This window comes from Cydia pomonella, chromosome 19, assembly GCF_033807575.1.
Source record: "Cydia pomonella isolate Wapato2018A chromosome 19, ilCydPomo1, whole genome shotgun sequence".
Taxonomy (NCBI): Eukaryota; Metazoa; Arthropoda; class Insecta; order Lepidoptera; family Tortricidae; genus Cydia; species Cydia pomonella.
Genome location: NC_084721.1, coordinates 8,227,506 through 8,715,650, shown reverse-complemented (window position 1 = coordinate 8,715,650; position 488,145 = coordinate 8,227,506). Strand labels below are relative to the sequence as shown.

Sequence of the window (488,145 nt, the reverse complement as noted above, 5' to 3'; positions counted from 1 at the left end):
CCCACAGATTTATACCTAAGGCGTGTGGTTACCCTAATTTGTATTTTTTTTTTCTATTCACGAAAATATAAGTTTTTTATTACGCCCTCCTGAAGGCCTACCACGAAAACAGACATCTTTCTCTTTTACTCCAATGAAGGCGTATTAAAGTGACAGAGAAAGATACCCGCAATTTACGAACATCGATTTTCGCGGTTATAGCCCTGATGGTAAGCTATAGCTTACTCTGTATACAGGATATGGTGAAACAAATAATTACAAGTCTAATTTTGGCGCCAACGGACATTCTTAGTGAATATTAATTAGCTATACAAGACCGACTGATCATGAAATTACCCACTAACTTAACTCCAAAAATGGCCATATTATATATAGGTATAATGCTCTATTTATTTATATACTTAAGAACTCATAACAGATATCGTCAAAAGGCTCAATTTCATCACTTCGGGATAAAGAATGATATAAATGAAACATTCACTTAGAACAGCATAGAAAAGGAAGGGTTAACTGAACCGTAACACTCAAGTCTGAAGGTCCTCTGATCAATATAGTGAGTGGTCTGTAATACCCAACTTGAAAATTTATTGCTCTCTATTATGGAATAGTTTTAGATTTAATGGATTGCTGAAACTTCGAAGGTGAAATATTAACTAAACATTATATTGTAGTAAAAGCGTGTACAGATATTTATTAAAGTCAATTGTGTATGTACATACACACATACCCTCACATAAACACTTTCACTTACATACAACTTACTGAGACCTTTTTAACTGTCTTTGTACTTAGTTTGATAGTTAGTCATATAATAAAAAAATCTGACATATAATTTAGCTTTAAAAATAATATATTCTGTTAAAATATGTACGTTACAGGATGAGCCTAGTGTGGAGATCAATGTACTGCTTCTCTTCTAATGCCAAATTCTCGAAATTAATATAATCTATATATATATGTAATTTTATCTACTTTTAAAATTTGTAAAATATTAATTACCTAAGTTACTTTTGGTTATTCGACAAAAATATAGGTCACAACGAACATTTCATCGTACTTTCGCACTCTCGTTATAGTCGTTGCTTAGGCACCGGTAAATAAATAAGAAAACAAACTTATCTCAAGTGCTATGAAAACAGATCACCAGGTATGAAAATATTTCTTTACTTTTCTGTTGAATGTGAGTTATATATACGAATAATATGATAAGAACTACTATAATAAAAGTTAAATTTAGCAACGCTCCTGAGTAACCAGAGCATAACTTTATAATTTAGTACCAAACTTATGAAATTATTTTGCAAAACTGCTTCCCAGACAATGATTTGCACTGGTATTTTTGTTAGATCTGCAATAACATACCTAGGTAGCAGTAAAAGCGTTTACTCGTCTGAATACGGGTGGTTACCTAATTTAAGTTGTGCTACTTAGTAAAGATTTAACTGGCGTTTTACGGTTAGAGTCGTCTCATCTGTCCGTTTAAGCAGTGAAACTATTCGTTACAACTTCTCAGAGTAACTAATTACTTTTGTACTGTCACTAAACTTTCATTAAAATAGTCAACTAGGTGATAATGCGAGAAAGGGGTTAAAGTACTTAGTTTAAATATTTAGCTCTAATAAAAAGATATTACAGTGTTATTACAATATCTTTTTATAAAATACATGTAATATTACATTTTATAAATGAGATATAGAACACGCCACGATGTACCGACATTTTACTGCTAAACGAATATTTTAATTAGAACGTCCTGAAATCCTAAATAGTAAAACTAAATAAATATTAACCAACTAAGTTTTGCCGGCCACTTCGTCGTTCGTCGTCGTTTGCGTGGTATGATGACGATATATAAAAACTATCCTATATCCTCGGGCCTCAAACAATCTCCATACCAAATTGCATCTAAAACGATACATTGGATTAAGACGAGACGCATGCTTCTCCATACAAACCCATTCCCCATTTTCCTCTCTGAATATTAACATCATGGAAAATATTTTTACATAATTTGATGTCGATTAACCATAGCTATGTCCGTACGTTTGACTTTTTTTAAATTTTTTGGTTATTGTAAAAATTAGGAGCGGAAAACAGATTATATTTAAAAAAAATTAAACGTAGGGGCATGGCTGTGGTTGATAGATAATAAATTGTGTCAAAATATTTTCAATAATGTGAAAATCCAGAGAGGAAAATGAGGCCTACGTTGCTTTGTATGAAAAGGCGATTTCGCAACGGGTCCTCGACTTTCATCTTAAGACTGAGTCGACCATCCAGTAGCGCCCTTTTTGGGGATTTATGTTTTCCAATAAACCAAATAATACAGTGGGTAAATTCAATACGAGCGAATATTTAAACCCTGGTTAGTATAGGACCTAAGAAGTATATTGAGATAAATTTTGCTTCGAAATACACTGAAAATATTAACCACACAATAATAATGCGGCCCGTAATATAAAGCGATACAAAATTACGAGATACGAGCTTTTTATAGTAACTGACAATGCTTCTTGGCGGTTACTATTTAAAAGCTCGTATCTCGTAATGTCATGTCATGTTATGTCTCGTAATATTTGCAGTAGATACATTGCTGCTCGATAAATTTTCAAAAAATAATTACGAGGTCATAATTAAGTGTAACTTTTAAAAAACTTCGTATTTCATGATTTATAAATCCTGTATCTCGTTTAATTTATCGCCCATATTGTATTTACACATTGTATAAGTAGTTTTATTTCGCTTATTTTTTCTTTATCGACATAACGGTGACCACATTTTTCCTATTAAGTCCGTAAGTTATATAAAACTATATTACATAGATCAAAAATTGGTGAATAAGTAGGACAACAATATTAGTAATATGAATATTGTTGTATCAGTATATTATACTGATTTATACTTAAATTAATTGATTTATTAGAAAACACGAATCCCTAATGAGGGCGCTACACTGGACTGTCGACTCAGTCGTAAGCGTGAAAAGGTAACAGACAGACAGAGTTACTTTCCCAATTGTAATATTACTAGGGTAGAAAAAATCATAAAATATTAGTAAATATATAACAATAGGCGGTCTTATCACTAAAAGTGGTTATCTTCAGATCAGATTAGTGGTAATTTTATATACCTGGTATTTGTTTTATTTTATTTTTATTGTATCTTTACCTGTCCCTTATGTACAATAAAGTGTTTACATACATACATATATACATACATATATACATACATACATACATACATACATATTACGTTCAATCTTATTAAAACTTTAAAGTGTTTATATATTTCCAAAGTGAATTTGAAATAGAGGTGGATTGTACTAGAAAACTTTGTAGCCACAGTTTTACTGCCAATTTTCGACACATGACTAAAAAGGTTATGGCGCCATCGCTCGAAACGATGCCGAACCTTTGGCCTTTGGGCGCCACTTTTTTATATTTAACAAATCTAACCCATATCTATGGAAGAATAAGCATCAAAGTCAAATGGCGTTCTAAAAGTTTTAATCATGTGTCGAAAGATGGCAGTAAATTTACTGTGGCTACAAAGTTTTCTTTGACAATCCACCTGTATTTCAAATTCCCTTTTATATTACCTATATATTTTCCGTTCAATCTTCTTTTAGAAACGAGCAGAGCAGTTGTGTCTTGAAATTACTTTTCAGTAAAACGAACAGTAGAATAGATCGTCCAAGGGTTAATGATAAATAAAGTAGCATTCGTTAAAGTACGCTAGATTTATAGCCTCGTGACACAAATTGTAATAATCTTGCTAGCTAATCTAAGTAAGTGATCTGTTTGATCTCTGCCATTACTAATTGGTATTAATACGAATCTCTATTTATATATGAATTATATACCTACCAATAAATGGCATAAAGGCTTACGTAGGTATTTAAATAATATTAATTAAGTAACGGTTTGATCAACAAATCATTTTGGTAATCATCAGCACCTGCCTGTACTTTACATTTATTTTGTTTACAGTTGACAGCAATGCAAAAATTATTGACAATTCGACTTCATAATTAAAAATAATAATAAATAAATGTTTGGGGACAATCTTACACAGATCGACCTAGCCACAAACTAAGCAAAGCTTGTACTATGGGTACTAGGCGACGATATACATACGTTACGTATATAGATAAATACATACTTATATACATAGAAAACACCTATGACTCAGAAACCTCTGTTCATCACACAAATAAATGCCTTTACCGGGATTCGAACTCGGGACCATCGGCTTCATAGGCAGAGTCACTACCCACTAGGCCAGCCCGGTCGTCGTCGTCGGTAATAAGGATACCTTGCGTAAAATAATACATGAGTAAATAAAAATCTCGTTTCAATTAACGCATGGACGCGACACAAGTATAATCTGTAATAATATGGCCTTATAACATTATTTAAGTTGGATATGTTGTGCGAGTGTCATACAATTTTCTTGACACAATTTGTCCTTATATATATATATATATATATCTTTTCTGCACTAATTGAATACCTGGTATTTGGGTGTTATGTGTGCTTTTGTCTGTGCCAATAAAAATACTGGTAATTGAAAAATATTATTAAAAAAAACTACTTTTACTCCCACGGAATTACCTATAGCTTTTTTTTAATTATGTCACTAACTCATACGAACCAAGTAGGTTATGATTAAAGTACTTCTTTAAAGTTACGGTATAAATTACTTTTAGGTACTTTTAAAATCTCTTAGTCAACTTGTGTCAATTAATGTCCAACAATAAACAAATAAAATAGAATAAATGATGGCCAAATTTCGGCCACTTTGATTCACTCCGCCTTCATTGGTCTGATCATGACAAAAATGTATAACGAATTAACTAAAGATTTAAAAGGCCGCTTAATATTAATCTGTATTTAAAAATAGACCAAAGACCGTCATCTTTAATTTCTTCATTTTTGCTCTAATTATGATTGATATCTGAGGAATCGAAAGGCTCCTCAATAGGTAGCCGAAGTCAAAATTGTAAAAAACGGCTGCCATCCTGAATTTCTCCATTTTTGCTCTAATTATGATGAAAATTGATATCTGAGAATTCGACAAGATCCTTAATAATAGGAATTTCGTTCTGAAAGCCCCTTTACTTTAACATACATCCGTAGTCGATATTATAAAAAAAAAAGCTATCTTGAACTTCCAAATTTTTTATTAAATCGCATCGAAAATTAAATGTCTTTGTTTCTACTCTATGCAGTTTTTGGCGAACCGAGAGTTCTCAGTTCGGGGCGAACTACAAGTGTATTCAAATTTACTATTAGCAATAAGACTTGCGCTCCTTTCAAACAAGCAGATTACATGAAACACGAGGATAAATAGTTAATTAATGCCGATCGACTTGTGTATTGGCGAGACAACTCATAACAGCTTCGGCACATCACAACAAAGGGAGAAACTATAGCCGAGAATTATTTCTGCGCCCGTCGACCTGTCAGCGGGTTTGACACGCGTCTATATCCCGCGTTTTGGGGGAATTACTTCCACAACTCTATTTCATATGTCAAAGATAAAAGAGTTTCGGATTTTCGATTTATATTTATTATAACTGAATATAGAATTAGACCATGATAAGTCTATAACGATAATCATAGCATACACAGTGCAAGTGTTATTTATATGTCGTAATTTCATGTGCGCTATATAAATCGTTGCCTACTTATTTTTTTTATCATAAAAAATACAAACCTTTAAAACAACTTTCCTTAGACAAGACAAAATTCGGATTTATAATGTTTTGTAAGTTCAGACTTCCTTTATATTGCTTGACATAATTGCGAATACGAATATATAAGTAGGTTATACACCATCAGTTTTATTGTCCTATTTTTATCACAACTTGTTATTAGATATTTTATTTACCGTTTCATTTACTTTAAAATTTCGTGAATTTCGTGGATTAAAATGTCTTAGAACATCCGAATAATTCTTCGTAAGACTTCACTTAAACACTGTACCTTTATCTAATGAATATCATACGTAAATAGATACCTAGTATAAAGTTTAAACTAACACGAATTATAATCCATTAATTTTAACTAAGGTGACTGTGGGCAAGACCGGCATACTTTATTTATTTTTTACATTGGAGTATTCTAGCTCCGTTAATTATTCACTTACGTGACCGCTTGTAATCACATACGATGAAGAATTTCATAAATAATAGTTAAGCTATAGTGACAGATCATTTTAATCATAAATTAAGCAAAAACAATAGTGTTTTTAAAAATTCGGCGAGTAGACGGACTTCCCGTGTAGTTTAAGGTAAGTCCGTCTAGTAACGATATCAGCCATACTATGGGTGCTTATGTGTTCGTATTCGAATCCTTACAAAGAATAAAACAAGACAATGAAAAGTGTACTCTAAACTTGTTAATATAGGGTTTAGATTCGAAATAAACACAATTTTTCTTATTAAAAGGTAAGTCCGGCATATATTACGAAAATGGGGTGGTAAACCTTTTTTGGAAAATAATTATACGTACTTATTTTTTGGACTTCTCAAATAAAATACCAATAGTCATTTTAAATTTACTCGTTTTAAATTTACGGAGATCAAAGAGGGTTACATAAATAAACTCATAGTAGTAGCAATTTTAGTATAGTAATAATTTTTAGTTTTAGTAGTTAGTGTCCACATGCATGGCTTTGTCATGTCATGGGAAAACCATTTTCACATGCCATATGGCAGAACATATTAGGGGTCAACAATGTAAATTTATAACATCTACTGTACTGTACCATATGTTCTTGTAAAAAAAAAATTAAACTACGAACACCGTTTAAGTTTAAATCAAATAGTGATTGGCAAATCAACCTCCATAACACAAGTTGGTACTCTACATACATAAATTTTCAGGATAAGTAAGGCGAAGAACCCACGTCACATAGCGGCGTGGCACGCGCGGTACAGCGTGTCGTGATCACGGTGTAGGCAAAACGCCTAAACCACAATAAGTACAGTAAATGTTCCGAAATAAAAAATACGTATGGACTGATATGGCTGCAATGATTTTAATCTTCAAAACTGTCAAGAAAATATGACTACAACCGTATTATAAAATTCAAGAGGAGTAAAAAGGGTAATAATATGTGTCATAGGTATAATAATATAACATATGAAGGCGATGATCATGGGTTCGAATCCCGGTAGGGGCATTTGCTTGTATAATCTACACAGATATTTGTTCCTCCAGTCATGTTTGTTTTTTATGTATTTATCTATATAAGTTTGTATATGTCGTCGCCTAGCACCAATAGTAAAAGCTAAGCTATGCTTAGTTTGCGGCCAATATTTATTTATTTATTTACTTAATAGGTATTTTCGGTTACATAGTGCTGAGGATGAAGAACATATTTTTTTAGTAGTTTCGAGATTAAAATTGTTAATAAACACAAAACACAAACATCATGCGCAATGTTGTAAAGATGCATATCTGTAGTAACCTTATAAAATCGTAATAAATAATATTGAAGCCATTTAACAGTTGGTAACCTCTGATTCAAGGAAAGTCCGGCATATGACGGACTTGCCTGGTGCATAGTAGACGGACTTTCCAACTTATCAAAATTTTAATGTGATGAATGATGGAACGTATAATTACAAAACTAAGCCAATATCTGATAATTTAAACACATAATAAAGATTGCCGGGTCTTATATTACTTACGTAGTCAATTTCTGGTGCAAAATCTTGGCACAAACTATTTTTAACAATTTTATTTGCAGAGACTGTCGCACTATCACTTCGAGTTCCATACACGTAATGACTTGTTTACGCGGATTGTTCTGAAGTTCGTTGTCACAGCGCCATCTGTTTTAGAGTGAGGGAACTAGCACGAAAAACTGACTTATAAACTCGACGCCAAAGCGGCAAACGCTTTCTAATTCAAAAGTTATAATGTGTTGACGGACTTGCCTTGTAGACGGTCTTGCCCACAGTGACCTTACCTGCTTTGGCGTCATGACATCATCTACCTATTCATTCTCCGAATATTATTAGATTGTTTTTCTAATACCTAAACGTTGTCTATATTGTTTGTTTTTAATGACACAACCGTAATTGTAGTGACTGAAAGCAGATATGTTTTATCCTACATTCTCAATATAAAAGTAAGGGTAAGTACCTGAGCATATAAACTCTAAAGAATTTAACCAACAGGAAATTAAGCAAAATATTCAATGTGTTTCATTAAAGAATTAATTTAATTAAGGAGAAAATAAATGCTATAAATTCGAAATGTGTGTTGCGAGAAGTAGATTAAACTATTTTTTTTTAAATATGAATATTTGAAATGGGAACCACCATTAAATACCAGTGGTTGCTGTAAACCTCGCAAACCCTTATGGGTCCACCATTGACATATATCTAAGGACGGGCCTTACGGGCAATAAGAATGGGACCAGTACAGCGGTGTCACGCACCGCTACAACTTGGTTGGTTGAAGAGTTCGCGTCACGCGCACGATTGGTCGCAACTAGTTGCGTTAGACTGCTCGATTAGCTCGAATTCATGAGTGACACCGCTGAACTAGCACCATTCTTAGTGTCCGTAAGGCCCATCCTCATATATATGTCAATGGGCTCCACCATTTTGAAAAAATCCTAAAAATGAATCGACAAAACAATTATATACAGTGTGTCCCTAGCCATTGGACAAAGCCAAAATATACATATGCATTCGGGTATTTAGAACCAGTGTACATATGATAACAACCGGTGTAGCCGTTTCGAAGAAATTAACAATTTACCATTGTTTACTTTGGAGCAGCCTGTATGTGTTAGTAGCTCCTAAGGTAATATCCTCAAAGAATAGTATGGAACCTTCTTCGACCTTTTTGATTATCTTTTTTATTTATGACACTAATAAGCTTCTGACTTTTGAAAAGTGTCATCATTATCAAATATTTCGAACAAATTGTCAAAAACACTGCCAAAGATTAAAACAGTGCGTTTCTTTTTGTTGTCGATTATTACAAGTAACTTTTGTTCGAGAATTTTATTTTTAGGGTTCCGTAGCCAAATGGCAAAAAACGTACGTCGCAAAATTCGTCATGTCCGTCTGTCTGTCCGTTTATGTCACAGCCACTTTTTTCCGAAACTATAAGAACTATACTGTTCAAACTTGGTAAGTAGATGTATTCTATGAACCGCATTAAGATTTTCTCACAAAAATAGAAAAAAAAAACAATAAATTTTAGGGGTTCCCCATACTTAGAACTGAAACTCAAAATATATATTTTTTTCATCAAAAGGATAGGTCTTCAAAAATGATATTGAGGTTGCTAATATCATTTTTTTCTAAACTGAATAATTTGCGCGAGAGACACTTCCAAAGTGGTAAAATGTGTCTCCCCCTCCCCCGTAACTTCTAAAATAAGAGAATGATAAACCTAAAAAAATATATGATATACAGTCCCATGCAAACTTCCACTGAAAATTGGTTTGAACGAGATCTAGTAAGTAGTTTTTTTTTTAATACGTCATAAAATTTTAAAAAAAAATCTATTTATGGATATCTATGGATAGGTCTTCAAAAATGATATTGAGGTTTCTAATATCATTTTTTTTAAACTGAATAGTATGCGCGAGAGACACTTCCAAAGTGATAAAATGTGTCCGTCCGTCCCCCCCATGTAACTTCTAAAATAACAGAATGATAAAACTAAAAAAAATATATGATATACATTACCATGCAAACTTCCACCGAAAATTGGTTTGAACGAGATCTAGTAAGTAGTTTTTTTTTTTTTAATATGTCATAAATGGTACGCAACTCTTCATGGGCGAGTCCGACTCGCACTTGGCCGCTTTTTTTATCTTTTGTTCTAATTAAAAAATATTTACGTCAGAGCATTCCTGAGAAGTAACCCTACGTGTCATTTCAGGGTTTGTCCAATAGCTAAGGTCACCCTGTATAATTCAAACCTAACAGAATCGAACCTGCTAACATAATTTCACGAGAATGTGATGAGAAATGCGATCTATAGAGTAGAACATTCGGCCAGATATAGCATAATATACATATTCCCATCACAAGAAAAATAAGAAAGAAATAAAGAAACTAAGACCTAATTCATAATTTGGACACAATTTATTTTGAATAATTATTGGTCAACCATTATTGAGTTTTTGGCCTAATATTCCTCATTTAATGAAAGGACGTAAGTGCCACACAATACAATCCGCATGTTGGCTAGAAAGTTGCAATTTGGCATGGATACATAAATCAATCATGGCAACGAAATGGTAAAATATAAATTGTATATGGTAAAATATAAGTTGACGACCTGTCTGGCCTGGGTAGGCCTATGAAGCCGAAAGGCGGAAAAAAAAGTCTTCCCATCTTAGTATAAGTGATGTAATTAATCCCTTTTGCTTGCTATACTCAGGATACCACCTGTATTGTGACGGGCGGGTAAATATGGAACCCTAAACTGAGCATAGCCCAACATACTTTTAACCGTTTTTTTTTATAATAAATATGTATGTCATTAAATAGTGTTTTACTCATGAAAAGATATAAGTAAAATACATTACAAATAAGTAAAAAACCTGTAATGGAATTATTGAGTTACCGGGCGTCGGTAACAATGAGCCTAGGTATTAGAAGGACGTGGCAATTAGAATTTACATTGTACCTAGCTGCTTGGGTTAAGTGGAAAAAACTAATACGCTATCGTAAAGTGTGATTGAGATAAGATAAAGAAATGTAAACAAATTGATATTGAACAGTTATTTTATTGGCGTAACCTTGTGAAACCAGTTATACTTGTACATAGTAAATAGGTATATTATATAAATATGAATGAGACGGGCGCAAACGTTTAGTAACATGTAAATTGTAAAGTTTATAGTAGTTGCGCATAAAGGATGACTCACGTTAGAATGGACCGGGTCCGGGTCGGGGCGTCCGACACATTGTTTTCTATGGAAACATCGCGTGATCACCGATCACCCGTCATAGAACACACCTATAGTAAACACCCCTATAATGGAACAGGCACCAGTAATGGGATTGTATAGACAAATCCTGAAAAACAAGTATTTACCATCAGTTTTAATGGCTGCCAACATTTTACCATAAACAAGAGCCAAAGAGCTGCTTAGGTTTAATTTTTCATTGATATTTGTTAGTTTGAAAGTTAATGGCGCCATACATGGAGCAAAATATCATAATATTAAAACAAATTGCAGGAGCTTTCATTAAATACAGAGAAAACATAAAGGACGAATTGGATATTCAACTTTTAAAGCATAATGCGGTAGAAATTTTACAGATGTTGGTGAAATATCAAAAATACTCCAAATGTTCTCTTAAATGTTCCATAATTGGTGCCGTTAACATATAGAACAATTGAAGTCAATAAATATTGTAAGTACCGTACCTACTTCCTAATGTTTGGCAGCACGACCTGCGTATAGTACGGACATTCACGCTAAAAATAATTACATAAGTACATCACATTTAAATATTCCTAACATTTTTGAAGTGAAAACTTCTTTAGCGACGCTGTGCACTTTTTGTGATGGGGAAAAAATCTTAAACTCGCGTCAGGTGTCACGTGACCGTCAGATTGAAAATTCGTAAGACGGAGACGTGACATCATGGTGACGTGCAAATTGAATGTCATCGAAGCCTGGTTACTTTTGAAAAATCGTATCTCATTCAAGTGAGACATTTTATTTTTCTTCATAATCAAAGTGCTGTCATAATGGTTGAAGAGGTTTAATCTTTTTTAATTATGTTGTATTGTATCTTTGTGTTGTTGGGTGTCCATGATTGTAGATACTCAAATTTTTCCTTACCAAAAAGTTAAAAAACAGAAAAGAAGCATGATTGTTTTACTTAATATGATGGTGAACGATTCATTAACATTTACTGATTGTGTAGGCTGTAGTCCTGCTCACGTCTCATGAATTACTCTGTATATGTTATATATTAACACTAAAATTCGCATTTCAAAATATCTTCCACACTCAAATTTATTTACGTAGGTACAATAAAGAATTATCGCTTCTTATAAAACTGCTACTCAATTTCTCCAAAAATTCAAAAATGCACAACGTTAATAAATATTCAAGTTTTCACTTCTGCCGGCACTCCCGGAGTGCAACCCGATTTTTTTATACACTTATGCCTAAATAAATAAAACATAATAATTTACAACAAAAACACTATTAATCATAATCTTCAGGAAAACACACACTTTCCCGCCTTACGTATCCTTTAGGACACTTTGATCCAGAAAATATGCTTCTGTCTTCGATGCTCGGCACTATCTTAGGATTGTTCTCTATTTCAACCACTTTATCAGGAGGCATTTCGGCCGCGGCGTCAAAGAGAGTCACCTTTTTATCATCTCCGTTTATTTCAATCTTCATAGTTGCAATCGTCTTAGCTGCTGTGCCGTTAGTCTTCTGTTGTATAGCCACGTCCATAATAATAGCTCCTGGTGGTAAACTGATCTGCCTTGACTTCAAGACTCCTGCATCAGCAAGTATCGCTATTATAAGACACAGGGCCAACTTGAAATATAATAGAGCCATTCTTTAATTAAAAAAATTAAGGCTGATGTTGAAATTAACCATAAGCGTTCGAGACGCGTATTTAAATGGTTATGAGTTGCTCAAGCTGGAGACGGATATTTTATAGAGCTACAAATGCGTATACGCTTCATCGCAACCGGGTCGAGTTACGGAATGATTCATGATATGACTAAGGACGGACCTGCGTGTGGTAGGGGCTTACCAAGTTTGCTCTAACAGTTTGCACCGGTTATTCCCATTTCTTCCCACCATAAGGGCTATTGCACTCGACAATTTGCTCATTGATTTTCAACGTCATAATACTTAATGGTGACGTGTATATTTAAAACAACAACTGCTCATGGAAAGTACAAATTGACCTAACATAATCGAATCTAGGCATAAATGCACGGTCTCAGCGACGAGCACCCTCAGTTTGCACTTTGCACCCTGTATTGGTAGGTAGGTAATATCTCCAAAGTTTATTTTGGTATTTTGCATTCAACCTAAAGTCCCTATACTCATAGTGTTGTGATGTGTTTGTTGCATTCAATAAGCTTAAAAAAATGTTAATAAATAAACATTTAATCTTTCAAGTAACAATATGAGTCTCTTAATATTAATTAGTAAAGCCTTTACGGTTTATTATTTTTGCATCACCTTGTAAGGATTTCTCGAATGGTTAATACTTGTGGCATGAAATAAAATAACATATGTTTTGCTTCTTCATTCCTGTAACAATTTTTATTTTAGTTATAAGTGCTCAAAATCAGATTTATTTTTCTTTAACAGGGAAAGTGACCGTTAGAGGGATAAATGAATTAGGTTCCAAAATCTACCCACTTCACTTTACACATATATTGTATTGTGTTTGTATTGTATAGAAATAAGAATCAACACTTGTTTTGTTAAACCGTTATGCCAGCCTTTTACCTATACTTCTTGTATGTTATATCTTGAGAAAGCTGTTTAATTACCACTCCTTCCCGTGTCAATGTTAAGCAATGAATGTGTTTCTCAAGGTTTTAGTAGGTATCTATATATGGGGATGTTCTAGTGGTTCGTGATTGTCAAAGGAAGGCAATTATATTTTGCATTACAGCCCTAACCAATATAACATGTTAGTATATAGTTTTGAACTTAGGATATTGCAATAGAATGTGGTAAGCAAGATTTAAATTTATTGAAAATACATTCGAGACTTATAATATTTTAAGTCCGGGGTCAATATTGCAAAAAGTTGTAGAAAATCGATATTTTTCATGTTGGCATTAAAGTTTCGGAACTCACGAGGGTTTACTAATGTGTTCCAGAAAGCTTTTTAACCTATTTTTGTATTGCATAATACATATAATACGCGCATAGCGTTGTCTCGCTCAAACATTGTAGCGACGTGCGAATCGGATCCAGTGTGCTAAGCGTATGACATATATTTAACGACGGGCCTTACGGGAGCTAAGAATGGCGCTAGTTCAGTGGTGTCACTCACGAATTCAAGCAATGGCTAAGCTCCTTTATGGATTATTATAGTACGTAAAAATATCCTTTAGTCGACGAAAGTAATATTCTGCTAAATAATATGCTGCATAATGTATTCTATGCATAGTAATAGTTATGCAAAGTATACCTTTATGCAAAATTATTATTCAACTAAAAGTATTTCTACGATACAGGTTATGCAAAGTGTATTTCTGACACATATTATGCCAGATGAGGGTAACCCCATATATAGGAATGATAGCACTAATCATAGAGGAACAATTTGACAGAGGCCGCGCAACTGACGACGCTGTGACACTGCAATGGCGGAAGGATTCAATGTGTGCGTGTCACGAATGTATACCTGGGCGGATTGAGTACATTTTCTCTAGTTTGGTACGAACACCTTCTAGCTCAGGGATAAGGTTTAATTTAGTATGGCAAAAAAAGTGAGAGCGCCCTCCACTTTAGGTACCTACAACTTCATGGATTAATATCGTATTTTACGAAAGATAATGTGTTAATTGATTAACGTTTGTATGAAAATTTATACTGCCTTTTTTTTTCTTTCGATCGGTATAATTTTTGCAACATTCGACCACGCATTAACTTACGCGTATTATTTTTTTTTCTTCGAACAATTAATGCACTGACGTTTCAATTCGACTGACGGCAGATTGGTGGATGAGGCCATAGAGATAACTGTCAATGTGAGTGTGTCACGCGTAAATACTAGAAAATTGGTAGATGATGGAACCCTATTTGTGTTTTAGCGAAACTACGTCCTTAGTATTCTAGGGCCATGGCACTAATTGTAAGATTTTTGTACCTTTGTAGGGTGTCATGTTGTTATAAACTATTTAAGACCTCCAACATGAGAGCATGACTTTTATTAGTTTACGTTAAATCGATAACATATAAACTTTAAATATGTACGACAACGGACAAACATCACATAGGTAGTGTGTTATAACGAGTCTTCTTCCAAATATCGATGTTCAATATTTATTTTATGGCCGGGTACAGTTACAGTATTGTGGCTGAGAGGGCGATTTAAACTTTATATAATCTTGTTATGAAACGGTGATAGATAGTATATATAAGCTGACGTGTCAACAGTGACTTTCTGGTTGAAGTAATATGTGACTGTTAACAGCTCACAGAATGCTATAAACGTTTTATAACAAGAAATTACTATCTGAATCAGCCTCTGAGTGTAGACAATATGGAAGGCAATAAAAAGTGCTTTGTATTTACTATATACGTCTTCGTCTTTAGACCAACATTTATATTCTATATATAAGTAGTAGGTACAGTAACAATATTAACCCAAACATAGGCCTTGAGCTTGACGTAGCCCACCTTTATACCCCACGTCATTCCTTTACCTATATTATTTAATCTATCCTAGCATTCATAAAGAAAGAAATACAACAATATCTAATATTGCTTGCCCAATTATTGGTTAGTGGGGGCTGGTCAGTATATTAAAGGCGAATGATAACATTAATAATTGAAGTCTTAGTCGTAGGTACGCATACATAATAGGTATGTACAAGAAAATAGACAAAGGTATGAGAAGATCAATTTTAATAGTGCATCGGCAATAAGTTAACAAACACTTCACGACACTGCACGGTGGCGCGATACTACGTTGTTTATCCCCTTGACATTGCCAATTAGGAGTAATTAAATTAGACACCATCGCAGATTTCATCGTTCTTCCCAAACTGGCCTTATATGTAGATAATCGGCATGCCGCGAGTTGATATTTAACGTCGAGTTTCTAGTGTGTTCAGACATTTTAATCAAGGGAGCCAGGGGGGAAACATTGGCCACTGACTTTAATGTAACCGACAGGACACTTTGTGTGTTTGATAACACACCGGCTCTGGCTAAGTTCGGATCCTGAATTTTCGTAATCTTTAGCAGATGCTTCCACAGAATCATCCAGCGAGTCATCGCCGTTGTCAAAGATTGTCTTCTTATTACCGGCATCCATACCAATTGTCTTTGTTGATTGGATCCATAGATATTTATTGGTTTTATCCATTTCACCCGACTTCTGTGTAGCAGCTAACTCCATTGGAAGGTATTGGTCTTCGAATGTCTTCCGTCTTCGACGTCGAGCTTCTAGTGTGTTCAGACATTTTAATCAAGGGAGCCAGGGGGGAAACATTGGCCACTGACTTTAATGTAACCGACAGGACACTTTGTGTGTATGATAACACACCGGCTCTGGCTAAGTTCGGATCCTGAATTTTCGTAATCTTTAGCAGATGCTTCTACAGAATCATCCAGCGAGTTATCGCCGTTGTCAAAGATTGTCTTCTTATTACCGGCATCCATACCAATTGTCTTTGTTGATTGGATCCATAGATATTTATTGGTTTTATCCATTTCACCCGACTTCTGTGTAGCAGCTAACTCCATTGGAAGGTATTGGTCATCGAATGTCTTCCGTCTTCGACGTCGAGCTTCTAGTGTGTTCAGACATTTTAATCAAGGGAGCCAGGGGGGAAACATTGGCCACTGACTTTAATGTAACCGACAGGACACTTTGTGTGTTTGATAATACCGGCTCTCTGGCTAAGTTCGGATCCTGAATTTTCGTAATCTTTAGCAGATGCTTCTACAGAATCATCCAGCGAGTCATCGCCGTTGTCAAAGATTGTCTTCTTATCACCGGCATCCATATGAATTGTCTTTGTTGATTGGATCCATAGATATTTATTGGTTATATCCATTTCACCCGACTTCTGTGTAGCAGCTAACTCCATTGGAAGGTATTGGTCTTCGAATGTCTTGTGCACCTTTGGTTTGGCTATCACGAAGCTGTCGGCTACAGCGACAAATAACAAGCACACGGCGAGTTTGAAAAAGGCAATTGTAGCAGCCATATTTTCAAATATTTATCACCGATGTTCTTGATTAACCATAAGCGTCCAAGACGCGTATTTGAATGGTTCTGTGCTAAGAACTGTATGCCTCGGCTTTTATATTGCTTAACTGTGAGATGTTATGAGTAATGTTGCATAACGCTTGCGCAGCTTATTAATGCTGTGATTCACTTTCTTGGATTATCCTGTTTATGTTGTTCGCAGTTTTGTTCTTAAAGGGGAATCCAGAAAGCTAAAATTTATTTCATTATGGGTAAGGTGTAGCAAGACAATTCTGACTGCGGGAAATTTCAACTAATCGAAATATCTTCCATATTTTATATTATCAACTACAGTATCACGTACCGAAACTTATTATCAATTGTTGTAATTGCCTCTCGACGGGATAATTACAACAATTTTTGCCTTTTTATATAAAAAGAAACGCATTTTAAAGTTTACAGACATTTTTGGATATGACTGAACAAAATAAAACCTAGATAACTAATCGATGAAGGCAATAAATGGTCAGTAAGAGTTCTGCAGGTAGTTTTCGATATTCAAAGTTATACTTTATACCTTACCGCTCGAAATTGTCCCGCTGCACTTTACTTTCATACTTGATCCTTTTATTAATCCAAATCCAAGCGTAGTCCCAGGGCTCGGAACCGGTTTATTTTTAAATCCCGAAACAGCCCAATATTTTTAATTATATTATACTCTTTACGTAGGACTGGATCATGTATTTAGGTAACAACTTCGCAATATTAGATAGTCCCATTAAAAATGAAATAATAAACCAAAGAACGAAAAAGAACGTAATAATACCGGTATTTTTTGTACGAAGAAAAAACCGGTTCCGAGCCTTGCGTAGTCTTACTTAGCTCCAGTTTTTTTCTTTTTCTCATTATAGCATTCGGCTAGTTACATCTTAAGGGAACCTAAGCCCAAACAATCTACGCCACTACTTTTTGGGATTATTCCGGTTTCTTCTTTCTGTGTTACGTACCTATATATAAATGTACGACTTCGACTCTCATTTTTGGCCTCTGTATTACTGTGATGAATAATGATCGTTTCTAATTTGCATTGTTATATCCCCATAATTGCTTTTTGAAATGTGTCAGAGCTGTGTTCGAGTTTGAAAAATACTATAAATAAAAGCTTAAAAAACCGGTCTAGTGTGAGTCGGACTCGCACAGGAAGGGTTTCGTACCATTACCTATAAAAACGGTCACCCATCCAAATACTGACCCCGCGACTGACTATCACAGTTCATGAGATACAGCCTGGTGACAGACGGACCGACGGACGGACGGACCCTTTGGACAACCCTAAAAATTGAAGTACAAACTAAGTGGGTAGTCATGTAATTATACAGGGTGATTTCAGGGTCGTGATCCAAAACCACTTTTTCTGACTCTGTAAATGCTCCACATTATCATATGATAGTATTTAATGAAAAGGAAATTAGTTTAATTTGCAGTTTAAGTAAAAATAATCTTATACTAAATAAGTAATCAATGGTCACCCTATGACTTTTGACATACGCTGTATGGAAAGCGACAAGACGTCACATTGAGTAGGGTGACCAAATTGTATGCAAAAATGTTTTTTTTCTACTTGTTATTTGAAACATTATCATAATTATTGGTGATAATAAATAATTAGCAACATCAGTAGGCTCATCTTTGAATTCTGTGTGATGTGTTGTTCTCTTGCTCCACCACCCCGAAATCACCCTGTATATGCCCTTTAAAATAAGTACCTAAAAAAATTATATAAGTATATATACTTTTACCTACCGACTAAATTTAATACTTGAGCAGGTACTTCAGTCCCATAATCATTGTTTTAAGGAGACCGAACCTATCTCAACTTTCGCTTTTATAACAGTTTATGAATTTTCGTGATTATTAGTTTAGACTTTGTTTACATTCTCTTCAATAACTCAAGCATGAAACTACCCACCCGCAGAAGATTCTGTATTTCGAGCACTTACTTACTGTGTTAAGCTGTGCTTGCAATACATAACATAACTTATAACAAAGCAAGGATTTCCTTATACATGGGTATACGATCATACTTGGAAAATGTATAGCTTAAAATTTGCATCTCATTACTTTGCCCCACATGTGGATAAAATGCAACTTTCTCATTAGTTTTTGAACAATCAAAAGAGGGCCCTTAATTTGCTCATATTGTTTGGTAAAGTTAATATATTCTCAAAGCGCAGTTCAAGCCAATCCATGGTACCTATTTTTTTAATTATATAGAAGGGAAACGAGCAGACAAATCGCCTAAAATAAAAGTTGCTCGACTGGTCGACACTACATATTTAAGGTTGCGCTTACTTACTACAGATTTGTTATTTAATGGTAAATTAGGTGATACTATTTGGTAAATAAATATGCCAAAAAATATTTTAATTATTCCGAATACTTGTGTGTTTCGCCAGCAGCGCCATCTAGGTTGGTATTTGAACAACAAAATGCAATCGCAGCGCAAGCGAGGGCATACGAAATTCGACCTAGTTGTGTCCATGTAATTATAAACGCGATTGTACCTAATTACTATACCTACTTAGTTGGATACCTACATAAGTTCTGTCAAAAAGGATTTGACTGATAAAAAAGCTATAAGTTAAGATCCCTTATTATTCATATATATAGGTTGAAAGCTTATTTAATGCTGAATTACTTACATTATAATTAAACTTAATTTGCTATCTCTGTTTTGCACAATTCTTTGTAATATTCAGAATTTTTTTATAAAAAAAAAATTATAACAAAAAATACGCGACTTGTTCCAGGTGATTTTGATCCCCAGTTATTTAGTTTTCTTGTTTTCATGGTCGAATCTTATAGTTATTTATGATACAAGTGCGAAAAATAGTAAATTCGTAACGAGTGGCGATAAATTAAAACACGACCGAAGGGAGTGTTTTTAAATCGACACTAGTTGCGAATTATCTATTCACACATGTATCGTACAATGTTTGACAGTACATATGACCCTTTAAATTTTCGACATAGTTACGTAATGTGCTAATCATCGCACTAGTGCGGTAAAGTAGCGCCATATGTGACAGCGGCCGGCAAAACGTCCCACTTGATCGCTTGCCTTAAGGATGCCTTGTCAGGTTATTCGCATAAAGTATGTATGTATGTGCTAATTTACGCACTAGTGCCGAAAAGTAGCACCATATGTACTGTAAAATAAATTAAAGCTGAATCTTTTATCTTTCATAAAATATATAATTTATGTGTATTGGTATTGCCAATCTGCAACTGTACGTGTTTTACCAAACGTACTCGTAGGATGGCACAGTCAATAATTTGCGTATCACTGAAAAATACACTAAGTTTGAAGGGTATTAGCTGAAGTACAGACTTGTCGGAAAACTAATTGCAGGTGATAAAATAACGTTCTAATAAAGTAGGTTCATACAAATAAACGATTTTACCTATTGTATTAATGTGACACTGATTTTTACTCCCTTTGGTAAAGTATAATTTTTCACAATCCAGCCAGCAGAGTATTTGCGTCTAACGTCAATCCCAAAGTAAACAATTAGTATATTAAGACGCGATCTAAATTTTAAACTAATTATATTACGTTTTGATCAGTATAAAACAAGCTTTCAATTCATGAAAAACTTTTTTTTAAAAGCTTTGTATTACATTTTATCAGTCAAAACCTTTGTGACAGAACTAATTTCCCAACTAAGTATGTTAGTGACCGTCACTGACTAAGCCATAAACGTATTTAAGATTATAAATAACACTACTCTCTTCCTCCACGGTCTACTTTGTGCATATGTGAAAATGATGTTAGGTATAACGTTCCTAGCCGCCCACTAATTAAAAAATGTAATTGAAAACAATGTTGATCTGTCAAAATGAAGATATAGGTAAAAAAATTAAGTAAGTCACAAGATTATAAATAACACTACTCTCTTCCTCCACGGTCTACTTTGTGCATATGTGAAAATGATGTTAGGTATAACGTTCCTAGCCGCCCACTAATTAAAAAATGTAATTGAAAACAATGTTGATCTGTCAAAATGAAGATATAGGTAAAAAAATTAAGTAAGTCACCTGTTGTATGTAGTTGTGACGTGTTCCAATAGACAATACATGTTTAAAAGACACACACAAACAAAACAAATGTCTATTCGAACACGTCACAACTACATACAACAGGTGACTTACTTAAGTTTTTTACCTATACAAACCTTTTTATGGGAGGCTAGAGAATCATTAGAGTACCAAAAGCTGTTATGATTGTGCGTTTAGAAAATATTAATATCCAAAGAGGACATTTTGTATGGAGAAGTGGTCCCGCGCGGTCATCCACTTTCCTCTTAACCACCTAAGTCTCACAAAAAACATCAAAGTAAAAACTGAACAATATGGCTACACTATACATGTCGAGTACAGTATCATTTTGTATGGATATAAAAATCATCTTTCATTTCAAAATAGCATTTAGGATTTATAACGATTACATGTCGAGTACAGTATCATTTTGTATGGATATAAAAATCATCTTTCATTTCAAAATAGCATTTAGGATTTATAAGGATTACATGTCGAGTACAGTATCATTTTGTATGGATATAAAAATCATCTTTCATTTCGAAATACCATTTAGGATTTATAACGATTACATGTCGAGTACAGTATCATTTTGTATGGATATAAAAGTCATCTTTCATTTCAAAATAGCATTTAGGATTTATAAGGATTACATGTCGAGTTAAAGTTAGTTAATAACTTTCCCCAATTCAATTATCTTAGATAACTTACTTACAAAGTAACGCCTTTTTCTTCTTCAAGTATCGTTTTTTTTTTACTTCTATCTTACTATGTGTTTAGTGCCGTAAAGATATTGTAATTGTTAAATTTATATTACACGAAACCACTTCATCTACCAGCATGTTAGATACTTTACTACAGTATTAACTCTTCCAGATCGTAGATAAAACGAATATATACGCGGGTCAGAGCCACGTGAGGTCGATCGGCCCGTGGAGTTTTGATAAAGATGAAATACTGCGGGCTACTCAGATTATAGTAATAAATATTGTTGAAAATATGCTGCGTTTCGCAGTCGCGCTAACATGAAAATGGTTCACCGGAGATTGCTTCCACATTACTTACTTGCCATGATGTACACAGAGTAGCCAAGCGTTTCTGTTATCGGTTTAAATTTCGTGTGCAGTGTAGACATGAGAACATCAAAGGCTTACTTTTTGATATCAGTAGATATTAAGCCCCTCAACAATTTAAGGGCAAAAAGTTATACGAAATGCTTTAAAACGTTCACTGCCAGCGACCTGCTAGGCGAGTTCTCTGTACTGTCTGTACGTCGGCGCTTTTTAGGGTTCCGTAGCCAAATGGCAAAAAACGGAACCCTTATAGATTCGTCATGTCCGTCTGTCTGTCCGTTTATTGCTACATACGGGTTCTCCAGTGTTATCCGCTACGATCGTAGCGCGTAGCTTGCATTGGCAGTGAGCGTCAGGCCAATTCGAACCTACACCTCACATCAAACTGATATTCTAATCATATTAGTTAGTTGTCATTCGCGTGTTCATTCCGCTCTGACTTGTCCGTACATGTATTAGTGCGAGCGAGACGGCCGCGCAAAGGAAAGCTAGGTGATATGATTCAAATATCGGTTTGATATCAGGTGCACGTTCAAATTTCAAATTAGCCTGGCGTGTGTAAGAAAGCACTCAATTTCAAACTCTTTGTGAATAACTGACTGGTTGACTGGTAGAGAATGCCTCAAGGCGTTAAGTCCACCATTTATAATCTTTTTTTGTAAATTTGTGCAATAAAGTTTAAAAAAATAAAAAAGTAACTGTGCTACGCCGTAGCTCGCTGTAGCACACCGTAGCACTTTAAATAGTAAATATCATGGCAAGTGTAAAAAGTGTGTCATCATGTACTTCTCCCGAGACACCTTTTATGAGCCGTAGAAGGCGAATAAAAGACACGGGACAAGTACATAATGAGTAATGACAATTTCACACGTACCATGAACGACGTTTTTTAAGACATTTACGATAAAATCACCATAAAACAAATATTGGCTACATGGGTATTATACTTACTTAGTTACGAATTTCCCCATGATTTTCTCTTGAACTTGAATGATATTGTTACTTCAGCACAAACGCATTACATAGAGTTATTTATAAAATTTTGTGTGAAAATAGCGGGCGCTGGTTTTACTTTTTTTTTACGACAGCCAACGTGGCAATGATATTTCCATTCAGCGAAATAAAAACAAAACTTTCTTAGTGAAATATCGTATTATATAGAATTTTATTAATATAGTAACAAATAAATATTTATTTATATCGTGTAATAATATTTTTTGTACGTAACAAATGTCTAATGGCGAAAATAAATATAAATAAAGTTGTAGAATATCCAAACTCCTAAAGAGTTTGTGGACTTATGGATTACGGTCAGAAATAAATTTAAAAATTTGAAAAAGTAAAAAGCACTAAGGTACTTCGCTAAAACCAACTTTACAAACGCTAAACAGTTACGTAAAGTAACACTTTTTGTAAAAAGGTTCTGCAGCACATATACGTGACCGCGGCCGGCAAAACGTCTCACTTTGTCGCTTGCCATAAGGACAAAATTCTCTTGTATCTTTATGCGAATAAATAATATATATAATAATAATAATAATAAATAAAATCTTTATTTACTTGAAACCTAATACAAAATGTGAGGCTTACATTAAATTACAAAATAAACTTATTTTAGGTTTGTAACAGTTCCATTTGGATTGAGCCTCTGTTTCCTGAACTAGGACAAAGCCTGTGACTCAGGATTCAGCGATTCCTCCGGAGAAATTGGTACAGGTTGTTTAGTGAACAGGTACTTTAAGAAGAAGTGAAAACACAATAATAATACTAAGATAGAAAATGACAATGTAAAAAATCTAAATATTATATAAAGAAAAGAAAAACGGCTGACGTGTGTGTGTGTGTGTGTGTGTGTGTCTGTGTGTGTGTGTGTGTGTGTGTGTGTGCGTGTGCGCGTATGCGCGTGTGTGTGGGTGTGTGTCTGTACAGTTCTATGTTTTAAAAAAGGGAAAAAATTATACATATAGGGCTAAGGTTAGTAAAATGACTCATTTGATAGTGTTTAATAGTGATTCCGTTTCTTGATAGGTCTGTGATTTAAGCCATGTTTGTAATTTAGACTTACAGTCATAGCTATTTAGTGCAATAACCTGACAAGGCATCCTTAAGGCAAGCGATCAAGTGGGACGTTTTGCCGGCCGCGGTCACATATGGTACTTTACCGCACTAGTGCGATGATTAGCACATTACGCAACTATGTCGAAAAATTTTAAGGGCCATAATATGTACTGTAAAACGTTGTACGATACATGTGCGAATAGGTAATTCGCAACTCGTGTCTATTTAAAACACTTCCTTCGGTCATATTTTATTTTATCGCCACTCGTTTCGAATTTCCTATTTTCACACTTGTATCATAATGTACTATTTTAGTACAGCTACCCAAAAACTGTTAGTTTTTATACGTATCGAAGTAATAAGAAGCTAGACAACAAAAACAGAAAACGGCCAAGCAAAGCAGATGCCGTGATTCGCGAAGTCATTCCCTTGATGAAAAAATATTTCGTGCCGTCCAAGGGGAATTCTGCGAGTTGCAAGTCACCAATAGCGGCGAGCAGATTATACGGGTTCTTTCTTATTAATCAACACACGTAAGTGAGCGTGTCTGATTTGTTATATGGTATATAATATAACTCAAACAAATAAACAGTATTAAATTAAATCTTATTAGTATCGGTGTAAAGTTTTAAAACAAGAAAATTAAATATTAACATTTTACCTACAGATTATTAAATAATGATTATTTTAATGGTAAATTCGTTATTAATTGTATTTAATTGGAGTTTAAGACAACGCGTGAAACACATTTATTGAAATTTTCATGGCATTTATTATTCGAAAAAGATATAGAGTCCCATCAAGATAACTCTGCAGTGATCAAAAGATACCTAGTTTATTTTTCAAGTAGGCATATTACAGTGCGCTTATGAACGTCAAATAAAGCAACGCCGGCTCTATTTTTATACCATAGACGTGCAAGTGTTATTTTAACTTGGCGTTAATAAAACTTGTACGTCTGTGCGATAAAAACCATTACAGAGTTATCTTTGTATGACTCTAAAAATAGCACATGTCAAAATAACACCCTAAATCTCGGCTTCATAACCTAAAGATGAAAATCGGGACAAATCTACCGGACAAATCCTGGGGTAGATAAACATATTACAAGTAAAAAGCCATATTGGGAAATCTATATTGTAAGTATTCAAGTATGAATGAAATAAAGGCTATACTGTATCCACAAATCAAAACTATGAACACTACGCGAAGTTCCTTCAGCGTTTGAGGCCTCTTTTTCTTGCGGTAAAATTTATATTTTAACCTCGCACTAAAATGGAGTAAGTCGACGAATTTATCTATTAAGCCTCCAGACATTACCCTTAGCAGTAGCCGGTTAAACGGTTCTGCTAGAGAAGACCCCCGGCGAATATACATCGTCTGTAGCACTGTCACAAGCGATTCCTTTATTTTGTGTATTTTGAGCTCACCATTTTCATCAGCAAATCTCCAAATATAGCTTCGATGATAAATATCGGATGCAACAGTAAATAATCGTTTATCGGGATTGTTCATTACTTTCATCATACACTCTAAAGTCAATTTGCACGTCATTAATGCGTTCGTTACATTCACCGCGGTGCTGGACTTTAAATAACCATATTGGCTGGGACTCACTATTAACTGATAATTAGAGAACACTTCTTCCACCAGATTTGGCTGATTATCTCGAATTGGTTGCGTGGTAACGCTTAGTAAAGAAGCCTGAATTGCACACGTCAAAATAAATACGTATATAAGTATGGACAGTAATACCAACCTATAAGGTATTCCAGATTTAGATTTGTGCTTTTGACTAATGTTACCTAAAAAATAACCCCAGACGATAAGAAAGTCTCGGCTCGTATCCCTCACGCGATTTTGAAATATTTTCATTAATATGACTGTAGCACAAGCAAAACCAAATGTTGCGGAAATTGCCCATACAGTTAATACACCAAGCTGTTTTAGAACACTGTACCACTTACATAACAAACTTGCTCTAGCTATTACAATTTTTTGTTGATCAACCATAAAAGGATTTACGAAATCCAAGTTGAACATTCGATTTAATGTCAGTACATAACCTCCCACAGCTCCTTCCACTTTATATGTTTCTATCTCATGCAGCATGCCTGTATAGGTAAAGTTGTCTAAGCGTGACCCAAAATTTTCAACATTTCCATAGTTTATCAGTTCCACTGAGATATTTTCATACTGATAAATCAATTCTAGTAAATATTTCTCAATCGTCTTCTCCTCACTAAACGATATAAAAGGCCAATAATTATGAGATACAAATTTTACATGGCAGCCTCGAAGGCTAGTTTTTCTTGTCCCTACATATATTTTCTCTACATTGTGAATTTCTGAACAACGGGACAACACTTGCAGAATCTTGAACACAGGTCGGTCGCATTCATCATGCTCCAAGCCAAAAGTGTACACCACAACACTTTGATTTTCGTCGTACGCAACAACAGCCACGTCGTAAATGTGATTATGCATAAGAAAATCCGATACCTCTTGAAGAAAATCTTCAATATATTCGACTACAATTACGAACTTCGCTCGAGGATTCCAAAATGGATCTCGTTTCACTAAGTCCAGTCCTTGCGCAAACATAAAATAATTCTTGCACTGAATGACGTAGATATCATTGAACAGCGTATCGTTGGGCCAGTAAAATGATCTTGAAATAAATCTCACAGGATGCTCCAAAAGAGAATGGAGCTCCTTGGTCAGCGACTGGTTAACATTTATTAAAGTAATGTCTGTGGTATTCAAGAATTCAATTTGTTGTATTATCGTCGTTACGCACTTATGAATTTCTGTACCTTCATTGGCTTCATAAATTTGCACTACGCTGAAGCAAAATTGGACCAGGCAAAGAAAAACACAACCGAGGCGATACTTTCCCATTTTTACACAATTGGCTCGATGTTGAATGCAAGACTAACTAAAATGCTTGTCGCTTCCCTGCCTTGCCATTAACTTTAATTCAACAGAGTGAAACATTAATCACTAGACGCCTTTTAGTCCTAGTGTGATTAGATTGAAATTTATTGTAATACACAAATGATTGCTTACGTAATAAGTAGTTACGCCTATTCATATATTTCCCAATAAATGGTTCTAACCTTTTAACTTACAAGCTAGTTTTCTCGAAATAAGTAACTACGTCAAATAACGTGAGAAATAAATAATTAATCAACGAATAACCTACCAACCAGAAGGTAAGATAGGTATAAAGAAACCTGCTAAATATTAGGGCACCACATGAATAACGGTAAGTACCTGTAAGTTTAAGGAACAGTTATATTAGTTATATTGATACCGAGTTAACGAAAGATCTCAAAACTGAACCACGAACGCAGCGAGTGGAATCTTGAGCATTGCGATTGCGAGGGTTTCAAGGCACGAGGGTTAAACAAACTTTGCCTCAGAGTCAAACACAAAATTGTTCACCACACCAACGCGAGGAAAATACTAACTATGAAATACCAAAAAACAACAAACCAAATCAAATCCAAATGAACGTAATAAAAAAAATATCATTTATTATCAGTAAAGAAGCAGCGTATGTACTGTAATGTACAATTATCGAACTAACGTACTTACATACAAATACGATAAATCGACGACAAATTTGTATGTATCACTTAAGTGTCTTCCTAATAATGTGAAGTAAAATTGTAATTGCTTGTGGTGGAACTTATAAATAGAATACAATAAAATTTATTAGATTGTCATATGTAGGTATATTTAATATACCTACATATGACAATCTACTTAAAATTAAACCCACAGCAAAGAGCATATAATCACTGCACCCACAGTTTCGGAGTCCCTTGGCGTATGTAACACCTACCCCAACCAGGTGGTCAGTTAGTACATTTTTCCCAGCAGTCCAACCAGGCATGCCGATCAGGTGGTCAGTTAGAACATTTTTCGCAGCAGACCAACCAGGCATGCCGATCAGGTGGTCAGTTAGAACATTTTTCGCAGCAGACCAACCAGGCATACCGATCAGGTGGTCAGTTAGAACATTTTTCACAGCAGACCAACCTAGTTCACACCTGAACTTTTTCGCCGCCATTGGCATGATATCAAGTCAGTGGTACGAGTACCCCACACGCCAACGACTTTATATCAATTCGACGTAAACAATGTAAAAGCAACCTACGTGCTATCAATTAAAATTCATTTTCAGTCTTTTGCTACGAAGACTTTGGCGTGTGAAACACGACTTACGGAGTCTGACGTGGCGGTGAATAGGTTAATAATAAATAAATAACCAATTATCACTTTTCAGCATTTATAGATCGCATGGGTAAGGAAAAACATAACTTTACATTCTTATTCAAATAAAATATAGTCAAAAGTTCTTCACTCGTTTCTCTTCACTTCCAAATTTGGTCATTCTTCAGTCATCCATATGTATGTTGTATGGCAAATACTGCTTAAATTTAAATTAAATTTATTTCATTTTATGCAAATAATGCCCGACGGAAATTTCACTATGCAAAAGCTGCTTCTGACACTTGAGTATATACATATCGTTTTTAATTTGTGATACATACCGTATAGTAGGCGGTTTCTTGTTTAAGATCTGTTTACTACAAACAGCATAGTATGCAGAGTCTTTCAGCAAGAAATTCAGTAATTGTATAATGTCTACTCTCTTTCTTGATATATTACTATTCAATTTGAAGTTCCATCCTTCCAAAAAGTTTGTGGTTCGGTGACGTTCACCAAAGACCGACCAAAGATTTATAAAATCTGCACTCCGAAGCCAAAAATCTTCAAAATATTTTAAGAATTTTGGCACTCTCACTAAGTCTTGAAGTTCGAGAGTATCTTCTTTTATGAAGTTCCAGCCCTCATGGATTTTATTAAAGGGTACATTCCCATACTGACCTATCTAAATGGGCCACCCGGTATAAGAAAATTTGTTATAAGTACTAGATATGGTAAATGCGTAGGAAATTATTTGAGAATTCAGACCCTAGTTTAGCTCTAAATTGTGAAGTGGGTACTAAAGTAGTGTCAATGGATATTCTTACACTCTATGCGTTCTACAACACCTCAAAACGATCGCGGTCGCGAAACGGCCTTAGAATCATTATTTTAAACATTTTAACAGAGTATTTTTTATATCATTCAAAGGCTGCATTTTATATATACAGGGTGGAAAGATCGAATGCCACATGGATGGCAACTACCTTAAATATTGTATTTATTTAGAGAAAAATTAACCTTATCAGTAACTCTTGCAATCAGCATCATAAAATACGGCACGTTATTTTTTGCCACATTTGAATGGTTCCATTTGAGTCCCGACTGAGGCAAGCGATTTTTCATAAATCCATAAATACTGATTTTTTTAAAAACAAAGAAAAGTCTCCTTTACACAGTATGTGCTATTTACAATATTTAAGGTAGTTGCCATCTATGTGGCATTCGATCTTTCCACCCTGTATATTTTTTATTTAGTTTACGTAAAGAAAAACAGATGGCGTTGGGTCGCATCACCAACCAACTAAGCCAAACTTTTGCTTCATAATATGTACCAGATGACATTGAGTGAGACACAAAGTGATGAAAACACAACTTTCACAGATTGTCAATTCATCATTAATTAAAATGTTCTAACTGGTCGGCATGCGTGGTTGGTCTGCTGCGAAAACTGTTCTAACTGACCACCTGATCGGCATGCCCGGTTGGTCTGCTGCGAAAAATGTTCTAACTGACCACCTGATCGGCATGCCTGGATGGTCTGCTGGGAAAGATGTACTAACTGACCACCTGATCGGCATGCCTGGTTGGTCTGCTGGGAAAGATGTACTAACTGACCACCTGGTTGGCAAATAAATTGGCTAATTAGGAAAAAAATACTAACTGACCACCTGGTTGGCAAATAAATTGGCTAATTAGGAAAAAAATACTAACTGACCACCTAGTTGTCAGCTTGGTGGTTAGTTAAGAAAAAAAAAGTACCAACCTTACAACCAAGGTGTGGGTCAGGAAAGCCTACTACTAACCGACAAACCAGATTAACGCTTGGGAAAAAAAAAAAACTTACCGTCCAACTGGGTGAAATGTCTGGTTGACACGTTGGTAATAGAGGATTTTGCGACAGTCGGCTTGAAACTTGCGGAGGTCATATTACTGAAACTAAACACTAGTCAAGAAAATTTGGCCTCGAAAGTAGTCACTGCAAAAAGTAATAAGTCCTCATGATCCTTTTGTATCGAGCCTACAGATACGAAATCCGAACGAAGTTCAGTCTTATACTTATAGACCTTAATAGTGCCTCTGGTCAAGATGGATAATAGAACTAGACTTTTAAGATCTATTAGTGATGTTATATCTCTCCCACTTTCGGCTATTTTTAATCTTAGTTTCACGTCGGGTTCATTTCCTCAAGATTGGAAGACCGCTGCCGTTCCAATACACAAAAGTAATTAATTAATAGTACATTACGATACAAGTGCGAAAAATAGGAAATTCGAAACGAGTGGCGATAAATTAAAACACGACCGAAGGGAATGTTTTAAATCGACACGAGTTATGAATTACCTATTTGCACATGTATCGTACAACGTTTTACAGTACATATGGCCCTTTAAATGTTTGCCACAGTAACGTAATACGCTAATTTTCGCACTAGTGCGGTAAAGTAGCACCATATGTACTGTAAAGTAATTAATTAATCGGCATTATAATCGATCAAAATTTCAAGTTTATCAACCACTGCGAATATATCTTCGGAAAAGCCCTGAACATGAGTGCAAAACTCTGCCAAAATTATCCTCCCAACGTAGCCAACGTAGGGAGTCTCCTTTATCTATAATTACGCAATCGAACCCATTATAACTTACTTATTAACTGTTATTGCTATTATTAACTGTCTTTGTACTTAATAAAAAAATGTTATATATAATTTAGCTTTAACAATAATATATTCTGTTAAAAGAAGTACCGCACCATTTCGATACTTCTCTGAGATTCCCACGTTACAGGCTCAGCTTAGCGTGGATATCAATGTACTGCTTCTCTTGTAATGCCAAATTCTTAAAATAAATATATTCTTAATTCTTTATATAGAGCATTATATTCCTATAGTGAGTATTATATTCTTTGCTCTTACTACTATCGATCAACTATCGATGGAATCATATTGGAACGCACTTGAACATGCTTAACATAAAAAAAAACTCATCTGACATTGACAGCTTAAAACGTCAAACAAAAGTGTTCATGAATATTTTTCTACGTTGAAGAATATCTCAAATAACTATGATCTCACTCTTTTATCTGGTGTTAATATAAGTTTAAAAAGTGCATTAGTATATCAAAATGCAACAATCCCCGTTTGAGAATATTTTTAACATAATTGGCGGATTATCCGAAGGAAATGAAAAGCCCATGAAACATGGGTTCTATAACGCATTTGCCTTGTTCATTCTAACTATATGCTGTGCTGCAGTTTATGTGCTGTTTCTTATACTGGAACCCTTCTTTAAACCTTTGTTTTGGGCACTTTTAGTGGGTTCGTTGCTGCACCCGTTCAAATATAAACTGTCTAAGAAGCTGAAGTCATGGTTTGAAGATTTAGAGAAACGTAACACATCTGTGATATTTGGATTAATGTTCTTACCTGTAAATGTTGTTAATTTTGCTTCGGACACTGTGGGACATCAGTTCATAGAACATTACAAGGTAAAATAATTTATATACATGTAGTTGAAAGTTAAGTCTAGTTTACATTTCTAGTTTTCAAATAAGAACTTCACCAAAGATGTATGTATTTTATAGCAAAATAAAACTTAGATACAACCTTTAAATAGAATACTGTAATGCTATACTTAAATTAAAAATATCATATTTAAATATTAGATATTAAATACTTATTATAGAACTTTCTTCATCTCATCATCTAAATAGCTCAAATTGGGGTGATGTTGTGATTTAGAATATCAATAACCAGCAAAAACTTGTCATTCGAATAAATAATGTGGGCCACTTAAACTAACATTATTTATTTTATAATATTTTTCTGGTTTCAGACTGTAATTGGATTACTCTCTGCAATATTTGTGTTACCTTGGCTGTACAATGCCATTCCCCGAAGTTTGGTCTGCATATTCTGGCAGCTCAGCAGCTTCATTGGCTTCTCAACTACAAAGCTAATTGGCTTTTGCAGCTCATACATTGTAAGTTATTTTAAATTAACTTTTCTATTGTATTATGGACAAGGATAGCAAAGGCAGACTATTGAATGTGCTGATGCAGACGCAAACTGATAAATGCAGTATAAAAATAAATCAAAAACAATCAGCAAGACTTTAGAGGGTAAAAATAATTATTTATGACCCTGATGGTAAAGAAGAGACGCTTTCCAGATAGATTTTCGTACATTGACCCTCCTGTTGCTATCTTTAATGTATGCCCATAATTATATTGCTGTCAAACTCGCACAGTGTCATTGATAACCGGCATTATGGGCGGGACAACAATACAATTATGTGCATGCAATAGAGATGGCAACAGGCAGGTCAAGTCATATCATGCAAAGTGAGCTAAGCATATAGTTTATTGCCTATATGTATAGTAAATTTCTTCTTTTTCCTTGTTTCCTCATGACTGAGGGTCGTGTCCACATAAAATCGTTAGTTTGTGCACCAAGGCTCTCTATTTTGCATGATTTGCGCCTTCCTAATTATAGGTGCCTGTGTACATCCCTGGCAGGCCTTTACAATGTACACCCAACGGGTTGGTGGATGTACACTACCCCATCCTCCATCCACCATGCCAAACATATTGCACTTTTCGAAACTGTCCATATAGTAAATTTATGGAAGTAGAAATAAAGGATTTTTATATGTATAATATAACAACATATAAAGTCTTAAAACCTATCTTCATTCATACCCAACCATAACTGCCTTACACCTTGATCTTCATTACTTTTATCAAGCATATCACTATTTATTGCAGACTCTGACCATAGCTCTGGCTTATTTAATAAGCATATGCACATTATGGAGGCCAGAGCGATCGGGCATGTTTAAAGCATCATCGCAATTCCTCTGGCTTGTTATAACAAGTTTCTTAGCCAGTCTGACTGGGTCTCTGCAAGTCTATACATTTGTACTGCTGCAAGGCCTATGTGTAGCAGGATTTGCGCTTGAAGTAATTGATGTTCATAAGGAGTTATTAGCGAGAGGTAAGTTTCAATTGTTTGTACAAACCTCCCTATTTATTACTAGCGACTCGCCTTGGCTTTGCACGGGTAGAACCTTAACAAGTTACACATCTAAACCTTCCTCAAGAACCACTCTATTGGTAGGTGATAACCAATGTAATGATAAGCAGTGTGATAGCTCAGTTCAGATAGAACCTCTGAGGACCTCATACAGACTGTAGCAGAAGTATTAATGTAAGTAATGTCCATTATGTATGATTATACCTGACTTTAACATAATCTCTAATAATATTAATATTTTGAGAGTAAGAGTGTGTTCAGATTATATTGAACACTTTGTTTATTTGGATATCCTTATCTCTTATGGATTGTGTAAGCAGTTAGTGAATCGAATTTATTAAAATTACTGCTTTTTCATATGACTTGGCCATGCATTTTATCTGAGGTCAAATTCAATGATTATTACACTATCTTAATTTTACCATTACATTCATGGATGATTCATCTCTGTGCATTAAGTCTCAGATGTACGGAAAAACGTCTTTAATATTTCATTACCCACAATGTGAATCATCATGATTATATTGGACCTTTATAGCCTGATCCCATATGAAACACTATTCAGTGATTATTACACTATCTTAATTTTACCGTTACATTCATGGATGATTCATCTCTGTGCATTCAGTCTCAGATGTACGGAAAAACGTCTTTAATATTCCATTACCCACAATGTGAGTCATCATGATTATATTAGACCTTTATAGTCTGATCCCAATAAAACAATAAAAATCCGTCTCATAATTCAAATAAAGTTAATTAAATTGTCTGGACGGTGATTCTAAATGGGTATATCGGTATTGTTAAATCCCTTTTTTGTCTCTTAGATCCTGAGATATCAGCTATTGTCGCAATCCAAAAAGTTCTTACCAACGAACATTGCAAGGATGCAATCAAGCAAGATGAAAAGCCAGAACAGAGTGCTAGTGAACAGGAATCCACGCCCGAGAAAGAATCCCCTTCTCCCGTCACCCCTGATGCCGCTATGAAAAGGGGAAGCTGGGCAGAAAGCGATCAAATACACAGCTCGCCTCGTCATGCAAAAATGCTGTACAAAACTCGAACATTATCCGCCTTACCACTATCGAATACGAAAACGAAATCCGCCTTCGAAAATCGACTCATCGCCTCCTTCAAACAAAGATCGATGGACGAAAACTACATGAAAAGCAACTTCAACAGTGACGACGAAACCGCCTTATATTTTAAACTACTCTTCTTTGGATGCCTATGCATGCTCGTGTGGAAACATATATGGCTGCTGCCAGTAATGCTATTTTTCTTAGCAATTCATGTATTGAAGAGAGTTTTAGACTTCTTTGGAGTTTGGCTGTTCTGTGAGAATCACTATAATAATTTCATGGGCAAAGTCAAAAATTGGTGGTCTGACAGGTAAAAATATAATATCATATTTATTTAGAATTACAAAGATCATCATGATTATTTGGTTGTATAGGTACTAATACGATTATCATATAGTGTTCATATTTCAATGAATATTATACTAGTACCTTCTGCACAATTTACTATTAGGTACAGTCAAGGTATTAAATATCGACACGAACGGAATGCCAAAAATATGTACCCACAACCTTAACATACTGGCAATAAGGTCGTGTAGGTACACATATTTGCAGTACATATGGTGCTACTTTTCCGCACTAATGCGTAAATAAGCACATTATGTAACTGTCGAAAATTATATCGTAATGTACTATTACGATACAAGCGCGAAAAATAGGAAATTCGTAACGAGTGGCGATAAATTAAAACACGACCGAAGGGAGTGCTTTAAATCGACACGAATTACGAATTACCTATTTGCACATGTATCGTACGTTTTACAGTACATATGACCCTTTAAATTTTCGACACAGTAACGTAATATGCTAATTTTCGCACTAGTGCGGAATATGTACTGTAAATAACTATTTTGGCCCTTTCTTCATATCTAATATTTTGAGTGCTATAGTCTGTATCTTTAGGTATTTAAAAAAAGGTAAACAAACAATTTGTACATTTTCGAGTAGTTTTAATATTTATTGGTTAACCAACCAAATACAAAACCGCCTGGATCTGTCACTAAACGACCTGACTTTAAACCTACATTATTTCATCATGTAATGTTTTCATCTACCCTCAACTGCCTTAAGGAGCCATTTGAGGGTAGATTTTGTTTACCTTTTTTTAAATACCTAAAGATACAGACTATAGTATTGATGACTTTATATCCTTATTGGCGCATGCATTAATAAACTAGCTTCTGTCCGCGACTTCGACTGCGTGGAATGATGATGATGATGATGATTTATAAAAAATATTCTATGTCCTTCTCTGGGCCGCAAACTGTATCCATACCAAATTTCATCCAATTCGGTTTAGCGGTTTAAGCGTGAAGAGTATAATACTGCATTTATAATATTAGTAGGGATGCAGTCATCCCATGGACAAAACTAAGGCTTTAACAGACTTGTTACGTACGTATTACCTCGTTAGTTCTCCGAAAAGTAAAACGGTAAATTAAATTACCTACTCTTGACAACATTAAATCGAAATTCACAGTTTGTTTAAATTTGATCATTATCTTATTGTATTTAAGTTTGAAATGCCATGGCTTGATCCTCATTTAATTTCTTTTCTTTTGTGGATTCACACCACAATTTTTGTATTCACGTTTAACATTTTATGTTTTAGACAATCTGCGGCGGTGCCAGCGCACATTCGTGGAATCCGCAAAATCCTCTCTAGTTTGAATAAAAGCATAAGAGACGTGGCCTACGGCTCTGTAGATACTGTCTCTACTTGCATCGTCATCACGGGTCTTATTACATTTCTTATCGTCGCTACTATATTCATTTGTATACAGGTAAGTTTAATTGTAAACCTGCATCGTCAAAGTACTTAAAATGCCTAGAGACTCACACTGAATCTTATTCGTACGTCTTTTTATTTTTCCGTAGAAATTCTTGTTATTCAAAGATAAAAAAGGTCAAAGTAAATTATTCTCTGATAATATTTTATCAAGTTGAAACATTTATCTTATTATAAATACATTTTTTTTATGTATAATCTAGAAACCTTGAACCTGTCTTCTTGTAATTTACACGTCTTAAAAATAGTACAAACAGATCAGGGGGCCTAGCCAAGATGACAATCGTACATTGACAAAAAAAAAAATATAATGGCGGGGCAAGACCAAAATTTGATGTGGGCAAGGTACATTTAGCGAGTGCCTCTGGTGGCGCAAGTAATAAACTAATAACAAACATTTTTACGTTGTGATCGAGATATAGGTACTTATTCGAGGTGCGAGGCCCGTCGGACCGCGAGTCCGTAGGCGTGGCCCACGTCGCCCACGCCTAACGTCGCCTCAAAAATGTACAGTCGCCATCAGATATACCGGAGCGGCCAAGGTGCTCATAAATATCTGAACACGCCTCTATTGTCATGGTGTTAGAGTGCCTGTTGAGTTATTTTTGAGCACCTTAGCCGCTCCGATATATCTGATTGCGACTGTACATATATTGGTGACAGATGCTACGAAGTCACATGATCATTTCGATACATTATTTAACTTTCGATTTTCGTTTTCTATCAACGTTTATCACCTGGCTACGACCTCAAGATACGACTAGGTACAGTCAGCGTCAAAAGGAGCGGATCAAACAAGGTTTCAAAAGTATCTAATTCTGTAACAGTTTAACAAAAAATGATGGTTCTACATGTAGAACAATTAAGACCGTAACAGATAGGTATACTAAGGAACGTAAATTTTAGGCATTTATCTATATTTGGAAAAATTATCCGGGATATCAGATGCTTTTGGTGCGTTGTTACATCTGCTACTATTGATGCTGACTGTACCTATTATAATCTAATAATCTAATAAACACAGGCAAAGTTTGCGTTTCTCCGGAGAAAGGTTTTTTCTAGATGGCGTTATGTATGTTTAACAAGCGAGTACTAACAGCCACACTTTGAACATTGGAGGACCTTATGTCCTTGATATAAGGTTTACGCACTTACTAATTTGGATGTAAGTATAGAGGAGTTCAAAAGACGGAAAATTCGTATCGTATCGTAAACAAATATGACCGATTTTATATATTAATAATAACGTATATTTTAACTAGTTATTGATAGGTTTAGTGCGAGATGACGAAACAAACTCCACTTTAGTTGTGTTCAATTATGGAGGCCAAATTAAGAAAAACATTAAATTCTTAATTTAATCCAAAGAGGTTCCGTAATTTCAATTATATAACCCTTTGGTACCAAGGGACCGGGACTAAACCTTTGGTTGCAATTAATGAGGTTTCCCATATATCCAGGTACCAATTAACCACTATAGTTGCTTTAACGTTTTGAACGTAATTAACGTCCAAGTCTTTGTATTACATATATGTTAAGCTCTACTCAATACGTAAGGTTAACCTTCCTTGGATTAAAATTACTACTTAATTGTACAAAAAAATCTGCTTCTTTAACACAATCCTTTGTTCCAGATATACTCAGAGGCAATAGTGGTGGTCCAACTGAGCGGCAGCCTCCTGAACAGTACGTTCGTACAAAACAGTGAGCTGCACGCTTACCTCCCCGAGGGTTGGGAGGAGAAACTAGATTCCTTAATCGACAACGCCTATACTTATGGAAAGGAGGGCATATCTACTGGTGTAAGTACGAGTTCTCTAATTGTAATTTATTTATTTATTTGATTACGACATAACAAAACTTATAGTGGGAATATTTGAAAACTTTTTAAACATTTTCATGCTCGCGGTTGGATAAACAGCTAGAAAGATATGTAAGTAACGTTAGCTTGTTTAGGCTCAAATGTAGGTTTTTGTATAAATTAATAGAACTATTAATTCGAATAAATTGACAATAATACATAAATAAAAAACCGGACAAGTGAGAGTCGAACTCGCCCATCGAGGGTTCCGTACAAAATTTACTTTATTTTATTTTTATTTTCTTACAAATTAACAGATTTCCGATTTTTCCTTGTATTTGCAGTGTAAGACGATATTACTTGCAAAATTTCGTAGTTCTAGGCCAACGGGAAGTACCCTATAAATTTTGATTCCCATGAGTGTCGAAATATACGTTTTTGCGGCATAAACGGACGTATCTTTTTCGTATGTTAACTTAGAAGGTTGATTTTCTTACAGCTGCAAGGGGCTGACTTGAGTATATTAATTTAAACTCGTTACCTCAACGCGTTCCTGAGATACAGGGTCTTGATAGACAGACAGATGGACGGACGAACGGACGGACAACAAAGTGATGCTATAAGGGTTCCGCTTTTTTCTTTTTGAGGTACGGAACCCTAAAAATAAATATGGAATTTTGGCACTAAAACTATTTTTTATCTAGGTAGAACGTAAAAACAGTAGGAGGTTTGACTATAAAAACTTCATGCTGACGAATCTTTTCAACACACAATTCGTTTGATTGCTTACTAAAAATTTTTTTATAAGGTGGAAGTTATAACCTACATTGCACACACAAAACATTATAACCCTTAAATATTATTTTTTGTATTAAATAGGTAAAGAGCATACTCAAAGAAGGTGACCCTGAGAAGATAGCTCGTGTAGAGGAGCAAATCCTACAACTATGGGATCGCGTGTACCAAAGCTGGGTGTCGGGACAGTTCGCGCCGCAGATCGGGCCTACGGTCGACGGCAACGCTGTCCAGGACTCGTGGGACAGCTTCGTCAACGATATTTCGAACACGCCTGGTAGGTGAAATAAACCTTAAACTGATGTATTACGAGACATTATTGTAAATGTGTGATGCTATGCTTGAATCCGTTCGTCCACAAAATTGGTGGACAATTGGACGGAAATATTATAACGGACTTGTGATACAACTTAGAAACTAGTGGCTCTCTGAGCTGTAGACCTCGCGTTAAGCTTGTACTTACTTCATCGGGTGGTTATCAGAGTGAATTGACTATTATGTCATTTATAACAATTTCCGTATTAAAAAAAAAAACGAAAAACCGGATCGCCAAGACCTAAACTAATACCGCCTGGTGGCTGGTGCGTGGTACGAGACAGTAACCAGTTGTTTTCGGTTGTCATACTTTAAGATTTGTTTTCGCCTTCCCGAACATTAGCTATATTAATGTGGCACACACAAGAGAAATAGAATAAACCGTGTTCATATTAAAAACCTTAGTTTGCGTACTTACTAAAACTATTGGTCAAGTCTCGTTTGAAGAAAATAAAGTGTATAAAATATGTAGTTAAGTAAGTAGGATATGATTAAGAGGAGAGTAACCACGTGATCGTCAATACAAAAGAGAAAACGTTTTTCCACTTCTTGATATTTTCCATTCTCCATGATTTATTAGTATGACACAGTGAACAGACAACTACGTTTATAGGATTCACTTTTTTAAATTTGCAAAACTTTTTTTTTAACCTATAAACCTAGAATATGTTATGCTGAAGCGGTCGACAGTAGTGGAACCCGTTTTCTCCCTAAATGGATATTCATGGTAAAATTACTGTTACTTCGTTAGATTAAAAAAGGTATTCTTCCCTCTTAAATGCATGCGTCGTATTCAGGAAAGAACCTATGAAAATGAGCATATACATATTTGCCTTATTTAGCATTATGAATACTTATGACCTATTTTCCTGTATACAGTGGAATATTTGAGACCGAATGACGTCTACGTCTTGTGAGCAATATAACCGTCATTAATAACGTTACTAGGAACTGTGATGACTAATTTATTTATTACTACATAATAAAAGAAACGTAAAACTAACGTCACCCAATCATGGATAAAGGTTTTTATGAACATTAATTGGTAACATTAATTGATTCTCTTTATTTATTTTTGTTCTTAAGTTAGGTTGTTTATAAATAACATGAATATAAAAGTAAAATACAAAAACACGTACAAACACAATACAAAAATATATAAACATATTATAACAAAAGTAATCTAGGGTGCCGCCGGCAGCGGGGCAGGGTTCAAGCCCAATCCAATCACCTAACGCGAATCTCTCAAGGTATTGCTCGATACTCTCCGCTATGAGATAATTTATTTATTGTTAAAGTTTATAGAATAATCAGGTCTAGTTTCACCTTCGTTTGGCCTAAAAATCATCAGACTCCAAAACACTTATGCTTGTTGCAATTCTTGTGATGAGTCAGAGGTGTGACGTTCGTTGGTTTACCGGAAAAGTACATGAATTTTAAGAACATTCAAAGGACCTAATTTTATATCCTATACCTATAGGTCACTATAGTGACGTTCTAGATTGGGGAGCGAATGCGTCATAATCAACATGTAACTTATAACGTTCTAGATTAGGGAGCGAATGCTTCATATTCAGTACGGACCTAATAATGTTATAGATTAGGGAGGGAATGCGTCCTATTCAGTATGTACCTTTTTTTTTTATACTACGTCGGTGGCAAACAAGCATACGGCCCGCCTGATGGTAAGCAGTCTCCGTAGCCTATGTACGCCTGCAACTCCAGAGGAGTTACATGCGCGTTGCCGACCCTAAAACGTTCTAGATTAGGAAGCAAAGGTTTCTTTAAGCTGACAAATTGCCATTGACATATCTCTGTACGACCCGTGACCTGGCACACAACAACGTATGAGTTGTCCTATAAATTGTTGTACTTGTTTGTGTAAGTGAATTACAGTATTTACGTAATACGTTGGATGCTTTGCATATCGGAAATGAACTAATGACAAACAACAATAACAAGTAATCACAAACTAAACAGTACATTCCTTACTAAACAACACACACTTACTAATAGTAGGTACCTAATTAGTAGGATATCCTTGCAGGCATGTTCGATTACTCCGGCATCGTAGCCTGGGTGCAAGCTAACGTGGGTACCCTGAGCGCCATAGCCACTAGCATTTGGGCACCGCTGGCAAGCAATGTGTCTTTGCTGGCCGGGTCCATCGGCGCGTTCACGTCGCTTCTACTCTCAGGTGGAGGCGCTGTCATCAACATGTTCATTAACTTGGTATGTTTAGCAGAAAATTGATAGAGATATAATTCATATAGGAGAGGTGTAATTATTTTATAGTAGATAATCTCCAACCTCTTAAACAAATAAGTCGTCTTTTACTTTTTGGCTTTAGTCGCCTAAGTTGTCAGTAGTCAGTTTGTTTAAGAGATAAAAGACAAAGAGTAAAAAAAGAAACACCTCTGTTTTATACATGCTGATATATTAAAAGAGTCCGAACTATACGCATCCTTCCTAATCCGTATACAATTCTACCCAAACTAAGTTTACATTGAAGTAATCTGGCATCACTACCACAAAATTCATACTCTCAATATTCTCACCAGGTTTTCCCGTGTAGACAATTTACACGCTAGATAACTCGTTTGCATAACTGTTTTATGTTAATGTACCTGAAATTTTGACTTATTAAATCTTCCAGTGGCAACCAAAACGTACTAATTACTACCACAAGTTCAGAGCTATATTAAACCGCACGGTAGTACCTAAAAAAGGAGTGGTGCTACTATTTTCCGGAATTCGGAGATATTTACATGCATGACATTAAAATAAGAAAGGTTATTCAAATTACGCGAATGGTTAAAAAGTACTATCAGGAAAATAAGTTATTGGAAAATAAATGTAATGGGAAAATATACAAATGTTGTTAGAAGTATTAGAACAATTAATTATTTTCTTAAAATAATTTTAAGCTGATCTAATACTTCCAATAGTATTTATTTATTTAAACTTTATTGCACAAATTTACAAAAAAGAGTACAAATGTCGGCCTTAACGCCTTGAGGCTTAATCTATCAGTCAACCATTGGGCTAAACAGAAACAGTTTGGTGCGGGATTGTAAAGTGTAAAGTGTAGTATTGATTGGCAGCGCCATCTCTCTCGCTAGCTCGGAATCACCCGAGTTGATTTAGTTAGAAGGTCAAACCATAGTGTTCTACCTTAGGGATGGCCACTTGGCCAGGGGGCGCCGTATGCATTCAGTAAGAAATGCATAATCCTTGGAAATATTCGACCTATGCCGCCGTGACCCCGGTAGCCAAATGGCTCAGGCACCTGCCGCGATAGCAGAGGACGCTGGTTCGATTCCAGCCTAGGGCACTGGAAGCCTTGGTCACTTTTTCTTAGTATATGATATTAATTTTACTTTATAAATATACAAATGGTTAGAAATGCTTTGGGGAAAGGAAGCGATTGAGAAAATATAGTGGTAATTTTTTTTAATGGAAAAATTCTTAACAGTAAAAAATATTTTGACAAAAATATCGCCACTCTCAAAAAAAATTTTTTATTTGCGTTTAGTGAGTTTTGACTGTTCCCTGATATATATTTTTTTTACCAATTAATTAATTGCTCACAGACATCTGTTAGCTTGTTTTAAACTATATCGGTCTTCCCCAGGTGGTGTTCTTTACAACGCTTTTCTACTTGCTGGCGTGCAGCAACGCTCTCTACAAGCCAGTCGAGGTCATCACTCAAGTGCAGCCCAACTTTGGACCGCGGTTGGGCATCGCCTTGTCTGTCGCTATAAATCAGGTATGTTGATTGATGACGTTGACCTGTCTATCTTCCAAGACGACCAATCATGATGACAGAAAGGCCCACGCCAAATCCGACGGCATAAAATCTCATTTGTTACTTTTTAATTGTTCTACTCTTCATCTATTTCTGAGTTCATTTGAATCGATTTTAATATTTATCAGCCATAGAAAAAACAAACAACTTAATATCAGTTATTGTTGAGGCATCAGGAGCTCACTATTTTATGTTCGACTCTTGAATGGTCGTCGAATCGGTCTCGGTATGAACGGTCGTAAAAAGAACCGAGTTACAGTTTACAAAGCTTTCACATTAAGGTTTGTTTTTCATGGATCAGTATGATTTCGTGCTACGGTGAAACCGTGTGTATAATGGACATACAATTAATGAAACTGACGTTACAAAATTTTTAGGATTAAGCTTAGATAATAAATTAACATGGAAATATCAAATTGACCATATATGCAAGAAACTTAGTACATTTTCATATGCCCTCCATCATCTTAGGAAAGTAGTTAACAAATCTGCTGTCATAACTTCCTATCACGCTTACGTCACCTCAACTTTAAGATACGGGCTAATTTTCTGGGGAAACTCAACAGACAGAGATTTAGTATTTAAAAGCCAAAAAAAATGTATACGATCCGTATGTGGTTTAAACATAACAGACTCATGTAAAGCTTTATTTACTGAATTCAGAATATTAACTCTTCCATCGCTTTATATATATGAAACAGCATTGTATGTGAAAAGCAATATAAGTCAATATACAAAATTTAACAGTGCACGTAAAATTGACAACATAAAAAATTAACTATATAAAACAGCTCTTCTCTCTAAAAGTATATTTGGAATGGAACCCCGAATTTATAATAATTTACCCGAAAGCATACGGAAACTACAGGACATCCATATATTCAAAAAAGAAGTTTTCAAATTCCTAGTAAATAAAGCATATTACTCCATAAAAGAATATCTAGATGATTATGACATAAATAGTAATTATAACCATGACTAATGATATATTTTAATTTTATTGAATTTTGAACTGTATTTTAATTGTATTTGAATTTTGAACTGTATTTTAATTGTATTTTAATTTTATTGTAATGTAATACTCATTTTAAATGTTTTATTTTATAAGCTACAGCATTGTGCAATTTTTAATTAGATTTTCGTTTCTTCTGACATTTGTATGCCGACCGGCGAAACATAGTGTTCAAAATGTATACCTAAGACCTATTTATACCTATGTTTTACAAATAAAGCATTCTGATTCTGATTCTGATTCTGTTACCTGCTGCTAAAATCATTAGTAATCTGTTTGCATTCGAAACTGCTTATTTCTGCATACAAATTCTTTGGTAGCTGTAATCGGAATAAAAAAAGTGCTGAACATTTTAAACTTTCGCGTTTTGAACACATATTAAAACATTTAAAACTGGGTCTATCGCGAATTTATAAAAATAAATAAATAATAAATAAATATTATAGGACATTATTACACAAATTGACTAAGTCCCACAGTAAGCTCAATAAGGCTTGTATTGAGGTTACTTTAGACAACGATATATATAATATATAAATATTTGTAAATACTTAAATACATAAAAAACACCCATGACTCAGGTACAAATATCCATGCTCATCACACGAATAAATGCCCTTACCAGGATTTGAACCCGGGACCACCAGCTTCGTAGGCAGGGTCACTACCGGTCGTCAAAATGTCTATATAGTTACCTATTAAAGTTAGAAATATTGTAGTAGGAAGTCATTACAACGCATGTCCCGGGACATATCCGTATTAACATAATGATTGAGGTCATTGACCCTGCGTGGCATTTCATTTTGGCTTTACTCAAACATCATCCCAAAATTTCTAAATATCTTGATCATTAGGTGCACCAGGCAGCAGGACAAGTTCTATCAGTACTGTAGGGCTAAGATGGTCGGCTCTTTATCATTTGTTACCATGCCTGTCACGTTCTAACAAGTATGTAAGCGCGAAAGTGATGGGGATAGTGACAAGTGATAAAAATGGAACCATGATGCCACTGCTGTTGAATCCTAAATTCTCATATCTTATTTATTTTTCCAGGTGTTCAGAGCGTCATTCAAAATGGCGCTCTTTTACGGGTTATGGACGTGGCTGGTGCATAATCTGTTTGGAGCTAAAGTTGTCTACTTACCTTCAGGTAAGTTGATAACTTTTTCTTGTATAATTTATAGTATTCTATTGATGGTAAATTCCAGCAGCTACATAAATAGGCTAGGTGACATTTTTTTATTAATGGTTCATATATATCAAACGTTCACGTTCGTTTTTAGAATCAAATGTCTATATGGGACCCATTGCATTAAAGCAAAAAAAAGTCAGAAATGATAGTCCGATAGTCGTACTTCACTCGCGATACTTAACTCATTCGTAATTTTATATAATGTGTATTTATTTATCATATGTATCACAACAATTTGTAATGTTAAAAGTATCCACGAATGGAGTGTCGATACAAACCCGACAGGGTTTCACGGCACTTTTCTCTTTAGTTCAATTCACTCCCAACAAAACGATAAGCAAACGTGACGTCACGGTCACCAAGAGCCCACCTTGAAGTATGAAAAACATTAAAATTGCGATTTTAATTGCGAATGCGATGCGAAACATGAAAATGAAATATTGAGTTTATGTATATATTTGCTGTATAATATTTTTTGGATAAAATATAAGGAATCGAATGGTACCCTTACTTTATTCCTTTTTGGAAAAAAAGACCTTTAATTTTGAAACTTTCAGGCCCTATCTTTTTTTATCATTTCCATATATTATTTTAATAACCATATTGCGATAAATTGCTCATTTGCTATCTATTTTACTAGATTTTGTTATAAAATGCAACATGTGTCATTATCCCTATTATAAAAACCCCAATTACGTCTTCTTTATCGTATTGTGTCGGCGACCCAACCAAAAACAAGCTCTAAATGTTGGTCACTTCTACGCACATATGCTCATTTTGCATTGGCGGCATGACAGATAATTCCGAAACGCTCGGTATCTGTAAAATTCGTCCCGAATGTCATTGACCTCTAAATTATTCATTACGGTCAGATAAATAAGTCGTAATTGTTTTGTACCGTCCCGAGCTTCGCAAAGACTTATCTCTGGATGATGTTCAGTCGTAGCCGCTGTGCCATTTTTATTTGTTGTGTTTCATTCAGTGCTTCGATTAGTTTCAAACAAATGTTAAAAGAGAATGTCGTTAAGAATTAAATTCGTTGTGTTGTATGTTTTCGTACCGTTTACCATTGGCGTCAAGATTGGCTTCACTAGTTGCCATGACCGTGGTTGGCAATGCAATAACAACATAGCTAACGATGTTGTTTACACTTGCCCATCAGACAATAACGTGAGTACCTTTTAGGTTTATCTGTTTATTCGAATCAAGCTATTAGTATGAAGTTAGTTGCAATGCTAGGCCTATTTGTTTTGATTGAAGTATTGGCCGTACTGCTTAGGCACCAGCCGCGATAGCCCAAATCCAATGTTTAAATGTTTTCTCGTATCTTGTATTTTGTTATTATTTGTTTATATTTTTATAAATGTTTTGTAGTTCGCAGTGGCTTGGTAGTAATACTGTAATGCTGTGTAACTAATTTGAATAATTAAATAAATAAATGACAGAGGAGGTTGGTTCGATTCCAGCCCTGGGTACTGGAGACCTTGATCGCTTTTTCTTCGTATATGACATTTATTTTGGTTTGTAATTTATATAGTAGTGTTTCTACTTGAAATAACACAAAACATATTTCAATTCGTTTCTAATATCTTATCAAAAGAAGTTTAAAGTGATAGTTACAATGTCATTACACTTTGAACGTTTAACCCTACACTGAGTAAAAACAATTATTGTTTTAGGAAAATGTGATACATCTCAAAGATCACTACACGCAGTACATAACAAGTCTAACAGTGCAGCGTTGTAAACGCTTGAAAGTAATTCTGGATTGTTCTGGGCTACAAAGACCATCTCGCTTGCAAGCGTTCAAAGTAAAGGATTGCGAGAGACTCGAATTCGCTTCAACAACCACTAACACACTGATACAAACACCTTCAGAAGTAACCATCGAGAATGTCCGGGAAATAGTCTCCTTGCCTAGAGGCATGTTTAAATTCCCGGCAACAGATACTGAACTTAAATGCTTAGGAACAACGACCTTAAAGAAAATTCGTATAACAGATAGTAAGATAAATATTATCAACACAAGAGCAATTTATAATGTTAGCGGGATAATGAATGTCGAGTTCGGAAATATCACAATAGTAGACATGGAAAGTCAGGCGATAGAAGCTACTATGAACAGAGATTCGGGTGCGTTTAAAGTCACGAGCAGCAGAATTGGCAATTTGCGTTCCAAAGCAATCACAGTGCATAGCAATAGAGCTGCTATAACAGACAACGTTTTTGATGATATACCTACAAAGAGTATAAACATAACTGCCGATTATATACATTTTACACGGAACGCAATAAAGGATATCTCTAACGACGGTCTAATTCTAAAATCTGGTTATACCGATATATCAAACAATCATATTCATACACTTAAGAGCAATGCATTAGCGAGCATTAAATGCTCAAAGAAAATAACTGGCAGAAAACAATTTACCTTTTCTAAAAATTCAATAGAAAATGTTGAAACTGACTCGTTATTTTTCGATTACCAAAGTTGCAAATCAGCTGGCACACCTGTTTCTTACAGAGAGAACAAATTGAACTGTAACTGTCGCAACATCGCTTTCCTTGGAAGCGCAGCAGGAAACACTGAGCTAAGCTATTCAATTTTAGATTTAGCATCTAATAACACATGCTTGTCGGCTCCTTGCTTCCTTCCCGTAGATGTGGTGAAGATGCTACTTGAAAGCAACATGTGCCAAATAAATCTGGACCCAGAAGTCATGTGCTTACTTTATAATGACAAAAAATCCAAGAACAACGAGGTGACAGACGAGGACGTCACGGAGGCGGCTTCGACGTTCTATTTGATACGGCAAGCCAACGGGCGCAACGGTGACGCAAGCGCCGCCATTACAGCTATAAACAAGGACGATCTTTTAAACGACAGCCATATGAACATGACTAATAGAACTACCATAAAAGTCGTGTTCGATTCCTCTAAAGACTTCGTGGAGACGTTACGTAGTACCAACTCATCTCGCAGGAAGCAAATCGAGGAGCCCAAAACCCCTCCGAGAACAGAGTACACGAATCGGTGCGTAGGAGCGCAGTGCAGGACCAACGCCTACGATAAACAAAAGGCGTTGGATTTCTACAAGTATGTGTACGCGCAATTACGACCTCCAAAAACAAGCATGAATACGAAAACTTAACTAATTAAATAAAATGATTAATTAATTCGTTTATTATTTCTTTTTTCTTCCATATTGGTGGGGTATCCTGATATGATAACGTATTTTTGTGTGTTTCCCTTTAAATGATCCATCGATTTTATTCTTATATTAGTGCTGTTCATAATTATTTGGATTTTTAACTTAGTTACTGTTATCCAAGACCCAATACATAGATTCGGATTCTCATATTTGGGCATTTATGTAATTTGTAACTAGTTGTAAATAATAAATCTAAATTATAACCGTTTGTAATCTTCTATACTTTTTTATTCACCTTAATGTAAGTTGCACAAGCAAAAAAGTAATGGAAATGATGTTGTATGGTCTACTCTATCCTGTACGAGGCCAATATGGATTCCAGTGTTAGCTGCAGTGCTGGGCGCTGCTCCATTCCTCGGGCCGTACTTGGCGGGGATCCCCGCGGCGCTGGACGTGTGGCTGCAGGGCAGGCCTATGGCCGCGCTGATGCTGCCTATAGCTCAAGCTGCGCCCATCGCATTCCTTGATGCCGCCGTCTACGCTGAAATCAAAGAGTAAGTATGCCTGACCTTGCACTGCGTGGGAATGATGAAATTGATCTGATTGATCTGACAGTTCCTCGTCCCTTAAAGCTTACACCGATAAAAAGCTGTAAATTTCAAACGGCTGTAATTTTGTTACTAAGCAAGATGACTACGGCGCTCTTACCGCGGTAAAAAGTCTTATTTTTTTATTATCTATTTTAAAATAGATAATTCTGTTTTACGCTATGCGACTACAGTTGTGAATAAAAAAGAACAATGAGAATTGGTATTATCCAAATGACGTAAAAATTTGCAACATCCTAATCCTACATGCTTCATTGCGAAAGACTTAGAATTACCTAGACGTTTCGTGCATTTCATATATAATTAATTTAGTATGTTGTCTCTTGAATATAAGCCTCGAAGCTGTACACCTCTAGGAAAAAGTGACCCTAGGCTCATCAGTAAGATTGCTAAAAGAATTTGCGAAATCGGTTATTGATACTTTAATGTAAACATTAAGATGCCACCACAGATGCAGGTTTCGTAATATAAGCCATTAGCTCGTCGTTTCTGAACATATTATAGGGAAATTATAGTTATAATGTTGACGTGAATAAAAATATAAACAAACCTGCCTCGCCAGTGATTATGATTTTTCCTGCTAACCTTTGTTGTGATCACTGTCTCGATCGCAGTATATTTCACACAGCTGTCACCCTACCCAAAAGCCTACCCTAGCTATGTAAAAAATACTACAAACTACTCTTTCCAGATTATTACGAGTATTCGTCTTCCAAATATAACTTAGGAATATTTCAGTTTTTGTTTATTCTTTCAGCGGCGGGCATCCTTACGTGACCGGTCTAGCAATAGCGGGTGGCATATTCTACCTCGGCCCCGAGGGCGCGATCCTGGGGCCGCTGCTGCTGTGCTGCCTCATGGTGGTGCTGAACCTCTCCTCCGCCTTCCTGCGCGACACGCCGTCGGAGGAGCGCGCCGCCCTGCACTCGCGTGTCAGGTAAATGTACACATACATACTTTGCTGTATACGTACATTTTGTTTCATTTGAGACAGTGTTGGAAAATGAACGATGGATTTTGAAGATATGCTTTTAGGACAATAAAAATGCATTGGGCCTGTATTTATCGATCACTTTACAAATCAAGTTTAATTGATCCTGATTATTGTTACTCGTACATTACCAAGCTATCAATACATTTATGATGAAAAAATATCTTGATAAAAATTAAATCTACTTTTTTTGGTAATACGTTTAATACAGTATGTAACAGAACGAAAGGCTAACAAAAAAACTCATTAATGTTTAGGTCATACTGAGCAACTTTTAGTATATCATATTCAGAATGAAATCAGCGTATTTTTTGTTTAATACAGATGGTATGATCATTAGTAAAGTTAAAATATTTTCTCGTATAGTGTACCAAAGTGGTTGGCGAATGAGAAATTGCCTCAGCTTGTTTTTTCTATGATGCTCAAAAGGTTAACCAAGGTAATTTTGATAAGTAGTTCTTCATTCGACACATTTCGAAATATACAAAAGTACTTCAAAGTCCATTATGTTCAAAACAAAACGTAATTACCCATTCTTGTAAATAACTGTTTTACTTTCTTGTTTATTGGTGAATTACATTATTTTTGGCATATTTAATTGATAAGTAATAATGCGTGGGTGTTCCTGTTGATTTAGGTCATTATTGGGATTGTTTTATAATTGAGGTGTGTATTTTTCTTGATGCTTTTTTACGTAATGCACCATTTGTAGTTAGATTTGAGCACCACGTTTAGAATATACGTTTCATTTTATCACATGTAATTCTGTAAAAATATGTTTGATACTTGTAAACATGGTCAAAAAGAAAAAAAAAACATTAATGTGCTATACGTACATAACTTCAACTACAATAACTTCAGTACAGCCGACTTTAGGCTTAACGCACTGCGATTCATTTCTTGCTGTTTTAGTTAAATTTCTTGCGGTTTCAGTCTTTCAAGTGCGTGCGTTTATGAGGCATGCCGTACGTTACACTTTTTGCGGTTCTGAAACCGCAAGAAATTAATCGCAGAGCGTTCTTAGCCTTAAACGGATACATCACGTTTTATGTCATATTACTTTATGATAAAAGAATCACAGAAATGTAGTGAGCCAAGCACCACTGAGGCAAGCTCTGGTGTTCTCTAAAAATGTTAATAATATTGACAATGTCTACATTTGAAACTAAGATATAAGGTAGAGGTCCGAGTGTTCATCACTGTGCCATTACATGTCGTCTTTAAAGTCCTTGTCAATAGAGGTGACAGAGTAACAGCAGGCTGTCATTCATTGGGCATTAGCATGCGAGCACTAGGACGCTTAAGTACGAGTACAAGTATGTGTGACGGTTTTTCCGGGCTACAAGTTAGTTATCCTTGCACGCTTCACAATTCACTTCATCAATAGAACATTATCCAAGTTAATGTTGTAATCATACGTATGTTAGGTAAGTAAGCTTTAATGTTAGCATGATAATAACAAAATAATGCATGCTGTTTATGTTTGTGGAAAGGTTTTAGGTGGTTTGGTCTGCATTTACTCATATTATATGTGTATTTTATGGTTTATAATTGAGTCATCTGTAATCTTTTAAATTTTCACAAAGTTATAACACTTTTTAAATTTCTATAGATATATATTTTTATATTAATACTCATAATTAAAAATAATAATCATACGAACAATGAAATGATTCTAATTTATTTGCAGGCTCGGTGCTTTTCTCTGACGGGCATGCATGGACTACTAACACTCAGTCAGTCCCCAACTGATTTGTCAATTAATAAGCCAAGCAATGTATGGTATGATAAGAAATAACAATCCATTCGTAACAAGGGAATGTTCTAAAAAATCGGCTAAGACCATGTCAGGCTATGCTCAGTGTAGGGTTCCGTAGGTACGATTCTGTCAGAATAAGCTAAACGGGGGCTATTAGTATCATGTACATTATAAGTTATAAGCATAAGGGAATACCTTCGCAGCGCTTTATATATCTTTTTTTACTAAGAAGAAAATACTTTTTGCAATAATTCAAAAACGGCTGGACCGATCATGATCGCTATAGTGTTCATTGAAAGTACTTATGTTTTTATTTTAACCCTTGGTAGTGTGGTAGGCCATCGACTCCCGACCGATTATGTCATTTAAATTTCAAATTTGATTAATTGAAATAACTCAAAAACGATGTATGCCACTTGAAGGATATTTTTTGGACCCATTGTTTAAAAGTTAGAGGGGTGGGTAATGCATTCGTTTTAAAATACCTATCCAACGATACCCCAAACCATTGGCTTAAAGAGAAAAGATTAAAAAAACATATTGTATGGAAGGTACGCTAAAAACAATATTCTAGTTTTTATGTTACCGTTCTGTCGCCATGCATGATTTATGTATCCATGCCAAAATGCAGTTTTTTAGCACTAACGATCACGGTGCAAAGCCACGGACGGACATGGTGAAACTATACCTAAGGGTTCCAACTTGACTACGGAACCCTGAACAACGGTTTAATAGGAAAGCTTAGGTTCCTACATGTTTACAGTGCCATGACACTTATACTTTAACCCATAAGCATTCGAGGCGCTGAAATTCAGAAACATATTATTGAAAACTTTGAAATTTATAGTAAAGGGCCGTTTAACCCGCTTTTCGAAATTAGTATTGTTGGAGATAATGTTTATAATAGTAAGATGTTTCTGGTGTAGGATCTGGCGTTGTTTTGATCCATACCTAATACATATTTATCATTAATACACTTGGTTTATTTATAGTATTCATTCCATATGATACGAACAGATTCTATTTACTTACATGATGGGTACTCTGATTCTAGTATAGTAATAGATTAGTACTTTGATACTACTATTATATGAAATATGTTTGTGGAAATGGAATGTAGAGATAACAGTTGAAATATACCAACTTACCTATTGTTATTTTAACTGCCATCGTGCCGCCCAATGTATACTGTTTCAAATTTTCAATGAAATTTGGACCTTTCATAAAGCATACAAAGTACCTACTAGTCAAGGCTCGGAACCGGTTTTTAAAATACCGATTAATACCGGTTGATTTCGGTTTTACTCCGAACTTTCATAAGAACGCGAATGGTTTAAGAACTCCATTGTAAGCCGGTCTGGTGGTGTGCCGCGTACACAAAGATACCGACATAGGAAGAAACCGGTTTTTACTGTTCTACACCGGTAATTCTGACAAGAAATTTATGGAAATGTTCTCCTAAAAACCGGTTTAAAAATAACGGTTTTACGAACAAAACCGGCTTATAAAGGTCAAGCCAAGTACATGATAACGGTTTAGAAATTTAACCGGTTTCCGAGCCTTGCTACTAGTAATTTTTTTATCGTCTCATTTTTTCATACTTCCTTAACAAAAGCTATTTGTTAATGTCTATATAAATATAATAAATGTTATAAATTATCCTATGTATGTCTAAAATATATTGCATAACTATTACATGGATATTTTACTGATGTTTTGGTATTTTGTTCATATGTTAGAAAAAGGTATTTATTATGAATCTCATTCATCAGTAACATTACTATAATTATGTGTCGTTTTAATGCAAAAGCACATTGTCGCTTGCTTAATTCGTATAAAGATACAAGAAAATTTCGTCCTTATCGTAAGTGACATTGTACCTTTGCTTGTTTTCAACGTTACATATATCGGAGATTATTTTCATTATATGTATTTGAAATTATTATGTTTGACTGTCAAATGGTTCATTACATGTAGAGCTTTAGAATGTTATTGTACACCCAGCTGCAAATTTGCATTGCCACTGTATGAATGATTTCATTATATTATGTCTCCGGTGCAGGGACCCGTCCAGCCCTTCCCAGAAATAAACCTTTAAATTGTTTAGTCGTTTATCGAATAGCCCCAACGATTGGCTTTCCCTTTGAATTGCTTACCCGAAGGGGTTTCCCTTTCAGATATCGCTAAAATGAAAGGGTCCCCTTCCTAATTCAAAAAATTATGACATCTATGCTGTCAACGCGCTAGACACCCAGTCCTTCACTTTAAACATAAATAAGCAATATTTGATTCTATTTTTACGGAGAGTAAGTTGAAAATGGAATAATCGTTATAATTTATAATCGATTCCCCTTCAAGAGGTTAGGGCTTAAGGAACGGGTATCGAACAGGTATCAGCTTACCCGTATTATGAAGCGCTTAAAAAGCCGAATGAAAGAGTTTTAGATAGCAACGGCTTTGGTAAGCAAAGCCTTACGAAATACCCCTTCCAAAACGCTCGAAGGGGATACCGGGCCGGGAAGGGACCCTGCTCCGGTGGCAATTTTTCAGCTCACTGTACTTTGCTTCAGTGGATGCACAATGTTGTATGTTATGCCTTGTTAATAAACTAAAGATAAGTTTATTTGTTGTGTTGTCCTGATGTTGTGGAGAGATATTTACATATATTTAATTGTAAACTTAGTCTGGCACACACAATAATAGTCGTTGCATGTATTAGGAATTTTGAATAACATTATTTACTAGTCACAGCATTTAACTTCATAAGTTGACACTTTCACTGTCAGCGACCTGCAAAGCGGGTTCTTTGTTCGTAGCCGCTTTTCGCTACAGAGTGTAAAATACGTGTTATCGATAGTGAATGTGGTAATGGCCTAGGAAAAGTAATTTTAGTTCCTCGTACCTAAACATTTCGAAGAGATTGAATTTATTTTAGATACGTGTTTAATTTTTTATATCAAAAAAACATCCCTTAACCCGATCGACAACAAACGTGTCAATATAATTTCATAAATTTTCAGATTTAACTTTAAAATTAGATTGCATTTTCGTATAAAATGACTTGTATTGAAATGAATCGCCGTATCAATTTTGGGCTTGTGTTTTGTTTTTTTTATAAAACCTAAGTTAATAATTATTTTACTTTATCTGTCTGTGACATTTCTTTTTGATTAAAATCAGAGCGCGGCCTACGTATAACGCATGTCATTTATAGGTACTTTATACAACGTACTTGTAAGTTGTTATGACTGACTTAAAATCCTTGTTGCTTCTAGTCTCTCTATTACTTATTTTGTTTATTAGCATTTATCCCGAAACGAGATTTATCACGAAGTATTCAGTGGTCGTCGTTTGGTGTTGTTAAAATAAAATGGCAAACGGAACGTCATTCCGTATTTGATATACCAAATCCTGTGCATTATTCACTAGGCAATAAAGTAATTATGTACACTATTTTAAGTCTAGCCAGCTGCCAAATAAAGGTTTCCAGTATGTCATTGTATGCGCAAATATTATAAAACGCCTAATGTACAATAATATATATACAACTACGTGTAAGAAAACAGGCCAGCATAAATTAGAAAAATGATGAGCAAAAAAACCGCATGCACCTTCAATAATTATTTACCAATCGTACCTAGGTATACTGTACGTAAAGTATCTAGGTGCGTATGGTAGGTATGTTCTATTTACGTCGGTCTGTATTCCATTATTGATAATATACTCGTATTCAGAATAAGAAAGAATGAACTGATATTTCAGGGCAGGGCGTATATTTCAAGAGATTACTACATTATTTTTTTAATACATCAGTCTTATATTTTAATGACTTAAAGTTTCTTTTATTTACGTGGCTTCAGGCCGTCTCAATAATATTTGAAGTAAATATGCTTATAATAAAATATACCTAATAACATTCAAACTGCCGTCAGCTTTGCTCTTCCTAATTCTAGATAAGAGTATAGTATCAAGATTAGTTAATAAGTAAGTTACATTGGTTAAGGAGAAAGCGGTGTCCAGGCGATCGTTCGCACAAAGTGCAGTGATATCCGCTAACTTCCAAAGGTTTCGTAAAATGTGCTCCCAACTATCTGATTTCTAGTATTAAGAATTTAAATATGTATTGTATGCTATTATTATTATTTACATGCAGTTTTCTAATTTTTATACGTGGTTAAATCTATTTTCGAAGCCATATGGGTACTTAGAGAAATTAATGAGCTTTGCATTGCGCTTGTTGGAATCTACTTATTTACTTTTGTAAAGCTGCAAAAACTATATAACATTAATATTGATGCTGTAGATTCTTTGAAATATGTGACGTGCCTAGTATAAAACAATTCAAAATTGTAACTCTATTCAATGGAAACTAATTTGCGTTGCCATGTGTAATATTCGTAAGATCACAAGAGATTTAAAAAGATAAATGGATAAAGAAATGACACAGATTTAACGCCGCTTGTAACACAACAAAAAACGATCCTTTCGCTATATCTATTTTTTAAACGTCTATAGGCTGCCTTTGTTATCACTGACTGACTGAGGGGTGAATATGTGTCATACTGAACAACGTTTACTATGGGGCCAACCCCGAATTCGTAAAAAAAATTAGCTACTCAATAGAAAACATTGTCTATGATTCACCGAAATGTGAAACGAAGACTGCGGATTTTTTTTTGCTATTTCGGGGTTGGCCCCATAGTAAACCTACATCTTCACCCCTTAGAGTTTGGCCAGTGATAACAAAAGCACCATGTATAGTCACGTTCATTCAGTAATAAATAATAATATATACATATACTCAAACACACCCAAATTGTCGGTAGAAAAGGCGCAAAATTTTCTATGCGAGGTCAACCCTTCACGCCTACATTTTTTAAATTTGCCGCCTTTTTCTACTGAAAAAGTGGCTGTGCGAGAGTATAGTTCAGATTATCAAAGCAATATTTAAAATAACATATATAAGTATATTGAAACCAGCAAAGCCCTTACCAGTTCAGAAAGTATCGTCCAAAAATGAGTTAAGCTTTATCATAAACTAATATTATGGTATTGCATTGCCATTAAATGCACTAAAAATAGTTTATTATACGCGCATATTCGCATTGAGCCAAATAAAAGTAATATATTGATTTGCTTATAAATTGTTTTTTATTGATTTTATATCCCGAACCACGCCTAGTAGTATAATCAGCTAGTAAAATATCTACAGTTATTCTTGTTCTTTATAAGTATCTTGAGTTCGTGACATCATTCCGCATTGGGCTAGCATGGGGACTATAGCCCGAACCCTCTCGCACATGAGAGGAGGCCTGTGCCCAGCAGTGGGGCGTATAGAGGCTGAATTATTTTTTTTTTTTATCGTGACATCAATAATGATTCTGCGGGAAGATTTTTAAAGTGTGTTAAGCTGATTAAGCCTATTGAGTGCTTTAAACGTAAGTTTTAACGATCAATAATAAATAGATACTCGTATTGGCAATTTCATAAAACTGCACATATAGTTAAAACTATATCATTCCTGCATATAATAATCATAGTGTATGGATTTCTCCAAGTCTTTTGGGGACATTTGCTTATTGCTGACATAGTTGACCGTGATACGCGGGTCTGTTACTACGAGTCCATTATCTTCGAACCGGCCAGGCTCTTGCGTCTCCAACCACAGGAACAAAACTACCGTATCTGTGGTTATTTCCACCGTGTACCGAAAGCCGTCTGTAGTAGCTTTGATGTTGCTTAAAACATTAATCTGTAACAATTTTAAAATTCACTCAACTAAAATTACACAGGAATTGTAGGCACTTGAATATATTCGTGAACTCACAGTCAACTCATAGAAGTACAAATGAAAGCCTAATTATTTTCCTAGAGCGGGCAGGTGTTTAAAACGACTTTAAAGCGCTGTTATTATCTTAACAATAAAGTTATGCTTGAGTAGTTTATTTTGAACATCCGAACCGCTCAGCAACTTCTACTGTTGACTGTAATAGTAATAGGTATTGATTACGTAGGTACCTGAATATTTGGTTGCCTCAATCCTTTGACGGACTTGAATGGAGTTGGGAAAACATAGTTGTATGGCGAAGAACTAACTCCATCCGCAACTAAAGAGAATCTTAAAAACACTTTATTAATTTCCTCTTTCCATAACGCTATACTCAAAGGGACCTTTATTGATGACAACGGGTCTGCATTGGCGGCGATTAGTATTGATCGCATTGGTGTTGTGCTGGTCCAGTTGAAAAACTCTACGGTTATGATTCCACCGGTTATGGGCACAAATCGGTCATTCAACAGGTAAATATCTACGTCGTGGGTTAGCAGCAGTCTAGGAGACACTAAAACTGGCGCGAAGAAGGATTTTGCAAAGTAATGGAGCATCTTCCATTTGCCACCGTACTCTGAAAGTAAAAAGACGCGTTAATAAAAGCACGTGTAAAATATGGTGAGTACCTAATATAAATACGAGTGGACACTAAGGTAGATAAAGGATTTAGAAATATCTACTAGCGCTCTTGCAATACTCCCGTGTAGGAGTAACATTTCGAATTATACTTGCTTGTTTACTTCGTCTGCGACCGCGTGGTACAGTCAGCGTCAAATACTTTGTAGTAACCAAAGTAGCCACATAGTTCAGTACACCATATATTCAGTATGGTGTACCGAACTATTTGCCCACTTTGACTGCTACAAAGTATTTGATGCTGACTGTACGTACGTAAGTGCGTACTTAGCACCAACTTTGCACTGTTGGCAGTGACAATGTACGGATGTACGCGTATCTACTTCTCGTTCAACTAAAACTTTGATAGGTGACTTGGCCTGGTCGGAGTCAGTTACTTTTTTTTTCTGGTTTACGGAAAATATGAAAATATTCGTCGTGGCCTGGTAAAGGGTTAACAAACGTTAAAGTGAAATTTAATGACATATTAAGGCAATATCTTTTACAGACCTTAACTATGTTTACAGTATATATTTATATCACAAATGTTTTTAAATCAGCCACAAACCAATGCCAGACCAAGACGGCGCCTGCCAGACATCGTTCAGTTGCCAGTACAACGCGCCCATGGTGTACCAATCGGCTTGGCTCTGCCGATAGAATTCCGTTTCCGCTTTCATCGCCATTGCTTGTGATATCTAAAAATATATAAGTAGGGGTTAACACACCTGAAGTGAAAATTTCTAGATGACACTATAAGTGGGGTAAACTTAAAGTCTGCTCTTCCGATAAGATTGGCCCTCTCATCGTTAATATTTAGATAAATAAAGGATGATAAAAGCAACATTTAAGGGACCAATAATTGGGCAGTGTGCCCGATCTTGTGAATCTAAACTGTAAACTTACTTGACTATAGTAAACAAATTTCTCAAAATATTTCGTATCACTTTTATCCAGTCGAAAATAACGATTCATTTGGTCTTGAATAAAACCGTATCCACCCGGACTATGCTGCCTGTGGACAGAATATGGGCTATCCACTTGAAAGTCAGACTCATTATTCGTCGCAGTTCTCATCGTTACGAGAGAAGGCAGAGACTGAAATCCATACTCAGACGCAAACCTCGTCTTGGGATAAATATTTTGATTCCAATTGTCTAAAAGATAATTGTAATAATGTGTGTCTCCATAATGCGGGTCATAAGGATGCTCTGATATATAACCTTCTTCCTCCGATTCCTTTCCATTGGACGGACTGGAGGCTACGTAGCGACGACCAGGATCCAAACCTTCGACGATGGGTTTAATCGTGTCTACATAAAGTTTTACATATTCTTTCTTGTATTTCATGAATTGAGGGTTAGTGAAATACCAATTGCCGCGCAAAGCAGCTTCGTTTTCATTATTGCCAGCCCAGATTGCGATTGACGGGTGATGCTGAAGATTGATCACATTTTGTTCAATTTCCACCTTGACGGTTCTGAAATTAAAACCAATATAAAACCAAAGCCAAGACCAGGCTGCGCCAGTGTTTTTCTCCATTCTTCGTGTTAGTATCCACGTAAGAGCAATAGTTGTGATAACTAAAAACACACGACATTTCAAGAAACATCTAGTAGGTACTTTGGTACTTTTCTGTCACACATCGGGTTTGTTAAATACCTATTAACTTGGAACTTACTCAAGGAATTCCTCATCGGCTGGATACATCGAGCAAGCAAATAGGAAGTCTTGCCAGATGAGAATGCCGAGCTGGTCGCAACGCTGATAGAAGTAATCTGACTCGTACACCCCGCCGCCCCAAACTCGTAGCATGGCCATGTGCGCCTCGCGGGCAGATAGCAGGAGCTCATCCACTGTAGGTATAATGTTAAAATTTATATACACTATCCCCCTTACTCTTAACGTGTACTAAAGTTACGATAACGCTAATAATCGTTTGTCCCTTTCCATCATACTAATACGTCGGAAAGGGACAAACGATTATTAGCGGCATCGTAACTTTAGTAGACGTTTATGAATAAGGGGGTTTGTGACTAAGCCGTATGTCGCGTATGTACCTACCTAATATTATATTTAAATAAATTCTTGTTTCACTTGTTTGGTGTCTCTCGTGACCATAAGTGTCGCTCTACCGGCAATCTATCTTTCTATACCTCTTCATCGAACGGCTTTTTTGTCCAATTTATTCGCCATTCAGGTGGCCCGCCTCTGGAATGGTCTGCTCCCTAACATTAATAAAGCATCCAACAAGTATGCTTTTAAAAAATCTGCGTGAGATTTCTTTGCATAATAAGTTGAATAATTGACCGAAGCGTTAGAGAAGGTCTCCATTTTGACTATAGCATTTTGCTTTCGTATGCCCGGATTAGAACTTCCAATCCCCGGTACCTGCGGGACTGCATATTTTTAATCCCGTGGGATCCCCGTATTTCCGGGAACCCGCATGAAAATTAAAACTATTAATAGAGGGTTGAAAACACATTGAAATAATCAACATACTTCCACATTTCAAATCAATCTTAGGATCAAAGATAAAGAAAAATAAAAACATGCCTTCATTAATGACAACGGAAGTCAGAAAACTAAATATTATTTTTCATTTTTTAAATATAATCAGTTTGGTCAGCTTTCTGTTGAGAATATTAGCCTGTCTGGCCTAGTGGGTAGTGGTGACCCTGCCTATGAAACCGATGGTCCCGGGTTCAAATCCTGGTAACGGCATTTATTTGTGTGATGAGCACGGATATTTGTTCCCGAGTTATGGGTGTTTTCTATATATTTAAGTGTTTATAAATATTTATATATTATATATCGTTGTCTAAGTACCCCCAACACAAGCTTTATTGAGCTTACCTTGGGAGTTAGTCAATTTGTGTAATAATGTCCTATAATATTTATTTATATTTATTTATTTATTCTCGTGAAGTTTTGGGACCAGATACTATGATTACATGGATATTATTTGTCGATTCACTTTTTGTTTTTTTTTTTCAAAATGCGATACAATAAAGTCTATGGCGCTTACGACTATTGTGAGTTCACTGTGATAACGACTCGACGAACTAAGTATTTTTCACTTTTACATTTTCTAAGCTTAACACGAGGTCTACAGCTCACAGAGCCACTAGTCACATCTATATATTATATGTGCATATATGAGTATATATATTATTAATTTATTTTTGTGTACTAATGCAATATTTTTTTTAAAGGATATATGCATGTACATTTTATGTGTTGTTATAACGTGTTTTTATTTTGGTTTTCAAATGCACCGCATACAATCTTTTCTGCTTTGCCTTAAGGTTGACTGGTAGAGAATGCCTCATGGCATTTAATTCGCTTTTTATACACATTAAGTTGTTCTTTTAAAGTTTAAATAAATAAAAGAAATATTTGAGGATATAGCTGCCAAAGTAGCGGCTATTATATGTATTATGCAGTATATCACACATACATAACTCCTTCGTTTATACCCGAATATAGTACTTATATACTTACTTATAGCCTATCCCAGTGTCTCGAGTTAACTGAGATTAATTCAAAGTGATTTGTTGAATGCTGAACCTTATTTTGATTATTTCGGGTTTTACTTAAGCGAAGGACGGGCGGAAAAGCTAAAATTACCTGTGTTTTTATCACTACTAAGTTCAGGTAGGATATTTGCAGGTATCCAGTTTGAGCCTTTCATGAAGATAGGATAACCATTAACTTTGAAATAAAAGGAAAGGCCTGGTCCCGCTGTATCATTGCCTGGAAATCAGAATCAATGCTTGAACATACAGTTGACAGAAAATAATTGGTCGAATTACCATATAAGTACTGAACTCACAAGGTAATAGAGAAATGTCTTCCTCTACAACTTCCAAAGTCCGAAAGCCGATTTGTTTGTGTATTGCATAAGTTTCTTTAGAATCACCTGAAGTAAACCTCAAATGCAAATCATATAACGCCTGATCTCCGAACCCATTAGGCCACCAAAGACTTATAACGTTCTAAAATAAAAAGAGAAGATTATGTCATTATTTCATCACAACCTTATCTTAGTCACCCGAAGTTTATAGAAAAAGATAGGTATATTGCTGCAATGTTATTTCGTAAACAGCACAATCAATGGTTCTTGTATGTGCCAAGATTATTTCGTTTGGTTGATGGCTTTGATAAAATCGCTGAAAATATTCTTCAATTCTCTTCTCTTAACGCTCTCTTATCATCCACAGGTTTAGGCAGGTACTAAAAAAATGTTAACCTCACTAATAGTCATATTAAGTTCAGCTTCACTGGTCCCATCGTCTCTTGTCGTAGATTCAAAAGCTCTATCCACTGTGAGCGTTTGTCCTCCATTCACTTTTATCGAAGCCCCGATTCGTCCGCCAATCTGTTTCCTCTTACGACTGGACTCCAAATGGGCGATTATCTTTAGGTCCCAATGCGCGCCCACTTTGTCCGCATGTGATGTCATTGATCGAATAATTGCGGAGTTGTAAAATTCAATATATGCTGGTTTCCTAGAAAGCATAAAATCAATCTTAAGTTTTGGCCAGTTTTGACTAAACTTTTTAATTTGATTATAAAAGATGAGTACCACAATCCCACTGATGGAAAGGCTGGTCCCCAATCCCACGCGAAAGACGCCTGCATCTTCCGCAGTTGGTTGGCGTGGCATTCGCCATTGTAAACAACGGGGAGACACTCAGGTGCTGCGAAGTGCTTCTCGGAGCGTAATTGCGCTGCTTCTACTGGCGATACGAAAGTTATTTTGATCTCATTGGCACCTGTCTGCAATTAAGTAAAAGTGTATTGAACATTATGAGAGAGTAGAACGCCCTAATTGACAATATATAATAATTTAGACCGCAAGTCCAAGCAGCAACATACTTGCCGTCATACTTAAAACAAAAATGCATTTCTACAATAAAAATTACGGTACGATATATAATAACTAGAAAGGAATGTCAAATGGTTTAAGGGTTAATACAGTTAGTGCATTTTAGAAATACTTAGTTATTTTATTTTTAACCTATTTTAAGTCGGAGAATATTGGCCGAATTATAGAGCAAGTTATTGATCGACACTAGTACTGTCACGACTCTCGAAAAAAAGACTAAGGAGAATGAATTATTTTTAAGTCTGCCTTTAAAATTCGGAAATTGGCATAATGGACTGAAGCGTCTATAGCGTCTATGATGCTTAAGGCTATTATGATAACGGCTCAACGAACTTAGTATTTTTCACTTTTACATTTTCGAAGCTTATATAAGAGTCCGCAAGCAAGTTCGGCCGAATTTTACGTTATGGCCCACGGCCGATTATAATGAAACTATGCACAAACAATGACATAAATTATATGTAGACCTGTAATTAGTTTATACATATACTTAGCTCCAGCTTATAAAACAAACGTAATAGAGCAAAAACAAGTTCCGTATGAACAAACATAATCGTTTTAAAATGAGAGTGTAACTACGTTTGTATGGAGAACCGAGCCTGTTGCAGACTCTTTAACGCGACGTCTACAGCACATCTGTGTGCTGCCGGTGCCACTAGTATTGTTAAAACGGCGTACTTGCCTTCAACTGCGACTTAATGTCAAAGACGTACCGCACGAACATATTGTTCGTGCTACCGACAGGACTCCCATTCACTTCGACGAAAGCTACCGTATCGACGCCTTCAAGAACCAAGTGAGCAACATCCGTGTCCGGAATCTGGTTTACTAAAATATAAAACAGACAAACGTTACTGGCCTGTGATACTCGCCCGACCACATAAACGTGTATCCTTATCACGCCTCGCAAAATTATTTTACTTTTCTTCTTTTGTTCTCTTATTAAGCATTGAAAGATCTTGGAGCAGCTAAGACCTAAAGTAGCTAAAACCTCTTCAAGTGGCATATGTCATTTTTGAGTTATTAGAATTTTGATTTTATTTCAATTAATCAAATTTGAAATTTAAATGACATAATTTACTTTTTAAAGGTGGAGTATTTCTTAAATGGTACATGTAATAAAAAATGTAGACTTAGATTACCATCGATGCAAAGGCCAACTGTAAGACTGAAACGATAGGTACATTCATACATTGTACATTTATCCAAATGAAAACGATTAGTTACTTGTCACTCGTCCGGTATAAGTCCAGGAGTCGTAAGCAACCCATCTCGAGGCCACGTCGTTGAAGCCCGAGAGGATGTTGCCAATTACTCCCGCCTTCTGCAGGTCCGAGTAGATGCCGCCGGGCACTGAACCCTGGCCTGTTATGGCTGTAAAATACAACGGTCAAAATTATTTCTAGGCAATATATAAGTGTGTAATATCCGATTGTGTATATCCGTAAATATTATGTTAAATGCAAGAACGTCAGAATAGCGTATGTTTCTATTAATTCAACAGAATAGATAGGATTCTAATAACATAACGATATTTTAATATTAACAATATAGAAACGAGTCGGACTGGTTAAGTAATCGAATCGGATATTTTTATTTGAGATTCCACTAATATAAAAGTATCCGCTGTAACATACTTAAAGTGTTTGTTTGTTAGTTAAATCCATCGCAATGAATATACTTCCTGCTATACCATTATTTTTAAGATATTCTTTCCTGTATTAAAACATACCTATAAACTGGCAAAATAAGCCAAAGTTTCAATGTGAAATATACTCACATCCATTTTTACTTTCAAATGTCCATGTTACATCCGAATTGGAGGAAGACAAATCGATCACATTAATACAGACCACACTGCCTAAACAAAATACAATCAGAGCAAGGAACGTCTGCATGGCTCCAGTGCCCGGCGTAAACAAAGTAAACAAGAATACTAATTATTTGCCCGGGACACAGATAACGATAACAGCTACAGCACAGTGGAGCACTAATGGCGATATTAGCTTGTTCTCTCCTGCTGATTCACATGAAATTGTCGATAATATCGATAGCTATTATCACTGTCGTGCAGTTGGCATAACTGCTGCTCATATTATGGTCGTTAAATGAACGAGCTCAAATAATTAGTAACACATGCGAATTTAACTATTCGTAATAGGTGGGTATTTTGTGTGATCTAATGTGATTGTTGCTTTCAAGACGACCGGAAAAGAATTAGCACTAGGTATTAATTGAATGTTGTATATAATGCAAGAAACTTATCGATAGTTCGTTGTTACAACACAGCACTACCTAGTGTCCAATGGGTGATAATTATCGTTACTTTACTAACCATCTGCATTGAGTATTGGATTCTATTGCCATCTCTAGTTTCATGTATGCTGTTAATGTGTTACATAAAGATTATCATTATCAATTTAAAGGAATACTTACCAAATATGTATTATGATTTTATGAAACAGAGTTAGCTTACTCATTATTATGCATGCATGATTACGCGTATGACAAATTAAAGGAAAGAAACTATTATAAAGAAAAATTGTATTTAATTTTGCCTCTATTTTTCAACGTTTCCCTAGAACCTTAGTTCGCCTATCAATCCTATTATATGTAGATCATGTCATTCACGACGACGCGTGCCAATGACCTTGGTATATAATAATAATATACTTACTTTACTCTTTGGCCTTGACTCGGAATGTCAAGTTATTTAAGGTTAGATTTGACAAATGTCGTGGATGACACGAACTATATACAGTAAATAACAGTTTTACAGTTAAGTATAGAAAAAAATCTAACGAACGAATGGCCTAAGTGTGTACCATCACGCTTCGCGATTGTTGAGCCATTTAGGGTCCTAGCTAAACTGATTGTTCAATGCTTACACTATGGAATGTCCAATGTAGCTAAGCCCTAAATGGCATAACCATCACTGTACGTAAAGTCCGTCTATGCTAATAACTTTGCACTGAATTTAATACAACAAAGTTAGGAAATTATTATAACAGTCGTATATTATTTTTTTAAATTTGACATTTGTCATTGCAACTGCCATGCAGTTTACTGGACCCGACTAAAGCCACGTTTTCACTTAAGACGCTAGGTAGACCCAATCAAAGAGCATATAATCACTAGACCCAATTTTGGTTCTGAGCGAGCAATCGTTCGTTCGGTCGGTTACAAGAAACACTTGCTCCAATAATAAATGGAAAGAGAAGAGCAAACACTTGCTCAAAACAAAATGCTTGCCTAAAACAAACACTAAACACTAAAACACTAAATGAAACCACGGCTTTATGATTCTGAGCCTGGCAAGCGTATCTAAACTTCTCGTGCGCTGCACTAAATAATTAAGAAGATTTTAAAATCATAGACTGACGTTACCATGCAGATATCAACAACAATTTTGAGCATGACATTAGCAATTCCTTGATCGTGCATTGATTTATTTACTATTTAATTCGTCTACAGGTACATTGATCTAAACCGCAATGCCTAAATCCTACAGATCTAGAACATCGAGCTATGACGAGTCAGTTGTTAACAGTTACATTTTTTCGGACGATAACAAATCCTCGCAAAAGACTGTCTTGTATCAAGAGCTCAGACTAATTGAACGAAATGAGAGCGAAATCAATGTGTGCTGGAAAGGTATGCTGTCTCAACACACCAGTAGCAACAAAACATTTCCATATGCCTGTGCCAAGTTTACTAAAACTGTGCTATTGCGCAAGTTACTTTGTTGCTTTTATACTGTCAATGACATTCTGTATTGTGTAGAATAGGCACTAAATTATGTACCTACCTATAGGTTCCTAGAAGCAGAAAGCAACGCATTTGCACAATTCAAGTTTTGGTATGTCAAACTGCCTGTTAGCCAACACCCATATCCATGACGAAGGAAACAACAATAATGTTGTTACCATTTACTGTATTTTCCTTAAAGGAACCAAAACTCATGGTCGAAATAGTGTTGAAAAAAATGCATTTATTATACCAAAACTATTGTCATGATTTCATCTTTCTTGCATCGTAAGTAAGGTCTCTTTTCGAACGATGACGACGAGAGACTTATTTCGGAGAACTTCCACGTCGCGGATATCATCGCAATTCGCAACTGTGAATGGGAGTAAAGGAAAATCCGGAGTTTTATTGAAATGAGTGAAACTAGTCCGTCAACTTCTCGGCATTATCTCGTGCGTAATGTTATTGTTGCACAATAAATCGTGTGACATAATAAGCAAGGCCGCGTGTCGTAAAATCATCGCGGTTTACATTTTACCGTTAAATTACTTTATTTATCCTTCGAAAATCGCTTATTATGCTGTATCGTTTCGTAATTTGGATTAAGTTGCTAATTTTATTGATTCAATGATAACGTTACTTTGATATCACAGTGTGTCAAAAACAATGCCTACGTATCTGCATCTGCCGAAGTACATACATCGACTACCTTAAGGTGGTTCGACTAGGTTACCCAAAGCTTAAACCTCACTAGATGGTGCCACAATTGCAAATTTTGAGTTTTAATTTTTGTGTGGAGTAGTCTTGGTATTTCTATACTGTAAATTATGTTTAGCGCACTCTTTAAATAAATATTGAACTATTACAACAAACATTGAACACTTCATTGTACAAAAACTACCCCTTAATGCAGTGGCGGATTAACCGAACAGCAGAAAAAGCATATGCTAAGGGCCCCGCGCCTAAGGGGGGCCCCGCGCTCCGACCCTGACCATGCGATTTCGGCACGCGGAACCGGCCAAGTAGAACTCGCACTCCGCGGATCCTGTACCACCACATTTTATTTACAATGTATTTTTTTTCGTAACTCAGTAACAATATTGATCAATTATTATTATTTGTTATTATCCTGTCTATTTTTCTTTACAACGATACCAAATTTAAAGATTTTTTTAGGCTTACGCAAAGACCTAGAGCAGAGTTTAGCATAATACCGAAGGTGCAGAGTGTTAGGGAAGGTGCAAACTTTTGTGCATGGCTAAGCTGCAGGAAACAGCAGAGCTCGGAAACGAACAAAAGAAGATACTGTGTTTAAAAACATATTAGTGAAAAGCAAGGAAGGATGATTTATTTACTAATTATTATTTCAAATAACAAATTGCACCTTACAGCTAATGCCTAATGGTGATCAGCTTTGAGCCCGTAGTAGGCCAAAGGACGCGCTCCTCTACGGCTGGCCGGGCCCAAAATATGCCGAGTTGCTGCAAAGCCGTGATACATATGATCTAATTCTCAAAATGTTATAAAAAGAAAACAGCGGGCCCCCTATGCAGGGCTCTGCATTCGCATAAGCCGGATGTAAAGCCCTACATAGGGCCCGATACCCAAAGCATCCCAGCAAGTCGCACTTTCGAGCAAGAACTAAGGCCGAGCAGCAGGCGAGCCGAGATCAATTCCAAACTCTGTTCTCCTACAATTCAGTCTTTGCATGGTGGCGCGCCGTGATTGAACGCTCCGGGCCTCCACCCTTATACGGAGCTCGGCCTACGGCCTCGTTCACACTCTGGCATTGATTTCATTCTAGACTCTGCTTTCCTGCAGCTTGGCCTTCGGTTTCGCACGGGAACGCTACGAAATCGGGTGGTCCGATCGGTCCGGATATTCAGCTCGTGGGGCTCAGCCTTCGGGCTTGTTTTTTGGCTCACTTAGCCATTAGTTCCCACTTCTTAGATCTGACTCACTTTTCACCTATTTTTACAAGCTTTTATTAAACTTAATAATCTTGATATTGTTAAACAGTATCCCTACATGCTTTAACTTGTAATACTCGTAAGTTGTTTTCAAAACCTGCAAACCATCTGCAAACTATTTTTTTGACCGTTTGTCAAAATTTGGCAAAATCGACCTAATCTGATGATGAAAACCGAAGGTAAGGAGGAAACCTATATAAAAGAAAGGAACTGTGATAAAATAACACAACTTCATTAAGATTAGGCTCTTTTAAAATGTATTAGTAAAAAAATAAAAAGATCGAAATTCCTCCCTACATTTTTTTTCTTTCGGAGCGATTATTTCCGAAAATAATAACTTTATTTAAAAAAAGGTTTTTGGAGACCATTATTCGTTTCGAAAGAGTTTATCCAACCATACGCCACACTACAGGGTCAAAGCAAAAAAATATCAAAGTATAAACATTTTGTACGAGAGGTATCCTAATTTTTTTTATAGTTTTTATTTTACCCGTTCTGTCGCAATGCATGATTTATGTATCCATGCCAAATTACAGCTATCTAGCACTAAAGATCACGGAGCAAACCCTCGGACAGACGGACATGGTGAAACTGCTTATATAAGAGTTTCTAGGTGACTACGAAACCCTAAAAAATACACTGCATAACATGTTAAAAACTAATAGAGAACGAGTGGACAAAAATTAAGACATCGTAAAAATGTTGTGATGGTACTGAATCCTCGGGGTGCGAATCCGACTCGCACTTAATCATTTTTTTTTTTCAAACCAGGGGGGCCCCGCAAGCTATTGTGCTAAGGGCCCCGCGCCTTCTTAATCCGCCCCTGCCTTAATGTCGACAGAATGTTTCTTGACTCTATTTCTAAGTATCACTCACACATTCAAACAGTCTTACTGGGATCCTTGTAGTAGACAATTTGGCACAGCGTGAGTAGGCTTCAATAGCGTTGCGGTATGTACGTGGAAATACATGCAAGAGGATGTGGGTTCGAGACTCATTAATTTTTTTTTGTTATCAGTATTATCAAGTACCTATTATTAATAAATTATTTTATGAGAAATATGAGCGTTTTCCATTAAAATATTAAAAATCTGATTCTCACACATCATGATATTTTTGGGTTCTTCCAACTCAGAATCACTAGCATAATCAATCCTCGTGCTAAAAAAACCCGAAAATTTGTATTGAAATTTTAGTTTTACATTGAAATTTCTTTCACACTAAAATGTGACGTAATGGTATGGATATTTTAGGATATCTTTTTTTAATACTAGGGTGGAGAAGATTCTAAGTAGAATGAACCTAAGAAAGTCCAAATTTGTAAGTCAGATTTTCCGGTATTTTTTTCAAAAAAAAACGCTGTTTTGTTCTAAAATTAAAGCAATCCCTTACTGCCCAGCCTTTAAAAAAGTAGGTACTATTTTACAGTAGAATTAAAAAAAATTTTTACGATACATTAAATTAAATTACAGTGAGTTACAAAATTGCATGGCCTTCTATTTATAACCATTATAAAAAGAAATGAGATATTTACCATGTTTGTTTATATTATTGATTTCCCGATATTTAGACACAACTAGAAGTTTCACACAATGCCTAGAGATAGAAAATTATTTATTCATTTTATTTATTGCCAATTTCATTCAACGGATCACATCATATCCAATTTATGTGTTTATGTATTTCATTGTTTTCTACCTAGTTGGTTATTAAATTCTGTTACTGCAATAATCTTTATCTACATAAAATATACCAACGAAAGTTTAATAAAGTATACATATATTAAAATGAAGTACACAAAATCAGGAATTACATATGACAATATCATTCAAAATCGCCTCCTCTGGCTTTGACACAGGCCCTCAAACGACGAGGCCAGTCATCAATAGCGGCACGCACGATTGTCATGTCTAATTCCGTCACTGTCTTAACTATGGCCCGCTTGAGGGAGTTAAGATTTGTGTGGGGCTTAGCACAGGCTTTCTCCTCAATAACCTGCTATATGGCATAATCCAGGGGGTTTAGCGTTTAGGTCCGGGTTGGAGGACGGCCAGTCTTCGTGGGCAATAAAAACAATTTTGTTCCTTCGAAACCAGGCTTGAGTTGTTTTTGCCTTATGTGCAGGAGCTGAGTCCTGTTCAAAGATCCATGGCTGGTTTTGAAATAGGGTGTGGCTTAAGGGCTTCACTATTGGTTCGAGAACGGTTTCCAGTTTTCGGTTTTCACACCTTTTTCACAGAAATGAATCTGTGTTAGCCCTGAGTATGACACACCCAAAATCATGTTTGGCGGGTGCCCACATTTGTGCAACGCAATAGGGTTGTTTCCATCTACAAATCTTAGGGCATAATTGTATCCCAAAAAATTCTTTTGGATTATAAGAACATGTTAAACTACTTTTAGGGGACCTGTAATGACCATATTTTTGTAAATATTGAATTTAAAATATCTTTTGGCACACGTCACGTGACCAAACTCGAAACGTCATTGAAGATTCTGATGACGTCACAACTCTCGGAGTGACACTGTCGACAGTTAGGCGATTAACAACAAATGACAAATATCAGTTGACAGTTCGTATCTTCTACGTGTGTATGTAGTTATGTGTCAAACCATAAACTGTGACGTCACACAATTTTCAAAGAGCGTTTTGGGCGCGAAAGCATCTGTCAAAATATATTTTGTTAATTTAACATATTTAAAGCCGTTTTTAGTACATATAAAAGCTGAATTTTAAGACAACTTTTAGTTAATATAGAAAGTAATACAAGCGTTTCAAAAAATTGGAATACGATTCTCTTTTAGGCCCCAATTCATTATAGATACGACGAGATAAGCGTTATGTGTGGTATATAATTATAGCTCACAAATCCACCACATTACTTCATTTTTTATTTTTTCGGTAGCATTTGTTTTAACGGAAATAAAGAGGTTGCAAATCGAGTAACAGAACTTCAGAACAGATATCATTTGATATTTACCAGTCGCTTTTCGGTGAAGGAAAACATCGTGAGGAAACTGGACTAATCCCAACAAGGCTTAGTTTTACCCTCTGGGTTGGAAGGTCAGATGGCAGTGGCTTTCGTAAAAACTAGTGCCTACGCCAAATCTTGGGATTAGTTGTCAAAGCGGACCACAAGCTCCACTGAGCCGTGGCAATATGCTGGGACAACGCTAGGAAGAAAGAAAGAAATCGAGTAACAGAACTTAGTAACCAACTAGGTATAATAGTTATGATGTAAATGTCCATATCATGTTGGAGTCATATATGTATTAGCCAACTAATTATTCAAGATCAATACACTTCGCTCCCTTAGGTATTCGCCTAAGTACAATCTCGGGCAAAATTGAGTTTTATAAAAGTGAACTAGTTTCTAGGTCATATTTTCTATGAATTGGTCATTTTTGTAGACTCCAATTACAGTTATACTTTTCCTGGTTTTTCGCGGACCAGAATATCGATGATTTTTGTAACTTGATTTAAACGTTTTTTTGTTTTTTCATTTTCAATCCAAAAACACATAAAATCACAATTCAGAACATGCGGCAGCGTTGTTTTCTATCAAGCACCAGGGCGGCTACCGGGAAAATCGAAATTCGTCAATTTCGGGCATTTTTCTCTGTCACTCTAATTACGTCTTAGTGAGAGTAAAAGAGAAAGATCCCCGCAATTTGCGAATTTAGGTTTTCGCGGTAGGCCCCCAGGTCGTGTCAAGTTTCAGCAGTGTTGCCAGGTGAGCGGAAGAGAATTATCGTACTTGAGTGTCAATATTATTGTACCGTTGAAAAAAATATCGTACGCCAATCAAAAAGGCAGCCCCTAAAAATGTCTAGCAAAATAAGCTTAAATTTCCAATTAATAATAAAAAAAGACAATTTTCGTCTAAATTGCGTAAAAAATCTGTTTATGTTTGTGTATTTTTGGGATAGACTCAAACGGTATACACAGGAAATTGTGACATTTTAAACTTTAAACTTTATTACACCAAGGAGCCGAACACCCAAAAGATACTAATTTTAGCCTATTTCTGAGAGAAAGTGTCATATTTTGCTTCAAATTACTAATCTTTTAAGGTGGCATCATCCAAGGGCTGAAATTATAGTACTTTAGTGTACGATAATGCTCTTTGGAACATTACGTCATACCGGGGCCCAAATTATCGTACATGTACGACAATTATCGTACGCCTGGTCACACTGAGTGTCAGTGTCGACAGAGTCAGCTATAAACGCGTCAAACATCGCAACGTCGCGCCGATGGCCGGCCGAGGCATGGAGTGGCAACGCCGCAATGTATTTGTACACGACATTTGTCACACACACATGAGTAAAATTTATAAAAATATAACGTTGATTATTGCATGATTTCTGTATGAAACAAAGTTTTTCTATTAATTTAGCGCAAATGAATATTCGAAAGTAGATAGATGCGCAACTATTTATGTAATAATATTGTGTAATTAATTAATAAATAGCGATTGTTTTTTGTATGAAAATCGAACCACCTTAAATACCTACATGAGCCTATTGAGCCTCCTTGAACGAATTTAGAGGTAAACGTAAAGTTGCATCGTATTTCAACACGTCTGTTAGTGGGTCACCATTTGCAAACATTAGACGAAACCCTGATTAGCACTGCAATTGCCTTTATTTTATATAAATAGCTTCGTAAGTACTTAAGTTAATTCATATGACCAAAGTAAGCAAAAACTGCTGTTCGATATATCCTTCCTTTATAAAATTGTCAATAACGAAGTTGATTGCCCTTTATTACTCTCAAAATTTAGTTTAGTTTTTTAAAATTACTTTTATAGTTGTCATTTCTTTTGAATTATTTTTCTCACTGCACCCACATTCGAGAATTTCTGTTTTTCCCTATGGTTGACTGGTAGAGAATGCCTTAAGGCATTAAGTCCGCCATTTGTACTTATTTTTATTGTGCAATAAAGTTTAAAATAAATAAATAAAATTAAACTTCATCACTAAAGCCAGACTTCCCGCTCGCCCCAACCGTAACCTTCATTTGTTCGTACCACCCATCCGTCTAAAGAACTACACTAGAAACAGTTTTATTCCCCGTACTATGTATCTTTACAACAGAGAATTCAACGAAATAGACCTTTTTAATACCACTCTTACAGGGTTGAAAAATAAAATTAATAATAAATTCACAAGTTACGAATGATAAAATAATAAGTGAGTAATAATAATGTATAATGTACCAATAACACGCTTAGATATTAAGTAGGTAGTAAACAATCACGAGGGTGAACGTTCTAGTGCTGGGCATGTCACTGTCTGGGACCGTGCGAAGTACATGGTGGGGGTAAGTAAAGCGATCCCAGCGCATAAGGTGGTAAAAATTTGAACTAACTGCGGATAGTGTCTTTAACATTTCCTATAATTATAGGCTTGAAATGAAACTTTGATTTACGATTACTCCTGAAATATTCATTTAAATTGTATGGTGTAAGGGACCATTGTAAGCTGTATGAAATGCTTAATATAACTAACGTATTTATTTTGATAATTGTTAATAATGTATCCATGTAAATAGCTTTGCAAATGCCACGTATTACGTGATCTTTTTCTAGAAGTTACGAATATGTATAGTAAGTTATCCTTAAAAGATAGACATTTACCATCGCGGACTTTTTTGTAGACCTATGAATGAGAAACAACTCCACCATACGTGTTGTTATAGCTCAAACGGATTAGGCAGCGTTTTCGATGAAAGCTCCTAGCCAGCGTGATTTTTTCCGACAACATCGTTATATTTCAAACAATTTACACAAAAACTTAACAAGTTATATACTTAATCCTTCCTCAAGAATCACTCTATTGATAGATGAAAGTCGTATGAAAATCCGTTCAGTATTTTTTAGTTTTGGAGTAGTTTTATAAGATGTAGTGAATTGACGTTTTCTCCTAGACTTGCGGACACTAGGTTGCGTGACAGTCGTGCACGCTCCCAATACTGTTAATGACTTATGTTTAATGGTGCCATTTACTGGGATAGTGGTCAGCGCTTGAACGTTTTCCTTCTTTCAATTTCATCTTCTTCTTATAGTTAAGTTAATTCAGGTCCATTGCAACAAAATTAATAACTATAATCTATAACGTTTTCGGCACTGTATTGTCAATATTATATGTAATATTTTCTAATGTAACTCTTTTATAATGACTGTTTGTGCCAAAATAAAGAGAAAAAAATATAACTAAAATATGCAAAAAAAAAACAATCTGGGTCATAGTCAGTAGACAACACAATATTTTATATGATTCGGTTACATCGCTTGTTTCGTTGTAATGTAAGATGGTCTCCTCCATCTCATCAGTGGACGCACAAACAGGATGAAGAGCGCAGGGAGACACTCAACACGAAACGTCATCTGATATGGCGAACCAGTGGCGAACCTACTCATCGATTCATATAAACGCAACACGTACAGCGCCTTATTTGGCATAGTGACCCGAAAATCAGACTAGAATTTATTCCGTTTCGCGGAGCTAGAAGCTCTTGCGGGGTGCATTGTATCTAGGGTTTGCAATATCCGTCAATTTCTCGGATTCGGATATTAAAATTTGACGGATCTAGATATCCGGATAATTCGGATAATACGGATCTATATAAATAAAGGTTACGTTCTAGAAGGATTCGGCCAAAAACGGACTGTTATTAGTCAAAAATTAAGTTATAGTGATATTTAAATGGAGTAAATTAACATTTACTCCTTAAACGACAATTTTTTCGAACATGTATTAAACTTTTATACACCGGTGTGATAAAATTACATGAGAAAAGCTTGCTTTCTGTATCTTTGAAAAACAGTGGTTAAATAGAGGTAAATTGCTTAGAATATCTAGCTCATTCTTTCAGTATGCATTACGGTGTTATTCCATTATATACGAGTAGTAAAAAGATAATAGTAATCCTGTTAGTTACTGCAAATAATTACCAAAGTTGAGCGAAATCATATCAATATTACTTACTTAGTTAGTAGCGCTTGTTATTTTTCTTTTAACAGGAGAAGGGGAACCGACACGATAATACACAAACAAAATCAGTGATAACAACACTCACAACCACTGTAATGACATTACACACAAGTAGACGACCCAAAGACGACTGAACGAATCCCGGGTAATAATTACTGTAAACAATAATAATTCTCGCCTCGAGTTCCATATGGTCCCGAGTTTGAATAAAATTAACTTCTCAGGAGAGCCAAAACAAAATTGCCCCTTCTGTTTGTCATTATTTCACGTACTATGGACGCTGGACATACCATTAATTTTTTATTGAGATAAGCCTTTTTACCTTCTATTTTGGATAAGTAAAAACGTTATAATACGTTTAATTATATTTTAAAAGTCGGTATTTATGCTAAATTTATTAGACCCGATTTTTTTTTCTTCCCATTGTAAAAGAGAGGCATAAAGCATTGACTGACTTACACACTACACTTTGATTATTTCAGACATTATTAAGGTCTTAAGTTCAGACCCGAAACGTAGTATCGTTACTAAAACTGTAGGCAAAACGTCGTATGTAATAAACACCTCACAATGTGTCAACATTTTAAATTCATAGTCTCAAAGTAACGCCAACCACAAAATCGAAACAATTGAGAGGCAAACATATGGATCAAGACGGGTGTGAAAAAATATATATTTCAGTGTTGTTGTTAAGGTACAGTCTGAACTCAGTTAAAATCTCTATATTTGGAGATTATCTTAACTAAGTTAAGCCTTAACTAAGTATATAATTAGTTTTGTTGGCAGTTAGTGCTTACATGTTATTTTAATACTAGCATTTTAATACAGCTATTTTAGCAATGCTTTTTTTTTTCACGAAAATAAGGAAAATCATGAAATCCGACCTTATGCACTTTCTGTATCTCGGAAACTAAAATCGAAAGAAATACCAGAGTAAGAAAGATAATTCACTATTTATTATCTTACGTTATGGAATTTGTGTCGAGAATTACCATTATTTCAGTCAGGAGGTATCCACCATAGCTAGATTTTAAAAACTGTTCCTGTTACTACTGTTTAGATTAAGCAACATTCGCATGCATTTTGTAAAGTTATTGCGTGACGTGATGTACCTATCATAATTGATGTGCTGTTAGTATTTTAATTGATTAAATATATGAAAATGCGATATTTAACCCTTTTCCAGGCATAGTACGATTTATCGACCACATACGCGCCAATAGATTTTAAACATTAGCCATCCGATTTAAGGTTCAAATTAGATTGCACTTTTGGAAAATGTGACTTTTCTTTAAATTAATCACCAAAGCTGGATTTATTGGAATATATTTGAATTTTTTGGGAAAACCTTGTAGATTGGTGCGGCCAGGAAAAGGGTTAAATGACAAAATGGTATGAAATCATTCGATCGATAACCATATTTAACGGATCCGTAATATCCGAAATATCTGGATCCTATGACCCGTTGGATCCGGATCGGATATCCGGATCTCAAACCCAAATTGTATCCCTTACTTTTCTTCGACGTTTATGTTAACCACTTCTCCAACTTCGGAGCATAGAGGACAGAACTTTCATTGGGCCTGTAAAGGCCCAATGAAAATTAAATAAAATAATTATTTATTATTATTTAATGTAAATTAGCATCCTTCTTCTTACATCGATCTCTTCCTGTCAAGTTCCTGCACCCAAGGCAGGGGACGAGAACCGTAGCTTAGGAAGCTTAAACAAGATTTTGACGTTTTAATATTGCGTTATTAACTTATTTTTGTTACCAGGGGCTCACATGATGCTATTTTTCATGTCATTCGTCTTCGGGTCCGTCTGCACATGCTGCATTCACAGACTAAGGTTTATGTTTGGTGAAAAATGCGTGCTCTACCCTAAGATAGTAACCCATTCCACTATACACCGAATGGTACATGAGTTCTTCTCTTTCAAGACCGAAATACAAGATTTTGGTAATTATAAATTACAATGTATATTCTTCAATACAGTAAGTATACTTATGGCAAAAAAAATGAAACGACCTACTTCTTTAAAATAGAGAAACTAGTCGAATGTAGTGACGGCGATTTCGTTCTAACAATTTAACATGGTTTTCATCTTATTTGATTGGTGGTAACGAAATCCGATCAGGAGTCGTCTTTTTAAGCAATTTGCTCGCACTTATAGGTACGCGTGAGATACGTGATGGATGACACGACTGAATGTCGCATCCAAATAAAATCAAAACCACATAAATTTTTTAAAGTAAAATCAGCTTCTGTATCTTGATTTAAAAACTAGTTACAAACCCACTGCCCTGACCATCACTTGCTATGGCAGCATGCTTCCATTTTTATCATTTGTCACTACTTTCGCGCTTACATACATACTTGTTAGAACGTGACAGGTATGGTGACAAATGATAAATAGCCGACCATATTAGCCCTATTGTTATCCATCATTATTAAAAAAAAAACGTATCCAGAGTCTGAAGCACCAGTGGAATTTGTGACCACCCAGTGGGCCGAAAACAGTGTATGCTACCTGCCGACATACGTGCCCCTGGTGTCCGGGTTGGCCGGCTTGGTGTGGACCACCATGTTTCTCATGTGCTCTTCGGGCACATCACATAACGTCACTGGGTGAGTATACACATTCTGTACTTCTACTACAAAGGTAGGTAACAGCACCAAGTCATGAAATATTCGATACTAAATTTGAATTATTTTTGATAAGTCACTGATATCTAAAAAATCCTACAGTTTTGCGCGTTAAAAGTTGAATGCCCTATTCGTCTCTAATATTTTCCACATGTTTAATGAAATATACTGCAATTCGTTTCCACATAATTAACAAATTAAAACAACGTTTGTTTTTTGCCTTTCATGGACAGTATGACGCCATTTTTCTTAAAACACAGAAATTAATGAAACGTCAAACTTTAGAGTCCACAGTAAACTCGATTCTCCATACAAACGTAGTTACGCTCTCATTTTACAACGACTAGCTATATTGCTATGAAACTTTGTACTTACAATAGGATAAAGTATATCTATGCCTGTACTTAGTCTATGTAGTTTCAGATACCATTGTTAAAAAAATACAGTGTATTTACGTTTTTAATACAAAACGTGGTTTTGTTTTATTTTGTTTGTTTTCTTAGCTGGAGCTATATGGTCATTGTATGTGTAAAGTGTCATTACGATCCAACACGTAGTTTTATAATGAGAACGAAACTCCGTTTCTATGGGAAGGTGAAATTCGGGCGAACTCGCTGCAGACTTTTAAGCAGCTCTTATGCCTCTTGTGTATGGTAAAATGTTGCTAGTGTTTAAAAAATGATGTTATACTCGTACATACTTATTTTACAAATTTTATAGTTTACGTTTCGCTAGTTTATAACACCTACAGAAACTTTAAAACCATCAGTGGATGAAAAATAAGCAGATTAAAAAAAATACCATATATTACCTACATTTTATACACTAAATTTGACAATTTTATTATATTATTACTTCTTGGCTACCTACATACTTTCGATCATTACATTTACCGTTAACTTTATTCCAACAGCGCGCAAAGACATTGGCGTGCGCTACCCATCATGTTCCTATTCTGCGCCACCATGTCGGGGCTGTGCCTTTATGCGTCGACGATTACCCACAGGGGTCTACGGGATCTATGCTCGAAATTGGCCGATGCCACTGGTTCCCCAAAGTAAGTTTTTTTCATGTACTTATTTATTAATTTCATATTTATAATTGACACAGAAATTTAGCCAGCCTATATCTACACACCACATCGTCACCGATGTTAAATACAATCTACGTCAAAAATAATATATGTTTACACTTTTGCACCTTACTCCTTTGTAACAAGGCGAGAAATTTAAACATATCTTTGATGTAGACTGTACCATTAAACGTTATCGATGCAGCGTTATGGTTAAAATCACCATGAGAAGAAGATGCTATCTAATGAGAAGTAGATAATATCTAAAGACCTTATAAGGCTTGTAAGGGTATTTCTTAGGTACAAACTAGTTATTTTAAAAGTCGTTTTCTATTTTTATCATATTCTTATTATATAATATTTACTCACCATCACTGTTCTATTAATCGTGGACCAAAAGATGATACACGTTTATGTTTACATTTTTTTACTATTCCTACGTATGTATGTATAGCGTTGACTTGGTATTTATGCTACATTTAGGTACCTAGCTAGACAAGTAATCGTAGCACAAGCTTTGCTTAAATTGACTAAATACGTTGATCTCTATAGGTTTGTCCCCAAAATTAAAAATAATAAATGAATAAATATGTACAAGGGTGTCCCTTATTATTTTGCGATTTTAAAATTTTAACACTTTAAATTTTAACAACGCATACCCTCTAAATACGTATAATGATACTACCCCAAAACACTCTGTTTTTCTTTCTGTACATTCCTGTAACAGGAACCCGTGTACAAAATATGGGTGTATTTTGTGATGCTACCCAATTATTTTTCTATTAGATTATAGTCATGACGACAGGACGGTAAGTAAAGAAAATACTCCCAATCCGTCTGCAGGAAATTCCGTATACAGCCGGAAAGCTATACCTACGTTCTACATACTTAGCACCTGATGGTTTAGACTGCTGGAACTAAAAGCAATCGCTATTTATCGATGATGTTAGCAATACTGTGCTTTTGTATAAAATGTGCGCTCGTGTACGAAATTTCCCATTTCCCATGGATTTGGCCACAATGATATTTAGTCTATATTACGCAGCTAGATTTTTAAATCCATGACGGAATATACTCAAAGGATTATTCTTCTAAACATAAACATACTGGCATTGAATGTGCATCGGCCTTTACATATTTATTGGTATATGATCATCAAATCCAAGTAACTTTGTTAAATCACTCTGACACAAACACCTGTAGAGGTCAAAATATTCCTAACCTTACGGTCAAGGCGCTCTAATGCATTATACAATAACTTTATTATGCCACAACAAGATTTACCGGCGAGTACACGTGACTTAAAAGATAGTTAAGTGAGGAAGTTAGTATGTTGCTCTTTTCGTTTAATATAATCTTTTGATGTACAGTCAGCTGAGGATAGCTTTCTTCCTTTTGAAAATCTACCCATTGTATCATATTAAGCATAAAAGTTCTGAGGATCTGAAAAAAAACAGAAAAATACAAGCCCCTTCAAAGTAACAATCAAACAACTTTATTGTGAGTCGTTCTAAAAAACTGAAAGACAAAGTTCTTACTGTAAAAACTGAAAGACAATGTTACGTCCGCAAATTCCAGGTGGCTTTCTTGTATTCTACCCCAGCTAAACGAACAACGCAGGTGCGGTTTCACTATAAACGTGGCCACGCTAGCGTACAGCCGACGCATCCGCGGCGTGTACCAAGCAACGGTACTGAGTATCGTTTCGGCGTGGCTGCACACCGTCTGCTGGGTGCTGTCGACGCTGCTCATCGTGGCGCGTGTGCTACTCGCCGTCGACTTCACTCTGGTGCACGTCCGGGCGCAGCTCGTCGGCAACTTGGACGATATATTGGTAACTTTTCTAGCAAGTCGTGTGAACAATAAGTCAATAAGACTAACCTGAGAGAGGTAAATCGGAAACAAACTTTACATTCACACTTCACGCTAAAGTAAATGCTGCCCTCTACAGGTCACGTACGTTTTCTTGTACTTACATTTCGTCCAGTAAAAGGGTGGTCCTGTGCTGCCCCTACAGTTCATGCACGCTCCCTATTGTAATTGGGCATTTCTATTTATAGTTGTATCGTATCCCCAACTTTTGTCTTAGAATTAAGAATTATCATATCTGGGGACACGGTAATGCCCCCGCCAAGACGAGCCAGGCGAAGCCCAAGGGCACTACCTACCTTTTCACGAAGCGCTTCGTAATTTTTTGAACCCTCATACCTTGGCTTTGGATTATCGCAAATAAACAAAATTCTTGGGATATTATGTCAATAGTGGACCTATTAAACAAATATTTTAACTGCGCAGCTCTTATACTTCAGATTTGTATTGATATCTAAAAACTTTCGTCACTGACTCACTCACTCATTCACTGATGATCATCAAAACTCTTAGGGTGGTTCTGAACTATTAGTACACAAACAAGAAAAAAATCTAAAACTCGGAACTTTTACCCCCCCCCCCCCCCCCCCAACTCCTTAAACTAGGCCAACTAGGTGATGAAAATTTGTATGAGAGTTCCTCAAATGTTGATGCTAGAAGTCTGAAAATTGATATATAATAATAATAAAATACCCATTTTAGGATTTTTAGTAAATCCCTTAACATTAAGGGATGGAAGATTGTGATAAGCAACTTACAAGAAGAAGTAAAATGCCACCAAAAACATTTTCATGTAAAATGTTGCCAAGACGAAACCATAAGGCTCGCACTGTCAAAAAGTTATCAGACCTCATATAGAGCCAAGCTTCTAACTCTACAAGCCAATATTTTGACTAAGGTCTTCACAAACTCTACACCTTAGTCAAAATATGTGGCTTGGCCATTTCGCTACCATCAGATGGGCGTAACGTGAAAAATATATTCAAATACATATAATACAAAATAAAAATTATCATAAGGGTTGTATACATGTGAGAGATATATATATCCATCCTCCAAACTAGGCTGAGCCTGTATCTTGGCAGTCTGCGAGAGCGATTGACAACTATCTTCACATTAGTAGATGATACAGTGCTTAATACTAAAGGTAATTACTTCAATACAAGCTACAAAATACACAATAACTAAACTAAAAGAACTAACCAAACATATTATTCAAGATTCAACATATTATGTGAGCGTGTGTTTGTGTGGGTAGTGTATGTGTGTGTGCCAGAAGGAGTGTGTGTGTGTGTGTGTTTGCAAGTTTGTGTTATGTGGCTAGGTTAATTCACTGTTTATTACTTTTCCGTTATACAATAGTTCTTGTAGTAACGAAACGGCCAAGCCACATATTTTGACTAAGATGTAGAGTTTTGGGCTTGTAGAGTTAGAAGCTTGGCTCTACATGCGATTTGATAACTTTTAACAGTTTTGAATGATTCACGGTTAGTTTCATTAGACTTAAATCGACCGGGCAGCCAACACGCATGAATGAGGGCAGATAGAGCTCGTTCTACATAAATTTGACACCAACCCGCTATCTTCATGCAGTTACCTGTGAACAAGATGCATGTAGCTGCGTCGAAATATTGGGAGCTCGAAAACAATACAAAAGGTAATCATGGTCAATATCCAGGTCGATTTAAGTCTAGTGATAATTTTTAACAGTGCGAGCCTTATGGTTTCGTCTTGGCAACATTGTAATGAAAATGTTTTTGGTGGGATTTATTTTTACTCAAAATGAAGTCCATCCTTACAGAGGAAAAATTCTTTCCAACTTTTTGAGCTTCTGGTTAATTATGTCTTCCACCATGGGGTTCTAAATGCAGGGCTCGATTCTACTCGCTTATTAGAGCTTCTTTTACTATGGGACCAACCTCGAAATCGCTAAAAATCTTTTTGCTTTTCCATGGAAAACATCGACACCTGATCAGCAAAATGTATGAAAGGACACAAAAAATTGCGTGATTTCGGGTTTGGTCCCAAAATAAAAGTAGGTCCAGTGTAGTGAGTCAGAATCAAGCCCTTCATTTAAAGCCCCATGATGGTAGACACCTTGTATTTTCAATATTGTTACAATACAACCTTCTATGACCTTAACAAAACGTACAAATAAAATATGTTTAAAATTGTGGGGATTTTTTTTCTCGTATCGTATTTGGATTAAAAAACTCGACTTACTGAAACTATCAAACATTTGTATTTGCTGACAAAATTATAGATTTCGACCGCATCTGTATGGCATCTAGGTGAGTTCGGGTTTGTCAAACACGCATCAGTACTTGCTAAGTCTGTATTATTCTTTATTCATTATTGTATTGCAGTCATGTTCATAATACATTATACTACGGTAAGTTTAGTAAGTGCCGTAAACTCCTAATTAGTTAAGTTTTTTTTTCTACCTTACAGCAAAAGCATGAAAAGCAGATTAATTCTTTTAATGCAGAGACTGTTAAGCCATACAAAACTGACATTGACGAAGAAGATTCAGAAGAGGAATTATACGCTACAACAAATGTGAAAGGAAACGAACAAACCCTACCACAACTTTTGGTACTACCGAGTGACAGCAAAGTAGGTGAATTTGATGAAGAAATGCCGCAGATATTCTCCTCTGCATTATCATTAGTCCCTGAAGAAAGACAAAGATTACTTGAAATGTATATTCATGAACTCTTACACGATCTATTGAAGAATATAGGCACACCAGTACTAAGAAGTAATGCAATAACTCCTCCTAATAGTAGTACCGTAAATACTAAAAAAAAAATGCACATGGACACAGATGATGAAAATGCTAAAATGTTTGCAAAAGAATTCACCCAAAAACTTCATGAGAAACTGACCCAGGAATTCAATGAATTCGATCGTCAAATTAAGTTTCATTTAGAAAACATAAGTAGTAAAGATGACATTATTTCTGAAGTGTCAGATGACATAAAAAATCATAACGACATTACAGATAAGCATGAGGATAAAATAATAGAAAACGAAAAAAGTGAAAATGAAACTAAAGAAAACAGTAAAGATGATAAAGAGTTATCTATCAAACGTTCCTATGTTAGATTTAACGTTGAACCAGAGAGCAACAGGTTAACTGCTGAAACTATTGCAAAACTCGAGAAGGAAGAAGAGAAGAAAAATGAAGAAGATGAACAAAATAAATCTGTGAACCGTCGACTTGGCGAACAACTTCTTAACTTCAATGATTCAAATGATGACAATAGGGCAGACCAAAAAAATGAAATACCAAACAAAGATCAAAAGAAAGATGAACAAAACGAATTTAAGGATAAAGATGAACCTCGCCGGAGTAGTGATGATGATGATGATGACGATAGGTCAGCCTCGACAAATAAATCAACAAGCAAAGATCCAAAGCAAGGCGAAAGGAAATAAGTTGTAAAACATAATTATGAAAAAAGCCACGGAAACAGCTAAAGAGGTACTTTTTTTTTTAATTTATTTAGGTACTGAAGTACTTAAAGAAAAAAATACTTTAAGTTTAAGCAATATAAGCAGAGTTTATTGTTTTTATTTGTGTCTAGGACGTACAGTAAATACATGTTTATTTTTGTTATCTTAAGGCGGGATTCCACAAGTGTGCGGCACAAACACTTTTGTACTGAATTATGCTTGAGCGTACTGAATCCCGCCTTCAAGTGTACTTACGCAGTAGCATTAAAAGATTTGAATTTACCTTTTTGTAATGTTTTCCTTACTGTATTTTTCGTGATTTATACAGTCAAGTCTAACAATATGGATGCATAGTATACTACTTACTCAAAAATATGGACCTCTTGACTATAAATACCGAAATTAAAATGACCATTTGACCTTGAGCGAACAGTGTCATACAGTATCGAAAGGTTTCCAGGCAAATTCGCAGAAAGTAAGAAACCATGTTGGTCGATTAATTCCCCGCATACTAATACGATAATTATAATTAGGTACCTATAGGTTATCCCATGTCTCAATTGTTACATATTATAATTAACGAATTCCAAATTTCAAGATACAGATTCAGCCAAGTTAGGAGCTCACTGGTCACCACTTGTGTATTTTGCTCCTGTAAGTATTACTTATGTAAAACTTGTAAAGGAAGGTGTCAAAGTCGCCTCATCATCTCCTCCTGGGCCTACCCCGCCCACGCTTTTCTGCTGGCATCCACTCGGTGGCTATGTTAGTTAGCCCACCTATCCGGAATATCCGGATGCAAGCGATAGATGTGACTGTTTTTTTGCCAATGACAGCAATGCGGGTTTTGGAGAGCAGTGTAGTGTTCCGGACGCGGTCGGTCCTTTTAACACCTAAAATGCTGCACTGCATATTATTATAATATATGTATCGATCAATTTATAAAGCCCATTTGAAAATTAATTCACCATAAATATTATTTATAATAAGAGATTACAACATTTGACATTTTTACTATAGATATTGATTTATGTATAGGAGTCTGACAGAGGCCTCACGTGTGCGTGAAATTTGTTAATTGCATGGAAATGTGTATTTGCTTTCATCACGGTATTAATTGCGTCAGTGTCTCAGTTAACAGCGGTGTCACGGTCGCCTTGTCTGTGCCCGAACGCCCGCGCCCAGCGCCGAAACGGCAATTTCGCAAACGTATGCTCACAGACTTTACATTACATACTTGTATTTATTGTGTTCTTTTAGCCTCTTCTACTTACCTTTTGCTTTATCTATCACCTCGTAGTATCAAGCACCTCCACTTCCAGTATTTTCCATTTTACTATATCCTTTGTTACCATACATAACACTAGATTTTTTCCATCGAAATCCGTATGTGGATTATTATTTATTACCGAGGATGAAAAGTTGTATTTAGTACTGTCGCCACCAAATATACCGCAATGGGCAAGATGTTCGCAATATCTGTCAGGCATCTATTATCAACATAATGTTAAAATGCATGTTTAGACATTTTTGAGCACCTTGGTAGTCTCTTTACTATATCATAAAGACTGTAATCGTTCAGTGTTTACATACGATTATTCCGTATATACAGGTTGTTTATTTAGTCACCTGCAATAATTTACGGGTAAATATATAGGTCATACTGAGCAACTTTTACTATGGGATCGCGATCCCGAAATCGCGAAAAATAAATTTTACTCTCGCATAGAAAGCCAAAATGTACGAAACAGCCTAACTTTTTCGCGATTTTGGAGTTGATCCCATAGTAAAAGTTGCTCAGTATGACATAGATAGTCACCCCGTAAATTATTGCACGTGACTAAATAAACATCCTCTGTATAACAGATATAAAAAAAAGACATCGAAAGTACGTTATCCAATGACTAAAATTACATCAACAACTTTTTAAATAAGTACATAAAACTTGATTTAGTATAGTACCCAGTTACAGTATGCAAAATATTTAGCTTGAACAGCCCCATACATTTAGTACGACGTTCTATAAGTGGTTAATTGTCTACAGTAAGAGGTTTTTGGTCTTCACATGATTCGTATGTAATAACGTAAAAAAACCTTTTTTTTTTAATAAATAAATATAATCATTTTTTTATAATTTTCATTTTTAGGGTTCCGTAGCCAAATGGCATAAAACGGAACCCTTATAGCTTCGCCATGTCCGTCTGTCTGTCTGTCTGTCTGTCTGTCCGAGGCTTTGCTCCGTGGTCGTTAGTGCTAGAAAGCTGAAATTTGGCATGGATATATAAATCAATAAAGCCGACAAAGTCGTACAATAAAATCTAAAAACTCTAACTTTTGAACCATTAGTCCAAAAAATATGAAAAAAATCGTGGAAGTAGAGCTTAAGAAAGACATTAAATGAAAACTATAGCGGACATGATCAGTTTAGCTGTTTTTGAGTTATCGCAAAAAGTTTTCCCTTCATAGTAAAAAGACTTACTTTAATTAGGTACTGATTATGCAAATTTGCCTATTTGTTTAACTCGGGTGAAAGGTACCGTTTCATCCCTTGGTTAACAATTTACTATACTTTAAGCTCCAGTTTAGCTTATTGTGACGGAAGAGTAACTACGGAACCCTACACTGAGCGTGGCCCGACATGCTCTTGGCCGGTTATTTTTTTGTTTACAATCGTTCTTCGTCTGGAACTTGTTCTAGGAGATGCTGTAAATCGTTTTTTACATGACTCATTCGAAAAATGGATTTCTCTTCCCTGCTAGGAGGGGTCAAAGTGGCACTTTTCTTCCCTAGCAGATCCCTCTGGTACTGCTCCGACAGTGACAATTTTCTGTTCTAATAGGACACGATTTTATTTCTTTATTGCATACAACTTTTTTTTGCTTAAATAACATTTTGGAACATCATAGTTTCCTCATAGGTGATGTGAAAAGTAGTATGTGTCACATGGTAGCAAAATTATTTCCAAATTAAATAATTTTAAACATAAACAATTTGATTAATTAATCAATTTAAATATTTTTAAACATAAACAACAATATAAAATTATAAACGTCAGTATTTTAAATGTAAAACTCATTTACGCTACTTGATTTGTATGTATCAAATTTGATATCCGTTTAAAATATTTTTAGAAAATGCTCAATCGTGGCTGAAACCTGTTAACTAATAACAATATGGCAGACGAATTTTTGATATCTATGTTACCGTATTTAAGAATAAGTATTATTCCGCTTAAAATTTAGTTTTTTATTCGCAATTGTGATGAAAACATTGTGTGTAACGCCGGGGGTAAGAATATTTCAAACTCAGTTCTTTAATTCCCTCCTGCCTGCAGCTGTCGGGAATTTACCCTCGTTTCCAAAATTTCATTTACCCCACTCGTTGTACAATGTACTAATTTATAGCTGTTCTTTTTAACGGAATACTCGCATGTAAATTCACTGTAAACATAACGATTACATCCCGTAGAGCAGAGATACGTTACTGAAGTAAGGTGAGGTGGGCCCAGCTGCTCTTACCTATTATAAAGAAACTCGCATACATACATAGGGTACGTACAAATATAAAAGCTGAAAACTATACACTTCTTCTTTGGGGTATTCGTGTAAAAAGTAAAGTCCCGAGTTCACTTTCAAGTATTCGGGAAAAATTACCGCACTTTTCCTTACCAAACTTAACATCGTTATTTTTACTGATTAAACATAAACAACATGCACATTGACGTACCTCGAAAAAAGCCCCAAAGCGCTAACTGCGTAACCGGCGAAATGGCCTATTCGGCGACCGTGCGGGTCAACGCCTCAACCTTACGAAAGTGACGGCACTCACATGCGTAAACTTGAGACGAAATGTGAACTTGACTCGCTTGCGGGAAATATTTTGGCTTTCAAGGTGACATTACGCAAGCAAAACCGGCACACTTTTATTGCGCAAGTACTTATCTAGTTACTTTTGTGCAAATATGGTTAATAGATGTGGTCATGCGCTTCTGCTGGCCTTGTCCCGACTCCCGATCGATCGCGAATGTAATCTCAGTTTTGAAATGACATCGAGATATATAGCCGCTGATAGATAATCGCCCTTCAACTGCTTCATTGGTTTGGTTTCATATTATAGGAACATTTTTTTACATATAATTATGTACACAAAAATCTTATGAATATTTATTTGAACATAAATAAAATATCCTTTATTTTCATTCAAAGACAGAAATAAAAATATATATTTATTATAACGAATCGGACTCTCTATTTATACCTACTACGTCAATAGGTTGCAATAAAATGTAATCAATTAGGTAACAATCGTTAAATGTTACGTTATGGTTACATTAAACACATTTAATAATCTTTGGCATGAGCGTTAAAAATTCAAATCTTACAAAACACTTATAATTACGGATTAGTTAAGATTCCAAACAGGTTGTACTATCGCGAAGTGTAGTAATCCAGGCATATAGTGACTTATTTGGAGTTGAGTAAAACTCCTACTCGTTCCTTTGATTATGCATGCAGCACGTGTTTAGAGCGACGCGACGGTCACACACGAGTTTTTGAAGTGTCAACACCGCGGGACATCACTAAAACGACTAATTATTTTATCTCGCGGATTTCGTTGGATAAACTATGGTTAGAGCAAGAATAAACTATAAATAATGAAATGCCCAGACATCCAGAATTATTACCTGACGAGGTTAGACTTATTCATTTTTAATAAATGTGTTTTTAACTCCCAACGCAAGAAGAGGGGTATTATACGTTTCACCAAGATTCGGTCTGGACCCGGTCTAGTTTTTTTTTGTGGAAGTTAATCAAGAGTGTTCTTAGCTATGTTTGATAAATGATGATACCGAACTACTGAATTTTCATAATTGTATTTTCTAATTGAAAAATGGAATTGGGAAAATGGTCCTTATTTGGTTTTCATGTGTTATGTAAGTTATGTGCTTCCCTTTACGTACACAATATGGTCAGTCGTCAGCCTAATCTACAAGACATGATACTAAAAAGAGTGTACAAAATTCCCAAGCCCCCTGTTAAAACTGCTTTTGCTATGAGATTCTCGGCTTATCTCTTTCCGCATTTATACAATAAATTAGTAAAAATCTGCGACATAAGGCACTGTAACTTAACTGAAGCAAAAAGGCATATCCAACCCCTACTACTTTCTTGGAACTATGATGAGTCAGAGGATATTTTGAAATGACTGTAGTAGACGACAATATTCAATTGCGTCTGCTCCCGATAGATGAATAACTTCTACAGCTACTTTTCTTTTATTTTGTTTTCTCTCACATTTCGTAGTTATACACACGCACATATTCATACATACATACTGACATATATACACACATACCCTCACATAAACACTTTCACTTACATACAACTTACTGAGACCTTTTTAACTGTTTTTGTGCTTAGTTTGATAGTTAGTCATATAATTAAAAAAATCTTATTTAATTTAGCTTTAACAATAATGTATTCTGTTATAATGAGAACCGCACCATTTCGATACTTCTCTGAGATTCCCACGTGACAGGCTGTGCCTAGTGTGGGGATCAATGTACTGCTGGTCTTGTAATGCCAAATTCTTGAAATAAATATTATTCTTATTCTTATTCTTATTCTTATGTTAAATATTTTGGTTTTAATGAGTAATTTAGTTGCCATAAAAAAAAGAAGAAAAAAAAGCGAAATATCTACTGCTAATTCCGGACGTGGGTTATTTTAGTTTATTATTGCTCTACTTATTTTGTCAGTCCTGCGAGATCTGCCTGAGTTTGAGCCAAACGCCTCCGTTCGCCGCGTAAGCTAGCGAAGAGGCTTTTAGCTTCATAGGCACTGGGGTCCTCTTGTCCAGTATTAGCTCGTACTTGTTTAGTATTTTAACAAGCGCCATCTTGGATTGAATGTAGCCTTGGCGGAGACCTAAAATCAAACAAGTTATTTTATTAGTACGTACATTGGTTATGTACGGTCAGCCGCAAAAGGCCCAATAGATTCATGTAATTTTTTGAATTGACATATTTATTCAACTAAATACACACAACAACTTTACGGGGACATAAGTCTGTAGTACATTTCTGAAGCTAACTATACTAATATTACTGATAATATCGTAAGTAGGTACTGTAGTAGAATCTCGACATTTTTAAGGGGTTGGATTATTTAATAAAAATATACATCTAAGGGTATGAAATATCAATACGCGTAATTCCACGAGACTGTAACGTCAGTAAGCAATTCTTTCGTGCGTTCTTACATTAATTAAGCAAATTTAAGTATCTCTATGTCTGGCGTAGCCCTACAGGTAGCCCTTTTAATTAAGAATTTATATCGCCATAACAAAATCTTAATTTCAAGAGAACCTGGCTGGCCCTTGTCATGTTTCAGTATCAATATTGTTACTTTATGAAGGGTTAAAATTTAACCTGGAACAGTAGCCTTACCACGACTGCTTTACTGCTTTAGCAGTGTTAAACTTGTGGTAGCCCTATAGGTAACCTTCCAAATTATAACTAACGTGCCAGTCATAAAGAAGTTACTGTAAAGGTTGTCAATCTTTACAGTATATTTAGTGTATTCTAAATTCTCGTAGGCACCTAGGTTAATTTTAATGACTAATCTTTTTTGATACACAGATATATTAAAAACGTCACTTACGTTTAAGTCCAAAAACACTCGACATGTACGCCGGTCCGCCAACGCGAGCTCCTGGCGACACTCCTTAGTACGGAGTGAAACATGTCGAGCGTTTTTACGTGAACTACGTGAGTGACCCGTTTTAATACACCTAGGTTAAGCCTACTTGGACGCCTCCAACATTTGTGTTCCCATCTACTTTGTTAAATTAATACCTACTACTATTAAAATAATTCAAGCTGTTTAATAATGTAAAATAATTCAGTATGTTTGAATAGCTTTTAGACTCGGGTCGTTAAGGCTGACCTAAGTTTATTCGCAGGCGAAGGCTAAATATGAGTATGAACATGATACACTGATTAAATAATAGGCTATTAATAGTACAAGGTTAAATTTTTAACATAATATGTGAAGTGGAATAATTATTTGCCTTGAGCAGGTGTTGCATCTGCCATCTTCCGCCTCACCGTCAGTCTTACTCCGTTACTTAACTAAGCTATCGAACAAAGACATGAGAAGGTCACCTAAGTCTTTGCGATGGCAGCCCATCACTTAATCGACATACACCGGGCCTAAGAGAAGCCCGAAGGATTTTAATATACTTAAGTAAAGTTGGTCACATTTAGAAACCAAAATGTTGTATAGTGTTTTCTGGATTCGGCATATTTTAAGATGTTTTTTCTTAGTTGCTCAGTGTGAAACGACTAATTGGATGCGATATGGATGTACAAGATATAGTCTTGAAATTCTTATTGAATGTATTACAGGGACAAAGGGACAAAATACATTTCGCAATAAATCATAGTTTTTACAAGCAATTAAATTTTCATGGGCGTTACGTTACGTATAAAGTACCTATATATTTTTTTCTTTTATGACTTACTTAAATGTCCCAGCCTAATCGTGTCTTTCATCGTCATCCCAACCTAATCGTGTGTTTAACAATAGCTAAGGAGCTTATCACAGAGTACTAATTAGCTATTGGAGCTACATACTTAGGTATAGGTACTATTACTATTAGAACCAAGGTCGGCGACTGGATTCGGTATTAAATAATATTGCTTAGGTACTTATTGTACGAAATTTGCACTGAAAGTTAATATGAACAATGAACAAATCGTGTTTACATTAAGCAACCGGTCACTTACCTAAACATTTGCGCGGGCCCTCTCCGAACGGCATCCAATGGCACGGGTGCATTTTAGATTTATTTTCCGGCGCAAACCTATCCGGATCGAATTTGTGGGGCTCGGGAAATATTTCCGGATTTAGTTGTATCGCTTGATTAGGAACAAATAAAAGTGTCCCTTTGTCTATAACCAAATCGCTATTGGGCATTTTGTAGGATTTTGTGCATCTTCGGAATAAAGCACGCATTGGTGGATGCAACCGCATTGTTTCTGAAAGTAGTTGTCTAATTAGCATTCATATTAAGAGCATAGTGAATGACCACTTTTCCATAGACAAGTTGTCCCCATTTTCCTCCCTAGATATTGACACTATGGAAAATATTTTTTACACAATTTAATATAGGTATTTAATAAGTGTATTAACCTTAACTATGGCTTTTCTTTGACTTTTTACGAATTATTGTCTAAAACATTTAGTAGAATTGCAAATTTCATGCATTTTTTTAAAAGCATCTATGTCTTGATAAAATAGGTAAGTACATCAAATTGTGTAAAAATATTTTCTGTAATCCAGAGAAATCCAGAAAAAAAAGAGGACTACGTTTGTACGGAGAAGCGGTCAGCCCCTTTCATCTTAGGGCCACTTGTGCGTTCCAGGCGTCTCCAACCAAGTCGGAGTTAACTGTTTCAAATACAGTACAATTTAAGCATGTAGGAACGGTTAAGTCGAGTTATTTGGCTAACCCTGAAACGCGCAAGTGGCCCTTAAGTGATTAGTTAAAATTTATGTTGGTAACTCTGCTCGAGACACAAACATATCGAGAATTTAAGTACTAATTATTCGCACTTCCTTAACAATATATATCAATCAACGCTGGAATCGCGAACAAACGTTAATATTGGAGTTTCTTACTTATTAATTATAAGTTATATGCATTTTATTTTAGTTCTTAGGAATCACGAGGCTAACCAGACAAACATACTCTATAATTTTAATGCAAATCAAATCACGAGAGATAGCTTAAACAAAATCCAGAGAATTCTCATAGGGTTTTTAACTTGAAAACCGGCCGCGGACACAATTTTATTATTCAATGACTCACCATCAATCACCATGTTCAAATAAACCATTTCATTCTGCGCCTCATAAGTGCATTTCCCGTCATATTTGGCTAGCACTCGATGCACTTCCTCCCTCGCCTTGGCCTGTATATGGCGGTTACATGCCAGCTCGTAGGCCGCGAACTGTCCCGCCGTAGCCGAGGTCTCGTAGCCCGCAAACATGTATAGCATGGTGTTGGCCACTACATCGTCAATAGAGAAGGAAAATTTTGCGCCTCCTGAAATTCGTTTGTACATTTTCATCCGATACCGATTTCGATATTTGGGTCATACAGAAATTTAGTAACAAATTTTTCTTTCTATTTATTAGTATACTTATACTATCCTATTACTTGAGAATATTAATATACATTATTCTGCAAATAAAATCATTTTCGTGCGTGTAAACAAATAGATCAATGATAACAAAGCGGGGATTAGCGGGTATCTTATGGGAGCGGTACCTATATCCAGATATACTTCAATTAAAGGAGATACACTTTCCAGATAGATTTTCGTAAATTGATCCGTCTGTTGCTATCGCTATTGCAAGCGCAATATCTTTTGGAATTAAACAGATTGTAATAGACACAAAAGATAAATTGCTATTTTTTAGTTTTCCGTGTTTGTATGACCCATTAATTGATGGTTTAATTATAGCAATTCATCATATTTAGTTTTACAAGTTACCTTTGTCATTCATCTTTTGCTCGTTCTTTAACTCTACTAAAGTTTGTAAAAAGTCGTTTCGTATGTAGGAATGTTTTTGCCTGTACTCCACACTTTCCTTTACTAAGCTGAAGAAGAAGTTTATTATCCTCGGGCTTATTCGTCTGATTTTCAAAATCTTGAAAAAATCGGGCATAAAAAATGCCAGAGCACGAACGAAAGTCCTGAAATGTTTATTATGTTAATTGTGCTTAAATGATAATGATTATTAAGAAACATTTTATTCCGTCATTCTGGAAGTGCACGCAACTGTAAGTGAGCTACTTACCTCGTTACCTTACAAATTATTGCATCAAGATATTGTTACTTACCAGTAGCCGGATTGTGGTTCAAAATACTCATGTCCTCGAAGATAGAATTCTGAATTAGGATTTTTGAACCCGTTACACTCCACACCGAATCCAACACTACCAATGATCTCCATAGAGTACTTCGCGTAGAGGTCGGTGAAGTTGACCGTTTCCCCATTTGAATATAGCAAGTCGACGTAATTCAGAGCTTCATTAGCAATGTGTTCCACCAATGGATACATCATCTTCACCTTCCCTGACGTGAAGGTTGGGGACATTTTCGATCGCAACATTTTCCATTGTTCGCCGTGCATATTGAAGAGGTGGCCGGCCAGCGGGTCGCCCTCTCCACCAGAAAATATTCCATGGGCTTGAAAGTGATCAAAATCTTTGATCAAAATAAGCTTCGCTATATCCGGGTCGTTGACGGAGAGCACTGGCCGGTGAAATGAGTACATGCCCACGTACGGCAAATGTTTATATTTATCGTAATTGTCAATGTAGGGCTGAAAAAACTGTGACTTTCTTTGTATAACATCCTTAATGTTGCCGAATGGAAACGTTGGTTTGGGCCCGCTAACTCCTCTTCTCGACCAATAAGTATACTTATACTGGAACCACAAGTACAGACTCAAAAATCCAAAAAGTAGGCCTCCAATCACCTCAGTGGTAAAAATTTGTGACAATAAAGTCATTTTTGTAACTGCAAACTATATCGCACTCATAATAACGTCGTTCAAACAAAACTCAAAAACTTAAAAATTCAAGAAATATTTTAATTTAATTCACACGTAATGTAAAAATACTAGTAGTTGCACTGTATTTTTTTTATTCGTGAGATGCCCGGCGCCGGTCGTGGCGGATAGCGGCTACTGACCAAAGGCTTTGCCGGCGATCACCCTTCCATAAGCCAAGCGCCCGCCCAAGCAACCTTTTAAAGGTCGCACATCGCATTTGCACTTTATAAACTGAAGTAACTTTTGCCCGCGACTTTCCGTACCTATATTATAGTTTGGTACATAGGTGTCTAGTTGCCTACCTATGTTCAAAAAGAGGTTATTTTATGCCGTCCCAAAAAGTGTATGGCTTACCCTCTAAAATAACGTGCCACCGTTCTAATACTAAGTACACTTGCAACCAAATTCAATCGGTACCTACAGCATTTGTTTTTATGTACCATTACATTACCTAGTACATTGGAATAAGGAGGTACCTATGGGTAAAATTGTTAATTAGAGTCAATAGAAACACGATACGCGGAGAGAATTCTAATACCATCCGTGTTACACACTTCGTCACACTTGCGAAAAAAATGTTATTTGTTTTACAAGGTGGCAAAGTCGACGTTTTACTCCTCGTGCTAAAATTGAACCACGAGCGTAGTGAGTGGTTTGAAAAGTCGAATCTTGAGCGTTGCAAGAATTTCAAGGCACAAGAATTAAGCAAACTTTGGTATCGAGTGAAAAACAAACGTTTTCACCATACCAACGCGAGGAAAACACTAACTGAAGAACATTAAAATCAACTCCAAATGGACGGCATTAAATAATAGGATTTAAAAACGTCACTTAAAAACAATTCCACCAGCCAACATAAGACAACTAAGCAAGATTTGAATGAAATTATTTTGCCCCTCCCCTTGTGGATAAAATGCAATTTTCTCATTACTTAAAAACAAACGGCAAAGTGCGAGTCGGACTCGCCCATAAAGGGTTCCGTACCATTTATGACGTATTAAAAAAAAACTACTTACTAGATCACGTTCAAACCAATTTTCGGTGGAAATTTGCATTAGTATATCATGTATTTTTTTGTTTTATCATTTTGTTATTTTAGAAGTTACAGGGGGGGGGGGGGGGGCACATTTTACCACTTTGAAAGTGTATCTCGTGCAAACTATTCAGTTTAGAAAAAAATGATATTAGAAACCTCAATATTATTTTTTGAATACCTATCCACAGATACCCCACACGTATGGGTTTGATGAAAAAAAAAATATTTTTATTTTATGACGTATTAAAAAAAACTACTTACTAGATCTCGTTCAAACCAATTTTCGGTGGAAGTTTGCATGGTAATGTACATCATATTTTTTTCTAGTTTTATCATTCTGTTATTTTAGAAGTTACAGGGGGGGGGCACATTTTACCACTATTCAGTTTAGAAAAAAGCGGCCAAGTGCGAGTGGGACTCGCCCATGAAGGGTTCCGTACCATTTATGACGTATTAAAAAAACTACTTACTAGATCTCGTTCAAACCAATTTTCGGTGGAAGTTTGCATGGTACAATACAATACAATACAAATACACTTTATTGCACACCTCAATACAGAAACAGTACAAATAATACAACACATAAAGAAGAGGTAAACAACAGGCGGTCTTATCGCTAAAAAGCGATCTCTTCCAGACAACCTTTAGGTAGCGGAATTTAAAAAAAATAAAAAAAATATTTTATGTCAGTAGGTGTTCCAGATGCAATAAAAGAAGTCTAGCACAAAATAAACACAAAACTAAACAATATATCCACTAAATATATATACAAATATAAATAAAAAAGATATATAAATACATATACTTACATATATTAAAATACATATTATATATATATATATATAATAAATGCCAGCTATAAGTATGGAAAAGGAAGCAGATAAAAGTATTACGGAGCAGGTAAAAAGTGAAGTTTAATAATGAGTCTCTTGAAAGAATTAGGACATTGAGCGCGCCTTAAGTCTATAGGCACAGAATTCCATAGTCGGATAGCTTGAAACGTGAAAGAATTATTATAAAATTTAGAAGAGGATGATGGTACAGAAAGAAGCAAGTTCTGGGAGCACCTAACAGAACGGAGGTAGCTGAAACGGTTCTTGAGATAGCGGGGAGTCGCGGGGTTAAAAAGAATGGAATACAGAAGGGACAAAACGTGAGAGTTACGACGTAAGCGAATAGGTAATTAATGGTAATGTATATCATATATTTTTTGTAGATTTTTCATTCTGTTATTTTAGAAGTTAGAGGGGGGGGGGGACACATTTTTTCACTTTGGAAGTGTCTCTCGCGCAAACTATTCAGTTTTTGATTCTGTTATTTTAGAAGTTACGAGGGGGGGGCACACATTTTACCACTTTGGAAGTGTCTCTCGCACAAACTATTCAGTTTAGAAAAAAATTATATTAGAAACCTCAATATCATTATTAAAGACCTATCCATAGATACCCCACACGTATGGTTTTGATAAAAAAAGATTTTGAGTTTCAGTTCTAAGTATGGGGAACCCCCAAAATTTATTGTTTTTTTTTCTATTTTTGTGTAATAATCTTAATGCGGTTCATAGAATACATCTACTTACCAAGTTTGAACAGTATAGCTCTTATAGTTTCGGAAAAAAGTGGCTGAGACATAATCGGACAGACAGACGGACATGACGAATCTATAAGGGTTCCGTTTTTGGCCATTTGGCTACGGAACCCTAAAAATGATATTAGAAACCTCAATATTATTTAGTGTTTATCTGGCGAACTGCTTGGCTACTCATAACTTGTTAAATGTGATTACTACCTAGTTACATTAATGTGTGTAACTTTTATTCAAGGTTTTATTTAAACAAATATGTATTCTTATCTAACATAAAATAAACCTTCCAAGGATAACAACGTTAACAATAAACATCGTTAAGAATAATAAAATATTTTTCACCGCACCAACTGGTAAAGGCCCTCTTGATTGATCAAAAACTAATAAGAAAGTTGCATTTTAATGACATGTGGGGCTAAGTAATCATAGTTGCAAATTTTGAGTTGTTTCCTTATGTTAGCTGGTAGAATTTTCTTTTAAATGATGATTTTGAACGATACATTTTTATTACGTTTATTTGGATTTGATTTGCTTTGATTTTTTGGTATTTCATATATAGTATTTTCCTTGCGTTGCTGTGATGAAAAATGTTTTGTTTCACTCGGAGGCAAAGTTTGTTTAACCCGAGCCTTGAAACCCTCACAACCCTCAAGATTCCACTTCTCGAACCACTCGTTACGCTTGTCTCGTCGTTCAATTTTCGAATCTTTCGCTTGCTCGGGTATCCACATTAGCACGAGTGGTTAGCAACTTTCCTCCTTGTAAAACAAATAACTATCATAAAGGCGCGATATTTACGCCCAGAAAAAAATATTATTAAAAATTGTGTACCTACTCGTTCGAGTCGCCGTTTACGTCTGCCGAGTGGACTAGTACGGTCACGTCTGAAAATATCGATACGGACAAAGTGCCAAAAATATGTATACACTACCCTAATAAATGGGCCATAAGGTCGTGTATATGTTATGGACCAAGTGATTAATATGGGCATTATTTATAATGCCCGGGCATTATGAATAATGCACGGGCATTATGAATAATGACAAACTATACCGGGCCAAGTGATTAATTCTTGATTTGACTTCATTATTTATCACATTGTCTGGTCATTATGAATATTGATACATACGTGATCGTTGGGCAATTTGCTAAAACAGGTACATTGGATGACGTGCGGGAAGGAAAACAAACGCGTGACACGCGTTGACCAACCAGACTCCGCGATGGCAATGTGTGGACGTCAAATGTTTCACTGTTTACTGTAAAACAATAATTGTAATTCAGTTTCGAATTATAGTAAAAACCAACTATACTGCCCTTTCCGGGGGGCTAGAGGCGGCCATTTTAGGGCTGGGCCCTTTTTGGCGGCGCTCTAACAATCGTTCGGAGACTAAGCGTCTCCGACGCTCGTGAGTCTCCATCATACCAGGCAGGTGAGGGCAGCCTGGATTTGACGTAATTCTTATAGATACCCAGTTTTGTGCGAATGTGGAGACTGCTATGGAGCAGTTGACAAAGCAGGGTACGTAGCTAATTTAGCCCGTCTCACTACCTCCTCCGTGTGTTGCTCCATTGTGATGCGCTTGTCTATGGTGACCCCTAGGTATTTTGCCATGTGCTGCCACTGTATCTATCTCCTCGCCTAGGAGTTCTAGTGGTGGCGGGTGATGGGCTGCTTTTGTGAGGAGCAGCTGCGTCTTGGTGATGTTCACCAAGAGCCTCCATTTAGTCAGCCTCTTAGGTAGGACATCAATCTGGCGCTAGATCATCAGCGTGCCATGGGTTGTGTGATAGACGACGCGTAGTATGCTGCGTCGTCCGCGAACAGACCCGGCTTGACGCCGTCAATCACCGAGATGTCATCGGTGTACCATGCATTACAAGATGGCGATAGACAGCTTCCTTGTGAGACTCCCGCGAGGTTCGGGCGTGCTGAATACACGGCATCGTCAACTGTCACTTAAAAGCGTCGGTTATTGAGGAAGAAGCTGACGACGTGTACGACTCCACGGGGGTCCGATGACGTTGACAGCTTGGCTTGCAGGCCCTCATGCCAGACCTTGTCGAACGCCTTCTCTATATCGAGGGACACTGCGACGACATGCTTCTTCATGTTCATCCTCTCAACCATGTAGGAGGAAAGGACTCTGGTCAGCTGCCAGGTGGTCGAGTGCTCCGACTGGAACTCGAAGTGTTCCAGCCTCGGCACTATGTGCGGCTTGTCTTCCGACCAGAAGCCTCTTGAACTTTAGACAGGGTTCTGAGCAGGGTTATAGGCTCTCCGGTATTTTTCTATTTTTTCCGGTTTCGGCAGCATAATGACTCGGCCAAGTTACTAGTTCTCCGGAAAGTGGCCCGAGCGCATAATCATATTGAACAAGCGGGTTATCACCACTATGATGTGCTGCGACAGGTAACGAAGCACCATGTTCGGGATCGCATCGCCGCCCGGGGCCTTCTTCAGGTTATTCCTTCTGGTTGCGTGTCTAACTCGGCCGGGTGAGAAGAAGACCGGGTCCTCGGCCGTTTGTATTCGGCGGTTGCACTGCCAGTTGTTCCTTCACCTCCCTTACGTAGGTCGCGCCCTTAGTTGGGTATGGTTGGAACGTTCGCACAAGAGAATCCGCGAACAGTTCTGCCCTTTCTTCGCCCTTGTAGCGTAGCGTCCCCTCTTCGTCCGCTAATGGCCTCACTGTTTCTTTGGTTTCTCCCAATCGCCTGCACAGACAGTGTATGGAAGGCATGTCGTCGTCTATGCTGACAATGTGGGTCTCCGATTCGGCTGATGCGTGTTGTCTGAGCTCCACTTTCATCTGCACCACATTATTGAGCTCTGATTTAAGTATCGGGTAACGAGTTTGCTATCATCTCCGGCTCAGCTGGCACTTCCGCAGTATCAATACATCCTTGGTCACCGCCGGTGCGAGGTGCGAACCACTCACCTCTCGCCGGCGGGGATGGTGCGCAACGAGGATTCAAGCGATGGATGTGCTGGTGATGGCAATTGCTGCGGCTTCTACCTCCTCAACGGTGGGTCCTGAACAGATCTGAGGGTTTATAATTACAGTAAGTAGATGAAAGCTGTTATCATTACAGCCAGATCCTGGCCGCTGGAGTTGGAACTGCGGCTTCAGGAGCTGTGGACTTCATCTTCTTTTTATTTTTCTTTGTGGCCTATTTGGGTGTTTGGTGGTCGCTGGCTGGTCTCTTCTGCCCCTTGAGTTGGAGCGTTCGCCAGCGCCATCAGGGAGACGGGCGCCTACTACTCCTTCGTAGGTTTTGCAACGCTAGCCTTCATCACCGGGCCTGCCTTCATGCGGACCGTTTGTGCGTTTGTGCCCGCCTTCCAATTGCGGGCCTCTCTCAGATACACGGGGCATCTCCTGCAACTAGCTGGATTAGAGCCGTACAGTCGGCGCATGTGCAGTGCTCTTTTTTTGGCCTGCGGTATTTTATTGCTGGATGAGGTCTGCTCAACGGACGTATTCCAGGAACATAGTAAAAATAACCGGTTTACAAATATACTGGGTGCAGACGAAAAAAATGCAAAGGGTTACAATACTTTTGCACTCGGTCGTATAATCATAGGTCAGAGCATCTATAAAAAAATGTACTTATACTATTTTTCTCTTAAATTTTATATTTTTAATTTGACTTCTATTTAGTTCTAACTACTCAGAACTGGTGGATTCTAAATGTACAACTCCTTGCTTATTTAGAGCCTATAACCTTGCTCAGTACCCTGTCTAAAGTTCAAGAGGCTTCTGCTCGGAAGTCCAAATCCTATGACTGAATATCCAAATTGTTTAAATGATTGAAAATGAAATAAGGTGACTGTGGGCAAGACCGGCATACTTTATTTATTCTTCACATTGGAGTATTCTAGCTCCATTAATTATTCACTTACGTGACCGCTTGTAATCACATACGATGAAGAATTTCATAAATAATAGTTAAGCTATAGTGACAGATCATTTTAATAATAAATTAAGCAAAAACAATAGTATTTTTAAAAATTCGGCGAGTAGACGGACTTCCCATGTAGTTTAAGGTAAGTCCGTCTAGTAACGATATTAGCCATACTATGGGTGCTTATGTGTTCGTATTCGAATCCTTACAAAGAATGAAACAAGACAATGAAAAGTGTACTCTAAAATTGTTAATATAGGGTTTAGATTCGAAATAAACACAATTTTTCTTATTAAAAGGTAAGTCCGGCATATGTTACGTAAATGGGGTGGTAAACCTTTTTTGGAAAATAATTATACGTACTTATTTTTTGGACTTCTCAAATAAAATACCAATAGTCATTTTAAATTTACGGAGATCAAAGAGGGTTACATAAATAAACTCATAGTAGTAGCAATTTTAAACTACGAACACCGTTTAAGTTTAAATCAAATAGTGATTGGCAAATCAAACTCCATAACACAAGTCGGTACCCTACATACGTAAATTTTCAGGATAAGTAAGGTGAAGAACCCACGTCACATAGCGGCGTGGCACGCGCGGTACAGCGTTGGCGTGGCGCGTAACCTTGTATCACAGTGTAGGCAAAACGCCTAAACCACGATAAGTACAATAAATGTTCCGAAATAAAAAATACGTACGGACTGATATGGCTGCAATGATTTTAATCTTCAAAACTGTCAAGAAAATATGACTGTATAACCGTATTCTAAAATTCAAGAGGAGTAAAAAGGGTAATAGTATGTGTCATAGGTATAATAATATAACATATGAAGGCGATGCTCATGGGTTCGAATCCCGGTAGGGGCATTTGCTTGTATAATCTACACAGACATTCCTCGAGTCATGTTTGTTTTTTATGTATTTATCTATATAAGTTTGTATATGTCGTCGCCAATAGTAAAAGCTACGCTATGCTTAGTTTGCGGCCAATATTTATTTATTTATTTACTTAATAGGTATTTTCTTATTTGTATTTTCGGTTACATAGTGCTGAGGATGAAGAACACATTTCTTTAGTAGTTTCGAGATTAAAATTGTTAACAAACACAAACATCATGCGCAATGTCGTAAAGATGCGTATCTGTAGCAACCTTATAAAATCGTAATAAATAATATTGAAGTCATTTAACAGTTGGCAACCTCTGATTCAAGGAAAGTCCGGCATATGACGGACTTGCCTGGTGCATAGTAGACGGACTTTCCAACTTAGCAAAATTTTAATGTGATGAATGATGGAACGTATAATTACAAAACTAAGCCAATATCTGATAATTTAAACACATAATAAAGATTGTTGGGTCTTATATTACTTACGTAGTCAATTTCTGGTGCAAAATCTTGTCACAAACTATTTTTAACAATTTTATTTGCAGAGACTGTCGCATTATCACTTCGAGTTCCATACACGTAATGACTTGTTTACGCGGATTGCTCTGAAGTTCGTTGTCACAACGCCATCTGTTTTAGAGTGAAGGAACTAGCGCGAAAAACAGACTTATAAACTCGACGCCAAAACGGCAAACGCTTTCTAATTCAAAAGTTATAATGTGTTGACGGACTTGCCTTGTAGACGGTCTTGCCCACAGTGACCTTATACTACTATTTTAAGTTTTATAATCATAGGTAAATGCATCCTAGGAAACGAAGGAATTTTATGTTATTTGCGTTTATGTTAATATCAAAAATAAAAAGAATAGTACTGAAAGATGTTTTTTTTTTTATTACTCTGCCCAATAGGTGAAAGGTAGTATGTATAATGCCCGGGCAATTTAATTATTTGAATAGTTATTATCAAATTGCCATCTCATATTGGGCATTTTTCACAATGCCCGAGCATTTTGTAAAAAGACCCATTTATCACTTGGTCCATAACAAATACATATTTTTGGCACTTCGATCGTGTCGATGTTTTCAGACGTGACTGTACCCAATAAAATAAGAATAAAAATTCGTGTTATTACATTTAATATCTTCATTTCCAAGGACTACTTATACATTGCATCGATTACATAACCTTGTCTAAGAAATCATTTTATAAAGGACATCAAATGCAATTTAATTAACATTCGTAAGTATACAAGTAACATTATAAACGTGTCTTGATCACTATAGATTTATCTATCTCACTTTTAGAATAGAATCATAACAAAAAATAGTATTGCTATCATTTTCACATTAAGTAACATACATTTAAGACATGGTAAACAATGCTATTATTTATAAGTAAAGCAATAGAGTCAGACCAAGCTAAGTTGGCAACGATTTTGATATCCCAGCCTGTGCACGTGTTAAGTAAACGTTATATAGATGTTTGACGTTTAAAATAACACTTTCGCTGTCTGAGCTATCTAAATCGCTGCCAACTTATCTTGGTCTGGCTCTACACTGTACCTACGGTTTTAATCAGAAAATAAATACTGTACTGATACTATTCTAGGTATTGTAAGGACCTAATAATATTACATCAATTTACAATGTGACACCGTATATGCGTAACTGTACTTATATAATAATGTAGCCTAAGCTGACTGAAATTCTACACGTAGCTTATAATTTAAATGAACAGTACCGACATATATATCGTCAGGTGACAAGCAAAACTCACTAATTACTAAAAAATAATTAAATCAATCTTATTTTTGTAGTAATATGGTTCATTATGGCTATTAACTTGTGGTGGTAATAAGTAAGTTTTGCTTGTCATTTGACGATATACATATATATATATGTACATAATTATATACTTAATTTATGAACTCGCAATTACTTACCTACTTCATAACTATTGCCCATAATAGGGGAAAAGTTTACACGCTTAATCATTTGTGCATGTAATATAATAATTCCTAAGACTAATATTTCCAATTTGAAGTTACTTAATCAAATTATTTTTAACTGTCAGTAGGAGTAGTGTCGCTGTCAGCTTTGACTACTTCTCTCCTTAATTGCACTAAATGTTGCAAATATTTCTTTGGAGTCCTTTCGTTCGAGTATCCTGTAGAATTTCTGCGATATTGCACCAAATACCTATTGTACTTATCGGCAGAAATTTCTAAACTGTCACACGAATCAAGTATTTGTTTTTCGAGCTGGTCATAAACATCGTTTTGTTTGTTATATGTTTTGTTCTGGTCTTCAAAGAATTTTTTGCTTTGTAAGAATTTATATCGCGAGCTATAAGTATGATTGCTTTCACTAGAGCTGTAATCTCTAGTGTTATCCCCGGTCAATGATTCGTAATAACGTTTATCTTTATCAGATTGTTCTTTGTCTAATCCTAAAAATTCTCTATAAATGCGGGATTTAGCAGTTTTATATTTTAATTTGTTGTTGTATACGGGTGTGTAATGATGATTTGGTAAATTATATGGTTTATAGTCCATATGATCAACGCCACCTTGCTCCCAAATAAACGAATCTGAATCTACTTTACCAGAATCTACGGAGTCAGAAGAAGTGCATGCCTGAGAAGCACCATCGGTATCTACATCTGTATGCTTAATATCAGAATTATAATTTAATGTATTGTCGTGTTCTTCATGGTCATTTGTTTTAGTTGAGTCTATCTGATAATTAGTACGGCCATTGCAGCATTGATCTTCGTTATCTTTTAACATTTTACTCGATGTATTAGCTTGATCTGGAGGACTTAATATTTTTTCTTTAAACTTCACGATCCTTTTTGTATTGTTTTCTCGAGGTGGTGAAAGTATGATATTGAATGGATATTTGTCATCATTACGGCCTAATATTATATCTTTCATTTCATTTTGACTTGCTTTGCTCGAGCAGTTTACGGATACACGGGGCAATTCACAGTTTTCCGTATCTGGAAAATCTTCAGTACTGTAATTTGTTGAATTTAAAGTATCGTCTCCTTTGGTTACGTTCATGTGGCTAACTGTACAGGGAACTTGATTACTACCAACTTGATATGTAATTGGTTCCTTATGTGTTTTAGTTACTGATTCTACATTGCTATGATTAGTAAGTAAATCGGGAGTGATTCCAACACTGCTGGCTCTATCAACAGTACCTTTATTAGATAAATCTAAGTTTTCATCCGAACTTTGAGATTCTGACTCTGCGTATCTCTGAGATATATTTATACTGATAATGGGCATAGATATACATTCGTCTACTTTATTCGATTGACTGACTTCACTAATATTGGCTTTGCTTGTGCGTTTGCGCCTTGGAGGCGGTAGGACTCTAGTTTGTGTGTATCTATCAAATTTCACCGCCTCGTCAGTCATAACAAAAGTACTTTTTAGAATAACTTGCCTGGCTTCAGTAGCTGTTGATTTATCATATAAGCGCAAGGAACCACATTTTGGACCAATAGCAATTTCTTTGCATCGTGGTGTTATAGGTTTAGTTTCAGTGCTAGCATCCCGACAAGCAACTAAGGAATGTTCATTTTTATCAAAATATGATTCCAAGTCAGTCTGCACATCAATACCTTGGTCTTTTACTCGGATAACAGTCCGTCGTGTTTGTGTATGGGCTGGTATGCCGATCCTTCTTTTATTTCTTAACGCTTTCTGACTTATTTCCATTAAACGCTGCCTGGCGTTGGTGCAAATTTTTAGTTCACTTAGTGGCTCTACAATCTTTTTATCTACCATCGATTCCACTTTGGACACAGCCGCTTCTTCTTTCTTTTTCAGCTTCGAGTACAATCGTTCAGTAACCGACGCAACAATTTCTGCTCTTTGATTATCGTATAAAATAGGAACATGAGTTTTACCAGAATTTTCACGAATTCGCTCATGAGTTTGAAGAGCCATTGGTTCGTGATTATTGGTTTTATCGATAGACAGCACTTCTTGAGACCTATAATGTCGTCTTTTATGTCGAAGTGGAGCCAAAATTTCTAGTTCACTTCTTGTCCTTTCTAGCGCAGGCACAAGTAACTTATCTACCTCCTTGTTGATTTCGTTAGCTATGTTAACATTATCATCTGCGGCGTTCAGCACATCTGAACTAGTGTGTGCTGAAGCCACAGATTCTGGTTTGGTGTCAGTCTTCTGTTGTAACATATCCATAAAGTTCCCTATTTTAGCTGGGTTATCATCTACAATTTCCACATTTTTTGGATTTAAATCCCAATGGGAGTCTTCATAAACTAGTCTTCCAGTTTCTGGGACCTGTGGAAGTGAAATTATTTTGATTGTAGATACCAAGATAAGAAAACGTACTTAGAGTTATCATAATTTATACTTACGTATCTTATATGATGCCGGCAGAGCTCAGCAAGCAAGATATTGTAGTGAGCCTGTATGGAGGCCCTTGCAGACGGGGCGATGCGCGGGGGAGGCAGTAGGCGCGCGCGAGACGTCCAGCGGAGGGTGGAAGCCGACTCGCCGTAGCAGGCTACACTCGGAGAAACCGCTGCGGGAACATATTTTATTTAGGGACTAAGAATGGAAATTAGGGAATAAGATGGGTCAACGTCAACAGTGAAACACAAAATTTCTCACGTAATAATATTTTGCCGAAAAGTTTAATTGGTGAAAGATGGTTTGGTACAACAGGTGCAACCGACCTTCAGTCTAACAGAAAGTTCAAGAAGGCATGTATGTCTTTTATTAACATTTTGTTATCTTGCCGCCCGACAATCAAGTCCGAAAATCGTTTTAAAAAACTTAAAATTCAACGAAAAGGTTTGTGATGATTTTAAGCTTTCTTTATTGATAAACTTACTTGCTATTATAAAAGTGCAGGCGCCTCCCGTAAAGCAATCTTTTAGAAGCCAAGTAAGAGCTGAATCCCGGTAAGGAACAAACCGTCCACGGCCGCTGCTGCCGCTCACTAAACGACACAAATAAATAGAATGATTGATTATGATTTATGATTACACAAAATTTTAATATTAGTAGGTTGGTAAATCAGGTTTTAGGTTACTTTCTGTTCAAGTCATCTCGGATATGAGTATCAATGCATTCAGTATGATATCCTGAACACAAATATATTATATATATGACAAGCGCGAAAATGGTGGGGGTAGTTACTGTGACGTCATAAAGTCAGCGGTACAAACAAAACCGGCCAAGTGCGAGACGGACTCGCGCTCGAAGGGTTCCGTACCATTATCTACAAAAGCGCCAAAAGTCACGTTTGTTGTATGGGAGTTCCCTTAAATATTTACTTTATTCTGTTTTTTAGAATTTGTTGTTATAACGGCAACAGAAATACGTACATCATCTGTGAAAATTTCAACTGTCTAACTATCACGGTTCATGAGATACAGCCTGGTAACAGACGGACAGACGGACGGACAGCGGAGTTTTAGTAATAGGGTCCCATTTAAGCCTTTGGGTACGGAACCCTATAAACAAAACAAGGAGGGATAAAAACCCATTTAAAGTCGTATAAACATTAACGTACGTCGTGTGTCGTGTGGCTGTTTAAGATGCTTTGCTTATTTATGCAAGTTTAAGGTTTAAAAAAATCAGATCTATATCGAAATGCCTAAAGTTTTTTGGCCTAAATTATCATTGCCTAACATTATTTGGCATAACCATCACTTGCCCTAACACTCGTATGGCCGAATTGTGGTTGCCCTATTCCACAATGGCCGATTTCGTTTTGGCCTAATTTGTTTTTCCCTAATGACACTTACCACAATCGTAACATACCCTAATGTTACATAGAATAACAATCATTGCGTCTAATCATTAAAAATCCTAAAAATCATATGTCCTAACCATTAGACAAAAATGCTTAGAAAACATAACATTTAGGTAAATAAATAAATAAATACTATAGGACATTATTACACAAATTGACTAAGGCCCACAGTAAGCTCAATAAGGCTTGTGTTGAGGGTACTTAGACAACGATATATATAATATATAAATGTTTATAAATACTTAAATACATAGAAAACACCCATGACTCAGGAACAAATATCCATGCTCATCACACGAATAAATGCCCTTACCAGGATTTGAACCCGGGACCATCAGCTTCGTAGGCAGGGTCACTACCCACTAGGCCAACCGGTCATCAAAAAATACATACAGGTAAAACAATACATTATGCAAAATTATCATTGCGCCAAGTGACTGTTATGCCAAGTGATCATTAGTCCATAGCAGTTAGGCCAAGTGATTTTAGGCCAAACGTTGTTAGGCATTCAGAAGTACACCCAAAAAAATCTTTTTGATGAATTCATTTTGGTACCCGCCTTATGAAATCAATGTAAATACAATTCATCAAAAGAAATCAAAATTAATTTATTTGAACACTTAGGTACGTCTGTGTTGATAAAAAAAGATCCGCCGCGGGATCAGTAAAATTAGAACAGTTACCAATTGTTCCAGGCGGGGAAATAGAGAATATTTTTCAATTTGCTCCTAGTTGCTCATGGGACGGGGACACAGAAGGAGTACACCACTTTTATGCACTAGAGCAGAAATGTACCTATCACGTTTTGCGCACTTTAAAGATCAATTATGACCTACTTTCAGAGCATGAGATATGAAAAATAACAAATTAACTAACTGCTATCTTTTGCTGCACACTTTATTAGTTTAATTACCCAACTGCTAGCTTTTTTTACAATTATCAATGTTCATGCAGATTAGCCAGATTATACAACTAAACAACCAACATAAAACTCCACACGTACGAAAAATTGCGGGCAACAGCTAAGTAGTACCTATATTATAAATGACTGTAGACTGTAGGGTTTTCTCTATTTTCTAAACTTCCTTTTATGTTTCTTGTAGTCTAAGAGACGATTTTTCAGTCTCCAGTTACATTAGACGGATAGGATGTTTTCCATTCTTAACACGATTCTCATATGATAGATAGATAGATAAAACGTTTATTTGAATGCTGAGACACACAATTCACAAATAAATTACACACAGTATAAAACTAAAGTACACAATTTAATTCGCAGAAAAAATTATGTCATTAAACACTCTCTCTCTGTCATTCTCATAACTTAATTCGTTGGAATAGTTATCGCACGAAATAAATAGGAACTGAAAAATCAGCCCTAAATTTAATTTAATTTCATTCACCTGATACAATCTAAATTCTGAATGTTAAGTTTCTACATTGTAAATATACCGGAATTAACTTTAGTTACAGAACTATAGAGAGGTAAGGAATACAAACGCCATAGGCAGATCTGCTGCAAAAGTGTCCAGCTGTCAGCTATAAATAATAGTTCCAAATCTCTCCAGAGTAGCGCTAGAGTAGCTAAGAACCTAGGCGTTATTGACGGAGTGAAGTGCGCTATCTGTGATTTGATTTTTTTTTCAAGTTCTAGGCATTTGTAACGCCACCTATTTAAGGTGTTTTGACGGACACTTTTTGGTACATGGAGATTCTATTCCTTATTATTTATCTACCTTCCATATACAGAACGTTTGTTTTTAACAGCTATGAAGAAATACTGCTCACAAATAAAATGCATAGGCCAAGTAAAACATTCGATGAAACTTTGCATTCGAACACAAGTTTTATAGGTCAAACAAGAAAACATTTTTACGACGACTATTAAACTCACCTAATGCGGATATGACATTGCTAAGAGCCACGAGGGACTTGTTAATATTGGCACCTTCTTTTTGGCGTCCTCCTCCAACACCCTCCCAGCTGGCTTTTTCACTGGGAAAATGAAATTATTTTTGTATTTTGTCCTGAAGCGAAACGGGACTGTTTGTGTCCCGTTTCGCTTCCACATCACAGAATGTTGCTGTTAGTAGAATAAGCGTGGTCGCCTGGCAATAAGGGAGGGCGACTTGCAAACCAGAAATCGCGGGCTCAAACCCCGGCTTTTACCAATAAGTTTTTAGGAATATTATGTACATATTACTTCATATTAACCAGTCAGGAATTTCATATTTACCAGTCGCTTTTCGGTGAAGGATAGCATCGTGAGGAAACCGGACTAATTCCAATAAGGCCTAGTTTCCCCGCTGGGTTGGAAGTTCAGAAGGCAGTCGCTTTCGTAAAAACTAGTGTCCACTCATATTCTTGATTAGTTGTTAAGCAAAACGCAGGCCCCAAGCCGTGACGAAGATGTGAAGTCTACCTAGACTTATCATCATCTACCTAGATAATGATAAGTTTGTTGCAGAGATTTTTTGTACATTTAACCTGCATATTTATCTATTTGAACGATGTTAGTCTAGCCAAATGTAAACATTATACCTTCCAGCAAGGTCAGCTAGATGCAAGGTCGCCTTGGGCGTGCTCAGCTCCAGCAGAGCATGCGACCGGGACGAGGAGGAGTTCCGGCGTGTAGCAGCCGTGCGCCGCCGCCGGCAGCCTTCGGCCACTAGCGCTAGCAGCGCCTCAACGTTGGTTACGGCTACACGCCGTAGGTCTGGACAACATTTTAAAAAAATTCAGAAGCCATCTTTCACTTTCTGTCATTTTTTATTTATAATGTGAGACTAAGCCAGGAAACATGTTCAGGCCCTTCACATACCTACTAAAAAAGTAACACTTTTAAGTTTTTTCTTTTCTTTAGTCTCTAATGAAATCTTTGCTCTGTAAGTGCTGTTTACGCACGTTTACGTACGTTACGTGCACGTTTTCTAGCCCATGGTGTATGTAAAAGTTGGTCCAGTCCATGGTTGCCATTTTTTTTAAATCTAAAATTCAGGCAGGCATGAACTACACCAACTTTTTAATAATGCAACTTATTACAGTTAGATTATACTCCGCGTTTTTATTGAATTCCGTGAACTCCAGGATATGGGTAACTATATTTAAGGAAACTAAATGGCATACATACTTAATTAAAAAAAAATTTTTTTTAATAAAAAGTAATTAAATATTGCATATATTGTTATTGTAACAAGGACATTACATTTAATTCAACCAAACAATTGAAAACTGTGACATATCTATGTCATTTCGAACATCGATCGTCCGAGATAGTACTTACTATATATATACATTTACGTTTAGTAGCAAATATATACACTCGTACTGAACACTAATCAATATGTAAACAGGCCCTAAGGCAAGGGAATACACTCGGAAGAGCCTTATGAGACAAAAACAAATTATTGATTATCTCCGAAATGGAGTTAATTAGAATAACGGTTTGGTATAAGCTCAGGAATGCACCTTCGGAAATATAAAAAAAACACGTTGTATATATAAAAGAAGCCTTCATTTCATATAAATATACAATTAAATAACAAAAAAAAAGTATAAACATTTTTTTTACTGGCCGTACGCAATTGAACTAGGCAACCTATTTGCAATGTGTCAATGTGAACATTATCTATCATTTATTTCTTATCACAAATAAATAACAGATGAGGGTATATATTTCTTATAACGTATCTACTACTATATACCATGGTACATCGAGCGCTGGTGGGTAGTACTCGAAGTAGCGCAGAACATTGTGCAATTGTGCATGATAGGATAGCGCATGGCCATAGTAGCAAGTTTGTTAGTAAGTAATGGATCTCCTCATACCAGCAGGGTGTTATATGAAACTGTATAAACCTCTCACTCTGTACGTAAGGTCCTCTTGTGGGGTGCTCGCGGACGCGCAGGTCTTTACGCGCGTTGCCACGCCGCCGCGGCAACGAGTTGAAGGTCAGTGGTGGATCCTCGCCAACCAGCAAATCATGGACGCGCTCATTGTAGATCTCCAGGAAACTGTTAAGAAATATCACAAATTTGCGACATGTTGGCAGTGTTGAGTTTGAGGCGTAACATACAAAAACTCGAGTCGCGACTGTTGAGTCTAGAAGCACAAAACAGATAGGTACAGAAGTCAATCACATGTATTTACTTCACTTTTCATACCTCCTCTCGGCGGTAGCTCTAGGGTTGTCAACTATGGCTTAAGCACAAAAAACTATCTTGGTAGTGGCACTCGTTTCATTTATTTTTGAAAATGAAACGGGAAGAATGGAAATATAAATTAATAATAACTAAAATATTTTAATTTTAATGTCATTGTTATATTACAAATTTGTCACAGAAAATATCTTGTGACGATTTCGACATTTGCGAAATGCACGTTTATTATATTTTAAAGTGTAATAAATTCGCATTCTCATGTACAATTATGCTACAAAACAAAATAATAAACCTGACTACTATTACAATACAAAAAGCTTACAGAGCAGAAACATAAAAAAAATTGCGTTTGTCAATTTTCACTATCGAAAATCCCTAATAACTTCTAAACGGATTACCCTAGTTACACAATTTCCATTGCCCTATTGCCATTTTAGAGGCTAAATTTAGACCCAGACCTATCAAATGGCACTAAAAACCACACAATATCTACATAAACAAAAAAACATGTTTTCAAACTTACATAAGGTGGCATGAATTTACCTTACAAAAATGTTGTTACTTCGTTTATACTGATTAAAAATAGGAAATATAATCTTTTCCGAAAACGATCTTAGATATATTCTTCGGGGGCGTATCGGGGCGCTTACCTACCTACCTAACTGTTTTGTGTAACGTTAAAACGAACCATCGAAATACAAGCAGTTACCTACTTACCTCTCTGAAATCACTGGTAGCTTACAAAACGACAATTCACCAAATTTAAACAACCGTCCACTGAACAGTTATAATAACTTTTTTTTGTTGCTCCACTATTGCATAAAAAAAGTTCACAGACGCGTGTTTCAAGCGGATGTCACTCGCGCTCACACTAGTCTCAACCAGTCCGAGATATCGTGTCCATGAGCATTGTCTATGTGTGCGTTGCTCGAGCGCACTTTGTATGTAGATTGATTTCTGTACCTATGTTTTGTGCTAGAAGCCTCAACCGTATAAAGCTTAAATAAAAAAAGTTCGTGCGCGACGTGTACAACCTACCGACAATACCAGCATCTCTGATGCAAACCTTATGAGCTGATGTTTGTTTTGTTATAAATAGGTAGTTAAAAAAAACTCAGCTCTTTGTTATATCTCTTACTTTTTACTATAAGCCAATGCAATTTAAGTGTGAGGTGAAATCACATATACCTTCTCCACAACTCATACGAAGCTAACAAATCCGTCTGGCAAGCCGGAGCTAATTTGCCTATTTTTATTTGCTAGGTGTTACGTACCGCCACAGTTATAGAACGAAAGTAAGAACCAAAAGACTAGTGGTAGTGCTAGCGGTGCGCCCAAAAACGCTGCAAATTGTGTTAAAAGCATGAAAATCGGCAAGATTAATCTTTACACGATAGGTTTCTGAACCATTTATTTTTCTCTTTCTCTCCTTTTTTTCTTTCTTTTAGTTCTACGAATCAAATTGATTCAAATGGTCTAAAGATCAATCGTACCGATTTTCATGCTTTTAACACCATTTGCAGCATTTTACTGAATTTCGGGGTGTACCGCTAGAACATTCAACCTTAAAAAACGAATACTTACAAAGTAATAATTTTATCCAAATCATTAATTAAACTGAAAATCAGCTTTAAAAGTCGGAAACCTGCCTTACGTACGTCACCTCATCTTAGACAATATCGTCTAATCCGACACTGACCCTGATGTTGAAAGACTGGCTCTTGTAAAATAAATCTAGCTTCTACACGTTACCGATAATCACGAATAGGCACAAATGTATAGGTGTGTATCAAACTTTATAATGTTTATATGCATGATTTGCTTTAACTAACTAATGATTGATTAAAGTTCTAAACATCAAAACTTACTTTAAGATTAATGATATATGTATTAAGTAGCACCAACTCACGCACCCCGCCCAATTATAAATAAACTATTCAATGTTCTACTTGTCTAACAAATTTTGATTTAATGCATACGTCTCCACAACAATTTATATGTAGACGAATGAACGTTAGCAATAGCAACTATACTTCATCATCATCATCATGCGTCACATTATGAGATAATATAATTATGTAATAAGTATATTTTCAACACACTTGCTCAAAACGGCGTTTTTATTCCACCGATTTTTGGCTCATAATCCTAGATATTAAAACACACGTGCCTTTTTAGTATATTATAACACTCGTGCTTTTTCATTATATTATCCGACTGAGTTAAGAAGGTAACTGCTTGCCAATAAAATGTATGGAAAAGGAGCCTTCTTAAATTGGTCGAGTAGATTTTACAACGTGGACTGGCGGGAGCCGGCGCCCCGCCCGCCGCCGGGGCCTGCGGCGAGCCGGCGAGCCAGCAGGGAGAAGCGGGGTGTCGGCCGGCCGCCAGCGGCGGGGCGAGGGGCGACAGGCAGTATGACAGATGCAAAATGCAACACTGCATACTAACCGATTTAACAATTAAAATTTGATTAGTATAAAAGTTTCTTTTTCCCCGCAATTGTGTTGAAAAACGTCGTATGAAACGCGTGTGTCATGGTCATTACACAAATCGGCTTTCTTATTGCGCGCTCGCTTGCAGCTCGCGCGCACAATGGCGCCTCGTGTGTAATGACCAAATTAGCACACTTGTATCACAATGTACTATTATGTATTGTATGTACATGAAGCGTGATTATATGCTCTTTGCATGAAGCCATCATAAATAAACCATTTAACAAGTATGGGCCGGTATTGCTGGCAGGTATGAATTTTACTTTTTACCCAAAACATTCGTAATAGACACAAGTTGATATACCAAAGTAGATAAGTACATTTACATAATATATTAATGTGGAAAAAATAGTTTGTGACGACGGTGATCTTATATACACGGTGCCCGTGAGCATTGCGAGAGATTTTAACAGTATATTCCTGATCATATTTAAAGAAAATGTCATTAAAACTTTTTTTAAATTTCGCCTAATTTCAAAGTAAAAGCCAAGGAAACAAAAACATATTTTTATTATTACCTAGTGCAAAACGCCTTTTTGAAGGCGATGTTGCCACTATGGGACCTCACAAATATCCTCATTGTTAGATGTCAAAAAGTGACAAGTAACACTGCAGAAATGTACAAAAAAAGTTCATTTTTAGGGTTCCGTAGCCAAATGGCATAAAACGGAACCCTTATAGTTTCGCCATGTCCGTCTGTCTCTCTGTCTGTCTGTCTGTCTGTCTGTCCGAGGCTTTGCTCCGTGGTCGTTAGTGCAAGAAAGCTGAAATTTGGCATGGATATATAAATCAATAAAGCCGACAAAGTCGTACAATAAAATCTAAAAATTTAATTTTTTTTAGGGTACCTCCCCTACACGTAAAGTGGGGGTGAAATTTTTTTTTCGCTTCAACCCTAGAGTGTGGGGTATCGTTGGAAAGGTCTTTCAAAACTAATAGGGGTTTTCAATAAACATTTTTTGATAAAGTGAATATGTTCGGAGATAATCGCTCCGAAAGAAAAAAAAATGTGTCCCCCCCCCCCCCTCTAACTTTTGAACCATAGGTCCAAAAAATATGAAAAAAATAGTGGAACTTAAGAAAGACATTAAATGAAAACTATAGCGGACATGATCAGTTTAGCTGTTTTTGAGTTATCGCAAAAAGTTTTCCCTTCATAGTAAAAAGCCTTATTTTAATTAGGTACTGATTATGCAAATTTGCCTATTTGTTTAACTCAGGTGAAAGGTAGCGTTTCATCCCTTGGTTAACAATTTACTATACTTTAAGCTCCAGTTTAGCTTATTGTGACGGAAGAGTAACTACGGAACCCTACACTGAGCGTGGCCCGACATGCTCTTGGCCGGTTTTTTAACTAATTACAGTTTTACAAATAGCGTTCACATTTTACGAGTATGTAGGTACAGTCAAGGTATTAAATATCGATACGTACAAAGTGCCAAAAATATGTACACACGACCTTATTGCCTTTACATTAAAGTAGTGTATACATATATTTGGCACTTTGTCCGTGTCGATATTTAATACCTTGACTGTACAAATACATACAAGAAAATGAAGAAAAAAACAACAATCAAAAATATTTTTTTTACCTAAACTCTAACATTTTTTACTTCATTAGGCCTCAGAAATAAAATCTCTCGGGTTCCTCGTGTGGGCAACTTGTATATATGTGTATACCTATACATGATAGGTAATATTCTCAAACCTATTCAACATATGCATTTCATCGTATTATGCTCTTACTAATTTATCTTTTTGAAGTACGAATTACCTACTAAAGCAAAAATGTACCTATATAGGTACTAGTACTAAAATATACAACCACTTTGAAATTCTGGCTACTTCTATTATGAATTACAAAACTACTTACTTAAGTATAGATAGATATCCAAACACATTTTAGACTTAGTAAACAACAATTTATGCTTATTCAACTCACGGTCACGTTTCAGTTCCTGTAAAACACGAACGCGGAAAACTGTAAAGACAGGACGGTGTCGCACCTGGCACCTTGGACGTGGCGAATTAAACTGTTTGCGCCGCAAGGGTGGGAAGCCCTACGAGTGTAATGCTAGCTAGACACTTATAGAACCTATAATACCCGGCTATACTTGTATAACATATATAACGACTGGAAGGAGCAACTTCCTCGCAATATTTCAGAATGGGCTCACACCGTTAGTAAGGAAATAAAAAATTGACAAAACTAGTCTACAAACTAGTTGTATTAATGTGTGTATTAATCACACAATTAGGCATCTTCTTTAAATGTTTGACATGGACTTGCAATTTATTGTGTATCACTTTTAAATAATTAGTAATTCCAATATCACTGAACTATCTATTAACTACAGCATTTTATTTGGCTACCTACCTAGAGGTTCATCTTTGCTTGAAATATCTTCATTAATGTCGGATGATCGTCTTCACACACTTAAATAAAGTTATACCTTCCTGTTATTTATTCGTTTTCAAATAAACAATTGAACGGATGTTTACTACAACAATAATTATTATTGACAAACTTATTTTTTTGGGAATGTGGGCAATATTTATACAATCAGAAGAGATTGAACACTGTCATTCAGTCCACCGAGCCACTTTTCTAATATTAATATTAGTAGTATAGATTAGTTCTGATATTAAACGACATGACAAGGCTTCTGACACTACTGCTATATGTATACTTCACTTTTAGTCTCGATTTTTATGATGTAGGTAAATATATTCAGGGTGAATTCGAATAGCTCAAATCTACCACAATTAGGACTGTATGACAGTCACATAATTATCTTATGTATAAATTATACTACTTTCACGATAAAATACACATTAAATTAAAATATTTATCTACATTACTACTAAACCTCAAGTACTATTTAATAATAATAAATTGTAGCTCCTTACTGTCTAACTTCTTCTTAGGTATCATATGCGCGAGTCTACTACAAAATACATACGAATCCGAAGGGGGGGGGGGGGTTTAGGAACTACTGGAAAAATTAAATGTTTTGGTCTAGAGTACCTGTGTACCAAAAATCGTCGATGTAGATATGTATACGGTGTTTTCCATTGTAGCACATCTACTATAAAGGGCGAGCAATACTTACGGGATTTTTATTTTGGCATTTATGGCCTTGTTACGAGGATTACGGTGTAGGTGACAAATCAAATGCCATCAAAAACATAAATGTGAAATGAGAGCCAAGTTCAATATTAAATTAAGATAATGCGTCTTTGTTGTCTTTGCCTACAAAATAATTGAGATCTAAATGTGTCTGTGTTGAAAATACTGAATTTTTTCTTACAAGAATATGCAACGTTCAAAAATGAATTTATATAACTATTTCTTGTTTCTTGATACTACCACAATGTTTGCTGCTTAATAGGAAATATATATTTAATCTTAAATTTATTTACACAATGCATTTGTTTCAACTTGGGACGTTATTTTTTTTGTAACATTACTCTATTTTCTACGTTTACGCAGTTTTCTTTTTTGTGTTATTTTCTATATTTTCTTGTACCTTCGAAATAATAGGATGAATTGCCCATTCATTATTTGTCTTTATATTATATTAATTTTTCTTACACGTTTTCGGTTTATATTTAATTTGACCAATTCTGTGCGGTATAATGTGCGTAGGTGGTTCTATTATATTATATTATAGATCTTTTTTGTGCCTTGATTTGACATGGATCTAGATTAATGAGATGTACTCCTTCTAAGGTTTTACATCTAGAGAGTGCAACGTAAGCCTGCCCCTTGCTAAATATTGAGGAGCCCATGTCAAGAAGAGCGCTGTCAAGACTAAGGCCTTTGGCTAAGACTAAGGATTTGTGGATAGTAACAGCATACGCTAAGCAAATAGGGAATTGTTCCCGATGAACATATATATGCATTACTTAATATCTGAAACTTAGTCTTGATACGTTCTAATTCGTACATTAAATTATGATTAAATTTGATTGTAATTTTACGTGCGTTATTGTTGCTGTTGACGTCCCAATGTACCTTTTCTATTTTTCCAATGGATCTGTTTACCAGCCCCTTACTGACATCTATGTTTCTTCGCAACATTACACGAGCACCTATTTTTATTGTGATAACATTTTCTAAGCCAGCGGTTAATGATGAATCATCCTCGTTCTTTTTCAGTGTTTTCAGTACATCCTTTGCTCGTGTTTTTAAATACCGTGGACAGTCTATTTGCCAACACTGCATTATTAAACTGATTACACATATTTTTAGTGGGGAATAGGTCGGAAAGTAGAAAAGTGGTCGTTGTAGTTTTTAGCGGTCAATTTAAGGAGTCAAAGCACACCTGCCTTGACTTGTTATTACACCCATTCTTACTCGATTCAACATTTCGACGAAAAGTTGGTCGTTTTTTGCCTCATGTTTATTGTGAATTTGTCATAAGAAAATAGTTCTTTCCATAAATTTGGAACGCTAAAGGGACCTAAACATTTAAGTACATCAGTCGACTTCATGTTTTCGAATGGCGATAGTTGGCTCACTGGAGGCAGTTGAAGTAGATCGCCAAAAGACAATATATTAATAAAAAAAAAAAAAACTGTTTTTCAGTTTTTTCTCCCTATGTACACCTAATAGCCTACATTGTTGCCAAATATCAAGTTACTAGGTCATCTGGAAGTGGGTTAGGTTTTGGATCTGTATCAAAACATGATATTTTTTCCATCAAATTTTCATTAATTTTCTTCTTTCCGATTTTTCTCCTATTTACACGTTTTGCCTAAACTAAACTAAAAAAAAATTGCCTATCTTGTAGCCAAATATCAAGTTTCTATGTCATCTGGAAGTGGGTTAGATTTTTGATCTATATCAATATATGATATTTTTTCAATCGAATTCTCAATAATTATCTGAATTCAGATTTTTTCCCCCTATATACACCAATTAGTCTACCTTGGTGCCAAATTTCATGTTTCTAGGTCATCTGGAACTGGGTTAGGTTTTTGATCTAAGAATACCAAAGTATGTTTTATTTCAATCGAATTTTCAATAATTTTCTGTGTTCAGATTTTTCCCTTATGTACACCTAATAGCCTACCTTGTTGCCAAATATCAAGTTTCTAGGTCATCTGGAAGTGGGTTAGGTTTTTATTCTATATTAATATATGTTTTTTTTTTCAATCTAATTTTCAATAATTTTCCATTTTCATATTTTTTCCCCTATGTACACCTAATAACCTACCTTGGTGCCAAATTTCAAGTTTCTAGGTCACCTGGAAGTGGGTTAGGTTTTTGATCCATAAGTCAGTCAGTCACAAAAATGCCAGTTTTTAAACATTAATTTATCAATAACTGTTTGAGCTACGTTTACGAAATTTTGTATTTTAGACCAGCTAAGGGCCTTAAATAACTGTGCTAAATTTCATGTGTATAGGTTAAATAGGTTTCAAGTTGTGAAGGGGTCAAAAGTAGCTCGAAATGGTTCTTGTAAACTTGGCTGGATACGCTACCGCGTGTCTACATTTTTTTTTTTAAGTAGTCAAACTAATATAAATTATGCCACTGCCATTGGAGGGCTTGGTCACTTTTTCTTTAGTATATGACATTTTTATCAGTTTATTAGGTAATTCAATGCAATCAATTTTGATGTTGCCTGATTAACAATATTTTTATAAGTAAAAATACTGCTAATTCGTATATGGGCACATCTCTTGTAGTAAAAAACAGTTGAATTTAATTTTAATTTATTAACCTTTTCGCCGCCACGTCAATGAAGTAATAAATTGTCATCAACTCCACGTCAAAAATTGCACGAAAACAAAACTGACCAAAACCACGACTTGAAGTCGTGGCGTGTGGGGCACGAAATGTACTGACTTTATATCAAGTCAATGGCGCCGAAAAGGTTAAACTTTCTAATCGAAGGTTGCGCGTTCAAACCTCGGCTTTTACCAATTAGTTTATCCAAACTTACGGAACATTATTTATTTTTTACCAGTCGCTTTTTAGTGACAGAAAACATCGCGAGGAGGTCATCGAAACCAACCTAATCCCAATTAGCCCTAGTTTCCTCTCGGGGTTGAATGGTCACAAGGAAGTGGCTTTCGCAAAAACGAATGGCAAAATACATCCACAACGCTAGAAAAAAGATAATGAATTTAAGAAACCTATCTAGTTAAGTAGATCTTCGACGATGTATTGAACACGTAACTCCTACACGTGGTTAAGTACTAATACATGTAGCAAGATATTAGTACAGATAAAGCCATAATCGTAACCGAAGGGTGTTAAAGTCTCGCGTGTCGACGCGGCCTTGGGTAGTTCTCATTTTATTACGGCATTCAAACTTAATCGAACTACCGACAGTAAAACAATAACGATTAAGATTGATGCAGATATAACTTAACAACTTTTTAAATAAATAATTTACTACTATTGTTTCTTTATTTTCTTTGCTAATTTGCAGGGGCGTATTTACCCTAGGGTTAAGGGGGCCATGACCTGGGGCGGCAGGCTGTGGAGGGCGGCGCAGCCCGCACCTTGCTTTCAGTTCTGGGTACTTGGCCAATTTCTCAAGTCAGCCCCTGACGCCAAATATTATAGTATTTTATGCAACAGTTGTATAAGAAGGGTCAAAAAAGGCGAGTGGCGTGAGTTACAATGTGAGCCGGAGCCGAAGGCGTAGGCGAACATTGTAAAGGAATACGCCACGAGAATTTTTTGACCTACTTATACAACGTTGCATACAATATTTTTCCTACGAGTCAACAAAAATAAATCTTAATTTAGGTAAACAAATTACAGCAAAAGTATATAGCCAAGACGCGCGAGCATACCTTGTTACGCGCCCGCGGCCGGCCGGTCGGCGACACCTCCTCGTAACTCATGAGGCCCTGGTACTTGCTACTTGCTAAATTAATTTTTTGGACAGTTTTTTCTCAATTTTGGCCACCGTAGCCTACGGAGACTAACAAGCAACGCTAAGCGGTCTTCGTAGTCTATGGGTGTTGCTATATTACGGGTGTCACATGCGTGTTTCTGACTTATGAAGTAATTATTTTTACTATGCAACCAAATGAATATTTTATAAGTTGGCAGCAATGCACTTAGTTTAAAACTGTATTCGTTTTGGTTTTGTTAGGTTGGTAGCCATTAATCGCAGTAACGTTATAGCTTATAAAAGCACAAGAGCTTTTATGAGGAATAGACAATATAGACTTTTCTTGAAATCTTTTATGTATGTTCTTATATTCGTGTTAATGAATGCATAAATGACAGATAACAGTAGAGGAGTAGGAAAAAATTAAAATACGCCTCTTCTAATTTGTAAGTAGAGCAGAGATGCTTTCCATATAAATTTTCGTAAATTGACCTGCCTGTTAATGTCTCTATTGGTCCCACTGTTGTTAGAAAATACGCCGTAAACTATAGCTAAGTATTTATAAAATGGGCTTTATAGCAGGTGCCACGTAGAAAGGTCCGTAATTTGTTAGTTTAGGGGCATAAATAAGTTTTGATCGTATTTCAAATGCAAATGAAAGGTGGCGAAACTCATTTCGTTTTGGACGGTGAAGCTTCGCGTGCCATCGCGACTATTGCCCCTTCACACGAACTGCATAAGCAAATGACATCGAAACAATTTCGGCCACTTTTTCACTGTCTCGACCATAATGGATATGTCGGTTATTGAAAAACGACTCTTTATAAGGTCTTGCCAAAGCGATTCGTTTACCTGCGTCATGTGAACAAAGTAAAAATCTGCCTTTTTTAACGTACTTAATCCATAAATTGATAGATTTTTAAGCAAGGGGTGAAAGGTGCCCATTTTCGACGAGACATTATGTCGCTCGAACGGATTGAGAACGTCAATAATTTAAGTCATAAATGGATAGTTTCACACGAGTTAAATACTCTACTTTTCTTATCGAATATGAGGAAAGTAAAACACATGATTGTGTATTTTTACAAAACATGCCTAAGTATAAACGTAGGTAGTATTTCTTGAGGTAAGTAACTTCAATAAACACTTTTACTTATGGAATAGGACTTTAAATTACAGAATGGAATGGAAGTAGTTAATGGAAGTCAAGTGTGAACCGAATTTTCGTTGCTAATAATCATAAAAATAAAAATAAAGGTATTTTCTTAATTGGAAAATAAAACTCCCTACGGTCCAAACGAAGATCCTGCTTAATATGTAAGTTGATAAAGTTTACATTACTTTCAGAGTATGAGATATGAAAAATATATACTTACTTAGCACAATTTATTTCTTAGGATACCATATTAATAGGTAACAATTCTGGACAGAATACATGCTTCACGATCTACAGTTGTAGTTTGCACGTGGTTTGCACTGACCTGATGGTGACGTCACACTCCACAGACGCCAGCTCCCTACAGAGCCGCGGCACTAGCCCTGGCTGCGAGTCCGTGCCCATCATTGTGTGTGTCTTCCCTGTGGCGCTCTGTCCATATGCTAGCACGCAGACCGAGGAGAGTCGTGAGATACATGACATTACGTCACGGCCGATGCTCTCGAAAACCTGAAATACACACAACCAAATACACAATATTTTTGAAGGAAAATGAGAAAAAAATACCCCCCCCCCCCCACCCCATCTTACCTCCGAAGTTTACCAACGAAACATTATAATTTTTTTACATAACATATCATAAATATTACAGGAAAAATATAATCACACCTCTATCTTGATGACTTTCTTTTATTAAGTATAAAAAAATATTTACCAATTTTATTTGAATTTAACATCCTTTGGATGTTGATTTTACTTGAAATTTCTACCAGATTACATAAAAACAGCTTAGTCAAATAAAATATAGGTAGCCAATTTATTGATAGATGACGCTGTTCACAATTATGCTTAGTATACTCAAAGACAATTTGAAATAGAGGTGTATTTTCAAAGAAAACATTGTAGCAACGTAAATTGACTGCCATCTTTCGACACATAATTAAAACTTTTAGAACGACATTTGACTTTGATCCTTATTATTTCACGGATACGTGTTCAATTTGTTAAATATAAAAAATTGGCGCCATTTTACCGGGCACTACCTAAAGGTTATTTTATGGCGCCATCGGTCGAAACCATGACCTTTGGCCTTTGATCTATTAGATGGCGCCACTTTTTGATATTAAACCAATTTAACACATATCAGTAAAATAATAAGGATCAAAGTCAAACGGCGTTCTAAAAGTTTTAATTATGGTTCGAAAGATGGCATTAAATATACGTCGCTACAAAGTTTTCATGGACAATACACCTCTATTTCAAATTCTCTTTGGTACACTTCTGGTCAAAAGCCTTTCGTGTTTATTTTTACATAAGATAATTGAAAGTTTGCGCGAGTTAAACGGACTCGCACTTGACCGGTTTTAAAATATCGCCTGTCAAATTGGTATCATAATTTGACTTTCTGTACCCCTAGTGTAAATTTGATCGACATCATAACGTGACGAACGCGTTTGCGTTAAGTCTCATTTTGTATAGGATTTTGAGTTTCCAAAACGTCCCGCTTGGCGCGCTCTTTCTAAATCCAATACAAAATGAGACTAAACGCAAACTAGGGGTACAGATTACCTATAGATACATAAGTACGAATATATACTCCTTGCGACGATGTTTGTTTCAGCCACAATTTGTCTTGCCAAGCTAAGGCTTCATTATCGTTAAATAATTAGGTATATGCTAATCAAAGGCGTCTGTCTGCTATTCTTGCTCCGCCCAAGGATGTCGAAAGGAATTTTATTAAAATAAGTCTGTCTTTATTAGCCTCTACAGGAACTTAGCAAGGTCGTATTAGATTAATTTATAAGCTTTACTTTTAATCTATACATACATAAGCATCAGAAGTAGCTAAGCGGCTGAGGTGTTCAAAATGACCTTTACAAAGTACACACTCTATTCTCTTAACAGTAAAGTTGTGTTCGCTTAAATTGACTACCTTTTCCTGAGTGGCATATTCTGGATTGGTGGGCGCGCAAGCGCTGTCGAAAGTATAGTCGGCGTGGTACCGGCGCACGCGCTCCCTGCTGTCACCCGCGCCTGAGGCACTCACCTGAGCAATTTACACGCATATTAATAACTTACGTTTCCCTGTCTCTCTTAGCAGAAAGTGTCGGGCAAACGGATAGGTTTAATTTAATAACCCAATGCTACCTATACTTTTCTCAAAATATTTACATTTTCGCGCGACCAGTTTTAACTACTGTAGGTATAGTTTCTATTTTTCTCCGTGAGCTTCTACGGATTATCGTCTTATCTATTGTTTAAAAACAGCAAAGGCGCGTGCCAGTATGAAAAAATGGTCAAGCCGCATAGGTAGCGTTTATTGAATTACTACTCTATTGAGCACGGAATAAGATTCATTATGAACTAATACAGAATTCTAACAGAATAGCTGTCTGATCTCTATTGGTGCGTCTAAGGTAGGCGACTAAACGCTCTCAAACCAGCTTAACTTGTGACATTGCGATCTGAAACAAAGATACGTATTCGAAGACCTCGCTTGCACTGGTAATGCGAGCGCACGGCTAGCTAGCGCCAAGGAAGCAATGTTATGTTTCTCGAAGAGCAGGTAAAAAACAGGGCCGGATTTTCACACAAATATATTTGGGTGGTTTTACGAAATAACGCTAACTCTTCAGACTTCTAACAAACTGACACTGTTTGTATGGTTTTCTTGAAAGAGTTAGCGTGATTTGACTCTAAACGATATGCATATTTTGTTTTATATTTATTTATTTTATGCATACACTATTATGTATATGTTACTTATTTTTTTGTTGACTCATAATATAAATTTGTATAAATGTTTTACTAAATGTGTACTCTATTGTAAATAATATCTTTATTTTAGTGTACATAATTATAACATATAGGTCTATTTTAACATTAGTAGTACGGGATTGTTAAATGGATATACGTATTTATTACTATTTTACCATTGTTTTATTGTTTATTTAAAATTAGCCTGTTTAAAGTTTAAAATTAGCAAACAACTGTTTAAACAGTTGATTATAAAAATGAGTATATCTCGTTATTATTGTAATTACACAAACCCATTCTGTTAGATGTGTACCTACTATTTAAATAGTGTTATGTTTTATCTCTTTAAATTAAAGAACGTAAAACCACCCAAATATATTTGTGTGAAAATCCGGCCCTGTTTTTTACCTGCTCCTCGAGAAACATAACATTGCTTCCTTGGCGCTAGCTAGCCGTGCGCTCGCATTACCAGTGCAAGCGAGGTCTTCGAATACGTATCTTTGTTTCGGATCGCAGTGTCACAAGTTAAGCTGGTTTGAGAGCGTTTAGTCGCCTACCTTAGACGCACCAATAGAGATCACACAGCTATTCTGTTAGAATTCTGTATTAGTTCATAATGAATCTTATTCCGTGCTCAATAGAGTAGTAATTCAATAAACGCTACCTATGCGGCTTGACCATTTTTTCATAGTGGCACGCGCCTTTGCGGTTTTTAAACAATAGATAAGACGATAATCCGTAGAAGCTCACGGAGAAAAATAGAAACTATACACACTGTTCACAGATCGTAAGAAATAAGTACTGGGACCGTGCGAAGTGCGTGGTGGGGGTAAGTAAAGCGATCCCAGCGCATAAGGTGGTAAAAATTTGAACTAACTGCGGACAGCGTCTTTAACATTTCGTACAATTATATGGCTCGAAATGAAACTTTCATTTACGATTACTCCTGAAATATTCATTTAAATTGTATGGTGTAAGGGACCATTGTAATCTGTATGAAATGCTTAATATTACTAACGTATTTATTTTGATAATTGTTAATAATGTATCCATGTAAATAGCTTTGCAAATGCCACATATTACGTGATCTTTTTCTAGAAGTTAAGAATGGATATAGTAAGTTATCCTTAAAAGATAGACATTTCACATCGCGGACTTTTTTGTAGACCTATGAATGAGAAACAACCCCACCATACATTGTGTTGTTATAGCTCAAACAGATTAGGCAGCGTTTTCGAATAAAGCTCCTAGCCAGCGTGATTTTTTCCGACAACATCGTTATATTTCAAACAATTTACACAAAACCTTAACAAGTTATATACTTAAGCCTTCCTCAAAAATCACTCTATTGATAGATGAAAGTCGTATGAAAATCCGTTCAGTAGTTTTTAGTTTTGGAGTAGTTTTATAAGATGTAGTGAATTGACGTTTTCCCCTAGAATTGCGGACACTAGGTTGCGTGACAGTCGTGCACGCTCCCAATAGTTTTGACAGATATTTCGTGACAATTAACTGTAACTATTAGGAAGTGTAAATCAACCATACAATACATAACATTGTATTTATAACAAATAGGTAGATTATATTATTTTTTTTATTATTGAGATTTGTTTATAGATTTATAACAATAACAATATATGAAAAAATACTTACTTTTAAATTGGTAATTGTTACTATCTTGTCGTCAAGCACGTTCACTACCGGGACTCTGTCTTTCTCAGACCTCAACTCTCTGTAAATACATTAAGAGAAAACTGAAATTGTCCGACTTACCTACATAGTAGGTACCTAGAACTATAAGTATGAGCTCAACGAGGGGGGGGCGGGTTTAGGGTCGGCAACGCGCATTTAACTCCTCTGGAGTTGCAGGCGTACATAGGCTACGGAGACTGCTTACCATCAGACGGGCCGTATGCTTGTTTGCCACCGACATAGTATTAAAAAAAAAATATACTTACATATAGTGCCTAATAAACTTACGAGTAATACTATATTCATGACCACCTGAACCTATTCATAACTATATATTTTCAGTTTAACATTAACATTTTCAGAATAGTAATTGGACTTTATTCATAATATCTTTTAAATGAATTGAATTTCTAAATAAATTAAAAAGAAAAAAAATGATATGACATAATTATGCAAGTTTTTATACAAACCTTTCCGTGAACGGACGAACACGAATAGCCAATTTGACGTTCGACATTCTAAATCCAAGTTATTATGAACTTACGAATTTTTAATTACTAACAAATAATATGCAATTTACATACACTATTTGTCTCAACTAACAATCACAGATATAGATAAGAAGAGTAACCAGTAACACTACGTATAAGTAAACAAAATAAACCATCCGCATCACACACACTGCACTGCGGTGGGTTCCTGAAATGCACGCCGCACGCATTTTCGTTAGACGAAGTTATTTTGGGCTTCTCGAGCTTCCTGCTAAAGGAGTTAATTATGTATATGAATAGGCCGACTCAGTGGGATCTCCCCTCCTCATCACTTACCCATCACCCCCGATGAGCAAACAACATTGCCTAAAGAAATTGAAGATCACAATTAAATCATTTCATCCACGACTTGTGACCAGTAAAGTTATAAGCTAGGTATAGTACAGTCGAGTTATTTACCAGCCAACGTTCCATAAATATATATGTAAACACGCCTCTAAGACACTAACAATAAGGTCGTGTAAATATAAAGTTGGTTTTGAACTCGACCCTATACCTAATAGATACCAGTTTTATCGATCATCATTATATTTCCACGCAGTCGAAGTCGCGGACAGAAACTAGGAGTAAAATAAAAACAGTGCTTGTCATAAGTATAAAATGCAAATATTATATGGTCTCCACCCACAACCCCACCCATATGTAATAAAATAAATAGTAGGTAGCTGGTAAATAGCTTAATAGTTAGTATAGGGACCGTGCGCGTTAGAGGATCTGCACATCTTGTGGCCTGAATCGGAACAATAAACATGTACATTCACACGTCACGTGTTTTCTTGTGCATAGTAGGTTCTGTCATCTTGTGGGCTACATCGAAACAGTAAACATCACATTTACGCCTCACGCCAAAAATCTGACGGCTTCTGTGCTGCCTCCTACAGTTCATGCACGCTCCCTATGATAATGTAAAGTCTTCATGCCGTATCTTTCAAATTGTGTCTTGTGACCAGAATGATACGTTTTAAGAACGTCGAATCAGAACATAAAATTCGTCTTCGCGTGCCTGTTACGTGCACTTCTGCTTAATTTTTGATATGAAGTACTAACAACGGTACGGTACACATTCTGCTTTGATGTCATTGTTTTGATCTGTATGTGATCTGTATCATGCGTTAGATTTACTACGCATTCCCAGTCCAGACCGGTGCTCATGAGATATTTTAGAACACACAAACTCAAAATTTATCTTTATTGGAAGCCTGAATGAAAAAAAATAGAAAAATGTGCCCTTGCTCACATTGTCAAGGGTGAAGCCAGACGAGTGTATTACGTGAGTTGTGAGCTGCGTTATTTCAGCTGCAGAAATTCTAATATATGTTGGCAGAGAACCCATTTTGCGTTGCCGTGTAACGTGTGAACCAAACAGGAGTGAGATGAAACAAACAGAATGCAAAAGTGGAAAAACGTGTTTTCTCTTTTTGTATGGTCGATCGCGTGGTATACTACCCTCTTCATGGGTTAAGACAAAGAATTTGACGACAAATGAAACATTAAGGGCCGATAAAGACGAACTGCCACACGACTGCAACTTGTATGGGAATTGCTCGCCGATGTTGCAGTAGACGAGCAGTTGGCGTGCAGAAGCCTACCGCGAAACCTCGCAAATTCGCAAATTACGGGGATCTTTCTCTATTACTCTCACTAAGACGTAATTAGAGTGACAGAGAAAATGCCCGCAATTGACGAACTTCGATTTTCACGGTTATAGCCCAGTTCCCATTACAAATGTCAATAGGGTTGCTAGTTCAATACAATAAGCTGAAAATTTGGCATAATTAATGGAGAACTTTTATCTATCCGGATATGTAGGTTACAGCGTAAAGTTTAATTTTATCTACTCTCCCCCCCCCTTCCGCAGCGAGCGTCACCCCCCCGCGCCCTCGAATATGTCCCGGAGCGTGATATTTTGCACTTAAAAAATAAACCGGGGGTTCCGGCCGAGCGTCAATCGCGGTCTGACGTGTTGAAAGTAGTTAAAATTTAATCTTGGATTTTCTCCTATTTTTGCGCTCAGATCAGGGTTTGTGAGTGTGTGTGGTGTTGGGTGTAGGTGGTAAGTGGTGTTTTGTGTTTGTCCTGTCTGTAGTTAGCCGTGATAGTATAGATATTTTTTTCAAACTTTGTGCGGGTAGAACCCGCTATGGGCGATAATACCCCCGGTGATCCGGGGGGGTCGAACGAGAATTTTCTTTCGACGCCCCCGTCTCCGGCAGCTTTTATTACAGTAAACCAGGCTAATGAAATAGAAGACACGGAAATGAAGGATGACAAGGTTGAACGTAGAAGGGAAAGACGTAAAGCTCGAAAAGCGAAAAAATCTCAAACTGGTCCGTACTCACGATCTAGGTCCGGGTCGACTGCGTCTCAGTCGGAACGAGAAGTAAATAATCAAGTAGTCGTTAAAAATTCCTTTTCGGGTTTACCAATGCCTGAGTCTCAAGAATCTGTGCTCCAACTTGGACAAAAATCATTTAAATCGCAGACTACTACTCCCCCCACCCCTTTTCAGGCGTCCCCTCCGGTATCACAAATTGAGAGCTTACCCGCGACTCCATCGCTAGCTGTCACAGATAGGAAACAGTACAAACTTAACGATCCTGGGCCATTTACCATTCACGTACAATATGACAGTGAATCTTCAGGGGCCACGCTGCATCCTGTGACTTTTGGACAATTTCTTCACAGCCATCACAGGGAATTCCCGAATGTCATTGACGGATCCGTTAAGAGTATAGGGCGGAATAGGGTTTCTGTCAGTTTTCACTCTGCTGAGGATGCAAATAACTTTCTCCTTTCGAACACAATTGTGAATAAAAAGTACAAAACGTTCATCCCTTCGTTTAATGTGACAAGAGTAGGGCTTGTTAGGGGGATCCCAACTGAATGGACACCGGAAGACATACAAAGTTTCGTCAAGGTCCCTATGGGGTGTGGTCCAATAATTAGATCTAGACGCCTAAATTTCAAAAAAAATAATTATCAGGATGGTACGTATAAATGGGTCCCATCGGAAACAGTGGTGCTCACCTTTGACGGTCAGGTCTTGCCTACCAGGATTTTTGCCTGTTTTAACTCCTTTCAGGTAGAGGTGTACACGTTTCCCACGACTCAATGTCACCACTGCTGTAGGTTTGGACACACAAAAAATACGTGCCGGTCAGCCCCTCGCTGCTTCCGTTGCGGCGGCAGCCATACGGGTGACAAATGCGAAGATGATAGCGATATTGCCAAATGCGTGAACTGTAGGGGTGAAACGGGACACTGTGCCACTAGCAAGGCTTGTCCCGAATACACCCGTCAATGTAACGTCAAAAAAACTATGGCAGAAAGTAATATTTCCTACGCAGAGGCTAATAAAATGCATCCGGCATTAGGAAAATCCTATGCCAACGCGGTCACGTCTTCGGATTCTAGCAAGACCTCTTATAAAAAAACTGTGTTTTCAAAACCCCGTACACCTCCTCCTCCTCGCAAAGGATATGACCGAGCTGCCCATATGGCGCTAGCTAATGAAGAGGTAGAATCATCACCTAATGGAACGGCATTAAATAACCCATATGCTTCTTCCCCGTCGGAAACTATTATTGCCCTACTCACCCAACTAATCTCTATCATTTCCAAGTCGAAATGGTCCCCATCAAACAATCTGATGTCCCACGTTGCCTCTTTCCTTCCTTTACTTTCCTCTATCATTTCAACTTTTAATAATGGATCAGTTGGTCCTTCAATGGAACATTCGTAGCATCCTCAGTAAAAAACACGACTTAATATATTTATTAAACAAACATAAACCCAGGATCGTTGCACTTTCAGAAATTTGGCTTAAGCCGGATACTAACTTCCGTATCCCTGGTTTCGTCAACATTCGTGACGACAGACAAGATGGTTATGCCGGCTGTGCTTTACTTATTAAAGACAATATTACCTTTAACGTCATTTCAATCCCTCCCGTGGAAGGTTTACATATTGTTGCTATACAAATCAAACAATTTACTCTTGTATCTCTGTATATTCCACACCCTTCGAAATTTGTATTGGATAAATTATTGTTGATTTTACAATCCCTATCTTCCCCCCTACTAGTGTTAGGAGATTTTAATTGTCATAATCAGGTATGGGGCAGCGGCAAGACCGAACCTGAGGGTAGTCTATTACTTAAAATAGTGGATGAATGTAACTTATGTATCCTTAACTCCGGTTCTGCCACCAGACGGACACGCCCCAACGAAGCTACTAGTGCGGTGGATTTGTCATTGTGTTCCACTTATTTAGCCTCTCAATTGACATGGGAAGTACTAGACTCATCGTTTGGTAGTGACCATTTCCCAATCATAATCGATTTCCCACCTTTAGCACTTAAAAATAAAGCTCCCAATGTTCCTCTTCTCAGATTTAATATTCTCAGTGCCAGATGGAAAGAGTTTAAAGACAAACAAGCTGATTTCTGTTCTTTATTAATCCCTATTTCTCCTGAACAAATTGAGGACTGTGCTATGGCTTTTACAAACACTCTGGTAAAATGTGCTGAGGCAGTTTTTCCGCTTAAAAATGCAGCATCGGGTAAAATCCCGTCCCCACCTTGGTGGGATTATCAATGCACCGATAAGGTTAAAGAAAGGAAAAAAGCTGAAAAACAATATCGATGTAATCTGACCCAGGATAATTATATTTTTCTTAACAAGATATCGGCTGAGACCAAGTTATTACTCCGTTCTAAAAAGAAAGAAGGGTGGAAATCGTTTTGTTCATCGATCTCCCCTACCACCCCGCCGGGTTTAGTATGGAAGAATATTCGGAAATACAGAGGCTCCCAAAAAACGACAACCTTTACTCATCCATCCTCTCCCGAATGGGCTGACGATTTCATGGATACGCTCGCACCTCAGTATGCTCCGAGTGAGCTAGAAGCAAATTTGGAGTATTGTTTGGTTTCCTCAGATCCACTAGATTCCCCATTTTCCGTTATAGAATTAAAAAACGTTTTAAGCTCTGTCACAGATTCCACGCCTGGGTTGGATGGTGTTCCCTATTCCTTTATATGCAATTCCAATGATCAATTTCTGCATTATTACTTAGATCTTGTAAATGTTATTTTTGTTTCCGGTTACTTACCCCAATCGTGGAGGTCTCAATTAGTAATGCCTATCCTTAAGACCAATAAAGACCCAGCGGACCCAAGGTCATATCGGCCTATAGCTCTATCATCGGTCATGCTGAAGATTATGGAGCACCTCGTAAAGAACCGAGTAGAGTGGTTTGTGGAGAGGAATGATTTTCTAGCCAAGTCACAGTTCGGTTTCAGGAAAGGTAAAAGTACCGCCGACAGCCTCGGTATATTTACTACTGATATTCGACTGGCCTTTTCTCGTAACGAATCAGTGGTTGCGGCATTCCTCGATATAACAGCTGCATATGATAACGTTCGGCTTCCCTCTCTCAGGAAAAAGCTTCATGAACTGAGAGTCCCGGCGAGGCTGAGCAGTTTGATTATGTTAATGCTATCTGAACGACACATTACATTTCGAGGCAACTGTAAAACAACTACGCCATCTAGGCGCGTCTGGAATGGCCTTCCTCAAGGGTCAGTGCTTAGCCCTCTATTATTTAATATTTATACCTATGATTTGGAACGGAATATTGGACAATCGAACGTCTTACAATATGCCGATGATGTTCTTCTTTTCTACAATGACTCGAAAATTGAAAGAGCAGCTGAAGCGGTTTCAGCATCATTGGAGACTCTTAATGTGTGGTTAGAGGAACATGACTTAGACTTGTCCCCAGAGAAAAGTAATGCTGTAATTTTTACTAGAAAACGTAAGATCCCCAATGTCTCGGTAACAATAAAGGGTAACCCCATACCAATAAAATCCAAAATTAAGTTTCTGGGACTGATTCTAGACTCAAAACTTACGGGACTACCTCATTGTGAGTATGTGGCAACTAAATGTGAACGCAATATAAACATTCTTAGATGCTTATCTGGAGTGTGGTGGGGAGCACACCCAATTTCTCTAAAACTCCTGTATAACGCTATTATTAGAAGTGTGTTAGACTATGGAACATACTTATTGGAACCGGCTAGTAGTGTGGGTATGGGTTATCTAGATCGTGTACAAGCTAAAGCTCTTCGAGTAATATTGGGTGCTATGGGGTCGAGCCCCATTAATGCCATGCAGGTGGAGTGTTTAGAACCTCCTCTTGATCTTCGCCGACAATACCTATCTGATCGATATTTATTCCGAGTTTTGCAATTTACTGCCCATCCTATGTACTACAAAATTAAGCTATTAGAGGAATATGCTCGTAGATCGAAATATTGGGAAAACAAACTATGCCCATGTCTCGTCAATAGATTCCGTAAATTCAATAATATTCGTGATCCGGCGCATCACTCTCTGAAACTTCCAATATTTGAACACCCGTATGAAACGATTACATTTCGTCCTCAAGTGATACTAGATTTTAAGATAGTGAAAGATGATCCGTTGGCGAATCTTCGCATCTATTCCATTTTGGGGGAAGAGTGGTCGGATTGGCACACAATATACTCAGATGCCTCTAAACTATCACCACAGGGTTGCGTTGGGGTTGGAACCTATCACACTCAATATGGTATCGTCCAGAAGATAAAATGCCCACCGGAGACTTCGGTCTTTACTGGGGAATGCCTAGGTATTCTTAAGTGTCTGGAATATGTCTTGCTAGGGAGACTAAATCGCTCTATTATCCTTTCCGACTCCCGTAGTGCCTTGGAGGCACTATTAACTAACCCTTTTTCCTCTAAGTTGCACAGCCCCCTGATTTTCCTGATTAAAGAAGCTATAGTACAATGTAACAAAAGAGGGCAGGAGGTGGTATTGGCTTGGGTCCCAGGCCACTCCGGCATTGCGGGTAATGAGAGGGTGGATGAAATAGCTAAAGAGGCAGTAGTATGTGGCGATAAGTTTCCGTTTAAAAATTACTGTTACGATCTTTTATCTCTCCCAAAATTGTATCTATACAACTCCTGGAAGTCGCGGTGGAGGTCGAGTAATAGAACAAAGACACTCCATTATTATAAAATACAATCAGATATCCCCCACAAGACATGGTTTTCCAAATTAACCTTAAATAAATTAGCGACATCTTCAATAATTCGCATGAGACTTGGACACTGCAACTCCCCAGTATTTTTAAAAAAGCTGAGAATACGTGACAACTCGATCTGTGAGTGCGGGCTAGAAGAGGGAACATTAAACCACATTCTTTTATCTTGTCCTCGACTGAATCATACACAATTATATCGTGGATTAATTAAACAAAAAATTCCGCTGCCTACAAATGTTTACTCCCTTCTCTCGTTCAACCTAACAGTGTTTAGATTTTTAGCAATTTTCCTAGAGGTCAATAAACTTAAAATCTAATAAAAAACATATACTTTAACTTATGTGTCTTAACTAGTACCTACTCACAGACTAATATCTGTAGTTGTATGTCTAATTATTAATAATACTAATTATGTAATCAATGTCATTAACCTTTGTTTTTTCAGCCCAGATCTGAGTTAACCAACGGTTATTAAATCGTTACTCCTTCGTTGTTTTTCCTCTTGATATTGACGTGAAGCTGGCAGAAATGTCTAAAGACAATTGCCATAATTAAAAAAAAAAAAAAATAAATAAATAAATAAATAAACCGTAAACAATACGTAACAAGTCTTTGACAACGAAATAATTCTCGATAAATTTACTATAAACCTCTCATACAAACAAAAGCGATATCACTTACAGTTTCAGCGCAATCTGCCATCAAATACGAACGTTTTTAATAATTGTTCCATTTTTATTTACTAATCGTTTAGTTTTTTCAATAATTTCACACTTTACCGCCAAGATATGTATGACAAAAGTAAAGAACAGAATATTCTTTTTATAAAAAGGTATAAATTATTTCTAAAACCTTTCATTTACTGTTGCTATGCTATTTTAAAAATTTAATTCATTCGGCCATTCAGCGAAATATAAGCATTCGTACTCGTTAAACGGTGTTACTTTAAATATCATATACTTTTTATATGTTTTCCTGTAATCTATAGATATAGAACTATTTTCTGTATTTTTTTCAAATTTTTAGGCCCAGTATTTTAGGAGATGGGGGCTGAGAACATGGTTTATTTTCGCCTATTTTCTTAAATAACTTCAAAACTGATTAATTTAAAATTATGAAAAAAATATATTAGAGATTTTTATAAACTACCCTTTCATTTGATATGTCACACGATATAGCTTGAATTTTTTTTCTTTTTTTTTCGAATTTACCCCCCAAAACTGGCCCCCATATTTAAAATTGATTCATTTACGTTACACGTCCGTGTTTGGGTCATCAATTTACATATGTGTACTAAATCTCAACTCAATCGGTCCAGTAGTTTTGGAGGAAATTGGCTATGACAGACTGTCGGACAGACAGAGACACACGAGTGATCCTATAATGGTTCCGTTTTTCCTTTTTAGGTATGGAACCTTAAAAAAAGTTCTAAAAATGTACCCCAAAACGGAACTAAGTATGATACATGGTGAATGGTGTGTTTAGTGTGGCCTCGAGAGTTCCTTTGATGTATTTTTTGTTCAGGTTTTTTCTTATCTATTGAAAATTGCTCAGGCCCTATTTTCTGCCGGAGAGAGATTGCAAATTGCAAATAAAACCAACTAACTTATCTTTCTTAATCTTAAGTTTATTTTTTCTTAGGTTTACTAATACTATTATTACTTATGTATAACTATTATGACATCTAAGTACTTCAAAAATCAGCATTATTCTTCTTCAACATCTAATTCGACTACGTTCACACAACTCTGGCCTCTACAATTTTTGCACATAGTGGTACATCTTAAATCGGCTTTCACGCATCCACATCGTTTACCATAGCCTTGTTTGCAAGCACACGTTATTAGTTTTAATATAGAGGCTGGTGCTGGCGGCTCCGTATTTAAAATGGGAAGTAGGCAATTGACGGTTTTTTTCCAGCCCCATTCTTCCGTCGGTAATACGTTACTCCTCCAACTTTGCACTTGGTGAAAGACTCGCTGAAAATGATGTCGAGCAGCAGACGATGTAGGCAGCAATTTTGCCAAAATAACAGCATTCTTCGCCTGTCCCACTAATTTGTTAAAGCAAACAAATCTGTGCTGGTTCTGATTATAGTGAATTTTTAAAATAGCATAGAAACAGGAAATGAAAGATTTTAGAAATGAATTATACCTTTTTATAAAAAGAATATTCTATTCTTTACTTTTGTCATACATATCTTGGCGGTAAAGTGTGAAATTATTGAAAAAACTAAACGATTAGTAAATAAAAATGGACAAATTATTAAAAACGTTCGTATTTGGTGGCAGATTGCGCTGAAACTGTAAGTGATATCGCTTTTGTTTGTATGAGAGGTTTATAGTAAATTTATCGAGGATTATTTTGTTCTTAAAGACTTGTTACGTATCGTTTACGGTTTATTTTTTAAGTGCAAAATATCACGCTCCGGGACATATTCGAGAGCGCGGGGGGGTGACGCTCGCTGCGGAAGGGGGGGGAGAGTAGATAAAATTTAACTTTACGCTGTAACCTACATATCCGGATAGATACAAGTTCTCCATTAATTATGCCAAATTTTCCATACATTTGAATTTAATTTTCTTCAACTATGCAGCCCGTCTTCAATATCGGGCCTTAAACATGAACCAGCGTTGTTAAGATGTTCTTTCATTCCAACAGGTTATTGGCCCAGGAGCGTTGAGTGTTGCGTTGTGTTTATTTTATAATAGCGCATATATATTAGATACTCTTTGTCAGTAAGTTTGTCACAACATAGATCCCATATGACATGCCTATATGATAAATAAACTAGTAGTTCGCCCCGAACAGAGAACTCGCGCGATTCGCTACCGCTAAAATAGGAAAGAAATATAAAAAGGCAGATAACGAAAAAACGATTTTAGTTTGTAACGGTAGGCTAGAGCCTGAAAGAGGATTCATAAACAATATATGTATAGACATCAATTTATACTCTGTCAAGCCATATTCGTCAGTAGAAATAAAAAACCTGTCAAGTACGAGTACGTTTTACTCGCGCACCGAGGGTTCCGTACAAACTTTGAATTATCTCGTGTACAAAAGTACCTATACTAAGTATAATTGTGTACAGTGCCATCTATCGGCAAATTGTCTAATTTGCGCGATGTAATGCACGTATGTTAGTTTTTCCAGGATAATTCTCTATCGTGTGAACCAAATTCAAAAATTGATCTTTTATTTGAAAAAACGTGTATTTATGTAATCTCATAGAAATTTCAGCTCTAATAAACACTCGTAAAGTTGGTTAAATTGCAAACTGAAATCGGAAAGGTTTTCTGTTTAAAAAAAAATATTACCAAGTATAGAGGTCTGATTATATTTTTCCTATAAAATTTATAGTAATGTTAATATTATGTAAAAATTTCATAATTTTTCGTCGGTAAACTTCAGCGGGGGGGGGAGGGGGGGGACGGTATCTGTGTCTAACTATTTTGATTTTTGCGCTTATTGTTACCGTTTTTGTATGCTAGGCGACTGTATGCGGCGCATTAATTTGGCCGTTTTTAGCACTTTTTAAAATAACCTTTAAACAGTTCTTATGACGACTGGTCTTGCCTAGTGGGTTCGAAACCCGGTATGTGCATTTATTTTTGTGATGAACACAGATATTTGTTCCTGAGTCATGGGTGTTTTCTATATATATAAAGTATGTATTTATCTATATATGTATGTATATCGTTTAGGACTAGGCGATTTGTGTAAGATTGTCCCCAAATATTTATTACTATTTTTTTAAACAAGAATATCAAAAAAGCAAAACGTACTGAATATATAACTCATATAAAAATATATTCATCTAAGGCCAAAATCCAGAGAGGAAAATGTCGAGAACGTTCGTATGGAAAAATTACCACTAATGTTTCCTCTTAAGTCATCATCATAATTAGTGAAAATAAAGAAACACAATATGGCGAACGGTTTTTGAAATTTTGACTACTACCTATAATGTTTGATTTACCCCCACAAAATACCCGCGACAAAGTTTCTCGCGTATATAACAGTCCACCTACCCTATCCTACATGGACCTAATGGCCGCATATTTTCTTGCTAACGAGTTGACCAATAGCAAGAACCCTCATCAAATAGCTTTGGGGCCTCGAGTTAGGCCGAGCTAAGTTGGCAGAGATTTTGATAGCAAAGACTGTGAAAGTGTTATTTTGAACAACAAACTTCTATGAAATTATAAGGTTAATAATAACACTTGCACAGTCTGTGCTCTCAATATCGCTGCCAACTTAGCTTGGTTACTTGGCTTGATCGATCCTGCTCATGTTAGAACTTAAAAATTGCGATGCCCTCAACTACGGTTTTACCTGATTTCATTTAAATTAGAGCAAAATTTACTCAAGTTATCGCGGAACAAACTATCAAATATCAAAAAAAAAACTTCGGAATGCCGGGACAAGGGATAGGGGTATCCAGCCATGTATTCGAAGTTCAATATAAGAACTTCACTTATATTTGTTCGCTTTTTCGAAAATTCATGCATGTAAAAAAAATTATGGATATTACCGACTAAACGGAATAACAAACACTTTTATGTCAATCAATGATCGCGAGTCGTGGCATGGCGCCACGCCCCTACTTAATAAATAAGTTTTATTTTTTTTGCAAGTTTCAAAATTATTATAGAAAAGTACCTACGTATTTAGAGACCGTTGAAAAAAATTGTGGTCATAAAGTACTTGCTCATAAAGCCTACTCAGGCAATCTTGATGGTACCCTACTCAGGCGTAGAGCTTAGAGAGTTATAGCTCATATTATTCCCTATAGTGTTATAGTTTATAATTATCACTAAATCATGCTAACAAATAAGTAAATACGTTGAAAACTTGAAATGAAAGTGTTATTCAACAAAAATTAATGGCGAGGATATACGAATACTTATGTATTTATTTATGGGGTTATATGTAGATGTGACAATCTGTGTTCGATCATGATTTTGATAAATTTGCTTCGATTTCGATTTATTTGCGGCAATTTATATGACAACTTTTGTCTCACTCTAACTGTGCTCTAACTTCTGCTTCTTTATTATCAAGCGTTTTAAAAGGTCTGTGGTCCGTCAGTATCACATTCTATTGTGTTGATACGTTGCAACATACATAGTTGCAACGGTACACCGTGGGCATACATATATATGCTCTTATTATTTTACTCTTTGCTGTGAGCTGAAATTCGGCTCTCATTGACATAGAAACCAAACTTGTTATTTCAATTTTTTTTATTGAAATAAGTTTTGTTAAGTACATGATGTTCTGGATTATTTCAGAATTCAGTAAATAGTAAAACGTAGTGATTATATGATTATATGCTCTTTAGTTATGTTATAGCCCTGGGCTCGGCTGCGATAAGTTGTCTCGTCTTAACTTAGAATAGAATAGAATAGAATAACTTTATTTGCATAGAATAAGTACATATTTTGGTGTCCACAGATGTAATTTTGACAATTTGTTGCTTATTCTGCTATATGTATATAATAATACTAGCATGCAAAAACTTATATCGCTCCTTCTCTCTGTGTTGAACCGATAAATCGCAAACGTTTGTAGAGGCCTTAAATTGACAGTGACAGATGACATGACATGTCATCGTCAAATAAAAAAACTCAAATAATACCAATATTTCCTGCGGTTATCAAATTAAAATAGTGATTATACGCTCTTTGATCGCGACTTTAATCGGTCTGATTTGAGTAATGTAATTTAATAATCTTAATAAGTAAATAATTAACCGGCGTATCCTAAGCGTATCAGTAGTAAATAGCAAAGCAGGTAGGTACGCATTCCGCAGTTGTTACGTTAATATTTTACGGATTTCGAAGTGCATTTAAAGTGAACATTAAATAATGTACAAGACTCGTTTAGGTTTACAGGTTTTTGTCGTAATCATTTTTTATTATAGGAATTATGAATTTGTACCCTTGCGGCTCTTGCGTCGAATTATGTTCCCTATGACAATTGGCTCAAGTCTCTTTTGATTGGGCTTTATTTATGGAATAATTGACTTACCGTATTTTATTACTTAAATGATACATTTCTAAACTGCTAAACATCCAAAAATTGTCTACTAAGTGACCGCTACTCCATATAAAAATGAACTAATAGGGACCATTATTCAACACGAGAGTTTGTTCAACAACGTTAAATGGTTGAACCTATATACTGTCGATTTTCGTTTTACCAACAAATATTATGTGTACATTTTGTCCTAAGTGACATTGTGCACATGAATATTATATACAAGGACATTTTAAATAACCAGAAATCATATACTATAGATACATGTCTGAATTGAACTTGACTGCTGGCATAATGAGCTATTGTGTAATTGATGTTATCAGACATACCTTACAACAGCTATGCCACAAGTAGATTATTATCTGTAATGTCAACCTATATTAACATATCTTTTGTTAGGATGGGGATAAAGTTACTGATAGTACTTTGAAGCTGTAGTGTAATTTTTGGTTTTAGACAAAATGTTGGTTCGGAACATATCTCGGAGTTTTTGGAATGCTTTGCGTCTGGAGACACGGCTCTTGTCTTCAGATACGGCAAAGCCACTGCCTGAAACCAAAGAAGGTGTAGAACCAATTCAGGTAACCTCATTGTAATATATTTACTTTAGTATCATATATTTATTACCCCGACGACCGGTTTGGCCTAGTGGGTAGTGACCCTGCCTACGAAGCTGATGGTCCCGGGTTCAAATCCTGGTAAGGGCATTTATTCTCGTGATAAGCATGGATATTTATTCCTGAGTCATAGGTGTTTTCTATGTATTTAAGTATTTATAAATATTTATATATTATATATATATCGTTGTCTAGGTACCCTCAACACAAGCCTTATTGAGCTTACTGTGGGACTTAGTCAATTTGTGTAATAATTTCGTATAATATTTATTATTATTTTTGGCCTATATTTTTTTTTGCTTGTATGCCCATTGGCTTACATATATTATATGTTCATGTCAAAACTTGTCTGGCTGACAAGTTTTGACATGAACATCTAGTGCAGGGGTCACCAAACGGTGAACTGCCATTCAGAAAACTCAAGTAGAGTGGTCTGTGATGGTCATTTTGTTTTATAATCGAACCTCTGAAGAAACTAATTGGTAAACCCCAGATCTAGTGTAAAGTGTCTGACCTACAATTACAATGTGTTATTATATTGACATTACTAACAATTTACTTATTGAGTATACATATATATTTTTCAAAGCATACATATTTTTGATAATGACCTTTAATTTTTCGTTCTAAATTATTTTGCTTGAACACTCAGTTGCTTACTTATATTACAAGCCAGGTAGGTTTTGACCGTGACCATCAAGTGCCTATCTATCAAGTGTGTATCTGGCCTACAATTAAAATATGTTACTGTATTGACAAAATTAACAATTTACTATAATGGGTTGAGTTACCCACGCTCCAGTTTTAAAGCGGCACTCATACTGCTCACCTGCCATAATATTATTGTTTCTCAATTTAATCTGACATACTGCAGGCTGAAGCACTGGATAAAGACATTTGCCTATTAGTGGATGAGAAGGACAATATCATTGGTACCGCAACTAAGAGAGAATGCCACAAAGTGGGCCCTGAGGGCGATATCTTGCTGCACCGAGCCTTTAGTGTCTTCCTGTTTAACAAGAGAGGTGACATGTTGTTACAAAGGAGGTCAAGCCAAAAGGTAAATTATCTTTTTACAAAATTGACAAGACTATATTGCAAGTATTGCAACTACAGTGTGTAATTGTTTTTCTTAATTATGCGGGTCCACACAGAGCGAGCGAGCGAGCACATACGTGCGAGGCAATTTCCTCATGCACAGTCAAGTGCAAAAATATGTATCGAATAATCATCTCATAAATGTGGTACTACGCTCTTATTACACTGGAATAAGATGCTATGGGACATATTTTTGAGTAAGATGTGTACACCAATATTTTTACACTGGCCGGTTTGTGCGTGAGGAAATTGCCTCGCCCATATGCTCGCTTTGTGTGGACCCGGCTAATTAACATTATTAAATATTTATCATACAAAATCATCATTTAAAAGTAAATTTTACCAACCAACCTAAAGAAATAATTAAACATTTAAAAAAAATGTCTACCTACACACATCAATATTTTTTCTTTCTATAGTTTTGCAAGAATATAATAAAATTTGCACCTTAATGTTATAAATAGATAAAAATGTACTCGTATAATTAATTATTAATATAAGTATGTTTTACATGAGTAAAACACACTTATACATGAGTAAGTGAATTGTAATATTCTTATGAGTAATAAAGATTCTTTAAACCTAAACATTTGCATCAAATTACTTGTTCACACTTGTGAATTAAATGCAACTCATGCATCAGTTTTTGAACAATTCAGAGAGCCTATATGAACAGTTCATAAATGGAACGCTAGTGTGGTGAAAAAAAAAAAACAAAATTATGAGAATAAGCTGATTTTTGAGTCCTGGATATCAGAGGCCATTGTTTAATAACATAATTATAGCACAATATGTTCTATGTTCAGGTTACATACCCAGATTACTACTCCAACGCCTGCTGCAGTCATCCATTGTACATAGACAACAAGCCAGAGAACATCATAGATGCTGCCAGGCGGAGAATGAACCATGAACTAGGCATACCAATGGACCAGGTAATTATTTGCTATCTTTTTTAAATTAAAAATTATCTATCAGTTGTAGCAAAATATGTTTTTTTTTTTTGGTACAAGCTTTTATTGCTGACTGTATTGACTGTACTTTTCTTACCACAGGCAACTAATACTCATAGAGACAATTCTAAAATCCCCAAACATAATTAGGTTATGTTGTAATTAATAGAATCAGGCGTTACTTTGCGGAAATCCATGCTAATTAAAACAAGAATATTATTAGATTATGTTATTGGATTAGGTTATGTTGTTTCGTCACAGAGTTCCTATGGCCACCTTCTGTCTCTATCATCAGATCAGCTTGATGGTACTAGGGTACTGCATACTGCTTTGTGACCCGAATTACATATGTGTGCAAAATTTCAGCTCAATAGCCGGGTCCACACAGAGCGAGCATAGGCGCGAGGCACGTCTACACTGGCCGGTTTGTGCGTGAGGAAATTGCCTCGCGCGTATGCTCGCTCTGTGTGGACTCGGCTAATCGGAAATCGGGAAGTGGGTCAAATTAAGCTTCCAAAATTTGACCTTCACACACATACATGCATACATACTAACAGGGCAAGTTAAATAAAAGCTAGTAAACAATTAGGTAGGTATTTTGTTAGAAATAGAAACTTCAAAAAAGGCAAATATAGTATAGGAACTTCAAAAGGGACTACAGGAACTTCAAAAAGTACTACAGTATGAGGTACAGACACGGTAAATGTACGAAAAATGTACCAAAAATATGTATACACTACCTTAATATATGGGCAATAAAGTCGTGTATACATATTTTTGGCACTATTTTTGTATCGATATTTTCAGAAGTGACCGTAATAAAGCGAGTGTACAGGTTTTTAAAGGTTAGGCGCCTGTCATGTGACACCCCTGCTGTTGCACGTTTCCACAGAGTATGATAATCTATCCGTGTCTGTTTCAAACATTTTGGATGTCTGACCTTGACAAGTCTGATCAAAAAAAAATTCTCAGTATGACCTATATATTCACCCCGTAAATTATTGCAGGCGACTAAATAAACACCCTGTATAGAACGTACATTTTACATCTTAGATGAAATTTGGTATAATTATATATCGGTGTTGGTCCCATTGTCAAAGTTGTTCAGTATGACCTATATATGCAGCCTATTAATTAATGCAGATGCCTGATCTCGGCTCGATTTTTGGCCGAGAATGCCGAGACCGAGATCTCGGTCGGACCTTAACAAAAATACATCATCTGTGAACATTTCAATTGTCTAGCTATCACGGTTCATGTGATACAGCCTGGTGACAGACGGACAGCGGAGTCTCAGTAATAGGGTCCCGTTTTACCCTTTGGGTACGGAACCCTAAAGAAACAGACTTATAACCGCCGCTTTTTTGAAAGTCGGTAAAGGCTTGACCGCCTCAACAACCTTCAACTTTCCTGCATTCCGACAAGGTTCACGATGCGGCGCACACGATTCAAAGGGTACCCAGTGTAAAAGTCAGAATCTGTGAACAGATGGAGCCGGAACTGTTCACGTTCCTGACGCGCGTGCACTACCACGACCCCGGCGACGGCGTGTTCGGCGAGCACGAGATCGACCACGTGCTCTTCCTGCAGAGCGACTTCAAGATCAAGCCCAACTCGAACGAGATATCCGAGTACTGCTTCGTGCCCAAGAACGAGTTCAATGCGTAAGTAGAACTGTCAGGCTTTGCTAAAATGTAAACGTAACCGCTGTAGGATACCCCGGCCCGGATCAGGACTACTTCGTCCACAATCCTACTACGTCACCTTATTATTATTATTATTTTTTTTTAATTATTAATTAAATCCTTTATTTCAGGCAAAACCCATAAAAGTGTTAGTATTACACAACATAACTTACAAGACTATTGTTAGTACATACAGAGATCACAAACACAGACATAACCAGATGAGCATAAAATAATAAAATGCATAAAATAACTTATCTCTACAGTAATTTAAATTGTCCATTAAACAATATAACATAACAATTACAATTAAGATATTACAATTAAACGCATTAAATTAAATTTTGAAAATTATAAAATGTATAGAATTAAAATTAAATTTCGTCAAATAATAATAATAGCAATTATTAAATCGTCCACAATGCCATGTCGTCAGCATACAATTCCTAAATCGTCACCTTCCTAACACGTCCACATTTTTATATCGTCAATTTCTTATCTTGTCCATATATTCCTATATGGCCCACGGTGCTAACTCGTCACCATTCGTATCGTATGTCTTCTGTAGGAGAGTGCTAAGGTGATATAGGAATGGTGACAAGTTAGCGCGTGGTCGATTTAGGAATAGTGAAGAGTTAGCACCGCGGACAATATAGGAATGTACGAGTTACGAAGGTGACCACGTAGGCATGTCGACGAATCAGGACAGTGGACCATATGGCAATGTTGACAACTTAAAAAGTGACGAAATAGAATTGTGGACGAATTCATCCTGAGCCGCCGGCCCGCCGGTATGGGACACTAACGAGTCTAATAAAAGATCATCAAAGAAAGAGAAGAAGATAAGAATGACCGTCTATCCAGCATAAAGCTTAGGTTAAGCCACTCATATTTTAAAAGCTTAGGTTAAGCCACTCATATTTTAAATGTAACGCAAATTTTAAATTTAAAAGTAAGATTAGTAACTGGTCTAGTCTAGGCTTGAAATCCATAAAACACTAAATTGTTTAACTACTTTCTCTAACGTAGATATGGTTAACATAATGTATTTAGGTTGAATGACAATTAAGCACTAGATTTAACGGTTCAGTGGTATGTTTGGACTCTGACCGAATAGATTTAGTCCAGCGGGTCTACATTTTAACCCCTAACGGAAAAAGGGGTGTTATAAGTTTAACGTTTATCTGTGTGTCTGTCTGGGGCATTGTAGCTCCTTAACGGATGAACCGATTTGATTTGAGTGCGGATTTTATTAATCAAAAGTGTTGTCTGTCGAGTTGGAGCTTAGATAGTTTTCAACTAGATGGTGCTGTTTTAATTTGTTGGGTGTTTATTTTGTTTTTTCTATAGTATATTCCGTCACCTTTCTAGAACAGGTAGGAAACAGTTTTATTTAACCTAACCAGTTGTCTTGATTTTACTTTTAAACTGCAATGTTCCTATAATTAATTATTTCGGTGCTTTTTTAAATTTCAGATTTATCCCGACGTTGGAAGGGCCGATAACACCCTGGTTCAACATGATCAGGCGCCATAGACTGAAGCTATGGTGGGACAACCTGCACCGTCTCAAGGAACTCGCCGAGCCAGAGAAAATACACAAGTTCATAGAAAAATAATCATATTTCCATTTATATTATATTGCTATTAATAATATTATGTGTATATAATTAATTACGAACAAGGAAGCAGTGGCAATTCTAACAATATCGCATTTTATTTAGTTTATTTCAATTAATCAAATGTGTTAATTTTCTTTAATATGTATAGCTATGACCCCGTGCCACTTTAAATATCGGAATAGTTGTGCTATTGACAGTTGTTAAGACACTTATGTTAACAATGTTGTTTGCGCATTTGTCTGTTTCATGCGTCAGCACCTTTATTTTATCACCAGTGTTATTATTTCATAGCTTATTATTTTATTTACATTGGTAGGTTTTAGGTAGAATGGAAATAGGGCGCGATAAAGCAAAAATAGTCATTATAAACACAAGCCACAAGTTCTGTCGCGCACAGATGTTTCTGTTTTTGTTCTATAAGCAGGCAGCTGATAAACATTAGTAGGTTTAGGTATTTAAATGGGAGCTCCAAATACAAATTATATTCAAATTAATTATTTTATTAAACGCTATTCTCCATCAATTTGTTTCAATAATTCGTCCGAACTATTCATATCGGGGGATAAAGAAGCTTTACAATTTATTTTCCTGGGGGTGTAAGTGGCTTTCACCCACTGTAACGTTCTCGAATGGTGGAAGTTTTTCTTGCGAAAGAATTTCCTGGGACAGTCGATTCGTTTAGAGGTGGTGGCGCCCACGGAACGAAGCAAGTAGGCTTCGCACGCGACCTGGTTTCCGATGTGCAGGCCGCTTCTGTACGCCGTGTGGAGGTATCTCACCGCAACGCCTTGGAGAATCTAGTTCATTTACAAGATAAAGTCAGCGTGACACTTTCGATTTATGTAAATCGGCGCCGACCTAAACTTACGCTAAATTTGTCTCATCGGTATCAGACCTTAACTGTTGTTTATTAAATTTGGTACCTGCCAAGAATGCCTTCAATGGCAATTATCACGCAATCATAATCACATGTACCAAATAATTCTAATTGACTAGGGCATCACCCATAGGACGGGGGGTCAGAGAAGAAATATGTAACTAAATGTGTGCCTCTCCCCCTCCCCTTGGCCAGGTATCATAGTACATTACACATACATACATACATACATACATACAAATTACATGTACATTGAATTGAAGTACAGTCTACCTGTACGTACAGCCAGCAACAATCGAACTAACCATCGCTTAAGTATAAGGTCTTAAGAATGGTCAGTTAACTTTTAACGACGCACGGTGTCTGAAGTTCTGCAACAACATATGGGCATATTCGATGCTTTACACAAAAGGCTATATTTTCAAGGGCCCATAAAAAATACGTCCAAGTACTTTATTGGTATTCACCATGGCTATTGTAATAAGCGCCATCACTGCGTTAAGCCGCCATGAAATCGTCATCATTTCATTTATCAGTTTCTCTTCGCAACCAGCTTCCCATATCGTCAGTTTTTGCTGAAAAATGCAAATAATACTTTTGCTTTTGTAATTTTCAATTGAAAACAACATGTTTTGTTTTTTTTACCTTGTAACTATTACGCTCATTTTCATAATTAGGTAATAAAAGTAAATTACTTGCGGGCGGTGAGTAAATATTTAGGTGAAAAAACATTACGGATGGGGTAATATCAAACGATAGGCGACAAAACAGCAGGTATGAAGGTCACTTACACGTGGGTTATACTTATACACTGTATCCTCGTGGGCAACTCTGTGGTGCACGCAGGGCTGCATGACGTCCATAGAGCAACAACTGTATGGTACATTATCGCTGACGAACTTGTGGGTAGATTGCAGTGAACTGTTCAATACAAACAAATAGAATAGGTTGATCTAATTGATCTTAACAATCACTGATTGCAATTCCCTTTGGGATCACAAGAGTAGAATTACAACTTTATTGTTGTAAGAATAATGCAGCGCACTATTCCACCATGATAGAAGCTGAAATCCACGACTTTTACTCTTAGACCTCTCAAGTACGTCGACGTCATGTAGAACCTCAGATAGGGAGCGTGCATGAACTGTAGGAGGCAGCAAAGGAGCCGTCAGATTTTTGGCGCGAGGCGTAGGTAAATGTGATGCTTATTGTTCCGATGTAGCCCAAAAGATGGCAGAACCTACTATGCACAGGACGTGACGTGTAAATTTACATGTTTATGGTTCCGATTCAGGCCACAAGATGGCTGACCCTCCAACGCGCACGGTCCCTATACTGCACTCGCCCGCGTGGAAACGAACTTGCAGGGGGTCTAACCTTCAAGAGTGCGTTCCCGCTATCCCCGGAGGTGTACCAGGGTATGTAGAACCACTCCTGGTACTACACTCGCCCGCAGCTATGGAACGGAACTTGCGATGGTTTTTCAATCGTACCGACCTCTTTAAGACGACGTTGCCGCTAGCCCCGGAGGTGTACCAGGGTATGTAGAACCACTCCTGGTACTGCACTCGTCCGCAGCAGTGGAAGCGAGTTTGTAGCTGGTCGATCGCCACTTTGGATGGCAGGTGGCTCGAGTAAAGAAGCATTGCTTTAGTTATACCGCCTTTTATTTTAGCTGCGAAAAATATTTCTAATAGGCAATAATGTTTAAAATTTAAACTTGAAATGTCATATAACATACATATAAGAAAGAAAAAGTGACTAAGGCCTCCAGTGCCCAAGGCTGGAAACCAACCAGGATGCGGGAGATGCATAAAACCGTTTGGCTACCTGGGTCACAATGGCATTAGTTGATTTTCTGCACGTTTTTACGTAATGAAAATAAAATCAAAGTATAAAAACGTATAGGTACCTCATCTTGAAAGCCTACCTCTTATAATAGTCGTTTGCAGACCGGAATAAAACATGACCGCCAGAAATAAAATAATAATTATAATGAGCGCCCATATGTAATAGAAGAGGCCATTGGTGACGTTGTACTCGACTCTAGGTAAACCAGCCTTGAACAGTTGGTACAATCCATAAATCTACAAGAAAAACAAATATACTTTTCACGTCACCTATTCGGAAAAGGGCTTTTTCTTCCCTACTAAGAGGAATCAAAGTGGCACTTTTCCCTGCTAGGAGGGATCAAAGTAACACTTTTCTGTTTTATGACACTATTTTTATATTTTTTTAGCTTAAATAATATTTTGAAATAGAACGATTTTCTCATCGGTGATGTGAAAATCAGTAGGTATGTGTCACGTGGTAGCCAAATTATTTCCCATCTTGGACGTAACACAGTTAAAGCAGATATTACACTACACGGTATTCAGGGCCCGGTAGTTAGGAGGGCGTGGCCCCTTGCAAGGGCGTCGATTTATTACACTGCACTGAATATCGGCTCCCTCACTCTCTGTGTTTAGTCTGCATTCGAACGGGCGCGGATAGAGACGTATTATGGCGCCTGTTTTATCTAAATCATTAAAAAAAAACAATGATTGCCGTGGCTTTGGTAGTTGCATCCATGAATATTATAGAAGAAAAAAAGAAGAGGAGAAGGATCTGGGTCAAGCAATACTTGAAATTAAGAGAACAGCACTCCAATATGAGGATACTCAGTGCTCTGGAACCATGGCGTCTAATCAAAATGGCGGCCGGGGTCGCACGAATCACTCACTATCACTACCTACCTGCACATACGCACTCCACGCTAGCCGCGCGACGACTGAGTTCCCTAACTGCCCTAAGTATTATTACACTACTCGATCGTAAGGGCGGTCAGGGAGCAAGGCTGCCGGGCCCGTCCTGTCGCCCTAGTTAGGGACCCTTACTTTCTAACTCTTATTACACCACCCTTAGTTAGGGTTAGCCACCAAACCACAGGCGTGTCTTTTCACCGCAAAACGGAGCCAGTTCACCTTGGCTCCCACTTTCCGAAATGTGTCCCTTCCCGTGACTAACACTTTAGAGCTTCTTGGTCTAAGTTTAAAATCGAACTTAAACTTCGGGTTGACTATTGAGTCCAGGGCTAAAACTGCTGCCAAAAAACTTGGTGTCCTATTTAAGGTGAGGCGGTATTTCACGCCGAAACAGCTTCTCTCCCTATACCAAGCACAGGTCCGCTCGAGCATGGAATACTGCTGCCACCTATGGGACGGTTCCGCCAAATATCAGCTGGCGGCCCTGGACTCGATAGAGCGCCGGGCTCATAGACTTTTTGGCGATGACCCATCTATCAAGTCAAAATTACAGAGCCTTGAGCATCGCCGTCGAGTCGCTAGCCTATCGGTGTTCTATCGGATACATTTCGGGGAGTGTGCACAGGAACTGTACGATCTGATCCCACCTTCCCCTTTCCATCATCGGACGTCCAGGCGTGGGGAGCGAATGCACCCGTTCGTGGTACACATTCCATTTGTTCGCACTAAACGGTTTGCCTCCTCTTTTTTGTTACGGACGGCTAAAGAATGGAATGCGCTCCCACCCTCTGTATTCCCTGATAAATATGACCTCGGTCTCTTTAAAGTAAGAGTGAATAGGCTACTACTGAATCGGTGAGCTCCATCTTAGGCCCTGTCTTCACTTTCCATCAGGTGTGACTAGAGCCAATCGCCGATCAGTTTTTAATAAAAAAAAAAAAAAAAAAAAGGGTCCCTGAATACCGAGTAGTGTAATATCTGCTTGAATCCTACGCTCAGGCTTCAATATACGCCCTCGCCGTAAATATTTTATTTGGCTTGGCTTCCTTGTGACACAATCTACTATTCGTACTCTAATAATAATACGAAGAGTCTCGACCAACACAGAGAGACTCTCGCTGGGTGGCTGGATCAAGGGTCAGATGCAGAAGGCGGTAATCTAACGGCGCGTATAGTACGTCGGTTCCTCGCTCTCCGGCCCTGACCACCGGCAGCTTGGGCCCTGCCCCGCTGCTGGCGGCACCCTAGGTTAGGTTTTTTATTTTTATAATTTATAATGTGTTTATATGTAGGTACCTATTTTGTATTGTTTTGTGTTTTTATATTTTACTTTTATATTCATATTATAAATAACCTAAGATTTTAAACGAATAAAGGAAATAATAATAATACTTACTCAATAAATGGTTTGCAACGCACATACGATGTGACACTGAGTGCAACCACCCCAATGTATCACGTGACGCCACATTTGCGTTGCCAACCATTTGGGAGAATTCGCTGTTTGACGACAGCTTGAAGGATAGTTTATCGATCCTCGCACCTGAACGTACTGATCTTTGCCAATTGTAAAAGTCTAGTACACAACATATTTCAATCGCTATGATCAAGGATAATTATGATAAGGGCCCTCCACACTCGTGCGCGAATCGAGGCGCGAAGCTGCGAATGCAAGTGTGGAGGCCCCTCGCGTCGATTTTGCAGATTGTTCACGCCTTCGCGCCTTATTCCCCGTTTTTTGTCGGTATTTGGCCCGCGTCAACGGAGACGCGAAGCGCGAACTTGCAAGACTCCACACTCGCGATCGCTTCGCGCCGCGATTCGCTCACGAGTCGGTTAATATGTAAACTGTCATAACCTTCTTTGGCGGCTACTTGGTTATTGGGTGCGAACTTGATCAACCAAAAATCAATTTGACAGTTCCCAGTTTGAATCAGTGCCTTGCCGCAAACGAAATCCGATCAGCTGACACTTTGGCGCCATCTTGCCGCGAACCAAACTGCGAAATCGCCGTGAAGTTGTGCGAGTGTGGAGTCTACGTCAACGTTGCGGTATGTTCGCTCCGCGAAGTCGCGCCGCGATTCACGCGCATAGTCTGGAGGGGGCTATAGATTTCATTTACCTGAATAATAACGGCAATAATGCCTACACATGCAACGATAACCGGTATAGCATTGCCATCCGGCCAACACACGAGATCCAACAACGCGCCCTCCTCGCTACGAATGCTCTCCGACGTATTCACCAGCCAGATCAAGTAGAAAATAACTATGGGCTTGCTCGCCATCAGCAGTAGGCGGATATTGTTGAATGACGACCATGTTAAATAGATCGCTGAAACCATTTCAGCCTATTTGTTTAAGAGAATTACGATTCCAAAATAAATCTGTTGTAGCTGACAATTATTGTCATTATTAGAACGTAGTGATTATATGCTCTTTGGTCATTATAACTTATTTATAGGGCTGCTCTACACCCTCCTCAACATACCTATATATTTAACTCTTGCACATAGCGCTATAAATGCGCTGCGTGCAAGAGTGTATAGTCGACAATATTGATCAAATAATTATTGATGAGCCTTACAAAGCCGGTTTAGAATTTGATGCAATAAAACAACTAGAATACCCAAGCGATTATATTTATTTACAAAATCCTTTTAATGTATCCTATTATCACATCTCATTAACACACAATTTTAACATTATTGTATTGATATAAATTTTCCTAACAACACACTCTTATATAATTAATAAAATGATAACGACAAGCAAAATCTAGGTTCCTTCAGTATCCAGAGTGTAAATCTAAATTAGTAATGAACCTTACTATGATTACCTTATCAACCGACAGTTGAAGTGAGAAGTTTTAAATGGCAGTCTTTATGACATTGACATTAAGATCTTAGCAACAGCCAGTCAAACTATTAGCGAATATTACGCGAAACTCTGCGTACGGGGCACCACTACCACAAACCATCACAATCTGAGGGTCTATAGGCGGGTCCACACAGAGCAAGCGAGCGAGCACGTATGTGCGAGGCAACTTCCTCGCGCACAAAACGGCCAATATAGACGTGCCTCGGCCGAGGCAGCCCGCGCGTTTTCCTCGCCTGAGCGCGCTGCCTCGGCCGAGGCACGTCTACACTGACTGAAATCGCGAAACAAGAAAATCGAAGTTTCATTATGTAACCTCTCTATCACTTGCATATTCGAGCGATAATGAGGCAGATAACTAAATTTCGTTTTTCGCATTTCCCGGTAGGCCCTTTGCAAACAAACCGCCTTGATTCATCGATGTCATATTTCATTATCTGTGAAAACTTGTCAAAAAGCAGTTTTAGGCACAGTATGTATAAGTTACTCTGTCTTACAATAGGTGCTAGCGCTGCACTCTGGCGGCAGAATATTGCAGTAATACTTCCTATTCTCAGCTGCATCTGATCCACAAGATTGATTTCTGTTTATCCACATAATTGTTGCAGCAGCATGATATAAACCTTTATACATGTAACCCTCGACCCAATATTAACATAAATATAGGAACGTTTAAAGTCTATAATCACATTTGGGATTGTAAGGACTCATAGTATTCTAGTTCTTCATCGGTGACCGAGGGCCGAAACGCCTCAACGCCTTGCCACAACTCCGACACTCCCAGGACCACTGAGTCGGGGTTCAGTTCGCTTTCCTTCACTAAACCTGTGAACATGAGAAATGCATTTTTAGAAGGGATGTATCAACGAAAGTTAGTCGTAATCAGTCATAGTTTGGTAATTTATAAAATAAACCAGTACATACGTTCTAATAATTTATTTCCGCGTTTATCATTCATTCTCAAAAGCAGGGATCTCCGAATTAGGGCCCGCGGGCCGGATCTGACCCGTGAGCCCTGACTTTTGGCCCGCAGAAAAGGAAACGCGAGAGTCGGAAGCCTTGTCAGCCTTGACCGTGGCTCTCGGGTGAATAAAAATGGAAACCTAGATCTAAAGTGGAAATATGGGAATTGGGAGTAGTAAAGGGCAGCAGGGAACGGGCAGTTCGACTTGTACCCGGCAGCTGCTGCTGGGACATTGGCCTAGCTTCTAGCGTGTACAGTGACCTGCGTGCAGCTGGCGCACCAAGCCGCGCACGGCGGCGGCGCGCGCGGCGCCGACCACGCTGAGCAGGTCGGCGCCCGTGCAGCCCGCGGGCAGCGCCGCCGCCACGTCCGCCAGGCGCACCTCCGGCCGCAGCTTGTAACTGGGAACAGACCACAGATTACAGGAACAAAACTTCTTAATAAAAAAATCGATCAAGACATAGAGAAATAAGAAGTAATAGAGTACTCACTCCATACATCAGTTTTGGTACCAAAATTATTATTATATTCGCAGTCGACATCTAGCATCGAGTAGCAGAACTCTCAGTAGCTTCTCGACAATAGATATCGCGGCAAACAAAAAGTCTAATGCTCAACGATTTTCCGCTAATATTATAACCAGAGTAACCGGAACTCTATTTTCAATTCCTACATTTACACCTGTCGGGCATGCTCAGTGTAGGGTTTCGAAGTTACCATTCTGTCAGAACAGGCCAAACGAGGACTATTAATTAGTAAGTATCATACATTACAAGCATAAGGGAGTACCTTCGCAGCGCTTTGTGCGTCTTTTTACCAAGAGAAGATTTTTACAATAACTTAAAAACGGCTAGACCGATCATGTTCGCTATAATTTTTACTAAGCTTTTATTTCACGATTTTATTTCATATTTTTTGGACCCATAGTTCAAAAGTTAGAAGGGGATGGTCACATATTTTTTTCTTTCGGAGGAATTATTTCATAAAATATTAACTTTATCAAAAAAAAATGTTTGATACCCGTATTCGTTTTAAAATACTTATCCAATGATATCCCATACTATTGGGTCAAAGCAAAAAATATATCAAAAAATATAATTTTGTATGGGATTTTTTCATAAGTTTTTATTTCACAGTTCTGTCGCCTCCGTATCCATGCCAAATTGCAGTTTTCTAGCACTAACGATCACGGAGCAAACCCGAGGACGGACGGACATGGCGAAACTATGATGGTTTCTAGGTCACTACGAAACCCTAAAAAGTTCTGATGAAACACGCTGTAGACTAAAATAGGCACAGAAAGTGTAACTTTTCCGCAAGGTTTGTGATGACTATTATGAGAGCTACGTTGGTTACAATATATACAGTTCACTATCGTGTATGTAACTACTTCTAGTGACTATACATAAAGTTGATACGTCGATCACCAACCTTCGACACAGAGCCTTGAACGTTCTGGTCCTCTTATACGGTGGGCTCGTTTGTCAATTAATCCGGATCTCACAATCAGTAGCAACTGCTCCAGGTATAATGGTTAACTCGTAGCACGCATTATGAACATTAAGTTCTTAACAATTTGCACAGTAAAGATATACAGTTACAAAAGGCGGACTTGATGCCCCAAGGCATTTTCTACCAGTCAACCTTTGGGCCAAACAGAGAAGCAAAGTTGGTGCAGGGTATGTAAATAATACTTTAAACTTAATTTACAGTACATATGGTGCTACTTTACCGCACTAGTGCGAAAATTAGCATATTACGTTACTGTATCAAACATTTAAAGGGCCATATGTACTGTAAAACGTTGTACGATACATGTGCGAATAGGTAATTCGCAACTCGTGTCGATTTAAAACACTCCCTTCGGTCGTGTTTTAATTTATCGCCACTCGTTTCGAATTTCCTATTTTTCGCACTTGTATCGTAATGTACTATTAGAGTTCACTTCCGCGTGGCTATTTCTACTGACAATGTGGGACATTAATCACCAACCTTCGGCACAGCGCCTTGAGCACTCTTGTCTTTTCCTCAACGCCGCGGTACGGGCCTACGTATACTAGCTTGTCAAGTCGTCCGGGTCTCAACAGCGACTGCTCTAGGAGGTCTGGCCGGTTCGTAGCGCCCATTATGAACACAAAGCTCGTCGCGTCGGCGTCTGTTTGGATAAAAATAAATTAGAGGTAAAACATCATCCATCGACATTACTACTAAGCAAGGGGAAGTGCTACTAATGTGTTTCGAGATGAGCCTCATCAGTGTAGGTTGTAGGCTGGTTCGAGTACTGAACATTACCGTCAGCCTGCGTGACGCCGTCCAGCTCGGCGAGCAGCTGGCTGACGACGCGGTCGCTGGCGCCGCCCGAGTCGCCGGCCGCGCCGCGCCGCGGGGCCAGCGCGTCCAGCTCGTCCAGGAACACTATGCAGGGAGACGAAGCACGTGCCGATTCGAATACTGAAATAAAACGGTACATTGATGACAATTGTGTTAAAAAAAAGAGCGCGCTTGGTACTAGTAGCAAAGTGTTATATAATCAGAGATCGGCGGGGGTGAGCTGTTTTCAGTTTTGACATAACATGGACATACCTTGTCATTTAATGGCAATTGCCCAATGTGTAATTAATGCTTATAAACTAATTAAATTATTTTATTTCGGCTGCCTTTCTGCCTTTAATTATAACTTATAATTCAATTGCAGCACGAATTTGTTTAATACTCTACACGATTCAATCAATGAATCTTTGCTATTAAGCAGTTAAGTACTAATACTAAGTATAATTTAATTACCTTTTCTAACATTCTCTTCAGACTGGCCAATATACATGTTTAGTAGCTCTGGCCCTTTCACGCTGAGAAAACTAACATTGAGTTCCGTGCTCACCGCCTTGGCGACCAGCGTTTTGCCGCAACCCGGGGGCCCATATAGTAAAATACCTGAAAGTATTCATAAAATAAATAAATAAAACATTGGTGGTAAGAATCAGTCTGCATTAAGACAAGGAATAGGAAGATTCACAAAGTATAGTACATTGTAATAGAGGCCGGAAAACCGCTCAAAGATGGACGAGTGTTTGAAGGCCGACACGTTAGTGGAGGCCCTCGAATAATACGAGTCCATCTTTAGAGTTTCCGGCCGAGGCATTACATAGTGGTTTTCACGACTACTGCGAGGAAATAATAAAATATTTGCATAACTATAAGTACTTTAATAGCAATTAATATTTATATTGGCGTGAGGACAGGTTGTTGAAAGAAAGCGAGTATTATTGCCAGGAACATTTATATTTCACTAGAAGAACCCATTTTTATAGCGTAGATACGTGTTTCTTGTATTTTATTGTCAAAAAAAAATTTCCACTATCCAATAGGGTTGTTTCCATCTACAAATCTTAGGGCAGAATTGTATCCCAATAAATTCTTATGGATAATAAGAACATGTTAAACTACCTTTAGTGGACCTCTAATGAGCATATTTTTGTAAATATTGAATTTATAATAACTTTTAATACACGTCACGTGATCCAAGTCGAAACGATATTGAAGATTTTGATGACGTCACAACTCGGTTTGACAGTTCGATCAACCAAGGCCCCGATGTCTGGGGGCCTACCGCGAAAACTGAAATTCGCAAATTGCGGGGATCTTTCTATTTTACTGTCACTAAGACGTAATTAGAGTGACAGAAAAATGTCCGCAATTGACGAATTTCGATTTTCCCGGTAGCCGCCCTGTTCTCAGTACAACATTTGAAGGGCCCTCCACACTCGTGCGCGATGGCCCTCGCGTCAATTTCGCAGATTGTTCACGCCTTCGCGCCTTATTCCCCGTTTTTTGTCGGTATTTGGCCCGCGTAAAAGGAGACGCGAAGCGCGAACTTGCAAGACTCCACACTCGCAATCGCTTCGCGCCGCGATTCGCTCACGAGTCGGTTAATCCGTTAAACTGTCATAACCTTCTATGGCGGCTACTTGGTTATATTGGGTGCGAACTTGATCAACCAAAAATCAATTTGACAGTTCCCAGTTTGAATCAGTGCCTTGCCGCAAACTAAATCCGATCAGCTGACGCTTCGGCGCCATCTTGCCGCGAACCAAACTGCGAAATCGCCGTGAAGTGGTGCGAGTGTGGAGTCTACGTCAACGTCGCGGTATGTTCGCTCCGCGAAGTCGCGCCGCGATTCACGCGCATCGTCTGGAGGGGGCTTAATACTCAAGACATTTTGGTGGTGGACAAGCTGTAGTATGTGTGCGTATAGGTAAATGTGTGTGAACAACCTTGGTGTTACGTGTGCATGTACATAGTTATATGTGAAACCGTGTAAACTGTGACGTCACACAATATTCAATGAGCGTTTTGGGCGCGAAAGCATCTATCAAAAGATATTTCGTTAATTTAACATATTTAAAGCCGTTATTAGGGTTAAAGTTGAATTTTAGGACAACGTTTGGTTAATATATAACGTATTACAAGCGATTCAAAAAATTGGAAACAACCCTTTTCAGTAAGTATTTTCCGATCCCGCCTTTTTTTACTTTTTTTTTAATAATTATTGCCTGGATGCGAGTCCTTAAGCCAATTTTTATGTATTACTTTTTTGTATATGGAGACCTCACGTGTATTTTTTCATAGTGAACGAAACTAAGAAAAAATATCTAAGATAATAGAGTTGTTTCCATCTACAAATCTTAGGGCAGAATTGTATCCCAATAAATTCTTTTGGATTATAAAAACATGTTAAACTAATTTTAGGGGACCTGTAATGACCATATTTTTGTAAATATTGAATTTAAAATATTTTTTGGCACACGTCACGTGACCAAACTCGAAACGTCTTTGAAGATTCTGATGACGTCACAACTCTCGGATTGACACTGTTGACAGTTAGGCGATAAACAACAAATGACAAATGTCAGTTGACAGTTCGTATCTTCTACGTGTGTATGTAGTTATGTGTCAAACCGTAAACTGTGACGTCACACAATTTTCAAAGAGCGTTTTGGGCGCGAAAGCATCTGTCAAAATATATTTTGTTAATTAAACATATTTAAAGCCATTTTTCGTATAAAAGTTGAATTTTAGGGCAACTCTTAGTTAATATAGAACGTAATACAAGCGTTTAAAAAATTGGAAACAACCCTATTAATGTTAGATTTAAGATAATTGCCGTGCCCTACCAGGGCCCATGTGAAACAGACTGTTATGTAACACCTGTGTACCGACCATGGATGCAATAAATATATGAATATCTACCACATACTTTTTCTCCGTTTCGTTAAACATAAATCTTCATTTGGCACTTGAAAATAGCGAGTATAAACCAGATTTACTCTATAAAATACTATTTAACTTAAAATTAGGTCAAATGAAAAATTAAGATACACGTGAGGTTATGTGGGGGAGGGGGGGGGGGGTTGGCCAAGAACCTCACAAAATATCACCAAGGGGGAGGGGGCGTCAAAAAAGTAGCCGAAAAAACCTCGCGTGATTTGTGCACAAGCCCTAACTTGATTGATAAATAAATGTAAAATAATATGTATGTAGGCATGACTAACAAACAAAATACAAATAGCCTTTATTCACTGTGTCAATAAATAATCTTACATATAATACTGTCATTTTATTTCTCGCTAGTCAGGCTGTCGGGGTTTCCGACAAAAGCGTCCTCTAATGCTTTCTAATATCTCTGTGGCGTAGTGTATAATTAGTACGTAAGCATTGCATATAAGAACGTGTATCTAACCTATTGGGGGCATAATAAATCACAATCTTCGACGAAGCTGTTTTTTTAATTAGCGCCGTCCGTACATGGCGACCCTCCCAGGATACAAGAACACATATACATTTTTTTATTTTTTATTTAAAACTTTATTTTTCCTTAAATATAGTTTATGACAAGTTCTAACAGTATCATTTTTCATTTTTCTATTTTAAGACCCCTGTCGGGTATAGGCCTCCTCCATATCTTTTCACCTTTCTCGGTCTTTAGCCTTGATTAGCCAGTTTTCTCTAGCTGTGGCTATAATATCTTTGGACCATCTTGCTGTGGGTTTTCCCCACTTCCTTTTGCCATGGGGTCCTGGCCACTTTGTGACTTTGTTGGTCCATCTGTCATCTGTCAATCTTCCTATGTGGCCGGCCCATCTCCATTTTTGTTTCAGCACAAACTCTAGTGCATCTATGATGTTTGTTTTGGATCGGATGTACTTGCTGTTAACCTTGTCCTTTAGTTTTATACTGAGAATGCTCCTCTCCATTGCTCTTTGGCATGTTCTTATCTTTAATTTGTTCTTGTTTGTGTGCACCCTAGTTTGTAAACCGTATATAAGGCATGGTAAGATGCATGTGTCCATTACTGTTTTCTTATGTTTGAGACTGTAGTTTCCTTTTAGAAGCTCTTTAAAACTCCAATACTTCCTCCAGCTGATATTGATTCTGCGGTCTATCTCCTGGCTGTTGCTGTCAGTGTCAAAGGATATCCTCTTGCCTAAGTATATGTAATGGTCTGCAAATTCGAGTTCTTTGCCTTGTATGTGTATTTTTGTAGGGGCTTCGTTAGACACATATATACGTCGGTGTTTATGTATTTCGGGCGGTATAACCTACAGCGCCATCTAAATTAGTGTTCTCCAAACCTAAACCACGCTAATAACCACAATACAATACAAATCCTCTTTATTGCACAACCTCAAAATAAATTTATACCAAATAAGAATTATGTAGTTTAGTAGCACATTGTGCGTGCCACAGGCGGAACCGAAATTACGAACTTGTGTTAATTAAGCCCTCGCCTTCGCGCTTAAAATTAACACTTGTTCGTAAATTCTTGTTTACCGTTTACACACAATGTACTATTTATTGCACAACCTCCAAATAAATTTACATGGAAACACACATAACCACTTAGCTAGTGTAAGGCCTGAGTGAACGCTCGAAGCGGAGCGTTCGGCGGGGCGTGCAGCGTGGCGTTGGGCTCACAAGTGATGTGAGCAGCGTGCAGTAAGGCCGCTCCTATATGTTTGCATTTGTTGAAACATGCGCGTCCCGCCCCGCTGCACGCCCAACTCGAGTGGCCGCTCAGAGCTCAGGCCTTACACTAAGTGGTTATATGTATTTCCTTATAAATTTATGTTGATATTGTGCAATAAATACTACATTGTTTGTTAAGTACTGTACACAAGAATTTACGAACAAGTCCAGGCCGTACACAGTCTTTTCTTCTTAGTTTATGATAATACTAACCTGAACGTTTGAGACTAGAGTTCTTAAATAAATGTGGATATTTGATTGGAAACTCAATGGTTTTCAAAAGTTCCTTTTTCAATTTATCGAGTCCACCAATATCTTCCCAGTGGACTTTTGGTATTTTAGGAGCATCTAGATGTTGACTCTGGAGCCCTTTTATTGATTCTGAAAGACACAATGCTTCAAATAATTTACAAATTTTAAAGAAATATGTAATAAGTTGTACCTCCAACTTTTGTGTTGGAATTGGGAATTTTTATATTGTTTCTACTCAGAAGTCAGAAAAACTAGCAGTTTCGATTTTTACTGAGAAAAAAATATTCGCCATTTTTTTGGTACATTACATTAGGTTCAATACAACCGTAACAAAACGGACAACTAAAAATTTATGAAATTTTGGGGATACTTTTTTTCTCGTAGGATCGAAAGAGCACGTGATTCTGAGTGGAGAGTGGAAATAATATACCTAAGTACAACTTTAAATACCTAGTTGGTTACTAAGTTCTGTTACTCGATTTGCAACCTCTTTATTTACGTTAAAACAAATGCTACCGAAAAAATAAAAAATGACATAATGTGGTAGATTTGTGAGCTATAATTATATACCACACATAACGCTTATCTCGTCGTATCTATAATGAATTGGGGCCTAAGTTCATTCAACTTTCGTTCGTATATTTTATGTAGATAAAGATTATTGCAGTAACAGAATTTATTAGTAACCAACTAGGTAGAGCGACCCTATTGACTTATTGCGTTAATGCTAACAATAGCATTAGTTAGTCATAAATGGTAGTCAGTAATGTTTAGATAGGTAGTTATTTTATTTGTTGATATGGTGTTAAATTAATTTGCGCTTACTTGTAAAGCATGCTGTGTACACTTGTTTTGGATCTTATGCTAGATTCCAAGCCATGATATGCAATTGTATGTTTCATGATATTGTACGATTTCTGTTAAGTGTACCCAATAAAGTAAAATAAAATAAAAAGTGCTAGTCAATATTGAAATAAAATAAACACTTTTACATTACAGTAAAAGCATCCAGAAACAACTAATACTCGTAGTTACATACCTAAAGCACAATTAAAATCATCTTCCTGAAGTAGATGTAAATTTGGGTCCTCACAAGGCAAATGTATGTAGCTATTATGTTGCTTCAAATAAGATTCTCGCATTGCAAAATGTACAAGTGTATCTATATCACCACATAAAAATGTTTCAGTCTTTGCTGCAACTCTTTGTAAAATATCTTTAGTATGGTTGCTGAGTGCACCTTCATCATCAATAATTATACCATCTATTGTATTTTGGTGTCCATCAATATTCAATTGCATTGCAGAAGTATACCATACAAGCATCTCATATCTTTGCTGGACAGTTAATCTAGAAAGCTGGAACTTTTCTAAGAATATTCTAAGTATGTTTGGTTTTAGTTCCACTTTGTCTGTGACGGCTATAAAAATGATGGGGTGCTTAGTATAGTTTTGGTATAAGTCTATTATTGTGTTCATAAAATATTCCATCACTCTGCAGTCTTCATTGTTTTCCGGGTCTACTGCAAACACCTGTAGAATAAACATTTAAATTAAGGTACATACATCTATATTGTATCTGCATATCTCTATCTCTATACCTGCATGTTAAGTACAGCTAAAAATTACTGTAATTATATGTAATTATATTAGGTAATGAAGGAAGGTTAGTTACTACTTGTTACTACATTTTACCTCAAAATTATCTAAGAGCACTATGCACGGAGCAGCTGCCTTTGCTTTCTGTACAGTGGAGTTGATCTTGCTCTCCGTCTGCTTGGCTGTGGAGCTCTGCAAGCCGTTGCAGTCAATTGATAAGCAGTTCAAACCTAAAATGTGGGTTATTTTTAGTGTACCAATTTATTAATTTTCATAAGGTAATGTAAAGCATTATGAAAAATTAATTAAATTCAGAATAATATTTTTGAATACATGTCGAAGAGATATTGTAATTAATGAATATCCTACCATTATATTGGGCTAATGCTTTAACAAGTTGATGTCTGCCTGACCCAGCAGGCCCTGACAATAGCAGCATTGGCAAAATAGGACTAGGCAAAGAAGCAGACAGGTCACCTGCAAAATTAAAACTTAATCTTTAAACTCTGGTTATTGTAAAAACAAATATTGAAATGAAAATAATCTTAATATGTCTTACTTATCTCCCCTGTTACAAATGGACTAATGGCATCTTGAATTTGTTCAAACTTTTGCCTTAATCCAGTAGGGCATAACTGCAACATTTGCAGGTTAATGTTATCAGTTGCCTGGGATTTGAAGAACTCATCTTTTGATTTTATAGCATGAATGTTTTCACCCAAAATTAGATGTGTAACTCCCTTAACAATGAAAAATGACTGAATCACTTTTGAATTATATTTAACTTCTATATTCTTCCTGCTATCAATTTTATTACATTTGAAGTAAAGTTTCCCCACAGCTTGTACCAGGTCAAGGTACTTGTAGTGATATTTTGATGTGACGTCCGGTGTAAGCTCAATGCTGAATATGTCATTTAAACTCACTAATTTAGGTAGTTCAAAATGATTACTCAAAACTTCTTTGACAAAGTCGTTGGACAGATCATATTCATTTACAACAAGACTGACTTCAGCAGTCTCTGCAATACTAGGTGCAAGCTCCAATGAAGGTATAGTATGAAATGAAATGCTAATGTCCCTACAGTGTAGTAGTTCAAATGAAGATAGAATATTATACATTTCATTTTCTGAAGTCAAGGCAATATCTTTTTGTACTAATGTTGAACCCACAACAGGAACTATTCTTATATAGTCAAGGCTGCCTGATCTATTATCCATCCATAACTTCTTGTGCAATTCAGAAGTTAAGAAGTTCAAATTGTATTTAATCAATACATTGTCTCTGTCAATATTGTTTTGCGTAGTTTTGTATTTCGATTTTATATCGGGAGTTAACTTCAGTGCAAGCCATAGGACACCATTGTCAATATAGAACAGATTATCAGCACTTAATTGTAAAAAAACTTCCTTTGATATAAACACACATTTATGTTGCAACACGGGTAAATTCTCTACTGCATATTCCTTACAAAGGTGCCACCGAACGTGTGTAGGAATGGTCTTCAACTTAAACATATCTATGTCTTTTTTAGCTAAGACTTTTCTTTGATAAGAGAGCCTAAACTTAACTGCCAAAAACACGAGGAATGTGTAATAATTGTACTTTGGGTAGATTACTTTTAGGCAAAATTTGATTACCCATAGCTGAACAGTAATGCGATCATTCATAATTAACAAAAAGAACTAATAAATAACAATAATCGTATGATTTTTAAGACATCAAATACTTTTTCTTATTGATATCATAATTCTGATAACAATATACAGTGCTACAAATGTTAAAGTCACTGTCAGAAAGAAGCTCAAAGGATTTGTAGCTAAGCTATTCCACGCATTACTAAAACCGCCTGAAAACCGAAATTCGCAAATTGCGGGGATCTTTCTCTTTTACTCTGACTAAAACGTAATTAGAGTGACAGAGAAAAATGCCTGCAATGGACGAACTTCGATTTTCCCGGTAGGAGCCCTGTTTTTTGACAAGTTTTCACAGATATTAAAATAAGACATTGATGGTTTGTTTACAAAGACCTACCAGGAAACGCTAAAATCGAAATTTATGAAATTTAGTTATCTGCGTCTTTATCGCTCGAATATGCAAGAGTGATTTTGTGAGAGGTTAGATAACGAAATTTCGATTTTTCTTGTTTCGCGGTAGATCCTCTGATTTTGATGGATTGTGGTAGTGGCGCCCTCTAAGCAGAGTTTCGCGTAATATTCCCTATATATTATACTACTCTTTGTATTCCCTATTGATTATTTAAAGAAATAAATATTCTTCAAATTTTCATAACATTATTACCGGTTTTTTCAAGCCCTCACGGAACCCAATATTGTGGCAACACTAAACTTCGTCCATCTTTCTTTCCGGTTTTCAAGATGGTGAGTATTTCGTGAGAGCGTTAAAAAATTGGGAATAAAAATATTTATTACTTAAATTAATTCAAAATTCAGTAATCAAACATGAAAGTTAAAGTACTGATTCTGTAAATAGTTTCAGTTGTATATTTACAACGTAAGGTTTTGCAAGTGAACCTCGTGGCGATGTCGCTTGTCAACAACATTTTTGTGATTTTAGCCGCCCAAGAAGGACGCGAAATCCTCGGCCAAGCAGCCGCAAAAGACACAAAAGAAGAAGGAGGGGTCTGGTGGCGGCAAAGCCAAGAAGAAGGTAAGGAAGTTGTTGGTGTTGTAAAGTGAGGTTATGTCCATGTCACTTTGATGATCGGTTTTTGACAAACTTTTAGATAACTTGAATAGTTATAAAGGCTCTTTTAATATAAGTACCAAATGATTAACAATTTACGCTTGAATTTTAGTGAGAGTAAAATCTGATATATTGAGGCTGATGGTACTTGAGGTATAATATGGCCAAAGCCCAACCTTGTCATGCACACTTTACTCATACCGTTTTTCTTATTTGCAGAAGTGGTCCAAAGGAAAAGTCCGTGATAAGTTGAACAACCAGGTTCTATTTGACAAGGCCACGTACGACAAACTGTACAAGGAAGTGCCCCAATACAAGCTTATCACACCTGCCGTGGTCTCCGAAAGGCTAAAGGTCCGCGGCTCCCTCGCCAGGCGCGCGCTCGTTGAGCTTAGGGAAAAAGGTAAAAATATATTAGACAATTTGATCACGGTTGATTAAAATAATTTGTCATTTTTAAAAGAACACCATACCAATCATAAACTTACAATGTTTGGATTGATATACTAATGTTGCTTGCCACCTAGAAGTAAATGAGTACTGTTCAATACATTTTGTGTTAGAAAGTGAAGCTTTGGAATGATCAATAATGTGTGTTGTTTCCAAGCAGAAGGTCCTGCTTTTGCTTGCCATGAGGATGCTTTGATAGGCTATACATATAAAGATACAAGCATATCTTGTCCTTTTATGGTATGTGACAAAGTGGGACCTTTGACTAGACTTTCACATAATTATTTTACAAGCAGTGGTAAATAATAAGCAAGCTATTATTTAAAAATACAAACTGGAAAACAGAAATCATCTATGTGCCTATGAAAACTTGCATATTAAACAATAATAGATGTCATTTTAACCCTTATCCCTTGGAGTGGTAGGCCACCGATTGTCATTAAAATTTCAAACTTGATTATTTGAAATTCACTACAGATTATTTTGCTAACAAAATGAGTCATTATCTGTCATAGAGAAAGGAAATCCTATTCATGGTAGACAATCTCAATTAATGCTTCACATGGAGTTACAGCAGAACTACAAACATGACATTTAATGCATTATGCATAATTATTAAATCAAATTAATATTTCTTGCACCTGAAACTTATTCTCCTTTTTACCATACTTTAAAGTGGTTGTGGTCTAAATTTTATTGGTGACTGATATGTGGTAATAAATAACACAATTGAGCAACTCTATTGCCATAAAGCCTAGCAATAATGGATGTCAATATCAAATGTTTTCTTCTTCAAAATATAAACAAAATTGTGTTACATTATCATAAAACAAATGAAATATTTTGTGATGATAATTTCTAATGGAAAATCCATGACAGTCAAAAACTGATATATTGAGTCTGATTTTTTTTCAGCACACAAACCTCATCATTAGTGCTTGTTACATATGTTTCACCAACCGTTTTTGTTGTTCTAGGTTTAATCAAGCAGGTAGTCCAACACCACGGGCAGGTGATCTACACTCGCGCGACAAAGGGTGATGATCCAGTCGCGTAAAATTATGGATAAGGTTACAAAATAAAAATAAAAACCAAATGCGGTTGTTTTCATTTTTATTCCTTCTCAGTTTCAAGACAGTCTGCAGTAAATATAAGAGTCAAGAATGAATAATGACAAAGAAAATAATGTTAGGCCTTTACACTTGCAGTAAGTGCTTGCCAATCAGGCACGCCTGTAAGTCTGGAGACCCACTCTACTATGGTAGTTTACACAGTGTATCAAAGAGCATATAATCACTACATTTGTGTATGTATCAAACTGAGACACTTACAGATTCATACAAATAGATTTCATCTTTCATATGAAAGATTCTAAAAAAAAAAATGTTTTGCTGATAACTACTAATTAAAAACGGGGTTCTCCTGTACTATTTATATTACTACTAACTTTCTGAAACCGTATATACATGGTGAATACCCGTTTTAATACAAATGACTATGCTAGTTTCAAATATTGAATATTTTGCTGTCTTAAGACGACAACCTATGATCGGCACGAATGTTTGTGTTTGTCGTCTAGGTCGCTAATCGTAAATCTCGCACGAGGGTACACATCCCTTAGGTGGTCCTTGAAGCTTGCCGCTTGCTCATCACTTCCCGTCTCAACCACGACATTGGCCTGTAAAAAAAAAAATTTTTGCTGACTCATCTAATGCCATGAACTGTTACGTTTACATAATGCTTCTATGTTTCATGAACGGTAGGTATACTTATTTATTATAGGAGACAAATTAGGGAAATCCGGCACCTGACAAGGAGTGACATCTTAGGTAACAATAGGTAATGCCCGTGCTTTCCTTTGTGTAAGGTAAATGTTTCTGTTTTCGACTTAGTCACATTTATAGAATTTTGTTTTGTGGTACGTTAGCTAGAACCTTTGTTTATATTCATAACAATAGAAGACGTGAAGATACTGGAAATTAACGTATAACATACCCAAGTAGATCCGACATCACAATGCACGGGCATCTGATCAGTTACCATGCTTTTCAGCACTACGTTCTGTTCCGACACAACTTTAGCGAGGTTCGCCAGACCGTTCCGATGATCAGCCACAGGGATGGAGAAGCGAAGTAGTCGTCCACTGGCGCCCAGACCCCGCTGGATGCTGCGCGACAGACGGCCGCAGTCTATGTTACCGCCGCTTATGACGCACACAGCACTAGAACATTTGTTTAAGACAAATGCGGAAAGTAATAAGCTAATAAGTGTCAAAATTGTAAAACAAGCGAACGCGAGTGTTATTTTGGGATAGGCTTTTCACTGTTTCTCGTGCTTCCTTGTGCGAAGAAATAAAAAATATATACTTAATAAACAACTTTATATAAACATATAGGTAACCCATTTTTCAGTGGCACCACATGCTCCAATCCTAACGTAAGATCAAGGAATATGATGTCAGCGCGTTTGTATGCAAAGGTGCTAAGCGAATAGTGTTACCTACTGACTGATATTTCTTACCTTGTCACTTCACAGAAAGCGCCTTTATGCATATACTTGTGAAGCGAGCACTTGAAATTATTATTACCTAACCTTTTTAGACTAGGTGAAAATATTATACCGTTTCCCTCTCAGCTCGGGCACGAGCCCCTGCATGACGGCGGCCACGGCACAGACTCCCGCGCCGTCTACCACGAGCCGCTCGCGCTCCAGCACGCTCACCATGGCTTGTGCGATCGACGACTCTTCTACTACCAGCTAAAACGTGTTAAATATTATATAATCAGACTTATTTCATAACAATCATAACTTTCTAATAAAGCAGAAGGTCTCTTTGCTATCAACACCAGTCGAAAGTAAATCGTCACGTATAGACCGCGGGCCAGGAGCATATTTTGTCAGTCATCGCCTCCCGGCTGATACTTTGTCAGATGATAGTTCAGATGCTGGTTTAAACTAAAAGTCAGCTGTAAAATGAACATATAAAAATATGCGCCTTACCTCTTTATGTGCGGCAAAGTATGCGTAATGTGTAAATTGCGTAATCCGTTGATGGCTTTTCAGGCGTTTATGCGTGATGATTATGAAATGCTACATGCAAAGTTTCATGATTTGTTATTGCTATCATAAAAGGTATAGCGCTTATTTTTTACATGTTCATGCGACCAGCTGATGTTCTTAACACCGCGATATAACCGGCTGACGATTTTTTAATTTCAACTATCATTTGACAAAGTATCAAACGGGAGGCGATGACAATTTTTTTTTTGCTTTTCAGACGAACTGTGTACGATGGGCCGATCAACTATCGGAGCCGTTTAAACTGGAGTGTGGGGTACGACAACATCTCCCTTGCTATTTAATGTATATGTTAACGCTCTGATTGGAGAGCTAAGCGGTGCCCATGTCGGTTGCTCTATTGATGGCGTGTTCATAAACAATATAAGCTACGCAGACGATATGGTGCTGCTTGCGCCTTCGATCAGTGCGTTAAGGAAATTAATTGGCATATGTGAGAGTTATGCTAAAGCTCATGGGCTGAAGTATAACCCCTCCAAGAGCGAGCTAATGATTTTTAAAGCGGGTAGAAAAATTCCTGAGGATGTTCCTTCTGTCAAGCTAGATGATAAAGAAATCAAAAGAGTGTACCATTTTAAGTATCTCGGTCATATTGTCACCGATGACCTAAGAGATGACATGGACATGGAGAGAGAACGGAGAGCGTTGGTGGTTCGTGGGAATATGCTTGCACGCAGGTTCGCTCGCTGTACAGACAAGGTTAAAATAACGCTTTTTAAAGCTTACAGTCAGACATTCTACACGAGCAGCCTGTGGATTAGGTACACCCAGCGTTCCGCAAACGCTCTCAGAGTTCAGTATAATAATGCTTTCAGAATGCTGATGGGGCTGTCACGGTTCTGTAGCGCCTCGACGATGTTTGCAGAGGCGCGCACAGACGGGTACCATGCCATCTTGCGTAAGCGCTCAGCATCTTTAATGCAACGAGCGAGAAGCAGTCCCAACAGCTTTCTGAAAGTATTAGCCGATAGATGCGACTGTCGAATATGGAGGCACCTGGTAGTTGTGACTGGGCGACCTGTACGTTGTTTTGTTACTTTTTAGTTTAGTTTAGTTGTAATTAGTAAATACTAACACTAGTTATTAGGTACGTAGCTTAGATAAACTAACAAAATCTATGGATTGTAAAGATCTGAAATAAATGATAATTTAATTTAATTTAATTTACGTGTTTCGGTGGCTGCCATTCCTCAACCCACCTACGGAGCGGCAGCTGACGTCTACGAGGGTTCATCATACCTAGCCGTTAACAACACGAGTTTTCAGCCGGGGAGGCGATTGGTCATGGAAATTGTTCCTGGCTCGCGGTCTAGTAGATATATGCTTATGCGAAAACTTGAATAATTCGCAGAACAGAGGAATTTTGGCGACAGTTCAGCTGCTTCAAATAAGTATACATGAGCAAACAGTATCTGTTGTGCCACACCTAGTCTTACTTCGCATATTTGAGTTGTTTGCAAACAGTTTGGTCCTTCGAGCCGGATAGGAAAATGTTTTCGTATTAGGTCTAATAAAAATAAATTCAATATGTCCTAACCATTCTATCAAGTTTTCCCCTAATTGTGGCAAAAGCGTTGGGTCCCACAGAGGATGCGTTAAGTCCCTCGGCCAGATTGGGTGCGACCGGCACATTCATGGGCTTCCCAGCTTGCAGCGCCTTCATCATCTTCGGAACTTTTGCGCATTCCGCTCCCTATAATGCAAACTCAGACTAAACGAATGTTAAATCATCCACGTAAAACAATATGTCACGTGTCTCTTTGAAAGTGGTGTACCTACCTATAGAACAGTCGCCCGCGGTATTTCCGAACCGATAGGTACGACATTCAAACCTTCAAGAAAAGAGCGTACTCCCATCTTAAAAGCCGGAAACGCACTTTCAACCCTTCTCGTGTTGCAGGTATCCATGGGGGACTGTAATTGCTTACCATAGGGCGATTAGTCTGCTCGTTAGCCTCCTATATAAGGTACCTATCAAACAAAAAGTTACCTAATGTGCAAATACCCTAGGTATACCTTACCTACAAGTGCGCGATAAATGAGCATTCGCAATAAGTTAATTAAGGCATCTCATGCCGTTACGCTGCAGTGATTTAAAGGGTTCCTCGCCCGTTCCTTCCATTGGCATTTGCCGACATGAAGAAACATAACTTCGTGATAATAGAAACTCGATAACTCGTAATATATGTCGCGTATCTCACGTAAACAAGGCAGGAACACTTGAGCTTCTTGCAAGCAACGAGAACTGCGGCGAGAAGTCCACCGCTCGCCACGGGCACGATCACCGCGTCCAGTTCCGGAAGCTGCGTAACTATCTCCACACCAACTGTGCCCAGTCCTGCCATTACTGCGGGATCGTCTGATCTGCAATGCCGTAGGCGTAGGTAGAAGGTAGGTTCTTTGAAGATTTAGTACTCAAAGCGCAAAATTGCTTAGATGTGCTACACAGGCGTTGTGCCTATAGATACCTCTAATTAAATAAGTATATATAGTTAATAAACGCACCTAGAACTAACAATAGGTATACCTATAAATAAGACCTGAACTAGTTTTAGAACCTACTCATTTTATAAGGTTCAATCAATCAATTGCAAATGAGCGGGTAATACTGCAATGAGATATGTACTAAGGTAGCTATAACGCTGCCAGAAGATACGAAAATGATTAAACCTCATTATTATCCGGTGGCTCTCATCAGCCACTTTCTGTGCGTAGTTGGTAGCGTCTTGGACATTTTCTCCATACAAGACCACGTCCGCGCCGAGCTCCGAACAGCGGTGCACGAGCGCCGGCGGCGTGCGCTCTGGGAGCACCACCATCACCTATTTGATTGTACTTATAAGGGTCATTCTCTCATTTCGTGCAAATCGGTGATATTCTCTCGATTTGTAATTTTTCTTTTAATTGATAAAATTTTGGATTTCGTCCATGTGTGGATTCGTTTATTAACACTTTTATGCTAAAGGCACCTTAGTAACCTTATTACTTTTCATTTAATAGGGCTACTGGTAATGAACTACGCGCTGGTAATGAAATGGCCTGAGATGGTAATGAATGATAAAGGAAAGGAATGAAATTGTCATCGGACGGTAATTTTTTCACTGGACTGTAATGAAACAAACTTATGAAATCTGACATAAAAATCTTTATTTAAAGAAAATTAACAACATTAATAAAATCAACAATATTAAAAACGTGTCGATTAATGTCTGGCATTTAGCAAATACACAATATAACTGCATAAAACTATGAAATAGTGAAAAGGTGGCATAAAAAGTCCCCCAAAGAAATATATATGTATGCTTCTGAATAAGAAGAATTTTGTTACAGCCGATCCTTATTTGTTATTTAATAGTTTAAGTAACCAACATAATTATTGTTTTATTCAAAAAACTAAACTAAGTTTCAATCGGTCTTTGATTAGTCTATTATTTTAAATTGTTACATTGTCATTAATTGACTCACTACCTACGCAATTTCGATTAAATCTCTTGCATAGCAATTATTTTAATGGCGTGTTTTGCAAATTTCTACAAAAAATTTTTTTTTTCTATTTGACCGATTTGACCGCCATTTCTTTCTGTTTTCTTTGAGCACGAGGTGTCATTTCCTTTATGCTACAAATCTTTTTTGTTCCTTTCTTAACAAGTATCTATTTCTTTCTTTTTCTCTTTGTATCGCATATAATTCGGGATTATTTTTTATAATCTAATATTTTTCTTTTTTACGCTGCCTATCTTTTGCTAGTTAGTCTTCTTTGGTCATTTTTTTCTCTGGCCTGGTCATTTTAATGCTAAAACAAAGTGATAACAAAGCAGTCATTAAAGAACATTTGACTAAGGGAAGCCCTATAAAAATGGGAAACGTGCACACGAAGACGATACTGGGAATCTGTAGCCGGATGTTGCCCCAAAAATAAACACTGCGCGTAGAGGAAAACCTGGAGGTAAATATTCAGGCATGGCAAGAGCTAAAGCACAACAGCGGAATATAGATTCGGATGAGTATGAAATGATCTCTGACGTTGATGAGGATGCCGAGCGACGTATCATACGTGCACGAGGGAAGGACATCTATGAGTATACCAGGGCAACTCCTGCCATCAGCTCAGAAGTTGTAAAGAGCTCCTCCCCGGTCTCGAAAATCTATGAGGGGGACATAATTGACGAAGTCTGCACGGAAGCCAACAATGTGCTAGAGGAGGCTCGCAAATCCGGGAACTTGAATGCCTCAGCCCTGTGCCGACTGCTCCCAAATGTAGGCGGTCCGAATGCTCCGTGTCAGTGACTGTATGCGCGAGTACTAAGGAGCATGGCGCTGTATGGGGCGCCAATATGGGCGGACAGGCTCTCGGAGCGCAACAGCGCCCTACTCAGGCGGCCTCAGCGAGTAGCAGCACAACGCACCATCAGGGCATATTCAACGGTGTCCCATGCCGCAGCGTGCCTCCTAGCTAATACCCCTCCGTGGGAGCTTGATGCTCAGGTACTGGCGGAGAGGTACCGAATGAGGGCGCTGTCGAGGGCGCGGAGAGAACGCGTAGACCCCGAAGAGTCGGAGCGAGTGCTACGTCAGGCAGAAGAGAGGCTCCTGGAACGATGGAAGGAAAACCTGGAGGACTCGCCCTATGGCACCCGCACCATTGGGCACTCTTTTCATCGTTCCGGGAATGGATAAAGCGGAAAAGAGGTGTGCTATCATACCGGCTGACCCAGGTGGTGCTTCGGTCACTACCTGCACAAAATTCAACGGGAGCCGAGTCCGGTCTGTCATGAATGTGGTGACTCGGACGACACAGCCCAACACACCTTGCAGGTGTGTAACCGGTGGGATACCGAGAGAGGTGCCCTAACGGGCGTTATTGGGCGTAATCTCTCGCTGCATAGTGTTGTCTCGGCCATGTTATGCAGCGAGAGATCATGGAATGCGGTTGCCACCTTCTGTGAAACCGTTATGACACAAAAGGAGGCCGCTGAGAGAATACGCGAGGAAAATGTGGACGCGCATCCTCTCAGGCGCAGACGGCAGAGGAGAAGGCGAAGGCGCTATGCAGCAGCCTTAGTCTGATCTTCCAATAGGGCTGGTGGGCTGGGTACCCACCATACGGCCCCACACGTCTAGGGGGAGGGCCATAGCGTCCCTGGTCCTCTCCTTCCTTAGCGCGGGTGCTCCCAGCGTCTATGCTGGGGAGCGTCGTGGTAGAATGGCTGCAATCCCTCGGCGCTCCCAGTAACGGCAGAGCGGGTGACGCCGCAGGGGATGTTAGTGGGTATTCTCCTCCCCTCCCTCTGTGTAGCAGAGAGAGCTGTGGGAGGAGCGAGTCCCACATACTACCCCCACATGGGCTGACCTGGCCCGGGGGTGAGATGCGTAAATGCATTTACCCCTGCTTCACCAAAAAAAGGCGATTATCTCACACTGTCACCGCATTTCGTTACGAAGTGCGGTGCAACGAATTCGCGAGCGGCGACGATGCTAAGGTGGTGCAGTTGGCTCCGTATCTTCGTCCGGAGCTGCTATGCACGACGAACCAGGTTTATGAACTAAAACCAGAAGTAGAATAAACATATTTTTATGATATACTATTTCTTAAGATTAATATTTATCAGACGCACCCCTACATTCAAAACGTATGTATCACAGAAGTACTGAACACTCATGTTTTGAGTGTCATCACAAGTAAAGGTAACAGAGCGGCAGGTTTATGTTAATCTACTGCGCTCGAGTAAACCCGAAAAATCCCCGGTTGGGCTCCCTTATTATTACATATCTACAGTTTTAAATGCTTATAACAACGTAATCTTTATAATAACTGAGCCTCTTTCCATTAAATGTACTGCCTCGAATATATTATCATTACCTTCTTAATGCATTCATTACCTTCCCCAGTAAAACTGGAAGGAAAAGAAGTGAATGAAACAGATATGAATGACGTTTTGGAAGTTTTTGTCGCCTACGTCGGTTGGCATCAGACCTTAATTTTGCAGAATAAACCATCTGGAAGGCAACACTAAAACACTTCATTACGTATAATTATAATAATGTACACTTGGAACTTACTGTGTAAATCACTGGATGGCGATGAAGATTGTTTTGAACCACACTCCTTTTCGACACGCGAGAACGTAGGTATGTTCGCTAACAGCGGCATACGCGCGTCCGCTACGAGATCACGCGGCCAACTGACTGACGAACAATGCGTAGCATCGGCGGTAGACGCTATATACCCTTGCTATGTAGCAAAATATAGCTAATCCATTTCTCGCGTCGGTAATGAACAAATTACTTGAACCATACACTTATAAGGCTGTATAATTTTAACTGTTAATATCTAGCTTCTAATATTAAACGATTTAAAACATAACTAAATTAGTCATTAAGTGAGCAAACAACGAGTTTTCTATTTTTAGTATCTTAAGGTTCAAATGTAGGTCAAAGTTATACCTTCATGCGTTACATGTAGAGAGGAATGAAAAAATTGGGTGTTAATTGTAAATATAAAGAAAACTATTACCTTTTTAGAATTGTTCGTTGAAGAGACATATACTTTAGGCCGTATGTTACAACCTTGCTTTTACAGATATTCGAAAACTACAACAAATTTTTGGTAAATTACCTAAAACATCGATTTGCACGAAATGCGAGAATGACCCATAAGTGTTAAATCGACGATCCCAAACTCAGGTGATATTTAACTTTAAGTCTAAGGAAGGAGAGACTAATTTTATTCACCTCCTTTGGTGATTTTGACTATTTTTTTTTTTAAGTTTACCGGAACACCGAGCGCCCTGCCGTGGTAGGCGGCTGCCAGAGCCATGCTGCCGTTCGAAGGCACGATAACTCCTCGTTTAGCAGCGTACTCCGAACAGGACAAGGCGTTGCGGACACCGCGCTCTGCGACACTGTTGCCAATACTTTAGTAAGTAAAACAGATAAAAAAGTTAAATCTTTGTTTCTCAAAATACTATTTCATAAATTCCAGGGGTCACCACACGGGCTCCCAACAGGATGCACCAATGATCTGGTCAAGACCTCATGTAACTGTTGGATGAAAGCAGTGCGTAACATAGTCGTTGTGGAGATCAGGATGTCTATAATGTCCAGCAGTCAACTGACAAAAGTTAATGCCATAACTCACCTTCCAGTATATTGCAGATTTTCACATTTTAAGTAAATATTGTAATCCATGTATTTACTTATTTTTGCTTCCTGTAAAATTATATAAAAATATACATGTTTACATGTATTATTACAGTACACATTTTTACTAGAGCTTACAGTTTTTTTTTTACAGTACTTACACAAAGTGGGGTGTGTATTACACTCCCTTCTATGTTTTCTATTGCCTGTTTTATATCATTAAAATTTAAAACATGTGGCTGTTCCATTTTTTCATAGTCCTCCTAAAATGTTTATTATATTAATTAGTAATTCAAGCATGACTATATGGTAAACACTTGTACATAGGTGTTAAACCAGTGGCTCTAAGCTTTTGAAAATAATCTAAATACTGAGTCAGCAAAATTTTTTTTAAATAGGTGTTATAGGACCCACTTACAAAATTTTAAGAGAATCAGTTGAGAAATGCGACCTGTAGAATTGAACATCTTTTAAAGCCCAAGCTTTTAGCCCAAGCTGAGACCTTTGCTTTTCTTTGGTCACATAGTAAGTAGACACTTTAATTGTACACCAGTGATGGCATACCTGTTGTGAATGAGGTATGGTGGGCATCCTGCTGGTCAACGGAAGAGACCCCAAGACTTTTATATATGTTCCTATGCCCTCACATTACCATTTGCAAAGTAAATTATCAATGGCCTGCTACTCATACTACTATAATACTATTTACATTACTATACCATTGTTTTTGTTCTGCTGTTTCGATTTAACATGAACACTGTAAATTTAGATTATGATTATTTTGCTTAGAAAGTGATAACTGTTGGATAACTGATAGAATGAAAATTATGTCAGTGTGACATATTACATCATAAATAATAATAGACTAAAGGTAAAGTAGAAAATAGTTTGCTTATGTCCCATCTTTGTGAATAATTTCTCAAATGCAATTTGCATTGTATCAACTCAAGTGGAGCAAAACAACAAATGGAAATACAAATTGGTTTTATTTAATTGTTCTACTTTAATAAAAAACAAGGCAACACATTCACAAGTGATCATCATAAAACAAGTTTCTGATGTTATACTGCACAGCCGTGGTAATTAAATGTTTCGGTTGCATAAAAGAACATGCAACACTCAAGTTAGACATTCACCCATAAAATACTGAAGTGGAAGTGTCGGATCAGTGAGCAAAATGAAGAAATATTTAAGGAGTAACACACCACCTAAAGAAGATGTATGTATTAAAGAAACATGAAAGTGTATACACATCATAGTTGGTATTAGTGAAATGAAACTATAAAATTTACTTGATTTAATACTAAAAATTCATAATTTAATTAATTAATTAATAGCTAAAGCATCATTTTGGGCTTCTTGTGCCAACTGCATTTGAAGATTTAAAAGTTTGTTCTTTAACACCACTATACCCATTAGGACAATATTTTCCGGCTTCAGTGCTCCCGATGATTCAACATTGTAGAAAAATTTGTTAGGTTTAGCTTCCCAGTTGAACTCTGCTTCATACTGGTCTTCGTCTAACTCAGTGTGCTCACTCTTTGGCCACTCGTCTGGCTTGGGGTACAGGGTGTGTCTCATGATATTGTCAGGGTCATATTCAAAACATACACCTGCTGTCGGGTTCCACTTTGCATGCTCCTTCCCGAATCCTTTCTTGGCGTATGCTCGTAACTTTAGTTCTTGTCCTTTTCGTAACTTTATAATCAAAATTTCATCAGCCTCACCATAGTCTGCCTGGTCTTCGTCACGGTGACGTGAAGTCACGGGCACCACGCGCGGGTCGCTGGACTTCAAGTCAGCTGTCGTCACATGTCGCGTTTGGTCATCCGTGCATTTTACGTCTAACGTAAATTCAACACTACACTCTGAGCAGAAATCAGCACACATACAATCTCTGGAGTACCGAATTTTGTCGACAACGTCATCAGATATTAGCGGTATGAGACCCACGCGATGTGCGAGAAACTCATCACTAAGTACAGTGGAATTAGCTTCTAATTGAACCCAATCGATGGCCATCGTCGGCGTCTCTGCAATAAATACACGACGCATACTATTGGCGACACTTAGCTCGGTATCCTCGACAACGAATTTCACATTATCGTCTGTTAGTTCAGTGATATGCACCGATGGCTGGTTGGCGTACGGCATTGTAGTTTATAATTTATTCTTCTAAAAAGTAAACGTGGTAGTTTCTGACTTAAAAATAATACTAATGTTTCAAATACGACAAATACACAACACAACACGTTAATCACCGCAGCTCATTGAATGAATGAAAGGAATGAATAAAGCTTCTGTCAATGTCAAGCAACAATAAAGCACGCTAGCTCTATTAGCTCCACGGACGTAGATAATAAGGTGGATAGAGTACACTGCCCAAAAAGTGTGTCCACGTGAGAAGTCAAACCAGAGCCCTGCATCTCGTTCTAATTAGGGTGACCATAGTCATATTTATGTGGAATATTAGGATAAGTTGGAAATTTGGAATCTATAGTTAGGACAGGATCTTTTCTCATTCGTGCATAGTAAGAAAGAATCATACTCCACACGCACGCAGCTGGTCAACTTTATTGTCACGCGTGCAATAGAGTATTTAAGAGGAAGTTCGGCCTGGCCAGTCACATTAGGCCTCACGCTAGACAACATCCATAATGTTTATTTAGGGTCGCTGTTATCGAAAACGATGAGGACTATAATTATATATATATATATATATAATTGCCCAAGAAAACTATAAGTTTTTTTTCTCGTGTAAAACGCTTACAACAACGTCACTTAATTTAGTTCTAAAAGCTGTTAGAGATCACTGATCTCAGATCAGTGTATTGGATCGCGATCCTGGTCGATTGTGAGGAAGATGGTCCGCCGGACGTCCGTCAAAATCCCAGCTATAAGTAAGAGCGAGACAGATATCCAGGGTCGTGGACCGGTACACCTATCATTACAGTTTTTAACTAGGGCGCTTGTCCCTCTGGAGCACAGACATATTATCTTATATTCACACTTAGGAATGTCACATAATGAAAGACAAGAATAAATAATAAATAAATAATAAGAAAGGAGCTATACGGATGCAGTGCGATAGAAAGAGACTTTCTTATAAGACGTCAACGAGTTTCGAGCGCTGCTTAATTTAATTTAACTCTTAATTTTGTTCAAAATCTTAAAAACATTGGCATACCTGTGAAATGAAATGCCATTTTTTTGTACACCAGAGACACAACAATAATGCATATTTTTTATAGCAAAAACTTTTACGAGCTAGCGATGTTTATAGACCGAGCCCGGTCCGTAGACTGAAAAGTTTCAGCTCAATTGGAAATCGGAAAGTGGGTCCATCCATGGGCGTAGCGTAACCATTAAGATTTTTACACAAAATAATCTTGATTATTGAATAAAATGATAAAATATTACCACAAAACGAAATAATTTTTTTTTAACTATGTTAACCGGCTTCTTAGACTATTCTGATTATATTAATGCTTCTTATGCTCTTAATTTAACAAAATAGGTACCTATTGATTCGAATATTTCGCCTGGAATATCATAATTACCTATTAAACAACACGACACTAGTTTGACTGCAATACGCTTTTAATAGTTTCCTCTCCGATTGATTTATATTTTTTACTTAATTTAAAAATATAGGTGTTACGATTCCATGTCTTTGTAAATGAATAAATCACAAATGTCGGCCGTTGGCGACTACTGTCGACCTCAAAAATGGTCATTGGTCAGGTTTTTTCATTTGTAGTTTGCCTCTTTTGCACTCATGGGATGTTCATATACATGATGGCTTCCCTTTTGCATACTTCAGCTAACTTTAAGAGGCTGTCAATACCTAAAGCGCGCACACTGTCTATTTCTATCGGAGTAAATGAGATAGCACTGTCGCATGTTACTGGGCCTGGGCAAGGGAATAATAAGAGAAATATTTAAATAAAAAAAAGTGGATTATTAGTGTAATATTTTACTCAATCACGGTTTAGATATAAATGTTTTGAAATTGTGATTTTAATTGTAGACCCATAAGTCAAAACAATAAAGACATAGAACCGTTTAATTGTGATTTTAAGACCAATCTTTGCAATTATTTTCTATCGAGCCGATTTCGTTCAATCATGTATCGAGTACAACCACGGTCTTTGAAATATAATTAATATGAACATATATTTTTCTTACTTGACTAAAACAAATAATCTTTCTTAAAAAACTGTTTAAGTAACATGAATTTCAAGGACATTGGGTGTTGACAGCCTCTTAAGCGTCAGCATCATCGTAGATCTGTGATTGCAGCTAAATTTTTCAAATTTGCCGCCTTGTCCTACGGACGAATATGTGTGTCCAACCTATGTAGAATCGATTACATATATATAAATATTTTGAAGCCACGTTTCAGTAATAAAATATTATGTATAAATATGGGTCTCTAATGTTTTAAGGACTTTGGATTTACATTTTGTCAATTATTTATTATATAATAGCTCTCATTACGTCGACCACATTAAACATGCCGAAATAAAGACATACCTATTTAGATTAAGTTACTTTTACATTAAGCACGTAATAAGAAGTAAGATCGATTAATATCGTGCCGACATGACATCAGTCACCCTAATAAGTTTGACAATATAGTCTTGTATTTTTATCGCTTATATTATATTAAATCGAATATTAGAGTTCTATTACATGACACTCCATTGCATCCAGAATAGGTCAGGGAATTCTATTTTCAGGCGACAAATTATTTTATCTATTCTGTAAACTAATTAAACTCTGTTATATTTTTAATGGAAGGAGTAGAAAATGTGAGTTCGAAGCGTGGAACCTAAACTGGCTGAACAGCCATGCAAGTATCACTACAAATATCGAAGCTCACACAATATGGAGTAAAAATTTAATAATAATATATAGTAATATGGAGTGTGGCCAAAACCATTCCCCAAAAGTTTGTTAGAAGCCGTGCTCAGTATTTAATAAATGCCAGAATGTATACTTACCCTATATGAGCATATTGCGCGCAGTGTACAGTCAGCGTCAAATACTTTGTAGCAACCAAAGTAGCCAAATAGTTCGGTACACCATATATTTAGTATAGTGTACCGAACTATTTGGCCACTTTGACTGCCACAAAGTTTTGTACTGAAGAATTCGTGTTTGGGGTCAGTTAGTTCCTCGTGAAATTTAGCCCTTCTTGGAAATGGAAATAAGAAGCAGATGACTGGACTTCATACCACACTAGTCTGCCAATCCTACTGTGGCCAGAATATGGTCGAAGCGGACCAGATTCAAAAGCAAACCGGAAGAAAAACGCGAGGGAACTGCATGAATAAGGACTTTTGAACTGTACCCATTCATGTGTCTGTGAAAGGCTGAAAGGACATGCCTTGACACATAAAACTTAAAATTAAACTGTAGTATCATGTAATAGATTGAATAATACTTAAAGTTTGCTTCGTATTCTTTGTGAAAATGGACCATAGAGTGGCATTTACTAACTATTAAAACGTAGTGATTATATGCTCTTTGCTAACTATATGCATCTATGCAAATGCGGGGCTCCAAGAAGTTAGCAGCAATCTTTCCAAGGATCCTTTTTTCTCTAAACGAGACCTTTTTTTTCTTATTACATATTATTTACCTACGTTTTTTTAATTCTTTATTTTAGAATCCACATAAACAACACATTTAATCGGTCTCCGGTGTATGTACTTCGTATATTGTTGAAATAGAGGCCGATGTCGGTAAAGAGGTATTCACCGGCGCGAGACGTATTTTTTTAGGCGACTTACTTTCAGTAGACATAAGATATATTATGTTTTTTTCAATCTGCATTACATAGTCTTTATAATCATTTTGTATGTAAAAAAACTAAGCAGTTTAATTTTTACAATGAAAAAAAAACAGTCGAAAAAATTTTTTTTTTTTTTACAAAATGCCGTTTTTTATACCGGAAATAAATTCTCCCGATGTCTCCCGATCTAAATCGGCTTACTTTGCTATAAGGAACCACTGTGCCAAGTTTCATGCTTTATTCAAGAAAAGTAAGGTTCGACCTCTTTTTGTCACTAAGAACCCATACTAAGAGAGACAGAGTTAGACCAAGACAAATCTTCAACGATTTTGATAGCATAAGCAGTGCAACTGTTATTTATACGTCACAATTTCATAAAAAATCGATTTCGCCATATCCATAACTTTAACTAGTTTACGAATACGAACTATCATCCAAAATAATATAAAACCTTGGGATAATGATTTCTGTGGGAAAATTACAGGTTAAAGGTTCCTTTTTTAGTTTTTTTTAGTAAATAACTCTTAAACGGTGGCGCATAGAAAAAAATTTTCTTCTACATAAGTAATCTGCATAAGTTGCCTACAAGAAAGATTTTTCGCTAGCATCAATATTCAGATATATTAACGCGGGAAGTTAATTATAATCAATTCTAAGGTCCTTTATTTAGTTTTTCGGAAATAACTCGTAAACAGTGGCCAATAGCAAAAAAAGATTAAATTATATAACGTAAATAATATACACAAGAATTTCTATAAAAAATATTACGTACACTTTTCGCAAGAACAAAAAGATATTAAAGAGGGAAAATTTATTATAATCAATTCTAAATTTCCTTTTTTTTTTTTTGTTTTTCGTAAATAATTTGTAAAGTATGACGCAGCAATGTTTATATGAGCCAAAAATATATTAACACTTCGCTAGGATCATGCAATGGTCCACCGTTTACGAGTTATTTAAGAAACCAACGAAATAAAGAACCCTTGAATTGATCGTGCCTTGTCGAGCTGGCTCCGTCGCCGCCGAGCCTTGTCAAGCTGGCTTTGTCGCTGCTGACCTATGTCGAGCCAGCTCCGACGCCGCTGCCCTTCGTGGAGCCGGCGGCCTCGCTGCCGAGCCTCGTGGTGCCGGCGGCCCCGCCGCCGAGCCTCGTGGTGCCGGCGGCCCCGCCGCCGAGCCTCGTGGTGCCGGCGGCCCCGCCGCCGAGCCTCGTGGTGCCGGCGGCCCCGCCGCCGAGCCTCGTGGAGCCGGCGGCCCCGCCGCCGTGCTCCCCGGCAGGCCGCGCGCCCGCGCCGCCCGCCCCGGCTCGGGCGCCGCCCTCGCGCCGCGCCCCGAGCCCGCGCGGCGGCCCCCGCCGCACCATCCTATACTCTGACGAGGTGGGCTCCGGCCTTGGCGCGCTGCTGGCGGAGCGCTTGTCGCAGGGCGTCCTCAACAACTGTCACCCGGGGACCTCCGCCGATCGACTGATAGAATGTATTTCTACAGGCGAGTTTGACCGCGCCTCCACGCTTATTGTTTTCTTAGGGAATAGTATAGACTGTACTAAGCGAGATATTTTAAAATTATCCGCTACGCTGTCGGCGATTGACCAGAGAGAGGTTGCAAAAATAATTATCTGTGCGCTCCCATATAGAATGTCGAGCAAGGTCAATAAAAGGGTATTTCACTACAATTCTTTATTGTATAACCTTTCCTTGTACAGTAGTACGATTTCGTATTTTGATACGAATAAATTTATACAAGATTTTGTTATGTCCCATAAAAGAACCTACCTACCCAGAAGATGTCTAGTAGAGTGTGCTAACCTGTTAGCATATAATATTGAAGACCCCGTCGTGGCTAGCGCGGCGTCTAATAGCCTTAAGTAGTATTTTACGCCTTGGTAGCGTAGGTTTTGAGATGGAGCCGTCTGGAGATTTGAATTTAAACTAACCGCTACGACAACGTGTGCACCAGCCGGCTCCGTTCCTATTGATCACTGCGATGCTAGTATGTTTAGTAAAACCGATTTATTGAACTTAGTTCACCAAAATATCCAAGGATTTGCCTGTAAGGAACTTGAAATTGATTTGTTTTTACAGTCAGATAATATTGACGTTCTCTGTATTACTGAACACTGGCTTAAAGGTCATGAGTTTATGTTTAATTTCAATAATCATAATATAGTAAGTTCTTTTTTTAGGAAATCCTGCAATCGCGGCGGGTCATTGATAATGGTGAAACATAATTTAAAAGTAAGGAACGTAGAGACATTGTTGACATGTCTGTGGAACGGCATATAGAACTTTCCTGTGTTGAGTTGGAACAATTTATAATTGTATGCGTGTACAGGCCCCCATCGGCGGACTATAACTTATTTGAATCGGTCATAGATGAAGTACTTAGTAGTATTTTTAGAACTCCGAAAAATATAATTGTGTGTGGCGATTTTAATATTAATTTACTTGAAAATTCGCCATTTTGTGGAAGGTTATTAAATACTTTTAAATCCTTCAATTTAGTCAATGTATTTTGTGAGCCTACTCGAATCACAGCAACCAGTGCTACATGTATAGATAACATCTTTAGTAACAAGGATGCGATTAGTAAATCTGTTATTAACAACCTAAGTTCTGATCACTGTGGATTAAAAGCGTCTTTCAGCGGGAAAACTGAAGAAATTCCTCAAGATACCATGTGCAGGCCGATTTCCGAAAAGCGCCTAGATTTATTCAATCGTAAAATCACTAAACAATTATGTTGTCTTTCATGTAATCAGGATAACCCTGACTGTTTGAGTTCCGAGTTGTTTAACTGTATTAAAACGGAATTTGATGCCTGTTTCATTCAGAAGAAGGTGCAAGGCAAGGCCAAGACTAAATTTTGCGACTGGGCTACGCCGGATATTCACGAGAAAAGACGCCGACTATACGACTTGTATGATTTAAAAGCAACTGATAAAAGGCCGGAATTTCTGGAGTACGTTAAGAATTTTTCTAAATCTTTTAAGATGATGTGTGTCGCCGCTAAAGCTGATTATTTGTCCAAAAAGATCCTAAGTTCTAGTGATAAAGTTAAAACTGTATGGCAAGTAATCGGCAATGAAACTGGAAAACGTAAGATGAAGGATCCGCACTACACCGTACGAATTGCTGACACTTTAGTAAGTTCTGACCGTGAAGTGGCAGATCATTTTGAGCGGTTTTTCTCGAATATACTGGTAGAAACAACAAAGTCTCTTAATTCATCGCCAGACGTCGCTGAAGAAATTTTGAAGACAAATGTGGCGGAATGTACAGAAATTTTCAAATTTTCGTATGTCACTCCGAACATAGTTCTTAAGACTTTTAGGTCAATAAATATAAAGAAAACAGAAGACCTATGGGGTCTGTCAGTCAAAGTATTACATTCCATTATTGAATCGATTGCACCATACTTAGCTGAGATTTTCAACAGATGCATTGATGCTGGAATTTTTCCAGATATTATGAAACATAGCAAAATTATCCCGTTGTTTAAATCAGGAACAAGAACCGACTCCACAAACTTTAGACCTATTTCAATACTACCGGCATTAAGCAAAGTGTTCGAGAAACTTATTCTAAATCAACTATCGTCACATTTCAACAGAAATAAACTGCTTGATAGCAATCAATTTGGTTTTACCAGAGGTCGATCAACTACTGACGCCGGTGTGGTACTTCTAAAACACATCTTTGACGCTTGGGAAAAAGCTCAAGATGCTATTGGAATTTTCTGTGATCTGTCGAAGGCATTTGATTGCGTTGATCACGAAAATTTAAAGAGAAAATTAAGCCACTATGGGATAAAAGCTAGTGCCCTTGACCTTGTCTCATCGTACCTTTCGAATAGAACTCAGCGAGTAGTTATTAATGGAACTCAATCGGCTGGGTCCCCGGTAGCCCTCGGAGTGCCGCAAGGTTCAATTCTTGGTCCCTTCCTGTTTTTGGTATACATCAATGACCTACCAAAAGTTGTGCAAGAAAGACATGATATAGTGTTGTTTGCAGATGACACTTCCCTTATATTTAAAGTGAACAGAAAGGAAAATAGATTCGAGAGCATTAATGACGCGCTATCTACCGTATTAAACTGGTTTACGGCAAACAATTTGCTTTTGAACGCAAAGAAAACCAAATGCATCAAATTTACGCTACCTAACGTCAAGCAGGTAAATAACAGCAAGATTAAAATAAAAGGTGATACGCTGGAATTTGAAGATCGAACTGTTTTCCTGGGAGTCACTTTAGACTCAAAACTGCAATGGCATGCACATATAGCCACTTTAGCCGGCAAACTTAGTTCAGCAGCCTATGCAGTGAGGAGAATCGGACAGCTAACAAATGTAGAGACGGCCAGGCTGGTATACTTTAGTTACTTCCATAGTGTTATGTCGTATGGAATTCTGTTGTGGGGAAAAGCGGCAGACATTCAGACAATATTTGTACTGCAAAAGCGAGCTGTACGTTCCATCTATGGACTGGGCGCTCGAGTATCCCTAAGAGAGAAATTTAAAGATGCAAGCATTCTTACCGTTGCATCTCAATACATACTTGAGAATATTATGTATGTTCGGAAAAACATTAACGAATTCAAGCTTAACAGTGATATCCATAACTATAACACTAGAAACAAGCATAAACTTGCTGTGCCCGCCCACCGCCTCCGTAAGGTTAGTACGTCTTTCGTCGGGAACTGTACACGTTTTTATAACAAAGTTCCCACTGATATAGTGAATTTGCCTCTTAACAAATTTAAGTCACACGTTAAGAGCTCTTTGTTAAGTAAGGCGTATTATGCTGTGAATGATTTCATAGATGATAAGGATGCCTTTAAGCCAGTAGCTTGATCTTGATAGTATGATAAAAATGTCAGTAATAGTGTTTTTGTTTTCTTCCTGTGAAATAACCATACTAGCGTCCAGTAGAACTGACACAAGAGAACATCATATTCTCGTTTGATTGTATTATTTTAGTTTTGGACACTTAGAGACCTTATACACCTCTAAGATTTTATTTTATTTTAAATTTAATTTTATTTTAAATTTCATTTTATTTTAATACCTATTTTAATGATTTGGACACTTAGAGACCTGTACATCTCTAAGTCAATTTAAATTTATAATTTAGTTTTATAGGTAGGCACTCCTTATGAATAATATGTAGTCGCGTTTATGTGGCGCTATGCCGTCTTTAATGTAACTTACAAGCACAAATGTTGTATCTCACATTTTTTTTTATTATATTTATATTAATACAACCCGGCAGCTTGAACATGTCATGCTCGCTTAAAAGTCTTTACTTACGGTGGCGTCGTTGATCGGGTCGCCACTTTCCCGAATGAAGGTTGAGGGAGGCGATGGCTGAGATACACGTCATACTCGTGAACGGGTGCTGTTTTTGGAGACCGGTCTGTTTAAGCTTACACGGGGTACAGGTTATGTTAAAGTATGTAACTTTACTTTTGAGTGACATTAACGTGAGACACTTCATTCGGTTCTTGTCTGTTTTAATTTGTTTGTCTTTTAATTATTTATATAAGAATTCAAGCCTTGGCGACCCTCTACATCTCTAAGGATAATTTAATATATATTTTTATATTTTATCTCTGACACGTAGAGACTTATACATCTCTAAAGAATTTTAGTATTTTATGGTTTTATTTTTTTATCATAGTTTTTTTTTGTGTAATTTGACATTTAGAGACAGTATACATCTCTAATAAAGTATTTATTATTTCATAGATTCGATATTTATAATTGTTTTTTTTTAATTTATTGTTTGTAAAAATGGACATGTAAAAGTGCCCCTGTGGCCTATTTGCTGAATAAATGTTTGATATTTGATATTTGATATTAACTTTCCCGTTTTAATATCTTTTTAAATATTGATCCCATCGAAAAGTTTTCTCTGCTCAGATTTCGTAATTTTAAAGTATTTATTATTCTTTGACTGGACGGTATTGTGTTGGTTCTCATTATGGATTGTGGAGACCCAGGTATGTACTTTATTGAGAACTTAATTATAACAAGTTAATCTATTCTTTTTCTTGATTTTATACCCTTGAAATGTAAGCATCAGGAAACCTGCTATAAAAACATATTTTGCAAGTTCAAAGAAAGTTTTGATATGTTTCTCACCATATCTAAGTCAAAATTGCAAATGGTCATATAGAAGAGACCTTATAGTTTGTACTTCAGTAAAGAACTGCCACCTCCATCATCAATGCACCCTATTTTTGGTGATTATTTTTCTTTGTAGGCACATTCGATACTTCCCCTCCTCTAACTTTTGAACCATGGGTCCAAAAAAACTTAAAAAAGTAGTGAAACTAAAGCTTAGTAAAGACTTTCAAGATAAACTATAGCAAATATGGTCCGTTGAGTCGTTTTGGTTTTTTGCAAAAAAAGTCTTTTTTGACGGACGGTAACTACGGAACCCTACACTGAGCATGGCGCGACATGCTCTTGGCCGGTTTTTTTACCTTTTCCAAGTTAAAAGTAAAATAAAATATTGTTAGGAAGCCAAAATATTTTTGACCAACTCAACTTTTAGGACCAAATACCAGTCTGTACGACGAGTAACATTGGCTGTACAAAAACATAATTTTTATTAGGATTCCGTACCTACCAAAAAGGTACAAAAAGAACGCTTATGCTGCGCCTCTGTTCGCCCGTCCGTCCGTCTGTCCGTAAATTCACATTGTCAAATATTTCGAGAACTACTTGAGCATCCGATTTGAAAATTGAAATAGTTTTTGAACAACGCCAACCCAGACATATTTAAAGTTTTATTTTTATTAAGTATAGAATAGTTATCTATTTTTTCCATCTCTTTATATTGGGCAAGGGTAGTCCCTTGCCCAGTATAATAGAGATGGAAAAATTTGAAATTCTAGTTACTAGGTGTGGTGGGGTATCATTTTAAAGAGCTCAAATTGAACATTCCAATACATTTTTTTTCATAGTGGAAAAAGAAGAAAACGTGAAAAAATACCTATTATCTCTGAAATTTATTATTATTATTATATAATTATAGGCGAGCAGCTATTTAGCTGATGAGCCTATGTCACACAGTGTCCTGTATTATACAGTTCAAAGTTTGTAAAGTCGTATCACATCACTAAGTAACATCAGTCTAACTTATTGTTATACCAACGAAAAAGTATCAAATTTTATATAACACTTTCATATGTATTACAGGAAAAATATAATATTTATTTAATTATGCCAAAAAAATCAACATACACACAGGTCGCCCAAATTAGTTAGGCAATTTATCGACAGATGGTGCTGTTCATTTATTTATGTTGATTCCATTCAATCATTCATTTTAATCATATTTTAATACAGGATGCTTTTAAACCGCCTTAAAAAAAAGAAGGTTCTCAATTATCACTTAAGAGTCTAAAATGGAGGTGGAAGTTTATAAACGGAATCAATAATTTCTTACGAATTTTATCATTTAACTTTTTGTAAGAAATAAAAAATGTTTAAGCATTTTTGACCAATTAGGTAGTCATCGCTTTAGGGGGTGAAATTCACAAAGTCCACGCAGCCGAAGTCGCGGACTAACGCCTGAGGGCCAACCACGAACCACGTTCGACGTGTTGCCTCCCTGTTACACTTACGTGCGAATTTACAAGTGCGACAGAGAGGCAACACGTCGAACGTGGTTCGCGTAGGCCCTCTATATCTTAGTTACAATAATACGACGAAACATAATATCTAAACCTTATAACTATTTACAAATCATTTAGCAGCGAAACGTCATCATCGCGCTTATTGTCGAGGTTGGCCACTACTAACACTAGTAATAGCCCAAAACTAAATGTAGAACCTAACTATAAACAAACTTAAACATCAAATAAATGAAGTACCTATCACAAAAAAGTAAAAAAAAAAATTAACTAGATAAAAAACGGAAATTAAATGAAGTACTTATTATCATCATTATCATCGATATAATTATCACTAAAAAGTAAAAAAATATATATATTATAAAAAATTTAAAAAAAGCAAAACTAATATAACTAAATTCTATTTTTTAAAGGGAACCGCCTTCAAAAGACTAACCCACTAAGTCGGTGCCAAACCAACATTTTAGACAATGAAGAACTCTGCACTTACTTGCATAAAAAGATAGTTTACTCATTAATTTAGTTATATATATTTATAACTACCTCGTATATATTTTTTCTGTTAGGCAGCAAAGATTTTTTTTGTTGGTTTGGCACCGCCTTCAAAAACTAAATAATTACCAGGATGGTTATTAATTTTTTTATTATTAAGTATTAATTACTTTTTGGCAGAAAATTGCTTTACGACGGGATATGGACTGCACACGTGGAAAAGGATAGGGGTGGGGCATATACAAATTATTTTGTGCTTTTCAGTGGGTTAGTTTTTTGAAGGCGGTTCCCTTTTTATAAAAAATATATGAAGTTAAGTTATTTTAGATTTGCTTTTTTTTTAATTATTATATTTTTTGTTATCACTTATCAAAGTCTTCATTATGATTTCATTTTTATTCACTTAAATACAATGTAAGTTTACAGTATGTCATTACACCAAAGCACTTACACGCTAAATTATTAATTATACATAAACAGAAAATATGTCAGAAAGAGAAATAGTCAAATAAGAAATTACAATTATTAATCGATCACAAAAAATAATAATAATACTAAATAAAGATAAATAAAGCAATACTAATAAAACAAATCATGATTCATTCAAATTATTAAGGAACTGTTTGGTAATACGACATAATTGAACTCTTATTAAACTCTATTGAGGGATGAATGTAAGGGCTCCTCTACACGATGGCCCAGCGTAGGCGTATGCGGTGGAATGAGATAGCAATATTACTTGCTCCCTCTAATCTAACGCATAAATGCGTCCCTTAGACTGGCCTACGCTGGGCCATCGTGTAGAGGAGCCATAATATGTAGGTCACACTGAACAACTTTTACTATGGGACCAACCCCGAAATCGCGAAAAAACAATCTACTGTTCATATTAACACACTCTGATTAACCAAAATGTATGAGACGGCAGATTTTTTTTCGTGATTTCGGGGTTAGCCCCATCCCATAGTAGAAGTTGAAGTTGCAGTATGACCGACATATTCACCGTTTGGTCAGTGATAACAAAAAATAAACCTGTATAACCTTCATGAGCATAATGGGCTAGTAAGTACTGAGGGCCTACCGCGAAAACCGAAATTCGCAAATTGCGGCGATCTTTTCTCTTTTACTCCAATGAAGGCGTAATTAGAGTGATAGAGAAAGCCGCCCGCATTTAAAGATGCCCGCAATTTGCGAACTTCTGTGTTCGCGGCAGAGGGCCGTACCTTACCTTACATTACGGTTGGGTTGTGCCACTTGTGCCGTACTATAGAAACTTAAAATTGGATACTGAAATTAACTATTCGAGTAATGTTTAAAATGATTTACTTTTACAAATAGTTTATTTCCAAAAAATATTAAAGCAGTTACATTTTATTCTGACACCCACACACAGCAAATTGTCAACTGAATTTTGATATTTTTTTTAGAAAGCGGTGGTGGTCGAGTGGATATGACGTCGGACTTTAAATCGGGGGGTCGCGGGTTCAAATCTTGGCTTGTACCAATGAGTTTTTCGGAACTTTATGTACGAAATATCATTTCATATTTACCACTAGCTTTTCGGTGAAGGAAAACATCATATGGAAACCTGCATATGGCTGCGAAGAAATTCAAAGGTGTATGTGAAGTCCCCAATCCGCATTGGCCTAGCGTGGAGACTACAGCCCGAGCCCTCTCGCGCATGAGAGGAGGCCTGTGCCCAGCAGTGGGACGTATACAGGCTGAATTATTATATTATTTTTATAGAAGCCGTCAGTTCCTAAAAATATGTACACTCATGAAAATGGAACCCATTGCCGTCATGCAACCATGTCAAATTGACACAGTAAAATTCCTTAACAGTGACAAAGTTCTACTTAGATAACTCTCGGATTTAATTTATGTGTCTATCAAAGCCTACTTCATGAATAAAATTACGAAGTATTTTTTTATCAAATTGCGTGTTATTTTTTTGCGGCGCAGCACAACACTGAACCAAAACATATATATCAGTTTCATCTGTAAACTATGTTGTTACAATGATTTTTATCGATGACTTACACAACAATATGAATTTAAACGATATCTGTCACTTGTGTAAAAACTTTATAAGCAAGCAGTCTATTTTACTGACGTTAAGGAAAAATAATATAAATGGAACGATACATGTACAGTGATGTTGAACACCTAGGAGAAGAACTTGAATGTTTACTCCAAATTAACAAGGAGGTAGACATAATAATTATATATTATTAATTTATGAGTGTCTTGGTGTTTCTTCCAGTCACCTTTAACCCTCTAATTACGATGTCTCGTGATAAGAACGTATGTTTGCGTTCATTACTTTACTTTAAGCCGCCGGATGAGGGCTGACTCTACCCTAGAATTGTTTTTATCGTAGTTAAGTTTCATACTAAGTGATCATGGTGTTACAGCCGGTTGAATTCGACCCGATGTGCGACAAGGAGAACCCTCAAAAGATTTCCTTTGAAGATGTCTCAGCGGCTGCCTTTAGGATACAAAGTGGGATTATAAAAACGCCATGTGTGGTAAGTTATAGTTTAAACTTTTGCAATTAATTTAAATGTCCAAGTTATTTCATTTAAGATTTTATAATGGTACTATTGTGTACCGCCGCGATAGTTATAAATGTTATGTAATGTTTTTGTTTATTTTGTTTAATTAATTGTAATACTAACTCTAGATATATAAAGTTATTGTATTACCTAACCATATGGACGTCAAGTTTGAAATAAATATATTTCAATTTCAATGTTAGAATATTTAAAAAAAATTGTATCCTTGGGCGAGACTCGTCTGGCAACTTCGGGATACCAGTCCGCCTGACTATAGTGACTATACAGGAGGTTTATTTAGTCACCTTCAATAATTTACGAGGTGAATATACAGGTTATACTGAGCAACTTTTACTATGGGACCAACACCGAAATCACGAAAAAAAATTTACTCTCTCATAGAAAATGTCTAGGACAGACAGCCAAAATGTATGAAACAGCCAATTTTTTTTCGCGATTTCTGGGTTAGTTTCATTGTAAAAGTTGCTAAGTATGACCTATATATTCATCCCGTAAATTATTGCAGGTGACTAAATAAACACCCTGTAGTGACGAATTCGTGTCTGTTTCGAGGCACTTAATTTTATTTTTTAAGCGCCAATTACATCCACACTTCCAGATATCAGGCCCGAATCAGTCATAATTTCGGACCTGATATTCGTTTTCCGTTTCACGTATGTAAAAAATACTTTGTCTCTAATTGCCAAGAATGTTCAATGTTTGGTATTTTTGCATATGAACCATTTTTTTACATTTCAAGTATTGTAAACGATGTGCTAATATTTGGAGAAATGGAAAAAATATTCTTGCTCGGCCCCGAAATCGGGTCTGATATCAGGCCTGATATAGTGTGAATGTAATTGGCACTTTAAGACGAAAGTGGACGACCACCCTGAAACCACCTTTCCATACAAAACGTAGTCCCTATTTTCCTCTTTGGATATTAACGGTTCTCACTGCACCCATCTTGACATTTCTGTTTGGCCCTATGGTTGACTGGTTGAGAATGCCATGAGGCATTAAGTCCGCCATTTGTACCTTTACGTGCAATAAAGTTGAAAATAAATAAGTAATATTATTAAAATATTTTGACACAATTCGATGTATACAATATATATCAACCCCTTCGTTTGATTTTTTTTCAAGTTTTTAAGTATTATAATAGTTAGGTTAGGAGCAGGGGTCGGACAAAAAGTGCGCATGACGTCAAACCACTTATAGGATGATTTCAAATACATAGTATTTTTGATTTTCATAAACAATTATCATTTATCAACCTCTTTATTAAACGATATCGCCACTTGAAATTAGTAAGTACGTTTTTGACTGACACATTGTCAATCAGATGAACAATAAATTGACTTCGTTACTGTTTAGCTATTGTATCTTCACGATTATATTTAGCTAAAATTTATATTTACTAATGTATAAGAAAACGCTCTAAAATGTCATGTCATCTTTACTCGAATATTGTGGCAATTTTCCGTTTTTGGAGGTACGTGACAAACACGTATACTGATAATCTTACCTACTGTTCCCACTTTTGACTATTAAACCTATTTATCTGAGGATCCCACAGACTTGTTCTAACTAATTTCAAATAATTATACCTTATGGTAACAAGTTTCGTGAAATTTATTTTATTCACTACATCACCCTACCACCTGTATTATTAATTCCATGGATTTATTTACGTTTATTTTGTTACTTCATTAATACTACTTTGTTACTACATGTCACACGGAAGTTTAAATACAAACTCAAACATCATCCTGTGTGCAAGATTACGTCATTTTTACGTCATCCGCACTTTTTGTCCGACCCCTGGTTAGGAGCATTTAATAAGTAATTTGCATGGAATTTGTTTTAAGTGCCTAACTTTTATTATAGTTGAAAAATCTAACGAAGAGGCACTGCTACGGTTAATACAAGGTGTAATCATGATAGTGGGGATCCATTTAAGGCCATATTCGGTATAGTGTTAATTAGGAAAAAGGAGAAGATTTTTTTTTGACGCAAAAATTTTTTGGCCTTAGTATGTACAGTTGGCCGACTTGAACGAGAGGGAACTTCTATGGGGTACTATAGAAAAAAATATTTTTTGCGTAAAAAAAAAATTGTTCTCTTACTTTTTACTAATCAGAACACGATACCGAATATGCCCTTAAACGGATCCCCGCTATTTTTGTTACACATTGTCAAATTGCATAAAAATATTGTGCGTCGAGTCCCTCCGCGCGGAAGAAGTCTTCGTAATGTGGAGATGAAAATAATGCTCTAAAATATATCTAAAATACATATGGTTTATATTAAGACGTATGGTTTATATTAACCTTGTTGGAAGTCGCATAAGAAGTTTTACTTCAAAAAATATTTTAAATTAAGATTTATAAAATAGATTTAATAACAGGCATCGGAACCGGTTTTTTGGAAAAACTTTGAAATTAACATATATTTCGGTTTATTTTATATTTCAAATATAGGACACGGTTGTGTTTTTAGATAACGACTTCGTATTATTAGATTGCCCAATTAGAAATGAAATAGTTAACAAAGAACGAAAAAATACCGTTTTCGTTCCCATACAAAAAATACCGGTTTCCGATCTCTGTTTAATAATACATATATTTAAATATATATATTCTAAAATTCCTAAATAATAGAAAATACAAAAAGAAAAAATACAAAAAGTCAGGTTCGAACGAGATTTGAACTCGGATCGCTGGATTCAGAGTCCAGAGTGCTAACCATTACACCATGGAACCGGCTGAACTAATCAACGAGTTTACTCATCACAAACTCTTACTACTTTATGTTACCGATTACAGCGTTAAACGTTTAACGCAACCTTGTTGGAAGTCGCATAAGAAGTTTCACTTCAAAAATATTTTCTATAGACAATCTTAATCCACGGAGGAAAATGGAGACTACGTTTGTACACACTACAAAATTTAGAGTTTTTTTAAGTTTCAATCGTGTTTCAGAAATCTCACATGTCCTTAGAATATGGAATGGAAATTTACCTAAAAAATGACTTTCTTCAGCATACAGGAAGGTATGTTTAAAAATACCTACATTCATTGTAACCTCTTAGTTTTTATTTAAAAAGATCTTTCAAAAGTAGCACTTTGTACCAAAATTTCAATTACATTATACGTTTAAATAAATCATAAAAAGCCGATACCTTTATTGTTATTTCGTTTCGTATCAGCTTTAAAGAGCGGGGCGCTCGCAACGCGTTGGTCCTCCTTCCCTCCGAAGCGAGGCAGCGCGGAGTCATATCCGCATCACTCGGCAACCACTCGCAAGCCCTCAGCTATCACGCGAACCTCCTCAACATCCCCGCTACAGTCGTCATGCCCAACGTTGCGCCCATTATGAAGATCCAGAAATGTCGCTCGTTCGGAGCTAACGTAGTCATACATGGACATGATATGAGAGAAGCGAAGCATCAAGCTATGGTGTTGGCTAAGGAGAGGAATCTCACTTACATCAATGGGTAAGTAGCTGTATTTTGGTCAAGCAAAACTTAAGGATTTGCCGTTCATAATGACAGCCAACATTTTATTTAGAAGGAGTATGATAGATTTCACTGGCTTCTGGCATCTGGCTCGAACTGAAAAATGAAAAACAAAAAAAAAAATGAAAAAATTATTTATTCTCTAACAAGCATATTTAACAAAATACAGGTTGGTGTCCCTTTTTAAGTATAGAAATACCTATGTTAAGGAACACCGCTCTGGCATATTAGCTGCATAGAAAGTAAGTTACGGACGCGCTAGCGAATTTATCAGTGTCATGTCAGTAACATTGACGATCACGCGATTTTTGCTATTACGACGTTAGATACAGAAATTGTAATAGTGTTCCTTCAGTCTCCATCGCTTGATTGGCTTCGATGCGGATTTAATTATAACTATCTATCACAATAACAATGATCCGATCTCATTGGCATATCAGATATCTCAAAGCCAACGTTGTCTGTTAGTACAAAACCCCCACTTGACCATCGGTGGTCCTTTTATCTTAGCAATAAGGCTTGTTAGAACTACTGTAACAATAACCTCTCTGGTCTAATGAATACTAGGAAATTGATACCAGAAGGCCTACCGCGAACAGCGAATTGCGCAAATTGCGAGCATTTTTGTCCTTCATTCTAATTACGCCTTAATTCGAGTAAAAGAGATAGATGCCCACAATTTGCGAACATCGGTATTCGAGGTAGGCCCTCAGTTTACGGGTGGGGTTTCGCTTCAGATCGAAGAATGAATGAATTAATAGTACATTATGATACAAGTGTGCTAAGTTGGTCATTACACACGAGGCGATATTGTGCGCGCGAGCTGTAAGCGAGCGCGCAATAAGAAAGCCGATGTGGGTAATGACCAATGCACACGCGTTTCATACGACGTTTTTCTGATATACCGACTGATATACCGTCATTCATTTCCTGTTGTTACTCGTGAGCTTTTGGATAAAACTATAAAGTCAATGTTAAAGACCAGTACGACTGTAGATGTATATGACATATCTTTAAATATCATAATAAGTATATGGCCTATTCTATCTGACATATTAATAGTTTTAGTTAATGACATGTTTAAAATTGGAATATATCCGAATGTCCTTAAAAATACACGTGTATGTCCAGTGTATAAAGGAAAGGGTGATAAGAGTAATTTAAACAATTACAGGCCCATAACTATCGTACCTACCGTCTCAAAACTTGTGGACTCCATTTTATCATCTTCCCTGATGACCTACTTAGAACAGAACGCATTACTCACCGACAACCAGTACGCCTACAGACAAAAACGCTCCACTACTACGGCAGCACACAGAATCGTTGACTGCATTTTGACTGGTCTAGATGACAGGTACAAGATGGCCGCCATACTATGCGATTTGTCTAAGGCTTTTGACATCATTAGCCATAATTTGCTCTTAAATAAATTAAGCCTCTATGGCATAAATGGTTCAGCACACAAATTGTTTGCATCATTCTTGACTGACCGTCAACAAGTAGTGAAAATGTTACTTAGTGGAAAAAAATACGTTCAGACACTGGTTATGTTAATTTGGGCATTCCTCAGGGGTCAGCAGCCGGTAATACACTGTTTTTATTATTTGTGAATGACCTACCCTCTGCCATCACAAATGGGCTATCTGTGTTATTTGCAGACGACACAACCGTTGTCCTGAGGGCAAAAACACATGCGCAGTTGGCCGAGGGAATACATGAGGCTTGTGACCAATTACAAACATGGTTTTCATCGAATGGCCTACTGTTAAATATAACGAAATCCAATGTGATGATATTCTCGGGTCGCAGCACCACAGTGCCTCCATGTATTAGTAACGGTCCAATGCCACTATGTAATGAAACAAAATTTCTGGGTTTCATACTTGACTCGAATCTTAACTGGAAGTGCCATGTCGATCTGCTTTGTAACAGGTTGAGTAGTTCTATCTTTGCATTAAAAAAACTAGAACCTCTGATATCAAGGAAGTCACTTAAAGCCGTATATTACTCGCACTTTCACTCCTTGATGTCATACGGTACACTGCTTTGGGGAAATTCCACAGATGCAAAGAGAGTATTAATTCTCCAAAAACGTGCGATCCGTTTGCTAGCTGGAGTTAAACCAATGCACCATTGTAAGGAACTTTTTAAAAATAATGGTATAATGACGCATTATTCGTTATACATGTTTCAAGTTCTGATGTTCGTGAGAAAAAACTTATCTATGTTCAAACGTGTCGAAGTCATGGGCAAACAAATCAGATCGACGGGAAGACTGCGAACAGTGCCGCGTCGCATGGCACTTTCATGTAAGAATCCGCGAGTAATAGGCCCAACTTATTACGAACGTCTACCCGCCGAATTAAGAACTGAAATATCTGACGAAGCATTTGAACGTCAATTGAGGATTTTTTTATTGGAAAACCCATTATATTCAGTGGATGAATACATGGATTTAAAATTATAATAACTGTTTAAGATTATAGTTTACGTAAAATTGATTTAAGATGACATTTGTTCTAGAATATTATTATTACTGCTCTTAGTTTTAATGACGATCATTATGTGATATCTACTAAATATTTAGTTTGACATGTATTCCATTTTTTTTTTTTTAGTTTCCTGTTTCCTTTGTGTCGTAGTTTTTAATTTGACGGTAATTTCGTTTTTTTTTTTATATAATTATAATTGACGTTTTATAATTATATGTTTGCATGCCAAATCATTGACGATCATAATGTAAATTCATATAGATTAACATAAGAATAATTTATACTGTAATTTATCGTTATGAAAATAAATAAATCTAAATCTAAATCTCTCAACACACTTGCGAGGAAAAAACAAAACTTTTTTTGTCAAAACATTAAAAGTACAATTTTCAAAATGGTGGCTTACAGTTTTAACATCGAAAAATTTCACCAAAGCGTGCTGGGCTTGTAGGCACTTATTCGCCAGTTCATTGAAGTAAGCTACCAACACGTTTTCCAAGAAAGACTGGGCGATTTTTCGGGGACTGGGCGATTTTGATGGAAAAAGGCTATCTTTCTCGACTCTTGCCTCTATTAGTATAACTCGCAGCGTCAACTTTATGTGTTCTTCATTTTCAATGCTTGAAAATGACATTTTCGTCTAACTATTCAAATATTATGACAATTGCGGAAAATGGCTGGCGCGTTATTTTTTTTACGTACACTTCTAATGCGCGCGCAAGGCAAAGGCGCGAACGAAATCGACAAACAGCCAATTAAAAAAATGTAAACAAGCAAATATATTCTTATTTCTATATGACAGATGGATATCAAATTGATAAAATGTCTTGTTTTGTTATTAATATAATTTACAAGATAATTTAATCTATAAATTATGTTTGGTGTGATAAAACCTCTTTGAACTAACATTTGAAACCCTCGCGATGGCAGTTTTCTCGCGCAAAGGCTTGCCGTCGCGATACAGCGCGGGAATGCTGCCTGCGTGATGGGCACCCTGCCAAGAGGCCAGGGTCTGTTTTAGGTATCTTTTTTTTCTAGGTAGGTTTAGTTTTAGTAGTTTTATTTTGTAAGTAGTCATAATTTAATTTTATTCATAATGTAATCTTTCTTTATATCAATAAGATAAACCTTGTATGACAATAAAATACAAATTATTTATTATTTGAAACCTAATAGTTGGTTAAAAAAATGTATTACTCGACCAAATTAAGAAGTCTCCGTTTCCATGCATATTATTAGCAATCAGTTACCTTCTTAACTCAGTCGGATGAAAAAGCACGAGTGTTATAATATACTGAAAAAGCACGCGTGTTTAATAACTTGGATTATGAGCCAAAAATCGGTGAAATAAAAACGTCGTTTTGAGCAAGTGTGTTGAAAAAATATTACTCCTATATCCAGATACGATCATCCCCATATCATGGCTGGACAAGGAACTGTGGGTCTGGAGATAGTAGAGCAGGTGCCTGACGTCGACGCTGTGTTGGTGCCCGTGGGAGGCGGCGGGCTGCTGGCAGGCACGGCCACCGCCATCAAACATCTGAAGCCGCACGTTCTTATTTACGTGAGTATGACACCACGGCCACATAAACCAAGACTTTCAGCGGTGCAAGCATGATTTCATTTTTATCTCTTGTCACTACGCCCGTCACTTTCTTGCTTACATACTTGTTAGAACGTGACAGGCTAGGTGACAAATGATAAAGAGCCGACCATCTTAGCCCTGCAGGTCTGCAGCTAGTTATATGCTAGCTGAGGCCTATTGCGATACAAGCTAATAGTAGAGTCTGTTCGGAAAGAGAAGAGTCGTGGAATGTATTGGGCCCCATACATTTCACGACTCTTCTCTTTCCGCACAGACTCCATTAGCTTGTATTTTATTATGCAATCCGGTCCTGGTTATAGGGTCCTCCTATTGGCGAACATTTACCTATCACAGATTGACAACGACTTTAAGCGAGTTAAGCATTTTTTTAAATAAGTATTTCGTTTAATCCAACGATAACTTCTAATCTGCTAATCATGTCACGCTGCACGTTTCATCGTTCGTTGTCACGGTTTTCGAGATAAAGGTTAGCAGGCCAGACATATAAAAAATATCCGGAATCGGTTAGTATTGATAAAGCTAGAAACACAAACATTCAATTAAGTAAATATGTAATTCGTTGCTGTGATATATTATTATGTCGCAATAATTGTAACATTAATAGGCTTACAGACGGTACAGTCAAGTGTAAAAAATATGAGTCCACGCAAGTTACTCTAAAATATGTCCCATAGCTCATAATTCGCCGATATAAGAGCTATGGGATATATTTTTGAACAACTTGACTGTACTAATCATATTGTAATTTTTGGTTGGGTTCATAATTTATTAACGGTTATTTTTCACAGGGCGTGGAATCTGAAAAGTGCGCGAGTATGACCGAGGCGATAAACCACGGACAACCGGAGAGTGTACATATCCGCTCAACACTAGCCGACGGTCTCGCCGTGCCCACGGTCGGCTACAACGCTTACCACACTTCCAAGTCGCTGGTCGACAGAGTGGTAAGTAGAGATCACTTCTTTCAAGCACGTACAACCTGACCAGATTTCGCTCCTATCCCAGTAAATACATGGCGTCAGTACGCAGCGAAATCGTTGCGCGACGGATGGCAGCCTTAATATATATAAACATCGTACACAAACTGAATAAGAAAAATGTTGATTTGTCATTGCCAGATATCCCTGCCTGAGGACTGGATCGCGCGCGCTATCTTGCTCTTAGTGGAGCAGGAGAAGTTCGTGGTGGAAGGCGGCGGCGCGGTCGGGATCGCGGCCATCATGGCCGGCCTGGTGCCCGAGCTCGCCGGGAAAAAGTACAGTACCTATACTATTGGTATTATTCATAAAAATCATAAACGTGCTACAATCCTCAATTAGCCGTATCTGTCATTTTGACTTATGTCGCAAGAAAGGGATAAAACATAGTAAACTAATTAAGGCTGGTAAAGTTTTATGAATAAGGGGGTAAATCTGCAATGATGTTAACGGAACTTACACTAGGAAGATAATATTTTCATTGCAACCTACACTACTACCTCTATCTATATATATCTAATGGGGTTGGCAACTGACCAACTGTGACCAATAGTTATAGTTCGTGTCATCCACGATGACGCGCAGATTTGTCAAATCCAGAGACATGTCAGTCGCTTCGCTTGACAGACAGATGAAGTGTGCGAAAGGGAAGCCATGACGTATATGAACAAGCCATAAGTGCAAAAGAGGCAGACTACATATGAGAAAACGTAACCAATTTTGAGTTCGAAGGCGGCCGAGGCGGCCAAAATCATATTGCCGTATTTTTTAACGTGAAAAATATAAGCGAATCAAAAAGAAAATTATACATTAAGTAATTTAGTGACGATGGTGTCATGGTGTGTCCCGGGTTGTAGTGTTTCAGGGCCAAAAAACCCAGGAAAATACTCATTTCACAGGTAATTATGATATTCCTAGCGAAATTTTCGTAACGATATTTTATCAAATTAACAGCATAAAAAGTGTAAAAAACCAATTATAACAGTTCATTATAAGTTTTTCTTCAATTGTGTGTTAATATTTCATCATATTAGTCAATAATTTAGAATATTTTGTGTAAAAACCTAAACTGTTACTTTACGCTAGGGCTTGAAAAAATGTTCATATGACTGTATCGATAACTTGTCGGTATATTAGTAGGTATGGAATTAGTTGTTCACAAGACATCATTAAGATATACTTTTATAACCGACTTAAAATAATAGCGATTGTTATAATACCTTTTTTGAACGTGTACATGTTTAGTGATAAATTTAAACTTCACTTTCCAACACAGTACTTACATTTTAACCACTTTTCCACGGCTTTGCCGCCAACACAAGGAAACACAAGACAGCGTATAGGTACTTGTACACAGCGTATACACATCCAACCCAAGTTGTCAGCAGGAAAAGGCGCGAAATTCGAATTTTCTTTAGTAAGTCAACTCTTTGCGAACACATTTTCAAACAACTTCAACTTTATCATTTTCAACTTTTTCAAACACATTTGAAAAAGTAGTCGATAAAGCAGTTAAACATCGATAGATTATTAATATGTTGTAACATGACATCACTATTTTTGTTCGCACATAGACAATTTACGCACACACTTGCATTTCATTTTTGGTCACACTTTCCAAGTTTGACAGTCGTTCTATACTATCCTATTTCTATGGTCAAATCTAACCTTTAATAACATAACAATGCGAGTCAAGGCACGCGTCGTCGTGAATGACACGATCTATATTTGTACAACAAGAGAGCAAAGTTTGATATTTCTTTCTTTATTTGCTTATTTTGAGTTCCATATGAGCGATACATTCTATAATAGATTACGTAGCGGTTTGTGGATTGTGGATCATTTAATCTTTCGATTCCAATAGGTCTCTACGACGGTCAAGTAACTAACACATTTAGCATAGCCGGCTCCTCAGCTATCACGGAGCGCGGACATGGCGAAACTATAAGGGGTTCTAATAGTTGACTACGACTACGGACCTCTAAAAATTAGCATTCTTATTTGAATCAATAGTATCGGGGGGCACGATATTGCCCCTGCCAAGACGAGCAAAGCGAAGCGCAAGGCACTACCTACCTTTTCTCGAAGCGCTTCGTCGTTTTTTTTAATCCTCATAACTTAGGTTTGGATTATACCAGATAAACATTATTCTCGGGATATACGGTCAATAGTGGACTTATTCAGCATAAAAAAATTCAATTGCATAGCTCTCATACTTTAGATTTTATTCATATCTAACCCCGTCATATATTTTGACTAAGGTGTAGAGTTTGTGAAGTTAGGGCTTGTTAGAAGCTTGGTTCTACAAGAGATCTGATAACTTTTTGACAGTGTGAGCCTTATGGTTTCGTCTTGGCAACATTTTACAGGAAAATATTTTTGATGGGATTACTGTTAGACAAAAGAATTGATGAGTAAGCAGCTAGACAAATTTAACATTCATAGAGTAATACTGTGTACCTACCATCGGCAGTAGTAATTATTAATTAATAATAATATATAATAATTCAGCCTATAGACGTCCCACTGCTGGGCACGTACGTAGTAATTACCAACTGAAAATGAAGCTATTGAGATATCGCCAGGTCAATCGGTAGGACAACACGAACTGGGGGGTGACAGCTTGATAAGGTTTATATAACCTTTGAAATGAACTTCTAAAAGAAAACATGTGTAATCTAAATCACCTTCAGTCAGAGTCTGTAATAGCTAGTTCCAAAGGGCAATGTATATAGATAGATAGTTCCAAAGGGCAATTTATATAGACAGATGTTACTTTACTTTATATATTTACACTAAGTGGATAATGTGTAGGGACCTACCTATTTACACATTTGAAGATATATCAAATCTCCGTGTTCGTATAATATGGGTACGTATACTCAATGTGCAACTGCCCCCTTTGATAAAATGTGTAACTATATGTATGATTAAAAATGTCTCTCCCTCTAGGTAAATTGTATTGATAACTGCATGATCTTAAAAGTCGCCCATTGCTATCGAACGAGCACAACAGTTTAATGACACGCCATACTCATTAACCCTACGACTATCATGATCTCAATAAAAGCGGTACAAGCCGGAACAGACTTACTTAAATTCTGATAATAAATTGGATATTTGTGATTATGAACACATTTATATATTTGAAGAACGAATTGTTCTAAAGAAATAATGGATAATTGCAAAAAGCTCAAAGTTCTTATTGTATTGCGATAATTTTTTGTCATTCTTTGATTCTAGTCATTCTTTTCTTGGGAGATAATCTTGTTTGGAATAAATACCAACGGTCAAAATGTTCTGTATGTAAGATATCGCTGGCCCAATATTACAGGGTTCTATGGTTCAATTTTATCGAACTAAAATTTGAACATTGTCATAGTGACATTGAGTCGAATTTCAACATCAAATACATTACCAGGGATCGGAAACCGGTATTTTTTGTATGGGAACGAAAACGGTATTTTTTCGTTCTTTGTTAATTACTTCATTTCTAATTAGGCAATCTAAAAATACGAAGTCGTTATCTGAAAACACAACTAAGTCCTACATTTAGAGTATAAAATAAACCGAAATATATGGTTATTTCGATGTTTTTGCAAAAAACCGGTTCCGATCCCTGTACATTACATCTTGAAAATGTAACATAGAACCCTGTAATATTGGGCCACCGATATGTATATCATTTCGACTTCGACGTTGTTTATCAATAAATTCAGTTGGAGCAAGGTGCAACTCATCTATATTTGTACAAATAATGGAAATAATAAGAGTTAGACTTTAAACAATTTTCACTTTAGATATTTCCTTACAATCCTTACATAGCTGAGAATAATGTACCCCGATTACTTTATGCAAAGTCTTTAACTTCCAGGGATTATATACCTGAAACCCACCACCTAAGCATGATATATGCAAAAGAATACGAAAACACAGTCCACGCAACGTGCGCGGGTCGGCAACGCGCGTGTAACTCTACAGTCCACTTGAGTTGCAAGTGTCCATAGGTTACGGTGGCGGCTGAACATCAGATGGGGTGGTATTTAAAAAAAAACTTAATAAGCTATTATTATTTTCTGGACAGAGTGGTCTGCATCTTATCCGGAGGCAACATCGACACCACAATCCTAGGCCGGTGCCTGGAGCGAGGCCTGGCAGCGGAGTCCCGCCTGGTTAAGTTTAAGGTCACGGTCAGCGACCGGCCTGGGGGGATCGCCGAGCTGTGCAAGGTCATATCGTCGACTGGTGTCTCTATTAAGGACATCATGCAGGAGAGGGCGTGGGTGTGCGGGGACATCTTTAGTGTGAGGGTGAGTACCTGCCTACTTGGTTAGGCATTTTTAGGGTTCCGTAGCCAAATGGCAAAAAACGGAACCCTTATAGATTCGTCATGTCCGTCTGTCTGTCCGATTCTGTCACAGCCACTTTTTTCCGAAACTATAAGAGCTGTACTGTTCAAACTTAGTAAGTGGATGTATTCTATGAACCGCATTAAGATTTTCACACAAAAATAGAAAAAAAACAATAAATTTTGGGGGTTTCCCATACTTAGAACTGAAACTCAAAAAATCTTTTTTCATCAAACCCATACGTGTGGGGTATCTATAGATAGGTCTTCAAAAATGATATTGAGGTTTCTAATATCATTTTTTTCTAAAATGAATAGTTTGCGCGAGAGACACTTCTAAAGTGGTAAAATGTGTGTCCCCCCCCCCCCCCGTAACTTCTAAAATAACAGAATGAAAAATCTAAAAAAAATATATGATATACATTGCCATGTAAACTTCCACCGAAAATTGGTTTGAACGAGATCTAGTAAGTAGTTTTTTTTTAATACGTCATGAAATTAAAAAAAAAAAAATTTTTTTTCAACATACCCATACATGTGGGGTATCTATGGATAGGTCTTCAAAAATGATATTAAGGTTTCTAATATCATTTTTTTCTAAACTGAATAGTTTGCGCGAGAGAACCTCCCAAAGTGAAAAAAAGTGTGTCCCCCCCCCTGTAACTTCTAAAATAACAGAATGAAAAATCAAAAAAAAATATATGATATACATTACGATGCAAACTTCTAACGAAAATTGGTTTGAACGAGATCTAGTGAGTAGTTTTTTTTAATACGTCATAAAATTAAAAAAAAAAATTTTTTCGTCAAACCCATACGTGTGGGGTATCTATGGATAGGTCTTCAAAAATGATATTTAGGTTCCTAATATAATTTTTTTCTAAAGTGAATAGTTTGCGCGAGAGACACTACCAAAGTGGTAAAATGTGTGTCCAAAGTGGTAAAATGTTGAACGAGATCTAGTAGTTTAAGTAGTTTTTTTTTAATACGTCATAAAGGAACCCTTCATGAGCGAGTCCGACTCGCACTTGGCCGCTTTTTTTTGTAAATTGTGTAAATAGCTAATGCCGATTCATAAATGCTTGTCAAGTCTAACAAGCCCTTGATGATCGTTTGTCCTTACCCGTCATTTTATCATTTCTGTGTGTTACAAATTTTAAGGTAGGTTTGTTAAGTTTTATGAATAAGGGGGTAAATGTTTATAGTTTGTTTTTTTAGCATTAGAAAGAAGGTAAGTGATCTTGACGTGTTTTTTTTATTATAAAACATTTATGAAAAATAAGTCACAGCAACTATGTAACAATTATAAATCATATACGACTATTTACACTCTTTTGCTTTCATAAGCAATATAAACTCATTTTCAAAGTGTTTTTCTGTAATTTTCAATACAAAAGACACATCAAGATTATAGTTTACCTTTTTTCTAAAGTAAAGTAAAGTAGTAGTGTGTTAAAAAAAAAGTAAAGTAACTAACCTCCGTTAACTGTTGTAAGACGTAACGTAGCTCTTTTAGAGTTACTAACTAAATATATTAGGCATTAAGTCCGCAATTAATGAATATATTGACCATTTTGTGCATGACTAAACGAGTGTAATTATGCGAATAACAGAACAATATGCTATACTCCTAATCACAAGCATTAAAATTACTAATAGATTATTTATTTTAGACATATTTAAGATCTTATCATTCTAATACTCGTTCTCGACTTATTAATCTTAATGAACCATAGGTTGCATAAATATTATCAAAGAACTCCGAACTTGTGTTAATGATTTTATTAATAGTTATTTGTTTTACAAGGGGGCAAAGTTCTCGTTTAACTCCTCGTGCACGCAACACACAGATAACACAGATAGATGTCGTTGATAACAGAGAAAGCAAAGCAATAGATTCTAAAATTCAACCACGTGCGGAGTGAGTGTTTTGAAACGAGGAATCCTGCGCGTGGCCAGGGTTTCAAGGGTTAAACAAATTTTAATAGGTACTTCGTGAAACACAAAGTTTTCACAACACTAATGCGAGGAAAATACTAACTGTAAATTACAAATCACATCCAAATGAACGTCATCAAATAATTGCCTATCCCTTAAAAGTCAATTCTACAAGCTAACGCCAAAAAAACCAGGCCGGCGGTACAGGCGTTCCTTACTTGGACTAATGCGGATGCCCATAAACTGAGAACGAAATAAAGCACGCGGTTGTTTTATGCGATCCACGCAGCGTTGAACGCATGCAATCAACGGAATGTAGAAAAAATTACATTTTAAATCAGTACCCGCACCATGAGTCACTGACAGTGTCAAAACTGACATATACGCTATCGGGAACGTAATTTACTTTCTATACATCTCGCTCGCACTTATATGCGAATACGAGCGAGATGCATAGAAAGTAAGTTACGTTCTCGATAGCTTTTATGTAAGTGTCGAACTGCTGGCAGCCACATAAGTACGAGTAGATGATCTAATGACCGTATATTGTTTTACGCGGCCACGCGGGGAACGCAGCGGAGTCCATGTACATTCTATGAGAGCATAGTACCGCGCGCTTCAAGCTTCAAAATGTTAATAATGATGTTTTTTGCAGGTGAAAGTAGTTTGCGAGACTCGAGGCCCCGAGCACACGGATGAGCTGCGCAGTCTCATCGCGCGCACCTACCGCGAGTGGGTGTTCACGCGCGAGACTGAAGACCATTACCATATGCCGCTTAAAAACTACGACTCCCTAGACAACGTCTCGCACTAATTACGAACCTATAATAATAATAATAATAAACCCGCGGGGGCAGCTTGTGGCGAGCTGACGGTGAGTGGCGACACCGCGGACCCCTATTCCAGAGGGCCCTTTTATTTGGCCCTCGCCTCTGCGCTTGCCTTCACCGGCCGGCCAGAGTGGAGTCGCAAGAGCGGGACCTATGCTCCAGGTTGGAAGTGTAAAATGTCATAACGCCGGCGGCCTGCTGAACGGATTACCGGGATCTGGCTTCCGCAGTCTCACCTCTCGACAACCTCACAGCCGCTCCAAAGTGTTGCCCTATTGTCGCACTGTGCGTGCGGCCGTTGTGGGGCCCACTCAATGAGTTGGCGAGTCACCACCTGTCTTACACAATTCCGAGACTGATTGTCACGGCAGGTGTCCGCTAGTCTCCTCCCATAGCCTATTATCCAGTCCATCCAACTTTCAAATCAATAGCCTTATGACCTTAGATCCCATCGCAGCACAAAAGTGCTGCACTGCAATAGTCTTTGCACCTGGCGGGGACCATCTCCGGATGTATCATATTGTGCGCTCGGAGATGGTATCCGCCACGTGTATCCCTTGCTTGTAGATTAATTTGTCTTAAAGGGCCTCTGCGCTGTTGGCTTCGGCCCCACGCATGCCTCCCAAAGGTCCGGGACCCCATGGTCCCGAGATATGGTAAGACAGACAAATAATAATAATAATAATAAATAACCAAGAGAAGAAGAGAAGAAGAGAAGAACCAAGAGAGAAGGGAATACTTGTGACTTCTTTTTTATAGTTTAGGGAATAAAAAGAGACACCATTATATTCAACGCAGTCGACACGCTGCGCGGTATCATCGCGCGCACATACCGCTAATGGATTTTCACGCGCGAGACCTAAATAACTACTTTTGTCCCTTTCACTGTTTAACGAACAGTTTTTCTCGTGTTATCGTCTACGCGCTACGAGCGTATCAAATACTTAACACGGTTTTTCCCATTTGTATGTGTTAACAAATCAGGAGAGCACATGCATGCTTCACTATTATACTTCTGTCTCCTACTGCATACAATAGAAAAAGACGCACAAAAAAGTTGGTCGCTAGGCAGGGTCTGCTAATGATACGTGGCTTCCTTTCTCTCCCATTTCAAAATCCACCCTGTGTTTTATGGGTTTCCTTGTATTTATATATACCCCCGATACCTAATCGTATCTGTAAAAAACATCATTAAAGTCCCATTTGCACGGTTCAAGAGCTTGCAAGCGATTTTTGTTACATTGCGGTATTTGGTCGATGTATTGAATATTACATGCAAGTTTATAAAACGTTATGGGGCTTAAGAGGAAAGGGGACGGCCGCTTCTCCATACAAATGTAGTCCCCATTTTCCTCTCTGGATATTGACATTATGCAAAATATTTTCACATAATTCAATGTATATTATAACCTCTACGTTTGACTTTTTTTCGATTTTTTGATTATTGTAAAAAATAGGAACAAGAAACCGATTTCATACTTTAAAATGCTCCTAACTTTTATAATAATAAATATTCTTAAAAAATCAAACGTAGTAGCTGTGGTTGTATATAGGAGAAATTGTGTTAAAATATTTTCAATACTGTTAATATCCAGAGAGGAAAATGAGGACTACATTTGTATGAAAAGGTGATTTTGCGCGGGTCCTCCACTTTCGTCTTAATGCTTTCGGTGCGCAGGGGTGCTACGATGGCTACGAGTGCTACGCCGTAACCCGTAGCGTTGTGTTTCTCCTGCGTAGTTAGTCACAAATAAATGTTCTTTCAACACGGCATATGTGTTATGCGACTTATGCGCGGTGAAAGTTTTAAACTTTATTGTACTCATTATTTGTATAATTAATCTATTGTTAAGTTTAGTCAAGTTTAGTATAAGTGTCAGCTATCAATCATGATGATGTCTGTGATATGATTCATATGATCAAATAAAGTCTGTATTGAAATGTTTGAAATTCGTATTTTTAAATGAAATCATATAGAGTCGGACCACGCTAAGTTTTCATGTCAAGTGTTACGACAAGTACGGAGCTTATAGGGACAGTATGCCTTCTTACTCCCAAGTGTGTGCAAAGTTAGCGCGGTCAGAGTCTAGAGTCCGTTTGGAGACGTCACCATAAACGTCTTTGTACGTAAATAATAGTGCATTAATTCTGGAAAAATATGAGATTTTTTATTAATTGGGATATGTGCATTATGAGCTGAAGTTATTTTTCATCAACCTTCCCTACACGTTCCTCCTCTGAGCCATCCCTCCGCACCTCCGTGAAGGGTCCAAATGTGGTTTTTCTTAGTTTTGATGAAACAAAGATACAGAAAAAGTGTGTGACGAAGTGATGCTTATTTACTATATTTTTTATACCAAACTGTATTATGTACAGTGAGGATGCAACACGTTGAGGATGTTGAAACTATTTGGCAAGCTTTTCAAGACTAGAGTCAACCACAGCTACAACTGATAATTTAATATACTGTGCACAGTATTAAATCATCAGTTGTAGGGATGTACAGTCACGTCTGAAAATATCGATACGAAATATGTGCCAAAAATATGTATACACTAAATAAAAAAATATTATAGGACATTATTACACAAATTGACTAAGTCCCACAGTAAGCTCAATAAGACTTGTGTTGAGGGTACTTAGACAACGATATATACAATATATAAATATTTATAAATACTTAAATACATAGAAAACACCCATGACTCAGGAACAAATATCCATGCTCATCACACAAATACATGCCCTTACCAGGATTTGAACCCGGGACCATCAGCTTCGTAGGCAGGGTCACTACCCACTAGGCCAAACCGGTCGTCAAATACACTACCTACTTTAATATATGGGCAATAAAGTCGTACAAGAGCCACAAATGTTGATTTGACTGGTCTAAGTCTTAAAATTTGTAAAGTGGGCTAAATTGAAAACCATTTCGGTAAATATGCTTCCTGTATGCAATAAGTAAGTTTTTTTCGATTAATTTCTTTGAAAATCGCGAACAAGTTAAACTGAAAGAGTGACGTCATTACTATGGCTGGGTAATTTTGATGAGCCGGAATTGTAGGTCTTTAAAGTCGCAAGGGTTTGCTGACACACGAGCGAGATAGCTTAGCTCTACGTCATGCCTATCACGGCAGTCGCGCGCAACTTGTGCTATTCCTGCCTACTAATTAAGAAAAATAAGGTTATTCTATGTAAGTATATTCTTCACGTCTAGAAGCCTTATTATTTGTCAAAGAGTTACAGAAAAAAAATCTGTCAAATATGAAGTGTGTCATATGAGTAAAGTTGATGAAAATCTACAAAATTCTTTGTTTTGTATAAGTATTCTTTAACATGTTTTCATAAAATAAATTGTAAAAAAATCCCAAAATGGCAGACGTAAGTATTTGTGGAGCACTTCTCAGTCCTTAGTATTCTTAAATGTTGAGATGAGATGGTGGTTCATACGGCACATGAGTACGTACAATGCATCAGACTTAAAGAGGATTTTGCAAGCAACAGTATGGACTTGTGCATCTAAGCATTCTAAGCAGTGTAGAGAGCGTTAGAGTCAAACATAAAGTGCGTTATGTCACGATTAAACTACTTAGAGTCTACAGCAACATCTTTATTTAAGCAGGGTTTATCTCCTGCCACTATTACTTAAGGAGGATTTGCCAATTATCCATTCTTTACAGTAGCCAAGACAACACAAATGCTGAGGTATGAAATGCTGACGTGCTTTTTATTTATTTATTTCTTAGAACGTAGAATTCGATGAGTGGTGTGACCCGGCGAATCCTCGCAAAATTAAAGCTGAAGACATCATAGCAGCCGCAAGACGCATCGTTGGATCCGTTTTGAAAACTCCTTGTTCGGTAATTGCCCAAAGGCCCATTCTCTAATAGCAAATAAAATAAAAGGTAAGGTGGGGAGGGCGTAATATGTGTGCCGGTAGAAAGGTTAATTTTTTATTGCTATTACAGAATCGTTCGCTTACTCGAGACTTACAACAACTTTGCTCTCTTATTGCATGAATAATTTCGGTAAAGCCTTCTTAGTAGTAGAGTTAAAAAATATCTTAATTTAATTATCACATCACATTTTTTCTCCTTGCAGAGGGCAAACATGGGCGAGAGACTAGGCTTAGAAATGTATTTGAAACAAGAATTTCTACAATATACTGGAAGGTATTTCGCTAGATTTAACTCCGACTTTTACAGGATGGTGTAGAATGCCTATTTTATATTATACTTACTTTAAGAGTAAAAAAAGAACCGTCCACCTCTTTTATTTTTCCCGCAGCTTTCCGAAACCCGTAGTATTCAAAATATAACAATATTCTGTTACTAGTATTTTTTGTTTGGAATAGATTTTGTGTTTATGGAGAAGATTAAGTAGGAAAGCGGACCCTGGCGCTAGGCCGGGAAAACGCTAGATTGAAGAATAGATTTTGTGTTTTGTTATCTTGGTTTCTGGTTATTATTTTAGTTTCAAGGAGCGTGGTGCACGCAACGCTCTTATGAATCTGACAGATGACCAGAAGAAAAACGGCGTGATCGCAGCAAGTACCGGAAACCACGGGCTGGCATTGAGCTGGCATTCTACCAACCTCGGTATCCCCTGCATCATTGTAATGCCAAAAAATGCCGCCATTGTCAAACGGGCTAAATGCGAGACGTACGGTGCCAAGGTCCTCCTTCACGGCGTCAACATTGGAGAGGCTAAACGTTTTGCTATGGGAATTTCTAAGGAGAAGCATATGATGTATATTAACGGGTAAGAACAAAGTGCGATCTTTACTAACGAGTATGTCCAATTCTCAGGACTGGAAGAGCCCCTTTATTACGATCCGCTATTCTTTCTTACATCTGTAATTCAGGTAATTTCGTGCCAGACTGCGACTGGAATACCGAATGTAGGTACATGTAAAAATTTAGTTGAATACTTAATGCTCGTTTAAGATAGTTATATAATCAAATCAAAGTATGATACGCCTTCAAGATTTTTTTAACCATAGAGGATAGAAGAATTCGTACCTCCGTTGAACGCCAAAGTGCGATCTAGCATTTTAAATATTGGTGCTCGCTCACAGTGATCTGTTGAAATGGATGAAATTTTATTTACAGTACATATGGTGCTACTTTACCGCCCTAGTGCGGTAACTCCCATTATAGGTGCGTATGTCGAAAATTTAAAGGGCCATATGTACTATAAAAAGGTAATTCGCAACTCATGTCGTTTTACACAGTGCCCTTCGGTCGTGTTTCAATTTATCGCCACTCGTTGCGAATTAACTACTTTTCGCACTTGTATCGTAATGTACTATTATATCGCAGAGACAGTCCAAGTAATAAAATTACATATTGACTTTCAGTTACGATCACCCGAACATAGTAGAAGGACAGGGTACTATCGGGCTGGAGATTATAGAGCAAATTCCCGAGATAGAAGCGATCCTTGTGCCCGTGGGCGGTGGGAGCCTGTGCGCCGGCATCGCCACCGCTGCCAAACACCTCAAGCCTGACGTCGAGATATATGTAAGCCCTTTCGTCGACATAAGTAACCATTATTCATACCCGAATTCGGATGGATCGTCGAATGCCGGATACGGGAACTTATTGATGCGTAATGCAATTGAGCCACATCTTGGTGTAGAAAACCAACGAACTACACACTTTCGCATTAGAAAGGTTTTGTATCGCATTCACCATTTTGGGCCGATTTTGATGTACTTTAATTTTACAGGGTGTTTGCACTGACAAATGTACCACAATGGTGGAGTCGTTAAAAAATAACGAAAGAACTGCCGTACCCATTGATTCAACTATCGCCGACGGGCTCGGTGTGCCTCTCATCGGAGTCAATACTTTCCACAGTTTAAAAGGTCTACTCGATAAAATGGTAATTAATATTGTAGCAGAATAAAAACTTTTTACACTTTATAAAATATACTCTCGACTCAGGTGCAAAACCTCCAACCCAAAGTCGCAATCAGATCGCAATTTATTCTTAAAATCGAAGTTAATAGCATACATATAGATAGAATACTCTTTATTGGCACACCTCAGTAAAAACACAGCTTAAAGAAAAACAATTGATATATCATGATCAAGCACATTAAATTTGTTTTTTTTTAACGCAATTTTTTTTTATAAATAGGTCGTAGTAAAAGAGGATTGGGTAGCTCGAGCCATCATGCACATCGTAGAGGAAGAGAGGTAAGTAATGCACTCGTTTTGTTCAGTTTACTAGTTAGCCATGGAAAGTGCAAAAATGGCGAAATACCTAATCCTATACAGGCAAAGTTCGTCTACTGCTGAACAAAGGCCTCCTTAAATTACACTATAATTCTAGGCTTTTCGCATCCATTTACTGGTAGCACTTAAGTCCAGTTCCGGTACAACAGTATAGGTCGCATATCTCGGTACCCAAGTTACCCAACTATATATCGAGGATGTCAAATATCAAGGTTTAAGTATTTTCTTACAGAGCACGTTGTAGTATTTTGAGGTTTGATCATTTGTTTTCCAGGTTCGTAGTGGAAGGAGCGGGTGCCGTGGCCATTGCCGCTATCATGGCGGGCCTCTTTCCCAATCTCAAAGGAAAAAAGTTAGTACTAACATTAACAAAATAAATAGTGGATATATGAGACACTTTTTAAACAGGAGATCGATTGTAGTTTAAAAAATATTATGGTTTTGATACGTAATCGGCAATCATCTTGGTGATTGACGCGCATCTCACGTACGACTTTCACTTCACTACGCATGAACCAAGGTCGCATCAAAATAAGATCAAAACCGTAACAAGTTGTTAAATCTGAAACGTTAAGCCCCCTCCAGACTATGCGCGTGAATCGCGGCGCGACTTCGCGGAGCGAACATTGACGTAGACTCCACACTCGCACATCTTCACGGCGATTTCGCAGTTTGGTTCGCGGTAAGATGGCGCCGAAGCGTCAGCTGATTCATCAAGTTCGCACCTATTCGCACCGAATATAACCAAGTAGCCGCCATAGAAGGTTATGACAGTTTAACAGATTAACCGACTCGTGAGCTAATCGCGGCGCGAAGCGATTGCGAGTGTGGAGTCTTGCAAGTTCGCGCTTCGCGTCTCCTTTGACGCGGGCCAAATACCGACAAAAAACATATTAAACATAAGGCGCGAAGGCGTGAACAATCTGCGAAATCCAATCTGAGAAATCGATAGGTACTTAAATGTTTACAGGGTATGCTGCATCTTATCGGGAGGCAACATCGACACGTCGATCCTGGCGCGCGCGCTGGAGCGGGGTATGGCTGCCGAAGGTCGGCTGGTCAAGATGAAGGTTTCTACACTTTCTACATATATAAATTAATATACCTACTCAACAATAAAGTCGGTCGAGTTTGAATGGGTTCCCTTTAATTTGGCTTTGTCATAATCAGTAGTAGCAAAAGAGCAGTTGTAATCAGCTCTGTTCATTGCCCTCAGGTGACGGTGAGCGATCGACCGGGCGGCTTAGCGGAGCTGTGCCAGATGATGACAGCGATAGGAGTCACTGTGCGAGACTGTGTGCCTGAGCGCGCTTGGGTCAAGGGAGATGTATTCAGCGTTGCGGTATAATTTTATTTTGCCTATTCGATAACCAATAGTTGAGAAGCATAGCGTAGCTGTGCAGATAATGTGAAAAGTTACAGATCCAACGCTGAAGTGACTAAGCCTTGTAGAGCGCCACTCATTATCAGAGATCTTCGGGGGTGAGCTGTTTTCAGTTTTTGCATAACATGGACATACCTTGTCATTAAATGGTAATTGCCCCATGTGTAATTAATCAAATTATTTTATTTCGGCTGCCTTTCTGTTACGAACTTTACGTCGCGTTACAATCAAAGCCACAAATTGTATCAGAGGCAAATCAGTTCTTTGCACGATAATGTTTGAAGTGAAAAAATATGGATTTCTCGGAACGAAACTACTGACTCGATTGGGCGTTTGGGCGATATATAGTGCCTTTTTAGTGAAGCCAATGAATCCGTTTAAAAGGCCATATTTAATAGCATGCAAGCAGTTAGAAAAAGTGAATGGTCAAACAATATCAGCATTCGTCATAGACATTCTAAAAAATATGTGGGGCGAATCTTTTGACAACAAAATTCAAAATGTCCTGGTGCTGAGTGCTGATGGCGTCGCAATCATGTTGCTGGCTGGCCGAATTTTGAAAACTTATCTTCCGAACATGAAGCACATAACATGCTTGGCATATGGTCTAAACTGAGTAGCCGAAAAAATACGTTCCCTTTATCCAGATGTGGATTACTTATTTAGAACGTAAAGAAAGTTTTTTTGAAGGCTCCAAATATAATTCAAATATTGAATGACAAATATCCTAATATGCCCCTGTCTCCAAAGCCAGTGATTACCAGATGGGGAACTTAGCTGGATGCAGCAGCATATTATGAAAAATATTTTGTGGAAATAAAAGTAGTCCTATGGGCATTAAGAGAGTCAGAAGCAAAGTCTATAAGAGTGGCAAAAAGTATTATAACGACCGAAAATTTACGAAATAACCTCAAATATATTGTTGAAAATTTTCATATAATTGAATATGCCTTAAATAAATTCCAAGAATCTGAACTGTCCATTGTCGATGCATTTTTAACCTGGTCTTCATCTGCTTCCGTCAGTCAGAAATTAGAAGACGTCATCTCTAAAAACTCAGACTTAGATTTTTTTAGGGAATATGCCGAAAACTTTCGGAAGCAACAGACGTGGACAGCATTTTAAATGTACAATTTCATTCCACTCACATAGAAAGATGTTTTTCTATATACAAATGGATATTAAACTCAAGGCGAAACAAATAAAACATTGAAAATATAGAAAAACTTATAAGTGGTTATTTATTACAATAGCATAGAAAATTTAATTTACAATAAATAAAAAAGCATAGCATTCGTTTTGTCATTAATTTTAATTTTAGTTTAATCATTTTAGTCTTGTCTTCTTTTAATATTTATATAGGGATACTCCATATCCATATTAACATCTACAAGACAGCTACATCACATTAATGACGTAAAAACAGCTCACCCCCGCCGATTTCTGCTCATTATTCTTACCTAACTTACATTTTATAGTCACCACAAAATTTTGAATGCTTTTAATTTCTAGTAACTTTGTAGTTGTGATAAGATTTAGTTTCTCAGGGTCGAAGGCAGAACTGCTACGAATTTTCTATTAGAATTGAGTTTTCAACCGCGTCTGCATTTGTACCACATAGGTCATAAAGGCCTGTGCACACTGAATGCGTGTGCGTAGACTTGCACGTGTACGTGCGCGTTGTATTGTAAAGATCTTTATGAGAGACGGCACACCGCTTGCGTGACGTGTGCTTGCACGTCTACGTGTGTGTGTGTCTGGCCTTAACAATCGTCACCCTATTTGCCTTACAAACGCAAGAGTGTTAACCGACACCCTCAGGTAAATTATAAACCCTTTTTAAACTTCAGATGAAACTTATAGTAGAAACAAGAGGATGGGACCACACAAAAGAGCTTATTGAAGCTACCAAAAAGAACTATAAGGAATACTACTTCCATGAAATGAATGAGACGGACAAGCCAGCCGGCTCGCGCCGCGGGCCCTGCCTCGCGCCGCACCCTGTTTGTATGCAGAAGTAACCTAATGAAATTAAAAAAAAAAAAGTTGATATATCTGAAATTAAACTTCCGACTCAATGGCATATACTGCCTACTACTTTTACTATACTACGACGACGTTATAGTATCTATTTCTGAAGAATAACATCTGCGTTGAGTTCGTCTTTGTAACACGTAAAATAACTGCATATTCAGCAAAGCGGAAACACAGGAGCCAATTAATTGGAGTTCTGAAGTAAGCTTAAAATGCAATGGTTACGAAAATATTTCGTGAAATTAAGTAAATCTACATTTTTGTGTGTCCTCTTTCAAAATCACGTCCCTAACTAAAACAGACTCCATATTGACGTGTGTAAATAAGCAAATATCAATAAATAAGTTTATTTATACCAAACTGTATTTTATTTTTAAAATTTCATAAGAGCATGTTTGTACTTCAAACTTGCATATCAGGTAAATGGCGTTGTTTATACTTTTTTCAATATCTATTGACCATTTTACATAGGTGTTTTTTGGCATTATAACTTTGAAAATTTTCCTTATACTATAGGTTGCCTCGCAGGAAGCTGAGCATCCCTAAAGCCAAAACCTAATTCGCCACCACATATATAGCAGATGATTGTTGCAGCGTCGGGTACTCATACTCATACTCATTTATTTATAATATTTTTACATATTACACGTCACGTCACTTTGGTCGGTACTGTCGGTGTATGGATTGAGCGGTCGTCTCATTCAGGCACTGAAATCGCTCTATGAGGATTCCACTGCTTGTGTGAGAGTAAACAGATCGTACACTGAGTGGTTTAGCATCGAAAAGGGTGTTAGGCAAGGATGTGTAGCGTCACCGTGGCTGTTTAATCTATTCATGGACAGTAGTATGCATGATTTGAGAAATGATGAATGTGGGCTGAGAATGAAAGGTTTACTCGTCAAATGTCTTCTTTACGCTGATGACCTGGTATTGCTGGCGTCATCGGGTGAAGAATTGCAGGAGATGGTAACTAGAATGCATAGATCTTTTGAAAGGAAAGGAATGAAAATAAATGTGAGCAAGACGAAAGTAATGGTATTTGAAAAGGGAGAAAGTATGACAAACTGTGAAGTTTTGATTGGTCAAGAAAGAGTTGAACAAGTGAAAGAGTTTGTGTATCTGGGAACCTTGTTCACTAGGGACGGTAAACATGATGAAGACATTGAAAGGAGAGTGAATGCTGGAAATCGTGTGAATGGGGCACTCAACGCTTTTATGAGCAGCCAGAAGGTGTCGCAAAAAGCACGGTTGGCTGTGCATAGAGGGGTGTTGGTGCCTACACTTATGTATGGTAGCGAAAGTTGGGTATGGCAGAAGAAACATCAGTGTCAAGTGAATGCAGTGGAAATGAGAGCGTTGAGAAGTGTGTGTGGTGTAAAATTACAAGATAGAATTAGGAACAGTGTGATAAGGGAAAAGTGTGGACTGAACGAAGATATAGTGACAAAAATTGAGAAAGGTATGTTGAGATGGTTTGGACACGTGGAAAGAATGAGTGAAAGAAGGTTAACAAAGAGAGTGTATAAGGGAGAAGTAGAAGAGGGAGTTGGAAGGGGTAGACCTCGGCGGACTTTCTCTGATCAAATCGGGGAAATCCTGAAGAAAGGCCAGGTCAAGAGCACCCTAAACCGACGAGCGTGTATGAGGAATGACATGAAAGTGAAGGAAGCGAAAGAGGTATGTCAGGATCGTAGCAAGTGGAAATCCGTGGTCTCTGCCTACCCCTCCGGGAAATAGGCGTGATTATATGTATGTATGTATGTATTACACGTCACAATTTGATTAACATAAGATATGCAATAATCTGCAGTTATATTACACTTTATAGTTACAGATTAGATTACTTAATTATTACAGTTTCGGGTAGTAGGTATCATAGTGAGCATTATATAATATAAATTAAATGTGATACATTAAATAATTTGTTTTGTTGAATGTCAATTAAATCATAATAATATATTGTAGAATTCATGTAGGCTATAAAAGGCGTTGGAGAGGAGCCATATTTTTAGTTCCCGGGTAAATGAGTTGGACGATTCTATGGTGGTAATATATTTGGGCAATTTGTTAAAAACTTTGGGGCCCAGTACCTGCATAGTCTTGGAGGACTTAGTCAGTCGATAACTGGCGGGGAGTAGGCGTTCTTTGCTTCCTAAACGGGTACGGGTGACCTTGCTTGTATTAAATGTGTGTGAACCTAAAATTACCTAAAATGGGAAAATGTGGCAGATGTGTGAAATTGTGACGCCATAAGCCACCCCAAATTGAGTTTTGGCATTTTTTGATTACTTACTAACTTAAAAAAATTTGAACCTCTATAGTTGGGGAGTACAAGCCAAATTCAGTTATGGTTGCTGTAGTTGTAAAATATGTAAATTTTTTTGAGATCTGAAACTTCGTTTGTAGGTTTTAAAAAAGACAATAAAAAAATTTCAGTGTTTGTTTAAAATTCATCTCCAAGAGAGAGGGAAAGTTTATTAACACAGGAAGTTCTACTCCTGATTAGTTGATTAAATGAATCTGAAAATGATCTGAAATGGTTAAAAATTGTATATTATAAATTATAAGTATAGGTCATTTAAGTAGGTACTTAATGTAACCAAATATTATTTTATTTAAAAGGGGATTGAATGCAGAGATTAATCCTCCAAGGCCTTTACATACACATATCTACAATGTACAGGATTGTCTGTCAAATATCAGAAGTGCGACCAAAGAGCAAAGTAAGTCTATAAGGTAAGTGCGACGATTACGTGTCATTGGAAGTACTGAATTCAGAAATATGTGATTGAGTAAATTTTGCTTTTGTAACAGAATATTCCAGCTTTTCGTAATTTCCAGTCCGCTTACCTTACGTTTTGTATTTACTGAAGTAAATTCAAGCGGCCGTTAGCAGCCGTTATTAAACTCGAAAACGGTCGCCGTTATTTTATTTATAATCTGCCTCTTTCGCACTAATGAAATCAAATAGGTGGTATTACAATAAATATGGTATTACTATGTTACAAATAACTAATATATTTGTCATTTAAGCATCAAGGCGGTTATAAGGCGGTTTGTTTACTGAGGGCCTACCGCGAAACGCGAAAATCGATATTTCGTTATCTGCCTCTCGCAAGAGTGATAGAGAGTCAGATAACGAAATTTGTATTTTCGTTTTTCGCGGTAGGCCCTCTGTTTGTGCTGTTCGTCCCCTACCAAGTCCCCTACGCAGAGTTTTGCGTAATATTTCCTATTGTAGATCTGTGGTAATTACTATAGGTATTTTGCCTTGACCGTTTTAAATGCTGGTAGGTAAGAAGCCCGTACCTAGCTAACATTCTTTCAAACCATAAAACTGTGGACGTCTTTCTGACACACAGCCATCAACCGTAAACAGAAAATATAGACTCCGATACAAACATTTCGAAAATAATAAAAATTCTAGTGCTTTTGACCCTCAACTCTTTATTTCTACACAAGGAGTAATTATGTCTAAAAGAATTGTAAGTATTATTTATAAAAATGTTAAATATGTTAATTCGAGAATTCATAAAAAAAAAGCTAAGCAAAAGAATGGTTTGTTTTGACTAGATAGGCATAGTAACTGTGAAGTAATCTATTGAAGCGCATTGCATAATTAAATATCTCCTAAACGACAGATTAGCAATTTTTCCTATTTGCTTATTTCTGCTGATTATAAGTAATAATATAAATAATAATCTCCGTTTCAGGATAATTATGATCAATTGAGCGACCCTGACAACCCCCAAACGGTAAAGTTTGAAGACATCCAAGCCGCCCTGTCACGAATACGACCCTACGTACCTGTGACACCTGTTATAGTAAGGACGAACTCATTAAAATAATAGGATTGGTTTGGTTTTAACATTTCAAACTATACTAAATATTTGTAAACCTTTTTAGCCGTCGCATCAAAGCAAGACGTTTACAATGAATATTATTTACAAGATGGAAAGTGTCCTCCCATCCGGATGGTAACATAATTATGTGTCCGTCTAAATCTAAACTAAGTCTGCATCTAGCTGTATCGACTTAGAACAACATGTGCAAGTGTCATTATAACGTTGTATTTTCATATAAAAATAATATATATATATTTATAACGAATTGATGACATTTTCACACTTTGTCTTCGCAAAATCTCTAATTTTGAAAAAAAAATTACAGTCAGCGACAAAATTGTCAATTATGTATCTTTTTTATGTCATTAAATTCCATTAGGTTAGGGCACTAGTAAAGTCACAAACGGAAAACAACCTTTTCCATACCATACGACTTGGTCGCTAAGTGTATTTTTTCCAAAATCTGTAAATGTAACTATATTAAAAAGCGATGGTCTTCTAAGAACATTTTGGTGGGATTTGGTTGCTGCCCTCAGTGTCTCATAAAAAATCCCACCTGTATACAAAGTGGCCAACAAACATGTACACTCCCGTTGCCAGGGAGGTTTTGAGCTTATAAACTTGTACTATGGGAGCAACCCCGAAATCGCGAAAAAAATGTATTGGTTGTTTCATACATTTTACCGGGTCCATTGTCTATGGCAAGGTATTTTTTATTTCCGCGATGTCGGGGTTGTTCCCATAGTAAAAGTTGCTCAGTATAAAAACCAAAACCTCCCTGGCAACGGGAATACACATATTTTTTGGCCACCTTATATAGTAGATAGGAACAAACTTTGCTCCCGAGTGAAATACATTTTTTTTTTCACCGCAATCCCTAGTAATGGCTATGTTAATTCATTCTTCTCGCTCTATATTAAAAAGAGTGGCAAATTAATTTTATGAAATAGAATTTTAAGCTGTTTCCTTAGGCTGGTAGAACTGACTTTTAAATTATATTTTTTAATAATAAATATTTAATATTAAATAATCAGTGGAGAGATTGGGGGGAGGCCTTTGCCCAGCAGTGGGACACAACAGGCTCCAAATAAAAATAATAAATATTTAATAACGTTCATGTGGAATGAATTTGGTATTATATGCTTTACATGCGTTATTGTGGTGAAAAATTTTGATTTTCACTCGGTGGCAAAACTTGTTTAACCTTCGGCTTTGAAATTCTCGCAACGCTCAAGATTTCACTTTTCATACTGTTACGTCTGCTACGCTCGTGGTTCAATTTTGGAATTTTTCGTTCGATCAGGTATGTATCAATATTTTCACGTGCGGATAAACAACAACTTTGCCCCCTTATAAAACATAACTATTAGTAATTTTGGTACAGTTTAGTAAGTAGTTTTAAGATTGTGCGTATGCTAACTTAGAAAAAGAAAATGTGATGCAAATATGTTTGTGACTTTGTGTTGACAGCTATAAAGAGCGCGGGGCTGCAAACGCTCTTCTCAAAATACCGAGGGACAAAAAGAAGACCGGCTTAGTGATTGCGTCTCTAGGGAACCACGCCTATTCGATGTCCTACCACGCCGCACGCATGAATATTCCAATCACCGCGTTGTTTCCCGACTTTGTCCCCATACAGAAGTTGCAGAAGATCCACGCACTTGGCACTAAGGTGCTTCATATAGGATGGTTGACCCAGTCCCAAACCAGTTAAGGACAAATTTTGACTTTAAATCGTTGTTATTTAAAACTATTTGGACGTTTACTTTTAGTTTATTTTTTATATTGTATATTGTCTAATTAAAAGTCGAGATAAGAAAAAAAAACACAGAATTACGTTCAGGTTTTTTTTATAATATTTTTAAAATTCCAAAAACGGGAATGTACCTAAGTTTGACCAGCAGGCCCCAGTAGTTGTTAAGTTTTGTACCCAAAGTTGACCAATTTCAAAACAAGGCAAAAATAGCAAAAAATAATAAAAAGTAGCTTGTTTTTAATGATCAACTTTATTTAAATTAGGAGCAATATCTTTTTTTTAATTTAGATCAACAAGTTTTCATATTCAGTCTTAGCAATCACATTGAAAATAAAACTGAAATGGCACATTTTTTTCTTATCACTAAAACAATTAGGTAAGTACAATTAGGGTTTTTAACACCTACAACAACTGAGTTTCTTAATTATACAATCACCTAGGTACTCATCTAAAAGCCAAGGCACTTATTCATCATACTCATTAGAAAATTTATTAATCATTGTTGAATGGGGGATTTTATATTTGCGGCATGTTTCTCTAATTTTTTTCCCAGAATGTATTTCTTTTACTGCTTCGTAAACGTCGTCCTCACTATATTGAAAAATTTCTTTTTTGGTGGCATTTTTTAATCTAAAACAAGCAAAGCAAAGAATAATGTTTTATAAGGCTTGGTCAACCATAGGAGCTTTTTTTTGTACGTGGTACCAAAGTCAAACCACTGGTCAACTTAAGGAACCACCACGATTTGGACCTTAAAATCGTGAGAGGTGGTATTGAATATGCCAAAGCTATGAAAATCCAGTTAAAAAAAGAAAATAAAAAATAAAAACCATATAGCCAGTCGTTGACCATCTGGTCAACTATAGAAAAACCAAGAAAAACATGCACCAGAAGTTAACCAGTTTAAAAAAGTCATGAAATAGGGTAGTTATATTTAAAACTACGTTGAAGGCGAGAAGATAAACATTTAAACTTTACAAAAAATAATCATTACAATAAGGTTCATTCAAAAACAATGCCAATTAACAATAAAATAGGCTTACCTGTCAGAACACGTGCCTAACTGTAATGGCGGCAGATCGGCAACTAACGGCGACGAGCGGAAGTAAAATGATAGTGTAGGCTAAATTTTTTGTCTCATGTCATCGGGAATGTGATTGGTTTGTCAGTTAAAGTTGAAATAACATGTAGGCAACTTAAAAAATACCAGATAGTGGCGGGAATTCTTAATATTGACATTTGAAGTCGCAAATGGTCAACTACCGGTGCGTGGTCAACTACTGGGTCAACCATCCTATTTCTATTTTGACGAAAGATTTCCATATTGAATAAGCACAATCACGTCATGCTAGATATATGGGGTTCTTCAAAAAAGGAGTATACAGGTTTTTAAAGGGTCGGCAACGCGCATGTAACACCTCTGGAGTTGCAGGCGTCCATAGGCTGCGGTGACTTCTTACCATCAGGCGGGCCGTATGCTTGTTTGCCACCGTCGTGGTATTAAAAAAAAAATTCTACTGAGCCCACGATTTAGTATCATTCTTCGATTTCCTATCTTTCAGGAGCATTCTATCATATAATTGGTTATTTCGCGTGTTGGTAACCTATACATATTTATGAACTCGACTGTGTGGTACAGTCGAGTTCATAAATATGTATAATAGGGCCAATTTAATTCAGTGCCGTGAGTTGGTGTAATTTGCAAGGTTTCTGGGAACTACCAGGTATTAAACTAGGCAAAGTTTATGTATTTGAGAATAATGTCATGAGCATTAACTAAATATCAGCCTCTCGTCTGCTGAAGAAAATAAGTAATTAATTGTATTGGAACTCAGTAAGAGTTGCTGGTGTGTACTACCAAACTATAGAGGTATATTTTTTTCAAGTACAAAAGTACCGATTGTGAACTAAATACTCAAGAAATAAAAACAGTCAAAACACCATGTAGAGTTTCTAGAGGGTCTGACGTGCAATCGTGTTCATGGTTGACGTAAATGGTTCATACATCTTACAACTTGTTTTGTTGCTAGTAAAATGCTGTCCAAGTCAATTCTAACCATGGTTGCTATTTGGTAGGTTAATTGTGTCACAAATGCAAAACAATCGTCTCAGGGCTAGTAACTGCAAACTGTAAATTATATCCCACCAAAAACATTCTGTAAAACTGACTGGTTATTGAATCAACGTTTCCCAAGTGGCAATTTTCCATCGTCAATGGGTAGCGGTTCTGGCGACAGATTGGTGCAATGGTGTCATGGAGCACCTGGTTTTGTACCCTTGTGTACCATTCAATGGCCAAGTCACACAACATTAACTATAATAATAAAGAAATCGCAGTAAGGAACCTTAGACTTGGCACGACTTTGTCTAGATTTAATTACTTTTTAGAGATAAACAAGCAGCTCCATCGAGATTTGGTTAGTTTTTTACAGAATGTTTTTGGTGGGATTTCACTTCTTTTTGTAGAAACGTAGGCTTATTGATTTAATTTATTAGATTTTCTTATTTGACACAGTTTTTTTCATTTTAGGAGTGGTTTTTTACTATTACAAATCTTTCTTTTCTTTTTTTTTCCGGTTCTGATTCTACTGTGCTTGCTACTGTACAACAGTTTTTCGTATTGCCCATTCACGTTCATTATTTATTCTTTTAGATGGTTTAGACGGTTTAATTTCTGAAAGATCGGCGCGGTATTTACGCCCAAGCCGGTTGTATTCGGTGATCGCTGAAGCTTGAGCTTTTGTACTCTTGAAGGCAACATTTATGAGGTGCACCCCATGAAAAACGTGTGCGGGTATCACCGCCCACTCTTAGTCCAATGCATTATATTTTGACCAAATTTTGTTTTCTAATCAGGGTCACCAAGTACTCCAGATCTTCGATTATCCTAGTTTTTATAGTTTTCCCTTTATGTGGCCATTAAACCCTAACTGTGTACCAAATTTCAGCTCTCTGCGTTTATGGGAAGTACTAGTTCTATTATGATGATCATGAGTGAGTGAGTGTCATAAATGCGAAACTTTGCTTTCGCTTAACTTCGGAACTAAATGACCTACAGACTTGAAATTTTGGATTTTAAGTATGTGATTATAGCTTACTGGATGACGAAAATTTCTGCGTTCTGGTCTTATCCAGAGGTTCTCAAATAGGGGCTTGAAAATGCGGCGAAATGGTTCCAGTAAAGGATGGTACGGCAGTGTTGGCTTCGCGATCGACTTGGCGGGGGCACTGCCGTGCCCCCAGACCATAACTAGTAACACGTCACATATCTCAATGTGTAAGTATACACATATAAGGAACACCTGTATATTTTACGAAAATAATTTAAAATTAATAATTTAATTTGCCAACCCAACTCTACCAAGAAGCCTAGCAGACCCTTGATGTTGCGGACGACTTCTGGGAGAGACCCCAGTGAACCGAGGTATTGTGCCCGGTACTCTACCACCCCTGGGCATTCAAGAATGACGCGGGCGGCTGTCTCCTCTGCCATGGAGGCAGACACGCCCTACAACGGGGGCTATCTGTAACACGTAGGGTTAATAGGTGTTTGTTAAGTAGGGCGTGGCCGGTTACGGCCCCAATCAAAAGCCGGAGCTGTGGCCTCTTCAGCAGTCTCAGCCTCCTTGACAAACCGGGGCCGATTGTCGGGAGGGCTTCCTTCGCCAAAAGAACCTGTTATTTATAGTCTTAAGACGAAAGTAGAGGACCCGCGCGAAATCGTATTTTCATACAAACGTATTCCACATCTGCCTCTCTGGATATTTAAAATATTATTATTATTATTGGATTATTGAAAATATTTTGACACAATTCGAATTATTACAGCCTAGTTTACCCTCTGGGTTGGAAGGTAAGATGGTAGTCGCTTTCGTAAAAACTAGTGCCTATGCCAAATCTTGGGATTAGTTGTCAAGCGGACCCCAGGCTCCCGCGAGCCGCGGTAAAATGCCGGGACAACGCGAGGAAGAAGGGAATTCGAATTATCAATTATTATAAGAGTTAGGAAGCATTTAAAAATTGGTATGATTTACAATACCTAAACAAAAAATCTAAAAAAGTCAAACGTAGAGGCATAGAATAACTGTAGTTCTTAAATACATCAACATTAACAAGTGATGTACATCAAATTACGCAAAAATATTAAGTGGGTTTAATGTTGTTTCTTCAATGTGTTTCTTATGTTTCCCTAAGGTGTTGGTGCGAGGGAGCCACATCGTGGACACACACAAATTAGCCCGGGCCATGGCGAAGGAAAAAGGACTCGTATTTATCAACGGGTTAGAATTCTTAGATTGTTTCTGGCTTTTCTAAATCGCTTAGTTATATAGGTACTACAATGTCACCAGTCACCATTGACTAAAAAATATTTATATTCCGAATACCGTACAATGAGGTGACCTTGATTTGTGTGGCAATATCTTTCAACAATTATTAAGCTGTAGCTGTAAGAAATTGGTTTTTAAACATGAGCTCGTTAAATGATGTGATTGGCAACCTTAGTAGCACTAATACCAGACTGCGACCTTTATCTCTTTCTCCTTTTTTTCTCATTACTGCATCCTATGGTCAATGTGAAATGTCATCTGACCTGAAGATAGTAACCCAGACAAAGGTAATTTTCCAGTCGCGACCACCCGGATATCCTAGCCGGACTCGGAACAATTGCGCTGGAGATCCTGGAGCAAGTGCCAAACGTGGACGCGGTGCTGGTGCCCGTCGGCACGGGCGGGCTCGTCGGCAGCGTGGGCACCGTCATCAAGAGGCTCAAGCCCAACTGCCTTGTTTATGTAAATTGTTTACTTTAAAATGCGCGGTTGTTTTATGCGATAAACGCAGCGTTGAACGCATGCGTCAACGGAATGTTGGAAAAAAGACAATGCGCTTACCGCTGCGTTTACCCCGTAAAACAGTAAGTATAGTGTCATTAGATTGTCTGATGTAAAATGGGGGTGCGGCAAATGCATAGCATTTAACGCTGCGTTTATCACATAAAACAACCGCGCGCTTTAATATTCATCGCCAGATGGGCAATGACAACAACCCCCTTCAAATCCCCTTCCCCTTGAAATCAAATCCTTTGACGCGGTCTGGGAGGAGACAGGTAAATACCGGGACATGTATAAGAAAAAAACCTGTAACTTTGGATGGCAGTTGGACACGGCTGTGATCAGCAGATCAGCACATCCCTCCTAAAGGGCCCTCCACACTCGTGTGCGAATCGATGTGCGAAGCCGCGAACGCGAGTGTGGATGGCCGTCGCGTCGATTTCGCAGATTGTTTACGCCTTCGCGCCTTACTCCTCGTTTTTTGTCGGTATTTGGCCCGCGTCAAAGGAGACGCGAAGCGCGAACTTGCAAGACTCCACACTCGCAATCGCTTCGCGCCGCGATTCGCTCACGAGTCGGTTAATCTGTTAAACTGTCATAACCTTTCATGGCAGCTACTTGGTTATTGGGTGCGAACTTGATCAACCAAAAATCAATTTGACAGTTCCCAGTTTGAATCAGTGCCTTGCCGCAAACTAAATCCGATCAGCTGACGCTTCCGCCATCTTGCCGCGAACCAAACTGCGAAATCGCCGTGAAGTTGTGCGAGTGTGGAGTCTACGTCAACGTCGCGGTATGTTCGCTCCGCGAAGTCGTGCCGCGATTCACGCGCATAGTCTGGAGGGAGCTTAACCAAGTGGACGGTGGCCCTGTGGCCGCCTCTCCCCTAGCCGCCTACGGTATATAAATGAGACCGTAAAGAGGGGAAAGGCGGCAACTTATATATATTATATATTAGGGGGATCTATTGGGGTATAGAATGCATCGCATACATACCTTCATATCCCATAAGGGACTCTTCATCTTCACTCTCTCTGCACCTCAACTCCTGGGCCAGAGGAGCCTTAATCTGCTTCGCTTATCTTAAGGCGGCTGAATGTATGACACCCGAGATCTGTGGGTAAAATTGCTCTATGAACATGGTATTCTCCAAACCATTAACCTCCACACATAAATCTATATATCTTACTAGTGAGCCCCATCTTACCCGGCCGGATGTAGGTTACACAAAGCCAACTACCTAAGTAGCTGTATAGTCAAGGGGGCGTACCGCAGCCGAAGCTGCCCCTTGCGTGCTGATAAAGGAGTAACTAGCGGCCGAAGCCACCTTACTCCTACACGGGGATAAAGGAGAACCTAGCAGCCGAAGCCACAGAACTCCTAACGCCTTTCTCTGGTTTCAAGGGGGCGTACCACAGCCGAAGCTGCCCCTTGCGTGCTGATAAAGGAGTAACTAGCGGCCGGAGCCACCTTACTCCTACACGGGGATAAAGGAGAACCTAGCAGCCGAAGCCACAGAACTCCTAACGCCTTTCTCTATAGTAGCCGCCCCCCTTACGGGGAGCATCTAGCAGCTAAACCTGCCATTCTCTTACACATTGATATAGGAGGATCTGCGGCCGAAGCCGCAGACTCCTACACAATCATAAGTCCCTAGTCCGCCTTACCTAAGTTGGGCTCCCAATAGCTTCCACGTCAAGGTCACGTGGCAAGCTCGAACCAGAAAGGAATAAAGGAGATAATCGCACAGAGAAACCATACCACTACTGCGAGCTTTCACCAAGTAAATAAAATACTTAGCTTTAGATGATTCCGGACAGCTGTAGGCTTCCTCACTTTATATCACATTTTATAGAACTAGCGCGTTTCGCGCCATACTGAATCTAGCTTCACCAACTTACTACGTTGGTTAACTTACCACAGTTCCACATAGAGGGCGCTGTTCGGTGTTGCCGCAGGTGAATTAGTATTGTGGCATCGGATTTTCGCGTCCGTCGCGACACTCCCCAACACAGGCAGGAATAGGGCGACTAGATTGCTGGTCCATTCTTTGATCTTCTCAAGGGCTCGAAGAGCTGCGGCTCTCTTAGGTCTTGACTCGTTGCCTAGCGTAACCTCCTCCAGGTTGTGTGATTCTGGCTTAGTGTGCTCGTAAGATTCGAGGTCGACGACCGCGAACGGTTCTGGTTCGGACATAGACTTAGGCTTAGGCTCGTTTGACTCACTATACATAGGCTCTAGGATTCGTTGAGAGGAAACTCCTTCCCTCTACTGGCGAGGCATAAGGTTGTACTTCTTCTTCTGGCTTATCTCTGACTGCTTGCGTGCATCTTTGCTCAGAAAGAGACTCGGATTCGGCAACATCGTTGACGGAATCCACCGTCATGTCATCTCTGCGTGACGAACGGGGTAGATTAGGAAGTTGCAGAGGTTCTTCTGCGCTTTCGTCGTAAGATGATGTTTGTTTACACTGTTCTTCTCCATCTTCGATCTCTAACGGGTAGAGATGCGCGATAGATCTTGTATACTCTGTATCTCCTACTCGTACCGTGGCAACCCTACATAAACCGTCGGCGCCTTTTCTTAAAGATACTATTTTCCCAACTTTCCAATTGACTCTGTTCTTCGTGTCACCTTTGATCTGCACGATTTGACCTATCTTTGGAGCCAACTTGGATATTACCCTAGGTTCTTTAGGATGGTGGGAATATCTTTCTCTCAAATTTAGGAGATACCGGTTCTCGAACATCTCTTTAAATTCTCTTAGAATTATCTGTGCTTTCTTCCAACCTTTAATTAAATTGTCTTTAGTCACCGTTCCTTGTGACGTAGTAGGATCCTTTCCTGACGTTTCCATAATGATACATTTTCCCATGGTAAGAAAGTCTGAAGGTTTTAATACATGATCAGGCTCCGAGTCCACGTAAGTTAAAGGTCTTGTGTTAAGAACCGCTTCTATTTCTTTAACCACTGTAACCAGCTTAGGGAATGCTAACCGGTTAACCGGTTAACCGGTTACCCGGTAATTTGACCAATATTACAGTCGGTAAAATACCGGTAATTTCCAGCCGTAACCGGGAATTTACCGAACGTTGTATAGGCAAATAAAAATGTAACAACCTGTTGAATTAGCCCATCTATGTCTTCGTACTTACAAAAAAAAACAATTACTACGGTTTACGATTACGAAGAGACACTTAAAATACTTACTTTTCTACATCTTATGACCTCGTCGGAGTAGGAACTAGGAAGCATTGTTTTGTGACAAATGAGTGGACGCTAATCCCTCGCCCTTTCCCTTCTCGCCAACCCTACCCGATCCGCCTTACTATGTTCAGTGTCCTTTGTTTTAGTCTGTAGTGTCAGACAAGTGTGGAATGCGAAAGAACATTTTCTACCGCTGGTTACTTGTGTTCAAGATATCGTTCACGAATGTCTAAGAAACGTTATATATTTTATATATAATTAACAGAATGATCTGATGATGACATGTTCCTGATTCCAACTCCTATTTTAAGAGCCCGGTAACGATTTTAGAGCAAAAATTTTAAATTGAAAGATTTAGTCGTTGGAATTGTACACCTTTTGTTACGTAATATCTAAATAACAAGTATTGGTTTCTATTAGCACGTTTTTTTCATCTTGTCTTTTAATAATAAGGTCGCAAGCGTGCGTCCCCGGTGACGAGAAGGGATAGTTTTTAAAAATTCATATAAATTATGGTAGTAAATTATACAAAATGATGTATAAGAACAGTTTCAGCAAATGTTGTAGATTGTTTAAGTATCAAAATTACGTTGAAATTAAGTCAATTTTCAGAGAAATTGTCACTTGTTTTGAAGTAATTTCTGGAGAAAATTGATTTCGTCTAACTTTCATTTACACTACTTCAAATTTATAGTAACAAAAAGTTTATTAAAGTTGAAGTACAGGATATGTGTAATACAAAATTACCATTTTTAGCAGTCCAAACTTAACGAAATTTACAAATAAGATCGACAAAATCACTGCTTTTCGCGCGTTTACCTAAACGTCCATTAAAAAAAATCATTACTAATTAAGTGAGCCTGTTTTAAAAAAAAAAATATTATAATGAAAGATAACAAGATCTATCAATTTGACATTTTTGCGACTAAAATCGATAACGGCCTTTTAAAGTGCAATTTTAAAGTAACTAGTGTTAAAATGATATGAAACTAATCTTGCTGTAAAATATTTTTTTTCTTATATTTACTAGATTTTAATGAATGTTGATTACGGTTTTAGTTACTTTAATAACAATATTATATTGATAGATGTGTAAATGCAAACGTGTATCACATTTAAATGACGACTGTCACTTTTTTGTTACCCTTTGATTACTGCGATTTTTAAAGAATTAAAAAAGTTTAATATTGCTTATTTAATGTACAAGTTCATTTCGCTTTGAAATGATACATGTTTGATTTTTTATTTAATATGATTAGTAAATATATCTTGTTTAATGTTTATAGTTTATTTTCATTATTTTGTTTTGTCGATGATTCTATAACGTGCTGTTGATTACTTTTAAAGGTTACTGACGAAAATAATGCAAAATCAATGTTTTTTATTTCATAAACGTATAACCGGTAATTTACCGGTTAACCGGTTAGTGGGATCTCGCGTCGGTAAATTACCGGTAATGAACAACGCCCGGTTATTGCATTCCCTAAACCAGCTGGCTGTCATTCAATAAATGTTTCTGTAAAGTTTTCTTCATACAGTTCTTAACCAATCCGACTAATCTCTCGTAGAATCCTCCATGCCATGGTGCTAACTGTGGTATAAATTTCCATTTTATTTCTTTATCTACGCAGTATGGATTCTGAAGAATCTCCGAGAGTAACTTAAAGTGAGCTGCGTTGTCAGACGTTATCAAGATAGGCACTCCTCTTGCTGAAATCATCCTGCGTAAGGCCAATAAACCTTCTTCCGCTGTTAGGTCCTTTACAACTTCTAGGTGAATGGCTCTTACAGCCAAACATGTATAAAGGCTAATCCACCTTTTGCAATTGCCATTCCCATTGTTAACTAGAAGTGGTCCCAGGTAGTCGGTACCAACGTATGTAAATGGAGAACTATAGTTGACTCTCTCTTTCGGTAAAGCAGGAGTTTCCGGTAGTCTATATGGCCCTCCGTCATGTCTCATACATTCAGGGCATTTCTTCAGAATCCTTTGAACTTGGCTTCTTCCTTGTGGAATCCAGTATGTTTCCCTTATCTTGTCTAACGTGTGACTCACTCCAACATGTTTATTTTCTTGATGAGTCTTTATTATAATTTCGTTGGTGAAATCTGAATTTTTTGGAATAAGTATAGGATAGCGTTTGTCAAATGACCAGTTTGTGTGTTTCATACGACCTTTGCACCTCAGTAACTCATCTATATCTTTAAATATGCCTAAATTCAAACTTAAACTAGTTACTTTTCCCTCTACTTCTAGAGGAAAATACTCTGCTTGAATTTCTTTCAATTTTTGAAACTTATTGTCTGGCATCTGACCATTCTCTTGATTTATTATCTCTTTTGCAGTTGTGCCATCTTCCGTTTCCGCCGGGTTAACATTAGGTATATCTGGATCATCTATTTCCATCAGTTCTTCATCTTCTTGGATCCCAAGACCCTCCCCAGTCAAGAGAGAACTGGTGGGTCCACTGCCGGATGTAGTTGGCCACGTCTTCGGATCTTCTACTATAAATTGTGGACCACTCAGCCATTTCTCCCCGTCCTCTCTCGAACAGGTGGGTCTGGTGCCTACGTCTGCTGGATTTAGGTCTGTTGGAAGGTATCTGATTTCCAGATCTTTATTTGTTCTGATCTCTTCTATCCTCCTGGCAACGAAAGGTGGTAATAGTTTGTCAGATTTACACCATTCTATGACTATCTGGCTGTCGGTCCATAAGACTTGCCTTGCTATCTTCTGCTGGAAGAATTTAAGAACGAACTTTATCAATCTACTGCCAATCAGTACTCCTAATAGTTCAAGACGGGGTATCTTGAGACTCTCCTGATCTTTACTTGGTATTAAACGGGATTTACCAATGATGAAGCTTTTCCCCGAGCCGTAAACTAAAAAGACTGATGCTGCATAAGCCTGTAGGGAGGCGTCAGTGAAACAGTGTAGTTGGTAGCCTTTTCCCACTGGTGTCTTCATGTAGCATCTGTTCACTGACACTTCCCTAATGGCTTCTAAGTTCTGTCTGATGACGTTCCACTCTTCTGTTAGTTCGCTTGACAATGGCGAGTCCCACGACACTCCAGCCTTCCAGAGTCCTTGTAGAAAGAGTTTAGATGATAGAGTATAGGGCACGGCATAACCACATGGATCATAGATTGATGCAATAGTCTTCAGTATTCCTCTTTTTGTGACTGCTTCCTCTTGCAAGTTAGGTTTCAACTGAAGAGTATCTTTCTTAATGTCCCATTCTAAACCAAGTACCTTTACTTTATCTTCTTTACATGTATCAGAAACTTTCTTCATAAATTCTCGAGAATTTGAGCTCCAATCCCTGAGTGACATTGAAATATCTTGAAAAGATCCTTTTAGATTTCTGTAGAGCTCCATCGCTTCATCTGTAGTGCTGGAACCCGAAACAAAGTTGTCCACATATATGTCATTTGCTTTTAGTCTGACTTGTTGATGTTCCGCACTAGACAGGTGGTGTTTGATTGTTGCATTAAGCAAAAACGGTGACGAAATGACGCCAAATGGAACTCTACAAAACCTAAGGTGTAATAGGTTGTCTTGAGATATCGGTTTAGAGGTATCTTTGAGCCACAGGAATCTGGTTACGTCACGATCCTTTTCGTGTAACGCCATCTGTAAGAACGCCTTTTCAATATCCGAGGTTAGTCCTATCTGATGAGTTCTAAATTTAATGAGTAAACCTGTGAGGTCTTCTAACATGAGTGGTCCTCTGTATAAACATTCGTTCAGACTCTTGGTGTCTTTGCTGCTCTTGGAGCTAGCATCATAAACTATTCTCATAGGTTTCCCTCGATGGCATACTCCATGGAAGGGTAGGTAGTGAACTACGTTATCCGTTGACGTTCTTGAAGCAAGTACAACTTCTATTATACCCTTATCTAATTGTTGTTTAAACGTATCATCGTATGATAACAACGTGCCTTGATCCATACGCTTCAATAAGCTTGATAAGCGACCAAAAGCCATTCCATAATTATTGGGTAAGTCCGGTGGGTAAGTTATCCACGGCCAGCTTACCGTGTAACGATTATTTAATTTTAGAGTGGTATTATTAAAATACTTGATTGCTTCTTCTTCTCTAGTTGCTTTCGGTGAATCACTTAATACCTATACATTCTAGTTCCCAGAGGCTCTTTATGTCTCCATCACAAAGGGGTGGGTCAGGTTGATGAAGCTTCGTTTCTATACAAGTCTGAGCGTAAGTCACTACATAGGGCTCGTCACTAAGCTGTGGTTCTGTTCTACCACTTATTATCCAACCAAGGGCAGAATCGACCAGGAACAGGTTACTACCCAATTGTATTTTCTTCTCGTAAATTAGGTTGAAGTAGTACTCGTTTCCAACCAGAATCTGCACCTGTCCGCTTAGCGAGCCGTCATCCGCTAGTATATATGACTCCGGTAAGTCCTTCAACTTGACAGTGGGTATGTATCCTCTTGAAATACGTTCAACGCAGTTGGCTTGTATAACTATCTTCTTATTTGTCCTTGACAGCAATTGTAAAGTAACTATTGGACTATGTATTTCTTTAGGAGGATCTTCACCGAAGGTAAATATAGTTAAATGACTTTCCTCTTCAATGGGAAGCTTCAATTCCTTGGCAGTTTGAAATGTGACATAGGAGCGCTGAGAGCCTGGATCTAAAAGAAGTCTATATTTATATTGTTTATTTTTATCATCTAGGGGGTTAGCCCTAACAACAGAAGTTTGAAGAGTAGTGAATCCCTTTCCTAGAACCGTCAGGACTGTTTCTTCATTGCAGTATTCTTCTGAAAATTTAAATGGCATAAAGCTCTGTTATGCGGTGTCTCACTACAGCAAATGCTACACTTACGTTTGTTCTTGCAGTCTTTTATAAAGTGGCCTAACTTCAAACACATGAAGCATTTCTTTCCAAGTCGTTTCTTTCTTTCTGCTAAGGTATTAGCTTCAGAGCACTTATCATTGTAATGATCACCTTTGCAAAAGATGCATGTCCACGCTGTTCTCCCCTTCGGAGAGCCCTGCTGAGGTTCTGGTTGATCCTTGTTAGAAGTCGGAGTTTGTTTTGGTCTGTTCCATTTATTGGGTTTATTAATACTATCAAACTTATTCTTCCTTTCCGGTCTTCTATCAAAACCTCCTTGAGGATTTTGTTTCTTAGGGGGACCTTGCTGCTGTTTGGGTTGATATGCGCTTCTTGCACGTTTCACATTTATATGTAGAGTTCCGACTGTACTATCTTCTGCTTCATGCGTGCGTTTTCTTCCTGAAATCCTTTCAGCATCCTCTTTTGCGGTAATAATTCTATCTAATTGGTTCCTGATTTCTTGTATAGAATCATCATTAACCTTCAGCTTAATTTCGTAAACTAGATCGGGTGGAAATTTCTCCAGCAACATAAAACGAAGATGATTGTGATTGATGTTTTCACCTAATGATTCCAAAATTTTGAGATTTCGTTCAACTTCGTTGAATGTCTTTCTACAGTCTTCAGCGGTGCTTTTGGCCATCTTAACCTTATATAGTGTTGCATAATGCGCGTCAATGAGATGAGAGGTCTTGCCGAAACGCTCCTTTAGGATCGATATGGCTATTCTATAATTAGCATTAGTAGTTGACAGACCATCTATGGCTTTCTTGGCATCTCCCGTCACCGAGGCTTTAAGATAGGAGAGCTTGTCAACATCAGGCAGATTTCTTGAATCAATGTTGCTCTTGAAGGAGTCCCAGAACTCACACCAAAAGAGCACGTCTCCACTATACACCGGCAGCTGAAGTTTAGGGAGTCGGCACGAGGCATTCGCTTCCGGAGGTTTCTCTGTAGCGTTGCTTTTCAAAGTTATTTGATCGATCTTCACTTTAAGTTCAGCCAAAGTCTCCTCTGCTTGAAGTTGCAATCCACTCAGTAAACATATTTCATCAGAAGCAGGTGTCGAAGCCAAGCGAAAGTACTCCATCAAGTCGTTGTCAAGTCTTTTCAGAGATGCATCTAATTTACTGTAAGTAATTTGAGCCTGCCCTAAGTTCTCTGAATTAATGGTAACAGGAATAACTTCTATGTCTGTGGTGAGTTTGTCGTTAATGAGCCTAAGCCTTCTTAAAAGCAAATCGTCCATTATGTTGTTTGTGTAAGCTCTTTTCTTGTTTAATCCTGTAACGTATAGAAATAAACCCATTTAACCTAAAGTCCTATTTATTTGCTTATGTTTGAAATGATTACGCTTGTAGATTTAATTAATACTGCCTTGCAGTAACTATGTTTCATACTACTTTAGGTTGTTTAATTTTAAATTATTTTATTTATTCTTTATTTTAATGATCTCAAAATATTGAAATCTAAATTTAACTAATGATCTCTAAAATCCTTTCAAATTTGAAACCAAAAAAGAATAAAAATCAAAGTCAATTAAATTACATGAATGAAACCATTGACCCAATTATAATCCGATGTTTCATTTAAATATCATGAGAGGGAGTAAAACAAGGATGGAAGGCAACATAACATACACACCTACATATAAATGTGTCTAGTTTTATCTTTATAATTTATAGGTTACACCAATACAAGCGTCATCGACGTCAGTAAGTGATGTTGACGTTTATACACTGTTGCCACAACACAACCTCTAATGTTGGTGTCTCTGATTCAAGCTCACTCGTAGCACAACGAAAATTAATAGTTTATTTCCATTTCACTTGTTTTATTGATCTATTTAATGATTATTTTATTTTTATTTCACTTGTTTGGTTTATTTATTTAGTAATAATTTTAATTTTATTTCACTTGCTTGGTTTATTTATTTAGTAATCATTTTAATTTTATTTATTTGAACACTTCAAAGAATCACTTATCTAATGAGTCTAATTGCACATAAAAGTCACCACAATAAATCTGGAAAGAAGATGTTAACTTATATATACACATACACACCACAATTGCTTTCGTATAATATAATCATGGACTTCAATATGGAATGCATGTAAAATAAATCAGGTATAAGTTCCCTTTAGGCCTATATACATAATATTGTATATAATTATACTTCTTACTTAACGTTTACTTACTCAACTAAATCCTTTGTACATACGCCGTAAATCAATTCACAAAGAAATAAATTGTCTTTCTTAGTTTAAATAAGGTAGCGTAATAATACCAAACTATCTAACTAGGGAACCCGAGATAACATTCCAGAAGGCCTATAGTAAGCTTGGAAAATTACTAAGGTTCGCCTCTTGTTTGGAAAATTCTAGATATTTCTAGAACTGAGTCGTACTAATATGAGCCGTGTTACCTAAACAATAGGGTTGACTCTTGTCTACGGTCGTCCCCAACTATCAACTTCTAGAAAGTGAAATTATTTCAATAAAGTAGGAGACGAAATCGACTCATAATTCATACATACGGAAGGATACTTAGTTAAAAACGGATTCCTTTTCTTGTTAGAAACCCAAATGATCATGGCCGCCATGCTGTCGGATCGCTTGCTATGAAATAATTTTCGTCGCGCGCATTTGTTTTACAGAATAGAGCTCTGTCACTGTGAAGTAAATGTTTAAAAACTTACCGAGAAATAGTCTAGTCCGATAGCAGGTCTAATCAGGGGGGTTTTCGTCAAATCCGAGTTGTCTTGTCCGGTGTGGTTGGCGGCGGCGAGTTCACTGTACCTATGAAGTAAATACGTAGTTTTTCACAATCTTGCCTATCTACACGCTTATCCCTTTGTTGGTGCCCTTTAAATTATAATATTCTCAATATTTACCAGCATAATTTGAGGAACCTTCCCGGGGAACTCGCGTCTGCTTGGAGATCTTCCGCCAACGATTCAAAATGGTGGAACGTTCACTTTGCAACAGTCAGTGTTGCCAAAGTCAACTCAAACCCCATAAATTTCGATAAATATGAAATGAATTTAGGGCCTTTAACAAATTTCTTTCTTCTTTATGTTGATTCCGTATAAATGATTGCATCCTTGTGTTCTTAAAACTACTTAAGTTCTAAAGTATAACGTAAATATAAAAGGTAAAATGTAGAGTGCTTACTCATACAAACTCTTATCTACTACACGTACGTTTCTTATAAGATGCTTATTAGTTATTCTGACTCGCATACGTTTACTTATTATAATCATATTAAATCCACAACTCTAACAACTAATGTATAATAAAATAAAGTAAATCTTCTACTTATATCTAAGTACGCTTTGCTATGACGTACCTACTGAAGCGTCTTATTGGAAATTGGTTATCGTATAACTTTTCTATGTTGAATCAGCTTAGCGACATAATTTTTCTTTCTTCTTTAATTTTCTTGAGAATCCCGATAATCCGCACATTTTCCGCGATTTGGTGGATAATCTTCCTAGTGTGGCAACACCTGCCATCTTGTTCTAGGCGGTTCGCGCCGCCTATTTTTCCGGTTACGTTGGTAACTCGAAGGCATTATTACACAATAGTGTATCACTTAATTTAAAGTAATAAATATCATAATTGATAAATATAGACAAATGCACCAATCCCTTTTTTATTCATCTTTATTTATTCTTTTACTAATTTGCGACTCCATTCTAATTGGAAAATAAAATACATCCATTATGAAAATGTCGTGTGACTGCTTCCGGTCACCGCGATGTAATTTCTTCATGTTGGCTCCGTACAATGTTGATGTTCTGCCGTTCACGTATATAAAAACATGACTTATTAACTCAAAATATCTTCAATTGATGAATATTAATGCCAGCCTCTTTATTTAAACAAGCCTAAATTAATATCGAACCAGATGTAATAAGAAAACACCTTAAAATGTACACATAAAATATAAAACCTCGCAGTTTTTCGCTACTGTTAGCGCCATCTATGATTTCCGATAGTAAACATATATGCCTATAGTGAAGATGTATGCTTTGCATTCTTTATATTATTTATTCTCAACAAAGCCTTGGTTCTTTAACTGCTGAATCCCAGCATTAACCACCATTGTGGCCGCCTCTCCCCTAGCCGCCTACGGTATATAAATGAGACCGTAAAGAGGGGAAAGGCGGCAACTTATATATATTATATATTAGGGGGATCTATTGGGGTATAGAATGCATCGCATACATACCTTCATATCCCATAAGGGACTCTTCATCTTCACTCTCTCTGCACCTCAACTCCTGGGCCAGAGGAGCCTTAATCTGCTTCGCTTATCTTAAGGCTCCTCTGGCCCAGGAGTTGAGGTGCAGAGAGTGAAGATGAAGAGTCCCTTATGGGATATGAAGGTATGTATGCGATGCATTCTATACCCCAATAGATCCCCCTAATATATAATATATATAAGTTGCCGCCTTTCCCCTCTTTACGGTCTCATTTATATACCGTAGGCGGCTAGGGGAGAGGCGGCCACAATGGTGGTTAATGCTGGGATTCAGCAGTTAAAGAACCAAGGCTTTGTTGAGAGTAAATAATATACTTAGCTTTAGATGATTCCGGACAGCTGTAGGCTTCCTCACTTTATATCACATTTTATAGAACTAGCGCGTTTCGCGCCATACTGAATCTAGCTTCACCAACTTACTACGTTGGTTAACTTACCACAGTTCCACATAGAGGGCGCTGTTCGGTGTTGCCGCAGGTGAATTAGTATTGTGGCATCGGATTTTCGCGTCCGTCGCGACAGGCCCAATTCGCCATAACACGGCGAAAAATTTATGTCTCAACCGATGCTATTACCAAATTCTGGCTCTTTTCAAGTTTTCAAAGCCCTACTTACGGGCTACTAATAGCGCCATTTTAATTTACTTAGTTAGGCAGACTTATTTTTTAAATCTCAGTATAATAACTTAACTTTGTTTAACTTAAGTAAAAACGCAAATTAAGATTCCGCAGCAGCTCCAGCTTATAAGACAAACAAAATAGAGCAAAAACAATTTTTGTATGAAAAATTTAAATTTGCTGTAATTTTTTAACTTTGGTATCTGAAGCTACATAAACTAATTACAGGCATAGCTGCATAGATATACCTTAATTACCTTATCTTATTATTTCAGAGCAATGTAGCTAGTCGTTTTAAAATAAGAGCGTAACTAATTTATTATGAAGAACCGAGATTTTGAGAAAATCATAACAATCCGGGAGACCGGTTCTGGTTTAACAATATGTTAAAGTTGTGATCTTGATTTGATACGACCTTGATCGCTCATGTGTGTGCGCGAAATGTACCTATTAACAGCCGAATCATTAACCCTTTTCCAGGCATAGTACGAAATTAATCCAAGTTTTCTTTATTTCCATAGTTTTCTTGGTCATAGTTATCTCATTTATTTCGATACAAATAGACAGTGTACGCTTTCGGTACTGACAGCCTCTAAAACATCTCGCTCGCACTTATAACCCGTACGAATCAACTGTGCACTCCGCTGGAATGCGATCCAACGGTACTGTCCAAATGACGTCACAGCGCGAGGTGCACAGTTAATTCGTACGGGTTGTAAGGTAGGGTGGCCTAAGAGCGGATGTGCCACAAGACCGGATACATACAATTTTGCACGAAAGAAGCGACATTTTTCGCGGCTGGCAACATAGTTTTGTCCACCATTTTGTTCTGCCCCTCCCTTCATACCGCGAACGGCGTTGCTAAAGACAGGTCGCGTGTAGCGGAGCTGACAAAAAAAATTGCCATTTTTAGTAAATTTTTGGCGATCCGGTCTTCAATCCAAAAGTTCGTTGCAAAATTATGGTGAGTATTTATCATTTTATTGCTTTTTAAGTAGAATTCTGTGTAGAATTAGCAAGTGCTCTCCAGGATTGTATACTTGGTTTACGCCTAGGATGTCTGTAAACAAAGATCCGGACTTTTCTCCCATTGCCAAAGTACGGACTAAAATAGTCCGATCTTAAAGCACTAAAAAAAATGCAGTGGTTCTCAAAATTTTCAAATAGCGCTGGAACACTAAACCTGTCAGGCAGCCATTTTTACTTCCATCATTTACCTGCATGGGTTCTGAATTAGGTATATAGTGTAATTATATTTATCTATGAGTTTAGTTCAGTTCAGCCCTATTTTAGCACATACCAACTATTACGTCCGGTCTTAAATCTCTATCTTCCGAATGCTACATTGCTACCCGACGCTGACTGAGTAAAGTTTGAGAAACTCAATTTTGCTCATATTATGCTTGGGAGGGAAGATCGGACTAAAAATGCCAAAAAAATAATAATTACCTGTGTTTGCCACACCAAGCAAAATTACAGGACGATTTTGTGGTATGTTGTTTTCGATTTAAGACCGGATATTTTCCTTTTGTGCACTCTAATGCCACAGCTTCAAGGGTGAAATTAAGCAGTAGTCCGAACTTTGGCTTCGCCAGGTTTTTTTGAAAAGTAGTCAAGAAAACTATTCTGTCACTTTGAAGGCGTGTCTCGTATAATCTACAGCGTGTATCGAATTAAACGAAAAGTGACCAGATTATTTGTTTTATTGCTAATAATTTCCTCTAGCAGTCCATTTGTAAAATAGTTATAGGAAATGATAAAAGCAATGTTTTTTATCATGGTCCGAACTCGACGAAAAAGCGTCCGATCTTAGGCGACCCTACCTTATTGGTGCGATTGAGATGCATAATGACATCAATAAAAAAATAGTTAAATCAGAATAGACCTCCGGCAGTTATTTTCAACTTAATTCTCACTGACCATAAGCATGAAACGAACGAAAAAAGTAGTACGGAATCGCGGATATCATGTCCGTTTTTAGTAAGTTAAAGAAAGCCCTACGATTATTCAAAAACTCTGTTGGCTGAACCTAACACACCTTAACTTAAAACTATGTCTGTTTTCAGGGTGTGCAATCAGAACTAATGCCCGTGTTCGCCAAGGCCCTGGAAGCCGGAGAGCCGGTGACCATTCCGGACGTGAACACTATTGCAGACTGTCTGCAGGTGACCAGAGCTGGAGTCAATGCCTTCCACAACGCTAAATCTGTCATAGACAAAATGGTAAGTAAAGTTATTATAGGTGCATTGTTATATTCGTTATTACGGAAGCAAACACAAGCATGTCAAAGGATACTTGTAACAGAATGTCTGTTTTGTATAAACGGAATATTCTGCGTACACATTCTAAACCTCTAAGATGTGCTTTATATCTGGGTTATGCTCATACTCATACCTTCATGAGGTTTCGTTGGGAAAGGTAGAAAACTTGTATTACACTATGTAAACACTTGAGATTATAGTCTGCGGCTGCGCATGAAAAGCGTTAGGTACAGATATGCTCTCCCTCAGGGTTAGTTAATTCGGGATTCGAAACTAGCATTACGTTACGCTCATCACTTCATTAACTTTATACTTAATAGTCCTACTAATTTTCAGTTGCTTGTAAAAGAGGACTGGCTAGCACGTGCCATACTAGCGCTGGTAGAGCAGGAACGCTTCGTGGTGGAGGGCGCTGGTGCATGTCCGCTCGCTGCAATCATAGGACACATGGTTCCTGAACTCAAGACGAAGACGTAAGTTAATGTTTCATCTGATAGTGAATGATTAGATTAGATAGTTCTCTGCATGCTAGCGCTGATAGAGCAGGGTCTTCGTAGTGGCTAAGAGAATTTGAAATAGAGGGGTCTATACCTTTGTCCTTTGATCTATTAGATGGCACCACTTTTTTATGATAGAGGAGGCAAACGAGCAGACGGATCACCTGATGGTAAGCGATTACCGCCGCCCATGGATACCTGCAACACCAGAGGGGTTGTAAATGCGTTGCCGGCCTTTAAGATGGGAGTACGCTCTTTTCTTGAAGGTTTGAAGGTCGTATCGGTCCGGAAATACCGTAGGCGACAGTTCATTCCACAGTTTAGCTGTGCGAGGCAGAAAGATCCTGGAGAAACGCACAGTTGAGGACTGCCAACCATCTAAGTGGTGAGGATGGAAATGTTGTCGCGTAGCTCAAGACGAGAAGTTAATATTTCATTTGTTTGAGAATGTGAATGTTTGTATAATAAATAACTGATACCTAAAGCAGGAGCGCTTTGCGGTGGAGGGCGCTGGTGTATGCCATCTCGCTACTATCATTGCAAACTTGGTTCCTGGGTTCAAGACTTAGTTGCTGTAGTTGGTTCCGCTACTTCCGTTTGCTGATGAAAGACTAGATTTCTTGCTACTTCCACTCAATATGTAATACGACCAAACCCGAGAGTTATTATCATTATAACTGGGATCAGAATAAGCAGAGAGAGTAACTTTGGTGCCGATGACAGACGTAGTACGTCAAGGAAAATCCATGTTAAAAATTTAAAAAAACTTGTTCCTGCTCTCAGCAAATTTCAAATCAAAAATAAAAAATAGGAAAAAATGGAAAATGGAAATGGATAGGAGGAAATGTTTAAATATTTTCCTTATAATTATATGACCCATTTGTATTGTATGATACCAGTGATTTATTTCCTTTCACTGTATGGTACTCATAAAAATATTTCATTCGTATCCCTCTGTTTGCTTGTGTTAGGAATATTTTATTACTCACTTTTGTTTATTATAGATAAGTACCAAACATTTTTATCAATAAACAATAATATTGTCATTATCATTAACACATGACGAATGACGTTGTCACTACGGTATCGCAATGTTATTTATAATTTTATATAAGAGCAACCTGTTTGTGCATTTCAAAGACGTCAACAGCAAAGTTACAGTCCTTGAGAATAAGCTAACTCCCAGAGGGAATTAATTAAGTTAATATTCCTTAAGTAGATAAAAGCAAGTCAACCGTGGACTGAGACCATAGCTGTTAGTGCCGTAGGCACGTTTATAATCAATTGTGACTTATTGTCGCCAATTTTCCCACGTTGTTTTCCAGTGTCGTATGCCTTGTCACCGGTGGAAATATAGACTGTAGTTTCCTAGCCCGATGCATGGATAGGGGTCTAGCAGCAGAAGGCCGCCTCATAAAATTCAGAGTATGTAAAATAATATTTTACTTTCTACATACAAAAAATCATGAAATCCTCCTAACCAGATTTGTTCATTATGATGCTATTCGATTTGTAAATAAGATATAATAATGACACGAAATTGTTCGTCCGTTCGTCGTTGTGACTTCAAGTAGGCACCACTTATTCTCCGCACTTTTTCCAAAAGACTATAAATAGTCAAACACAGAAAAATACTCATACATACAAGTCAGCAAAACTAGTACCTTAGCACCCCTGAATTCACATTTGTATTCACTAATAATTTCGCTGACTCATTACGAGTACGAGTTACAGTACCTACACTTAGGAGCAAAACTGTCCCAATAGTAGCATATTAGTAGAATGTGGCGAAGTTGATGTCGATCCAGGGGAGGGGCACATGTTTAATACATAACAGTACTCCTTGAAATTTTCTACAAATCTGCCTAATATATGATGTACTTGCATTTACGGTTATTTTCTAATTTCCAATCGAAAAGTAGAAAAAAACACATTTTTATTTTTTCCAATATTTTTATTTCCTCCTATGGAAACTCCAAATTATTGGAATAAACTAGAAATATTGGAAAAAATAAAAATGTGTTTTTCTCTACTTTTCGATTCGAAATTACAAAATAACCGTAAAAGCCAAGTACATCATACATTAGGCCGATTTTTAGAAAATTTCAAGGATTACTGTTATATTTTAACCATGTGCCCATCCCCTTGATCGACATCAACTTCTCCTCATTCTACTAATATGCTACTATTGGCACGGTTTTGCTCCTAAGTGTATATTATATTCAAGCAATATATGACCATAAACTATAACTAGTACTAAAAGTTATTTTGTAATGGCAGGTGAGGATCAAAGACAGTTCGCCTGAATTAGGCAAATTGATGAGGTTGATTGCCGATTTGGGATTTAACGTCGTACGCCATTTCCGCGATGCTGTGTGGGTCGAGAATGACGTGTATCACGTAGAGGTTGGATCTACTAAGTTATATGATATTTTGATATTGTTTCTGAACATAGATGTCTCAATATGTGCAAAATTTATTTGTGCAACAGGAGAGCAAAGTTAATTTTTGCCGCGAGTGTTAATTTTAAAACCCGAGCAAGAGAAAATTTCTAAGTAGTGTAGAATCTTTAGCGTGATGAGTTATTTGTATTTAGAACTTTGCACATAGTGTGTTGTTTTGCACAGGGCACAAAACAACTTTAGCCTCGTGTAGCACATTACCTACAACTTTTCACTTCAACAGTAGTAAGAAGGGAAAAACGGCACAGGACCCACTACACTACAGATCCATTCCTGAGATATGAATTACTTTCTGTTTGTGATTTTGAGAACAATTACAATTTATTACATTTTAGGTACAATAATACTGAAAGAAATTTCATTTACACAGATGCGAATAGTGTGTGAGGGAAGGAATTTGGAACATTCTCTGGAACTCAAGCGAGCGTTGGACAGATCATATGCCGGATTAACTACGTTCGACACTGAACCGTTTAACGATAAAAGTATGTGCCCGTGTTATGTTGCCAAGATCTGATCAAGGTAAGCCATCAAATAATAAGATAGTTGTAATAGGCCTTCATATAATTTTATTACGGTACGACGTAAATGACGTAATGTGCGAGTTTGTAAAAGTACAAGATGTACATGAGCCTTTATTTACGCGACTTGTGAGTTTTATCGGATTTTTATATTTATTTATCCTGTGCGAGGGGATTATGCAATGTACCCTAAAATTATGTACCTGTATGTAGTTGGAGTAACATGGCGGGTGTACTGTTCTTTGGTAATAACTTTAAGTACAGGGAGGTAATTTTTTTTAAAGGAGGTACCAAATATAGTCTGTCAAACAACTTTTCTACTGACAGAAAAAAGAACAAAATATATATTTTCTATGGGAGGTTAACCCTTCGCACCGACATTTTTTAACCCCTCGGATGCTGCCTGACAAATTTGATCATTGAAAATAGAGCATGATCCCAGAGCCGCCAGACCTTACTTATTTTCTCGTGAATAAAATGTATGGGATAATGTAGTCGCCCGGGGATTCTGAACCAAAAAGTGATCTTGATAAAAAAATAGATTTAAATTCCCACGCACGGATCCATGTCTATGAATACAACGGGTTATATTTGCCACTCTTTTTCTTATTATATGCGTTTTGTTTATATTTATTTAGGTAGCCCGCCATCCTGACTCTCACAATTAACTGACAACCAGTCTGGCCTAGTGGGTAGTGACCCTGCCTATGAAGCAGATGGTCCTGAGTTCGAATCCCTCCATCAGATATTTTTCCCTGAGTCATGGGTGTTTTCTATGTATATAAGTATGTATTTATCTATATACGTAAGTATATCATCGCCTAGTACCCATAGTACAAGCTTTGCTTAGTTTGGGGCTAGGTATCTGTCGAAGATTGTCCTCAAATATTTATTTATTATATTTATAAAGTTCAACTTTCAAAGAGACACCAAAATGGACACGTACTTCCACAAATGAACTCTATATTAAAGATCAAATATATTTTATTGTTTTAAAAATAACATCACATTTATTGCCTTATCACATTGGAAGAAAAAGTTCACATCTTATTGTAAACAAGTGATAAAGTTAAATAATCAAAATCATTCACAACATGAGAACAATATATGTCTGTAAGGGGTCGTCTGGTGTCTATTGATGCAAGGTGTTCATAAATGTAGCCATTTTAATGTCTCGCTTGCTCAATCCATTTACATCATGAGATGATAATGTTACCTGGAATTAATAAGACAGGACATTTAATTAATGGCTCTTATTCATTAATACAAAATGCTGGTAATATATTATGAAATTTGTTGTATTGTAATAAGTCATATTGAGAACAGTAGTAGCCTTAACCTTAATGAGGCTCCGGGTGGGCCTTGTAAAAATCTACTTTACAAGGCCCTTATAAACATTTGATTGGGTTGATAAGAGGCCCCAGGCGTCTGCAATGCTTGTCACCCCCTTAGGCTGCCACTGATGGTTCTCATAAGAGTAACTTCTTGATTTTTAGAAAACATAACAATTTTTACGATGAATAATACCTTTCCCCTCAAAGGGATTAGATGCTATAATTTTTTTATCTTTTTTTTGTTCAATACTTCTTAAGTCTCAGTACCTCAAAATTGAATTTGAAATAACTTCAAAGTTGAGTTTTGGGTTAAGTCCATTAGGAAAATGTTGAGAGTACATATAATTGTTTGAAATTTGTAGCAAACATCCATGTTATTTACTAGGGTAGAAAGCGTGAATTTATAAATAAAGTACCTATTATTTAGATCTTACCTGTACTTTGTTGTAAACATTGAACCATTCTGGATGGTGATCCATTTTCTCTGCTAATAATGCTACTCTGCTCATGAAGCCAAATGCTTCATTAAAATTTTTGAACATGAATTCTTTTTCGATGGCATCTCTGTTGCTTTGAACTTTCCAGCCAGCATTCAGTAGTGGTTGAAGCAAGCTGTTGCGTTCATCTTGGTTCAGTTTGTCTGCCTGTAAATTTCATAAGATAATAGCTACTAAACCAATCATGGTCATGGTAAATATATAAATCTGTTAAGTTATGCATACCATTTTCCTTTTACTTGATGCGGGCGGAGCAACAGCAGCGTAACCGGCAGCGACAACTCGACTGGCATTGATTGCGACTCGCGCGCGGTAATCGGGCCTTGCGGGGTGAAAGTGTATCGCAGACAAACAGGCTGCTTTAAGCCAGGCCCTGTTCAATGTCATTTTAGAATTAGGTATTATATGAAAAAAATAACAATCACCAGATAATTAGTGTGTATTTGACAGGTGTAGTTACGATTAACACATGCATGTAAACAAACTCATATCGATATCCGTTTTGAAAAGTTTGGAAAGTATTTTTCTTTTAAAAATTACGTGCACCGTACAATGGCCAAATGAACCAGAATTTGAACAGTACACAAATATTTAAAAAGTACAAATTTGACGTTTTGTACGTCATACGGCACGTCACATCGCACGGCGCGAAACGAAACGAAAGTTAGGGAACCTAAAAAAAATAATTATTTATATCTATTTCTATGATTTCCTACAGTTTATTATTTCAAAAACTTGAATAATACAGTATTCATTACATGTAAAAATATCAATCGATGGACGCGCTTAGAAGATTACTGCCACCGAAAATATTCGAAGTAATTGACAGAGCCGGAATTTGCACTGCAAAAGAAATTCTAATTCTTTCGAAATGGGATATAAAGAAGCTAACAAATCTCAGTATCGGTGATATTTTATTTCTTAAATCTATTGTTGCTGATTGTGTTGCGCCAAAAAGTGTAACCGGTGATATATTGTTGTTGAAACAAAATCCAAGAGTATCAAGTGGTTGTGAAGCAATAGATTCGATCACAAACGGTGGGCTTCGGACAGGCACCATTACTGAAATTTTCGGAGAAAGTGGTTCTGGTAAAACTCAAATAGGGCTTCAAGCTGCAGCAAATACTTTCAACTCTGGTTCTGTTTTTATATGCACTGAAGATGTGTTTCCTGTCAAAAGGTTGAAACAAATACAGCAATCACTTCCTAACTATGTTCTTAATGATAACATTGGCACGAACATTTTTATAGAACATGTTACAGAGCCAACTGAACTACTATCCTGTGTGAAGGTGCGGTTGCCAAGACTTTTAAATGAACAGAAAGTTTCACTAATTGTTGTGGACTCAATTGCTGCACCATACAGGGCTGAAACAACTAATTATGTTCAGAGAGCTGAAGACCTTAGAGAATTGGCAGTAGCTTTGATAGAAATAGCTAAAGGATATAATATTGCTATAGTTTGCATAAATCAGGTTACAACAGCCTTCGATGGGACAGATAGTATATTGCCATGTTTGGGTCTTGCTTGGTCCAATATGGTCTCAACCCGAATCATTTTAAAGAAAACCTCTAGAACAGTTGTTCTTCAATCAAATGAATCACCTTCTGCTCCAGAATATTCACATGTAAGAGAACTCTCTGTGGTGTTTGCTCCTGATTTGCCTAACAAAACAACTGAGTTCATTATCACTTCACGTGGTATTATAGGTGTTAAAAATATGAGATTGTAATTTACTGTTATTTAATAAAAATATCAAAAATTGAACTGTGGTCATTTAACTTTGTACATTTACCTAATGAGCAATTTTTAATTGTATTGTATGTAGAGTTAAGTTGGCAGAGATTTTGATAGTCCAGCCTGTGCAAGTGTTAATTCCCTCTCGTGCGTATCATACCTTTTAGCAGTTAGCTACTATCATGAATTAACAAACCGGATGTTTTTAACAAAGGCTCAAACAAACTGTCAATGTCACTTGGCAAGTTGACACTATGTTTACAGTAGAATAGATCCCTAAAAAATGATTCATTATATCTCTTACTGATTTTTTATTTCTAATAAATATGTCTTGTAATACGTGTGCAAAGCCCTTCACTTTATTACGTAAAGAAGTTAGTATTAGTATCTATAAAAGAAAAATACTTTTACAGTACATATGGGGCTACTTTTTAGCACTAGTGCGAGAAGTAGCATATTACGTTACTGTGTCGAACATTTAAAGGGCCATATGTACTGTAAAACGTTGTACGATACATGTGCGAATAGGTAATTCGCAACTCGTGTCGATTTAAAACACTCCCTTCGGTCGTGTTTTAATTTATCGCCACTCGTTTCGAATTTCCTATTTTTCGCACTTGTATCGTAATGTACCTACTATTTAACTACATTGTGAAGTGTATGTACCCACTTGCACTAATTTGTTGCTTTGAATTTCAGAAAGGTTGCCCATGTTGTGGATTCAGTTACTGCTCCAAATGTTTAGAACACAAGATATTTTTACAGAAAATTAATTCTGAAGCCAAGGTAAGGTCTCAATGTCATTCTATGAAGATATTGAGTGAGAGAATCATAAAAATGTTAAATTCCCTGTTTTAAAGGTCTGTGTAAAATGCAAGCAAGCAGCCCAACAATCAAAAGAGGCTAAGCCGATTGAACCACCAGATGCATATTACAAGTAAGATTTTAAAAGCAATCATTGTCTTTTTTAATTTAAATTTTAATTACTACTATTTAATATAACTTCTTTGCTACTTAGGCGAATTGGAGCTGGTAAAGATAATTCCAGCACTGGCAGTAGCTGTAACCGAAGGATACAAAATGATAAAGATCAAGAAATACAAGCCAGATTACAAAAGTTAAAAGAAAATGAGAAAGTCAAAGCTTCTGAGGAGGAAATATCAAGGCGTCTCCAAAACATCAAAGGAGAAGTGCCAACAACTTCTGATGCTGAACTGCTGGAGCGATTGGCGAAATTAAGAGGTGTACCAGTAGCTACATTACAAACTAAAGTAAATGTATTCATTAATTATTCATTTCAAACTATTACCTTCTAAGTAAAAAATACCCTTGCAAGTTCTATTAAGATTTGAGGATTATTATTATTTTGCTTTTTTACAGGCTGTGCTGGTAGCACCTGACACAAGGTCAGAACAGGAGCAAGCAGATGATTTACTTAAGCAATATCAAGCTAAGACAGCCATTGATACCAAATATACTGATGAATTTAATGGTTTGGTTACTGATATGGAGTCCCGACTGCAGAGTTTAAAAGGAAATGGGGGTCCTTCTCAAACACATAATGTTAATCCTGAAGACACACCCTCAGAGGATGAAGAAGATACCATTAAGAAGATTATAGAAAGGGTAAATATATTTTTACAGAAGCTTGATATATTTTAGCTAAAAAATTATCTAAAAAAATCCTTTGGTCAGAAATGCACAATGTTTTGGTTAGTATGTTTATCCAAGTACTTCTCAGAAAATAAAAATGGTATTACACATCTTTAAACTTTCTATTCAAAGTCACTCTCAACTTCTCAACAACTCACTTTCTAGTTAAACTCAAATTTTAGATGTTTATTATAGCAACATTGAATATTTTTTAGTTGAAAACTGAAGCCCTTCTTGATGAACAACTTAGCCCCACAAGCAATGATGAGCTACCTTTTTGTGAAATATGCAATGAAGATGCTACTATGCGCTGTGTTGGTTGCCAGTACCTGTTCTGCAAACGCTGCTTCTTGGACCACAAGGATGATGATGATGGCTGTGATAGATATGAACCCTACACTCCACCCAATCGCACCTCTGTTTAATGTTATTTGTGTCAATCTCAGGTGAAGACAGCATTGTTATTGATTGTCAATAAGGGATATAAAAATGTTATTGGCAGTCAACAAATAAATTTTGCTTGAGAATCACATTTATTTTCAGTATTTTTGAGATTCAGATAAAATTATTGTTGTTAATGTTAAATTAATATTTTATTTTATGGCTAAATCAGATGAATAAAAAAGAAACATGCTTGCTATGAAATTTTTATTTTCTCATGTCAATTTTTTCTATAATACCAGGTATAAGTTTTGCCAAGTCATCTGCTGTTTGCATGTAGTTGTTGTCTATCCAGATATCTTTCAGTTTAGAGATTATTGCACCATACATCTTTCCTGGTGGCACACCATTATCTTTGAGGATTTTGCCACTCATTGGGAATCGGGGTATCTCCCATCCGTTAAACTCTTCTAGCAGTTTTTCGTCACCTCTGTATTTCAGTACTTCACGAACATAATCCACAGCATCTTTTTGTTTTATTTTTGTGTTTAGAACTAATTTTTCATATGGCCTGAAAAACAGTTAACATTAAAATGGATTCATAGATTATTTGATTTATTACACTTTAAATAATTATTATGATGTCATTATCTACTTACAATAAAGGCCTGGCACCCTCTTTATTCTCTCTGTGCTCTACAATGTAATACAACATCTCTCGGTCATATCCTGAGAACTTGAGCCTTCTTTGTAAAACTGTGACTTCATCCATATCCCGCAGCAATGCAGCTAGGTAACTCATTGGATGCAGGCCCAGGTGCCTCCCTCTTATCAGTACTCTGTCTAGCTCCTCAATGTTAGGATCAATGGGCAATCCTAAAAAAATATAATTAATATATAACAGAACTTAAATACAAGAGACAATATTATGCCTAATTGATGCTTTTAGTTTGTTCTTAAACTCTCATATATGAAAATTATATTTACCAATATGTTTTCCTAATCCTACATCCAATATTGTCTTTAAAAGAGCTCCTGAAAATGAGCCCTGCAGGATCTTCTTTAGCTCCATCCAGATTCTTTCTCCTGATATATTTTGCAATCCCTCAGCATTATTTCTAATAACTTCAAGAGTTTCTCTGTCATGATTGTCTGGCCTCTCAGCTATTCTGCCATAGAAGCGGAAATACCTCATGATTCTGAGATAGTCTTCCTTTATCCTAATATCAGCATCTCCCACAAAAACTACTCTTCTCTGTTTCAAATCATCATACCCATAAAAGTAATCATAAACATTGCCTTCGAAACCTGCAAGTAAAAATATGATTATTGTACAAATTTGTTAGGGAATGAAACAACACATTTCAATGAGCGATACATACCCAAAAACATGGAATTGATTGTCAAATCTCTTCGATTTGCATCAAGCCTCCAATCTGTTGTAAACTCTACCTCTGCATGTCGCCCATCAGTCACAAGATCTACTCTTAGTGTGGTTACTTCAAAGTTCTCTTTGTCATTGATTCTTGGAGTGATGGTGCCGTGCTTTTCTCCACTGATGTTTATCATCCTTATGTTTTCAGCTGTGAACATGTCTTTCATTTGCTGTGGTGTAGCTGGTGTAGCAAAATCAAGATCCTTTGGTTGCAAACCCATTAGCAGATCTCTAAAACAATCAATATTATGCAGTTTAGCCTATATGTATAGTATATTGTATGCTGGCATACTGTTTGTCTATTATCGCTTTACGATTATACTGTTGAACCAATTAGGATGAAATTTTATATGGAGATGGTAAGTCCCAGGCAAGGACAAAGGACTGTTTTAAGGCAAAAATTGTCATTCTATGCTGATGAAATCGCGGCCAGTAGTTAGTACTAAAGAAATAGCAAAGTTACCTTACTGCGCCACCAGCAATCCTTATTTCATACTGATATTTATCAAATAATTTCTTCAAATCTATAACCTCCTGTGTGAAAATATTATGAAATTCAGGCGTATCCAACTTCACCACGACTGGGTTATCTCTGCATTTCAACTCCATATCTACTTTCGAACGAACTCTTCGCCGTTCCGGAATAGTATTACTACTGAAAACCTTAAAGTATGGAAAACTTTAGTAATAAGGGAATACTCAATTCAATAAATCAATATAAAATTATTAAATAAATGTTTAATACCCTGACTTTCAGAAAACGACACAATTTGAGTTTACTCAAAAAAGATTTTGTAATCATTACTAGCTTTTTAGTTACAAAACATGATTAATTTAAACGAGAAACTATATTCAACAAATTATTTTTTTGACATTGGTGATGTCATTTTGACGTACAGAAAGAATAAATCCATTTAAGCCCCTAAAAAAAACGCCTGCACGAGTGACTTGAACGTTTATGGTAGTAGTTGCCATAATAGGAGTATTTATCTCTTACTAGCAAGCACAAAAGTGCGAGAAGGACGAAAGATCGACAAATTTTTGCCATTATCACATAATAAATAATTTAAAAAAAAATCCGACTTCAATGAGATGATTTTGGGTTTCACCAGAGACATGTCAGTCGCTTCGCTTGATATTGATATCCTATTTCTATGGGTTTCACACAATGAAATTAAAAAGATATCTACCTACCCCTAATAGGGTTGTTTCCAATTTTTTGAAACGCTTGTATTACGTTCTATAGTAACTAAAAGTTGCCCTAAAATTCAACTTTTATACTAAAAACGGCTTTAAACATGTTAAATTAACAAAATATATTTTGACAGTGGCTTTCGCGCCCAAAACGCTCTTTGAAAATTGTGTGACGTCACAGCTTACGGTTTGACACATAAGTACATACACACGTAGAAGATACGAACTGTCAACTGACATTTGTCATTTGTTGTTTATCGCCTAACTGTCAACAGTGTCAATCCGAGAGTTGTGACGTCATCAGATTCTTCAATAACGTTTCGAATTTGGTCACGTGACGTGTGCCAAAAGATATTTTAAATTCAATATTTACAAAAAAATGGTCATCACAGGTCCCCTAAAAGTAGTTTAACATGTTCTTATAATCCAAAAGAATTTATTGGGATACAATTCTGCCCTAAAATTTGTAGATGGAAACAACCCTATTATGTAGAAAAGGAGGTAAAATGTTTATTATTGTCACTGCATCCACCTTGACACATTTCAGATTTGCCCTATGGTAGGGAGCGTGCATGAACTGTAGGAGGCAGCACAGGAGCCGTCAGCACAAGATGGCAGAACCTACTATGCACAACACACGTGACGTGTAAATGTACATGTTTATGGTTCCGAATCAAGCCACAAGATGGCAGACCCTCCAACGTGCACGGTCCTCATTCGACTGTTTTTTTTAATACGACGTCGGTGGTAAACAAGCATACGGCCCGCCTGATGGTAAGCAGTTTCCGTAGCCTATGTACGCCTGCAACTGTAGAGGAGTTACATGCGCGTCCAAGTATAAGATTTGTAACCGAATGAAAAGCCGAACGCGAATATAAACAGCAAGCGCCCAAAAAACCACGAGTCCACCGTTTACACACAAGTCTCGTGGCTCGCCTCGCCACACGAATCTAAATCGTCATTATAGTTTTTGCCCGCAATTTCAACTGCGTGCACATTCAGTTAAAATTTGTATGACTAAAGATATCCTCGATATTTGGCTTTTCTACTAGTAGAAAGTTACGGAGGCCATTCTCTGTAACTAGTTGAACGTATCCAACTCATTGACACAATAAAGGAATGTAATGGGCAGAATATAGAAAAGGGCAGGGACGGAAGGGATAGATTCGAATCGGAAAGTCACCGGACACTTTCTCATGAGAGGGACAGAAAAGGCATGTCACTCTTAGCAGCAAGATAGCAGTGTCCGGCCACTGGATAGATCTAATTACCCCATGAGACGGCTGTATGCAGCTAACCCGTTTTGACCTTACAATAGAATCTACATCGAGATCGAGATGTAGCCAAGAGGATTTTGGTCCCTAATCACTTTAAGGTACTTTTTCGCCGACTGTACATTTTTCTAAAAATCCATAAACGTGAATTGATGTAAGTTAAGAAATGAATAAAAATCTCAGGAAATTCTAGCGTAACAGCAATACCCAATAGCAATAATGACTAAAAAATAATCTTAGCTAGATGTACACATACGGCGGTGGCAGAATAACAGCGTCCGTTGCTGGAAGTCTTTAGGGCCGCTGTGCTCCGAGGCCTTTTGGCGCAGACATTAGCTGAGCCACTTTCCCTTTCAATTAGTTTGTAAGCATTATTGTGTACTTTTATTATGTACCTATGTTTAAACTTTTTGAATAAACGTCTTTATTATTATTATTTCCTTTATTTATTCATCTTCATATGTTAGACTTTTTAAAATATGAATATAAAAGTAAAATACAAAAACACGTACAAAAACAATACAAAAAATATAAACATATTATAAAAAACCTAACCTAGGGTGCCGCCAGCAGCGGGGCAAGGCCCAAGCTGCCGGTGGTCAGGGCCGCAGAGAGAGGAACCGGCGGATTATCCGCGCCGTGTCCAAGATCACCGCCTTCTGCATCTGACCCTTGATCCAACCGCCTAGCGAGAGTTTCTCTAGGTGTTGGTCGAGACTCTTCGCTATGAGACCGTTCGCTGAAACGACTATTGGGACAATGATCGTCGAATCGACATCCCACATGGCGGTTATCTCGTGAGCCAAGTCTAGGTACTTACTGGACTTGTCCTTCTCGGCTTTCACAAGATTCTCATCGTGGGGGATGGTGATGTCGACGAGCACGGCCCGGCGTTGCGATCGATCTATTATCACAATGTATGTGTGTATGTGTTTGGTTATAATGTATGCTTATTGGCTACAATAGTCCTGTCAGTGATAATAGATCGATCCTAATAGAGCGTGGCACGACCATTTTCGAGAACTGGCGTAGGTGAGTACTTGTAGTACAGTACTTCGCGGTCCACAAGGCCGTATAGAAGAGCAAGTTGCTGGTGAATAACCCTGGCTACGAGATTATGTCTGTGCAAATACTCGCCGTTAGCAAGATGAGAACAACCGGAAATGATATGCCTGAGTGACTCTCGAGACGGCGGCATGCCCGACAAATGTCGACCGTACCGTCCTTCAGGATATATTTCCGATAGTTGTTCGTCATCATAACTTCGTCCGCAATTGCACAGACAAAACCCTCGGTTTCTCCGAAGAGGTCCCCGAATCGTAACCAGTTCACCGACGCGAGCAGGTCCACGTCGGGTCCCGTGAGGGCCTTGTAGAACCGCCCGTGTAGCACCTTACTCTCCCACGCCGCCTTGCGATCCGCAGTACTTAGTACCACAGGTTTGCGCCAGTTCTCGTTTGCTAAGGAGAGCGGCGTGAGGTTCCTGTTCACTGATACCACATCACGATGTATCCCACACTCGTTGTTAAGGAAATAATTCCTGAGATTGCACACCTCGCGACTGTGGAGATCTTTGGCGTTTAGGAAGCCTCGTCCTCCACACTTCCGTGGGATGTACAATCTCATAACAGACGAGCGTGGGTGTAGCATACGGTCAACGGTGTGTGGTGAGCAGTAGTCGAACCCTCCGATTCAGGGCGTCCAGATCAGTCTGAGTCCACCTTAGTATGCTAAAGGAGTATGTGAGAAGGGGCAATACCCAGGAGTTGAAGGCGCGCACTTTGTTGCCTCCTGACAAAAGACTGTTAAGGACTTTTGTGAGCCGACTAAAAAAGCGCTCCTTCACCGACCGTCTAATACCCTCTTCCTCAATACTCAACGACTGTGACATACCAAGGTATTTGTAGGTTTCTGATTCAGAGATAGATCTGAAAGACATTGTCTCAGAAAGTTGTAAATTTGTTGAATTTACAATAGAACTACTGAAGACTTCGGTGGTTTTCAGTAGCTCCAACAAGTCTTGTCTATTTGGTGCAAATAATTTGAGGTCATCCATGTACAGAAGGTGAGAAATGACTTCACTCTGTCTCCGAAGCCTTATTATTATTATTATCCTTGCTACCCCGTTAAAAAAACACCCACTAAAGAAATGCTACGCTCCGTATCCAGTTTTTATTGGTTATTATATTGTTTAATTACAGTTCGGTGGCTTAACATAACAAAAATCTACTGTCATTTGCCGCCCATCAGACTATTCATCCCGCTTGAGCCCTGTTGCAGCTGCCTCATCATGTTGTGTAGTCCCGACATCCCGCCCATCTGCTGTAGGATCCTTGGGTCCATCATCTTAGCCATTTGTTGGTTGAGTTTAGCCATCTGTGTTTGGTTAACGTTCTTAGCCATATCACCGCCTTTGAATAAGCCCTTTATGCCTCCCATTTTCTTGACAACAGCGGCGAATTTGGTGTATTGAGCAATCAGGTCTTTCACGTCTCTCTCTGTGACACCCGCGCCTTGAGCTACCCGGGTGATGCGGGTGGGCTGCTTCGAGAAGAGTTTGGCACCGTCGCGATGGTCGAGCTCGCCCTCGTTCATTGAGTCCATGATGGTCATGAGTCGTTTCAGTTTAGCCATTGACTCCTGTTCACTGCCTTTAGACATAAGGTCTTGTGAGAAGCCTGGGATCATGCCCTGTACAAAAGAAAACAATAGTAAAGCAAACCATATAATTCCTAATGTGACAGTAGAAATTCCTTCCATATTAAAGAAAAGAGAATTTGATATATTTCAATTGATTATAGATTTCTTTGACAATTGTCAAAGAAAATTTTGTAGCCACAGTAAATTTACTGCCATCTTTCGACACATGATTAAAACTTTTAGAACGTCATTTGACTTTGATCCTTATTCTTTCACCAATATGTGTTAAATTTGTTAAATATCAAAAAGTGGCGCTCGCGCCATCTAACCGGGAATCGTTGTTGTTTGTTGTATGTTGTTTTGTTTATTGGTATGTTATCAGGAATGTTAAAATATGTTATAGCGTAGTTAATTTGTGAAATAATCAAAGACTTAAACGGATCGTAGGACACTGAGTGGTTTAGCATCGAAAAGGGTGTTAGGCAAGGATGTATAGCGTCACCGTGGCTGTTTAATCTATTCATGGACAGTAGTATGCATGATTTGAGAAATGATGAATGTGGGCTGAGAATGAAAGGTTTACTCGTCAAATGTCTTCTTTACGCTGATGACCTGGTATTGCTGGCGTCATCGGGTGAAGAATTGCAGGAGATGGTAACTAGAATGCATAGATCTTTTGAAAGGAAAGGAATGAAAATAAATGTGAGCAAGACGAAAGTAATGGTATTTAAGTATGACAAACTGTGAAGTTTTGATTGGTCAAGAAAGAGTTGAACAAGTGAAAGAGTTTGTGTATTTGGGAACCTTGTTCACTAGGGACGGTAAACATGATGAAGACATTGAAAGGAGAGTGAATGCTGGAAATCGTGTGAATGGGGCACTCAATGCTTTTATGAGCAGCCAGAAGGTGTCGCAAAAAGCACGGTTGGCTGTGCATAGAGGGGTGTTGGTGCCTACACTTATGTATGGTAGCGAAAGTTGGGTATGGCAGAAGAAACATCAGAGTCAAGTGAATGCAGTGGAAATGAGAGCGTTGAGAAGGGTGTATTGTGTAAAATTACAAGATAGAATTAGGAACAGTGTGATAAGGGAAAAGTGTGGACTGAACGAAGATGTAGTGACAAAAATTGAGAAAGGTATGTTGAGATGGTTTGGACACGTGGAAAGAATGAGTGAAAGAAGGTTAACAAAGAGAGTGTATAAGGGAGAAGTAGAAGAGGGAGCTGGAAGGGGTAGACCTCGGCGGACTTTCTCTGATCAAATCGGGGAAATCCTGAAGAAAGGCCAGGTCAAGAGCACCCTAAACCGACGAGCGTGTATGAGGAATGTCATGAAAGCAGGGATCGGAACCGGTTTTTTGGAAAAACTATGAAATAAACATATATTTCGGTTTATTTTATACTCCAAATATAGGACTCTGTTGTGTTTTTAGATAACGACTTCGTATTATTAGATTGCCCAATTAGAAATGAAATAATTAACAAAGAACGAAAAAATACCGTTTTCGTTCCCATACAAAAAATACCGGTTTCCGATCCCTGCATGAAAGTGAAGGAAGCGAAAGAGGTATGTCAGGATCGTAGCAAGTGGAAATCCGTGGTCTCTGCCTACCCCTTCGGGAAATAGGCGTAATTATATGTATGTATGTAATCAAAGACTACAGGAAAAAAAGATACCATTTCCACTGCATAAATAAATATCAACTAACAGTAAAATTATTACGGAGACTTTTACCCAAACGGGGTCCATATAAATCTATCATTCATGTCAAATCTTAATATATATATAAAATGCTAATGTGCGTACGTAAAGACAGGGTTTTCTCTACCACCACCAATTCCAATCAACTTCCTTTTGGGGTGGTAAATACCCCTCGATCTCCCGGTGGGAATAAGAGAGTTTGGTCGCGGTGGGTGGAAGTGGGTGGTTGTGGGTGGCAAAAATATGAAAAAATATACATCTGTCCTTTTCTAACTCATGAGAACTTCTGGAAAGTTCTAAAAATTTCTGGACTAATCTACAAAACTAGAATGTGTACAACTGTAACAATCGATCTAGAATGTTCGAGAAGGTTCTAAAAATTTCTAGAATGATCTAGAAAGATTCAAAATTGTGTGCAACTGCTAAAATCGATATAGAATGTTCCAGAAAATTCTAGAAATGTCTGAAATGATCTAGAAAGATTCAAAATTGTCTGCAACTGCTAAAATCGATGTGGAATGTTCCAGAAAATTCTAGAAATGTCTGAAATGATCTAGAAAGATTCAAAATTGTGTGCAACTGCTAAAATCGGTATGGAATGTTCCAGAAATATCTAAAAATTTCTGGACTAATCTAGAAAACTCTAAAATGTGTACAACTGTAACAATCGATCTAGAATGTTCGAGAAGGTTCTAAAAAATCCATATGGAATGCTCTAGATAGTTCTAGAAATGACTATAATAATCTAGAAGCTTCTAGAAAGTTACGAAATGTGTGCAACTATTGAAATTAATCCGGACGATCCAGATCGAAATTAAGTACATCGGAATGTTCTAGAGTGTTCTGATACTAGAAATTTCGATTTCCAACGGTATATAAACCGAAAATAAGTGACTTTTTGTCAATTGAACCGTGTTTACAGTCGCGAAAAGATCAATTGAAGTCAAGAGTAAACAGTGATTACATAAATTCAAGTGATTTGAACAAATGAGAAAGTAAAAACTATTTGACTATTCTAGAGTGTTCTGATACTAGAAATTTCGATTTCCAACGGTATATAAACCGAAAATCAGTGACTTTTTGTCAGTTGAACCGTGTTTACAGTCGCGAAAAGATCAATTGAAGTCAAGAGTAAACAGTGATTACATAAATTCAAGTGATTTGAACAAATGAGAAAGTAAAAACTATTTGACTATTCTAGAGTGTTCTGATACTAGAAATTTCGATTTCTAACGGTATATAAACCGAAAGTGAGTGAGTTTTTGTTAGTTTTATCATTGTAACAACCAAGATATGCGTTTTGGTTAATTTTATTACACTTTTTATATTTACAAAGCCAAGACGAAAAAAAGTATTTGCAAAACCCAAAGTGGTTTCAAAAAGAAGGAAAATAGCACGTCACAATGAAACAGAAGAACAAAGAGAAAAACGTCTTTTGAACATTCGTAAAGGAGTAAAAAGAATTAGAGAAAATTTAACCGAAGAGGAAAGAGCACGTATTAATGAAGAAACACGATGTCGAGTAAGATCACTCCGAAATCGTCAATCGGCTGATCAACATGAACTGGAAAATACCAGAAAACAAGAAAGAATGACTACTTTACGCCAACGACGAGCTGCTTCATGTAAAATTGGAAGTTTAGAACTTCAGGCTTTCCATTATGATTGCAAAAAACAATACAATGAACATCCAAGTATTGTCATCGGAAAAATGGATACGATATGCGAGTATTGTCATGCACGGAAATTTAAAGGCGAATACTGCAGTTCTGTTAAATCGATAAAATATGTATGCAAATATATTAATAAAGGCAGTGATATGGCTGTTTTTACGTTAACCAATGAAAACCAGCATGATGAAATAGTACAGTATCAAATGGGTCGTTACATTAATACCAACGAAGCAATTTGGCGAATTTTAAGTTTTCCAATACACGATTGAGATCCACCGGTTCAACATTTATCCGTCCACCTATAAAATGGACAACGTGTGTTTTTCACAACAGAAACGGCATAAAAAGTTGCGACGGAACCACCGACTCGAACAACTTTAACAGCGTTTTTTGAATTATGCCAGAAAGACCAATTTGCTAAGACTTTACTCAGAAGTACCCAGCTATTATACATGGGATACAACAAGTAAACAATTTAATCCTCGAAAACGTGGAATGCAAGTAGAAGGACATGATGTGTTCAAGAGTGTAACACAATAGGACGAGTCTACACAGTGCATCCAAAAAACGCTGAATGTTTCTATCTACGCTTATTACTTCACACTATTCGTGGTCCAACGAGTTTTGAAGACCTAAAAACTGTCAATGGTTACATTTTTGAGACATCGTGAAGCATGTCAAAGATTAGGTCTACTTGAAAACGATAATCATTGGGATACACATATAATGTGTAATATGTAAATGTATTTATCATATATGTAATACGTATAATATCATATGTAAATAATTGTGTGAATAAAACATAAATTTTCCATTTACTAAGGTGTTTTTTATTTTAACTTATAATTATTTCAATTAGTTAATTAATTAAATATACTTTCTATACACCGCATATTTAATGGTCGACTACTTACTTACTTACTTTCAATATCTAAGATAGAAATCTATATTATCTACGTTAAAAAATGCATCCTCAAATATTTTTTATACCATTAAACATGCGATGTATTTTAACCCGAGCAACGCCGGGTTTCGCAGCTAGTAATATATATAAAACTGTTCAAAATATGGAATAAATAAAGCTTTAATAAATAAATAAACAGTAAAATAAAACACATACCATAATCTGTGAAAAGGGTCCCATCTTCATGATATTCTGGAACTGTTCGTACATAGCGCGCAGCGTGAACTGGCCATGTTTCAGCTTCTCCAGCAGCTCGTCATTGTCGTCCAGCTTGAGTTCGTTGACCTTGTCGAGCAGGCCCTCAATGTCGCCCATGCCGAGCAGTTTGTTTATGAACGGTTTCGTTTTGAATGGCTCCAGGTCGTCAATGTGTTCTCCTGTGCCTATGAAGATGATGGGACTCTGTGTTGCCGCTACACTGTAAAGTTAAAAAAAAATTGTCTTGTTTAAATATCTAAAGATAGTGAATATTAAATCAATTATATAATGAGGCAAGTCAAAATAAATGCAGCTTTGTTTGTAATTTTTTGCAATTATTTAGTTTTAATTAAATATGAAAATTTAAACTGTAACGTGCGTGTCCTGTCTGTGCCGTATTTGGCGATCAAATGGTTATTTATTATTATTATTTGTAAAGCAGGCAGGCAGTTTACATAACTGATAACGCCTGTATCCAGAGTCATCAAGGAAGTTTTCAGTGTTGAATAGAATTTTCATTAAGTATGTTTGTGGTTACAGAAATAAAATAGCGTTTTATTTCAGAGTTTTTATGTCTCCCTGAGGTCTTCAGACCAGCCTAATGGACATGCTTCTTGGTACTCTGAGATGAATAAGTTATTTTGGTAAAAAAAATTGTAGCCAATAAAAATTAATTTGAACTTACGCTGAAAGTGCACCTCCTCCCTTAGCGTGACCGTCCAATTTGGTGATGATGACTGAACCAATGTCTACCTTCTCCTTGAAGGCTCTGGCTTGCGCTTCACAAGCTTGACCTATTGTGGCGTCCATCACGAAGATAATGTTGTCGGGTTTCTGTTGATAGATAGAAAATGTTTAAAATTATACATGCTTTTTGTTGCTGCCGATCATGCTATGTAACAATTGCTACAGCTTGATTATTTATCCTTGGGGATTAACCTGAAGGCGTAGGTAGTGTTAGGTTTTTGGTCAAAGCTTGTTGCGGATTTTATCTTGTAAATTTTTTACGAAGCCTGTGACGGCTTGTCACTGATGTAGATTGGATGAAGTTTGTTTTGGATTTTGTTTAGCACCTACGCTTTTGACGAAGCCTGCGCTGTGGATTTAGATGATGGTTTTTGTTTTAATACTTATGTTTTCATTTAATAAATGATTTGTATTTAATCTAATAAAAAGATTGTTAAAAATAACAACAGAAGTGTTCCCAGCTCTGCTGGCCCAAGTCAATACTCTGTTTTTTTACATCATCAATAGGCTCAGTACGAGTGTGCAGCAACTGTATCTTACCCACAAGATAGACTACCCATCTTTTTCTAATTGTATTAAGTTAGGAAGCCTTTGGCAGTGCATGAGCACAAGGTACTGTTGCTTAACTAAGCTTACTAGGATATGAACACAGAGCTTAGTGCCTTGTGCCATCCTGTAGACATATTGTATGGACACTTTTAAGATTACAATAAAATAAAATACATACAATGGCATTGGCAACTGCCAACATCTCTTCAAATAGTGATTCCTCTTGCTTATGCCGTCCACTGGTATCCACAATGATCATCTCAAAGCCCTCCTTCTTAAACATCTCCACGCCAGTTGTGGCTATCACCACAGGATCCACTTCAGTGTAACTGTAAAGAGAATGGAAGGAACTCTTAGGGCTGGGTTCACATTGGAATGGCAGCGGGCTCTCGTTGCCGCCGGCGGCCGCACGCCGCCCCCCCGACCCTTCTAGTCTATTCTCGTATTGATCAGTTTCCCGTCGCTAGAATACAAAAAACTGTTGGGCTGTTGCGGCAGCGAGCAGCCGCGCGGCACCGCTAGTTTCGCCGCCGCGATGAAATGCGGCGTCGCGCGGCCGCTCGCGTCGCTTACCAGTATCACTTGAATACCTGTTTGAGGTGTTCAAGTGATACTGGTCTTTTTAAATATATAGATAAGGTTTTAAATTATTTCACACTAAAAGTGCTTGCCGTGTCCCTGCCGGCTGCTGCCATTCCGGTGTAAACCGGCCCTTAGAACACCATTAAAGGCAGTGTTTTCCAATTTTTTCCTTAGTACTACTCTCTGGCATAAAAAAAATCATAACCGCTTATGCACTTAAGGTGTTGTGAGTTTTAATAGATTTTTCATCTAATAACTTTATTTTTGTACAAATGGGACAATCTCAGACAATGCTCTGACTAGACAAGAACATATTATGCATGACGGCTATTATTTGTACAATGATGTTGGCATAACATTTTTGAACAAGAAGTAGACATCCGACACACAAGATTAAATAGACATCCTGGCTAGACTACTAATTAAAATGGCATCCTAATTCTAAAAACCAACAGTATGTAAAAAAGCAAATACTTGCATAACACAAACTATAAAGAGGCTGTTTATTATTTCTTTGTGAATGAGTACTGTTTAACAGAGAACCCATACATCCTCTAAACAATTGATGTATTTTATAAACATTTTAACTTCAGCAGTAACACTAGCACTTTCGTGTTGTACACCAAAATGCAATATTGCATGGATATATTATGAGTGGAATTAATTTATAAAGTGACCATTTGCAGTTGCAGCTGGGTGTTCTTTAATTACACCATTGTCATATTATGAAAAGTTTATCTTTGAAGCCTGTTCTCTTCATAATTTGAACTAACCAGTTAGGTTAGCAGTTCCCTCCGGTGACAACACCCATCATTCAAAAATCATCCTCCTATCACAAATAATTTCTAAAACCCACAACAAAATTGGTTAATTCAGTGAGTATATTTGATTGTATGTGCATATATACAAACAGCCTCACCCTAAATGCATAAAACCATTTCCAACTAGCTCAAACACCTCACCTCATAAAAGACATAACAATGGAAAACATACCTTCCATAAAAGGGTATTCTGGCCTTAGTACAATTCTGTTTGACTTGATCATAAGCGCCAGCTCTGAATGTGTCAGCACACACTAAACTTGACTTCCAGTTCTTTCTTAAGTAGTGGTAAGCCAGCTTTGTGCAAGTTGTGGTCTTTCCAGACCCCTGGAGACCTACAAACATGATGATGTTTGGTTTTCCTTTCACTGGCTGATATGGCTTTACTCCTGGGTCTACAAGCTGTGAAAGAAAAACAACCATTATATGATATATGTGAATCTAAACATTTATAGATTCAACTTCAGGTTTGTCGTTTTTTTAGTATCTCAAGTAAGTCTCATAAACTTTGTAAACATTGCATATATCTGCAATGCTTCCTAGAAAGATACAGTTTATTATTTAAATTACATGTAAACACTTTTCTATTTACAAATATCAATAGGCAAGTATGGGCAAAGTACTAACCTTGACAAGTTCTTTGAACACAGCTGACTGGATCATCCGCCGCTTGTTGAGGCCTCCAGCCATCTCGTCGAAGTCGATAACAGCGCGCACATTCTCGCGGAGGTTCTTCACTAGACGGATATTAACATCTGCTTCCAACAAGGCAGCACAAATTTCTTTTAGCATAGAATTCAGAACCTGTGTGATAAATGAAAATTTAGAAGCTTTTCATGATATTAGATACCATCGTAATATTTATATCGAAATTACCTCTTCATTGATAATGGTAGCCCGACTAAGGGACTGTAAAGCTGTCGTGATTTTCCGACCTAAATCTGCTAAAACCATCTTGTATATTTATTGCTTCCTCACTGTGTAAAGATTCCTTATAAACAACAAGCGCTGTTAATTATGATTAATTAAGAAATTTGTGACATCTTATTCTAATTTATTTATCAAAACTCTAATATGAACACTTTACACTTTCTCTTTCAATAATTTTCCACAACATCAATGAAATGAAATTGAAGTGACAAGAGTAGAACACGACGAGACGACACGTCAAAAACCCCAACTGCGTTTAGTTCTTACATTGCTTGATTCATAATGTTGAGAAACTTATTTAGAAAGAAAACAATTTATTAGAAACCATAAACTACATTGCAATAACTAAACGGAATTAGGTGTTTTTTCAGGCGAATACTAGTCTCCATATAGAATAGAAAACCGATAAATTGTTACCGATTGGGTGTTACACTAGGCAACACAAATATTAAAAGTAAAAATTTCGCTTTGTAATCGCTGTCATTGTGGTTATTATTTTGTGAATTTCTAGTATTAAAGTTAATTCAATAAGTTAATAATTTAAATAATGGTAAGTTACAAAATTATTCCGCACCCGTCTATGCATATATTCAAATTGGGATAAAAATTGCAATATCATCATTTGGTTTATATTAGGGTCAGAATCAGTCTGGCGGAGGAAGCGGTGGAGACAAAAAAGATGACAAGGATAAGAAGAAGAAGTACGAACCCCCGATCCCTACGAGGGTTGGCAAGAAGAAGCGCAAGGCTAAGGGGCCTGATGCAGCCCTGAAGCTGCCTCAAGTCACCCCACACACCAGATGTAGACTGAAGTTGTTGAAATTGGAGAGAATAAAGGACTACTTGTTGATGGAGGAGGAATTTATCCGCAACCAGGAGAGACTGAAGCCCCAAGAGGAGAAGATTGAGGAGGAAAGGTCTAAGGTAAGAGTTAATGTTTTTATTATATACCTGTTCCACATTTGAGAAGGTTATTTATATAACTGGATAATGCCCTATAAAGTATACCAGAAGTATAAAGAAAAGTAAAACACCTAATTAAAAACGAAATTTAAGTTGCAATTTGCTTTGTTGGCATTTTTGGTTCTCCACTGTTTTGTGTAGTTATGAATGATATAATTTCTGTATTAAGTTTAAAACAATTTTAATAAATCTGACTAGCCTATAACCTATCTAAAAAAACATGCATTTTCCTGTTATGTATTATTATTATATAAAAAAAAATCCATTTGTTTTTGTAGGTTGATGACCTGAGAGGCACACCTATGTCTGTAGGCAACCTGGAGGAGATTATAGATGACAACCATGCCATAGTGTCCACGTCTGTGGGCAGCGAGCATTATGTCAGCATCCTGTCCTTTGTGGACAAGGATCAGCTGGAGCCTGGCTGCTCTGTATTGTTAAACCATAAGGTAAGCTATGATTTCTAAACACATAAAACATAAATTAAAGATTTCTACACACTACTTTACAAAATTGTGTCATAATCTAAAATATGCATTGCTGTGTATAGTAAAAAATCAAGTGAAGTTTTATACTTCGGCTAGTAGAGTGAAAATAGTTTACCTGATATGAGCTCAACTATAAATTAATTAATATATTTGTGTAGATTAAGCTTGACTGCATTAAAAGTAACAGCAACAAAATTTTGAGACTTACTCGTAACATATAAAAATTATATTCATTTGTCAACTGATTGACACAGTTTTTGACATTGTATGACAGCATAAAAGCCGATGATGATAATGATAATGTACAGGTACATGCAGTAGTAGGAGTGCTAGGGGATGACACCGACCCTATGGTGTCAGTCATGAAGCTGGAAAAGGCTCCTCAGGAGACTTATGCTGACATTGGTGGCCTGGACACGCAAATTCAGGAAATTAAGGTTGGTTTTGTAGACTTGAAAGCACTTAGTGTTTGTAAATGCTCTATGCACAAGGCTGTATAAGTACGTAAGTATTTAGTTAAGAAACATAATGTCACTACTAAAGAAAAAATTTTTTACAGGAATCAGTAGAGCTACCTCTAACTCACCCAGAGTACTATGAGGAAATGGGCATCAAGCCTCCTAAGGGTGTTATCCTGTACGGGCCACCCGGCACTGGCAAGACTTTGCTGGCCAAAGCTGTTGCCAACCAGACCTCTGCCACATTCCTGCGTGTTGTTGGTTCTGAACTAATCCAGAAGTACTTGGTGAGTTGCTAATAAAAGACATAATTATCAAATACACAAAAGTTGTTTTCCTACTTCTAGTGTACAATAAATAAAATTTAATTGTAGTATTTGCTAAAATGTAAACAGCCAACTAATGGAGGTGGTTTCCATAGGGTGATGGGCCGAAGCTGGTGCGAGAGCTGTTCAGAGTGGCTGAAGAGCATGCACCATCAATTGTCTTCATCGATGAAATTGATGCTGTGGGCACAAAACGGTAATAAACATGATATCAGAAAAATATTGTTAAGTGATTAAATTAAAACATCATTTCACTTTACACCTATGCATAACAACTTATTCAATGTTGTAACTAAAAAAAAATCAACTTGTCATAAATATACCTTATTCCTTTCATAATTTTTTTCTTGTCTTTTGCAGGTATGACTCGAATTCTGGTGGTGAAAGAGAAATTCAAAGAACTATGTTGGAGCTGCTAAATCAATTAGATGGATTTGATTCTCGAGGTGATGTTAAAGTAAGTTTAATCATTGTGAGACAAATTAATTTATCTTTTTTAATGGTTTGTTTTTAGAATTTGCCCAAACTTTAGTGTTGTAACTATTTCCTTTATACGGAAAATTAAAGGGAAGCAACTGTACCAGTGCAGTATTCAATTAAACCAAAACGTATTTTTTTCCAATGCCATGTCCCATACCAACGCAAATATTCTAAAAATTGTAGGTATATAAGTTTATTTTCTGTGACAAACAAGTCAAAAAATTATCAATGATATCATGAACTTAAAACTTTCTATTCTAAAAAAAGGTTTAGTAATAAAATATTTTTTCACTGACAGGTGATCATGGCTACAAACCGCATAGAAACCCTAGATCCTGCCCTCATTCGCCCCGGCCGTATTGACAGAAAGATCGAGTTCCCGCTCCCTGATGAGAAGACCAAGAGAAGGATCTTCACCATCCACACCTCGAGGATGACTTTGGCTGACGACGTGAATTTGTCAGAACTCATTATGTCTAAGGATGATCTCTCTGGTGCTGACATTAAGGTATTTATTATCATAATTTAATTTTTAGTATATATTGATCTGGTTGAAAATTTGAAATATTCCCGATTAATCATCATTCAATCTTGAGTCATTTCACAACCTAGAACTATATTACCGTGATGGACACAAGACTTCATACTCCGAAAGCACTTTTTTTGTCTATTTGATAAAGGCCAACTACTACTATATTGTTTTGTTTCCCAGGCTATATGTACAGAGGCTGGTTTGATGGCGCTAAGAGAACGGCGCATGAAGGTCACTAATGAAGACTTCAAGAAGTCCAAAGAGAGTGTGTTGTACCGCAAGAAAGAAGGCACACCCGAGGGACTTTATCTATAGGATGCATTTCAGTTTCAATTGTATTAACATTGAATATGTATCTACTTTAATAATTATTATATATCAATTAAAACAGTCTTTATGATTTATTAAAATGCAGCGCATGCTACACTTACTAGTTTCATTTACAGCCTTCCTTCCACCCTCATGCATGTGAAAGTTCTATGCGGCCCATCGATTTAAAATAAGTCTGTGCGGAAAGAAAAAAGTGGAATGTAAGGGAACCCATACATTCGACTCTTCTTTTTCTGCCCAGACCATAGAAATAAGCGAAGCGACTGACATGTCTCTGGCCCAGACTCGTAAGAATTTTATAATTTTGGGCAGGCCTCAAAATCGTACGTAGTCTTCGACAGCCTAGTATCAAAGAGAATTTCAAATTTGCTAATCGCGAGAATTCTTATAGCCGTAACAGACTACCGCACCGGAGGGACCTTGGTGCGGTCAAAATATGTCTTCCTCCATACGGGCGCCGCACTTTTAAAGAGCTCCATAGACCTTAAAACAAATCGCATGTGATTTTCAATACATTGCTGCATTTGATTGTTCAATGAAATTTATGGTTCCCACTTATTCGGCATGCGATTTCCTTTGACGTATTTTTCTCTCACAATAAGTTTCACACACAATTTCTGAACCAACAAACAAACTCACATCGAATTTTTTTGAACGAAATGTGAAATGTCACAGCGATTTATTTAATATTACCCTACCAAATTTTAAAGGTATCATAATACTAACCACTCAAGGGAAAACGCCCAACGGCTCATGAGAGAAATCATCCGTTACGTACGAGTTGATTTGGTTGTATTATCCCAATTGTCAATAATTTCCTGTACTAGTTTTTAGTTTTGTATGAAGAAAGTCGACTAATTATTGATATTTCTGTTATAAACAAACTCATGTTCTGTTCATTTGTTTACAAAATGCGTGTTAGCTATATAGTTAATGAATGAGTGACACAGGTAGTGACTCAGACGAGGCGACCGAGCGTACGGCACTCATGGACGGCCACATCGCAGAAGCTCGTCCCGACAGGGAGATCGCCGAAAGGATCGCCAGGAAAAAGAAAACAAAATCCGAAAGCCAGCGCACTTATGGCGTGAGTAACACAAATGTATGTTCCGTAGTTCTACCTTACTTCCTTTGCTGGGTCATGGTGACAGGCAATACACCTACATAATCTAACCAATCATAATGCATATGTTTTGTGTTGTTTATCACAACAGCTATGTTATTAGGACAAATTATTGTAATCTTGAGTGTATGTTATCATAAATTTATGTAATCATTTTGTTTATGATGACTCAGAGTGTGGAACAAAGTGATGGTGGAGGCTCCAGTGGGCCCAGCAGGCCTGGGCCTAGCGAACCTAACCCACCTCAGCCTACGGAGCCACAGATTGAGGAGTTGGAGCTGAAGTATGGTGCTCGCCATGTGATCAAGCTATTTGTACCTGTTACGCTGTGTATGCTGGTGGTTGTAGCTACTATATCAACTGTCAGCTTTTACTCTGTTAAAGATGTATATTTGTAAGTATATCATGGTCTTTTAATGAAACAATTTATTCAATTTATTTTACATATAAACATAATAAGTACTTGATAAGTTGTTATTAAGGGAACTTTACCCAACAACTTATGAAAAAAAAAATCATAGCATATTTATGCCACTACTACAACCATTATATTTTTTCTCAAAGTTTGATTATTAATCTGCCTGAATGCAATACTTGCATGAAAAAAATTGTTTAAATAGAGACCTTAAGGAGAACAAGATAAACAAGTGCATGAGTTTTCCAATGTGATTACTGCATTTGCAATAAGCTGAGCAGTAATATAAAAAATAAAATTAGCATTGATTTTATTAATTTTATTACAAGTGTTATAATCATAAAGGCTTCAGGATCCTGTCCTCTATATTTATAAAGATAAGCAGTCCAAGAATAACATATGTGGTAATTATTTACAGAGCATACACACCATTCCATGAAGAAAGCCCTCATGCAGTGACCAAAGTATGGAATGCATTGGCCAACTCCATGATCCTGCTGTGTGTGATCGCACTGATGACTGTGCTGCTCATAGTGCTGTACAAGAAGAGGTGCTACAAGATCATACATGGCTGGCTCATTCTCTCCTCCTTGATGCTGCTGTTTCTGTTCTCATATTTGTATATAGAGTAAGTACTAAATGTGTTGTTGTAGTAATCAATCATGCAATGGCAGCTAAACAGATTTAGATCAAAAACGGCATACAGAATGCATATAACCTGGGTATACACTAAATCTCTAGAGCAGGGGTGGCCAACAGGTCGATCTGTTAGTCCAGTCGATCGTGGCAAGGCAAAAAATATAAATACGTAGACCAGTTTCATTTAAGGTTTCAAGAAGTATGTAATTTGCCAACCGGTTTGGCCTAGTGGGTAGTGACCCTGCCTACGAAGCTGATGGTCCCGGGTTCAAATCCTGGTAAGGGCATGTATTCGTGTGATGAGCATGGATATTTGTTCCTGAGTCATGGGGTATATTATATATATCGTGGTCTAAGTACCCTCAACACAAGCCTAATTGAGCTTACTGTGGGACTTGGTCAATTTGTGTAATAATGTCCTATAATATTTATTTATATTTATTTATTTATGTAATTTGTAGATCGCAGGGTTTCGTTAGTAAACAGGAGATTTTAGGTCTAATCAAGTTGGCCACCCCTGCTCTAGAGATTAGTGTGGCAATGCATCAGTCTTCAACACATGCATGACCAATGATTATTCATTTATTATATGCAAAAAATATAATACTTACATTCTTTTTACTTTAGGAATAAAGTAAATAATAAATAAGTAAAGGAATATTCTTTTATTAATAGCAGCAGTAATTGTTCTGAGAAATAGGTTAAGTGTAAAGGTACAAATCATGGATACCAATGGTTTTATTTATACTCGTGCAAGACTCAACAAAAACAATTCTTGTTTCTTTATATCTGATAATTTGCATACATAAATGTAGCTGAAGAAAGTGTGAGCAATGCAACTTATCATTTATGCAGTGAAAGTTACAGAGTTGCTTATCATATCTTAACTATTTACACCTGCTATTATATAGCTATAAATTGGATTTGTAGTGAAATTTGTCTTTGCCTATAAGAAGTCATATTGCCCTCTCTTCGCTCTGCCTTAGTACTTCCATACTTTGTTTCATTCGCCATTTTTTTCGATTTTTATTTATGAGCTTGCTTTGCCATTTATAATTTTATTTATTATATGAATAATACTTTTGTCTTTCAGAGAAGCGCTAAGAGCCTACAACATCCCAATGGATTACATAACACTAGGTTTTGTCATGTGGAACTTTGGTGTCATGGGCATGATTGTCATCCACTGGAAAGGCCCCCTGCGGTTACAGCAGGCCTACCTGATCTTCATTGCTGCTCTAATGGCACTTGTGTTCATCAAGTATCTGCCGGAGTGGACGACATGGGCAGTGCTGGCTGTTATCTCTATTTGGGGTGAGAAGAATTATCAAAACTATTATTAAAGTCATAGAAATTTATATCACCTCCATGTTTTCAGGGTTTAAGTTTTCTTATATTTGTGAGTGGCTTTCACCTAACTACCTTAGGTAGTCTAGTAGTGTAAAAATGGTCTCATGTAATGGTTTTTCCATAGACGATTTTTGTTTTAATGTATGTCAACTTAATTTTTTTATTAGAGCTTTTTTTGTAATATGTTGAGTCTCCTATTATAATTCACAATATTTCATTGCAATATTCATGCACAACATATATTTGTATAAAATGACTAGTAAAATATGCAATCTACAAACTAACCCATATTGTTTACCCTATACACATTCATACAAAAACACACAAAGGTGATATATGATTAGGCGGGTCCACACAAAACGAGCATACGCGTTTTCGTCGCACGTCTACACTGGCCGTTATGTGCGCGCGGAAATTGCCTCGCGTGTATGCTCGCTCAGTGCGGACCCGCCTATTGCCCGGTACTGTATGTGTAGGAACAATAAGAAAACAAAGTCCTTACAATTATACTATAAAATTGTAGACAACAAACTTTTTGATGACAAATTAAGTTTTCTAAACACAAGCAACACACGTTTTTGTTCCTTCTGAATAGCAATAGTTCACCATTCCTGTTATGCCATACTTGTTTGAGTATTATTATGTTACTATTAGTCTTCCTCTGATGCTGTTTTCATAATATAAGAATCTTGTAAATTGATCTAATGTATGCCTCTACCTTCCATAATCTAATGGACGCTCGATATTGGTCTGGTCTGTCATTGCCTTTTAGTTTGTGTGTCTTTTTCCTTCTTGTCTGTTACCTTTCGTGATTTTTCTCACTTGATGGTCTCATCGGAAGATCAGCACTGGAAGCCACCAGCAACATGCTGAGATGAAGCCATTTCGTGGCACTTTATACTTTCTTTGTTTTTGTTATATCATGTAATTTAATGTGTCTTGTTGTGTTTACGAATAAAAATTATTCTATTCTATTCTAAGTGTGAGTGTAATGAACGAAAAGAATAAAAAAATTTTCAGTGTTGACATTTGCATGTTGTGAATGAATCTAAATATTCTGTTCATAATTTCAGATCTAGTAGCAGTATTGACTCCAAAGGGCCCACTGAGGATATTAGTGGAAACAGCTCAAGAAAGAAATGAACCCATATTCCCAGCTCTTATTTACTCATGTATGTATACATAGCATGTAACTACTGACTACCGTATCTTTATTTTATCAGTGTGTAGTAGCTGATATCTAAAAAAGATAACAATAACACTTCATCTTGAAGTACATACATAATTTTTACCAGATTAAATTCAAATCTAAGTTATCTGCTATGAATATTGCTTAATTCATGTTTAAAGGTGAATGGACACTGGCCCATGGACCAATAAGAATAAGCAACATACCATTGGAAAGGTCTTATTATACTCCATTTTTTTTGTAAGGCAAGAGTCAAATCTCTATTTAAAAAAAAATATGACACAAAAAAAACAAGAACCGAAAAGAAAGATCTTTACCAAAACTATTTTGGCAATATAAAATAATATAATGACTAATGAGTGGCTCACGGATGCAAAATACGTCAAAAATAGTGGCGAACGATATACGGAATATGGATATGACTACAATTGGTTTAAAAAGAGAGAACATACTCTAAATTGCAGAAAAGTTAAAAGTATCGATTTTTTTTTAAATTGTGTTACCTAAATTGTTTGAAATGACATCCGCATACATTTATTATCTTAAGAGGCATGATATCAGGTGTGATGTGTGATATCAAACCTTTTTATAGTAATCGAGAATTTTTAATAAGCACATGTATCATTATATATCGTCATTTTTTTATCGATATCAAATCCCTAGAATGTGCCCGTACTTATCACAGGTTTGCCCATAACATCACAAAAAAATCGACTAAAAAATTTATTAAAAAACGCAATGTATTCTTGCAGCGACGGTGATGTACTGCCTCGTGGGAACGACGACGACGGGCGAAGGTGAGCCCCGGGAGCTACGGCCTCTCAACCACGGTCCGTGACACTAACACAACTAATGTCTGTCCGTGTTGTCCCGCTTTTGACCACTTGTCGAACATTTGTCAAACATTCCCATAACCTCGGGTGGAGGTGAGACTGGGAGTTGCGGCCTGTCAATCACGGTCCGTGACACTAACATATCTAATGTGTCCGTGTTGTTCCGCTTGTGACTACTTGTCGTACATTTGTCAAACATTCCCATAATCTCGGGTGGAGGTGAGCCTTGGAGCCGCGACCGGCCTCTCAGCCACGGTCCGTGACACTAACACACCTAATAGTATAGCAATCTGTCAAATTTATATAATGTATATATATATATATATATATATATATATATATATATATATATATATAGAATCTTTATTTCGAACCATGTAAGTCCATAGATTGTAAGTAATATTCTTAACTAGACATAAAAATAGGTTAGTAAATTATACAACTACTTATCTGTACTTTTCTATAATGTATATTCTCATTTCCTTAATAATTTTATTTTTCTTTTCCCTTTGTAAGAATTCGATATGTTTTCTGAAAGAGCTACGTATTTGTATGATTTGATATGACATTTTTTTTTATCAAATTCTATAATGAAAAGTAGCTACTGTATGTAATTGCATGATTTCTATAGTAATCTAAATTGTATTTTTTCTTATTTAATGCATGTTAATTATAAGATGTAATGTTTTGAAAAGATGTGTCCCGCCGCGTTTCTTGCCAGTCCATATTGGGATACCCTCCTCCAATTGAGGGGGGATTTAAATCTTCTTGGGTCAGAGGTGTAGGGTTAGAGCCGGTGTAGCTTTATTTGACGTTCATAAGCGCATTGTAATATGCCTACTTGAATAATAAACTATCTTTATCTTTAATGTCTGTCCGTGTTGTCCCGCTTGTGACCACTTGTCGAACATTTGTCAAACATTCTCATAATCACGGGTGGAGGTGAGCCTGGGAGCCGCGGCCTCTCAGCCACGGTCCGTGACACTAACACAACTAATGTCTGTCTGTGTTGTCCCGCTTGTGACTACTTGTCGAAAATAGGTCATACATTCCCATATAGCCACGGGCGGAGAGGTGAGCCTGGGAGTTGCGACATCTCAACCACAGTCCGCGACACTAACACAACTAATGTATGTGTAGTCCACTTGTCTAGCATTTGTCAAACATTTACATATCAACGAGGGGGGTGGGGTTAGGGTCGGCAACGCGCATGTAACTCCTCTGGAGTTGCAGGTGTACATAGGCTACGGAGACTGCTTACCATCAGGCAGGCCGTATGCTTGTTTGCCACCGACGTAGTATAAAAATAAAATAAAAATATAACCACGGAAGGAGGTGACCCCCGGGAGCTGCGGCCTCTTAACCATGGTCCGTGATACTAACACAACTATTATCTGTAAAGATTGAAGTCATATTAGTCGGATTTATTCAAATGGAGGATTCATTTGTCGTAATCATAATGGTTGGGGAGCTCAAGAGGGGATTTTTAGAGTCACTCGAGCGCGTCAGAGTAAGATATGGTGGATTAATTACTTGTTAAATTTAGATAGTGCGCATTTCAATAATCCGACGATTCTAGGGATCCATGAGTGGCAAGGTCACAAAGTTATAAAAAAAAACGTCACCTTGACTTACTCGAATGTGTAAAAAAAAAATGTTATATATCCTTTTTTTTCTTCCTATCATCTAATCTTTCGAATCCAATAAGCCTCTACGACGCTCTGGTAAATACACATTTCGCATCGTCGGCTTCCCAGCTATATATTAAATTTGAACAGTTTTAATTCGATTCGACATTCATATTAAATTATAATTTATGAAATATTATACATACGAAGCCGCGTCACTCGGCCATCCTGACCGGTATGAACTTCAAATTCACGCCTCAAAATGTGTCGTCGGAGTTGAAGAAATTCGCTTCGCTTATTCCGATTTGCTTCTGTACAGGCACCGTGCCCGACGGCAGAGCGGGTGCGGGCGCGGGCGCGGGCGCGGGTGCGGACGGGGACGGCGGGTTCGACGCGGCGTGGGCGGCGCGGCGCGAGGCGGGCCGCGAGGCGCGGCGCCTGCGCGTGGACGGCACGCAGCCCGCGCACTACACCACGCGCATCGAGCGCCCCGCGCCGCCGCCGCCAGATATGGAGGAGGAGAGTTAGTAACCTTTGGCCTATAAAATCACATTTAACGACCGATCTTTATATACAATGTGTTTGTCCACGTATAATGGAGTCGTTAACAACGTATAGTATAGTGCGATGAATTTTATCGACAAATCACCCCCCATACCTATGTTTTTTCTCAACCATTTTAAAACTAAACGCGGTTTTTTATGCGGTGGTGGCCGAGTGGATATGACGTCCGACTTTCAATCTGGAGGTCGCGGGTTCAAATCCTTAGTCGTACCAATGAGTTTTTCGGAACTTATGTACGAAATGTCATTTGATATTTACCACTAGCTTTTCGGTGAAGGAAAACATCGTGAGGAAACCTGCATACATCTGCGAAGAAATTCAAAGGTGTATGTGAAGTCCCCAATCCGCATTGGGCTAGCGTGGGGACTATAGCCCGAGCCCTCTCGCACATGAGAGGAGGCCTGTGCCCAGCAGTGGGACGTATATAGGCTGAATTATTATTATTATTATTATATTTTAAAACTGCACCCTTTCAAAGTTTTATGGTACCATACGCTACTGCACTTGGTTAATGTACCATTATCTGCCCATTTACCTATCGCACATCTAAAAAATAATAATCATTCGATTAGAGTAGAGAGTATTATAGAATCTTTCGCTTGCATGGGACTCAAAACAAGGACTCGAAGAAATATCAAACTTTGCTCTCTTGTTGTACAAATAACTATTTCATCACTTTTTCACTGATGTTTTCTTAAGGTAGTTTAGAAATTGTTTGGAAGTTAATATAATTACCACAATAAAACACAAAAACGAAACGAAAGAAATTTCAGTGAAATAATGAACATCAATTTCGACCCTGCATGGCTCAGAACGGATTTTAGCTTTTTAAGGTATTTTTTTTGTGAAATATTAACAATATATTATCTATTGACTGTTAAATCGACAACATTTATGTAATAAAAAAAAACTTTGTAAAATATACTACTATTTGTATTTGTCAACTATAGTAGAGATCGTCAAAAGTAGAATTATTTATTTTGTGTGATGCCTAATTTTTGCATTTTTTAAGTTGATTATTTAATACAATACAATACGTAATATACAGTGTTTTCATCAAATAAATAAAAAATACGAAATCATACTCATAGGTGTTTTGGAACGAGGAGTTAATTCTGACTTATTTCGGGTGTGTATTTTCAAAGAAAATTATAAATAGAGATGAATTGTCAAAGATCATGTTGTATTGTCAATTTGTTAAATATCAAAAAGTGTCTCGAAACGATGCTGCTATACCTTTGATCTATTAGACGCCACTTTTTAGGGTTCCGTAGCCAAATGGCAAAAAACGGAACCCTTATAGATTCGTCATGTCCGTCTGTCTGTCCGATTATGTCACCGCCACTTTTTTCCGAAACTATAAGAGCTATACTGTTCAAACTTGGTAAGTAGATATATTCTATGAACCGCATTAGGATTTTTACACAAAAATAGAAAAAAAAACATCCCTTACTTAGAAGGGTTCCCCATACTTAGAACTGAAACTCAAAAAATCTTTTTTCATCAAACCCATATGTGTGGGGTATCTATGGATAGGTCTTTAAAAATCATATTGAGGTTTCTAATATCATTTTTTTCTAAACTGAATAGTTTGCGCGAGAGACACTTCCAAAGTGGTAAAATTTGTGTCCCCCCCCCCTGTAACTTCTAAAATAACAGAATGAAAAATCTAAAAAAAATATATGATATACATTACCATGCAAACTTCCACCGAAAATTGGTTTGAACGAGATCTAGTTAGTAGTTTTTTTTAATACGTCATAAAATAAAATAAAATAAAAAAATTCATCAAACCCATACGTGTGGGGTATCTATGGATAGGTCTTCAAAAATGATATTTAGGTTCCTAATATCATTTTTTTCTAAACTGAATAGTTTGCGCGAGAGACACTTCCAAAGTGGTAAAATTTGTGTCCCCCCCCCCCCTGTAACTTCTAAAATAACAGAATGAAAAATCTAAAAAAAATATATGATATACATTACCATGCAAACTTCCACCGAAAATTGGTTTGAACGAGATCTAGTAAGTAGTTTTTTTTAATACGTCATAAATGGTACGGAACGAGTCCGACTCGCACTTGGCCGCTTTTTTGTTATTTAACAAATTGAAAACATATCAGTGAAAGAATATTCAATTAATCAAAGTCAAATGACGTTCTAAAAGTTTTAATTATGTGTCGAAAGATGGCAGAAAATTTACGTCGCTACAAAGTTTTCTTTAACAATACACCTCTATTTCAAATTCTTTTTGCTATTATTTAAAGCGTCAATATATCATCGTTGATTTACATTTGCAGTTTTTTTGTCACTTTTTGCTAATGACGTGAAAGGGACAGAGGAAATAGAATTGAAGTATTCGAACTTTTAGTACGCCCCGCACGTTGAAATGAGATTCGAAATCGTTGACATAGCTCATCTTATCAAACCCTTTAAATAGTTGGTCTTATTTAGATCTTTAATTGAAGAAGATTGGTTACCTAAACTACCTTCAATATTTTCTAAGAACAATAATTGCATTCGTTTTTTGGCTAACGATTTTTGATGTTAATTAATTAGTTTGAATTCCAGAGGGCGTGAAGCTAGGCCTAGGCGACTTCATATTCTACAGCGTGCTCGTCGGCAAGGCCAGCTCCTACGGCGACTGGAACACTACACTCGCGTGTTTTGTTGCTATACTTATTGTGAGTGCATTTCTATATATTGAAAATGACAACTTCGGGACATTTAACGTGAATATGATGGCAAAACAAGTAAAACGAAATTTTAAAGGCCACTCCTCAGTTAGTATCTAATAATATTGATATGACAGTCGCTTTTCGGTGAAGGAAAACTTCGTGAGGAAACCGGAGTAATCCCATCAATAAGGCCTAATTTACCCTCTGGGTTGGAAGGTCAGATGGCAGTCACTTTAAACTAGTGCCTACGCCAAATCTTGGGATTAGTGGCCAAGCGGACCCCAGGCTCCCATGAGCCGTGGCAGAATGCCGGGACAACGCGAGGAAGAAGAAGAATATTAATATGACAACCTAAATGATGATATAAACCACATGTCTCTCCAACAGTTTGTTTCTGCGATAAAAAAAAAAGAATCATAATAATAAAGTTAAAAATAAATAAATGTAAGTAAAATTGTTTAAAAATGTTAATGGTAAATATACGTGTCTTCTAATATAATTATCTCTGTAATGTATATCTCAAAATATATTGCTGTTGTAGTAACCTTAATAAATGAAGTCTTGTCTGAGCAATCATAAATAATATTAGTCATAAGTGGAAAGTGTGGCTGTGAATTGTCTAAATTAATTATTTTATTGTACTATTTTGCCTAAGTATTTTTAAAATAAATGGGCAATTGCATCGTAACCAAGGTTCGGAACCGGTTCTAAAAATAGCGGTTTATTTCGAACTTTAACTATAAGAACAACGTTTTAAGAACTTTATTGTAACATAAATAAACCGGTTTATTCGACGAGCGACGAGACGGCCGCCAGGCCTGGTGGTGTGCCGCGTAAACAAATACACCCACATAGGAAGAAAGCGGTTTTTAGTGTTCTAAACCGGGTTAATATGACAAGAACTTTATGGAAATGTTCTTCTAAAAACCGAGCTAAAATTGACGGTATTACGAACGAAACCGAAATTAAATGATTATTCCTACCGTTAAATAGATGTCGGTCTATTGAAAGATGCTCTAGGTACCGCAGATTGCTTTTACCTATTTCCAAAGGATACCCGTTTCTTCTGAGTAAGCTTAACCAAACGTTTACTTTTTAAGTTTATTCAGAAACAAAACAGTCGTATAAACACATTAAAAAGGCAATACAAAAGATGTACTGCAACAAAAGAACAAGGCAACAAAAAGACCTGGAGGTTCATACTTATAAATAATGTTAACTGAACTAGTACTACTTTTTACAGGGTTTATGCCTAACCCTGCTGCTGCTGGCGATCCTGAAGAAGGCGCTGCCGGCGCTGCCCATCTCCATCACGTTCGGTCTCATCTTCTACTTCGCCACGCGCGGCGTCGTCAAGCCCTTCGCGGACGCGCTCGCAGCCGAGCAGCTCTTCATATAGCTACCGCCCCACACACTAGATACCAATTAATGAAGGCGATTCCTTCCAATGTTTATCGTTGATCGTTTGTAAACCTTGATGGCATAAGGTCTACTTAAGGTTAGTTGTGTTGCGAGTGTGTTAGAACGAAGAAATGTTCACTTATCTGTGCACGCTTATGCTACCTGTAACCTTTTCTGATTGTATAAATAATCTTGGAACCCGATTACCTAAGTGGGGTTGTTGATATTTGAATACTATTCTAATATCAACAACCCAACTTTGCTAATCGGGCAAATATTATTTTCATCACACTTGCTCGAAAAAGTTCTTATTTCATGCAGGTGTACTGAAGGACAAAGGCCTATTTTGTTCCCGTGGGAGTTATGGATCGTGAAAAAAAAGCTATAACTACCTAGGGAGTTGTAGCTTTATTTTTTTTATTATGTCACTTATACAAACCAAGTAGCATAAATGACTTTTACTTTTAAAATACTGACATTTATAATTTAATATTTTTGTTTGTTTAAATTTAAATGATTTGATTGATTTAACAGCCGTTTAAAATATTTTTACATAATTTTCAATTGTGGCTGAATTCCGAATAGGTCTTTGCCCTCGATGCTAAACTGACAAGAAATTAGTTTTTTCTTCGCAAGTGTGATGAAAAACATTGTGTGTAACTCCGGGGGTAAGAATATTGCAAGTTCGGATCTTTAATTCCCTCCAGCCTGCGGCTGTCGGGAATAATCACCCTCGTATCCAAAATTTCACTTGCCCCTCGTTGCACAATGTAGTATTGATTGGAAAGCTCTCAGTATTGGGTTTTTAGGTTCGAACTAATCTTACTTTTTTGGCTATTTCTAAATTCTTTGACCTTAACTAAGAGGGTAATAATATGGTATTTTTGCTTGATGGTAACAGTAGCTATCAATCTTGTGTCTTAACACTTCATATTCTATCCCACGACAAGCAGCTAAACTAGAAACCCTAACAATTTAACTGGGCGAAGGTCTAGGTGTACACCTACCCCGTTATTCATAAAACCAAAGATACATTGATTGAGTAAGATGTGTAAAATATAAGACAATTTTGTTCTTCGAATTTGACAGGTAAACGAATTGGCGCTGTACAGCTCCATACATTTTGCGGTAACTCTGACTGTCAAAAATTGACTGCCAATTCAGTGACCACAAAATATATGACGCAGTACAGCGCCATCTCTTTTAGATGTCAAACTAAGGAGCACGTTTTTTTCTTAGACTTTACCTCTCTATTACAATCAATTCTGTTTGATAAAACATAGCAACCAATTTCAAACCTCAGTTACTTTTGTCTCTTTTTAACAACAGAAATGTAAAAATGACAGATAGGGAGAAACGATTATAAAAGGGTTATATTTGACAGACGTTTTTGAATAAGAATAACGCCACTAGTGTTTAGGGCCAACGTCCCTGACAGTGAGGATGTCAATCCTGACACGATTTATTTCTGTACAATTTTTAGCCTATAATAATGTTTACGTTACAAGTTTTTTAATAGGTTACAACACTTTCAGCTAACCACAGATGGACCTTATGTCCTCGCAACAAGGTTTAAGAATTGTCAGTTAACAGTTTGAATGATGGTACGGTCACGTCTGAAAACATCGATACGAAAAAGTGCCAAAAAATATTTATACACGACTTTATTGCCCATATATTAAGGTAGTGTATACATACTTTTGGCACTTTTTCCTATCGATATTTTTAGGCGTGGCTGTACCAGAATTACTCTGCGTGGAGTGTCAAATCACTAAAAAGTATAGCGCACATGAGTGAATATGTCGTTAAAACAAATTAATATTAATAATAAATTTTGTAAGCACTGTCGATTATGACACGGTAGTCAGTCTTGTCCAACGATTTATGTATTTTATTGGAGAATAAGTAAATTTTCATTTTAGAATTTACTGATGCGATCTACTCTACTAATTAGTTGATTTATTTGGTAAGCTAATCACAGATTTATACTTTTATCGAGGGCAATAGGTTTTTTTTGTATATTAGTGAAGTTATCCTAGACAAAAGTTACATTAATATTAGTTGTTCACAACCAAGAAAATATTTCTATACACCGTGTTTTTTTTTCTGTTAATTTCAAGGGTGCATTCCTGATGAGCTTAAATTAAGTGACTTTCTCAAAGACACCGGTATTCTAATTAACTCCATTTCGGAGATAATCAATAATTTATTTTTATCTTATAAGGCCCTTACGAGCGCATACACTTGCCTTAGGGCCTGTTCACATATTGATTAGTGTTTAGTACGAGTGTGTATATTTGCTACTAAACGTAACTACTATCTCGGACGATCGATGTTCAAAATGACATTGATATGTCACAGTTTTCAATTGTTTGGTTGAAAAAAATGCCCTTGTTACAACAACGCTATATGCAACATTTAATTATTTTATATAAAAATAAAAATTTTTTTTGGAGTTTAACTATGCCATTTAGTTTCCTTAAACGTACTTACCCATATCCCGGAGTTAACGGAATTCAATAAAAACACGGTATATAACGCAAAAGCGCGGTTATTTTATGCGATGAACGCAGCGTTGAACGCATGCGATCAACGGAATGTTAGATGACAATGCGCTTACCGCTGCGATTACCGCGTAAAACAATGTATGGACACTAGATTATCTGATGTAAAATGGGTGAGCGGAAAACGCATCGCGTTTATAGCATAAAATAACCGCGCGCTAAAAAGTGCTATTTGGAGATTTTAATTTGTGTACCAAATAATTCAAGTGACAATTGACTCTTAAAGACTGACATTATCCAGATAAAATCGCAGTGTCTAACTAAATGAATGTAGATATACTCGTTAAGGCATACGTAGTGGTTAGAAACAAAACAGAAATATAATGCAAACAACCGACACACCAATACCAACTAGTATATAAACGCCGAATCCCGGTCTGATGTTTAAGTAGACTGTTCAAAACCTAAATTAAGCATACTTGCGTTTCGTAACATTTTTACTCAACATTCAAAATAATTGTTAACATTCCATTAGTTTTATACCTTTATTCTTAAATGGACTGTTCCTTTCTGTCGTATTCTACATATCAGGAGGCCTACCGCGAAAACCGAAATTCGCAAATTGCGGGGATATTTCTCTTTTACTCCAATGAAGGCGTAATTGGAGTGAGAAGATGCCCACAATTCGCGAACTTCGATTTTCGCGGTTATAGCCCAGGTTTTTTGTTACTTATGTAATGTACCTGTATATAACGGATAACGACATTCATAAACACTGAAAATCTATCCTTGATTCTTATCGGTGTTTGTAGGCGTGACCGAATTATCAGTATCGTAAATACTCTATTTACGCGCAGTTTTGTTTAATATTTTTCTTGCTGGAATGTCATTTAAAAATCGTTTCATTAAGTGAAATGTTAGCAGCAGACATGACACACTGCTGAAGCCATTTATGGCAATGCATAGGACAATTAGAAATATGGGCTTGCCTATCATAGAACCTGTCGAGTTCTAGAAAGAAAAGCTCATTTTTAAATTATGTGGTTTAAATTATTAGCTAGGAACTTTGTAAAGCAAATTAGGTAATATAACTTTTGATATAACAACAATTATGTTTTATTTCTCCCTCTAAAATTAAACAAGAGTTTTAATAAAAACATATTTATTAGGTACTTAAGTATACATATAAATATTGCTTCATTACAAAATCTTTGAGATACAAATGTCAGATATTCTGAACTGAACAATTCAGTCTCTTTTATACGCAAAAGGTATAACGGTAATTTAGACATTTAAAATTTTGTACCCTTTCTAAAAATTACGATTTCCGAGGAATAAATATAAAAATGTTAACTGCTCAACAAAAATTAATAATAGTAATCATTGCGTTTGCAACTAATAAATGACTTTCTGGTTGTCACGCAGTCTTGACGAAAACATACTTACCCACTATAGGTACTTATTGCACTGTTGGTTATTGGTAACTGACTGATATATTGTAACGTTTGAAATTATAATTGAAAATCTATGGCATTAAGTTTAAGAGGAAGATTTAGTTTGGAGGAGGAAATAAAAAAGGTAGCCGGAAAGTTGGTTAAAATTAAATTAAACGCTATTAAGATATAGGAAAAACCCTTAGAAAATAATTAAAATACTCATTACTCCATAATAAATTCCAAAGCAATAAAGTGTGAAGTGATAACAGTGTACAAAAACTGGTGCTAAATGCTAATACAATTATTATTACCATACCATACGTATACCAACTCTAACAAATAACACTTCTAGGAAGATCACATTTAAATAAATTTATATCGTTTTTTTTCTATAATACACTTGTTCCACCAAAAACCACAATAATAATTTGTATCTATGCCAATAATGGAAATAAAATAAAAATACTATACTAAATATCGTTAATATAAAGGAATGGACAAGATAAAACTTCAGTCTACAAAGAATACACTTATGTTAAAAGATCGTTTGGAATGATATTTTGTAACCAAATAATTACTGAATAGAGTCCCCTTAATTTTGATTAAGATAAATAATTTTTGATCGAATTTGTTCACGAGGACTCGTGAGAGCGTAATTTCAACTTTCTCGGACCACAACCACTTTCACACGTTTTACTTACAGTAAGTGGGTGAACATTTTAAGTTAAACTACTAACCTCCTTTTTAAAACTACTTACAAATGAGGATTAGGAATCTCTGTCGGACCACCCTTTTTTATCACCTTTAACGTTTCCTTATTGGGCTTGGCCGTGTCTGAAGGAATCTCCTCTTCGATAGGGATCTGTTCAGGCGTGGATTTGTCATGAGGAACTTTAGGAGATCCACTCTTCTCCTTTTTAGCTTTGTTCTCAGCTGGTTTTGGAGTAGGTTTGTCTACTTTAGGTTTCGTTTCAACAGGCTTCTGAGTTGCCGGTTTGGGTGTAGTCGTTTTTACTTCAGGTTGCTTGGGTTTAGCTTCTTGTTTAGGCGGCGCGGGCTTGGCCGGTGCGGGCGTCGGTTTAGGAGTAGTCGTAGTAGGTTTTGGGGTAGTAGTGGTAGTAGGTTTAGGCGTAGTAGTAGTAGGTTTTGGTGTAGTTGTTGTAGGTTTAGGTGTGGTAGTGGTGGTCGGTTTGGGAGCCTCTACCGGTTTAACCACTTTCGGAGCTTCTTTTTTCTCTTCTACTTTGGGTTTGGCCGTGGAAGCGAAGGCTTTCTGCAGCAGCGGCGGGGTTGGTACGACACCAATGTAATTCGCATGAGGACTGCCTATATACAGTTTGTTGTTGTAGACAATGGCGTCACTGATTGTGCTCAAGCTCTTGTCGGTGTTGAGGTAGGATGCGACGATTTTTCCGTTCCAGTCTATTTGTACTAAACCAGCCATTGGAGGCACAATGCCAGACACGCTCTTGAAGTGCCCGATCTAAAACGAGAAAAATAGTAAATATTATAAACAATGCAAATTATATGAAACTTCCTCGGCATATATTATTTTTAAAACAGTTCATTCGTCACAGTTAAATATCACTTTCACGCCAAAATAACACACAAATATCTATTTTTACTACAGCACATAAAGGCTCTCTTTGTTCTTCAAAAACCGATGAGTAATTCGTATTTTATCCACAAGAGTGGCAAAGTAATTTGATGCAAATATTGAGTTGTTTCCTTATGTTGCCTGGTAGTTTCTTTTTAGTGATGATTTTCAATGATCAAATACTTATTAAAATAAAAATTATTTGGACTTGATGGACGTTCGTATAGGTAGTAATTTTTTTGCATGTCACTCAGTAACAAAGTTTGTTTAAACCTCGTGTCTTGAAACCCACGCAACGCTCAAGTTTCTAATTTTCTAACCACTTGCTATGGGTACACTCGTAGCTCATATTTGGAATCTTTCGCTTACTCGGGTATCAAAATTAGCATGACTGGTTAAACAACAACTTTGACCACTTTTAAAACAAATAACTATTGATGTATGCTGTGCTCCTGATTATCGTCAGCGGGAGTATGACTTCATCGAATTTTCTTGTCGCGTTTGGCATTGATCATGTCTGAGTGGATGCATCGTCGAATACTTACGTAATATTCAACATCCTCGAACAAGAAGTGCGGATACACAGTGTTGAGATATGCGAACGGCAGTTCGATCAGAGTCTGCAGGCGCGCCAAGAACTTCCTAGCGACGGGGGCCTCCGACATGGAACGCGTAAGGAGAGGGTGCTCGTCATCGAAGACCGTGTACAGGCCCACCAGGATACCGGAGCCATCAGGGAGCGCGCGTACGTTGTCCGGAACACCTGGAAGGCAGTTTGATATGTACGATTCATATAAAATGGCTGGAATCTTTACTACTTGAATAAAGAAATTTAAACCTTGTATACAGTACCAAAGAGAATTTGAAATAGAGGTGTATTGCCATAGAAAACTTTGTAGCGACGTAAATCTACTGCCATCTCTCATCATCATCCATGATAAGTATGTGTTCAAACTCATATCAGTGAAAAAATAAAGATCAAAGTCAAATGGCGTTTTAAATGTTGTAATTATGTGTCGAAAGATGGCAGTAAATTTACGTCGCTACAAAGTTTTCTTTGACAATACACCTCTATTTCAAATTATCTTTGACAGTAGTTACATTACAAATCAGAGGGCTTACCGCGAACCACGTTCGACGTGTTGCCTCCCTGTCATGCTTACATACAAATTTACAAGTGCGACAGAGAGGCAACACGTCGAACGTGGTTCGCGGTAGGCCCTCAGGGATGAACCGAAAGCGGAACCAGAAGTTAGAAATTTAGTTTATCGGAACCAGAAACAGAATCGGCACCGAAAACGGAACCCAGAATCGGAGCCTGAGTGAGAGGTGGACGAGTTGTTAAGGGTAGGTCTATTAAAAATATAAATTCCAAATATTAATCAGCCTTGCAGCCCTTGATTGCCGTGCAGCACGTGGCAAGCGGGGAGATGAGCGAGTGACAGGTATAAACCTGTTTGTTTTTGGAGTACGCCGCTCATGTCCCGCCGCCGCTAAGCTTTAACGGAACCAGAAGTTACGAAAAAAGAACCGAAGCGGATGTGTAATTCCAATCGGAAGTTCCGACATAACATAACGGAACCGGAGCTCCGTAACATCCTTGTTACAATACAAATATTCATATTTTGATGGCAGCGACGCGGGGCCACTTAGGGGCCCAATATTTACGCAAGGCTTTTAGGATTGGAGGGTCTCGAGCAAAATATCACCAGAGGGCGACGGGATTGAAAAATCGCCAATATTTTAGACGTAAATAATGGACGCACCCTTATATTGATTATTGTATAGGGGTTCAAATACTTTCGACTGTGTAGAAAGACGCGTCCCGCTTCCGACCATTATCAATAAAACATAAATTGCTCTTATCGACAACTTATTTATGAGTAACTGTATACATATTAATCATATTATCGTATTCCATTTAATTATTTTTAGTTGAAAATTTCCGAGTCCTGTGTCCGACTGCCTAATTGACCTTCAATGTTACAAAATCGTCACTAAAATTCCGCTCTATCCAATTTGAGACTTAGATTTTGCGTGCATTTATCGTCTGTAACAAACAAGGAATTATGCTAATCTCTAAAATGTTTACACGCATCTATTAGTCAAATTAGATCGCGTGGCGACATGATTGCGATTTGTAAAATTAAAGATCATATGGATATTTCGGTGTTCTTGATTGATCCAAACAGTACCTACATATAAAGGCCACTGGCACCAAACCGTCTATAATTTGTAGGGACTTAAAGAATCCAGTAATCATAATAAAGGGTCTAGCAGGCTAGGCGAACTAGAGGTGCCCCCAACGACGGATTTGGTCATTCTTTCAGGTGGTGTACTGGCAAGTCCTGAGAACACTCTATGCTTAATATCAGTCCTCGATCTTCTTTTGTTTTCGATTTATTCATGATAATGTAAAATAATCAGCGTATCGTTGAAAGTGGCATATTTTGTAAACTGTTCAAGTTAGATTAATTATACAAAATTATATTTGACAATAATAAAATATGCTACAAAATACACATTTTTTACCCACGTCATGTACTTATACTTCATTGTGTAAAAAAACATTTTATTTTTCTTCAGATTATTTTTTTTTACTTTTCGCGGAGGTACACCTTTTGCTTTAATTTTATAGAATGGGAAATTTTAGAATTGACCAATCACTTCGTGGACATCGTGGTCGATGCATCCGGTCTTCGGTCACGCTCTCCGACTACTCGTAGTACTTGTAGTACTTGATCCTAATCTCGAAGTCCGCCGGGAAACGCCGTAAAAAAACTCGTATTAGGTATACCTACTTATACGTCGAATACTACAGGCCTTTTATGTAACAGTGACAAACAGATATTTATACGTTTCTTCTTTTGGGTAACACCAATAAGCATTGACAATAGGTGCGCAACCATCACAACTGTTTAAACAAACCGCTACAAAAGTAACGCGCTCCTGCAGCAGTGTGACGTGGATACAGCTAACAAAATGTACATCTTAATTTCCTTGCTTTTAATTCTACGAGCATGTGCCGCTCAAGTGACGACCTACGAAACCGACATGAATTTCCGAGTAGAGGCAGGCGATAGAACGTGTTTCTTCGAGAAAGGGAAAGCCGGGCAGATTCTCGAAGCTTCGTACCAAGTGATCGACGGGCAACATGGAGATCTGGACATATCATTCGATATCGTGGCGCCCGATGGGCAAGTACTAGCTTCAGACTACAAGCAGCCCTACAACTCGCTTATAATGGAGCTGGAGCAGGACGGGGACTATGTGTTCTGCCTGGACAATACATTCAGCAGGATGAACTCCAAGTTAGTGTTTGTATACGTGATGATAGAGGATAAAGTTGCTGAGATAATTGACAAAGCGACCGAGCAAGGAGTTAATGTGGACGTCGAACAAGAAGAAGTCCTAGAGTGGACGGGGACGTTGCCGAACGGAGAGGTTTACTACATGGAGGTGGCACATATTGCTGACTCGCTCACGCGCACCCTGAAGCACGTAGTGCGCGCACGCCATCTGTTGGACATGTACGGAGCGAGCAGGTCGCGCGACATCTACGCAGCGTTCGAGGACACCTTCATCGTCGACCTGTGGTCCGCTTTCCAGATTACCTTCATGTGTGCCGTCGGAATGCTCCAAGTTTACATGATAAAGAAACTATTCAATAAGTCTACTAAAAATGTACATAGTTTTTATTAGGTATGCGTGTAAAGTACAGCCTAGAAAAACTTTAATAAAAAAAATAACCTTTCGAAAGTCGTTTGTCACGCCCCGAGTTATTTTAAACGACATTTAGCATGTCTAAATTGTCTAGCAAACAAAGCATTCATTTTTGCATTTCTGCATGAATTACATTAGTAAATGTCTATAATAAACTATTTACATCCAACTGAGTCGTGACCGTGGGTAATAAACGGTGGGTACATTCATTAGACATTTTTTTTACACTTAAGTTTTATTCTTACACAGAATTGTTTTTATGTATGTTTAAAAAAATGTTGGTTCATTAAATAAATTACGTAAATGTTTCGGAGAAATCTATGACATTAGATCAGTTGAAACATTTCCCCGTCGATTCAGGGCTCAAGCAATTTTGACGATTTTGTACGTTGTTCCATGAATTCTAGCCTAGAGTTATAGTTGTGCCGTTCTCGAGAATGTTCTCCATTTACTAAAGAGAATGTACTCGCGCGAGAACGTTCCTCATACAAAACGGAGAACATTCTCGAGAACGGCACAACTATAACTCTAGGGATTGCCCTAGGAAGGGAAAGTGCTAAAATTATCAAATTTTAATTACCTGGTAAGCCTTCGACGAACACTTCACTCTTTCCTTTCTTGGGGCCGTCAATGTAGTACTTCATAAGCCTGTATCTGTTGGTCTCTGCTACAACCACGAACTGGTTGTCGGGGATATAGCCACGCCGTTGGCAAACCAAAGGTCGTCGAGGAGCACTTTACTTTCATTCTTGGCCGCGTTGTAGTAGAAAAGTCTGAAATGTAATACTTTTTATAATTGCCCCACGCACGAGCGACGCTATCGACTACTTACGGAATGCTAAATTTAAGCTTTCATTTGCATGTAAATACTTAAAACAGTGTAAAGGAGCGCTGGTGGCCTAGCGGTAAGAGCGTGCGACTTGCAATCCGGAGGTCGCGGGTTCAAACCCCGGCTCGTACCAATGAGTTTTTCGGAACTTATGTACGAAATATCATTTGATATTTACCAGCCGCTTTTCGGTGAAGGAAACATCGTGAGGAAACCGGACTAATCCCAACAAGGCCTAGTTTACCCTCTGGGTTGGAAGGGCAGATGGCAGTCGCTTTCGTAAAAATTAGTGCCTACGCCAAATCTTGGGATTAGTTGTCAAGCGGACCCCAGGCTCCCATGAGCCGTGGCAAAATGCCGGGACAACGCGAGGAAGAAGAAGACTTAAAACAGTGTAAACTTGCCATACGATAAATAAATAAATAATTGAGGGGTTCTCAACCAATCCGGTTTTTCCGGTTTTTTTTTTAAACCCCGAAATGGCCCAATATTTTAAATTATTTTATGCTCTTTTCGTAGGACTGAATCATGTATTTAGGTGACAACTACGAATTATTAGATTGTCCCATTAAAAATGATACCGGTATTTTTTGTATGAAGAAAAGCCGATTCCGAACCTTGCCAATGGTGAGTGTTTCACAAGAAGCCACATTTCTATAATATGCTATATCATTTACACACTTAACTGATCCTTTGTAAGCCTTATTATAAGATAAGATTTGTTAAAACGCTACCTTACCTTTCGGGCTTTAAAAAATTCCTACATTATCATTATGTATTCAAAATATTTCAATATTGACTATCACATTCACAAAATTATAATGAAATTCATGTAAATATGAGAACAGGACTTGACATTCTGACATTAACAATCCAACAAAGGAAAGTGAAATAAGTTAAGCATTAAAAAAAACTGTTAGAGTCAGACCAAGATAAGTTGGCAGTGATTTTGATAGTCCAAACGGTGCAAGTATCAAGTTATTATTATTATTAAAGCCCTTTGTTTTTCCAATCAGCTTCTTTTCTATTAGCCTGCATTTATTTAACACATTCACTGCCAGACAAAAAACGGCGCACTACCCCAGAAACCGGTGGTCTATAGCTTCGTACAAAACAACCCACCCAGCGGGTTGTCCAGCATCTGAACAAAGTTCACGAGTGCCCACCAGGTGGGTTCCCGGCAGTGAATGTGTTAAGTTACTGGCAGCTTGCATTAAACAAGTGTCATCATCATTTCATAGAAGTTTGACGTTTAAAATAACCCGTTCACTGTCAGGGCTATTAAAAAAGCTGCCAACTTATCTTGATTTGACTATAGAGTCAAGACAACATGTATAGCATGTTTTTGAAGGGTGTAATAAAAGAAGTATAAACATATCAGATGGAAAAGGCAGAAACATAATCATGATAAGGGTCAGGTGGAACCAATTAGAGTAACATCACTTACCTCCCAGAGGGATCAGTAAGCAAAGATATGGCACCATCTTTTATGCTGAAGTCACTGCTAGAGTCAGTCCAGTAGAAGTCTCCATTTTTGGCCAATGCAATGTGGTTAAAGAATCTGGGCACACGGCCATTAATTGCAACTCGAGGGGACACCAAAAGTTGCTTCTTGTCAGTCTTAAGATCGGTCTTCCAAATACCATGATATGCGTCAGCAAGATATAGTGTATTTTTGTTAGCATCAATTTGAAATCCAAGTGGTCTTCCGCATATGTGCTCTTGTGACAATCCAGCTATACAAATGAGGAAATATTATAATAACTAACATTATTTTATGTGTTTAAAAGGAGGGAACCAGAGAGATACATAATACTACAGCCCATAGTTTGCAACTTTGCACACTAATACTAATAAACATCTAAAGCAATTAAGGGTTTACTAATAATAAGATTTCATGAGAGAAAAGAAAACTGAAAACAAATTAACAATTAAGAGTGATCCTTTTTGTACTTCTATATTATTGCATCAAACTGCTTGATGTACCAAAAACATTGTTGGGCTGGAAAATGTCAATAGCTGCATTCAACAGTTCTCTTTGATATATTAGTTAGCAATTCTAATTAGTCTTATTAGTATACTCACTGCATGGTTGTCCTACTTTGGTCACAAATGTGACATGACCACCAGGAGACAGTTTGACAATCTCTCCACTTGCCAGACTAGTGAATAATTCCCCATTTGCTACTTGGAAGGCCTCTGGCCCTAGAACTTTGCCCACATGTATTCTTTGAGCGTTATTTAAAGCCCCATTGGGTGCTAAAGGACCAATTCTGGGCTGAGTGGGTGCAAGCCTGTAAACAGAAAAACATTTTAGTACTTATACAGCTTCTAGAGAGGACATCTTAAATTTTGAATCATTTACAATTACAACTTACTCAATACTTGTAAACTTGGTGTATGGTGGTAAATTGGGTATCAAAACAATGATACCAACAAATATGGCTAAAAACAAAACAAGTTTTATAATTTTTTTTATAAAACTGAATATGAAGCCCATTTTCGTCTGTGTTTACCTGGAACAAACAATATAAGATAAACATTAAATGCTCATTAACCACTTATGGGTTCCAATGCAAAACAGATGTGTCATTGTCTTATTTATCTTTGTTTCAGTTGTCTACATAGTTCTCAGATAGCGCATGGACAAAGTCATATTTAAAGTCTTCTAGGACCTCAAGCAAATAAATGGGTGTATAAATGTTTGTCTTAGATATGACTTAGAATGTTCACTGATGTTTATAGGTACATCACACAGATTATCATGGAATCAGAAGAATAAACACATGGCTCTCATGCAGGGCAACAACAATGTCATTTTGTAAAAAAACCCGGTCCAATTTTGATTAATCCTGCATTACCTCCTGCACTTATTTTTACCTGCAGGTAAAGGCCAGTTTTATATACTTGAATTGTTTATTATGTGAATTTATACTTTATTTATAAGTAATATGTAAAGTTATATACATTTTCTTTCACAATTGAACTGAGTAGACGAGACTGCTCGTAGTGAATGTTACGAAAGTTGTGCAGTTAATTTAGAAATCTTAAATGTAAGTACATTACGAATACAATATATATATAAATAATTTTTTGATCTTTGATCCTCTTTCGATCTTTGAACAGCGCTACATTAAAATATTATGCATAAGTACGTATTAAACAAAATGCAAATGTATAAGACTACTGAAACAAAATTGAAATGGAATAATAGCAGGCGGTAGGGAATCTAAGATAAAATTAAATAATACCTCAGATCCGGTGAAATGAGTAGAAGAAATTTCATACACCGCAAAACCGTGGCGCGGTCAGTCGTCGGACGTTCACCTTCACCTTGCTTGACAGCTTGATATCACGTCACCCTGGCAGAGACGTTTTCTTAACAGATTTTGTAATATTTGCATATGGCAATTCTGTTCGTCGATTACATTCTCACATCACTAGTTCCCACAGATAATTCATAAATGCTATACAATCAATTAATTTATATCGTTCATTATATAATCTGTATTATCCAATCATTCATGATTTCATGATTCATTCGTTCATTTCGTTCTTTCAGGTTACGGCGTACGCCATTTTAGACGTTTCTCGGCGCTTTTGAGCCATAAATATTGAAGTAATTTACCATGGGTCACGCTAACATCTGGTATTCTCACCCCCGCAAATACGGACAGGGATCCCGCTCATGGTACGTCTCTAAAATGAGCCAAATACAACTTGACTTGGTTAGGTCTCCTTCGACCATGTAGTCGTGCACACGTGTTGAACAATAAGTGCTAATGAGATTTATTTTATTTTAGCCGGGCCTGCTCCAACCGTCATGGACTTATCCGTAAATACGGCTTGAACATCTGCAGACAGTGCTTCAGGGAGTACGCTCACGATATCGGCTTCAAGAAGGTATGTGTAAAATCTAATATCACATTAGTCACACCGAGCTAAGTTGGCAGCGATTTCTATACCTCCAGTGGTATAAGTGTTGTTTTAAAAATCAAAATCCTATGAAATGCACTATGAAGGCTATCAAAATCGCTGCCAACTTAGCTGGCCTGACTAATTATTTATTACTTCTTTTAACGTGCCTTCTTTGCCTAAGTCTCATTTTTCGAGCCAGTACCTACCTCTTACGTACTCTTGGTTTGTTGGTATCTTAGTCAGTGAGTGGGGATGCTATCTCAGTCAACAGTTCAGTTACCCGTTTAGGATGCCTGTAGTCAAACATCCTAGTTCCCACATCTTTGTATGTAGCGGTTACCTGTTCACCAATACCGCATGTTTGAGGATTTATCAAATTGACTAGATTTACTATAACTTAGTGTATTTTTCATTCCTGTCCTCATGATGTTGAACCACATCTTTATCCATCTAATAAAATGTTTTTGTTGTTTCAGCTGGACTAAATGGAGCTATTCAATAATGTTAAGGTATAATACATTATAAAATCCATATCTTACAGTTTTATTTAAATGCAAACCCTAAAACTGACACTAGAAAAACAGTCTTTCTGCGTTTTCTAAGAATTAGAAAATAACTAAAGTAATAATAATTCTGCATATATATGTCCCACTGCTGGGCACAGGCTTCATCTCATACCCGAGGGAGCTTGGGCTGTAGTCCCCACATTGGGGACTTCGAGTCAGAACCACGGGAACATAGCGTAATAAAGTACACCCGCCATTCTGACTGTCAGGATGGCGGGTGTACCTTTTTCGATGATAACTTTATGTACCGTAAGGTACAATTTTTTTTAACAGAGGTACTAAATAGTACAAAAATATGGTATGCTTTTCATTTATTTCTATTTAGGTACACCCGCCATTCCGACTCACCACCTATGAATTTCTTTACAGGGGCCCATTTCTCAAACGGTATTAGTCTGTCCACAAATTGTCAAATCATGGGTTTCCATGACAACAACACACTAATAATATTAGCCTAATATTGTTCGAGAAATGGGCCCATGATGTATGCAGGTTTCCTCATGATGTTTTCCCTCACTGAAAAGCTAGTGGTAAATATCTCATTTCCGAAAAACTCATTGATATGAACTATGAACCTGCAACCTCCAGATTAAAGTCAGGTGTCATATCTACTCGACCTGGCCACCACCGCAAATTAATAAGCGTTGAAATGATACAAACTTTAGAACAACAATTTTATTTTAAATATAAAAGTACAAAACATTAACTTATAATAAGTCACTTAATGCCTATTTTTTATATTTTATTATTATCTCTATTTGCTTGTGCTTGCCGCAGGTTCACTAGGGTGGTTCCAAATCTCTGTAAATAAGAAAGTAGTATAGTATCTTTACTCTTAAGCTTACTTGGCCTGATGCATTAGACCGCTTAGCATGCATGACTTATATTGTAGCAATTTCATCTTTTAAGTCTATGTAAATACACTGACTCCAATCAAATGAAAATTCATTTGATGAGAATAGGTGCATTCAAAGAAATTATTTCCATTTGTGCCTGCCTCATATATGATTGCGCGCCATATTGCGGAATTTCTTTGGAACTAAATTTACCATACTAAACTAAAATGTCACCCTATACAATGAGAATAACAGCGCCCTCTTGACAATGATCATATCACCTAAAAGTGGGGCGCGGACAGATGGGAATACACCTTAGTCTCGCGCTACAACGCAAGTCATGCCAAGCGGTGAGGTCTATTGACCTGACTACATTATCATGAGCGGGGTCCCACACTGATTTTTTATGGCGAAAACCAGGGATTCATAGTTCGGGTAGGTACTGTTTTTAGGGTTCCGTAGTCAACTAGGAACCCTTATAGTTTCGCCATGTCCGTCTGTCTGTCTGTCCGAGGATTTGCTCCGTGGTCGTTAGTGCTAGAAAGCTGAAATTTGGCATGAATATATAAATAAATAAAGCCGACAAAGTCGTACAATAAAATAAAATAAAAAATATTTTTTTTAGGGTACTTAACCCTACAGTGTGGGATATCGTTGGAAAGGTCTTTCAAAACTAATAGGGGTCTTCAACAAACATTTTTTGATAAAGTGAATATATTTGGAGAAAATCGCTCCGAAAGAAAAAAAAATGTTTCCCCCCCCCTCTAACTTTTGAACCTTAAGTCAAAAAAATGGTGGAAGTAGAGCTTAAGAAAGACATTAAATGAAAACTATAGCGGATATGATCAGTTTAGCTGTTTTTGAGTTATCGCAAAAAGTTTCCCCTTCATAGTAAAAAGACGTACATCCACAGTTCATCCCTTGGTTAACAATCTACTATACTTTAAGCTCCAGTTTAGCTTATTGTGACGGAAGAATAACTACGGAACCCTACTCTGAGCATGGCCCGACACGCTCTTGGCCGGATTTATTGTATATGAAACGGGTGCATTATATACCTACGACCACAGATGTTTAAATATTTGCAGCCTTGCCAATACATGCTATTATTATGGCATCAAAATATTGTCTTGTATTGCGGAAGGTTCCAAATCAAAATCAGGCACATTATGCGATAAAATAATGTGTAACAATTTTTAATAATACCTGTCCCATGCCTGCTAACAAAGCTAGCAAACTCCTCTGTGGCGGGCGACAGTGTTTCTTGCCGCCCTCCGCACAGCACAGGTTAGGGAAGCAGTCCACGCTGGATTGACACTGCTTCGGGAACAGGTCGGGCTTGGGCGGCGCCGTGCACTGCAGGTACTGCTCCAGCGCACGCACGGCTGTAATAAAGTAGATAATTATATGAAAATATACATTTTGGAACTCGCACTAATATGCCAGTACGAGCGAGATGCATAGAAAGAACAGATGCACGCCACGGACTTATAAGATTAACCGGATAGGGTACATTGGCCAAAAAGTGTGTCCACATGAGAAGTCAAGGTGGGCCGTTGCATCTCTTTCTAATTAGGGTGACCATGAGTTATATGTATCTGGGATATTAGGATAACGTGGAATATATAGTTTGGCCAAGATCTTTTCTCATTTGTGCATAGTCGGAGAGAATCTTACTGTCTTTTTGCTGTGCTAGTATTATGGCCCCTGAAAAGGGATGGATATAGTTTATTCTCTTCTGTAAAACGCTTCACAAAATCTTACTTAATTTAGTCGTCCTAAAAGCTGTTACTGATAGCATGATATGTTCATATGCGTGATCGCTTACGTTTTGCGCACTTTAAACTATCTTGAATTTCTTTAAGCGTTTTCTACTCATCGTAGATCTGTGATTGCAACTAGTTTTCAAATTCCGCGATTTCAATTTTGGCAATTAATTATTCTATAATAGCTATCATTCCACCAATTTAATCATGTCGAACTTTACTTAATAAGAATTGTGTAAAACTGATTCACATCGTGCCGACATCATGGTCACCCCAATGAGTTTGACAATTATCGTCTTCTATTTTTATCATAAAATTGAATGATTGTGGTTCACCTGTAAAAATATATACCATAATCAGCAAAACATTCACTTCTACAACCTGTCACACAAATTTTTTTACCCATTTTTTAAATATTTCGCAATTAAATGCTGAGCTCCGCCATTCACGTGTTTTGGAAATATCTCGAAAATATGTCATCAAGTTGGGGATACCAATTAATATTCAAAGTTTCTACAATGTCTACCATATTAAAATTATGTTTTTTTTTTTGTTGTGCACATGCTTGGTTTAATCAGTTATTAATATTTTCATCATAATTATTTACAAATTACTTAAAAGATTTGAGAACGGCACTCTGTATATAGTACTAAAATAGTATAAGAAACTATTTAATTTCAGTAGTATATTGATATAAATACTACCACAATGGTATGTTTTTAACATTGGCAACATGTGCAAGTGAGACACCGCGCCCCACTTTTGCTATCTCAGTGATAAGGTTCAATCTACTATAACAAAAAAAGTTAAGAGTGTGCTCCATTTTAGATCTCCATGGACTCCATGATGCATGCTCACTCTAGCTAATATGTGAATATACCTACCTATTATGTACTGTTACATCTTTACTGTAGCCATGGTTATCGACATTATTTTCATGTATTAGTGGAGTTACATGGGTAGAATACCCTGTAAAGGGCGTGATCTGGACTGAGATTGGCTGATTTGCGCGGTGAACTAAGATTTAAAAATTTGTTAAATCCTGCAGTAAACGTTAAGGCAAAGCTGCAAGGCAACACATTTCATTAAAACAATCACTAGGCGCAGTATAAGTTCATTCACACCGTCAGAGGAAATGAGGTAAATGAAACTCATTACTGAGAGTGCAGTCGAACTGCACTCGTTCCTCGAACGATTGCATAACATAAATGACGATACTATGTAATACTACACACGGACTCAGGATTTTATATTGACCCACAGCCAAAATCCAAAATTAAGTAAACAGGATTTTCGTAACAAAAGTTCTTAGTACAGTTGACACGGAACAAACGTTCAATCCGACATCCGCGTGTGCAAGTAAACGCAGGCAGCCTTCACTCACGACACGACCCCAATTTAACTCCTTTAGTAATTTAGTATGCTTACCTTTTACTTTTGGCCCTTGACTTAACATTTTTATAGATTTTATCTCGAACTAATAGTATTTTATTCAATCTTGATATAATAGAGAGCTTTTCAGTTGAGTACCGTACTTATTTTGGCAACGAAGCTTGCTGAGTTGCCAAAGTGAGGTATGAGATTGAAAAGCTTGATTACCTATATCACTATTGTATACAATACTTTTTCTACGAGTCAATAAAAATAATACTTTTCTCAAACTTGTAATGAAGGTTGACATGACTTCAAATTAGTTCCGGAAATACTACATGTCAGGTGCGATGAGTGAAGATGATATGTAAAGGAATTTCATACAGCCTTAGACACCTAGGCCAGTAAGGCAACCTTTTGTTTTTAAACGTCAAATTATGGCACGACTTGGCATTCAACCATAAAAAACCAATAAGCAAAATACTGCCATTATGCTTTTTTTCTCTTTTTGTGTTTGTTTAATATTATGTCAGGGTTTCAAAGGGGAACACAGAAATCTTTATCGGGCTGTATCTAGGAGAACCGTGCGTCGTAGCGCAAAAATAATGAAATTTTCGTTCCCTCCTAGTAACCCAAGGTAATCTTCAAAAATACAAATAAGAAAAGAAAAAAGCGTAATGGCATGCGTGGTAGCGCCAAAATAATTACATTTTTGTTCCCCTTCAATACCCCACGCACTGAATAACCTATCAAATTAGGACATGAAACAATCATCATCATCATCATCTTATTTTTTTAAATTATTTCATTGTAAGTTTGAGAAAAACACTATACAAATCTCGGCGAGAAACGGGGTAGCCGGCCGCGTATCCCTAATATATATCTACTTGGCCTGCAACCCTTCGTTTCCCGTCCTCCATAGTAATTTACTATTAATGGACACTTGCCTTGTTTAGTAAAGTTGTATCTACACTGAGTCATGCCAAAAGTAGATATTTAAGGCGGTTTAATATCACACTTGATACTGCATTCGCGTGTACAGTCACGTCTGAAAATATCGGTACGAAAAATGTGTCAAAAATATGCATACACTACCTTAATATATAGGCAATAAAGTCGTGTATACATATTTTTGTCACTTTTTTCGTATCGATATTTTCAGACGTGACGTGACCGTACCTACCTAGTTGAAACCGCATCTATATGCGATAATCGCATTAATAGGTACTAAGTACTATTTTTAGGGTTCCGTACCTCGAAAGGAAAAAACGGAACCCCAATAGGGTCACTTTGTTGTCCGTCCGTCTGTTTGTCTGCCAAGACCCTTTTTATCAGGAACGCGTGGAGGTATCAAGCTGGAATTTATATCAAATACTCAGGTCTACTGTCCCTTGGAGCTGTGAAAAAATCAAACTTCTAAGCCAACGCAATCAAAAGATACAGCCATTTATGCCGCAAATTTTCGACACTCGCAAGGGAATCAAAACCTACAGAGTACTTCCCGTGAACTCAGAATCTTGAAATTTGGTACTACAGCAACGTCTTATAGCACAGATACAGGAAAAATTGCGAAAACCGTAAATTTTTAGTTACATCATATAATAATATATACCTACAGGTTTGTACGGAACCCTCGGTGCGCGAGTCCGACTCCCACTTGGCCGGTTTTTTTGAAGTAGGTACCTACGTTAATTTTAACTTTAAACATAGTAGCGGCTGGCAAGATACATCTATGTTCCAAGTTTCTGAGATAAATAGTTGTGTGTGACATACGCACAGATTGACGGACATGACGAAACTGTAAGGATTCCGTTTTTGCCGTTTTGGCTACGGAACGCTAAAAATATAGATTTTTGGCTGCTTGTTAACTTTAAAATCTGAATTTTATGTAGGTACAAACTACATACCTTGACCTTAGGTCTCAGATTTAAGGTTTAATCTTTAATATTAATTACTGACCGACCACGTCCTTGACTTAGGATAACAATAGTTTGTTACACCAGACACCGGCGGCCTTGTTAAAAGAGGTTACGAATTTCTACTTCTTCACTTTTTGTCATTGTTTAGAGGCTAACGACCGTGAGTCTTCAAACTGCATAAATTGTATAATTTAGGTCGGTAAACTAATATTACATCTTATTTTACCTACTTTTCCGATGAAAAATACATAGGAAAATACCCCGTTCGACCGGTAGCTCCCGATATATATCTTAACTAATGTCTGTGTACACTCAGCATTACAGGTTCGAAGGGTATGAAGCGTTGACAAGTACCTACCCTAATACTGGTGCCGAACCTAAACCTAGCACTTCTTCAAAAAATTGGGGTATATAGTGAGGGAATTAGAGAGTACCTATGGGAGTACATCGTAAAAACATTAGATAAGAGACCTTAGGGCTTGAAGTACTCACGTTGATTGATTTGATTGCCGACTACCGGCACTAAATCTAGTCTGGCCTTCGCCGTCCGACAGTAGGATCTCTTGCCATCAGGGCAGCACACCCTCGGCCAGCAGTCTGCATCAGTCTTACAAGACTGCACCTCGAACAGGAGCTCTCCCAGCGGCTGTGACGGGCACTCTCGCGGTATCACGCCGAGAAGTGCTGTAATCAGTAATGAGGATCATTGGCAAGCATACGCGTAACGGTTACGTGTCTGAGATAATACGTTTTGCATAAGATTAAACTAACTGGCTGTGCGTGCCATCATTTTAAGTGTGTTTTAACTACCTACTTGTGCAGGTTGCATTTAAAATTCGTTTCACATGTAGCTGATTAAGATGATAGATGATTAGGTAGTAGCAGTTAAACTTACTAAGTTAAGTATAAGTATAAGAGAAAGTTTGGACTCCAATTCCCAGGAACTTAGCAGGCAAGGTACTTAATTTAGTGACCATCACAATCCGGAACTGCTTTGTAATACCTTATTGTTTATAAACTAGTTTTCAGTTTGAACCTAAGTTATTCAATCAGGCTCTGGTGAAATATTTCCGGTTGGGAAGTTTGACGACACAGAAGAAACCCGGATTCGGGATGAGATAACGCTAATATATGAGATAGAACAATATGTTGCTTTAAATGCGGCAGATATACACTAAAATGAGGTCATACGTTGATGTGAAGCTTGCTGAATAGGCTCGGAGCGCGGCGCCGGGACTCCCTTGACGCAGCGCGACTCGCAGCACACGTGGTCGGCTCCGCTGCTCTTGCGGCACTGCGCGCTGTTCTCGCACGGCACCGGGAATAACACGAACGCCGACTGTCCTGACTTTGGACACACTAGCTTCTGTTGTTGTTTGCCTGCCCAAGAAAAATGATTTTGTAGATGATGATGCGAGGAAACTACAAAAAGTGTTTTACACAACATCAGCAACTATTGGTAAAGAACAGATCCTAACCCGAACAATTTTTTTTTTTTTTATACTACGTCGGTGGCAAACAAGCATACGGCCTGCCTGATGGTAAGCAGTCTCCGTAGCCTATGTACACCTGCAACTCCAGAGGAGTTACATGCGCGTTGCCGACCCTAACCCCACCCCCCTCGTTGAGCTCTGGCAACCTTACTCACCGGCAGGAACACAACACTATGAGTAGGGTCAAGTGTTATTTGGCTGCGGTTTTCTGTAAGGTGGAGGTACTTCCCCAGTTGGGCTCTGCTCTAGATCTGGAATGACATCTGCTGTGCTGTGCCCTACCACACAAGGCGAGATGATATTCACATTGCCCATACCTCTCTTAAAAAATATGGGCAGCTGATGATTCCTTCTCGAGAACGAGCACGTATGTCAGTATGTGATACTGTTAATCGGCTCATGGTCTATTTGTTATTGGCGTTTTGAAACGCTGAGTTCGTCGGTAATAGTAATAGGTATAGGCACTTATTTAAATAAACTTGTAGAAAGTTCGTGATGGTTCGACTCATGTACATTAGGTATTCGTTAAATATTATTGTAGATCTTAGGTAACCATTCTAAATTGTAATGCGTTTATTGTTTAGGAAGCCAATTAAAATGAACGCATTTGGCATCTCTAGGTATCTGGTTGCAGAGTTTAAAACACTGCACTGTTACTTCAGTTTACGTTTTATTGCACTCTTGCGCAAGCACACCGTGCGACATATACAATATATATGTATTAAGAAATTGCATGTTTATTAATACATTATACTTACACATAATAGTTGTAGATACGAGTAAATAAGTTTTTCGTATAACACTTTTAAGTAGCGTATACTTAACTCGAAAACTTAAATTCATTAAAGCACGCCGTTTTTGGAACACTAACACTACTAACAGTATAGTTACCTACTACAATATAATTATAGGTAGGTCTGTTTTTGAAACGGATTGGGCGAGCAGATTGACCGTGAAGTAGGACCGAAGCGCTCCGTGTCATAGAGCTGGGAGCTGGTACATGTCGTGGTGATTAGGCTTACCTTTCTTTACAGCCCCTGTGTTGGGCTTAGCAGTGTTAGTCGATATAGGGATGACGGGTGTAGCGTGAGCTACCGCCGCAGCGCCTCCGTCGTGGTCACCAGCGTGACGTAGTCGTTGTCATCGTCGTGGAGCTGGTGGTACTAGGAGATATAGTGGTTAACGAACCTATAGTGTTCATTAGGCTTTTATCAGTAGCTTTGGTAGACTTGGCTGGAGAAGGCGTGAGGATGATCGGCAGCAGCGTGAAATAGAGCCGCAACGCTTGTGTCGTGGTCACCAGCGTGACGTAGTCGTTGTCGGCGTCATGGAGCTGATGGTACACTTACGTCTGAAAATATCGATATGGACAAAGTGCCAAAAAATTTATACACTACCTTAATATATGGACAATAAAGTCGCTCGTGTATACATAATTTTGACACTTTGTCCGAATTGATATTTTCAGACATGACTGTACTTGGAGATGAAGTCGTTATCGTGTTCATTAGGCTCATATTTCTTCACAGCAGCTTTGGAAGACATGGCTGCAGACGGCGCGAGTATGATCGGCAGCAGCGTGAAATATGGCCGCAGCGTTTTCGCACGTGACGTAGTCCTTGTCGCAGTCGTGGAGCTGGTTATACGTGAAATTGTGGTGATTACCGTACTTATCGTGGTAGTTAGGCTCTTACCTTTCTCCACAGCAGCTTTAGTGGGCTTGGCTGTAGATGGTGCGGGGATAATAGGCAGCAGCGTGAAATATGGCTGCAAGAGTTTTCGCGCGTGATGTAATCCTTGTCGCAGTCGTGGAACTGGTTATACCTGAAATTGTAGTGGTTACACCGTACTTATCGTGGTGGATAGGCTCTTACCTTTCTTCACTGCAGCTTTAGTGGGCTTGGCTGTAGACGGTGCGGGGATGATAGGCAGCAGCGTGAAGTAGGGCCGCAGCGCTTCCGTCGTCGTCGGCTTGGGCGTCGTCGTCGTTGTCGTCGTAGTAGTAGTCGTGGAGCTGGTGGTACTTGGAGTTGTAGTGGTTGTCGTTGTCGTGGTGGTTGTGCTGGTGGTTGTTGTGCTAGTGCTTGTACTGGATGTGCTTGTGCTGGACTGGTTAGTCACGTTTCTATAAATGGAAATCACCCATGGTAATGATTGGTGATTTAATATAATACACGATACTCAAACGTTAGTGATTAAATATGTACGTAATGATGAAAGGCATATGAACATAAAAATAATGTAAGTACTTTATAATAATAAAATAATAAAGTTTATATTATTTTAATGATTGAAATATGTAATATGTTATAGGTAGGTATTTAATACTACACACTTAGATAAATTCCTTTTGATGGGTTTATATTTAATAATGTTTTTAGATGCAAAAATATACACATAAAGTGAAACATTTATTACAATACCTTGTACCAATATCTAACAAGTATTACTATATAACTAATATTTTTCTCTAACTACGACATAATTAAAACAATTGAGTAGGTATAGGGTGAAAGCGTTAAGTGCGTCTAGTTAATTGCTAAGTATTTACAACGTAGGTTATTACTGACTAAAAATATGTCAGTAGGTGAAGCTCAATAGTCAATCCTAAAGAGCAAGGTGCAGTAAGCAGTAAGATGGTGTAAAGTAAATATTTAATTGTATTGTGATATCTGGTATGTTGTGAGTATTAAGTATATCGTTCCATTTTGACCGCAACATATTTAAGACAGTGAACAATTTCAAATAATGCCAATTCAGCTGTAATTCCTTTTTTTAACTAAGCTGGCACACGTCAAAATGCAGCGAGATTAATAATTCATTTTATATATTTATTAATGCTAATTACTAGCAATACATTATTTTCAGCTACATTTATGTGATTCCATAAGGTAAACATAAGAACATCTCATACAAATAATAGTGTCCTTCTGTTTGTACGCATTTGGATTTGTTTGTAACAGTCACATATTTTGGTATTGGTTATCTTATACCTATATATATTGTTTAAGACATTTATTATCTCATAAAGAATTTACAAAAATCACTTGCATGAGATACACTTATATAACAACACTTAAGGCTAGCGAGCACTATTTAATTTAGATAGTGTTATAAACTCACACAAGAAGATAAGTAATGTAAGTATATACAAAAGTAGGTAAGGTAAGCTCTTTAACAAATAATGAATTAAATGTTACTATACTATAAAATTACAAATGTCAAAAATACAAGTTAACAAATAGGTAACTTTAGAGTTACTGCGTGCCTATTAAGAGCCAAGTCCATTTATATCTAAAATGTGTTTATTAACATATTTTACCCACTTAATATATGCAAGCTCGCAATATTGCCATATTGCATTGAGGCGATGCAAGCTTTAATTGCGACCCGCGTCAACCCTCGCTCTTATATTATGTAATAAACGTGTTTTACACGCTTGACAAGTGCCCGCCGGCTCAGGGGGCAACGAAAGCTTTCGCAATCAGAGCAAGCATGTGCGTTGTCAGTGTACGATTTTATTATGACTTAATTGACAAATAATGATCATTCATGATGTTGCCGCGATTTCGTTCGGATTTGTATTTTTAGGGTTCCGTAGCCAAGGGTATTTCATGAACCGTGATAGTTAGACAGTTTAAGTTTTCACAGATAATGTATTAGTAAAATAAAATCTTATCACAAAAAAGCAGGTAGGTAGTTTTGAGCTGTCGGCCTACCTCCCGATTTTATAGTTGCAACAGGTCTGTGCTTAATGCACCTGTTTATAATATGGAAATGTTCGTAGAACCAGAAACTGACCCAGATCTAAGGGCCACCCGACACTAGCGTCTTCCGAGCGTCGGCTTCTAGTCAACTCCATGGCTGCTGCTTGAAGCGACGTTGGCGCAACTGCTCAGCGACGCCGTTTTCTATAGCGCTGACTAGACGCTCAAGAGACGCTAGTGTGGGGTGGCCCTCAATAATTGGAAATACGCTATGGGAACAAAGTTTATCTACCCTTATCCAACACCATCCCAAGGGGGCATGGATCCCGATACTGCCACTGAACTTTACGTAATAACATTACGTACCGTGACGTACATATAATTACCAATGGCATTATTCATGAACATGCTCAAGCCACGATAGCTGTTTATCGTTTGTCTTATCTGTCATTTCGACTTATATATTTGTTAGAAAGGGATAAAACATAAATTAACTAAAGGTTTTATGAATAAAGGACAAGTGTTCGTTAGTTACCCATTCATTTTTATTTTATTTCAGTATACCTAATAGGTACTATCACTAATGACGACATTTGATCAGTCAAGCGGTGGAAGTGGTGGAACTGACAGCCTGGCAGTTCATATCATATCAGGTAAATAGTTATTTTATAATTATAACATTTATAACTGGTTATCTGGTTAAGCTAGTATCGTAAGATGTAAGAGTTGAGTTGATTACACTTTGAAAGTATCTTGTCTCTTGGTCCTAATGTGTCGCTGAACAAATTGCTCATTGTCACAAATGAAATTTTGCAACCAACGCTGCAAATGGGTAACATTTCAATTGTAATGGATTTTGGATAATGATTTACGTTTTGTAACTTTTCATTGTGATAAAAACGATAACACTATTGTTCAAATATATTGTAAAATCGGGGTAAAGTAATCTAATTGAAATAAAATAGGACAGGTAGGTATGTATGTACTGTTAGGTAGGTACGTAATTCAGTAGCGAAGCGTCAAAATAAATACATCAGTCAGCTGGGCGACCGGGTACTTTTTCTTCAAGACTTGTAGGATGTGATGTCAAACTCAATTTAATTTAGTTATACGCAATTCAGAGACACTACAATTAATCGGATTAATTTTAGTACCATTGTGCTTAACCGAATAATAAACAGCAGCCAACTATTTGAAAAGCGTTTAATATCTTAATTAATACAAGCATATTTACATGCACATCATGCTGGGAACCAGTCAATAAAACTTAAGGAGATAAATTCATGCCTCACTGATCGTGCATTGAATTATGAACTAACATATAATAATATTGTTATATAACAGCGTTCGTAATAATGAATGTTACTAGTTGATCAAAATCAATATAGAGCAATCGTAATGATTTCGTTTTGGCCAAACAAGTCATATATATGTTCCTAACAATATACGAAGTGATCTTACAGTCTACTGCAAAAATACTTATGTGGTATGGGTAAATATATGCAGTTAAATGCATTGATATGAATTGCTCACGACTCTACAAAAGAAGTAATTTATGTAGGTATGTAATCTATTTACATTTCGAAGTTGCGAAAAACGTAATGCAATTTGATAATTTTGCACAAGTTTTGCAGTGATTTGTAATAAATGTCACGGCCAATGTAAATCTCGGCCCGGCCATAACATTAACAATACAGGTCGTTTGATTCAATTAACACAATGCCCCGCCCCGTGCTATTATAATATCACGACACCGTTATAAATAATAGAAAATTATTCAAAATATCTAACAATGAGTAAAGACAGATGTAATTCCCATGTAAAAAAATGTTAGATGGTAGATTGCGTTGCAGTGCGCCGCCGCGGTGGGTTACATATATACCGCCGGCTAAAGTCGCAAACCTCGTAACTCCTCCGTCTACTCCGCAACTTTAGGTATTATTGACCAAAGTAGCAAATCCCTAATGTCCTGTAATGGAGTTACGAGGTTTGCAACTTTAGGTATTATTGAACGAAGTAGCAAATCCCTAATGTCCTGTAATGGAGTTACGAGGTTTGCAACTTTAGGTATTATTGACCGAAGTAGCAAATCCCTAATGTCCTGTAATGGAGTTACGAGGTTTGCAACTTTAGGTATTATTGACCGAAGTAGCAAATCCCTAATGTCCTGTAATGGAGTTACGAGGTTTGCAACTTTAGGCATTATTGACCCAAGTAGCAATTCCTTAATGTCCTGTAATGGAGTTACGAGGTATGCGACTTTAGTCGACGATACTTTACTCTTTGAGTGGGCTCAACAACTTGACGCAACGCTCTTGAAGCTCCTTCGACCACAAAATGCATTCTAGTTTTCCTAGATAACTAAGGAGTCATCAAAGGGGCGCTATAATTTGATATCTAAAGCTTGTCATTATTTAAAGGGACTCTACCGTGACAATGCACTGCGGGCAAGCAAAACGTTTAAATTATGGTAAAAAATGTACAAATAGAAAATAATCAAAATTAATTACAATAAGTCATGTCGAAGTATCGTATATTCATTGGGGTACATACATTTAAGTCGGCGCTTGAAAACAAAGTACCAGAAAAAATATACATAAGTAGATAGACATTGCGCTCACCACCTGCTCACCACGCATTACATTGGCGCTCCGATTAAGCCTGCGTCGACCGTCCAGTGGCGCCCTCATTTGGGGAATTGTGTTTTCTAATAAACATTTTTAAAAAGAGCGCCTATATGTGGTGACCCTGGTCTTCATAGTGTGTGGTGTCTGGTGTCTATGCCGGCTGCCACTTACCGGATCTGCGCTGCGACGCCCTTAGTGCAGTAGCCCTTACAACAGACGTGCGAGGGCCCCATGACGGTCCGGCATTCAGAGGACTTACGACATGGCAGCGGGAACAGGTCCAGCCAACCGCTGGTTGTGCGTACGGCGGGGCATACTACTGACTGGGCTTCAGCGACTGCAAGCGTAAAAATATTAGTGTCAAAAAAATTACATGGTAAATATCTACATAATTAATAAACATCATAAGTCGGACTATCGGACGAATATAACATTAACAAACAAACAACAACAAACTGAGGATTAGGCTAGAGGCTAGAAAATCAAAATATCGCGATGGGAAAATTTTGTAGTAACGGTTTTATAGGTTTCACATATGCAACCTATTCAGTCGAGTGATTAAAACTATAAACAAAATATTCACCATGACATGATTGTCAATCAAAACTGACTGATTATTGTTGTTGGTGCAAATAGTTTTATTTTTGAATACCTAATAGTAGTACATAATAAATCAATATGGTGATAACTAAAGATGTTACACTACCAGATTGTGAATCATTAACCGTGCAAGAAATCAACCTGTCCACTCCCACGTTGATGTCCGCTGCCCCTTACCTCGGGAAACTATGCGAAAATGTCAACAACGAATTCATGCTTTGTCGGCAAGAAACCCAGGACCCTCGCGCTTGTGTGGATCTCGGAAAACGTGTAACATTTTGCGCTCTAAAAGTATTCCGTTCTATTAAAGCTGAATGCCGCAATGAATTCAACCAATACGCTGAATGCATCAATAAGAGCTCGGGAGATAACAGTTTTGAGTACTGTCGAAAGACGCAAGCTGTGTTCGATAAGTGCATGAAAGATAAACTGTGTGCTGAGCGGCCGGACTTCGGGTACTTTTGTCGAGGGCGTGTGCACAAGAGTCGCAGTGAACCACAGCCCGGGCCTCCTTGCCCGTGCGTACCCAAGGTTAAAGATCCAACTCCTTCTTTGCCAGACTGCCACCAGCGTAAACCAGCCCGATTTGGTAGTCGGTTTTGGTGGATGACGGAATAGTTCAAACCTACCACAACGTAGTTCAGTACGCCGGATGTACGACTAATTTTGTCACGCATGGAGCTTTGTAATTACATATATAATTAGTGGAATTCTAAATATGTTGTGAAGATAAACACGAATAATAATTGTTTGCTTAGTGTCACTATTAGTACTATACTGTATAAGTACTCACTCGGTATCGTAATGACTAATTACAGTTGTAACCGGCAAGTGTATAATTTGACCCGACACCTTTACGATGTGCCTAAGTAAGTGTGCCACGCGGCCGCGGCGGGACATATAGCCTATCGCGCGGCATGACATTCATGAACATAGTTCGTGCTTTGACAAATACCTATTGTTATAAATTGCATATCTTTGCCTAACACGTACCTCTTGATACAGTTGCAACAATCATCCGTCAGGGATGACACCACCACCTGACACCAGTGACTATATTTAATGCTAATCAGTTTATCAGAAAGTGATCTACGAAAAAAAAAACCGGCCAAGTGCGAGTCGGACTCTCGCGCCGAGGGTTCCGTACAAACCTGTCATATCAATTACCTATTAAAAATATTTTTATTATATGATGTAACTAAAAATTTTCAGTTTTCGCAATTTTTCCTTTATCTGTGCTATAAGACGTTGCTTCGTGCCAAATTTCAAGATTCTGAGTTCACGGGAAGTACCCTGTAGGTTTTGATTCCCTTGCGAGTGTCGAAAATTTGCGGTATAAACCTGTATCTTTTGATTGCGTTGGCTTAGAAGTTTGATTTTTTCACAGCCCCAAGGGACAGTAGACCTGAGTATTTGATATAAATTCCAGCTTGATACCTCCACGCGTTCCTGAGAAAAAGGGTCTTGACAGACAGACAGACAGACGGACGGACGGACAACAAACTGATCCTATACGGGTTCCTTTTTTTCATTATGTGCGTGTGTATGTATGTGTGTTTATATATGGTATATGTTTGTATTTATTATAATATTATGTATTTATGCATGTTTATTTATAATAGTAGTGTTTAGATAGTGACTTTTATCTCTCTGTACTGATTTTCTTTTCCGCACCAATTGTTAGTTTGGCCCAATGGTTGGCTGGTAGAGAATGCCTTAAGGCATTAAGTCCGCCATTTGTACTTTTTTTGTATTGTGGAATAAAGGTTAAATAAATAAATATAAACTAAAAACCGGCCAAGTGCGCGTCGGACTCGCGCACGATGGGTTCCGTACCATTATCTATAAAAACTGCAAATTGTTGGATTGGTTGGATGGGAGCCCCCTTCAATATTTATTTTATTCTGTTTTTTAGTATTGGTTGTTATAGCGGCAACAGAAATAAGTACATCCTGTGTGAAAATTTCAACTGTCTAACTATCACGGTTCATGAGATACTGCCTGGTGACAGACAGACGGACAGCGGAGTCTTAGTAATAAGGGTCCCGTTTTTTTAGGGTTTCGTAGTTACCATTCTGTCAGAATAGGCCTAACGGGAGCTAAGGATCAGTAAGTATCATGTACAGTCAGCTGCTGAGAGAGAGGTGAAGGTGACCCCCCCCCCCTGCATACAATCAGTCTATGCAGGATGGGTCACCTCTCTCTGCATCTGACTGTACAAGTGTACATTACAAGGGAGTCCTTTGCAGCGCTTTGTACCTACGTCTTTATACTAATAAGAAGATTTTTTGCAATAACTCAAAAACGACTGGACCAATCATGTTCGGAAAGTACTTATTAAGCTTTTGTTTCTCAATTTTTTTCATATTTTTTGGACCCACGGTTCAAAAGTTAGAGGGGGACATATTTTTTTTCTTTATGAGCGATTATTTTCGAAAATATTAACATTATCAAAAATGGTTTTAGGAGACACTTATTCGTTTTGAAAGACCTATCCAAAGATACCCTACACTATTGCGTCAAAGCAAAAAAAAAAACATTTTCTATGGAAGGTATACTAAAAAAAAGTTTTTATACTTTTTATTTTACCGTTCTGTGATGTTATGTTATGCATGATTTATGTATCCATGTCAAATTGCAGCTTTCTAGCACTAACGATCAAGGAACAAAGCCTCAGACGGAGACGGACATGGCGAAACTATAAGGGTTTCTAGGTGACTACGAAACCCTAAAAAGCCGTAAGTACCTACAAGCAAAATTGCGTACCTTCGCGGCACTTACGTCCTTTTAATAACAAGAAAAGTTTTTTGAAAGAAAACTCATTCATCAGGTAAGAGAAACATACCTGACCTACTTTATTTTTCCCGGGACAAGAGAAACCGTATGGAAAAGTCCTTCTACGTACGTATTTTTAAGATAATTTGATTTATGCATTCTTTTTATTTTTAGTATTATCATTTAATTTAGTTTTTAATATCCGTAAGTATCTTTAACTGCTTATTTTCCCTACAATAGTTTCTCTTGCCCCATAGTTTATCTTAGCCACCTAACCTTAATGTTTTTTCAAGTATATATCAAAAAGCACATAATCAAAAAAATCAAGTAACGTTTATCTTGAACTTAATTTTTATTGTTACAAACGTATATGGGGTGCTCCCCTAAAATATTTTTTTTTAGTTTAACTTCTGAACTGAGTAGCGGCTTCCAAATTTCATTAACAAACAGTTCCGTTTTTGTCGTTTTGGCTGCGGAACTCTAAAAAATCGAGACCGTGACTTTTTTACCAGAGTGTCGCCAGTAGATAAGGTATATACGTACTCATTAAGTCATGTCACTCATGTCACGTGTATGTACCTAACCTAATAATATTCTCAATGACGAGGCAGCAGTTCTGTTCATAACATATTTATATTATACTCGTATTACTGGCCCAGGGATGATTTTAGTACTCAGCCCACTATAAGCTAGGTGTCTATTACCACAATAAAAAAACGGCTGGGTAAGTATAATTCAATTTATGAATTCTCTTTCTCTTCTAAAGAACACCAACCCATGTTAGGAACTTCGGATGTGGTCAGGATAGCACGAGCCTATAGCTTAACGCGGGATTCGTGGGAAGCGTGGTTAAAACCAATTCCATTAGTCAAGCTTTAAAACTTAATTGGGCCCAATTTCGCTAACTTTGGGCGTGGCGGTGTTGCGTGTAGGTACTCCAAGGCTAACCAGATGCAAAATTAGAGCTATGTTAGTCAAGCCAAATTTGAATAAGCAGCATTAACTAAATAAACTTGGTTCAAGTTTATTTTTTAACCTTATTGTTTCTGGCCTTAATTGATTACTATTTGGGTTAGCTACTTTTACAAATTTTGAGGTCTGTCCAAGTCAAGGTTAATAACATTAACTTATCAAGTATGCCCAACTTTAATGCGCATAATACAATAGGGCCTCGATAATTCGTACACAGGCTAATCCGAACGTCGTTGTAACCCGAACTGCCGAGTTACCCCTTTTCTTTGAAGGACAAAGTCTTTGCTTGGTCCATAAATATAAAACACAGCAGACTAAATTAGATGAGTTCTTAAAATGATTTATTTCGAAAGACCTATGGGCTTGTGTACAAATCACGCGAGGTTTTTTTGGCTACTTTTTGACCAATTGGTGATATTTGGTTAGGTTCTTGGTGAACCCCCCCCTCCCCCACATATAACCTCACGTGTATTTTTTAAAAACTATTTCGTTCGACCTAATTTTAAGATAAATAGTATTGTATAGAGTAAATTTTGTTTAGACTCGCTATTTAGAACTGCCAAGTGAAGATTTATGTTTACCAAAACCGAGAAAAAGTATGTGGTACATATTTTTTCTTAGTTTCGTTCACCATAGAAAAATACACGTGAGGTTTTCTTATACCCCCCCTCCCCCAACTTGATCTCTCGTGATTTTTGTGACCCCCTGAACCTCGCGTGATTTGTGCACAAGCCCTATCCAACGACACCCTCCCCCTCCCCCCACATCACCGTGGGGTTGGAACAAAATAATCATCCCCATTTTACGTGTAGGACCTAAAAAAATATTTCACGTTTTTATTCTACCACTTTGTCGCATAATGTATATTGATTTTTATTCCATGCTCGGACGGACAGACATACACGCAGATTGACATGGCGAAACTATAAGGGTTCCTAATAGTTCACTACGGAACCTTAAAAATTACATTTGCACCACACTGTGATTTCAGTGCTCCGGGCGTTTTTTTTTTTTAATTACAGCAGCGATCGGTGGATTAAATATGTTGCCGACCCATACATCGCTCTTACAACTCGTAGCTCTTGGCAGGTTAAGTGACAAAGCCACATTGCACTCTGTCAACTGCATTTTTAGGACCTCTCGGTACTCTCTTCATCACCAGGAACTCAACCCTATACAGTAATAGGTCTATTTATTTATGGTTGTGGTCTGCTGTAAAGCCTGAAATACACTTGCAAGTTTTACTTTAAGTAGGGACACAGCCACAGAATGAGAAATTAATTTGTGACATATATTCCATGACGAAAGGTACCTTATAGCGGTCGGCAGGCTGACGCAACTAGGAACAAAATAAGTTTTGTATGGAACTTGTTTCGCAAATCTTTGCCAACGAAGAAAAATAAAACGTCAGTGCTATTTATTCTGTCAAGTTTACATCAAGTCAACTGTCAGCCTAATTATTTTGTTTGTTATGAAGACTTCAATGTTTTGTTCGGGTATTTCGTGCAATTTCTTTATTATTTAGTGAAAATATCGAAAATAGTGAACCGTGATCAGAGTAAAGAGCGACTTTGTTATAATGCCACCGAGAAAATGGTTTACTAAGTGTGAAATATGTGGCAAGCGAGCCGCTCGAGAAAATCACGAAAAAAGGGATTTAATGGCGAAATTTCCCTTGGATAAAGACCGGTACGTATTGCTTTAGATACTTTTGACCTTATTTTGGTGCAGCAGGCTTTAAACACATCGAAAATTTGATATTTTATATTATTTTTAGTTGTGAACTAGGGATGTACTAAAACTATCGATAATTGTATGTTTATACACAAATAAATGCCCGTACCAGGATTTGAACCTGTGACCATCGGCTTCATAGGCAGGGTTACTGCCCAGTAGGCCAGACCGGTTCTCATGATTAACAGACATATAAATACATAAAAAGTTAGAGCATTGATAAAGGGTTGTTGATAACTGGATGCTGAAAAACATGATTTATAGATGCATATTAGCGCTAAATAATCAGTTGATCATCTCATTAGCAAATACTTGGAATATAAACTGTAGATAAAGTCATGTTTGTCCAAGGCTGTATGTTTTCAGATGCAGGCAGTGGGTCAAATTTGTTGGGAACGAAGACCTGACGATACATCTTCCCATAGAAAAGTAACATTTATGGAAACATGTATGTGCAGAACATTTTGAAAATAAAGCTTTAAAAAAAAAACACGACTTAAAAACTGTATTAAAATAATTCGGGTCCACATTAAGCCCGACCAGATATTAGTCCACTCAAAGAACTATCCACTATATAACATACAACTTAAATGTGGACTCGATGCTAACCTGATTTCGAGTACAAAATTTATAGACAGGAGCCTATGTTTCAACCCTCCCCATTTTATCGATATCGATAAGAATCGCAAGCGTGTAGCGTACTACACTATTTAAATCGGTTATGTTGGTATTATAGTTCCTTGACGGTTCTTTGTCGTAGATTTTGGTAATGATTTGCGAAACAAACTGAGTCCACTCGCTAGTATGGAAGTCCCGTCTCTTAAAACGTAGTGATTATATGCTCTTTGGCGGTCGGCTCTTACGCCATTATTAGGTAGCGTTAGCGGCGACTCAATACTAATGCGGTACTATGCGACGTAAGCGTTGAACACCATAAGGTGCACCTTACGTCGTGGAACGACACCTATCATTAACTCATTCTAACAAATAACTCTGTCCCTGCTTATGTAAGTAACATTTACAAGTGTATCTCATCTCAGGCCTAAGATGCAGGTACGTCTCGATTTGAGCTGATCCGAATTTGAGTCGTGTGATGCTGATGACATTTCGTTGTGTCCTGTCTCTCTACCGGGCCTGGATCGGAAAATGAAATTTTTGCCTTTAACTAAATATGGTTTTGAAAGAGGTAGCGTTCATGTGACACCCTGGACTTACAGATGTCCACAGGTTATGGCTAACTAAACCCAAAACATTACCGGAAACAATCGATGTCCAAGTGTGAGGAGATTTCGTGATAGTGACCAATAATAGCTACCTATGTAACCTGTCTTAGCCAAATAAAATAGCTTTCTATCTAAGTGCCACTTGCACCAATAACTTACCCTGGGTTAACCGGCTAAACCTGGAGTTACCCATGTTTACCAGTACAATTTGACACTGGGATAACGGTTTAACCGGTTAACCCCCGGTTAGTGGTATGGTGTAAATGGCCCTAAAATAATTACCCGCACCTGAGTTACCAGATTTTGTTAGCCTATCAAGAATCAAGAGCAATTCCAAAATGCAGTCTGAGAGCGGGAGCTGCATCTGCAAGGCCGTCGAAAACGCATCACCAAGTAGGCCAGCCCTAATCGACGTTTCACAACGCCAGCAGACTGAGCAGACGACACACAGATTACCATTATTGATAGTATAGGATAGGTCGCAGTGTTATTTGCGGCGAACAACGACAAATTTTATCGACCTTTCATTGCAACTTGCGTGCATCATAGGGTCTCATTTACTTTTGCGTTTTAGAACTATATGTAAAAGATTATAATACAAATACCTACAGAATGCTTTCCATCAGGGTTCTTAATCTAGATCTTATAGTTTTATTTGTTTTTATTAGTGCTAAGTATGGCCAGTCAGACTATAAATAGCCTTAAATTGTGCTACCTGTCTCTTACGTTGTTACGTACTTAGTTGGAATAATCATTTAATTTCCCCAATATAGAGCATATACTTAAAAGACGCAACCAATTTCTAAACTTGCACATTCTCATCAACCTTCGTGAATAGAACCCAACGATTAGCAATCAAAAACTTACATTGTTTGGCAATTAAAGTAGTTTCGCCAGGCCATTGAACTTACTGAACGAAACAATTGCATTGGGACTTTGAATGTCCCTGAGCAGGGGCCTGTTTCTCGAACTGTATATCCCCTGACTGAGAAGAAAGAGGCGGTTTGATTTGAACGCAACCATTTTTTTTTTATGTGGACGAAATAAGAGTAGAGTTATGAAACAAAAGGCGTTACGTTTACTAAAGCGAGAGGTCTCGTTATTGACCCACAAATTACATGTACAGATAAAATTGTAGGTCCCTTCAATACCGGTACCCGCGATCTGTGTAAGTCACTACATTGGTATATCTGGTACAGTCAAAGACAGAGTTTAATTGCTGATCCATCTAAGGTTCAAGCTAATTTGGTTATCAATATGAACGGCATAAAATGTCTAATGTAAACCCTGAATGGCTCGACAGTTAAGTCCGTGACCGTACCAAGATTATTTTGACTTTTAGGGTTCTTTAGCCATTACGGCACAAATTGAATTATTATAAGTTCGTTAAGTCCGCATGTCTGTCCGTCTGTCTGTATGTTAAAGCCATTTAATTAGTAACTATTATAGGTGGCTATATATTTTGTTACTTTATTATATTACTAAGTACACTACTCTTTCGAACATATGTGTATTTTTTATTTATTTAATTCTATTTAGAATCACGAGCTCTTGAAAAGCATTCTCCGTTGCTTCAATTAAAACATAATTAAAAAATAAAGTAAACCCGACAGCGTAATAAAATATTTAAGTGAAGTAAACCAACTTTAAATCATCATAGATTCAATTGTCACTCAAAATTAATAAAACCTAAATATGATTTTTAAATCCTACAAAAGACAATATAATAGTACGTCGATTTCTTTTTCTTATTTAAAACATAGTGTCTAACTGTCGCCACATTTATATGCAACAATCTCCATAGGCAGAACTGTTGCAAAAGTGTCCAGCTGTCAGCTATTAATAATAGTTAATAGTAGCTAAGTACCTAGGCGTTATTGATAGAGTGAAGTGCGCTGTCTATGATTTGAATTTTATTTTCAAACATTCTAGGAATTGTAGCGCCACCTATTTAAGGTTTTTTGACGGACACTTTTTGGTGCATGGAGACCTCTATCTTCCGTAGCCACATTGTTTAATTTTTGTTGTTTTTTGTGACACTCGGACAATTGAGACAAATCGATTTTAGTAAGTCATTAAAATCGGCTTACGCGTATGGTCTCTTCTTTATATTGCCACAAAGGGACATACATTATATGTATGTACAAATATTGATAAACACATTAAGTTCCCTTCTTTGCATCACGCTTTCTGGTAAATATTATCCCTAGATTTTAATACCATCAAAGAGAATTTAAAGTAGAAGTAGATTGTCAAAGTAAATTTTGTAGCCACAGTAAGTTTACTGCCATCTTTCGACACATGAAAACAGATCGCCATTTGACTTTGATCCTTATTCTTTCACTGATATGTGTTAAATTGGTTAGATATCAAAAAGTGGCGCCATCTACTAGTGCATAGGCCAAAGGTATGGCGCCATCGCTCGAAAACATGCCGTCACCTTTGGCCTATGATTTAGATTAGAAATTATCTTTGATACCATATTAGGAAACAATTGACATCTGATTCGCCGAAATGTATAAAACAGCAGATTTTTAATGCTTGTTCGGGATTGGCTCCATAATAAAAGTTGTTCGGTATGACCTATATATTCAACTCCTCAGACCTCAGAGTATGGCCAGACGTAACAATCTGTATTTATTACACCAATATATATACTTAACCCGCTGCAGAACAAAAGACATCAACGCGCTTCAGGTTGCGGAACTTTCAATAGATTGTTCGTTTTAATATTTCGGTCAACTCGTCGAAAAACTATTGACATAATTAGCTTTTTGGATCTAAATGCCTTACTTAGCCCTTTGAACGCTTTAGGTCATAAACACAATCACTCAAACGCCAAGCTCCAAGGCGCAAGGGAGCTAATGTAAACTTTACTCGAAGGGTATGAAGGTTACTTTGACAGTGTCCGCCATAACACCTTTAGTTGTTCTTGGCGCTGTGGGCACGACTAGTAACGACGCCTTTAAGTATTCTTGGGGTTCAATAGGTTAGACGTAGGCAAATGTTATACTTACGAAACAGGAGCAAAGTATTTGGTCATGCCACGCTTCTCCTTTTTAACAAAGCAGGTATTTAAGTACCTATTTAAATTAAAAATGTTAACATACAACATTGTTATTATCACAATGGCCTCAAATACTCAAATGAAAACAGAGCGCGACAAGTCGATGCATTTAGAATCGCAGTGATAAGTAGGTACCTCGTAGGTATAATCACGTTGCATAATATTTAACCGGTCTGTTATGTATTTCAATCTTTAGGTTTAACTGACTAAGTTTAGGTTCAATCCCGTCCCATCCCGGGGCAAGGTGTCGGAGGACCCACGCCAAATGGCTTTTTCATACAAACGTAGTCCTCATTTTCCTACCTGGATATTAACATTATTGAAAATATTATGACATAATTTGTTGTATGTCAATATGTTTTTTTTTTAATTATTATAAGTGTTAGGAGCATTTAAAAATTTGTGTGAAATCTGTTTTTCGCTCCTAATTGTTTACAATAATCAAAAATTTTTTTGATTATTGTAGCTATAGTTAATATACATCAATATCTGTAAAAAAAAATCCATAATGTCAATATCCAGAGAGGAAAATGGGGGTACGTTTGTATGAAGAAACGGCCGTCCCCTTTCCTCTTAAGTGACTAGAAAGCATTCCACGGGCGGTCATTAAATGACAAATTTTGTCACAGAAATAGTAACTCCTATACCTGTACAGCTTCAGAAAACTCGCGATCGGGACAACGGTAAACAATTTCATGGAATGCTCCAGATACTCGTTATGTTTAGTGCATAAGTAAATTAGTATGTTAGCGTAGGTACCTTTTCAAATTTTAATTATAAAAAAGTAAAGATCAATGAAAATAACAATATTTAGAAAAAAAAATCTCGCGTGTTAAAAGTTAAATGTCCGATTCGTTTTTTTATGTTTTCGACATATTTCATGAAAGATAATTGAATGTTACAGCCTTACACCGTAATAATAATCAAAACAAATAAGCCGAATTGATGAACGAAGCAATCGATTCTGGAACGGGGTGACATGTACGTATAAGTAATAAGTATATTCGTAGACTACAAATATTTATTCGCCTTCCAAAAACGCAAGGTTCTAATCTAAACGAGAGAAAACGTATAAAAGTTTTATAGCTAGTTATTTGCAAGATATCGAGGCTTTTTTTTAATACTACGTCGGTGGCAAACAAGTATACGGCCCGCCTGATGGTAATCAGTCACCGTAGCCTATGTACGCCTGCAACTCCAGAGGAGTATGTAAATCATAAATCCTGCTTGCATATGTGTTAAATTTCTAATATTTGTTCAGGAAAGAAAATGGACAATTGGATCATATCCAATTTGGATGAACTTGTTCTTAAGAAATATACTTACTCCTTCCTTCTAGGGATTATACTAAGGTAGAAGTAGTACTGATTTAAATAACTACGAGCAACCGCAAGTTATATCATGTTGCCAGGCGATATATAGCGCGAGTAATGCGTGTTGACGGGATATTTCACACAATCAATAACTATCAATTAAGTACTTACCAAACCTACCTTATACTTATATTAAACCTACGTATTTATTCAAAAGTGTCTGTGTGTGTTTCCACTATAACATATTGCAATATTTTATAAGTCAGTTTATTCATTGTTATGAATACACATCGGTAATCATAATATTTTGTAAGTAGCATTATACTCGGATACATTAGTTATGTCGGTAAAAAAAATCGGATCAGGCAATTTCAAGGAAGCTGGTCAATTAAGTTTTATATAAAGTTATAAAGTCTTATCGTTTCAACTGAATTTGACAATACCGATTTCTTTAACTCGACTACGCTAATACCAAAAATTTATGACGTATTAAAAAAAAAACTACTTACTAGATCTCGTTCAAACCAATTTTCGGTGGAAGTTTGCTTAGTAATGATATACATATATTTTTTTTAGTTTTTTCATTCTGTTATTTTAGAAGTTACAGGGGGGGGGGGCACATTTTACCACTTTGGAAGTGTCTCTCGCGCAAACTATTCAGTTTAGAAAAAAATGATATTAGAAACCTCAATATCATTTTTGAAGAACTATCCATAGATACCCCACACGTATGGGTTTGATGAAAAAAATTTTTTTTTAAATTTTGATGACGTATTAAAAAAACTACTTACTAGATCTCGTTCAAACCAATTTTCGGTGGAAGTTTGCATGGTAATGTACATCATACATTTTTTTAGGTTTTTCATTCTCTTATTTTAGAAGTTACAGGTGGGGGGGAGGGGACACACATATTACCACTTTGGAAGTGTCTCTCACGCAAACTATTCAGGTTAGAAAAAAATGATATTAGAAACCTCAATATCATTTTTGAAGACCTATCCATAGATACCCCACACGTATTGATGAAAAATTTGATGAAAAAAAGATTTTTGAGCTTCAGTTCTAAGTATGGGGAACCCCCAAAATTTATTGTTTTTTTTCTATTTTTGTGTGAAAATCTAATTGCGGTTCATAGAATACCTACATCTACTTACCAAGTTTCTTATAGTTTCGGAAAAAAGTGGCTGTGACATAAACGGACAGACAGACGGACATGACGAATCTATAAGGGTTTTTGCCATTTGGCTACGGAACCTTAAAAAGGCTTCGAGATTACCGCAATACGTACTCCGGTAGTAATAAATTATAATTATTAAACAAGTGTTACCTAGATGCCTTTAATACTAATATTTTATTAGTAACAGTTATACCTACCTGGATACAAAATCCCAGCAGAAAACACTAAAACCAAAATTTCTCCAAAGTACATTGTTCCACTTTTAAATCCAACCGCCAAAAAATTCAAAATCTACACATCTAGACACTGGCCATTTATTAAAAAAATTAATTCCTGTCGTTAAATTGGCCTAAAGTTGTGATAAGACCGGATGCAGTTGAGCGGAGAGTTGGTCGGTTACCGAAACACTGATGCTGGCTTGCCGGCGCGAGCGCACTGGCAGTTGCATAAGTTCAGCTGCCGTTAATACAGATATCATTTGGGGGACACCGATACTTTCGCCACATTTTTCCTCGATGGTTACAGACCACTTTTAAGGCTTTTGCTTTAACTGGAAGCCTTTGCGGATATATTATAAATTACGTAGGTGTTAGATAACTTATATTAGTAAATATCAATCTAGGGCTCCTTTTAACTTCAATGTAATGATTTAATTAGTACCTAGACAAGTATTATTACACAATACGCAACCATATCATATAATATGCAAATAATTCCCTCTGGGTTGGAAGGTCAGACGACAGTCGCTTTCGTAAAAGCTAGTACCTACGCCAATTCTTGGGATTTGGTGCCAAGCAGACCCCAGGCTCCCATGAGACTGTATAAATTTTGTTGGAATAAATATAAATGAGCCGTGGCAAAAAGAGGGACAGCTCTAGGAAGATGATGATCATAATATGCAATAAAGTAGATCATATACCAACCATCAAGGTCTTTTGAAGAAGCAAAATAAATGTCTTCACAAGGACAATTATGAGAGGCAGGTTTTTAGGGTTCCGTAGTCAACTAGGAAACCTTATAGTTTCGCCATGTCCGTCTATCTGTCTGTCTGTCCGAGGATTTGCTCCGTGGTCGTTAGTGCGAGAAAGCTGAAATTTGGCATGAATATATAAATCAATAAAGCCGACAAAGTCGTACAATAAAATAAAATAAAATATTTTTTTCATTTAAACCTTACAGTGTGGGATATCGTTGGAAAGGTCTTTCAAAACTAATAGGGGTCTTCAACAAACATTTTTTGATAAAGTGAATATATTTGGAGATAATCGCTCCGAAAGAAAAAAAATGTGTGTCCCCCCCCCCTCTAACTTTTGACCCATAGCTCCAAAAAATATGAAAAAAATCGTGAAAGTAGAGCTTAAGATAGACATTAAATGAAAACTATAGCGGACATGATCAGTTCAGCTGTTTTTGAGTAATCGCACAAAGTTTCCCCTTCATAGTAAAAAGACGTCCAATCAACGTACAACAATCGGTTGTTAAAATTATTTGGCATTATTCATGTAAGAAGCTAAAATTTCAGATTTTTTTGTTCTTATTTTACTCATTCTATTTTTATTTAATATTTAATTTGTCTAAAACAATTTCATTGGCTGTATGAGTAAAGCCGTTGACTATTGGCAGTTTTAGAACGAAAGAGTCAAAATTAAAAAGTAAGAGGCAATCCCGCTTATTTTATATTCATATTCGTTTATTGCACTCATGTACGATGCATTATGTCTAGGACTTATTGTTATACTCTACTATATAGCAATCTAAATGTTTTTCGCTATGGGATACTTATCTTTAGACATGCAAAGTCTCCGATTGCAAGTAAGTCTGTTACTTTAATAAGGTACTGATTATGCAAATTTGCCTATTTGTTTAACTCGGGTGAAAAGTACCGTTTCATCCCTTGGTTAACAATCTACTATACTTTAAGCTTCAGTTTAGCTTATTGTGACAGAAGAGTAACTACGGAACCCTACACTGAGCATGGCCCGACATGCTTTTGGCCGTTTTATTTAATCAAAAAATCGGTCAAGTGCGAGTTCGTTTTACTCGCGCAACCGAGGGTTCCGTACGAACTTTGAACTATCTCATGTATCTATAAAGGCGAAAGACTTTTCATCATGTTGGAAAGTCAATGGCACACTTTATTAATTGACATGCTCGTATAGAGATGTCTTTAGAATATTTTGGCTCTGGCAACTTGTGCGCTGTCATTCAATCGCTTTTGCTATCACGGATCGACCGGTAAACATCTCATTAGATTTTACTCTCGATATTATAAGTTATTTTACTTAATGTTAATGTCCTTATTGACGACTTTACATTTGTGCATTTTGGAAATACACGGAGTGTTAAAGGACGACGTTGTTTTAGTTCACTATCGCACCACTTCCTCCTGCTGCGTATGCACCCAGTGACGGGCTCTGCTTAACAGGTTATGGGCCCAGCATACCACGAGAAAAGGAGAAATCGTGATCCATCTAGTAAGTGGCTGTCGATCGAGTGGCAAAACCTTCAAAATATAATCTCTTACGTCGTCCTACAACGTTAATTCTACACATTTTTGACATAAATTGCCACGATGGCTGTAAATGCCACTAATGTCGTCATGGGCACTCCCGTCATCGAGAAGCTGGACGGGAACAACTATCTAACGTGGAAGTTCGCATTGAAGATGATTTTGATCACGGAAGGATTGTGGGACACAATATACAGGGAGTCGGACGAGGCTTTGACGGGCACAGATGCCGCGCGCGACCAGCGCGCTTTGGCACGTGTCTGTCTCAACATAAAACCGGCTTTATTTCAATACGTTCGGACTGCGACAACAGCTAAAGAAGCGTGGAAAAACTTGTCGGACATATTTGAGGACAAAGGGCTGTATCGGCGAGTGTTACTTTTAAGACAACTACACAGGGTAGATTTCACTGAGCATGCAGACATGGCTACATATATTGAACATGTAATGTCCCTAGTTCACCAACTCGCTGACATCGGCAGGGTGGTCGAAGATAAAGAAGTGGCCGAAATCTTATTGAGTGGCCTTCCGGCAGACTATGACACATTGGTGAGCAACCTAGAAACGTATTGTATATCTTCTGAAGAGCTGAAAAGCGACCTGGTGCGTACTCGTCTTCTTCAAGAGGCGCAAAGGAAGTCTGCGAATAACGGGAGCTCGACAACAGCATACATTACAAGCAAGATTAAGTGTACATACTGTCACCGAGTCGGTCACATCAAGCCCAAGTGTTTTAAATATAAGAAAGATAGGAAACAAAGGGATTCTTCCAAGTCTGCCACCGCCACTGCAGCTTTCTTCGCCCAGGACCGGACAGATGTCTTCTTGGACTCAGGAGCGTCTTCTCACCTTTCTAATGATCCAAACTTGCTCAGCAATATAAGGGATACAAAGAAGCAATCCATAAGTTTGGCTAACAGCGAGACAATGTCAAGTTCCAAAACTGGAGATCTTAGTGTTGCTTTAAATGGACAGGTGAGAACCTTTAAAAATGTCATGTTAGTTCCCAACTTATCCGCAAATTTACTTTCTGTGTCTAAATTATGTAAAGATGGTCATTCTGTTTTATTTAATAATGATGGGTGTTTTGTTTATGATAGGGGTCATAGTCTCAATAAAGCACCTAGCGACTATATGGCTATAGCTAACTGTGTTAATGGAATCTATAAACTCTCTGGGGATGTGTCTAGGGCTGAGGGATATAATCCTAACAGGAAGCACTCTTTGGACCTGCAACCCAGGCAGGTCGCACCGAGCGCTGCAGTTGCCGTCTCTACCCCGTCTGTGATGGACATGTGGCATTTTAGACTTGGTCACCTGCACTCAGCTGGGATGTGTAAGTTGAGGGATGCATGTGGTGTGTTGTTTCAGGATAAAAACCTCAAGAACTGTGAAGCATGCATTAAGGGGAAGCTTTCGGCCGAGCCTTTCCCTAATGCTAGTAACAGTACAACAACGCAACCACTACAGCTGGTGCACACTGATGTCTGCGGACCAATGCCTGAGACGAGCCATGGAGGAGGAAAATATCTGCTCACCTTCACGGATGACTACAGCCGGAAGAGTTTTGCCTACATAATGAAGAACAAATCACAGGTATTTGATTGTTTTAAACATTTTAAAGCTATGGTAGAAAAAGAAAAGAGTTTGCCTATCCTTTGCCTTCGTAGTGATAATGGTGGAGAGTTTACTAGTTCTAAATTTACACAATATTTAAAAGAACATGGTATTATCCACCAGACCACTATTCCCTACTGTTCTGCTCAAAATGGAGTAGCAGAGAGGACTTTTCGCATTATATTTGATAAGGTACGCTGCATGTTACAGCATTCAGGTCTCAGCAAACGATTTTGGGGAGAAGCAGCAATGACTGCTGTATATTTAAAGAATAGATCTCCCACGTCGGCTTTAGCTGGACGTATACCTGAGGAGGTCTGGTCTGGCAAAAAGGTCAACCTTGGACACCTCAGGGTTTTTGGCTGTACTGCTTTTTCATTGTTACCTGAACATAAGCGAGATAAATTGGATGCTAAGGCAAAGGAATACATTTTTGTGGGATATTGTGATACATCTAAAGGCTATCGCTTAGCTGATCTTTTGGATCCCACAAAGGTTATTAAATCTCGAAATGTTGCTTTTATTGAGAATAGATTTTACAACCCGTGTACAAACCCTTTTCAAGAACTTTCCACGAGTGATAGCATTTTAACTTATAATGATATTTCTAATGAGATCTGTGATATTGGTAATGTTTCTAGTCAGAATAGTCAAGTAAATTCAAATAATGATAATGAAATCGAAAATAATGAAATTATTAATAATGAAATTTTAAATGATAATATTTTAATCAATGATAATAATAATGAGAATAATTTGAATTTATCTGACAGAGATTCATCATCATTTTCAGGTGGAGAAACCGATGAGTACTGCACTGGGAGCAGCGACTCCAGCACAGCTGATTCACCAGGTGCCGGCGGCCCACAACCAGTGAGCCTTCCCCCTGTGGCAGCTGAAAGTGATGGAGCGTCTCGTCCTGTGGCCGACGCTACACCACAACGATCGTCTCGCTCCACGCGTAATGTACTCCCTGCGAGGTATTTAGACTATGATTTATCCTTACTCGCTCATGGTCCCTCTCCATCGACTGATGAACCCATTACCTATGAAGAAGCTGTAAGTGGCTCTAATAGCCAGCAATGGCTAGATGCCATGAAAAGTGAGTATGATGCTCTAGTTAAAAACAATGTCTGGGAATTGGTAGATAGGCCCGTTGGTAAAAATGTAATAAAATGTAAATGGGTTTATAAAACTAAATATGATGCTTCTGGTAATTTTGATCGTTTTAAAGCAAGATTAGTCGCCAGGGGCTTTACCCAACGGGAAGGCATTGATTATAACGAAACGTTCGCTCCTGTTGTCCGTCACTCGACAATGCGAATTTTATTTTGTATAGCTAATCAGTTAGACTTAAACATTGACCATCTAGATGTGGCAACAGCTTTTCTCAATGCTGACCTTAATGAGACTGTATATATGGAACAGCCTATTGGTTTCAGTGATAATAATAAAAATAAAGTATGTTTGTTAAAGAAAAGCATTTATGGCCTCAAACAGGCAAGTAGAATGTGGAACTGTAAAATACATAGTTTACTTAGTGAGCATAATTTCACTCAATCCAAGTGTGAACCCTGTGTATATGTAAAAAGTAACAAGGATGATTTAGTGATTTTGGCTTTATATGTTGATGACTTTTATGTGTTTTACAGCCAAAACAGTTCGATTAAGCGAAATTTGTTAAACATTTTAGAAAGTAAATTTAATGTTAAAAATTTAGGTCCGCTTAAGAGCTGTTTAGGTATAAATGTGTCTAGGGATAAAGTTAAGGGAACTTTGACTCTAGATCAGAGTGAATATATCAGAAAACTACTTGTACGTTTTGGCATGGAAAATTGTAAGGCCGCAGCCACACCTATGGAAATTAACTGTAAACTTGTAAAATCTGAAAATAATGACTGTTTGCAGGATGATGTTTTTAACTATCGACAACTTTTGGGTTGCTTGATGTATCTGTCTGTATGTACACGGCCAGATATATCATATGCATGTAGCCAACTTAGCCAATTTAACAATTGTTTCGATAGGTCACATTGGTTAGCAGCTAAGCGTATATTGCGTTATTTGGCAGGTACAATTCATTATTCTCTATGTTTTCATAAGAATGAGAATTGGTCTATGTATGCTTATACTGACGCAGACTGGGCCAATGATATTACTGACAGAGAATCCTATACTGGCTATGTCATTAAATTGGGAAATTGTACAGTTAATTGGGAGTCTCGCAAACAAAGGTGTGTCTCTTTGTCATCGTGTGAATCAGAATACCTAGCAATATCTGATGTATGTAAAGATGTATCATTTATTAAGAGTCTTTTGTCTGAGATTTTGCCTAAACAAATTAATTGTATTGTATATAATGACAACCAAAGTGCTCAAAAGCTTTTACAAGCTAAGGAATACTGTCATAAGCGAACGAAACACATCGACATAAGGTACCATTATGTTAAAGATTTAATATCTAAAAATGTAATTAAAGTAGAGTATTTGCCTACAAACAAAATGATTGCCGATGTGTTGACAAAACCTTTAGGTAGAGTTAAGCATAATGAGTTTATCAAAGCTATGAACGTTTGTTAATACTTTCAATAACTAGAGCATATAAAGTAAGTTGTGATTGTACTCTAAATTTATATTAAGTATTTTTATCTGTTGTTTTTTTTGTATAAAAAGCTAACAGGTTTATTATTATTACTAGTATATGGTAGAGTCAATATGAATTTGTTTTAAATGTACATTCAATGTTTATTTGTGACATTTAATATGGTAGAGCCAAATTTAGTTGTTTCATGTTAGTTTTCTCTTTGAAATATTTGACTCTACTATGGTTATTATTTAGATAACAGTGTGCCCTTGAGGGGAAGTGTTGGAAAGTCAATGGCACACTTTATTAATTGACATGCTCGTATAGAGATGTCTTTAGAATATTTTGGCTCTGGCAACTTGTGCGCTGTCATTCAATCGCTTTTGCTATCACGGATCGACCGGTAAACATCTCATTAGATTTTACTCTCGATATTATAAGTTATTTTACTTAATGTTAATGTCCTTATTGACGACTTTACATTTGTGCATTTTGGAAATACACGGAGTGTTAAAGGACGACGTTGTTTTAGTTCACTATCGCACCACTTCCTCCTGCTGCGTATGCACCCAGTGACGGGCTCTGCTTAAAAGTGCCTATACTAAGTATAATTGGACGTAGTTAAAGGAAAAGGATCCAATCCACAAAAATACCAAAACATGAGTTAAGTATACCAGGCAGGCCTTTAATGTGTATATTTTCATTCAGCAAAAAAGCACTGAGCTCACATAGCGTTTTCATATTTTAATCGACATCGGCTACCATCCCCCATGTATGAAAGATTAAAAATGATATTCGCCAATAAGTATTCAATACTCTTGGTACCTTGTTGTAAAATTATGTTAGTGACAGGACTGGTTTATATAAATTTCAACAAGAAAAATCCAAACTGCTTGGAATCTTTTTGAGAAAATGCAATGAATACTTTTCGTCCTAAATATATATCAACAAAACTGATCCAACCCATTTGGATCGTTTTTGAGAAACTAATTTGACGATGTGTAAATGCTTTAGCTAAACAACAAAAACGATTCAGCAAACTTGGATCACATTTGTGGAATTCTTGTTATTCCAGCATTGGTGTGTCAGTAAACAACAAAAACGATTCATGTTAAATATATTAACTTTACTTTAGGCTGACTTTATAAATTTAAACAGCTTTATACTTAACCTAAAAGGCAGTTTTACTGCTATGATAGGCTAATTTTGAATTTTTTGCTTTATATGTCGACTTGGATCGTAATTCATAGACAAATTAAATAGATGAGGAAAAATAACAGAAATAATTCAAACTGAATCATTTTTGCAGGTTTAAATTAACTTGTACTTATATTCAGCGTCAAACATCAAAGTCGGTTTAAGTTACTTGGATCTTTTTTGATAATTTACTCCAGGTATAGTTTCATAGTGGCAAATTAATCAACGGAAAAGATCCAGTTTACATGAATACGTTATAGGGATTTTTTTTTATTTAAAATGGCAATACAATGCTAAATTTTAATAACGATCCATGTTAATAATATTGTTCATAAAAAAAGTTACTTTTACTATTAATTTTGTTTATACGTTGCTGGTAAGTATTAATAATGTTATAGTAATTATAATTTTGAAACTTTAGAACTACATTGAGAAAAAGGTAAAAGGTAGGCCTCTAGCCATCTCTGAAACTGATTTTTCACTATTGTGGCATCATCATCACAGGCCTTTGCGTCTATTGCAGACGATTTAAGCATTGCTGTTTAGACAACGGGTTTGGTGACTGTGGAGGCCGATGCGTGAGCGGCACGACCTCCCACATTTTTGGCAGAGAAAGCTCATGCCACCTGAGGTTCCAGTCCCGTTTTGCTTTCTGCGACACCTTCTGCTATCTAACGTAGTAAACCAGGCTTGGTCGCATAGCTTTCTCCCCTCCACAACACGCTTGCGCCATCCATCACGGTCTTCAGCTAAAGTTTCCCAAGCATGGTGGTCGATTTCAAATGCTGACATGTCTCGCTTTACACAGTCTTTAAAGCGCAGCATCGGTCTTCCAACGTTCCTTTTAGCATACGCAACTGCACCAAGCAAGACACGTCGAGGTATTCTAGAGGATTCCATCCGGTGCACATGCCCCAGCCACCGCAAGCGTCTCTGTTTGAGAAGAGCGGCAAGACTGGGCAGCTGCGCTTTTTCAAGAACCCTCTGATTTGTCACTTTGTCCTGCCAAGTTATGCCTAAAATATTGCGTAGACAGCGCATGTGAAAAGTGTTGAGCCGTCGCTCCTGTTTTGCATACGTCGTCCAGGTTTCTGCTCCGTACAAGAGTATACTTAGAACGCAAGTCTGGTATACTATCATCTTGGTTCTAGTGGTGGTGTTGTGGCCTAATGGAAAGGAAATACCTCAAGCAAAGTTGGATGATTTAAGATCGATGTTCGATCTTATCCCAAGGGACTGCCTACCGTTTTACTATTCCCTTCGAGGAAATTCCATGTTTGAAGAAGACATAGAAGGCTATGCAGGGCCTGTTGACTTTGAAATTGAAGATCCTGAAGTAGAATGCATAGTACCTAATATAGATACAGATTAAAATACATATCTCGTGTATAACATTCAGACTGATTTTTTAAGTAAACGATTAGTGATTATAAGAGGCTTTTATTATCGCTAAAAAGAAGTGATCTCAATTTTGTTAATACTCAATACTTTGATAAGCGATTACATTGTTTTTTTAATAAAGTTTTTTTATCTTTTCTTGGTGATTTTCTCGTTTTTTTTCCAATTTATTACGATGAATCCTTATTGCCTATTTAAAATGAAAAAGGTTACATGGAAAAAGTATTTTCTCAAAATGGATCCAACCCCACATTTAGTTAAATATCTCAAGAAATACGACATTCAACTAAATCGTTTATTTACAGAATCTTAAAACACGTCAAAACTCATGTTTCATCCAAATAAGTATTATGGGAAAAGTGAATCAGTATTGAGGAATACCATTTCTAACTTTAAACCTCCATAACTTTTGCTCATCTCGCTGTGGATTGAATCCTTTTCCTTTAACTACGTCCAATTGTGTACAGCTATTGTCTAACTAAAATTATCTAATTTGTGCGATATAATGGGTTTTTTTTTCACATTTTCCTTCATCAAAACAAAATGTTTTGGAATGCACATTTCGAGCTCTTTTAAATGATACCCCACCTAGTCACTAGACTTTGAAATTTTTCCCCCTCTTCCTTTCCATAGTTAATAAAAAAATACTTTCAATGCGTCTGGGTTAACTTTGTTAATAAATTCCAAATTTCAAATCGATAGCTTAAGTTGTTCTCGAGATATTTAGCGATGTGACAGACAGACAGACTAACTACTAAAAACTAAGAAGTCAAATAACTTGAAAACCAATGAGTTTTGACCCCTGGTTGGCTGGACTTAAATTATTGCAAATGCATGACCCATAAAATGACCCCTTTCAATATTCTTTCAAAGGAATACGTCGAATATCTAATCACCTCTATAAAGAATTAAGTACGTATTCTACGTACGCATGTTATCCTGATAACTATGAATAATTTTAAATTAAATTATTAAAGGTTAACTGAGAACCAACTTGCTCATCATTGTTAGTGAAGGAAAAGAGTATAATTATGACTTATAATTATAATTTATAATGTTGAGATTAGAATTATTTCAAGAACATTATTAAACAAATTGACTATGTCCCACAGTAACACAGTAAAGCTCAATGAGGCTTGTGTTGTTGGTTTAGACAAGTTATCAAATTATTTCGATTTAGACAATGATATACAATATATCCAGAGTTATAAAATAAAATATAAAATAGCCTTTTATTTCTTGCGAAATTTTAACATTGTTGTTTAGAATTAAGTCTTAAGTTCACTTATAGTTTTTTAATGTTAGTTCTAAAATTATTTTATAATGAATTTGAATATGTAGCAAGAACCCCGTTTTCGCAGGTGAAGGCCTCCTCCAGAGTTTTCCGCTCATCTCTATCTTGAGCTATTCGCATCCAGTTTTGACCAGCGATATTGTTTATTTCGTCTTCCCATCTAGTAAACAGGTTTTCCTATACCCCGTTTTCCTAGTGGCCCTTTCCATGACGTAACATTTTTGGTCTAACGCTGGTCCGTTATTCGTGATACATGTCCCGCCCACTTCCAGTTGAGTTGTTTGGCGTGTCTAAGCGCGTCTTTTGCCTTTGTTAAGTTTCTTATCTTAGTATGCCTTATTTTTTGGATTTTTTTGATTACGACCATACTACGCTCCATTCCCCTTTGACAAGTTCTTATTTTGTCTTTGGCTTTTTTTGTGAACTTCCATGTTTGGCATCCGTATGTTAGTAGACACGAGTTCATAATTCTTAGTTTTTAAGGTTATGGGCATGTTACTCTTGAAGATTTCTTTCAATTTCCAATACTTGTTTCACGTGCTTTGTATTCTCCTTTCAATTTCCAGTTCATTATTTTCCTTGTTGAAACTAATTTGCTTGCCGAGGTATAGGTAATATAGTTTAAGGGCTTGTTGCCTAGGTACTGTTATTGTTTTCTCTGTACTGTTTGTCATTATCATAGTTTAAGCCAAGTTCATTTCAAGTCCTACTTTTATACTTGCTCTATGTAGAGATTCCATCATTATTTGAAGTTGCGAGTCCGTTTCAGCCAGTACGACGAGGTCGTCTGCAAAACGGAGATGGCTTAAATATTTGCCTTTTATATTTATACCATAGTGCTTCCAGTCTAGCTGACCCATAACTAACTCTAGGATGGATATAAATATTTTAGGGAATAGAGGATCTCCCTGTCTTACACTTCTTTTTATGGGGAAACTCGGACCCGTCGTTTCTAATCTTACTCTACCTGTGGTGTTTTTGGAGATCCATAGTTATAAATACTTAAATTAAATAGAAAACACCCATGACTTAGAAACAAATATCAATATCCTCACCAGGATTTGTACCTGGGACCATCGGCTTCATAGGCAGGGCATATGGCCATATTTTTGAATTGGGATTTAGAATTAATTTGGTGGTGAACAATTTCGTTTTTCACTCGGCAACATTTTTTCATGTCTCGTGCCTTGAAACCCTCGCAACGCTCAAAGTCACTTTAAGAATATTTCGCTTCTCAAACTTAAAGCGAGGAATAAACAATAGTTCAATTTCAAAGTCCTTACAGAGTTTCAAATATGTCGATGACTGCACTTCTAGTGGCCTACAGACCGCGAACTACTTCGTTCGTTCTATAGTTCGTTCGCTTATTTGCCGCTCCAAAGAGCATGTAATCACTACGTTTTACTGTTTTTTACTATGCCGCTCTATGGCCAGAAAGTTAATATGAGTAATGTTTAGACACTTTAGACAAGTAATAGATAACGAGTTTTGGAATTTCGCGGTTGGCTCTTTTAATAAATTCAAAGGCGTTTGAAAACCACCGTAAAGCGCGTTACCAGCGCTTTTCTCGTATTGTTAATTTAATATCAGAAAGCAAAGGTACAATTTCGATCTACAAAATAAGATTACTATTTCTACTTTCATTCGAATTAATGAATTATAATAGCAAAGATCTGATCAATCGTACTATTTTAAAATTAGTGACGTAATAAAATTTGTTGTTTTTGAACGCTTCTTCAGATTGTGCATGACATGACATGACACCATGACACTCACGCTTGCACCAACAAACGTCAAAACTGAAAACAACTTAGTTCAAGCTAAACCGAATAAAATATAAAATAAGCTAAAAATGCCACAGTTGCAAGATAAACCTCGGGCATTGTTAGAAGAATTCCGTATTAAGGTATGTACTTATGTTGACCATCGTCTACTAAAAGTGAAATAACCACATGACTATCATTCTAACCTCTCCGGTTATTGTACTTGTGTTATCAATAAACTTTATTTCCAGAATGCTGCTAATGATTATGGCATGGCAGATGAGAAGTGGAACTTTAAAAAGTTCGTTAAAAACTTCCGTATTGTGGTAGTTAAAATGGATAATTCAGAAATGGAATTCGATCTTATCGGCATTCAACCTGCATTTGCGAATGCGTTTCGAAGACTCATGCTGAGCGAGGTTCCTAGTATGGCTATTGAAAAAGTGATGATAAAAAACAACACTTCAATAATTCAGGATGAAGTCCTTGCCCACAGGTTGGGTCTGATACCCTTGAAAGCTGATCCAAGATTGTTTGAATACCGTCCTGAAGGTAAGTTTGACATTTCTTTCATGTCATTAATTGGAAAAAATTTCTTTATTGACCGAAAAAAAAGCAAAACTTGTATGCTTTTCTTTACAGATGCGACTGAAGGCACAGAGTTTGATACACTGGAATTCACATTAAAAGTGAAGTGCACTGCTAATACATCACAGTCTAAAGACTCATTCAGAACAGAGGACCTCTATATCAATCACAGTGGTAAGCATCCTGTTTTCTGATAATACCAGTGGCTGTAACGTAGTACGATCACATTTTTATCACTTGTCACTATGCCTGTCACATTCTCAACAAGTATGTAAGTGCAAAAGTGACAGGCATAGTGACAATTGATAACAAGTAACCGTCAAAAATATTTTTGACACACATGTTTATTCCCGACTGCACTTTCTCTTATTTGTATGTCTATAAAGTACTTCTGGAGACCTTTCAAATGAGCCTAAACTCAATGTGTTTACGTTTTCCCATCGAAGAGTTCCTTTGCATACTATTGCATTGTCATCGGAAATACGGAATTATACCAAATTTCAGTTCAAACAGACACCAGGAAGTGGTTCAAATTTAACTTACAAGATTTGAAGCACATATATATATGTAGATTTATACAAAGAAGATACGCGGTGAAGCTAAATAAGTGTGTAAAGATGTGACCATGCTACAGTCACACAGGTGACACAAAGAATGTAATCCTTTGGCAAAATCTAAGATGTTCAGCATAAATAAAAATGATCTCGTGTTGTTTGTTAATCAGCTGAATTAAACTCCTTTCTCATACGCTGTACTTCTTTTCAGTTTACTCATCTCAGATCAAATGGCATCCCATTGGCAACCAGGCATCTGTGCATAAGGAGGCTGATGTTGGCTCAGTGCATGACAAGATATTGATATCCAAAATGAGGCCTGGACACGAGCTAGATCTCCATTTGATTGCTGTAAAGGGAATAGGAAAGGACCATGCCAAATTTTCACCAGTAGGTAAGTAAGTGGACTACAGTGCTGCTGTGGCAAAGCAAGTAATTGTAACCAACGTACATCCATACCTGTAGAGTAGCATTATGTGAAATTTGTCCATGGGTATAATACACCTACCAGTGTGTTTATCTTGAGTAGTGTTCATCTTTTATCTTGAGGAGTGTGTTGGTTGGGTATGTGACACAATTCTATTAATACTTAACTAAATCTTAATTCAATAAATTAATTAAATTTTAAGCATTAAATTATAGACTATATGTAACATGCAATCAACATAAGTTAACATCCTAGTGGAATGCTACTTGAGCATCTTACCACATTAGTAATTTTTTTTATTGTTTTCAGCAACTGCATCATACCGTCTACTGCCAGAAATCACATTAACCCGTGAAGTGACTGGAAGTGAGGCCATACTCCTGCAGAACTGCTTTTCACCAGGAGTCATAGGCATTGACTCAGAAGACAGAGCATTTGTCCGAGACGCACGCTATGATACCTGCAGCAGGAATGTTTACAAATATGAAGAAATCAAAGATGCTGTCATTCTAAGCCGGGTTCGGGATCATTTTATATGTAAGTTCCAAGTTATATTGGCCCAATAAATAATAGTATTAAGATTAAAAGTAAAGGACAACAGCATTGACAGTCAGATCAAGAAGTAAAAAGAGATCACATACTTATTATTCACAACCAATAGTGCATTTAATGTTGTATTTAATATTGTATTTCTATTATGATACATTAAATTATAAATATATAATATTTAATATCTTAGATTACAAACGGATTATTTTGAATGTATTGCTATTAAATAACTTTTTTTTTTCAGTTAATGTGGAGTCGGTGGGGGCCATGGCACCTAATGTTATATTTGTTGAAGCTGTTAAAATACTGAAAGAAAAATGTAAATCATTGTTAGATGAATTAAATAAGCTTAATTAATATATTTTTTGTCTTATTTGTTACCTTTTATAAATGTCCTAAGACAACAACCAACTTCCAGATGCTAAATTATATTTATTTTAACTAAGGTCATGGTCAATGTGGTTATACAAGACTGGTAGAAGTCGGACCATGATTAGTTGGCAGCGATTTTGATAGCCCAGATGGTGCAAGTGTCAATTAAACATCCTAATCCTAATTTCATAGAAGTTTGACGTTTTAAATAACCTGTGCACTGCTGTGCACCGTTTGGGCTATCAAAATCGCTGCCAAGTTATCTTGGTTTGACTCTATTTTTTTTTTAGCTGGTAACTCTCGTAATTGTATACGTACAGTCATGTGCAGAGATAGTTGACCCCCCTGCAACAAGATTTCTTTTCTATGCATAGGGGGTCACTTATTTCACGTCGCTCAGACATAGTCTGAAAGGAAGAGCTTCACTCTTTACCAATCTTCTTTAAGTTGGGTATTAGGTTGGGTCGAAAAATAAAAAAATTTATTTACGATTTCTAATAGTGCGGGATTGGTGATCCTGACAAAAAGAAACACCAGAATATTTTTTTTACTACTTACTACCCGCGCATTGCGTTTAAATTTTTCGAAAAACGCAATTTACAATTTTTTTTTTACATCTAAAATAATAATTTATAAATATATATCTAACATAATAAAATAATACTGTGAGCCATGGTAACACCTGCAGGAGGATAAGGGGGCACGGGGGAGGGTCGCAAATTATACGATGCGCGTGTGAGAATACCAAGTTAAAATAGATGTCCGAGTAGATGACAGCAAACCCCACTGTTATGTAAACAAGTAATTAAAACAGAATTAATAGTCAGTATCACGTTCAATTCTCAATACTGCTTGATAATACTAAGTTAACTGTATAAATTAGGCATAATTTGTCATCAAGTAATTTATTTACCTTGATTCAGAATTATTTGAAACTGCTAAAACAATCACTAGATGCTATTTGGGTTACTAGTTTGATCAATTAAATAATGAACAAATATAATTGAAAATAAAACGTTTTTATTAAAGTTAATAATCCTATTTATTCACCTTATCATCAACAACTAATAAATACAATAACTAATACTTTATAATTGACCAAGATATGATTGAACTAATTATTGACTAATTAATCCATCAAATGAATTATCAGGTAAGTACATAAACATTTAAAATAATTATCAACATAGTATTACTAACTTTCAATATTCCTGTGGCGACGATTAACTCAGTGCTGCAGCGCAAAGCAGAATGACAATGAGAATTATCCAAATGAATCGGGTCGGGCCCTTTTATATCCACTGCTAACCAGCCACTCGCAACTGGTTGATCATGCCATTTGTCGTTCGAGAAGTGACGTCACAAACGTATCTTCTCATGTACCATATCTATTTATCGAATAATGCAGACTAAAATGATCACAACATCTTTTCAATAAACTCCGTTATACATAATTTCTAATAAGTAATATTAATACTTAATATAATCACTTTTAAATAGTTTACAAATCTTATTAGTAGGTTAACTACTGTCTCAAAGTTACCACTACCCACTACCCATGTTTCTCTAATCAACCGTGATTTCGTATCGTACCTCACAAATGGTGTAAACTTCACGTGATATTGAGTTAAGTGTTTAAATAGTGAATATTTATCAACATTGGACGTCAAAGAGAAACAGGTCAGTTCTATACATAATCTTATACCTTTAACTTTAAACGAGCAATTCTTGTATATATATATATATATTTCAGGGATCTCGGAAACGGCTCTAACGATTTCGCTGAAATTTGGTATAAGTATGGGGGTTTTTGGGGGTAAACAATCGATCTAGATTAGTCTTATGTTTGGGAAAACGCGTGTTTTCGAGTTTTCATGCGTTTTTCTTTCGTCGCCGAATATGGTCGCTAATTTCGTGCCGCAGGCCACTGTCCGTCCGTCTGGTCCAGCGGGTTAAGACGCGGACGGCTAGAAACGAGTGTTACGGGTTCGAATCTCGCCCGGTGATTTACTTTTTTTTTATATGTTCAAGTTTATATATAATTTTTTAATTTTTATTGTTTTAGACAAGTTTAATTTAGTAAAAAAATTTAGTTAAGATTATTACCTATACACCACCATATTACAATAAATAGTTATAACCGAGCAAAGCTCGGTCGCCCAGGTACTTTATAAATAATAATCTAACACGCGCGTATATCACGACGCATTGTTTTAGTGATAGCAACTTCTTGTTATTATTTTAATCGTTATTTTCACTGTTATTATTGGAAGTGTGCTTTATAATGGAGATAAGCAGTAGAAGAACAACAAATTGTCGTATTTTTGTTCTGATTCTGACCGACGTTACCTGTACGACATAGTATCAGCTGTTATAAATGGCGAATGTCTTCCTGTTTTGTCTCATCGTTCTCCAGGAAAAATGTCTTACGCCCGATAGCTTACAAATAAGGTCCGACCGAGATCTCGGTTTCGGTCTCGGCATTCTCGGCCAAAAATCGAGCCGATATCTCGGTCTCGGCTCTCGGCCAAAATGGGCCGAGATTCTTGCCGAGACCGAGAATAGGCAATGAGTTATCATTGGTGAATTTGAATTTTCCCCGCACGAGCGCCTGTTTCTTAGCTACCCGTTGGTTGCATCGCCCAGTTGGTGTGACGTTTTTTGTGATTTTGATTGGTTTCGTACTCACATTTTAAGCCAATTACTTATCAAATACTAAGTGTTGGGATCGGATAGTTGCGGTTGCAAGAAATGACTAGTTCATTTGGGTCTTTTCGTTTTGTGGTTATTATTATTGATGAATAAATAAGTGTATATTGTTATCGGGATGTAACTTAGATTAACTTGTTGTGAGTAGAAGATGACACTGGATATTTTGATACTAAATATATTTGTGTTAACGGGAAAACGCAAAGCAGTAGGTATGTACTAAAACGACACCTGTGGCGGATATTTTGGTTTACAGTATAGAACTCTTTATTTTGATTATTGTTATTGTACCTCTCTTTGTCCACATCCGTACTGAAAAAACCGGCCAAGTGTGTGTCGGACCACGCATAATGGAAGGTTTCGTACCTTCATACAATACAAAAAGCCGTTAGTGGCACTTTCGTCGTTTTAATAAGATCAGTTTTTTTTATAACTCTTAAATGTCTTAACTTAACCGACCATATTCAAAATAATTTGCCTGAAAAATTATTTGCTTATTAAGCTTTATTATTTAGATATTTTTAAATGGATTTGCTCTCCCAGTTCAAAAGTTAGAGGGGATCACACAATTTTTTTGGAGCGATTATTTCCAAAAGTATTTACTTAATCAAGAAAACGTTTTTAGCAACCTTTATGTATTTTTAAATACCTATCTAATGATGAGCCACATGATTTTTTTAAACTTTTAGTTACATTTATATGTAGTATATATTTGAAAATATATTTTACAATTGTTTTTCGAAACTAAGAAGCGACTTACATAATACATACTGTACACCTACGTTCCAAAGGTTATAAAATATATCGTATAGTTTTTGAGTAAAATGGCTGTGACGTACGCACAGACCGACAGACATAAGGACATGAGGAAACTATAAGGGTTACATTTTTGCCATTTTACTATTACTATTTAATAGCACTACCAATTGATTATGATAACTTTTTTCTGATAAATCGTTGAATTTCAATTATAAAACATTTTTAGTACAAAATTCGTCTTTTTTCTATTTTATAAATTCTCGGTCTCGGTCTCGGCCGAGAATCCAATTGTATCTCGGTCTCGGTCTCGGTCGAGACAAAAAAAAGCATTCTTGGTCGGACCTTATACATAATACATGTACACCTACACCTACGTTCCAAAGGTTATAAAATATATCGTATAGTTTTTGAGTAAAATGGCTGTGACGTACGCACAGACCGACAGACATAAGGACATGACGAAACTATAAGGGTTACATTTTTGCCATTTTGGCTACGGAACCCTAAAAATACTATTTAATAGCGCTACGAATTGATTATGATAACTTTTTTCTGATAAATCGTTGAATTTCAATTATAAAACATTTTTAGTACAAAATTCGTCTTTTTTTTTTCTATTTTATAAGTTCTCGGTCTCGGCCGAGAATCCAATTGAATCTCGGTCTCGGTCTTGGTCGAGACAAAAAAAGCATTCTCGGTCGGAGCTTACTTACAAAGGCCAACCCACCGCATAATTTAAATTAACTAGTTAGCTATGTTTGTAGTCAAAGTTTACGCTCACATCAGTCCCATCTGGTTTGATATCAAAAGACACCCTCTGTGTAAAGACGGGGCAAGACACTTATGGAAACTGATCTCAGATTCTAGATACCTTTCTGCAAATCTTTAAAGGTGGTTGATCCCGTGATAAAACAAAAAGCATATTTCGCTTACCCGGAAAACCTAATCCTGGCTTTGTTAACCGAGCCTCAGAAGCACGTACGAGAGCTTGCTGCCAGGTGTATTTTGAAAGCTAGAAATGGTCCTACTTCTGGTCCTAATCTTCGTGTGTTCCAAGTATCTAAGATTAATCGGCTGCGTGTTATACTAATCTGATTGAATGGCAGGAAAAATACACCCAATCTCCGATACTACGCAATGTTACAGATCAAGCCCTACTTTCTCTGGTGGAGTCAAGAGGCAATGATGAAATAACTTTTCCTGCGGCTGCCATGTCATACACAAGCTGTGGAGAGGGTGGTAAAGACGGTTACTGAAGTCTGAAGTATGCAATAAAACCGCTAGGGAAGGTATGTTATAGACAAAAAAAACAGAGCCGAAAAATCATGCCAAGATTCGAAAGCAGAAAGGATTTTAACGCTTTTTTACCGTTTTGGATACTAATTTCACAATCGTGTATACTATATGCTTTTGAATAAATATCCTTTTTTTTTAATGTATGTTGCATTTTATATAATAATACACCTTATTTTTGGAAGAATTCTTATAAAAATGCTATCTCAGATATTAGTGAAATTTTGAAATTTTCAAAGTCGTTGCGCGGCCGCGCGGGTAGACACAAAAGACTTAAATACAAAACTTTTTTTCCCGAATTTTGAACCTTTCAGCGTGGGTCAACTTTTTATCACTATTAGAAAAAAAATACAAAAAAAATTGCTCCGTACATAAACGACCCACCCTATTGGGTATGTACACAAACGCAAGAGTTTAAAGCCACGAAAGATCTTGTAGACGGTCTTCTCCACAATGACCTTAGTTATAAAAATTCTTAATATTCACCTTGTTATAAAAATTAACCCCTTCATGTAAAAAAAATATATTCTGTGTAAATTTTAACTTTAGGAGCTATCAATAGAGTTGAATATTATAACTGCCATATATGGCTGCATATGCGGTAAAGGAGTTAACATTGACACCTTAGCCATAGAAAGACTATCTGTTCTGTAGAAATTATAATTAAAGAGGCAAATGACGAGTTTTGTATTTTCGCAGTACATAGTTATCTGCCTCTCTATCACTCTTGACAGAAATAGAGAGGCAAATAAACAAACTAAAGAAATAAATGGTTCGCGGTAGGCCTTCTGAATTCTGAATACACACCAATTATTTGTACAGCAGGTCCTATGGCTATTACCTTTATCTTTACCCCTCCCGTTTTGTCTCAGGGATGTTAGGTCTTCACTTTCTATAACTGAGACGAAAACTGCTTTTGTTGATACATTACCATGGAGTTGTACACAACAGATTAAATAATTCAGCCGTACTAGAACGAATGGGCCTGCATGTGCCAGTGCAGCGGACGGTGTCGGACGCCGTGAATGCCCTGCCGCCACGTAGGGTCCGACCGAGAACGCTTTTTTTGTCTCGGCTGAGACCGAGACCGAGATTCAATGGGATTCTCGGCCAAGACCGAGACCGAGAATTTATAAAATAGAAAAAAAAATACGAATTTTGTACTAAAATGTTTTGAATATCGAAATTCGACAATTTATCAGCAAAAAGTTATCATAGGTAATCAATTCGTAGCGCTATTAAATAGTATTTTCAGGGTTCCGTAGCCAAAATGGCAAAAATGGAACCCTTATAGTTTTGTCACGTCCTTATGTCTGTCGGTCTGTGCGTATGTCACAGCCATTTTACTCATAAACTATACAATATATTTTATAAACAAATTTAGAACGTAGGTGTAAATGTATTATGTAAGTTGCTTCTTAGTTTAGAATAAAAATTGTAAAATATATTTTCAAATATATACTCCATACAAATGTAACTAAAAGTTAAAAATAATTCATGTGGTTCATCATTAGATAGGTCTTTAAAAATACATAAAGATTGTTAAATTTTTTTTATTTTTATTTAGTCAATATTTTTGGAAATAATTGCTCCAAAAAAAATTGTGTGATCTCCTCTAACTTTTGAACCGGGAGAGCAAAACCACTTCCAAAATATCTAAATAATAAAGCTTCATAAGCAAATAATTTTTCAGGAAAATCATTTAGAATATGGTCGGTTAAGTCATTTAAGAGTCATAAAAAAACTTATCTTATTAAAACGACGAATGACCCAAATGAAATGAACAAGTCATTACTTGCAACCGCGCCTATCCGATCCCAACACTTAGTATTTGATAAGGAATTGGCTTAAAATGTGGGTACTAAACCAATCAAAATCACAAAAAAACGTCACACAAATCGGGCGATGCAACCAACGGGTGGCTTAGATCCCGGTGCTCGTGCGCGGAAAATTCAAATTCACCAATGATAACTCATTGCCTAGTCTCGGTCTCGGCAGGAATCTCGGCCGATTTTGGCCGAGAGCCGAGACCGAGATCTCGGCTCGATTTTTGGCCGAGAATGCCGAGACCGAGACCGAGACCGAGACCGAGATCTCGGTCGGACCTTACCGCCACGGCGCCGCCGCCGCCTGTTCGCGTGGCTGCGTGCGCGCACCCGCCAGGCCGACAACACGCCTACGCCCCGGCCACTTGCCCTTTTTAATGTGATGGCTATTGAGGGTCATGACGTTGATGTTTTCGCAGATAATGTTGGTGAATTTTGCAGAAAATGTCTCCAAAGTTTAAATATTATTTTATATGATTAATTTATTTTATTGTTATTATTTCATTGTTTTATTGTAATTTGATAGCTCTCATTTAATTTAATTGTGTCAATTTTGATTATTTAATTGAAATGAACTAACATTTTTTTATTGTGATTTAATTATTTTATTTTACTGTATAGTGTGTATGTGTATTCATTTATTTATCCATAGCTGACATTGTTTATTTCTTTATTTTTGTTTCTTAATATTTTAATGTCTTAGATATAAATAACGTACCTATATGTAAAACTCTCATGTAAACGTTTTGGTGATGCACTGTAAGTTTATGTTGAAATAAATAAATTCATGAATTACACACGGCCAATCTATTATATATGGGTAAATTAGTATGTCAACTCTGGCACTTTCTTTTGCGATATAGGGTATGGAAAGAAATGCAATAAATAAAGCCAAGTGTAAGCTAAAGACAAAATATTCCAAAATTGTTATTTAAATGTTAAATATTTTTTATTTAAAGTTAATCAAAAGAAATTAAAATACCTAGTGTAATTTTATCACGGCAGTTAGCGAAATTATTGATTTCAAGCGCTTGCAGTTCTCTTGTTAAACGTTGCGTCGTGCTGTCGTTGGCTGTATGTATTGTGACCTTGGCCTACAAATACATCTAGACTAGAAGAAAAAAAAAAAATATAACAAAACAAGACTAGAAAAAATACGTCGAAGACAAGTGTTGTAGATGAGCCCTCCTTGCTTAATCAAAAGTTTTCAAAAACTTAAATCTATTTCAGCTCCCACTGTTAGCTCTTCATCACTTCCCATTTTTCAGCATGAATATGAGTCTCTTATACTAGTTCCACCAGTTCTCCTGGATATAGGTATATCAAAGAATGATATAGATCAAAATCAACAATTTCTGAGTTTTATTGATACTGATTGTCAGGGTGCTAACCATATGTATACAGATGCTTCTAAGATGTCCACCAATGGTTGTGTCGGTATTGGTGTGCTTCACATTCAATCTAATATTTACCAAAAGATAAAATTGCCTCCAGAATCCTCTGTGTATAGTGGTGAGTGCTTTGGAATCCTTAAAGCATTAGAGTTTATCATCATAATGCATCTTAAAAAAACAGTCATTTTTTCAGACTCTTTAAGTTCTCTTCAATCAATATCTAAATTTCCTTTCAAATCTAAATCTAATAACCCAATTATTTATCAAATCCGTAGTCTACTTCAAAAATGTCATCTTAAAGGTTACTCGGTTTCCATTGCCTGGATCCCTGGACACAGAGGGATTAAAGGTAATGAAAGGGTGGATGACTTAGCTCGAGATGCCATTAGTTCTGGAGACATGTTTCCATTTAAGAATGTTGTTGAAGACCTGTTGGCACTGCCTAAAATATACCTAAGAAAGGAATGGACAAAATTATGGGCATCTGGTGCGGGTGCCACTGCGTTACATTATCGGAGCATACAAAGATCAATTCCTGCCAAACCTTGGTTTGCAAAAATCTCTTTGCCAAAGCCTGCAACCAGTATGTTAATTCGAATGAGATTGGGTCACGTATGTACACCGGAACACCTGAAACTACAAAATCGCGTGGCCAGTTCCGCATGTATTTGTGGAGCTGATCCCGCTGATCTTAATCATATATTCTTTTCAGGTAATTGTAACCTGTATGACCGTTCTATATTATTAAGACAGCTGTCAGATTTAAAAGTTCCGTTTCCCACATCTATTAGAACACTCCTGTATATTAATAATTCTTCTCCATATATATTTAAATCATTGTATTCATTCCTTTCACGTCATAATATAAAATTATAATTTATTATAATATATTACCATTCCCTGATCCTTGTCCAAATTCCGACATATCCGTTATAATGTAATCCTTTAATTCCGTTTCCCCGTTTTACTCGTTTGGCTGAATGCGCCAGGAGCGCGATGCCATAAAAAAAAAAAAAAAAAAAAAAAGTGTTGTAGATTAATTCCATCATAAAAGTAATATTAGTTATATTGCTTAATAAGTTTGTTAGTGTTTTTTAACCGAGTATTTCCCTTCCACTATGGGTAGTCTAGATAAAGCAGTACTAACAGGATTTATTTGCCGTTTATGTTCTGAAATGCATCGCGTAGTTCTTCATATTTATGGCGAAGAAGGTATACGTTTGTGCATATCGGAGAAAATCAATAGGCATCTATCAATAAACGTAAGTTATTTGTTTATTTTATATCCTTGTCGTCAATTCTATATGTTAGTTTGTAATTTAATGATTCTAGAATTATTATTTGTCTATGCAGACTTTATTTCTCTCATTTTAAAGTACCTATACGTGTCCTAAGTCACTAACTAAAAATAACACATTTAACTGATTTAACTTTCAAGGAGACTTGTTTTGAATGGTATTACTATACTAGACTGTATATGTTGAGTTTGCTTTTAACTACGTAATCATTCAAGCAACACCCGTAATCTTCGTTCAATATACAGTTAGCAGCCAAAGTTGAATTTTACATTTCATGCTCATGAACTACTTGAGAACTTACTTCGTGTAACCACTATCAATTGTAATTAATATTGACTGCTCAGATTATTTCTTCATGTTCTCAGATTTACCGGTGGCAGGTCTATAGGCAATTAGAATAAAGTGTGAATATCTCCAAACTCCAAATATCAAAATATCAAGTCCTTTCAATGCCCTTCCACTGCTAGCTGCTATTATTCTTAATATTTATATGGACCTGGTTATTATTTGTGTTTTGTTTTCTATTTCAGGTATCTCAATCAGATCCTCTGCCTAAAACTATTTGCAAAAGTTGTTTAGAGAAACTGGAAAGCCAACATAGGCTTGTGATGCGTATTGAACAAGCAGCAAAAATGGTACGCCAATATCCGGCCAGACTTGGCCAACGGCGTGGGTGTCTACTGAGCCATTGTGACAATAGCTCAAATGGCCCTCCACATCCTCCTGTACCAAAATAATGTCACAACAATCTCAATTTTTAGTATTCCTACAACATAGACCATTATCCTGTATTATCTAAAGCTTGCATTAGTTATTGTCAATAATATATATTGATCATATATCTGTGGCTATGTGTTTTACAGCCCATAAAATATTTTTTGTTGTAATTCAAGATAATTTATTTTATGTATTATTACTTATTAGTATTTAAATTAAAGTTTTGTACACTTGCTGAAGGAAGGTAGAGTTAGACCATGATAACTCTGCAGTGATTTTTTTAGCAGAGATGCAAGTGTTATTTTAAACATCAAACTTCCATGAAATTATGAAGTTTAAATAACAATAACAATCGCTGCATAGTTATTTTGGTCTGACTCTACCTATACAGTACAGTTATAGTATAGTACATCATAATTCATTAAATTAATATAATAAAATTTTATCTGCAAATTTGATGAATTGAAATGATCAATTTGATGTAAATACACAGCATAAAAACATATTAGATATATTAAGTAATGTGTCATGAGATAGGATGAGTATGAATATTTAAATGTTAGACCATTTGCAAAATGATGAAACCTATGAAATATATGATACAGATGTATACAGATTAAGATTTGTTTATTTCATTATAACAAATAAATAATTCATCTGTATGAATTTATAAGATTTAAGTTTTATGAGTTAACAATAAAAAAAATCAACCATAATTTAGCCTCATACAAAAACGGATGAACTAATTGCGACAAAAACACTTAAATAAAAAAAATGGACCATGGAAAAACACTCCAGTTTTAAAAATCTTTTAACTAAATATTTAAATATTACAGGTTTTAAACATCTGATAAATGTGTAATCTGCTTTGATTTGATACCCGACACATGCGTATGTATATGTCCAATATACAATATATAGTTTGAGTGCAATACGCAGTATTCCCAACGAGGCAAGAGATGGCCTGTGCCGCTGTCTCTCAGTAGTTTTGGGTTTCCAACATCGCTCAACAGCATGACTAAAAAGTGGAAGCGGTTACTGGCTCAGATTAGTCTCTTTCACCGTTTCCCAAAAGGTTATGCCTTACTATATTGTACAGTGTATTAGAATGACTTTGATTAGATTATTTAAATATAACATTGAGGCTAATTTTAAGCATTAGGTCTGTATGATATTATGTTTGCCTCTATTTAGATTATATTAATATGATTAATTAATCAAACATCATTTCATTTTAACCTTTTAATTTTAGACATATATATTCACTTTAGTAATTTAAGGTGGGAAAAAATCCCAGTAAGTAGTAATTTGGGACAAAATTATGTATACTATATTGATATATGGTTTGTCAGTGTTTTTGGGACAACATTTGATGTGTATCATAATACCTATAGGGTAGGTAGACAGGGTACGGTAGTAAAAGTTTATTGTTCGTGTCTTTGCTATCACAGCTCTATTTGGGGAATTACGTAGATGGTTAATTTTACATTCTATTTGCGTGCTATTGTTACAAGTCGAGATCGGTTATGTTATAATTAAGTATAACAGTAAACGGGGACGGTTGTAACAAATCCCAGTAAAACCAACAATAAATAACTTCGTTAAATTTCATGGTCAAACGCAATACAATGATTGTAATAAGTACCGTACATAAAATTAATAATTATTTCGAGCAGTCAATACAGTAGCCTCGTAAGTCCTTGCGTCCTTGTAGACCGCGTCCAGGCGCATATTTCGTCAGTCATCGCCTCCCAGCTGATACTTTGTCAGATGATAGTTTAGAATGTTTAGATGCTGTTTTAAACTAAAAAACTGTCAGCCGGTTCTATCGCGGTGGAATGACTTTCAGCTGTAAAATGAACAAGTAAAAAATATGCGCCTTACCACTTTATGTGCTGCAAAGTATGCGTAATGTGTGATTTGCGTAATCCGTTGATGGCTTTTCAGGCGTTTACGCCTGATGAAATGCTACATGCAAAGTTTCATGATTTGTTATTGCTGTCATAAAAGGTATAGCGGATATATTTTACATGTTCATGCGACCAGCTGATGTTCTTACCACCGCGATATAACCGGCTGACGATTTTTTAATTAACAACAGCATCTGAACTATCATTTGACAAAGTATCAAACGGGAGGCGATGACATTTTTTTTTGTTTTACGTTTTTCGGTGGCTGCCATTTCTCAACCCACCAATGGAGCGGCAGCTGACGCCCACGAGGGTTCATCATACCTAGCCATTAACCACTACACGAGTTTTCAGCCGGGAGGCGACTGGTCATGAAAATTGTTCCTGGCTCGCGGTCTATTGGTTCTTGTAGTCTCGTGTAGTTGGTTTGGTAAATATTTGAGCTGTATTAACCCTTCCCTGTTACAACGTACCCAGTCTACTCTATGCGAGTAAAATATGGACAATTAAGTTAAGTTAATAACGAAAACTACGGTTTCTACACTTTCTACCTCTATATTTTTATTATTATTATAAAGAGGAATATAAACTAATATACAAAATATTTAACATTATTGCACACTCCCACTTGCTAGTAGTTTTTCAATTCTAGATGAATTTTTGTGTATAACGATCTTTAGATCATCTATTTTGTCTAGTTTTTCTTTTATGTCTGCATCTAGGTTTTTAATCTTTGTATGTAGGGGTAGCAGAGAATCATCGTTAGCTCTGAAAAAAAAAGAAGACATTTTATATAATGGGGCTCACACAGCAGCTATATTTAATTTTTGTTACACTTAAATACACCAAGTTATATAATTGCATTAATGTTTTAAGATGGTACAGTATAGTCAGCACCATACATGTTAAGTTGGCTAAATATTCGAATGTTCGAAATTAATTACACGAAATAGTTATAAAAATTTGAGTGTTCGTCGCTTATTTAGCATCTTTGTCACTCCATTGTATCAGTAATAGGATATGCCATCAGCTAGGCTAACTTTACTTACGCCTTCTGCTTGGATAGTTCTTTAGACGTTTCATCATAAGTTCTTGTCCATTGCTGCAGTTCTTGGCGCATCACCTCTACGTCCTCCTGGATGTGGTCAAGAAGCTTTCCTAGTGGATTCGCAGCTCGCGAAACAGCTTGAATATTAAATTTGACTTGCTCTATCTCCTGATTTGATGCTTCTCGCGCCTTTTGGGCTCCAAATTGCCACTCCTAGTGTTAAAATAAAAAAAGTCGATATCTTACTAAGGCTCGACTCTGTCAGACCCCAAAGGTTAGTAGGCGTTGGAATCAAATGCCGTCTTTGCGTACACTTTCTCCAATCTATCTTGATTTAATGCATATGCACCGAATGTCCCTCTTTAGACACATGCATCCATATGATCCATATAATAAGCCCAAAATCGGTTTATTCCCACTAGTTACCACCAAGTTGTTATCAGTGGTAACTACTGGGATTTTTTTCCCACCTTTTACCACTGGTAACTACTGGAAAAAAAAATCCCAGTAGTTACCACCAAACCAAGTTGGTGGTAACTAGTAGAGGTGGAGGAGGAGGAGTAGTAGTGGTGGCCCAGCAGGTACTGGTAAAAGGTTGGAATTTTTTTCCCAGTAGTTACCACCAAAATTTGGTTAGCGTTAAATACTAATAAAAACAGTATACATATAGAGTGCTTTAATGAATAATTCATTAAAAGTATAATTAATTATAAGATAATTAGTTATTCGTTTAATTATAAGTCGATTACTGTTTCAGTAAACTGCCTTAAAGGTAATAAAAAAATCGGTCTTTGACTGATTTCTTTGTCCGTTCGTATAATTTTGATGTTATTTATTGAAAGGGACTTTATTGTCGATGGCGCTTACGCCATTATCAACGAGTTTCCTATATAAATACAACGCTGCGCTACGCAGTATGGCGTAAGCGCCCTTGTCAAAAGATCCCGGTTTCATAGGTAACTTCACAATTAATAACATAAATTCTCTCATGCTCTCGAGGTTGATGGCAAAAAGGAAAAAAAATGTAATAATTAATATAAGGTAATAATTCCAAATAAAACAAAATTAAAATATTACTTTACTTAAAAATAAATAAATAAATAAGACTTTAACAACATTGATTGAATCTCTATTGGCGCGTAGGATTAGGATAGGCCGCCGTAGCGACTAAAAGTTAACACGTATTATAATCCCATGCATGGATGCATGCATCATAGGAGCATCGTTGATAATGGCATAAGTGCCATCGACAATAAAGCCAAGGATACACTAGGGGACAAATGTCCCACGACACGTGTCGCGAGCGACGTCGGGTGAAGTGGCACGACGTTGCCAGACTTCGCTCGACTTGTCTGGCAACATCGCGCGACACGTGTCGCCAGTGACGTCGGGTGAAGTGGCGCGACGTTGCCGGACTTCGCTCGATATGTCTGGCAACATCGCGCGACACGTCGCCAGTGATGTCGGGTGAAGTGGCGCGACGTTGCCGGACTTCGCTCGACATGTCTGGCACCACCGCGCGACATGTGAAACAAAACTTCGTGATGTCCCCAGATATGTCTGTCTGTCTGTCTGTTTTTATTAGTATTGAACGCTAACCAAATTTTGGTGGTAACTACTGGGAAAAAAATCCCAGTAGTTACCACTGGTAACAACTTGGTAGTAACTAGTGGGAATAATCCCAAAATCGAGGTAACTTTGGACAAAAAAGCAAATGCCCAGCGTGTTGATGTGGTGCACCACGCTGGGAATGCTGCGGGAGGGACACGTTGGTTGGGAACACGAGTGGTGTCACTGAAGCATAGCTGTACCTGGTAAAGAGTTTCAGGGCATATGCATTCTAAGTAGTTATTAGGTATGTCCCTCTTTTATTCTTTTCATGACAGAATACGAAAAAATTACACGTATGATTTATTTTCTATAGAGTTACGAGTATAAACCCTGCCTTAACATTTCTGAAACCGGCCTGATGTGCAAAGCAAGTTTTTGAAACTTACAATCTCGGTTTTGCCAGAGACTTGAGAAAACTCTTTTTGTGAATCCAAAATCTGTTGAACTAAGTGACCATGTTGATTTATTGCAAGCTGGTCTGGTTGCTCTGCAGATGTATTATGAGATTGTGGTTGATCCACAATAATGATGCTTGCGTCTTCCTCCTAAAACGAATTCTAATATAAGAATGTGTAGGATGCATTTACCTATATATATATATGTCAATGATAGGATGTAATACATAATATAAGAAGAATCTCTTTAGGTAGGTACGAGTACCATATCTACTTGCCTCTTCATTGGGCGCGTTTTCGGTAATGATGTTTACTTTACCCACAAGTAAATTATCAGAAGCTTGCGCTGTCCCACTATGTTTGTCCCTCAACCGCGGCGCACCAGGCCTTGATGATGAAGGCCTCACGCTTGTTGGCCTGACTGGCTGACTAGGCACTATTGAATTCTTATTTGCTGAAATAACTCTATTTTCGTTATTTTTTTCTGTGGTGTCCACACTGTTCTGACGAAAATTATTTATGTTATTCTGTATTTTGTTCACGTTTAATTCTTGTTTATCATGCAAATTTTCATTTACTTTTTCTTCGTTTTTTACTTGTGTGTCCCTATGGTCTTCTTCAGTAGTTACTGGGTCAGGGAAATGAGGAGTTTTAAGATTAATTTCCTGGTTTTCTTCCAATTTATTTTGTGTTTCCAATAAATCATGAGATGATGAAGAATTTAAGTCTGTGTCTGCAATTGTGTAAGAAGTATCAAGCTTCTCTTTTACTAGTTCTTCTGTCTCAGATTCTTGTGGTGCTTCGGACTCTGGGTTTAATTTAACAGTTTCTGACTCCTTTCCATTTTTTTCCTGGTCTTCATCTTTATTAACTAATGATTTAGTTAAATCTTTACTAGACGTTTTTGACAATTTCTTATTAGGCTGGGTATTATTAATGTCAGGCTGCTGATTTGTATTTTCAACTGAGGGCTTTTTGCTAATTACTTTTGGTTTTTGTGTTGATATTTTTGGAGGTGGTTCTTGCTTGAGTGTACTTTCTCTGTCTTTTAATTTGCTAACTTTTTCTTTCGTCCCGGTTTTGACCAAAGACCCATCCCTTTTCTCTTTCTTCTGATTAGTCAATTTCTCATTACTTCTTGACGTAAGTTTATTTGAATCTGTACTTTTCTTAACAGCTTTTGAAGGTTCCTTAGTTTTGGTATCTACTGTTTGTACTGGTTTTGCCCCCTCCTTATATTTTCTTACAGCTTCATCAGAGGATATTTTTTTCTCAAGAACTTGAGCCAAACATTGAAGCAGCTCATTTGTTTTATCAGGTTCCTGCCCTGCAACTACTTTGGATGGCTTCACCGATAATGGTTTGCCATTGGCTAAACCTGTAGGGAAATCAATTGATTAATAGATAATAGAATAATAAAAAGGAAATACCTACAATGGGTTTTTTTCATTGGACAGATGAAATGGGAAGAGAAAGCGACTTACCAACCACGGATATAACTTTATTAAGAAATAATATTTTACTCTCTCTATCTTTAACATTATCGGAAACAAGTTCATCTTCTTCAAATAGTCCTTCGAAAAATCCAGTAGTCTTTAAAACCTGCAAAATTATATTTACATAGCTATGTCATTAAATATGAGTATTAATAAAATTGTCTTCATCGTCCTATTAGTATAATCAATACATACCGTCGTTATAATATCATGTAAGAATCTAAACGGAGGTTTCTTTAATAACTTATCACTCAACGGTGGGCGTTTCACGTACTTTCCAAGACTTGTTTGAGTGGCTTTGATTATACTTGGATCCAATTCTTTTTCCATTTCTCATAATTGAGAATATAGAGGCAATGTATAACTTCTTTACTTACTTTCCTAACTACCTGGCCAAAACAGTATGAGTATTATAAATGACTTTGGCATGTCTTTGTTTACTTCTCGTTGCTATAGTAATATTTGTGTTCGCGACGTGTATTTACGTGGAACATGCGTGCCAAACAGCCCAACCAAACAAATAACTATAATCAAGCCCTCAAGACCATACAAAGAAAAAAAAAAAAAAAAAAAAACTATAATCAATACTCATAATTATGTTAATCTATTTCACTGTTTTTATATTTGGCGCGCCGTTAAACTCATTTATCATTTTTCATTGTTTTAAAATTTTAATATTGGTGTCCATACTTCCGCTCGCATACGTTGCGTGCCTAACGTATGCGAGCGAAACACGAAATTTCGTTATCTGCCTCTCTATCGCTCTTGTGCATTATTGATATTCGCGGTTGAGTGCCAATTATATCCACACTTTATCAGATCCGATTTCGGGCCCGAGAAAGAGTTTTCCGAATCACCAAATATCAGCACATCGTTTACCACCGAACGAGATGCTCTTACGGAACTTTCAGTAGGAGTAGCAAAGAATGCGCTATAATTGTTTGTTCTTGTCACAGTTTCATTTTTATGGCAAGGTCACCCCGTTGTCTGTTCTCAGTTGGTTCTCAGTACAAAATTTGATACTCAGGCCGTAGCCATTTAGGTGGTAGGCAAGCTGCGTATGTTGATTTTTAGCATGTTTTTAGGGATGTGGACTTGTTGTCGATTTTAGTCATGTATATATCGATAATTCTACACTGCGGAACGCAATAGCGATTAATTGAAACTTCGATACTTCACTAAAAATTAACATCATAGAAATATAGAAATGCTAATGGATAATGAATATTTTATGATATAATAAAATAACTCAATCATTGCGGAAAACATATTTTAGTTGATTTTAGCCGGTTTACCATGGATTTCCTCCGTTGATTACGCCGCTCATCCTAGAATGCACGATGGTCGCGGTGCGGTGCGGTAGTCTGTTAGGGCTTTTAATTTGACATATGTCATTATATTGACGTGACGTGGCGAACTCGACAGCCCGAATCCCTATACCAAGCCAACGCCAAGCCCAGCGCCTGAGCGAAAGTAATATCAAAATTAGCTAAGGAGAGAAACTGGATGTGTTATTGTAAATATCCATCTATCAAGGAGCAGATGATATACTAAGTAACCATGCCACCAGGTAAAAGATTGGGAAGACCTCCGGGCTCTAAGAATTGTAAAATAAAATGCAGTTTCTGTTCCGCACAACTGAAAAGCAGGAGTGATTTGTTGAAACATTTGCGTATATGCAGTCAAAAGAAGCAAGCTAAACTAAAGGATCTTGATCCCAAAAAGGTAAACATTGTGATAACAAAGTTAAGTTTTATATATGCAGCTATTTTATTTTGGAATATCTATCATTTCATCGCGTTCATTTATAACAGGCCGTGTACAGCTGCACACAATGCACCAAGAAGTTCAGGTTTGAGAACAGTTATATCAAACATCTAATGATGGAGCACTCCAAGCTCCGAACTGCAGTGGGCTGCAAGCAGTGTAATGTCCGCTGCCCGAACCACCGAGTCCTTAAAGAGCATATTGCAAATGTGCATGAACGGGAGATATTTGAGTGTGAGCATTGCAAGAAGCAGTTTGTCAGGCGGGCCCATGTGTTACGCCACATTGCTCAAAAAGGCTGTGATGGATCAGGAGTTAAAATGTTCCCTTGTGAAGTAAGTTATCAATTTATTTTGATCAATTGTTTGATATATGATTTTTACAAGCTTTTATTTAACCTGTCCTGTAGGGCTAATATGGTCAGTGTTTTATCATTTGTCATCATGCCTGTCAAATGTTGGAAGCTAAGATGCATAGGTATGCATATATGAAAATCTAATGACAATGCAATATTTATTCTGACAAACATTTATTTCAGATTTGCAACGCCACATTCTCACGCAAAGACAACTTGATAGTTCATCTCCGACTGCAGCACATCAACAAGAACAATTTCCATTGCAAGCACTGCACCTACCACACTAAGAACTTTTCCAAACTGATCATTCACACCCAGAAGACTCACTTAGGTGATTATTAAAATAACTTATTAAGTTATAATTTGCTGTGTTAAAACCAAAGAGAATTGATTGCAAAATTAATAAAGTATAGGAAAAAAACATGCCCCTCAGTTTGAGATACAAAACAGATGGCGCTGTACTGTGCCATATGTTTTGTGGTCACTGAATTGTTAAACATCAACTTTTGACAATCAGAGTTACCACAAAATGTATGGAGCTGTACAGTGCCACAAAGCACGAAATTGTCTTAGATTATACACATCAATCATACATTACTTAATCAATGCATCTTTGGTTAAAACTTAAATAATGATCTAAATAATTCAGAAAAAAATTATAGTCTCATACTTTTTAGATAGAGCTCATTTTTATTCATTATTATTTGTTCTTAAAAAAAGAAATGTACAGAGTATTCTAAAATATAAGCTCAATATACAATGTGTTTGTGCACATATAGTGGAGCCGTTAACCACGTATAATATGATGAATTTTATCGCCAAATCACCCCCCATACCTATGTTTTTTCTTAACCATTTTAAAAATGCACCCATTCAAACACGACTGCACTTGGTTAATGTACCATTATCTGTCAATTTACCTATCGCACATTTAAAAAATAATAATCAATCGATAGATTATGAATTAGGCTATCAATTTCGAGCATAAATGTCACAGAGAATTTTCCACAATTACTCGAGAATTAATAACAAAGATGTCAATTGTCTTCAAATTTTTTTTTTTTACATCTTATCTTTTTTTTCAAAAACGAGGTCGTTGACCTGTACTTGTTTATTGTTAAATGATAGTACAGGATGTTAGCTAAAACTTGACATCAAAATGATAGCCCTAGTTAAAACATTCCACAAGTTACATGAGTCCAAACAAGACCTTCTTTAATAAACGTTAACTTAGTTCTAAAAATAATAATTGCCCACCACCCGAATTAGTTCGACGCACATTACAGAAGGTCTTGTTTGGACTCGTGTAACGACTTTTAGCTGATATCCTGAACTATAATCTAACAATAAAAAAGTACAGGTCAACGACCTTGTTTCCGATAAAAAAGATAAAATGTAAAAAGAAAGTAAATTTTTGAAGTCTATTTTTAAGTTTATTATTAATTCTTGAGTAATTGTAGAAAAATCTCTTTGACATTTATGCTTAAAATTGATGCCCAATTCATAAGCTATCGAATGATTATTATTTCTTAAATGTGCGATAGGTAAATGGATATATAATGGTACATTAATCAAGTGCAGTCGTGTTTGGCGCCTTAAAACTTTTAAGGGGTGCATTTTTAAAATGGTTGCGAAAAAACATAAGTATGGGGGGTGAATTCATCGTACTATACGTGGTCAACTGCTCCACTATACGTGCACAAACACATTGTATTATATCATTATGTGGACGAATTGTCTTAGCTTTCTACAAGATTGTAACTGTTTTTTTTTTATTAGGCATTTTATGACTTACAAAATATAAGTGTTATAGTTGTAACATGTTCGGTCCAGCCATGTCTATAGACATAAAAAGTTATTACGATACAAGTGCGAAAAGTACGCAAGAAATTTGCATGTATATTGTACAATGCTTTACAGTACATATATGGCCCTTTAAATTTTCGACATACAACCGTATAGTGCTAGTTACTGCACTCGGGTGGTAAAGTAGCACCATATGTACTGTAAATATATATTCTTAACAACCTAATTAGTAATTGAAGTTGCTGGTCCGAAAGAAAAATTCAAGAAAACTTTATTTTTTCTTACAGAACCAAAAAACTATTTTGAGTGTGATCACTGTAGCAAAGTGACAAGCTCTAGGGCTGCTATGGCCAAGCATTTAGAAATCCATGGAGAAAAGAAATATGAATGTGATGTGGTAAGTTATCTTATTAGTTGCAATGTCTGATTACTGAGTTGATAATTCAATATGTTTTGTACGCTTGAATGATCCATTGAGTATTTTTTCTTCTGCTGCTATTGATTGTAAAGGGTAAGTAAAACAATTATCTTGCTAATAATATATAATAGTGTACTTTTGTCAACAATTTAAGTATGCAGTTTTTGTACCCAATAGGGAATATTACGCGAAACTCTGCGTAGGGGGCGTCACTACCACAATCCATCACAATCTGACGGTCTACCGCGAAACAGGAAAATCTAATTTTCGTTATCTATCCTCTCTATCACTCTTGCATATTCAAGCGATGAAGAGCCAGATAACTAAATTTCGATTTTCGTGTTTCCCGGTAGGCCCTATTTAAACAAACCGACTTGATGCATCAATGTCATATTTGATTATCTGCAAAAACTTGTCAAAAAACAGTTTAAGGTACTCTATGGTTTACGAAAGGTGCTAGTGCTGCACTCTGGTGGCAGAACATTGCAGTAATACTGCCTATTGTAATTATTAATAACCTGAGTGATAGTATTCATTATGGTGCTCGATCCATATTGCTATTATCGTGTATATGACTAGATCCAGTGTATGTAGTTTGTTCCATGATTAGTTTGGTTTCCGGAAGATCTGTTATTTTTACAAGCTTTTATTTAGTTTCACCTGTCCCATTGTCTGTAATCAAATCATGCAAGCAAAATTACACCCACTTACCATTATTCAATTGAGCTGAAACTTCGCAAACATATGGAAGTTAAGTAACAATGCAATATTATGGTACCAACGAGCTGATCTGATGATGGAGACAGGAAGTGGCCTCAGGAACTCTGTGATAAAACAATGTAGCCTACTTGTGTTTGGGTTTATTAGAATTGTCTCCATGAGTATTAGTTGCATATTTAAAGAAGAATACAGTCAGTCTTAAAAGCTTGTCTAGGAAATTTTTGACAAAATAATAAAATTATTGTTGTTTTGTTGTCTTTCATCTATTTTTAATATCATGTTCTGAATACAGTGTGGCTACGCAACTTACACGATAGAGGTAATCCGTCGTCACGTGCTCGTCCACGTGGAGGACAAGCCGTACAAGTGCGCGATCTGCGGCCAGTCGTACATCCAGCGCGCGCAGCTGCAGCGCCACCTGGTGAAGCACACCGGCAACATGTGCGGCAAGTGCGGGGGCACCTTCGACTCCAAAGCCAGGTCTGTGGATACTGTGTTCACTTTTAGTACACGTAATGCCCGCGATTGACGAATTTCGATTTTCGCAGTTATAGCCCTGGACATAAGCGCGATCTTCGGGCGTAACAGACGTACAGAATAGTACAGATTGATTATACAAATCTGGAGCTGGTTTCTGGAGCCCTAGAGTATGCGTCCCGCAATGGGACGTATACTCTACGGCAATTGTCCCGTTTTCAGGCTAGACTATATTATAATCACTAATCACTGAAACGAACTTTCAGTTGTAAATTGAGAGTGCGGGGCGCGATTAACGCGCTAGGACACCATGCGCCCGCGCGCTCGGCACTACCTTGCCTCCTGTTTAGAAAGTTAACCTGATTTAATTTTTGATGCCTTTCATGTTGACAGCCAATATACCCTACACTGGCTTAGGCCGGGTAAAGGAGTCCCTCATTTTATATCCCAAGTCCCGCAATTATCACAAATATACCGCAAATCCGTGCACTACGGTTGGCAACCCTCTTACCTGTGAACCCTTCCGTTCCAATCCGACCCGCGTAGCTAGAGAGTGTTATCTAACAGCTTTTATAGTTTCACCTGTCTCATTGTGTGTAATCAAATCTTGCAATTTAAATTTGTCCCACTTCCCGGTTTCCAATTGAGCTGAAATTATGCAACCATATAGAAATTGGATGACAATGCAGTATTATGGTACCATCGAGCTGATCTGATGATGGAGACAGGAGGTGGCCATACAAACTATGTGATAAAACAATGCAACCTAATTGTGTTTAGGTTTGTTAGAATTGTCTCAATGACTATAGTTGCCAGTTGAAAAAAAAATACAGTCAGTGATAAACGCTTGTATCAAAAATGAAATTTATGCTACCATAATTATTACAATTTCCCCTATTCTAGCTTGATAATCCACCAGCGTGAGCACCTGGGACTGGATAAGCTGTTGTGCCCATACGAAGAGTGTTCATACTCCAAGAAGGAATTTAGCAGCGAAGTGAGCCTCACCAATCATGTGAAGAATCATTTAGATGACAAACGTGAGTATAAAGGGAGAGAGCGTGAGTCAGTCAATAGAAAAACGTGTCGTTTAAAGTACCTAGTTAAATTGGACGCAAATTCCATTATTATACTGTACGACTTTTTTGCTATAGCCTCGTAAGGCCCCAAGGTCTTACCTATAGGATTTATTCAGTTCGATGAAATGTATTGGAAAGAGTAACATTTGTTTTGTTTCGTTAAATTTTCAAAAAAAATAAAATCAAGCCTTCACCATAGGTTCAAATTTCAGTGGCAAAATTTTCATTTGTATGGCTGGGCCTTCGGAGGACAGGGAGTGTGTAAGGGGGGAAGGCTCAATGTCAAGTTAAAGTTTTTGGTTTAGGCCACATGGTGGCAGATCCAATACGCAAGGTTCCTAATAAAATTAAAATATATCTTGAAAATTGAAGGGCCATGCACGTCCGTAGACATCCTCTTTGTTATTTTTAGGAGGGCTTCAAATTGAAAGGGAAAGGGATAACACTACATACGTGCCAAACGTTGTTTCGCTCACGCATCCGATCCGCACGACTGTGCGTTAATTATAAACACGATCGGTATTTTAAACATTCGTTCCATCCGTCGCAGCGTTCCAATGCGCCGTGTGCAAGAAGCGCTTCCACAACGAGATCAACCAGCGGCGGCACGTGCTGACGCACCAGCTGGACCGGCCGCGGCGCTGCATGTACTGCGTGAACGCGCGCGCCTACGTGCGCGGCGAGCAGCTCGTCAAGCACGTGCGCAAGTGCCACCCCGACCTGTTCCGCGCGCACCTGCAGCACGTGCGCCGCGTGCTGGTGAGTGCTGCGACGGCGCGGCGAGTGCACCTGCACTCTAGCGGAACGCACCACTACGGGACCTACTTGGCGTCGTGCGCGTCGCTTGGGCTAACTTAAAGCCGGTTAAACCATCTTAAAATTCGCAAAGAAATATTCTTAGGTAACTTTTATAGTTCTGTATAGACTTACGTTAGTCCGGCTGTCAATTGTGTGAAGCGCAAACCACACTTGTATACACATATTGACTTAGCGTGACGTCCAGGTTTTATAATATTCAGACTGATCTGAAACACAAATTTAGGCGTTTTACAATTGAGGTTGAGTACTTTTGTTACGTTGTATTGGAATGATTTGCAATAAGGTGCACGTCAAGACATCTCAGTACCTAGTGCCTGCAGATAGCCTGCAAGAGGTGTTTTCTTATACAGGTTCTTATTATATTTATATTATCTAACTCAACCAAACAAAAACGTGCCATATCCTCAGGGCACCAGCAACAAGATCGATCGCGTGAAGAAATCAGAGTTGGACTCGATCCTGAACGTGCTGGATGCGGAGTCGGATCGCATCCTGCAGGGCTACGGCGAGGGCGTGCTGTACGGCGGCGTGCAGGACGTGGAGCCCGACGAGATCGAGGTGCCGCTCAAGGTACTGTGCCACCTCGTAATAAATCCTTTAATTCATAAAATCTTATTGTATTTTCGTGACGTGACGGCGACAAAATAAAATCTGTTTTAGATAAAATCTATGATTAGAAAAGCCAATGCATTGGCTTTTCTAATCAATTTATTTCATTCTGTCATTAAAAATGTAGCCTCAAATGGAAGTAAACATTGTCACAAATCATCTAAAACTTAAAATTCTGTCGCTTTATGGGTTTTCCAAAAATCTGTATAGATCGAATTCGTACCTATTTATTTCGGCGCAGAAAGAAAAAGTTTTTTTTACAATAATAATTAAATTACAGATTGAAAAGACTGAGAATCCATTAATGTCGGAGGAGGAGCTAGCAGAGAGCCTGAAGAAATTGCTGACGCAGCTCATCGACATGGAGAAACTTGAGTGCTTCGGCTGGCCCGACGAGAGCGTGGACGTGGTGAGTACTTTTTTTTCTTCTGGATTTATTGCTTATTATAAGCAAGGTAGATTTGACAATGCCAAAGTGTTGACTTTCACGTTTGAAGAAAACGTTTCCTTAAAACGCATAGTGGATATAAATATTGACGCATATTTTTGTCCTTAGGTCCTAGAAAAAGTGATAGAGCAATGTGGCGCGCGCGCCGCCGACCGCTCGCGCTGGTCGCGCGTGCAGCGCCTGCGCGAGAACACCAAGCAGCTGTTCCTGTACGTCATCGAGGACGCCAACATCGCGCGCATGCTGGACACGCACACCATCGACCAGATCGTCAAGCACATCCTCACGCAGGTCGCCGACACCGACGCCGCGGAGATATAGACTATAGCGATGGGGTTTATAACTCGGCACCCGCTACTGTCGATCTCTAAATTAACTATTTTGAGATCTTTGTCAGAAAGTTGTTCTGTACTAGTACCACTACGCGAACGTCAAACTATTCTGCGTCTGGTTTATCGGGGATGATAATATCGCACGTATGGTGGACACGCACTCGATCAGAATAATCAGCACGTCAAACACATGCTGATGTAGGCCGGGCTTTAGACTTTATAGCAATAAGAAAACAGTTGAAAATAAAAGTCGCAGCGTCATAGCAGAGTTGACATTTATTTTAATTATTATTTTAGAGCTAAATGTGTATACAGTCACATTACAATAGACTAGATATTGTATGAAATATTGAGAAGGGTGAATGTTCAGAAAAGTACGAGCATTTTGTTTTGTACACCTTCATTAATCGTGGTTAGCGGTGCTATGAGTAGTGCATAGAATCGGTTTTTTCTAATAATGTAAAAGTTATGTTCAATTTCTTTTTGTTAGAAACACTTGTGCCTTGAAACTTTGTGATTTTATTTTGTACATATGGCTATTATGCACTCTCCTGTGTTATTGATACATATAATGATGAATTGATGACATAGATAGTTAATTATGTTAAGTTTTACAGTAAGTAAAGACTGTGTATCCCAACAAGTTGTGAACGTATATTTTCCCAATATGTTTGTTGTTTGTAATTAAAACACACTCTAGACTGTAATCGAAGTGTTAAGTTTTGTTTATAAGGGTTTTGAATAATAATTGAATTACTGTTTAAGCATACATGCCAGACATGACCCGAATAAATTTTGAATTTGAACTTTATAAGCAATAATACAAGCAGTAATGCATGTTTATACATTTTAAATATGTCCCAACATAAGGAAACATGTTTGGTGATAAAAGAACAAATCAAATTTATAAGAAGCTACAAATGACTATTACCATGTTGTATAAGTTATGTTTAAGATGAGTTAGTTAATTTTATAATTTTAACTAGAATCAATATATTTTAAATAAGAATAATCATTGTTATAATAGAATATAAAAGATTACATTTTATTAAGATTAAAATATTTTATAAACCTCTTAGAGCTATTCCTCCACTCAATCCTCTAGTAAGATGTGGATCTTACATATGTGTTTATTATGAGCTATATTATCAATTTAAAAAATCTCGTCTACATTTATTTTTAATAAATCTGTATAAATCACCTATACTGGGCCTTTTATCACTATTCTTAATAAACTTTTACATATAATAAGGATGCGTCTTATTACATAAATCTTTAATGAAATAAAATCATTACCCCCCTTTCGACTTATTCCACTTCCGTCAGCTTCCACTTAGCACAGAAAAATTCCAATGACCTACTATACCTATATCACCAAATTTCGCGTGGAAGTGGAATACGTGTATAATGTATGTGGCCTGCCTTATCATTAGGTATCACTGCGAGGCAGCAAATAATAAATTTTACTTATAAACTGACGACTTTATGTACAGTCAGCCACAAAATGTGGTCGACTACTTAAGACTCTATATGTCAAGATTGTCAAGTAATAGTCACCCGAAAGTGGTAGACCACTTTCATGGCTGACTTGCTAATTGGGGGATACGCAAATGTGATCAGATGTAACTGGAATAAAAAACTTCTGTCCTAACTGGACCTGACGAAATTGGGATTAAAACATTCCACTTACGTCAGCAGTTTTGATTTTCTGACCTATACGGAATTACTCAAATTTTGTTATATGAAAAAATAAAATCTGACCTAAGTGGAATAAACGCCCCTTTCAACCCCACATTCTCAAGTGGAAAATGCTAAATTATGCAAGGCATTCTCTATTTATTTAACCAAAAGGCTTTAGCATAATATGTATAATTTTTTTAACGAGCCTATAGTGTCCCACTGCTGGGCAAAGGCGCCCGCTCCCCTAGAATTCCATACTTCCGGATTAACTTCAGCATATTATTATTTAGGTATATCGTCCGTAGTGAAAAAAAAACACCTTAAATTATTATTAAAACACTCAAATTCTTTTAATCAATTAAATAAGTAAAGATAAAGTAAATACAAATAGGGTTTCATACTTGGGTGTTGTTTCCCGGTGAAAGTATATAGAATTCGACTACCTTGATCACGAGGACACTAAAGCGTTTTTAAAAGGGACCGGAACTTACCTTGGCTTTCTAGTGTTGCCCGCGTCCGCGACGACTGACGTTTATTATCAGCTGTAACGTGACGTTTGTTTGTAATTGGCGAAGTACCGTTCGCTCACCCACTTGTGTCGTGGATGAGAAAAGTTTACTGCATGAAATTAGTTCTGCCTGAATAAAACGTAACTCAGTAATATAAAAAACTAAAATGTCCGTCAGCGCTCCTCTTATTGTAAGGTTATTAGCTTCTTCGGTGTCAGTTGCTGGACGAGCTGGAAAAATAGTGAGAGATGTGATGAGCAAAGGAGAGTTGGGGATTGTTGAGAAGGTTTGTTTTTATCAGCCATGCCTTGCTTATTTTGCATTTGCCCATCGGGTCCAATCATTTTTTACATTAACACATTCAGTGCCAGCGCGTGTTCGAGAGCAGCCGACAACATGCAAAATCCCGTATATAAAAACAGCGACTACCTACGAACAGAGAAACCGACTATCGGGTCACTGCCACTGAATGTGTTAAAAAAATATCACTTATATCGACTTAGCCTTGATGTGTTCATGGCATTACATCATACAATTAATTAAAAATAATCTTATCTTTATAATCATGATAACGTTATAATAACTCTTCAAGTGGCCATACATCGTTTTTAAATTATTGAAATTTTGATTTTATTTCAATTAATCAAAATTTAAATTTAAATGTTGTAATCGTTTCAGAGGCTATGGCCTACTACTCCAAGGGTTAACATAATATTGTAAATATAGGTATTAAATCAATAGTACATGTTTCAATAACTGTAATGTGTTATTTGTAGCAAAAGTTAGAACAATGTGTATTTTACATCGGACTTTACAATATATATTTTTTTATACTTAGGGAAAGGATGACTATCAGACAGAAGCAGATAGGTCTGCAGAGAAATGTATTGTTGCATCTCTTTCGAAACAGTATCCAAAAGCCAGCATTATTGGAGAGGAAGATAGCTCAGTGGAAGAGGTGAGCTGTTCATCTTCTGAAAATATTGTATGCCAGCTAATGTACAAAAGCCCTTCCTTACTTGTGTTTCCATTTTCAGGGTGAGGTGTCACCAGACTGGATAGTGGTTGATGCAGACAAAGAGGTATTGGGTCTGGAATGCCCTGCTAGCCTCAAAGGGGTGAAGGAGGAGGACATAGTTGTGTGGGTTGATCCTCTTGATGGAACTTCTGAGTATACTCAAGGTGGGTTGATGTTACATATGTTGGATTAACAAGCGGTCCCTACTTAATTTACAGCAATCTCTGCATGAAGGATGATGGTGCCTGAACTACAACACTAAAGTTATCATAAATAAGTATCTACAATTCTACCAGTCTAAGCATTTGTTTAGTTACTACATTTGGAAACTGATTCAATTATTTGTTTTTCCATAAAATCTAATAAGTCTCCTAGCCTAGTCGGTAGTGACCCTGCTTACGAAGCAATCCAAGCACCAAAGCAATTCTGGTAAGGGCATTTATTTGTGTGTTTAACACAAATATTTGTTCTTGAGTTATGGATGTTTACTATGTATATAAGTATTTATATTATATATATAACATTGTCTGAGTACCCACAACACAAGCCTTCTTGAGCTCATCATGGGACTTAGTCAATTTGTGTAAGAATGTCTTATAATATTTATTTATTTTATATTAACTATCTTTATTTATTTATTATTTTCATTTATTTGACATTAAAAGTCACATGCTATACAGAAGGTATTAGTTGAATGTAGTCAGCACATGACACCTGGGTAGGGTGCATATTGTTAGTACTTATGAGGTACCTAATTACCTACTTATATACAACTATAAGTCATGCATATCTTATTTAACATATATTGTAGATACTAGATACTGTCATATATTATATATAATGTCATATAGTATGCACAACACAAGCCTTATTGAGCTTACACTGTAGGACTAGGCCATCTGTGTAAAATTGTGCTATAATATTTGTTTAATAAAGACTAATTTGAATACAATACAAGTGTCTTAACAACCATTTATTTATTTGGTATTCTCTCACAGTCAGTTTTTAATGTAGTTACTAATGGTACTGCAGTATTGTGTACATGTTATACAATAAATAATTTATAAATTCTAGGTGCCCTAATGTTGAAGAGAGATCCTTGGGAAAGATGGAAAATGTATTTGAGCCACCCTTTTATCAGTATGAAGTGGTACTTAAGTCTACTTCATTCAAATTTTGGTAATTTAAAAAATTATGATTTCATGGGTTTTGTTCTTTGTATATCTCGGAATACTAACTTCATTGTTCATGTTATATAGTTTAGTGATTTTGGCTTTCTTTTTTTTATATGTAACCACCCTTCTCAAGGATGTAGATTTATAGGCAAGCAGAGGCATAAGTTAATGTTCTATTTGCAAACTTTCTGTTTCCTTTATACATCTAACCATTTTAAATTTCATCCCTTAACTGCATGATTTATGCCATATACATAATATTGCATGAGCCAAACTTGCTTTTATACTTTATTATAGGAAAATGAAATGTGTGCAAACATACCTCATACAATATTAAATGACTACAAATGTTAAATAACTAAAGAAAAACTGTTGCAGGATTCTTGGAACATGTGACAGTTCTTATTGGAATCTCTGTCAATGAGAAACCAGTAGCTGGAGTGATTCACCAGCCATTTTTCAAAAATCAAACTGGAGGGGAGGTTAAAATGGGCAGAACTATCTGGGGGCTGTCGGAGATAGGTGTCGGAGGGTTCACGCCTGCCCCGCCGCCGGGGTCCTTGATCATCACCACAACTAGAAGCCATTCTAATCCTGTGGTTGAAAAGGCATTACAGGTCATGAATGCTGCTCAGATTCTAAGGGTTGGAGGCGCAGGATACAAGGTGGGTTTTAATTTGATAAAAGGAACAAGGAAAGGTACCTAACTGTCCGGCTCCAATTTGATTTATTTTGATATATGTATGTACCTTTCCTTGTAAGTAGCAACTACTGGTATTCTATTGGTAAATCTAACTGCTCTGCTATTTAATTGGTATTAAAAATCTGTAGTGTAAGTTTTTCTATTAAAAATATCCACTGGGCCACCTTTTATATCGTTTACCACTTAAGCGTCACACGAACCCGCTACCAAAGAGCCGTTCCCATACTCATAGAAGTTTAGTACACCTTATATTCGGGTAATTTCTAAAATCATTTAAAAATCACTCGTATTCCGTTGTAATAAGAGTCAAGACTCCCTTTTCGGTTTTACTCCGAAAAGGCGGACTTTTACTTTCTTAGTTAACACTAAGAAAGGGCGGACTTTCTTAGTGTTTACTCCTTTCGAAATTACCCGAATATAGCTTATGCATTGACATATATCTAAGGAGGGTCTAACGGGCACTAACATTGGTGCTAGTTCAGTGGTGTCACGGATTCGAGCCATTCGTGCAGTCTAACGCAACTAGTTGCGACCAATCGCGCGCGTGATGCGAACTCATCAACCAATCGCGTTGTGGCGTTAGACTGTACGATTAGCTCGAATTCGTGTGCGTAACCCCGCTGTACTGGCCCCATTCTTTTTGCCCGTAAGGTCGGTATAGGTAGATATATGTCAATGATCTTATGTAAAACTTGTATTCGATCTTTATATTGTGACCGTGGCCGGCAAAACGTCCCACTTTGTCGCTTGCCATAAGAAGGAGACTTGTATTTTTATACGAATAACCTGTCAAGTGTCAAGGCGTCCTTATGGCAAGCGACAAAGTAGGACGTTTTGCCGGCCGCGGGTACATATTACAATGTGTAGCAACGATAGATATAAATTTGTTACTCATTTGCACATGTCCAATTACATAATGTCGAGTTAAAATTAGGGTGTAACTTAAACAAAACATTGTCATCCCTTCCTTACATGCTTTTCACAATATAGCCAATGTTGTATCTACTTAGATAATATAAAAAGCATTGACGCGGTCATTATTGTGCAACTTTTTTTTTTACTTATAGGTGTTACAATTGTTGGAAGGCAAAGCATCGGTATACGTATTCGCCAGCCCAGGATGCAAGAAGTGGGACACATGCGCCCCTGAAGCAGTATTGTCAGCGGCCGGGGGCAAGCTCACGGATATCCTTGGGAACTTCTACAAATACGGGGCCTCGGCCCCCAAGCCGAACAAGACCGGGGTCTTAGCTGCCGTCAACGATGAACTGCACAGCTACGCCCTGAACAGGATACCGCAGGAACTAAAAGATACTCTAGCCAACAAATAGCTACGATTTGTCACAAGTTAAAACTCGTTAGGCCCAACCTCTTGACACGATACTCTGATTGCCCTTATATTCAATTATTACTTCATGTTGATAATTAGCCCCCCTCCTTTCGCAAAACTCATTGACTAAACAAGGTGATGGTTCTTATCGGTTAAAACTGAAGTACTTAATATTTTTGATAATTACTAAGAACAGTGGATTAAGTAAAAAATTATTCGTTTGGGAGCCATAAACTTCTCACAAGTAGACGCACGGACATCCCAATTGCCAAATTTATAATATCCTCCTTGGCTTGCTTGGGATTGGGGATATTAAGGCTTTACCTTACGAGGTTAAAAAACGGAGTGAGGGGTAAGAAATATTCGTAAGACGTACTTTATGGTTTCCCCAAGATAATTAGGTACGTAATATATTATGATAATGTGATAATAAAAAAAACCTAATAAATGTCTGGTAACAGTATATTTCGCAGTTTTAATTACTAAAATAAATTATAATCACGTCACAACAAATTACAATGTCAAAGCTCTTAAAACAAAATAACTACATATGTAGATAATTTCTTTGGTTTATTTGTACTTTAAAGCTTGCTCTTTTTATGCGTTTTTAATAAAACTTTCAATTCTCGCCTCAAGATTTTACCGGAAGCGTTCTTGGGAATGTCGTCGAGGAATATAACACCTCCCCTCAAATGCTTGGCCGGTGACACCTGAAAAGAAATAGAAGAGGTATTATTAAGTAGTTTGGCAATCTATTACCGTCAGTAGAAAAAGGTGGTAAATTTTAAAAATATACGCGCGAAGGGATGAGTTCCAATGTAGAATTTGAATTTCGCGTCTTTTTCTACTGACAATGTGGGTTTGCCAGAGTATAAGAACCATTGCACACCGCGTTTTTCAATCCACGAAGCAGTTTCCGTTTGTCACGATACAAACGCGCGTTTGCATCGCGTCTGTGTCGATACAAACGCGCGTTGCAAGCGAGTTAGCGCCGCGTCTGTATCGCTACAAACGCGCGTTGCAAGCGCGTTAGCGCCGCGTCTGTATCGCTACAAACGCGCGTTACAAGCGCGTCAGCGCCGCATCTGTATCGCTACAAACGCGCGTTACAAGCGCGTCAGCGCCGCGTCTGTATCCCTACAAACGCGCGTTACAAGCGCGTCAGCGCCGCGTCTGGCGTTACAAGCGCGTCTGTATCGCTACAAACGCGCATTGCAAGCGCGTCTGTGTCGCTAAAAAAGCGAATTAGCATCGCGTCTGTATCGCTACAAACGCAAGTAAAGATAAAATATTAGCGGTAATTTTTCCATGCAATCGTTCTCGACATTTTCGCATCTGCATTTTAGCCCTAGATGTTTTTTTTTTATATTAGTTCAATATTGCAAGTATATGTTAACCTTTTTTGATAATCTTGTTTTTATAAGAACTATAAATCGTGTCATTCACGATGACGCGCACCTTGACTTGAGCCATGTTATTAGAGGTTAGATTTGACAAATCTCCGCGTCATCGTGGATGACAAACTATAGGTTAAGCAGTTAAGTACCTACTTCAGGCAGCGCTAAAATTACATCCAAATAAATGCGCCGTAAACAGACGCCTAGCACACAAAGTCGGCAACAATAAACACAGAAATCAAAACGGTCAGACAGATAATTTCGTTCCGTTCCCAAAATTTCGTTACGATTGATGAAGTTTTGGAGGAGGAAAATGTGGAGAACGAAACCTTAATAACTGAGATTATTGCGCAGGATTTTTCGCCTAATTTGTAGCTGTTCTTATCACATTATAATTTTAGGAGTCGCCCCCGTTAGCGCAACGGAGATATTTACCTAAAATTCTCAAATCTCAGGCTCAGTTGGTATTTCCTCTTAACAACGCGTCTGCATCGATGTAGGTGTGCAAAGGTCTACAAGCTGCATCAGACTTGCGTGCGAATTGCGTGTAAGGCTAGGTTCAGATGACAAGCGCTCAACGCGCGTTTTGATAACGCGCGTTATCAAAACGCGCGTTGAGCGCTTGTCATCTGAACCTAGCCTAAAACACGCGTTGACGGCGCGTGTTGTCTTCGCTGCCGGGGTTTTAGTCTCTGCTAAAAAAGCATTTGGCCAGCCCGTCTGTACCGATACACACGCGCGTTGGCGGCGCGTGAGCATCGCTATAAACGCGCGTAGACGGCACGTCTGCTCTGCATCGCTGTAAGTGTACAAAAGTCTACAAGCTGTACTACTTTATATTAACTTTATAGAGTGATATGTTGTATGAAAAACGGTCGTCAACCATCCTCTTATAGAAAATATAATTATTTTTAATCTTTCAGCGCTTTGAAATGTATTATATTCAAAGTAGAAAATCACGCATGGCTAATTTGAAACTCTAATAAGGTTATGGTTAGGTTAGGGTGGTTATTATGGTTAGGTTAGTTTATTATAATTAGGGCATAGGGTACTGTAATAGGGTGTCTTGCCTGCGTTCAGCTGCGTAGCCTATAGTATTTTGTGCAACAGGTACATCATAATAAGGGTTCTTTTCTTAAAATTCAAGGACCGAAGTTGTAAAGATAGACCCGAGAATTTTAAGACCTAATTAGGTATAAATAAATAAATAAATAAATATAAATATTATTGGACATTATTACACAAATTGAATAAGTCCCACAGTAAGCTCAATAAGGCTTGTGTTGAGGGTACTTAGACAACGATATATATAATATATAAATATTTATAAATACTTAAATACATAGAAAACACCCATGACCCAGGAACAAATATCCATGCTCATCACACGAATAAATGCCCTTACCAGGATTTGAACCCGGGACCATCAGCTTCGTAGGCAGGGTCACTACCCACTAGGCTAAACCGGTCGTCAAAAGGTATGTACCGTTGCACACAATATTTTTTTAAGACAACAGCGAACACCTAAAATTGTAAATAAAATCAAAGTATAGTACCTATATAAGAGTTCATCAATTTGGTTTGTAGATCTTTGCCTAGAACTCCTAGAAGTTAGCACTAAAAATAAATACAGTAGTAAACAGTTGTACTACACTGTATGAATATTCATAATAACACTGCTATTATGATCGACCCACGCGCCGCGCTTCTAATGAAGCTGATTTAGATATCACTGGCAGTCATTTAATTAATAAATAGAAATGCATGAGTAGAAAAAATATTTTACTGTAAGTAAGTAATTTAAAGACAAATAATTTCCTATCAATATCACAATTTCAAATTGTCTATTTCATGTATATTGTCTAAGAGAATTTGAAACTCTCTGATATATGTTACATTTGTTAAATACCAAAAGTGGCGCCACTTCAATAAACCACATCTCACACAAACAACAAATTTTCGACAATCAGTAAAAGTATAAGGCAGTGTTTTACCTGAGCGAATAACTCGCGAACGCGAAGCGGCGCGGCGCGGGTGAATTTAATCCTTTGATACCTATGGAAGTGTCCTACGTGGGCGATCTCTGAATGCCGTTGGGCCGCCGCGCCGCGTCGCATTCGCGAGTCATCGCCCACGTAAGCCGCTGCGTTAGGTCAGTCTAAAAGATTTAATCATGTGTCGAAAGATGGCAGTAAATTTACTGTGGCTACACGGTTTTCGTTGGAAATCTACCTCTAATTCAAATTCTCCTGGATATTGTCTAAGTTCATGTTTGATGGCATTGAGGTATATTTTACAACAGAAGAATCAGTGCTCGCACAAATAAACATACCTAGGTAGATACATACACGTATGCAAGGCAAAGGTTATCCTTTAGGATCTGCTAGTTCATTCAGAACGTTTTACAGTTTCTAGAAGATTCGCCATGAATAGTCAAGATTTATCTGTTTGAAAGGATTCATGTGAAGTGCCATTGTCAAGACTACTATTCTTTGTAATTGTTATACAAATTTATTTTCAAACAATAGGCACATAGGTATTAAGTATTAAATATACAGAAAGTGCAACTTAATACGAACATTACGAACAAACCTGTTAATAATAATAAAAAAGGTAATAATGGAATTCCTGCTTCTTCAAAAAGGTCGGTTAGAGTCATACCAAGTTAACTGGGCAGCGATTTTAATAGCACAGACTGCAAGTGTTATTTTGGACTTCCGGTTCGAGCGCCATATTGATAGTCTCGCCTCGTGATTAATTGCTTTGTTTTTTGCTCATTAATATTGTTTAAAGTGTAATATAGATAGCTTATTATACAGTAAACTAATGTGGTAATGGAGAATTAATCTTGAAAAGCGTTTAACCACCATTTTGGAGTTAACGGCCTCCTAGTAAAGCCCAGCTGTCGCTATACAAGAGCTGATAAAACCGTACACTGTCTTGTACTAACCGTAAAATTTTAGTCTTATTTAAAGCTCCTAAGACCTTGATACTGGCGAAATAGTCCCACTGGACTAGGGTGACCAGATCTGATTTCTGGTTTTACGGGAAAACTGCATTGAAAATACGGGATTCGATGTTAGTATACGGGATAGGCCGTTTTTTTAAATCAGCATTCATTTTTTTATTCCTAAAATTTAGCGTATAATCAATTAAATAAGCTATACAATTGCTAAATTTCTTAATGAAAGCCTTTAAAAAACAATATTCAATGTGTATAAGAGAAAATAAATATTGTTAGAATAGGTATTTTTATCAATAAATGCAATTTAATCATAAAATTACGGGACAGTACCCGTATTGGTTTCGCCGGGACAGTGAAAGATTCATGCCTGAATTAAAGGACAAATTTGTCGAATATGTATTAATATTTCATATACCGGTTTGATAAAATCACATAAGGCATATCACACTAAGCGAAGTCCTTGACTCCCACCTCAACTTTCATGACCATATGATATCATTGACGCGTGACTGCTATATGAGTAGTAAATAATAAAAACCGGCCAAGAGCATGTCGGGCCACGCTCAGTGTAGGGTTCCGTAGTTACTCTTCCGTCACAATGAGCTAAACTGGAGCTTAAAGTATAGTACATTGTTAACCAAGGGATGAAACGGTACCTTTCAACAAATAGGCAAATTTGCATAATCAGTACCTAATTAAAGTAAGTCTTTTTACTATCAAGGGGAAACTTTTTCGCGATTATGCAAAAACAGCTAAACTGATGATGTCCGCTATAGTTTTCATTTAATCTATTTCTTAAGCTCTACTTCCACGATTTTTTTCATATTTTTTGGACCTATGGTTCAAAAGTTAGGGGACACATTTTTTTTTTCTTTCGGAGCGATTATCTCCGAATATTTTCACTTTATCAAAAAAAGTTTGTTGAAGACCCCTATTAGTTTTGAAAGACCTTTCCAACGATACCCCACACTGTAGGGTTGAAGCAAAAAAAAAAAAAATTCACCCCCAATTTACGTGTAGGGGAGGTACCCTAAAAAAAAAAAAAATTTTAGATTTTATTGTACGACTTTGTCGGCTTTATTGATTTATATATCCATGCCGAATTTCAGCTTTCTAGCACTAACGACCACGGAGTGGCACGGAGCAAAGCCTCGGACAGACAGACAGACAGACAGACAGACAGACAGACGGACATGGCGAAACTATAAGGGTTCCTAGTTGACTACGGAACCCTAAAAAGTAATAGAAATCCTGTTAATTACAGAAAATAATGACCAAAGTTGATATTATAATATAACCACTGTAATGGCATTCTAAGTAGACGGCCCAAAGGCGACTGAGTGAAACCCTGATAATAATTACTGGAAACAACAATAATAATATTATTGTACCTGTTTATGTGCAATAAAGTGACATACATAATATTCGCCTCAATTTCATATGGTCGGATGTGGAAAAAGTGATTTTTCAGGAAAGCCAAAACAAAATTGGCACTTTTGTTTGCCATTATTTCAAGAACTATGTGGGCTAGACATATCAGACCTTTTATATTGGGTATGGCTTTTTACTTTCTATTTTGTATAGTTAAAAACGTTGTAGTACCGTTGATACTATTGAAAAGGCGCTATTTATGCAAGACATTTTTTTATTTCTGATGAGATTTTTTAATGAGTCCAAAGTACAAAAGGAGATGAACCAGGACAGCCTAACTAAGCAAACAACCCAGAACAGAGCTCTCTGGCGCAAACCTACAAGGAGACCCGACCCCAGATGAGCTGGGAAGAGGGTTGGCCAAAGAAGATTTTTTATTTCTCTCAAATAAACAGTAAAAGAGAGGCATAAAGTCGTATTTTGACTTAATTACACTCAACTTGTTGATTATTTTAGGCATAAAGTCTTAAGTTCAGATCCGAAACGAAGTATTGTTACTAAAATTATAGGCAAAACGTCATATCTAATGAACATCTCACAGTGTGTCAACATTTTAGATGCTAGAGTCTCAAGTCACTTAACGCCAACCACAAAATTCGAACAATTGAGAGGCAAAACGATGGAAAAAGACGGATGGGAAACAATACTTTAAGATTCACGAAAATAAAGAAAATCATGAAATATTTATTACCGTTATGTTAAATTATCATTTTTGTTGGATGCTCATATTCGACGTTAAGGAATTTGTGTTGAGAATTACCGTTATTTCAGTCAGGAGGTATCCAGATAGCTAGTTTCAAAAACTTTTACTGTTACTACTGTTTAGATTAAGCAACATTCGCATTTATTTTACGAGTTATTGCGTGACGTGATGTGCCATCATAATTGATTTGCTGTATTATTTAAATTGAATAAATAAATGTAAATACTAATTTTAAATGACATAATGGTATGAAATCATTCATAAATTTTATTCGAAAATTGTTTCTGCTTATAGGTCCATGACCATATTTAACGGATCCGTAGTATCCGTATCCTATGTGTCGTCGGATCCGGATCTGAAACCCTAGTCGCAGGCCATGTGAGTTGCCAGTCAGTAAAAAATTGGAGTCCAGCAGGCCGCTATTGGATATTTAGTAACTTTAGGTATAGGCCGCCATCCCCCACATAGATTCTAGCAGGCCACCAGGCCAGTAAATTTTTTAAATAAATTAATGGTTCAATTAAGACTTCGTACCTTTACCAAACTATAATCGCATATGCATTTATGGGCTCTCGACTCACCATACGAAATGCTTTCGTGAATTTGACCATTCACGTTACGTGTCACCGGTCAAGAGGACAAGACCAAAAGATAAAACAAAGACGTCAATGAACCTCTTTATATTATTTCATTTAATTATTTAGGTTGTGTAGTAGGAAAAATTACTTTACAATTCTTAAACGAGTTTTGGCCGTATTGTATACTGGCCGTAGACCTTATTGCGATATTATCATATCAGCGTATCTTGGCGCCGGCGTACGTGCAGTCGTGCACGCGGTGCACGCCGAGCGCTGCCCGGTGGTGCCTGCCGAGGATTTCTTTCACTGTGGCGCCGACCTCACCCCACGGATTTACTTTTCAGTCCGAGGTGGCAGTTGTCACGTCTCACTCAAAATGCATTATAGTGAAACGCAGCTAAGAAGTCAATCCGGACAGTTATGAATTTACCCTTATACAGGGCGTCCCACTACTATGCCACATGGAGGGAAAGTACCTTGAATATCGTAGATAGAACATTTTACTGAAAGAAGACATTATTTTAGTTTAAAAATAATTTAAAATGCATTCATAGATTTTTTTAAAATTACACGGTTGAACCGGGAATCAAACCCGTTACACGAGAAAAAAAATACCCTGTAGCTTTATCATACCGATCGAAAGGCTTCATCATAAAGATTATTGTTTGCTAAATAACACAGTGTCAGAAATAAAAAGAAGTCCATGAATTTTAACATTTGATGTGAAATTTTGTTCAGAAAAATGAAAAGCTGACATTATCATAAGTACCTATTACTAATAAATGTACTCACTTGAGAAGTACGATAAATAATCTTCCGGTTGCTTTTCAGCAAGATAGGGCTCCGGCTCATCAGTCACAGAACAAGGGACTATCTCAATGAACACTTTCGTCCCTGGATCGGGACAAATGGATAAATAAGATGGGGTTATGTAAAAAAATTAGTTTACAAGTACCAGTATGAAAGTGTCCACGAGCTACAAACAGAACTTAGACGTATTATTATAAATATCCACCACAACAACATCAAAAATTCGACAGGGAGTGAAAAAATCAAAAGAGTGCGACTTTGTATTCAACAGTATGGGACTCATTTTGAACATTTGATAAATTGATTAATTTTGTATTAAAAATGTTAGAATTCATAGTCTTCCTTTTATTTCTGACACTACGTTATTTGGCAAAAAATTATCCTTATGATAGTTATGATGAAGCCTTTCGATCGGTATGATAAAACTACAGATTTTTTTTTCTCGTGTAGCGGGTTCGATTCCCGGTTCAACCGACTATTATTAAAAAAAATATGAATCCAGTTTAAATTGTTTTTTAAACGAAAATAATGTCTTCTTTCAGTAAAATGTTCCATCTACGGTCAAGTGCAAAAATATGTATCGAAAGAATCGTCTCATAAATATGGTACTACGCTCTTATTACACTGGAATAAGATGCTATGGGACATATTTTTGAGTAAGATGTGTACCTGTACACCCATATTTTAACACTTGACTGTACAATATTCAAGGTACTTTCCCTCCATGTGGCATAGTCGTGGGACGCCCTGTATAATATACAAATACTTAAATATATAGAAAACATCCATGACTCAAATATCTGTGTTCATCACACAAATAAATGCCCTTACCGGGATTCGAACCCGGGACCATCAGCTTCATAGGCAGGGTCACTAGGTCACTACCCACTAGGCCAGACGGTCGTCGTACTTATTTGTATTGTGCAATAAAGTTTAAATACTTAAGTAAATAATCAGTATGAAAAACACATCACATGTTTAAAAACATATTTTATTTCTCTAATTAGTCTCCTAGTAAGTTTACTGACATAGATCATCATTTCCTGTACCATCATGTCTAGACATGTTCATAAAAAAAAAGTTTAATTCAGACAGAATCCATACAGTATAATAATAATTACATAGCTTAATTGTTATGTATTTATTATTAATACTGTATGGATTCTGTCTGTAATAAACCGTTTTTAAGTTTTTCTAGACCCTTCTCCTTGTACCGAGCCACCGAGTAGCAGTCTCCCAATGTTCCCGCCAATTCGATGTGTATATCTTTAGTAAGTAAATATTATTTCAAACAGAGGTACTTTGGTAAAGGCTCTCATTTATCTATTTCCACGTATCTTTTCGGACAGCTAACAAATAAACGGATTCAATTTTATGACAGACATACTTTTTAAATTTATTAGCCAAGAACCGCTTTCAAAAATAATATCTCCTTTTGCTGTTGTCAACCACTAAAAGTATTTGATTATCATTAGGTACTTTTGGATCTTCCCTCGTAAGACGTATACAGGGAACGATGTCAGACCAAGGTAAGGTGGCAGCAATTTTGACAGCCCAGACAGTGCAACTGTTATTTTAAACGTCAAACTTCAATGAAATTATGTTATTTTTCTTAACACTTTCACAGGCTGGGCTATCAAAACCGTTGCTAACTTAGCTTGGTCTGACTAACCATTTAGCATGTGGCTTAGATACTAGTGTTGGCCGAACGTTAATGCAATTAACCATTAAAAATTACCCATTAAAAAGGTTAATTAGAATTAACAATTAAAGGAAATTAATTGCAATTAACATTAACATCAATTTGTTTGGAAACAATTAAAAATAATTTAATGGTTAATGCTTTACAAACCATTATAGTATTTTATGCAACAGTTGTATAAGAAGGGTCAAAAAAGGCGAGTGGCGTGAGTTACTGTGAGTGGCGTTAATGTGAGCCGGAGCCGAAGGCGTAGGCGAACATTGTAAAGGAATACGCCACGAGCATTTTTTGACCTACTTATACAACGTTGCATACAATATTTTTCCTACGAGTCAACAAAAATAAATCTTAATTTAGGTAAACAAAGCAAAAGTATATAGCCAAAACGCGCGAGCATACCTTGTTACGCGCCCGGCCCGCCCCGGGCCGCGGCCCGCGGCCGGCCGGTCAGCGACACCTCATAATTCATGAGGCCCTGGTACTTGCTACTTGCTAAATTAAATTTTTGAACAGTTTTTTCTCAATTTTGGCCACCGTAGCCTACGGAGACTAACAAGCAACGCTAAGCGGTCTTCGTAGTCTATGGGTGTTGCTATATTACGGGTGTCACATGCGTGTTTCTGACTTATGAAGTAATTATTTTTACTATGCAACCAAATGAATATTTAATAAGTTGGCAGCAATGTTTAAAACTGTATTCGTTTTGGTTTTGTTAGGTTGGTAGCTATTAATCGCAGTAACGTTATAGCGATTAAAAGCACAAGAGCTTTTATGAGGAATAGACAATATAGACTTTTCTTGAAACCTTTTATGTATGTTCTTATATTCGTGTTAATGAATGCATAAATGACAGATAACAGTAGAGGAGTAAGAAAAAATTAAATAAATTGTTAATGAAAATTAAAAATGTGATTGATAATTAACAATTAACAAGAAAGTCCAAGGGATTAAAGGTCTGATATATTACTCATCGTCCTCATGAACCGTCTTTCAAATCACGGAACAGTGGTGTTCCGGACCTTTGGGAGGCGTGCGCGGAGCCGAAGCCAACACGTAAATGCCCTTTTGACACTTTAATTAAATGTAAGGGGTACATAGAGCGGATGCTGCCCTTGCCCGTGTCATGGGACGCACGCAGAGGCAGCACCCGCCAGGGTGTAAGAACTATTTAAGAGTAGATGGAATCTAAAATGAACTGGGCTATGGGTTAAAAAACCGGACACCTGCCTAATATGTGTATTATTATCTTTCTCAGACCGTGGGGACCTTATACATCTCCAAACTTAATGTATTAACCGTGGAGACTATACGTCTCTGTAATATTGTATAATATTCTTGACGTGGTACATACTAGTTATGTATTCTGTAGCATTAGTTATGAGACTGCTTGCATAACAGGCGAGACGCGATTTATTTATTTAGTATAATTTTTATTTTGACACTTGGAGAGACTTTACACCTCCAAATCTTATTAGTATTATTACTCTGACATTGGGTACCTTTTACATCTCCATATTTAATGTATTTTTAACCATAGGGACTATACATCTTTATTGTATTGTAGTAATTATTTATTTTAAGATTATTATAATGTAATGTTTGCCCAGGTGTTGGCTGTTGTATTTATAAATGTTGTTATGTATTTTTCATGTCACTATATGATGTTACTATAAATGTTGTATTGACTTGTAAAAGAGCCCTTGCGGCCTACTTGCAGAATATTTTTTTGAATTTTAAATTTGAATTTTTGAAAATAAAATGGTATTTATTCAATTTTATTTCCGGCAGACGGTGACTCGCCCCCACAAGATGGGCCCCCACAAAAAGCGACATCTAGGATGGCTCAAGGGCAACACCGGTGTGAGCGGCTCAAGGGTGTTGAGTTGAGAGGTGTACGGCGCTTTCTACCCTAGCAGCCACTGTGTCAACTCGCGACTTGTTTCACTTCCAGCTCTGGAGCTTATAGCTTTATACCTGACGCGGCCAATAATGATCCCTATGACAGTTCATTTTTGTATGGAGTAACTCTCAATGTCAAATGTTTTTGGACTTTTTTTGGTACCTACTTATTTTATTTATATTCAGAAATATAACAATTAGGTAATAAAAATACGGTAAAAACCTATTTCTACAATTATTCTTTAAATTATGTCTATCCAGAAGCGAATTCGAGGAACTGTCATAGGGATCATCATTCGCCGCGACAAGTATAACAACTCCTCTCTGGCCGGCCGGCTAAGGCAAGCCAGAGGCAGAGAATCCTGTCCCACCCGACCTCCTTGCGGGTAACAGAACTCCCCAGGAGCACTCGGGTACATGGGGTCGCTACTCCCCAACAGCTCGCCATAAGCCTTATCATTTATAATTATTATTAGAATTAGCATTTAAAAATTTGTATGAAATCTGCTTTTTTGCTCCTAATTTTTCCAATAATCAAAAAATCGAAAAAAGCAAAGTTAAATTATGTAATAATAATTTCCATAATGTCAATATCCAGAGAGGAAAACGGGGACTACGTTTGTAAGGAGAAACGGCCGTCCCCTTTCCTCTTAAATAACTCTGAAATATAATTTTCTAGTTAGTATACTAAATTGGGTGAGGACTTGGTGAGGACCTATATACGAACGCCGAAGTATTTGTATGTGCGAAATAAAGAAAAAGTACAATAAATCATATTAAGTGTAATATTTTATTAATGTAGTTATTAATACTAATTATAAACTCGAATTAAATTGTAAGTGTAACTTGGCAAGCCATTTCCGTCAGAATCAGTAGCTATTTAAGAAACTCTTAATATGGCAACAAATTTGCCTATTAAATTGGCTGTCAGTTCCATGCTGTCATTTCATTTTAATTTGTTACTTAGTAATTTTATTACTATGCCTATTACGGCGAAAATCGAAGTTCGTTAATTGCGAGCATTTTTCTCTGTCACTCTAATTACGTCTTAGTGAGAGTAAAAGAGAAAGATCCCCGCAATTTGCGAATTGTGGTTTTCGCAGTACCCCCGTGCCCCAGCAGTGGGCCCCAGGTGCCGCTTTTTTTGATATTCGTGCCTTTTTTAATAACAGAAATGCACAAACAAGAACCTATACTTATAAATATTTAGTTCTATTTAGCGAAATTATAAGGGTTCCTAATGGCCTTTTTCAAACGTGAAGGGTAGGGCGACATTTGATTTTTTCATTCCATGCCATTGACGTTTCAGAACAATCATTTTTCAACAAAAATAACTTGAATCCCAATAGGACAAAAATACATAACTTCGTAGTTTAGAATATCTTATTATAATAGACACAATTCTCCAATAACTAAGTAATAAAAAAAAGATACATTTTGATATTGTTGAGTTTCATTATGTAAAACGGAACTCAATTGCAATAGAGTTTGTCTATACATATTGACTGAATCGTGTCCGCTCGTATCAAATCCTTTCAGTTGCGTCCAATTGTGAAGGTATGGTTACTTAAAAATCATCAATTCATCACCAATAGAATCGATTTAATCAGGCCCTTTGCAAATTTAATCGACAATCGTAAAAAATCGTTTCTAATTTACATTGTCACAACCCTATAAGTTTGAAAAAGACTATAGTTGACTACGGATACGAAACCCTAAAAGGCTATAACTCCCTAGGGTGTTATCGCCTTTTTTTCACAATTCATAACTCCCGCGGCGGGAACAATATAGGCCTTTGTCCTTTAGTACACCTGCATGAAATAAGATCTTTTTCGAGCAAGTGTGACGAAAAATAAAAAAAAATGTATAGGGTTCGGCGGCTTCTTTAAAGCGAACGCAGTAGCTCAGAAAACTATCTTGTTTTTCATGGTTTTACTGTCTAGGATTATAATTTATAATGTACACTATATAAGTTAATATTACTGTATATTATAGGTATATCAAATAAAGAAGTTAAGAAACAAAAAAAACATTGTAATTGTTCAGGAGGATATACACATAAGGTACCTACTATAGTTATATCTAAAGCAGTGGTAACACAATATCACGAATTAATGAACTTAAAGTCGCGACAGACTCCAAGTAACGGCTGCTAATCGAATGAAATTGCGATTCAGTATATCATTGAGTAGAATTAAGGCCAGTGTTGGCCGAAACGTTAGTGCAATTTACCATTAACCATTACAAATTGAACCGTAAACTGTAACCGTCCGTTACGGTTCAATTGGTAATGGTCAATTGCAGTTAACGTTCGGCCAACGTTGGTTAAGGCATGGTGCAATCGAGAGAGAGAGATAGAGCATGAGTTCGTGCCGCCGTGACAGCAAATAGTGTTTGTCGACGGGGGCGGAGTTCTATGCCGGAGATAGGGCGCACTTTGAGTGAAATGTTTTGAATGAAAAGCTTGTGATGGGCGCTGGCGGGTAAATTAAATACCCAAAACTAGTGGTGTGGCGGCGAGAACATTCTCGTTCTCGAGAACGTTCTTTTGGATGAGATCGACCGAGAAAGTTATAAACTCAATAAACATTATTATTATTATTATTTATTTATTAATCCGTTTTCAGTTTTATTACAAGAAAATAAAATAAACATTATTCTAATAAATTAGTATGTTTCCTTCCAATAAACGGACAAGGAAGGTGCCGAGAATATTTTTCTCACTGTTTTATGGTCTACGAATATTAAATTACGCTCTTTTCTAAGATATTGTTTTTTTATTTGTTAACTTTTATTAATTTTTAGAAACTTTGAATATATTTATTATACAAAATTATTTTACATTTTTAGTTTTGTTTTCTTTTTTTTTTGTTAAAAATATTTTACTTAGATAATATATTTTTTTTATTTACACTATTTTTTATTGTATAATTGTTATTTAAGGAATTAGCCAAAAAAATAGAAGACGCTACCGGTGATCGTAGAGCTGGCAGCTTCCTCGCACAGAGAATAAGTAATGCGATACAACGAGGAAATGCTGCCAGCATCTACGGCACCATGCCGCAGGGGGATAATTTTTAATTATTTATTTTAAGATTAGTTTTATTTATTTTTAGATTTAGATTTTAAGTTTTATATGTATTAAGTTCTTTATTCAATGTTATTTTATTAAAATTAGTTTTATCTCGTTGATTGTTATTGTAATTGCTAAATTTAATTCTATATATTATGTGTTTTTTTTTATTATTATTTTTTCTTAATTTTATTTTCATTATGGTATTTTGTTTTATGTTCTACGAATGTTAATTTAAGCTATTTTATATAATATTGTTTTATGTCTGTTAATTTGTTGGAAAGTTTGTGTATAATTTATTTTATATAGGCATTTTTTATTCATTATTGCTTTAATATTTATTTTCGTAAGAAATAGTAGTTTTATTAGTACTTATTTAATTATTATTATCATAATTTTACTTATTAATTTAATTTTTTTTCTTTTTTTTATTATTGTAAATATTATTTATTTCGAACAATTAACAATTAAAAATAATTAGAGTAAAACTCAAACTAATTAAAAACTAAAAATCTATATCTAAAGAGGGCCCCTGGGGCATAGTGCCAAAGATACTGGCAGCATTTCCTCGCTGAATCGCAACGCTTATGCAAGCTGCCAGCTCTTTTGTCCCCTGTTATGTCAACCAGCCGTTTGGCCAAATCATTAAAGAAGCTCTGAGCTCCCGGGCCCCACCGACCGAGGGTCTCGACACCGAAAGGAGCAAAGTTATAATTGGCGTCGAGACCCCCGTATTTCCGCCTTTTGTTGACCTCGGCAGCCGCACCCGCTTTCTTTGTAGTGCCGTGAAGGTGAGACGGTGCCAGTGTGTTCAAACAGGTCGCGTCCCACACCAACACTCGCCCCATCCTCCACGGTATCAGTGACATACCATCAGGTCTCTTGCCATCGTCCCGGGCTATACCGGCCGGCTCAAGTATCGCAGGCACGTTGACGGTGACATGAGACCTGCGGATAATGTCATTGAGCGCGGCGTGACGTGACAATCGACCCGCGCTTCGCTGGCAAGATAGACCATGACGCCCCCGCTCGTCCACGTGACTCCCACAATGGCATTTATGCGGTGCACAGATTGATACCCCCAGGCGCAGCCCAACTGTGACCCGGAGGGTGTTTCCATCTAGATGAATGCCAGTATTGGGAGAGGGATATGCGTTGATTTATTATTTAATATAGGTATAAATAAATAAATATTATAGGACATTATTAGTATTATTACACAAATTGACTAAGTCCCACAGTAAGCTCAATAAGGCTTGTGTTGAGGGTACTTAGACAACGATATATATAATATATAAATATTTATAAATACTTAAATACATAGAAAACACCCATGACTCAGGAACAGATATCCATGCTCATCACACGAATAAATGCCCTTACCAGGATTTGAACCCGGGACCATCGGCTTCGTAGGCAGGGTCACTACCCACTAGGCCAAACTGGTCGTCAAGGTATTTTTAATTATTTTAAATTTAATTTTATATTATTATTTTTATTATTCGTTTTATAATTGTAATTATTTAAGTTTATTTTTATTATCGTACTTTATTGAATTTGTTTTAATAGTGTAACTTTGTACGTCTGAGAATTTTCATGAGCTATGAAATGATAATATATTAAACATTTGACGAATTCCTTAGTCAATTATACTTGTATAAAATTATATACCCTAATCTGTTATTTATTAGTGATAAGAAAGATATGAGAGATAGTACTCTAAGAACAAATTAAATTACTTTCTATAAAAATATTTTGTGTTTTTTACAAATAGGCATACTACTTACTATTTAAACTATAAACGAAATAAATGTCATATACAAAGAATCACCTGAGTTGATTCGGTTAGGAGGTCGAACTATACTTTTCTACCTTAGGGATGGCCAGGGGCCGCCACAAGCCTAGTTGGAAATAGCGACCAATTCCACCGAGCCCAAGTGGCCGAGCGGTTCAGGCATCTGTCATGTAAATAGAGGACGCTGGTTCGATTCCAGCCCTGACCACTGGAGGCTTTAGTAATTGTTTCCTTTAAATATGACTTTTAATTTATTTATGATAGATAAGACATGGACATGGACTCTTAGGAAAGCTGACCGTAACCGAATTGATGCCTTTGAGATGTGGTGTTGGAGGAGGATGCTGATATAGACTGGACAGCACGCCGCACTAATCCATCTAGCCTAGATGAACTGAACATCACAACCAGGCTGTCTACCATCTGCTTACGCAAAGTGCTTGTGTATTTTGGCCAGATTGCCAGGAAAGACAGTGATAACCTGGAAAAGCTGGTGATCACTGGTAAAATCGAAGGCGATAAGCCGAGACGCAGGATCCCAATGAGGTGGACAGACCAAATTCGCTCAGCCCTTGATGTGACGCTCCACGGTGCCCTGCATTCAGCGACAGACAGAAAGAGGTGGCGGCAAATTGTCAAAGAGAAGCTGTTCCATAGAAGTGGCCACGACCCTCAGTGATGAGGAAACCGATGCAAGGACGGAGATGATAGATAATATTCACATTCACACATTGCAATTAGGTATGCCTACTTAAATTGCGTACGGATAATATTTATAAATGTTTTTTGTTATTTAAGTAATCGTAAATTATATCAAATGATAGCTTATTTTAATCTTAATCTGACTGTAATAGGTTGCCTTATTAAAAAGTTGGCCTAGTCCATGGTTGCCTAGATTAACCGATTTATTAAATTTATTACCATTTACAATCTAGGCAACCATGGACTGGACCATGTTTTTAATAAGGCAACCTATTACAGTTAAAGTAGGAATAAAATAAGCTTTAATTTGATATAATATACGATTAAATTACAAAAATTAAAATTAAACATAATTATTGTTTTTATACTACCCGTACGCAATTAAACTAGGTAACTTATTTGCAATGAGTCAATGTGAATATTATCTATTTTATTTCTTATCACTAATAAATATCACTAAAAACAGTACGCATATGATGGTCGTTCTTGTCTACGTGACAGCGTGATAAAACAGTAACCGTCACTTTCAATCCCGCGGTGTTAAAAAGTGACAGTTATTACGCCTGCAGATGAGGGTATACGTTTCTTATACCGTATCTCCTACTATGAAGTCTATGCTATCAAGAAAATTATTTTTACATTATCTCAATCTAGTCTATTACTAGAATAAGAGAAAGATAATGTATAGTACCCATAGAGTTTACGGAAAAGAAAGCGTTTCAAATGTTTTTTGCACAATCTCTAACATAAGGCTAAAGTGATTTCAATGGGGGCTCCATATTGTCGCGATAGATTCTAAGGGCATTTTGCGTGTCAAGATATTTACGTTTGTGACAAATTTAGTTGTAAATATATGTGCCGTTTGTCATATTAGGACGATTGGTTAATGTAACAGATATTATTCTACCAGGGCTACCATTGAAAATAAATTTTACATTTGACATATCAGGGCAGTTGGTTAGTGTAGCTGTTGTTATTCCACGAGGTGTATTGAAAATAAATGCAACGTTTGACATACGGCAATTGGTTATCGTCACTGTTATTATTGCACCGGATCCACCATTGTAAGTAAATGTAACATTTCTCATATTAGGGCTATTGGTTATTGTAACTGTATGTAAACGAATATAGTTGGCTGTGAGGATGCAGAGTTATTGATTGACAGTTCGCATGCCCTTCCTTCCTGCTGAGAAGGCAATAGATGCCGAGAGTTTGATACACCAAGTGCTGACTGTGGCCAATCTTCAATCTGGCTGCAGTGTACTGTTGGTTGATAATGAGCAGATGGCAGTATGCTAGAAGATTTTGGGTGGGTGTCAATTTTGATTTTCTCAGGACTACAATGCTCAATGTTAACTGGAGGGTCACGGGCGTCTACTGGCTGTAGATTTGTGTGAAGTGACTGATGTTGCCTGTGTGATGTTGATAAGGCGTGGTGTACATCTTCATGAGACTTGGCTGTTATGATAGTGTTAGCTGCCCAAACAATATTAAATTTTCACTTGTAATAAAAAAAATCTTTATTTTTTTCGTACTATAATTGTATACACTAGCTATCTCTGGTAATAAAACAAAAAATCCATTAACCCGCATGTCATATCAATGTGGTTCAGTGAAGGGGACGGACTGAAAATCAGCGCTGCGCAATCAATTTGTAATAAAATGGCTGACGCAGCGTACGCTGAGTCCGTTCCTTTTGCCGCGCATGCCTATTATTATTATTTTTAAGTGAAACATTGTATTTTGTGTGGCAATAAATGGTTTCTTATTCTTATTCTTCAATATTTTTTGGGTTGTTTTTAAAAATATTTATGATTTCATCCCGAATCACAAATGATTTGGCAGTCTTAGTACTGGTGTCTCGCATTTTGAATGTCACTATGTGTCTGTTAATAGTGATATTAGTCAACTCGATTCCTCTACATTCACCATTGACGCCCAAGATCAACGCATCCTGCAAAAAGGTTGAAAAGTGATCACACTAGTATGTATAATATGTAATAAAGATTTTGTAAAAACGCCAATGAATAGTTATTTAAGTGCAGTGGAGACTGAGATACAGCAATTAAGTTCGTGCCGCCGGGACAGCAAATAGAGTTTGTCGACGGGGACGGAGTTCTATGCCGGAGATAGAAAAACTTTTATATGACATTTTTGTCTCTAAATGTGATCAGGATCACTGTTCAAATCTTTCGGTTTCCTCATGTTACACCGTTTATAAAGATTAAGATAACGATATGAATAGTACCCATAGATAGAGGTAGGCGCCAGCGGGTAATTACCGGGAAAATACCCGAAACTATCCAATCGGCAACGCACTAACAACCCCTCTGGTGTTGCAGGTGTCCATGGGCGGCGGTAATCGCTTACCATCAGGTGATCCGTCTGCTCGTTTGCCTCCTCTATCTTAAAAAAAAATCTACCCGATATTTACCCTTATCTACCCAAATTGATGTGTATAAAAATTAGTTCGAAGAATCGAAGATACACATATATAAATTAGATAAATAAATAAATATGATAGGTAGGACATTCTTACAACGTATAAATACGAAATAAGTTTAAATAATAGTAGGAATGCCAATTAATTACACGACAGTTTTAGACACAATATATGTATGTACTTAAAACGGGTGAATTTTGTTCACTGTTTTATGGCTCATGAATGTTAATTTAAGCTATATTACCAATTTTTTTTTGTCAATTTGTAAAAAAGTAAAGTAATTATTTTATATAGAGAAGCGCTGGTGGCCTAGCGGTAAGAGCGTGCAACTTGCAATCCGGAGGTCGCGGGTTCAAACCCCGGCTCGTACCAATGAGTTTTTCGGAACTTATGTACGAAATATCATTTGATATTACCACTCGCTTTTCGGTGAAGGAAAACATCGTGAGGAAACCGGACTAATCCCAACAAGGCCTAGTTTACCCTCTGGGTTGGAAGGTCAGATGGCAGTCGCTTTCGTAAAAACTAGTGCCTTCGCCAAATCTTGGGATTAGTTGTCAAGCGGACCCTATTAGGCTCCCATGAGCCGTGGCAAAATGCCGGGACAACGTGAGGAAGAGGAAGAAGAAGACTAATTACCCCTTTATTGTCGTGTTTGTTATTGTAATTGCAAAATTTTAATTAATTTATTATTTAATATAGGTAGGTTGCAAAGGTTGTCTGGAAGAGATCGCTCTTAAGCGATAAGACCGCTGTCTTTGTTTATGTTTCCGTACATTTATTGTAAACTATATGAGGTGTGCAATAAAGAGCATTGTATTGTATTTTTTTAATATTATTGGTTGGGTTTTAATTATTTTTATTTTATACTATTTATTTTATAATTATAATTATATGACTCTACTTTTATTTACATTAACGTATTTTGTTTTATGGGATAATATGAATGTTAATTCCATTTTTATATTATTATTTTTTGTTTTTATATATGAATTATACAGAATGTAACTGAACGTAAAACAATTACTAAAACCCGTCAATGTTCAGGTCATTTTCGTATTTTGTTTTAAGGGCTATGAATGTTAATTTAAGCTATTTTAATTTAAAATAAATCTCTTTCTTAATTTGTATATTATTTACCTAATATTAGGCATTCAATTTTTTTTGTTATTATTTGTTCTCTTTTTTATATTTTTTATTGTTTAATTTTTATTTCATTTTTATTATTACTTTTTTTGTTTTATGATAATTATTTTTTAATATCCTATATTGTTATTAACACAAATATTACTTTATTTATGATGAAAAAAGGATACATTTTGAATAAAATTAAATTATGACTACTTATAAAATAAAACTACTAAAACTAAACCTACCTAGAAAAAATAAAGATACCTAAAACAGACCCTGGCCTCTTGGCAGGGTGCCCATCACGCAGGCAGCATTCCCGCGCTGTATCGCGACGGCAAGCCTTTGCGCGAGAAAACTGCCTGCGCGAGGGTCTCCCGTTGCCTCCCTCAATCGCTTTCCAATATATTGTTATTGTAATTACAAAATTACTCAAACCCACTTGTTTAGGTCTTTATCGTATATTGTTTTATGGGCTATGAATGTTAATTTAAGCTATATTCATTTATACTGTTTTTCTCTTTGTTATTAACCTTATATAGGCATTTTTTATATTATTATTTTTTGTTGTTATATTTTTTATTCGTTAATTTTAATAATTTTATACTTATTAACTACTAACTAACACTGCTTCTACTACTTATTAGCAACTTTTAGTGTAGGACCATCCCCGAAATCGCGAAAAGCAGTACCAGCATGGTTCCATTTTTATCACTATGGTCGTCACTTTCACGCTTACAAACTAGTTAGAACGTACCAGGCACGATGACAATTGATAAAGAGCCGACCATCTTTGACCTACAGAAAAATTTATGAAATAGCCATATTTATTTTCGGGATTTCGTGATTGGTTATAGTAAAAGTTGCTCGGTATGACCTAAACGTTAATGGGTTTGAGTAATTGCTTTGCGTTATGTTACATATTGTATATATTTTTATTAATTGTACTATTGTAATTTTTTTACTTTATATTATTATTATCGTATTTTGTTAATGTAATTCCTTTAATATTGTAACTTTTACGCCTGAGAATTTTCATGTGCCATGAAATGCTATTCGACAGTACCTAATATGTATATTAAACATTTGACGAATTCCTTAGTCAATTTTACTTGTGTACAAATATTATTACATCTATTTATATCTACATCTATTATTACATTTAATAATATTTTTTACATTATCTTAATTTAATTTGTTACATTTTTTTCAATTTTTATTTAAGCCCACTCATTCGGGTAGAAATGGTAAATCCCGGGTAAATTCCCGAAATAGACTCGATATCAACCCCAGATATTTACCCATAGAGTTTACGGAAAAGGAAGCGTACGAATGATTTTTGCACCCTCTCTAATATAACTGTACTGGTGTTCATGGGGGCTCTATATAGTCGCGTTAGATTCAAGTCGGCATCGAACATATGCGTTGTATAATATACTAAGGGCGAGCCAGGAAAGTTACATGTTTGTGATAAATTTAGTTATAAATATATGTAGCGTTTGACATATTAGGGCGATCGGTTAATGTAACTGTTATTGTTCCACCAGGTGAAGCATTGAAAATAAATGTTACATTTGACATATTAGGGCAATTGGTAAGTGTAGCTGTTATTGTTGAACCAGTTCCAGCATTGAAAATAAATGCAACGTTTGACATATCAGCGCAATTGGTTAGTGTAACTGTTATTGTTCCACCAGGTTGATCATTGTATTGAAAATTAACATTTGACATATTAGGACAATCGCTTATTGTTAGTGTTCTTGTTCCACTAGATCCATCATTGTCAGTAAATGTAACATTTGACATATTAGGGCTATTGGTTATCGTAACAGTTTTTAATTGCTGTATGGGCTGAGATTTTGATGCACCAAGTGCGGACTGTGGCCAATCTCCGATCTGGCTGCAGTGTACAATGGTGGTTGATAATGATAATATAATGAAAATATAAGAAAGATAATGCGCACATGACAGTATGCTAGGAGATTTTGGATGGGTATCAATTTTGATTTTCTCAGAACTACAATGCTCAATGTTAACTGGAGGGTCACGGGAGCCTGGCTGTAGATCTGTGTGAAGTGATTGATGTTGTTGGTGAAAAACAATATTTTTTAGGTTGTTTTTATTAATATTCATAACTTCATCCCGAATCACAAATGATTTGGCAGTCTTAGTTTTGGTGTCAGGCATTTTGAATGTCACTACGTCGTTATTGACAGTGATATTAGTCAACTCGATTCCTCGACATTCACCATTGATGCCCAAGATCAGCGCATCCTGCAAAAAGGTTGAAAAGTGAAAGCACTAGTATGTATAATATGTAAAAAAGATTTTGTAGAAACACCAAATAATAGTTATTTAAGCGTTATGTTGTGAATCATAAATTTAATAGTAGGTACATTATTGCATAGGCCGGGAAACGGGAATTTGTGGATGAGTTTCGATTCGATTCCGACAAAGAAGACGAATCCACGAATTGATTTTCTCCAAAAATGCGAGGAAATAAGGTAAGATAGTCATTATTAAAACATCAAGTATCACTCAAATCGAACCTTCACATCAAAAATGTCAAGAACATTTTCCCTCTTTAACAGTTATATTTTTTTAAAGTTAAAAGTACAACTCATACTACCATTCAATATTAGTTCATTCAATTTAATTGTGGAATATAAGTTGTATGTGCACGCGTGAGATCCTTAATTTTTTTAAATGTAGTATATGATTTTATAAGCAGTATTCGCACGATCATACGCGACGGTCTTGTAAGAACGAGACATGTAAGTTGGTCTATCTTCCTACTCACTCTATTCTATATATATTTTTTATACCACGACGGTGGCAAACAAGCATACGGCCCGCCTGATGGTAATTAGTCACCGTAGCCTATGGACACCTGCAACACCAGAGGTATTACATGCGCGTTGCCGACCCTTTAAAAACCTGTACACTCCTTTTTTGAAGAACCCCACACTGTAGCCCCTCGGGAAAACCTCGGCAGGAAGCTCATTCCACAGCCGAAGCGTTCGCGGGAGGTTCGCACAGTACCAATTAGGTTCTAGGGTGTGAGGATGAACACCTTGCCGACGGCGAGCGGTGCGGTGAAGCGGCCGTTGGCATCATGTCAAACAATTCTTCAGAGCACAGCCCATTGTACAAGCGGTAGAACACACACAAGGAGGCAAAGTCTCTCCTTAGACTTAAAGGTTCAATACCGCTTGTGAGTTTGGGATCGTCGACGATTCGTACAGCGCGCCTTTGGACCGAGTCGAATGGTCCAAGCTGGCATGCAGGTGCTCCTGCCCAAAGGTGACAGCAATACTCCATATTAGGTCTGACTTGCGATTTATATAGCAGCAGTCTTTGCCCCGGAGTAAACTATCGCCTCGCTTTATTGAGCACACCGAGTTTTTTGGATGCCAGCGCAGCCTTTCCTTCCAAGTGGCTATGGAATTGGACGTCACTGGAAATGTCGACACCGAGGATCCCAATACTCCCTGACATGGTAAGGACTGAGCCTTGGAACTCTGAGAACACAGTAAATGGAGTTTTCTTAGCGGTAAACGCGCAAACTTGTGTCTTGGTGGGGTTGAATCGGACTAGATTGAACGGACAATTTGAAATGACTGCAGACCCGTGTATAATAATAATTGGCGGTTTGCATTGGTTTTTCTTAGTGGGTACCCACATATTTTAAAAAGGTAAAAATAATACAGTAATAACTTCCACTTGATGGAGTTGCTACAAAGAATTACAATATTAATTAAAAACAAACCTTACCGTACAAAAAAACAAAAAATTCAATGAGGGAGACCGGTTAAAGAAAGATTATTGTTGATTTTGAATTTCATACAACACCTACACCTTGACACATTTCAGATTTGCTGGTTGACTGGTAAAATACCCGCAATAGGGTATTCGACTGTATTTAAAATAAATTATTTCACTCCATGCATGAAATAATAATAAAAATGGCTATAAGTTTGCTTAAAAGAGTTGAGAAGTACCCTCAATTCCTCATGGAATCCATCATCAGAATTCAAGCTTGACAAAAATATGCCTTGTAAACCTAACTGCTTCACAAACATGCGAAGAGAACAAATTGCCAAACGTGAACTATGCGGCGTTGAAGAATTCCATTCTGTTCATCATCAGCAGTTCCGCTTCATCAAATGTCATTTCAACAAATGTAAATGCTTGATTTGATGATGAAAATATTAAGATCACTATATATATATATATATATGCCTTTAACATTTGAGGAGTTCCCCCGATTCCTCATGGACCCCATCGTTAGAACTCGAACTTGACAAAAATTTGTCTTAAAAATCTTATTTGCTTCACAAACACAGCGAAGAGGATAAATCGCCAAACGTGAACTATGCGTCGTTGAGGAGTTCCATTCTGATCATCATCAGCAATTCCACTTTATCAAATGTCACTTTTTAAATGTAGGTAAATGCTTGATTTGTTGATGAAAATACAAAAATCACTATATGTATGCTCTTCACATTTGAAGAGTTCCCTTCGATTCGAAGAGAGATATATATATATATATATATATATATATATATATAGATTCAATAAAAATAAAAAAATTCAAAAACCAAGCTAAAAACGAATTTTAACTATGTTCTCGTTGGAAATTAATAGGTACATAACTGATGAATGATGATTGACTATGTAGCTTAAGGTAATTTTGCACTTAATCATAAGGATTAAGAACCCTTTTTCATTCAAATTTGACAATAATTTTAACATAGAAATACTTAACGTATACGAATAAAAATAAGCTAGAATGACATGTCTATTCCTACATTCTATTATTACGCAGAAAAGAAAAAAATATAATTTTCAAGTATTTACAATAACGTTAATATCTCCGTAACTAGAAATGAGCATAAGGACCCTTTTCTCATGGAATGGAAGGCACAATTGGGTGCTTCTTTGTACCAAGACGATAGAAAAACACGTAATAGTTAAACTTAAATATTGCTTTGTAAAACTTATGTAAGTACATATTTTAATTGACCGAAGCGTTAGCGAAGGTCTATATTTTGACTTGGGCAATTTGCTTTTGTATGTCTGAATGTTTTCCTGTACAGGTTGAAAACTGTACAGGTAGCAGAGCTGCAACTAGTGAAATTTTGTAAGCAGGTTCAGTAGCTACATAGAAATTTTCTGTCATCTCATTTTTTGGAAAATGTTCAAATTGGTGGAAATTGGCATAAAGGACTTAAGTGCCAATACGGTCTATGGCACTTAAAACCTTGTGAGTACGCTGTGAAAATGGCTCAATGAATTTATTTTTTGTTGTTTTTTTATGTTTTAAGCTTATCGATCTTATCGCGAGGTGTACAGCTCACGGAGCCACTAGTCGTAGTCATAGTAGAAATATATATAATAAATATATATATATATATATATATATATATATTTACAAAATTTGCGGGTTTTATTTGATTAATCATCAACAATCAATGAAAAACGAACATGGTACATGGTTTTTCTTAGGAATTTTAAAACATAATTTTCTGAAATCGACCAAGATTCCGGCCGGTCGATTTAAGTGTAGTGAAACTAACCGTGAATCATTCAATACTGTTATAATTTTCTGATTTATTTGATCTGATCAGATTAAACGTGAAAGGTACAAATTCCTGGCGTAATAAAAATAATTATACCGTAGCGTTATTTCTTAAAAATGAAATCGATAAGGTGAAAAATTATAGCGCCTGCAAAAGTGTAATAGCAAGCAAAAAATGAATGTAATGATTAAAACTTGGAAACCACAAATAAATTGGCTCATATTATAAAAATAGTACAAATTAGGTACAAAAATATGGTAAGGTTTTTTTATTTATTTAGGTACACCCGCCATTCTGGCTTTCACTCGGGGGCTTACTTTTTTATTATTGTTATCGTATTTTGTTAAAGTTATTGTCATTCCTTTAAAAGTGTAACTTTTACGCCTGAGAATTTTCATGTGCTATGTAAACGATATTTAATAGTACCTAATATATGAAACATTTGACGAATTCCTTAGTCAATTTTACTTATATACAAATATTATATTATTTATATAACAATTTTTAAATTTATTAATATTTTTTACTTTACCTCAATTTAATTTATTACTTCGTTTCCAACTTTTATTTAAGCCCACTTATTCGGGTAGAAAAGGTAAATACCAGGTAAATTGGGTGAATTCCCGAAATATACCCCAGATATTTACCCATATAGTTTACGGAAAAGGAAGAGTACGAATGATTTTTGCACCCTCCCTAACATACGGGTGTATTGATGTTCATAGGGGCTCCAAAATGCCGCGTTAGATTCAAGTCGGCTTCGAGTATATGCGTTGTAAAATATACTACGGGCATTTTGCGAGCCAGGAAAGTTACATGTTTATGACAAATTTAGCTGTAAATACCGTTGACGTAATTGTAAACACCGTTTGACATATTAGGGCGATTGGATATTGTAACTGTTATTGTTCCACCAGGTTCACCGTTGAAATTAAATTTTACATTTGACATGTCAGGGCAATTGCTTATTGTAGCTGTTGTAATTCCACCAGGTGTATTGAAAAAAAATGCAACGTTTCTCATATCAGGACAATTGGTTAGTGTAGCTGTTATTTCTGAACCAGCTCCAGCATTGACAATAAATCTAACGTTTGACATATTCGGGCAATTGGTTATTGTAATTGTTATTGATCCACCAGGTTGATCATTGTATTGAAGATTAACATTTGACATATTAGGGCTATTGGATATTGTAACTGTTCTACCAGGTCCATCAGGAAAATGAACATTTGACATATTAGGGCTATTGGATATTGAAACTGTTCTTAATCCACGAGGTGCACGAATATTAGTTTCCTTTATATTTGAAATTGACCCTGGCTGTGAGGATGCAGTGTCACTGGTTGACTGTGACCAATCTTCAATCTGGCTGCAGTTTATAACGGTGGTTGATAATAATAATGTAATAATAATATAATAATGATAAAGAGCAGATGGCAGTGAACGTTTGCTAAAAGATTTTGGATGAGCATCAATTTTGATTGTCTCAGGACTACAATCCTCAATGTAAACTGGAGGGCCACGGGAGCCTGGTTGTGCATCTGTGTAAAGTGATTTATGTTGCTGGTGTGATGCTGACGAGCCGTCGTGTAGATCTTCATGAGACTTGGCTGTTATCATAGTGTTAGCTGCCAAAACAATATTTATTGGGTTGTTTTTAAAAATATTCATAATTCCATCCCAATTCACAAATGATTTGTCAGTCTTAGTTTTGGTGCCTCGCATTGTGAATGTCACTATGTCTCTGTTGATAGTGATATTATTCAACTCAATTCCTCTACGTGCATCATTGATGCCCAAGATCAGCGCATCCTGCAAAAAGGTTGAAAAGTGAAAACACTAGTATGTATAATATGATTAATATGTAATAAAGATGATGTAGAAACACCAATGAATAGTTACCTATTTAAGCTGTTGGGTTAGTATAATTATGTAGTGAATCGTAAATTTTAATGAGATTTAATTTTTAGTTTAGGCAAGTAGTGTAATGAAAAATCCTATAAATAAGATAGTGTATAGTCAATATAGTCATACAAATAAAATATCTAGTGTAACTCTTTTGTGCAACGAGAAGTCATTGACTTTGAAGTGGGCCAGTAAATTGGTGCGCAAATTGCGTTGTGTGGATCAATGCCAGCCAGTCGTTAAGTCTAACACCAACAGGAACAAAAAAACTTTTATAAGGAGTTTACATAGGTATAAAAGTTTTTTGTTTCTTGTTTCGCTGCACACGATGCACGGCGATAGCGAAAGGAACGTGTATGTAACGTATGCGTGCGACATTTGTTAAATATATTATATGTTTGATTATAATATTATATTTCCTCGCATGTTTGAGAAAAGTACTACCTAAGTATAGTATATCTAGGCATTTTCCGACTAGGTCCTTTTGCCAGGCATCGCCAAACCTCGGCCTAGCATCTAGGTGCCTTGAAAGAAAGTGCCTTTTTCTATCCCTCGGCAACAATGTACTATCATATCATTTTTACTAGGTATTGAGAATTATCAGTAGTTAAATTCATGTTGAATGGAGGAAAATTTTACTTCAAAAGAACCACAGTGCTCGTACAACAAAACAGGGCGTATATAGTTAAGTTAACAAAAACGGCGTAGTGTAGTAAAAAATAAAACTGGCAAAGAGCATGTCGGGCCATGCTCAGTGTAGAGTTCCGTAGTTACCCGTCCGTCAAAATAGACTTTTTGCAAAAACTCAAAAACGGCTAGACCGACCAGGTTCGCTATAGTTTACGAAAAAACGACGTTTTCAAAAAAAGTGTACCCTGTACTTTTTTTTAAAACCTAACAAATTTTGAGTTATTTCTACTTAGAATCATTAGGACTATCGATTTAAGCAATAAAAAAAGTGTCCCACTTTTAATTATCAGTTTTGTAACGCAGTTAACCATACATATTGTATGGACCGTTACAAAACCGTTACCAATTTACAAAACTACACGAATTATTTCCCCTGATTTCCCATGTTCGGGTTAATTTCCTTGAGCTAAATAATTTAATCAAAAAGAATAGGTTGCAAATACATTATGAAACCTACTTTCATACACTAAATAAAAATACACATTTATTCGCATAATTTCATTTGGCAGAATTCCTAGTTGCGTTTTTTCCATACAAACATGGGTACAGGCAATGCCGGATTTAGAGGTCTGGAGGCCTCGGGCAATAAAGGAGTGGAGGCCCCCTGGCCCCAATTTTTTCCAAAATTTAAAATGGTAAATTTTCCAAATTCTCTTTTGTGGAGGCCCGGGGCAGTAGCCCCGGTTGCCCTCCCCTAAATCCGGCCCTGGGTACAGGTGCAGGACAGGCAGAGGGGAGCAGCATCAATATTTGTGCCGCTATGTTTTGCTTTTTTTGGATTATTTTATTTTGAAGAAACTTACAGCGCCTCGAAAATCGCAAAAACGGCTCAATTGATTTGGCTGCAAAAAAGAGGCGCAGTATATAAATATGACAACAAATATCCAAAAAATCAAAACATAGCGGCATACATTATTTCTACCTATTGCAGTTTCCAAAATTTCATAATGATTGGTTGCGTTTTGGAGGAGGAAACAGTCGAGAGCGAAACCTCGATTTTTGAGTTTTTTGCCTGGGAATTTTAGTCCAGCCTGCAGTTGTCCTTATCGCACGCACGCACTACCGGCCACCGCAGCGCGACAGAAACATAACTTCAAAAATTCGAGATTTGAAAAGTTGCTCCAGCTAGGAATTGCTCTTAAGATCGTACAATGAAAAAAGTCGGTTCTAGCGCTCGCTGTCCGCTGCCGCGGCACTCTCGCTTTATATGAATAAATAGTTAGCCAATTAAATGTTTGGTGAATGAAATGTATTCCAAATGTTGTATATCATAATAATAATCTACTTAAAAATAATTCTGCCAAGTAGTTACAAGTAGTTATCATAATGAAAATTTGCCAAAGTAAAAAAAGTTGGTTGGCAAGTGAAATTCTGACAGTAAAACTTCGGCAAAAAGGCGGAACAATAAAATTTACTTATAGGTCTAGTAAAAGTTTTGTGGTTTTCGAGATAATTGAATTTTTTTAGGGTTCCGTACCAATAAGGTACAAAATGAACCCTAATGGTGCGACTCTGTCCGTTCGTCGGCCCGTCTGTCATATTACCAAATATCTCGAGACCTACTTGAACTATCGATTTGAAATTTGAAATAGTTATGAACCACGCTAGCCTTGTCTGGGTTGAAAGTATATTTTATTTTATTTTATGAAGTATAGAATATTTGCCCAAGAGGAGGCAAATGTTCAAAGTCTAGTTACTATATGTCAAGTGAAGTATCATTTGGAAGAGCTCAAATTGAACATTCCAAAACTTTTTTTTTTCATAGTGGAAAAAAATATGTTTGTAGGAAAAAGTGAAAAAAAAAAACATTTACAATTATGATTAGTACACTTATGGTAAAAAGCCTTTCGTGTTTATTGTTAGATGAGATAATTTAAAGTTTGTACCCAACCTTCGATGCGCGAGTTCGGACTCGCACTTGACCAGTTTTTTTTAATAGCTAAATTAAAGAGGCAAGAAAAGTTTGATTATCTCGAAAACCAGGAAACTTTTACTAGACTTATAAGTTTGTGTTGTAGTAACAAAGTGTACATACACTAAGGGAGAGAAGATATAAAGATAATGATCTTTAAGTAGTTTTTTTTTACTACAGCATGAGTTTGACCGCGTCTAATGTCCACAGGTAGAGTTCCAGAGTCGAACAGCTTGAAAGGTAAAAGAAGTGTTGTCAAATTTTGAAGAAGAGGATTGGACAAAAAGAAACTTACTGCGTGACAAACTCACAAAAATTAGATAATTGAAACGCGAAAAAAATATAAGAGGGCTAAATATGAAAGTTATGACGATAGCGAACTTGAGCTGCGAACGAAAAAGAGAATTAGTATCTTAGTAATTGTTATATTAAGCAAGTTTATGCGCAATCTACTATGAAGAAAGTGACGAAAAACGGTTTTTGCCATGTCTTCATCTTACGTATAACGTCGTATGTAGGGGATATGCCTAAAAGGGTTAAAGTAACGTGTGACTGACCTTAGCGAACGATGAGACAGGTGGACAGTTTCGGCACGGCGAAATATTCGACGCTTCCAAGTATAAATTGCACTATGTTATGTAGGAGGACTCGGAGATTAACTTTTTGGACACATTGGGATTTATGTTCTTCCTGTAGCTCCTGATTAGTAACGGTTGCGTTCACTACGGCCGCTTCAGCTACCCCTGACCGGTAGTTCTGGTATTCTTTACATAGGTAGTTACTAGGTACATTACCTTGCTGGCCACGTGATCCTGCAACTCCCGCTCGGTGACGGCGGCGCCGGCCTGGCGCACCACGAAAGCGGTGGGTAGTTCGCCCGCGCTCTCATGAGGTGCGCCCACCACGCCGGCTTCAGCTACTCCCGGGTGCTGCAGCAGCAGGGCTTCTAGCTCGGCTGGGGCCACCTGCAGAACGCCAACTTATTATAAATTGTTTCTTCCTTCGCTTAGAATATTTTGAATACTAATTCACTTTAACTAAAGTAGCGTAGTAGTATCGTCAGTTATTCATTCCTGAGTTTTGAACATCCACTAATCTTAATTAAAGGATGTCTGTCTTTGAAGGAGAGCTAATCCCGGAAAAAGGTAACCATACAATTTTGAGAGCATGAAACAGGGCATTTGGCCGCTGTACCTTGGTGGAACTCAGAGCAGCAGTCCACCAAAGGAATTCCCCACGCGAGGCACGATTTGCCGACTCGAAATAAAATAAAAAGAACTCGAGTATTTCGGCTTCTTTTTTAAATTTATTTAGAAACCAAACAGTCATATAAACATATCAAAAATGCAATATAAAAAAGGTGTACCGCAACAATAAGACCTGGAGGTTCATATTTATAAATTATATTAACTGAAATAAATAAAATTATAGCTAATGAATATTTATATCAGATAGAAAAATAACTGATATCTGTACTTACTGCAGAGCCCGTACATTTCATGCCGTTGACAGAAAAATTACGTCACGCTACATAGAGTATGATTTCAATTGGTATTTTCGTAATACTTAATCATTTGTCAATCTCTTTAGCTAACTGATACATATACTTTACAATCAGTACAGAAACGTCTAACTGACTTTCATCTTATTGTCACTCAAATAAATAATAGATAATTATTTTGTTAAATAATACATAATTTTGATTTTTAACAACGTAACAAGCTTTAATTGACGTGACAAGTATTTATTTTTCTACCCGTCAATAAGTAAGTTATTTAAATTTGTAGTGTTGTAAAAAAAACTCTCTGTATGTTAAATTAAGTCATTTTTGCGTCAATGGCATGAAAAGTACGGGCCCTGGTACTTAGAAATTAAAATAACTTACGTTTAACTATATTTTACAGTACATATGGGGCTACTTTATAGCACTAGTGCGAGAAGTAGCATATTATGTTACTGTGTCGAACATTTAAAGGGCCATATGTACTGTAAAACGTTGTACGATACATGTGCGAATAGGTAATTCGCAACTCGTGTCGATTTAAAACACTCCCTTCGGTCGTGTTTTAATTTATCGCCACTCGTTTCGAATTTCCTGTTTTTCGCACTTGTATCGTAATGTACTATTTTAGACAAGCCAACGAATTTTGAAAGCAATCTACTTCGAATAGATGTTTATTATAGTAACCAGGAACTCGCCTGAAAAGGTGTGCCTGGAATAGTTTTTGACAAAAAGAAACTAATATGAAACAGCGATCGAGGGCATAAGGGGTGATGCGGACAGCTGTAACAAATCTTAGGGTTTTTAACAAATGCAACAGCCTTCTGACATTCCTATAACCCACAGGGGAAATTGAGCCTTAAATAGGCGAGCTGAGCGTTAGATGTTCTGTAGCTAGCAGGCATGTGTACCTCTCGCGTCGAATGACGGCCCCTATGACAGTTCTTTTAAGTATGGTATGTTTTGGTTGGGCTTAATTTGAAAAATAAATGGAGAAATATGTTTTTAGCGTATTTATATTAATTAAATCCTACATTTATAAATTAATTAATGTGTTAAGCTTCCAAAAATGTCTACACAAGTTTTTAAGTGACAGTTACTCCATATAAAAAATTAACCCTCATAGGGAATTAGGGGACATCATTAATAAATAAAATAAATATTATAGGACATTATACACAAATTGACTAAGTCCCACAGTAAGCTCTACCTACTTAATCTTTCTGGTTTGACCCATTGGTTGACTGGTAGAGAATGCCTTAAGGCGTTAAGTCCGCCATTTGTACCTTCATGTATTGTGCAATAAAGATTAAATAAATAAATAAGCTCAATATGGCTTGTGTTGAGGGTACTTAGACAACGATATATATAATATATAAATATTTTTAAATACTGAATTACATAGAAAACACCCATGACTCAGGAAACAAATATCCATGCTCATCACACGAATAAATGCCCTTACCAGGATTTGAACCCGGGACCATCGGCTTCATAAGCAGGTCACTACCCACGAGGCCAGACCGGTTGTCATTCGACTCGAGAAGTGGAAAATAATTGTGATTTTCAGATAAAACATTCATGACTGTAAAGAAGCATCATTCCATCAGCTTGTAAATCTCAGAGAAGTATCATCCATACAGTCACCAAAGCTATTAGCTTAGCACTCTTGCAGACTACATGAAAGTAAATAGTAGTGTATTCAAAACATTCAAACTGCGTTTTCGTCATCTTGACATATAATGCGATGCCCCATCAAGATATGTATAACATTCAAGGCTAACAAGTCTATTGTTATATTATGGTAATACACATTCACAATTCTTTAAACCAATAAAGGCGAAAAGTTTATCCTTCAAAGTGATATAAGAATGAGTAATGCACTGTGGTTTACGCCATACCTCAAAGGGAAAAATTCCATATTATTATCATAAATAGTAATCGTTAAGGTATTTACTAGGTATGTCTAGACTGCAATCCGGCATAAACAAAGTGAATCATTGTTATTCAGTTGTCTGTGTCTGTAACCTTCAATCTCCTTGCGCAATTTTCCGCGAGTTGTTTTTGTGTTATTCTGGTACAAGTGCATTATTGTTACCTAAAAATGCAATGGGTAACATTCAAGATAAAGGTAATAAATAGTATTTTATATTGTTACAGGTACAAATGAACAGCTAAGCTGGTTTAGCCGAAATCTTATACCTTTAAACGAGCAATTCTTGTATATATATATATTTCCGGGATCTCGGAAACGGCTCTAACGATTTTGCTGAAATTTGGTATATTGGGGTTTTTGGGGGTAAACAATCGATCTAGATTAGTCTTATGTTTGGGAAAACGCGTGTTTTCGAGTTTTCATGCGTTTTTCTTTCGACGCAGAATATGGTCGCTAATTTCGTGATGCCAGCCACTGTCCGTTTGGTCCAGTGGGTTAAGACGCGGACTGCTAAACGAGTGTTACGGGTTCGAATCTCGCCCGGTGAACTGACTTGTTTTTTTTTTTTATATGTTCAAGTTTATTTATAATTTTTTAATTTTTATTGTTTTAGACAAGTTTAATTTAGTAAAAAAATGACCTATGTAATAAGAGAAATTGACAATAGATGGCGTTACTCTGTGACAAGTGCTGTAAGGTTAAAACCGATTGTAAATAATAATAATTGTCAGTTCACATTTTACTTTTTTATTACAATAAATAGTTATAACCGAGCAGGTACTATTTTACTTAAGTGAAGTTCACTTTGACTTTTAGATTATTGCGCCTTGCTGTACCAAGGATATTTATTGTTTTTTTTTTTTTTTTATACTACGTCAGTGGCAAACAAGCATACGGCCCGCCTGATGGTAAGCAGTATCCGTAGCCTATTTACGCCTGCAACTCCAGAGGAGTTACATGCGCGTTGCCGACCCTAACCCCCTCTCGCCTCTCGTTGAGCTCTGGCAACCTTACTCACAATGATTAATTAGAGACGCATTTAAATTAAGTGCCCTGATTATAAAATCTTAATATATATATAAAATGCTAATGTGCGTACGTAAAGACAGGGTTTTCTCTACCACCACCAATTCCAATCAACTTCCTTTTGGGGTGGTAAATACCCCTCGATCTCCCGGTGGGAATAAGAGAGTTTGGTCGCGGTGGGTGGAAGTGGGTGGTTGTGGGTGGCAAAAATATGAAAAAATATACATCTGTCCTTTTCTAACTCATGAGAACTTCTGGAAAGTTCTAAAAATTTCTGGACTAATCTACAAAACTAGAATGTGTACAACTGTAACAATCGATCTAGAATGTTCGAGAAGGTTCTAAAAATTTCTAGAATGATCTAGAAAGATTCAAAATTGTGTGCAACTGCTAAAATCGATATAGAATGTTCCAGAAAATTCTAGAAATGTCTGAAATGATCTAGAAAGATTCAAAATTGTCTGCAACTGCTAAAATCGATGTGGAATGTTCCAGAAAATTCTAGAAATGTCTGGAATGATCTAGAAAGATTCAAAATTGTGTGCAACTGCTAAAATCGGTATGGAATGTTCCAGAAATATCTAAAAATTTCTGGACTAATCTAGAAAACTCTAAAATGTGTACAACTGTAACAATCGATCTAGAATGTTCGAGAAGGTTCTAAAAAATCCATATGGAATGCTCTAGATAGTTCTAGAAATGACTATAATAATCTAGAAGCTTCTAGAAAGTTACGAAATGTGTGCAACTATTGAAATTAATCCGGACGATCCAGATCGAAATTAAGTACATCGGAATGTTCTAGAGTGTTCTGATACTAGAAATTTCGATTTCTAACGGTATATAAACCGAAAGTGAGTGAGTTTTTGTTAGTTTTATCATTGTAACAACCAAGATATGCGTTTTGGTTAATTTTATTACACTTTTTATATTTACAAAGCCAAGACGAAAAAAAGTATTTGCAAAACCCAAAGTGGTTTCAAAAAGAAGGAAAATAGCACGTCACAATGAAACAGAAGAACAAAGAGAAAAACGTCTTTTGAACATTCGTAAAGGAGTAAAAAGAATTAGAGAAAATTTAACCGAAGAGGAAAGAGCACGTATTAATGAAGAAACACGATGTCGAGTAAGATCACTCCGAAATCGTCAATCGGCTGATCAACATGAACTGGAAAATACCAGAAAACAAGAAAGAATGACTACTTTACGCCAACGACGAGCTGCTTCATGTAAAATTGGAAGTTTAGAACTTCAGGCTTTCCATTATGATTGCAAAAAACAATACAATGAACATCCAAGTATTGTCATCGGAAAAATGGATACGATATGCGAGTATTGTCATGCACGGAAATTTAAAGGCGAATACTGCAGTTCTGTTAAATCGATAAAATATGTATGCAAATATATTAATAAAGGCAGTGATATGGCTGTTTTTACGTTAACCAATGAAAACCAGCATGATGAAATAGTACAGTATCAAATGGGTCGTTACATTAATACCAACGAAGCAATTTGGCGAATTTTAAGTTTTCCAATACACGATCGAGATCCACCGGTTCAACATTTATCCGTCCACCTATAAAATGGACAACGTGTGTTTTTCACAACAGAAACGGCATAAAAAGTTGCGACGGAACCACCGACTCGAACAACTTTAACAGCGTTTTTTGAATTATGCCAGAAATACCAATTTGCTAAGACTTTACTCAGAAGTACCCAGCTATTATACATGGGATACAACAAGTAAACAATTTAATCCTCGAAAACGTGGAATGCAAGTAGAAGGACATGATGTGTTCAAGAGTGTAACACAATAGGACGAGTCTACACAGTGCATCCAAAAAACGCTGAATGTTTCTATCTACGCTTATTACTTCACACTATTCGTGGTCCAACGAGTTTTGAAGACCTAAAAACTGTCAATGGTTACATTTTTGAGACATCGTGAAGCATGTCAAAGATTAGGTCTACTTGAAAACGATAATCATTGGGATACACATATAATGTGTAATATGTAAATGTATTTATCATATATGTAATACGTATAATATCATATGTAAATAATTGTGTGAATAAAACATAAATTTTCCATTTACTAAGGTGTTTTTTATTTTAACTTATAATTATTTCAATTAGTTAATTAATTAAATATACTTTCTATACACCGCATATTTAATGGTCGACTACTTACTTACTTACTTACTTTCAATATCTAAGATAGAAATCTATATTATCTACGTTAAAAAATGCATCCTCAAATATTTTTTATACCATTAAACATGCGATGTATTTTAACCCGAGCAACGCCGGGTTTCGCAGCTAGTAAATAAATAAATATTATAGGACAGGGGTTCCCAATCTTTTTCAATATGCGGCGCAGTTACAAGTTTAGTATTTTGCAACGGCGCCCTTGTAAATTTAAAATCACGGTCGAAAAAGAGTGACACGACGCTATATTATTTACTGATGCGAGCGCTCAAATAGGTACCCGCGAATATTTGTGGTTTCGGATAATGATAGAACTCACGGCGCCCCTCTTTACTTTCTACGGCGCACCAGGGCGCCGCGGCGCACACTTTGGGAACCCCTGTTATAGGACATTATTACACAAATTGACTAAGTCCCACAGTAAGCTCAATAAGGCTTGTGTTGAGGGTACTTAGACAACGATATATATAATATATAAATATTTATAAATACTTAAATACATAGAAAACACCCATGACTCAGGAACAAATATCCATGCTCATCACACGAATAAATGCCCTTATCAGGATTTGAACCCGGGACCATCGGCTTCGTAGGCAGGGTCACTACCCACTAGGCCAGACCGGTCGTCAAAACATTGATTATGAACATATACCCTATACCCTTTTGGAAGTAATTTAATAGGTGCTACGCCAATGGGTTTTTTCGCAGCACGGTGCTAAGAATGACATAGTTAAGATGGATAGTTATTGTTTTCATACTATTATAATAGTTAAGAAGTTTATTTTATTATATGAGTTTACACGTATGATTTTTAAGATTTGGTCAAATTCCATGGCAGGAATGTTACCAGAGTTGAACAGGATAAATATGTTGATGTTTGCTAATATTTAAGACTAGCAGTTGAAAATAGGGAAAATATTGTTTAGGATCATTTACTCCAACAATTAAATAATCTAGTAACTTTATACATTAGCGTTTGCGACAATTCCGGTAGTTCTGATTTTACACTACCTATGCCTTTGAATCGGATCACCGTGGCGATAGCGTTGCACATCACTAAATCGCTTGCGTGACGTCATAGTAGGCATCAAAAAATTTACACGCTCGGTCCCCATACTATTGAGCATGGTTGCGGCGTCTAGGTGGTCTATGCTCGTGTATTTTAATGCCTTTTATTATGTAGCAGTCACATAAACTACTATTAACTGATCATTTGTCGACCTTATGCCTGTAGAAAAAAGGACCACCAAAGTATGTTGAAATGTGTTGTCATTTGTATTATATTGTACCTACCTGAAAGCCGTTGTACTTGATTAGTTCCTTAAGCCTATCGACGATATAGAAGGCACCCTCCTGGTCGTAGTAGCCGATGTCGCCCGTGCGCACGTAGCCCTCCTGGTCGAACAGCGCCTCGCTGGCCGCTGGGTCGCCCATGTAGCCCTTCATGCGGAGGGGCGACTTGATCCATAGCTCGCCTTCCTCGCCCACACCCTTCTTTTTGCCGGTTTCGATGTCTATGACCTAAGAAATATTGTAGAAAATAGGCTCAGGTCAGTTCTTACATTAAGTTTCTGGTATTTTTTGATGAAGCCAAACTCTGAAAGCGTGTCATACGCCTCGTTCATAAGAACATACAGCCCGCCCAGCGGCCCGTAGACTATGCAACACTGCTCTCTGTTTTTTTTATTTATTAAGATTGACTATATAATTTTACTCTTTTCCAGACCATAGGGAACAAGGTTTTTCTAAAAAAAAAACAAATATAATCAAAACACTTAAGTTTAGAAGAGAGAAGACTCACATTCGAGGAAACTCTAATCTAACCTTAAATCTGAGTGCTAAGGTTGAAATTCTATTAACATGTATGTGGCCGATAAATCGTACTATGCCTGTAGGCCTAGAACATGATTAACGCGACAGTATCTCGCCCGCGATATAGACTACCCGTATTTTTAACCAACTTCAAGATTTCAAGAGGAGGAGGTTATCAATTCGGGTGTATGTTTTTTTTTGTTTTTTAATGTTTGTTACTTTAGAACTCCGTCATTTCTGGGCCTATTTCGAAAATTATTCTTCAACGACGCACAGTTCCCGCTTGGCGATTTATTGTCTTCCTCATGTTTGTTAGGCAAATTAGGTTTTCGAGACAATTTTTTGTCAAGCGCCGCGAGATCTGATGGTAGAATCCATGAGGAATCGAGGGAACTCTTCAAATGTTAAAGGCATACATAAAGTGATTTTTGTATTTTCTTTTACAAATCAAGCATTTACATTTAAAAAAGTGACATTTGATGAAGTGGGACTGCTGATGATGATCAGAATAGAACTCTTCAACGACGCATAGTTCCCGCTTGGCGATTTATTGTCTTCCTCATGTTTGTTAGGCAAATTAGGTTTTCGAGACAATTTTTTGTCAAGCGCCGCGAGATCTGATGGTAGAATCCATGAGGAATCGAGGGAACTCTTCAAATGTTAAAGGCATACATAAAGTGATTTTTGTATTTTCTTTTACAAATCAAGCATTTACATTTAAAAAAGTGACATTTGATGAAGTGGGACTGCTGATGATGATCAGAATAGAACTCTTCAACGACGCATAGTTCCCGCTTGGCGATTTATTGTCTTCCTCATGTTTGTTAGGCAAATTAGGTTTTCGAGACAATTTTTTGTCAAGCGCCGCGAGATCTGATGGTAGAATCCATGAGGAATCGAGGGAACTCTTCAAATGTTAAAGGCATACATAAAGTGATTTTTGTATTTTCTTTTACAAATCAAGCATTTACATTTAAAAAAGTGACATTTGATGAAGTGGGACTGCTGATGATGATCAGAATAGAACTCTTCAACGACGCATAGTTCACGATTGGCGATTTGTCCTCTTCGCTGTGTTTGTTAAGTAAATTAGATTTTCAAGACATGTTTTAATATAATATAATATTTTTTCTTTCACCGGTCTCCCTCATTGAAGTCGGTTTTTTTTCTTAAAAATTATTCTAACTGTATTCTAAAGAGGGGCGGGTAGTCTATCTTGCGGGCAAGATATTGTCGCGCCAATCATGTGCTAGCCCGGTTGGAAAAAGGAAATGTCTTCACTCACACTCACCTGTTTGCAAAAGGCTCGCCAACTGCTAGCGTGCAGTTGGCAGTTATTAATGTGGCGCCAGAGATGGAGGCAACTTTGGAAGTGACCGAAATGACAGCTTTGAATTGTTCCGTAGACACATTTTAATTTAGGTCATTGAGATTAATGTCACACACAGGTGTGTGGGAATAGTCCCACACACCTGTTTTACTTATTAGATAATTAGTATATTGCGCCATGAGTTGTTATCGGCCGACAACAAACTATAGAAACGGAGCGTGAATTTCGTGACCTAAACGCGTAAGCGCCATGAACTTCAGGTTTTAGTCGTGTGGTACAGGTTACGATTGCGACAATTTCATTGTTTGGTACGGCTTCTCTATATTAATAATAACTCAATGTATTTTACCTTAATCTTCATGCCCGGGGCCGGAGTCCCGCAGGAGCCAAGCCGGCGTTTGGTGGAGAGGTCGACGCAGCACGCCATCGTCACCTCCGTCAGACCGTAGCCCTGCCGGATGAAGTTTATGCCTAACCTGCAACGGCAGTATTAGTTGTAGCTCTTGTTTATTAGAAATCAGAAACTATTAAGTTCTCGAAATGTACCTATAAATCAGTGGTTTTTAATCTTTCAGTGATAAGAGACCACCTAGGATATGTTTTTATGCCAACAACCACTAATTGTTTGAATGTAAAATGACGAATAAAGTCAACAAAGGGTTGTGCTGTTTAGTGTTTCCACCACTTCAGGCACTTCCCGATTTCCACAGTTCTCGGACAACGTTAAGAACCACTGATATAAATATTAGAAGGAGAATGATATATCTTTGGTGATATTCTGTAGGTAAGTCTTGTAGGTATTTTTGAATCCAATAGTAGTGTTCGGGTTATAAAAGAAATTACAACTTTTATGAACCCAAGAAGATTTTTATCATGGAAATTCAATTTTTAGTAAATACTATACCTCTGTGACACAGCATTTTGTATTTCTGCTGAGAGCGGCGCCGCGCCGCACCAGACTTCGTTGACAGACTTCAAGTTGTACTTGAGGACCAGCGGGTGCTTCGCCAGGAACACTGCCAGTGGCGGCACTAGCGTCATCAGTGCCGGATTAAGAAATTTTGATGCCCTAAGCATTTCTAGATCTTGGTGCCCCCTCTGCCTAGGCTCATCCAGATTACATTGACAACATTGATTTTTTTTGGTAAACTAAGTGACGTTCATGGTCGCATTACTGATGCAATTTATATATTCAATCCATTACTTATTTTATCAAGGAAATTGACAGTGCTGCAGCAGTAACGTTGCAACTGTAATGCTGGTGCAGTCGCCATCCTAATGTCATCTTTATCAAAGCATGTGTAAACTAAATGACTGAAATTACCTATATATATGATTGTGTACTTGCCTTTCCGGCTAACTATGTAATTAAAACCTGATTTGGTTCACTTCACAAATAAACCCTAGAAGTAACATGACCAAAAGTAACCCGAAAGTTACATAAGGACTGAGGCCCAGAGGCAATTGTAAATTCGTACGTGCGACAGGGAGACAACACGTCGAACGTGGTTCGCGGTGGACCCTCAGTTGTTTCTACTGTGGCGGACTGTCGTGCGAGGCCGAAGGCCGAACTGCAGGATAGCAGTGCTTGGAATTGAAGCAATGGTGGCAATAGTCAAAAAACGAATCCAACGGCCATGCTCTTCATAAGGTTGAAGATCCGGAGTGCCCACTTGGCGCTATCGAGCAAGACCTAAAGGCGGAGTTGAGAGAGAGCTGGGTTTTGTAACTGACTGAAAAAAATACCCAGTGTAAGCGAGGACTAAGGCCGAGCTCCACACAAGGTTGAAAAGAGAGCTTTTCTGATTCGCATTCAAAGCTGAAGCGCATTCATGTGAGGCCAAAGGTCGAGCTTCAGCAGGGTCAAGCTCTGGCAAGAATCTATGGCCAAGTGTTTTAAAAAGTAAGTCGAAAGCTGAGCTCTTCATAAGGCTGAAATCGCGGTCCGATCGGCGCTTTTACGTATGAGGCCAAAGGCCACGCTGCAAGAAAGCAGAACTTGGAATTGACAAATTGTGTGAAAGAGGCCGAAGGCTGAGGTCCTCATAAGGTTAGACGCCCGGAGAGTCTGATGGCGGCGCGCTATAAAAAAAACCAATGGCGAATTGTAAACAAGGCATAATGCCCAGCCGCGAGAGATGACAGCCTGGATTTGGACAGATGGCCAAGTTTATGTGAGGCTTAAGGCCAACTTTTGCATAAAGTAAAAAGCCGAGTATGAATAAGACCTAACGAAATCGAACCAATGTGATCATGGCTCTCCTGCTGCTCGGCATTTGGCCTCGCTCAAAAGGGCACTTGATTAGAGTTAGTTGCAGCCGATGAAATAGGCGTTTCGAACCGAAGAGTTCCTTTGGCAGGATTGGCCCCTAGGAGTTAGGACCCAAGGATTGATTTATATAGTTAAGAAGTGGAGCCACCAAGTTTTGTAGTGTACATTTTTAGAGGAGGGGGGTGGGCTCTCAACTTTATCTTGATATCTACATCAGTTGGTATGTTTGGTATCGTTTTCGTATAAATCGGGAATGCCGAACTCATTTACGAGTATGGTATCACATTGACACCATTCCGAAGTGGAAACATGTAAAATATTCTTTTTTTTTTAATACTCCTTCACGCTTCAACCGCTGAACCAATTTAGTTGAAATTTGGTAAAGAGATAATTAGTTTAGTCCCCAGAAAGGACACAGGATAGTTTTCATCTAAAAAATCATCGCTAAGGATGTGTAAAGGAGGGTGGAAGTTTATGTGGGGAATCAATAACCGCTGCACCTTTGAATGAAATTTGGTATGATCTACATTTTAGATTTTGTCGAAAATGATACCAAACGTAACTTAGAACCTAAACTTAAACAGTTATTGACCTCCGACTGACCGACTTCGCCGAAGCTGAAATAAACCTGAATCAAAAATCTGGGTGGCATCACTTCTTAATTACATCTTAAGAAAACAAAGATTAATTTTGCTAAAGGAAACCTTTGGTTAAAAAAAAAACCCTATGCTTTTGGTTTTCGACCTTCGTGGGGCCCCGAACCTGCACTTTAGCCTTTGATTCCGTCATCAGTTTTTTTATCATAATACTTTGACAATAAGTTGGCACGATCGCGGCTCTGCAGCTTGGCCGTGTGCAATACGTCGCAAACCAATCTGGTGTGCAAGAGCTCGGGCAGCATGAGTGACAAATTCCGATCCTTGAAAACCTGTTAAGACTTCGGTGCGAAACCTCTCATGTAAGTGAATTGTAAAAAATTCTTATGAGAAATAAAATTCTTTAAACCGAAACCGAAGGCCGAGGTGTAAGAGAGCGAAATTAGGACACGACATAATTATAAAATAAGGCAAAAGTGCAGATCTACTTTTAAATTCGACACCCCGAGAAGGCCGAAGAACAAGTTCCACGTAGGGTTGAAGACAAATAGCTTTCTAAAACTGAGCTCTACGTTGGGTGTAAGGCCCTTTGGCCCAAAGGCTGACAGACTTGCAGAATGCTGGAGATCTAAAATCAGCCACTAACCAATGGGTAAAGTATAAGGAAAAAATCAGCATATATTGCAAACCTGATGGAATGGGCCTCCTCGTAGGGGCAAAGGCCTGCGTTGGAGACGCGCTTACGTGCCCTGTCCACGACGCACAAAAGTTCATGTATAAACCACGCGTTTTTTTATGCCAACGATTTTGGTGCCCCCCTAGACGTGGTGCCCTAAGCAAGTGCTTATTTTGCTTAATGGTTAATCCGGCACTGAGCGTCATCATGTTTACCTGGTTACATAGAATTCATTATGAGAATTTGAGGTCACAATCATTTTGAACTCTATTATAAAGAGATAGGGATTTAATCAGAAAAAAATATGGGATTGATCAATCATAGCATATTGAAAGTTTAGGAGGTAGGTAGTAAAATTGATAAATATTAATGATATAATATAAATAATTATTTATTTAAAAAAAACATCAAGTTTATAAAGACATAAAGGGTATTTTTATTTTTTTATTTTATTTATATATAAATAATTAGGTACACTATTAGTGTTAATGCTGTACTAGTACTTAATTATTTATATATAGTGCAGTCACCACCAGATAGAGAATATTTGATATTGGAGTGGCCAAAGTGCTTGCAAATATCTGAACACGCCTCTATTGCGAAGGCGTTAGAGTGCGTGTTCAGTTATTTTTTGAACACCTTTGATTTGATTTATGTGATGTGACACTTGCATAAGCAATGATAGCCAAGTCTCAACAACCAAAGAAACAACATTATCATGAATGTTGTGTTAAATCTTACATATTTGAAATTAGATTTAAAGATTCATATTTACCTTATAATTTTGTATGGTTTCCAAAAACAACTTATCTTCAAAGCGGGTCAGGAACACTATTTCAAGATGGAATGACAACACACTGAAAGTTGTAATGAAGCCATAGGCGTGGAACCAAGGTATTAAAGCTAAGAAATTCTTTATTTCAATATTGTTTGACTCTGTTGATGTATCCACATAATATCTGAAAATAAATATATTGTTTCAAACCTAGTACCTTGTAAATGTGACAGTATAGAATAGGTAAGATTGAATTCCTTATATAAGACTTTCTGTTATAGTAAAAATAATAAATAAAATTTTTCAGCTATTCAGAAGTTTTAATCTAATTTTAGGGCAGAAAGAAACTTTTTATATGGTTCCTCAAACAATAATTGTTTCACATTAAAGTATGTGAATCATTTTAATTAACTTACTTCATATGCTGTGACAAGGTCAGGAAATTTATATGTGTAAGCATGACTCCTTTGGGCAATCCCGTGGTTCCAGATGAACACATAACAGCCAGTGTGTCATTACCACTGACATCCGCCAACTCAAAGTTCTCCACACTAGCTTGCTCTTTGACAAGGTCTTTGAACATAAGGCCCGGGATAACATCATAATCTCCAAAGAGCACTATTTTCTCCACGGAGGATCCTTCACTGCAGTCTTGCATGTTCTGAGCCGTGATTGGTGAAGTAAATATTATCTTCGGTTTCGTAATTTTTAGAATGTGAGTTATTTCACCTATAATAAATAATATTTTTTCAATTTGCAATTGTTAAATCATTTATTTAAAATCATTGTAAGTATGCAATTAAAGCATGTTTACAGAACATTTTAAATTTTTATGTCACAGTGCTCATTGGGCTGTGTAACATTTGTTTTGTTTTTATACAGTTGGTATATACCTGGAGAATAAGTGACATTAAGTGTGCACAGCACAGCACCACAGTACATAGTAGCGAGGGCAGCCACTGGAAATTCAAACCGGTTCTCACTGCACAGGGCAACCACCTCCCCCTTCTTCAGGCCAAGTTTCTGCAGTGAAACCGCTAGGTTCACACTTTGTTGTAAGATATCCTTGTATGTCACAGAGTTCCCAGTCTCTCCGCATAACTGAAAATGAACAGCAATGGACAATCTGACGCATAGCAACTGAATGCCACAGAAAGAACAGGAATCTTAGTGTTAATGTTAAGGGTATTTAAGATCATGTTGTTGTAAAGTTAAACATTGTACATACTTTTACAAACAAATTGATAAATATTATCTGAAATGTTACCAAAATATGAACTCATATAATATAATAAAATCAAAACACTAAATGACTCAACTTCCTCTATATAGTTTAGTAAGTACCTATAAAGGAAATGAAATCACCTGATAATAATGTCTGCATTGCGGTACTTACTATTGCTACTTTATCTTCACCCTTCTTTAGCTGGTCAAATAAAAACTGTGGGTACGACAAGTGGGCTGGAATTTGACGTTCCTCCGGCCCGTAAACTATATTATTGTGTATAGACACAGCCATTTTCCTTTATTTAATATACTTCGGCCAGTGGACAGACGTGAACTAACCTAACCGAGTAAATTAACTAACACTAATAAACTTACTTTTATAGACAGATTCCGATAAAAATATCGATACAGCGGATTAACGCTGGATAAGTAAGATAGCAACTGATAACAAATATCATATCTGATATTTTTTTTATGTAAATAATAGCCTATACTATACCACCATTAAATTAAAATACCGCAAATAAAATACAGACAGGGCAGGGCCGCACGACGCTTTTAAACATGATTTAAACTAAACTTGACATTGACATTTATTTATTCATGTGCTGCCATTGTAAAAAAAACCGGTCAAGTGCGAATTTGTTTTACTCGCGTACCGAGGGTTCCGTACAAACTTTGAATTATCTCGTGTAGAGTTTGTTCGGAAAGAGAAGAGTCGTGGAATATATTGGGCCCCATACATTCCACGACTCTCCTCTTTCCGCACAGACTCTAACTATAAACGCTAAAGACTTTTGATCAGAAGTATCTATACTATATCTATACAGCCATCTATCGGCAAATTGTTTAACTAATTTGAATGCATATACTTAATATTCCTAAAGATGGAGTCTAAGCCAGTCACAAGCCAGCTGTCACCGTAGCCTCACACAGCCACATCTTTATGCACGATTAACGATGAGTAACCACAAGTTGTGGTCATGTCGATAAAGTTATTATTTTTTTTACAATTTTAATTTCACTTGAAAGGATTTAAACTACCTAAAATTAACAGATAACCATTATAACACAACTTTATATATTCTTCCCAAAGTTTTTTTGAGTTCAATCTAAGAGTTTGAGATTTGTTTTGATTTCAGAAGATCTAGATTTTAGCCACAACTTGGATGCCAAATAGATGCAACGAATGTACAACGGTTGTAGTCCGCGACAGCCGCCGCAGCCGAAAGGCGGAAGCGGCCCCTCATACCCCCCTAACGGGGGGTATCGAACGACGTCCAGTCCATTATTAAAAGTGCAACGGCTGTACAGTCACGTGTGAAAATATCGTTCCAAAAAAAATGCCAAAAATATGTATACACTACCTTAATATATGGGCAATAAAGTCGTGAATACATATTTTTTGGCACTTTTTTCGTAACGATATTTTCATTTTAGACGTGACCGTACACATAGTTCACATTCCATTGCGTGTATTGGAGTAGACTTAATAAAACCGCCGATAGTCCTTAATGACTGATTTTTAATTTGATACAGATGAGAATTGCAACTATCATGGTAAAGAAAAGACGAATAATCTATTCGACTACGACTTATAGCAAAGTATAATCTCCTGAGATGTTTTGGGTGGAGACTTCATTCCCGTCCAATTAGAACTTTTAAAACATTGGAATATTTTTGAATCTTTGAGCCAATTCGTTAATATGTTTTCTCACCTAAGAGATCGATCCAGCCACATTCCTAGATAAGTATTTATCACACTCGACTAACTCTATTTTTTTTTATCATTCATTTTGATACTTACAGGTTTTCTAATTACCTTTTATAAACACACATAACTTATTATTAGTTTTAGATGTAGATCATGTAGGTATTTCAAGGCCGAGATTGTTCAAACATTTGTTGAATACATTAAGGGGACTTAAACGGTAGTACTATTAGTTATTCTGTGCTTAAACAGACATCCGAGTGCTTGTGACCTCGCTGTAGTGGTGGCGAGCGCCGCCGATGACTCATCTACCCACAGACAGCCTGCAGACATTACGTACATCAATGCTGCAGACGCGAAGTGTAGGTGCTCTTTGAATATGTTTGCGATTTGTTGAATGTTGGGGTGATTCTACAACTAAATCACCTATTTTATGTAAAATTTAGAAACGTTTTTAACTGACGTTTATTCTTGCATGACATTCGTAAGCCTATTGTTAACCATTGTCTGTTTTGTGTCGATGCCAATAATTTAATTCTTCGCTTCGGTGTACCTTTGTTTAAATCTTGTTTTGTGTGAACCATGGTTTTGGTTTTCAGTGTTGTTTGTGTCTTTTATTGTTAACAGAATAATACCCTTGTGATCTGATATACTTACCATAATCTTAAACTTCTACGCTATACCATATCGTTAGTGTTAACGAAAACGAAATCTATACAATTAGAAGATGAGCTATTCAAGTCTCTTGTAGGTGCTTTAATAATTTGTCTCAGATAGTAACATAACATGGTGTCTAAAAGTCTTCTGCTAATAGTATTACTTTTGCTTAGTAAGTGTACCCCATTTCATTTACCATGGCGGGATTCCACTTGAAACTGCACAAAGAGTACCTAAATGTTGATCTATTGTTAAACAATTGCTTTACGAGTTCTGCTATTCAAAGTCAGCGTGTGGTGGTCAGTACCCCTAGTGTAAGTTTTATCGACATCATAACGTGACGAACGCGTTTGCGTTAAGTGTCATTTTGTATAGGATTTTGAGTTTCCAAAACGTCCCGCTTGGCGCGCTCTTTCTAAATCACATACAAAATGAGACTAAACGCAAACGCGTACGTCACGTTTCGAAATCGAATTTATTTACACTAGGGGTACTGGTGGTATTACACAGTGAAGTGAAGTGAAGTTATGTCGGGTTAAGCGTTATTGATACGCGATACTACTTGGGTAGATAAATATTTATATTACAGGTTAAAAACTTCCAATAAAATAAAAAAGTCGTATAGACAGTTTAATTTAAACAATTACTTAAACTGTTTTTTTTTTTGCGTATAACGGTAAAAGCTTAAAAACTTGATTATTTATTTAATAACATCTAGCCTTGATCGAATGTAGGATTAAAATGCAGTCCTTACAGGTCCAACAACAACTAGTATTAAAATATTTTTTCATCACACCAGCTGGTAAAGGCTTCCTTGATCGTTCAAAAACAGATGGGAAAGTTGCATTTTATCCACATGTGTGGCAAAGTAATCTGATGCAATTTTGAGTTTTTTCCTTGTTACCTGGTAAAATTGACTTATAAATGATGATTTTGAATGATAAATATTTAACACGTTCACTGCGGCTCAAAATATTGCTAACTTTCAACTAGTGCTGTAAGAGGTCTTTACGGCTTAACTGTACCATTTTACCGGTGCGGTTAGGGGCATTAAGACCACTTAAGGTACAAGAATATTGAAATGCTTTTTTTCTCATGAAATTCACAAATTTGTTAATGATACTTATATAATGTTGTTGCTAAAGGACTGTTTTGTCTTGTTTTGGCTTCGCCCGATGTCAGAATATGGAATAATGACAAAAAAAAATTAGGAGGCTTTTAGACCTCTTACAGCACTGAATTTAAGGTACATTTGCATTTACTTCTAGTGATGTTCCTAATATAAATGCATTTTATCGATAAATCAAAAACTTTATTATATACTGTAAGTGAATCACATATGACTGTTATAGAAACATTTAAGACACAGTGGCTGGTGACAATCATGACCGTAAGATTTAATTTTCTTAACTTTTTTACTGCCTTCCCGACTGGACAGCGTAATTAGTGCGCAAATTATTGTAACAGCCTGCATATTCAATACTTATTGTTAATATCACTCACTGACCAACAGCACTTCTTGGGTATTTAACTTAAATACTGAACATAATTGACGCTTACTACTTAGAATTAACGTATTTTGACTCACGAGCAAATGCAATAAATACATTACGTACATTGCTCATAGACGCGTGCACATCACTGGGTCATAGTTCGGGTATCATAGACACAGACAGGTGCGGGAGGGGGCAGATAGACCCTTTCTTTAGACCCCCTATCCGCACTGGACGCACACTTTTCACTCTCAGTGCGATGAGAGGCCTTATGGCCTTAAGACCTACTGCGTGTTTTAAAGTGTCAAAAGATTCTACGTTATAATAGAAATCGAACTATAAGCTACGAGGTCCGCACCAGAGCGAAACCACAATATTTTTACCCGCATAGCCCGGGAGTACTAGCACCAGTCTTTAGACCTCCTATCGCAGTGAACGTGTTAATAACGTTCATTTCGATTTGATTTTGTTTCATATTTTACAGTTAAATTTTCCTTGCATTGGTGAGCTAAATTTTTTTGTGTTTTTCATTTTTCAAAATATCTTATCGGGAAAACAACAACTTTGCCCCCTTGTAAAACAAATAACTATTATCAGACCTTTCAGACTGATATGACTGTGAAATAATAACACAAAAGCATCAAGACTGGACAGACATTGTAAGACACGATGCCGCAAAAAAAGTTTTCCGGGTATCTTTTGTTGTCACTACTGGTACCTATTATTTACGACTAATGACCGTCTCAAGTAGAATCCCGCCATGGTATATGAAATTGGGTATAGGTAGAAATGATTCTATAATATGGCTTTTGTTTTTAGGATTCCGTATCAAAATGGTACAAAAGGAACCCTTACGGTGCGACTCTGTTCAAGCTTTGTACAATTTGCACCAGAACTGCGATTTTATTCACGAAAGGAGTTGGTGTTGTTATGGTTGTCATTATTTTCCTCATTGCAACTAGGTAGTTTTGTTAATCACTCAGTCAGCGGTGTTTGTTTTGGTAGGGTGTGCGACGGTGAAGTAAGTAGTTGTGCTTGGTATTGTTTGTTTGGATGTTTTTAATTCTTGTGATTTTTCTTCGCGGATGATGAGTTCCTTTCCTGCAATAAATAGTTTGTTTTTTCTTACAGTTGCGTATTAGCCTTCTTAACGTGCTTGTATCATAATTTCTCGTAGTAATTTTCGTTATTCAAGAGATGTTGTGTATGACCATGCAGATACAGAGTAACCTGTAAATTAAAGCAGTAGGTAGGCGTTTTGTAGTAGGTATATAATTTGTCATTCGTTTATGTCTCTGTCTATTGGTTTAAATCTATTTTTAGCGGGTGACGCTAAACTTTTTTACCTAGTCGGCTGGCTCCTTCCATAAATCCGTTCATGTCGTAAACATGTTGTCCACTAGGTGGCATCATTCTGGTTCCATTTCTGAGTCAAGTTCGTCCAGTCTGTAAAGAATTATTGTTTTTGTTGGTTCATTGTGGTGGGTGCAGGTGAGTGCGAGAAGTTTCGTTTGTAGCTGCAGTAGGTTTTCCTTTTTCTTTTTTTATTTAATAATTGTAAATTATAAAAGAGATTATTTATTTCAGGTGAAATTACTCACATTCTATAAGAATTAAGAAACCAAAGTTAATATTTACTTCACCAATCACTGTACAGAACATGCAAGACTGCAGTGCAGGATCCTCTGAGGAGAAAATATTGCCATTTGGAGATTATGATGTTATCCCGGGCACTACGGGATTACCTAAAGGAGTCACTCTTACACATATATCTTTCCTGAACTTGTCACAGAATATGAAGTAAGTTGATTACTTAACATATTTTTTCATCATACTTGGTCGAGAAAGATCTTGTGTGTGTTGTGTACTAAAGGACAAATCCCTATATTGTTCCCGCGGGGGTTATGGATTGTGTTTTTATAAATTACTTATATCACTAATTTGTACGAAATTACGAACCAACTAGGTGTAAATGAGTTTTACTTTTAAAATACTGGCGTTTTTTATAATTTAATATTTTTGTTTATGTTTAAAAATATTCCTTTAATAACTGTTTAAAATATTCTTACGCAATTTTCAATTCACAAGCTCACCAAGAGCGTTTACGTTTTGTTTTAAGTATTGTATTTTTTAAATTGAACCTAACTGTCTTAGTGCAATACTTAAAGAACTTGTGCCAAGAAACTTTGTTTCTTGGGGTTAGATACTCATAATTGAATTGAGAATTATATTTCTCCATAAAAAACAAGAAAAAGTATTGGTTCAAGAGTGCGTTACTCAATGTGAAATATGATATTATTTATATCTAGAGCTGAAATCTCTTAGCGCCAAGTTTAGTATGTCTTGAATAAAGAATGAATTTTCTTAAACCATCATGGTTTCCGTCATTCGTTGAAATCTTTGTAGTTATATAATCCTTTTTATCTTCTTCTTCTTCCTCGCGTTGTCCCGGCATTTTGCCACGGCTCATGGGAGCCTGGGGTCCGCTTGGAAACTAATCCCGAGAATTGGCGTAGGCACTAGTTAAACTAGAGGCCTTATTGGGATTAGCCCGGTTACCTCACGATGTTTTTCTTCTTCACCGAAAAGCGACTGGTGAATATCAAATGTTCGTACAGAAGTTCCGAAAAACTCATAATGTACGAGTCGGGGTTTGAACCCGCAACCTCCGGATTGCAAGTCATACGCTCTTACCGCTAGGCCACCAGCGCTCTTGACCCCTTCATCAAATTTATTGATACTATTTTATGTAAAAGTTTCAAACCAAAGTTATGGTGCTTTTTCTTTTAAATAGCTTTGGCTCTTGACTGTATATTGACAACATCAAACCAAGAATTAATCGCTCTTGCGTAAAAACTTAAGTCTCAAAGCAACATTTTGGTGCTTCTTCTTTGAAATAGCTTTGGCTCTTGACTGTAGGTTGAAAACATCAAACCAAGAATTAATGGCTCTTGTATAAAAACTTAAAAGGCTCAAACCAAAGTTTTGGTGCTTCTTTTTTTTAAAAGCTTTAGCTCTTGACTGTAAATTGAAAACATCAACAACAATCGTGGCTGAATGCCGGATGGGTCTGTCTGTGCCTTATCAAAAAATTACAATATGCCGGATGAATGTTAAAATGTCACCGTAATTAAGAATAATCAAATAACAAGAGTGCTTGTTAATATTGTTTCGAGCGGGTCCAGAGTATAAGAACGTATATTCTGTAAAAGCCTGCCTAATATACACGTTAGGTTGCGCTGACACAAGCAATATGCGTTTATGTCGCAGTAAACCAGTGTGTCACTGCTAAGTACTAAAAGTGGCTAATTGCCATATTACAATAATTTCTAATAAATAATTATGTAGTTTTTTCTTCGCAAGCCTACGGCTACGATGAATTACGACCCTCGTATCCAATACTTCACCCACCCCCCTCGTTGCACAATGTACTATTACTTGAAGGATACACAATTATCATTATTTGAGGGATAAAAAAAGTTTTTTCTGCCCTAAAATTACATTGAAATTTCTGAACAGCTGAAAAGATTTAGATATTTATTATTTTTACAATAACGAAAGTCAGTCTTATCTATACTGTTAAATTTACAAGATGTACAAGGTTTGAAACAACAAATTTATTTTCAGACATTATGTGGATGCATCAACAGAATCAAACGATATTGAAGTAAAGAATTTCTTAGCTTTAATACCTTGGTTCCACGCCTATGGCTTCATTACAACTTCGGGTGTGTTGTCATTCCGTCTTGGTAAAGTGTTCCTGACCCGCTTTGAAGATAAGTTGTTTTTGGAAACCGTACAAAATTATAAGGTAAATGAATCATTCATTCTACTTTCTAATTAAGATTTGCACAACATTCATGATATGTGACCGAAACCAGCAAAACGTCCCACTTTATAAAGATACAAGTAAATCTCGTCCTTATGGCAAGCAACAAAAACGTTTTGCCGGTTTCGGTCACATATGTTGTTACTCCATTAAAGCAAAATATCTCTTTCGTTATAGAGCGGGTCCCTTCTTTTCGCATAATTATTGAAAGTCATAATGTAATGATAGTCATATTATCATTAGTCATAACTCTGAAACCGTTATCTTTTCAGGAATTTCCTTCATCTTCTTATATTTGTACTTTTAATTATATTTAAATAATAACAAACTTAGAAAAAAATGTAACCTAAAATTAAAACTACCTACAAAACTAAAATTAATACCTAAAAAAAAACAAAAATGGGGCCTAAATTATATGTACAAATATCTCCTAATATGCCGCTGCCATTTGGTAGTGTGCCCACAAGACTGGCCGCGTTTCCTCGCTGGATTGCAATTCTAAAGCGCTGAGCGAGGAATTTCCTTAGGTTATCCTATATATAGGTTAGGCTTGTTTTATGGCAATCCTAAAAGTTACGCGTTTCTGAGAAAAAACAAATTATGGCTAACGAAAATGCGGACAAACAATACATTATGACTTAAAACTTTATGGGAAACAATAGAGACCCTTATAGAGACTTGGCTACCATTGCATCACATATCACATCACAGACTTACCTATATCAAATTTCAGTGGCCGTTGCAACCGATGAAGTAGGTTCTTCACTTTCATTAAGCTACATTAATTAAGCAACTAAGTAGGCCAAGTTTGTTCTCACATTGACACCATTCTGGAGTAAAATATTTTAATGTCTAATATTTTTATGTAATATAACTACCTTTTTTAGGGTTCCGTACCAAAAAGGTACAAAAGGAACCCTTATGGTGCGACTCTGTCCGTCCGTCTGTCTGTCACATTGCTAAATAACTCGAGAAGTACTTAAGCTATCGATTCGAAATAGTATCGTTTGGAATAGTAATGAACAACGCTAACCCAGACATATTGAAAGTGTATTTTTTTTATTAATTATCGATAATGTACAATATAAATAGGGGGTACAATTTCAAAGTCTAGTTACTAGGTCAAGTGGGGTGTCATTTGAAAGAGCTCTAATTGAACATTACAAAACAATTTTTTTTTCATAGTGAAAAATAAATGACTTATGAAGGAAAGTGTGAAAAAACCTTTTCTCCGTAGGTTACCAGTGAAAAATTATGATTTTTTTTACATAATAATAACATTATCATAAAGATTACAGGAAAAATAAAATCAGAGCTTTATCTTGATCACTTTTTTTAGTTAACAAAAAACATTGTATAATTTAGTTTGCAATTGAATCCCGTTTGCGGGTGTTTACTTATTATACTTTAGTTGAAATCGGTTCACATGATAAACAATTATCCCTGAAAAACCAACATACATATGGATCACGCAAATTAGTTAGCCAATTTGCCCATAGATAGCGCTGTACACAATTATGCTAATACATACATCCCGAATTCGAACCCGTTATAGCGTTCGTGGTCAACGGGTGACCCGTTTCACCCGTATATGCCTGAGTATATGCTCCTGAGAGCATCAACACCTCACAGCTGTGCCATTCTCATAATACCGCGAGAGGCCCAGCGCCATTATTCGCCCAGTCGCATCGAAGTAATAAGTGTGAACGTTTACGATTTAATTTTACTAGAACGTGAAGTTATTTTAATTAAAAACCGCGGTCAAGTGCGAGTTCGTTTTATTCGCACGCCGAGGGTTCCGTGCAAACTTTGAATTATCTCGTGTAACTATAAAGGAAGACTTTTGATCGGAAGTACCTTTACTATGTAATTATAATTGTGTATAGCGCCATCTATCGGCAAATTGTCTAACTAATTTGCGCAATGTATTGCACGTATGTTGGTTTTTCGAGGATAATTATCTTTCAGGTGAACCGATTTCAAAAATTGTTATTTTATTTAAAAAAAAGGTGTCTTTAATGGAATCTCAGAAATTTCAAGTCAACACAAGTAAAGTTGGTTAAATTGCAAACTGAATTCGGAAATGTTTCCTGTTATATGTATGTATGTTTCTTTAATGTTAATATTATGTAAAAATTTCATGATTTTTCTTCCTTAAAATTCATTATTATTTTTCACATTTTCCCTCAAGAATCATTTTTTTCGCACTATGAAAAAAAAGATTTTTTTGTTGAAATGTATAAATTGAGCTCTTTCAAATGGTATCCCACTTGATCTAATCACTAAACTTTGAAATTTTGCCCCTCTTCATATTGGCATTTTCCATAATTAATAAAAGTATGGTAAATTAATAAATCTTTCAATTTGTCTGGGTTAGCTGTTTTCATAACTATTCCAAATTTCAAATCGATAGCTTAACTGGTTCTCGAGATATTTTTCGCTGTGACAGACAGACAGACGGACGGACGGACGGACAGAATCGCACCGTAAGGGTTCCTTTTGTACTTTTTTGGTACGAAACTCTAAAAATGATTTTTAATGTGTGTCGTTTAAATTTGGGCAAAATGACATACATATATACTGGACAAAACGACATAGTCTATGTCAGAGCATAGAGAAATATGAAATAAATAGAGTGCTCACTCCATACATCAGTTTTGGTACCAAAACGCTTATTATTTTCGTAGTCGACATCTAGCATCGAGCAACGGAACCCTCAGTACTGCTACTCGACAATAGATATCGCGGCAAACAAATAATATTATAACCAGAGTAGGTAACCGGAACTCTATTTTCAACTCCTACGCTTACTCTGGTTATAATATTAGCTGAAAATCGGTGAGCAACTTTTTGTTTGCCGCGATATCTATTGTCGAGTAGCAATACTGAGAGTTCCGATCTTCCGATACTTGACGCTAGATGTAGACTACGAAAATAATAGCATTTCTGTTAACAAAACCGTTGTATGGAGTATGGAGTGAGCACTCTTGGTCTTCTTAATTCTCTTTGGTCAGAGAGAGGATGACAACAACTATCCCTATAGTTTTTATAATTACCTTTAATCCTGTTCTAATCTCATAAAATTTCATAAGCTTAAAGAAAAACAATTGTTCAATGATAGAGTCAAACACGAGGCGGTCTTATCGCTAAAGAGCGATCTCTTCCAGACAACCGTTAGGTAGGTAGCGGAAACAAAACAATTAATCAAAAAGAGTACACACTAAGGTAAATAAACATACACATATAAGAAAATACAAATAGACATAGATAAACATACATATAAGACATAAACCAAAATATACCAACATATAACAGCAACATATCAACCACAGAGTAAAAAATAACTATGTATTTCAAACACTAAGGGAGAGATAGGTAAAGAAAATGTATTTATAGCATATTTTACAGAATAGGCACAAACAAAAAAATGTTTGACATTGTGCCATTGTGGGCATTGTACTTGATAGCTCAATGCTTAAAGCGACTATGCAGCGCATAATATTATTGTGTTAACATACTCGTAGTTTCATGATTGATACGCCAGTCTGGCAGATATGAGGCGAAAAAATAAAAAATATTTATCCTCCTGTACAAAACGACCAAACATTTCTAAATCAGGCACCTGATACATAATCCGACCACAAAGGTAATTAGGGAAGGTGCCTTAGCTTTCGTCTAATTATAGGAGTTGCCAAATTCAAAAAAAAAACGACGATTTCCTATTTTTCGCACGATACAAGTGCGAAAAATAGGAAATTCGAAACGAGTGGTGATAAATTAAAACACGACCGAAGTGAGACCAAGTGAGGATAGTTCGAAAAACTCGCGCGGTACCGACCGAGCTTGCTGCGGAGTCTTAAATAACTATTCATTCTTGTTTCTACAAAATCTTTATTTCATATTGATCATATTATACATACTAATATGTTCACCCTTTTGCAGGATGCGCTGATCTTGAGCATCAATGGTGCATTAGGAGGAATCGAGTTGACTTATATCACTGTCAACAACGACATAGTGACATTCACAATGCGAGACAGCAAAACTAAGACTGCCAGATCATTGGTGATTCGAGATGAAATACCTAATGAATATTTCTAAAAACAACCCAAAAAATATTGTTTCGGCAGCTAACACAACAGCCAAGTCTCATAATGATGTACACCACGCCTCGTCAGCATCACACCAGCAACATCAATCACTTTACACAGATCCACAACCAAGCTCCCGTCACCCTCCAGTTTACATTGAGCATTGTAGTCCTGAGAAAATCAAAATTGATACCCACCCAAAATCTTCTAGCACACGTTCACTGCCATCTACTGCTCTTTATCATTATTATATTATCATAATATTATTATTATCAACCACCATTATACACTGCAGCCAGATTGGAGATTGGTCACAGTCTGCACTTGGTGAATCAAATTCTCAGCCTCTATTTCCTTCTCAGTGGGAAGGAAGGGCAAGTGAACTGTCAACCAGTGTCACTGCATCCTCACAGCCAGGGTCAATTTCAAATGGACAGCAAACTAATATTCGTGCACCTCGTGGAAAGAGAGCAGTTACGATAACCGGTAGCCCTAATATGTCGAATGTTAATCTTCCATCCAATGATGGACGAGGTGGAACAATAACAGTTACAATAACTGGTAGCCCTAACATGTCAAATGTTCATTTTCCAACCGATGATGGACCTGGTGGACCAAGAACAGTTACAATAACCGGTAGCCCTAATATGTCAAACGTTGATTTTCAATATAATGGTGGACCTGGTGGATCAAGAACAGTTACAATAACCGATTGCCCTAATATGTCACATGTTACTTTTCAATACAATGATCAACCTGGTGTATCAATAACAGTTACAATGACCACTTGCCATAGTATGTCAAACGTTAAATTTATTTTCAATGCTGGGCCTGGTTCAACAATAACAGCTACGTTGTTCAATTGCCCTAATATGTCAAGAGTAACATTTATTTTCGATGCTGCACCTGGTAAAACAGTAACAGCTACATTAACCGATCGCCCTAATATTTCAGACGAAACATATGTTTACAACTAAATTTGTTACAAACATGTCATTTTTTTGACTAGCAGAATGCCCTCAGTATATACAAAACAAATGTATATATTCGAAGCCGACTAATCTAACGCGACCAGAGATGGACGGCGGGTAAATACCTGCGGTGGCATCATGGTTCCATTTTTATCACTTGTCACTATGCCCGTCACTTTCGCGCTTACATACTTGTTAGAACGTGACAGGCCTGGTGACAAATGATAAAGAGCCGACCATCTTAGCCCTACTGGGGTAGATATCGGGTATATTTCGGTAATTTACCCGTTATTTATCTATTCTACCCGAATGAGTGGGTCTAAATAAAATGACGTAAAAATAGTTTTCTTGGTAGTCATGTAGTTCTTACAAATGTAATATTTGTATACTTACAAGTAAAATTGGCTAAAGAATTCGTCAAATGTTTAATAGATGTCTATAAAATATCGATTCATAGCACATGGAAATTGACAGGCGTAAAAAGTTACACAATGAAAGCAATTACAATAACAAAATACGATAATGAAAAAAAAAACATATACAGAGTGGGACATTTCTAGAGGTTGAGCTGAAAGGATAGTGTTATATAAGTGAGTGACAATCGAGTAATTAAAATCATAAAGCTGGTTATAAAGTAGAAGAAAATCATTAAAATAACATATTTTTATATAAGTGACAACCTGAAAAATGATTTACATTTTAAATTGATCCATGTCATATCATTCATCGGATGTACTTGCTAGGGTTGAAAAATACAGATTTTTGCTAGTGCAAAAATTTAACAGTTTAACAAACAACTTTAGCATTAACAATAACCAACTAAAGCAATTACAATAACAAAATACGATAATGAAAAGGAATATGATAAATACCTGTATTAAATAATAAATAAAATAAAATGTAGTATTAACAGTAACAAACTACGATAATAAAAAAAATATTAGTATAAACACTATAAACTAAAATAGGGAATATAAACTAAATAAATAAGTATCAAAAAATATATTATTAAAACCAAAAAAAATATTAAAAAATAAACATCTATATAAAATAATTAAAAAAAAATTAATTATATGAAAACACTTGTTACAGACATAAAAAAAATGTATGCAAACTTTCCTACAAATTAATAAAGTGAAAAAAAAAACAATATCTTATAAAATAGCTTAAATTAACATTTATAGACCATATAACAAAATGTAATAATAAAAAAAAGTAAAGTAACTATAATTATAAAATAAATGATAATAAAATAAATATGTAAAAAATTGGTGTATTAAATAATAAATAAAATTAAATTTTGAAATCACAATAACAAAATACGATAGTACAATAATAATAAGTATATTGACGATCATTGTCCCGATAGTCGTTTCAGCGAACGGTCTGATAGCGAAGAGTCTCGACCAACACCTTGAGAGACTCTCGCTAGGTGGTTGGATCAAGGGTCAGATGCAGAAGGCGCGGTGATCTTGGACACGGCGCGGATAGTCCAGCGGTTCAGCGGGGCAGGGCCCAAGCTGCCGGTGGTCAGGGCTGCAGAGAGAGGTCTCTGCGGCCCTGACCACCGGCAGCTTGGGCCCTGCCCCGCTGCTAGCGGCACCCTAGGTTAGGTGTATCATAATGTGTTTATATGTATTTTGTATTGTTTTGTTAGTGTTTTCGTATTTTACTTTTATATGAATATTATAAATATGAAGCGTAACCCAAGATTTTAAATGAATAAAGGGAATAAATATATTATAAAAAATATTTTAACAAAAGTGAAATTGAAAGAATACGTAAAGTTGCAAAAAATTAAGATCCATATAAAATACTGAAAATCCTTGTCTCTCAATTCACTTAAAGTGCGTCCTATCTGTCCGGCACACTGTGGGCTGGATCGGCCGAAAAAAGGACATTCGTACTTTTGTTGAGGAAATCATTTTAATACTATTTGTTGGAGAATTGTGTAACGAACGAATAAATGTGGTATATATTTTTTTTTTTAAATACGACATTCAAATCAGAAAAAAATAGTCTATTTTTCTTTGTATGGGCCTCAAAAATAGGATTCTTGTTTCTCGGAAACTATTAGTGAGCCCGTATAGCTAACTAGCAATTTTTTTCGTTCATGTGTTTTTTTTTTGTAATTTCTCATTATGTGTAGATAGTTAAATGCTATAATAATAATAACAAATTAAAAATATGACGTTTATTAGGTTACATTAGAAAGAAAAAGTAGCAAATATATATTTTATTAAATTTTTCGCCTTTTTTTCTTTCTAATGTAACCCAATAAACGTCATATTTATAATTTGTAATTATTATAGTATTTAACTATCGAAGAATAATGTAAAATTACAAAAAATCTAAGTTATGTGGACTTGAGACTGGACTAAAAAAACGGGTACCTACAAAGCAAACCTGCTTACTATTTTGTATTCTATAAAAGTAGGAAAATAAAATCATGAAAGGTAAAATACGGTTTCGCTAAGATTTTCCGAAAAACAAAATACCTATTTTTGGGTCCCATGAAAAATATGCTTTATTCTCTAAAAATGTATACCACATTTATTGTTCCTTACACAATTCTCCATCGAATAGCATTAAAAATATATTTTCTCAAAGAAGTACAAATGTCCTCTCTTCCCAGTCAGTAAAATTGTCTAAGGAATTCGTCAAATGTTTAATTTACATATAAGTATGAAATATCGTTACATATATAGCACACGAAAACTCTCAGGCTTACGCCCGCCAAAATTACACTTTTAAAGAAATTAAAAAATACGATGATGAAACTAAAATAAATAATATAAAATAAAATAATAATAACACCGCCTGTTGTTTATCTCTTCTTAATGTGCTGTATTCTTTGTATTGTTTTCGTACTGAAGTATGCAATAAAGAGTATTTGTATTGTATAATTATAAGCATCAGTGCGCTAGCACGGCAATGCCGCCAGCCTTTCAATTCAATTCAAAAAAAATATTTCAGACTAATGCCCATAAATAATCACAAAAAATAATAAAAAATTCAAAAAAAAAAAAAAACATGTCAATAAAGAAAAAATACAATACAATACAATGCCTTTGCCACAGGGCAGCGAGTTGGACCCAGGTTTTTATTTATAAGTTTAGTTGTAGTTTTAGTTTTAATCTTTCCCCTTTTTAATTTTATGTAGTTTTGTTAATGTTATATGTAATAAAGTAAGTATAATTTGTACTAAAATATAAATAAAATAAAATTTACCATCAAGAATGATTAAATACGACAGTAAAAAAATATTACTTTATAATAAAATAGGTAAAATAAAAAAATAAAAAAAATAAAACCTAAAAAATAATATTAACAAAGAATTATCTATAAGAATGTCAATAATATGCAATAATGTATTACCGATATAAAATAAATATATACTTACAAAATTTCCTACAAATTAACTGAGAAAAATAACTTATAAAATAGTTACATTCATAGACCATAAAACAAATAAGGATAACGAAAAAAATATTTTATAAAATAAATTAAAATAAAACATATATATTTTAAATTAACTAAAAAAAATATTAAATTAAAAAATACCCAAATTTAATAATAAATGCAATAAATCCGCAGGGCAGAATGTGGCGAGCTGTTGGGGAGTAACGACCCCACGGACCCGAGTACTCTCGAGAGTCGGTCAGGGTCTCCGTCTTCGTCGGTCGTAGTGGACCCCAAGGGGGGTCCCCTTGATGCATGAGACTTTTTTTTATTTGGTTACAAAAAGCCTTAAACTACTAATCTGACTGCAGTACAGTTTGTTGGCGGAAAAAACTAAATCTACCCTCCATGAACTAGTAGGTAAAACAACGTACGTATATTGAAACCTTAGTATATTAAGCAAGCGCTGCGCCGCGACGCTCCGCAGGGTGCGCGGCAGCCGCCACAGTCTCCTGAACGTCGTGGCTGACAGATGGGACAGTGGCCTGATAAGGCACTGGTCCTCTCTGTATTTATCTCTAGTATCTAAGATAGTTATTTAAGTTTATTTTTTAAGTTAACCTTATAGTCATAGCTTTTAATTCTTAAGATGTACTAACACAATATGGACCATGTTTGTCTGAAATAAATGCATTTTATTTTATTATATTTTATTTTTATTAAAACTTAAACTTCAGAGTGGTTATTACATATACTCGGTCATTGTAAATTAATATAAAACCGGCCAAGAGCATGTCGGGCCACGCTCAGTGTAGGGTTCCGTAGTTACTCTTCCGTCACAATAAGCTAAACTGGAGCTTAAAGTATAGTAAATTGTTAACCAAGGGATGAAACGGTACCTTTCACGCGAGTTAAACAAATAGGCAAATTTGCATAATCAGTACCTAAATAAAGTAAGTCTTTTTACTATGAAGGGGAAACTTTTTGCGATAACTCAAAAACAGCTAAACTGATCATGTCTGCTATAGTTTTCATTAAATGTCTTTCTTAAGCTCTACTTCCACAATTTTTTTCATATTTTTTGGACCTATGGTTCAAAAGTTAGAGGGGGGGGGACACATTTTTTTTTTCTTTTGGAGCAATTATCTCCGAATATATTCACTTTATCAAAAAATGTTTGTTGAAGACGCCTATTAGTTTTGAAAGAACTTTCCAACGATATCCCACACTGTAGGGTTAAAGCAAAAAAAAAAACACCCCCACTTTACGTGTATGGGAGGTACCCTCAAAAATGTCGGCTTTATTGATTTATATATCCATGCCGAATTTCAGCTTTCTAGCACTAACAACCACGGAGCAAAGCCTCGGACAGACAGACAGACAGACAGACGGACATGGCGAAACTATAAGGGTTCCTAGTTGACTACGGAACCCTAATAAGCGCTACATTTAAGGTAGTTATTAGTAGCGATACGTTCTTCAATAAGACGGCACAAGTTTAGCCCCATCATACTACCACTACTATTTAGATTGTAGGTTAACCATACCTACTTACAAAATTTCACAACACACCATGATCACACCAAACTTATTGTCACGGATAGGTACGACGACCGAAGCAAGGACATCATTCTTTTTTGCAGTCTTTATCTAAATAGTAATTAATAGATACAGTATAATATAATAATTAAAAACAATTCATCTTCATAAATCATTTATTACTAAATTAATAAAACATATTACCTCTTAAAAAAACCTTTTATGGAGACAATCCTTCTTTCTGTTATTAAACGGCTATGTATGATGAACCCTCGTTGACCTCAGCTGCCGCTCTGTTGGTGGTTTGAGGAACGCCAGCCACCGAAACACGTAAAAAAAATTGTCATCACCTCCCGTTTAATACTTTGTTAGATGATAGTTGAGATGCTATTATGAATTTAAAAAATCGTCAGCCGGTTGTATTGCGGTGGAAAGAACGTCAGCTGGTTGCATGAAAATGTAAGAAATAAGCGCTTTACCTTTTTATGATAATGATAACAAAATAATCTAACTTTGCATGTAGCATTCCATCAAGGCGTTTCAATAAACGGATTACGCATTACGCATACTTTGCGGACATAAGTGGTAAAGCGCGTATTTTTTACATGTTCTGTGAGTTCTGTGACCAGCTTATGGGCTTTCGACGCTATTTTTTTAATCTAAAATAGCATCTAAACTATCATCTGACACAATATCAATCGGGAGGCAAAAATCCTTTTTTTTACATGTTTATGTCATCAATTGACAGTATTTCGCTTATGGATCGTAGCGCTTATGGGACGAACCGCTCTGCCGCCAGGTATAAAACTGGCTCCTCGACTCTGCCTCCTCAAATTCAGAAAAAGCCGGTCTTCTAGCCTCATCCGAAAATGAATCCGGTTTTTGGCTACACGCTTTCCCTTCCAGCAATTGCGCAACTTTGCTTGATAACAATTCCCTTAGACTGGCTGTCGGCACATTATCTGTCGGCCTCCGCCTGGGTGCCGAAATAGTTGTCCCCTACTGCTGTCCCTGCGGAACGGAAGTAGACAGTTTGGGCTCGCACGGCCTCTCCTGCCATAGGAGCGCCAGCCGTCTGCCCCGCCATGCCAGCCTAAACGACGTCATCCGTCCCTTACCAGCGTGGGCATGCCGGCTGCATTAGAACCACCTGGCCTAGTGCACGACGACGGTAAGAGGCCCGATGGAATGAGTCTAATCCCCTGGCAAATGGGACGGCCTCTTATCTGGGATGCAACATAATGTAGATACCTTAGCGCCGTCCCATCTTGCCGCCACGTCTGTGAGAGCCGGCGGAGCAGCGGCAGCAGCCGAAACCCTAAAGCGCCGCAAATATGCTGGTCTCACAAACAACCACATATTTGCGGCGTTCGTGGTAGAGACCCTGGGGCCGTGGAGTCGTGACGCCCATAAACTTCTTCAGGGCCTAAAAAAAGGCTGATTGAAACTACGGGTGACCCTAGGGCTGGCTCATTCCTAGGCCAAATAATAGGCACAGCTATTCAGTGTGGAAATGTTGCCAGCCTTATGGGCACCCTTCCGCAGGGGACAGATCTAGGGGACCTAAGATAGGTGGGTATAAAGTTTTAATTATTTATTTTAATTTATTTAGTTCATATTTGATTTTAGTAATAGTTTATAAGCCTTATTATTGTTCATATATTGTGAAATAAAATTTTGTTGTATATATTTACAGTTAGCGCGCGCGCATCACAGGTGTCGGACTGCAGCGCACAGTGTGGGATTTTCGATCAGATTTGACTATTTTCATTGTTTAATTCATCGCATTAGTCTCGTCAAATAAAAGCTCAGAAAGAAACTCCAAAATTTCTATCATGCGTAGTTTTGGAGAAAACCATAAACTTGAGAAATGTCCATAGAAAACATAGAAACGAAATTTCTTATTTTATGTGCATCTTTTTTTGTGTCAATCTAATTTATATCTATTAGGGATATATTGAAGTATACATTTCATCAAAATAAAGTTAAAATTTCTTATTCTGGGTGGCGATATATATTTTTTTAATACATTGAAAAACTTTTTTTTGCTCGATAATCCTACATTTCTAGCATTTTATTTCTAAACGAAACTGTTCTATGCTATAAAAGGCGGTACTGAAAAAAAAATGAATTAAAATAACGCAGGATTGCCGAGATATGCATTTTTAAATATTTAGACCAGCGGTTGAACAAAAATGGGTTTCGATAATATTAAAGTTTTTTCTTTTTTGATATGTCATTGGGAGTATGTTAAATAATACTTTGGTAAAAAGTTAGAAATTTTAAGGTTGAGCTTTCGGTTATATTTAAATATTTTAAGTTTTGCTAATAACTAAGTAAATATAGAATTAAAGTTACAGAAAACTTTAGCATATCGAATAACACTTCAATTTATGTACAATTTTCAGTTTTTAGAAATCTGGAACAGCTGCTTTCTGGTAAACGTAAAAACACGAGTTATTTTGTAAATATAGAATTAGAGTTGCTGATATTGCAAAATTACGATATTATCGATCAAATTAGTATTATAGTAAAAAGTTAGACATGTAGACAATGTGCTCGTCTAGATATTGATTTCAGGTTAAGCAGTATAGCTAATATTGAATTAAAGTTTGTAGAGTTAATAATAATCGATCATCAACAATGATCTCAGTTACTAAACAAAAATTTAGAAATATAAAATCACGGCGACACTCATTACTGATACGTATGCATTCCTTGCTTATATAAATACGTTACGTTTCAAACGCGCGGCAAGTTTGCGCGCGCCGCGCGCTGTGGCAGGAGGCAGCGAACAACGGTAGTGGGGAGCGGGGTGCCCTTGACTGCGTCTACGGTCCATCAAAAAAATTCCTAAAGCGTGTTTTAAATTAATAGCAATAGAAAATTGTTATTTTGTTGTTACTATAATAGGTATTGCCCGCGGTTTCGTTCACGTAGAATTCGTTATCGCGTTACATGAATATTATTTATTTATTTAAACTTTATTGCACAAACAAAAAAAAAACAAATAGACCAATAGTGGGACCGGATTTTTGCCCTATAAGTTTCGATAATTCTAAAGAGTGAAAAGTGATGTTTATCTGGTATGGGACATATTTTTAAGCATATTTGTAATATATGAAGAAAATTTAGAACGAGCGTTAGATATAAATAAGGTATTTATGTATTTTTATTGATGAATTTTGAATATTGAATTAAAGTACAAAATTTAAGCATAGTCTTTTATAATATGTATGAGGCTTTATGCTATCAAATTTTTAGAAAAAAAATCAACGTGCTACTTTGTCAAACTCAAATTAGCTTATTATTTTGTCAATATTGAAATAAAGTTTGAAAAATCCACAATATCATATCTAAATTCTTAAGTTAATAGGCAAGGCAAAAAATTAGAAGAATAGGATATGTGCTTTACAATTAATATGCGTTTTTTGTCCTGTAAGATCTAATATTGAATTAAAGTCCGTAGAGATAAGTCTATTACTATAAAATAATATATGCAGCCATTTTATGGAAAGTAAGAAATATCTGTGTGTAGCTTGCATTGTAATAGTAAAATCAACTTAAAAAGGCGCGAAATTCATAACCACGCCGCGCTGGTCCGTCAACATGTCGGCTCGGCGCGCGGGAGCCTATCGTAGCCGACCTAGTGAGCGATAGATACCTCGCCCCGCCCGCGCCCCCCACTCAGCTTCGCAAGCGCTGTTTGTCTTTTCTTTCAAATCATTCATTTGTTTGTTTATTGTGCACATAAATTAGATGCGGACATTACATGAATTTAATTATAGAATAAAACTTATTATGACTTCAAAATGACTGAAAAATGTTTGATATGTGTACTGTACTGACTTAGTAACAGAGAAAAAACGAGGAATTGAGCAGCTAATAACTGCGAGCAAATAATCTTTCTTGGTGATGGGAAAGTTAAATATTTCTACGGGAAGGAGGAACTACGTTTCCATAAAAAGTGTAGATTATACATTGAGTCGAAGGCTATACCGGCGTACAAAAGACTAATGGAGGTGGCATCAGAGGGCGTACCGCGAACCACGTTCGACGTGTTGCCTCCCTGTCATACTTAGGTACGAATTTACAAGTGCGACAGAGAGGTAACACGTCGAACGTGGTTCGCGATAGGCCCTCAAATGTACAGCCAAGTGACGATGATGAAAATTACATTTTCAAAACTTTTGTCTTTTGTTACCATTGTGTTAGCCGCCTGTACTTACTTTCAACATATATTAGTAGTTTATGTTACTGCTACATAATAAAAGGCATTAAAATACACGAGTGTGGGCTTAGGAAACGAACGAAGTGAGTTTCTTAAAAAGATCACACGAGTGTTTTAATGCCTAGTTATCTTATACCTTTAAACGAGCAATTCTTGTATATATATATATTTCCGGGATCTCGGAAACGGCTCTAACGATTTTGCTGAAATTTGGTATATGGGGGTTTTTGGGGGTAAACAATCGATCTAGATTAGTCTTATGTTTGGGAAAACGCGTGTTTTCGAGTTTCCATGCGTTTTTCTTTCGCCGCAGAATATGGTCGCTAATTTCGTGTTGCCGGCCACTGTCCGTCTGGTCCAGCGGGTTAAGACGCGGACTGCTAAACGAGTGTTACGGGTTCGAATCTCGCCTGGTGACTAACTTTTGTTTTTTTTTATATGTTCAATTTTATATATAATTTTTTAATTTTTATTGTTTTAGACAAGTTTAATTTAGTAAAAGAATGTAGTTAAGATTATCACCTATACACCACCATATTACAATAAATAGTTAGTTATAACCGAGCAAAGCTCGGTCGCCCAGGTACTGTATAGTTATTGCAGGTAGTTCGCAATCACATTTTTAGCACAGGCATTATAAGAGAGGTATGGGCATTGTAAATGTCATCTGGCTCTGTGTGGTAGGGCACAGCACAGCGGATGTCATTCCAGATCTAGAGCAGAACCCAACTGGGGAAGTACCTCCACCTTACAGAAAATCGCAGCCAAATAACACTAGACCCTACTCATAGTGTTGTGTTCCTGCCGGTGAGCAAGGTTGCCAGAGCTCAACGAGGGGTGGGAGGGTGTTAGGGTCGGCAACGCGCATGTAACTCCTCTGGAGTTGCAGGCGTACATAGGCTACGGATACTGCTTACCATCAGGCAGGCCGTATGCTTGTTTGCCACCGACGTAGTATAAAAAAAAAAAAAAAAAAACACACAATTAAAATATTTCATACGACATGTGCTAATTATTTGTCTCAGTGTAAACAAAAATATATCATAATTATGATATCAATTTTCAAATTCAAAATGGCGGACATGTTTTATAACTTATTTTAAGAAATTATGAGTAGTTTAAGACTTTAAAAAGCAAGAAATTGTTTCTTGCTTCTGTTTGTATATGTATCATGTAGTATTTGATGTTTTCATTATTTTTGAAAGTCCTCAGGGTGCCCATTACGAAAATGACATCCATTATGGAACCCAAGATGGCGGACATTCATTGTTCTTAAAAATCGGTATGGGTGTCATCTCCGAGGTTCTTCGAGGTTCCGATTACGAAAATGACGTCCATTTTGCAATCCAAGATGGCGAACATTATTTTTTCTTAAAAATCGATATGGGTGTCATCTCCGAGGTTCCTCGGGGATCCGATTACGAAAATGACGTTCATTTTGAAATCCAAGATGGCGGAAATTATTTTTTCTTAAGTCGATATGGGTGTCATATCCGAGGTTCCTCGGGATTCCGATTACGAAAATGACGTCTATTTTGAAATCCAAGATGGCGGACATTAATTTTTCTTAAAAATCGATATGGGTGTCATCTCCGAGGTTCCTCGGGGATCCGATTACGAAAATGACGTTCATTTTGAAATCCAAGATGGCGGAAATTATTTTTTCTTAAAAGTCGATATGGGTGTCATATCCTCGACTCGGAGCGGGGTGCCCTTGACTGCGTCTACGGTCCATCAAAAAAATTCCTAAAGCGTGTTTTAAATTAATAGCAATAGAAGATTGTTATTTTGTTGTTACTATAATAGGTATTGCCCGCGGTTTCGTTATCGCGTTACATGAATATCATTTATTTATTTAAACTTTATTGCACAAACAAAAAAAACACAAATGGCGGACTTAATGCCAAAAGGCATTCTCTACCAGTCAACACATTCTCATACAGATGACCACCCTTCCTTGTACCATTTTAAAAGCCAGTTGCAGCTTTTCTTTCCCGATTTTTTTCAGATGTTTGTACTTGGTATTTTCCTCGCGATAGTTATTTGTTTTAAGGGGAATGTTGTTGTTAACCGCTAATGCTAATATTGATAACCGATAGTTATATAGAGATACGTTATAAGGTATATGCACCCTCATGTTATTTATTTCTGATAAGAAATAAATGTAAGACAAAATTCACAGTGATACATTTCAAGTAGGTTGCCTTGTAAGATTGCGTACGGATAGTTTTTTTGTTTGTTATTTCATCGTATGATATATCAAATGAAAGCTTATTTGAAAGTTGCCGTATTAAAAAAAGTTGGTCCAGTTAATGGTCGCCGAGATTAACCGATTTTTATATAAAATGTAGGCAACCATGGACTGGACCAACTTGTTAAAAAGGCAACCTAGTACAGTTAGTAATATAGTACCTGGGCGACCGAGCTTTGCTCGGTTATAACTATTTATTGTAATATGGTGGTGATAATCTACATAAACTTAAAAAGTAAAATGTGAACTGACAATTATTATTATTTATAATCGATTTTAACCTTACAGCACTTGTCACAGAGTAACGCCATCTATTGTCGATTTCTCTTATTACATAGGTCATTTTTTTTTACTTAATTAAACTTGTGTAAAACAATAAAAATTTAAAAATTATATATAAACTTGAACATATAAAAAAAAACAAAAGTTAGTCACCGGGCGAGATTCGAACCCGTAACACTCGTTTAGCAGTCCGCGTCTTAACCCGCTGGACCAGACGGACAGTGGCCGGCAACACGAAATTAGTGACCATATTCTGCGTCGAAAGAAAAACGCATGAAAACTCGAAAACACGCGTTTTCCTAAACATAAGACTAATCTAGATAGATTGTATACCCCCAAAAACCCCTATATACCAAATTTCAGCGAAATCGTTAGAGCCGTTTCCGAGATCACAGAAATATATATATATATATATATATATATATATATATACAAGAATTGCTCGTTTAAAGGTATAAGATAAAATAACTTTTCTTTTGATATAATCATGTGACGTTTTCGTTTACACATTAAAAGCACAGTGTAAAAAGTAACAGTGGGCCGACGCCTTTGATGTTTGCGTAAATGCCGACACCGCTCAAGGTCTCCGTACCTACCTAGGGTTATCACAGACTTACACAACTGCCCAAAAGAGGATGGAAATGTTTTTAGCTTTCATGTTGTATGATGTATGTGTACTAATTTTACAAATGACGTCCATTTTGGAAATAAAGATGGCGGACGTCACTTTTTTGAAAAAGTCGTCATGGGTGTTGTTTTCTGGGTTTTTAGGGGTGTGGATTTTAAAAATGGCATCTATTTTGAAAATAAATATGGCGGACGCTACTTTTTGAAATGGGTGTCGATGTGTGTAGCCGTGATATCAACCACCTTTAATTCTAAAATGGTCTCTATTTTTGAAATCTGCACCAACAAGAACCGCCAAAATTGACGTCATTTTTGTAATTGGAACCCCGAGGAACCTCGGAGATGACACCCATATCGATTTTTACGAAAAATTAATGTCCGCCATCTTGGATTTCAAAATAGACGTCATTTTCGTAATCGGAATCCCGAGGAACCTCGGTTATGACACCCATATCGACTTTTAAGAAAAAATAATTTCCGCCATCTTGGATTTCAAAATGAACGTCATTTTCGTAATCGGATCCCCGAGGAACCTCGGAGATGACACCCATATCGATTTTTAAGAAAAATTAATGTCCGCCATCTTGGATTTCAAAATGAACGTCATTTTCGTAATCGGAACCCCGAGGAACCTCGGAGATGACACCCATATCGATTTTTAAGAAAAATTAATGTCCGCCATCTTGGATTTCAAAATAGACGTCATTTTCGTAATCGGAATCCCGAGGAACCTCGGATATGACACCCATATCGACTTAAGAAAAAATAATTTCCGCCATCTTGGATTTCAAAATGAACGTCATTTTCGTAATCGGATCCCCGAGGAACCTCGGAGATGACACCCATATCGATTTTTAAGAAAAAATAATGTTCGCCATCTTGGATTGCAAAATAGACGTCATTTTCGTAATCGGAACCTCGAAGAACCTCGGAGATGACACCCATACCGATTTTTAAGAACAATGAATGTCCGCCATCTTGGGTTCCATAATGGATGTCATTTTCGTAATGGGCACCCTGAGGACTTTCAAAAATAATGAAAACATCAAATACTACATGATACATATACAAACAGAAGCAAGAAACAATTTCTTGCTTTTTAAAGTCTTAAACTACTCATAATTTCTTAAAATAAGTTATAAAACATGTCCGCCATTTTGAATTTGAAAATTGATATCATAATTATGATATATTTTTGTTTACACTGAGACAAATAATTAGCACATGTCGTATGAAATATTTTAATTGTGTTTTTTTTATTTTTTTTTATACTACGTCGGTGGCAAACAAGCATACGGCCTGCCTGATGGTAAGCAGTATCCGTAGCCTATGTACGCCTGCAACTCCAGAGGAGTTACATGCGCGTTGCCGACCCTAACACCCTCCCACCCCTCGTTGAGCTCTGGCAACCTTACTCACCGGCAGGAACACAACACTATGAGTAGGGTCTAGTGTTATTTGGCTGCGATTTTCTGTAAGGTGGAGGTACTTCCCCAGTTGGGTTCTGCTCTAGATCTGGAATGACATCCGCTGTGCTGTGCCCTACCACACAGAGCCAGATGACATTTACAATGCCCATACCTCTCTTATAATGCCTGTGCTAAAAATGTGATTGCGAACTACCTGCAATAACTATACAGTACCTGGGCGACCGAGCTTTGCTCGGTTATAACTAACTATTTATTGTAATATGGTGGTGTATAGGTGATAATCTTAACTACATTCTTTTACTAAATTAAACTTGTCTAAAACAATAAAAATTAAAAAATTATATATAAAATTGAACATGTAAAAAAAACAAAAGTTAGTCACCAGGCGAGATTCGAACCCGTAACACTCGTTTAGCAGTCCGCGTCTTAACCCGCTGGACCAGACGGACAGTGGCCGGCAGCACGAAATTAGCGACCATATTCTGCGTCGAAAGAAAAACGCATGAAAACTCGAAAACACGCGTTTTCCCAAACATAAGACTAATCTAGATCGATTGTTTACCCCCAAAAACCCCCATATACCAAATTTTAGCAAAATCGTTAGAGCCGTTTCCGAGATCCCGGAAATATATATATACAAGAATTGCTCGTTTAAAGGTATAAGATAATTAGGCATTAAAACACTCGTGTGATCTTTTTAAGAAACTCACTTCGTTCGTTTCCTTAGCCCACACTCGTGTATTTTAATGCCTTTTATTATGTAGCAGTAACATAAACTACTAATATATGTTGAAAGTAAGTACAGGCGGCTAACACAATGGTGACAAAAGACAAAAGTTTTGAAAATGTAATTTTCATCATCGTCACTTGGCTGTACATTTGAGGGCCTATCGCGAACCACGTTCGACGTGTTACCTCTCTGTCGCACTTGTAAATTCGTACCTAAGTATGACAGGGAGGCAACACGTCGAACGTGGTTCGCGGTACGCCCTCTGATGCCACCTCCATTAGTCTTTTGTACGCCGGTATAGCCTTCGACTCAATGTATAATCTACACTTTTTATGGAAACGTAGTTCCTCCTTCCCGTAGAAATATTTAACTTTCCCATCACCAAGAAAGATTATTTGCTCGCAGTTATTAGCTGCTCAATTCCTCGTTTTTTCTCTGTTACTAAGTCAGTACAGTACACATATCAAACATTTTAGATCTTACAGGACAAAAAACGCATATTAATTGTAAAGCACATATCCTATTCTTCTAATTTTTTGCCTTGCTTATTAACTTAAGAATTTAGATATGATATTGTGGATTTTTCAAACTTTAATTCAATATTGACAAAATAATAAGCTAATTTGAGTTTGACAAAGTAGCACGTTGATTTTTTTTCTAAAAATTTGATAGCATAAAGCCTCATACATATTATAAAAGACGATGCTTAAATTTTGTACTTTAATTCAATATTCAAAATTCATCAATAAAAATACATAAATACCTTATTTATATCTAACGCTCGTTCTAAATTTTCTTCATATATTACAAATATGCTTAAAAATATGTCCCATACCAGATAAACATCACTTTTCACTCTTTAGAATTATCGAAACTTATAGGGCAAAAATCCGGTCCCACTATTGGTCTAATTTGGGTCAGGGCTGTCACATAACTCCGGTGGTGTACCTAGGTGAATACCTACATAGTTACAATGTCTGGAAATACAATGAATTATAATGATTAATCTTTATTGTTTTGATATTTAAGCATTTATTCAGTACATTAAGTATTTATAAGATAAATTGTTACACCACAACGGATGTGTTGTTATGTTACTAACCAATATAGTCTTGCCTAAAAGCCTTAACTCTACAGCAGAACGAACGGTCATATCAGCACTGCGTTATATCTCTGATGAAGGATATCATGTGGTATTGGGAAGGGGTCCGCCCTCGTAAAGCAATTGCTGAAACCGGGAGCTGAGGCGTCATGGTACCGGTAAAGACCCATGACGCTGCTTTGCCCCGGCAGGAGCTGACCCGTTCTGCTGGGGGATGTCCTTCATTAATAGTAGGAGATGACAAACCCAAGACGGCAACACGGCTTGAGGTTTACAAAGAGTTGACCGCGGCAGCAAAGTTGTATGGATCCAAAATTAGGCCAGGAGATATTCCTATCACAGAGCGAATTGGTATCATTTTAAATTTTCTCTACCCTCAGGGGATTCCCGAGAAAATTGATGTGAACAATGAAGAAATTAAAAAATGTATTATCCATTTCACACATGAAACTGAAAAATGTTACACAAATTGAATCCAGGAACAAATTCTGGCGTTATGACAGAGAGCACCACACGAGGAAAATCAATAGGCAAATTACAATCCTAGATCTTTTTCGGCGTGCGTTAGAGTCATCTGATCCTTACATTTCACATTTCTCCCTGAAAGACCGTTTAAGTAAACAAAAGCGTCAGCCTACTCCGGCAAAAGTTTTGGCCATTTTAAAACCAATCGAACCAAATTCTTCCATTGCAACAGAGGAGTCGGATTTGTCGGAATTGGAGTTAAGCACGGATTTAATTCTCCCTACAGAAGAAATTCTACTTCATTCAGATGATGATGATAATGATGTTGACGACTGAAGACGATTCTCATTTAACTGGTTAATTCAAATTTTCTGTTCAAAACACAGTCAAATGCCACATACACTCCTTTTTATGTAATTACAATATACAATACAACTGAAAAACTTGACATTGAATGTTGAATGTTTTGATTCCTGGATATAACTATATATATTTGTATAAAACTATTAAATTACAAAATTATATCACCAATTTACCAGTGGTAAACTATAGACGATCCTCAGTTATTGTTATTTCTCCGCGGAGACCGCAGGCTACAGATGAAAACTTGAATAAGCGCCGTCGATAACCGGGCCTACATGACAAGTCTGTCATTCAGAAAATAAAGAGTGAAATCAAAAAATTGAAATGTTTACATATGAATTTGGCCTTGCTTCTGTCCACATTTTGTGAGAAACATGTGAGAAAATAAATAAGTATCTAGTGTGCCAATACAGCCCGCCGTGCAGCACCCAGTGTATTAATTAGGACACTATACTTTGTGTACGTGGAAGACAACATTTAGTAATAGATCCAGTGAATAAGTCTATTTTTATCTCGTGTTGTACATATGTAGTGTTTATTTTTTAACGTCTAATGTACATGGTTAGTAATTTAACTTAACTGTTTTGAGAAGTAGGAGTGTTCAGTGCATTTTATTCGTGGAATGCAGGCTGCAACACAGCCCGTTGGTAGCTCGGAGGAAAATCATAATTGTTATTTATGCCAAAAATCTTTCAGAACTATTAAGGGCCTTAATATACACATCACTAAGGTCCACAGACAGTGCCTCAGTCAAAATGCAGCGCCTCTTGATAACAGGCCATCCACTACGCCGCCCTCCATTTCCCTGTCTGGTCAGATCACTCCTTTTCACGTTCTCCTTAGTCAGTTAAAGTCGAACACTAGGGTTGTAAAGAGAATACCCCGTGGTGCTAGAATTTTCGTCGCCTCCCACTTAACTCATTTAATAGATCAGTGCACCGAGAATAACGCTACGGAGGACTGGCATCACCTTTTGCTTTTTGTGTACCATACCCTCCATGTGCGGGATGATGATACTAATATATCACTTACACAGAAGATTAAGAACAACTGTTCTAACCATCCCTTTTTACTTCAAAGCTATAATAAAATCTTATCGGCGTTCAACCGTAAAAAAAATGTTGAGGCTAAGATTAGCGACGGTGACCTGAAGGGTGCTGCTCGTCTCCTATTCTCGAGTGATGTACTATCTCCAGACACTCCAGACACCCTTGTGTCATTACAAGAAAAACATCCCCCAGGTCCCACTACTCCTTATTTTTTGGACCCTCCCATGGCAGACCAGGCCTGCCTGCAAATAAAAAATAAGGATGTCATGGACGGAATTTTGTCTTTCAAAGCGGGTTCTGCGGCGGGTCTGGACGGGCTTTCACCCCAGCATTTGAAAGACCTCACGTCTCATTACGTAGGTGACGCGGGCGAGCGTTTAATCGATTCAATTACGAAATTAATCAATTTCATGTATCTCGGTAAGGTCAACCCAGACATAGTTCCGATTTTATATGGGGCAAACTTGATAGCCTTAACAAAAAAGGATGGCGGCGTTAGACCAATTGCCGTTGGTACTACACTTAGACGTCTCGCCTCGAAAATTGCTGTAAGATATGTAACATCCAAGTTACGGCCTCTTTTTGAGCCAGTCCAGCTTGGTTTCGGTGTGAGGGGGGGCTGTGAAGCTGCCGTCCATGCTTTACGCACATACCTTTCCTGCGGCCCTTGCGATGTTTTGGTCAAAATTGACGTTAGGAATGCGTTTAATTCAGTCAATAGAGACGCTTTGCTTACGGAGGTTAAGAATAATGTCCCGGAAATTTACAATTATCTTCTTCTCTGCTATGCAGATCCTACAAAATTGCTTTACCGTGAAAAAGTTTTATCCTCGGAGGTTGGTTGCCAACAAGGTGACCCACTCGGACCAGCAATTTTCAGTTTGGCCGTAAACCGTACAATTCAAAATTTAAAATCCAAATTCAATGTTTGGTACCTAGACGACGGGACCATAGGAGGCGACTTGGAGACCGTTCTCTCGGATCTGTCGGACGTAGTTTCTAAGTTTCATTCCATTGGATTAGACCTTAACTATGCTAAGTGCGAACTTTTTATCAGGAATGAATCTTTACGTCCGGAAGATGTGAAGGAAAAGTTCGATGGCATGATGCCGGGCATCAAGATAGTTGACAGAAGCTCACTTTACCTGCTGGGATCACCGATATTCGAAGAGTCTTTTCAAGGATTTATTACGGATACCATCCTTAAATTTCAAAAGTACGAGAGCAATCTTCTTGAAATTAGCCCTCATTTCGCAATTACCATCATGAGGTCCTGTCTTTTTGTACCCAAATTGATGTATGTGCTCCGCTGCTGTCCTTTTACAAAATTCCAAAGTTTATTAATACCAGTGGATAAAATGATTAAATCAAATTTGGAATCAATTTTGAATTTACAGCTGGCCGAAGAATCGTGGATCCAAGCGTCTCTTCCAATTCGGTACGGTGGGTTAGGGGTACGCAAGATGTCGTGCGTCTCCGCACCGGCGTTTTTGTCTTCTGCCTATAGCACAGCAGTTCTCATTGGTAAGATACTACGGGGTTTCCCGTCAAACAATGAGACTGTTGGCTTGGCAGAGGCCAAGAACGCCTGGTCTATTGCCTGTCCGGGTAAAGAATTTCCCGAGAATCTGGAATCACAGAGTGCCTGGGATGACGTTCAGTCCAAAATTCTTTACGAGGACCTTCTTAGCCGCAGCACTAGTTCAGATCGTGCCAGGCTCTTGGCGGTGGGGACTAAAGAGGCCGGGGCCTGGTTGCACGCTTATCCTTCGGTGCACACCGGTACCTTTTTGGAACCCAACACCATGCGCGTGGCAACCTGTTTGCGGCTGGGTGTCCGTGTTTGTGCTCCTCATCGGTGCCCCTGTGGAGTTGATGTCGATGTGCGCGGCCACCACGGGCTTTCGTGTCAAAGGAGTGCTGGGCGTTTTTCCAGGCACTGGGCTCTCAACGACATCTTGCGACGCGCGCTCGCCAGCGCTAACGTGCCGGCTTTGCTGGAGCCCTCCGGCGTCCTCAGGGACGATGGTAAAAGGCCGGACGGAATGTCATGGATTCCGTGGGAGATGGGACGGGTGTTGGTGTGGGACGCTACATGCGTGGACACACTAGCCCCATCCCATCTTCATGGCACTTCCGTCTCACCGGGTGCAGCGGCGGATGCGGCTGAGCGAAAAAAAAGAGCTAAGTACAGCCGCATCAGCCAAGAATATAGTTTTACCCCTTTTGGTGTGGAAACACTTGGCCCGTGGGGTCCCGGTGCCCTGAAATTTTTTGGGGCTTTGTCAAAGAGGCTTGTGGATGCGACTGGGGACCGTAGGGCTGGCAGCTTCCTCGCACAGCGCATTAGTATTGCAATCCAGCGGGGTAATGCTGCCAGCATCTACGGCACCTTGCCGAGGGGTGAATTTTTATTTTAGTTTAGGTTTTACTAAAAAAATGTATTATGTTGTTCAAAACTATATATTACTTTATCATGTCTTAAAGTCAATCTTGACAACCCTATTTCCATAGAAATCGGTAAAAAACTTAGAAATGTTATAAATCCTAAATCCCGCAAGATTAGCTTTTGAAATTTTGTGTAATATAGTTAACCATATTTTAAATACATTTAAGAAAAAATAAAACGCTAATATCGGAAAATATAGGAGAAATAAAAAAAAATGTTTGAAAACTTTAGTAACTTCTAACTTTTAACTGAATGGCACTAAAATGCTGGAGTTTTCGTACAATTAATGAGTATCTCTCACTAAAACTCAGAAATAAAAATTGGAACTATATTGACGGTACTTTAGTAATTATGTCAATAAACATGTTTTCTTAAGGTCATTGACCTAATCAACAAAAAAATATTGTGCATTAACTACGCAAGATAATCATTCGGGAGTTTTACACCGGGATGCAGGATATTATAATGCGTATTATAAAAATATAAAACGAGGGTGGTCAAAACTGATCGAAAATCCCACACTGTGCAGCGTACCTGCGTTACTAGTTTGTGACAATGGCTTCGAAAGTTGTGAAATGTACTGGATGTAATCTAGTGATTAGTGAAGTGCTGGCCTTTGTAAAAAATAAACTTGATGTTATGGATGAAGACAGTTTAAGCCGTATATGTGTCACGGCGTTTACGCCAGAAGAGATACTTTGTGCGAAAAAAATGCTATACGACTCCATTCCAACGGACAAGCGAATTAAGATTCGTAAGGGTGACAAAAAATCCTGCAGAGATATCGACGACATAATTACACTGTTTAAAATGACGGACCCTGATTTTCTTCCTATATTTGTAGCCTGAGATCTACAGAAATTGCCCCCTATAACTTTTGATCACTTGGACGCGACTCGCCTTCTTAAAGATATACTGGTATTAAGGGAGCAATTAAAGGCTGTTGAAGACCGATACGTCACCTTAGATACCTTTCAAGAGTTAAAGAAAGAAGTGGACTATTTAAAATTCTCGTCGTTAACCGATCGGAACGATTTCGACAATGTAAATACACGGAGAGGTAACTACCTACAAAATAGTTGCAACTACGATAGTGGGCCTATGGGTTTGCAACATTTTCCATCTGGATCTAGTCCCAACAACAGTAACTCATCACTAAACAGCCCCCAACAAGTACTCGAGCCGCCGGTAGCACCATATCGACCAATATCTACCTTAAACTTAAGTAAAAGTAACGGACAAATCGACGTAAACAACTCTGATGGGCCTTCAATACCGCGTATGTTAAACCGCGTATCAAGTGCGGAAGCATCGATGACTAATACTCGTACTGACACCGTTGTGCAAGTAAAACCACCTATGTTGCAGGTGAGTGCGCGTATGAAAACGACTATGTTGCAGGATGCACGCACAGGCAGCATGGGCGCTGCGCAATCAGAACCGCGAATGTGCGCCCAAGTATTGCATACGGGTAAGGAGATAGCGCCTGCAAAACCACCGATGTCACGCACGGACCTGGAGAACGCGCAATCGGATCCACGAATGTGCGTTGTTAATAGGAAAACATCTTTTGCGAATAAATTGAAAGAACCCGGGCAATGGAAAACCGAAAACCCCGCCGAGGAGTGGATAGAGGTCCAGAGACGTAGATTAAGAAACAGAATCGTAGGGAAAATGGGGACCGCTGCTACCGACTTTAGTGGTAATTTTAAAGCTGCCGACATTAAAATACCACTATTTATTTATAATGTCAGCAAGTCCACAACAGAAAATGACATATCTACACATGTGCACAGCAAGACACAAATAAATGTGACCTTGAAAAAGATAAACTTGAAAATTGACCGTGGCTATGACGCCTACAAAGTACTAGTACCTAAAAGTAAGTTAAACATTTTTCTGAATGAGAACTTCTGGCCGGAAGGGGTACTGTTTAGGCGTTTTGTGGACTTTTCTTTCAAGAAAAATGAGGAAAGAGCTGAACTTCAACATAATGGATAGTACAACAAGTAAGTTCATATCCTTTAATTGTAAAGGCTTCTCCAGATCTATCGAGTGTGTTAGGTCACTGTGCAAATCAGCTGATATCATCGCACTATCTGAGACCTGGTTGCTACAGCACGATATATCGCTACTGGCAACTGCTGACGCTGGTTTCGGGTACTGCGGCACGACAGCTGTTGATTTATCGGCAGGAGTTCTACGTGGCCGCCCTCATGGGGGTGTTGCGATCCTGTGGCGTAGAAATCGGTTTACGTGTGTTTCTGTAATCCAGTGTAAAAGTGTCAGACTTATAGCAATCAGAGTTACTATGAGTGACAGGTCTATGATAGTCTTTTTAATTTATATGCCGACAGACGAACACGATAATCTTGTCGAATTTACGGAATGTTTAGGAGAAATATATGCTATTATAGATAGTGAACAAGTGGACTTGATATATTTGCTAGGCGATTTTAATGCGCACCCCGGCATGTCCTTTTATAATGAACTGAGCAACTTCTGTAGTGAACAAAAACTATTCATAGTAGACTCTGAACTCTTGCCGCCGGACTCGTATACCTATGTCAGCGACAGTCACGGGTGTGTGCGCTGGCTTGACCACTGTGTAACGACAAATGCGGCTAGACTAACAGTTACTGACGTCAAGATACACTATGACGTGTTTTGGTCAGATCACTTCCCTTTGGAAATAGTATGTAATTTAAGTAAAAATATAGCTAAAACTAATTTGCAGAGTGTAGATCTGGGAAATGACAATCCGAGGGGTATAATATGGGGTGAAAGGGAGCTACCTCAGATAAACGAGTATCGAAAGATTTGTAACGATAAATTAAAATATATTGATTTTCCTAATGAACTAGTACAATGCTGTGATAATGATAATGTTTGCAATAATGCTGATCATAGGACTATCATAAACAACATGTATGAGTCTATTATAGTGATACTTATACATGTAATGTTTACCCAGGTATTGGCTGTTGTATTTATAAATGTTGTTATGTATTTTTCATGTCACTATATGATATTACTATAAATGTTGTATTGACTTGTAAAAGAGCCCTTGAGGCCTACTTGCAGAATAAATTTTTGAATTTTGAATTTTGACTTAAAGAGGCCTCAGTTGCCAGTTGTCATACAAAACATCACAGAGCGGGTCGTATTACGGGCTGGAATAAACACGTCAGGGGGGCTCACCAGAGGGCGAGAGTATGTTTTCAGGAATGGTGCAGGTCCGGTAAGCCTAAGTCGGGCCGACTATATGAGGAGATGTGCCTTTCTAGAAAACATTTTAAAGCTAAACTTAAGTACTGTCAAAATAAGAAAGACCAGATACAGATGGATATTATTGCCTCACATCATAAATCTAAGAACTTTGTACAGTTTTGGAAATCGACAAACAGGATGAACCCTAATGTGCCTAAGGTGAGCCTTCCGGTAAGTGTTGACAGTGTTAGTGAGCCGAGTGATATCGCAAACCTCTTTAGGAACCAGTTCAAAGTGGAACCTCTGAAGGTGGATGGGCGGCTGCCGGTGCTCGATGCTGGGACTCGTGGGGATGGTACCCTAATCGGAATTACACCCGCGGAAATATCCAAGGTTGTACGGCAAATGACGAGAGGTAAGTCACCCGGACACGATGGTCTTAGCATCGAGCATCTGCAACATGCGGGTGTTCATCTTCCCAGGGTTCTTGCGATGTTCTACACATGCTGTATTCGCCACAACTACTTGCCTGAAGACCTCATGAAAACCATTGTGGTGCCCATTATAAAATATAGGACTTGGTGATGCCTCCGACAAGTCCAACTATAGACCAATCTCGCTGGCAACTATACTGGCGAAGGTATTGGACAGTGTGCTTAACACGTATCTAAATAGACATATCAACCTACATGATGCCCAGTTCGGGTTTCGACCCGGACTTTCAACTAAATCGGCTATACTGTGTCTCAAGCATACTGTTCAATACTACACTAAGCGGAACACGCCAGTTTTTGCATGTTTTTTGTACTTGTCGAAGGCATTTGACCTTGTATCTTATAAGTTGTTATGGCACAAGTTACGCAGCGGGACTGGTTTACCAGTTGAGTTAACAAATATGTTTGAGTATTGGTATGATCATCAAATAAATATTGTGAGATGGGCTGGGGCATACTCAGACCCATATAAAATGAAATGTGGTGTGAGACAGGGCGGATTGACGTCACCCACACTTTTTAATCTGTATGTAAATGGGTTGATTGAGGAGCTCAGCAGCGCTGGTGTAGGTTGTTCAGTGGACGGCAGTTTTGTTAATAATATTAGCTATGCCGACGATATGGTGCTGCTGAGCCCCTCAATAAACGCATTAAAAGTCTTGCTGGGTATATGTGAGAGATACTCTGTGGCCCACGGGCTCAAATATAATGTCAAGAAGAGTGAGATCTTAGTCTTTAAGTCTGGTACTAAAACGTATTCTATACCACCTATTAACCTAGACGGTTCTCCTCTTCAGACAGTTACAAAATTTAAATATTTGGGCCATTGGGTCGCAGAAGGAACGCAGAGCACTATCGGTTAGGGGTAACATGTTGTCACGCAGGTTTGCTCGCTGTAATCGGCTGCCCTACGCAGAAATCAAGTATCTGTGTTTTGTCAAATTTTACAGTAGAGCGAAAAAACTATTTTTTTAGACTTTTCTTGATTACATGTTTACTAGTTAAATGATAGCATTTAAAATAGCCGTGTTTTATTATGCAAGATATCATTAATAGTGTACTATAAAAAAAAATTTCAAAATTATGTGGACAATCATTTTAAAATGCAAAAACAGGTTTCTGCCTTGAATGCGATAAGATAATTTTAAAGCTTTTCTACAAAAAAACAAGTATCTGTATATATTTTAGTCCTTTGGTAGGCTTCTTCTTGATAAGTTTATAACACAAGCATGTTTTATACTACATTATAGATGCCTATAATGTAGTGTATGTCATGCTTGTGTAAAATATATTATTTCAATATTAATGCAGTAGGTATTGGAGTATTCCACGGAAAAGAAGGTCCTGTTCTGTTTGAATGCAAGTTGTTTTAAAATTCATGGGTGTATAAGTTTTTTTCTGGAACAAAGTATTTCTTATTCAAAAATACTTAAAAATTTACATCAATTACTTAAATTGTAGAAAATTACTTAAATATCTAACCAAAAAAGAACTTCGAACCGGACATTCTGTGGAAAATATCTGGACGCACGCGTGGAAGACATAAAAATATAAAATAGCAAGTTATAGTTTTGTTTAATTAATCAACTAATCTACATACAATATATATAAATATATGCTCTATGTTGATTAGTTGATTAAAATATATAGAATTTAAATAAAATATATAACATATCTCGACGCACGCGTGGCAGATATAAAAAAAATGGAAAGAGATAGTTTTGTTTCATTAATCAACATACAGTATATATGTATTATGTAAGTAATAAGTAGTAATATATATGTATGTATATTACTTACACGTGGTACAGAACATAAACATAAAAGTACCTATATACATCAACTTTATTCAGACATCTGTACTGACTAGAACCTTCCTCTATTAAATCTAGTGATTTTGAATTTTCTTGTAATTGCGTCCAAAATAGTTGTCGATTATTTTGGCACTAAGGGCACTAACTTTTCCAAATACTCGTTTTTTTTTGCTGTTCTGACACCTTTGCCGCCTGAGACATTGATTTTTTTGGTAATTCGTGCACTGTGTATTTTTTCTGTAAGAAGTCCACTACTTTATATTTCTCATTAAAATTATTTTTATAAAATACAGTCCTATATCCGTTTCTGAAGCAAACTTCAACCACGTTTGTCAATAACAAATTCCTTAAGCTGTCGTTTTTATTATTCTTCATCAAATTCCTTTTCTTTTTATTCCAATCAAATATATCCCCTTCCGTCACTTCTATTACAATTGCATTTTTGCGACTAGTAGTAACACACGTTTTAAAATCTTCAAAATCATATATGTATTTTTGTTTTCTTATATTTTTTTCAATGTTTCCGTGTACTCCGTCAGCTGTCATGTGTGTATGTCCTTTAGTGAGATATTTAATAGTTATCGAGTCAATTCCCAAAGTATTCACAATTAAAAAGGTTGTTAATAAATATCAACGACAATTTCTACCCGAAACTCAAATAAATATAAAAATAAGGTTTTGGTATCGTAATAAAATGAAAATTTCTACGCTAAAGTCAAGTAACTTCGCGATCTATATCAATATTTCTACGCTGAAGTCAAGTAACTTAGCAATCTATATGAATTGCAAGTATCTTTCGCAAGATACTCGATTTCAAGATAGAATTAGGGTATATACTTGACTTTAGCGTAGAATACCCCGTTAAAAAAAGATACTTGGATTTTTTAAAGTTCTGTATTTAGAAAAATATTCATTATTAAAAAAAAATTAAAATATTGAAAGATGTCTTTTCAAACAGTGAATCGAATGACGTAAAAAAACTTTTTTTGGTAAATTTCGAGATACTTGATTTCTACGTAGGGCAGCCGTGTTCCCGTGAGGTAAAAATTACATTATTTAAAACCTACTGCCAAAACCTGTACACGTGCAACCTGTGGAGCAACTACACCCAAAAAACCTTTAGTGCTCTGCGTGTCCAGTACAACGCTTTCAGGGGTTTATTGGGGCTGCCCTGGCGCTGCAGCGCGTCAGCAATGTTCGCTGAGTGGAGCACAGACGGTTTCCACGCAGTGCTGCGTAAGAGGGTGGCGTCCCTGTGGGACCGCGTGCGGGGCAGCACCAACACTCTCCTGAGGGTGATTGCGGAAAGGGTGGATAGCCCTCTTACAACTCACTGGATGACAATGCATGTTAGATCCAATGAGCATTATGTGTTCCACTAACATTAATGTTAACTTTATTTTTAAGATTTTTCTTGTTATTTTACTAACACAGTCTTGTAGACAAAAATATGGATACTTGGTGTCTGAATTAAATATTTTCATTTTCATTTTCATTTTTCATATATTTTTTCTTACAATTTTATTTTTGATAATTTATATTTTATTTTATACTAACTATTTTTGTAGTCGTATTTTATTATTGTACTTCTTTCATTTTATTAATTATTTAAGCTAAGTCTTAGGTATTATTAATATAATCTTTTGGTATATTTTTACTTATTTTTTGTTTTTGTTCATATTTTTATTTAATTTTAACTATCGTATTTTGTTATTGTGATTGCTTTAAAAGTGTAACTTTTTACGCCTGAGAATTTTCATGTGCTATGATACGATATTTCATAGTTATCTTAAACATTTGATAAATTCCTTAGTCAATTCTACTTGTAAACAAATATTATATTTTATACGCCCAGGGCCCGATTTTATAAAGTTACAAGTTACAGGCTACAGGCACCTGTAATGCACTGTGAACGGCTACAGGTGTTTTATAAATACACACAGATAATTACAGTTGTAAAGAACCATGGGCAATCTTGATTACAAGTGACATCTACAGGTGTGAAGGACATCACTGTTTAAAAAAAAGTTTTTCATAGATACTCATTGAATTTTGCTGGTATTGTAAGTGTTTGTTGTTAGTTTTCAATTATTAATGGAAAAATGGCCAGAAATTAAGGTAAAATCGAGTGGTTGAGAGCGGTGTTCGATGTCAAATATACACTTTTCGGGCCGTTTTCAGGTAAAGCATTAAGGCAAAGGACGATAGATTTAATGAAATATATACCTAATAAGTAAATAAGTACTGTTTTACAAACGAGGTTCGTGGGCTATTACAATAAAATATATCGTTTCGGTAGCGGCTCAAAGAAACGCTGTGTATCGAAAATTATGAATAGTACACTTTACCATAATGTGTGCACTATACTTATTCGAATAAACGCTTTCTACTCTACTCTGAATAAAGAGAAGAATGCTATTAAATCAACGACAAATATCGGCACCCAACCCTTTTCCTAGTATATAAAATAAAACGAGTCATTAATAAAAGCAATATCAAACATATAGTCACTTTATTTACTTACTATATATTTCAGATACTTTAACAAAAACTGATAAGGTCAGTGCATAGAATAGTATTTTATGCAACAGTTGTATAAGAAGGGTCAAAAAAGGCGAGTGGCGTGAGTTACAATGTGAGCCGGAGCCGAAGGCGTAGGCGAACATTGTAAAGGAATACGCCACGAGAATTTTTTGACCTACTTATACAACGTTGCATACAATATTTTTCCTACGAGTCAACAAAAATCAATCTTAATTTAGGTAAACAAATTACAGCAAAAGTATATAGCCAAGACGCGCGAGCATACCTTGTTACGCGCCCGGCCCGCCCCGGGCCGCGGCCGGCCGGTCAGCGACACCTCCTCGTAACTCATGAGGCCCTGGTACTTGCTACTTGCTAAATTAATTTTTTGGACAGTTTTTTCTCAATTTTGGCCACCGTAGCCTACGGAGGCTAACAAGCAACGCTAAGCGGTCTTCGTAGTCTATGGGTGTTGCTATATTACGGGTGTCACATGCGTGTTTCTGACTTATGAAGTAATTATTTTTACTATGCAACCAAATGAATATTTTGTAAGTTGGCATCAATGCACTTAGTTTAAAACTGTATTCGTTTTGGTTTTGTTAGGTTGGTAGCCATTAATCGCAGTAACATTATAGCTTATAAAAGCACAAGAGCGTTTATGAGGAATAGACAATATAGACTTTTCTTGAAACCTTTTATGTATGTTCTTATATTCGTGTTAATGAATGCATAAATGACAGATAACAGTAGAGGAGTAGGAAAAAGTATATAATATATAAGACTCGGAAGAATCTCTCAGAAGAAAAATCATTTTACTTAATAGTAAAAATAGTATTTACGTAAAGTAGTAAAAACGGTATTTCATATTGTGCTAGAGTCAGACAATGTACAGTAAACGTCATAATTTCATAGAAGTTTGACGTTTAAAATAACACTTGCGCTGTTTGGGCTATCAAAATCGCTGCCAACTTATCTTAGTCTGACTCTAGCGGTACGCCAAAAACCGCTGCAAAATGTGTTGAAAGCATACATCAGTATGATTGACCTAAAGGTCTAAAAGCAATTTGGATCAATTTGACCCGTAGAACCAAAAAAAAATGGAGAGGAGTTATGACGTCATCTTTTTTTCGTATGGGAAAAATATTTTTTCGTCTAGAAACCTATCGTGTGTTAGGTATATTAAATGAAAGGGCTTTTAGAGCCGATTCTTAAAATCACATAAATACTCCAGTCACTTTATTTAGTTAAAATAAAAATATTTTTCAAAACATACCAAGTTTGGGCTTCTCCAGGTACGATACCGATATTTTTTTTTATGTAAGATATACCTCAAATTATACTTAATATCTTCATATGTAACATTGTACATTTAGTTTATTCTTTATTTTTCATCAATTCAAAGATCAATCGTATCGATTTTCATACTTTTAACACTATTTGCGGCCTTTTATTGAATTTCGGGGTGTCCTAGCGACTATTGGTAAATATATAAAACATTTGACGATTTCCTTTAGTCAATTTTACTTGTAACTATACAAAATATTGTATATTTTTAAAACTACATGAATGATCATGTAAAGCTATTTCTACATCATTTCAATTTAATTTGTAACTCCGTGTCCTACTTTTATTTATACCCACTCATTCGGATAGAAAAGGTAAATATGTACCGGGTAAATTCCCGAAATATACCCAATATCTGCCTCAGCTCAGGTATTTACCCGCTGCCCATGTCTAATCGCGGTAGATTCAAGTCGGATTCGAACAATTATGCGTTGTATAATATACTAAGGGCATTTTGCGAAAAATGCTCTTAGTATGTTACATATAACAAGAAATTTACATGATTGTGACAAATTTAGTTGTAAATATATTCAGCGTTTGACATGTTAGGGCGATCCGTTAATGTAACTGTTATTGTTCTACCAGGTGCAGCATTGAAAATAAATGTCACTTTTGACATATTAGGACAATTGGTTAGTGTAGCTGTTATTGTTGAACCAGGTCTAGCATTGAAAATAAATTTAACGTTTGACATATTAGGGCAACTGGTTATTGTTACTGTTATTGTTCCACCAGGTTGATCATTGATTTGAAAATCAACATTTGACATATTAGGGCTAGTCGTTATTGTAATTGTTCTTGTTCCACCAGGTGCATCATTGGATGGAAAATTAACATTTGACATATTAGGGCTAGTGGTTATTGTAACTGCTCTTTTTTCACGAGGTCCATGAATATTCGTTTGCTGTTTATTTGAAATTGACCCTGGCTGTGAGGATGCCGTGACACTGGTTGACAGTTCACTTGTCCTTACTTCCCGCTGAGCAGGCAATAGTGGCTGAGAATTTGATCCACCAAGTGGCCAATCTCCAATCTGGCTGCAGTGTATAATGGTGGTTGATAATAATAATATAATGATAATATAATAATGATAAATATCACATGGCAGTGAACGTGTGCTGGAAGATTTTGGGTGGGTATCAATTTTGATTTTCTCATCAGGACTACAATGCTTAATGTAAACTGGAGGGTCACGGGAGCCTGGCTGTTGATCTGTGTAAGGTGATTGATGTTGCTGGTGTGATGCTGACGAGGCGTCGTGTAGATCTTCACGAGACTTGGCTGTTATGATAGTGTTAGCGGCCAAAACAATATATTTTGAGTTGTTTTTAAAAATATTCATAATTTCATCCCGAATCACAAATGATTTGGCAGTCTTAGTTTTGGTGTCTCGCATTTTGAATGTCACTATGTGTCTGTTAATAGTGATATTAGTCAACTCGATTCCTCTGTATGCACCATTGATGCCCAAGATCAGCGCGTTCTGCAAAAAGGTTGAAAAGTGAACATACTAGTATGTATAATATGATTAATAGGAAATAAAGATATTTTAAGATATTGTTATTTAAGATACCGCAGCAAACTCGGTTCTCCATACAAACGTAGTTACGCTCTCATTTAAAAACTACTATGTAGTTACAACAGGATATACCATACCTACTGGAGACGCCTTGGCTGTAATTTTCTGTACGAAATAGTCTGCCAATTTTTACGGAGGAGAGGCACGTCAAATGTATGGCTATTTGTACCTAGCCCCCCGTCTGGCCTAGTGGGTGACCTTGCCTATGAAGCCGATGGCCCCGGGTTCGAATCCTGGTAAGGGCATTTATTCGTGTGATGAGTATGGAATTATGGATATTTGTTCCTGAGTCATGGGTGTTTTCTATGTATTTAAGTATTTATAAATATTTATATATTATATATATCGTTGGCTAAGTACCCTCAACACAAGCCTTATTGAGCTTACCGTGGGACTTAGTAAATTTGTGTAATGTCCTATAATATTTATTATTTATTTATTTATTTTGTACGTAACGTAACGTAACGTAACGTACATGTCAGATAAACATCTGTCCATACAAATTATACAATACATATGACCATTGTGCATTAGCCGAGCTTTTCAACAGAGAGGTAAGCTCTTAAAAGCGACTCCAGTTGTTAAATCCCAAGAATACCATACTTAGTTCCGAAAATACAGCGAATTGAAATTTTTCATACAAAACTTGTGCTTGCTCTGTTTCGTTTGTTTTATAAGGTGGAGCGATACAAACTAATTACAGGCATAGATACGAGTATACTTCATGTCATTGTACGAGTATGTATATGCAAAGTTTCATTACAATCCAATACGCACTTTTAAAATGTGGGAATGTTAAATTCGGCCGAGCTGCGGACTCTTAAGCATTATGTCGTGAATCATAAATTTAAATGAAATTTATATTTAGTTTAGGCAAGTACTTAGTTAATAATCCTATAAATAAGATAATGTGTAGTCATTTAGTCATTCTCGTACAAATAAGTTTTAATATCTACCTAGTTTAATTCTTGTTTATGCAACTTTGGCAGCAGCAAGTTGTTTAAGGTTACTTTTGCCTCCGCTAAGTACATAATCGATATTTATTTCTTTGTCGATGTTTTCTCCGGAACTCATATTTAAATTATACAAAGATCACAACAAACATTAAATTTTACTTACAGTAAATATTTTTAAATTTTCCCACCAAAATGTTTTTTGCGGACAGACTGGACGAACTTGACTCAGAAATGGAATCAGAATGATATGCCACCGAGCGGACAACATGTTTACGAAATGAACGGATTTATCGAAGGAGCCAGCCGAGTAGGTAAAAAAAGTTAACGTCACCCGCTATAAATAGATTTAAACTAATTTAGAGACATCAACGAATGACCTACACAACGCACATACACCTAAACAAATACCTACTACAAAACGCGTAACAACTGCTTTAAAACTACTCGTTATGCTATATTTGCATGGTCAGACATAAAATCTCTTGAAAAATGAAAATTAAGTAGACAAATTAATGGTACAAGGACGTTAAGAAGGCAAATACGCAACCATATTCATTATTGAATTGTCATAGCTGTAATTAGGATTACATAATTACTCGTACTCTGTGAGCATGATAGTTTTGTTTCTAGTATTAAGTTTAATGTTTTTGTACGCCGTTTGGCAAAGTATAGTGAAACTGTACATATATAAACTGACCACCAATGTAACTCTACCTATATTTACAAATAAAACACTTACTTACTTAAGAAAAAATAAACTATTTATTGAAGGAAAGGAACACAGCATCTGCGAGAGAGAGCCATATTATAGAATCATTTCTACCAAGCAAAAATAACGCTTTTAGCAGAAGACTTTTAGACACCATTTTAAAATGTTAAAATCTGAGACAACTCATTACAGCACCCCAAGACACTCTAGTAGCTTATCATCCTAATGGTATGAGATTTAATACAGGTCTTTCCGTAGCGATACAACTGGCTGACTATTTTTTTAAATTCCCAATAGTATCTATACTACCATCTGACAAAGTTTCAATCGGGAGACGATAACTGAAAAAAAAAAAATTAAGTTCATGTGACCAGCTGACGGCAGTTTCGACTTTCGACCGGGAGGCAAAAAATAATAATTACAGCAACGAACAAACAAAAAAACACAAGCACAATAGGATGTAAGTCCAATAGGGTTGTTGACTGTATTATGCAAAATATATAAGTATATATGTATTGCATCATGCATGACTAGCACTAAAATTGCTGAAAAAAAAATGAACAAGCCGTCATAGGCGCTAATCGTTTTGCTATTCGAAAAAAGATCTTGACTTGAGTTAACAGTCAACCACCCTCTAAGCTTTAATTACGGCACAACAGCAAGAAGTAAGTATATAACTTTTAAGAATATATATATATATATTGCATCATGCATGACTAGCACTAAAATTGCTGAAAAAAAATGAACAAGCCGTCATAGTCGCTAATCGTTTTGCTATTAACATTTAAGTAATTAGTACCTGGGCGACCGAGCTTTGCTCGGTTATAACTATTTATTGTTATATGGTGGTGTATAGGTGATAATCTTAACTACATTTTTTACTAAATTAAACTTGTCTAAAACAATAAAAATTAAAAAATTATATATAAACTTGAACATACAAAAAAAAAAATTAGTGTCACAGGGCGAGATTCGAACCCCTAACACTCGTTTAGCAGTCCGCGTCTTAACCCGCTGGACCAGACGGACAGTGGCCGGCAACACGAAATTAGCGACCATATTCTGCGTCGAAAGAAAAACGCATGAAAACTCGAAAACACGCGTTTTCCCAAACATAAGACTAATCTAGATCGATTGTATACCCCCAAAAACCCCCATATACCAAATTTCAGCGAAATCGTTAGAGCCGTTTCCGAGATGACAGAAATATATATATATATATATTTATATACAAGAATTGCTCGTTTAAAGGTATAAGATACAATAAAATAAAAATAAAATCACATGTGACCAGCTGACGGTCTTTCCACCGCGATACAACCAACTGTCGATTTTTTAAATTCACAATAGCATATAAACTATCATCCGACAAAGTATCAAATGGGAGGCGATGACTAAATTTTTTTACGTAATTGGTGGCTGCCATTCCTCCACCCACCCACCAACGGAGCGGCAGCTGACGTCCACAGGAGTTCATCATACATAGCCGTTAACCACGTTACGAGCCCGGGAGGCGATTGGTCATGGAGATTTGTTCCTGGCTCGCGGTCTACTACGAATTACGATTGTCATGTTTATTTAATTAGTACCTACACTTCGCGTCTGTAGGTTGTCTGAAGGGCAGGTGATTCGTCGACGCCCGCGCCGCGCTACAGCGCGGTGACAAGCGCTCGGATGACCCGCTATCTCTCCCGCTAGTAATTAATTCTAGATGAAGTAATGACTAAAAAAAAAAATAGTTTCGGCTGCGACGAAATACCATCAAGTTTGATAAAAATATGCGCAACTGAGCTGACCTTTAGCGTGGCTAATTAATCAATCCTTTGAAGAAGGTATATAGTTCCAGATCTATTAAACATATCAAAAATAAAACCTATTCTTAAACAAAGGGGCGCCCCGCAAACAACTCGTTTTTATTATTACCCAGAGGGAACCCGTCATGGATCCCACTCGCCCGTGAGAAGACAAGTGGGTATGTCCGACTCCCACGGACTAAGCCCCCTGGGGTGTTCCGATGCTCGCTTTGTTGGCAGGTTTGCGGGAACACGGTTGCAGGCCACCGAATCGACCGACCGAGAACGCTTTTTTTGTCTCGGCCGAGACCGAGACCGAGACCGAGATTCCATGGGATTCTCGGCCGAAACCGAGACCGAGACCGAGAATTTATAAAATAGAAAAAAAAGAAAAATTTTGCACTAAAAATGTTTTTATAATCGAAATTCGACGATTTATCAGAAAAAAGTTATCATAATCAATTCGTAGCGCTATTCAATAGTATTTTTAGAAAATGGAACCCTTATAGTTTCGTCATGTCCTTATGTCTGTCGGTCTGTGCGTATGTCACAGCCATTATACTCAAAAACTATACGATATATTTTATAACCACCAGTGCCGGATTAACCATTAAGCAAAATAAGCACTTGCTTAGGGCACCACGTCTAGGGGGGCACCAAAATCGTAGGAAAAAAAAACGCGCAGGCTGCATCAGCATCGCAGTCGTAGTGTAGTACTTATGTACACGAAACTTTTTTATATGTGTGCAAGTACCCATCTAATAACGAAGGGTCGTAAGAGAGTGAGAACACGTAAGCACATCTCCAACCTTACGCGGAGGCCATCAAAGTTCATGGCCAAAAAATTTTACCGTCGGGCTTGTGGCCACCCGATTTTCTCGACGTAGATTACCGATTTTGTAGCGTATTTTGCTCTCTTACACACCAGATGTATCGGCCAGGCCGAGTGCTGCAGAGCCGCGATCCTGCGACCTAATTGTCAAAGTGTAATAAAGGGCCCTGCAAAGGCCGAAAAACAAAAGCATCTTATCAAGTTGCGCTTTCGAGTTAAGCCAAAGGCCGAGCAGTAGGATTACATAGGTTTGATTTCAAGCCACTCCTTTGCAGTTCGGCGTTAGGTCTTATGCGACGCCAGGCCTTCTACTTTATGCAAACTGCCTCACTTTTGCTTGGCCACGGATCCAAATCCATGCTGTCCTCTTTCGCAGCTGAGCTGCCTTGCTCACACCTCGCCATTGGTTGTATTATACGATAACGCGCCGCGATCCGAGGCTCCGGACCAGGGATCGGAAACCGGTATTTTTTGTATGGGAACGAAAACGGTATTTTTTCGTTCTTTGTTAATTACTTCATTTCTAATTAGGCAATCTAATAATACGAAGTCGTTATCTGAAAACACAACTGAGTCCTACATTTAGAGTATAAAATAAACCGAAATATATGGTTATTTCGATGTTTTTGCAAAAAACCGGTTCCGATCCCTGCTCCGGACGTCCAGCTATTCATACCTCGCCATTGGTCAAATTCAAGCCTTGTTTTCTTCCAGCTCGACCTTTGGCCTCATCCGTAAGCGCCGATCGAACGCTCCGCGCATTCAGCCTTAGAAGTTGCCTTTAAAAACACTGTTGGCCTAAATGGCCAATTAAATTAGATCCTAAAATAGCGTTTTGAGGAATTAATTCCCAGCAAGCTGGAAATTGTTTTAATACATTTATTTGATCCTAAATACGTGTAATGCGAGTTTGCTCTATCCCAGGAGGTGTGCAAACATTTTGGGATCCTTAGGAGATAATTTTTTCCTTTGGATTGCCAAACCACTCGATGTAGAAGGAACCCATTATCAATTACAATAGCACTTGGTGGATCAGACACTGTTAAGAAAGCGTTTTCGGATCATTAACATGATTTTTTTAAAAATAAAAAATGTCGACCTTTTTTTACAATTTACTACGAAGGTACTTACCTTAAATCAATCAATCAATATATTTTATTGTAAGAACATAGTTAAATTACATTTCGGATCCTCAGATATCAATTTTAATAATACTCGTAATTAGAACAGATTTTCCGTCGGCCGTACCGTTTTCGATTTAGGTACAAGCAAAAAAACTGAAAATAAGGAAACATTTATGCACACCTCCTGGAATGGAGCAAACTTGGATTACACGTATTTTTAAGTCGATAAAATCTAATTGTATTGGCCTAATTGTGACACATTATTATTAAAAAAAACGGGACTTCATTGCGTTTGATTAAGTTCTAAAATTACCTCCAACGTCAAAATAATGATGTCGACTTTACACAGTCTTCTCCGAGACCATGGGGACAACGCCGTCCTTGAAACGTCTAGTCAGAGGTTATTTTTTAACCGTACCCTATTAAGTCCCGTTTTCGTAAACAATAATTTGCTATTTAAGACATTTGTTGCCATTGGTACTGGTTCTGACAAGAACCAATGGCCAATGGCTAAGCCTCTACTGAAGCTCGGCCTCACATGAATGAGCTTCGCAGGAAAGCTCTAGAGGTTGCAAAACCCTGCGGAGAACGGCCTATGTCTTACGTCTTCGCATACACTTGGACAATGGTTGGCTTGGCCTCCGGACTTATGCAAAACACGGTCTTCGAATTTGCTTACACTTGACCTTACCTACTCTTGGAACAATACTGCTGCAATACTGTCAATTTCCATGATAAAATGATGTGACGCATTGAAAATTCTATTCTCAGCAGTAATGCGGCAATAAACGTCACTCAATTTACCAATAAAATTCAATGTAATCTTGATGAGGGGGCACCATGGTCTAGAAATGCTTAGGGCACCAAAATGTCTTAATCCGGCACTGATAACCACAGGAACGTAGGCGTATATGTATTATGTAAGTCGCTTCTTAGTTTACTCCATATAAATGTAAGTAAAAGTTTTAAGAAAAATCATGTGGCCCATTATTAGATAGGTCTTTAAATATACATAAAGGTTGCTAAAAACGTTTTTTTGATTATGTAAATACCTACTTTTGGAAATAATCGCTCCAAAAAAATAGTGTTATCCCCTCTAACTTTTGAACCGGGAGAGCAAAACCATTTAAAAATATCTGAATAATAAAGCTTAATAAGCAAATAATTTTCCAGGAAAATTATTTTGAATATGGCCGGTTAAGCCATTTAAGAATTATAAAAAAAGCTTCAGATCAGCTTCTTATTAAAACGACGCAAGTGCCTCTTTTGCTTGTACGGCTTTTTTGTATTGTATGAAGGTACGGAACCTTCTATTATGCGTGGTCCGACACGCACTTAGCCAGGGTTTTTTTTAGTACGGATGTGCACAAAAAGAGGTACAATAACAATAATCAAAATAAAGAGTTCTATACTGTAACCCAAAATATCCGCCACAGGTGTCGTTTTGTACTTATTACCTACTGCTTTCCTTTTTCCCGTTAACACAAATATATTTAGCATCAAAATATCCAGTGTCATCGTATAGTCCCAACAAGTTAAGGCGCGGTGTATAGTAAAATGCGCTATTTTTAAATCGATATTTACAAGCTTGTACAAAGATTTCATCGATTATTTTCTAGTATGTATATTTTCAGTCCTTGAACTAGCCGTATGCTTGTCAGAAACACGAGGGCTCATCTTTTTCTCGATAGATTATCGCTTTGAAAATATGCTTAGAATTGTGTCTTTTCCGATATTTTAGAAGTACTATGACGAATATCAATATGAAATTTACTTCATTCGATAGCTTTTAAGTAACTCTAAGATTTTGCTTGTCATTTTATCGGTGCGTTAAATTTTTCATTCATAATTATGAATTCAACGTTTTGTCTACTAAACGTTACCCTGCGCGGCAATACCGTCAGTACGCCAGTACGCCCGTGACCACTGTCAGCGTCGGACCTGTGCTAGTTTAGCGGACGTTACATAAAATGGATAATCACACTATAAATACACAAATATGTTATACACACAATGTTTTTATCACACTTACGATGAAAAACTAAAGTTTAAGCTACTTGATTCCTAAATACGGTGACATTTCAGACATCCGTCCGTCATATTATGTTTTTTGACAAGTTTTACACACGCATCATCCGGCATTCAGCCACGATTAACCAAAGGGTGAAATGGTGCCTTGCAACCGAGTTAAACACTCTACTTTTCATTTTTAATACGAGGAAAGTCAAAGTAAAAAAAACACGGCTAAATATAAACTTCAGTAGTATTTCGTAAGGGGTACTTAAGAACTATTAATTATAAATTTAGGTAAAACATAATTATTTATGGAATGGGCAGCTAATTATCAGAATGGAAATGATACATCAAATCCATTTAAAATCAAAATTTGAAATGCTTATCGTAAAAAAAGAAACAAACGTACTAAGAACGTACAGTGCTCTAGACTCTCTCTAGAGCAGTAACTTTTCTGCACTCTTTTGAAAACATCAAAGACCCACTTTCGGAGCATGAGAAATGATAAAATATTTTAAATGGCTATGCAGTAATAAGCAAATTGAATACCTATTTTTAAACGTAAACAAATAAATTAATTCGTTTGTTTAATTTATATCAGTCATTATATTGGAACAGCTTCAATTTTAACACATACATGATGCAGGAGATATACTGGATTCAAATATGTGGGAGTGCTTAGTGAAAGATACCATTTCACGACTTTTAGTTTCCGAGTTACATGCGTTTTTGTGGATGCGTAATAGTTTTGTGTTATATAGCCTGTTCCGTTAAGTCTTTATACAAGAACTACTGCTAAATTTGGATTTCTGGTTTATTAACTTTCATATTTTAATGTATCATGGTATACATATAAGACTTTATTTACAACATTTATCAATTATTTGATTTTGTAAGGTGAGCAGGAGCGATATTTACCCTTCAAGTCCCATACAAAATTTTCGCAGTTCGGATATATTTGTACCTTTCGCCAATATTTTTATTTCACTGGTTAATTATTCTGTAAATTCAAGAATGTCACTAAATTCCATTTTTGTTAGTGCTGAACATAAAACCCTTTGTACAAGTTTGGTAAAATTATATGAATAAGTAAGTACTTATAAAAGTTTATAGCATGCTATTTCTAATTGTATGAATAATGGTGACATTTTACTTCTTTTTTCTAGTATAAATTTCGATATCATTCTGCCGCCAATTTCAGGTCTCAGCAATGATTTTACCTTCTTCTTTGGAACCTTGGACCTTGTTATGTTTTTGTGATATGCTTTTACCATTTTTCCTGCCAATACAAAATATTAGTGGAAAATCGATTGAAAATTTCACAAAAGATATTTTCTTCATTTTTGTATTAGGGTGCATATGTGTAATATGTATGTATTAAAATGGTTTATTTTGAAATGAATCACTAGTCAAGGCCTATAAAATATCCCTTCAAGTGGCGGCAACGAATAACGTGAAAAGTAGAAAAGTGGCGGGGCCCCGTTGGGTGTTCAGCGCGGATTTAGACAATATTACAAATTCAACTATTTAAGCTTATCTATGTATAACAGTATATATTGAAGCATATATCGTTAGAATAAGCATTAAATACGGTGTTCGAATAGAACAATTAAATTATTGTAATGTTTATGCATTTCGCCACACGCACCTAACTAATCAAACCTAGCAACAGTGACAGGTGGCCGACAGCTTACTGGCTTTCGCATCGACCCGTGAGTGGTGGGCCGCCATTTGAAGGGATAAATAACATAGTTATAGATAAAATAATTTTGTTCATCGGAAAGTTTTGTATATTAATGTGTTCTTGTAAAAAACATTACGGAACAGGTCTTAATTGTACTTCGTTCCACAGGAAAATAATACTCATCGAGACAATTCTAACAACCTCAAACGCAATTAGGTTGCGATGTTTTTACAGAGAGTTTCTATGGCCACCTCCTCTCTCAATCTTCAGATCAGTTCGATGGTACCATAATATTTCATTGTCACCCTACTTACATATGTTTGCAGATTTTCAACTTCATCTGAAACCTCAGTGGGTCAAATATACTTATAATATTTGATTAGAGACAGAGTAGACAGACAATAGACTGCTTCTGTATTAGACATTAATTAAAGTCAGTCAATTATACCCATTACTATATAACTTCGAAGTAGAAGTGTGTTTTTTAAAACTTTAAATAATATATAATAATAGCAATTTTCTCGACTTTTGCATTGAAAGTTTATAATCGTCGTCAATTCAAAAAATAATAAAGAAATACATAGTCGTTACAGTTAGAGTCATGGTTCTTTTTTTGAAGATAGCAAGTTTTATCTACTTTTTGGAGCTACATAATATATGCTTATGCATACCTTATGCTTTTGTTTTGTGTTATCTCAATTACCTGCAAAAAAAATCTACCTTTCCACGGTCACTCCCACAAATTACTTAGCTTTGCTAGTATTCTTCCTTTTTTCAATACTTGCCCGAAATTGACTTCTATTGCATTTTTAAGGTCAACTAAGTTTTGAATAGGTATCTATATATGATTTAAAACAAACGGTTGTAACTTTTGTCTGAATTAGTAAGTAATATTTTTTCATCTGAAAATTATTTGGTATCATTTTACTAGGTTATCAGTTTGCCGCGGTATACTTCAGTATTGTATATAATTATGTAATTTTTAATTTCATTGAGTAAAAATCATAATCAATATAAATTTCCGAAAAAGATCCCAGAACTAACAAACCAGAATACGGATGGCGTCAGAATAAGTACGTAGGCATTCTGCGGGCGCGGCGCGCGGGGCGCCCGCCTGCTTGCTCTGCCACTTCGTCTGCTTCACCCCCTCAAAAACCTAAAATCCGACTATAAGAGCGCCTTAATCTAAATTACATTCCCGATATCAATATACACTCATTTATTTATCAATAACAACAACCACAAAACGAAAAGACCCAAATGAACAAGTCATTACTTGCAACCGCGCTTATCCGATCCCAACACTTAGTATTTGATAAGTAATTAGCTTAAAATGTGGGTACGAAACCAATCAAAATCACAAAAAAAGTCACACTAAGCGGGTGGCGCTCGTGCGCGGAAAATTCAAATTCACCAATGATAACATTGATAACTCATTGCCTAGTCTCGGTCTCGGCAAGAATCTCGGCTCGATTTTTGGCCGAGAATGCCGAGACCGAGACCGAGACCGAGATCTCGGTCGGACCTTACCCACCGATACCCCGCTGGCGTTGCCCTTACGAGCCCATCGTTTGAGGCTGCTCCAGCAGCCTACTCCGCTAAAGGCACCTTAAAACACTTAAGGGCCACCCAGCTCGGAACCTCTTCAGGTGAGTGATGGAACTCCCGACCCATTGTAACTGGCCATAAGCCTATCTATATATAAATCATTTAAGTACTAAGGGGCCTTAATAAAAAAATTATATAAAATTAGTTCTTATTTAAACTGTTTGTAGATCTTGTGTCTATTTATTCAAACTTTCTCTTAAAAGTATTTCAAATTAAATATAATTGAGATAAAAAATATCAGAAATAGGACTAAAAACCTTAAAAAGCCAAATGATAACATTAGCACTAAATTAAAGAGAAATATCTATAATTTTGAAAACAGCGCCATCTGTGGACCGCGTGAGGAATTGAGTACGTTATAACGTACGTACAGAAGTATTGACCATCGAAGCATTATCAACAAGTTGTTTAACGTTCAAGTGGGTACTTGAGAAGGATCATAGATGACTCTGATTAATCTAATATATCATGGTCAATCAAAACCAAACATTATATATGAGGAATAAGGATGTCTACACTCACCCTTACCTAGCTGCTGGACGAGAGAGGGAACGGACGCGCGGGAGGAGTACATATGACTTTTTGCATATCATTACGAATCCATCTACGGCACGATCAAGCGCTGCCTTGTACTTAACATTTAAACATACCAAATTCTGTTATATATACAATTTTGTGGAAGCTGATTATACTTATATCTACTGTGAACCGTCTAATTCATTGACGAGCCCCGAATTGTCGAACAAGTTATGGTGACCCCGACGTGATGGACTGGATCCGAAGGAAGTATTGCCCATTCCTTTAGTGCTAACCATTTCCTACCTTTCAAAGGTTATTGTTTTCTACTTGTGTAAATATTGTTTGATAATTCTAGTACAATTGTGCGGTTCGTGATTTTAATCTAAGTAGGTAGTACCGTAAAACAGTTAAATCTTCCATATAATTCAATTTTAAAATTGTGTGTTAACACAGTGTTCCACAGTGTCCAACTTTCGTATTTCTAAATAACTAGGTTTTCTTAAATATATTTGGCCCGCTTAAAAAACAAGTACTTATAGGTAGTTAAACATAATTGCCGACTATTTCAGGAAATATCGGGATATAAGTCGGTGAGAACTAGTGATTTGGTCAACTACACTGCACAGCGGTTTCCAGCGGCGGCGCCGAGTTACACCGTGTCGCGTTGCGTTGACCGCCCGGTACCTATAGTGCACATCTGTTATCAGCGATAAGCTGTTCTACTCATCATTTACGAGGTTGGATTCATTTTAATTACTTTTAACTAACATCTTTTGTTATTTTCGCCTGCATTATGACCGAATTAAAGGACCTTTTAAAACAAAGGGCCACTCTTAGAGGCCGCGTAACATTATTTGAAAAGTTTTTAACGCCTTTAAAGAGTCTAGATAGTGTAACTGAGCGTAATAAATTAATAAACAATGAATTAAGCTTAAGATTATCTAAATTTTAAGAGTTGAGTTACACTTTCGATGAAATTCAAAGTGAAATTGAGGAATTAGACTCCGATACGTCAAAACAGATGGAAGAAAGGGAGCAAACGGAAAACCAGTTCTTCCATTTGATTGGCACCGCTCAAGAGTTTTTAGATGCGTTTAACAATAGCAAATTAAAACAAGGAGACGAGTCTTCATGTCGTGGCAGTTCCACATCAATAACAAATCACGTTAAACTGCCACCCCTGAAAATTCCTCCTTTCAGCGGTGATACAAGCAAATGGCTTATGTTTCGAGACATGTTCTTATCTCTCATTCACAATAATGAGAATTTAGACAACATAAGTAAATTCCATTATTTAAAATCATACTTGGAGGGTTCCGCTCTGGCAGTCATTAATTCAGTCAGCGTTTCGGCAGATAATTATCAAATTGCTTGGTCGTTGCTCTGTGACAGGTACGACAATAAGCGTCTATTAATTAACGAACATATTAAATGTCTATTTTCGATTGAGGCGCTCTCTAAGGAGTCCGACCGGGACCTACGCAACTTAGTTGATGCAATTTCAAAAAATTTAAGCGCTTTGAAGTTGTTAGGCGAGCCGACTGATAGTTGGAGCACGCTCATTATTTATATAGGCTCATCGAAGTTGGACTCGGTAACCGCGAGAAATTGGGAGGAACATCGAAGCAAATTAGAAACCCATACTTTGGAGGATTTTTTCAACTTTCTTCGTCAAAGGGCCACTGTATTAGAAACAGTCTATGCCGCTAAAACTTCAAATAATCAAAGTTCTAACAATAATAATAAGGTTGAAAATCGTCACAATTTTAATAGGTCGAAATCATTTATTTCTTCTTCGCTCGATTCACATCCCCGTGGTTGTTGTTTGGCCTGTAAACAAGATCATAAATTATATGAGTGCAACAAATTTAAATCAATGTCTGTGGAAGAACGAAATGCAAAGGTCTTTCAATGGAAATTATGTAGTAATTGTTTACGTAATGATCACCAATCGTACCAATGCCGGCTCGCAGGTTGCCGCATCTGTAAAAGAAGGCATAATACTTTACTTCATAAAACAAACAACTTGCCCAGCGGTTCGCAGCCGCACCAATTGCAATCATCATCATCATCATCATCACGACAAGATATACAAAATAACGTAGAATCGTCTACGTCTACATCCTTGCCTACCACGTCAACTTCTAACGTTGACGTACCTACCAATGCTACTGATAACGCATCTTCTTGCCCGCGTCCGGTAATTACTCTGTCTGCTGGCTCCTCAGGCCTGGCTCTTCATTCAACGGCTGTGGTTGAGGTGTCAAACAATGGCAACACAATTAAATTGCGCGCTCTTCTAGATAACGGTTCGCAATCTTCATTCATTACGGAGGCGGCGCAAGCTAAGTTAGGATGCCCTAAAATTAAAAAATACAACTGCGTGTCCGGTCTTAAAATGCAACCGTAGGCATTGCCGAACACTGCAACGTACAGATAAGGTCTACTTATACCTCATTTACTACAAATGTTAAATGTTATGTCCTATCAATTATAACCGACATTGTTCCTCAAACTGAGATACGGGTTGATGAACTAGATATCCCCGGCCACATCCAACTTGCTGATCCAGACTTCTATCGCCCTGGAGATATAGATATGCTTCTAGGTTTGGATATCTTCTGGGATGTCCTGGGTACTTCTCAAATAAAACTCGGACCAAATAAACCGATCCTTTAAGAAACTGAGCTCGGATGGATCCTTGGTGGCCGCAATGGGGGGAAATGTGCAAAACGTCCCGTCCTAGCAAAACTTATTGCCATTTCAGTCAGGACATACAACAGCAACTTGTGAAGTTTTGGGAAATAGAAGTGGTTCCTAAAAACAAACCTACGTCAAACAGTGACGAACACTGCGAAACCCTTTTTCAAGAAACCACACAGCGTGAAGAGGATGGCAGATTTTGTGTTCAAATACCTCTTTGCGATTCACCAGATGTCTTAGGCGACTCATTTAAAGTAGCTGAACGGCGACTACATCAGATGGAACGTAAAATGAAGCAAAACTCAGAATTTAAACAAGAGTATACAAAAAAAAAAAAAAAAAAAAAAAAAAAAAAAAAAAAAAAAAAAAAAAAAAAAAAAAAAAAAAAAAAAAAAAAAAAAAAAAAAAACCGCTAGGTGGCGCTGTTGCTAACAATACCAATCTGTGTACTCTCTCGTTGTGAAAATAAAAAAATAAATAGTATTTATTGCTTTTATGGTCTAAAAGTGTACTAAAAAGGACTATTGAGCTCTAACTCTGCGGACTTAGTGTTATCTACAAACTTCGGCAAGTGAATTAAACAAAAATGTAAATAAACAAAGCAATGAGTTGGCAAAAAAGTGATAATGTTTTGGACTAATTTAAGATGTTTTTTTGGTGTTCGTGCTAAAACTATGTACTAGTGATATAACTTAAGTGATACTCTCTTAAATTAAGGACAGTGACATTATTTTTCGATTATAAATACGTGAATAAATTAAAAATAAGAGATAAGCTGACCGGGCTGGACACTCACTTTTAACAACAACGCCATCTATGAAATACGGTACAAACTACGTGAATAACGCATCAGTTCATAGATCGCAATAAGCGAGGTTCTAATACTGGGAAAGTACGATAGAGGGCGTGGACACCAATAGGTTAAATATAGTTTTTGGGCTTTAGATTTACACTTAGAAATCATGGAGAATGCTGAAATAATGAAATTATTAAAATCCATTGAAACAAACCTTAAAAATCAAAAGGCGGATTTGGAAGCAAAAATGAATTCCATGGAAGAAAGCATAACTACAAACATAAACAAAAATATTAACAAAAAATTTGAACAATTGGAAATTAAAAACCAAGAATTGGAAAATAAATTATGCGAACAAGAGACGAGAATCGATGCGTTGGAAAGAAATATAAGACGAAAAAACATCGTATTCTTTGGTTTGGAAGAAAAAGAAAAAAGCTATATAGGCTTGCAAAAATCAATACTTGATTTAATTAATAATACGATGAGAGTACGTTGCAATGACACTGAAATTGAATGTGTAAGGAGACTAGGGAAGAGAGGAGAAAAAACGAGACCAGTCATTTTGACCGTTACAACTATGGGCAAAAAACTTGAGATTTTGAAAAACGCCAAAAATCTAAAAGAAACTAAATACTATATCAAAGAAGACTACCCACAAAAAATCTTGGAAAAACGAAAGATCTTGCAAGCAGAGGTAGAGAAAGAAAGAGAATTGGGCAATAGAGCAGTAATAAAATACGACAAAATTGTTAAACTGGGAAAATTGGAGCCGCAGGGCCCGCAAGACAAGCGTCATAACAAAAGAAATTTGTCCGCCTCACCTCAAGAAGCGGCGAGTACTAGCACGGCCCGCACTACACAAACTCAACCAGTAAAAAAGAACAAAAGAGACATGAACTCGTTTGTTATTCGAGATCCTAATATAAACAATGCCCTAAGTTTTCAAAACAAGCACGGACAACAGAATATAGATAAATAGCAATTAACAGCGCCCCCCCAAAAAATTCAGAAGTTAAACACACATTTCAAAAATAATCTCCCAACACGGCTGGTCACCGCGGGAGAGTTCGACCAAAACCCCCCAAAGAAAGTAATTTTCAACATTTGCACTTACAACGTAAGGTCACTATCGACAGAAGAGAAGCTCATAGAGCTTAAAACGGCATTACAAAACATCAAACACGATATAATAGGATTGAGCGAGGTCCGACGATTAGGAGAGAATATTATCGAAGACGAAGACTATATTTTCTACCATATAGGCAAAACCAAAGGCATGTATGGAGTGGGCTTTTTAATCAAGAAAAAATACAAGAACAACATAAAAACTTTTACAGGAATATCGGAAAGAGTCTGTGTACTCGAAATTCAGTTGGAAGACACACTATTCGCTATAATACAGGCCTATGCGCCTACTGAAAGCTCATCTCAAGAAGATATAGATAAATTCTACGGAGATATGGCGAAAGCTCATGACTCTACTTTTACTAAATATATAATCTCTATGGGCGATTTTAATGCACAAATTGGGACACCTAAAATACAAGAGCATTCAATTACCGGCCCTAATGGTTATGGCGATAGGAGCATTCGCGGCGAAAGACTTATTCAATACGCATTCGAGTACAATTTAAAAATAATTAATACCATGTTTAAACTAAAAGAATCAAATAGATGGACTTGGATCTCTCCCAACAAAAGCTCAAAGAATGAAATTGACTATATTCTAACCACAAAACCACACCTGTTTTCTAAATATGAGGTACTTTCGTCAGTCCCCTTCGGGTCTGACCACAGAATGCTTAGATCAACGGTAAACTTAAATACAATAAAAAAGAGCAGGCGCAGGTTTTCAAACACTTCATCAACGCTGAAATCATTAGAAGAGCGAGACAAATATACTAACAACCTAAGTAATTATATACCAGAACTGATATCGACCTGCAACAATTATAGCGCAAGTGAATATTGTCAGAAAATTACGCTCTCTATATCTAAAAGCTTACAGAGTACCGAACGACACAAAAAATGCAATATTTTATCACAAAGAGCTTTAGAACTTATGAAAGAAAGAAACACTCTACAAAACAAACCGAAACTGAACAAATCTGAAAAAGAAGAACTTAAAAGTTTGTATAAAGCTACTAACAAGGAAATAAAAAAATGCTATAGCTCTCACAGAATAGATACAATACAAAAGTACCTTGAAATATCAAGATCCGGCAAAAAAGCTTACAAGGAACTGAATAAATCGAAAATATGGATTCCGTCGCTACAACCGGGCTCTGTCGTATGTGAACCTCGAAGGGAAGTTTTAAAAACAGCAACGGATTTTTATGAAAAACTCTACAGTCAACATGAGGCAATTGAACAAATAGAAGTTATTTCAAAAAGCACGAGTACCTCTTCAGTTCAGAAATTCACGGAATCTGAAGTTTTAAAACAAATAACAAAGCTCAAGTCAGAAAAAAGCTCAGGACCTGACGGGATCTCCAACGAAAGTATTAAATTTGCAAAGACTCTACTCTTAACACCTATAACGCTGCTGTGGAATAAAATACTGGATGAAGAAGTAGTTCCGCAGTCATGGACAGAATCGGAAATCGTACTGTTGTATAAAAAAGGCGATCCAAAGGATATTGGAAATTACCGTCCTATAAGTCTCATGTCCTGTCTTTACAAGTTATTTTCTTCAAGCCTTTTAGAAAGAATATCATCGGACATTGACAATCACCAACCGATAGAGCAAGCCGGTTTTAGGAGCGGATTTAGTACAGTGGACCACATTCAAGTAGTAGACCTAGTGATTGAAAAATACTTGGAATTTCGTGGACCACTGTATATAGCTTTCATTGATTACAAAAAAGCTTTCGACTCCATATCTCATTGCAGCATCTGGACGGCATTACGAACACAAAATATCAATGAAAAATATATAAATATTTTAAAATATATATATAGCAACAGTTCGAGCCGGGTGAGACTAGACAGATTAGGCACAGAGTTTAAAATAAACAGAGGTGTGAGGCAAGGGGACCCGATTTCCCCTAAGCTCTTTATAGCCGTGCTACAACATATAATGGCGAACTTGCCATGGTCAAAACGAGGAATTAATATAAAGGGAAAAGTTTTAAGTAACTTAAGGTTCGCTGATGACATTATACTTTTTGCGGAAAGCCCATTACAATTAAGTACCATGATAAACGACCTTAATGAAGCCAGTATAAAAATTGGACTAGAAATGAACCTTGAAAAAACGAAAGTAATGACAAATTCACACAATGTACCAATTTTAGTAAATAATATACCTCTTGAGTTTGTCGAGCGCTACGTATATCTGGGAAAACAAATCTCTTTCAGCAAAGATAGAAACTCTACAGAAGTCGACCGAAGAATAGCAATTAGCTGGAAGAAATACTGGGCAAATAAAGAAATTTTTAAATCACAACTCCCTCTGCCTACCAAAAAAATAGTGATGGATTCGGAAATACTACCATGCCTCACCTATGGTTGTCAAACTTGGACGTTCGATTACACAACCAGGCAAAAAATACAAATAACGCAGAAGCGAATGGAGAGAAGCCTACTAGGCTTAAAATTAAAGGATAGAGTAAGGAATGATGATATCCGAAGAAAAACTAAAATTAGAGACGCCTTAACATTCTCACTCGAGAGAAAGTGGAAATGGGCAGGACACGTGGCCAGATATAGAGACGACAGATGGACCATAAGAATCGTAAAATGGCCTGGGCCACAGGGCTCAAGAGGCAGAGGTCGACCATGTGGCAGATGGTCTGACGAATTAGTAGCAACAGCGGGTCCAAAATGGCTAGAGACAGCCCAAGATAGAGAGAAGTGGAATAGCTTGGGGGAGGCTTTTACCCGAAAGGGGCCCACATATTTTTTAAGTTAAATTATTTTATTTTAATTTTAATTTCTATATTTATTTTGTTTAAAGTATGTGTGGAGGAAATAAAGCTCTTTTATTTATTTATTTATTTATTATTTATACAAAATTTATGCAAGAGTTTGAGCGCCTAGGACATATGAGTGAGGTACCTAAGCCCGAGCGAGGATGCTACCTACCTCATCACGCTGTGATACAAATGTCAATATTTACCTACTGAATTATTTTGCTTCAAACAACCCTACTATTTTCAATGGAGAAAATTATCAATTTGAATTATTTGTAAAATTGGTGGTTTAAACTTCACAAAATATGTTAATTGAATGTATCACTTAATTTCAATTAAATTTCACAGTATTTTTTTACACACAGATTAAATTCATATTTTGCACATACACACACAAATTATGTTTAGTATTTTATATTGCCTACCATACAAGGTGAACCGTTTTACTGATCAGAATATTATAGAATCACTTCAACAATTACACATAAAGAAATAAAAACATTGATTGGCAACAATTGGTTCTATTTATAAATATACTCAAATACTACTGTGTTGGCCCTGTCTACAACTATAGAATATAGTAGATACTTTGAAAAATGTCTTGTTTGCCACTTTAATACTCAAAATTGATGGTTTATCCTTATAAATTGAATTTTAAAATACAGATTCCTTGTGGGCGCCAATTATGTAACCTGTAAACCTATGAAATGTACCCGGCTGGTTACATAATACCTAGGGATGTACTAAAGGAAAGAAAAACAAGAGAGTTCCTTGATATATGTTTTATTTCTTCTTTCAAAACTCCTACATACCCTAAAAATTCAACTTCTAGCTCAGTCTGCTAACGGTAGAGCTGTTGGTTCATTCATATCTGTATTCTTACACTATAGGATAAATCACCAACAAACTAGTTGTTTAATTAAATTTTATTCTGGTAAATATTATATGAAAAGTTACACCTAATCATTAAATTTGGCGAGCAACACTGTCCATCAGACCTTAGTAAACCTTGATTATGATATTAAAATTATTCATTATAAATGTGACAAAAGCAAAAGGTTACCGATCTATGACAATGACAAAACTTGTTCTACAAGTAAACTATGAGCTTCTTAAGGGCTACCTAAGGGTTTTCTAAGGGTTTCAAAAGGATTTCCTAAGGGCCAACACATACCTGCTGCCACAGACGATGATTATTCCTCCGAATTAACTCCTCTGCATTCCGCCTGACGAACAAGACAGACGACAGAAAAGTCTGCTGCAGTCAAAAATAGCATTTGGGTTGGAACTCGTAACAATGGCCGTGAAGGCGTCCCGAACTGGACGAAGAGAAGACCCGTCTCTTACATCAGCCTGCCACGCTCAAGGGCACGCTCCTCTTTCCTCAGCAACTTGGCAAAGGAAAGCAACATTTGCCTCGACCTATTAAAATCTGGAAAGAATAAATAACTTAGTCTTCCGAATTTGGATTAAGCTGGTTTGCAATGAAAACACTTTGTGAGAATTGCTTACCCAGAAACCAAATCTGAATCTCCGGAACTATATAATATACTCGTATGGCGACAATAAATTTCCACGCTGAGTTTTATAAATATCTACTTTAATTTTGTAACAAATCAGTATTCTGACCCTAACCCATGCCGTCTTTTCTTCTCCTTCTTTTTTTCCCTACATTTCAAATTTAGTGCTCTTTTCAGCCAGAACTGTGTGTTGTCAGTCAAATTGTGCTACCTTTTAAAACATGTAGGTTTCATTACCTAACGACACAATATCCAGAAAGAAATGCTGAAATACAACATATTTTCATAAATATAAATTTCATATTTCTAAAAAAATATAACACTAAGAGAAATAAAAAAAACAACGAAGTTACGCTAACACCACTAGATGGCGCTATGTGACAGTGAATCTAGCGAAACTACACGCTTGCGCGTAGTTTACGACTCGTCAGCAAAAACGTCATCCGGCGTATCATTCAATGATATCCAACATGTCGGACCTGTCGTCCAGGACGACCTCTTCTCCATATTGATGCGATTTAGGCAACATAAATATGTAGTGACGGCCGATGTGGAGAAGATGTATCGTCAAATTTTAGTAAAGCCCGAACAACGTTATCTCCAGATGATTTTATGGCGTGAGCAATCAGATCAGCCAATTAAAATATACCAGCTCAACACAATTACATATGGTACATCTTCTGCACCATTTTTAAGTACACGGTGTCTAGTTCAGCTCGCTATTGAGTGCAGTGACGTAAGAGTTGCCGACGTAATTAAGGACGATTTCTATGTAGATGACGTTATTACGGGAAGCAATTCGAAGGAGGACTTGTGCTTCATGATAAACTCAATAACGGAAGTTCTTCATTCAGCGCACTTGCCATTGCGTAAATTCCGTTCTAACGTCGGTTCCGTCCTCCGAGACAATTCCAATGCATTGATACCTAAAGATCTAGATTTCACTTCACAATCGAGTGCGTTAGGACTTAAATGGGATCCAAGCACTGATACGTTCAACTTTCCTGTCGATATAAAACATTCGTCAGTCGCCACCAAGCGATCGATTTTATCGAATTCTGCTAGATTGTTCGATCCTCTAGGGTTGTTAAGTTTATGTACAATTGTACCCAAAATTATCTTAAAAAAATTATGGCTTACTAAGTTAGACTGGGATGATCCTATTCCTACAGATTTGTCAAAATCATGGTTCAATTTTGTGCAAGGCCTTAAGAGCCTGACCAACTTTCAAATACCTCGATTTGCTCTCGCTGACGATCCCGATGCGATCGTTGAATTGCATACATTTTGCGATGCTTCGCAAGATGCGTATGCAGCGTGCGTCTACTTGCGTTCGATTAGTAGCTCAGGTGACGTATCAGTTAACCTGTTATGTGCTAAAACATAAGTTAGTTCTGTGAAAGCTCAGACCATCCCGCGTCTTGAATTATGCGGAGCTTTATTAGCTGCACGATTAAGCTCGAAAGTAATCGAAGCTTTACGACTTAGAGTCACAAACACTTATTATTGGACAGACTCATCCGTAACTTTAGGATGGATCTGTTCACCCACACAAAATCTTAAAACGTTTGTAGCCAACCGTGTCGCAGAGATTCAGCAGCTTACAGCAAATGGATCCTGGAGGCACATCCCTGGTGTTCAAAATCCTGCAGACTTAGCATCACGAGATGTAAGTCCATCACAAGTAGCTGATGCTAACATATGGTGGCATGGCCCCTCCTTCCTATTAGAAGGGCCATCAGCCTGGCCAGAAGTCATTATACCTAGTGCCAACATACCTGAAATGAAAAATTACAAAACTAATTCTAAACCTCAAATTACTATACCTATAACATGCACTACAACTATACCTACAATTTGTGAAAGGTTGGTCAATTTCGAACATCTCTCTAAATTTACAATATTATTACGAAGCTTGGCTTATGCATTGCGTTTTATCCACAACGTGCGACACTCAAATAATAAAACTACTGCCCACCTAACCACAGACGAACTACAATTATCATTGCATCATCTTGTTAAACAACACCAAGAGGAATGTTTTGAGCATGAACTCTATCTACTAAATAATAAAAAATACTTACCTTCAAAATCGCGAATCCTTTCTCTCAGACCCTTCGTAGATGAGAAGAGTATCCTCCGAGTAGGCGGACGTATTCAGAATTCATCTGAAATATTAGTAAAAAGCATCCGATTATATTTGACTCTAAAAATCATTTTACCAAATTACTTTTCATACAAGAAAACAAAAAATTGTGCCATGGAGGTGCTCAGCTTTTACTGACTAAAGTCAGACAATTGTACTGGCCTGTTGCTGGAAGAAGATTAGCGAAATCCACAGTAAACAATTGTAAAATTTGTAAAATACTTAAAGCTAAACCTATTATACCAATAATGGGAAACTTACCCTCCGCTCGAGTCAATCCTAGCTTCGCTTTCGAGGTTACCGGTATAGATTTCGCTGGTCCATTTCCGACTCGTGATCGAAAGGGACGTGGTTGCAAAATAATTAAAAGTTATTTATGTATATTCGTCTGTTTTGCAACCAAAGCGATTCATTTGGAAATTGCATCAGACTTGAGTGCAGAGGCATTTATCATGTGTTTAAATTAAATCGTTTTATCTCTCGCAGAGGAAAGCCCAGTGTAATCTATTGTGATAATGGCCGAAACTTTGTGGGCGCAAATAATGAATTTAAAAGATTCTTAGACTCTTGCGGTGAATCCATCTCGTCATATGCTGCCGGTGAATTCATAAATTTCAAGTTCTCACCTGCTTATTTACCGCTTTTTTACGGACTTAGCGAAGCCGGTGTAAAGGCTGCCAAACATCATTTAACGCGTATGATAGGGAACACTAACTTCACTTTTGAACAATTATCGTCTTTATTTGCACAAGTCGAGGCAATCCTAAATTCTAGGCCTATTACTCCCCTATCAGCCGATCCTACAGACCTTTATCCTTTGTGTCCCGGGCACTTCCTGATCGGTAAACCGCTCACTTCATTGCCATCGCCCACACATACCGAAATCAACCCAAATCGTCTAAGAAAATACGAGCAAATTGAGCAGATCCGACAACAGTTTTGGGAGAGATGGCGCACTGAATATTTGAACGAGCTGCAGCAACGATCAAAGTGGCGCATTAACCAGGGAAAACTCGCTGAAGGCGATATGGTGGTACTCAAGGAGGCCAATCTACCACCACTCAAATGGCGTATGGGCCGCATTCATCGACTGTATCCAGGAGCCGATGGTATAGCTCGCATCGCAGATGTGAATACGTCTAAGGGTCTCATCCGCCGTGCTGTCACAAATCTCTGCCCGCTACCTAATGATGAGCGTGAAGAAGCTACTCGAAAACCCACAGTTTCCGAGGGGGGGAAGATGTCTACACTCACCCTTACCTAGCTGCTGGACGAGAGAGGGGACGGACGCGCGGGAGGAGTACATATGACTTTTTGCATATCATTACGAATCCATCTACGACACGATCAAGCGCTGCCTTGTACTTAACATTTAAACATATCAAATTCTGTTATATATACAATTTTGTGGAAGCTGATTATACTTATATCTACTGTGAACCGTCTAATTCATTGACGAGCCCCGAATTGTCGAACAAGGACTATTAAGGATTGGACGAGGGACGCGCCATTATGACTTTTATTCAGAGATTTCGCAGGTGTTTGTCCGAGTTACGTTATCAGACAAACATGAGACTTAAGTAAAAGATGTAAGGACTACATCATGAAAATTGCAAATCTTCTAGGTACCTTCGTAATGTCGACAGGTTTTCTCGGAATTTTTGTCCGCATTACGCACGTGCGTGTGTCCGAGTTACGTTATCAAACAAAAATGAGACTTAAAGCAAAGGATGTAAGGACTACATTACTTTTCTTGGTACATTCATAATGTCGACAAGATTTCTCGGAACTGTGTCTGCATTACACGGGTGTTAATAAAGTGTTGACAAATCAGTTTGTCTACATTAGGGGTGAATGACGGCACGGAAAAATAAATCTTAAATAGCGGAACATAATGACTACACGGAAGTATTGTGATTTAAGACTTTTAAATATCAATCTAGGATGAAATCATATAAAAGGGCCAGTAAAGGCAGTGGGATGGATTCATTCTTCAACCATCGGACTAGCAGTATCTCTGGCTTTGGGTGAGTGAAGTGCCTCTATCTACCATTCTTTCTATTTGTTTGTGTTTGCTGGGAATTATCCTGGTAAATTTGAACTTGTAAATTGTGTCTGTGTTTGGTTTTGCGGGGACAATATCGTCGTAACGCTAAACTTAGGCTATGGTGGAGATACTTTACTTCCCTGTTTGTATTATTTTTATTGTGAAGTTTTTCTACACTGTGTCTTTCTGAGTACCGTCACGCTATGCAGGGACAATATCGTTGCATAGCCAGGACTTTCAGAGTCTCTGGTTGGTGTTACGGAAAGTAATTTCCGTAACATTAGGCGTAGATAATGGTGTCAAAGGGAACTTCATTTTTATGTTTGATTTTTTAATAAGTTTTGTTAGTAAAATTTAACTTAGTTATTTTACTACCTTTCTATGGGGTTAGTTTGTTATATGTATATAAAGCCAGATCACTGTTTGGACTAACAGTTTGTCCGTCTAAGCGGCTCTAACCATACGGTGATAACAGGAGCCGTTTAGAAGTCTTTTGCTCCAAGTTGAGAGGACTTGGCGTCTCTTCTTTACCAACATAAGAGGCGAACGAACATACTCTCCCTGGTCTCAAGGTCCAGCTGTTAGATGAATGTGAGGGCATCACGTGCGTGCCATTGAGAGTAATCTCTGCTCACTGAAGTCTACAGTAATTGAGGCTAGGTCTTGTATTAAATCTATGTATTTCGGTGCTCTTTTCATGTTTGTGCTGGTTGCCGGGAAAGCTCCTGTCGTGATTGATACTAAATCACAAATAAGGTTTTAGTCATGGCAGAGTTTCCCAAGTGACTGGTGCGTGTGTGTTCTAGAGTGCTGATAAATTATAGACACGCTAGGGCGACTTACTTTCTACCTCCGAGCCCTAGGGCGTAGAAGGGGGAGTCATCTATACTGGCCTATAGGTTGCTTTCTCGGTTTCGCCTGCCGAATTTTACAGCTAGATTTAGGGATACATTCGTGTATGTTCCAAGCACTAGATCAATGGTAAGTGCGATCTGTGTTTTGGATATACTAGATTAGGGTTGGAGGGTAGGCATAGGGTAAAGTCACATACACTGTTATAGGGTCTTTCTTAGGTTTGGTCTAGAAAATTGATTGGATGGTATATATTTATCTCTTGAGGTTTTAATGACGTGAAATTATGGTTTTATTATCTTGTGCGGATTCTAAAGTTGTAAAGGGTTAAATTGCCTAAATCTATCCTAAAACTCTTAAATTTACCTGAGTAATTAATACATTGATGTGTTTCGTTAAATACTTCTATTTTATTATTATATTTTCTGGTCTTCTGATGTAGAGACGAGGTGCTGAGTGTAGTATTCGGGTTTTCTATGGTAACTTTATACTAAAACTAAAATATCAAGCAGAGAGGAACACAAGCTATTCTGAGATAGAGGTAGAATAATTGAAGAATGGTTTGTTTTAGGGACCCGTTGGCAGGCAAGAGCAGTCCAATGGGAATTTTGAGTGAAATAATGCTCAACTTGTTATTTCTGACTCGTAAAATTTAGTAAGTAGTTAACAAATAAACTTAAGTGTTTTGTTTATGCATCTAAAGGACCAGAAAAATTTGTCTATTCTTTCAGTGCTGGGATTTGGGAAATGTATTCCTAGTTTTTTGAACATAAAAAAGATAAGTAATATGATTAACTGTAGATACTTGGCACTTCTTTCTTCAGTTCATCTAGGATTGCCTAGGTTGTGAAGTGAAAGCCCATCAGGCTAAAGTAGTAGGATAGGCGACCCGATGAATATTGTGGATCGGGATAAGAGCCTTCAAACCCGCATTAAGTATACGAAGTAGCACGTGTGGACAGATCACACATCGCTTCGGAGGTGATAGTTAATTATACTTAATCCTAAAATGCTAGGGTATAAATGGGCTTAACCTGGGAGTGCTGCTTCTATGTTATCCCGAAGGCTTTAGGTGTAGCGGGACTTCACCAAAAACATTTTTAAACTCCAATTGTCTTATACTTTGGATTACCTTAACTCCATTCTAATCTTTTTTACCAATAACATCTATACTTCTCCTCAAAATTCGCCGATAAATTTATTTTTAGCAATTTATCAGGATATTCTTTATTAACATAACAAAATATATTTTCAGTATTAAAACACACTCTTTATAATCTAGGTAATAATATGTACAAATAAAACAAGGGTCCAAAATATAGTTGTTACTCATTATAGAATCTGGGGTACCGCGGTTCATTTCTAGGGGTCCTAACGCTAGACTAGACGATCACGAGGCCATTTATTTAGTACTTTTAGAGGTTTATGTATTATATATTTAATTTATAAGGTTTAGAGGTGGTGGAGGGTGACACCATTACCCGCAGGTTCCCGTTAGGGTGGCAGCATTCAGCCCGCGAAGGCTCTTCGCCGTCTGCCCGGCTTCCTTCGACGCTAAGGGAGCGAATTCGCGTCATTCTCGCGCGTCCGCTCTGCTACCTCCTTCTGCGTCATGACTGTGACACTGAAGGAGGTCACTGCCGCCCATGCCTCCTCACTGTC

General features: G+C 37.0%; 38 protein-coding genes and 1 long non-coding RNA gene across 55 annotated transcripts; 23 read left to right on the top strand and 16 right to left on the bottom strand.

Annotated features, from left to right (window-relative positions):
- Positions 1-31,336: 31,336 nt before the first annotated feature.
- Positions 31,337-56,845, top strand: LOC133528633 (transmembrane protein 245). 3 transcript variants are annotated; one of them, XR_009801027.1, is made up of 14 exons: positions 31,337-31,851; positions 32,199-32,345; positions 33,130-33,358; positions 34,225-34,789; positions 36,092-36,263; positions 37,903-38,070; positions 38,949-39,141; positions 41,227-41,411; positions 42,814-42,948; positions 45,053-45,149; positions 48,726-48,897; positions 49,709-49,888; positions 50,309-50,608; positions 51,633-56,845. XR_009801027.1 is itself a non-coding variant. In XM_061866084.1 (14 exons), the coding sequence occupies exons 1-14, from the start codon at positions 31,489-31,491 to the stop codon at positions 51,738-51,740; spliced, it is 2,787 nt and encodes a 928-aa protein (XP_061722068.1). In that variant the 5' UTR covers positions 31,337-31,488; the 3' UTR covers positions 51,741-56,845. The 3 variants fall into 3 exon arrangements, 2 of the variants coding, with proteins under 2 accessions (XP_061722068.1, XP_061722069.1); XM_061866084.1 differs by having other exon boundaries at positions 50,309-50,381; XM_061866085.1 differs by lacking the exon at positions 50,309-50,608 and having other exon boundaries at positions 31,338-31,851.
- On the top strand, positions 45,635-48,374 carry LOC133528635 (uncharacterized). Its single transcript, XM_061866088.1, has 2 exons — positions 45,635-46,361; positions 46,871-48,374. Exons 1-2 carry the CDS (start codon positions 46,209-46,211, stop codon positions 48,341-48,343), a joined length of 1,626 nt encoding a protein of 541 aa, XP_061722072.1. The 5' UTR covers positions 45,635-46,208; the 3' UTR covers positions 48,344-48,374.
- Positions 56,830-65,053, bottom strand: LOC133528634 (beta-mannosidase). Its single transcript, XM_061866087.1, has 12 exons — positions 64,818-65,053; positions 64,265-64,411; positions 63,716-63,865; positions 62,735-62,924; positions 62,399-62,657; positions 61,982-62,144; positions 61,777-61,902; positions 59,828-60,002; positions 59,053-59,626; positions 58,715-58,844; positions 57,720-58,105; positions 56,830-57,453 (listed from the first exon to the last, which is right to left on the bottom strand). The coding sequence occupies exons 1-12, from the start codon at positions 64,933-64,935 to the stop codon at positions 57,217-57,219; spliced, it is 2,655 nt and encodes an 884-aa protein (XP_061722071.1). The 5' UTR covers positions 64,936-65,053; the 3' UTR covers positions 56,830-57,216.
- A 1,261-nt stretch (positions 65,054-66,314) lies between these two features.
- LOC133528641 (uncharacterized) lies at positions 66,315-81,420 on the top strand. Its single transcript, XM_061866097.1, has 5 exons — positions 66,315-66,691; positions 77,532-77,714; positions 78,236-78,383; positions 79,315-79,458; positions 81,094-81,420. The coding sequence occupies exons 1-5, from the start codon at positions 66,532-66,534 to the stop codon at positions 81,356-81,358; spliced, it is 900 nt and encodes a 299-aa protein (XP_061722081.1). The 5' UTR covers positions 66,315-66,531; the 3' UTR covers positions 81,359-81,420.
- Positions 81,421-83,710: 2,290 nt separating this feature from the next.
- Positions 83,711-84,783, top strand: LOC133528494 (uncharacterized protein DDB_G0286299-like). The gene is made up of 2 exons (XM_061865882.1): positions 83,711-83,734; positions 83,794-84,783. Exons 1-2 carry the CDS (start codon positions 83,711-83,713, stop codon positions 84,781-84,783), a joined length of 1,014 nt encoding a protein of 337 aa, XP_061721866.1.
- A 4,169-nt stretch (positions 84,784-88,952) lies between these two features.
- LOC133528328 (probable cytochrome P450 6a14) lies at positions 88,953-97,205 on the bottom strand. Its single transcript, XM_061865670.1, has 5 exons — positions 94,714-97,205; positions 94,364-94,566; positions 93,676-93,912; positions 92,591-92,842; positions 88,953-90,728 (listed from the first exon to the last, which is right to left on the bottom strand). Exons 1-5 carry the CDS (start codon positions 95,385-95,387, stop codon positions 90,556-90,558), a joined length of 1,539 nt encoding a protein of 512 aa, XP_061721654.1. The 5' UTR covers positions 95,388-97,205; the 3' UTR covers positions 88,953-90,555.
- A 6,769-nt stretch (positions 97,206-103,974) lies between these two features.
- On the bottom strand, positions 103,975-128,692 carry LOC133528631 (kinesin-like protein KIF11-B). The gene is made up of 10 exons (XM_061866080.1): positions 128,246-128,692; positions 127,737-127,815; positions 125,260-125,373; positions 123,652-123,836; positions 112,520-112,668; positions 111,196-111,370; positions 110,549-110,649; positions 107,728-107,835; positions 107,249-107,415; positions 103,975-107,171 (listed from the first exon to the last, which is right to left on the bottom strand). Exons 1-10 carry the CDS (start codon positions 128,290-128,292, stop codon positions 104,913-104,915), a joined length of 3,384 nt encoding a protein of 1,127 aa, XP_061722064.1. The 5' UTR covers positions 128,293-128,692; the 3' UTR covers positions 103,975-104,912.
- Positions 128,693-141,009: 12,317 nt separating this feature from the next.
- LOC133528670 (isopentenyl-diphosphate Delta-isomerase 1) lies at positions 141,010-147,950 on the top strand. Of its 2 annotated transcripts, none has more exons than XM_061866135.1 (6): positions 141,010-141,211; positions 141,914-142,038; positions 142,949-143,134; positions 143,979-144,107; positions 145,614-145,789; positions 147,287-147,950. In XM_061866135.1, exons 2-6 carry the CDS (start codon positions 141,919-141,921, stop codon positions 147,426-147,428), a joined length of 753 nt encoding a protein of 250 aa, XP_061722119.1. In that variant the 5' UTR covers positions 141,010-141,211; positions 141,914-141,918; the 3' UTR covers positions 147,429-147,950. The 2 variants fall into 2 exon arrangements, with proteins under 2 accessions (XP_061722119.1, XP_061722118.1); XM_061866134.1 differs by having other exon boundaries at positions 141,010-141,215.
- Positions 147,808-153,396, bottom strand: LOC133528460 (photoreceptor outer segment membrane glycoprotein 2-like). Its single transcript, XM_061865853.1, has 6 exons — positions 153,175-153,396; positions 150,239-150,395; positions 149,806-149,983; positions 149,100-149,229; positions 148,776-148,883; positions 147,808-148,228 (listed from the first exon to the last, which is right to left on the bottom strand). Exons 1-6 carry the CDS (start codon positions 153,394-153,396, stop codon positions 147,941-147,943), a joined length of 1,083 nt encoding a protein of 360 aa, XP_061721837.1. The 3' UTR covers positions 147,808-147,940.
- A 281-nt stretch (positions 153,397-153,677) lies between these two features.
- LOC133528669 (peroxisomal ATPase PEX6) lies at positions 153,678-165,609 on the bottom strand. 4 transcript variants are annotated; one of them, XR_009801031.1, is made up of 11 exons: positions 164,325-165,609; positions 164,135-164,242; positions 163,862-163,995; positions 163,207-163,699; positions 162,129-162,296; positions 157,677-157,823; positions 157,185-157,343; positions 156,885-157,047; positions 155,154-155,293; positions 153,891-154,753; positions 153,678-153,859 (listed from the first exon to the last, which is right to left on the bottom strand). XR_009801031.1 is itself a non-coding variant. In XM_061866131.1 (11 exons), exons 1-11 carry the CDS (start codon positions 165,433-165,435, stop codon positions 154,614-154,616), a joined length of 1,758 nt encoding a protein of 585 aa, XP_061722115.1. In that variant the 5' UTR covers positions 165,436-165,609; the 3' UTR covers positions 153,678-154,613. The 4 variants fall into 4 exon arrangements, 3 of the variants coding, with proteins under 3 accessions (XP_061722115.1, XP_061722114.1, XP_061722117.1); XM_061866131.1 differs by having other exon boundaries at positions 153,678-154,753; positions 164,325-164,400; positions 165,406-165,609; XM_061866130.1 differs by having other exon boundaries at positions 153,678-154,753.
- Positions 165,610-166,227: 618 nt separating this feature from the next.
- Positions 166,228-168,017, top strand: LOC133528459 (small ribosomal subunit protein eS25). Its single transcript, XM_061865852.1, has 4 exons — positions 166,228-166,239; positions 166,343-166,435; positions 166,691-166,874; positions 167,899-168,017. The coding sequence occupies exons 1-4, from the start codon at positions 166,228-166,230 to the stop codon at positions 167,976-167,978; spliced, it is 369 nt and encodes a 122-aa protein (XP_061721836.1). The 3' UTR covers positions 167,979-168,017.
- Positions 168,018-168,300: 283 nt separating this feature from the next.
- LOC133528054 (L-threonine ammonia-lyase-like) lies at positions 168,301-178,010 on the bottom strand. The gene is made up of 10 exons (XM_061865260.1): positions 177,859-178,010; positions 177,301-177,402; positions 177,138-177,208; positions 176,772-176,901; positions 172,670-172,821; positions 172,201-172,363; positions 171,537-171,692; positions 169,542-169,678; positions 168,917-169,142; positions 168,301-168,599 (listed from the first exon to the last, which is right to left on the bottom strand). The coding sequence occupies exons 1-10, from the start codon at positions 177,889-177,891 to the stop codon at positions 168,465-168,467; spliced, it is 1,305 nt and encodes a 434-aa protein (XP_061721244.1). The 5' UTR covers positions 177,892-178,010; the 3' UTR covers positions 168,301-168,464.
- Positions 178,011-178,421: 411 nt separating this feature from the next.
- Positions 178,422-179,428, bottom strand: LOC133528055 (DNA-directed RNA polymerase II subunit RPB3). Its single transcript, XM_061865261.1, has one exon. The coding sequence runs from the start codon at positions 179,291-179,293 to the stop codon at positions 178,466-178,468; it is 828 nt and encodes a 275-aa protein (XP_061721245.1). The 5' UTR covers positions 179,294-179,428; the 3' UTR covers positions 178,422-178,465.
- A 3,455-nt stretch (positions 179,429-182,883) lies between these two features.
- On the top strand, positions 182,884-185,294 carry LOC133528492 (uncharacterized). Its single transcript, XM_061865881.1, has 3 exons — positions 182,884-182,889; positions 183,947-184,600; positions 185,274-185,294. The coding sequence occupies exons 1-3, from the start codon at positions 182,884-182,886 to the stop codon at positions 185,292-185,294; spliced, it is 681 nt and encodes a 226-aa protein (XP_061721865.1).
- Positions 185,295-192,595: 7,301 nt separating this feature from the next.
- On the top strand, positions 192,596-211,522 carry LOC133528671 (L-threonine ammonia-lyase-like). Its single transcript, XM_061866136.1, has 9 exons — positions 192,596-193,280; positions 193,487-193,600; positions 196,612-196,682; positions 196,839-197,126; positions 201,044-201,206; positions 202,037-202,192; positions 202,367-202,503; positions 206,310-206,535; positions 209,167-211,522. Exons 1-9 carry the CDS (start codon positions 193,206-193,208, stop codon positions 209,323-209,325), a joined length of 1,389 nt encoding a protein of 462 aa, XP_061722120.1. The 5' UTR covers positions 192,596-193,205; the 3' UTR covers positions 209,326-211,522.
- A 381-nt stretch (positions 211,523-211,903) lies between these two features.
- On the top strand, positions 211,904-219,128 carry LOC133528672 (L-threonine ammonia-lyase-like). Its single transcript, XM_061866137.1, has 11 exons — positions 211,904-212,722; positions 213,088-213,201; positions 213,443-213,513; positions 213,815-214,102; positions 214,701-214,863; positions 215,072-215,227; positions 215,486-215,544; positions 215,858-215,935; positions 216,554-216,653; positions 216,800-216,925; positions 218,818-219,128. Exons 1-11 carry the CDS (start codon positions 212,714-212,716, stop codon positions 218,986-218,988), a joined length of 1,335 nt encoding a protein of 444 aa, XP_061722121.1. The 5' UTR covers positions 211,904-212,713; the 3' UTR covers positions 218,989-219,128.
- A 2,707-nt stretch (positions 219,129-221,835) lies between these two features.
- LOC133528638 (L-threonine ammonia-lyase-like) lies at positions 221,836-252,616 on the top strand. 3 transcript variants are annotated; one of them, XM_061866091.1, is made up of 13 exons: positions 221,840-222,486; positions 222,715-222,825; positions 222,908-222,978; positions 224,317-224,518; positions 228,797-228,882; positions 229,230-229,392; positions 244,460-244,615; positions 244,991-245,127; positions 246,477-246,576; positions 247,432-247,557; positions 247,984-248,135; positions 252,403-252,489; positions 252,564-252,616. In XM_061866091.1, the coding sequence occupies exons 1-11, from the start codon at positions 222,472-222,474 to the stop codon at positions 248,128-248,130; spliced, it is 1,314 nt and encodes a 437-aa protein (XP_061722075.1). In that variant the 5' UTR covers positions 221,840-222,471; the 3' UTR covers positions 248,131-248,135; positions 252,403-252,489; positions 252,564-252,616. The 3 variants fall into 3 exon arrangements, with proteins under 3 accessions (XP_061722077.1, XP_061722076.1, XP_061722075.1); XM_061866092.1 differs by lacking the exon at positions 247,432-247,557 and having other exon boundaries at positions 221,838-222,486; XM_061866093.1 differs by lacking the exons at positions 252,403-252,489; positions 252,564-252,616 and having other exon boundaries at positions 221,836-222,486; positions 247,949-248,039.
- LOC133528637 (uncharacterized) lies at positions 236,066-240,961 on the bottom strand. Its single transcript, XM_061866090.1, has 3 exons — positions 240,404-240,961; positions 240,209-240,308; positions 236,066-238,794 (listed from the first exon to the last, which is right to left on the bottom strand). Exon 3 carries the CDS (start codon positions 238,757-238,759, stop codon positions 237,401-237,403), a length of 1,359 nt encoding a protein of 452 aa, XP_061722074.1. The 5' UTR covers positions 238,760-238,794; positions 240,209-240,308; positions 240,404-240,961; the 3' UTR covers positions 236,066-237,400.
- On the bottom strand, positions 249,101-250,380 carry LOC133528640 (pterin-4-alpha-carbinolamine dehydratase). The gene is made up of 3 exons (XM_061866096.1): positions 250,191-250,380; positions 249,903-250,112; positions 249,101-249,350 (listed from the first exon to the last, which is right to left on the bottom strand). Exons 1-3 carry the CDS (start codon positions 250,350-250,352, stop codon positions 249,267-249,269), a joined length of 456 nt encoding a protein of 151 aa, XP_061722080.1. The 5' UTR covers positions 250,353-250,380; the 3' UTR covers positions 249,101-249,266.
- Positions 250,601-251,733, top strand: LOC133528639 (DNA repair protein XRCC3). The gene has a single exon (XM_061866095.1). The coding sequence runs from the start codon at positions 250,742-250,744 to the stop codon at positions 251,696-251,698; it is 957 nt and encodes a 318-aa protein (XP_061722079.1). The 5' UTR covers positions 250,601-250,741; the 3' UTR covers positions 251,699-251,733.
- On the top strand, positions 252,501-253,781 carry LOC133528491 (abscission/NoCut checkpoint regulator). The gene is made up of 4 exons (XM_061865880.1): positions 252,501-252,523; positions 252,722-252,974; positions 253,084-253,329; positions 253,572-253,781. The coding sequence occupies exons 1-4, from the start codon at positions 252,501-252,503 to the stop codon at positions 253,779-253,781; spliced, it is 732 nt and encodes a 243-aa protein (XP_061721864.1).
- A 206-nt stretch (positions 253,782-253,987) lies between these two features.
- LOC133528636 (CCA tRNA nucleotidyltransferase 1, mitochondrial) lies at positions 253,988-256,062 on the bottom strand. The gene is made up of 6 exons (XM_061866089.1): positions 255,918-256,062; positions 255,636-255,835; positions 255,120-255,403; positions 254,725-255,045; positions 254,397-254,613; positions 253,988-254,308 (listed from the first exon to the last, which is right to left on the bottom strand). The coding sequence occupies exons 1-6, from the start codon at positions 255,972-255,974 to the stop codon at positions 254,005-254,007; spliced, it is 1,383 nt and encodes a 460-aa protein (XP_061722073.1). The 5' UTR covers positions 255,975-256,062; the 3' UTR covers positions 253,988-254,004.
- Positions 256,063-259,798: 3,736 nt separating this feature from the next.
- On the bottom strand, positions 259,799-268,691 carry LOC133528281 (signal recognition particle subunit SRP54). The gene is made up of 7 exons (XM_061865605.1): positions 268,392-268,691; positions 268,143-268,319; positions 267,688-267,917; positions 266,291-266,441; positions 265,502-265,650; positions 264,775-265,036; positions 259,799-260,331 (listed from the first exon to the last, which is right to left on the bottom strand). Exons 1-7 carry the CDS (start codon positions 268,467-268,469, stop codon positions 259,873-259,875), a joined length of 1,506 nt encoding a protein of 501 aa, XP_061721589.1. The 5' UTR covers positions 268,470-268,691; the 3' UTR covers positions 259,799-259,872.
- Positions 268,692-268,838: 147 nt separating this feature from the next.
- Positions 268,839-272,118, top strand: LOC133528283 (26S proteasome regulatory subunit 4). The gene is made up of 9 exons (XM_061865609.1): positions 268,839-268,995; positions 269,082-269,369; positions 269,687-269,857; positions 270,205-270,333; positions 270,456-270,641; positions 270,776-270,876; positions 271,041-271,137; positions 271,459-271,668; positions 271,873-272,118. Exons 1-9 carry the CDS (start codon positions 268,993-268,995, stop codon positions 272,005-272,007), a joined length of 1,320 nt encoding a protein of 439 aa, XP_061721593.1. The 5' UTR covers positions 268,839-268,992; the 3' UTR covers positions 272,008-272,118.
- A 671-nt stretch (positions 272,119-272,789) lies between these two features.
- Positions 272,790-285,671, top strand: LOC133528282 (presenilin homolog). 3 transcript variants are annotated; one of them, XM_061865607.1, is made up of 9 exons: positions 272,790-273,109; positions 273,319-273,539; positions 273,979-274,188; positions 275,293-275,513; positions 276,623-276,721; positions 277,491-277,568; positions 279,519-279,722; positions 282,332-282,444; positions 283,682-285,671. In XM_061865607.1, exons 1-9 carry the CDS (start codon positions 272,960-272,962, stop codon positions 283,835-283,837), a joined length of 1,452 nt encoding a protein of 483 aa, XP_061721591.1. In that variant the 5' UTR covers positions 272,790-272,959; the 3' UTR covers positions 283,838-285,671. The 3 variants fall into 3 exon arrangements, with proteins under 3 accessions (XP_061721591.1, XP_061721592.1, XP_061721590.1); XM_061865608.1 differs by having other exon boundaries at positions 272,790-273,124; positions 277,491-277,535; XM_061865606.1 differs by having other exon boundaries at positions 272,790-273,124.
- A 1,817-nt stretch (positions 285,672-287,488) lies between these two features.
- LOC133528280 (adipocyte plasma membrane-associated protein Hemomucin-like) lies at positions 287,489-297,301 on the bottom strand. Its single transcript, XM_061865604.1, is given in 8 exon segments — positions 287,489-289,262; positions 289,922-290,139; positions 293,680-293,790; positions 293,793-293,872; positions 295,376-295,664; positions 296,014-296,222; positions 296,307-296,444; positions 297,180-297,301. Coding segments are annotated over 7 exon segments (1,758 nt in total). The 5' UTR covers positions 296,429-296,444; positions 297,180-297,301; the 3' UTR covers positions 287,489-288,533.
- LOC133528284 (transmembrane emp24 domain-containing protein 5-like) lies at positions 292,144-293,434 on the top strand. The gene has a single exon (XM_061865610.1). The coding sequence runs from the start codon at positions 292,359-292,361 to the stop codon at positions 293,076-293,078; it is 720 nt and encodes a 239-aa protein (XP_061721594.1). The 5' UTR covers positions 292,144-292,358; the 3' UTR covers positions 293,079-293,434.
- A 158-nt stretch (positions 297,302-297,459) lies between the features above and the next one.
- On the top strand, positions 297,460-298,377 carry LOC133528286 (small ribosomal subunit protein uS14). Its single transcript, XM_061865611.1, has 3 exons — positions 297,460-297,619; positions 297,732-297,831; positions 298,323-298,377. Exons 1-3 carry the CDS (start codon positions 297,558-297,560, stop codon positions 298,329-298,331), a joined length of 171 nt encoding a protein of 56 aa, XP_061721595.1. The 5' UTR covers positions 297,460-297,557; the 3' UTR covers positions 298,332-298,377.
- A 695-nt stretch (positions 298,378-299,072) lies between these two features.
- LOC133528278 (protein masquerade-like) lies at positions 299,073-325,515 on the bottom strand. Of its 2 annotated transcripts, none has more exons than XM_061865601.1 (7): positions 325,190-325,515; positions 312,303-312,468; positions 307,672-307,811; positions 305,496-305,684; positions 304,797-304,988; positions 300,455-300,633; positions 299,073-299,213 (listed from the first exon to the last, which is right to left on the bottom strand). In XM_061865601.1, the coding sequence occupies exons 1-7, from the start codon at positions 325,242-325,244 to the stop codon at positions 299,148-299,150; spliced, it is 987 nt and encodes a 328-aa protein (XP_061721585.1). In that variant the 5' UTR covers positions 325,245-325,515; the 3' UTR covers positions 299,073-299,147. The 2 variants fall into 2 exon arrangements, with proteins under 2 accessions (XP_061721585.1, XP_061721584.1); XM_061865600.1 differs by having other exon boundaries at positions 307,672-307,922; positions 325,190-325,509.
- Positions 312,479-313,562, top strand: LOC133528279 (NADH dehydrogenase [ubiquinone] 1 alpha subcomplex subunit 8-like). Its single transcript, XM_061865603.1, has one exon. It carries the CDS (start codon positions 312,810-312,812, stop codon positions 313,347-313,349), a length of 540 nt encoding a protein of 179 aa, XP_061721587.1. The 5' UTR covers positions 312,479-312,809; the 3' UTR covers positions 313,350-313,562.
- Positions 325,516-337,258: 11,743 nt separating the features above from the next.
- LOC133528261 (DNA-directed RNA polymerases I and III subunit RPAC1-like) lies at positions 337,259-339,831 on the top strand. The gene is made up of 6 exons (XM_061865565.1): positions 337,259-337,497; positions 337,606-337,906; positions 337,997-338,116; positions 338,708-338,890; positions 339,233-339,460; positions 339,717-339,831. Exons 1-6 carry the CDS (start codon positions 337,444-337,446, stop codon positions 339,827-339,829), a joined length of 999 nt encoding a protein of 332 aa, XP_061721549.1. The 5' UTR covers positions 337,259-337,443; the 3' UTR covers positions 339,830-339,831.
- A 9,019-nt stretch (positions 339,832-348,850) lies between these two features.
- Positions 348,851-350,527, top strand: LOC133528271 (uncharacterized). Its single transcript, XR_009800972.1, has 2 exons — positions 348,851-349,087; positions 349,654-350,527. It is a non-coding gene; the product is annotated as an uncharacterized LOC133528271 (long non-coding RNA).
- A 1,753-nt stretch (positions 350,528-352,280) lies between these two features.
- Positions 352,281-356,739, bottom strand: LOC133528269 (TRAF3-interacting protein 1-like). Its single transcript, XM_061865578.1, has 6 exons — positions 356,496-356,739; positions 356,289-356,406; positions 355,083-356,182; positions 354,796-354,954; positions 352,800-353,011; positions 352,281-352,518 (listed from the first exon to the last, which is right to left on the bottom strand). The coding sequence occupies exons 1-6, from the start codon at positions 356,628-356,630 to the stop codon at positions 352,362-352,364; spliced, it is 1,881 nt and encodes a 626-aa protein (XP_061721562.1). The 5' UTR covers positions 356,631-356,739; the 3' UTR covers positions 352,281-352,361.
- An 841-nt stretch (positions 356,740-357,580) lies between these two features.
- LOC133528270 (zinc finger protein 605-like) lies at positions 357,581-365,939 on the top strand. The gene is made up of 10 exons (XM_061865579.1): positions 357,581-358,025; positions 358,115-358,402; positions 358,606-358,756; positions 360,519-360,628; positions 361,662-361,849; positions 362,750-362,886; positions 363,476-363,684; positions 364,153-364,314; positions 364,634-364,762; positions 364,910-365,939. The coding sequence occupies exons 1-10, from the start codon at positions 357,861-357,863 to the stop codon at positions 365,120-365,122; spliced, it is 1,752 nt and encodes a 583-aa protein (XP_061721563.1). The 5' UTR covers positions 357,581-357,860; the 3' UTR covers positions 365,123-365,939.
- A 1,419-nt stretch (positions 365,940-367,358) lies between these two features.
- LOC133528268 (3'(2'),5'-bisphosphate nucleotidase 1-like) lies at positions 367,359-372,011 on the top strand. 2 transcript variants are annotated; one of them, XM_061865576.1, is made up of 6 exons: positions 367,359-367,608; positions 368,161-368,280; positions 368,360-368,504; positions 369,415-369,519; positions 369,894-370,180; positions 371,286-372,011. In XM_061865576.1, exons 1-6 carry the CDS (start codon positions 367,489-367,491, stop codon positions 371,547-371,549), a joined length of 1,041 nt encoding a protein of 346 aa, XP_061721560.1. In that variant the 5' UTR covers positions 367,359-367,488; the 3' UTR covers positions 371,550-372,011. The 2 variants fall into 2 exon arrangements, with proteins under 2 accessions (XP_061721560.1, XP_061721561.1); XM_061865577.1 differs by lacking the exon at positions 369,415-369,519 and having other exon boundaries at positions 367,364-367,608.
- On the bottom strand, positions 371,997-418,492 carry LOC133528267 (luciferin 4-monooxygenase-like). 3 transcript variants are annotated; one of them, XM_061865574.1, is made up of 9 exons: positions 417,795-418,492; positions 417,292-417,499; positions 416,815-417,127; positions 416,387-416,582; positions 412,984-413,117; positions 412,429-412,555; positions 410,231-410,458; positions 403,058-403,228; positions 371,997-372,258 (listed from the first exon to the last, which is right to left on the bottom strand). In XM_061865574.1, exons 1-9 carry the CDS (start codon positions 417,915-417,917, stop codon positions 372,130-372,132), a joined length of 1,629 nt encoding a protein of 542 aa, XP_061721558.1. In that variant the 5' UTR covers positions 417,918-418,492; the 3' UTR covers positions 371,997-372,129. The 3 variants fall into 3 exon arrangements, with proteins under 3 accessions (XP_061721558.1, XP_061721557.1, XP_061721556.1); XM_061865573.1 differs by lacking the exons at positions 371,997-372,258; positions 416,387-416,582; positions 416,815-417,127; positions 417,292-417,499; positions 417,795-418,492 and adding exons at positions 392,277-394,448; positions 415,363-415,503 and having other exon boundaries at positions 412,984-415,302; XM_061865572.1 differs by lacking the exons at positions 371,997-372,258; positions 416,387-416,582; positions 416,815-417,127; positions 417,292-417,499; positions 417,795-418,492 and adding exons at positions 396,811-399,568; positions 415,363-415,503 and having other exon boundaries at positions 412,984-415,302.
- Positions 418,493-419,003: 511 nt separating this feature from the next.
- Positions 419,004-431,575, top strand: LOC133528231 (luciferin 4-monooxygenase-like). Of its 3 annotated transcripts, none has more exons than XM_061865512.1 (4): positions 419,004-419,698; positions 423,074-423,286; positions 425,114-425,297; positions 429,258-431,575. In XM_061865512.1, the coding sequence occupies exons 2-4, from the start codon at positions 423,147-423,149 to the stop codon at positions 429,414-429,416; spliced, it is 483 nt and encodes a 160-aa protein (XP_061721496.1). In that variant the 5' UTR covers positions 419,004-419,698; positions 423,074-423,146; the 3' UTR covers positions 429,417-431,575. The 3 variants fall into 3 exon arrangements, with proteins under 3 accessions (XP_061721496.1, XP_061721495.1, XP_061721494.1); XM_061865511.1 differs by lacking the exon at positions 419,004-419,698 and adding an exon at positions 422,197-422,507; XM_061865510.1 differs by lacking the exon at positions 419,004-419,698 and adding an exon at positions 422,197-422,977.
- Positions 431,576-460,050: 28,475 nt separating this feature from the next.
- LOC133528650 (uncharacterized) lies at positions 460,051-462,765 on the bottom strand. Its single transcript, XM_061866105.1, has 2 exons — positions 462,384-462,765; positions 460,051-461,168 (listed from the first exon to the last, which is right to left on the bottom strand). Exons 1-2 carry the CDS (start codon positions 462,486-462,488, stop codon positions 460,200-460,202), a joined length of 1,074 nt encoding a protein of 357 aa, XP_061722089.1. The 5' UTR covers positions 462,489-462,765; the 3' UTR covers positions 460,051-460,199.
- Positions 462,766-472,469: 9,704 nt separating this feature from the next.
- Positions 472,470-475,532, top strand: LOC133528097 (uncharacterized). The gene is made up of 2 exons (XM_061865317.1): positions 472,470-472,814; positions 473,072-475,532. The coding sequence occupies exon 2, from the start codon at positions 473,524-473,526 to the stop codon at positions 474,910-474,912; it is 1,389 nt and encodes a 462-aa protein (XP_061721301.1). The 5' UTR covers positions 472,470-472,814; positions 473,072-473,523; the 3' UTR covers positions 474,913-475,532.
- Positions 475,533-488,145: the final 12,613 nt, after the last annotated feature.

Coding starts and splice junctions, on each gene's coding strand:
- LOC133528055 (XM_061865261.1), bottom strand. CDS start 179,293: ATGCCGTACGCCAACCAGCCATCGGTGCATATCACTGAACTAACAGAC.
- LOC133528278 (XM_061865600.1), bottom strand. CDS start 325,244: ATGTACTTTGGAGAAATTTTGGTTTTAGTGTTTTCTGCTGGGATTTTG. Junction 312,469..325,189: donor TGCTGGGATTTTGTATCCAG/GTAGGTATAACT, acceptor TTACGCTTGCAG/TCGCTGAAGCCCAGTCAGTA. Junction 300,634..304,796: donor CGGCAATCAAATCAATCAAC/GTGAGTACTTCA, acceptor ACTTTATTACAG/CCGTGCGTGCGCTGGAGCAG.
- LOC133528637 (XM_061866090.1), bottom strand. CDS start 238,759: ATGGACGATTTGCTTTTAAGAAGGCTTAGGCTCATTAACGACAAACTC.
- LOC133528267 (XM_061865572.1), bottom strand. CDS start 413,156: ATGCTTAGGGCATCAAAATTTCTTAATCCGGCACTGATGACGCTAGTG. Junction 412,556..412,983: donor CAAAATGCTGTGTCACAGAG/GTATAGTATTTA, acceptor CTGCCGTTGCAG/GTTAGGCATAAACTTCATCC. Junction 403,229..410,230: donor TCAAGTACAACGGCTTTCAG/GTAGGTACAATA, acceptor GGCGTTCTGCAG/GTGGCCCCAGCCGAGCTAGA.
- LOC133528650 (XM_061866105.1), bottom strand. CDS start 462,488: ATGTTGTCCGCTCGGTGGCATATCATTCTGATTCCATTTCTGAGTCAA. Junction 461,169..462,383: donor AAAATTTAAAAATATTTACT/GTAAGTAAAATT, acceptor ACCTTTTTGCAG/AACGCGCTGATCTTGGGCAT.
- LOC133528268 (XM_061865576.1), top strand. CDS start 367,489: ATGTCCGTCAGCGCTCCTCTTATTGTAAGGTTATTAGCTTCTTCGGTG. Junction 368,505..369,414: donor AACTTCTGAGTATACTCAAG/GTGGGTTGATGT, acceptor TATAAATTCTAG/GTGCCCTAATGTTGAAGAGA. Junction 370,181..371,285: donor TTGGAGGCGCAGGATACAAG/GTGGGTTTTAAT, acceptor TTTTACTTATAG/GTGTTACAATTGTTGGAAGG.
- LOC133528491 (XM_061865880.1), top strand. CDS start 252,501: ATGTCATTCTATGAAGATATTGA. Junction 252,975..253,083: donor TAGCTACATTACAAACTAAA/GTAAATGTATTC, acceptor GCTTTTTTACAG/GCTGTGCTGGTAGCACCTGA. Junction 253,330..253,571: donor TTAAGAAGATTATAGAAAGG/GTAAATATATTT, acceptor AATATTTTTTAG/TTGAAAACTGAAGCCCTTCT.
- LOC133528279 (XM_061865603.1), top strand. CDS start 312,810: ATGGTGATAACTAAAGATGTTACACTACCAGATTGTGAATCATTAACC.
- LOC133528631 (XM_061866080.1), bottom strand. CDS start 128,292: ATGTCGAACGTCAAATTGGCTATTCGTGTTCGTCCGTTCACGGAAAG. Junction 125,374..127,736: donor TAACAATTACCAATTTAAAA/GTAAGTATTTTT, acceptor TAAATTGCTCAG/GTGAGTGCCTCAGGCGCGGG. Junction 112,669..123,651: donor GAGTGTGACGTCACCATCAG/GTCAGTGCAAAC, acceptor ATTTCTTAACAG/TTTCCTGGAGATCTACAATG.
- LOC133528283 (XM_061865609.1), top strand. Junction 270,877..271,040: donor GATGCTGTGGGCACAAAACG/GTAATAAACATG, acceptor TGTCTTTTGCAG/GTATGACTCGAATTCTGGTG. Junction 271,669..271,872: donor TCTCTGGTGCTGACATTAAG/GTATTTATTATC, acceptor TTTGTTTCCCAG/GCTATATGTACAGAGGCTGG.
- LOC133528282 (XM_061865606.1), top strand. CDS start 272,960: ATGAGTGACACAGGTAGTGACTCAGACGAGGCGACCGAGCGTACGGCA. Junction 276,722..277,490: donor CCCAGCTCTTATTTACTCAT/GTATGTATACAT, acceptor GTATTCTTGCAG/CGACGGTGATGTACTGCCTC. Junction 279,723..282,331: donor GCCAGATATGGAGGAGGAGA/GTTAGTAACCTT, acceptor TTTGAATTCCAG/AGGGCGTGAAGCTAGGCCTA.
- LOC133528672 (XM_061866137.1), top strand. Junction 213,202..213,442: donor TTTTGAAAACTCCTTGTTCG/GTAATTGCCCAA, acceptor TTCTCCTTGCAG/AGGGCAAACATGGGCGAGAG. Junction 216,926..218,817: donor GAGATGTATTCAGCGTTGCG/GTATAATTTTAT, acceptor TTTAAACTTCAG/ATGAAACTTATAGTAGAAAC.
- LOC133528284 (XM_061865610.1), top strand. CDS start 292,359: ATGTACATCTTAATTTCCTTGCTTTTAATTCTACGAGCATGTGCCGCT.
- LOC133528286 (XM_061865611.1), top strand. CDS start 297,558: ATGGGTCACGCTAACATCTGGTATTCTCACCCCCGCAAATACGGACAG. Junction 297,620..297,731: donor GGACAGGGATCCCGCTCATG/GTACGTCTCTAA, acceptor ATTTTATTTTAG/CCGGGCCTGCTCCAACCGTC.
- LOC133528671 (XM_061866136.1), top strand. CDS start 193,206: ATGGAACGATACATGTACAGTGATGTTGAACACCTAGGAGAAGAACTT. Junction 193,281..193,486: donor TACTCCAAATTAACAAGGAG/GTAGACATAATA, acceptor ATGGTGTTACAG/CCGGTTGAATTCGACCCGAT. Junction 197,127..201,043: donor AATCTCACTTACATCAATGG/GTAAGTAGCTGT, acceptor TCCTATATCCAG/ATACGATCATCCCCATATCA.
- LOC133528641 (XM_061866097.1), top strand. CDS start 66,532: ATGCCTAAATCCTACAGATCTAGAACATCGAGCTATGACGAGTCAGTT. Junction 77,715..78,235: donor GACCGAAATACAAGATTTTG/GTAATTATAAAT, acceptor CAGAGTCTGAAG/CACCAGTGGAATTTGTGACC. Junction 79,459..81,093: donor GATGCCACTGGTTCCCCAAA/GTAAGTTTTTTT, acceptor CGAACAACGCAG/GTGCGGTTTCACTATAAACG.
- LOC133528494 (XM_061865882.1), top strand. CDS start 83,711: ATGTTCATAATACATTATACTACG. Junction 83,735..83,793: donor TCATAATACATTATACTACG/GTAAGTTTAGTA, acceptor TCTACCTTACAG/CAAAAGCATGAAAAGCAGAT.
- LOC133528640 (XM_061866096.1), bottom strand. CDS start 250,352: ATGACATTGAACAGGGCCTGGCTTAAAGCAGCCTGTTTGTCTGCGATA. Junction 250,113..250,190: donor CATCAAGTAAAAGGAAAATG/GTATGCATAACT, acceptor TGAAATTTACAG/GCAGACAAACTGAACCAAGA. Junction 249,351..249,902: donor ATGTTTACAACAAAGTACAG/GTAAGATCTAAA, acceptor TATTAATTCCAG/GTAACATTATCATCTCATGA.
- LOC133528328 (XM_061865670.1), bottom strand. CDS start 95,387: ATGACTTTATTGTCACAAATTTTTACCACTGAGGTGATTGGAGGCCTA. Junction 94,567..94,713: donor GAACCACAATCCGGCTACTG/GTAAGTAACAAT, acceptor TAAACATTTCAG/GACTTTCGTTCGTGCTCTGG. Junction 93,913..94,363: donor GCAAAAGATGAATGACAAAG/GTAACTTGTAAA, acceptor AACGAATTTCAG/GAGGCGCAAAATTTTCCTTC.
- LOC133528635 (XM_061866088.1), top strand. CDS start 46,209: ATGTCGTTAAGAATTAAATTCGTTGTGTTGTATGTTTTCGTACCGTTT. Junction 46,362..46,870: donor CTTGCCCATCAGACAATAAC/GTGAGTACCTTT, acceptor TTATTGTTTTAG/GAAAATGTGATACATCTCAA.
- LOC133528460 (XM_061865853.1), bottom strand. CDS start 153,396: ATGGTTTCAGCGATCTATTTAACATGGTCGTCATTCAACAATATCCGC. Junction 150,396..153,174: donor TTATTGCCGTTATTATTCAG/GTAAATGAAATC, acceptor TTTTTCTTGTAG/ATTTATGGATTGTACCAACT. Junction 149,230..149,805: donor GGCAACGTCGTCTTAAAGAG/GTCGGTACGATT, acceptor TGTATTGAACAG/TTCACTGCAATCTACCCACA.
- LOC133528054 (XM_061865260.1), bottom strand. CDS start 177,891: ATGTTAAATCGAAACAGCAGAACAAAAACAATG. Junction 177,209..177,300: donor TAATACACACCCCACTTTGT/GTAAGTACTGTA, acceptor ATAATTTTACAG/GAAGCAAAAATAAGTAAATA. Junction 169,679..171,536: donor GGGGAAAACTTGATAGAATG/GTTAGGACATAT, acceptor AACACGTTTTAG/CTGGTAGTAGAAGAGTCGTC.
- LOC133528492 (XM_061865881.1), top strand. Junction 184,601..185,273: donor CGAGCAAGGTCAATAAAAGG/GTATTTCACTAC, acceptor ATGCGTGTACAG/GCCCCCATCGGCGGACTATA.
- LOC133528270 (XM_061865579.1), top strand. CDS start 357,861: ATGCCACCAGGTAAAAGATTGGGAAGACCTCCGGGCTCTAAGAATTGT. Junction 358,403..358,605: donor TTAAAATGTTCCCTTGTGAA/GTAAGTTATCAA, acceptor CATTTATTTCAG/ATTTGCAACGCCACATTCTC. Junction 361,850..362,749: donor ACCTTCGACTCCAAAGCCAG/GTCTGTGGATAC, acceptor CCCCTATTCTAG/CTTGATAATCCACCAGCGTG.
- LOC133528669 (XM_061866130.1), bottom strand. CDS start 165,435: ATGAATGATCGCATTACTGTTCAGCTATGGGTAATCAAATTTTGCCTA. Junction 163,996..164,134: donor AGCATTAGCCCAATATAATG/GTAGGATATTCA, acceptor CCCACATTTTAG/GTTTGAACTGCTTATCAATT. Junction 163,700..163,861: donor TGCTCTTAGATAATTTTGAG/GTAAAATGTAGT, acceptor TTTATTCTACAG/GTGTTTGCAGTAGACCCGGA.
- LOC133528639 (XM_061866095.1), top strand. CDS start 250,742: ATGGACGCGCTTAGAAGATTACTGCCACCGAAAATATTCGAAGTAATT.
- LOC133528261 (XM_061865565.1), top strand. CDS start 337,444: ATGCCACAGTTGCAAGATAAACCTCGGGCATTGTTAGAAGAATTCCGT. Junction 338,117..338,707: donor CCTCTATATCAATCACAGTG/GTAAGCATCCTG, acceptor ACTTCTTTTCAG/TTTACTCATCTCAGATCAAA. Junction 339,461..339,716: donor GGTTCGGGATCATTTTATAT/GTAAGTTCCAAG, acceptor TTTTTTTTTCAG/TTAATGTGGAGTCGGTGGGG.
- LOC133528638 (XM_061866091.1), top strand. Junction 224,519..228,796: donor TCCACGCACTTGGCACTAAG/GTGCTTCATATA, acceptor TGTTTCCCTAAG/GTGTTGGTGCGAGGGAGCCA. Junction 228,883..229,229: donor GGACTCGTATTTATCAACGG/GTTAGAATTCTT, acceptor GTAATTTTCCAG/TCGCGACCACCCGGATATCC.
- LOC133528634 (XM_061866087.1), bottom strand. CDS start 64,935: ATGCAGACGTTCCTTGCTCTGATTGTATTTTGTTTAGGCAGTGTGGTC. Junction 62,658..62,734: donor TTTCCATCAGTGGGATTGTG/GTACTCATCTTT, acceptor TATGCTTTCTAG/GAAACCAGCATATATTGAAT. Junction 60,003..61,776: donor TAGTAGTGATAAAAACACAG/GTAATTTTAGCT, acceptor TTATACCTACAG/TGGATGAGCTCCTGCTATCT.
- LOC133528097 (XM_061865317.1), top strand. CDS start 473,524: ATGGAAGAAAGGGAGCAAACGGAAAACCAGTTCTTCCATTTGATTGGC.
- LOC133528636 (XM_061866089.1), bottom strand. CDS start 255,974: ATGATTACAAAATCTTTTTTGAGTAAACTCAAATTGTGTCGTTTTCTG. Junction 255,046..255,119: donor AATCAATTCCATGTTTTTGG/GTATGTATCGCT, acceptor TTTTACTTGCAG/GTTTCGAAGGCAATGTTTAT. Junction 254,614..254,724: donor AGGATTAGGAAAACATATTG/GTAAATATAATT, acceptor ATATTTTTTTAG/GATTGCCCATTGATCCTAAC.
- LOC133528281 (XM_061865605.1), bottom strand. CDS start 268,469: ATGGTTTTAGCAGATTTAGGTCGGAAAATCACGACAGCTTTACAGTCC. Junction 267,918..268,142: donor TGTTCAAAGAACTTGTCAAG/GTTAGTACTTTG, acceptor TTTCTTTCACAG/CTTGTAGACCCAGGAGTAAA. Junction 266,442..267,687: donor AGAATACCCTTTTATGGAAG/GTATGTTTTCCA, acceptor TTCTCTTTACAG/TTACACTGAAGTGGATCCTG.
- LOC133528231 (XM_061865512.1), top strand. CDS start 423,147: ATGCAAGACTGCAGTGCAGGATCCTCTGAGGAGAAAATATTGCCATTT. Junction 423,287..425,113: donor AACTTGTCACAGAATATGAA/GTAAGTTGATTA, acceptor ATTTATTTTCAG/ACATTATGTGGATGCATCAA. Junction 425,298..429,257: donor AAACCGTACAAAATTATAAG/GTAAATGAATCA, acceptor ACCCTTTTGCAG/GATGCGCTGATCTTGAGCAT.
- LOC133528670 (XM_061866135.1), top strand. CDS start 141,919: ATGTTGGTTCGGAACATATCTCGGAGTTTTTGGAATGCTTTGCGTCTG. Junction 142,039..142,948: donor AAGGTGTAGAACCAATTCAG/GTAACCTCATTG, acceptor GACATACTGCAG/GCTGAAGCACTGGATAAAGA. Junction 144,108..145,613: donor TAGGCATACCAATGGACCAG/GTAATTATTTGC, acceptor ATCTGTGAACAG/ATGGAGCCGGAACTGTTCAC.
- LOC133528633 (XM_061866084.1), top strand. CDS start 31,489: ATGCAACAATCCCCGTTTGAGAATATTTTTAACATAATTGGCGGATTA. Junction 33,359..34,224: donor TAAGGAGTTATTAGCGAGAG/GTAAGTTTCAAT, acceptor TTTGTCTCTTAG/ATCCTGAGATATCAGCTATT. Junction 36,264..37,902: donor CTATATTCATTTGTATACAG/GTAAGTTTAATT, acceptor CCTTTGTTCCAG/ATATACTCAGAGGCAATAGT.
- LOC133528269 (XM_061865578.1), bottom strand. CDS start 356,630: ATGGAAAAAGAATTGGATCCAAGTATAATCAAAGCCACTCAAACAAGT. Junction 356,407..356,495: donor TACATGATATTATAACGACG/GTATGTATTGAT, acceptor ATAATTTTGCAG/GTTTTAAAGACTACTGGATT. Junction 356,183..356,288: donor TAAAGTTATATCCGTGGTTG/GTAAGTCGCTTT, acceptor ATTTCCCTACAG/GTTTAGCCAATGGCAAACCA.
- LOC133528459 (XM_061865852.1), top strand. Junction 166,436..166,690: donor GCGGCAAAGCCAAGAAGAAG/GTAAGGAAGTTG, acceptor TCTTATTTGCAG/AAGTGGTCCAAAGGAAAAGT. Junction 166,875..167,898: donor CGTTGAGCTTAGGGAAAAAG/GTAAAAATATAT, acceptor TTGTTGTTCTAG/GTTTAATCAAGCAGGTAGTC.